Source organism: Sphaerodactylus townsendi, linkage group LG16, assembly GCF_021028975.2.
Source record: "Sphaerodactylus townsendi isolate TG3544 linkage group LG16, MPM_Stown_v2.3, whole genome shotgun sequence".
Classification (NCBI taxonomy): domain Eukaryota; kingdom Metazoa; phylum Chordata; class Lepidosauria; order Squamata; family Sphaerodactylidae; genus Sphaerodactylus; species Sphaerodactylus townsendi.
In genome coordinates this window covers 27,402,461-27,893,603 of record NC_059440.1, presented here as the reverse complement: position 1 = coordinate 27,893,603, position 491,143 = coordinate 27,402,461, and the positions used below count along the sequence as shown (strand labels likewise).

General features: G+C 48.7%; 12 protein-coding genes across 23 annotated transcripts in view; 6 read left to right on the top strand and 6 right to left on the bottom strand.

Annotated features, from left to right (window-relative positions):
• Positions 1–51,856: 51,856 nt before the first annotated feature.
• C1QTNF12 (C1q and TNF related 12) lies at positions 51,857–80,600 on the bottom strand. 2 transcript variants are annotated; one of them, XM_048518527.1, is made up of 8 exons: positions 79,361–80,600; positions 69,651–69,767; positions 68,625–68,727; positions 67,840–68,021; positions 59,434–59,542; positions 57,700–57,790; positions 54,908–54,986; positions 51,857–54,149 (listed from the first exon to the last, which is right to left on the bottom strand). In XM_048518527.1, exons 1-8 carry the CDS (start codon positions 79,547–79,549, stop codon positions 54,051–54,053), a joined length of 969 nt encoding a protein of 322 aa, XP_048374484.1. In that variant the 5' UTR covers positions 79,550–80,600; the 3' UTR covers positions 51,857–54,050. The 2 variants fall into 2 exon arrangements, with proteins under 2 accessions (XP_048374484.1, XP_048374486.1); XM_048518529.1 differs by lacking the exon at positions 79,361–80,600 and adding an exon at positions 77,433–77,468.
• Positions 80,601–85,890: 5,290 nt separating this feature from the next.
• Positions 85,891–103,186, bottom strand: UBE2J2 (ubiquitin conjugating enzyme E2 J2). Its single transcript, XM_048519402.1, has 7 exons — positions 103,007–103,186; positions 96,623–96,753; positions 94,116–94,156; positions 93,263–93,365; positions 91,529–91,667; positions 90,618–90,698; positions 85,891–88,846 (listed from the first exon to the last, which is right to left on the bottom strand). The coding sequence occupies exons 2-7, from the start codon at positions 96,751–96,753 to the stop codon at positions 88,562–88,564; spliced, it is 780 nt and encodes a 259-aa protein (XP_048375359.1). The 5' UTR covers positions 103,007–103,186; the 3' UTR covers positions 85,891–88,561.
• A 3,540-nt stretch (positions 103,187–106,726) lies between these two features.
• On the top strand, positions 106,727–154,078 carry SCNN1D (sodium channel epithelial 1 subunit delta). Its single transcript, XM_048518638.1, has 13 exons — positions 106,727–106,815; positions 132,769–133,112; positions 133,926–134,154; positions 136,523–136,722; positions 143,084–143,187; positions 144,439–144,602; positions 146,112–146,210; positions 146,995–147,112; positions 148,661–148,739; positions 149,795–149,852; positions 150,608–150,663; positions 150,836–150,911; positions 153,659–154,078. Exons 2-13 carry the CDS (start codon positions 132,778–132,780, stop codon positions 154,076–154,078), a joined length of 1,938 nt encoding a protein of 645 aa, XP_048374595.1. The 5' UTR covers positions 106,727–106,815; positions 132,769–132,777.
• An 8,653-nt stretch (positions 154,079–162,731) lies between these two features.
• ACAP3 (ArfGAP with coiled-coil, ankyrin repeat and PH domains 3) lies at positions 162,732–296,863 on the bottom strand. Of its 5 annotated transcripts, none has more exons than XM_048518556.1 (26): positions 296,716–296,863; positions 242,409–242,466; positions 239,683–239,802; positions 235,672–235,725; positions 225,692–225,750; positions 222,769–222,952; positions 217,079–217,123; positions 215,842–215,937; positions 212,891–212,965; positions 208,320–208,331; positions 200,381–200,493; positions 198,726–198,777; positions 198,387–198,487; positions 197,747–197,858; positions 195,082–195,290; positions 193,972–194,041; positions 193,263–193,357; positions 192,811–193,025; positions 188,391–188,495; positions 187,888–187,989; positions 184,864–184,965; positions 183,500–183,720; positions 182,516–182,625; positions 181,789–181,899; positions 178,276–178,337; positions 162,732–165,382 (listed from the first exon to the last, which is right to left on the bottom strand). In XM_048518556.1, exons 1-26 carry the CDS (start codon positions 296,760–296,762, stop codon positions 165,276–165,278), a joined length of 2,637 nt encoding a protein of 878 aa, XP_048374513.1. In that variant the 5' UTR covers positions 296,763–296,863; the 3' UTR covers positions 162,732–165,275. The 5 variants fall into 5 exon arrangements, with proteins under 5 accessions (XP_048374513.1, XP_048374515.1, XP_048374514.1 ...); XM_048518558.1 differs by having other exon boundaries at positions 184,864–184,956; XM_048518557.1 differs by having other exon boundaries at positions 200,381–200,499; positions 208,326–208,331.
• A 6,414-nt stretch (positions 296,864–303,277) lies between these two features.
• PUSL1 (pseudouridine synthase like 1) lies at positions 303,278–336,032 on the top strand. Its single transcript, XM_048519454.1, has 8 exons — positions 303,278–303,832; positions 306,317–306,374; positions 314,130–314,317; positions 323,862–324,011; positions 325,865–326,038; positions 330,105–330,159; positions 333,411–333,573; positions 335,296–336,032. Exons 1-8 carry the CDS (start codon positions 303,774–303,776, stop codon positions 335,328–335,330), a joined length of 882 nt encoding a protein of 293 aa, XP_048375411.1. The 5' UTR covers positions 303,278–303,773; the 3' UTR covers positions 335,331–336,032.
• Positions 336,033–336,774: 742 nt separating this feature from the next.
• Positions 336,775–338,089, top strand: LOC125445549 (lysophosphatidic acid receptor 6-like). The gene has a single exon (XM_048518637.1). It carries the CDS (start codon positions 337,013–337,015, stop codon positions 338,087–338,089), a length of 1,077 nt encoding a protein of 358 aa, XP_048374594.1. The 5' UTR covers positions 336,775–337,012.
• A 404-nt stretch (positions 338,090–338,493) lies between these two features.
• Positions 338,494–353,208, bottom strand: INTS11 (integrator complex subunit 11). 3 transcript variants are annotated; one of them, XM_048519428.1, is made up of 18 exons: positions 353,071–353,208; positions 352,207–352,328; positions 351,372–351,469; positions 351,192–351,265; positions 350,560–350,788; positions 350,264–350,362; positions 350,126–350,160; positions 348,839–348,977; positions 348,641–348,705; positions 347,751–347,940; positions 346,235–346,318; positions 346,026–346,115; positions 344,721–344,883; positions 343,984–344,091; positions 342,372–342,433; positions 341,319–341,461; positions 340,643–340,772; positions 338,494–338,684 (listed from the first exon to the last, which is right to left on the bottom strand). In XM_048519428.1, the coding sequence occupies exons 2-18, from the start codon at positions 352,232–352,234 to the stop codon at positions 338,619–338,621; spliced, it is 1,803 nt and encodes a 600-aa protein (XP_048375385.1). In that variant the 5' UTR covers positions 352,235–352,328; positions 353,071–353,208; the 3' UTR covers positions 338,494–338,618. The 3 variants fall into 3 exon arrangements, with proteins under 3 accessions (XP_048375385.1, XP_048375384.1, XP_048375386.1); XM_048519427.1 differs by having other exon boundaries at positions 352,941–353,170; XM_048519429.1 differs by having other exon boundaries at positions 353,100–353,121.
• Positions 353,209–353,532: 324 nt separating this feature from the next.
• LOC125446075 (ceramide-1-phosphate transfer protein) lies at positions 353,533–358,137 on the top strand. 2 transcript variants are annotated; one of them, XM_048519593.1, is made up of 4 exons: positions 353,569–353,633; positions 354,006–354,123; positions 354,368–354,498; positions 355,252–358,137. In XM_048519593.1, exons 3-4 carry the CDS (start codon positions 354,377–354,379, stop codon positions 355,772–355,774), a joined length of 645 nt encoding a protein of 214 aa, XP_048375550.1. In that variant the 5' UTR covers positions 353,569–353,633; positions 354,006–354,123; positions 354,368–354,376; the 3' UTR covers positions 355,775–358,137. The 2 variants fall into 2 exon arrangements, with proteins under 2 accessions (XP_048375551.1, XP_048375550.1); XM_048519594.1 differs by lacking the exon at positions 354,006–354,123 and having other exon boundaries at positions 353,533–353,633.
• A 2,203-nt stretch (positions 358,138–360,340) lies between these two features.
• On the top strand, positions 360,341–367,523 carry LOC125445548 (taste receptor type 1 member 3-like). The gene is given in 7 exon segments (XM_048518636.1): positions 360,341–360,519; positions 360,709–361,009; positions 362,082–362,792; positions 362,795–362,878; positions 364,224–364,427; positions 366,336–366,456; positions 366,592–367,523. Coding segments are annotated over 7 exon segments (2,532 nt in total).
• Positions 367,524–373,809: 6,286 nt separating this feature from the next.
• Positions 373,810–380,039, top strand: LOC125445547 (taste receptor type 1 member 3-like). The gene is made up of 6 exons (XM_048518635.1): positions 373,810–373,991; positions 375,034–375,337; positions 376,101–376,871; positions 377,393–377,605; positions 378,364–378,484; positions 379,111–380,039. The coding sequence occupies exons 1-6, from the start codon at positions 373,810–373,812 to the stop codon at positions 380,037–380,039; spliced, it is 2,520 nt and encodes an 839-aa protein (XP_048374592.1).
• Positions 380,040–383,462: 3,423 nt separating this feature from the next.
• Positions 383,463–476,400, bottom strand: DVL1 (dishevelled segment polarity protein 1). Of its 4 annotated transcripts, XM_048518815.1 has the most exons (18): positions 476,000–476,400; positions 427,043–427,112; positions 426,797–426,804; positions 423,128–423,148; positions 420,923–420,943; positions 418,641–418,712; positions 415,580–415,692; positions 404,049–404,187; positions 398,374–398,467; positions 397,543–397,612; positions 397,140–397,279; positions 396,715–396,791; positions 395,080–395,147; positions 393,803–393,880; positions 390,276–390,407; positions 389,282–389,449; positions 388,675–388,881; positions 383,463–386,131 (listed from the first exon to the last, which is right to left on the bottom strand). In XM_048518815.1, the coding sequence occupies exons 1-18, from the start codon at positions 476,167–476,169 to the stop codon at positions 385,713–385,715; spliced, it is 2,067 nt and encodes a 688-aa protein (XP_048374772.1). In that variant the 5' UTR covers positions 476,170–476,400; the 3' UTR covers positions 383,463–385,712. The 4 variants fall into 4 exon arrangements, with proteins under 4 accessions (XP_048374772.1, XP_048374771.1, XP_048374768.1 ...); XM_048518814.1 differs by lacking the exons at positions 420,923–420,943; positions 423,128–423,148; positions 426,797–426,804 and having other exon boundaries at positions 393,731–393,880; positions 418,641–418,786; XM_048518811.1 differs by lacking the exons at positions 415,580–415,692; positions 418,641–418,712; positions 420,923–420,943; ... (2 more) ...; positions 427,043–427,112; positions 476,000–476,400 and adding exons at positions 407,616–408,108; positions 410,377–410,506 and having other exon boundaries at positions 393,731–393,880.
• Positions 476,401–484,955: 8,555 nt separating this feature from the next.
• The window catches only part of MXRA8 (matrix remodeling associated 8), a 21,110-nt gene continuing 14,922 nt past the window's right edge, over positions 484,956–491,143 (bottom strand). The window contains exons 6-10 of the mRNA XM_048519480.1: positions 489,706–489,864; positions 489,159–489,189; positions 487,332–487,408; positions 486,151–486,228; positions 484,956–485,423 (exon numbers count right to left, since the gene is read on the bottom strand). Coding sequence (XP_048375437.1) covers positions 485,398–485,423; positions 486,151–486,228; positions 487,332–487,408; positions 489,159–489,189; positions 489,706–489,864 — 371 coding nt within the window. The 3' untranslated portion in view covers positions 484,956–485,397. The remainder of the gene's footprint in view (positions 485,424–486,150; positions 486,229–487,331; positions 487,409–489,158; positions 489,190–489,705; positions 489,865–491,143) is intronic.

Sequence of the window (491,143 nt, the reverse complement as noted above, 5' to 3'; positions counted from 1 at the left end):
AAAGGCAGTCACAGAAACTCCGCTGGGTGACTCACAAGGGCCTAAGAAGTGCCCTGCTAGATCAGACCAATTTCAGCCCAGCATCTTTATTCCCCCCAGCGGGCAACCAGACGTCTTGAGGAGGTTTTCAAGTGGGACAGAGATGCCAACCTTTTCCTTTGTTATTTCTTCCCACTGTTATTCACAGGTGCCTTGCCTCTGAACATATAAGTTCCATATAACCACCAGGACAATGAAAGTATCTCATTCCAGTTTTAACCCGCACAAGCTAGTGGACATCTTTACATCTTGTGGCTGTGAGTTCCATAGGTAAATTCCGAACTTGTGCTGTTGGATAAGAAGTGCTTTCTTTTGTCTACCCTGAATCTTCTATCCAGCAACTTCACTGAGTGTCCTGAGTTCTAACCATCTGGAAGAAAGCAAGGGGATAATATATTTTCTCCACACTATGCTTAACTGTATAAAACTTTATTATGATTGGTGAACTCCATCCTGTGGTAATTTAGGCCGCCTTTTTTTCTGCATTTGTTTGAACTCTTATGATTTTTTTTATGCCAATATCAGAAACAGAAATACTTCCAAAACTCGCATCCAGATTTCTCCCAAGAAATCATCTGGAATATCTACTCTGGTGGAACTGAAGCACGAGAATTTTGCCTTGTTTATTTCTGATATATGTGCAGAGCACTGCATGTGTATTTCTTGCCACAGTTCATTTTTACCTTTTCTTTTCCCATTGCATTATCAAATGTGCACATGTGCATTGACAGAGGACTGCCAAAGTTCAGGCGCTTCAATGATGCTTGAGCGCGCACGAGCGTTTCAATAAGGCAGCTACAAGGAACATCAAAACAGCTTTTTTGTTTGTTTGCATTGTTGCATCAATGCACAACACGGAATGGTAACGTGGTGAGGGGTGCACATGAACGGAAAGACTTATAAGTTGCCACACACTGTGCACGCTTCACTTCTGAAATCCCCCTAGCTAGCCAGAATTAAGGTGGAATGGCATGCAAGACGGAGAATGTCTAGAACAGAAAGGGATTGGAAGGGTTGGTCAATGCCCACTAAAGCTCCTCTGGAAAGCAGCATTTCAAGGTGATTAGGGAATTATCCTTCTTTAAATGGGAAATTCGAGGAATTTCAAGGGAAGAAAGAAATTATAGCAAAGATTTCTAAGGGGGAGGGATCTGCATATCAATTTATTTTCATGTGCCTTTCCCCCCATCAGATCACAGCTGATTTGTCACCCTAAAACCCCATAGGGTTTTCAAGGCAATGGACACTGAGAAGTGGTCTCCCATCCCGAAACTAACCAGGGCCGCCCCTGCTTAGCTATTAAGATCTGACCAGATGGGGCCAGCCTGAGCTAACCATTTAAAAAGCAGCCTCTCTTTTGTTTCAAGCTACAGGGCTCCCCCTTGCGGCCGTTAAAGAGATGCTTATTCCTTTCCATGAGCCAACCAACACAGAATTATTCACTTCAATCTTCTTTCACAATTGTTTGCAAGTGGGATTTTGCTATTCTACACAATAAAATCCAGCTGCAACGTTCACCCAGCAGGAATATAGGAGCGAGGAAACAAATCTGGTTCATCAGATAGGAGTCTGTTGTTCATGCGAAGGAATCCAACCTGGTTGTTCGGATTAGAGTCCACCACTCTTAACCACGACACCGTACTGGAGTTCCAAGGTTGCTGCATCGAGGTAGCCAATGGCAGACCACCTCTCTTCATCTCTGCCTTGTTCTGGATGGCTCCAGCTAGCCCGATCTTGTCAGATCTCGGAAGCGGCCCTGGCAAGTATTTGGATGGGAGAGTTCCAAGGAATACCAGGGTCGGGATGTGGAGGAAGGCAATGGCAAACCACCTATGTTTGTCTCTTGCCTTGAAAACATACCAGGCTGCCATAAGCCAGCTGTCTCTTGATGGCCAAATTAAAGACACCACACAGATGGCATTCATTTGGAACAGACCAGGGCAATTTCTCCATACTGTAACCCACACATTGTAATTTAACTTTTGCAAAGCCCTCACAGCCTTTCGATTCCCGATCCCCGGCCACATTCCAGTGTAAAGCATAAGGCCGGTGATGTGGCGACCTTATTAGGTTCCAAACAGGCTCCTGAAGGCGGGTTCCCTGGGCCGAAGATGGAAGTTTATGAGATGTGAAGAGGAGTGGGGAGAAGGGAATCTTGTTTCCTAGAAATAACAGATAGTCCGAGGAGTCTCTGTAATAGTCCCAGATAAGATCAGCTTGTGGCTGGTGTTTCCACTGGGCCCCAGACGCCAGGGCTGGAGGCACCAGAAATAAATTCTTAAAACCTGAGACAAATAAAGTGCAGCGGTCAAGGAGGCTGACAGGATTCCTCACCCCCACCCCTTTTCCCTTATCTTATCCAAGCTGAGTAAGGGAATACTGGGGAGAACCAGCTCACACACACACACCCTCCCCAAGGGGGCCCCCTGTCCTAAATATTGGGGTCACTGGCAGGGAAAAGGAGACGTCTGCCTTGAGGGGAAACCGGTGGTAATGGAGTGAAAAGATCTTCTTGTTGTTTGACATGTTATACGTGACTTTGTGTTCCCTTGCTTTCTGAGAGAGGTTTTAGAAGCCCGGAGGAAAAGCAGTGGTGGCAAACCTTTGGCACTCCAGATGTTATGGACTACAATTCCCATCAGCCCCTGCCAGCATGGCCAATTGGCAGGGACTGATGGGAATTGTAGTCCATAACATCTGGAGTGCCAAAGGTTCGCCACCACGGAAATAGGGCATCCAGTTTTCCCTCAATCCTGAGCTTCCTCACAGCATGGGGTAGTGGTTAAGAGCAATGGACTTTAATCTGGGGAACTGGGTTCGATCCCCCACTCCTCCACATGAACAGTGGACTCTTAATCTGGAGAACAGTGGACTCTTAATCTGGGGTTCGATTCCCCGCTCCTCCACATGATGCCAGCTGGGTGACCTTGGACCAGTCACAGTTTTCTCAAAACTCTCTCAGCCCCACCTACCTCACAAGGTGTCTGTTGTGGGGAAAGGAGTTAGTAAACTGCTTTGACAGTTGAAAAAAGCAGGGTCCAAACTACTACTACTACTGGAGTTTCTGAAGATGCCAGCCACAGATGCAGGCGAAACATCAGGAGAAAATGCTACTGGAACATGGCCATACAGCCTAGAAACTCCACCACACTCCAGTTATTCCAGCCATGAAAGCCTTTGACAATACTACTCAGTGGTGGGATCCAAAAATTTTAGTAACAGGTCCCCATGGTGATGGGATTCAAACTGTGGCGTAGTGCCAATGGGGCTGGGCGGGGCACGATGGGGGCATGGCCGGGCATTCCAGGGGCGGGGCATTCCTGGATGGGGCTGTGGCAAGGACACAGCCGCTGCGCCGGTCCTTGGGCGGGAAACGAATGCACGCAGGCGCAGGCTGTCACGCACGCCAGTGCACCTCCTGCTAGACTGCTTCAAGTTCTGCGCGCTACTGCTGAGAGGAGGGGCGTAACTAAGGCAAAAATCATGTGGCAAAATCACCAATTAGTAACCCCCTCTCGGCACACACAAATAATTAGTAACCTACTCTCGGGAACCTGTGAGAACCTGCTGGATCCCACCTCTGATACTACTACTACTCCTCTTCTGCCAAATTCACTATGCACTCATATGTCCTCACAGTTCATGGAAGCAAGCAACCAACCGCACTTCAAAACAGTTCCCGGTCAATTGAAGTTGTGGTGTGGGGATCGGTGAGAACATCACAAAGAACACACAATGGGCATTTAATCACTTCCAAATCAGAGTCCTGGCCCTTCTCTCTCCCTCCCTTCCTTAACCCCCCCCCCCCCCACACACACACACGATGTGATAAACATCAGTGATAAATGAGAGATGACTTCACCTCGACAGGGCTGAGCATCAGGAAGACATCCCGTCGGCTGGCTCTGCCTCCCCTTCCATTCTGCCCCTTGACGAGGGTGTCCCGCCCCGATCCCTGTTCTGCTTTCATCCCCTGTCTCTTGACAGTTTGTTTGTTATGTGGCTGCCCGGCTTTCAAATGCCTTGCGAGTGATAGGGAACATCAAAGCGTCCGGGCGTGCCTGCGGTTTCTCTCCAAACCACCAGATTCCTCATCCAAAGCCTGTGTTGGAACCCAGGAGAACATGGGCTGGAAGCCCTGCATGGGACAGAGCCTCTGAAGCTAAGCAGGGTCTCCGTCCAGTCAGTGCTGAGGAATGGGGAATGGCCGTTCTCCAAAGACCAGTCATTGACGCAGGGAATTCACTTCCACAAAAGATGGTGAGAAGCCTTTCCGCACATGCACAACAATGCACTTTCAATCCACTTTCACAATTGTTTGAAAGTGGATATTTGCTCTTCCGCACAGTAAGATCCAGCTGCAGTGCATTGGAAGTGGATTGAAAGTGCATCATTCTGCTTGTGCGGAAGGGGCCATGGGCTCTTATCTGATGAACCAGATTTGTTTCCCCGCTCCTCCATGTAAAGTCTGCTGGGTGACCTTGGACCAGTCACAGTTCTCTCAGAACTCTCTCTGCCCCACCAACCTCACAAGGAGTCTGTTGTCGGGAAAGGAAGGGAAATGAGTTTGTAAGCCTCTTTGAGTCTCTATGGTTGAGAAAAGCAGGGTATAAATCCAAACTCTTCTTCTGCAACAAGAGAAAGGTCCATCAGCTATGATAGCTAAATGCAATTTCTGTATTCAGAGGCAGTAATGTTTGTGACTGTAAGGCCCCTTCCGCACACGCAAAATAATGCGTTTTCAAACCACTTTCACAACTGTTTGCAAGTGGATTTTGCTATTCCGCACAGCTTCAAAGAGCACGGAAAGCAGTTTGAAAGTGCATTATTCTGCATGTGTGGAATGAGCCTTAGGAGCAGCAGTGGCGTAGGAGGTTAAGAGCTGGTGTATCTAATCTGGAGGAACCGGGTTTGACTCCCAGCTCTGCCGCCTGAGCTGTGGAAGCTTATCTGGGGAATTCAGATTAGCCTGTACACTCCCACACACGCCAGCTGGGTGACCTTGGGCGAGTCACAGCTTCTCGGAGCTCTCTCAGCCCCACCTACCTCACAGGGTGTTTGTTGTGAGGGGGGAAGGGCAAGGAGATTGTAAGCCCCTTTGAGTCTCCTGCAGGAGAGGAAGGGGGGATATAAATCCAAACTCTTCTTCTTCTTCTTCTTCTTAGTCTCAGGGGGAGGGTTTTGCCTTGTGGGCTCGTTGAAAGTGCGGCTAACGTCATTTAATGTTATTTTAATTGTTGTTTTGTTATATTTAATTAATGATGTTTTATTGTGGGTTTTTGTTGTTTTTAACCTGCCAAAACCCCCTATAGATGAGGGTATGAGGCAGTGTATAAATCTTTACAAATAAATATTTCACATTGGATATTTCACATTGTAGATATTGCACCGTGGATATTTCACTGCGCAATAGCCTTCCTCCTGGAGTGCCAGATCCTATGCTGCGTGTAACGTTTCTGTCTTCTCCTACTGGGCGCTTGTTCTGATGTTGTCTATTCTTATCCTGCTTTTATGGCGGGTTTGTGATTCATGATATGTCTCATGTTCTGCGGATTATCGGTTTGCCGCCTTGTGGATCATCAGCGCAGAGAAAGGGGGAGGCTATATATTTTCATCAATCAATCCAATGCATTAATGGATGGGATGCGATTTGCATAATTAATAGATCATTTGCATAATGTCAGCTGCGGCTGCCCAGATTTGGAGAGGCAGAAATCAGCCAATGTTGTGATGGGAGATGCATGCACACCGCAAAATATTTCTGCCTTCAGCCTAGTAGCCGGAGAGTGGACTGTGTGTCTTCTTTCCACTCCAAGAATTCGGAAGTTGATTGTTGCTGCGTTATTGGTCCGCTTCTCTTCTAATCAGATGCCTAGAGTGAATGAGAAACAGCTTAAAAACAGGACCTATCCAGAGGTGGGATCCAGCAGGTTCTCACAGGTTCCTGAGAGTAGGTTACTAATTATTTGTGTGTGCCGAGAGGGGGTTACTGATGGGTGATTTTGCCACGTGATTTTTGCCTTAGTTACGCCCCTCCTCTCAGCAGTAGCGCGCAGAACCTCTAGAAGCTGGCCTGAAGCAGGAGGTGCACCCCAAAAAAAAAGCAAGGCAGCCTGCTGCCTAAGTGCATTCCTAAGCCCCGCCCAAGGACCGGTGCAACGGCTGTGTCCTTGCCACAGCCCCGCCCAGGAATGCCCCGCCCTGGAATGCCCGGACACGCCCCCGTCGTGCCCCGCCCAGCCCCATTGGCGCTACGCCCCAGTTTGAATCCCACCACCACAGGAACCTGTTACTAAAATGTTTGGATCCCACCACTGGACCTATCCCTACACTACAGCTACAGTGCGACCCATCTTTGGTGTAGTGGTTAAGAGCAGGATGAGATGGACTCCCGGGTCATCCGGCCAGTTCATTAGCAGATTGGGGGACGTCTCCTTCGGAGTCGCTCCTTCTGTGTCATTCAGAGCCACAGCCTGTCCTGGTTTTGGACATGTACCTTCCCTGCTGATTGGAGCCAATTACATGATTCACGGATTTTTGACTCTAAGCAAACACACAACACCCGCCCACCCCCATGTAATCAGGGTTTGTTTATGCCTTGCCTTTCATGTCTGGCCGCTGGCTCTCTGTTTCCTTATGGTCATCAAAGGCCAATTTCCCCCTTGGCTTTTGTCAGCTAAATGGGCTGTAACAGAGACTCGCAAACAAAGGAAATCAGTGACGTCTGGGTTGATTTTCAGGGCACCGGTTCTAGCCCCTCCACGCCGCCGCCCCGCCTCCCTTCTCCCTTCAGTATAATTTATCATTGGGGAGAATCCAGAATGGCTTTCGAATGTGTGGTTTGTTCTGAGAGGGAAGAAAGAGGAAAGTGATTCCATTGTGAAGCAAAAGGCCAATTTGCACCAGTGGAGCCTCCAGGTTTAAAGGCAGTATATCTCTGGATACTAATTGGGTGGAGGGAAGAAGGGCGGTGCTGCTGCCTTTACATCCTGCTTGTGGTATTCTTGGAGACAAGGTTGGAAGCAGGATGCTGGCCAGGATCCAGCTGTTCTGGTCCAGTTGGGCTTTTCTCATTTTTTAAAAATATTTTTTTATTTGTACCATTGACAATAAAAGAGAATTACAGAGATTACAAATATATATCGGTACATTTACTGTAGGAACGTCCAAGGAAGTGAGAAACAGGAGTAAAAAATAGCCTCCACGTAGTGGCTAGGAATTCTCCCAGTCTCTATGGTAAAGATCATAGAGACTAGGGGATGGCCTAGGGCATCACCTGGAAGTGACATCACATCTTCCTCTAATTCCACCCTCTACAAGCAACCTCTCCTAATGTCCCAGTATTTTCATTTATGTGTGTGTGTGTGTGTGTGTGTGTGTGTGTTAGATTTTTATACCACCCTCCCCCGGAGGGCTCAGGGCGGTGTACAAATAAATATATGCAGACAGGGAAAAGTTAAAAACCAATACAAATATAATACTAGCCCTGTCTCCCTATTAAAACCAGTAACAATGATACAGTCAGCATCTGAGAACTAAAATCAACCCCCCTCGGGGAACCCCTAAAGGTCCCCCCCTAAATGGGCCACATAATAAACAGAGAACAAAGGGAGGAGGGGAGGGGACCGGGGGCACCCTCTGCAGCTGACACCCCCGCAAAAAAGCCCGGCAGAACAGCTCAGTCTTACAGGTCTCATGGATACTCACCAAGGTCCCACAGGGGCCCGGACAGATGCGGAGGGGAGGGCTGTTCCCACCAGGGTGGCTCCCCTGCACCAGCGGGAGGCCAGCCATCACTCAGAGGGGCCAGGGACAACCAGCAATTGGCCTCTCTGCTGAACGCAGAGACCTGCTGGGACATGCAGTGGTAAGACGGGTTCCAAAGGTAATGGCGTCCCAAGCCAACGTAAAAGCCTTTTAAAGGTTAGCAACAACACCTTGAAGATGACTCGAACTCAATTGGGAGCCAAATGCAGGCTACACGCAAACACAGGTAAAATATGGTCTCTTTGGGAAGGTACCCCTCCTGTGAGCAGACGAAGGCCGCATTTTTGGACCAGTTTCACTTCCTCAATCAGGCGCTAAGGGAAGGCTCCACATAGAGCGAAGTTACAATAGTCTAACCTGGAGGTGACAGTTGCAAGGGGATCACAGTTGCATGGCTGATTTTTTTGAGTCGGAACAGCCAGAATGAGAAAACCATTACAAGGCACCTTCGGGTATGTCTCTACCGCCTGGTCTACAGTGATGCCTTACTGCTCCACCACAGGAAGGAGTCGGAAACAGAAGAGAAATGGCCAAGGAACATGTACAGAGCTGTAGACCCATCTGAAGTGGGCTATATCCCAGAAAGCAACTTCCTCTCTTGGATTGTCCCCAGCACCTAGTGTTTTCCAAGGTCAGGGTTCCCACCATGTCGAAGCCACGGGCATCCCCATTCTTCACTCTAGACGGGTCGGGTGCTTTTGAAGAACAAGCCATTGGCTTCACCCACAAGGCCAACTTCCAGCAGACAGCTGTGCCTTAGGCCAACAGTTGCTCCGCTTCATGCGGCTCGGAGCCTGGCTCCATGGCTTAGTTAAAACATGTTATTAGGAATCGAGAGCAAAGACAGCTACTTCAGAAGTTCTCCTTCCAACCCGCTACGCATTTTTTTTTTAAACTGCAAGAATTGCCTGCTGATGTCAGGCCAAGGGTGCTGTCAAAACTCTGCCTCTCTTTTTTCCAGCAGACGCTTTCTGGGAAGCTCATATAGTCAGGGGAGAAAGACTCCCAAGGCTCCTTTCATGTCCTCCTCCGTGTCTCCAAATCTTTGGTATCCAAAGAAATACTCTCTCTAAAAAAGAGAGCTAGCTGGTGTAGCTGTTAGAGTATCAGATGAAGAAGAAGAAGAAGAGGAAGGAGGAAGAGGAGGAGGAGTTTGGATTTATATCCCCCCCTTTCTCTCCTGCAGGAGACTCAAAGGGGCTTACAATCTCCTTGCCCCTTCCCTCACAACAAACACCCTGTGAGGTAGGTGGGGCTGAGAGAGTCTCGAGAAGCTGTGGACTAGCCCAAGGTCACCCAGTTGGCATGTAGGAATGTACAGGCTAATCTGAATTTCCCCCCAGATAAGCCTCGCTGTACAGCTCAGGGCGGCAGAGCTGGGACCAAACCCGGTTCCTTCAGGATTAGGATACATGAGTTTAACCTCCTAACGCCACTGCTGCGAGTGCATAGATTAGGATCACAAACCCTCACTGCGTGAAAAGGGATTAGGATCACAAGTTCAAATCCCCACTGTGCCGCGGAAGTTTGCCAGGTGGACTCTGGCCAGTCACACATTCTCAGCTTCCATCCTACTCTCACAGGGTGGTTGTTGTGAGAATAAGAGATGGAAGAGTAGGGAAGGATGCCAGCCACCCCAGGTCCACATTAGGGGAGAAAAGCCGGAGTATAAATAATAAGCACGGAGCTTCCATTCTTTGCTATCATGGTTCATAGAGCTGTCTACCTCCTATGAAGATTTATGGCATGCTGCAGTACTGCAAGTCTTAGCCTGCTCACAACCTGAGTTCATCCCAACAGAAGTCAGTTCAATCCCAACAGAAGTCAGTTCAGGTAGCCGCTCAAGGTAGATTCAGCCTTCCATTCCTCTGAGATTGGTAAATTAAAACCCAGCTTGCTGGAGGCAAGCTAAAGTGTGGGTAAGGCATAACAAACCACTATGCAACAAAGTTCGCCGAACATCATGTTGTGATGTTACCCTGTTGGTCAGGGATGATCTTACTTTAAACCTCAGAAAACTACACCTTCCTGCAAAACCACAAAATCCATCTAGTCCCAAGCACGGAGGTTATGGTAACAGGCTGATATGAAAGTTCATCGCTAAACTGAAAACGGGCAAGTGAAGTTGCAACAGGATAGCTGCAATGTAAGAGGTAATTCAAACATTCTCAGACTGCATAATTTGTATAACGGTTTACGCATCAATTTCTATGGAACAACTTTTAAATGTAGAAGGGCTCTGTGGCAGGCTGACCGTGGACAACAGAGGGCGCTAAAGCGTTTTCAAATTGAGATTGGTCAGTCTGGGAATGGAAAAGACAGGCCAGATTCTGTCCGGCTCCTTTGCGAAAGGCAGGAGTATCGGAACTTCTCATCCTTTTCTGTTTTCATTCTGGGTTGCTACCCAGTTTGGCTTCTCATATGGGTGGAATCAAAGCCCCCCCCCCCCCCCCCCCCCCCACACACACACTTTTTTAAAATCACGCCATCTTGTTTTGTTACACAAACTATACTATGAAATTAAGTGTACAAGACAGAATCAATGTTTGGCCATCATTTTAATCATGTCGGCTTTAAAGTTTAACGGATATATTAATACCCACCCCTCCTCTCAAATCCTCTTTGCTTCCTCCTCGCTCTGCTCCTCTCCAAATTCTGCAGGAATTTCTAAACTGGAGGGTAACCGAGGACACATTGAGAATACAAAATAGAACTTCTTGGTGAATAAGGCTTCGTGGGATGATGCATCTCCTTTTCCAGCTGCTTAAGAACCTGTTCAGGCTCTCCTGTTTATTTGATTCTCGCGACAGAGCCAAGTCCTGACGACTTTTTTCTGTTGGCCGGGCACGACAAGTTACGCTCTCCCCGCCAAGTTGCTTTTAAACCACTTAAATATTTACTTCCTTTGTTTAGGCTGGGAAGGGCTACAATCTCGCTGAAAAGATCTGCTGTTCGCTGAAATGCTCTGGCCAAAGCTGCAGGTGCCTCTGAACACCAGTTTGGCCTTTGCCAGGCCAGGAGTGGGGCTGCTAACCAGTGTGTATACTGGTTAGACTGATAGGCCAGGGCCCAAGGAGACTGGCGTTGTTTAGGTGCCATCAGACAGTCCAGTGTCAAGGCTGGTGGCAAACAAAGACATGGTCAGGGGTCTAGAGTCACAAGCACGGGCAAGAGGTCAGGGCAGGCAGGCTGAGAGCTGGAGGAAGTGATGTCACTGTGTGGCGGATGCTCTAGGAAAGGGTTCTCAACCTCCTAATGTCAGCAACCCTTTACTTCACAGCCTCATGTTATGGTGGACCCCCAACCCTAACATTTATCCATTTTACAGATGGAGAACACTGATGCAGAGATCTTAGGCTGAATTTCTGTGAAAGGGTCGCTCACCCCCAAAGGGATCACATCACACAGGTTGAGGAACCACTGCTCTAGGAGCCTCCAAAACTCTATAGTAAAACCATAGAGATCATGGAAATTCTAGAGCTTTCCAGGCTCCTGATCAGATGTGACGCGGGTGGAACTGTGTGGCACCATGCCCTCAGATTGTCTCTGGCTCACTGCTTTGGAATACAAGCAGCAGGTCGATGGGATAATGGCAGGAATCCCCCCATTTCCATCAGGCATTTGGCACCGGAGGGGAAGAGAGAGACATGTTACAGAGCATGATGGGAAATCCCAAATTCCGCAGAAGTTTCTGAGTGCTAGGAGGAGTTGCAACTGTGCTGGGTGCAAAACAAATGTCCCAAAGCGGCTAAGTTGGAACAGAGACACAAAAAATGGCTAATTTTGGTGCCAAAAAAAGCTGTGGACCATCCGCCGCTCATTAGATCTCTCCCTCAGCACTATTTCAGAAATGTTTTCCCAGCCACAGTCTCTGCACTTCTGAAGGCCTTCCTCGCACCATCTGCTGCTTACAGTTTTCGCTTGATCTGCCACGAGTCCCCCCTCCGCTTCCAGAGCCAAGATGGTGCCGAAAGGCCGCTAAAAGGCAATTTAGACAAAACAGAAATATGTCAGCAGCTTCCAAAAAGAATTCTCTGGCCTGTGAAAATGGCAGACTGGGTAATGTTTTATAGGGCTGTTCTCAGATTCAGGTGCCCATATTCATGGACAGTTTGCCATCAGAGACAAGATGTCCACCTTAACCTTTCAGTGTTCAGTGAGATACTTACTCCTACAAACCCTGGGCAGGGTTTCTTCCAGGAAACCAACCTCTCTCATCTCAGGGTCAGCCATTTTCTTTTCCCGGAAACCAACCTCTCTCATCTTGGAGATCAGTTATCTCTAATGGCCTCCAGACCTGCCTGGAGATTGGCATCCTTCAGTGCATGTGTTGCTGCCTCAGCTGCAAAGTGGTTAAGAGCTGGTGGATTCTAATCTGGAGAACCGGGTTTGATTCTCCCCACTCCTCCACCTGAGGGTCAGGGGCTTATCTGTGAACCAGATGTTTCCATTCTCCCATTATCTCGAAGGGTGACCTTGCCACAGTTCTCTCAGAAGTCTCTCAGCCCCACCTACCCTGGCCGATGTCTGCCATGAGAGAGAAGGGAAAGGAGCTTGCAAGCCACCTTGGAGTCTTCTACAGGACAGAAAGGTGGATATAAATCCAAACTCTTCTTCTTCTCCTTCATGCTCCAACCTATGGTGACCCTATGAATCAGTGTCTTCCAAAAAATTCCTATCGCTAACAGTCTTGCAGACTGAGATAGTCAATCCATCTCATGTTGGGCCGTTTCTTCCTGCTGCCTTCAACTTCTTAGCATTATTGTCTTTCCAAGTGGGAAATGGCCTCAGCGAAAGATCCACACCATATTGGTCCCATCCGATGCAATTAACTGCTTTCCACAGTCCCAAGCAACGTAAGCGTAAGGATTTCTGCAGTTTGGGGGGGTGCACACTTCTGTCTTCTTTCAGTCAAATTTCTGAGTGGGATCAGCAACCCACACTTTGTATTGTCAAGGCTTAATGTAAGTCTGGATCATTTATGTTGGTTGCTTTTAGCTGATTAGCCACAGATTGGTGCATCTTCAGAGGATCTGGAAGAGAAGATGCCTCTGAAGATGCCAGCCACAGATGCAGGCAAAACGCCAGGAGAGAATGCTGCTAGAACACAGCCATAGCCCGAAACCACAGCACCCAAAACTCCACACTTGTTCTGAGCTGGAAGAATATTGACTCCATTCACGCTGTGGAAACTTTCCATTGAAAAAAAGGAGGGGAAAGGGCAATATTTGATCGCTTAATACGCCTTGTCATTCTTTCTCTGTTTGATGTCTAAGAAGAAAGAGCAATTTTTAAAAAAAAATTACCTCAGCCCTTACTTCGTTTACTTTAGAAACAACAGAACAAGTATTTGGCCCGGTCACGTTCTGCCGGGCTTTAAAGAGTAATTAGAGCTTCTTCCATGGCTAATTAAGCCTCGTGAACGAAAACAAATCTCCTGGAATGATCTTTGGCTGACTGATTAAGCAGCTGGCTCTTTGTGCATCTGCTGCTGTTCCCGAGGGGCCTGGTTGTCGTCTTGCTGCTGGACGGGTGGTGGGAACTGGCCAATTTCGGAGCATAGTTACTCTCCACCCATTGGCCGTTTACTTCATTATTTTCCCACGGTTGAGAAGCAGTCGATTCTCAAACTTTTGCTTCAAGAGTATGCTTTCTGTTTGCACGGCCCTTTTCACCACATTTTCTTGGTTTCCATTGTCATGGCTATCCTCCCTGAACTGTCCCTATCCAGGCCGATCCACCATTTCTTTTTTTTTTTTTTTTTTTTTTTTTCTTTTGCTATACACATAGGATTGCCGCCTTTGGGGGTTGGTTGGTTGATTGATAATTTGCTGAGCCGGGAGTAAAAAAATCCAAACTTTCCATTTTATTTTTTGCTACCTCGGGATCTCGCCAGGTCTTGTAGCTGAAGTTGTGTGTGTGTGTGCAGGTAGATACAAGGCAGTGTAGGGGGGCTGATGACAGGTAGTGGCGCAGGTGAATGGTGATTGCTCTTCATTCCATATAAAACATCCTCACAAGACCTTGTCAATTCACTGGGTTCTCCACACCATTGATGGACAGCACTGGAAAATAATATTTCAAAAAAGGAATCCAACAGGGGAATTCGTAGGGACCTCCCAACATGGGAGGAGGCATGGAGGGAATCGACTGGTGGCATAGAAGGAACTGCTGTGCTGTGGGTGGGGAAAGGCAAGGAGAAGGGAGAAAACCAGGAATCTAAACTCAGAATCTGGCTTCATTTCCTGCAAAGAGAGGGGGGAAAGTCATGTTTACAGAGCATTCGAAACGCGGGCCATAGACCAGGCTGGAGTTGAGTTCCCTCCCCTCAAATTTGCCTGCTTATTACTCTTTTAATTGCAAACAGGCTTTCAATTTGGTTGTTTTAGCCTCTGCCCCGTGGAGGTCAAAAGAAAGGTCAGGTGGGTGCAAACCATTTATATGATAACTTTTGAGCAATATGAGCCAATCGGGATTACCATGAGTAGAGCTTCAGCTTGTTCCCTTATTGCCCTCAGCTTTGCTCCCAGCAACTCTGGTCAACCAGGCAGACCAGGAAGGAAAAACTCACAACCAGTGATGTCATATCATGTTTTTTTAGCACTAGACATTACAGGGGACAGAGAGACTGAGACGCAACGCAGGGATGTTTTCGCAGCAAACACGCCATCTCTGTGCTTCCTGTTCCAGAGTCAGAGGTCATGATTTACACTCTCTCCATTTACAGATTACTAAGAACTGAAGACGTCCTGCAGCAAATAAAACCTAAGTGTTCATGAGACTACCTAATTTTGAACTAAGTTGGGTAAACTTTCTATTGAGCTGCTCTCCCAATGACGGCTGTCTAGTTTCACCAACCGCTGAAGCAAATTGTCAACCACCCCAACAGGGAATTTGGCTAATGGTTTATTATTTTATGCTATAGCTTTGAATGGGTCTACATAACACCCACGCTTGTATATATTAATTCCAACTGTGCCAATAAAGGTTTCTGTATCTACAGGTTCTCACTGCTCAGTACTCTATCTCCACCAAGGTGCCGTTGAAACTCCTGGCCATATGCTAGGCATCCGGCACAGCATAATTTCACCTCGCTTTGAAAAAAAAAGCCATTCCAGAAGGGGCGGCTTTTGAACTTTTGGGCAAAGAGCATTTTTCCTCTAAGGAACCATGGCTGCCCCCCCCCCCCCCCCCAACTAAAGCCACAATTATAGGCTAGTAGACAATCCAACCCTGGAATATTAGACTTCTTGTGTACAGTTCTAAAATCAGTAATTCAAGAAGTTGATATTGACAAGCTGGAACGGGTCCAGAGGAGGGCAAACAAAACGGTAAAAGGTCTGGAGTCCAGGGCCTTACAAAAAGAGGCTTTAAGGAGATGGGGATGTTTAGTCAGGAAGAGACAGGGTTAAGAGGTGACATGGTAGCCATGTTTTAGATATTTGAAGGATGTCATATGTTGGTGGAGGCTTCTTGCTGCTCCAGAGACTAGACCAGGAGTCATGGGTTCGGCAGAAGGGAAAAGCAGATTCCACCTAAACATCATCAGGAAAACTGACAGTAAGGGCTGTTCGACAGTGGAATGCACTACCTCAGAGTGGTGGAGTCTCCTTCTCTGGAGGTTTTGAAAGAAAGGCTGGATGGCCTCCTGTCAGGAGAGTGCTTTGATGGTGTGTTCCTGCATTGCAGGGGTTGACCCTGATGGCCCTCGGGTCTCTTCCTTCCAACTCTATGATTCTATGAACCCTCAAGTCAAGGCTGGTACAAACTGCCACAGCTGTAGGGATTCAGCCAACTCCTCAATGTGATCTCGCCTCCACCGCTTTGATGCTTGTTGCCTTAGTAACTCGGCCAAGGAGGACCTGGGTGCTTTCAAATTGCAGGCTACTCTCTCTGTTGTGTTGCAGAAGGGCGGAGGACCTGACAGTGAAGGACAGACATTGCACTGTGCCCAGCAGACAAACAAACCACAGCTGAAGCTTGGGGCCAACCTCTGACCTTCCGAACCGTCTAATTTATAAACTCTGTTCTAGTACATTCCAGGATCTCCCATTCACCCAACACTGTCCTGGTTTCCGTTGCAATGCAGAAGCATTCTTAACAAAATGGACCTGCTCCGCTTCTTCACAGACAATGAAAAGAACAGGTCACGAGCAGAGGATGCCGCATTGTTCATTTGTTATCACCTCCTCCGGGCTTAAGCACTCCTGCTTTCGAAGGATGATTTCTAATTCATTATCCTAATTTGGCATTTGCCAGTTCTGATTCGGAAATACTGGAGAGATTGTGGGGGGAGGAGCCTGAAGGGTGGGGCTTGGGGAGGGAGGGGCTCTAACGGGCACACACCACGAGGCCAGCCTTCCAAAACGGTCATTTTCTTTGTTTAGTTCCAGACTTGGGAGCCTAGATGTTCATGGAATACAGTTCTGGCAGGGCTGATGGGAATTGTAGTCCATGAACATCTGGAGACTTTAGGTTGCAGACCCCTGTGAACTGATTTTCTGTTGCTCCAGGGATCAGCTGCAATCCCAGCTCCACTCAGAGATTGGCAACCCTACCCTGTAGCTCAGTGGTAAAACACGACCTTGCATGCCAAGGTTCCAAGTTCGATCCCTGCTATTTATGATGGTTGGGTTTTTTCTTTTAAAAAATTATTGAGTTGTATTCACTTTGTATAGATGCTTCCAAGCAGATCTCTGACGATGCAGCACATGTGTTTTCCAAATAAATTTCCAAGAACTGGATCCTCAGCAGGGCTGGAAAGACCTCAGGCCGACCTGATTCCAACCAGAACAGACAGTGGCTGGGCTAGACCAAAATGTCTGACTCCATCTATGCAGAGTCTTGCAGATCAATGCCATCTGGGGATCAGGTGTCTTGTTGGTGGGTAGGCTGTCGGTGACGCAGACAAAAACAGAACCGACTCCTCTTCCTTAAGCCAGCCGCTGAACGCTGAAGCCCGAGTCTTCCAGCCCCGCTAGCATCTTCCGCGATCCGTCTCTGCAATACCAAAAATGGCTAAGCCTGTGTTGATCTTTCTTAGTTGTCTTAGAGAGCCTATTAGAGAGACCCTGATGTTAAGAATAATGGAACAACAGGAAGTTGTAAGTCTGTTCGCAGAAGCGGTATGCCACGCGAAGTTGGGTCCGGGGAGGTTAAGGGTAGGGAAACAGAGGAGCTTTGCGGCTGGGAAGATAGCTGAAAGCATCCTTGTTTGGGTAGGTCAACAAGGGGAGTTGGATTACCTCTGTCAGCCTCCCTCGAGAACTCTGGGCTGGGGGGGTCTTCATCTTTGAATGCAACCTTTACTAGTAGCTGCGCTGCCAGCTTGCTGGATCAACGTGTCGCCCAGGTGATGTCCCCGGTCTCGCCACACACAGTCGGCTGGAAAGAGCTCCTGAGCGCACGCGGTGGGCCTCGCATCGCAGTAGGTCTCTGTGGAGTTAGCACCACCAAAGAACAGGGACAAACAGGTTGTCATCGCCTCCAGGCAGGGTTTCTGACGGAGCCCCAACACCAGTCAGAGGTCCGCTGGGGAAAAAATGGGAAGTTTGGTCTGAGTAGGAAAGTTTGTCCCAGAAGTGCATGCCACCATCCTATTCATGTACACTCCCGCCCAACACTGGCACAGGCCAGAAGACCAACAAAGAGGAGCCCTCTGCTAATCCTGGTGTATATTTAGCCCCTATGATGGTCCTGGGAGAGCGTGCATGAGGTGTATGTGTGTGTGGGGAGACAATAAGCAGGTTGAGTGGGTCTTGGATTTGGAATATGGCACCTGGGCTCAACAAAGGTGTAAGGGGGGATGGCACCTGGAGCAACACCTGCCTCCGGCCGGGCCACCCCTGCACCACCCCCCCGCCCCCCCCACATCCCTCAGCCCTGCCCTCCAGAGCTGATCCTGCTTTTATCGCCCTCACCCCTCACGACGCCTCTATGCCTCCCGCATCCCACTCACCTTAGCCTGGCTGGGCTAATTTGGGCACCTCGGCCTCATTTCGCCAGGCTTTCTGCTACTGCCAGCAGGAGTCTGGGCTGGCTGAAGGAGCAGCCTGGCAGGGCGGGCCTAAGGGAAGGTGTGTGGGAGCTGGCCTCCAGCTGAGTGCGTCTAGGGGCATGCTTGACCCCAGATGTCCCCATGAGCTCCAGCTCTGGGGCTCAGATACCTTCCTGCTTGTGCTGATAGGCTCCTGCTCTGAAGATCATACGACAGGTGTAAATCATTTCCATACTGAATGGGATTGTTCATCATCCATCAAGAGGACCAACATGGTATAGTGAGATTGGAAGAGCTGTGGACTCCCTAATCCTGGAGGGAACCGGGTTTGCTTCCTCCACTGCTACACATGAAACCCAAAGAAGAAGTTAACCGCTCTCAGTCTAACCCACCCTCACCGGTCGCTAGGGGAAAAAATGGGGCGGAGAGGAGGAGATGCTGTAAGCCATCCTTGGGTCCCTTTGGAGAGAAAGGCTTAGAATTATAAAATGCCGCATAAATAAATAAAATCTCAAGCCACTGAGATCCTCTCCACTGGTTTTCCGCTGGTTGCCAGGTACAATTTAAAGAGTGCTGCTCTCGAATTTGAAATGCTGCAGATGCTTATGCCAGAAATGTGATTTAATTTTTTTTGAAATCCTTATAACCTTTAAAGTATGGATTGGTTAAGTTGAACATTATCTTTTGATGGAATATGGAATATCCACATTCCTTCTCAGGACTGGAAGAGAAAAGGGCTTCTTTCTTCTCATATTCCTGTTTTCGCAGACCCTCTATTAATCGCTCAATCTCGCATTCCAGCCGGGCTCGATGACATCTCCAAAGTAGCAGGGATTAAATTAATTTGTGTAAACATTACTCATCTCGCAGCAGACAGAGAGACGGGCATCCTGTCGATTTGGAGTCAGCACAGTCGGGCGGAGGCAGCCGAGATACCTAAGCAGACTCCACTTCAGGAAGGGCGACTGTCATGGCACCGCCGGTGCTCGGGTGGTTCCAAAAGCTGTCGCTCTCAAGATTGTCCCTGCCCGCAGCCACCCCAGCTTCTGCTCACGTGACACGTGAACACCCCATGGCTCTCTTTGCTGAGCTGGAAAAGGAAAGGACTAAGGAGAAGGAAGGGAAAGATGCCATAATCTGGCTTGCTTTCACCGCGGGGAGCAGAAAACTAAATGTGCCTTAGCTGCAGCCAGCCGTGAATTGCCCCTTGAAGGGATGGAGGAAATCTATGCTGCGATTTTAGAATACACCTAGTTTTCTTCACCTGTCCATCTGAGGGGTGCCACCAACTCAGCGTCCTAAATGTCTTGTCAGCTGTGGCTGGGGGGCTGGAGCATGAAGGGGAGAGGGAAAGGTGGTTTTGCCAAAATGCACCCCAAAGTTACCCAGCCTAGATGGTGCCTGGGTTGTCTGCCTCTTTGCCCCCTTCGATCACTTATTGGCCAAGTAGCAGCCCTGCTGCGGCCAGATTGAGTCCTCCTCCATCTTTGTTTTCACACTTAGCCAAACAAGATGCCTATTAACGCAAGAAGAGGAAAGCAACATTCTCTGCGAAGATTATTTTCTGCCAGCAACTATTATTGGAGTAGACTGCCTCTGAACATGGAAGTTCCATTTTGGCCAGTATGAATAACCAGCTTTGGTGATCCATTCCTCTTCAGACCTATCTAGTCCCTCTTTAAAACAATCTAAGCCAACGGAGACACCTCTGCACTTTTAGGGCAACAAATCCCATCCATTAATTATGCCTTAAATTAATATGTTAGAGATTATGCATCGCAACATAGCTTCTCAAGGGAATTGCTGCACTTTGACTGGAGTCTGCCAATGAAGTAGAATTCCTAGCCCTGTTCGGGCCTTAGAAATGGCAGAAGATTGAAGGCTGACCGAGTGACTGGGAGGGTGGAGAAAACTTCCAGAGGATGTGTACTGTCACTTCTGCATTAGGATTTTACTGTCTAATCTCAGTGGTACCATAGTATCTGAAAATGCCTAGAGCATTGACGCATCAATACAACTTCCTCCCACTATCAATACCACTTCCCTTCCTCTCTAATTATTGAGGGCAACGGACTGAGAGTCAGAGATGGGGGATTGCCCACTTCTGGTGGGAAACAGCAAGTCTAACCACTAGGAAAGGACTCATTTGGAGGGAGCTGTTTTTTCCCAGCTGACTTTCCTCACTCGCTTACAACTGTTGCACTAACATTCTACAGTTTACATGTCCTCCCTCCTCTCCAGCAGGGGGGATGTTAGAGTGAAGACTTGGGTAGGACATCCCATCAAAGTTCATCCAATGGCATTTTGGGAAGTTAGGGTCCCCAATCAGCTGCAACCAACCCATATTGCCTTCACTGCATCAGAGTGAAGTAGTAGTAGTAGTAGTAGTAGTAGTAGTAGTGGTGGTGGTGGTGAGTGGTGGTGGTGGTGGTGGTGAGTGAAGTAGTAGTAGTAGTAGTAGTAGTAGTAGCTCTTGAATTTATACCCCCCCTTCTCTGTAAGGAGACTCGAAAGGCTTACAATCTCCTTTCCTTCCTTCTCTTCCTTCCTTCTTCTTCTCCCACTTCACAACAAACACCTTGTGAGGTAGGTGGGGCTGAGAGAGCCTTAAGGGGAACTGTGATTAGCCCAAAGGTCACCCAGCTTAGCTAGCATGTGTGTGCGCACAAGCTAATCTTGGTTCCCTGTGATAAAGCTCTCTTACAGCTCAAGTGGCAGAGCCGGAGAATCAAACCCTGCTCCTAGCAGATTAGAGTGCACCTGCTCTTAACTACTACACACCAGGCTGGCCCCTTCAAGGAATGCATTTTCTCCTAAGAGCCAAAGAATAGCCTCCTTCCCTGCCCCTACCCAGATTTTTTGTGTGTGTTTTATTGTCTCTCCCACCGAAACACATTCTGCCTTCCTCACTAAACTAGGCTTGGCAGGCAGAGCTAATTAAAACAGTTAAGCATTTACTGCTTAAGGTGCTTTTTTTTCCCTCCCCCAAACTGTGAGGTACAAATAAACACAACATTCCTTACACCCATCTTAACTCGGTAGCCTGAAACCCGGCCCCAAAAAAGCAACACAGAAGAGGCACTTCTGTCCTGAGTTTTAATGAGGGACAGAAAAGAAAACGCTGCAGCTGCTTCTCGCTACTTATGCTTTCGCCCCTCACACCGTGAAGGCTGCCACTACAGAAGCTCTGGAAGCTCAGAGGCCCGGGCAGGCTCTCAGGCCTCAAATGCCCCTGTCCCCATATTTGACCTTAAAACGCTGGAGACAGGATTAAAGAGTCAAGTTGGGATGCCCAACCCTCCAGGTAGCCCCTGAGATGCCACCCTGAGTCACTTACTCATTTATATATTCCCTTTAGAGCAGTTCATCCAGAGCTACTTGGCCCTCCAGATGTTCATGAACTACAATTCCCATCAGCCCTGCCACTTAGCCATGCTGGCAGGGGCTGATGGGAGTTGTAGTTCCTGAACATCTGGAGGGCCATAGTTTGAAGACCCCTGCTTTAGAGGGTGGACTCTGTAGCATTACACACTGCTGAGGTCTCTCCCCTCCTCAAACCCCAAATTTTCGGTGCCTGAAAAACAGGTTTACTGCCCATTGAAAATATTGGTAGACCTTTGCCTCCATGGGCTGTCTTAAAACAGCAGTCTTCAGAGGAACTGGGCAGGTCTATCAATGCTCTTTCAATGGGCGGTAGATCCCATCTTGTTTCTAGGAAATGGGACCACTGTATTAGCTTGGCCTTCCATTTCTTTGCAGGGGTTTTCTTTTTTTTGGCCTTTCAAATCTTACCCCTCCCTCTTTTTCTATATTTCCTAGCAACAGGTGTACATTGATAAAACATACAGCAAAAAAAGCATCCTCAAGTATTGGCAGGTCAATCTAGAGATATCAAACTTGCTTCTAACCTTCCACAAAAGTACCCTCTGGAGTTTGGGATTATGTCCCCAAACCTTCCCTGAAGAATAGGGGGCCTTGAAAATTAACTAAACATGCCCAGTTCATAGTCCTCACTTATAAAGCCAGAGGTGGGATCCAGCAGGTTCTCACCAGTTCCTAGAGGAGTTACCACTATTTGTGTGTGCCGCAGAGGGGGTTACTTTCACTGGGTCTGCTTTTTCCATTAGAAATTCCATTAGGTCCAAAAACCATAAAAGTCCATGTTGTTTCCCATGCTGGTTTTTTTCAATCTAAGGTCGAGAAAGCGGGATCATTCCCTCCCTGTTAAATGTTTTAAAAGGCATGTTTTAGTAATATAGGTAAAGTTCCTTGTTTAAGGAAAGTATCAGCCTAGCCTCTTTGATTTCCTAGAAACAAAATTAAAAGTATTTGAAAGTATTAAAGTATTTGACAGGCAGATCAATTAGAGGAGAAGTAGTTGTTTCTGCTGGCAGTAGACTGATAGGACTTGCTATAATGAGTTTAAATTATGGACAGAAAGATACCAGCTGGAAATTAGGAACTTTTTTTTACAGTAAAGAGTTTTTTTACAGTAACAGAGAGAATTCATATTAACTTCAGGAATGCCCGCCACCGTCAGTGTCTCCTCACCAGCCCCATTGGTGCTACACCACTGTTTGAATCCTACCACCATGGGAACCTGTTACTAAAATTTTTGGATCCCACCACTGCTTATAAGGTCTAAGCTGCTCTTCCCAGATTCAGAAGTTTGGAAACTCCTTGTCAGAGAGATCTCAGTCAGTTCCCCAGTTTCCAAGTCTGGTACATTCTGGCGATTTGAGATCTCGTGGGCAGATGAAGCTCTTCTGCAGGCCATTAGCAAATCACATGCTTTTGAGAGCGCGAAATAGGAAGTTCTGGATCACGCAATGGCTTAAGCGTCATGCGCCATAGAGAGTAGAAACATTCATTCCCTCCCCACTCAGAGATTTACGTTTTCGTAAGAAAAGGAGCTGAATTTTGAAGACTGAGAATCCTAGAAACTCACATTACTAAGATTCGGACCAAAGTATCCCACAAAAAGAGGGACAGGGATAAATACCCCAAACTAGGAATAATCCTTGGTATAAACACGGACTATTGGGATGTCTGAAAAGGTCGACCTGGTAAATCCTCTTTCCTTGGCCCCAACTGTTGGGGGGGGGGGGAATTGGAGGGCAGTATGGCTCCTCCACGTCTGTTTGTCTCCAGGCATTAGAAAAGCTACATAAATCCATGACATTATTATAGACTTTGGAGTCGTCTTATTGTAAACTGAGCAAAAGGCCTCTACATACATCCAGAACGCTTTTGGTTTATAAACTGGACTATCCTGTCTCTGGAAGCCGAGTTCTCCATAAATAAGAATCCGTCTCGGACCGAGCCCTCACCATTGAAGCAGCCCTTTATTAGAAATTATTGGCCGAGGCTGGCTGTCACGCATTTGTTCAGTGCGTTACTTGCCTAGGATTCGGTCGCTATGGCAAACGGGAGATAATCCACTGGGCAACGAGCTAGCAGAAAACCATCCTGGCCCTCAAGATGGCCTGGCAAGTAAAGCAAGCCTCGCTTTCCTCATGGACACCTTTAAAACGCTTTAAGAAGGCGAGGAAGCGTTCCTCAATGGGAGTTCCGCCAGACATTTTACCCCCCAAAGCCGCTTTTATTTGCAGCCTGAAATTTTTTTAAATGCATCCCCTTTCAAAACGATTCTCTGACTGAAACATTTTTAAAATGGTTTCATTTGTCTGCGATAAGGAGTCCTTTTAAGATGTTTCCCAAGCCCCTTTTCTAGCTTTCCCCCCCCCCACACTTCTCTGTCGAGAGCTTATTTGTGAGATCCACCTTGCCCTTCACCCGTTTGGGGCATTTTGAACAGAGTTTGTTCCCATTTTTGGAGGCAACTTTGAAGGAGAGGCGTAGAAGGGCAGAGAGAATTGCAGCACTCCAGCTCGCGAACTGAAAACTAGCCTCTTGGAGATTCCACACAACTAACGAAAAATAAAAGGCAAAAAAATCCACAAATGGCAGCCAGAATTGTATGGTTAGGTGAGGAATGCCGACACAAATCAAGCCGTCAGAAAGCAACAAATTAACATGGAACAATATGCACATGGTTGTTCAATGACTGCTTAAAACCTTCACACAGTGGCCCGCTATCCCGCGTAATATTAAAGAAATAATTATAGTCCAAAACACATTTCAGGAAACAAAGTGGATGGGAATGAAACCTACTTGTAATTTCCAAAAAAAATCCTTTTCCAGAAAAGGTTACAAAAACCCTTCTTTACACACTGCTGTAGAAAGAACTGGCAGAAATCTCTGGTATACAGACTCTGGCTAGATGCTCCACTCTCGTCTCAATACCTCCTATTATTGAAAGCTGTCAGCAGGAGTTCTTTTAGAAGGGACTATTTGGTTTAGGAATCTTTCTGTAAATTATCACACAATAGTAAGCCTGTGTGCACATTGTTTATGTTGTTTAACACAGTCTAAAAGCTGATTTCTCGTTGTTTAACTGTTTATTGAATGTTAGAGATATGAGGGTATGACGGTACCCTCAGCAATACAGGTGCTTTCTTGGATTGCTAACTCGTGGGGAGTTTGCCAGCCTTCATCAGACCATGATGCGTTTCCGGCATCTGCTCCGCAAACGCAGCCGCTCTTTCATTCGTCCCTCTGCTTCAGAGTTTCCTGCTTTTGCAGGCAGCTTCTGTTTGAAGGAGAGGAGAAGGCTTTCTGTGGGGCATGCACAATATTTGTGGTGTCTGGGCTCAAGTTTCTTCCAGCAAGTTCTTGTGCCAACTTCTCTTACGCTGCTAGTAATGGAGGGTTCCTTTATGAAGATTATAGCGCACCAGAATGGTGTTTTCCCCCCCGATGCCAGACAGTCCATCCCACTAGGCTTTCTACCCAAAAGCATTGTAGGAGATCAAATGGCTACTTATTTATGTTAAATTAAAACATTGGCCATGGCTATGAAGGGGGATGTGGTATAGCCTGGTATAGCCTGCTCAGATTTTGGAAACTAAGAAGGGTTGGCACTTGGATGGGAGACAGCCAAGGAAGATTCTGCAGAGGAAGAGAATGCCAAACCTCCCTTGCTTTGAAACTTTCCTCTCGAGTAAGGTCTCACGTGAATGCAGTTGAGATCTTGACTCATTACTACATACATATGTAAGGATATGAAAAGCAAAGTCTGTCACCTGTAGTGTTCACGGCCCTTCATTGCATTTTGTGAGTGGTTTATGGCAGCTTTAATATAATTTTGGTAAGCACTGAGAGGCAGTAAAAGAAGGCAAGATCGCCTCTCAGGCAAGAAGAGCTGTGGTAAGGCTCACTTGGGAGGAGCTAGGCCTGGAAAAAAGCTAGGAAACATATTTTTTTGTTATTCCAGTTGCATGAGTCTATTTTAAACACAAAAGTGCGTCCTTGCCTTTGCTCTCTTGACACTAGAAATAGCTTATGAATTGCTGGAATTGGGTTTCAAATTCCAGGTCGCCTATATATCTAGAGGAATGCCAACTCTTGCTTTGGAAATTTCTGGAGACTTAGGGCGCAGCAGATTGGGGAGGAGCAAGATTTGGGGAGGGAGAGGGAGCCTCAAAGAGGATACAATGCCATAGAGTCTATTCTTTAATGGGTAATCAAACTCATGTCTCTCCAGATGTTGATGAACCACGAATTCCCACTAGTTTCTCCCAACATGAGGCATTGGCTATACTGGCAAGGGGAGCTGGTAGGAATTGTAGTTCATTTAACATCTGGAGAGCCGTGGAGTTTGGACACTTGTGATAAAAGCAAGCCACTTTCTCCAGGGGAATCGATCTCAGTGATCCTGGGGATCCATTGTAATCCAGGAGAGCTCCACGCTCTCCCCTGAAGATTGTGGGATCCTGACTGTGCCTAACCGGTTTCTCCCCCCTTCTTCCTTCAAGCCTCATTTGCTGCCCCTCCCACCCAACTCTCTCAAAGTCCTTGATGTGATCGCGATGAGATGAAGAAAGGAGTAATACCCGAGATGAGAATGTTTATTTTAAAAATCATAGGCCATCATTTTAACTGGCAGCTTAACTTCAGCACTGAGAACCACTAAGATTCTTGGGAACGGCTTCTGGCATGACTTTTACGCCTCAACTTGCACTGTTAATCCTGGTTAATGGAGACCCGCTCCCTGCCTTGGGGAGAGGAGGATTTCCCAAAAGGAAACTCAGTCTTCTCTTCCTGCTTTGACAGAGAAGGAACGCAAGAAGATAGAGGTCCTTTTCTCAAGACAGGTAGAATAACGTACTCTTCAAAACCACTTTCACAATTGTTTTGCAAGTGGATTTTGCTACTTCACACAGTAAAAATCCAGCTGGAAAGGTGCATTTGAAAGTGGATTGAAGAGTGCATTGTCCTGCATGTGGAAGGGGCCCAGAGAGAGAAGTGCCTGGCAAGTACATGGTGCGCTTTTCTTTAAGCCTTCACTTTGACACCATTTTAAGCTATCTACCGATCACGTATAAAGGAACGCCAAGAGAAAATATCCCAGTTTCACTTCGGCCTTCCCTGCCAGGACAAGACGAGACTGTAAGAGATTTTTTCGCTCCACACTCCTTTCAATTCCTCGAAGTTCTTCTCCTTTGAACTCGACATATTTTTTTCAAGCGCTTCTCTTTGCCGAGGATGGCACATTACGATATAAATAGCACACATGATGTAAAAAATGTCAGGAAAGAAGAATAAGAACCATCCACCTAACAAGATGGAGACATGCGCCCTAATCAACCACTAGGGACTGACAGCAGGCGACCAGAGGAAGGGACCTAGAATAGCCCTAGATTCAATATAGAAATTCCTGCTCCAATACCAGAGTTCGAGTCTCACCAGAAGTTGGTTTCAAGTAGACTCAGCCTTCCATCCTTCTGAGGTCAACAAAGATGAGGGAGTAAAAGCATAGATGGCTGGGAAGGCGATGGCAAGAGCCACCCATAAACATAGTCTGCTTAGAAAATGCTATGATGTGGTGATCACCCCATGGGTCAGTAATGACCCGTGCTTACACCTAGGGAGCAACTTTACCTTTGCAGCATGGTGATATCTTAAAACAGAGCATCCATGTTCAGTGGCAGTATACTCAGATACCTCATGATCAGATCCGATCATGAACAAGGAATCCACAAGGCGCTCGGTATTTGGAACAGGATATTACCAAGAATGCTCTGATCCAGCAACATCACAGTGACCATGATGGCCTTATAAAGAAGGTTAAAATACCTTTTCATAGGAACCTTAGGTCTATCACCATCCTATTAACCAATGATAGAGTAAGAGCTGGAACCTCCATGAGTCAATATACCTCTGATTAGCAGACGCCAAGGAGAAGAAGAAGAAGAAGAAAGAGAAGAGTTTGGATTTATATCCCCTTTCTCTCTCCTGTAGGAGACTCAAAGGGGCTTACAATCTCCTTGCCCTTCCTCACAACAAACACCCTGTGAGGTGGGTGGGGCTGCTGAGAGAGCTCAAAAGCTGTGATCAGCCCAAGGTCACCCAGCTGGCGCAGTGTGGGAGTGCACTGGAAGAGCTAATCCTGTGGTGGCTTAACCTTTGGCACTCCAGATGCTATGGACTACAATTCCCATCAGCCCCTTCTGCCAGCATGGCCAATTGGAATCTGGAATTCCCCAGATAAGCTCTCCACACAGCTCAAAGCTGCAGAGCAGGGAATCAAGAGCCCGCTCCTCCATAGATTAGAGATGCACCTGCCTCTTAACCACACACGCCACTGCTGTTCACCAGAATGTAAGCCCCCCACAGCTCAAGAGTAGTGGCAGAGCGAGGGAATTAAAACCCCGTTCTTCCAGATCAGAGTGCACCTCGCTCTTAACCGCACTACACCACACTGGATTTCAGAAATAACCAGGGCGTGGGCCCTCATCTCTTCTCATTCCCTTCGCTTACAGATTTCTTTTAAGGCATGTGGCTTATCACTAATGTATGAACAGATCCACTAGCAAGGGAGTAATCCTGTACTTTTAAAAGTACTGGATATATTCTTGGTGGGCAGGTGTATCCAGGAAGATCGCTCAAGATGGAATCCTTCCATTTTCAGGGCAGTATACCTCTGATGGTCCACTAGATGACCCTGTCATCTGATCTGGTGAGTTTCCTCTGATGAAATTCAGCCTCCTGTTGCTGGCAGAATTTTGTTCTCGGCTGAGGAGTAAGTGAAGCAGTCATAATAAAAGGAGAGTTATCCCCTGATATTCGAATCGGAAGTTATAAATAGGGTGGGAAAGATACCTAATTGCATCTCACACAGCTCTGTTAGGCAGGTTTATAACATACACACACATATACGCATATATAAGACAAGTCCCCACCCCCCCACCCCCCCCAATTTATAGTTCATAAACAGAACAAGTGTGGTCCATGAGAAGCCCTGCTAAATGACTTCTCTTCCATCACTTTAAATCACTGCTCAGATGTGAAGGCAGAAGGCTATTTGTGCTGGTCGAAGAAAGACTTGTCGTGGAACTTACAGTATTTAAAACTCAAAGGTTTTATTTATTTAAAATCCGTATCTCTGTGAACACCCCTGGCCACCAAAACGACTTTTCAGAGGACTGCCAATGAAAATTCGCAGAACCAAGAGATCTCAAATAGAAAACACCTCTGAAGCAAATGAATAACTGACTTATGGAACTCACTGAGACTGTGTAGCTTTGATCACTGTAAAGGTACGAAACAGAGTCAGAGAGAAGAGGCTCATAAGAAGCGGAAATAGCATGTATTGTCACAGACTTTCACGGGCCAGAATCAACTGTTGTGGTTTTTCCGCCGCGTATCGCTCTGGTAGTTTTGCTCCTAACGCTTTACCTGCATCTATGGCTGGCATCTATAGCAGCCCACAACAGCTAAAATATTGAGATTGTTTCAAGTTTCCCATGCTAGCCGTTTTGGCCCCTCTAAGCCCATTTCTGTTTGGCTCCTTCCTCGCAAGTAAACAGAACCCCCAAGCATTTTCCTCACTTACACATTTTCCCTGCAAAATATTTGGATTAATTAATGGTATGCATAACTACCATGTAAAATGTGCATATACAATGCAAACAAACTCACTTAATAGAGAGTTGCCAGCTCTGGTTTGGGAAATTTCTGAGCTTTTGGGGAAGGAATCGCGGAGAGGGTGAGATTTGGGAAGGGAGGGACCTTAGCTTAATATAGAGGCATCTAGTCCTTCTCCAAAGCAGCCCTTGTCTCCATGGGAACTACATTTCTAGACTGGAGATCAGTTGTACTCTCAGATCTCCAGACCCCAGCTGGAAGTTGGCAAGCTCCAGCACAACATCAGCATTCATTTTAGAAAATCACCCATTTAAAGCCAAATTAAGGGAGGCTTCTAAAGATGGCACAAAAAAATTTCAGCAGCAGTAATGGGGAAACCAACCCATCCCTAACTCTGTCAGCCTCCCAAGCCTCCCCTCACACCTTTTAAGCTCCACCTCTTAGCTTCAGGCCCCACCCCCCTACATCTCAGAGGTTTAGCCTCCATCCGAGTGCTACAAACTGAAAATGGATATTAGTTTAATAGACCTCCATCCCACATGACCCTACATCTAAGGAAAGATAGATTTATCCGCAATAAATAACCTGACCTTGACCTAGCTTTCTTTACATGACATTCTCGGCTCCCATGGAAACTGGACGGCATCCTATCTCTGGCCTTGAGTGTGCTCAGAACAGGTGCGTTAATGAAGTTCTCTCGTGGTCACAAGACAGCCAAAACGTGGATAAATTAATGAGATAGTGTAGGGAGGTGCCCACTCAACCGGCTGCACTAATTTCAGCTGAACTACCCAACGCTTCCTATCAGGGAGGGTTTGGGAAGATTATCTGCTTGCAAACAGCTTCAGATCCACAGGCTGCTGTGATCAAAACTGCTTTGTTTTCTCCTCCAAATGGATAAGGGCCTGGCCTGGGCACGTGGGGAAGATTTTGCAATGACAAGTCAGGGTTTCACAAGCAGCAGGGAATGTGCAGCAACAAACGGGGGTGGGGCTGAAGGCTTGGAAACCTGAGTCCGATATGGGCTGGTTATCTCTTCCTTTTCTCAGGGGGCAGCCAAAACACCTGACTGCCAGGGAAGATTTCCAAGGCAGTCAGGGACACAAATAAAACATCAGAGCAGCAACTTCCTTTTGTTATTATTTCCCAGCATCTGGCATTTCAAGTTGGGAGTCAGCCTAATGATTTATCTGCTATTTATATAGTTTGTTTGAAAATCCAAATGGTAAATGAGATGGAAATTCTGATCTAATCCACCTGGTTCTTCTTGTCTCTAAAATGAAGCCTCCAGGCTGGGATGCAGTCTACCTCTGAATATCAGGTGCTGATCACAAAAAGGGAACACTCTAAAGTGGGTGCCTTCTGCGGGCTTCCCAGAGGTGTCACGGCAAGTTCGGGAGGTGGGGACTCGGGTGGCATCACAATCTCCCATTCTCAAACTCTGCCCACCCCAGCTCTGCTGCCCTCAGATTTCCAGAAATTTCCCAGTCCAGAGTTGGCAACCCTACCTGAGCAGCTGCCATTCTGAGTCAAACCCGACAAAACAGGTTTCTTCCCTTTACAGGTAAATCCCACTCATGTGGCCCGAGGCTCACTTCAAGTTCTCTCAGTTGTAGAAACATGCCTTCTAGCCCTTGGGATACCAAAAGCATATTGTATTCAATGCATCTCGATGGTGCTTGTGAGGAGTGAGGGAATCACTGTTTGTGGATAGCCTCCGCAGCCCCAGAAAAGAGTCGGGGTCAGGACTTTCAGTGAAGACCAATCCTTGATGTCTACCTCTCTTCCAAAGAGAGCCAGCATGGTGTAGTGTGATTAAGAGCAGGTGGATTCTAATCTAGACAACGGGTTTGATTCCCCCACCCTCCGCCTCTGGAGTGGCTGAGGGTTATCTGGTGGACCAGATGGGTTTCCACACTCCTACATCTCCTGCTGGGTGACCTTTGGGCTAGTCACAGTTCTCTCCAAACTCTCTTAGTTCCACCAAACCCACAAGATGTCTGTTGTGGGGAGAGGAAAGGAAAGAACTTGAAGGCCACCTTGAGCCTCCTTACAGGGTATAAATCCAAACTCTTCTTCTTCTCTTTTTTAAAAGAGCTAGGCTACATACAACCAAGATGGCTGTGTCTCCGTCTGCCCAGGCTTCACTCCGCAGTAAGGTATTGTCCCTCCTTGGCAGCCACGCGATAATTCCCTTGTCACAAAGACAGCTCTGTCCCAAGGCTCTTTCTACAAATCTTACACCCTTCATTTTTTGCATGCGCTGATCAGATGCACGATGACACCCACGAGCCACGCACGGCCTGTGTTAACATTTTCCAGCCCGAACTGGAATGCAACCGGGTGGGCAGACTTAACGGCTCACATCGCCAAGTATGGACCAACTTTGGCTCCATCGTGAAATTTCCAGCCACTGCGGAGCCAGACACATTTACATTCTTCTATTTGAAGTTAAACCCTAATCCTTTGAAAGATTTGCAGTCTGAGCTACGGAGTCGCCCACCACCAGTGCAGCACGAAGATTTCTTGCTGTGCCATGAAACCAGGGGCAGTCGTGGGCTTGGAGAGAGAGAGAGAGAGAGAGAGAGAGAGAGAGAGAGAGAGAGAGAGAGAGAGAGAATGCCTGGAGTGGGGAGAGGCATCAGCAATTAGGTGTGTTTCAATTTTGGGGTTCTGTATCAAGCAGGATTGTCCCCGAACATTCGTACCAAATTGTATTCTCCCTGAACATTCGTACCAAATTGTATTCTCCCTGAACATTCGTACCAAATTGTATTCTCCCTGAACATTCGTACCAAATTGTATTCTCCCTGAACATTCGTACCAAATTGTATTTATAGAAATAAAAGTATTACTGGCTGATTACTCACTGCTGGCTGTTTCCTGGCCTTGCTCCGCTCTGGTGCGAAAAATCGTGCCAGAAGTGCGAGAAGCATGTGCGGGGTCAGAGGAATAAATCTTGCCCCAACGTGCCTCAACTGTCAATGCACCACAAAGAGGAAACGTTTCAGAATAAGCTTTCTTGCCCTGATGTACTTCCAGTCCCCCCACACACATACACCCCAGCACTGGTGGGTAATCGGCCACTAGAACTAGAATGGGGTAAATGGGATTACCACTGCAAATAGGAACAGCTTCAGTGGTTTTTGAAAAGTGCTTCCACAAACCAAATCTGACCTATAAGATTATGCCACAGGAGTAATGCTAGACAGCCCCCCCCCCCCGGGTGATTTCAGGATGGGTTAATAGGCCACCAAAATTATCTACCTGATCTGAAAATATACCACTTCAGACAGTAGATGGAGCTCTCATGATTCAACTGGTGTTGCTAATTGCTGTTTGCTTAATTTCTCCCTGAAAACCAACAATCCATTTCTTTCCCACTTTTCAGGGATTTGGATTCTGTTTCCAATCAATTCCAAGTCAAAAAATCAAAAAGAGGAGGGGGGGAGGTTTGGCAAAAATTTCAGAAATTCACTCTGCCGATGCTCTGAGGTAGGCAGTGTGAAACCTTCCCATCCTGATCACGACTTAGTTCAATCCTGACAGAAGTCGGTTTCAAGGATCTGACTCAAGGCTGCTTCAGCCTTCCACCTTTCCGAAGTCGGTAAAATGAGTACCCAGTTTGCTGGGGGTAAAGTGTACATGACTGGGGGAGAGAATGGCAAACCACCCCGTAAATGTAGTCTGCCTAGTAAACGTTGTGATGTGATGTCACCCCATGGGTCCGTAATGACCTGGTGCTTTCACAGGGGTGTAGCTTTTCCTTTTTACAAGTATACTGGGAAGCTGTCCACCCAAGACCCCCAAATCCTGGAATCAGACACCATTACAACCTGTACCTGAACCAGATACATTTGCTGAAGTGCTGATCAAAAGTATTCCTGCCGATCCACCCCTATCCCAGCAAAGTCGATCTGATTAAACTGTGCTGATCATACCCAAATTGTTTTTGCTTCCTTTATTCCAACTGGGAAACTTTCAAACAGGGATGAACGCAAGTTCTGCATTTCATTTATTTTTACATTTATTTATATTTTGGCAAGGCTTACAATTCTCTCATTTTTACTGTTTTGTTGATCTGTTTCTATTACATATGTTGATTATACCACTTGATACCCAACGAATACAGTATTTATTCTTGCGACTTATACCATACGCACACACGCGCACATCCACCAAATCTGTTACCCATTGACTGATACACTGGAAATCTTGAAAATACATTTGGTTGGGGGGATTAACTGAGAAAAAAAATAGCAAAATAACAGTGAGAAATTCAAAAGCACTTTGAAATCTGCCTGGTAGCTTTGCTTCACACCTGCTCCACTTTCGTTCCTACCAGCTGAGCAAAACGAGTAATTTGCCCCAAAATTTGCACCCAGCACTGCCAGACTAATCACTCTGGCCCATGCTAGCTGCCCGCAGCACAGCCAAATGGCCAAGATTCATTGCCAGGGGCATTTCTACTCCTCTTTGCACAATATGGTGATCTCTGAAGCTGCACCCCTAGATCAGAAAGACACTCCAAGATGCCAGTGGTTATGCAGCTGAGGAAATGGTGCTGATGCTTGTTTCTCCCTTTGGGAGCCACGACCTGATATAGTTCCTTGCCAAACCAGGATACCGGACAGGAATCTCATTAAATCAAACACGGCTACCACCAAAACCAGAAAACAAGTTTACAAGCGGCACAGCTGGAGTCTCATAAAGTCCACCGACTAGCCCGTAAATTGGTCTCGCTTGTGGATTTCCAGCCAGGGGCTTGGGCTCGGCACCTCTAGCCTTGGGGAATTTGTCCTTTCTCTCCTGTACAGATATTGCAAAAGAGAGGGATTCTTCCCCCTACATCTCTCTCTAATCTTGAAAGTATAACAGCTGGTTAGGAATCTCCTTTTCTCCCAGCCCCAATCTAGTATCTATGTGCCTTCATGATAGGGGTTTAAAAGGATGAGCAGAGATAAGCTTCATATTAATAGAGTTGCCAACATCCAGGTGACAGCGAGAGATCTCTTGGAGTTACAACTGTCCTCCAGGTTACAGAGATCATAGTAGAGAAAATGGCTACTATGACAGGTGGACTCTGCTGCATCATTCCCCACCAAGGTCCATCCCCTCCCCAGAACCCTGTTAGATTTTCAGCCTTGCATGCAGCAGCAGGGAATTCTGGGAGATCTCAACAAACATTCTAAAAAGTGACCGTTGGAAACAGTTAGCTCTCTGTTTCCGCTGAGGAAAGATGTTGTTAAGTGTTCTGTTAACCAAAGCCATGTAAAATATTGTAAATGATTCTTCTTATGGTAACCAAACTGTAACAAGACGATGAACTGTGTGTGTATCTATATAGAAGTGATATTTTGTTATGTGTATATAGTCTCTTTCTCGGTATAAGTAAAGTTCTTTTGTTTATGACTTCTGAGGTAAAAAGCTGGCCTTTATCAAGTTAACTGCTCTTATTTTAAAGCGGTGCACAAAGCTACATTCTGCTCATTACTCTGCAAGCAGGACTATATACAAATATACCTGTTGACCTTCAAACCCATCCTCCTTAGACCCAGCCCCCCAAATCTTCAGGTATTTCCCAATCTAGAACCAGCGACTCTACGCCCAGCATGATAATATGCAGGCAGAAGACAGTAAGGTTAAATAAAGAGCAACAAACATGCCTTTTCTCCCAACAATGGAATATTTTTCCACTGTGACTTCTCTATCTCCAGTTGCCAAGATAGGTGTGTGGGGAGGGGGGGGGACCAGATGCACACATTTTTTCCGAGTAGCTAAAAATAATTAGCCATTTGCTTTGTGTCTGCCCCAAACCTATCAAGCCAGGGGCAAGGGTGCCACCCCCAGACAATTTCCTGGCATGAAATCTGTGCCAACTATTGCCAGTAAGAAAGGCGCAGAGCGTCACAGTGAGCAGGCAGAATTTTATCCATTTCCAGATTTGAGTTGAGCCGTAGCTTCTTTGCCTGGTTTTTCCTTACAATTGCCACAGAAACTTTCAAAGCAAACTTGACGGGCAGTCCTCAAGTAAAACCTCTGATGGACTACCATGGAGTAAACCATAAACATTTTCATAGAATCATAGAGTTGAAGAGACCAGAAGGGCCCTCAAGATGATCTGTGAACATAAGAACATAAGAACATAAGAACAAGCCAGCTGGATTAGACCAGAGTCCATCTAGTCCAGCTCTCTGCTACTCGCAGTGGCCCACCAGGTGCCTTCGGGAGCTCACATGCAGGATGTGAAAGCAGTGGCCTTCTGCGGCTGTTGCTCCCGAGCACCTGGACTGTTAAGGCCTTTGCAATCTGAGATCAAGGAGGATCGAGATTGGTAGCCATAGATCGACTTCTCCTCCATAAATCTGTCCAAGCCCCTTTTAAAGCTATCCAGGTGAGTGGCCATCACCACCTCCTGTGGCAGCATCTTCCAAACACCAATCACACGTTGCGTGAGGAAGTGTTTCCTTTTATTAGTCCTAATTCTTTTATTAGTCCTAATTCTGTGCATTTTCTCTAGCAGGTGTGACCATGATTCTCTTCATATTTTTGTGAAAAGTTTTCACTGATGTAGGATAGGGGTCCCAAACCTTTTTGAGCCAGGAAGCACCATTGAAATTCTGACCAGGTTGGGCGGGGGGGGGGGGGCACAGGTAAAAATTGCTGCCCCAGGAGATGAAGCCGACCACAGAAGGTCAGGGAATGAGCTTACGCGTACCTCTAATAGCAATTCTTCAACATTTCGGGCAGAAACTCTTTTTAACATTTTGGTTTTTTAAATGAACATCTCACTTCAGAATCTTTTCTTGCACATGCAGCTCCACGTGATCATTCTCGCCTTTATTTTAAGAAATTTGTCCAGTTTGATCAAATCACAGGAGAACGAACGTGAACCCGGACAAAATTTCATCATATCGTAAAATGATGAAACAGACGAAATGCCCACATTCTCTTTCAAAATATTTTCCTAGTGCCCCGTAACTGCTTTTGAAATGTTTGCTGTGGACCTCCAGATTAAAACTCTTTTGTGTGCTGTGTGTCCATTTGCATAACAAAGAGTTAAAAGGGAGGAGAGACTGGGAAACGAAAGCATTTCTGGGTATGAAATTTCCCATCAAAAGTCTCCCATGGCTTGCCACACCATTGTTTTCCAACCCATCCTTCTTTGGAAACTCTTAAATGAAGGGAGGAAGGGAGGGAGGGAGGGAGGAGGAGGAGGAGGAGGAGGAGGAGGAGGAGGAGGAGGAGGAGGAGAAGAGGAGGAGGAGGAGGAGGAGGAGGAGGAGGAGGAGGAGGAGGAGGAGTTTGGATTTATATCCTGCCATTGTCTCCTATAAGAAGTCTCAAAATAGCTTACAAACTCCATCCCTTCCTTTCCCCACAACAGACACCTGTGAGGTAGTTGGGACTGAGAGAGTTCTGAAAGAACTGTGACCCCCAGCAGGCTTCATGTGGAGGAGTGGGGAAACAAATCCAGTTCACCAGATCAGAGTCCACCACTCTTAACCACTACACCACCCTGGCTCTCTATCATATTGCAAATGTCAATAACACGAGCCTTCTAAAAACAACTCTATGTTACAGAGGAAAATACCACAGAATGTTTCTGGCCAAACTGGCCGAATGGTCTTGCAGACTGGTGGATAATGAATGTTCCTGGATAAACCAGTGGTGTTGAGATTGAGATCTGGCTTGGCCCATTTCAAGAGACCCGTCCCGGAGGAGAGGTTATGGCTCAGTTGTTTCTGAAGTCTGATGCAGAGGTACCCTCCCCTCCTCAAACTGTGCCCTGTCCGAGCTGTGCCCCCCAAATATCCAGATTTTCCTAGCTCAGCGCTGGCAAACTCTTGACGTGTGCTAGGAGGCGAGAGTAGAAAAGAGGAGATTCGTACCTCCTTAAAGGAGACCGTGAATGTACGGAAGTGTGAACGAAAGGCTGCCGCCTCACTTCTCTGTGGAATTACATGCCTGAGTGAGCGCAGCAGCCTGGCTTTGGAGTCCAGACAATTCGCCCCAAACAAAGTGGGCTGCAGATAAGAGACTGTTTGGGCTATTACCCGGATTGACAGCCTGCAAATGGAAGGGTAAGTCCTGGCTCCGGCCTAGCCAGTGGAGCAGAAAGCAGCCCTGCTCGGGAGCAAGCCTGGGTCAAGTGGCTCGGCGCCTCGGGAGTATTAAAGCTATTTACGACTGCTGGGATGGATTCATAGGGCCTCCCAGAGGAGGAACAAGTTCTCTTGAAGGCCGAGCCCTGATGCCAAGTTGCTCATCGGCCAGATGTGCGAAAGATGCTCAAGATCCAGCCATGTTGCCAGTTTCCAGGTGGGGTCTGGATGTCTCCCCCATTTACAAGCGATCTCCACACTACAGAGATTAATTCCTCTGGAGGAAATGGCGGCTTTGGAAGGCAGACTCTATGGCATACCACAGAGTCTAAGGGAAATGAAAGAATGGCATCACATCTCTGCTGAGTTCTCCACTGAGCTCCTGCCTTTTCTCAAACTCTACCTTCTCCAGCCCCAATCCCATACCTCCGAGAATTTCCCAACCCTCGGTTAGCAATCCTAATAGCCAGACGCCAGCCTAAAGAGCAGCAATTGATTCTGCTGTTTCAAAGGAGGTCACTGGGAGTGTGAAGCGCCCTCTCCATCTGTCAACAACAGCCCCGTGAGGTAAGGTTACATGGACAGACATTGACTGGCAGAAGGATGCCCAGTGGGGTTTGAAGGAGGGGAGGGGGGCCTAAAATTTTCCCAGAATTAAAACTGGTATCAAGACTTCAGAGATCAGCTACCCTCTGAAGTTGCTATTTGGAGGGTGGGCTCTTCTGCATTGCATTCCTCCCCCAAGTCTGCCATCCCCAAATATCCAAGAGCTTTCCAAGCCAGAGCTGGTGTCCGTAATTTGAACCCAGGTCTCCGTAGTCCGAATCAGCACCATTCTACCCGCTCAAAGTGGTAAATAAGGCATGACAAACTGAAAGAAAAAATCTGCCTGCTCCAATAATGGATAGGGGAAGATGGCTAGCAGAGCAGGAAAACTGGGAGAAGTTCTCTGGAGCAGAAACCAACAAACAACCCTCCAGGGAGTTGTGGGTTTTCCGGGTTGTATGGTCATGTTCTAGTAGCATTTTCTTCTGACGCCTGCGTCTGTGGCTGGCATCTTCAGAGGATCAGTGGCAGGCATCTTAAGACCATAAGAACTAGCCTGCTGGATCAGACCAGAGTCCATCTAGTCCAGCACTCTGCTACTCGCAGTGGCCCACCAGGTGCCTTTGGGAGCTCACGTGCAGGATGTGAAAGCAATGGCCTTCTGCTGCTGCTGCTCCTGAGCACCTGGTCTGCTAAGGCATTTGCAATCTCAGATCAAGGAGGAGCAAGATGGGTAGCCATAGATCGACTTCTCCTCCATAACTCTGTCCAAGCCCCTTTTAAAGCTATCCAGGTTAGTGATCATCACCACCTCCTGTGGCAGCATATTCCAAAGACCAATCACACGTTGTGTGAAGAAGTGTTTCCTTTTATTAGTCCTAATTCTTCCCCCCAGCATTTTCAATGAATGCCCCCTGGTTCTAGTATTGTGAGAAAGAGAGAAAAAATTTCTCTGTCAATGTTTTCTACCCCATGCATAATTTTGTAGACTTCAATCATATCCCCCCTCAGACGTCTCCTCTCCAAACTAAAGAGTCCCAAACACTGCAACCTCTCCTAATAAGGAAGGTGCTCCAGTCCCTCAATCATCCTCGTTGCCCTTCTCTGCACTTTTCTATCTTCAGAGGAACATGGCCATACAACCCGGAACACCCACAACATCCTAGTGATTCCAGCCATGAAAGCCTCCGACAGTACATTAAACAACCCTCCCTTGCTCAGGTGGGCGACGGGTTGTCCACTCTTTCCCACAACTCTCCTTTTTCCATCATTGTCTGCCATCATAAATAATATTGGCAGTAACTCGACTGACATCCGTCTGGCCACAACCTCATTGTTGGGCACCATTTACAGCCATCCTGTCTCCATTCCTTCTGCCCCCTTGTGTTTGCTCTGAGGGGAAACATGTTACATGCTTTAAGGGAGTCTCTACACCCAGAGGCAATAAACCAGCGCTAGATGGTAACATCAGAGAAGGCCTTGGCCTCTATGCCCAGTTTGTTGGCCCGTTGAAAACCCAGTTGGGTTGCCATAAATTGGCTGCACTTTACACACATAAGAAGTCATGGTGGCCATTTAATGTCAGGTCTGCAGCCGCTGGACAGCTCCAAGTGGATCTCCATCCTACCATCCAAGTATTGCATGGCTCTTGCTTTGGGATTTGCACTGATCCAGATAGCCTCATCTCCAGTGTGGTGTCGTGGTTAAGAGCAGGTGCATTCTGATCTGGAGAGCCGGGTTTGATTCCCCGCTCTGCCACTTGAGCTGTGGAGGCTTCTCTGGTGAACCAGATTAGCTTGTGCACTGCAACACATGCCAGCTGGGTGACCTTGGGATTGGCACAGTTCTTCGGAGCTCTCTCAGCCCACCCACCTCACAGGGTGTTTGTTGTGTGGGGAGGGAGGGAAAGGAGATTGCAAGCCCCTTTGAGTCTCCTTACAGGAAAGAAAGGGGGCGTATAAATCCAACTCTTCATCTTCATCATCTTCTTCATCTTCTTCATCTCCTCCTCCTCCCCTGGGCAGGACAAATAACGGTCTCTATTTGTTCCCTTCCATATTTGTTCCCAGGTTTTGCTGAGTCAAGAGTTCTGTTCCTTGCCCTGCCAAAGATCCCCTGAGATTTTCATGTCATATTTGTCTGGAGGGCCCCACCATGTTTACTTCCGATACATATGTCAAAGTATTGATACCTTCTGTTTTATGCATATTTGATAAGCTTGGATTTGGTACAAGATGTCAGCGTGTACTGAAGAACGGAATGCCACTGATGGAAAGATTTAAAAAACACATTTTGTCCCCTAGAGCACTGAAGCAAAACCCGGAATGGTTGTGCCAACTGGCCCCGAGTTGGTTGTGTGAAAAAGGTTTCCTTTGGCACATGATTCATTTGCAACAGTGTTCTAACCTGCACTGGAGAAAAAGTATTGGGTTTACCTGTTATTAGAGGAATGAGAAATGTGTGTGTGGGATGGGGGGTGGGGTGGGGGAGGAGAGAGAACACACCAAATAGCTCAGAGCTATAGTTAAATGTCATATATGTTAAGTTGGGAGGCGAAGACAGTTCCTTTTAACGACATGTCAGTATTGTTACGAATTCAGAGAGCAAATAACTCAAGCTAAGCATATTCCTTCTTTTCTCCCCTCCCCTTTTCCTTCCAGGCAGATTTAATGTTGTGCTTGGGAGTGATTCAGAAAGTAGACCAAAGATAAATACATTGGAAAACCGGCTAGAAACAGACCTTGGGGGACAGCAGGCCACAGGTTGGTGTGCGCCTGCTTATGCATGCACACAACCTTAGGATTGCTAGAAACCAGGGGCGTACCGCCTAGGGGGACATATGGAGTCAAATGTCCCCGGGCTGCAGCCATTTAGTCACACACCTCACCTCATAAGAACATAAGAACAAGCCAGCTGGATCAGACCAGAATCCATCTAGTCCAGCTCTCTGCTATTCGCAGTGGCCCACCAGGTGCCTTTGGGAGCTCACATGCAGGATGTGAAAGCAATGGCCTTCTGCGGCTGTTGCTCCCGAGCACCTGGACTGTTAAGGCATTTGCAATCTCAAATCAAAGAGGATCAAGATTGGTAGCCAGAGATCGACTTCTCCACCATCAATCTGTCCAAGCTCCTTTTAAAGCTATCCAGGTTAGTGGGCATCACCACCTCCTGTGGCAGCATATTCCAAACACCAATCACACGTTGCGTGAAGAAGTGTTTCCTTTTATTAGTCCTAATTCTTCCCCCCAGCATTTTCAATGTTTGCCCCCTGGTTCTAGTATGGTGAGAAAGAGAGAAAAATTTCTCTCTGTCCACATTTTCTTCCCCATGCATAATTTTATAGACTTCAATCCTATCCCCCCTAAGACGTCTCCTCTCCAAACTAAAGAGTCCCAAACGCTGCAGCCTCTCCTCATAAGGAAGGTGCTCCAATCCTTCAATCATCCTCGTTGCCCTTCTGTGCACTTTTTCTATCTCCTCAATATCCTTTTTGAGATGTGGCGACCAGAACTGGACACAGTACCTCCTTCCCTCCAGGTCCATACACTGACTTCAACTGCAGTCAATAGAGTCTTCAAGAGTCATTTTTATGCCACAGTAAAATGCCCATCCTTGCGGCATCCCCTCCTTGAGCCTTTTATTCGTGGCTTCTTTAGCCACACTCATTTCTTGCCTCTCTTCCCTTGCTCATGAGTAGGCCGTTAATTGTAAGCAAGCCTTTTACCCATGGGAAGGCCAGCCAATGGGAGGAACTAGCTGCTGCCTCTTCCACGTCTACACACAATCTTCACAATCTGCACAAGCTCAAACTGCCCAAGGAGCTGCTGATACAGTTCTACAGAGGAATCATTGAGTCTGTCATCTGCACCTCTATAACTGTGTGGTTTGGTTCTGCAACCCAACAAGATCGACACAGACTTCAGAGAATAATCAGAACTGCAGAAAAAACCGAATTGCTTGCCTAAACCATGCCTTCCATTGAGGACGCCATGTATGCGTACACTTGCGGTCAAAAAAAGGGCTGTGAAAAATATGTTACTGACCCCTCGCATCCTGGACATAGAAACTGTTTCTTAACTCTTACCCTCTAAACGTTAAGCTACAGAGCACTGCACACCAAGACAACTAAGACATAAGAACAGTTTTTTTTTCCCGAGATGCCATCACTCTGTTAAACCGAAATAATTCCCTCGAATAAATGTCAGACTATTTATTATATATTTATTATATAATTACTGCACTACTTTTTTCATCATTCCTATTACCCATCTCCTCCCAATTATGACTGTATGACTATAGCCTGTGCTGACATTTCATTTTATTTTATGATTTTACATTTTATGTTTTTATTACTATTGATTGTTTCCTGATTGCTTACTAGACCTATATGACAATCATTAAGTGCTGTACCTTATGATTCTTGACAAATGTATTTTCTTTTATGTACACTGAGAGCATATGCACCGGAGACAAATTCCTTGTGTGTCCAATCACACTTGGCCAATAAAGATTCTATTCTATTCTATTCTATCTGCCGGCAAACACCATTCCCTGTGCTTAGGTCAGGTGGAGGGCACCCCTTGAATTCCCACGTGGTGCAATGTGGTATAGCGGTTAGGGGTGGCCTGGGAAGAACCTGGTTCAAATCTTGGTTCACCATGAAGTTTGGCCCTTGCAAACAGAGAAGGACAAAATATACATTCTGGAGGGATAAATGGAAGGCAACAATTCTGCGAATGCTTCACTGTTAAAGAAGAAGAAGAAGAGAAGAAGAAGAGTTTGGATTTATACCCCATCTTTCTGTCCTGTAAGGAGACTCAAGGTGGCTTACAAGCTCCTTTCCCTTCCTCTCCCCACAACAGACACCTGGTGAGTCAGGTGGGGCTGAGAGAGTTCCGAAGAACTGTGACTAGCCCAAGGTCACCCAGCAGGAATGTAGGAGTGCAGAAACACATCTGGTTCACCAGATAAGCCTCAAAGGCCTCCTTTGCTCTTCCTCCCAACCAGAAGAACCCAACTAAAATTATGCAAAAAAATTGTTTTATTAAAAAAGGCATCCTCAATTAGGTGTGAAACAAGAGGCACCCTGCAAAATTGTAGTGTTTTGTTCCATTTGTAATTGCAGACTGCACGCAGACGTCTGAATATAAGGGAGAGAGCCACGCCCAGCATTTTCTGAGCACTTCATGCACTCATGGACTCAGCTCACAACATCCCTGCTCTCTTGCCTGCGGCCTACGTGCCTGGGGTCACCTCTGGAATCACCTGCCGCTGCCAAGCCAGAAAGAAGAGAGGAAAAGAGGATATTGGATGCAAATCTGGCACCGGAGCTCATATACTTATTCCTACGGAGCTAATTTACATTCTTTGTGCTGGAACGAAGGAAAGAGAGAAGGAATCACGCTGGATCCAAATCTTAATAGATTTCTGGCTCTGGCTTGCCTGGTGCGCTCTCTCGCAAGCACAGGGAGGGGGAGAGGCCGGGATTTCAGTGTCACAACTCCGAAAGATTCCTACCGTCATGGGAGGAGAAGGGAAAGGATGGAGAATTCAGGATGTTGTTATGAGATTGTGATGAAAAACAAACCTGTTTGCTTTGCGTTGCTCAACGCGGCTCCCAGCTGCACCTGAGACTTCGGTTTGTCTCAGGGACGTGGCCTGTTTTCATGGCACGCATGTTTTGCTGGGCGCATAACACCGGGTGTTTGCTGGGGTAAACAGCGCACATAAGAACCAACTTGCTGGATCAAGTCATCGAGCCAAGCATCGTGTTTCTGGCACAAGCAGGGTGGGAAGGCCTACCCATGTTTTATCCTGTGTCGTAAGGAGGGGTTGGGGCTCAGTGGAAGAGACTCTGGCCCTTTCTGCACATGCAGAACAATATGCTTTCAATCCACATTCACAATTGTGGGGAAGTGGATTTTGCTATTCCGCACGATTGCAAAGTGCATCTATCTATCTATCTATCTATCTATCTATCTATCTATCTATCTATCTATCTATCTATCTATCTATCTATCTATCTATCTATCTATCTATCTATCTATCTATCTATCTATCTATCTATCTATCTATCTACCTAGCTACCTAGCTACCTACCTACCTACCTACCTACCTACCTACCTACCTACCTACCTACCTACCTACCTACCTACCTACCTACCTACCGATTGATTGATTGATTGGTCTTGATAGACCACCCAACCCCCGAAGGGCTCTGGGCGGTGTACAATGAGACATAAAACAAATACAATATAAGGTCTCATAAATACAATATAACAATAAAACATTAAAACTCATTAAAATACATTATAGCAGCAATTCCAAAAATTACAGATAAAAATACATGCACAGATGCATGCACCAATGGCGCCCAACCCAAAGGCCAGGAGGGCCAGCATTGCCCCAAAATAGGTGGAATCAGCGATCAGGCAATGCTGAAGATGGCAAAACTGTCGTGGGGGCTTCAGAGGGGGCAGTCTGCGGCTGGCATCCCCAAAGGCCCGGTGGAATAACTCGGTCTTACAGGCCCTGTGGAACTCGCCAAGGAAGTGGATTGAAAATGCATGCTTCTGAATGTGCGGAAGGGGCCTCTGCTTCGCATGCAGAAGACCCCAAGTTCAATTTCTCACATCTGCAGTTTGAAAAGCACCAGGGAAAGGCCTTAGCCTGAGATCACATCTCCGGCGTATTTTTACCATTAAGTAGCCAGAGGCAGAAGACATTTGGGAATGGGGGTCTGTGCTCCATACTCTCACATACGCAGACATCTTCGTCGCTTCCCTTCACTTTCAGACCCTAATAGCCAAAAACAGAGACAGCGGGAATGGCTGTTATCAGCAGAGATGACTATCAGCCCATAATACAGCTTCAGGCTCACGCACAAAAAAATTGGCAGGGAAAGCCCCCAAAGAATGTGACCTGTTGAAAATGACTGGAGTCGGCTGGAATGGTGGCTGTCGATACGGGGCTGAGATGTCTAGCCCCACAGATGAGCAGCCAATCAGCCTCTTTCTCTCTCTGATTTCCTGACATGTCTCTCGAAGGCAAACCGGCAGGGGCGGGAGACAGACGAAGAAGACTTAGTTTTGCCCGACTCGGAGGACGCCGACTGATCTGTGGAGAAGAGCACACATCGTATGTTTCATCTTTTAAATTTTTTGATATTCATTCCTTGCTCTTCTCCTCATTTGGGATGCAAAGCAGCTTTGTACATTTTGACCCCGGCAGCGACGCACCTGCGAGGTAGGTTAGGCTGCGTGTGTGACTGGCCCCAGGCCAACAGAGCCGAGCTTCCGCGGTTGAGTGGGGATCCAAACGTGGTTGTATTCGATCCTGCTCCGACATTCTGGCCCACGCAACACTACAGTATCATATAATGTCATATAATACGTGTGTGTATCGTCAAGTCACGGTTGACTTACGGCCAGTTGGAGAGGGAAGACAGCAGATCGCAACCCCCACCAGCCGGCCCGTCACCTTGCTGTGCCATTTTTACACGTTGTGCTTCAGTAACTGGAAGTGGTAGCATGGGAACCGATCTTCCCGATCAATAAAACGTCGTCAGTATGAGGTAGGCCCTTGATTAATGGCACGAAGACAGAATTATCACCTTGTTCTATCTGCAGGTACAATCCAGCCCCGGAGCCTTGGCAGGGGAGAGGGTTGGCACCGACGTTGTTTTATGAAGTTGTCGTTCGCAGCTTTCCTCCCTGCTTGTTTTCCCATGAGAAATCCTTCAAGAGAGACCACAAGGAATGCTCTCCCCAGCCCGTTTTTCGGGCTGTCCCCACATGAACACTGACAGCTGGGATTTGCACATGTTCTCGAGGGAGGGAGGCATAATCTGGGGCAAAGGACACATCATGACTGCCCGTCTGCCTTGGAAGTCAGGCCGGGTTCATATCTGGGTACCTCCAGCTCCAGAATCTCCAATGACGGTCGAGGCCTTTCACTGTTACCCATCAGAGTAAACAATACTGAACAAGAAGGAGGATCATCTGATCTGGGTCCTCAGGGTTTTTCTAGCAACCAATGGGAGAGGAAGGGGACAGAGATGGGGGATATGGTTTTGCCATAGAGTTTCGTCCAAATCCTAGAGTGTCATGTCAGAAATCCAGTGTCATTTCCATGTATTCACCAGAAATTATATTGTGCCATCAGCATAATACCAGCCTTTCCGGCAATTATCTTCCCCACTGACCCATCAAGAGGTGGTAGGCGACAAAGAGGAAGGTCAGGAGGCTGAAGCGGAAGACCTGGGCTATTTAGGCATCTGCGCTGTCTTTCACTTGTAGCAAACGTTCCCTTCAGGTTTGATTCTCAGTTCCACACGTTTCCCCCTCTTCAGCCATCACCCTGAGGTCAGATCAGAGAATCCCCACAGTTTCCGAAAACTCTTGAAGTATGACTTTTTCTCTCCCTTTGCAGGGAAAGTAAGGAGATCACCATGCATTTAGCATTCCTTTGGTTTTCTCGCTTCTCCCTGTCTTCTCCCACCCAGACCATAATAGTTCCTTCCACTCTTCGGGCCACTATGTCAGAATGGGGGAACCAGCGTGGTGTAGCAGTTCAGAGTGGTGGACTCTAATCTGGAGAACTGGACTTGATTCCCCACTCCTCTACATGAACGGCAAACACTTATCTGGTGAACTGGGTTTGTTTCCCCGCTGCTACATATGAAGCCTGCTGGATGACCTTGGGCTAGTCACAGTTTTCTCAGAACTCTCTCAGCCCCACCTCTTCATTTTAGGTGTGGTTGGAGCAGATCCCCCTACTGATGGAAATGACAGTGACATCTGCCATTTGATGTAGCACAACTTAAATGGCGGAGAAGGAACAGACGGAAAGCCACTCGCAAGATGTCATTCATTCCAGTTAGCAAAGTCACTTTTCCCCCCAAAGAGAAAATCTCTGAGTCTTTAGAGGCAGAAAGCTGACAGGTGGGTCTTTTCACATGCCCATCCTCCCTTGCCAAAAAAAGAGACTTCACCTGTTGTGTTTATGTCTCCAACTGAGCTTCTAGCGGCAAAAGAGTCTCTGCCTTTGGAAAGAGCTGAATACCCGTTCCCTTCCAAACATGGTTCTCCGCCAAGATCCAGAGAACACATGGCTATAAACTTAAATAGAATTAAAAGCAGTAACAAGCAGGTGTTTTATAACATTTAGGGGAGAGGGAGAAGGAAGGAGGCTGGCAGGCAGAAAAAAAATCCATCAAGCCAAAATTGTGGTCAGTTTTGGCAATATGAAATCTCTGTTTCAGGCTTGGCTGAAAGACGGCTTTTCTCTCCTGCCCGCCCCCCCGCCCCTTTTCAGAAAGGACTTCAAAGTCCAACATCATTTGTATTTCATTGTAAACTCACACTTAGCAAATTGGGGCAGAGGTAGAGAACGGCCCAAGCCAGTGCCAAACTTTCAGAATCGAGACGGGGGAAATCTTGCTTGCAAGCTAGAAATGCGCAGGCAATTTTCCCCGTCAGAAATTCTTCTAGGAATGTGGAGGGCCCAACAGACCTGAACTTTATCCTTTTCCCACTTATGGGATTTTGTTCTGATTCCTGCCCATGTCCAAAGTGTGGGTCCCCCCACCCATTTTCAGGACGAGGCTCCCTGCACCCTCCCCATAGATGACAAGTGCACATAAATGCAAACGCGCAATGATCAAAAGGGAACTTTCACTCGACTTCATGATAACAAGAGCCCTTGCTACATGGATTTTTAGCTAAAAAATGAACAGTTAGAGGACTATTTTCAATTTTACAATTTCAATTTCAATAAGCCTTTATTGGCATACAGAACATACAATATAAATACAGTTAAAATTACTAGATAAAACTTCACACTGGATCATAAGTTCAGTTTGCAAACCTGAGCCAGAAACTTTGCCACTGCGAGACAACAGTCAAGGTCATTGCAGTTTTAAGAGCATATTTACTTTGTCAAGCTCTGTCAGGGTTTTCATAGAGTCAACGATTTGTAATAATAAGCTGGATCTTGGATTCTGGCAAAGTGGGCAGTGGAGGAGAATGTGCGCAATGGAATCCAACTGCCCTGGAGGACTATTTCCATGTGATCCGACATCTTGCTGTGGTTTGTTTGGACCTGCCTGGTTTTTCGTTGCTGCCATTGATGAGCTGTTTGGGGTTTTTTTTTTGTCTGCTGTTGAGATGCCACTAAATTTGAAAAATGTGTAGATTGTATAGGAACATTCGGCCGAAGGAAGCAGAAATTGTATTGTCGAAGGCTTTCACGGCCGGAATCACTTGGGTGCTGTGTGGTTTCCGGGCTGTATGGCCGTGTTCTAGCAGCATTCTCTCCTGACGTTTCGCCTGCATCTGTGGCTGGCATCTTCAGAGGATCATGATCCTCCATCTAGTTTTATCCTCCATGATCCTCCATGATCCTCTGAAGATGCCAGCCACAGATGCAGGCGAAACGTCAGGAGAGAATGCTGCTAGAACACGGCCATACAGCCCGGAAACCACACAGCACCGAAGCAGAAATTATACTGGCGGATTTGATCCCACAAAAGTTACAGTGAATGCACATAACGTATGTTGGTTAAGAAACAGGCTTCATATCTTCAATGTACGTTGAAGGCTTTCACGGAATGAACTGGCTGTTGAGGGTTTTCTGGGCTGTTTGGCTTCGGTCTGGTAGTTGTGGCGTCTAGTCCCGACACTTACAAATACAACTGCACTTGGATCTGGAAGAGCCAGGTTCAAGTCCCCACTCCGCCGTGGAAGCTTGCTGGATGACCTTGGACCAGTCAAACACTCTAAGCCAGTGATGGCGAACCTTTTCGAGACCGAGTGCCCGAATTGCAACCCAAAACCCACTTATTTATTGCAAAGTGCCAACGCGGCAATTTAACCTGAATAACCCCCTCGAGCAGGGGCCAGCCTGCTGTAGCCCCCAGCAAGTCCCACATCTGCCACTCTGTGCCTCTCTAGCATCTCTGCCGCCTCTGCCCCCCCACCCGGGTAGCAGCCACCTGGAGCACAGGTACCAGGCCCACCAGCCGAGTCCTCTCTGCTCGCTGAGGTGCATGCACATCAAGTCCAGCGGCCCAGGCCAGCCTAGATGTGTGTGTGTGGGGGGCGATTTCAAGACAAACTCTGAGTGCCACCTCTGGCACCCGTGCCATAGGTTTGCCATCACTGCTCTAAGCCTAACCTACCTCACAGGAAGAGATGGAACATAAGAACATAAGAAAGAGCTTTGCTGGATCAGACCAGAGTCCATCTAGTCCAGCACTCTTCTACTCGCAGTGGCCCACCAGATACCTTTGGGAGCGCACATGCAGGATGTGAAAGCAATGGCCTTCTGCTGCTGCTGTTGCTCCCGAGCACCTGGTCTGCTAAGGCATTTGCAATCTCAGATCAAGGAGGATCAAGATTGGTAGCCATACATCGACTTCTCCTCCATAAATCTGTCCAAGCCCCTTTTGAAGCTATCCAGGTTAGTGGCCGTCACCATGAGCGATGTGTAAATCACGTCAGGTTCCCATATCAGGAGAAAGGTGAGACGTAGCGCAGAAATAAAATAGTAAATCCAACAGGAAACCGTGTGGCTGGTGTTCATTTTGCTGCCCGCGACTTACAAAATCCGGCCTCTCCGTCTTTTAACTCAGCGTTAGATTGACAGAGTTAAGATCTGCCAAGAGCCAGGCGGAAAAAGGCCACCCGATATCTTATCGCTCATGTTTTGAAACGGAGCCAGGTTTTAAGGGATAGAGAGGAGGCTGGGATGGCGTTTCTCACTTGCGAGGCGGGCGATGACTAGACGACACCTCCGGCAGGAATCTTAGGAAATATTACCTCCGACAGCAAAATTACTTTCCTCTCTTGCCCAAGCTCAGCTGCTTCCCATCCTATAAACACAAAACTTCCCATCAGAGGTGAACCCGGGTGGTGTAGCAGCTCCAGATGTCGGACTAGGCTCGGGGAGAGGCGGGTTCAAATCCCGCACTCTGCCACGGAAGCTTGCTGCTTGATCTTGGGACAGCCGTTTGCGCTCGGCCTGATCTACCTCATAGGGTTGTCGCAAGGATAAATTGAGGGAGAAGGAATCTTGAAAAATGCCTTGAGCATCAGAGTGTGCTACACTTTCATAAAAATATGAAAAATAAATGAAAATAAATAAATGGATAAAAACCTACAAATCCAAGACCCTCTGCCCACTCTGTTGGGTTCTGGTAGTTGCGAAGAACAGCGGACTCGTATCTGGAGAACCAGGTTCGATTCCCCACTCCTCCACCTGAGCGGCAGGCTCTTATCTGGTGAACTGGATTGCTTTCCCCGCTGCTCCAGATGAAGCCTGCTGGGGGACCTTGGGCCAGTCACAGTCCTCTCAGAACTCTCTCAGCCCCACCGGCCTCACGAACCTTCAAGAAAAGCGATGCTAGCAACTCATGCTAAAACACTCTTCAAGAGTGCCAAAAGGTAACCATAGGGACCAGACATTAGGGACTTCTACTAACAAACAGATAGACCCAGATAAGTATACACGTGGGCATGCCCGCCCACACCACAAATTCTTTGCTTGTCAACTCTCCAGCGATTGTTGCTAAAGCTGTAGATGGTTTGGTGGGGTGTGGCCAGAGACCTTTCAACGCCAGCGCATGAATCCAGTCCACAACACGGTGTCTGCTGAGAGGTCTGCAACACGTAGTCACCCAACTCTTCTGAACTCTAAGTATAGGCAATTACATGGGTTTGACCTGGAAATATTTACAGTTATCCCTTCCCCATTGCAGGTTTGATATATCGCCAGTTGGTATAAGAAATTAAATGGGAATTTTGGGGGGAATTAGGGTTCTTGAAGTCAGTGTATGGATCTGGGGGGAAGGAGGAGGGGTATGGGGGTGATCCCCCCCCCCACATGACTAAATGGCCGCAGCCGGGGACAGATCCATGGGGGCGAACCTTTGGCACTCCAGATGTTCATGGACTACAATTCCCATCAGCCCCTGCCAGCAAGACCAATTGGCCATGCTGATGGGAATTGTAGTCCATAACATCTGGGGTGCCAAAGGTTCGCCACCACGGCCCTTGGTGGTATGTCCCTGCCTGGGACCCTCTTGCTTTCAGGAAATGTGTTACTATACTAGCATTTCTTAAGTGCTCCGCAGGGGAATCATCTCCCCCCAGATTGATTTGACCCCCAATTTTCCCCACCGTCGGGGACCGAAGCCTGCAGCCACACACTTTCACACCCCCTTCCCGAGCCCAAATCCGCGGCACATTTCCTGCCAAGCGTTTCCAGAAGACAAGCAAGGCAAACGACGCGAACAGTTAAAAGCCCTGCCAGTCATGGGCGGTTTGCAAACCCTGGGCTTTCGTCTCTGTCGGGTGAGGAAAGGCAGGCCAGCCGACGCTAATCCAGTGTAAATACCCATGGAGTCAGTCTGGAGCATGGCATCAAAATCATTTACAAAAACCTGAAATCCGACGAGGGCTTAAAACCCCCGTAACCTGTCAAATCCCTGCCAGGGAAAATATTCGAAGCGCTGCACGAGAGCAGAGCTCATGAAGCTCTCTGGGTGCCAGAAGGATTGGTTGCATTAGCAGCTACGGAAAGGGGAGGCGCAGGAAAAGCGATCGCAGGAGGAGATACGCCGCACAGCACAATTCTGGACCACAATCCTCCCCACAACACATTCAGGGGTAGGAATGACTGAACAGCCCCCAATCAGGGCCTGGATGGTTCCAAAACGCTGTCAGGCCATATGAGTGTCATGCCACTTCCGTTGCAATGCACTCGGAGGATTTCTAAAATGAATTCTGGAATCAGGAGTCTTATTCTTTGCTCCCGCCTTTTGCGCAGAACATGCATTGACCAGTGCGTACATTGGTTGTTGTGGGCTTTCTGGGCTGTGTGGCTGTGGTATGGTAGATCTTGTTCCTAACATTTTGCCTGCATCTGTGGCTGGCATCTTCAGAGGTGTATCACAGAGAGGAGTGTGTTACACACTGTGTCCAATGTCACAGTGTTTGTTACACAGTGTCACAGTGTGTGTTATACACTGCGTAACACACTTCTCTCTGTGATACACCTCTGAAGATGCCAGAGGCGTAGTGGTTAAGAGCAAGTGCGCTCTAATCTGGAGAACCAGGTTTGATTCCCCGCTCTGCCACTTGAGCTGTGGAGGCTTATCTGGTGAACCAGATTAGCTTGTGCACTCCAACACATACCAGCTGGGTGACCTTGGGCTAGTCACGGTTCTTCGGAGGTCTCTCAGCCCCACCCACCTCACAGGGTGTTTGTTGTAGGGGGGCAGGGAAGGGAAGGGAAGGGAAAGGAGATTGTCAGCCCCTTTGAGTCTCCTTACAGGAGAGAAAGGGGGGATATAAATCCAAGCTCCTCTTCTTCTAAATGAGGTTTTAAGAAAGACTCAAAACAGCGCACAGAGTGAATTTTCTGCATTTTTTTTTATAGCCGCCAATGCCAAACCAGCTCCATAAAGAAGTCAACACTCCCCCTCGCCAGCCGGCAGTTCCCGTGCCAGGTCGTTTTGGCAGCCAGTACGGTGCGCATGATATGTTTACAACTTTATATGCGTGCCCTGGGGGCAGCGGTGTATACAATGTGACTAAATATACAGATTTATTTATATATCTTATTAAAACATAAGACAACAAAAGAAAAGCGAAGAGTCTTTGCTATAATGGCTGCAGTTGCTTGAAATATGTGTCTTCTCATTTCTTGCCCTTTTCTTAATAACAAAAAAACAACAACCACCCAACGTCGCCCAGCCTGCAGGAAGTGTTTAACTGTAAGAGATTGGCAGTATAATCCTAAACAGTCAATAGGATTAGAAGAGCATAACAGCTTAGGTTACAGAGAGTCTTAACATTGAAGGACACGCAGAGTTGCCACTGAAAATGGCAGTCGGGTGTCTCACGTGCCAGGTTTTCTCATGATGCAGCCCTTTCTTGACCATCACTTACTTCTGCTAGCACGGAAGCAAGGAAACGGACGACAATCTGAAGGCATGGGATAAGTGATAGTAATTAGAAAGGGTGCCTGACGCAACACTACCATTCCCAGTAGTAGCCCTGAGCTCCTTGTAATGTTCAGCTCCACTCTAAGAGATAGGGATTAGAAGAAACGCTCGACATGGGACTGCCATTTCCAGCACAAGGCCTGACTTCTTGCAATGCTGAGCTCCGTGCTGAAAGAATTACTTAGAAATCAAAACAAAACACCGAGGCGGATATCTCACGCCTCCCAATTACACGGCCTGTGCCGTCGGTCCACCGGGCACGTCAGAGTTCGGCAAATCCGACAAGAAGTTGCGGCAGAGTTTGCCGGCTGACCTGCATTGGTTCGTGCCGAAACACATCCGGATGACAGGCTGGGTTCCCCCCTCCTCTTGCGAATGTGAAACGAGCACGACGAAAAGGCAAAACAGCTCAGTCCCGACGAAAAATAACTCGGATGGGGTGGCCTCCGTTTTTGCCGTCCAGACTTGCATCGTTCAATCTTCATAGAGCAGGGCTGGGAGCTTGCGGTGAGCCATGGATAACTTAAATAATATACAGTTCTTTTAATTACAATAATTATTAAACTATTTTAAAACGCGCACACACACACGAGACACCGTAGAGCCGTCACACAAAAGCTTTCCAAGCAGGTTGGAATGTCTGCGTAAATCAGGGATCTAAATCGGCTGGGAGGGGGCACAGAGAGGCCCCTGAATTTGGACTGGGGCATGGGGGGGGGGGTTCCCACCCTTCTCAACCAGCTTCACTTGTCTCTGATTCCTGATTGAAAATTAGAGTTGCCAGTCTTCAGGTGGGGGCTGGAGAGTTTTTGGAAACAACTGATCACCACCAGATCCGTTCCCCCGGAGAAAATGGCTGCTTTAGAAAGTGACCACTGTGGCGTTATCTCCCACTGAGGTCCCGCCCTTCACAAGCTCCACCCTCTCCAGGCTCCACCCCCAAAATCTGCAGGTTTTCCCCAACCCAGAGCTGACGACCCTATCGCAATTCCACTTGCCGGGACAGCTTTGCCATTTTAGTCGATTAACTACTATATTTAAATCCTACAATTTCATTTGGGAAGCTCCAAGTGGACCAAGTCTTTGACTCACCCTCTCCGCTCCCCACCCCATCATCTCCCACCTGGGGGCTCGTCAGGACCCCAATCTCCAAACAGGAGTCTTACGAAAATTCGGCAGTTTAAAGTTTTACAGTTTGAAAAATGTCCCCCACGATTGTTCAGTCACACAAGAAGTGAACAGATGAATCGCCAAGGATATATTTAAAAACTTTTACATAAAGGTGAAACGAGCCCAGTTTGGTTCTCGGAACGGACTCTTTTCTGGAAGCAAAGATGGATTTTCTACGACGGGAAAATAGATTTGGTGCCTGCATTCGGTGGCTAGAGCGGTCCGCCATTTCCCTTTTCAGACTGTTGTTACACCTGTGGCAGAAGGGAGGGAGGGTATCCGCGCTCGACTGAGTCAGGAACACCCAGAGTCAGTCGACAAAGAGAAGGTGGTTTTCCGGGGGAGGAGGCGGGTCTACGTTCAGGTGTGTATGTTCTTGGTTGCCATTTTTTTTCTTTCCCCGCTGCGTGGCGATGCTGGTCATGTGGAATTAGACTCCCATGAACATGCCCATGAAATCAGACCCGTTCTGGATGGTGATGGGCGCGCCGGCACCGTTATCTATGAATATTGATGTGTACTGTCCTGCCTGTATTGTGGAAACAGAAAAAGGGGGGCAGGAGAGGAAAGAGAGAGATATTGGGGGTTACAAGCCTGCATTCGTTTAATCCATCAGTTTGTTAGGAAAGGGAGTAATTTGATTGGGAGATTCGATGAGGAATGTTTCCTTTTTGACTCTGCCTCGAAACATCTCATCGCCAGCCATCGCTTCTCCTGTGCAGACTGGGAGAAGAACACTGGCTAGGAACAGGGTACATGAGGACCATAACCTCCATATGTGGGTGCCAACCTCCAGGCTGGGCCTGGAGATCTCTTGGAATTACAACTGATTTCCAGACTGCAGAGATCAATTCCCCCGGGAAAAAAATGACTGCTTTGTGGAGGTGGATTCTACGGCATGGAACCGTTCCTCACTTCCCCAAAGCCCAGCCTCCCAAGCTCCTCCCCCAATCATCCAAGAACTATCCTCCAAATATCCAAAATTGGCAAGCCCCTATTTTGACCCAAGACTGGCTGATGATGAGGTAAGGCCCCCCCCCCCCCCAATATATTTATAGAACGATGGTATCAAAAGGAAACCACAGGGGCCCATAGGTCTGGGATGAACATGGAGCTATTCTTGCCGCCATGTGAAGAAGGAACTGAGTCATGCTGAGAAAAAGGAAGAGCAAAAGTTGGTCTTTCTGACAATAGGGAGGAATTTCGGTACGTGATTCTAAGCTGGCTCTGGCTTGGCCCAAGTTCTTACATCTGGCAGAATCTATTCTTTGGTTCCAACACCTTTACCTGCAGCTGCAGCAATCCGTGGACGTAAACCGTGAAGATCTTGCTATTACTTTCCAGGCCGACGATCACTTCCAAAGACCTTTGGAGACACCAAAGAAAGAGGAACCACTGAAAACATTAGCTTGTGGGACTCAGTGCTAACAGGCCACTTGCTTAGATGATTTCATGAGCAAATTCATGGAGGAGAGAGATCCATCAATGGCTGTTTAGCTTAATGGAACAAATGTTGCATGCAACTTTAATGGCTTCCCTGAAAATTATGGGGTTGTCAGCAAAACCATCTGATTACGATTTTCTAATCTATTTTTTTCAGTAGAAGAAGAAGAGAAAGAGGAGGAGGAGGAGGAAGAGGAGGAGGAGTTTGAATGTATATCCCACCTTTCTCTCCTGTAAGGAGACTCAAGGTAGCTTATAAGCTCCTTTCTCTTCCTCTCCCCACAACAGACACCTGGTGAGGCAGGCGGGGCTGAGAGAGTCCTGAGAGAACTGTGACTAGCCCAAGGCCACCTAGCAGGAATGTAGGAATGCGGAAAAACCAGATAAGCCTCTGCCACTCAGGTGGAGGAGTGGGGAATCAAACCCGGTTCTCCAGATTAGAACCCCCCTACTCTTAATCACTACACCACGCTGGCTCTCACCATTTTCTTTTTTTCTTTTTCAGTACCATGGCTGTTAACTGTGGAGGTGGGAGGATGCAGAACGATCATCCCGGACAGGTGCAAGGTGGAAATTCTGACACAGGAGGAATGCAAAGGTTGTTCGGGTAAGGACCGGGGGAACGCCACTGCCCTCTTCTGGGAGAATGTTGGAACCCTGGGGATTTCACACCACAATTAAGAGGTAGGCCTCTGGAGAGAGGTATAAATGGAGATGAAAGCCTCTAGATGAATCTACTTCCAATGAGGGATGGTTTTGAATGCCTCATTCCTGCTGTTTCTACTTGAAAATCCCTGTTTGCTATAGCCATTAGATTGTTGGAACAGGAGAACTGAGTTTGAATCTTCATACTGCCATGAAGTTCACTGAGTGATTTTAGGTCAGTCTCTAATTAATTAATCAATTAATCAATTAATCAATTAATCAATTAATCAATTAATCAATTAATCAATCAATCAATCAGTCAGTCAGTCAGTCAGTCAGTCAGTCAGTTAGTTAGTTAGTTAATTAAATTTATAGGCCGCCTCATCCCCGAAGGAGCCTTCGAGTAAGCCTGACTCACAATATGACTACTGTTTCCAGAACAGTAAATCAATATAACATAAAATCTAACTTATTAAAATTCAGCAGCAATTAAAACAATCAATACAGATTAAACAACAAGGTTGTGTAAAAACACACACACAGGCGCCCGGTCTAAAGGCCAAAGGAGAAGGGAGGAGAGGCAGGGCCCAGGATGGAATCAGGGCCCTACCAGGATGGAAAAGGCAGCTTAGTTCCGGTTTCAGTGGGGGGGGCAATAGAACCGCGGCCAGCCCCTCCAAAAGCCCGGTGGAATAGCTCTGTCTTACAGGCCCTGCGGAATTCACCAAGGTCCCGCAGGGCCCGGACAGCCTAATATACCTCACAGGGTGCTGGGAGGATATACGAGGGACGGGGAAACTATGTGAGGATACACCAGGGATGGGGAAACTCCGTCAACTCGTTGAAGGAAGTGTGGGCTTAAAAAATGCACCACATAGATAATATCAGTTTCCTTCCTTGTGTGACTCAAGTCTATGACTCCTTATCTGAAGCCATTTATGTGCCTCTGCACCAAATTTTCTCCCATAAAACGTATACAGCTTGTAATGCTGTTTTTGCATCAGTAAACTGGCACTGTGTAAAGAACATATATTTTATGTGTCAATGCCATATGAATAGCGCATCAAAACATACCAGCTGTATCTAAAATACAAGTAAATCTGCCAGCTCAACAGCAAGAATGGAAACCATCCACACAAAAAATATAAATGGATGTAGATAGAACCTTTTCTCCCTCTCACAAAATGCTACAAAGGCACCCAGTGAAGGGACGGACAAAGGATTATCTCTTTACTTAGCAAGTGATTAAAATCAGGATTTTGATGCTAGAGGATGTAGCAATGGGTACAGTAATAGACAGCTTTAAAAGGGATCTGGACAGATTGCTACTAGCCATGGTGACTAAAGGGAACTTCCATATACCAAGGCAGTAAACCTAAGAATACAAGCGCCAGGAGGCAACATCAACACCTTGGCCTCTGTGCCCTGTTTTTGGCTCTCCGGATTTACAGGTTGGCTGTTGTGTGAGGCAAGATGCTAGATTAGATGGACCCCTTCCGCACATGAAGAATAATGCACTTTCTAATCCACTTTCACAACTGTTAGCAAGTGGATTTTGCTATTCCGCACAGTAAAATCTGGCTGCAAAGTGCATTGGAAGTGGATTGAAAGTGCATTATTCTGTATGTGCGGAAGGGGGTCCCGAGTCTGATCCAACGTATATTCCCTATTGCCGAAGTATGTTAGGAAATCTGAAATCCTCCTCCACGAATTTCTTCCAGATGGCTAGGGTTGGTTTCAATGCAATTGCACCTCTCCATTTCTCTATTTCCAAGTTGCGTACAGAACAATGCACGTATGAAGTTTGGTGCAATGGCCTCTTAACTAGTAGGTCAGAATCTGACCCAGGTCAGCCCCAGAGGATCTTGTCTCCTCTTCTTAACCATTCCAAACTATAGCAAAATGGCAGCAAACAAGTCTGGCCTGGCCCAGTTCTATCTATTTCACGGTAGGAGCCCAAATACTATTTCAGCAGTTGCGGAAGGACTCACGTGTATCGGTGGCAGAGAGATTCAATGCAGATCAGTACCCGGACGCTGTCTCTGGCTCGGAGCTGCAGTTTGCTTTTTAATTCACTGTGGTCTTTGAGGAAAAGGAAAAACAGAAAAGAATAAAATAATATTGCCGACACATGAAAACAAGCAACATTTCCAACTCCCTAACACTCTGAACATTTTTTTTGTACTTACCAACCTGCTCACTCAGTCAGCTGCAGGTTAAAAGAAGGCAAAATTCCCAAAGCAGCCAGCCACAGAAAAGCTGCAAAGCATCTTTTTTTTCATGTAGCCCGTAAGAGACTTTTACTCACAGCTGGTATCAGGTAAGAGATTGTTTTCAAACCTAAGTCATAAATCACCAGCTGAATTCCGTAACTTATACGCTGCTTGCTGACTTTACTTCCCCCCCCCCCCCTAAAACGTCAGCGCCATCCATAATTAGGAAGGGTTTTTAAAGAAAAAGATTAGCACAATATCAGATTTAATCGTAAACAAAGCGTGGAAGACGGGTCTACCTCCTATTGAGAAGCACTGGGTTGACCTGCCCTCTGTGGACTAACTTTTTTTTTTCTTACTGTGCTAAAATAAGACATCCTGAGGACATATTGGGAAGAAAGCTGCGCAGAGTGCCTTCCCAGAACACCTTTTCTAGCATCCCCAAGACGTTTTATTTAGCCTGTGCGGAACAGACCCTGGGCTCACTACACCTGGATGCAGCAAATGGACTTTTGCTTTCCTGATGATAAGAAATGATTTTCTTTATTTTTAGAAGGGCAGGATTTTATGGTCTGGGCTCATTCGGACACTCACACAAGAACAAAATGGAGCTTGAAAAGCCTGCTTGCTGCTCCCTTTCACATGCCAGAAGGATATTGAAGGATATTGATAAGGATATCGAAGAGATAGAAAAAGTGCAGAGAAGGGCAACGAGGATGATTGAGGGACTGGAGCCCCTTCCTTATGAGGAGAGGCTGCAGTGTTTGGGACTCTTTAGTTTGGAGAGAAGACGTCTGAGGGGGGATATGATTGAAGTCTATAAAATTATGCATGGGGTAGAAAATGTGGACAGAGAGAAATTTTTCTCTCTTTCTCACAATACTAGAACCAGGGGGCATTCATTGAAAATGCTGGGGGGAAGAATTAGGACTAATAAAAGGAAACACTTCTTCATGCAACGTGTGATTGGTGTTTGCAATATGCTGCCACAGGAGGTGGTGATGGCCACTAACCTGGATAGCTTTAAAAGGGGCTTAGACAGATTTATGGAGGAGAAGTCGATCTATGGCTACCAATCTTGATCCTCCTTGATCTCAGATTGCAAATGCCTTAGCAGACCAGTGCTCGGGAGCAGCAGCAGCAGAAGGCCATTGCTTTCACGTCCTGCACGTGAGCTCCCAAAGGCACCTGGTGGGCCAATGAGAATAGCAGAGTGCTGGACTAGATGGATTCTGGTCTGATCCAGCAGGCTAGTTCTTAAGTTCTTATGTTCTTAAATTCATTTCAACCTCAACAGAAACTGAAATAGTTATTCTGTGCCTTCAGTTCCTCTGACCAGGCCCAAGGAAGGGTGTTCATCCACCTGGATCAGGGATCTGCAACCTGCGGCTCTCCAGGTGTTCATGGACTACAATTCCCATCACCAATTGGCCGTGCTGGCAGGGGCTGATGAACATCTGGAGAGCCACAAGTTGCAGACTCCTGAAAGCAGAAGCAGTTGACCCCACTTACCAATGTGGACGTTGGCTGAAAACTGATAAATGCCCGACAGCAGAGCTGTGAACCGCCCAGTCGCTAAGTTTAACCCGGATCCTCGGAGGAAAGCTCCTTTGGTCAGAGGCTGGGGAGAAAAAGGACACTCTGTTAACCAAGGAGGGACTCCAAATGTGTCATGCTTAGCAGCCTCAGACTGAGTTGGATCATCAGCCCCTTTAGTTCCCATCTAAATCCCAGGTTCGAACCCTGACATCTCCACACAATAGCGTGTACTGACTTATTTCTCTGCAATGGGGACCCAAAGTTGCTTACATGTGAGCTCCCAAAAGCACCTGGTGGGCCACTGCGAGTAGCAGAGTGCTGAACTAGATGGACTCTGGTCTGATCCAGCAGGCTAGTTCTTATGTTCTTACATCATTCTCCCCTCCTCCATTTTATTCTCACAACAATCCTGCAAGGTAGGTTAGGCTGAATGTGATTGGCCGAAGGTCACCCAGCGAGCTTCCAGGGCAGGGTGAGGATTCGAACTAGAATTGGCCAGATCCTTCTTTAACATTCGACCTACTACACCACACTGTAGAACTGGGGGAGATCAGGTGCTGGGAATGCTCTTTTTCTGCCAACCAACCAGAAATGTTTTAGGGGATTTGTACATAAAGGGGCTGATGTCCCTTCGGTTCTCAGCCCCACACGCCTCCAAATCTCCAGAAATTTCCCAATCCAGAGTTGGAACCCAACTCGGCTGACCCCTGACTTCAACCTCAGAGTCTCGAGAAGACCGCTGACATTTCTCAACGAGGAATTTTGCAAACAGCTAATAATCCCTCCTGCGGTATTTCCCCTCCTCTGCCTTTTGTGCCTTAATTTTATAAGGCCAAGCTCGCAGGCCCAAAGCCCCTGGTTTTAGCAACACCCATCTGAGGGCGACGTCTTCCGTCACAAAGCTTGTGGGAGATTAGTGGAATAAAGCTAAAATAAACTCAGGGCGGCATGATTCTTATTGGCTTTGGCGCCCATGGAGTCGGTTTGGCTCGAGTCGGGGAGAAAGAGAAAATTCGCTCCAGCACGCCAAGGTCGGACCGAGGAGGGTCTAGCTTTGCCGCATCAGAATTTAGAAGCATTGTCGAAGGCTTTCACGGCCGGGACTCAACTGGTTGTTGTGGGCTTTCCCGGCTGTGTGGCCGTGGTCTGGTGGATCTTGTTCCTAACGTTTCACCTGCATCTGCGGCTGGCATCTTCAGAGGTGTATCACAGAGAGAAGTCTGTTACTGGGCTGGACACAGTGTGTAACAGACTTCTCTCTGTGATACACCTCTGAAGATGCCAGCCTCAGATGCAGGCAAAATGTTAGGAACAAGATTGACCAGACCACGGCCACACAGCCCAGAAAACCCACAACAAATTCAGAAGCTTTTTCCAATGCTCCAATGGCAGTGCCAAATTGACCCATAGGCTTGGCAGGTTGAAGCTGCGGGCCTCAAAATCTAGGGGAATTCCGGCTAGGGTGTATAATATTTTTGACACTGCCATAGGCCTTTCTTAACACCAAAGTCCCAGGGTGGCTTTCATAACAGGGTTAAAAGCCCCGTTAAAACATACAAACCTAAAAACATAAAACATAAACACTGAAAAACACCATAAAAACATCCTTTTAAAACAGTCAATAAAAACATCATTAAAAATCCCCACCCCACCTGCCCCACACCTTTCAGCTGGCATTGATGTGGGGGACCCTGGGGTGGGGTGGGGGTGGGGGTCACACATTGGAGGCCTGGTCAAAAAGGAAGGTGTTAACCAGGCGCCGAAATTCATAAAGTGTTGGCGCCTGGCGAATTTCTGCAGGGAGGCTTTCACAACACACTATAGCAGTGGTGGCGCACCTTTGGCACTCCAGATGTTATGGACTACAATTCCCATCAGCTCCTGCCAGCATGGCATTGGCCATGCTGGCAGGGGCTGATGGGAATTGTAGTCCATAACATCTGGAGTGCAAAAGGTTCGCCACCACGGCACTATAGTCTCTTCAATAACCCTTCTGTAATTTTCATTGTACTCATTTCAGAATAATACTGTCTTAAGCCAGCGTGGTATAGTGGTTAAGAGCAGGAGCACTCTAATCTGGAGAACCGGGTTTGATTTCCCGCTCTGCCACTTGAGCTGTGGAGACTTTATCTGGTGAACCAGATTAGCTTGTGCACTCCAGCACATGCCAGCTGGGTGACCTTGGGCTAGTCACAGTTCTTTGGAGCTCTCTCAGCCCCACGCACCTCACAGGGTGTTTGTTGTGGGGGAGGGAAAGGAGAGTGTAAGCCCCTTTGAGTGTCCTTACAGGAGAGAAAGGTGGGGTATAAATCCAAACTCCTTTTTCTTCTTCTTCCAAGCCTCCACTTCCGAATGTCTAGGAATTTTCCAACTCGCAGTTGACAACATCAGTTGGGTAACTTGGCCTTTGCTTTCTTGGTGCCCCCAGTGTGTTCCCATCTCCCCCTTCCCAGTTTACTCCCAGTATCGGGGGAAGCTGCCAGACCCATTTGGCAGCTCCGTTTGGCCCACTTCATTAAAAGCAATTAAACTAAACGGAGGCGGTGCCTTAATTCCCTCGAAACCGCCGAGTCGAAATGGAAAGGCAATTTTCCGGCACCAGAAAATTACCACTTGATAAAACATTCCTGTTTCTTCACGTCTCACTCTGCGGCTTTCTCGGTATCTCTCTCTCCCACACGCACGCGGAAAGAAAGAGACAATGCAGAACCTCCAGGAAAGTAGCGCAGGGCGTGGTGCGCCGGTCGGGTAAGCCCTTCCCCAATTAGCTCTCTGAAGGATACCTTCTGCTATTGCTAAGCCTGGGAGATTGCAAAGCCGACGTAATTGCCACTGTACACGGAGGTGGGAGAAAACCCGGTTTACAGCTGTTCTCAGCTCCCTTTGACAAAGTGTCTTCTCCAAACTGAGCCGTCGTATCAACCTGTAGCTCTGTTGCAGCCATTTCTCCTGTTCTCTCCTTCCTCCGTGGCTCTGTATACCCCACTCCGTCTGCCATAGAGTGGAGGGGAACACACCTGGCGCCCCCTTTAGAGTGGCCAATCTCAAAGAGGGGGCTAGAGATCTCCTGCTACTATAATTGATCTCCAGGGGATAGAGATCAGTTCACTTGGGGGAAATGGATGCTTTGGGAGGTGGACTCTATGGTAGACTCTAAGGCATTAGATTCCATTGGGAGGGAGGGAGGGAGGGAGGGAGGGAGGGAGGAAGAGGTGGGCAGGCAACAGCAGCAGCAGCAGAAGTGGTCAAGGGGGCAATGGGTGAACAGGCGGGCAGGCAAGCAGCAGCAGAAACGGGCAAGAGAGGGACGGGACAGCACCAGTGGCGGGCATGCAGCATCAGAAATGGGCAGGAGGGGATGGGTGAGCAGCATCAGAGGCAGGCAGACAGACCACTCCCACAGCAGGCTGGGTGGGCAGTTCAGGGTGCCATGGGTCAGAAGGCCTGCTCCCTCACTGACCCTATAGTTGCAGTGCGGCTTCTTGGGGCAAGACGACACTGTGCTCGGGCTGGCCACTTTGCAAAGAGGTGGCTTGCCCACTCACCTGGGTGCCCTCCACCACTTTCACCCTCTGGCCTGGGACAAGCTGCATCATGGTGGCAGCTGCCCCACTCCTCACTGGGGGGGAGGGAGTGGCGGGAGGCCAAATGCGCCCCCGTGTGACCCATGTGAGTGGCACCTGGGGCGCCCGCCTCTCCTACCCACCTCGTTCCACACCTGTGTACTGCTAAGGGAAAGAGGGTAGAAGAAGATGAGAGGGGGGGAAGCCAAGGGTTGGGCGCCATCTGTGCATGCATCTGTGCATGTATTTTTATCTGTAATTTTTGGAATTGCTGCTATAATGTATTTTAATGAATTTTAATGTTTTATTGTTATATTGTATTTATGAGATCTTATATTGTATTTGTTTTATGTCTCATTGTACACTGCCCAGAGCCCTTCGGGGGTTGGGCGGTCTATCAAGATTAATAAATAAATAAATAAAATAAGGTGGGAAAAAACCTCAATTGTACACCTGGCACAACAGCCTGTGATCCCAAGTCTCACTAGATCAGGGGTAGGGAACCTGCGGCTCAAGAGCCGCATGCGGCTCTTCTGCCCTTGCACTGTGGCTCCAGAAGAAATGGAGCCTAGCCTCCAGCCCCATCCTTGCCCGCCCTGCAGGCAGCAGGGCGGGCGCACCAACTGCCCACGGTCGGCTGGGCCGTGCCGCGGGCTTCCCCTCTCGCCTGCTCCATTGGAGCGGGGCGGGTGCTTTGCCAGCGGCCGGTGAGGCCAAGCCGCCGGCTTCATCCTTGCCCGCCCTGCAGGCAGCATGGCAGGCGCATCCATGCGCTTCTCAGAATGAGCGGAGTAAAAGGTAAAAAAACCCTCTATATATATAGTGCTATCTTTATTTTAAATGTCAAAAATTATTTGCGGCTCCAAGTGTTTTCTTTTCTTGTGGAAAACAGGTCCAAATGGCTCTTTGAGTGTTAAAGGTTCCCTACCCCTGCACTAGATAGAGCATATCACCAGGTTGAGGCAGGCTGTGTATCTTTTGGGCCAGGGACTGTCATTTGCCGAGCAAAGTGATCTTCAAGGGCCTTACTCTTTCTAAAGCACTTGGTAAGTCTTAGCCTTCATACAACCCATCAGTATTGCTTCCATCACACAAATCTGGAGAAAAACCACACAGGAATGAGCTTGGCATCAATAAGAGTATAGTGTCTCTAGATCGAGGGAAGTAATTGCATCACTCTACTCTGCATTGGTCAGACCTCACCTGGAGTACTGTGTTCAGTTCTGGGAACCGCAATTCAAGAAGGATATTGACAAGCTGGAACGGGTCCAGAGGAAGGCAACCAAAATGGTCAAAGGTCTGTAGTCCCTGCCCTACGAAGAGAGGCTTAGGGAGCTGGGGAGGTTTAGTCTGGAGAAGTGAAAGCTAAAGGGGGACGTGATAGCTATGTTTAAATATTTGAAGGGATGCCACGTCGAAGAGGGAGCAATCTTGTTTTCTGCTGACTCAGAGACTAGGACCAGTAGTAATGGTTTCAAGGTGAAGGGAAAGAGATTCCACCTAAACATTAGGAAGAACTTTTAGACCGTCAGGGCTGTTCGGCAGTGGAATTCACCACCTCAGAGTGTGGTGGAGTCTCCTTCTTTGGAGGTTTTTAAACAGAGGCTGGATGAACATATGTCGGGAGTGCTTTGATTGTGTGTTCCTGCATTGCAGGAGGTTGGACTTGATGGCCCGGGGGGTCTCTTCCAACTCTATGATTCTATAGCTTGCTAGCATGGAGTGCAAAGAAGAAAAACCGAGGGTCGCTAGCTTTCGTCCCCTCTCCCAAGAACCATCTCCTGCAGGGAGCAGCGAGACGCGCTCATGACAGAAGAGATAATCCAGGTAAATGTCGAGCTCGTCTGGTCCTGCACGAAGCGGGCTGCATGGACGCACCCAAAGAGGAGGGTGTTGAAACGCCGCAGTGACAGGGGGCCTGTTTTTCCTTTCGTCACCCTTGGGTAGTCCTCCCTCACCAGGTTTTCGACGCCCGCGACTGCGCCCGAGACACTGCTTCACGTTGCCACAGCCCGAGCTCCAGACGAGCCCCACATAAAGCTGGCACAAATGTGCCCGTTGGCATGGGAAGGCACCGGGAATCCGACAAGCATAATTAAAAAGGAACTGACTCCTTCGCTAAAGCCCCGTCCCGTCCACTGATGGCTATTAAGATGTCTCGAGTCTCCTTCGCAGGGCCAATTAGAGCGGCACCAGAATTATCTCTCGGGGGGGGGGGGGTACCCTGCCCTGGCCTACGCCACAAAGAGCCACTAAGCAAGGTGTGCCTGCCCACAACTTGCGCAATGCATTGTGGGAGGCCTGAGGCTTCCAGACACAGCTAGGCCAAAAGGTTTCAGAGGCAGGTTTTCAAAACAAAACATTCGTCTTTTCTGAACACGGTTAGAATGTCAGACGAGGGTCAGAAAGACCCAGGTTCAGATTCCCACTTGTGTCTTGGTGATTTGGGGCCACTGACATACCCTCGCAGGGTTGTTGTGAGGGCAGCCTACCTCGCAGGGGTGTTGTGAGGATAAAACAGAGGAGAGAAGAATGATGTAAACCACTTTGAGTCTTCATTAGGGACAAAAGCAGGATATAAATACAATGGGAAAATTCTGGGAATACTTCAGCAACTCAGACTTTCTGACCACAATTTTTCAGTATATTCTGGGCAAACTCACATGATTGTCCTGAGAGCCAGTGTGGTGCAGTGGTTAAGAGCATGTGCACTCTAATCTGGAGAACTGGGTTTGATTCCCCGCTCTGCCACTTGAGCTGTGGAGGCTTGTCTGGGGAACCAGATTAGCTTGTGCACTCCCACACACACCAGCTGGGTGACCTTGGGCTAGTCACAGTTCTTCGGAGCTCTCTCAGCCCCACCCACCTCACGGGGGGGTGGGAAGGGAAAGGAGATTGTAAGTCAATTACAGGAGAGAAAGGGGGGGATATAAATCCAAACTCTTCTTCTGTGATACGTTATCAACAAAATATCACCTGAGAAGCTGCAAGTGTAAACTATATGATGCCTTAATGTTTGTGTTTCCTCAAGAGCATAGGTGTCAAACTCACGGCCCTCCAGATGTTATGGACTACAGTTCCCATCATCCCCTGCCAGCATCGTGCTGGCAGGGGATGATGGGAACTGTAGTCTATAACATCTGGAGGGCCATGAGTTTGACACCTGTGCTCAAGAGTATGAAAACGAGCTTTGTCTGTACTGAGCAGATATTGACGGGAGTTGGGGTGGGGTGGGGGCATAAAGACCATTTTGCAGCTCTTATCCCCTCAGAGCCCCCCACCCCACTAAAGGGGGGAAAGCGACAGCAGTTGTCTCTGTCTCACCCTGACACGCAACCTCTGTGTGTACTGAATTAACACATTTTGATGGGGTGGCAGGTATAAAAGCACTAGTCCCAGACATTATGCACACTCCTTCACCAACTCGTCAGCCTCACAAAAACGTGCGTGCTTCAGTTATCGCCTCACGGGGTTTCTCTTTCACCTGGCACCTCTCTCAAGAACAAGTCATAGACTAGCAAGAACCTTTCGCTCCACCCCTTTCCCTTCCTTCCCACGCTGCTTCCTTCCTCATTTTTTAAATATGAAAATATCTAGTACTGTCCCTTTTAAAATAAAATCAGTAGCAACTGCTTCCTGCAGAAGGGGAATTTTCCCCCAGCTTCAGCCACGGGACTTGCTAAGAGAGTCTCACTCAGAGGTGGGATCCAGCAGGTTCTCACAGGTTCCCGAGAGTAGGTTACTAATTATTTGTGTGTGCCGAGAGGGGGTGACTAATTGGTGATTTTGCCACGTGATTTTTGCCTTAGTTGCGCCCCTCCTTTCAGCAGTAGCGCGCAGAACTTGAAGCAGTCTAGCAGGAGGTGCACCGGCGTGCGTGGCAGCCTGCGCCTGCGTGCATTCGTTTCCCGCCCAAGGACCGGCGCAGCAGCTGCGTCCTTGCCACAGCCCCGCCCAGGAATGCCCCGCCCCCGGAATGCCCAGCCACGCCCCCGTCGTGCCCCGCCCAGCCCAATTGGCGCTACGCCACAGTTTGAATCCTACCACCATGGGGACCTGTTACTAAAATTTTTGGATCCCACCACTGGTCTCACTGGTGCATTTTTGAAGATGACCACTGTCCTCATCACACTTAAGGGATCGTGAAAATCTCCCTTAGTCATGATGACAGAGTATAGTGGCCAATTTTAGAAGGCCAGGATAAAGGGGTAATTAAAACCATTCCTTACATGAGAAAGAAGTTAATTATTAGGGTGCCAAAGCTCCCGATCTTTTAAAAATATCCCTGTTATTTTCCTTAATTTCATTCTACATTTCTAAGACTAACAATTCAGAGACACAAAAACACACAGCCTTGGTGGGAGGCTTGTAGAGGTTTCTGTGGGTGATGGGGAAACCACAGGTTTTCCACGACCTTCCTCCACAGAGTTCACAGTGGCTTGTGTGGTTCTCCCTCTATTTTATCATCACAAAAACCCTGCGAGGTAGGTGGGGCTGAGAGAATTCAGAGAGAGCTGTGACTAGCCCAAGGCCACCCAGCAGGAATGTAGGAGTGCGGAAACACATCTGGTTCACCAGATAAGCCTCTGCCACTCAGGCGGAGGAGTGGGGAATCAAACCCTATTCTCCCGATTAGAATCCACCTGCTCTTAACCACTACACCACGCTGGCTCCAGGGAGAGCACAGAAGAAAGAAAGAGGACGGGGGGGTAATGTCCCGCCTCCACAATTTTCTTGCAGGTCCCCGACTTGCTAGAGCCTGTTATATTTCTTCACAAAAACGGGCTCTACTGCCAGTTCATTAATATTTCCTCACCATCTGAAAGTTCTGGAGTTCCATCAAGGTTTTCTTGTCCACAACGATCTGCCCTTTCAGTTTACAGTGGAAAGCTTCCTCCACTCGCTTGTAGGGGGACAGTTCCTCCAGGGACAACAGAAGCGGAGGCACATCACTGGGAGGAGCGGGCAAAGCTGGAGCCGCCCGTCGTTCGGTCGCTTCTGCAAGGAAAGAAAGCCAGAGGTCATACTGTACTCTGCACTGACCCTTACGTTCTAGGAATCTCCTCTGCTCTCTATGCTAAAGATCACAATGATCAGGAGAGGCAGCCTAGAGCGTCACCCATAAAAGACATTGCAGCCTTCTCAAAATCCAGGCTCTACTTTTGCAGAGGCTGTGTTGGGAACCCACCTGGAAACCTCACAAGGTGTGTATGAAGGCAACAGCTGTCCTTCACCATTCTGATACCCCTGGATCCACCCCAGTGGGAAGGACTAGGTAAAATCTAGTGTAGAGGGACAGTTGTAAATATTTAGGTTCCTTCCACACATGCAGAATAATGCACTTTCAGTGCACTTTGCAGCTGTGCGGAATAGCCAAACCCACTTGCAAACAATTATGAATGTGGATTGAAAGTGGGTTATTTTGCATGTGCCTTAGGGGTGCCACTGCTGAAATGTCAAATTGTTTTTGCTGCTCGAGTACACCAGTTCCACATTCAGAAACTTTTTCATATAAAGTGGCTAGCCAATCATAAGCTGCTAGCCAGCGTCACACACCTCTGACTTCCTCCTCTCTCACCAGAAGTATTTGATGGATCTTACCTTTCAACATCTCCTTGAACTCCTGCAGCAAGACTTCCTGGGTGACTTCAGCACCGGGAGGACCAGGTGGCCCTGGGGGGCCTGGGGGACCAACAAGACCACGCTACGAAAAAGAAAGGATAAAGATAAAACAATGACAGGCATATAAATCTGGCCTTGCTCTGAACCTGGCCTAAGAAATAAGAAAACACATGATCATCCTGAAGGCCCCATTTAGAAGAAGAAAAGTTTGGATTTATAAGCCCCCCCCTTTCTTTCCTGTAAGTACACTCAAAGGGGCTCACAATCTCCTTTCCCTTCCCCCCTCACAATAAACACCCTTTGAGGTGGGTGGGGCTGAGAGAGCTCCAAAGAACTGTGACTAGCCCAAGGTCACCCAGCTGGCATGTTTTGGAGTGCACAAGCTAATCTGGTTCCCCAGATAAGCCTCCACAGCTCAAGTGGCAGAGCAAGGAATCAAACCCGGTTCTCCAAATTAGAATGCACCTGCTTTTAACCACTACACTACACTACACCACACACACACAGACACAGAGAGAAGAAAACCAAGATGGAAAGCCCCTCTGTTTGATGAAGACAGCCAATCACTGGTCCTGCCTTCATCTAGGACGTTTCCTAACTTCCTGCAGCACATAGCAGGAGCCTGGGGAAGTGCCTGTGGGTACCATGTCAAGGTATCCTGTGCTAGGGTGTAACAAAATGTTGGGATGGGAGATGGAACATTGGGAGGTTGAGATGGAATGTTGAGAGACTGGTAAGGAATGTTGAGAGGATGAGAAGGAATGTTGAGAGGATGAGAAGGAATGTTGAGAGGATAAGAAGGAATGTTGAGAGGATAAGAAGGAATGTTAGCAGAGGTGGATGGAATGCTGAGAAAGGGGACTGTCAGAAAAAGGGGAGTGAATGGGTGCAGAGGTTAGCAGGAGTAATGGAAAGAGCAGGATGAAATGTCTAGAGTGAGGGACAGACTATTAAGCACTGGCTGCTTTAACACTGTCAACAACCACCCTTCTAGGAACAACCTACTAATTTCTTATCTTTCCCTCTGCATTTCTTTTTGTTGTTGCCATCATCAGGACGATGTACAAATGAAATCCACGTGCGACGTGGGTCGGTGGTGCGAGGGTCTGGAGACTCAAGCATCTACGGAGAGAAGAAGAAGCATTTGAGGGCAACGTGACTTTCACCCATTCCAAAGTAACTTAAAAAATAGTTCCAACATTCAACATTCCTTGTTGTTTAATGAACCAGAAGAGCAAAAGAAGAAGAGTTGGATTTATATCCCCCCTTTCTCTCCTGTAAAGAGACTCAAAGGGGCTTACAATCTCCTTGCCCTTCCCCCCTCACAACAAACACCCTGTGAGGTAGGTGGGGCTGAGAAAGCTCCGAAGAACTGTGACTAGCCCAAGGTCACCCAGCTGGCGTGTGTTGGAGTGCACAGGCTAATCTGAATTCCTCAGACAAGCCTCCACAGCTCAAGCGGCAGAGCGGGGAATCAAACCCGGTTCCTCCAGATTGCACCTGTTTTAACCACTACGCCACTGCTGCTCCCTACTAAATTCTGGATCTGAAATAAAAGATAAATTCTGGATCTGAAATAAGAGATGATGCATTTAAGATTTTTTTAAAAACATTTTTTAACCCAGATTGTTTTCAGATTTGCCCGCGGGAATTCCCTGCTCAGTTCAGAAATGCAGGTGTCAGATTACAAGAAACTCAGCATGTGAATATGCACATTGTACCGTTGTATTCTTTTTAAAAATCATGCTTAAATTATTCCGGTTATCATCACGCTATGCCCATTCTTCTTTGCAAATTAAAAAAAAAATTACGGGGAAGTTTCAAAAACTGAATGTTTGTACTTGAAGCTCTGGGTGGATTTTAAAAGACGGAAAAGACTTTTGGGTGGGTATTTGTGAGTACTGTTATGGGGGTGCTCAAATTTTGGCAATGAGTTCGTGAAACGCGAGCGTATGAAACAGTGAAGACAGATGTAGCATAGGAAGGGTGAAGGCAGATGTAACGTAAGAGGATTCACAGGTGCCTACTTTCAGCTTCAAAAACCAACTTTCTGTCTTCCCCACCCTGTTGGTGGATTGTGCTATTCAAGACCAACTCACTTCCTCTTCATGCAGGGGAGGGCTTTGTTAACTTTCCCTCCCCAGCAAAATTTACACTGTAATCCACTGAAATGAATGGGCTTAGATGGCAATGACTTTTCTTTGGACAGTGGAGCAGAAAAAAATCCAGGGGATGTGATAGGGCCCAGATGAAAGAAAGGAAAAATCTCCCTTCTATCTCAGTCTCGGAGGTTTAAAAAGAAGATTGCTTCTCCTTCTATGTGGCGTATGTGGATCTTATATATTTTTTTCACCCCTCTTCCAGCATTTTGGCATACTGCACTTCCGTGCAATGCTTCCTGATGGCAAGAAACTATGAACAAAGAAACACGCAGAGGTGCATTGGGCACCCTCCCCTGCGGATAGCTCATCCTGCTGATTGCCCACACTGCATTCTTCCCTTGTTCCGGAATTCTTTTCTGTCCTGAACTCTACCTCTCTTTAATTCTGATCTAACCAGGAACTGAAATTATTAAACTATTTGTTTAAAGCAGAATAGGAGCGTGTGCAGTTTGCCACTGATGCTGGTCCCTCCCACCCATATAGCTCCTTTATGCTACTGGTTGGCACATTCACACTGATAAAACAGGGTTGTGCAGTGTTTTACCAAAGTGCACACCCAAAGCCTCATGTTGCTTAAACACTACACAAAAAAGTACCTTCATGTCAGCACGCATACAATCTTTTTTCCTTTTTTTTTTTGCATCGAACATATGCTTGCTCCATAGAATAGGTAAAAAGGCTCAACAACACTAAAAGCCCCAAAACATTAATCACAACAAATGTTCTTTTCCCCTCAAGTCTGAAAATAAACAATTGAATGACAGGGGATTCCTATTGAATCAGTTCTATGCTGGAAGCAACTCGAATATCAAAAGTAAAGATCGAGAGAAGGAGAATTTTGGAATCTGCCCTATTAGGTTTTCCAATTTTCTGTCTGTGGGAGGTGATATCCCACCCTCACCCTCAGCCCCAAATCCCAGCCTCAAAAAATTAAGGAGGGGGGCGCGACACCTGGAAAACAACCTCCCCAGTGATGCTCTAGGAATTTCCTCTAAGGTCTTTACTACAGAGATTACGCTAAATTCCTAGAGCATCACCCAGAAGTGAAATCGCATCCTTTCCAAATGCCATCTCCCCTAGGCACCGCCCTCAACTTGACCTGGCATTTGTGGAGGGAGTGCTGGCAACCCTATACTTTACCAGTGAGGATCCAATCCCAACCAAATCAGTCACACTGCAGAGGTACCAGCTCAGCAATAGCGTCTGGAGAGAAGGGCCAGCTTGAACAGGAAGTCCTGCAGAGAGGCAGCAAGCAGCCTCCAATGTCATTGGGTGCTTTGGGCTCACAGAACCACAGCGCGCAGTTTGAGAATTACCTCCTCAACGCAGAGGCCAGAATAACTACCTAGGCACACACACACACATGCACACTCTGTGCCAGTTCTTGTTCGTGCTACGCCTGCTTCTCTGGACTTGTTTTATTCTACGGAGTCTTCAACGGGCCAGATTCCCAGGGCCGAAAAGACATCCCCATGACCCGGCCTCTCTTTTTTTGGCTGCAGAGTTGGGCAGAAATGCAGGGCGTGTCTGAGATTAAGGAACTATGCAAACAATTTGCAGCTGGTGACACATGTTGCGGCGACGGTGGCTGCCTGAGCATCTGTGCCCACTCCCACCACTGTTTACCAGGGACAATCCCTGCTTGCAGATCTCCGTCCTTTGCCATTCCCTCCTCCGTCCCCAAAGTCTGCCTCTCAAGAAGGCCAGGCTCAAACGTCGCTGGCGCACATTTCTGAAGTTCTTATGCTGCAGGCTTCAACCCCTTCCTCCTGAACCCCGAGATCAGATGATAAATCTCGGAACGGTGGGTTGGGTGCCTCTCTTTCCTGTGCACACTCAGTTGGAAGGCGGCCAAACCCTCAGCATTCCAGACCCTGAAACCCATGGGGCGGGGCTAGTGATGTCATGGAGTTATGGTTGCCAATCCCCAGGTGGGGTATGGAGAGCTCCTTGAATTATAGCAGATGGTCAGACCACATAGGTTGTTTATTTATTTATGTAAAACGTTTATTCCGCTGATTCCTGGAGATCTCCGGGGGCCACTTGGGGGTTGCCCCCACCCCCGATGTTACATTCACTTAAACTGCAACAGCTTGTCCTTTATGGATGTAGAAGCCAACATGTTCTTTGACGTACTAACTTCCCGCCCCACAAAAGGATTGCGCTATAATGCGTTAACAACAGTTCAGAATTCATTGCGGCAGCAATTGTTGGTATGAAAGGACCGTACATCTCACAACACTTTAGTGAACATGCACATGTGTTTCTTTACACATGCGCTCGAAGAAAGGTGCATCTATCCCACCATTTAACTTTCAGAAGGAGATCTATCCCCCATCCTTCAGGTGGATGGAGATACAGAAGAAGAAGAAGAAGAAGAAGAAGAAGAGGAGGAGGAGGAGGAGGAGGAGGAGGAGTTTGGATTTATATCCCCCTTTCTTTCATGTAAGGAGACTCAAAGGGGCTTGCAATCTCCTTTCCCTCCCACCCCCGCAAAACAAACACCCTGCGAGGTGGGTGGGGCTGAGAGAGCTCCCAAGAACTGTGACTAGCCCAAGGTCACCCAGCTGGCATGTGTTAGAGTGCACAAGCTAATCTAGTTCACCAGATAAGCCTCCACAGATCACATGGCAGAGCCGGGAATCAAACCCAGTTCTCCAGATTAGAGTGCACCTGCTCTTAACTGCTACACCACGCTGGAAGTACAAGGGATCTCCAAATTACAGAGATCAGAAATCCCCAGGAGAAAATGGCTCCTTTGCAGGGTGGATTCTACGGCATTACACCCAGCAGTCTGCCTCTCACGCCAGAGGAAGTGGATCCTGAGCCATCCGCGAGGAGTATTCGTGCATTCCATGATAATTGAGTAATTAGTGTCAAAGTTATATCTGTCGAGTACACCCTTACGTCTAGCAGACATCCCTGGAATGGGACCAACAGGCAGTTTATTTCACGAGACCCCAAACTGTAAAGCGTCGAAGCAAACTTTGGAAGCAGGGAGGGGTAGATTAAATCCTCAAGGAACTGTTAAATGATTCAAATTGGCCGGCAAGAATTCAAACCTATGTGCTCTCTGACAGAGGCGTATCTAGGAAAAAGGGAGCCCTGTGCAAAATCTGAGTTTTACACACACACACACACACACACACACACACACACACACACACACACACACACAGGTATGGGCGGCCACCCTCCCCCACTACGACCAAACCATTTTGTTTTGCACCTGGTCTTGAAGTCAGTGTATGGACCTGGGGAGAAGGAGGAGTGGTATGGGGGCAATTTTCTGTCCCCCCCACGTGACTAAATGGCCACAGCCCAGGGACATTTGACCCCTGTTTAAGGCTACTTTCTGTTGACCACGCAACCTGATGGGTTGAAGATTTGGGGTTCGTGTTGGTCAAACAGAAACGTCTCTTAAACTCTCCTCCCAACCTCTTCTTGGATTTTGGCGGTTCAAGTTATCTGCTCTGGCTTCCAAAGTGGAGCTAATGAATTTGGAGCCATGCATTCTATCAGGATCCTATTTGCGATGAACGCACTGGAGTGCATGAGCACGTCAGCAAAAACACCCAGCCCCAAGAATCATGACGTAATCGAAAACTGTGATTGGGGAAACGGATTTTTTTTTTGCCGTGCTTTCTCAACAATGTGCAAGGTAGAATGGGGGAAAAGATACGACTGACGTGAAAGAAGAAAGCGCACTGGAGCACATCGCGCACTCTCCATTTAAGGAATTAACTCGAGCAATGCTCCGACGTTAACAGCGACGAAGGAGGAAAAATACAACCCAGAGCAAGATTCCAGAAGGAGAGAGGGAAGAGACAGTTATTGCTATTATGAAATTACTTATGGGGAGAACTGAAGGGGGGGGGAGTGTGATAAGTCCCCCTGCCCACCACTGGTTCTACATGCACCACACCGGAGCATCTGGGATCTTTCTGGATGGGTTTGTGGGCTCTGCTCTCACCTGGACGGCCCAGGATAGATCGATGCCATCAGAAGTCGAACACTAACCAGGGTTAGTCCTTGGATCCAAGACCGGCAGGGAAGTCTATGGTTTCTGTGCAGAGGTCAGCAGTGGCAAACCATCTCTGTTAGTCTCTTGTTTTGAAAACTGTAGGGGGTTGCCACTTTGGAGGGTGATCTCCATAGCATTACAATCTCCAAGGCCCAGCAACTGGGCAGCGTGGCGTTGCGGTTCAGAGCAGGCACGCTCTAATCTGGAGAACCAGGTTTGATTCCCTGCTCTGCCACTTGAGCTGTGGAGGCTTATCTGGTAAACTAGATTAGTTTGTGCACTCCAAAACATGCCAGCTGGGTGACCTTGGGCTAATCACAGCTCTTCGGAGCTCTCTCAGCCTCCCCCACCTCACAGGGTGTTTGTTGTGGGGGGAGGGAAGAGAAAGGAGATTGTAAGCCCCTTTGAGTCCCTTTACAGGAGAGAAAGGGGGGATATAAATCCAAACTTCTCCTTCTTCGGGGCTGGCGACCTCTCCGTGGGTTGCCGGTGCCTTCCTTCAGCTCTAAATCCCTCTTGGAGAAGCAGCCAGCCCGCTCCTCGCCTTCCCCGCCAGCCACCGTGATTGACAGCTAAAATGAATGCTCTGCCCTTGTGGTATTATTATTTAATTACTACGGCATGCACGAGCAATCCGAGGAATAAGCAGCGAAGCCTCTCTGTTGATCTTGGCAGAAACCGGCACCGGCAGCCGCAAGCGGCACTCGCGGCCAAGTCGGGTATGGCCCAAGACCCACGTCTGCACCACCAGGGCGGGCAAGGAGCCAAAGCGCCTTTGTTGTCTTCTGCTTGGGGGCAATGCTTTAGTGGTTGGAGTGTGGGACTAAGATCTGGGAGGGCCAGGTTCGAATCTCCTCTCTGGCAATCTTGGGCCAAACGCCTACTTGCAGCTAGCTTACCTTACACGGGTGTTGTGAAGATAAAACAGAGGACAGGAGTCAGGGGGAAGCCACTGGGTATAAATGAAGTCAGCAAATAAATAAACAGATTTAGAAGTGGTCCACTTGCAGGAGACATCGCTACCGACCTACTGGACTATCAAGGGCAGGGCCCCACAACTTCTTGGAGGAGGAGGAGGAGTTTGGATTTATACCCCACCTTTCTTTCCTGTAAAGAGGCTCAAAGGGGTTTACAAACTCCTTTCCTTTCCTCTCCCCACAACAGACACCTTCTGAGGCAGGTGGGGCTGAGAGAGTTCTGAGAGAACTGTGACTAGCCCCAGGTCACCCAGCAGGAAGTGAAGAAACACGTCTGGCATCATGCTGGCAGGGGATAATGGGAACTGTAGTCCCTAACATCTGGAGGGGCGCGAGTTTGACATCTGTGCCTTAAGTCCATCATACCGATCCTGATCTATAAACTTCCCATGGGCCATTTGAAGCTCATCTGTTTTATTCCCATTTCACAGATGGGGAATACCGAGGCCATAGGCGGCTGACTTTCCAACGGCCAGTAATTTACTGAAGTGATAGCTCAGCTGGGACGTGAACCCCGTTTCCATCACCACCCGTATCCTTTCCCTTCCTGTAGACCCCCAAATCTGACGATACCGGGACGGGCAACGGGATCAGGAATATTCCGAGTCGGAAAACACCACTCAACCGCCTAAATGACAGACGCCCCCAAAATTGCGCAGGTAGAAAGAAACCATTGTCCTCTGCGGTTGTCTGCCGGGAAGAAAAAAATCTCCTTTCCCCCCCTTGGGGGTAATTAGCTCCTATTAACTAATTAACCACCAGGTAATTACTTGCTATTAAGGCCCTGTGCAGACACCCTTGGCTTAAAACAAAAAGGCACTTCTAAGCGGTTACAACACCTTAATGGGAACAGAGTGTCTTTCACAGGTATTAAGGTTCCCATCTCTGGCCACACCCCTGGCGAATGTGGATTCCTGATCAAACTCCCCCGCTTCCTCCCCTCCCCCCCCCCCACCCCAGGTTGGCAGGCAAGCCCCGAACTGTTCTCACACCACATCCGACACCCCTTTGCAAGCTCTTGTGTGTTGATCAGTGTATTGATCAGTAACAGATGTCCAGGCCCCTCCCTGGCCACCCCCAGGGAATGGAGAGAGGTGAAGGTATAGGCCTGTGAGATTCAGGTTTGGGAGATTTGGGGTGGAAGAAGAAGAGTTTGGATTTATACCTCCCTCTTTCTCTCCTGTAAGGAAACTCAAGGTGGCTTACAAGCTCCTTTCCCTTCCTCTCCCCACAACAGACAGGTGGGGCTGAGAGAGTTCTGAGAGAACTGTTACTAGCCCAAGGACACCCAGCAGCAGTGACATAGGTATAGATTTTTTATGGGGTGGGTTCGGTGACTGAGGGCTTTCCAGCTGTTCCATTCCATGCATTGTTTCAAGCAAGCAGGACATGTAATGGGAGGGGTTTGAACCCGAGAAATTCCCCCCTTACCTATGTCCCTGCCCAGCAGGAATGTAGGTATGCGGAAACTCATCTGGTTCACCAGGTAAGCCTCTGCCACTCAGGTGGAGGAGTAGGGAATCAAACCCGGTTCTCCAGATTAGAACCCCCCTGCTCTTAACCACTACACCACGCTGGTTCTGAGGTCGAGGATTTCAATGGGGTAAAATAACATAGAACCCACCTTCCAGAGCATCCATTTTTTTCTCTGTTATCGGGAGAAAGCTGTAATTTTTGGGGTGGGCGGGAATCCCCGCCCAAGTCTCAGGTAGAGGCTGGCTTCCCTAGTTAGAGAAACAGTATCTTCTATAGTCTATCTAATCTGGACTGGGGGTTTATGCTTAAACACGTTCTTTCTGGCGAAGACCAACAGTTCAGATCCTATCTTTGTTTACTCTCATGCCTCTGCCTGCACAAAATCAGGTCTAAGCTAGACCGTCACATCTTGTGGCAGTCAGTTCCATAAGCAGAAGGCCTTCTAACAGCCGACTGCATTCAAAGGCAGCCTCGCCCCAGAGAGATCGCAAGTACCTTGTAAGCTCACAGCCCTGATTTCTCTCTAGCCCAACAGTTTGGTTTCCAGCGGCAGCTATCCCATACCTCTGGGAGGGCTGCAAACAAGGGATGGCATGTTTCTCCCGCCCCCCACCTCTGTTTGTCTAAAACATATTTAAGCATGAACATAAGAACTCATCCACACAGCTTTGCACACATTTGATATCAGGCTTAGACTACGGGCCACCTTGTGGCAGTGAGTTCCATAATTTCATTACACGCCACATGAAGAAGCGGTCGCCATTTATCTGTCTGGAAGTCGCCCACCTGCTTCTCTGGGAGTGATTCCAACTTTGGGTACAAAGGCAGCTGAGCGTGGGATTGAGAGCTCGAATGGCATGGCGGTTTAAGGGTCTGACTGGGACTTCAGACACCGAGTTCAAATCCTCGCTACCGAGCGACCCTGAGCTCATTTCAATCTCTCAGCTTAAGCCTACCTCACAAGACAGGATGGGGGACTGGGTGGAGGGGGAGAATACTGCGAAAGGCCGCTTTGGGCGCCAATAAGGGAGCAAAACTGGATACATTTTTTTTTTAAAGGCAAAAATAATCAAATAGGGATCTCAGGAAACTTCCGATCCAGGCACTGACCGGACAAAATCTGCTTAATTCCTTCAGGTCAGATGGAGAGATAGTCATCACCACAACAGCGGAAGGCAACCTTCTTGGTTTCCGCAGCATTCATAATTTTACCTCTGGCCAGCCAAGAAACCCATAAACAGACCGTAAGGGAGATACCCATCTCCTGACATTTGCCTCCACCATCTGATAGACTGCCTCTGAAAATGGAGGTGCCGCTCTTAACCTATCATAGCCGACAGCCACCAGTCTCTAAACCCTCTTTAAATATATTGGCAGCCACCGCCGCTTCTGACAGCAATTAATTCCATAAATGGAGCAATTTTAATACAGTTGGGTGTTGTGGGTTTTCCAGGCAGTCTGGCTGTGGTCTGGCACTTTTTACTTATAACGTTTGCCCACAACTGGCATCTTCAGAGGCATCTTCAGAGGCATTTCCCTCAGTTGTACACATCTTACCATGGCATGCATGTAAGGATGCCAGCCATAGATGGGAGCAAAACCTTAAGAGCAAAAAATACCAGACCAAGGTCACACAGCCTGGAAAACCCACAACAACCTGTCGATTCCAGCTGCGAAAGCCCTCGACAATACAGTTTTAATACAACCAACGCACACCCTGCCATAAGCCCACGGCCCAACAAACGTGCCTTAATGTGCTTGCAAGATGTTTTCAGACCCCTTCCGCACATGCAGAATAATCCACTTTCAATCCACTTCCACAATTGCTTGCAAGTGGGTTTTGCTCTTCCGCACAGCAAAGCCCAGCTGCAAAGTGCATTGAAAGTGGATTGAAAGTGCATCGTTCTGCATGTGCGGAAGGGGCCTCACCCTTCCTTGGTTTGCCCGACCTGTGAAATGGGGATCCAATCAAGCTTCCTTGTCAAGGAGTTACAATGGAAGGGGCACCTAGGCACCACCAGACAGCATACCTACAATCCCTGAAAGATGTTCCTGAACATCTGTTTTGAAACCTACCTTGGACTGGCCATGTAGTTCTTCGCTGTTGGAGAGCGTCATGTTGAAGGGTTCTGTATATTGGTTGGGTTCCTTCACCTTCTTCCGCTCTTTCTTGGCGGCCGCGGCTCGGAAACGGCAGAACTCTTGGCACAGCAGGGTTGCCAAAACGAACCAGCTCCAGTATCTCATTTTGACTTTGGAGGACATCTTCTCGGCGGAAAGTCCAGAGGGCACGGCCCCTCCCGAGACAGCGACCCAGAGAAGGCGAAGTTTGGGGAGAAAGTCGTGAGTGCCTTTTTTTCCTGGCTCGGCGGAACAACTTTATTCCCAAACTACTTCAGGTCGGAAGAACCGGCAATCACCGCAAGCAAATTCTGGAGGGTCCAATTGGCGATGGGCATATTGAAGGACTCCTCTGTCAGGCTGGCTTGTGAAGATTGAAATCTGAAGGTGCGTCAAAGTGGGGCTGGTCAGCACAAATAGCTGCCCGGCTGACCTTTCACGCTCAATCTTTCTTGCAAAAGAAATTTGTGAACCTCAGGTTCCAAATTTGCACAAAGGAGGAGCTAGAAAAACTCAGGGAACCAACTGACAGCAGCGCTGGAACCCTGAGAGACCCAGGTGGGCTAGGGGGCTTCGCCTTTACCTGTGGTCACGGAAGCCTGCCAAAGTGGTCCATTTCAGGGGTCCCGTCCATCAAGCGTTTCTTGTTTCCTTACCAAGGGACAGATTCTTCTTCTGGAGAGACTTGGGGGGACTTCAGACTCCCCAAGACTCTTCCACACCACATGCCAAGGGGGCCAATTATCCTCCAAGAGTTCAGGGAACTTCTCAGGCCCCTCTTGAGCAGAGGACAGAAGAGATCCCACCAAGAGGCCAACTTCCTACCAGCTGTGGTTCTTCTGCAGAGCAACAGAGAGCAGCCACATCTGCTGGTCCGCCTCCCTTCGCCAGGTCCTCTCTGGAAGGGGTGTTTCACTCCGACTGCTCTGCGAAGCTCCCCGGCCTCCTTTCTCCCTCGGCTCTACCTCAGCAAATAAATACTTCTTTTGTGGGAGAGTTTTCCATCAGCTTGAAGGAGGGGTGTGTGTGTGGGGGGGGGGGGGAGAAGAAAAGAAAGGAGTGAAACACATCTGGGGAGGGAGGGGTCATGTTCTAATGAGCTGTCGAGGCAGTCTTTTCACACTCCTGCTCGGGGGAGACTGGCGGCTAAGTGGAATCTTCCCCGTGCCAAAGAGATTTACATCAGCCGCGTCTACCTTCCCTCGTCCCCTTCCTTATTATCTAAAAGGGATCGCCACTTTTCATCGGAGGAATCCTGGAAGAATGTGCCTCTTGGAGACATGCAGAGCACCAGGACAATAAAGGGGGCCAGCGTCATTGGGGGGTGGGATGCGCATTTGTAAGCCCCTCTTCCCTGATTCCTTGCAGGGCCCGAGTGTCAATTGCCAGTCTGTTGGCTTAATATAAACCGAATGAGCACAGGACTGTTGTGGGTCCTAAATGGATCCTCCATGTGCAAAGGAAGTATACCTCTGAATGCCACATGCTGAAATGATATAAACGGAGAGGAAACCATGCTTTCGTGCTCTGTTTTTGCACGCTCCCTTGGATACATCTGGCTGGCTGTTGAAAAAAGGCAAGTAGTGAGCTAGCGGATAAAGGGGCAGGCAAGGGGCAGAGACTGGAGTTCGAATTCCCCCAAAATTCACCAGGTCCTTCAGCCAGCTGCACTCGCTGTCTCTCGTTATCTTTCTCTCTCTTGTCCCATCTCAGTCTAGCCTACCTCACAGGGTTGTTGCAAAGAAAAACTGGCAAGGGAGGAACCGGGCACGTTGCTTTGAGCACTTTGGAGGAAACAACAAGAAGAGCAAGGTGCACTTTGTTCTGGTCTAGCAGGGCAGTTCTTGCGTTCCAAGTAGAACCTCCATGTGCAACAGCAGTAGAGCTTAATACTGTGGGCTAAACCTAGGCGGCTCCAGGCTTGTGCATTTCCCCCCCCCCCCCCCCCGGTTACTACTGAAAATACAATATTGGGCAAAGTGGAAATTGATCTGACCCAGCAAGGCAATTCTGATGTTCTTATGTCCCTGGTTACAATGAGGGCGCTTTCAAAGGAAGTCCTTTGGGGCTCTTCTCTCTCCCGACCTTCTCAAACTGTAGCTATTGGAGCAATCTCTTTGCACTCTTTTGAGAAACACTAGCATGGGGGTGTTCATCATGCAGCCCGGGGGCCAGATCTAGCCTGTTGGGTGGGCTTATCAGGTCTGCAAGCAACCCCCCTCCCCCCAACTTGAATCCCAGATCTCCAGCCACCAGCTGGAGGTTGGTAACCTGAGCTTCCACCATTCGAGGTTCCTCTGCAGCCGTTGCAAACAGGTCCAGCAAACCAACGGCCTAGATTTCCTCAAAGTAGGCTTGCCAATCCCCAGGTGCGGCCTGGAGATTTCCTGGCATTACTACTGAATTCTGGACAATAGAACTCAGTTCCCCTATAGAAAATGATGGCTTTGGAGGGGAGGAGTAATCTATGGAATTGGGCCCTGTTGAGGACCCCCTCCTCAACCCCCTCCCAAGCTCCACCCCCCCAAAATCTACAGGTATTTCCCACCCCAGAGCTGGCAACCGTACCTCAAAGATAAGACAGTTAGCAGGGAAAACGCAACTGCTTCGCTGATTCTAGTGGGGGAAATCTGGCGTCTTCACCTGGGCATAATTGTGTTGCTGGTGGTTTCTTGAAGTGCATGGGGGGCGGGGGAGGTGGTATTCAGATGTGGAGAAACAGGGGAGAGAAGGGGGAGACCACAGCCCAGCCCACAGGACCCCCGGCCCCCTCCCCAAGGCCTACAGACCTGTCTCAGCTGCCCAGCGGCCATCTGACAGATCGTCCCATTAACGTATCATCAAGTGCAACTTACAAATTTGGGATGCCGTCGGCTGCTAACCTGGACGGGGGTAAGAAGGACCAGGTGACGCCAGGGAAAGTTAAATATTATTAACCAGGAATGGCTGCTGCGTAGTTCTCATGGAATGCAAGATAGTTTGCATGGGGGGGGGGAGCGAATGGGGGAGACGTCCAATGGGTTAACCGTTTAATCTCTGTTCTGAAATCGGACATGTTTTCAATGAAGCACAGGAATATCCTAAGATTTTTTGTATTAAAATGTGATAGTCCTATAGCAGGCCAGGCTGAGAAGCATATAAACAGATTGCAAAACTAACAGCCCTCTCCCCATTTGCCTTCTGCTCACGATCGCTACTGTGAGATAGATTTCCTGTGTCTACGGAGGCTCCATTTAATGAGTGCAGCAGGGTGAATAATGGCAGATCGAGTCGCCCTCTGTGAATCTGTCTCACAACCTTTAGGGCCATCGAAGTGAACAGGTCTTCTTGGGGCAGTGAGTTCCACAAGAACACTAGACCGCCCTGTAAAGATGCAAAGTGTCCCCCCACATGAAACAAGAAAAAAATTGGTTCCTTTGGTATTTTTAAAAATCAAGCATGCAGGTAGATCAATAGATGGTTCTAGATACTCCTTGTCTCAAGGAACCCTTTTGACACATGGCCTTTGTTCTTTTTTGAAGACGGGAAGCTGCTGTACACCGAATCAGCACGTTGGTCATCAAAGTCAGTATTAACTATATAAGAACATAAGAACAAGCCAGGTGGATCAGACCAGAGTCCATCTAGTCCAGCACTCTGCTACTCGCAGTGGCCCACCAGGTGCCTTTGGGAGCTCACGTGCAGGATGTGAAAGCAATGGCCTTCTGCTGCTCCTGAGCACCTGGTCTGCTAAGGCCTTTGCAATCTCAGTTCAAGGGGAACAAGATTGGTAGCCGTAGATCGTCTTCTCCTCCATAAATCTGTCCAAGCCCCTTTTAAAGCTATCCAGGTTAGTGGCCATCATCAACTACCCGGACTGGCAGCTGCTAAGTCATTTACATCACCAACTTCCTGGTCCTTTTCATCCAGAGATTCCAGGCATCGAATCCGGGAATCTCTCTTTTCTTGCCCTTTTATTCTGTCGCCCCCCCCCCCCCCCACACACACACCATTGCATTTTAGAGCAGGGACCTGGTCTTTTCATTGCCACTCTACAAAGTAATCTTCAAAAACTTCATTTCTAGATTCCCTTTGCAGCAATTCCAAGACTTAGACGGCCTCACAACGCCACCTTCTGGCAGAAGACAGCAACTGTTCAAAAGGAAGAAAGCGGCAAAGGCTTTCCCTTAGTAGAGCCCCAGCAGATATACTGCCTCTAAACATGGAGGTTCTGCCCCTACAGATCTGATGTATCTATTGCCAGCTTGCGCAACCAGTTGCCCTCATGCTGTCTTTATGGGCTTCCTGGAGAAAGAAGAAATCCCCTGCCTCTCTACGGAGGTTACGTCCCTAAAGCCAGGGTGGTGTGCTGGTTAACAGCAGGTGCACTCTAATCTGGGAAACTGGGTTTGACTCCCCCCTCTGCCACTTGAGCTGTGCAAGCTTATCTGGTGAACCAGATTAGCTTGTGCACTCCAACACATGCCAGCTGGGTGACCTTGGGCTAGTCACAGTTCTTTGGAGCTCTCTCAGCCCCATCCACCTCACAGAGTGTTTGCTGTGCGGAGGGGGGGAGGCAGGAGGGAGGGAAAGGAGACTGTAAGCCCCTTTGAGTCTCCTTACAGGAGAGAAAGGGGGGAATATAAATCCAAATTCTTCTTCTAAACCTCAAGGAAAACCGTAACGTCCAAACCATGTTGCCTGATCAAAACAAAGGGTATTTAGTCGAGCACCCTCTTCCAAAACCTGCCAGCCGGATGCATTTGGCAATCTTCTTGCTTGTCCTCAGCTGCTGGTGCAGGAGATAGACTGCAGGAACACACTGAGGCTCCATTTATAAGTGGGTAAGGCCAAGATCCACCTAATCCACAATGCTCTTCCAACAGCTGGAGGTCCTAGCGAGGTGGTGAACCTATGGCACGCGTGCCAGAGGTGGCACTCAGAGCCCTCTTTGTGGGCACATGCATTGTTGTCCCAGTTTGGGCACTCAGCAGGGGCATAGCGCCAAGGGGGCGAGGAGTGTGCAACGCACTGGGCGCACGCGCCTGTGGGGCTGTGGCAAGGGCATTCCAGGGGCACTCCAGGGCAGGACGGGAGCGGACAGCGGCATGGCAGGGGCACAGGGCGCACGCGCGTCCCAGACACAACTTCTCCTTGCTGTGCTCCTGGCACTCAGTCTCTAAAAGGTTCGCCATCACTGTCTTAACGTGACAGGAGATAGACTGCCTCTGCCCATGCAGGTTCGATTCCTAGAGCAGCTAGCGAATGCCCTTGCTCCCTGCATCAGGCCAGCAAGTCAGCCAGCTCCAAAACGGTTTCAAATGACAACTGGCGACTCATCCCCCGGGGCCTTCTCAAACTTTTGGACCTCTGTAAGACGTCTCCAGCCTGACGCAAACCAACAACCTGGGAGCAAACTTATAAACGTGATAGCTGCTTTTCGTCCCTCTTCCACCCCTTTCAATCTTGCCCAAATAAATATGTACTGTGTACACAAGCTGTGCCCAAAGCTTGCTAAACAGCCGCTGGGCCGTTTCCCAGTCGGGAGGGATTCCTTGTTAATTTCAGGAGCAGATATCCCTTTGATAAACGGGAAGGAAGTCCCTGGGAGGAAGACGTCTGGCCCAGAACATGTGCGCTTTAAGCGTCACGCCTTTTTGCCCAAGAATTCCGTCCTTTTGATGGAGACCCGGCAAAAAACCCACAAAAAGAATTCCTGACCTCCTCCAATGCTTTCCTGCCTTTACTGGTTCCTTTCCCACCGCGGGCCTCATCCAGACCTGGAGCACACATCATTCTGAATCAGCGGTTCTCAACCTGTGGGTCGCAACCCCTTTGGGGGTCGAACGACCCTTTCACAGAGGTCGCCTAAGACCACCGGAAAACGGTATTTTTATATTTTATATATACCAATTTTGTGGTTGGGGGTCGCCACAACATGAGGAACTGTATTAAAGGGTCGCGGCATTAGGAAGGTTGAGAACCACTGTTCTAAAGAATTTTTAACTTCATTTATAGCCCACCTTTCCTCCCCAATGGGCAGTTCTCTTCATTTTATACGCACAATAACCCTGTGAGGCTGAATGGCCCGAAGTCTGGCTGTTATGGGTTTTCCAGGCTGTGTGCCGTGATCTGGTAGTTTTTGCTCCAAACATTCCGCCTGCATCTATGGCTGGCAGGAGGTACCGATTCAATTTGAAGGTCTCCCCTGAGGTCATTCACAGAACAGACCCTGGCCCTAGATGTCGTGCCTCACCACCATTCTGTGTGAATTAAAATAATGCTCTAGAAATGGATGAACTTTCCCGGGTGGCCGCACATTGAAAGCGAAGATCCACAGTGATTATTTCCACACCGTCTCAGGGAATCCTGCCTGCCGCTGTTCTTATTGAGGGGGTCTCGGAGAAACTTTTTCAACGACTCCTGCTCCCCCTCCCCGCCCCGAGGAACATTATAGAGAAGAAAGAGACGCCGCGTCCCTGTTCGCAACAGAGGAAACAGAAGCCTTTGTAGAAAGAGATACATTAAGATCTTCTTGTGATCAGAGCAGATGAAAAGCATGTACAGGAAGCCGAGGTGGAGAACAGTCATAAATAAAATCTGATCCAAAAAGAGGGGGAAGGAAAGAAAAAAACACCCTAAAATCTCCAAAGTGTTTTATAAATACAGATCTGAAGTCGTCCCCTGGCACGCTCCTCTCCCCCCACCCCATTCCCGGCCAGCCACCCCCCCCCCCCAACAATCAGGCCTCTTCCTTGAGATGTTTCTTTCCACTGTACAGATCTATCCGGTCGGCGTCGCCTAGTCCATACCTACTGCAGAGAAACTGGCCTTAGCATGAATTGATTGTTCTGCTACCCTAAATGGCTCATGGGTTTATTTAATGCTTTCAAACTGTGCTTCATCTCCCCTTTAGTTTTCTCACAGTAACCTCAAATTATCCCATCCAAGCAGAGATCAAAGGAAAATAAAAGCAGTGGCTTGGATTCTAAAAAGGGGTGTGTGGGGGGGGGGGGAGGGGGGGATACTGCATTCTTAGAACACAGGAGGTAAAACCTTTATTGAAAGCGGATTGGATCTTAAGTCTGATGACACGCTGCTGACCAACTGGAATCGTTCATAGAACGCCCCACCTTCTGGAGGAGCTTTGAAGAGTCAGGGGCAGCTTGGAAAGGCACTGGCGTTTGCCTGTGGGCCAAGGCAAAGATTAGGGGGAAAGGATCCATTTGACAACCCCCGCCCCGCCCCGCCCACACTCCCAACTTCAAGCCACCTCCCAGGCTAGCTATTAAAATGTATATTACAGACACAGTTCTATTACGGGTCTTTCCTGATAGAACCATTACAGTGAACCACTGGCTGGAGCTTCTGAAATCGCACATCCCCAAACCTGTGGGGCTCAGCTCTCCCCCTCTTAGTGGAGCCAATAATGGGAAATTTGGAGCCAATAATGGGAAATTTGCCCTAAATGGATCGTGGCTATGCAACTACGAACAGCCTTACGGAAACCACTTGACGCAATCCATTAGCGGTTTCCCACTTCAGGCTAGCAGGGACAAGATTGCACCGTCCTCTGAGAGAAGAGTCCCTTTTACCTGACATGTTAGCTTTCTATGAGCAGGTTGGGGGAGCTGGAACAGGAGAACTTTCAAACACACTGAGATCTCCCCCCGCCCCCAACTAAACACACACAAACGCCTTCAAGGGAAACATCGCCCCAGAGATTCCGCCAACTGAACAAGTTGGACTGCCAAGAAGGAAATATTGGGAGTTTGGATCTTCGGGGTCGCCCGAGAACTCAGCGGGGTGATCTGCCCTGTTCGCACTTCCCTGGCACCCCAAATTGGTTGCAAAACTCTACTCTGGATTTTCTCTTTATTAAAATAAAATATTAAAAGAACAGCGACAACCTGCGGCCAGGTGCAACATGAACATGATTGCAACCAGGAACTTTGCATTAAAGCAATGGGGATTCTTTTTGAGAACTAAACACCAACAAACACAAACTGGAGAAGCCCCACATTAAAAAAAAAAATAAACACTTGCAAAACACCGTCCAACACTAGACTGGTTTCACGGTCTGCTGGCTGGTTTCTGGGTAACTAGCGATAGCGCAGCTTCTTCCAACCGGGATTAAACAACAAAGAAGTTACTTTATTCTGACGATTAAGACAAAGGACACGTGCGCTTAAAAACGCACATTAAGTTATCTTGAACAGTGCAAAGATCACCATGATTTCGTCTGACAGCAAAGGACGCCCCCCCACGCTCCCTTTTGATAAAATGGACTGCTTCCTTTCCCTTTTAGCACCAGGTTTCCGAATCGCCACACGCTCGGGAGGTAACGGTGGGGGAAAACACTTCGTTTCTCCCTCTCCTCAAACTCCAATTTTTAAAAAAACCCCACACACAGAGCTAAAACCACGCCATGTGGCTCTTGGGAAAGGAAACGTTACCAACTCTTGCCTGACTCTTCCGGGAGGATCCTGTTTCTATTCATAGCTTTATGGGAACCAGATGACGGGGTGCAGATCGGCCCAGAGGAGGGGGGGGGGTATGAAAGGGAGAAGGGAAAGGCACCGAGCTTTTCTCTGGTTCTGGGATTTCCGCCTGCATCTCCGTCCCAGAAGGGACAGCTCCCCAGGGCAAAGGGGGCAGGGTGGGTGTAGCAGCAGGGATGGAAAAATTAACCTTCACCTCCACCCCAATCTGATCTTGCACAGCCTTCCGCGTCTCCGGAAACCTCTCGGAAATACCCTAACAAGTGGGCGCATTTCAGAATGCAAAAAAGAGCTTTAATGCCAATTCAAACATTGCCGCAGAAAATACATTTGTGGGCCAGTACTCTTTAGTGTTTGTTTGTTTGTTCTGCACTCTAAAAAGAGAAAATTGGGCATCTGGGGAAAAGGGAGCGGATGTTAACCCTTTCCTCCTCTGCTCAATCCCGATCGCGTCTATTTCCAGTTTTAAAGTTTTTTTTAAAAAAAAACCCCTGTTCCTATCTTCCCCCTTCCCAAAACTAAACCCATGAGCCAGACCAAGATTTCATTTTACCTGTACATTACATTATTTATCCTGGGGTTCAGAGGTCTGAGGCCCAGAGAGTGTCCCCAAATGCATTTCTGTTTTTCGCTGACACTACCACTAATTTGGTCTTGGAACCGGCGCAAAGCGCCTTCACTCTTGCGCGATGCTTCTCAGGACGTACTTGACCGTGTAGGCAAAGGCTGCGAAGCCAACTATAACAAACAAGTTCGCCAAAGCTCCGCCCAGGAGTCCATGGTTCCGATTGGCCTGCTGCAGGCCCGGGTGGTTAGCGGCTGCCAATGGCACGTGCCCGTTGAGGAGCGGCAGCCCGTTCTGGCCGTGATGCGTTTCCCCGTCAGGGACGACGTCGGGCAGCGGGAGGGCTGGGGGCCGGCTGTGGAGTTCCTCTTGTGCCTTTTGCTTCTGCTTGATTTCCTGGAACAGAAAAGATGGGGAAGGAGGAGTAAAGAAAAGCTCAGTGGAAGAGGAAGAATTTGGATTTATATTCCCCACCCCCTTTCTCTCCTGTAAGGAGACTCAAAGGGGCTGACAATCTCCTTTCCCCTCCCCCCACAACAAACACCCTGTGAGGTGCATGGGGCTGAGAGAGCTCCAAAGAACTGTGACTAGCCCAAGGTCACCCAGCGGGCATGTGTTGGAGTGCACAAGCTAATCTGGTTCCCCAGAAAAGCCTCCACAGCTCAAGTGGCAGAGCGGGGAATCAAACCCGGTTCTCCAGATTAGAGTGCACCTGCCCTTAACTTACTACACCACGCTGAAAAATAATGAATCTACTCTTAGTCGACTACAGGATCCTAAGGTGGCAGAATGCATTTCTTGCCTGCAAGTGTTGCTTGATTTTAAACAGTTCTTGCAAGAAGAAAGCTAGTGAATCAGCAATCTAAAGCCCAGCACAATTTCAACTATATTAGTTTTCTACTTGCGCAGAGGTGAGTTTTTTAAAATATAAAGGAGCGAATGAGATTCCACCACCTGCCATTTAAAGCAATAAGCTCCCTCTCAGTATCTCATTTTGCAGTGGGGCTAGACAAGGCGTTGGGATCTCTGGATGTGTATTTCAGACTCTCTGTCTTGAGGGAAACTATTCCAAATCAGTATCTAATTGCTGAGCATTGCCGAGGATTCTGGGGAAGAGAATATTTTTGCATTTCTAAATGTTAGCAATGATGACTAAAGGGAACCTCCACTTTCAGAGGCAGTCAACCTTTGAATACCAGTGCCTGGAGGCAACACCGTGGAAAGGGCCTTTATGTCCTGTTGCTGGCCCTCCAGAGGAACTGGTTGGCCACTGCATGGGCTGGAATGCTGCCCTAGATGGACCAGTAGTCTGCTCCGGCAAGAGTTCTGGTGTTAACTGTTGCAAATAAATTTTATTGTAAGCTTTTGACTGTTTGTGGTTAAACAGAAGGCTGATGTATAATTCTAGCAAACAAACAAACCTTTCCGTCAATTAAAATGGTGTCTCCCACTATTATTTACAGGGAAGCAGATTTTTTAAAACATTGGTATGTTGTTCTTGTTGTTTTCGGTCTTTCCCCCATACCGTTACCAAGGCACACTGCCTTGAGCGTATTTGCAAAGAAGCTGATTGAGAAACAACGCTTAAAAATAGATTTACCTTGATCTTCCCTCAAGATCTTCAGGGAAGCCTGCAAGACCCCTGTCCCCTAGCATATTTAACCCTAACAGTCATCCTAGCAGGTAGGCTGGTGGTGGAAAATTACCCCAAATCACAACCGACTTTCTAGCAACCCATCATGGGGTTTTCAAGGTGATTTCCCAGAGGTGATTTCCCACTGCCTGTCTCTGTACAGCAACAGCAGACTTCCTTGGTGAAGAAGAGTTTGGATTTATGTTCTGCTTTTCTCAACCATAAGGAGTCTTAAAGCAGTTTACAAACTCCTTCCTTTCCCCTCCCTGCCACACACCTCTGTGAGACAGGTGGGCTGAGAGAGTTCTCAAGAGAACTGTGACTAGCCCAAGGTCACCCAGCAGGCTTCATGTGTAGGAGTGGGGAATCAAACCTGGTTCTCCAGGTTCAAGTCCACCGCTCTTAACCACTACGCCATGCTGGCTTTCCCATCCAAGAAATAAACAGGGCTAGTTCTGCTTAGCTTCAGAGATCTGAGGAGATTGGGCTAGCCTGGGCCAGACATCTTGCTCGCTGGTCAACACTGTATCTTACCTCTACAACTTCCGGGAATAATTCAGAGAAAACTTTGTCTTTCAGGTTAAACGCTAGGCTTTGCGAAGCAAGCTGTCTTTTCTGTCGAGAGAGGAAAAGAGGGAAAAAGAAAATGTTGCAAAGGGGAAATGCCTTCTGTACTGATACATCCCTACCTGCCAACAATCATATTTTACATACTAAGCCCAAGTAGCAGAGTAGAACATGGTCTGTCTTCCTGGGTATCTACCTAGGACACTTAAGGTGAGCACCAGAGAATGAAAACTGTCCATCTCCCAGCTCTCTGTTTTTATCATTTCCACAAATTGTGATTTTTAAATTCTTACTGTTATCATTTATGAGCTATTTGGGGAGAAAGATGAACCAGAAAGATTTTTAAACAGATGCACCGCAGTATCTTTGCTTTTTGTTCTTTTCCTGAGGAAAATAAAATTCTCATTTGTGACTCATACGCTACTAGAAGAAGAAGTGTTTAGATTTATTACCACCTTTCTCTCCTGTAAGGAGACTCAAGGTGGCTTACAAGCTCCATTCCCTGGAGGCTCATCTGGTTCACTAGATAAGCCTCCGCCACTCAGGTGGAGGAGTGGGGATCAAACCCAGTTCTCTAGATTAGAATCCACCTTCTCTTAACCACTTCACCACACGAGTTAGATTGGAACTATGCACAGGACAGGATCACGTCTTTCTGTGTGCATGGACAAAGGACGAAATGATGGGGAGGGGGGGAAAGTGTAGACTTGCAGAGAAGATGGGTAGGAAGTAGCTTTAGATTGGAAGTCAACATTTTAAGAAACAGATGCATGAACAAATACATTTTCACCGCAGTGGTGAATCTGCCTCTAAAACAAACGTTGGGGGTTGTTTTTGAACAGGCAACTGATCGATTGCTGCCCCAGGAGGTTACTCACAGTGAACTCCGAAGTTTCTATGCTCCCCAAAGTGGGGCCCTTTTCCACCATAAAACTAAGCAGGCCCGTTAGGATTGTCGAGACAGACCACGCCGGATTCCACGTGTCGGGGTGGAAATCGGTAATTGAAAGACATAGCCTGTGATAAAGGGGTGGAGAGGAAATATTATTCCAAAAACATTTGGACAGATCCCTTTGCAAACGTGTGTTCCCAGCGACTTATAGACAGATGGGACACGGGAGACAGAAACATGGGGGAGGCCCATTAAAATCATTTTGAGGTATTTCAATTGGAGTGCAGAACTGTTTAAAATAAATTCTAAACAAACCAAAATAGACTGTAAAAAAAGGGCAAACGAAATGACCTACAGAGATGCAGCCCCATCAAAAACATTCCTTTAAACCACTGATTCAGGACGCCAAATAGAAGCTGAAGAAGAGTTTGGATCTATATCCCCCCTTTCTCTTACAAACCCCTTTCCCTTCCCCTCTCACAACAAACACCCTGTGAGGTAGGTGGGGCTGAGAGAGCTCCAGAGAACTGTGACTAGCCCAAGGTCACCCAGCTGGCATGTGCTGGGAGTGCACAAGCAAATCTCCTTCACTGGATAAGCTTCCACAGTTCAAGTGGCAGAGAGGGGAATCAGACCCGATTCTCCAGATCAGAGCGCACCTGCTCTTAACCACTGCACCACCCTATACCAAGGTGCGAAGTCTTTGCATGTAAGTCGGCAGGCCAGGAGGCAGGGGGAGGGAGGAAGGGAACAGAAACAGAAGGATTTGCCTCCTCATGACATGCAAAGTGACCATTAAATGAAACCTGCATCTTAATAATGCTATGTAGTGACGGGTTCGTTTTATTGGTATTAGTGCAAGGCCAGAGCAAAGCAATAAAAACAAAAGGATGACAATCAGAGTAACAAATAAAATCCATAAACCATCCATTCAAAGATTAATGCCATGCACCGTAGAAGGCTTTCGTGGCCAGAATCACCTGGTTGTGGGTTTTCTGAGCTGTGTGGCCGTGGTCTGGTAGTTTTTGCTCCTAATGTTTCACCGTCATCTGTGGCTGGTATTGAATGATACCAATCATGGATGCAGTGGAAACGGTGGGAGCAAAAACTACCAGACCACGGCCACACAGCCTGGAAAACCCACATCTGCCAGTTAATATTATGCCTTTATAAACACTTCTTAAAAGTGCACTCAAGTCTCAGTTGACTTCTGACGACCCTGTAGGGTTTTCAGGGCAAAGGCTGTTCAAAGGTGGTTTGCCATAGCTTGCCTCGGCACTGCGACCCTGGACTTCCCTGGTGGGTCTCCCATCCAAATACTAACCAGGGCCCGCCCTGCTTAGCTTCCAAGAGCTGACAAATTAACACTAGGCTGGGCCACCTGGCTCTCCAGGGCCTTGGGCAGAGGTCTTCCATGTCACCTACTCCCTGGTCCTTCCAACTGGAAAGGCCGGGGATTGAACCTGCGACCATCCGCATGACAAGCAGAGGCTCTGCCACTGAGCCACGGCCCCTCTTTTCGCAACGAAATGTGGGGACCCAGCTGAAATCCAAAATGGCCGAATGAGAACGAATTATGCTGGGGGCTGGGCTGACCCCTCCACTCACGTACATACACCCAATCCAGAGCTCTGGCCTTGCGGGGCATTGCTGCCCGCCGCCCCACGCCAACCAGCAGCAGTTTGGGCTTTAAAGAAGTGAACTTGCAAACGATGCGTACCGTGTATTGCATTTAAATCTTCCGTTCGGCGTTATCATATAAATACTTGGAGGTTTGAAAGGAAATTCTCTGGGGAAGATCAGTTTCCCGTGGTAATAGCCACCTATTAACAGGAGAGAAAAGGAAAAACATGGTTACTGGCTGGGGATCTCACTGCATCAGACCCCAAAGGTACTATTCCAAAGGGATCTGGCACAGAAATGGTTTACTGCCACCAACTGCGGGCCCTAACACAGAAACAACTGGGGGTATTTCAAATGTCAACACTGAAACAGAACATTTAAAGATCTCAGGTAAACACACTTTTGTGTACTGAAGTCTGAGAAAACCCAGAAAGGTTTACTGGGAAAGGTGTCAGCCAGTGTGGTCATGGCTGGACTACTGCATGACGCTCTCCCTGGGTGTATTTTTGTAGACTGTTCAGAAGACCAATGAATGAAAACGGTTTCAGCAAACCTGCCTTCTACTGTGAATGCCAATTAGTTTGGCACAAGATGTGGACTGGATCGATGGAGGGGAGGCCGTGAGGGGCATTTGCTCACAAATGAGCTAATAAGGTAAGCTCATTTTGAACGTCTCTTCCCCTCCCCAGTCCGCAGAGTTGCTTTTCTTCAATCTTCTTTATCCTTTTGAGGTGCCAAAATTGAGAAGAAGTCGGTTGATAGTTTGGGTTTTGATACCATAGTAAAAAAAACACCCTGTAGGCTGCACCCATCTTATCCTCTACCCCATTTCACAATGAATTTCTGAAACATACAGCGTGAAGACTGAAATGTTAGCTCAGTCCTGCTTCCTCCATTTAACGACTAATTTACTCAACTGTTTATTAAGGGGTACAAAGTTACAAGTTTACCTTCGTACGGTGTCATCTCTGGTCCCCGTACCACATAGTGCCTAAGGAAACCAAGAAAGCTTGTGTTAGATTTATGGGGGAAGGTGTCAAGAGAGAATCCAGTTTGGATGCGAAGGCCTAGTAAAATCTTTTTGCCTTTTCTCGTGGGTTAGAAAGTTCAAAACTGAAAATGTCCTTAATTGGGGTGAGCGTTTATCTTCTCAAGGTTGCAGTGGGCTTGCTGGAAGGAGAGGGTGATCCTCATTAATCTGAACCAGCTGAAACCAGCTGCTTTGAGAATGTTTGAGAAAGTTTCATTTTGTAGGGGAGCTTGCTCATAGCGAATGTTCTGATTAGAGTGTGCTCTCATTGGCCAATCAATGATCACCTGTTCTGGTCAGCCTCAATCATCAATTGGTTCATACAGTGTTGTCAACCGTCTTTCTTTGTCTCTATTCCTTTTGCCCTCCACTCTGCTTGAAATTTAATGGAAGTTTGCACATGTACTGGAAACAACTAGTGCTTTTCTGCTTGCAAGATGTTTCTCTTGCTATGCAGACATGAGCCTTTCGTTATTTTCTTTGGGTAACTGTTTTGCACTTTGGCATGTGTTTCACTGTTGTTTTAGAACCTGTGTTTTAGCACCTGACTTTAATACATTTTGGTGGCCTGGAGTTATATTTTGGTGGCCTGGAGTTCTGGTTCAGAGTCCACAGTGCTCGGAGTTGCTAACACCCCAAAGGCCCCGTCATGTCTTCAACAGAAGGTCACCCACAACCAAGTTACAAGCACACCTTTGCCTCTGGGGACTATTTAACCCGCAAACTCCTAGAAGGGATGTCCCACACCTACCCTGGCCTATCAAGTAAGCCATCAATTATTGCCTGTGCAAAGTACCAAAAGGTCAGAAAAACTACTGGTGCCTATAGCCAATTGTACCTCCTACAGCAGAAGCATATATTTTAAGCATGTGCTTTTAAGTACCGTATATACTCGCATATAAGTCGAATTTTTCAGCACATTTTTTGTGCTGAAAAAGCCCCCCTCGACTTATACGCGAGTCAGGTGTATTTTAAAAAATATTTTAGGGTTTTTACTTTATTGACCGCCAGGGGGTGCAGTTTTTGGGCTAGTGGCACCAAAATTTCAGGGATTTTTCAAGAGATTCTCCTGATGACACCACCCAAGTTTGATAAAAGTTTGATTACCAGGTCCAAAGCGGACCCTCAAGCTGGGTGCTCCCCATCCCCATTGTTTCCAATGGGAGCTAATACTAGATGGAGCTACATTTTGAGGGTCCATAACTTTGGACCCCCTGAACCAAACTTCACCAAACCTGGGTGGTATCATCAGGAGGGTCTCCTAAAGATACTCTGAAATCTTGGTATGGTAACATAAACATTCCTCCCCTGACCAAAAATCCAGTTTTGAAGGATTTTAACTCTTGTGTTTTAGCTTGGTTACTGGTTGAGCTAAAGTTTTTGTACTTTTAAAGTTATTGTTGAGACCATATTGTTTTTGTTGACCCTTTTTTCCACTTACAGAGCTAGTTTACTGTTTTTCTTTGAAATAAATATTCAAATACATTTAACCTACTGAGGCCTCAATTAACGTAATTTTATTGGTATCTATTTTTATTTTTGAAATTTACCAGTAGCTGCTGCATTTCCCACCCTCGACTTATACGCGAGTCAATAAGTTTTCCTGGTTTTTGTGGTAAGATTAAGTGCCTCAACTTATATGCGGGTCGACTTATACACGAGTATATATTGTATGTACAGGTCGAATATGGCAGCGCAAAATCACACAGAAAAGGTCATTCCGGGTCAAGGCGGGCAGAAGAAAGACCCCAGTTGACTGACAGATGGCACGATGTGTTCCATGTGGGGGATCAAGCCCAGTTCCTCCAGATTAGAGTCCACTGCTCTTAATCACTGCACCGCGCTGGCTCTCAGTGGCAGCCAGTCTTCCTTGTGTGCATTCGTCCCACAGTGTGGAGGTAAGAATAAGGAGTGTTTGGAATAAGAGACAAGATGGGACAGTCAATAAACAACAAAATACCACTGGGATAGTAGCACCGGCCAGAAGTCTAAAAACGGAATTGGAGCAAAGCGCGTATTGACGTGACACGTTAAAATGATGCAAAATTACAGAAGTAGGATCCAGCTACTGAAGGCTGTTGAATAATACAGGCCATGGTCCCTAATACACTCTGTGAAGTTTTTACTACAGTGTTGCCCGAACGCCTGCATAGAGAAGCTCCCTTGATTAATTTAGTTTTGCATAGTCTGTGGAAAGCCAGGGGAGTGGGAGCGTTTCTGAGCTCCTCGGGCAGAGCTGGAACGCAGGAAGGGTTGTGTATGCAACAATCTCATCGAATCATAGAGTTGGAAAAGACCCCAAGGGCCATCAAGTCCAACCCCTTGCAATGCAGGAAGAAGTCATGCGGAAGAAGTCACGGGGGGCAGACGTGGGGCCCTCCCCACTTCCTTCCCCTGTAAGCAACCAGGCCGGTTTCCAATCCTTACCATTCAAGGATATTTGACGGGAGAGGTTCAGCACAGATATAAGGCACTGGGTCTTTTTTAATGCGCAGGTAGTCCTGTTTGAGTCTCTGGGTGGCTGTCGTGGGTGCTCGCTTGGTACTGTTGCTGCTCATCTGGTGATAAAAACAGAAAGGTTATAGAAGAAGAAGAGTCTGGATTTATACCCCCCCTTCCTCTCCTGTTAGGAGACTCAAGGGGGCTTACAAGCTCCTTTCCCTCTGTCCCCAACTTACTCTTTGAAACAGTGACCTCCAAAAAGTCCTACCCTTCACAGCTTTGCTCTGGTCTTGCAAACTGAACGCTGTGGTCTTCAGCTGGTGAATATTTTTACTATTTTTGCTTGTTACTATTTCTTTGATGTTGATAAATTGTATTTTACTGGGTGCTGCTGCATTCTGCTGCTCTAACTAGCCTTGAAAACTTTTTGGCTGAAAGGGGGGTCTATCAAACAACTCATCGGAGTTCTCTAACTGCCACAAACTGCATCTCATCCACCCTCACCAACAGGCACGGCACTTAGCAGCTGGAAGAACTGGCAGCGGCTATCACCGAAGAACGCCACGTCAGTGCAGTGAGCAGGAGATGGCAAAGAGCTTTGGAGCATTTAAGGCTGAGACGTTATCAGCATTTCTAAATGCAAGCTGCCTGGAACTGTGTAGGGCCAGTCGGGTGCTGGAATGGTCTAGATAAACAACTATTGCATGAATGGGTCCCTCAACCCTGGAGAAAGAGACAGTTCCCATTTCAATCTTTCAGGCCGCTCATTTTTTAAGTGAGTTGAGCATTCCTTATCCCTCTCCTGAAAGTTGCAGGGAGTTGCCAGAGAATTCTAAAGTGGAAAGGGAAGGAAGCGCATCAGCTATTGTGAGGAAGGAAGCAAAAGCGGAACCCGGCTGATGTTTCTTGGAACAGACACCGCAGACACGCTGGCCATTCAGTTCTGGAATATCAAAGAAGAAGAGTTGGATTTATATCCCCCCTTTCTCTCCTGTAAGGAGACTCAAAGGGGCTTACAAACTCCTGTCCTTTCCCCCTTCACAACAAACACCCTGTGAGGTGGGTGGGGCTGAGAGAGCTCAGAAGAACTATGACTAGCCCAAGGTCACCCAGCTGGCTTGTGTTGGAGTGCACAAGCTAATCTGGTTCACCAGATAAGCCTCCGCAGCTCAAGTGGCAGAGAAGGGAAACAAACCTGGTCCTCCAGATTAGAATGCACCAGCTCTTAACCGCTATACCATACTGGCTCTCAAAAAGCTTTCCAGCTTTTGGAGAAGAGGGTGGTGGCATGGGTTCACAGAGGGCTGAAAACTACGGAAGGGTCAGGGAATTCAGGCCCCGGGATAAAGATCGATAGCGCTTTTTGCTCCCAGAGGAGAATCTGCTGCAACCCCCATTTCAAGCTGTTTGACACTCCAGAGGAACCACCAAACTGATATGGCCGTGTCAGGAGCTTGTGCGTTCCTTGCTCTCCATCCAATTCTCTACCCCATTTAGGGCAGCCCTGGCCATAGCTTGCTGGTACATCCAGACCGGGTAACAGCTGCTGCTGCCCTCAAAGGTAGGATCTGGAAGTTTTGAGTGTAGCACTAACCAAGCATCCATGCTGGTTCTGATCAACAGAAGAGCCTCCTGTTTCACAGAGCACCCAACCAGAGGCCCCTGGAAAGCCTGCAAGCCAGGCACAGAGGCCAAACCCTTTTGCTGACCTCAGTGTACTGACTTTTACCTGGAAGTTCTGTTTAGTCGCTGCAACTAGTAGCCATTGGAAGACCTCTCTGTGAATCACAGAATCGTAGAGTTGGAAGAGACCACAAGGGCCATCAAGTCCAACGCCCTGCCATGCAGGAACACAACACAATCAAAGCACTCCTGACATATGTTCATCCAGCCTCTGTTTAAAAACCTCCAAAGATAGAGACTCCACCACTCTCCAAGGCAGTGAATTCCACTGTCGAACAGCCCTGACAGTCAGAACTTCTCTAATCCCCCTTTAAAGCCAAATGCAGTGAATTCCACAAGCCAATCACTCTCTGAGCAAACAAGGACTTCCTTTTGTCTGCCTTGAATCTGTGATCCATCACTGGGTGGCCCTGGATTCTAGCACTGGGGGGCGGGGCAGTTCCAATGCATTTATTTATTTTCCATCTTATGCCTCTATCAGCCAGGCATTTTCCAGCCCCCAGCAAACAAGGGTCGGGGGAAATCCTGAACGGGCAGACGAGATAGAGAACAAGTGTGGACAGAGAATATGCGAGCCCACAAGCACATCGCAAATGTCCCAAGTGGGCCCCCGTACTGCTGTCCTGCTTCCATTTAAAAAAACAATGCTAAAACAGCTTTGCCTAAGAGGACCAGGGACCCATTTTTATTAATCAGGGTTATCCGCAGCCTGGGCTAGGTAACAGAAACCCTCCGGGCAGACGAGTGTTTTTAAATTAGGAGGGAGATTTTTTTGCCTTATGTTCTGCTCCCCCTCCCCCACCTCTTTCTTGGGGACATATGAAAAAGAGCAAAAGAAAAGGTGTCAGGCAACCGACCACAAAGTTAACTGCCGGCAACCTGAAGGGTCAATGCAGGAAATGGCCAATTACCCTGCTTCCCCTAATATAAGACATCCCCGAAAAATAAGACATAGTAGAGGTTTTGCTGAAGTGCGAAATATAAGGCATCCCCCGAAAGTAAGACGTAGCAAAGTTTTTGTTTGGAAGCATGCCCGACGAACAGAACACAGAAAAATAAGACATCCCCTGAAAATAAGACATAGCGCATCTTTGGGAGCAAAAATTAATATAAGACACTGTCTTATATTCGGGGAAACACGGTAGTAGGCTTGCAAAGAGTATACCCTTCGTCAGCCAGGGAAATCCATGAGGATTCTTTGGCAGATAACAAAGATGAATTTTCAGCTCCCTGGGAGGGCACGGCCTTGGGGCTGTTCAACAATGTGTCAGGAGGCCTTTGTGGAAGGTTCAGAAGCTGATAAAGGTTGCCTTTAACTAGACCAATGTGTATGCATGGCACCTTGAGGCTCGGCCATTTGGAAGAGAGAATAAATGGGGGGGGGGAGAGAACAAACTGATGGGGGGCTTTTTTGGAAATGCAGCAAAACCACCTAGAAGAGCAAGACTGAAGTCTAGCAGTAGAAGGAGGAGTTTGGATTTATATCCCGCTTTTCTCAACCGTAAAGAGTTTCAAAGCGGCTTACTAATTCATTTCCTTCCTCTCTCCATATCAGTGGTCTGAGAACAGAAGCCTTCCGCCAGCAAAAGAAAAATCAGTGATGGATTTAGTTTGGTTGGCCGCCCGCATTACAAAGGATTTGCGCCCATCCACACACCCTTCTGAAAGATTCTGCCTTCCCCACAATTCTCATAACGGCCCAACCTGTAAATATTCCTTCTATAACATTACAGCCTCCCCAAAGGGCCCTCCCAAGTGATATTGCTTCCTGCCACTGGCCAAAACACGCAACTAATTTTTCCTCTCTCAAGATTATTAGAGTTTGGCGTCCATGGGTAAAATTCACTTGCGGAATTTGTTCCCGTGACTTTTAAAGGCTCATAAATATTCAGAGAGGAGGAGAGGTCTATCAATAACTACCTGCCATGACAGAAACATGGAAACTCCAGTCAGAAATAGCATAATTCCCAAAGGCAACTGCTGAAAGCAAGCAAAGAGGAGTGAACAACACATTTTGCGCTCATCTTGCAAACTTCCGGCAGACATCTACATGACAGCTGTCAAAATAAGCGTTGAAACTTGGACAGGCTGTGACATGACCACGCAAGGTGATTATTATACTTTTAGACAAGTAAGTCTCAAACAGACACAGAAGACAAGCCTATCAGGTTCTACTAAGTGACAGCCAGGGATGGAACCTCCATGTTCCAAGGAAGTACTGCTGAATGCCCAAACAAGCAAATGGTCAGCCGTCAGCCTCACACTTTGCTTTTTGTTCCTCCAAAGCACACCAAAGTGGACACTATTTCAATCCGTATGCCAGACAAGGCTGATCTGATGAATTCTGAAGAAACTGACCTTGAGAAACAGGCATGTAGGAGAGGCAACAAAATAGCCAACTGTGGTGCAACACAGGCATTGAAAAAATGAGATCACGTGATTTGATCTTGTGAGATAGTTCTGTTTGTATCCAATTATACAGGTCAAATCAACGGCAACTCACATAAACAGAAGCAGCTCAGAGGCAAGTGGCCGCCGAATGCATTGAGCCCGCAGGGGATTGCTCCTGTTTTCCTTAACAGCGATAGTAAGAAATAAAACCTCCATGTTCAGAAGCAGTCTACCGCCATACCCAAGATGCTGTGGCCAAGCAATAGGACAGGACCATTACTCTTCAGGCCTGGCTTGTAGCATCTCCCCTGCGTCTGTCACAAACAGGACACAAGCTGGTTGTTCAGTTGTGCTTAATTGAGCTCCTACACTGAGAGGAAGCTTATTGGTAAACACCAGACGCTGGAATGAACTAGAGCAGACAGCCACTGGCTTCATACCCTACTTATGGAGGAATTTGTTGTGCCTTCTTGAGAGCACCACACTGGACTTGAAAGACCCGATCCAGCAAAGCACTCTGTTGATATGGGTAATTAGTGCAGTCTCAGCATTCAGAGACCTACCTTTTAATATAAGACATGGAGGGCAAATCATGGGGGACACGTGCGCCCTTACACATGAGCTTCCAAAGAGGTGGGGGGTGCGGGTAGCTAATCCTGAACGCTGAATTAGTTTCAAACTCTGGGCCAGTCCACCAACAGCTACTCTTATTAGCCAAGAACAGACGCCTCCAACTGGGGTTTTCCCATCACCACCCAGGGAGGCTGGGAGATTGTGGTGCCAAAGATCCCCTTGCTTATACTTTGAATTATCATTATTATAGCCAGCCAAGAGCATCCTTTATCAGGCTCTGACCTTGGAGAACGCTCTGAGCTTATGGGAATGCTTTTGCTCTAGAGGACTGTTAGGGGAGATTGCTACCGTGTTTGTGAATGCCAGATTCAGAAAAACCTTTGTTGTGTACCAGTTTGAACCCTGATGCAATAAACTTGATTTCGGCAGCCCCGAGTCAGGTTAACGGGAGGAGGTCAACAGACACGACATCTTGCCAAATCTGCCATCATGAAGGGTGGCCACTGTGTGCCCCACTAATAGATGATGAAGAGCCGCCTATCATACCCGTACTGCAGTGATGAAATAAAGGATGCTGAAACTCCTAAGCAGCAATGGCTGGAGTGGATAATTCCCACATAAGGAGGGAACGCCACAAGCCACGCTTGCATGCCACCCATCCAGAACGCTGCGTGGCAAGAGACAGCAGCACAGAGACAAATGCTGTCCCATGTGAATTATACAAATGTCTTCCTAAGGGGCAAATCTCATGTGGAGGGAATCAGAATTAGAAGGTGGAGGGAATCGGGGGTTTTTTCTCTGCAGCCTCACTCAGCACTGCAAGAAACATTCCCTGGGGGTCAAAGGGAGATGGGGGTGATCTCTGCCTCAGCCTTCTGGGTCTTCTCAAGTGCCTTTGCTCAGCCCTCAGCTCTTAATCTGGAAGATGCTGTTTGTGATCCTCATCTTGGGATGCACAGCTGGTCAAGGGGGCACAGGTGGAACGTTCCGGTTGCGAGTGAAAACGTTTTAATCCAATTTCTATGTTGAATGTTTTTGTACGTAAAAAACTATGCACAATGAAAAAACCACAATTGCACGAGCCTTCGAAGAATTCATCAGATATTACTGGATACCGGCACTTGATTACAGGCTTACTAACTATCTTAGTAGTAGATTACAGCTTACAGTAGTAGATTACAGTTTACTAACTAGCTCAGTAAACCCCACACAGATGTTATGAACGTTCATATGCTGCGATATTTGATATCGGGGCACGAGCCGGATCACAACCTGCATTCACATTACTGAGCGAGCAAAGATTGAAGCTATTCAGTCCTTTTGACTGCTAGCCGTTGCTTGTCACGCTTCTGACCCATCCAGGAAGCAGCTGGAACCAAGCGAGGCAGCTGGGCAGACAGAGCCTCCCTGGCCAGGAGCAGTCTACCACCAGCACTGCTCGAGAAACGATGAGGCGCGGCCTCCTGGGTCCTCCGAGAGAAAGGATGCCCAGCCTGCACGGACCTTCCGCCTGACCCTGCTGGGCTTTTCCTCGTGGTCTTTCTCCCGAGGAGCTGGTAGACGGGGGGCTTCAGATCCACGGCTCTCCATGGGGTTGGGGGTCTCCTTCCACCGCCCCTCGTCCCAGCAGGCCCCTTCCCGGTTGCAAAGCGCCTCGCCCCCCGCCAGGCGACCCTCCGCCCCGCGCCCTGAACCAGGCCGGGCTCTGCGCCTGCAGCTCACCTCTCCCTGCCGGGCCGGGCGCCCTCTCGTGCGGTTGGGGCTGGGGAGCGGGCTCCAGAGTCAAGCCACCCCGCCTAGACGGCTGCCCGGCGGATTCCCTCCGAGAGCGCCGCCACCTCCGCCTCCACCGTCCAAAATGGCAGGCCCAGGCAGGGACCGGCTTCCCTTTGCTCCGCTTCCGCTTCCTGCCCAGAAAGTTCCGGGAGACGATCTAGGGAAGTCGAAGGCGGGAAAAGGAGAAGCCCGTTCGGGGGAGGCAGAACTGACGATCTAGGGCATTGTTTGTCTATGATTCGGGACCAGGCCGCGGTCTCGGGCGATGTACGCCTGCGCAGGAAAGCTGGGGCTTCTTTTCTCCCGCCGCCAGCCTCAGGCGTTGCTATGGTGACTGGCGGGCCAGCGCGAAGGCTGGATTGCGGCCTAGTCAGGATAAATTAAAATACGTAATATAAAATCTCCAATAAATACAGCCTCTCTAGCCCATTTGTCCGCATTATTATTTACTTTTTTAACCTTTTAGGTTTTAAAAATCATTCTCTGTAAAGCATGTCCATCATACACAAAGCAACTGATACATCACCATGCACATGAGATCACATTGGCTCCAAAAAAGATGCAAACTTTTGGTTTGCAGAATGGCACCCAACTCTAAAGGTCTCTGAGCATGCGCAGAGAGCCTTTCCCTGGTATTTTTTAAAAAGGCAACATGGGTTTTTAATCGGAGGGTAGAGAACGCCTCCTTGAGGGCAGGGAACTAATCATTTGAAAATGTGCAAAGTACCTTTCAGAGAAAGAAACAAGATTCTGGCTGTGGTTTAAACGGATGTCTTTGAGCATATTTCAAGGAGTTGGCACTTTTGTGAAAACGACTAGCTTTTTAAAGCTTTGAAGGGGAAAACGCAATATCACTGAGACAATATACAGCATTTTCTGCTTTTTGTTCTTTTTTTTAAGGAAAGGCACTCGTTTTAATAAACAAAGTTGCATAGTGTCTCTGATTATGTACATGCTTTTCGTTTGTGAAAGCAATGGTCTTGCAATTTTTTTATTGTTTATTGTCAAAAAGCCATAGTCTTGGAGCATGTGCAAAATTCCATTTTGTGATAGGAACCTGCTTTAAAAGAGCACAGGGTCTCTTTGCACATGCCCTGTGCAAAGTAGGAGGGACACTACCTAGACTAGATGAACATTTTTCTCCACCCTGCTAGCAAGTTGAGATTCAAGTTGGTGGGCTCTGTGGGAAAGAAGTGTTCCATCACAGAATGCTGAAACTGGATTGTGCCACACCAATACACGTTACACAATTTTTATTTATTACTCACATTTTAATTTACTCATCCTTCCCCCCAAAAACTCAGACCACCATGCATGGCCTTCTGTCCTATTCCCTTGGAAATTGTCAGATACGCTTAGCTGAGCAATTTCTCAAAGCCCATCAAGTGAACATGTCTGCGCAGAGCACCAGTGGTAGAATATTCCACCTTTTAAAAACAGATAACAATCAATTTCTTATTTTAAAAATAAATAAAAGAATAGCTAGGTGGAAAGACAGACAGACAGGTCAGATGGATACGCTGTGACAAATTGCTTAAAATATTCCATGGTGTTCCTCCTCCCCATGCCAAATAATGGCCACTCACGCAGGTTTTACGGAACAAGATGCTGACTTGGCCTCACCCATTTCCACAACATCAGTTCCCCTAGCACACATGAGCTGTCTACCTCTCTGGGATCAGTGCCAAAAGTCTAAAGAGATCCTGAGGAAGTTGTTGCTCAATCTCCTCCAGCGTTGCTCTGCCCAGGAAAAGCAAAATTGCCCCTAAGGTCCTCGAGTTAACCTCTAGGGCAATTTCCCATTTCCTAATAAGAGAGATGCCTAGGCAGGCAATTGTGCCAAGCATCTGTGGTTGGCGATGGGGCCCTGCAGATGTGTCAGACTATGCTAATCTCTGATGCCAGCCCTGTATCCACCTCACTCGAGAAGTTGGGGACAAGGCATCATACAATGATCTCAGCAGGCAGACAGGTTCGTTCAGAAGAATACTGATAGGCACAGAGCAAAAGCTATGCCAGGTTTAAATAAACCAGTTCCATAAAGATTTATCAGTTTCAAAGTTTTATTATTCGAGGCTGCAGTGTCGGGAGATCCCCTGTGAGTTTCAGGGAGGAGACTCAGAGCTCTACTGTTCGCAAACTTGACTTATACCTTTTCCATTAGACCCTCCCAAGCAACTCTTCCAACATTATTCATTGGTTGGACTGTGAAGACATATAGAAGTCATGCTCTTAACCTTCGCCTCCTTCCATAGCCCACTTTTGCTTTCTATATTTGGGCATACTCTTTATGTCACCTTGCCCCATACCAGGATTTGGGTTGCTATATCAACCAAGCCTGTTTCCCCCGCTATCTCTTTTGGCTTTAATTTTGCATTCTTTTACCCTTCGCTACCAGTGAATTTACAGCTTCTTGCAAGAGCTAGTGTCTTGCTCAAATCTTACATTTCTCTAATACTTATAACAATACACATTGCCTTAATACACACATATATATTCCTATCAATACGGCTTCAACCTGCTTTCAAGTTGTTTAGAGTTTTATACATTTTTTTTTAAAAAACTCCAGCATTTAAGTTTATGTCCGGAACCAAAATAGAACAGACTGTAAACACTGTCATCTGTCCCAAAGTCCAACACTTTACAAGACAAAAACAAAAAGTGGGGTGTTGTGTGGTTTCCCAGCTGTATGGCCGTGTTCTAGCAGCATTCTCTCCTGACGTTTCACCTGCATCTGTGGCTGGCATCTTCAGAGGATCTTCAGAGGATGCCAGCCACAGATGCAGGCGAAACGTCAGGAGAGAATGCTGCTAGAACACGGCCATACAGCTGGGAAACCACACAGCACCGCAGTGATTCCGGCCGTGAAAGCCTTCGACAATACAAAAACAAAAAGCACGGTTTACCTACATTAAGTTAGATTGGGAGGCAAAGTTTGCTGGAGTTAATTCCACAGCATAACGTCTCTCCTGTCTATCTGCTTGTGGTTTCCAAAGTGCTTTGTTAGGTTTCTGTGAGATGAAAGGAACGTCCTACTAGGCAGAATGCTTTGGGGATGAAAAGCACTCTCCAAAACACAAACATATAATTAAAGGGTTTTATTATTTTTTGCTCAGCCGAGAGAGATCAGTCTGCAACTTCTCCCTGTAACTTCTCTCAGCAACTCCTACAATATAATGATACATGGGGATTTACAACACACACCGGGCAGCTGGCTTGGACTGTTCTTACTTGCTCACACACTTTTGCCTTTATGATCATCCCTGAGCCCTCTTCTGTTTTGCTTTCTTTGCACATAATAAAAACAATAGCTCTGATGCACCCAGTTAGTGAAGCAATTATCTGTCATCATGTTGTGTTTGGCAAATGACTGCATTTTCCATATAATCCCAACTCTTTCTCCACTCCCACCCTTGGTTTATAGATCCAAAACGGCTCTCCAGTTGCCAAGTCACCTATCCGGTATTTTAATCTAAACCTGAATGCTAGTATGTTATTAGGTAAATGCATCTCCCAAAATGCTTTCAACACCTCTTCCGTCTTGCTTCTCCCATATGCAAATAGATCCATAATTACACTGCCGGAGCGGCATCCATCCTCGTTTGGAAGAAAGTATCTAGTCCCTACAGTGGCTGGATCGGTGATGGATGTTTTCCCAACAAGGAAGGGAAGAAGCCAGGATTTTGCAACTAACAGCTTCAAGGATTTGTTTCAGGTGTGGAGGCCGGCCCTGAATCTCAGGAGGGAGAGCCAAAGTAAGTGAACATTTCTTGATGCTGAGGAATGCGAGCAGGGGCTGCTCAGATGCAATGGTTGAGGCAGGAATAGAATCCTAGCAGATTAAGGAAATCCTTGATAATTTATTATTTCACTGGAGACACCCTGGAGTTTATTATTTGACTGGGGACACCCTGGAGAGTTTCTGCCACCTGGATAATACTGAGCTAAAATAGACAAGTGTTCCAATTCATTGTTAGGTAGCTTTAGATATACAGGCTGCTGTACTGCATGTGGGTATCATAGACAGGTATGTGTTCCATTTTTTTTAAAGAGGATGTGTCTCAGAGGTAGAGTATGTGTTTTGCAGGACCCAGGATCACACGCTACTACAACAGCAAAATACTTCCTCTGCTTGAGACCCTGAAAGGCTGCTATCGATGAGAGCAGGCAGCACTGAACTAGATAAACAGGCTTCTTTCACAAGGGGGTTTCCTGAGTTTGGGTGCCCAAATGCAGTGGAGTTTGCGTTGTTGTTGTTGTTTTCTCTCTGTTGTCTCTTTTTGTGTCTTTCTGTGGGTTTCTCACTGTTTCTCCACGTTTTAACAACTATCTGTGATCCAGTTCGAGAAACCACAGAATGACAAAGAAAGTACAGAAAAGACGACAAACAGAAACTGACACTGTGAGGTAGCTTAGATGCGAGAAAACACTGCAGTAGAAACCCGAATTGCGGTGAAACATCTGTGTGAAAGAAAGCTGCTTCCTTTCGTTGCCCAGTTTCCTTCCTTTTGGGAGAACGGGAGGTGCATCTGGAAAAATCTTTGCTTTTATTATTTATTTCTTGTGGCGTTCTGAAGTAGGGTCCCCCATCTTCCGCACTACAAATCCTGCCCCCCAAGAAGCAGCAGAATTATGTGGTGCCTTGAGACAATAAATTAAGAAAACAAGTTTTGCCTCAAGCTCCCTGTGGGGTTTGAAATTTTCTGGAATTACAGCTCCAGACCACAGAGATCAACTCCCCTGAAGGAAAGAGCAGGTTCAGAGGGCAAACTTGATGGTATAGCGTAGATTCTAGATGAACTCCCTCCCCATACCCCCCCCCCCTCCATAGGTTCCACCCCATATCTCCAAGAAGTACTCAGGCCAGAGCTGGTAACCCAATCCAAGCAACAAAATAGTTCACAGCTGCACAGCCTTGCAAAGGTGATCTTTGTGCAGATCTATGCTTTGTAACAGTGAGAGAAAGTAGTCCGCCCTGATGATGGAGCAACAATCCCACGCCTGCTTAACATGTAGGATCGCCAACTTCAGGTTGCGACATTCCAGGAGATTTGGGGGTGGGACCTGGACTTTTGAGGAGGGGCGGGATCTCACTACTTTTAAAGCCATAGAGTCCAATTTCTCCAGGGGTGGGAGCCCTTTCCTCTTTAGGGGGAACTGATCTCTGTTGTCTGGAGATCATTTGAAATTGCTGGAGATCTTCTGGTCCTACCTGGAAGTTGGCAGCCTCACCTGCGTTGGGGAGCCTCACCTGCGTGATTCTCTCGCTGCTTAAATCTCTGGAGTGGGTGGAACTCACTGCAACCTACAGTTAGCACAAACCATAGTTTGCAAACCTGTTTCATGTTCGCTGATCCTGGTTTGCCCGCCAGTTGCATGTCATGGTTTGTCAGTCCAGACACGCTCAATCGCACAGGGTTGTCAAATCCCCAATATCGTGTTCGTGTTTCTTTATTTATAGTTATTTATAGAACTGCGTGGATCAGGGTTATTTCGTAGAAGAGCAGCAATTAGATCGGTTTTTGACTGAAACACAATGCTGTGCCTTCAGTGCAGGAATCTCTCTTCACAGATGCAACAGCTGAGACTCTTGAAGCAGGAGCAGCACTTTGAATAAAGGGAACTCCAGCAAACAAAAGGGCAGGAGCTCCCTTAGTCTCTGTGGGTCAGACCTGTCAAAACATAAGAGCAGAAATGGAGGGTGGAGCAACAGGTGCCGACTTGCAAATGCTGGCTTGAGGCTGGGAGAATGGGCCCACCTCTTGAGTTTGTTGTGGTTGAGGCAAGATGTTTGGTGATGGTGTTTCGTTTGGTCTTTTCGTCACCCAAATAACCACCCTGCCTTGCCAGTTTCCAAAAGCGGTGTCATATTAACCCAGCAACGGTACAGTCATAAAACATGATCCAATGCCGTAGCAGAATGGCAAGCAAATGATACAAAATGAAAACTAACAAATGAAGAAAACACAACTGAGAAGGGCAGAGAAAGGTTGTTAGTAGACTTGATTTCTCAAAGCATGTTGAACGGAAGATTTGACAAATCAGGAACACACTGGGTTTGGTCCAGCCAATTCCTTTGGTTCTATCTGGCCTAATGGTGTAGTGGTTAAGAGCAGGTGGATTCTAATCTGGAGAACCGGGTTTGGTTCCCCGCTCTGCCATTGAGCTGTGGAGGCTTATCTGGTGAACCAGATTGGCCTGTACAATCCAATACATGCCAGCTGGGTGACCTTGGGCTAGTCCCAGTTCTGTGGAACTCTCTCAACCCCACCTACCTCACAAAGTGTGTGGAGAGGAAGGGAAAGGAGCCTGTAAGCCACCCTGAGTCTCCTTACAGGAGAGAATGGTGGGATATAAATCACCCAGAAAGTTTCCATTGCAGAGCGGGGATTCGAACCTGAGTTTCCCGGATCCTAGTTCGACATCTTAATCACCACACCATTCCGGCTTTCTTCCTTAGCCATTCTATTAAACGAACGCTGACAAAAGAGCCTTCAAACATTCACATCTGAATTAAAGTTTCCTTGTGCTGCTCTGGGACGGATATGAAATCTGGCAGTAGGAATTCGGCCGCTCGTCCCTCCCCTGATCCAGTCATCCACCCCCATGGCTATAACATCTGTAAAATATGTAGGATAGAACACAGCTGGATGGCAAGGGAGGGGGAGAAGCCGCACACGTTTCATCTTCCCCCGTATTGGGAAATAAACAGCAGAAATCTAAGCAGACTTATGCTGTTCTAAGCTGGTTGATTAGGAAGAGTGAAACTGATTTGGATTAGGGTGGCTTTGGAGGTTGGCCTCTATGGCGTTAGACTTTGCTGAACTCCCAAGTTTGCAGATGATACCAAATTATGTAGGGTGGTGAGAACCACAAAGGATTGCGAAGAGCTCCAAGCGGACCTTGATAAATTAGGTGAGTGGGCTCAGAAATGGCAAATGCAGTTCAATGTAGCAAAATGTAAAGTGATGCACATGGGGGCAAAAAATCCAAACTTCACATACACGCTACAGGGGTCAGTGCTATCAGTCACAGACCAGGAAAGGGATTTAGGCGTCTTAGTTGATAGTTCCATGGGAATGTCAACTCAATGCATGGCAGCTGTAAAAAAGGCAAACTCTATGCTGGGGATCATTAGAAAAGGAATTGATAATAAAACTGCAAAGATTGTCATGCCCTTATATAAAGCAGTGGTGCGACCGCACTTGGAGTACTGTGTCCAGTTCTTGTCGCCGCATCTCAAAAAGGATATTGAGGAGATAGAAAAAGTGCAGAGAAGGGCAACAAGGATGATTGAGGGACTGGAGCACCTTCCCTATGAGGAGAGGCTGCAGCGTTTGGGACTCTTTAGTTTGGAGAGGAGGCGGCTGAGGGGGGATATGATTGAAGTCTACAAAATTATGCATGGGGTAGAAAATGTTGACAGAGAGAAATTTTTCTCTCTTTCTCACAATACTAGAACCAGGGGCCATTCATTGAAAATGCTGGGGGGAAGAATTAGGACTAATAAAAGGAAACACTTCTTCACGCAATGTGTGACTGGTGTTTGGAATATGCTGCCACAGGAAGTGGTGATGGCCACTAACCTGGATAGCTTTAAAAGGGGCTTGGACAGATTTATGGAGGAGAAGTCGATCTATGGCTCCCAATCTTGATCCTCCTTGATCTGAGATTGCAAATGCCTTAACAGACCAGGTGATCGGGAGCAACAGCCGCAGAAGGCCATTGCGTTCACATCCTGCATGTGAGCTCCCAAAGGCACCTGGTGGGCCACTGCGAGTAGCAGAGAGCTGGACTAGATGGACTCTGGTCTGATCCAGCTGGCTTGTTCTTATGTTCTTATGTCCCTTCCCGAACCCTGTTTTCCAAAGCTCCACCCCCAAATCTCCAGAAATTTCCCAAACCAGAGTTGGCAACCCTATTTCAGGATGCCCACAAACTAGGCGTGGAGATTATGCCCTCCCCTTATTTTGCCCCCCTGCATCTGGTTGTAGACTTGTCAACCTCAGGTAGGGAAATTCCTGGAGACGGTCTCACCAGGGTATGACTATATATGCAGTTGATCCTCAAAGAAGAAGAGTTGGTTGTTATACCCTGCTTTTCTCTAAGGAGTCTCAACGCAGCTAACAATTGCTTGGGGTGCTGTGTGCTTTCCGGGCTGTAGGGCCGTGTTCTAGTCGCATTTTCTCCTGATGTTTCGCCTGCATCTGCGGCTGGCATCTTTGCAAAACGTCAGGAGAGAATGCTGCTAGAACACGGCCATACAGCCTGGAAACCACACAGCACCCCAGTGATTCCGGCCATGAAAGCCTTCGACAATACATTTAACAATTGCCTCTTCCCTTCAGCAGGCATCATGTGGGAGAGGCAGGGAATCAAGCTCAGTTCTCTAGATTAAAATCTGCTGCTCTTTACCAGGAGTCTTTATTTTCGTGCCACTTTCTGTTTCATTGCACTGTAATTGCCGTGTGAAACATTCACATTTTGACACTATTCACACATCAGTAAACCAGCCCTATATTTATATTAAACATACATAAACAATATGGAAGGTGCATTTAAAAAATGCACCTTATCCACAGTACAAACCAATGTGCAAAACCAACAGTGTAAAGCAGAAAACCAAAGCAGCTGTCTAAATAATAAAAGATTTGAGACCCCCAAGAGCAGTGGCGTAGCGCCAGGGGGATATGTACCAGTGCAGGGGCGTGACGGGGGCACAGGGCAAACATGTGCCCCGGGCGCAATTCCCCCTTGCGACATCTTCCTGAGAGCCAGTGCCAGCCAGAGCATTCAAGACTGACATAGATAGACCCATTGTCTGATTCATGCATTCATGTGCCATATGAGACTATAGTAAAGGGCTGGTAATAAATGTAAATAGAATAGAATAGAATAGAATAGAATAGAATAGAATATTCTACTGTCAGGTGCCTCTATCCTGTGGAATAAGGCACGAGTTTTATGAATCCCTTAAAAATTCAGCAGAAGCTAAATGGGCATCAGTAAAGTTTCATGACTTCAGAGCTTTGAAATTCCCATGCCATGTGACAAATGGCTCTCCAGTTTTGCTGAGTAAGCTTTGGCAAGCCGCACGGAGTAAGCTTTGGCAAGCCTTCCACACCCTTGTTATCGATCGTGAATCAGCTAAAGCATGCAATGAATGGTTTGCCCGTTCCTAACCGTGTGTGGAAACAAGGATTCCAAGGGATCACAAAATAAAGTACACTCCCAGAGCCAAACGGGAAACCTTTCAAAAAATAAGCGACTCTCTATCATGTTTCACGCGATTTGGTGATTTTTCTACCTCTTGCGTTCGCTGGGAAGAAATTCAGGAAGAGATTTGCCACACGTTTCTGGTTGTTTTTCTCTTCTTTCTGCCTGAGATATTAGCTAATTGCTGAATGGCAACCTTCCCCAAGCAGCAGCGGGTGGGTAGGGATGCCAGCCTCCAGGTAAAGGTACCCTGGAACTACAGATCATCTCCAGACTGCAGAGTTTCCCTAGAGCAGTGGTGGCGAACCTATGGCACGGGTGCCAGAGGTGGCACTCAGAGCCCTCACTGTGGGCACGTGCAAACAGACATATCTTGGCTGGCCTGGGCCGCTGGGCTCGATTATTAGCATTAAACCTAAGACCTAGTTTTGGGGAAGCAGTATAGGTAACTCTGTTAAGCGCTGTTAAACCCCACTGATTTTCATGCGAAGTACTAAAGCGCGATCCTTTACCTGGGAGTAAGCTTGGTTGCTGGCAATGGGGCTTGCTTCTGAGTAAACCCTCCTAGGATCGTGATTCACCCGTTGGAAGAGTTGCACGGTTGCTTCAAAGCAAAGCCACCGACTACCACCAAGCTTACTCCCGAGTAACGCACTCCTTGGAGCCAACCATTTTTTTCTAAACTAAAACCTCAGTATTCAGGTTGAATTGCCGTGTTGACACTTCTTTTGGTATGATGGGCAAATAAGTGGGTTTTGGGTTGCAATTTGGGCACTCGGGTCTCGAAAAGGTTCTCCATCGCTGCCCTAGAGAAAATGGATGCTTTGGAGGTTGGACTCTTTGGCACTGAACTCTGCTGAGACCTCTGTCCTCCCAGGATCCATCCTCAAATCCACAGAGTCCCCCATCCTGGGTCTGGCAAACGTATCTCCCCCACTTCCCAAAATCCCCTGCCAGCGGCTAGGGGGACTTGCAGCCTTACCAGTCAGATGAGGCAATCTGTCACAACTGCTAGCATTTTGCTGATGGACAAGAAACAATTTAATATCCTTTTAACACCCCTGTTTTCCCAACAGGCACACTCTGTCTCTATAATCACAGTCTGCTGGAAGCTTATTTCTGCCTGTTGTGTGTCAGGCTGACAACTTTTCCACAAGCCCTTCCTGCTCTGCCTTTACCTGTGGCACACAGGACCACGTTGCCACCCGATTGATGCAAATCGTGCCACCCTTCTAAGCACAGTCATAGGTGCCTGTTGGACAGTTGGCGACCCAGGAGCCTGTGTGTGTAGGGCCCCTCCCGCACATGCAAAATAGCGCACTTTCAGTCCACTTTCACAATTGTTAGCATGTGGATTTTGTTCTTCCGCACAGCTACAAAGTGGATTGAAAGTGGATTGAAAGTGCATTATTCTGCACGTGCGGAAGGGGGCCAGGTCTTTCCTATGAAAAATCCAGTTGGCACTGGATTCTGAAGCGAGGTTGAATCAAGGCTATTCAGGTGAACGGATAGATCCATAAAGGGCTCTTGAGCAGCAGTGGCGTAGGAGGTTAAGAGCTCATGTATCTAATCTGGAGGAACCGGGTTTGATTCCCAGCTCTGCCGCCTGAGCTGTGGAGGCTTATCTGGGGAATTCAGATTAGCCTGTGCACTCCCACACACGCCAGCTGGGTGACCTTGGGCTAGTCACAGCTTCTCGGAGCTCTCTCAGCTCCACCTACCTCACAGGGTGTTTGTTGTGAGGGGGTAAGGGCAAGGAGATTGTAGGCCCCTTTGAGTCTCCTGCAGGAGAGAAAGGGGGGATATAAATCCAAACTCCTCCTCCTCCTCCTCCTCCTCCTCCTCCTCCTCTTCTTCTTCTTCTTCTTCTTCTTCTTCTTCTTCTTCTTCTTCTTCTTCTTCTTCTTCTTCTTCTTCTTCTTCTTCTTCTTCTTCTTCTTCTTCTTCTTCTAAGAGCGAGGTTCACCAACCTGTCTCTTAAGATACAGAAAAAGCCCTTTCACAGAGCCCTTTCACAGAGGTGATTCAGATGGCACCGCAGGGCAAATCTGACAGGGGATAGTAAGTGAAGGCATAATAACAGTTCTCTCGTACTCCTCAACGGTCCCGACATACCAGTGACAGCCCTGATTTCCTGATATCCGATCCGAGCAAATGATGGCCCCCATCGTGCCCTTGCGGGAAATGTGGAGTGTGCTACTGAGAAGTGTTATTAGCTTGCCAGTGCTGGGGTTAGAGCCGTAGCACAGCGAGCTCTGAACTCTGGAGATTTGCAGCGTAATTGTTCTCTTCGGTTTATCTGATCCCAGCAAATGATGGCCCCTATTGTGCCCGTGCGGGAAATGTGTTGAGGGTGCCACTGAGAAATGCAATTAGCTCGCCAGTACTGGGGGTAGGGCTGTAGCACGGCAAACTTGATCTAATTGTTCTTTTAGATTTATGTTGTCAATTGTAATTTCAGCCCACATGATTTTCATGTCCCCCTTTACGAGGGGATAATCTGGTTCCTATCTCTGGTGTCACACTGTCCCTAGTTTTGTCTTTCGATGTTAATTTTAAAAACTCGTTAGGGTTTTGCATTACGTTATTCTTTGAGGCTTAGTTGCCTCCGCGGGATTGATAGAAGTGAAACCTCTGGTGGGCTGGGTGGGCGTCGTCTTGTCTGCAGATCACCTGCATAAAAGAGTTTGTGCACGGACACCGAGCCTTCAAATGGTCATTTTGGTCCTTGCGGCTGAAAACGTCGATTGCTGGTTGTGAAAGTCAGGGGGTGACAACTCTAGTGTTGCCTTTACACTGTTGGAAGAGGTTTCGTCGCCTTGCAGAGGCAGCCTCTTCGGATTCAAAATCCCCCCATTATCATGAGCTTCGGTGCCTTTGTGCACGTAGCGCTTACCACTTGGATGAGCGGCATTTGCTTTCTTCGCGGTGCGCTGATTCGCGCAGTGTCCTTTTGCCCCACTGTTTTCACTCTACCTGCTGCGGGGCTGGCTTTACGCACATTTCTGAAAGACGGATTTGCTGCCGGCTGGTAATCCTAATAACAACTTGCAACTATGGAGTGATTCACAAGTAGGGACAAGAGCTCTCTCTCTCTCTCCCCCCTCTGTTTTCCAGCTTGTGCTGTTCGGTTGTGTATTCTTGCAGAAGCCTCAAAAGCATAAAACTACGGCCTGCTGCCGGCAATTACATCGTCTACCGGCAATTACATTGTCCGCCTGCGTTCCCTGGCCGTCGCAGATGCAGATGCTGTGTGTCACTTCCAGTCTCGTGCGCTTGTGCAACGGCCATGTTTGTTTTTCAGCACGGCTGTTTTTCTCCCAGTCGCCTCACCTGTGGTCTCCATCCCAAAAGAAGGGAAAAGGCTTCGGGTTGCCACCCTCCAGATGGTGCCTGGAGATCTCCCACAACTGATCTCTAGACAACAGAGATCACCCAGAGAAAATGGCTACTTTGGAAAGTGCACTCTATGGCAGAGGTGTCCAACTCTGGCGCTTCAGATGTTCATGGACTACAATTCCCATCAGCCCCTGCTGGCATTGCCAATTGGCCATGCCTGCAGAGGCTGATGGGAATTGTTGTCCATGAACGTCTGAAGCGCCAGAGTTGGACACCACAGTTCTATACCCCATTGAAGTCCCTCTCTTCTCTTCTCCTCTCCAAACCCCACTCTTCTCCACCCGTAAAATCTCCTGGTATTTGCAACCTGGAGTTGGCAACCCTATCAAGGCCTTCACCAACTTGTCGACTCAAAAGGTGCCAATCTGGAAGGAACTCCAAGTAACTTTGAGAGGTTTGTCATCAATGACCGGAAGGCTTCTTCCAAACAAGGAAGACCTCCAGCATCGTTCAGAGTTCTGAGTGATTATGTTGAAATCTAAATACCAGAGATCAAGGTCAGTTTCAATTGCAGTGCCAGAAAAGTAAAGTGCAGGAATTCACCACGGAAGAATGAAGTTTGGCCTTGAGATCTTGGATTGTTTCTTGCTCTGTTTGAATTGAAGAAATGCCAGTTGGGAGTCGCAAGTGGGGTTTTCAGAGCTTGCCTTTTTATATCTAGTGTAGTCTGAAGAGCTATGAAGAAGAGATTGGATTTATACCCCCCTTTCTCTCCTGTAAGGAGTCTCCTTTCTCTCCTGTAAGGAGACTTCCTTTCACAATCTCCTTTCCTCCCCCCCACCCCAACAAGCACCCTCTGAGGTAGGTGGGGCTGAGAGAATGCCGAAGAACTATGACTAGCTCAGTCAGAGCTTTAGTTGACAGAACATTGAACAACATCTTTCCTCAGCAGAGTCAGAGAGCTACAGTCTCCAATAGTCACTTGGAGAATGTTTGATGAGCTCTCCCAGAATTCCATGCCTGCTGCATTCAAGGCTGTCAAATACAACACTTTGACGGGTGACTTCTGTGACATTATACTGCACTGAGATCCCATCTACCCCTAAACCGCACTGCAATCCGAAATCCTCAGGACTTAACCAGGTGCATAATGGCATAGAGGCCAACCTCCAAAGCAGCCGTTTTCTCCAGGGAAACTGATCTCCGTGGTCTGGAAGATTCTGGAAGGTCTCCAGGTCCCACCTGGAGGATAAGTCTGAAGAAAAAAGAAGGCACGATCGAAAGCGTATGTGCTAGATGAATAAGGTTGTGCAAAGACTGGCATGCGTTTCAACAGTCAATTATTATTCATCAGAGCAATGTTTATTCATATAGTAGAGTTACCTAAGTAAATAACACATTTTTACATCGTTGTCAGAGTAAACGTAAGTCTGGACATAAATTGTGTGCTGTCTCTTTAAATTGTATTTCTTTCTGCTTATTTTGTGTCCCAACGGGACCTGGTTTCTCCTTGTTTTGACCAATGGCTTATTCAAGGGACTTTTCATCTCTGCTTCGAGAAGACTGTTGTGTCCCAGATAAGACTGCATGTTATCAGGGAGTGGAAATATCAGCCTAAATATCAGATCAGGATTATAAGCATGGAGTACAAACAAGAGCAGCTGTGATCTTCACATGGAGATACAAGTCGGAGAAAAATAACCAGAGACTCCAAGTCCCTTGAATGAGCCAGTGGGCAAAACAAGGAGGAACTGGCTCCAAAATATGCAGAAAGAAATAGAATTTAAAGAGACAACACACAACTTATACTCAGACATGTTTACTTGGACAGTGATGTAAAATGTGCTATTTACTTTGGTAATTCTTCTATATGAATAAACATTGCTCAGATGAATAATAATTGACTGTTGAAATGCATGCCATTCTTTGCTCACCTGGAGGGCGGTAAAATTATCGTGTAGTCATCTGACCAGTTACCGATAGAAACTGGGTGCTGGCCAGTCCAGACCCTTGATGCGAACCAGAAGGGAAGTTCTTTCTATCAGAGTCGGAATTGACCTGCTACAAAAAGAAAGCCGCCTCTGAGAGAGAGAGAGAGAGAGAGAGAGAGAGAGAGAGAGAGAGAGAGAGAGAGAGCCAGTATGGTGTAGTGGTTAAGAGCAGGCACACTCTAATCTGGAGAAGTGGGTTTGATTCCCTGCTCTGCCACTTGAGCTGAGGAGACTTATCTGGTGAACCAGGTTAGCTTGTGCACTCCAACACATGCCAGCTGGGTGACCTTGGGCTAGTCACAGTTCTTTGGAGCTCTCTCAGCCTCACCCATGTTTGTTGTGGGGGAGCGAGGAAAAGGAGATTGTAAGCCCCTTTGAGTTTCCTTACAGGAGAGAAAGGGGGGATATAAATCCAAACTCCTCCTCCTCCTCCTCCTCCTCCTCCTTCTTTTCCTCCTTTTCTTCTTCTTCTTCTTCTTCTTCTTCTTCTTCTTCTTCTTCTTCTTCTTCTTCTTCTTCTTCTTCTTCTTCTTCTTCTTCTTCTTCTTCTTCTTCTTCTTCTTCTTCTTCATTTCCTGGGCTCTAGGGATGCTGTTGGAAGCAGCTGCTCCCTTTCTTCAGGACAGGAAGCATTTCAGATAGCTTGTGGGAAGGGCAGTGGTTGTTTTAATTGTCTGTGGCTTTGGCCCAAGGGTTCTGCCCGTATCGGTCTCTGGATTGCTGCTGTCTTCGCAACACGATTTCCCCATCCATGATCTGGGAATTCTTCCTCTGCCAGGAATGGCGAGAGATGGGCGGGAAGTTTGGATCGGAGAATCAGAAATGAATCACGACAGACGGATTGTAAATTTGACCCAGATAAAGCTAATTGGCTGTCGGCAGCATTTGTCAAGACAGCGCACTTCAGACGGGAACCACAGAAGCTCAATTAATGAGCTATTCTACAGATGCTTCCGTACTGAGCAGTGCGCGAACAAGCAGGCTCCGAAGGCTTTGTGGCGAACAACAACAACACCCAAGTTCGTTGTGTAAAAGATAAATAACAGAGGATGCTAATTATCAAGTGAAAAGGGCTGGGGAGAGGGTACTTTTGGAGTTTCCAAGACTTGCTAACCTGGAGGAAGAGCCTTAATTAGCTTCTGAAACTCATGGCCACAGGAGGGTAAAAAGCTACAGGAGTAATTATACATCTATCAAGGCCAGGTGGCATTTTGCAAATTGAGAAATCTGGGTATCGTGGGTATAGGTAAAATAAACCCAGCATGTAATTATTATAGTTTTTGCCAACAACACAACTGGGAAAGCATGTGTGTGTGTAAACTGCTGTCGAGTTGCAGCTAACTTACGGCAACCCTTTACAGTTTTTAAGGCAAGGGACGTTCGGGGGTGTTTTGCCACGGATCCATTCCGCACAACACAAATAAAACATTTTCAGGCATGGAATACAGAAGACGTTTTCAGGCAGGACCCTCGCGGAGCATTCGACTACAAAAAAGGTCCAGGAAATGGTGGATTAGTATACAAATTTACTCTCATCTTTTTGTGGAACAGAATATACAGAGATGAACTTGTTGGGAGGAGATTTCTTTCTGCGTCTCTGCATGAGTCACTTGCCTGGCACCTGGCACAATTTTGAAATGAATCCATACCCACACGTTCTTGCAGAAAATTAGACCTAGTGAAGTTTTGTGGCCTGGGGTAGTATATGTTGGATTTATTATATTCTCATTCAGCCCTTCTCATAATCCACTGGTTCCATGCAATTTGGGGAGGTTTCTGTCTGTGCTGTAGTGCCCCCTTGTGGAAAGGAAGAAAATACCGAATTCTCCCCCATCGATGTGGCTTGTCTCCAAACAACCTCTAAATCATAAAATTGCATACTTTTACATTATTATAGTCTATCCACTAGTTACTTTAAATTTCTAGCTTTTCTATTTAAAAAAAACGTGGCCCTTTTCATAGTGGAGATATAAGGGGAAAGGCATACCTCTGTAATTAAAGGGCCTAGATACTTGCTTTTTTAAAAAAAAATAGTTGGGAATTCAGAGAACCTGATAGATTGTTATAGTGTTATAATCGTAGGTCAGTTGCCCACTTGAAAACTAAAAGCCCTCTGGTGGCGGAGAAAAACAGGTACCACAGTTGTAAGGAAAATAGTGCCCATGTGGCAACGAATCATTCTTGGGAAGTTGACAGGAAGGATGGAGAAAACCCAAGAGGTTCACAATTGTTTGCAAGTGGATTCTGCTATTCCACACAGTAAAATCCAGCTGCAAAGTGCACTGAAAGTGGACTGAAAGTGCATTTATTCTGCATGTGCGGAAGGGGCCTTAACCTAACCTGCCTAGCAGAGTCACAGTAAGGACAGTATATACATCCATAAGCTCCTTGGAGAAAGCTGGGTTACAATTATGTTCTGGAGAGGAGGGGTAGGTTGACTTTGGAAGTCACGCACGGCTGATACACTAGAGAGGAAGACCATGCCACTTATCCACCTCACAAGCTTGTGACAACCAAGAAAAGACACTCTGGCTCATTCCGCACATACAGAATAATGCACTTTCAAACTGTTTTCAGTGCTCTTTGAAGCTGTGCGGAATGGCAAACAGTTGTGAAAGTGGTTTGAAAATGCATTATTTTGCGTGTGCGGAAGGGGCCTCTGTTACAAGTTAATATTACTTTTTCTGTTTGCGGGTTAGCTGACTGGGTGCAGGAGACAGCTGAGGCAAAGCAGCGCAAGAACAAACATGCTCAAAACATTTGCATTTAGAAAGAGATAGCGTTTAGAAGAATGTTGGTATAAAAGGAAGAGACAGAGGGGTGAGACAGACATCTTGCTGTAAGATGTATGGAACTCCCAAGTGGTTCCCCCCCCCCCCACTTCTTCAAAATAAGCCTCTGTGTTTGAGCCCTGATTGTCAGATACAAAGAGAAGATACAGGGAAGTAACTAGTAGAGAGGCGAAGAGAGCACCTGCACGGTGTAGTGGTTAAGAGCAGGTGCACTCTAATCTGGAGAACCGGGTTTGATTCCCCGCTCCGCCATTTGAGCTGTGGAGGCTTATCTGGGGAACCAGATTAGCTTGTGCACTCCAACACATACCAGCTGGGCGACCTTGGGCTAGTCACAGTTCTTCGGAGCTCTCTCATCCCCACCCACCTCACAGGGTGTTTGTTGTGAGGGGGGAAGGGAAAGGAGTTTGTAAGTCCCTTTGAGTCTCCTTACAGGAGAGAAAAGGGGGGATAAAAATCCAACTCTTCTTCCAACTCTACTTCCCCATAAGAAAAATGTACAGTTCAATAAAGCACTTATAACACATGTGTGAAACATCCAGCAACAGTTAAACGTATTGCAGTATTTGGGTGCTGTGGTTTCCGGGCTGTATGGCCGTGTTCTAGCAGCATTCTCTCCTGACGTTTCGCCTGCATCTGTGGCTGGCATCTTCAGAGGATCATCTGAAGATGCCAGCCACAGATGCAGGCGAAACGTCAGGAGAGAATGCTGCTAGAACACGGCCATACAGCCCGGAAACCACACAGCACCCAAGTGATTCCGGCCGTGAAAGCCTTCGACTATTGCAGTATTGACTCCACATCTAAAATAATGAAAATGTAATCTGTAAACGGTTTGAAAATGAACCGTTGGATGATGTTCCCTAAAGAAGGAATATATTTGAAGTGAAATATAACCGGGCAACCTGTTGGAGGATTTGAACTTTATCTGATTTAAATCTGGACTTTACATTTCCTTTTTGTATTAGATTATTCTTGTTCTTTTTGTGTTCTGGTGGTAGAAAAGATAATAATACAACATATTTAAGTTGATATGAAGTCAATACTGCAACACATTTAGCTGTTACTGTATATTTCACACATAGGTTTTGTGGACTTTTCATCCTGTTTATAGGGGCTTGATTGAATCGTATATTTTGCTTCTGGGTACAGTCTTTTCGCTTCTCTGCTTGCATTGGGATTGTCGCACAGGGAGGGGGGAAACGAAGCCATCATCTAAATGCCGTTTTTCCAACCTGAAGCTACCTGAGAAGATCAGCAGAACTCTCCCCATAAGAAAAATGTGCAATTCAGTAAAGGAAAATGGTCAGGGGAAAAGCTTTACCCCAACCCTTGTTTTGGTCCCAATCTAAATCACCACACCCCCAATTTTTTAAAAAAGGGGAATTGGGAGGGGGAACAGTTGGAGGTCATTCATGAAACTCCCAGGTCTGTTTTCGCTCTCCATATGTCTTATGAAAAAACAGAAAGAGGAAAAACAGCAACGGTGCACGAAGAAGAATAAGTGACGACAACCCAAAAAGGTAGGATCAGTTGGAGGGACAGGGATAAAGATTTGCTGGTTTCCGAAGGGGCAGAGCCAAGAAAGATGTAAACACCTAGCGACGAACACTCACAGGCTGTAAGTGATGGTAATCAGGTGTGGATACAACCTGTTAAAGGAACTTTGAGGAAATCACCGTTCCACTGCTCTTAACCACTACATAGCACTGGCTGTTCCGTGGTTGGTGATGTGAAAGACCTCATCCCGAAGCTCTGGAGAGACACTTAGTAGACAAGACTGCCCTTGATACACCGAAGGTCTGGTTCAGTTCAAGGCGGCTTCATGTGTTCATGGTCTGATTCAGCTACCAAAACTCAAACCGGGAACAAGATCACACCTGCTTCGTTTCTCAGAAGTAGCTATTTGTACCCCAAGCTCTGAAGAAGGATGATTAGGAAAAAAAACTAAGAGTAATCTTCCAGCTGATCTTGGAATCTCCACGCATGTCGACTTGCCAAGTTACTGAGGAACTGACGTGAGTCATGACATGCGCATAGCATTTTAATGCGCTCCTTCCAAAAGTTCAGCTATATTACCGGTGTGTGTCAGAGTTCCCAAGATCTAATTCTCAAGAACTGGTGGAGAAACAGAAACCAGCTACCAATTAGCTTGCCAAATCTAGAGGTTCCCCTTAACTGAGAGTCAACTCCTAGCAGAGACTCAGTTCATATGTACGTGTTTGCTTATGCTGTTTCTACTCCGCACAGACTTGAGTGTTGTGAAGATTTCAAGTGGCATCTTCTGACAATGATCTCAGTAACCCTGTTGGCAATCCTGCCAACTTAAGGATCTCCACTTTCATTCATCTGCACGGTTAATTTCTGACCCTCAGTTTCAGAGAAAGAAAATTGCAAATTTTCCAGCAAGAACAGACCTCTTTTATGAATGCACCATGTGCTTTGAAGTCTTAAACAACGTGTCCCAACAGTACCTGAAAGACCGCCTTCTCCTATATAACCATCCTCAGAACCAGCGTGGAGTAGTGGTGAAGAGCAGGTGAATTCTAATCTGGAGAACCAGGTTTGATTCCCCACTCCTCCACCTGAGTGGCAGAGGCTTATCTGGTGAACCAGATGTGTTTCCGCACTCCTACATTCCTGCTGGGTGACCTTGGGCTAGTCACAATTCCCTCAGAACTCTCTCAGTCCCACCTACCTCACAAGGTGTCTGTCATGGGGAGAGGAAGGGAAAGGAGCTTGTAAGCCACCTTGAGTTTCCTTATAGGAGAGAAAGTTGGGGTATAAATCCAAACTCTTCTTCTTCTGACCAATGAATGAGATTTTCCTACAAGAAGTAGGGCTGGCCATCTCCAGATGGTCCAGGAGATCTCACAGAAACACAGCAGATCTCCAGAAGGTAGCGATAAGTTCCCCTGGATAATATGGTGGCTTATAGTATGATGATGTCCCTCCCCTCCTCAAGTCCACCCCCTAGAGTCCACCCAGAAATCTCAATAATTTCCCACTATAAGGGTGGGCCACCCCAACAGGAATCTTCCTTGTTGGTGGAGGAGTGGTCGGATTCTGATAAAAGGGCTTCTTCAGCAACACATTCCAAATTGTGACCTTCCTCCTTTTATCTAAAAGCAGTGAAGTCCGTGGACAGCAGACCCTTCGTTCCTATACAGGAATGTTAAAATAAGTTTTAATTTATATTTTAACTTTATAATCTCTTTGTTTGTAAATAATTTGGAATTCAGCTTTTCATGAACAGTTGTTTTGCTGGTTGTTAACTATAAATCAACTAGTACTTCTATACTACTACTACTACTACTACTACCAACTCAGCATTCCTCTGAAGCAAACCTCCGAACAGGGAAAATTACTCGGAAGGGAACCGTAGCCCAAGTTTTCCCGTTCTTTTACCCCATTGCAGTCAATTAGCCAGGGCATATTCTAAAAATGCAGCCCTGAAGGGGAAAAAAGAACCATTCTGTTCTATCAAGACTCCCGTTTTCTCTATAACTAACTTTTCCAGTTCATTCACTTCTGATCTTCTTGGTAAGGGCTGGAAGTTCGACTAGCAACCTGTCATTGCCTTAGTTAAAAAGTTCCAGCCCCTTTTGGTGCATGAGTCAACGGCTCAGTCTATATAAATAGGTTGGACAGCTCCTTGGGTGTTACGGAAACTTTCGGGATCTCACCTTTACACTTCATTGACGGTCTAAGGCCGAGCGAGAAGGTGCATTCAATAGTCGCGACATCCAGCCTGTCTTGGCTCCGAAGGTACCGTGGAAGAGATTTTTCTTGTGACTTTCAAATACGTGCACTCCTGACTTTTAGTACCAGAATGTCTGAAACTGCCACTGAATTGCTATATTTGGAATTATTCACCAATAATAATTGCAGTCTCTGTGAAGCACATTTGGCTGAATGGGTTGTGCACTTGGCTATAATTTGGGCTCAATAGACTGATTTAAGTAAATGCAGTAGAATAGACGGTACAGCTTTTGGTGGGATAGCTTGCATACTTTCCCCCGAGGGGAGAAAACACTTGTTGGAAAGTAGAAACCGAGTGAATTAGGGAGAGCGGTACAGTTCTAATTTTCTATTTGGAAGGAGGGGTGCTTTTAAATACATGAAAAAAAAGGTAATTTCCCGTCTACCTGCAGTATTTCTGAAATGATTCCGTTCAGTTCTATGTGTAGATGAAGCACCAAAGACGGAAGGGTGGTTTGAACTGCTAGAGAACTTTTGTGTCACCTCTCTTTCTACTTTTGTGCATTCTTAAGAAAGCATAAAGAATTTCTTTCTGTGTCGGTGACTGTTTTCAAACGTCCAGAAAACTTTCCCCCGGTCGCATGGGAAATCTACCTCACTGTTTGTCTCTGTCTTCTTTGTCTGTTTTGATTTATTCATTCAGCCATACCCCCCACCCCAAAAAACCCCTCTCTTTATAAAGCAATAGCCCTGATGAACCTAGTTAAAATAAACCATGCCTAAATCCCATTGAACTGAATGGGGCTTTGCTTAAAAGATCATATCCCAAACTTTCCAGAACCCTGCTTCAGATAGCTAACGTGCACCTAAGATTTCAACAAGACTTGGAATACCTGATTTCCCCTTTGGACTGAGATCTGTGTTTCTCCCCGTCACTTCATGCTTTTTTCTTCTGTAATATATACTCTTTTTGGCTAGGACCTGGGAATTCATACAGACATATAAAATAAAATATTTCCCTTGTATCGATGAGAAGAGTGTTATTCCACGAGGATGGATGTCTTGCTTGTATGATGACAATTTGCAGATTTCCCATGAAAATCTTTGCCCAATAAATCTTCGGAGTCCCTCTGGCTCTCTAAAGCCCCTTCCGCACGTGCAGAATAATGCACTTCCAATCCACTTTCGCAATTGTTTGCAAGTGGATTTTGCTATTCCGCACAGCTGCCAAGTGCATTGAACGTAGATTGAAAGTGCATTATTCTGCATGTGGGGACGGAGCCCAAGCACCGCTGACATTGGGGTTGCTCATGCTGGAAAATTAGGTGGTTTCTGCACCTGCTCATCACAACCACAATCCTAAACGCACTAATTTGGATGTAAGTTCCACGGGACTCAGTGGGACCTACCTCTGAGTAATGTGCTTACACACGCTCCGCGTGACTCCGGATTTCAAGCGACGGTTGCATAATGTGCGTTTCTTTCTGAGCTAAATGCTGCATCAGTTGCTGTTCAGTCGTTCGCATCTTTGACAATAAATTTCTTTAGGCTTCGAAGAGGTCCCTGCGAACAAGTCCCCTAACAATAAAGGTAGTGTAATTGAAATATAATAGGATCATGGGGTATGAATGCTACGGATGATCTTGTTCACGTCTGCTCTTTCTTTTCCAGTATTACATTAAAGAACCCTCCTGCATGTGTTCTGGCTGCCCCAATGTAACACGGACAGTGTTTTCTTCTTTCTCACCATCTCTTGTACCTCACTAGCTCTTCTTTTGGCCAGGGAGGGCAGTTTTGTCAATGTTTTGCTCATGCCACTTGTTGTCATTTTCCAGTCTTTAGGCCCCTCCTCAGAGTCTTTAGGCCCCTCCTTTAAGCCCCTCCTGTAAGGGGAGGAATCCCTGCTTTTTTGGAAGAAAGACAGCACAATATATCTCAATAGAGCCAGTTAAGCAGGGTCACTACTTGGATGGGAGACCACCAAGACAGAATTTGCCGAGGAAGGCCATGGCAAACCACCTCTGCTTCACTTGCCTTGAAAGCCCCTCTCTGGAGGTGCCATAAGTTGGGCCCCTTCCGCACATGCAGAATAATGCACTTTCAATCCACTTTCAATACGTTTTGCAACTGGATTTTACTGTGCGGAATAGCAAAACCCACTTCAAACAGTTACGAAAGTGGATTGAAAGTGCATTATTCTGCATGTGCGGAAGGGGCCTCAGTTGCAACTTGACAACATTTGCATACATAAGTGCATCTTTTTTTCTAGCGCACAACCATGTTAATGCCACGTATGCATGGCCGTTCAAGCGCCATACAGCCCGCTGCCGGCAATTGCATACACTGCAGCCTCAGAGGTTTACTTTGTGATGTTCCTCACATACCATAAGGCAATTATGTTTTAAGAACGTTTTTAACCAAAAGAAGAAAACCTCCCTTGGCTTTTAAGCGGATTCCACATGACGGACGATCGAAGCAAACAAAATAGAAGCTGAACGATCATTTATCCGTGTCGTATGCATTAAAAAGTTCTGCAATATGAGCTGCATTGACTTTAGTTTGTCATGATTCATCTTTCCAGTCAACATATCGTGGGGACTCCTTCTACCCTCTTCATTCTGCACAGATTTGCAGCCACAGCAGAGGCGTATCTAGGGAAGATGTAGCCCGGTGCAAAATCTGAGTTTTTGCCTCCCCCCCCCATGGGTGGTAGCCCACCCCCAGAGGTGCAGCAAGGGGAAACCACGCTCCCTGTGCCCCTGCTGCGGTGTCGCCCGCCCCCGCCATGCCCCGGAACGCCCCCACTACGCCCCTTCGGTGGCCCAGCCATGCCTCCACCACTGCTCCGCCCGGGGCTTCGCACCCCCCTGCCCTGTTGGCACAACACCACTGCCCTCCACCACCATGACAAACATTTTTTTGCACCAGGTCTTGAAATCAGTGTATGTACCCGGGGGGAAGGAGGAGGGGCATGTGGGGGGGGGGCAATTTCCACCCTCTATGTGGCTAAATAGCCATAGCCTGGGGACATTTGACCTCATATGTCCCCCTGGGCGATACGCCACAGTTCAGACTTATGAACTTGACCGTGAAGAGAAACTCTCAAAGAAGCCGAACCTCATTGGGACAGAAATTGCGATTGGCATTTTAAACAAAAGAACAGTGTGAACAGACCAGAACAGAGACTTGCAAATAGCCCACTTTGTCTGGTTACCTATGGCGAGTCATAATTCTGTGGTGGTGACCAGGAAGGGAAATTGGCTCTTCTTATTTCTTTCGGACCATAGATTGGCTGCAAATGACTAATATGCCTTTTCAAGTTGGCTAGTGCCTTTTTGAGGCCTAGTATCTTCAGTGGATTTATTTGCTCAGTTGCACTGTTAGCTTGCATATAAAAGTTCTTTGTGTGGAAGTCCAGGGCTGAATGTTCCCCATAAGCCATGTCCTGCCTCCTTTTATTGCAGTTAGTTCGGCGAAATGAACGGGCATGCGAACAGGAGTTATACTTTCATAACAGGTCACACCGAGACAATGAGTGGAGACTTGTGTCTTTTTGTTCCTTAATATAATTTGTTTCGCTTTAAATTGGATGGGCTGTTACTTATACAGGAACATAAAGGAATAAATAAATGCAGGCTCCTGCAGAAACACAGAAATTATAGAAAGGCTCCAGTCTAGAGAGAGAGCCAGTGTGGTGAAGTGGTTAAGTGCAGGTGGATTCTAATCTGGAGAACTGGGTTTGATTCCCCACTCCTCTACTTGAGTGGCAGAGGCTTATCTGGTGAACCAGATGGGTTTCCTCACTCCTACATTCCTGCTTAGTGACCTTGGGCTAGTCACAGTTCTCTCAGAACTCTCTCAGTCCCACCTGCTTCACAAAGTGTCTGTCGTGGGGAGAGGAAGGGAAAGGAGCTTGTAGGCCACCTTGAGTCTCCTTGCAGGAGAGAAAGGTGGGGTATAAGTCCACCCTCTTCTTTTCTATAAGCAGATTCATGGAGGAAGAGGAAGAATCTCTCAATGCAAAGTTGTTGTCTAGGATACTATAACAAAAAGCAAGTCAGGTCCAATAATGGGCTGGCAGAGTTTTTGCTCTGTCCAAAAGGGGGGAACCAAGCACCCCAGATTGATTCTCATGCAAACGGGTCCAGCTTCACTCTCTGGCTATCTCTGTCAGCTGGCATGGATGATATGAAGCTAGAAAGATCAATGCTGTGACTCAGTAGGAGGCAGCTCTGTTTGGGCTTTGAGTTCAAGTCTAGTTTTGTCCCTTACAGGCTAGCTTTCTACGTGCAGGATTCTTGGAGCTGGGCTGTAGTTCGGCGGTGGACTACACCGCTTTGGATTCGGCAAGTTTGAGTGTTATTCTCTTCACCTTTCCCAAATGTCCCCACTTTCGGAAGAGCTGTTTCTATTTATTATGGACAGGGCTGGGCTAGGATGGGTTAAGCAGTTAAGTAGTCAATAACATGCCGTTGCATGCAGATGGTGTCAGGTTCGACTGCCAGTTAAAAGGGTGTCAGGAAGCAAGTACTGGGGAAAACCCATCTGGGCCTGAGACCCTGGAGACTCAATGCCAGTCAGACTGGATGGACTAGTGGTCTGACCCAGTACAAGCAGCATCACGTGCTCGTGATTTCTACAGTGAAACATGCCGGTGGGTCAAACCTCCAAACGTCCCGGGAGATGTAACCGCTGCCTTGAAAGATCTGACCATAAATCTAAAATGTGGGTAGGTTGGCTGGCTATGCAATACAGGAAAGGCCTCTTTGCACATGTTTGGAAGCACCCTTTCTTATTACATCATACGCTGCTAAACTCAAGACAGGACCACGTTGCAGTCCTGAATGGCAGCAATTTCTACAATGTGGTGTTTGAAATACAACAGTGATTCAGCAACTATCCAGTTTGTCACGGGTAAAATATTAGCATGTCCTGTGAGCCCTATAAGTACATTCCCTCTCTATGTAGCAGAGAATAGCACACGCTTTCATATTGCCCGAGGAGGGTATTTGTGTAGCTTGGAAGTTTATGTCACTTCACAATTTTGCATCTCTTCCCTCTTGAAGCGGAAACCAGTATTGAATGAACAGAACTGTAAGTAGGGATTTGCAATGCTGTTGGAAGAAAGACTTAAATGCGGGGAAAGAATGCTAGCAAAATGTGCCTCTGTGAAACAGTGCTGACTTTTGTCATTGTGGGTTCAGGTCAGGACATAAAATTGGAATACAAGTAAGTAGAATGTTGAATGTAAATGTTAATGTAGTAGAATATTTTCTTTGCATGTAGAAGATTCTAACTCCCCTTCAGTCCCCTCAGCCTTAAAAAACCTCAACCAGAAAAGTAAATCTGTAACAAAATAATTATATTTATTATATGGTGTGTACAGTAAGTTTGCTAAAAACACAGGGCTTGGAATGCAGGCTACATATATATTTAAAAAATCAATATAAACTGTTGCAAAGATCTCATAAAAATGATGATACACTCATCATAAATGACCAATACGGGATCATACACATTTCGGCCTGTGGCCCTGTATTCGAGTTCACACAAGATATAAGGCATGTACAGTCTTATATTGATTGATTTTTCAAAAACTTATTATAGTAATAATATGTTAATTAGGTTGTCTTTTTTCCTTCCTCCTCTTAAGGGTTTGTATTTTCAGATTAAAAATTAGCTCGTAAATTGTATTTCCAGATGTGTACGTTGTATTTCCAGATGTGTCTTTAATAGTTGTGCTTTGTATTTATGACCACTGAGGAAAGCCCAATTAAGCTGAAATGCATATGGCCTTGTACTGGTAATTTACAATGAGTGTATCATCAACTTTGTTTGAGATCTTTGCAACAGTTTATACTGATCCTTTTTTATTATGTAATCTGTATTCCAGGCCGTGTGTTTTTAACTAACTCATTGTGTACACCATAAAGTAAATACAATTGTCTTGTTAGAGACTTTATAGTTTTCACAGCAATTCAGCTCAACCTTTGAGGCTTCTTTCAGTTACCCATAGTGACTGAAAGGAACCTCCATATTCAACGGCAGTCCTCTGAATATCAACGAAACCCTAGAGGAAAACAAGGCAAGGGGCAAGGAGAGAGCTGAGAAAATGGAACCAATGAGGAGAAGGGAAGGCCGAGACATTTGAAAAACGTCTTGAAGGGACCACACAGGAAAATGAATCTATTTTGAAAACACTTCAACTAAAGAATAATTTTAAAAATGCATTCATTTAAAATGTTTCGAGGCTGCAAATAAAACCTATTGGGGTAGAAACAATGCAGAATTCCACGGAGGAAACATTTTATTTCCTGCCTCAAAACGTTTTTAAAACGTCCGTGCGAAATGGGCCAACATCCTGTTGATGTGAGGAGGAAGGTACCAAAGCTTAGCTACTGCTGGTCCTGATTTGTGATGTGGCCCCAACACTTTTCATCTGCAAAACCCTGTTCATTCTAAGTTGCCAAATGGTAAGCTCATAATCAGCTTTTGTAGCAGATGCTCAGGCTAGCTCAGGGGTCTGCAACCTGCAGCTCTCCAGATGTTCATGGACTACAAATCCCATCAGCCCCTGCCAGCATGGCCAATTGGTCCATGAACATCTGGAGTCCATGAACATCTGGAGAGCTGCAGGTTGCAGACCCCTGGGCTAGCTGTTGTCTTCCAGTTGAAGGTTCAGACTTGGTGTATTGCCAAAGGCATTCATAGGTGAAATCAACTGGGTGTTGCAGCTGTGGCCTGGTAGCTTTTGCTCCTAACGTTTCGCCCGGATCTAACGTTAGTAGGAGAAACTACCAAACCACGGCCATACAACCCAAAAAAACCCACAACGTCCAGTTCAGTCTTTGATCTTTTTCACCTTATACACATTGCACATTTCAGAGCCTGCCATTTCGAGCATGAAGCTCCTCCTGCCCCTGTCATGCTGAGTTTTTGTGAAGAAGCCCTCCTTAGCATCCACTCTCTTTTTCTGTACGCCTATGTATCCACCATATCAAAATGATAAACCAATGAAAGCAGCTTGCCAGAATCCATCCCCGCTTATCATATCGTGCAACCTGCTGGATTTCTCTGTCGTAAAAACTGGATCGTGATTCAGACGTGTTGAAATCCTGGGCAACCGAGATCCTTCAGGATGTGACATCTTGCGTGAATCAGCCGTTGTCACTCCTCCTTTCGGTGATATTGGACCAATGTCTTACCTTTGGACCAAGTGTGCAAGAGTTGCTATTTCTGGATAGGCAGGAGGAGGCCAAGAGTAATCTAATGCATTTGTCATGAAAGCGCTCTGGTAATGATTGGTCATTCTGATTCAGTTTTTGGCCTAAAGTTCAGGGTTTTCTAAGAATGAGACGAAATTTCAAAAGCTGGCTGATTCAGTTTGAAAATTCCCGTTCCGGTTTCAATTTCTTCCTCCTGACAAATCTGCCTCCTCCTCTGGGCATCACTAGACTCCTCTCCCTCCCACAGAACCCTGTGATGCGTCGTTGCCTAATCATTTTTTTTTCCTGATTTGCCTGAACAACAAAACGGTTAGATCCTGTGAGTCCTGATACACCAAGAGTTTCCCCATCCTATAATTTGCTCCAAGAACCACTTTGACAGCTAAGCCTTTATCCAGAAGTCAGCAAAACTGGGATATCCTCAAAAGCAGGGGCACCTTCATCCCACAGCACCCCAAACCATTATAAGGCAACCTGAGCCTATTCATTCATTCATTCATTCATTCACTCACTCACCCACCCACCCACCCACCCATCCGCCCGCCCGCCCGCCCGCCCGCCCGCCCGCCCGCCCGCCCGCCCGCCCGCCCGTCCGTCCGTCCGTCCGTCCGTCCGTCCGTCCGTCCGTCCGTTCGTTCGTTCGTTCGTTCGTTCGTTCGTTCGTTCACCCACCCACCCACCCACCCACCCACCCATCCATCCATCCATCCATTCATTCATTCTACTTACATCCTGCCCAATTCCTGGCCGAAATTGGGCTCACGGCAGCTTACAAATGCAAATGAAAACCTAGTCACAACATCGAGTCACAATAAAACTACAATATAAATAGTATCTAAAAGCAGTTATATATTAATTCAAACTGAATTTATTTATTTATTTATTTATTTATTTATTGTTTACATTTTATACCGCCCCATCCCCTAGGGGCTCTGTGCAGCCAAAAGTGAGGTAAAGGTTCGTGGCGTCTTGAAAAATGGCGGCATGGCTATTAATGGGGTCGTAATGAGGGGGCACCGCACCCCCGTGACAAAAAAAAAGACTTTATGCTTTTGAGGGTATCATGTAAAAATGTCCTATAGTTAACCAATGGTGAACCTTTGGCACTCCAGATGTTATGGACTACAATTCCCATCAGCCCCTTCCAGCATGGCCAATTGGCCATGCTGGAAGGGGCTGATGGGAATTGTAGTCCATAACATCTGGAGTGCCAAAGGTTCGCCACCATGGCCCTATAGGGCCTATAGTGTATAGTATAAGCTGTACACCTCTGTATGAATGTCTGGCTCCCAGAGCACCTGACCAATCACAGAACGCTGGACTAGATGAATCAGTGAACCTTGGTCTTATTCAGCAAGTTCGCTCTGACATTCCTGGGTATACAACAGGTGTCAACTGTGTAAACGTATCCTCAATCAGAACATCCCGAAATCTCTTTTCAGGGATCGAGAATGGACCAAGAGGCGGTGAAAGAAAAAAAGCAGGAAGAAAAAGGGGAGCGAGAGGAGGCCCTGATTGAGTTCTACAGCTCCTTCAAAGACCTCTTCGAGTTCTTTTGTTTGAACACCACCGTCCATGGCACCATCCGTCTCGTCTGCTCGACCCGCAACAAGATGAAGACGGCCTTCTGGGCTCTCCTCTTCCTCGTCAGCTTCGCCATGCTGTACTGGCAGTTTGCGCTCATCTTCAACGAATACTGGAGCTACCCCGTCATCATGACCATATCCGTTCACTCACAACCGAAGATGTTTCCGGCCATCACCATTTGCAACCTGAATCCTTACAGGTAGGTAGATGAAATGGGGCAGGGCTTTGCTTGGCGGCCGGGAATTCCTTTTCGGGTTGAAAGGACTTGGAAACAGTTCAAGAACTGAGTAAGGGAACACCTGGAATGCCAGGATAGATGTATACGTTGGCCCTGCTCAGAAAGGATGAAGGGAATACATACAGGAATGAGTTTTGTGAACACTCCATTTTTATCTGAATATTTCAGGTTCTGGCATGACTCAGTTCAAGGTGAAACTATGGTGTCAAAATGTCCTCAAAGAAATCAACAAAGTGAGAATTAGCAAAAGAGCAGCAGTGGCGTAGTGGTTAAGAGCAGGTGTACTCTAATCTGGAGGAACCGGGTTTGATTCTCCCACTCTGCCGCTTGAGCTGTGGAGGCTTATCTGGGGAATTCAGATTAGCCTGTGCACTCCAACACACGCCAGCTGGGTGACCTTGGGCTAGTCACAGTTCTTCGGAGCTCTCTCAAACCCGCCCACCTCACAGGGTGTTTGTTGTGAGGGAGGGAAGGGAAAGGAGTTTGTAAGCCCCTTTGAGTCTCCTTACAGGAGAGAAAAGGGGGTTATAAATCCAAACTCCTCCTCCTCCTCCTCCTCCTCCTCCTCTTCTTCTTCAGCTGCTGCTGCTGCTGCTGCTGCTGCTGCTGCTGCTGCTGCTGCTGCTGCTGCTGCTTCCTGTACTTTCTGCTTCCTGGGCTCATCTTATACATAATCACATCTATGCAAGGATCCGATTGTTACTGGGAAGCCATTCCAATACAAAGACTTTTTTCCGGTACTCAAAACCCTTTGCCATTTCTGCCACTTCCCAGGGTCGACGCTGTTCGGAAAAACATGGCTGAGTTGGATAATCTAACAAGGAGGACTTTCCACGAAGTGTACGGCTTCCCCATGCCAGAGAGTGTGCTGGAAGAGAACTGGAAGACAGATGATTGGCTGAGCAATAGGTCAATCAAAGTCAACAGTTCCAGCTTCCGCCTAAATGAGAGCTTTGGACTCCTGAAGCTGGGGAAGGAGAAGGAGAAAGTGGGTTTTCGATTGGTAAGTTGAACATTTTGGAAGTCTACATACTGTACTAAAGATTAAATGAATCGTAGCATCGTAGAGCCTGACCTTTGAACTTGCTAAGTGGTTTTCAAAGGTAAAGATGGTCCCCTACGACAGCACTGGGTCAATACTGACCCATGGGATGACATCACATCATGACATTTACTAGGCAGGCTATGTTGAAGCCGTTGCCGTCCCCAGTTCCCTACATTTTACTCCTAGCAAGCTGGGTACTCATTTTACCAACCTTGAAAGAATTAAAAGCTTAGTCAACTTTGAGCTGGCCAACTGAACTTGACTTCTGTTGGGATCGAACTCGGGTTGTGAGCAGAGCTTTGACTGCAGTACATTCTGCACCACAGGGCTCCCAAGCAGACTTAGGCTAAGCCATTCTCTTTTACCCTCACTCCCATCCTCAGTATTATGGGAATAACAATCCTGCTGTCTCTTACAGTTATTTTAAATTAATAAGAAGTTAATGTGAAATCTGGTAGATCTTGTTCCTTTCGCCTGCATCTGTGGTTGGCATCTTCAGAGGTGTATCACAGAGGGAAGTGACTACCAGACCACGGCCACACAGCCCAGAAAACCCACCACAACCAGTTGAATCCGGCCGTGAAAGCCTTCGACAATATAATGTGAAATTGTTTGCACACACTTTGTGGCTGAGAAAGGATCTGAATCCACTGTACCATCCTGACTCTCTTCCAAAACCTTTTAAAAGATGACCAGGTTTCGTCTTTTGAAATGATCTGGTAGAAGGGAGTCTTGCTTCAGATATGAATAGAATAGAAGAGGATAGGATAATTTATAACTGTCAATCACCAGCAAAATTTAAAACTCTTAACAAAACAATTCTAAAAGTATCTGCACAATTAAGGTACCATAAAAGTATAATAGAGGTATAAAAATATAAAACTAGAGAAGTCACTAGACTCTGGTAGCGGCACAGGGGAGAGGCGTTCTTCGCAACACATTCATTTTTGTCACTAATATTCTCCCCAGAAGAGATACATTCATTCTGTTCCATCTCAATCAATCCCTCTTCACACCATTCTACACTTTAACATTGTTATTTTGGTAAGACAGCCAAATCTTGTTGGTCAACCGCACTCCCAAATATTTTTTCTTTTTTTACCATCATAAATCCAGAGACCTGAGTTAATCTCATTTGCGATTTCTGATCCATATTTTGAGCTAATATTTTGGAGTTTGTTTTGTTCCGTTTCAACCACACCAGATCCCCAAACTCTTTTATTATACTTGAAGGTCTTTCCAAATTTTGGGATTGGCTCTTCCAATATAATCACCACATCATCTGCAAAAGCCCTCAAAGATGGTTTACCTAATTCCAGTCCCCTTATTTGGTCATAACTTCTTATATTTCTGTTGAATATCTTTTAAAAGCAATGATGAAAGAGGGCATTCTTGTCTGGTTCCACTTTGTATCTCACATTTTTCAGACATTTCACCATTCACCATTATTTTAGCATCCAATTTAGTGCAGATGGTCTCTATTCCTTTTTCTCATTCTTAAAAAAAAATCTGGTCTCAGATAAAGAGCGGAATCGCTAGGTGAAAATGAGCAGAGTTCTGTCAAGCTATTGCTGAAATACTGTCTGAGATTAAATCTGAAATGAACACGGTGCAGTGCCTGAGCTCTGAAACGCTGATACAGAATGAACGATACTGGTGCATCATTTAGGTAGAAAGCTCGTCTAGGAATGCTTCCCGAAAGAAAGACAAATCTCCCTGCAAGCAGAAAACTAGCACAGGCAACAGACAACTACGACAGAACTCTTCCCATAACTGGGCTCGTTTTTTGTTTGTGAGTTGTTGTTTTTAGTGGAGGAGCATTCAAAACAGGAAGCAGCGCGAAGTGGTACAGTCTGTTCCACACAGGGTTGCACAGAGATCTGTAGTACGATTCTTTTGCTGTTTCGAAATTTCTACCTTCACCGTTCTGCTTTTCCGTAACCCCAGCGTAAGTGGGAACATTCTGGCGGTTCCAAAACTATATTATGTGCAGTTTGCCACAATCTTTAGTAAGATCTTACCATTTTCTTCCTCCTCTGCTTGACGCATGTGAACACTGATAAAATGCTGCCAAAAAAATGGAACATGGAGATGATTTCATGTATTAAATGTGATGTTTTGCTGAGGGGGGCGTAAGAACTGCTTCCTGCCGGCCCGAGCAACATGCAAAAAGGATCTCAATATAGCTATGTATCAAGACTGTTTTTAACCAGAGTTTTATCTACGTGCAAACTGGGGGTTCATGTGAACTGGGGATTTTGACCCAATTTTGTAGTACAGTCATGTACTATTTCTCTTCTTTCCCTCCCCCCACCCCCCACCCCAGTGCAATGAAACAGGTGGAGAATGCTACAGGAAAGTATATCTATCAGGAGTGGATGCCATCCGGGAATGGTACCGTTTTCACTACATGAATATCATGTCTCAGGTCCCGCCGGTCAACTTTTCCAACAATGAGCAATGCCCGGGGGGCATTCAAGACCTGGTCTATTCTTGCAGGTACAATCAGGAGCGTTGCCCGCACAGGTAATCCGCTTTTGTATGTGCCAACTTGTTTGTTGGTAAAAGTATGTTATGGATACATATTCTCTTTCATGGTCAAATACATCACATCATCTGTTTGTTTGTTCGTTCGTTCGTTTGTTTGTCGTTTGTTTGTCGTACGTTTGTCGTTCGTTCGTTCGTTCGTTCGTTCGTTCGTTCGTCCTTCCTTCCTTCCTTCCTTCCTTCCTTCCTTCCTTCCTTCCTTCCTTCCTTCCTTCCTTCCTTCCTTCCTTCCTTCCTTCCTTCCTTCCTTCCCTGATAGTTGTGAGTGTCAAATGTGAGCAGTACCCAGTGAAATCTCAGCCACAGGGGAGGCTGAATAAGATTTCCAAGAAAGATTGCTTTCACTCTGACTCAACTTTGTGGCAGTGTGATATTTTCATACCAGCTACACAATTCCAGGTCAGTTAGACCATGTAGAGGTCTATTTCTTGCTGGCATGATGTAGTTAATCAAGAATCATGTGGCCAGCCAAAAGAAGAAGAAAAATAAATTTAAAATTTCTGTGAATCACCAGTTGAGGCTTGGAAAGGGGTTTTTAAGACATCAAATAATTGTTTTTAAGACAATTTGGGCTTTTAAGACAATTTGGGAGCAGCAGTGGCGTAGTGGCTAAGAGCAGTGGCTTAGAGCAGGTGCAGTCTGATCTGGAGGAACCAGGTTTGATTCCCAGCTCTGCCGCTTGAGTTGTGGAGGCTTATCTGGGGAATTCAGATTAGCCTGTGCACTCCCACACATGCCAGCTGGGTGACCTTGGGCTAGTCACAGCTTTGCGGAGCTCTCTCAGCCCCACCCGCCTCACAGGGTGTTTGTTGTGAGTGGGGAAGGGCAAGGAGATTGTAAGCCCCTTTGAGTCTCCTACATGAGAGAAAGGGGGGATATAAATCCAAACTCTTCTTCTTCTTCTTCTTCTTCTTCTTCTTCTTCTTCTTCTTCTTCTTCTTCTTCTTCTTCTTCTTCTTCTTCTTCTTCTTCTTCTTCTTCTTCTTCTTCTTCTTCTTCTTCTTCTTCTTCTTCTTCTTCTTCTTCTTCTTCTTCTTCTTCTTCTTCTTCTTCTTCTTCTTCTCTGAAGTCTTTTTTTGTGTGCTGAAAGTTCTGGCTCAGCTCTACTAATCTATCCTGTTTGTCTCCTACACTTCCTCCAAAAAAATTGGGGCACCCCCCCCCCCCACCTTTTCTCTACACAACAAACCTGCAAGGTAGTTTAGATGGAAAGGTATCCGACACAAAAGGCAGTGAGCTTTATGGCTGAGGAGGAATTGGAACACAGGATTAGAAAGTAGGTCTACTGAGAAACCCACTCAGCTGAGACTTCCTCCCAAGAAAATGTTCTTAAGACTGTCCACTTGTGGGTTAGGCTGGTGTAGTGGATAGAGTGATGGGTCAAGACCTTGAGGGAAAAGAGTTTGAATTTTTGTTTCTGCCGTGGAAGCTCACCAGGTGGCTTTGGGCCCACCCCCTACTTTCAGCCTGGCCTACCTCACAGGACTGGTGGTGTAAGAGGAGGGGAGAATGACTTTTCTAAGCTGTTATAAGGCCCAACTGTGGGGCGGAAAATGGCACAGAAATAGCCACAAACGCATGCGTGCGTTGTTCCTGCCTGTCTGCCATCCCGCGGTTGCCGACACTCTTTGCTTAGCCTGACCCTCAGGTGCACCCGGTCTGTGTAACTCTCCGGAGCAGAGCTGACTGCAAGAGCAACACCCCAGGGCGTTGTTAGTTTTCCCTCCCACTGGGATCAATTGAAGCTGTCCCAGGGGAAATTCCTCGGGATTGCTGCCTGTTCCACCTGATGCCCGTGTCTCCTGAGGTAAAGGGCAGGCTGAAGACAGTCCCGGTGCCACCCAGCCCTTGCCAGCTCCCTTTGTGTTCAGCGCAGCAGCCGGTTGAGAACAATCTGATAAAACTAGTGCAAACCTGCCCACGCCAGGTTAAATAGCCTCTCCTTACTCTGCCCTGGAGGGTTGCCCCGGGGGCATCACGGGAACATTGCAAAATGGTACAGGAAGGAGCTCAGGACACAGGGAGGAAAAGGCAGGCAGGTGAATTCCCCGTGATCGCGGTTTCATTGGTTGAATCGACAGATAACCTTTTGCAATCCAGAGCAACGCCTTTAGCTTATACCACATGCAGTCTGCACAACAGACTGACATCCGGCTTTTCCTGCTGAGTCGCAGCATAACCCTTGCCTACCTGACTGTACGTTACTGTAATCTCCTCCTTGTTCCTGCAGACTCAGCATGGAGAGTTTACACCTGTAGTCCTCAATCTCTATGTGCTCAGGGTCAAACGAGAGCCAGCGTGGTATAGTGGTTAAGAGCAGGTGCACTCTAATCTGGAGAACCAGGTTTGATTCCTGCTCTGCCACTGTGGAAGCTTATCTGGTGAACTAGATTAGCTTGTGCACTCCAACACATGCCGGCTGGGTGACCTTGGGCTAGTCGCAGTTCTTCAGAGCTCTCTTCACCCTCAACAGGGTGTTTGTTGTGAAGGGGGAAGGGAAAGGAGTTTGTAAGCCCCTTTGAATCCAGCTCTTCTTCTTCTTCTTCTTCTTCTTCTTCTTCTTCTTCTTCTTCTTCTTCTTCTTCTTCTTCTTCTTCTTCTTCTTGTTCTTGTTGTTCTTGTTCTTGTTGTTCTTGTTGTTGTTGTTGTTGTTGTTGTTGTTGTTGTTCTTCTTCTTCTTCTTCTTCTTCTTCTTCTTCTTCTTCTTCTTCTTCTTCAGTCCCCAATTGGGTAGGGGTCTGCTTGGGTTGCCATATCTGGGTCAGGAAATTCCTGGAGATTTGAGCGAGGAGGAACCTGGAAGGGGCAGGGTTTGAGGAAGGGAAGGACTTCAGCGTGATGCGGTGCTGTAGGGTTTACCATCTAAAGCGGTCCTTTTCTCCGGGGGAACTCATCTCTATAGTCTAGAAACCAATTCTAAAGCCAGGAGATCTTCAGACTACAGCTAGTCACTGGCAACTCTGGGGTCTACTGTGGCTTCCAAAAACTAAACATCGATCACCCTGGCCCTTTCTGCCCAAGTCCCCCAAATCCTTTCTAAAACATTTTCAGCCCCGCCCTTTACAACGATGTATGTCTCACTCGCACCCCCGAAAGGATTCCTGAATGTCGTTGCGTGATTGTTCGCCTCTTTTTTCTTAGTTCTGTGTTGAATCGATGCTTCGATGCTTCGATGCTTCACGGCCTCAAGCTGCGTTCTATACTCCTCGTATACTCGAAGCTTTGAAGATTGCAACCCTACTCCCCACCCCCAATAATAAGAACAAGCAGGAAAATGGTGCAAATAGCTAGCGGGACAGATGAGTCAGGTTTTCATAATATACATCTTCAGTGTGGAAGGGGATGGAGTTTAATACCTGGACTATTCTCTAAAAGACTCCCAAACCTCAACTTTTTAGCACCAGACTGTTTCTATCCCTTGCCCCTCTTGGCACCTCCATTGGGACCATTAAAATAAAAGGGGGTAGATTTTTCTCCCCAGGCAAGCTATGTCAGCCAACCAGTCAGGGATCACATAGCCAGCATGGAGGCAACATGGTTTGGGATGGTATCAAATGTGTCGTCCCTGTTTAGACCTCCAAATCCTAGTTTCGCTTCCAATTCTCACTTCTGCAAGCCGAACCCGTGACACGTTCAAAATAAGAAACAACCCACTCGCTCCTCAACAGAGCATCGTGACAACGTCCCAGTGCCAAATCAGAGGGAAATAAATGCTCCCAGCTCTTGTTCTGAGGGGGAGAATAGTCTCACAGCCCTACGGTTCCCTCCGTACATGCAGAATAACGCACTTTCAATGTTCTTTGCAACTGGATTTTACAGTGCGGAATAGCAAAATCCTCTTGCAAACAATTGCGAAAGTGGATTGAAAGTGCATTATTCTGCATGTGCGGAAGGGCCCTAAAAATGCATCCCCCCCCCCCAATGCCATTGATACCTGCAAGACCTTTTGCCTACAAGAACTGTAGCTGTTGAATAACTAATGACCCAGCCATTGGGCTAGACAAACTTTACTGCGTGCCGTTTCTTTGCTGGGTTCTTGTGTGGCTTCTTGCCATTGCTCATTCCAGCTCTATCTGCCTTGCCGAGGACATGATGTAACTGTACCAGTTGTTCTTTTGGTGCAGCCAAAGCGGTAGATCTCAGCCACCACCCGGGTCTGTTTCTAAACAAGAAGCAAGGAATCCTAACTGCAGAACTTTGGCAGATAAGTCAGAACAAATGTTTGCCTAAGCAACCACTAATTTTATGTACTGCAATCACCAGAGGTGGAGTTCATGGGCCCTTTGATCCGTTCTGTTCTTTATCGAGGAAACATCGGTCGTAAAAGCAGCGACCGTATCTTAATGATCTTTAATAGGGGGGTTGGAACTTGCACCAATGATTTGGTCTTTCAAGAGGCTTTTGAATTTTTCATCCTTACCAGTTCGACTCGAATAATTCCGGTTTTGATTTTGTTTGTGGCGAGAATCGCTTTGCTTGCACACAGGATCCTGTTTTCTAACGTGGGATTTTTCTTGTTAGATTGTGGCTCGTAAATGGCCAATAGGATACAGGTGGTATAAAAACCTGCTCATCCTGATCCATTATATTTTTATCCTGCTTCTCTGCAAAGAAGAAGAAGAGTTGGATTTATATCCCCCCCTTTCTCTCCTGTAGGAGACTCAAAGGGGCTTACAAACTCCTTTCCCTTCTCCCCTCACAACAAACACCCTGTGAGGTGGGTGGGGCTGAGAGAGCTCCGAAGAACTGCGACTAGCCCAAGGTCACCCACCTGGCATGTGTTGAAGTGCACAGGCTAATCTGAATTCCCCAGATAAGCCTCCACAGCTCAGGCGGCAGAGCTGGGAATCAAACCCGGTTCCTCCAGATTAGAGTACACCTGCTCTTAACCATTATGCCACTGCTGCTCCAGAGAGGGAGAGAGAGAGAGAGAACTTAGAAGATTTAAAATCTGATCCAAATGAAATTTTTCATGCAAGACAGACTACTGCTAGTTGAGAGGGCAGCCCTAGAATCCTCTTGCAAGAAGTAATTGATGGTGTGCTTTTAATCGTTCACACACCACTTTCCCCGCTGTAAAATCTTCAAGGCAGCCTACGATTCAAAACAGCATTCTCAAGCAAAAAAACAAGAACAGAACTACCACCCACAGAAGAACGGATTGTAATAAGATTGTGCCGTCACGTGCCAAAAGCGCAAGAAATAGAAGATTTCTTTTGGTCTGTGCTTTTGTAGTTTTGGAGATTAATTGTGCCAGCCCTCTCTAACTCATTCGAGGAAATTTTCTGAAATCAGTTCTGCAATTTGATCATGTGTAGATTGCTACCCTTGTCATTAATTTGACCCTTTCTTCCTTCCCCCGTTCATTCATTTGAACCTCCCTTCCCCCTTACACATTGATAACACAATGCAAACGAGCAATCCTGATCTGCTTGCGTGTATGATGATACCAAAGTTTCTTAGGCCCCTTTTGCACACGCAGAATAATGCGTTTTCAAACCACTTTCACAACTGTTTGCAAGTGGGTTTTGCTATTCCGCACAGCTTCGAAGAGCACTAAAAGCAGTTTGAAAGTGCATTATTCTGCATGTGCGGAAGGAGCCTTATTGTACTATCTTTTACCAGTGTGCAGGAGCGTCTAGATACAAAACAGTGCACAAAAATATTTTTATTGCACTCATACATACGAGCAAATTGAGATCAGAGTGCATCAGTAACATAAAGGGGGGGAATGCAAATAAAGAGAACCAAAAGAGTAGCAAACCACGAGTGAAGAGCATTTAGACAATGTTCGCACATTTTTAAAAAATGGACCGTAGAGGAAACAAGACCCGGTAATCCAGAAGTTTGAATTGGAAGCATCTCAGTAGAATCCCCCAAAAGCCAAGAGAATAAAATTGTTTCAATTCGGTTCCTAAAAGATGAAGAGATTTTAAAAGGTGCAAGATAAAAAGATAGGTTCCAAACAAGCTGCTGCTTTCGTGTATTGTGAAATGAGGGTGCTACCACAAAGAAGGCCACGTTCCCATCAACTCTCTTGCCTAATGTCTGAAAGTGAGGCGTCTCGAGCTGAGCCTCAAATTATTGCCTCAGTCTAAAATGCTTATTCTGCCTCACCTGTCACTCAAGGTGGCTTTCTGAAACATAAAGGAAAGGAAATCCGGACGACAATAAATGAGTAATCACTAAAACTTAGAACATGTCTGTCTCAGTAACAGAATAAACCCAAGATACTGGGGAATGATCGGAATACCGACGTTTTGCTTATGTACCTCGTTTAGTGTGATATTCTGACATTTTCTTCTTCTCTTTCTCTTCTTTGGCTAATTGCTGCCTACAGTGACTGCAGACACTTCCACCACGCCATCTACGGAAGCTGCTTCACTTTTAATGGTAACGGGACCGATGAGACGTGGGAAGCAGCCAATCCCGGAACACTTTATGGTACGTAGCTGGAAGGAGAGCAGCTGCCCGCCCTTCCTGTCTGAGGCCCATGAAGGACTGAGACCCCTTCTGCACGAGCAGAACGATGCTCTTTCAATTCACTTTCAAGGCACTTTGCAGCTGGATTTTACTGTGCAGAAGAGCAAAACCCACGTGCAAACAGTTCAAATTCAAATTCAAAGACCTTTATTAAACATAAAGAGAAAATACAGTTAAAACTGTGCAGTAATATGATCCTGAGTTTGACAGGGTAAAACAACTGCTCATAGTTCGTGCAGTACAAACTTCAAGAAAATAAGTAAATAAAAAGAGAGCCAGAAACTTATTTTACAATATCGAGCAGGAACTTGGCCGCCATTTTCAACTGCCTGGGATCCTCATTGTTCAAGAGGCGGTTCAATTTGGAATATGGAGGGCACAAGTAAGTCGGTGTTGAAAAGAACAAGCTAGGTCTGAGATCTTTGAATTTCGGGCAGACTAATAGAACATGCTCCAAAGATTCCTCAGAGGACATGTACGCTTTTTCTGTGCGTGTGCCATGAATCTCTCCGGGGAGAAGGTGAGAGGGAATGTGTTTGTTCTTGCTCTGGTGAATAACCACCTAGACTTAGGGTCGAGCAAGATATTTAGGTAAGCAGCTGTCCTGCAGTGTGCAAACAGTTGTGAAAGTGGAACGAAAGTGCATCATTCTGCACGTGCGGAATGGGCCTTAGTGCATGTAAAATCTTCTATTGGTTACTTCTTTGTTAAAAAAATTGATGGGTTGTGGGTCAGTGGTTGAGCACCTTCGTCGATACAGGAAGTGCTAAGTGAAATTCCCAGGCACCTCCACTCAGAGGCGTGGGGGGGAATGGTGCCTGGGGCAACACCTGCTGTGAGCGCTCCCTGTGCCCCCCTATGTGGCTCCTTTGGCTGGCACAGGCTCTGATGGCTGAAGGAGCAGCCTGGCAGAGCGGTGCCAAGGAGAGGGGTGTGGGGGCGGTTCTCTGCCCCCCCACGTGACCAGCTGGTGTGTGCCTGGGGACGTGACCCCCACATGTCGCCGTGAGCACTCTGCCTCCACTTAAAAGGATCGGGCAGAGGCTTCCATGTAAGTGGAACTTCTTCTGTAGATCGGGATCTGCAGGGGGACAACTAGGAGGAACCGACGTGAGCCCCCAGCTGATGTCACTTCCTGCTTGTATGGAACTGGTGTGACCATGCGCTTCTGTCCTTCTTCCCTTCCCCATCTCCGCTTCTTTTTGCCATCAGGTCTGGCCCTCATTCTGAAGGTGGATCAAAAGGATCACATCCCGCTGCTGTCCAGCAAGGCGGGCGTGAAAGTCATGATCCACAAGCACAACCAGACGCCATTCCTGGAGCACGAAGGATTCGACATTCGGCCAGGGGTTGAATCCACCATTGGGATCAAAGAGGTGGGCCTTTCTATCTCAGACAAGAACTTCTCCGAGCATAATGAAAACTAGCAGAGAGGAAATGGGGACGGCAGCCTGAAATTCTCCTTGCTGCTGCGTTGACCTCAAGTTCAAAGGTTGGGAGATACCTGGAGATTTTGGGGTTGGAGCTTGAGGAAGTTGGGGTTTCCAGAGCTTTGATGGAGTAGAATGGCATAGACTCCACCTTCCAAACTGGCCGTTTTTTTCAGGTGATCTGATCTCTGTCACCTGGAGATCAGGTGTAATAGTGGAAGATCTCCAGTTACCCCCTAGAGCAGGGGTCTTCAAACTATGGCCCTCCAGATGTTCCTAGACTACAATTCCCATGAGTCCTATTACTTGGCCATGCTGGCAGGGGCTGATGGGAATTGTAGTCCATGAACATCTGGAGGGCCATAGTTTGAAGACCCCTGCCCTAGAGGTTAGCAGACAGAGAAGGTAAGAGAAGGCTGCCATCTTCCAGGGACCTCCTGGTCTCCCTGAACTACAGCTAATCTACAGACTGCAGAGATCAGTTCTTCTGGAGAAAATGGCTACTTTGAAGAACGTACTCTATGATATTATTCCCCTTCCCAGGCACCACCCCCAAATCTTCAGGAATTTCCCACCCCAGAGTTGTCAACCCTTGGGGAGACAGAATCAGGCCCCATGCTGGTTGAACATAAGAACATAAAAACATACGAAAGAGCCTGCTGGATCAGACCAGAGTCCATCTAGTCCAGCACTCTGCTACTCGCAGTGGCCCACTGGATACCTTTGGGAGCTCACATGCAGGATGTGAAAGCAATGGCCTTAAGAACATAAGAACGAGCCTGCTGGATCAGACCAGAGTCCATCTAGTCCAGCACTCTGCTACTCGCAGTGGCCCAACCAGGTGCCTTTGGGAGCTCACATGCAGGATGTGAAAGCAATGGCCTTAAGAACATAAGAACGAGCCTGCTGGATCAGACCAGAGTCCATCTAGTCCAGCACTCTGCTACTCGCAGTGGCCCACCAGGTGCCTTTGGGAGCTCACATGCAGGATGTGAAAGCAATGGCCTTCTGCTGTTGCTGCTGCTGCTCCCGAGCACCTGGTCTGCTAAGGCATTTGCAACCTCAGATCAAGGAGGATCAAGATTGGTCGCCATAAATCAGAAATCTGCAACCTGTGGGTCTCCAGATGTTCATAGACTACAATTCCCATCAGCCCCTGCCAATTGGCCATGCTGGCAAGGGCTGATGGGATTTGTAGTCCACAAACTTCTGGAGAGCCACAGGTTGCAGACCTCTGCCATAGATCGACTTCTCCTCCATCAATCTTCCACTGCCATAGATCTTCCACTATTACACATCAATTTTAAAGCTAAAATTAACTTGTTTCGAATGCTACCTTGGACTGTACAAAACTTGAGAACTTGTTTCGAATGCTACCTTGGACTGTACAAAACTTCAGTATCTCCTGTCTAAAGCACCTGGTCCTGATCCCGTCTCTCCCCCACGGCTTCACAGGTCGAGGTAACGCGCTTAAATGGAAATTACGGCGACTGTACAACAGACGGAAAAGATGTGAACGTCACAATCATCTACGAGAGCAATTATACGCTGCAGGTACAAGCCAGTCAGGGGGTCTGCTTGCCGAGCTGGCCTGCCCATTTTTACACCCTCTCCCTTACCCCTGGATTGGAAGACCACCCACAAATTCTAAACGATCTGGTTGGTTCTTCTGACTTCAGTCCCCACCCTCTGCCTCCTTAACATTGCTTCACGGATCCAGATTCCAGTGCTCCTGGTTACTTCCCCTCCCTTTCCCCTAGCCCAGTGGTGGCGAACCTTTGGCACTCCAGATGTTATGGACTACAATTCCCATCAGCCTCTGCCAATTGGCCATGCTGGCAGGGGCTGATGGGAATTGTAGTCCTTAACATCTGGAGTGCCAAAGGTTCGCCATCACGGCCCTAGCCTCTCTCTGGCCCCTTCCGCACATGCAGAATAATGCACTTTCAATCCACTTTCATAATTGCTTGCAAGTGGATTTTGCTATTCCGCACAGTAAAATCCAGCTGCAAAATGCATTGAAAGTAGATTGAAAGTGCATTTATTCTGCATGTCCTTCACATCTCTACCTGCTCCTATTTCTGAGCCCACCACAACCAAGCAACGTTTCTTGCACCAGTCAGTGTATGAACCTGGGGGGAAGGAGGAGGGGGTGTTGGGGTGATTTTCTGCCCCCCACATGACCAAATGGCCACAGCCCAGGGACATCTGACCCATATGGCCCTGCTCTTAGGTGCCGTCCCATGAAGACCTGGCCTCTGCCCACCAGCTGCTAGCACAAGAGACTTACTAACAGTTCCATTTTCTCTCTCTCTGTCTCCCTTTTCTCCCTACACAGGCTTGCCTGCATTCCTGCTTCCAGCAACTGATGATTAAAAACTGTCGCTGTGGATATTATTACTACCCTTTGCCTCCTGGGGAGGAATACTGCAATTATAACAAGCACCCTGGCTGGGGTAAGGGCACGCATGACTGCTAGAGTACGAGACCATCTGATTTGGCTGCTGAGCCACACCTGCTCTGCATATTTCAGTCCCCATCGATACGGGTGGCCTCTGCACCTCGCCTGGTTCCGCTCACTGATCTGCTGGGTGCTGTTCTTTAGCTCCCCGCCATAAGCCTCGGGAAACCTGGTCAGCCCAAGAACGATCAATAGGGTTGCTAGCTGCGGAGATTTGGGGGGAGGGGAATCAACCTGGGACCGGTGAGGTTTGGGGACCTCAGCAGTCCACTCTCCAAAATTTTTTAGCCATTTTTATAAAGAGGAACTAATTTCTAATTATAAAGAGGAACTAATTTCTGGAGATCAGTTGTCACTCCATGATATCTCCAGGGCCCACCTGGAGGTTGGCAGCCCTCAAAACACCTAATGATCCAAGGGGAAAGCAGTTCTCATCAGACCCAAATAGCAATGCAGGCAGTCGGAAGAGGAAAGCCACGCGAACGACACCGGCGTTTAATTCCTGTTTCCTCTTGAAAGCGCCGTACGAGACCCGGACCCTGCAGGATCTGGTGCAGTTTTGCACGGCCTTTAAGTCAGGGTTATCCCACCAGGCTTATGGTTTGAGGGAAGCAATGGTTCCATCTCGCTGGCCTCCTTCCCCCTTCCCTCTTCCTTGCTCCCCTCTGGTTCCCTTCACTTTCCCCCTTCCCTGTTTTTGAGGGACAGGGCCAGTGGTGGGATCCAAAAATTTTAGTAACAGGTTCCCATGGTGGTGGGATTCAAACTGTGGCGTAGCACCAATGGGGCTGGGCGGGGCACAATGGGGGTGTGGCCGGGCATTCCGGGGGCGGGGCATTCCTGGGTGAGACCGTGGCAACAACGCAGCCAGTGCGCCGGTCCTTGGGCGGGAAATGAATGCACGCAGGCGCAGGCTGCCACGCACGCCGGTGCACCTCCTGCTAGACTGCTTCAAGTTCTGCGTGCTACTGCTGAGAGGAGGGGCATAACTAAGGCAAAAATCACGTGGCAAAATCACCAATTAGTAACCCCCTCTCGGCACACACAAATAATTAGTAACCTACTCTCGGGAACCTGTGAGAACCTGCTGGATCCTACCTCTGGACAGGGCTCAATTTTGAGGGACAGGCCTCTGTGGAATTGATGCCACCGGGATACATTGTGGAATTTTATTGACTCATGAATGTTTCAGTCAATGTTGTACTCTGCCCTGAGCCAGATCAGGGAAAGACGGCCTTTAAAACCGATCAATCAATCAATAAAATAGGTGGCAGAAATGTAGTGTGGATAGATGGAGCCCCTCTATGCTCCTGTATCTCTCTGGTGCAAACCCTGCCAGGGAATGTCAAGCAAATGATATTCTGCTAGAGACAGGAAGAGCCAGTCAACGTAGATTTAGGTGGAAACAGGAGAAGCCACCACACTCTATTCAACTGGGATCAGGAAGAGGCATTAAAATGTTGTCGGAGTTGGGGGTTGATGGGTCTAAGCCAAATCCAGGTTTTCAGCTGCCTTCTAACCGAATTCTTTCTTCTTCCCCAAGGTCACTGCTTTTACTCGCAGTACGATCAGTTTGCCAGCCACAAGCACAGTTGCTTCCAAAAATGCAGAAAGCCGTGCCGGTGAGTGCAGAGAGACTTCCATTCTTTTAACTGGTAGAATGGCCAAACCTTTTAGTCCATTTCATTGGGTGGCAGACCCCATGCCCCTGTCCTAGTGTTGCCAAACATCAGGTGGGGGGTGGAGATGTCCTGGAATTATAACGGATCTCCCGTCTACAGAGATAACTTCCTTGCAGAAAATGGCAGTCCCAAACATCAGAAAATGGCAGCTGTGGAAGGCAAATCCCAACCCAGATTTCCATCTCCATACAACAGCCCCCACCTCTCCAGGAATTTCCCATGTCAACCCTGCAGACTGTGCACTTCTGGTCACCTTCAAAGTTAAAAGACCATCTGAGAGGTCATACTGGTGTGCATAAGTAGAGGAATCAAGGCCCACCACAGCTTCTTTATGAAAGACTGAGCTCTGGAGAAATCAATTCTGCTGGTTTCCATCACATGCCTAGCATGGATTGGCTAGTCTCCGTGATGTCAGAAAGCTCTCCAGAGCAGTTCATGATTTATTTTAGGGGGGAAAAACCCAGGCGGGATGTTCTAATGCTTTAAAAAGGGGCTGGACTGATATTTGAATCAAACAAATTTGAACCAAACACCATGAGCAGTGTTAGAACAAACTATTTTGTAAAAAAAACTGGCCAGCAGCCCTTGACTCTCAGGAGAGAGTGGCCCCTTCCGCACATGCAGAATAATGCACTTTCAATCCACTTTCACAATCGTTTGAAAGTGGACTTTGCTATTCCACACAGTAAAATCCAGCTGCAAAGTGGATTGAAAGTGCATTATTCTGCATGTGCGGAAGGGACCAAAGAGAACATCAACGTTAGATTCAGAACCAAGTGTGTTTGCTGTTTGAAAGAGTCTCACTAAAACAGGGGAACAAAACTTTTACTGTTCATATGTATATCCATCTTTACCCTGAATTAAACAGTATCACAAAACAGTCCCCAAGGTTATTTGAGGAAGGTCACGGAGTGTCAAGTGAATTCACATCTGTATTAGATTTGAAGCACTGAAGTCAGATAATTTTAATTCTCTTTTCCTGGTGCTCTCCGCAGGGAGACTTGGTACAGACTTTCAGCAGGATACGCTAAGTGGCCGTCGACCAAATCAGAGGTAATTTTCTCTTCCCTCTCATTGGCCATAGCAACCCTTAGCAGGTGACCCACTCAACCAGTCCCAATCAGGGGCCGCACCCGTATAAAAATCCATTCAAAGACTGAACATGCAAAGCTGTTTTATACCCTATCCAGTGATGGGATCCAAAAATTTTAGTAACAGGTTCCCATGGTGGTGGGATTCAAACTGTAGCGTAGCACCAATGGGGTGGGGCGGAGCACGACAGGAGCGAGGTCAGGCATTCCAGGGCGGGGCATTCCTGGGCGGGGCTGTGGCAAGGACGCAGCCATTGCGCCGGTCCTTGGGCAAGAAATGAATGCACGCAGGTGCAGGCTGCCACACATGCCGGTGCACCTCCTGCTAGACTGCTTCAAGTTCTGTGTGCTACTGCTGAGAGGAGGGGCGTAACTAAGGCAAAAATCACGTGGCAAAATCACCAATTAGTAACCCCCTCTCGGCACACACAAGGGAACCTGTGAGAACCTGCTGGATCCCACCTCTGACCCTATCCACTTTCTCACCTATAGCGGTACTCTCCATTCCAAAATCTCATGCATTGAAAGGCCTTTCCCAACTTTAACTGCAATGGCAGAATTCGAACCCAAGACCTTCTGCATGCAAAACAGGTGCTCTAACACTGAGCCACATCTCCTTCCCAGTTTATGCTCCTATGCCTGCTGCCGCCTCTTGCCGACCATTCCAGGGAGAGCGAATTTGAGTAACCATTTTCTCTTTCGTGTCTTGAATTCCAGAGATGGATTCACAAAGTTTTGAAAGAGCAGTACAACTACAGCACCAGCAACGAAAGGTAAATTACACACTGTTTTGGAAATTGGGGGAGGGGGGGACAAATTCCTCTGCTTCTTTACAAAGCTCGGGTTATTGGGCGAATGAGTACAAAATCCCGCTGCGACCCCCTGGTTAGTTCTGGCACAAGGAGGATTTAATTGTCGCTAATCACTTTCTTTCCTCTGTTTCAGGAAAGGCATCGCCAAAGTAAACATATTCTACGAGCATTTGGATTATTATTCGTTGGACGAAACTCCTGGATACAACGTGAGTTGGAAATTTGGGGAGGGCGGTAAATAGATAGATAGATAGATAGATAGATAGATAGATAGATAGATAGATAGATAGATAGATAGATAGATAGATAGATAGATAGATAGATAGATAGATAGATAGATAGATAGATAGATAGATAGATAGATAGATAGATAGATAGATCCGTGGTGACGAACCTTTGGCACTCCAGATGTTATGGACTACAATTCCCATCAGCCCCTTCCAGCATGGCCAATTGGCCATGCTGGAAGGGGCTGATGGGAATTGTAGTCCATAACATCTGGAGTGCCAAAGGTTCGCCACCACTGAGATAGATAGATAGATAGATAGATAGATAGATAGATAGATAGATAGATAGATAGATAGATAGATAGATAGATAGATAGATAGATAGATAGATAGATAGATAGATAGATAGATAGATAGATAGATAGATAGATAGATAGATAGATAGATAGATAGATAGATAGATAGATAGATAGATAGATAGATAGATAGATAGATAGATTCTTGTATTTTAGGAACGCTTTGTCACTGACCTTCATCCCAATTTCTCCCCAGATTACGGTGTTCCAAATTACTGTGCCGTGTTTCTATAAATGTCAAAAGAATAAAAAGCTAAGCGCTCTAGCTGAAATTGTACAGTTGTGTCAAGATTCTTTTTATCTGGTGTTCTACAGCGATTAGAAGTGAATGTGGGCATTAGTAAAACATCACACAAAAAGAGTCTTGGTAAAGTCCTGTGTATGGTCTCTGTAAGGTTGCTTTTTGGCAGCGTTTTATTAGTGCCCAAAAGGGCTCTGGCAACCAGATCCAAATTAACTGAGGAGTAAACATGTTTCCACGTCAGAATTAGTCATGGGAGTTCTCCTACTTAGAGCAAGACTTGAGACAGGTAGAATACAGCACGGCACAACATTACATAACCTCAGCAGAAATGCTCTAATACCTGCCCTGCTGATTTCATTTGTTTTATGTGCTTTCTATTTTTCCTTTCTGCTCAAAAGACCTCCGCAGTGGTTTGCAACAACAATCAAACACCCATAAAACACAAACCGCAATGTAAAACTGTTACATAAATGTCTATAATCAAACAGAACACCAATAAAACTGATGCTTTCTGTTCTCTGGAATCTTTTCCGCATTGATTTGTCTGCTTGGGTTAAGAATGTATGAGATATTTACCCATGTGGGCTGCCATGAGTCAACTGTGACTCGACAGCCATAGAGAAGTGTCCTGGGTTTCATTGTTAGCCTGGCGAACAGATGCTGGAAACTGGAATTTTCTGCTCCAAACAGTCCGGCCGTGAGAGTCAATAGCATCTGTTGCACAGTGCAGAGAAGCAGCGACTTTGGCGCAGGGATGATTTTGAATCCCTTCCTTCTGCTGTTTTGAGTCCTAAAACCCAGTTCAATGTTACTTCTCCTTTAGCTAAAAGCCTTCCTTATTTCCACACATCTTTCTGTTTTGATTGATTGATTGATAGCCATAGTGTGTATGGATTTTCCAACATTTTATGGGTGTCAATAAATCTGCATTGTACATTCATTAAATATATAAGCAACACACGCACACTCTCCATCCATGCACAGTGCAAACAATGCAATACCAAAGGTGAAACTTGGAAAACTGAAACCGTTGGCAAAAATTACGAACACATAAACGAAGCAGAGGGCATTAGCTCACTGCTGCCAGAAGCAATATCCAGGCAAGGATCTCTTGTCACACATCAACCAATTTGGAAGCTCCAGAAATTGCTGCCCTGTTATCGGGAGCTAGATAGTGTGGTGTCACAAGCCAAGTGCTTCTGGAGGAAGACAGAACAGTTGATGCAGGGGAGTAGCGAGCAGAAAAGCAGATCAGAATGGCACCTGGGAATGCTATAGGGCTTCACAGAGGCAGCTAGAAGAGGCTTAGAAATATTTGTAAGCCGGCCTGGCCAGAGAAAACTAAAGGATTGCTTCAGAAATGGTATCACATTGGGCAAAACTGGCCCTTCTTAGCACAAGAAGCATCAGTTTGCCAGCTAGAAAACTCCTTGGTTTGAATCATAGAATCATAGAGTTGGAAGAGACCCCAAGGGCCATCAAGTCCAACCCCCTGCAATGCAGGAACACACAATCAAAGCACTCCTGTCAGATGGCCATCCAGTCTCTGTTCAAAAACCTCCAAAGAAGGAGACTCCACAGCACCCTGAGGCAGCATATATTCCACTGTCGAACAGCCTTTACTGTCAGGAAGTTTTTCCTGATATTGAGGTGGAATCTCTTTTCCTTCACCTTGAACCCATCACTCCTGGTCCTAGTCTCTGGAGCAGCAGAAAACAAGCTTGCTCCCTCACCAACACGACATCCCTTCACATATCTAAACATGGCTATCATGTCACCTCTTAACCTTCTCTTCACCAAACTCAGCATCCCCGGCTTCTTAAGTCTCTCCTTGTAGGTCATGGACTCCAGACCTTTGACTATTTTGGTTGCCTTCCTTTGGACCTGCGAATTTTGTGAATTCTGACAAAATAGAAAAGTGGCCCATTAGAGGAAAATTGTCCTCCCCTAAACCTCTTGCTATTTTTCTAGATTTTTTTTAAAAATGTAAAATAAGCTCAGCTCTGGGGATTGGCTGTTTTTGTTTGCAACACTAAACCAGTACCGTCCACGGTCCGCTTTTGAAAAATGGGTGCTTGTAAGAGGAATGCCACACCTAACTGTTCGGTCTCTCTTTCCCTTCCCCTCAGGCGGCTCTGGCGATGTCTAACATGGGAAGCCAGTGGAGTCTCTGGTTCGGCTCCTCAGTGCTGTCGGTGGTGGAGATGCTCGAATTCCTGGTGGACATCATCATTTTGTCCCTCATCTTCGGCTACCGGTGGCTAACGGCCAAGAAGATCCACGTGATGACCAACCCACCCGCCATCTCGGCCGTGAGCTTGACTTTGGAGAAATACCGATACATGGAGGAGGGCTTGGCGACCAGCCAAAACATGACGAAACTATACACTAGCGCTAGCGACGGAGATGCCTCTGTAAACAAAAAGGGGACCTCCACTCCCATCTCAAAATATACTGGGTGCCACATACCAGAGGCGTACACGGGTGTGGTGCTTAATAGGTTCAAATACCAGGGGGACCACTGCACAGAAACGGTTCTCAGAAGGTAGTGACACTTGAGGTGGATTCAGAAAAACTACCCAGCAGGCCCTGCGTCCGCACAGTTGCTTAAGGAACGTGGTTTTCGTTGGAACTGTGGCCAAACGGCGGGGCCTGGAAATGCTGACATTGGGAGCACAGAACAACATCTGAGAGGGACTGAAGTAGTTTGGGTATCCTTTTGTCTTCCAAACCTTCTCAGCTCATCAGTGGCAAAGAGGCAGGCGAGATGGTGTCCGTCTGTTTGAAAGAAGCCTTCAGTGTCCCAGGTTAAATCAGGGAGGCCACGAGGCCCCTCTTCACTGCCTGGGGTTGAGTCCAGTAGAATTTCAGCCATGCAGCCAAAGCAAAGCCTTCTTCTTGATTCCTGGAATAATATGAAAACCGCTCCTCAGCCAGATCTATCTAGGTATTTTTCACCTGTAGCCTCTTTTTAAGAAATTGTGAAATCTGTTCTCTTGGGAACCGAGAAGGTGATGAACTTGGTGGGGCGACAAGAAAGCAGGAGAGGTTTGGTGATTGTCCAGTTCCCTGTAAAATCCGTCCTCCCGTGAAAACACTCCTGAGGAAACCAGATCCAACCGGGCATCGCCTGACACACAGATTAGCTTGCCAAACCTCTCACAGTTCTGCCGAAGTTAAATGTTAAACTGTTCACCCGTTCCCAGATGTCTCCAGAAGCCGTTTACAAGCCCATGTCCTGCCTGTTAACAAGCTAACGGCATCGCTGCCAACTCGAGAGACTGCAAATTACAGAACTTGATTGTACTAATCGTAATCTCGTGTCCGAGATAGCGCTTTGAGTTTAACAGACAGACGCTTCCTGTTGAGTGAGTCTATAAAATCCAGGCCGGGAACATTGTGTTTAATGCAGGATTTATGAGGGGCTTCTCCGGGCAACGCAGACAAAGCGCAACTATCAGCAGACAAAATGGGTGTCAGGGACTTTTTAGAGATCTGAATCAGGAAGTTCATCTTCCGGGAGGGGCAGGGGGCGGCACCCTTCAAGCACAGGAGAGAAGAAGTATGTGATTGTGTGTCTGGGACTGTCAGGATTTTCATTTGTGAACCTTGAGTTTAAGGAGTACCTTTACACCCTGTGGTGATTTTAATGACGAGATTATCTGGCAGAATCAAGTGCTCTACTTTTTCTGTCAATTTCTGAAATTAATTGTGGGTGTGGTTTTTTTAAAAAGGGGGCAATGGGCTATCTTTCAACTAAAGGGGGACCAGAGGAAATATGTTTGGGAATGCTTTTGGGAAGGCCAAAGAAGAAGAGTTTGAATTTATACCCCACTTTTCTCTCCTGTAAGGAGACTCAAGGTGGTCTACAAGCTCCTTTCCCTTCCTCTCCCCACACCTTGTGAGGCAGGTGGGGCTAAAAGAGTCCTGAGAGAACTGTGACTAGCCCAAAGTCACACAGCAGGAATGTAGGAGTGCCGCACACATCTGGTTCACCAGATAAGCCTTTGCCACTCAGGTGGAGGAGTGGGGAATCAGTCCCAGTTGTCCAGATTAGAATCCACCTGCTCTTAAGCACCACACCACGCTGGTTCTGATACGGAGTCAGACTCTTGGTTCATCAAAGTATTGTCCGCTCAGACTAGCAGTCAAAAGACCACTTTATTATAGGTGTACTGGAATCCGGCATGTCGAAAAACTTTCCCTGCAATAGAAATAATCAGCTGGGCTTCTTCAACCAGTCTGCCCAGAATCATACTCTGGTCTATTCTATAGGGCTTACTCCCAGGAAGGTATTCCTGGCATTGCATTGTAAGAAAGGCCCCTTCCGCACGCGCAAAATAATGCATTTTCAAACCACTTTCACAACTGTTTGCAAGTGGATTTTGCCATTCCGCACAGCTTCAAAGAGCACTGAAAGCTGTTTGAAAGTGCATTATTCTGCATGTGCGGAATGAGCCATACTTTACTTACCGGATAACTGTGGGAAAGTCCCTGTTTATCAGACACGCTGTTTAGAATCTGCTAGGAGTGAGCAAGTGTATCCGAATATGATCAAATCAGTGAGAAAAACTGACTCCTGTTTCTTATGGCAACCATATTGTACAAAAGATGTATGGTACGCCTCCTACCTTCAATTATTGTTCTTTTTTTAACCTTCTATACTGGCAGGCTAAAAGTGCAGCTGTAATGTGATTGTAATTTATTTGGGCGTGTGTTTGTGCGAGAGCGTGACGAGACGTAAGTGACTGACCTGATGGGTGTAATTTAATAACTTAATAACTTAACTTAATAATTTTATAACCCTCCCATCTTGTTTTCATTCCCCTTTGTTCTGATTTTGAGGATAATGCAAGAACTGAACTGACCGGCACGGGCTGTTTCACAACCTTTCCCTAATAAAATGGCGGGGGTGTCTTTTTGCACGTGTCTCGTAGCCTCTCAGTGTGTGAAATTCCTTCGTCCAGGTGGGGTGCAGAAGAAGAAGAAGAAGAAGAAGAGTTTGGATTTATATCCCCCCTTTCTGGAGACATCCTGCAAGAGACTCAAAGGGGCTTACAATCTCCTTGCCCTTCCCCCCTCACAACAAACACCCTGTGAGGTAGGTGGGGCTGAGAGAGCTCCGAGAAGCTGTGACTAGTCCAGGGGTAGGGAACCTGCGGCTCTCCAGATGTTCAGGAACTACAATTCCCATCAGCCCCTGTCAGCATGGCCAATTGGCTGGCGTGTGTGGGAGTGTACAAGCTAATCTGAATTCCCCAGATAAGCCCTCACCGCTCAGGCGGCAGAGCTGGGAATCAAACCCAGTTCCTCCAGATTAGATACACGAGCTCTTAACCTCCTACGCCACTGCTGCTCCTCATTATCTCTAAAAGTCAGGTGCAGGTTTTCCCCATCACTACCTCCATGCCTGGTGAAGGGGGGGGGGTTGCTTTACCTTTTGAATTGCTGCCTGTTATATCACTGTAAAATGCAGAAAACCTCACCCTCTTTCACACCAGAACGCCTGATTAAATCTCAGTTGCTTTCTGACAGTGTTTTACTGAGGCACACATATGCATCAGTGTGATGAAAGAGGGAAAAAAACGATGTGAATAAACTGGAACCTGTCAGTTACACAGTACTCTATACAGCATTTAGAAACAAGCAAAACTAACAAAAAAGATGGGAAAACAGAGGATTCCTGCTTCATCTGTTCCAGATTGAAAATGAGACTTGCAGTTTGGAACTGGAGACAGAGGCCCCTTCCACACATGCTAATATTAATGCACTTTCAATCCGCTTTCCATGCACTTTGCAGCTGTGCAGAATAGCAAAACCCACTTGCAAACAATCGTGAAAGTGGATTGAAAGCGCATCATTCTGCATGTGTGGAAGAGGCCAGCGAAATTTCAGAATTATCCCAGATGGCGAATGCGGAAGTGTTGTAACTGGAAGCAGCTGAAGGGGACAGCAGAGGAGAGCATTCATCGATCTGTAATAAGAGGAGGCTTGGATGGTAAACCTCAGTCCGAAATGGGATATTATGACAGCATTCCTATCCTCATCTATCAGTCATAGGATGATGGTTGCTTCTTTTCCACTGCCACTCCTTTCTGCCAGACCGCAAGGCCAAGAGACGCCAATTAGTAGCGTTTGTCTTGTCAGTGTTGGCAAAACATGTCCCTAAGAAGCAAGCAGTCCCAAGAACCTGTAAGTGAGCTCTTGGCAGCCATGGCATCCTCCGCCCAAACGACTCTGCCAGCCAAACCCCTTTTGTAATCCTTGTTGATCCATTTTGATTCAAAAAAATTGGTGCTAATTATAATCCAGGATCAATCGGTCCGCCCAGTGACCACCATCGCAAACAGCGGCAACAGGAAGTTAATTATTGCTCCAGAAGTTCCAAAAATGGAAGGAACGCGTTGGCGCTTTGCCCACATCCTATCACATGTCTGCGAACACAAGAACATCTGTATAACAAAATGGGGATTAAGGAAACCGGTGAAATCCTCCTCTTCTCAATATCTCTTGTCATTTTGGAGTTCCCAACTATTTGTGGCTTCCAAAGTGAAACTCTCTCTTCTGAATTCTCCCTTTTAAAATTTAGATTTCCAAATCTGGCGCATAATGCTTGCAACTGCCTTGGTCGCCATGCAGATGACTTATACAGGCCCCCTAGAGTTTTCAAGGCAAGAGGCACAAAATTAGTTTGGACGGGCGATCCTACGCATGTGTCGTTTTTCCTTTGGTGGTGGCTGTTTTGAGGGGTCTCTTTGAAGCTACGATGACTCAAAGTATGCGTCTATTGCAGATTTTCATATTGTGTCGCCATAGCTTGGAAGACACTCCCCTCAAAACAAAACAAAAAAGGAAAAACATGTGCATGTGATCGCCAGTCCAAACTAACTTTATGAATGTACTTTCCACAGTGAAATAGTGGGTGGATTTGCAGCAGGCAGAGGAAATATCTGTCCTAAGCCTTCAGCAAATGGCGGGTGGGACGGAGAATCTGCAGCAGCATACAATAGCAGGCGCGTGCCGCAGAGAAAACGAAAGTAAAAGCTCTTAACTGAAACTCTTAAAAGAACTGTTTTGGGCTGAACGCTTTATTTTCCTGCACTGTGCAGAGGAAAAAAAGCCCAAATTGTTATTTTTAAAACGTCTGCAAGATGTTTTGTGTTGTTCAGAATGGGCCAGAGATCCCCAGAAAAGTAGGAACTTGCCTCTTTCCCTCATCAACAATACTCAACAAAGAGCAAAATTTTGGTCTCATAGTGTTTGAAGATTAATGGGATATCCACAGTGGTGGGATCCAAAAATTTTAGTAACCAGTTCCCATGGTGGTGGGATTCAAACTGTGGTGTAGCGCCAATGGGGCTGGGCGGGGCACAACGGGGGCGGGGATTCCGAGGGCGGGGCATTCCTGGGCGGGGCTGTGGCAAGGATGCAGCCGCTGCGCCGGTCCTTGGGCGGGAAACGAATGCACGCAGGCGCAGGCTGCCACGCACGCTGGTGCACCTCCTGCTAGACTGCTTCAAGTTCTGCACGCTACTGCTGAGAGGAGGGGTGTAACTAAGGCAAAAATCACGTGGCAAAATCACCAATTAGTAACCCCCTCTCAGCCCACACAAATAATTAGTAACCTACTCGTGGGAACCTGTGAGAACCTGCTGGATCCCACCTCTGGATATCCAGGATATAAACTTTCAAGAGTCAAAGCTCGCTTTGTCAGATATTGCGGAAGTCTTGTTGTTGGTCTTTAAGGCCTCCTGGGCTCGAATTTTCTCTTCTGCTACTAACTAACATGGCTATGCGTCTGAAACAATTCTCCATGAAGATTCAAAATCTCTCTGCCACCATTCACATTTCTTTCTGTTATAGAGCGCATGGGTTGAATACACACTGACTTTTGCCTCAAGCAAAAGGGGGAGGTATGTGTTCACGCAACACGTAATTAATGGAATGCAGTTGCTTTTTTCCCCTTAAGGATGGAACAAATTCATAGAGGATGTCGTGGTTTTCGTGGATTGTTTTACACTATGGTTTTGTGCTACGGCTTTTAATTATTTTATCATTCAGCTTTCATGGCGACTGGTTTCATAAGCACGGCTCCGGAAAGGCAGCGTATAAAATTCCTACGTAAACATTTTAATCAATGACTCTTAGTGGCTAATTGGATCCTCTGTAACCAGAAGTGGCTAGTCCAGCATTGGATACTGGAGAAACGTGTTGCTATCCTGCTATGTTTGTGAGTTTCCCAAGGAATCCTGCTAGCTCAACAGGATGTTAGATTACAAGGTCCTTTGGTCAGATCTAACAAAGCTCTTAGATAAATTCAAGATGGCCGAGCTGTTAATGAGGATGGCTAAGAATGGAATGGATGAGAGGCAGAAAACCAGGTACTGAGGACAAACACACTAGGCAGACTTCCACCTTCCAAGCTTTTCAGGAATATCTGGCAGGCCTCTTATTTATTTTATTGATTGTATTTATATCCCTTTCCGCACTGTCAAAGCAGCTGTTCACATCATAATACAACTCCTCTGTTGAAAACAGATCGCTGGACTAGATAAGACTGAGGTCCAAGTCTTACCTTATTTGTGAATGTGTGCATGTGTGTTCCGGTGGCAACTTGGTTTTGAAAGAATCCTGGGTTCATTCACAAGCAAAGCCAAATGTAGGTCACCTTCTTATGCTTCTTGGGCTGTGGGGGTGATTCTTTTTTAATTTTTTTTAAGGATTGCACCACCATTCATTGCTCAACCTGGTAATTTCTAGTTTAAGGATTGACACTGGAAAGAGAGACATGCGAAGAGCTGAGACGCCAAAGACTGCCAAAGTTTCGGCAACTTGGTCTCAGAGGGAGGCTGGAAGAACAGGTCTGGCGCTGATCCAAAAGAACTGAGGGTGGATGGGCAATGGTCAAACTGGATTTGCAAAGGAAGTTTCGGGAAAGATCCATTGGGCTAAACCATGCAGAAAAACCTGAGACAGATCAGGCAGAACAAGCTGAAACAAACCAAAGAAGGACAGAAAAGCAGGGGTGACCCTTGTTAGAACTTGGATGGGAGCCTACCAAAGAAGTGCAGGGTGTCATGATCAGTCCCTGCTTGATCCTGCCATGTCTTCTGTCTCCTGTCCGGGATGTGGGAACCTTTCTCTTCTCAGTCCCACTCCCTGCTGTGCTTGTGTTTTTCCTCTTTGCTTCTCAGGCACTGCCTTATCATCTCATTAGAGAGCTGCTGTTGTAGCATGGAATGTAGATTGTTTTGACCTCAGGAGAATCATCATCATCATCATCATCATCATCATCATCATCATCATCATCATCATCTTCTTCTTCTTCTTCTTCTTCTTCTTCTTCTTCTTCTTCTTCTTCTTCTTCTTCTTCTTCTTCTTCTTCTTGGGACTGGAGAGGTGCCATCACCCCTTTGGAACTGGTAGTTAAGGATGGGGTGAACTACCCTGTTTCCCTGAATATAAGACATCCCCGGAAAATAAGACGTAGTAGAGGTTTTGCTCAAGTGTGAAATATAAGGCATCCCCCGAAAGTAAGACATACCAAAGTTTTTGTTTGGAAGTATGCCCGATGAACAGAACACAGAAAAATAAGACATCCCCTGAAAATAAGACATAGCACATCTTTGGGAACAAAAATTAATATAAGACACTGTCTTATTTTCGGGGAAACACGGTAACATGGGGGTGACGGGGTTTAATGGAGGCCGCATTGCTGGTTATGCTTAGTTCTGTCAATAGACGTCTAAATGTTTATTCCTGATGCTGTTTCATGTGAAAGAAATCAACTGAATGCCAAGTCTTGTTATTGAACAGTCAAAAGGCACGACACAGGGTCGCTAAGCAGAAGTAGGCAATGACAAACCATCTCTGTTCCTCTCTTGCCTTGAAAACCTCTGGAAAGTACCACAGGAATCAAACAGTTCATGATTAGATAACTTGACATCCCATTTGGGAAGAGACACCATCACAGGCTCATCAAGAAAGTCTGGAACATACTGGACTCAAGGCGTCTATGACCCATCCAAGCTACATCTCTGTTGGATGAGTGAAATTAGGTGGCTCGAAACGTTTACCTCAAAGAGGTCAGAAACTACCAGAAGAGCCTAATGTACCTTTCGGTGTTTCTTGAGATTTTGCAACTCACTGTGAGGCACACCTCACGCAAAAAAAAGGTTGCGGATAGGCCTTGGTTTCCCCTTATGACCAAACTTTTCCAACTCCCTTCCCTGAAATGCCGAATTATTTAGTCAGGACAGGCCCGAAAAATAAAAATAAATCATAATTTGTCCTAAATTACAAGTTACCCATATTAAGATTGCAAAATGACCCAGATTTTTTTGAAAGCAATGTACAGATATGAGAACGTGTATACCTAGGCTGCCTTTGAAGACATCTCCGAAATGTGTTTTTTTTTTCGAACGAAAAGGATAAGCAGATAAGAGAAACACCAGGTTAATACACATGCAACCAAGAAAAGCCCACATGTGGGCTGAATATTTAAGAAGCAACACTAGGACTATAGATTACCTGTATGTTCAAGTTCTCATACAATAAAGGATTCCTGCAATATAACTGGGATTTAAATAATCAAAACAAATTTAAACAAAATTATAATGCCTTAATGGTGCTGGTGAGATTCTGTGTGGTGTAGTGGTTAAGAGCAATGGATTCTATTCTGGAGAAGTGGGTTTGATCCCCCACTCCTCCACGCCGAGGCGGAGATCTTGTCATTGAAATGGGTTTGTTTCTCCATTCCACATCGCGAGCCTGCTCGTTATCGAACAGTCACTTCTCTGAACTCTCTCAGCCTGCATACCTCCTGAGTGTCTGTTGTGGGGAAAGGAAAGGAATTTGTAAGCCCCTTTCAGACTCCTTATGGTTGAGAAAAGTGGGGTATAAATTAAAGTGACCAAATTTTTCTTGTTAAAAGTGTAGCTCTTCCTTGTAACACTGCCTTTTGTGGCGCTCGGTCAGAACGAGAGCGCCCAGAAGGCACTGCGGCTGCCGCAGTGCCTTCTGGGGCGCTTCCCTGTTTCCTGACTGGTGAGCGCCGCTGCAAAAGGCAGTGTGCTGCTGCGGGCCATTGTCCCTAACCGGGACAATGGCATAAGCCCGGCGGGACGCGGGACACTCTACACAAAAACGTGAGTGTCCCGTGAAAATCGGGACGGCTGGTCACCGTAGTATAAATCCAAACACTTTTTCATTATCGTCTTTATTTATCATCCTGCAAATAACGTTCTCTCTCGAGGCCTCCCGCTCCCTCCAGAACAACATTTTTTAAAAATACATTTCTTTTGTGCAACGATATATTACATTTTGGAATATAAACAAAAGGTTTTATACATGGCCGGCACAAGGGACTTGTGCCGAGGCCTATATGTCATAGGCTGTCCCCAAATTTCATTTTGTACCTATGAAACAGCATGATGTTCCCCTGCTACGGGATTATTGTAAATTACCTCATAATGCATGTGAAAATGCTTTGTGCACTCTCAAACTGCAAAGTGTAACTGTCTTTAACATTTGTGCGCAAGAGAGAATTTAATCTTGCCCCTTTGGAAGCCTGGCAGGATGAGAAATGAAATCTCTGCTTTGGGACAAATTCCAGCTTGATCTACAGTTTAGGATTGCTTGGGAAATACCTGAAGATTTGGAGGTCTCGGGGGGAGGGGAGGTGGGGTTTGGAGAGGGGAGAGTCTGCCACAGGGTCAATGCCATTGACTCCGCCCTCCGAGGCAGCCATTTTGTCCAGGGGAACTAATCTCTGTCATCTGGAGATGAATTGTATCCTGGAGACCTCCCAAGACCACCTGGAGGTTTGCAACTCTAATATACACATGAACCCAAGTGATAGGGTTGTCAGGTCCCCCCTTGGCCACTACTGGGGGGCAGGGGGGGTACGGTTGCCAGCTCCAGGGTGGGAAATCCTTAGGGATTTGGCAGTAGAGTTTGGGGAGAACAGGGATCCCCACAAGGCATGATGCCACAGAGCCACGCTCCAAAGCAGCCGTTTGTAGTCTGGAGGTGACCTGCCATTCCGGGGAAGCCCCACCCTCACCTGGAAGTTGCCAATTGTACCAAAAGCAGGTGGTGAAACCCTGAGGTGATAGAGTGGGTGTACCAACTCAGACTGCAGGTGGGCAGAGTAAATTCCAGATAAAACCCAGCGCATCCATGAGACTAGTTCTACCCAAATCTTTGCAGGTTATGCTAGCTAGCTTTCCATTTACAGAGAACCAGGAAGGCAAATCCACATTCCTGGCCACCCAAATCTACCTGTTAGCACTCTGCCACTGCATTCCTGCCTCACTTTCAGGACATTTGCAGGCAAGACGTGGCATCCTTAGGTCTTCCAGTGTCTTCAGTTGCATTTAGGAGCAGCCATTGTGGGGGGCGGGGTTGCTCTGGGGTCTACAAGGGAGAGTTTGCGCTTTCCCCCATACGCTGTGGCCAGCAAAGCACATGGGGGTTTATTGTTGCAGGTGGGGGATTCGGATCAAGTCCTGGGGATGTCAGCTCAAACCCCTCAGTCCCGAATCTCCTCCCCGCTGGTGTCTCTACATAAAGCCAAAGATGCAGTGGTTCATAAGTCACAGGTGTAGTCAGTGGCCTGAATTGTCTCTTGGTCAGCAGAGGGAATTGGATGGTCCAGGATAGCCCCATCTGGTCAGAGTGTGGAAGCTAAAGAGGGTCGCCAGCAAAGGGTACCAGGGATGCCATGCGGAGGAAGGCAATGGCAAACCACCTTTGAATATCTCTTGCCTTGAAAACCCCACCAGGAGTCACCACAAGTCAACTATGACTTGACTGAAAAAGAGGTAGCTACAGCAAGCTAGCTGTATAGAGCAGGGGTCTGCAACCTGCGGCTCTCCAGATGTTCATGGACTACAATTGGCCATGGTGGCGGGGGCTGATGGGAATTGCAGATCCCTGGTATAGAGGAAGGTATGGGACATGGGTTCAAATTAGGGTCGCCATTCTCCTAGGTGGGTAGGCAAGTTCGTATCACTGGACTTCAGACCTTGCCGGACCTCTTTGCTCCAATGAGAGCAAGCGGCAAGGGCGGGGAGCGCATACTGACATGTGGTGTCATGATGTCATTTCTGGTTTGTGCCCAGAAGTGACATCACAACGCTCTAGGAATCTGCACTTCTCTGGGTTAAAAAAAAAATACCGTGCACAAATGACGTCACTTCCAGGTTGGCCCCCCCCCCCCCGCCCATCCTGCAAAGTCTCCTGCTATGGCAACCTGAGTTCGAAACCCCACTCGGAACTCCCGGGACCTAATCTTCCTCATGGTGTTGACAGAGAGTCAAATGAAGGAAGAGAAGCCGCTCTGAGCATCGTAGAAAGTTTACACTTCCAACGGATAAGAAAGTTTCAAAGGAACGGTGTGTGCATTTCATTTCGGTCACAACGGAGGATGAGTGCTTGCAAAAAAAAAAACCCATTGTGAGCTTGGGTGGACTTGTTCACAAGACCGTGCTAGCGTATTCACACACTTTTTGCAGGAGGGGGAGGGAAACGGCCATTCGGTTTGGATAAGGAACAGTGTAGAAACGGCAGCGCATCTTGGCACTGTGGTTACACGCTGTGTAGAGTCCTCTCTGTCTCTGCTGGACCGGTTTCAGGACGTTCAGTCAGTTCTGTCCCTTCGCCTTCCTACGTGGCGTGCAGCCTTGTCTCTTCACAGACCGCCATTGGGAGAAAAGGGGACCGTGGTAACGGCGGCAGCCTAGGCTATCGGTAGGAGTGACTGAAATGAAGGCTACGGCGATTGAGCTTTTCTGGATTGTTTGACGCCATGTGAGAAAACTCCCGGAAGATGTCAAGATAGGTGGCATCTCCTGTGGAAGAAAAACAAGAGGTGATTGCCACGCAGGGCCAAACAAAGAGGCATTCCCTCCTGGAGGTGACAGAATGGGGGTATACACAGGAGCACCTCTTCCAGAATCTGATGGAAGAAGCTTTCTCTCTCGCAAGTTCATATTCCCCAAAATCTTGTTAGGGTGGTACAGGACTCGATTCTAGTTGTTCTGCTGCAGATCAGGATGGGAACCCTTTGAAACCCTCTTCTCTGTGTGACCGAGGGAGAATGCCTCTTCTAAGATGAATTAATGTCTCCTAACAGTCTTTCCCATGTGCGAGAGAATAAGGATCGAAGATGGAGGAATACCTCTTATAAGATTCTCCCCTTTGTGGGAGAGCAGACGGCACTCATTTTCATAACTTCTTATATTAACTGACTTACAAAAAATTAACCAAAGTGCTGACTGTTGTGGGTTTTCCAATTTGTTATTAGCCATGGGCTGGGAACTGCATCTCTTAGCGTTTAAGCCGCATCTACGACAGTCTTGAGGAGAACTGTCACAGTGAGATGCGCCACGGAGAGAAACATCCCACCCTGACATGCCTCTGAAGATGCCAGGCACAGATGCGGGAGAAACGCAGCCTGAAAGTGCACAACAGCCAGCTGATTCCTGCCACGAAAGCCTTCAACAATACATTCATCACAGTACCTTTTAAATAAAAAGGTTTTCAACGGATGCCATGAGGTTGAGGTAACTGTTCAATTCGATCCATTAACTGGGCATTCAGCCCACAGTTTTAAAAATGGTTTTGAAACATTTAACTCTGAGCGCGTGCAGTGATTTTCTATAGATTCTGTACAGAGGTATAGAAACCTCAGTTATTTTAAGTTCTCTCTGAATTCCAGAGAATATTTCACCTGAGAAGAAATCTTACATCTGCTCAAATTCAGTAACAAGCTGTGAGATGTGGCCAAAAGTATTAGAGCAGAGGTTCGCAGTGTGGCGTCTATGGTATCTGCTGCTTCCTAGTCTACCAAGTGTTTTTTTTAAAAAACAGGCAGAGCCAGGTAGAGCTGTTGTTCAGACTTGATTGGCTCTGCAGATGTTTAAAAACATTGCTTCCAAGCACGAGGATATTCACTGTGTGATTGTGGGTAAGTTGTGGCAGCCGTTTTGTGGCTGTGCCCTTACATTGCGGTGAAATCCCAAAGGTGCTTACAGGCTCAAATAGGTTGGAGACCCCTGAATTAGAGAAACTCTCTGGACAAGTCTAGCAACGATGACGTCATCAATGCTAAATCCTTGATCTTTTAATATTGTCCAGGTAAGCACACCTGTAGCAGTACAAACCTCCATGTTCAAGAAGCAGGTATTTCTTGTCACTGTGCATAATTATGAGATTGACAGCCGCAAGACGCAGTGAGGGGGCCCAGTTCAGATGGCTTTCGAGCAACACCAGCAAAATTCGTGACGATCTATCCACGGATGTTAATCTTGACTGCTAAATAGACCCTCCATCTTCAGAGGAAGTATATCTCCAAGTATCGTATGCTGTTTTCGTTTCACGTCTTGCTAACCGGTGTAACCATACAGCACAGTGTTTGGGACTCAGTACAAATTCAAGATTGGGTGTCTTGTCTTAGCTTAATTTTTTGAAAGCATGGTTCTGGTACTTATGGTGTACAGCTAAACTTTTAAGGTACATGGGTCTAAACCCACAAGGGGGTGGGTTCTATTAGTCAGAAGGTTTAGGGCTGCTACCCTGCAAACATTTCAATGTCTCATGTACATCACAGAGCTGAGTTTTTGTTGGCGCAGGATTCAGACTGCTCTGGCGAAGAATCGCTATGGATGAATTTCTCCCCTTGTAGATAGGGCACAATCCAGTAACCTTTCTCTACCTTCCGGGCTACACTAGGATGGAACATCTCCTGGGAAACCCATGCGCCACCTTAGATTCTCTGACAATGGCCATGGAGCACTGCTTGCCCAGTAACCACTTGCAAGACGAGTATGTGCTTTCGAGAAAACCTTTAATGCAAAAAAGACCCTCCTTTCTGGCTTTTCGAGTTTGGATTTATATCCCCCCTTTCTCTCCTGTAAGGAGGCTCAAAGGGGCTTAGAATATCCTTTCCTTTCCCCCCTCCCACAAAAAACACCCTGTGAGGTGGGTGGGGCTGAGAGAGCTCCAAAGAACTGTGACTAGCCCAAGGTCACCCAGCTGGCGTTTGTTGGAGTGCACAAGCTAATCTGGTTCCCCAGATAAGCCTCCACAGCTCAAGTGGCAGAGCGAGGAATCAAACCCGGTTCTCCAGATTAGAGTGCACCTGCTCTTAACCACTGCACCACAGTGGCTCTCAGAAGACCCCTCAGCCTTTCTAGAGCCTCGGGCACTGAGATGAGAATTGTGGGGGTGGGGGGTGTTTAGAAGGGTGTCCCTGTGTCTGTCTACAACATGTTGGAAGGTGTAAGCTGGTAGAGCTAACACAGAAAACAAGACACACACACACATATATATAGCAAGAGGCAAAGCAGAAGGCGACAGACAGATTTAAGTTTCATCTAGATTTTTATTAACGGTGTTTCAAGAGACGATAGTAGGAAGGGGGGAAAGGGATGGGCAGTAAGACATCAGAGCAGCAGAAACTGTTGTGTAGTTTTTCTCTCTGTGCGTGTGTGCATATTGATAGTTTCATCTTTCTTTCTTTTTTTTGTAAAATTATACAAAGGTAAGAACATACAGAGTTTTCAGCTCCAAAGGTATACTCGGTATAGACTGAATAGGCAAAAGTGGAATGAACAAGAAGGAGAAGGTTGCTTTTAAAAAAAATAGTGTTACAAAGATTGTACTGAAAGCAGGCAGAAGTGATATAGGAGAAGTTAATAAGTTGGAATGTATTTACAGACAGCATCTGCCCCCGGCACGGCAGCAGGATTCCCTCCCGACTCCCCGACCTTTTCATGAGTTGGCATGACATGTCAGAACAGCCACAGTTACTGGCTTCAAGTTGATCTATAGAGTTCAGCAAAAAACCATCACGTGGTAGAGTCCTTGCACTTCAGATGGCAGGTGGGGGAAATCCTGCTTGGAATGTACTCACATACAAACTCTTCACTGCATGCAGAAAACTAGCACACCAGGGAGCGGACTAGGCTAGCAGCTTTCGTCCTAGGTTTCCTTTATTTCTTCCTGATGTGCATGCAAAGGGCTATTTACACACATACACTTTATATACATAATATAATTGCTTGCATGATGAAAGCTAGCCCATCAGGGAAAGGGCTAGGCTAGGACCTTGCTTCCTGATCTGCTGGTTTTCTATATGCAAGGAGTTTAATGCACACGGGTACATGCAGAGGTGCACGGAAAGAGGAAGGGAGAGAAAGAGATTTTTATGTATAGGCTCCCTGCATGTAGAAAAACTAGCTCAAGAGACAGAGGTTATAGATCATTCAGGGAAGAATGGAAAACTGAGATCTCCCATTGGCATTTGAACGTAGCAAGGTTCGGGGCGGGTAGTACCATGGGATTTTGCTGACCACATAGTTCAACTCTGAGACAGGGTGAAAAGTACCCTCTTTCTTCAGTGCTGTTTTGATAAGGAATAAGAGAGCCTCAAGGCCTTTCCACGTTTTCATTTTCCTCATTTGTAAGCTCCTGGGTGTTTTTTGGAGGGGGCGGGGGGGAGGGTGTTTTGTTCTGCATGTGTCTTGCTCCCTCTAGTGGCCAATTCAATATTACATTGGTTTATGTCCAGCATAAAAACTGGCAGGTATATGCTGGACATGAACATGTACAATTGACCACTAGGGGGAGCAAAGCAGGTGTGAACCCCCCAATCCCCCCCCCCACCCCGGAATTTACAAGTGAGGAAAAAAGAATGCAAGAAAGTCCTCAGTCAGCAAAAAGAGGATGAATTTCTGGTCTAGAAAGTTCTGTTTTGTGATTGAGATGACATTTTGCTCATGACTCTCTGCAAGGAAGCATCATGAATCTTAGCCTCTGTGCCTGGCACTCCTAAACACATGGAACCCCCTATCCACAGAAGGTCGGGAGTACAATTTGTCCAATTCCTATGAAAACAGCACTTAATTTTGTGGTATCTTTTCAAATGTGTCTGTTTCTTGCTTCCCCCTCCCCCAACACCGGTTCCTTTCCCCCCCTGTAACGACAGCCACTGTTCCTTCCACTGAATAAATGCTCCTGCCCCACTGTTAAACCCAACCCAGTTTGCCTTGGGGAGAAAGCAACCGCAGCCAAGTTTTTTGTTCCAGGCCCACAATGGGACCCAGAGTGGTCTAAAGGTTGCAACTAGTGCTTAGAAGATCCGGGCTCAAATCTGTACTCTGCCATGAAGTTCACAGGATAATCTTGGATCCCTCCTACCTCAGCGTAACCCTCAGCCTAACAGCTGTGCGATGAAGAATGCACAGGAGAGGAACTTTAGCAAGGGGATAATGCTGTGGAATCCACCTGCCAAAGCAACTATTTCCTCATGGGTAACCGATCGCTATATCGCTGGATGTCACTTGTAATTCCATCTCCCCGAAAGTTTGGCAGCCCCACGGCTGGCTTGGTTTCACCGCCCTGTCTCATGTCACGATTTGAGGTGTGCCGGCACGCCGAGGGAGAAAAAATGGCGTCGTTGCTGCTTTTGACTCGACTGTGAGGGAAAATAACAGGTTCGAGCGCTGCTTTCTCCCCAAAGGCAAACCTGACGTCCCAGCCAAGTTTGTAACCCTAAACACAAGCCAACTCCCGCCCCCCTCCACCAAAGGAGAACAGAAAGCAAGACTGTTTGGCATTTCAAACAGGATTGTACACCACACGAGAAAAAATACATCCATATCGAAAGAGAGGAAAAAATAAACGAGCCAAATCAAGTCATATTACACCAATATCTTTGCCGCAAACAAACCTGAAATTATATACAAGTTTTCCAAACTTCCCCTCTCAATGCCAAATGCACGCACCCCGTCTACCTTATTCCAAAATCAGTATCAGCCAACGGAGGACCTCTGGTAAATACAGTCGGCACCCCACGAAAATTTCTTTAAAAGAAGCTTTTTGCTTTTGAAATGGTAGGGGTTTTTTTGGGGGGGGGGGAATGCACCGTTTGAATTGATGGGCATCTGACGACCCGTGATCCAGATGCAGGAAAGAAAACCAAGGCATGGGAAGGAAGGGAGCAGCGGCACGTCTGCTGGTATGTTTTTAACAAAAAGAATACATGTCTGAGCAACTGTACAAATGGAAAACAAAAGAATCTCAACATTAAATACAGCCAAACTGTAGCCAGTGAAAAAATAATAATTACACCAGCCCTTCAGGGCTTCCTCGTCAATAAATTAAATACATAACAAAAGTCACCTTGTTAAAATGACAGCACATAAACCGTATCCAAAACGAAAATAAAATAAAAATCCAAAAAAAAAAAGAGAGAGAACCTGATACTGTTAAGTAGAGAAAGTGCACAGAGTTGATTTCAGTGACATCTTCGCTAAAGACGGTGCCACGACATCTTAAATAGAGACACTGTCCAGTCATACATGCAGGGATCCTCCCGCCCGCAGCTCGGACCCACGGGGATCCTGGTGGCGACCCGTCTCAAGACTGCAACCTGTACACTTTCCGGTTCGAGACTGCTTGTTTAAAAAAATGTTGTTCCTGCGCTACTAAATGCCAACAAAAAATGTGTAAGAGGGTTATTATGGCCTGGAGGGGCAGGGGTGGAGGAAATGCACTTCGTCCACCAGCAAACTCTATGGTCGGGGTGCTGTGTGGTTTCTGGGTTGTATGGCCGTGTTCTAGCAGCATTCTCTCCTGACGTTTCGCCTGCATCTGTGGCTGGCATCTTCAGAGGATCTGATGAAGATGCCAGCCACAGTTGCAGGCAAAACGTCAGGAGATAATGCTGCTAGAACACGGCCATACAGCCCGGAAACCACACAGAACCACAGTGATTCCGGCCGTGAAAGCCTTCGACAACTCTATGGTCATCCCACTCAACTGTTCTGTTTGTGACTGGATGTTTCTGAGGGATTGGGGCCTTCTGAAGATGGGCGCAACCTGTGGTAGGGAAGTTTAGGAGCTCACCATACCTTCTAAAGCTGCGTGCAGAGTTGGATTATTGGTCTATCTGGCTCGATAATGTCTGCTCTTGAGTGACCCAGTTCTTCTGTGTCCCAGGAAGTGAAGGGTCCTTTTGAAACCCTGCTTCCTGATACCCTTTTAACTGGAAATGACGGGGATTGAACCTTTTGTCTCAGGGCGTGAAGAGTCCTTCTAAGCCTCTTAAATCCTCTTAATTGGAAATGCTGGGACTGAAATCCTCTTAATTGGAAATGCTGGGACTCGAACCCGAGACCTTCTGCATGCAAAGCAAGTGTTCTAGGGTTTACCTACATTACAGATTGAGATCAGTTGAACTGTTTTTGCTCCATCAGCACCTGCCACTCTCACTACAAGGATCCTGGGATTTTTAGTTTGGTGATGGATGAGATGTCAGAGACTGGGAGAGTCTAGGAAGTTCGCTGTGGAGGGATTCGTTGGTAAGCCTTCAGAGGCATGTTCAATACTGCGCTGCTTTTAAAAACAGCAATGTATTTGAAGAATAAGTTGTCACTTTTTTACACTGTATAATAAGGACGCCCTGACCTATACAGCCCGGGCTGGCCTGGTCACATCAGAAGCTAAGCAGGGTCAAATCAAATCAAATATTTGGACAGGAGACCGCCAAGGAATACCTATGCAGGGGCAGGCAATGGCAAGCCACCTCTCTTGCCTTGGAAACCCCACAGGGATCACCACTATCTTTAAGAGTGCAATGTCAACGTTAGCCTAAAAAAACTCAAAAATACACACGTTGCACTCTGGCTGTGTCCAATCTTACATACTGATCTTACATATAATTAAACAACTTAACACTTCTATTTGTATTTACATTTCCTTATTTCTCTGACAAAGCTCTTAAAGATACAACATAAGTCTTCCTGGTGCAAAAAAGATAGATGAATAGGCATAATTCTGATTTCAGTATATATGTATCTGTGTAACTTTAATCTCAGATATACCCATTAGAAGCCTCAAAGAACTGTTGGAAGTTGATTGAACATACTGACATACTGAGGAAGACGCACGAAAAACGTTCTATACGCGCGAGATGTTTTTATGTAGAACCTACAGAATTGGAATATGGACTATATGGAACTGAAGCTTTGTTTCTGTACAAAGAATTGAATGGACTAAGTGATTATTTATGTTTAGTTATAAGAGTTGGAAGACTTATGTTGTATCTTTAAGAACTTTGTCAGAGAAATGAGGAAATGTAAATACAAATAGAAGTGTTAAGTTGTTTAATTATATGTAAGATCAATATATAAGATTGGACACAGCCAGAGTGCAACGTGTGTATTTTTGAGTTTATTTAGGCTAACCCCACAGGGATCGCCACAGGTCAGATGGGATTTGATGGCAAAAACCAAAATAATAAGGGCAGATTTCGATTCTTCTAAAATTATCATGTGTGCTGAGGGGGGCACAGCCCCTTTTGCCCTTCCAAAATGGTGCCCCCGGATTAGAGAGCCCGACACCGGCTTATATCTTGTCGCCCCGCAGTTCCCTCAGTTCTTTTCAGAACGACAGGATGGCACTTCGTGAGATGCGAAGAACTTGTCTTTTCTACCTAAGAGGACGATGCTGATGTTTATCCTGAGGTAGTTTGGGCTCTACAAATTGAGCTAGCCTCCATGTTGGTTTTTATTTGTGCTCTCCAAGATTTCCCCAGGATGTGATCAGACACCCTCTGGTTAAACACATCACATGTTCAGAAGACCACATCCCTGGACTAAAAAATTCAAGTGTCAAATGTGTGGTCTCTTCACTGTGTTACTTGACACCCTTGTGAAACCCGGCCTTCAAAATCTCTGGTGGTTTGTTTAGAGGACAAAACAAATTGAGGGAACCACGATTGTTCTGGGAGGACGTGTAACGCCCCCACATTTTTTCATTTCCTTCACAAAAGAATGGCTAGAAGAGGGCCTGGAGGTAGAGGGAGAAAGAGACCCATTTTATTGTGTTGACGGGCCTCGGTCTTGGATTGTCATTTTCTCTCTTACTTGGTAACAACAATGTTTAAAGAAATCTTGCTTCCAGGGAAGGTGGGAAGGTTTATTTATTTATGCCAGGGGTCTTCAAACTATGGCCCTCCAGATGTTCATGGACTACAATTCCCATCAGCCCCTGCCAGCATGGCCAAGTGGTAGGACTCATGGGAATTGTAGTCTACTCAGGCCCAGCCTCCTGGAAAGACTTTCAGACAGACAAATTATGCCATTGGTTTAACTTATAAATGTGCGCTTAGATTGTTTCTAACTGTTTTAGGTGGTTTTTAACTGTTTTAGGGGAATGTTGTATTTATAAAGTTTTATTGATTTTTGGCTTGTGTTGTGAGCCGCCCTAAACCCCACGCTTCGATGGTGGGCCCGGAGGCAGAGAGGCGGATCTGGGGTACCTCTGCGGCCACAAAGCTGACCAGAGGAATGAGTCAGCCGCCCTCTGTCCCAGCCGCCCTCTGCCTCGCAGAAGTTTTGTGAGGATAAAATGGGGACGGGGAGGATAGAGGTGCTGCCCTGAGCTTCTGGGAGAAAGGGGGTGAGGACGTGTAAGAAACGGAAGGCAAGGCAAAGGAAGGCAAGAGAAGCCAAGGCAAATGAAGGCGATGCAAGGGAAGGCAAGCGAAATCAAGTGAAGGCAATGGAAAGCAAGGGAAGACAAAGGAGAACAAAGTATAGGAAGGAAAAGGAAGGCAAGGGAAGGCAAGGGACAGCAAAGCAAGGGAAGGGAAGTGAAGGAAAGGAAAGGCAAGAATATAACTGTGTGGTAGGTAGGTGGGAGGGGGGGAGGGAGGGAGGGAGGGAGGGAGGGAGGGGAGGGAGGGGAGGGAGGGAGGGGAGGGGAGGGGAGGGGAGGAAGGAAGGAAGGAAGGAAGGAAGGAAGGAAGGAAGGAAGGAAGGAAGGAAGGAAGGAAGGAAGGAAGGAAGGAAGGAAGGAAGGAAGGAAGGAAGGAAGGAAGGAAGGAAGGAAGGAAGGAAGGAGGGAAGGAAGGAAGGAAGGAAGGAAGGAAGGAAGGGAGGGAGGAAGGGAGGGAGGGAGGGAGGGAGGGAGGGAGGGAGGGAGGGAGGGAGGATTGTATTCGCTGCTCTTTAATAAGAAAGAACATATTCATTCCACTGGAAAAGGAATTGCCACCTGGGTCAGGACTGAGAAGACAGGGTTCCTTAGTTTCTGTATGCCCATTATTATCCATTTTACTCAGACTTTACCCAGAGCAGAAGCATTCTGGCTAGATGTATCACATTGCCTGAGTCAAGGTTGTCTCAAGAGTGCTTCAGTGACGGGGGGAAGAGGGAGGACAGGAGCACTCCACAACTCCTTCAGCCTTGCTCCGTAAACCACCTAGGGTGACCTGGCATGAAGACAGAAGGTCTGGGAAGTTAGTGACTCAGGGTAAGGGACATGCACGATTACGTAAAAAGAAGACACTGTGCAAGGAGAAAGTGTCTTTGGGGTGGAGGGGGGGAAGAGGGTGGGGCTGCCCGGGCCACATGATGGCCCGATGGCCATTGGTTGAAAGTGGGAATGTACTCAATGGGACGATCGGCAACCTCATGGCCGAGACTGGGCCGTGCAGATTGCTTACACTGAAGTAAGCTCTATTTTTGTTTAATGGGACGTACTTCCAAAGAAGTGTGCATAAGAATGCCACCTTAAGGGCATAGGTCAAGCCATACAATTGGTGGGCAGGATGCAGCTTCTGGGTTTGGCAGGTCTGGTCTAAATATTTAGAGCTCTGTCAGCGTGGAACAGAACGTCCCATTTAGTTCCAGCTCTTGTCCTCATGGTGCCCTTGTTTTGACCCCCAAGTTCTGTCCTAGCAACGAACAGCAGCAATCCAGATCTGAATTTGGGCACGACTGCTCATGACCCCGAACTGACCCTCACCGCTGGATATCTGAATTGGGACAGTGAGAAATGGGGATCTGAGACAATGGGGTCTCCAGCACTTCCCTAAAAGCCCCAAGATTTCGAGCAAGGGCATTTGGAAAGGGAGAGACCCAGACGTGAGAGAATACAGAAAGGGAGAAGATGGGCCGGGCTAGCTTGATCTTGTCAGAGCTTGTAAGCTACGCAGGATCAACCCTGGTCAGTATTTGGATGGGAGACCACCAAGAAAGTCCAGGGTCACTCTTCAAAGGCAGGCGATGGCAAACCACCTCTGTCTGTCTCTTGCCTTGAAAATTCCTCACCATAAATTGGGTGTGATTTGACGGCGCTTTCCACCGGAGGAGGAGAATGCCCAGTGGGATTCTCTGCCCAGTATCAATTCATGATTCCTCTCTGCCTTGAAGGGACATAGTCATCTTCCCTCTCTCTGCTGTAATATTGCCTGGATTAGCTGCCACTCTTCATACACAATCGTCAAAGAAATGACCTACTTCTAAATCTGGAGCGATTCCCGGTTTCTGTTCTGACACAAGACCATAACGCTCCCAAGTTACTCAGAGAGCAAGAACGGGTCCTTCTCCAGCAAAATAAATAAATAACCCTCCCCACCCGCATCCCCCGTTCCCCCCCCCTGAAAATCCCTAATCCCGGAATCCGAGAAATCCGGATTTGTCGAGCCCTCTGCAGTCATGCATTGGTGAGAGGGGAAATCACAGTCTCTAAAGACGTGCATGCAAACGGCGATCCCCTTCTCCGAAAGAGTTCAGTAGGAAATCCATCGTGATTTAGGAATATAAATCCCCCGGTGTGCTCCAGTAAATTGTTGCATTGAGCCCCGAAAGGCCAGAAGAGAGTGACCCTACAGTTCTCCCTGGGTGTGTTTTACAAAACAAAACAAAAACCCATCGCCGGCGATGAGCCTCTTGTTCCAAGCCTCACCGCTTTGGTAAGTCTCGGGATGAAGACGGGCGTAACATTTAAAGAGCGATCGCGGCCGGTTTGGTTAACGTTGCTGAATTTCGTAAATGCTACGTTTGGAAACTCTCGGCTGTGTTGACATTGATCTGAGAGGGAACGCTCAGAAAACGTGTTTTCTGTGAGGTTTCCTTTATTTAATTTCTATACCGCCCCTCCTCTGTTGGGATCGGGGCAGTTTGTTTGAGAGAGCTCACAAACAACGAGCCAATTCAGAACTGAGCTGAGGGGAGTCTGTTCATCCCGATTTGCACGATGGAAACACCCTCTTTTCATGTTCGTTGCAGAGTCAGTCCTTGTCCTTCCCCCATGCTTCAACTAGGCTATCTGCCTTTTTAGAAACAAAATCTTAAAAGAGAGATATGATTGAGGGCTGCTTCATACAAAACAACTCCCTGTACCCAGAAAACTAGGCTAGAGCCTTTCCCCCTGATATGACTGTTTTCTACATGCAGGGAAATGTTTTGCACAAAGGAATATTCAGTTATGTGAGCCCCCAACAGCAATCTGAAATGGGATGGCCCAGGCACAAGCTGATCTCCAAAGTGAGAACTAAGCTACAGCAATTTGCAGTAATTTTGTCTGTAAGCTACTAACTGGTTCATTTGTCTGCCTTTATCCTTTACACGGGAACATTTTAAATCCAGGTTCCAAACTGCTCCGGGATCATGAGGGAGGCAGCCTGCCCTGCGCAACACCACAAGCGCTAGCCAGCCAGTGCTGTCTTCAGCTGAATTTTGCCACCAAGTTGCAGAACTTTAATTTTTCAGATCGTGACGGGAAAGGAAAGGGTACATTTGTGCCAGACCTAAAGCTTCCAAACCGGCTTCACGGCTCTGCAAACGTTATGCGTCTTCACCCTAAAGGATTGCATCCTTATCTTGGAAACGGCTGAGTTATGGCTTCGACCAGCTAAGCTTACCCCTCTTGCAACCGAAAAAAGGAAAAAGAAAACGAGAGGAAGCGTTGGCTAGCATTAACCTGAGAGGATGAAAGGTGAGCAACCATGCCTCTCAATCCACGAACTACAGCCCACGGGTGGTACACGGCAAACAGGTCCACCACCGGTCCTGCCAAACTCATCCATGCCACGCTCTGAAGATGAGAGCAGGCGAACACATCTTATGCCAAACCACCTGGTAGTTTTTGCATCCAACGGCCTCGACCCCCTCCGGAGTCCGGTCACAAACTGACAGCCCCCCCCCCCCATGCCGGAAAAAGTGAGAGAGGAGCGCGAGAGAGACAGAGAAGGAAGGCCACACCTGAAGATAGGTGGTTCAGTTCCACACAGATTCTTTTTTCCACGTAAATGGACACCTCCCACCCTCGGTGAGGAGCTCCTGAACTCTAGATCCTGTTTTTGTGGCTGACGCCGGGGCTCAATTTGTTTTCTAAATAGCTGGTCCAGCTGGCTCCCAAACGTGAATGTGGGAAGGGGGGCGGGTTTCTTATTCTCGTGCTTTCGATGGTCCCTTGACGTTTGTAAACTTGCACGCCACAATTTGTGTTTCATTTCTGATCTGCCCTTCTCCCAAAGCGAATCTGCCTGCATGTCCAAAACAAAAATAACCAAAAAAAAAATTCCTTCTCCCGACTTAGATATGGAAATTTACAGATATATTTGTTTAAAGGTTCTTCTTCCTCACTCTCTTACTCTCTCTCTGGCACTCTCTCTCTCTCTTTCTGTGCGGCTTTCAGCCAATCCCCTCTTTGCTATCAGAATTTAGACCTTCCACCAGCAAATCCCACCCCACCCCAAAGACACACATCTACAGTTGTTTCTTTCTTGGGCTCAGTCGGCATCCTTAAATTTCGACCCAAAAGAGGAGGAAGAAGAGGCAGCAGGGTTGCGGGAGTCATCACTAACACTCATCTATGTTAAGGCTGATGAACTCCTGTATACATTTTCGGTACTGGAGCTCTGTGGGGCTGTTGTTGGGATATTGACCTGGATGACCAAAGGGACCCTCCGCTTCACGCATCTCTTCGTTCATTCGAGCCAGACGCAATCTGCAAGGAACAAGATGGAGAGGCTTGAGAAGAAGAAGAAGAAGAAGAAGAAGAAGAAGAAGAAGAAGAAGAAGAAGAAGAAGAAGAAGAAGAAGAAGAAGAAGAAGAAAAGAAGAAAAGAAGAAGAAGAAGAAGAAGGAGAAGGAGAAGGAGAAGGAGAAGGAGAAGGAGAAGGAGAAGGAGAAGGAGAAGGAGAAGGAGAAGGGGAAGGAAGGGGAAGGGGAAGGGGAAGGGGAAGGGGAAGGGGAAGGGGAAGAGGAAGAGGAAGTAGTAGTAGTAGTAGTAGTAGTAGTAGTAGTAGTAGTAGTAGTAGTAGTAGTAGTAGTAGTAGTAGTAGTAGTAGTAGTAGTAGTAGTAGTAGTTTGGATTTATATCCCCCCCTTTCCTGTAAGGAGACTCGAAGGGGCTTACAATCTCCTTTCCCTCCCCGCAACAACAAACACCCTGTGAGGTGGGTGGGGCTGAGAGAGCTCCAAAGAACTGTGACTACCCCAAGGTCGCCCAGCTGGCATGTGTTGGAGTGCACAAGCGAATCTGGTTCACCAGATAAGCCTCCACAGTTTATGGGAGCGGGGAATCAAATCCGGTTCTCCAGATTAGAGTGCACCTGCTCTTAACCACTACACCACGCTGGTTCTCGATTAGTCTTGATGCACTTGGTGGGAATAAGCAGGAAAGGCTCCAGCTTTCAGGGTGCTCAAGGCAAGAGGACCTCACAGTTTCACAGATACATGCCCTCCCCCTTAGGAGCATGGAGACAGACAGAGGCCTGCAATGTCTGCCACCTCCTACCACACAATAGTGGGTCTGTATTGGCAGCTATGGGTCCTGTACAATTATTGGAACTGGATCATTGCAGAGCAACAGCCTTGGTCTATCAACGGCTCAATGATATTGAAATGCAAACAGATTTCTCCTTGTTACCGGCGTTATATAAACCATTAAAATCTTGGACAGGTATCTCGGCTGCCCCTTACCTGTCCAATATAACATCTACGAAATGCCGCTGGGCCTTTTCAAGGGCCCGTTTTGACGCTTTTCCATCAGCCAATCTAATGGGCAGATTTCAAAAAATCCCACGACATAGGAGACTATGTGTTTGCAACTCAGGGGAAGTGGACTCTGTATTACATATTTTATTGCATTGTGAACTCCATAAAGGGGAAAGGGAGGCGTTAATTCATCCATTGTTTATCCAGTACAGAAATTTAACTAGAGTTAATTCCGACTCAGTTCTTGTGAGAATTTTGCTGGAAGACCGAGTTTCTCTTATATCTCAGCAGGTAGCTAAATTTTGTATGCTGGCATATAGTAAGAGAAGAACCATGTTGGGACCAAGAGCCAGACCACATGAGGGTGACCGTAAGAATGCTACAAGCCACAGTACTTTACCTCTGCATTTCTGTTTCGTGGATTTCAGCCCAAATTCAGTCTTCTCAGCTCTTTTTTGCCGCCCTAACGTGTCGTCCAATAAAACTGAACTGATTGGCAGCTATGGGTCCTTTTGGGACCCCTAGTGCCACTTGATGTTGATGCTGATCGCTGATGCCAAATGTGGGATCAACTACACCACCGATGAATCTTCTAGGCCTTTGTGGCAGCTGAACTTGGGCCTTGAGTGTGCCACAGCAGTGGGGAATAACTACATAGCCATGCTTCTTTCCATTTCCTTTCTTCTTTGGCACTGGGGATGGCCAATAACCTGCAAAATGGTTTTGGCCTAGTTCTTCCTGAGGTAGAAAACATGCACGTAGACTGTACAGTTTCAGACTGAACGCTCCTTCATTCGAATGAACTAACAAATGAAGTATCTCTCTGTAGACAGATAACTAGTATGTTATTTATTTGTTTGTTTATTGGTTGAACTTATATACTAGGTTAGAATCCTCCCCCCTCACATGCTAGGTTTCTATATGCAGGGGTATATGGTCCTTCTCACACCTGTAGATGTGGGTTCACTGCCTCTGTGAAAACTAGCCACTATCAAACCTTTGTGTTGGACTTCCCTTGAAATTCCTTGAATCTTTTGCCGAATTCGCAGCATAAAAACTTGTCTCAAAATTTTGCTTCAGGGGAAATTCGGCGCGAATGCCACGTCTTTACCTGATTACCTTCCCCCACCACGCAGGGAGTTTTTCCCAACAGATGTACAGTACTGTTGCAAGCAGTTCCACCCTAAAAATCTATTTATTTCGCCAGTTTTAGAAGGATGTGATTCTGCTCAGCATTCTACTCTCAGATTCCCGTCATGACGGTCAGCGGTGGGGAGAAACCAAGGAAGGAATGCACCCGTGTCACATCTAACAGCCCACTGCAATGTTTTCCATGTTTCTTGGGCAGAGATGCTTGGAGCTCTCTTGTGCAATTTTGGTTGCTGGCTCGAAACTCCGAAATTTTCTTCCCATAAATTTCTTTGGCTGTTTCGTCCAAATAGGATGCTCCGAATTTGCTACGGCAAGAAAACTGATGGCGACTCTATGAAGCTTATGAACTTGTTCGCTACTGACTTGGCTGAGCAGAAATGACCAGGCAGGGAACTGAAGCCTCCGTCATTCGAATTAAGTGTGGGTCAGAACACACAGTACAACCCTATAGAAATTACGCTGAAAAAGGAACCCGGATGTGTATTGGTCTCAAACAAGCTTCAGCGCTAGTGGAGCACGAATTCCATATGTCTGTGCTTCCAGAATGTACAAAAGGGCATTTTGCAGCAGCCAGAGTTTTCAGAGCAGACTGCAGTCCCAAACGTTTTCAAATCATTGCTGTTCAAACAAACTTTTGCTCCAGTTAGCTCAGTGGACTTTCACTGTATTACACAGGACTTTTGTTTTTACTACACAGGATTTTTATAAGTGTTATTAAGGTCTGCATTTCCCTTGTGGTTCTGTTGTATGGTTTGTGGTTTGGGACATGTATTACACTTATAACAAGACTTCATCCGAAAGCTGACGGCAATTGCTGTGAACTTTTTCAGTGTCATTTCTATTGGGTTGTAGGGAAGTGAAATGCGGCCAGTGACTGGATCAAGAGACAACGTTAGCTGCTTAGAGTTTTCACTTTGGATGCTGGCCGATGAATGATTCTTCTAAATTTCTTACTTGCTCTTCCTTCCCTCTCGCAGATCATGTCTGCTGATCCCATAATGCAATAGAAGACATCTCTAGGTCTCCTATTGTCCAGACTTTCTCACCTTCAACAGTAAGGAGTGGGAGGCAAGGTCTCCTTTACTGACCACATCAAAATCCATATGTAGGTACTAGAAGGACCATACTTAATAGCTTTCAGCATGGCCAATTGGCCATGCTGAAAGGGGCTGATGGGAATTGTAGTTCCTGAACATCTGGAGAGCCGCAGGTTCCCTACCCCTGGTCTAGAAGACCCTTCAAAGGTCAAAACTAGCACTGAACCACATTGAGCCAGATGGGGCTCCAATGGGATGAGATCCACTTACAAGGTCACGATGTCCGCGTTGGCGGCCTGGACCGCGATACTGAGAGGGTCCTGCCTGTCCTCGTCGACTGCGTGCTGATTGGCTCCTCGCTTTAGGAACAAGCAGACCTGGCTGCCAAACACAAAAACACTCCAGGTCAGAGCAAGCATCATCTGAAGAAGTGATACAACAATTCTGGCACAAGGAGAGAACAGAGTGGCAGGGATCTACTCATTCCTCCATAGAACCCACACTTATTATCGGATATGTAATAGCAGATAGATGTGTCTAGGGGAAAGGGAGGACATCTGTTTTGCAGGCCTGAAGTAGAGCAAATGATTCTATGTCAAAAAGTGAGTCGATCTGCATGGTACATAGGAGCAGAGGTGAATCTAGGGGGAAAGTAGCCTGGTGCAAAATCTGAGTTTTCTGTGCCCACCCCCCGGTATGGGCAGCTGCCCTCCCCCACCATGACCAAACAACGTATGGGCCTGGGGGGAAGGAGGAGGGGTGTGGGGGGCAATTTTCCACCTGCCACATGACTCAATGGCTGTAGTCCTGGGACATTTGACCCCGTATGTCCCCCTGGGTGGTACGCCCCTGCGTAGGAGGACAGCGTCAGCCATATCTGTGCTACACCACAGGTGGGAAAGGTAGATGTCCTTGTCTCCAAATGGGTTTTGCCCTTTACATTCCCCTGCCCATGGTCTTAACAAACCCTATTTGCTCCCTACCAGAACACACTTACCCAGTGTGGCCCAAATACGTTGCATGGTGCAGAGGCGCACGCCCTCGGATATCTCTTTGGTTAACATCTGCTCCATTTTGGAGCAAGAATTCGCAAGCTATCAAGGAGCCCTGTAAGAGGGAGAAATGAAGACATTGTTCAGGGCATCTCAACTGATTCAAAAAGGTTTCGTGCAATTCTTCCTCCCCCTAGGCATCCTGGGAATTATAGTTTGGTACAGGAGGACTGGGGCTGACTCTGGCATCTTGAATAAAGTACAACCAAGATTTTTTGAGGGGGATCTAAAATAATTAAATGGGTAAAAACGAAGTGATGTAACAAGTGTTTTAATATGCCCTCTGGTTCCCTTCACCCCTACTCCTGAAAAATTATTAACGCCTTGACTTGGATGGCCTAGAACTAACCTGATCTCATCAGAAGATCGTAGAAGCTAAACAGGATCAGCCTCGGTCAGTACATGGATAGGAGATGGCCAAGGATAGCCAGAGTTGCTACACAGAGGCAGGAACTTATTTATTATTTATTTATTTCAAATTTATATCCTGCCCTATTCCTGCAGGGCTCAGGGCGGATTAGTTCTAGAACTGATAAACTCCCTCCATTTTTGCCTTGAAAACTCTACGGGGGCAGGGGATCATTACAAGTGGGTTGCAACTTAACGGCCTTTTCCACCACTATTTTTAACTCAAAACATTCCAAAACAGAGGAGAAATTCTTCTTGTACTCTGTAGCAAGGGAAGTGAGGGAGGGGAGGGGTGGCTTGCAAGAGAGGAGGGGAGGGGCCCCAGCATCGGCACGTGGCACGAGAGAGGAGGGGAGGGGGGAGGGGAGGGGTGGCATGCAAGGGAAGGGGATTGAGGGAGGGGAGGAAGGGGGAGGGGCCCCAGCATCTGGACGTGGCCCACCCATAGCAAACCCAACAAGATAATTGCACTACACAGAATCCTCAGATCCAGCTTTGACACGACCACAGAAGTTCCCTACCCCCATCACAGCTTGGATCAACGGGGTCTTGTTCTCGTCTTCGTCGTTCACCCAGTTGACATCAGCGCCGTGGGCCAACGCTTCTGCCATGACGGGCAGGTTCCTGGCCCGCGCTGCCTTGTAAACCAGCAAGCCGGGGTGTAGCTCCCGCAGGTCCTCCAAGTCGGAGGCCTCCTGCTCTATTTCAGCTTCTCCACTGGACTCTTCCGATACCTCACATTCTGCGAAAGTGGGAGGAATGGAAGAAAAGGTTGGGATGAGATGTCAGCATGGAGGACCCACAAATGCAGAATCTCTCAAGCGAGCGTCTCTCGAGTTCCAGGACCTCCAGTCCTTGCTCCTTGAAGGAGAGAGAAACTGTCCCGCCTGTGCATTTGCGCTGTTGCTTTTGTGCAAACATTCAGGAAACTTTAATTTTTCTCATGACACATTCATATGACACTTTATCTGACGAGATAATCATGATTCATTTGCCAGCTGGTTTTAACACACTTGTTAGCAATACAGCTGCTAGATTTCTCTCCTTAGCTATAAGATCGAGAGATCAACAATGTAAGCCCAGCTGATTTTAAAAGCCTTGTAATTCTTTTTATACCACTAAAGGTTAATGGTTAAAGTCCTGGGAAAAGCCTTTCTTTTCCTAGAATCCATTTTGTTTGCTGTAAGGCCTAGTAAAAAATTATTTTTCCTCTCTCGTGAGTTCAGTGGATTCAGAAAGCAGGTGTTTGTTAATTGGGAATGACAGTACTATCTCTCCAAGGTCGTAGCACTTGTTAAAGAGTGTGGAGTCTTCATTCATTCCAACCAGCTGGAACTGGTCAGTTGGATGCTAATTGGAAAAGTTTCATTTTAGGAAGAAGGGGTGGCTTTACTCTTTATCTAGAAATTTCTGGTCAAGACAGACCTTGGTCGGTTAATCAGGGATCACTTGATGTGGCCAGCCTAAACCATAAATTAATTCTATCAGTGTTGGTGGTCACTTTCCTTTCCTTTTTCCTTTGCCATCTAAGCTACCTGGGATGCTACTGGAACTTTGCACATGAAGATATCTAGAACCTTTTGCCTGTAAGTATTTCTTTTGGTATGCAGATTTTAGCTTTTGTTGTTCTATTGCGTAACTTGCGTAACGTATTACGTAACATATTGCGCCTTGATTTTGTGTTCGCTATTATGTATTAAGCCTATGTTTTACCTTCTTTCTTTAATAAAATTTGAAGAAATATAATTTGTGACTGGAGTTCCACAACTCAGCTTCACTACCATCCCAAAGGCCGGGTCGGGTCAGGTTTTTGATAGGCCCTGGAGTACCATGGCCAACAACAATAATGCTCAACTAAGTGGATGGATGGAGTCTATGCGCTTACCTTCCTCTGTGACACTGTCCACTACTGAGCCAAACACGAGGACGTCCGTGCTACCGTCTGTACTGCCGCCAAGCCCACTATCACTGCTCAGACCTGCAGGGCCAACAAGAGACAAACGAAGTGCATTTTAATATGTGGGTACTCAAAAGCCTGTCCATCCCACCCCCTGCTATAATACATGGGAATGCAAGTCCGCCACCTGCCAGGAGAAAATTGAATTGCCCCCTTCCCCCCATGCAACAATCACCTATGAAATCAGAAGGCATCTGCGATGAATAGACTGGGGGTGGGGGGAGAAGTCTACCCCAGGACCCTTTGGGACAGCATTATGATGTAATGCAGGAACAATCCAATATTTCTTTATTTTGCTTGGTTTCTAGGTAGGCCATACGGTGTTCGCTTTGTACATCACTAAAAAGCCAGTAAACAACCGATGGATCAGCTCTCGATTCAGACTAGAAGCCCCAGGAAATTGCATGTAGAGAAACTAAAAGCCAAAAAAGGCAAGGGAACGTTGCCAAAGGCACAGCTGCCCTTCATTGACTTCAGTTTTCCCTTGCGGGGGCAGGTTACCCAAAGTACTTGATTCCTCAGCATTATGCAGACATCACAGAATGGACCGATGTCATTCCTGGGAAAGGAATTCACCTTTCAGAGGTGCTCTCCTGACACTGAGAAAGCATTGAGAAGCATTTTTGGGTGTTAATTTGGGTATTTCTCTGGGCCTTTCCCCACTTCTCCTGCTGCCGCTGTCGCTGCGTGCTGCTCTGAGCGTGCGGCATCCCTAGCGGGCGTCTGGGCGTCCCCACGACCCCGGGCTCTGCGCGTGGTCATCCAAAGGCAGTGTTTTTGCCAGCGCCAGGGATGCCGTGTGCTGAGCGGGCGCAAGAGCGGCAGCGTCGGGGCGGCTGCGCTGTTGCTGCCCCTGACGTGGGGAGTGCAGTGGGACCCCACGCTACTTGTGGAGAGTAGCGCAGGGCTTAAGGTAAGTGGGGAAAGGGCCTCTGATGCCCTTCTTATGGGGGTTTATCACGATCATCTGTCCCAGCCAGCATTGCAAACTGTTAAGTTCAGGATCCAAAAAGCTGCTTAAAACATGTCCCTTTGGCTTCTGGACTTTTCCTCCCTTCAGCAGCAAACTTCTCCTCCCTCCTCACACCATAACATTATCTGCTTTAGAAAACCCCTTAAGTTCATGAGACGTGGTGCAGGACTCCTGTTCGAGAAACACAGGTCCCAAATCCCCATTAGGCAACGAATTAGTGAGGTACTTCGACTGTGCTCCTCTGGATTTTCCAGCTAATTCTTCCTTTATGGGGATTAAAGAACAAAAAAATGGCCCTGGTGGATCACACAAAAGTTCCAGCCTCCTGTTTCCTATAGTTGTGACCAGAAACCCATGGGAAGCCCAAAACCAGAGGTTTTATTCTTTCATTGGGCGTTTCCCCACTCACCCCGATCCCCCCTACGCCGCGCACCTGGGCGTCCCCACGACCCCGTGCTCTGCGCGGGGTCATCAAAAGGCGCCATTTAAAAGTGCGCCAGGGATGCCGCGTGCTGAGGGGGCGCGACAGCGGCAGCGTCGGGGTGGCTGCGCTGTCACCGCCCCTGTCGTGGGGAGTGCCCCGGGACCCCACGCTACTTGAAGAGAGTAGCACGGGGCTTAAGGTAAGTGGGGAAAGGCTTATTCTTTAAGAAGAAAAACAGTTGTCATTTATACCCCACTTTTCTCTCTGTAAGGAGACTCAAGGCGACTCACAAACTCCTTTCCCTTCTCCTCCACATAACAGACAGCTTGTGAGGTCGGTGGGGCTGAGAGAGTTCTGAGAGAACTGTGACTAGCTCAAGACCACCCAGCAGGCTTCATGAGTAGCAGCGGGGAAACAAATCCAGTTCACCGTATAAGAGTCCGCCGCTCATGTAGAGAAGTGAGGAATCAAACCCAGTTCTCCAGATTAGAGTCCACCGGTCTTAAACACTACAATGGATGACCAGAATTCTTGCTGTATAGTGTGCAGGCATGAATGATCATAAGACATGTGCACGAAGGCACAACAACATAATGGCTGCCCATAATGGTTCAATTCTTTGCTAACAGTAAATAAATGCTGGTAAACTACCGTGTTGTTTTTTTTAAATTACAGCCTTGTTGGATCTGACCAAAGCTCCATGTAATTCAGCATCCAGATGTTACTCGAGCAGGCCTTCTCCTGTTGCCCGTTACCAGCAAGCTATACTACCTTTGAATGTGGAGGTTCCATTTAGCTATTAAGACTATTGGCTGCAGACAGCACCATCTGCTGTAAATGTATCTCATCCTTTATAACACCTGCTGTGTTGGTTGTGACTGAGAATATATCAGAGGCGTATCTGGGGAAAATGTAGCCTGGTACAAAATCTGAGTGCCCCCCCCCCCCAGTATGGGCCGTCACCCTCCCCTACCATGGCCAAAAAACTTTTTTTGGCACCAGGTCTTGAAGTCACTGTATGGACCCGGGGCGAAGGAGGAAGGGGTGTGTAGGTGATTTTATGCCCCCCCATGTGACTAAATGGCCGCAACCCAGGGACATTTGACCCCATACGTCCCCCTGGGCGGTATATCTTGGCCAACAATTTGTAGCAAAAAGAAGACCGCAAGAGGCTTCTAGAGCACTCACAAGCAGGATTTCAAGGTGACGGCTGTTTCTTGAAATATGTATGTAGGTCAAAAGCGCCAGATCACATTCTGGTCTTTACTGTTAGTCTGAGCTACTACCATGCGCTACAGCACAGGAACATAAGAAAACCTCTGATAATTTAGATGAAATATCCATCTAGTCTAGCCTCCTGTTTCGAACAGAAGCAAGTCAAATGCTTCTAGAATGCCCCTGAACTGGTCATGAAGGCTGTTTGTCTCCCCAGCCTCTGAAACCCCCAGGTACACTGCCTCTGAACGTGGCTGCTCTACTTAGCCCAGCTAACAGCTAGAAGTCGAGGTGGCCGTGAATCTCTCGCCAACACTAGGCTGCTAAGGCATCCCCTTACCTCCGTCCAGGAGGAACGGTGAACCGCTCCTTCCGGGACCATTGCCACTGTCTCTCCAGGGGCCGGCTGCCGGGGGTTGCTGCATAGAGATGTGGTTGCCACCTAAGGGGAAGGTGGACGGAACGTGAGGGGACTTCATTGTCACAGGCACATTTTTTAAAAGAAATGCAGCAATCAGCATCTTGTCTCTTTCTAAAGGACCAAAAGAAGGCGGGGGGGGAGAAAACTGGCCAATTGCAAAGGTTTGGCGAGAAAAGGAAGGGGTGGAGGAAAAGAAGCCCGGGCCGCCAAATAGAAACACCCCTCCCCAAAAATGATAAAGGTGCAATGAAGAAAAAATAAAAGGCAATCAGTTGAGCTTGATGAAAAAATAACTGACTGTTTTTCTCGCTCGCTATCATTGTGTTCGATATTTCTCGTGGTTGCAAACTCAAAAGCCCTAGAAGAGGCAGAAGGGAAAAGCTCAGCCGGCACAAAGCTAGAGACAGATTAGCTTCACTTACTGCGTGGCCCGGATCCAGCGCCGGTGTCGAAGTAAGAGAAAAGGGAGTCCAGCTCATCGGGGCAGAAAAGGGAATCTCGGCGAAACTTTCTTTCCAGGGTAGCAGCTGTTTGCAAACAGGAACATTTTAAAAGGCGGGAAACGCCAGGGGTGTCAAAGCTGAGAAAGCACAGGGCACCATGCAGTTACTTTCACCTAAGAGGTGAACAAACACTCCCTTGTTTTGTCGAAGGCTTTCATGGCCGGATTCAACTGGTTGTTGTGGGTTTTCCAGGCTGCGTGGCCATGGTCTGGTAGATCACAGTGTGTAACAGACTTCCCTCTGTGATGCCAGCCGCAGATGCAGGCGAAACGTTAGGAACAAGACAGTGGTGGGATCCAAAAACGTTAGTAACAGGTTCCCATGGTGGTGGGATTCAAACAGTGGCGTAGCACTAATGGGGCTGGGCGGGGCACGACGTGGGCGTGGCCGGGCGTTCCGGGGGCGGGGTGTTAATAATTTCTCTGTTACTGTAAAAAACTCTCACTGTAAAAAAAAGTTCCTAATTTCCAGCTGGTATCTTTCTGTCCATAATTTAAACTCATTATAGCAAGTCCTATCGTCTACTGCCAACAGAAACAACTACTTCTCCTCTAATTGACTGCCTGTCAAATACTTAATACTTTCAAACACTTAATGTTGTTTCTAGAAATCAAAAGAAGGAGACTTTCCTTAAACAAGGAACTTTACCGTATTTCTAAAACATGTTTTTAAAACAGTCCAACGGGGAGAATGATCCCGTTTCCTACCTTCGCTAACCAGCCACATAGGAAACAACGGGACTTTAGGATTTTTGGATCTAATGGGATTTCTAATGGAAAAGCAGACCCAATTAGTAACCCCCTCTTGGCACACACAAATAATTAGTAACCCACTCTCGGGAACTGGTGAGAACCTGCTGGATCTTACCTCTGGAACAAGATCTACCAGACCACGGCCACACAGCCCGGGAAACCCACAACAACCAACTCCCTTGTTTGTTTCTTTTTTGTGTTTATTGTGAGCAGTTTTGGTTTGCTGTGCCACTTTGAGCAGGTGCTTTGGGGGAGTGGCATAGAAACATGCCAAACCAGGGGTAGGGAACCTTTAACACTCAAAGAGCCATTTGGACCCGTTTTCCACGGGAAAAGAAAACACTTGGAGCCGCAAATAATTTTTGACATTTAAAATAAAGATAACACTGTATATATTGGGGTTTTTTTTACCTTTTACTCTGCTCATTCTGAGAAGCGCATGGATGTGTCCACCCTGCTGCCTGCAGGGCGGGCAAGGATGGGGGCAGCGGCTCGGCCTCACCGGCTGCTGGGAAAGTGCCCGCCCCACTCCAACGGGGCAGGCGAGAAGGGAAGCCCGCAGCGCGGCCCAGCCGGCCGCGGGCAGTTGGTGCGCCCACCCTGCTGCCTGCAGGACGGGCAAGGATGGGGCCAGCGGCTTAGCTCGTGGAGCCGCAGTGCAAGGGCAGAAGAGCCGCATGCGGCTCTCGAGCCGCAGGTTCCCTACCCCTGTGCCAAACAAATAAATAGGTACGTTTATGGCTGGTTTTGTATGAATAACCATTTATTTATGGCCTTAGACTACTTAGACCCTACTTCAGCAATAAAATTCCTGCATACAATTCTGATACACACTACGCTAGAAAATACAATTCAGTAAAATATGCCAGTACATAAAATATAGCCTCAGATGTTACTCAGTTCTCTAGGGGGAACAGTCAAGAGCAATATCATTCACCAAACCACAGTATCATTAGCCCACCACAAGTCTATAAAGAATTCATAAAATTTATAAAAGTGTAAAACTAAAATATGTAAAATTTTCAAAATATTATTACAAAATCCCCCGTGGATTTTAAAAGATAAAATTAGTAATAAAAACTTCGTATATATATATCTTTTAAAAATTAAGACTCTCAGTAGGGTTTCCAAAAGCTGTCTTAATATTATATACTGCCCATCCAAATTTGGCAACATTAGAAGTGATTTCATGATTCTTGTCAGCCAGGATAAGTGAAAGAAGAGCCTCCCCATCTCTCCCGAGAAAGTAGGAGATTATATGGTTAACAAAAGGTTCCCTAATATTATTACAGAGCTTACAATCTAACAGGGTATGCTCCAGTGTCTTAATACTCCCGTCCCCGCAGGGACAGACACAGTCTTTAAGGAGAAGTCTTCTATTGGTGCCTACATGTATGGTGGCTGGTTTTGTACATTTCATTTCATTTCAAGGTTCTTGGTGCTCAACTCAGAACTGGCTCAGCATTTGCAAACTTTCTGGGCTTTGGGGAAAAGCTAGTTTCTTTCATGAGAGTTCCTTCCAAGTTTGTACAGTCACAACATCTGCCACAACATGTGGCACATGGTCACGCTGCCTCTAGGGAAAAAATAGTGTGGTTTGAAAGACGAAAAGGAGACTTGGACAGTGCTTGGATCCGTGTTTAGGCAGGGTTTTCCAATATGCCTGTTCTCAAAGTCTACATAGTTTGGCGTCAGCTCAGAATCTCATTAAGATAATGGGTTAATATTAAATGACTTCTACGCATACTGAAGTGCTGGTTTTAGATACCTGATTAGCCAGAAACTAACCGAGCACGTTTCACATCTCACATTACATTCCAAGACGGAAAAGACTTCCTTGGGTAAACGTAGAGGGGACCATATTTCCCCATTCCTTTCCTCTACCGTGTAAGAACTTCTCCCTAAGCGCTGGTTTAATTCAGAGAATTTCTAGAACTAATTCTGAAATTGGAGCACGCACAGCGTGATGTCAGCGTTCAGCCATTTGTTCACAACTTTCCTCTGATCACGATACCGATTACCATGCACACAGTGATAAAACACCGTTCCACAAGGGGGGGGGGGGGAGAAAAAATCCCTGACTTTGTTTTACAAGATACTTTTTGCATAGTGATGCGCTGATGGTACACATGCACTCCTGAGCATTGGTACAGCATTTCTCTCCCACGCACTATTTTGATGCAGCTATAGCACAGAGACCAAAACTGCCTTTTTTTGTACGGCTGGATCAACTCACACCTGCGAATTGGTAATATAGAGAGTGGGAGAAGATACATTGGAAGCAAAGGCATTGAAAACTCGAGGAAACTCCGTGAGTGTTCAGCACACAAAGCAGAACAAACTATTTCTAAATCATTCGTCTGCCCTGACTAGTGTTCCGCACAAGTGGAAGAGAAAAATTCTCGTTCCTCCCCTGAGACGCTTTATATTCTTACCTCTTGTAAACAAAGCACTGGCCAAGCATTACAAGGGAGATGCTTCTATGTACCCAAAAGGCAGAGGTGGAGCGCTTGCAGGGACGTGCGGGGTCACATGTCCCCGGGCGCACACCAGCTGGTCACATGGGGGCGGAGAATCACCCCCCTTCCCCTTAGCACGGGGGTGTGATCAGGCTAGCCTGAGTTATCCACATCAGGGCTTAAAACATAATGTCTCCCTCAAAATTCCTTGGATGTTTCTACCACATTGAGTCATCTAACTTAAATGTGACATTTTTGTTTCAGCTCAGCTCCAATAGGAAGTCTTACTTCCAGGTCTCACTGGCCTGGAAAGTTCTACACCAGTCCAAAATCCCCAGTGGGACCCTAGGAATGTGGGAATCTGCCTTTTTTTGTGACATTCCATTTTTTCAAATGTTGTCATTGGGGCTTTCCCCACTCACCTTCTGCTGCGCCGCTGCCGCCTCGCCGCTTCCACTCCAGCGCTAAAGATCATTCCTGGCGCGTTTTCGGGGTTCCCTATCTAATTTCTTCGCTTCCATGGGGTCATCAAAAGGTGACCTCAAAAGGGGACATACGGGGTCAAATGACTCCGTGCGGGGTCATCAAAAGGTGCCGTTTCTTCAGCGCCAGGAATGACGCGCGCTGAGGTGGTGCAAGAGCGGCAGCGTCGGGGCAGCTGCGTGGTTGCCGCCCTTGCAAGTGGGGAGCGCCGCTGGACCCTACACTACTTTCCCGGAGTAGCGCACAGCAGAAGGTAAGTGGGGAAAGCCCCATTGTGAGCCTTTAAATCTCACTTGCTTCCCCCCACCCCACCCCATCATTCCTGTTTCTTTATGGTACAAAACCCACCAGATATCCAGATTTTTGGGTGCAAAAAACCCCAGATTCACCTTATCCACACTATACTGGTCTGTAACCAAAATAAAGATTGATTTGAAAACAATGCACTTGTGTGTAGGGCTGCGGAGGCAAATCAGCTCTAGAGTGTGGCACAGCAGCAGGTGGGGCTTCAACCATCCCACCCCTCCACCCAACTCTAGCAAACCCCAGTTCTGGTTCTGGCCATGGTTCTAGAACAGTTCCATGACCCAGCCTTCGGACTGATAAGAGGAAAGAGGAGGGAGAAGGCAAACAGCTATTTCCCACCTGAAGAGTGCGCAGCCGGCGACGCGTTTCCCGCCTCGTGCCGGTACTTCCTTCGGGCGGTGGGGGCTTTTGTGGAGCTGTTACGCCTTTGGCATTTCTTCACGCTCCAGCGCCGGGGCTTCCTCTCGTTCTCGGCCAGGGTTTCCGGACTGGGCAGCTTCTTGAGAAACTTCTTCTCTACGTATTTGACTTTGATCCAGGCTTCCTTGTCTTGTCTGAGGAGGGGGATGCACAGACATTGAGTACTAGTATCCTGTCCACCATCCAAAGAGGACAGACCAATTCAGCCTTTTAAAAGACATTTCTAGGGCCTTTCAAGGTGAGGCAGGAATTCTGTAGCTCAGTGGCAGTCCCAAGCAGAGGCGTACCCCCCAAGGGGACATATGGGGTCAAATGTCCCCGGGCTGCGGCCATTTAGTCACGTGGGGGGACTGAAGTGAGCCCAGCCATACCTAGAGCTGCCCGACGTGGGCTTTTTAAGTCCCAGCTCTTCACACTGTGCCTCGTAAATCTGATTCATGGTGGCGTTCCCCAACTCGCACATCAGCTGTAACCAAAAAGCAACAACAACAGGGGGTGGGGATTATGTACGTACACAAGTGCCATCACACCCAGTGATGAGATTCAGCCGGTTCGCACCACTTCAACAGAACCGGTTGTTAAAATGGCGCTTACCGGAACCGGCTGTTAAATTATTTGAATCCCACCACTGATCACACCCCAACTGACTTATGGAGACCCCAGCAAAGAGCTTTTGGGGCAAGTGAGAAGCAGAGGGCATTTCCCTTTGTTTTCCTCTGGTCACTCTTTCCAATACTGACCCTGCTTAACTTCAAAGGTCTGACAAGATCGGGCTATATTTTACCATATCCCCCAAAAGGGTTAGGACACCCCAAAAAAGCTGCTCCCCCCCCCCCAAAGGTCCTGCTCTGAACTGCCCTCCTGGGTCTTATCTAGTCCTGCCTGCGCCCCAGGGCAACTTTTAACATGACCGACCCCCCTCCTTTTCAGTTTGAGAGCAAATCTGACAATCCTTCAGTCTGCGGTTGATGATCACTAACACGCCCCTCTGCATATGCTACCCTGGCTCTAACCCTCCCCCCCCGCCCCCATTTCTCTCTCCCTGTCCCTTTGTTTTAGCACTGCAGGCTCAGGCTTTACCTTCAGTAATTCCGGCTCCCAGGAATCCAGCGTGAGGGACCGGACCTTAGAGCAGTGAACTCCCAGACTCCTACAAGAGAGATGCAGAGTACAGAGTAACTACAGGTGAGGGAGCAATTGGGTTCAGCATGTGAAACACATCCAAGGGATTTCTGCACATGGGCAGAATCTGGCATCCATTAAGTCATCCCAGACAAGGACTTGCTGTTTCTTTCACGACTTCTGGAAAAGCTTGACCACGTTGAAAACAAAACTATCTATCTATCTATCTATCTATCTATCTATCTATCTATCTATCTATCTATCTATCTATCTATCTATCTATCTATCTATCTATCTATCTATCTATCTATCTATCTATCTATCTATCTATCTATCTATCTATCTATCTATCTATCTATCTATTTATTAGATTTAATATACCGCCCTATCCCAACAGGCCTCAGGGTGGTGAACAATATAAAACATCATAAAATAACAATTTAAAACAGTTACATTCTAAAACAGTAGCCCACAACCCCACATATAAACCCAAAAAACAACCCCCCTCAGAGAAGAACAATGGGTCTCAGTGGTGTTAAAGACCCTTATAAGCAGAGGGGGACAGGGGCACGGGCACGGGCATGGGCACCATCAGCGGCTGGACTCTCCGAAGGCCCGGTGGTCCAATAGGCCGCGTCGTAAGGCCTGATCTATCTCATGTCCCTTTTTTCTTCCAAAGAGCTTGGGACATCGTATACAATTTTCCTTCCCACATTTTATTCTTGTAGCAACCCTGTGAGGCATGCAAGTGGCCCTAAATTGGCCAGTGAGCTCCTCAACTGACTGGGGATTTGGTCTTCTCTGACATGCTCTAACTGCCATACCTTCTTGGCTTATGCCAGCGCGGTGTAGTGGTTAAGAGCAGGCGCACTCTAATCTGGAGAACCGGGTTTGATTCCCCGCTCTGCCGCTTGAGCTGCGGAGGCTTATCTGGTGAACCAGATTATCTTGTGCACTCCGACACATGCCAGCTGGGTGACTTTGGGCTAGGCACAGTTCTCTCAGAGCTCCCTCTCAGATTTGCACTGGTTTTTCTAGCGTCTCGAAGGGCATAAACAACCTGTGTACCTGTGTATCCCTGAGCATTCGATGCATAGTAAGATGCCCAAGTTAATGCTTGCCCATCGGGGATCGGCCTGCCCGCAGTCGCAACACTGGTCGTTGCCGGGGATGCTCTGCACCCTCTGCAGAATGGTCTCCCCTTTGGAGCTCCGATCCCGTGAGTCAGTAGCCGAGTCGATGCTGCTGGTGGAAGGGGAGGCAGTTCGATCCAATCTCTGCAGGGGAGGAAGGAGCCAAAGGTTTTCACTAGTTTTTTTTAATTTAAAAAATACCTTTATTTTAAATCTGTTTAAAAAACAAAATTCTGTTTAAAAAACTACAACATTCAACAGGTAAACACACAGAATTCACGCCTAAAAAGCACATAACCAAAAAAGGGAAAAGAAAAAGGCCGTGATTTAACATAAATAATTCTGATATCAGTACATGCCAAAGAAAAACAAAAGAACAAAAAATATTACATTTTCTGACAGTCTTTGTAACTGTATTCAAAATTATAATCAGGGTTATAACATCCTCATCAACACTGTACCCAGTGGTGGGATCCAAAAATTTTAGTAACAGGTTCCCATGGTGGTGGGATTCAAACAGTGGCGTAGCGCCAATGGGGCTGGGCGGGGCACGACGGGGGCGTGGCCTGGAATTCAGGGCGGGGCATTCCTGGGAGGGGCTGTGGCAAGGACGCAGCTGCTGCGGCGGTCCTTGGGCGGGAAACGAATGCACGCTAAACTGCTTCAAGTTCCGCGTGTTACTACTGAGTGGAGGGGCGTAACTAAGGCAAAAATCACATGGCAAAATTAGTAACCCCCTCTCGGCACACACAAATAATTAGTAACCTACTCTCGGGAACCTGTGAGAACCTGCTGGATCCCACCTCTGACTGTACCCTTATTTCCCTATAACTAAGGACAGAAGTTATTCTATTCATCGGTTAACTCTTACTCACTTATCTATACCTTCAAAAATAAATATCTTTAGCTTTAACTATTCTGTTCACTATCCTACTTATTTCAGTTTCTTTCAATTAATAATTAATAGTGAGTACTACCTATAATCTAACTTTATCAGAAGTTCAATCGCGGGTTTCCAATTTATTTCATATGATTCTAAACTTTCTCTCCTCAAGTATGTTGTTAATGTATCCACAGTCCCGAACTCTTGTACAAAAGTCAAAAAGCCAAAGGTTTTCTCTGGTGCCTCCCTGAACATGATACCTTTTTTTTCTGTGAAGCTGGGTTGCTGACAGGTGAGAGAAAATACTCCCTGCCCCTGCAATAGGAGCTCTTAAGCACAAAGGAGATTGAAACAGGACTTTTTTGAAAAGTCAAAAACAGCTGGGTTGCTTGGATTAGTTATACCTTTAATCACAATCTAATATTTACTTTTTTACAAAGCCTGTTTGGTTGAAGGCTTTTATGGTCAGATCCAGCAGGCTATCGTGGGTTTTCCATGCTGCATGGCTGTGGTCTGATAGTTTTTGCTCCTAACATTTCATCCACATCTGTGCCAGCTGTAGATGCTGGCAAAACTACCAGATCGCAACCGCACAACCCAGGAAACCCACAACAGCCTATCCTGTCCCTTGGCCAGAAATGGCTTTTCTGAAAACTTGGGGCCCTTTTCAGGTTTGTAGAAAGATCTGTCTTGCCTATTTCCCCAGATTGAAAAGTCCAAAGATTTGCCCAACTTCACTATTGGAATATAACGTATAAGGTATTCTCAAACCAGATTTCTATTTATCCCTTCAGAAGGAGCCTTTTGTAAAAAATTATGCTCCGTCCTTGTGCTGAGATACTATCTTGAAGAATTCTTTCCCGTTGCTTAAAAAATAATGGTTCTTCTGCAAGAATACATTTCAATAAACATTTATATAGTGGAGACAAGAAGCCTTTTGCATACCTAACACACAATAAATTTTAGAATCCTGTTGTCATTAAGCAGCTCATTTTCAATCTTTTTTCATATTTATGTGACACCGCTGTTGATAATGTAGAAACTGATTAATGTAAATCTTTCACTCCCTTATTTCATTCATATGCATATGATTCATATTTGCTGCATCTAAATCTCTAGTACAATTATAATTTATCCCACTGGTCTATGATTTACTTATTAGAAATTCATTGTCATGTATAAAGGATTCCACAGAGCAAATTGATGAACTGTGATATATAAGTAGTTTATCCTAGATAATGAAGTGGTTCTGAATTCCCCTCCCCGCAATAATTATTTTAAAGAACCATTCAAACTGTCTTGTTCTAAGACATTCCGTGGAACTTCATTACATGGCTGTGACTTTCATACATTTTGTTTTACGCTTGTTGTGTGCGCTACCAAACTCTACCACAAGATGGCGATACAGGATAAATCCTAGAAATAGACTCAAATCTCTTTTGTTAGTTTTGTGGGTTAGTAACCCTTACTGGCAATTAGGGAAACAAATGTTGAAGTTAGCAAATTCTGAAGGGCCAGCAACAGAATCTAAAGCTACGTGTGTGAGTATGCATATGAAGTGTGAATACTGATATAAGAACTAGAGCGTTCCAAGCGTGCACCTGTTTTCGTTTGTTAAATGCTGGAGGGCGTGGGCTTCTGAAATATGAAACGGTGAACTGCTGGCTAAACTGATAGAAAGAACCACTGGCATCCTTTCCCCTATCCCTGACCTCACCTCAATATAGCAGCTGTCAGGACTCTCTCTGTATGCAGAAGCTATGCTAGCTTGTACCGCCTGGATCCAGGCCTGGCGCAGTTTCTCCGAATCAGCTTGCAACATACAACTCCTGAGAGGGGGGGTGGTGGAGAGAAGACATTCAATGATCAACTGCTGAAGTGGCAAGCTGGCCTCGCTTCAGCTAAAACGAGAAAGTAATTTCGGGGGTTATAATATAACAACATGAACAAAGCTATGTGCAATTGGATGCAGTAAAGTCCACCTGAATCGGGTAAAGTGCAACTGAACAATGTAAAGTGCAGTGGAATGAAGTAAAGTGCAGTTGGATGAAGTAAAGTGCAGTTGGATTAAGTGAAGTCCATCAGAATGGATTAGAGTGCAAACGGATGCAATAAAGTGCAACTGAACAATGCAATTGGATGAAGTAAAGTGCAGTTGAAGTAAAGTGCAGTTGGAGGAAGTAAAGTCCATCAGAATGGATTAGAGTGCAAAGGATGCAATAAAGTGCAAGTGAACAAAGTAAAGTGCAATTAAATGAAGTAAAGTGCGGCTAGATGAAGTAAAGTGCAAATGGATGCAATTAAGTGCAAACAGATATTTAATCTCAATGAATTTGATGGAAATTCCCACAACTAACTTAGTGGGTGAGACGACTTCAAAGCAAAACCTCCTCTCTATATCTTCACAGGGCTTCACAGTACAGAGCCTGAGGTCTTCCACCACTACGGTGAGTACGTCCTGAACAGAGAAGAATGAAATATCAGTATAGGCCCTTTGTAACTCATGAGAGTGCAAAGAGCATGAAAGCTGACCGAGCTAGGTTCTTCCACCCTGGCCCATGAGAACAAGCACTGGATCAGAACCCTGCTGACCGGTCTGGTCTATCTCTCTTCCATGACACACCGAATGCTCCCACAGCCCCTCGAGCGGAAGGCATCGGACAAGACATCTAATCCTCGCAAGCGTCCTCACTGACCTTTAGCTTCTTCTGGTACACCAGCTGGCTGTTCTGTATGGAGAACCACCTCCTGGGGACGGGAGAGGGAGAGAAACGCAAATGAATGGCAGTGAAAACGGATAATCCCGAAAGGAGGCAGGCAGGCAGGCAGGCAGGCTGCTCTTGCCTCCTTCAAAATAAAAGCGCAGAAAGAGCAGGTTCAAGTGCGAGCAGGGAAGGGGCTGCTGAAATGAGCAGCGCAAGTTGCTAGTCCACACTGATGCCACAATAGAATTTGCTGAAAGGGCAGGCTCGCGAGGTGCATGCAGAGTGCCAACGGGGGCAACGCTCTCCTGGATGCAGACCTCCAAAGGGGGCGTGGAGGGGCGTTCTGGGGTGGGGCGGGTGCGGGCGTGGCAGGGGCGCAGGGCGCACGTGTGCCCCGGGTGCAGTTCCCCCTCGCTTCGGCCCTGCAGGCTCGGTTTTCCATTTGGAATCTATACCACAACAGCCCTGAAGGATCACATCATATCAGTTCCACCTTCTCCACCATCTTGTTTCCCACAGCGGACAACCAGATGCCCTTCATAAGGTCTACAAACATAGAACAGAGCCCCCCCCCCCAAAAAAAAAACCCGTGGTAATCAGAAGTACATTGTGGCCAGTGGCCTCAGATAGCCTTCCACAGTGTGCATTTATTTGATATTTATTTACTTACATTATGTACAGCCCGCCTGTCTCACTGAGATTCAAAGCAGGTTGCACAGAACAAATCAATCCAATCAATAGGATGAGACGCCTGATAAGTGTTGTCAGCTGCCAGCTATTGCCACATCTGGTGGCAGCGAATCCCACAAGTGAATGATGTGTTGTGCGAGGAAGCCATTACTGCTACGTGCCAACTGGTTGACTGACACCCCCCTCCCCCCAAGTTATAGGGACAGAGAGAAAACGGAACCTTAACATAGCCAGGTAGCTTACACCTGAGTATGAGGTGCTGTTTTCAAACCTTGCTTGTGCTCCTGGAAACATCTAGCTGGCCTTTGCAGGAAATGGGGTCTAGATTAGGGGTCCATTTGCTCCGTCCCAGTAGGACCCTTCTTATGCATTTATGTATGCATTTGCATTTATATTCCATTTAGGCCGTTGTTCTTTTCTCCTTCATTCTCTCACAACAACCACCCGGTGAAGTAGGCCAGGCTAAGAGTTTGTGATGGGCCCAAGGTCACCCAGCAAGCTTCTATGGAAGAAGCAGGGATTCAAACCTGGGTTGCACGTAATCCTAAATCTGCTATCCACTACCCCACATTGGCTCTCTTATCAAAAGTCTGAACTTCGCCTCAGAATGCAGACCGAAAAACAGCAACGAAAGGGCCTGTCTACATTACAAATGATGGACAGACTGATAGATGGATCCTGTTCTCATGACAGCACCAAAGGGCTCCTGCAGAACCCCTTGATTCGGATGTGTCGATGGCCCCTTCTGCACTTTCAATCCACTTTCAATGCACTTTGCAGCTGGATTTTACTGCGCAGAATAGCAAAATCCACTTGCAAACAGTTGTGAAAGTGGATTGAAAGTGCATTATTCTGCATGTGTGGAAGGGGCCTAGTAGGATGTTCATTCAACAGTAGTGAGGAGTTCAGTGTGCCTTCTTTCCAGGGAAACTGTCCAGGTCTTGAGAATCCCTTACCGGTTCCAGGTCTTGAAAGCATTGCTTGCTCTCTTGAAGAGGTAGCCTTCCATCACAACCCCGTTAGGGGCGTCGACGTTGAATTCCACTTTGGAGTCATCATAGGAGAAATCCTGCAGACCCAGAGAGAAGAATACCATCAGTCACAACAATGGATATGGAGGAAAGAAGGAAGTGTCTCAAATATTGTTTGTGGCAGCCACGTTAGGAAAAAAAACTAACATGTTTTTGATTTTATTTAAAATCCAGGATTAAGCGGCCACAATATATTTTTCAAGAAATGAATTCTTCATACGACGCATAACGCTCTTGTGGAATTCTCTGCCACAAGATGCGATGTGTAGTTTAATTGTCTTCAAAAAAGTAGACAAATAGCATGGAATAAAGATCCACCGATGCTTAAATAGAAGCTCGTTCAAAGAAAGGACTCGTTCTTGCCTGGGGATGCAGCAATTAGAAAACGGGCCCCTTCCTTGTGGGCATTTGGTCAGCCATTTTGAGAAACAGGAGAAACAGAAACAGGACAAGTGCCCCAGTTCATCAGAGCTTTTCTTATAACATTAAGTCCAAACTTGGCTTCGAAGTGCAGATCAAAAAATCCACAACGAAAGGACGTGTCTACATTACAATGACATATCATCCCACAGTAGTTTAACTGTGGCAACTCTGGTCAAAAGATCCTGGGAGTTGTCGTTTCAAAAGGAGCTGGGAGACCTTTCCAGCCCCCTTCCAAACAATATTGTCCTTAGAAAAGTTAATTATTTTTAAACAAGTAGAAGAGTTTGACTGCACACACAACAGAATGAACTGCACTGCAAGACAGCAGACAAAGGAGTCTCTTTAAACAAAAGCTCCCCTTGAAAGCGGAAAAGCAGCACAACCTTTCTCCCTGAAGCACTAGCTGTTTACTAGCAGGGAGGAATTGTTTTAAAGATGGGAGAACATTTAAAATGGCATTCTCCCTCCTGCTGTTGGATTCTACCACCGCCTTCTTCTAATGAAGAGACCAGGCCTTGACGGTTGTACAGAACAAGAGGATGGGGGCTGACGAATTTGCTACTGGTCCTTCGTCATGCCAATTACTCCTCCATGACCGATTTCACTCACAAGTAGATCCCCTCTACCGAACCGCATTTCCCCCCACCCTGCCCGCTCAATTAAAAAGAAATCCAGCGCTTCGGCGGGGGCGAATTTCGAAGGCCGCACCCATTAGCTTAAGTGCCTCCGCCACTTTGGTGCAGGAAGGCCCCAGCAAAGCCGGGCCGTTGCTAGGCAACGTGCACTTCACTCTCATTAGGATGAGTTATATCCATGCCGAGAGATGCTGGCCCCACCAGGAAGGTGTCATAATAAAAGGAATCAGGAGATGTCATGGGACAGGAATGAGTCATGCCTTTGGAAGGGCAGCCCTGATGCTCAGCGGGAGCCAGAGATGGAGCCGAGAGCAATCCCAATTAAAAGAAAACAAGCGTAGGAGGCAAGTAGTCTCCATCGTGGTCCTCCTCAGCCCTGGTAGATGTACAGGGCTGGTATCACAGGTTGGCCTCTTTGGGTACCAACCAGCTCCATGACCTGGGTCACACCTAGCTAGAGATACTGGGATGACCTTCCATTTCCCCAAGGGTAAAATGCTTGGAGGCAACAGAGGAAGACGCACACAAGAGAATCGTGCCCTCTGACCCCTCGAGGACCCTTTCATGACCAGCCCTCGCCACCGCTCTTCTGTGCTCCTAATCAATTCACCATGTACATGCCATGAAAAAGTGATTCCCGTCGTGAGTTCAAAACACACAAACTAGTACGGGTTGTCAGGGGCGTACCGCACAGGGGGACATATGGGGTCAAATGTCTCCAGGCTGCGGCCATTTAGTCACGTGGGGGGTGGAAAATTGCCCCCCACACCTCCCCTCCTTCCCTGATGACCTGGTGCAAAAAAGTTGTTTGGTCATGGTGGGGGAGGGTGGCTGCCCATACAGGGGTGGGGGCTGGGGGCAGAAAACTCAGATTTTGCATCAGGCTACATTTCCCCTAGATATGCCTCTGCAGGTTGTGATTTTGGGTTCTTTGGGGACTCAGGGTGTTAAGGGCTCCTTCACAGCCCTGCCCTCTGAGTTTTTTTATTTGTTAATCCAAGAAGCGTTGCTAAGTTTCTAAGCATGCAACGTGGCAGGTCGGCCACAAACGTAGAGGCATCCATGCAAGCGAAGGAGATGGATCACATTCGATAAGGGAGTTCTTACATGAAGCATAAGGACAGGCCATGGGGAGAAGGGCGATCCCCCTCCCCTAAGACCCCCCCAAGGCATCTGACATCATGTATCTGAATCCAATTAAGGCCCTTCTCGCTGCTTCCTGCAGGGACTGAAGCTTCTTCATGGACTACCCAACTCCAAGCTGAGGATGAATGGATCCCCCGGTGCTTGTCTTTATTGTTCCAGAGTGACTCTTAATTCCACTGAACCTGAATTCCAGGTTTACCAGCAGGAAGTCTGCAATCGATTCCTGACCTGGAACAGGTGCTGTTTGCTGTAGATTTCATCAGCAACTCCCCTTCCCTTCTGTAAAGTATGAACCCGCATGGGTACTGAGGGGAAAATCTGAAGGGGGGGAGGTCAAGCCGAGACACCCTTCCATCATAACTGACTCAGTTCAAGCTAAGGACCTCTGTTACTCCCACCCACACTGGGTTTGGGCTGCCATCCTCCCGGGCCAAGCTCTAAGCATCTTTTAATCCTAGAAACTGACATTCGCAAACTTTCTCTGCACGATCCCGCACAGAGATAACCGCATAGAATCGGAGTAGCGCGGTCTACAAAAATCAGCCATTCCTGTGCACAGATGCAATTCCGCACAAGCACGCTGCCCATCCGCGCAGCTCTATTCCAGGCAGGAATCCATTATTCTTTTGTTTCTCTCCTTCCCTGGATAACAATCAATCAATCGCACACGCACACCTCATTTCCCGGCGCATAGCCCTGCGCGTCTCTGTTCTTGCAAGGAGCCCTGTCAAATGGGGCATTGAGCTCGGGGGCACACTGTCGCATTTTGCCACATGGCCAGCATATGCCCCCCACCCTTGCACAAATCGCCCCCTCTGAAATGCAAATGCAAAACTGATTTTCCCACAATTTTGGGGTATAAAGATTGGTCCTCAGGCCATTCACAGAGTACATGTTCTGGATCTGTCTGTGCACCCCACTTTGCTTGTGGGTTCTCCCTTTTGTGCCCAGAAACACGTTTTCCTCTTCAGTGCTGCTTTCCCTGGACGTGCCTTCAAGATTAGTAACTATTATCCATCCCGGAAACTGTATTCAACTTCCTCCCTTTCTCCTTTGCTAGCTCTTATATGTCTTGTGTGTATGTCTTGATTGTTTAAATATATCTTCCTTGCTTTTATTATTTTATTTTTGTAATAAAGCCAATTTGAGAGTTTTCACCCAGGATTATCCTGATATACAATGGTTTTCAATCCCAGTTATCCACCCACTGCTTCGTCTCCAGCTAATTCCCTCAACTAAAGAAAATAAGAGTTTGGATTTACACCCCACCTTTCTGTCCTGTAAGGAGACTCAAGATGGCTTACAGGCTCCTTTCCCTCCCTCTCCCCACAACAGACACCTTGTGAGGCAGGTGAGGCTGAGAGAGTTCTGAAGAACTGTGACTAGCCCAAGGTGACCCAGCAGGAATATAGAGGTGCAGAACACATCTGGTTCACCAGATAAGCCTCTGCCACTCAGGTGGAGGAGTGGAGAATCAAACCCAGTTCTCATGATCAGAATCCACCTGCTCTTAACCACTACACCACACTGGCTCTCAGTGGAGACTGCCTACTTTGAGTAGCCTACTTGGATGGCAGAGACTTTCCAAGACCTCGGGTGGAGATCTTTCCCAACTATGGGACGAGGGCACATCTTCTAATACAGCACTATTCGCATGCAGATGGTGCAGAATAACAAGAAGAAGACAGGTCAAAATTTCATCCCATGGAAAATTCGCCCAGGCCGAAAATTCGTCCAGGTCGAAAATTCGCCCAGGCAAAGGTGAGGATAACGGAGAAGGATATACGTCCCCTTTGGTTACATAGAGGAAATATGGTTCACTGGAGATGGAGAGACAGATTGTACTCGTAAAGACGGTGCTCAGCCACTGAGCCACATCTACTGTCCAGGTCCAAACTGAACCTTTTCTTTTTTAGCAACTGAATTATGACAACCCTGTAGGGCAAGAGACATTCATAGATCATTTGCCCGTGCCTGCCTCCGCACAGCACCCCTGCAATTCCTTGGTGCCCCCCCTATCCACATACTAACCAGGGTTCATTCAGCTTAGCTTTCAGGATCTGACGAGATCGGGCTAGTCTGGGTCATCCAGGTCACAGAGAAAGAGAGAGAGAGAGAGAGAGAGAGAGAGAGAGAGAGAGAGAGAGAGAGAGAGAGAGAGAGAGAGAGAGAGAAAGAAAGAAAGAAAGAAAGAAAGAAAGAAAGAAAGAAAGAAAGAAAGAAAGAAAGAAAGAAAGAAAGAAAGAAAGAAAGAAAGAAAGAAAGAAAGAAAGAAAGAAAGAAAGAAAGAAAGACATCCCACATCACATTCTGGATATCTGCCTCCTTACCAAAAGGTACTCGAGTCTGCCAAAAATCTTCATGATGTCCTGGGCCGTTTGACTGCCCTCGTTGAATGTACAAGTCCCGTTTCAGGCGGTGCTCTGGAGCAGCCAGGATCTACCCTACCATTAGCTGAGAAATGAGGTGGACGATGCTCCCTCTTCCCAAGACACATGTGCTTCCAGCCGGAGCGGGTCCCGTCCCTTCCCTTCCCTCTGACAGGAGGGTCGCCCGCTGGCTGCTGTCAGATCAGGCTAGGCTGGAAGAGTGAGGGAAGCATGCCTTCGCCTGCAGACCACCTGCCCGTGTCCCCCCCTTCTCCTCTCCTCCTCGGGAGCCTTCCCTTTCAGAGTCAATCAGCTTAGCGCAGGGGCTAATTACCATACAGCTGTCACCTCCGGGCAGACGGGAGTCCAAGGAGACGGCAGCGGAGTTGACAGGGCTATCGCGTGACCTCTGACCCGCTCAGGAGGACTTGAGAGCTTCCCACAAGACCATGGCCTACTGAGCTGGCATCCCTTTCTCCTGCCGTGGGTCACCCCCCCCCCCGTCTCCAACAGAGCCCATCGCTGGGAAGCTGCCTGCAGAGATGGGGACCCTTTTTGGGCTCTCCCGAGCTCTGCCTGCCCAGTTGGCGGAGGCGATAAAGGCGCACCATATGGCCAGGCCCGCTTCCTTATTTATTTGTGAAGCCTCCCTACTAAATCAACCTGACGGGCACCACCCCGGCCTGCACGTTCTCTCTCCGTTCCCACGCGTTCGTGGGCCGGCTTTTCCGACTTTTCCTGCGTCCTGCACAAAGCAAGATCAACCCCGGCGGGATTCCCAAAGAATCTACATGTATCGCAGTATAAAGAAGAAGTGAACCGCAGGGAAACCAACGCAGTTTTTCACCCTCTTGAAGGATACCTTATTCGGAATGCAGTTTCGGTGTAAGATTGCTCATCAGATGTCAGCGCATCTGTGGTTGCTCTTGCAACCACAAGTCTTTGGGGCATGATCTGCGTTGCTGCCTCAAGCCGAACGTTGGCCAGCCATACAACATGAAGGTGGCCCTTCCCTGTTGTCCACCCCCAGCAGCTTGTATTCAGTGGTATACTGCCTCTGGCTAGGGACGTTCCATTTAGGGTCCAGCCTTGCCCACAGGAGCCATTCTATCGGCTAAGAGGCATGAGTGTTCCCTTGTGTGCTCCTAGAAAAGGGTTGCGAGTTCAAATGCCTCATCTTTTGGCTAGATTCCACCAGAAACGACACAACCAAAAATCCTTCCTTTGGTCCAAATCGATGTTCAAAATCAAGTACATCCTCCACTAGGTTTTCAGGGTGCGCAGCTACGGATACTGGTTTTTAATGGGTTTAGATCGGAGGAGCTCTGCAAAAGAATGCGCTGTAAATCACGCTCTGGCACATGGTTAGGTTCCTCCTTCCATCCCAGCTGTCAGGAAAATTAACCGAAGAGTCCAAAAATGCTCATACTGTTGCTTTCTCTCATGGGTGAAGGGAGAGGGGGGGGGGTGTCTATTGGATGTCTGTTTAAGCAGGGTTTGTTTTCCTGCAGAGGCGTAAATCAGCCCAAAAGGGGACTCCTCTGAGGTGAGAAGCAGCCACAGCCCATGATCGGGGAGGACAGCGATTAATCAGTAACAAAGGCTTCTTGAAATGATGGCCGTCCTGGGAATATGTACAATAGGGGGGACAGATGCCCCCTAAGAAATGCAGCAGAAAGGGGGGGGGGAAGAGATGCTTGGAGAAGTGTAGTTCCAAAGAAAGAACAACCCAGATTCAATTGGGGATTTCTCCCACTCTTCTTCACCCCCCTCCCCTTGCAGCCGAGCTGAATTTCTCCTCCTCTACAAACAGAAGAAGCCAACTGCTGTCACATTCGCAATCTCAACGTGAGAGCTGTCAAAAGGAAAGCTGTTGGGGATCAAAGAGGGCACATGTCCTGGACACAGAAGGTCCCAGGTTCAATCCCAGGCATCGCTAGTTTGAAATGTCGCTCTACAACCGGAGGAATCTTTACGGCAAGAGGCTGGAATCCAAAACAGGCAGGTCCACATGGCAGATATGGGGGAATCACAGCCTAAAATGAAATTACGCTGGCGTAAAAAGTACACAAGAGCTTAATTTGGGTCAGTTAGTACACTGCATGGATTTAGCCTCAGAGTCAACCACACAAGCGTGCACGCACACCTCACACTCACACACACCACACACACACACACACACAAATCAATTTTATAAAAGACAGGCAGAGGCCCGAACAGCTGCTACGCCACAACCTCAGCGTGATAATTCTCTGTATTGGTTTCAGTGAACATCTGCCTAAATCAGTGATGGCGAACCTTTTCGAGACCGAGTGCCCAAATTGCAACCCAAAAACCCACTTATTTATCACAAAGTGCCAATACGCCAATTTAACCTGAATACTGAGGTTTTGGTTTAGAAAAAAAGGTTGGCTCCAAGGTGCACGTTACTCAGGAGTAAGTTTGGTGAAGCAACTGTGCAACTTTTCCAATGGGTGAATCACGACCCTAGGAGGGTTTACTCAGAAGCAAGCCCCATTGCCAGCAACTGAGCTTACTCCCAGGTAAAGGATCGTGCCCAGGCTAGCCTAGATGTGTGTGTGTGTGTGTGGGGGGTGATTTTCCATCCCACCCCCACATGATGAACTCTGTGCACGTGTGTCCACAGAAAGGGGTCTGAGTGCCACCTCTGGCACCCGTGCCAGAGGTTTGCCATCACTGGCCTAAATAATATTTCAGCTACTGCCAACAAGACTCCCATACTCAATATAATGCTTCTTTCTCCTTGGTAAACATTTCAACGGCAACTCATGCAGAGACACAACAGGCAACCTCTTCTGAAGATAAGCCAATTCTGCCACTTATAAAGACAAACGGAATGCTCCAGGACTGAGACCGGGCTGTATTACTGCTTGTCCAACGAAGGCAAAGCTAGTGCAGTGACTCATGCAGAGACTCAGCAGACAAACACCTTTAAATGAATGGGTGCCTTGGGCTCCCCGGAGCCTGTCCCCTCATCTGCAGCAGCTGGTAACAGACTGCAATGATAAATGATCAGACATGCCTAGAAGGAGGGAAACTGCATCACCGCTCCACGCACCAGCCTACCTTGCAGGGTCATGGTAACAAGGACTACTGTAATGCACGTAAAGTGTTTTGAATTCTCAAGGTGGCGTAGAAATGCGGAGTGTTAGTCATGTGACAAAACGGGTCGCAGCAAAATTTGAGGGGGGGGGGCCCTGTTGTGATTCAGGGTCATAAACCAAGACCTTAAGGACGCAACTGAGAGATGAAAATTCAGTCGATACTCACCTGCAGGAGGGTCTGCAGGGCGACAGGGTGTTGTCAACGAGCGGAAGAGAATGCAGAGAGAGGAAAGAAGAGTTATTTCACGAGGGCGATAGATCAACTAACAGCTACCCCACTCGAGGTTGCCAGCTTCCAGGTGGGGCCTGGAGGTGAAGGTGAGGTTTTTCCCGCCCCAGTGTGCCTCCAATAAGGTAACCGTTACATGGCAAAACTGTCCCTTGCAAGCAGTGGCGTTCCTGCCTAGGGACAGGGGGTACCCTATGTCCCCGGGCGCCCCCCATTTAGTCACGTGGCCATAGCATTTCCCAGTGGTCGCTTTTGTGTGTTTTTAAAATTTTAAAGTGTTTTTTTCATCGCTTCTGGTTTGTAGGGGCGCATATTTTAAGCGCCATGCGGCACCAACATCTTCAGGGTACTGTTCTTAGGCGATACCACCCAAATTTGGTGTGATGTTTGGTTCATGGGCAGCAAAGCCATGGACCCCCCAAAGAGTGGGTGGCCCCCATCCCCATTATTGTTTTCAACAATGGGAGCTAACTCTGAGATAGGTGGGCTACTTCCATTTGGAGGGACCACAAAACTTTGGTCCCCCTGAACCTAACATCTCCAAACTTAGGTGACATCATAAGGAATAGTTAAGCAAATAGATGATAAATTCCCTGAAATTTTGGTGTCACCTAGCTTTAAAATCACACACCTTCCAGGCACCCCAAGAAATTTGCCCAAGATTCTTTGTCTTTGCAGTGACTTTTGCTCCATTGTAGCCACTGGGGAATTTCTGAGGTAGGCTGCACATTTTTGAAGATAGAGGCACCAGACTTTCAGGGTGGCTCCAGGAGGGCCTCCTGGTAATAGCATCCAGGTTTGGAGACCTTTGCTTCTGGGGGTTCAATTTTATGCGCCCCCAAAAGGCTTATTTTGTTTCCCCGCTCCTGCACATGAAAGCCTGTGGGCTGAGTTCTCTCAGAACTCTCTCAACACACACACCCCTCCACTCCAGAAGCAAAGCTCACCAAGCTTGGATGCTATTACTCAAGGCCTCTTGGAGCCACCTTGAAAGTCTGGCACCTCTATCTTCAAAAAATGTGCAGCCTGCCTCATTAGCTACATAACTTTGCTGCCCCTGAACCAAACATCGCCAAACTCGAGTGGTATCATCAGGGCAGTCTCTGGATGATGCCCTGAAATCATGATGCCACTAGCTTTAAAAATGCGCTCCCTGCAGGCCGAAAAAAACACCAAAAATACCCCCCCCCCCAACCCAAATACCTTGCATTCGCATTTGTTCATATTTGGGCAGGACATAATCGGACAATTTTTGTCCGAATGTGCCCAACCATCCTGCCCAGATTCCAGTTTCTTCACAAATCTGTTATTTGTTTCTTATCTGAATCTCCGCAAACCCTCAAAAGTGATGCTTGTTTCAGGGAGAACTACCCCCCTCAAACAGTTAATCACTTTCAATTTTGTTTTAACCGGGGACCCCAGATTCTCCCTTTAAGTGTAGATTTAAAAGAAGAATCTGAGCTCCCTAGTTTAAACACCACTTGAAAGTGAGGCTGTTTGGGGGGTGGATTCCACTGGAGGTAAGTTTTGTGAGAGAGGATGCTGACATTTGTTTGGTAAATGTTTTGCTGGGGGTGATTTGTGAGAGATTTACATGCTTCATACCCACTTGCACTGGCTTGGAGTTGTTTCTCAGGCTAACAACCTACCTCATAGGGTTGTTGTGATTAGGAAATTAGGAAAAGAGTTGGTGGGGAGAAAGCCATGTATGTTTTGCTGGGAGTGGGAGGTGTTTTGTAAGCTGGTACAAAAAATCATTGTTTGGTCATGGTGGGGGAGGATGGCCGCCCATACGCCGGGCTGGGAAGGGGGCGCCAAACTCAGGTTTTGTCCCCGGGCACCAGTTTGCCTAGGTACGCCCCTGCTGCACGCCACACTTAAAATCGGAGGAAGCTTTGCAAGATCCAAACCCGGATAAAGGATCGTAAAGGGGCAAGTCTAAGTAAAATATTGGGAATTAGAGATCCAACATGTTGTCGTAGTTAGAGCCAGAGCCGGGATTTATCCTGGCTCAGTCATGGATGCCCCAATCCGGATTCCCCAGCTGCTAATCTCTGAAGAGGCAGGTATTGAGAGCAACGGGTGCGGAGAGTCGACACAAAGAAGAGTTTGGATTCCTGCAGGAGACTCAAAGGGGCTTACAACCTCCTTGCCCTTCCCCCCTCACAACAAACACCCTGTGAGGTGGGTGGGGCTGAGAGAGCTCCGAGAAGCTGTGACTAGCCCAAGGTCACCCAGCTGGCGTGTGTGGGAGTGTACAGGCTAATCTGAATTCCCCAGATAAGCCTCCACAGCTCAGGCGGCAGAGCTGGGAATCAAACCCGGTTCCTCCAGATTAGATACACATGCTCTTACCCTCCTACGCCACTGCTGCTCCAAAGGTAGGCCAGCAAGGGGTGGGGGGGGTGGCTTTTGCCCTGTCACCCTCCCCCCACGTACTCCACTCGACACAACATCCCTCTGGCAAAATGAGCTGCTGACCAGGCATCTGCGTTTTCCAATGGGAGCTTATTTTCTGACCACGCCATGCAAGATGCAGGACGTGCCGTGAGCCGTGTTAACTGCACTGACAGCAAAATCCATTGCTGGCTTGCTCTCTGCCCTTCCTCATCTCTGGGCAAGCTCCCCCCCCCCCCGCCCTGCACCCCTCACCCACACGTCTAAGAGCCCCCACTTCTTTGAGTATGAAATTGTTATGCGGGAATGGCTTCGTCTGGCTCTCAGCTGGGCTTTTCCTGTCAAACATCTCCAGGAAATGCAAACGAAGGCATTTTCGCTCAGAGGCCCGGGATCTAGAGGTCCTTCTGACATTGCAAAAGAGAGGGGCGTCCAATTTCCCAGACCCCTCTTCTGCTCGTCCTCCTAGCAATCCGTTAAGCCCCTTGCTGGGGTGGTGTAAGAAGAGGCCTGTGGGAAGCGCAGAAAAACGCAGCGTTTCAGCCAGGTTTGAGGCCCGGGAGAAGCGCACGGCTCCAGCCATGCGGCCATCGGCTGACTGATTTAAGAGGAAGCACGGGCCATCTGGCAGGGAAGGGACTCTCTAGCGTGTGGCTGCTACAAGGTGGGGGAAGCCAGCTGGACAGATGTGTGAGACCAAGACAACCGCTTCGGAGAGGGGAAACGCTGGACGCTGCTGACTTTGAGATGAGGGGGAAACTAAATCCTCCCTGACAAGTCCTTCCCCGAGGGCTGAGGAGCACAGAAGGAAAAGGACACGAAGACATTCAGACAGCACTGCCTCCTCCCCAAAACAGTGGTTAGAAAAGTGTGGGTTGATCAAACTCTGCTGAGCTTACTTAAGTCGTATAAAAGTTGCCAACATCTATAGTCTTCGCAGGAGAATTGATATTGGGGTGTTGTGAGGTTTCCGGGCTGCATGGCCGTGTTCCAGTAGCATTCTCTCCTGACGTTTCGCCTGCATCTGTGGCTGGCATCTTCAGAGGATCCTCTGAAGATGCCAGCCATAGATGCAGGCGAAACGTCAGGAGAAAATGCTACTGGATCACGGCCATGCAGCCCGGAAACCCCACAAGACCCCAGTGATTCTAGCCGTGAAAGCCTTCGACAATAGAATTGCCAGCCTTTCCCCCAGTTGGTTCTGGGTTCCCTGTTTCAGTAGGGTTGGGGGTGTTTTTGAAAGCTGCTGGGCACCCGACCCCACCCAATCTCCTCGAGTCAACAGCGCGAAAACTTTTTAAACTGCAGATGAGCAGCCCCTCTGCCACCCCCTGAAATGGCTCTTCCTTTTCCCATTTTCTGCTTGTTTTTCCGGTGAAATGAGGAAAGTCAAAATAGTGCTTTTTAAAAAAATATATTTTGGGTAGTCCTATTAAAAAAAGATTATGGAAAATGGTTTGTTTTATTTTATTCTTTGGAACATTTCTACAACCCAGCGCCGTTCCATCTGATCGTTGGGACGATTCACGTGTTATAAATTCCTCAAGGCCACGAGTAATGACAGCTCAGTAAGAACAGAATCATAGAGTTGGAAGGGACCCCAAGGTAAGGTGACCAGATGGTCACCTTTGTGATCCGGGACGGGGGAAGCAGCCGCGCGCACGCGCAGACGCAGAAGCGCACAGGCTTCTGGGGCTTGCCGTTTGCCACCCTGTCACAGGGCGGGAAACGGCAAGCCCCAGAAGGCCGTGCGCTCCTGCGGCTGGGCGCACGGGAGGCTGCCGCACTGCCTTGCGCCCCAGAAGGCAGTGCAGCAGCCTCCCCAAAATCAGGACAATTTGCAAAACCCACGGGACGCGGGACAAATTGTTTAAAGGCGTGACGGTCCCGCCAAAAGCGGGACGGCTGGTCAGCCTACCCCAAGGCCCTCAAGTCCACCCCCCTGCAATGCAGGAACGCACAATTGGATCTCCTTAAACAAATCTGGGGGGATGTGTAACAAGATGCCCCACTTGAGACTTTGGCAGAGGTATTTGGCTGCTGGGAAAAGGACGCTGAGATGTCCTTTTACGAGATATTTGGGGAGAACTGTACGTAGGCCTCAGACTCACCCGTTGCTGGATAAGCGCATGCTTGTGCTCCATTTCCCGCTTCTCCACTGCGGAGTCAATCACTAGCTGGTCCAGCTATAAAGCAAAGGAAGAGAAGAAACAAATGCGGGTCTCGGCTGCTTGATATGTACATGGGCATATTCACCTGACAGTCTTCCTCCCAGGCAATCCCGGGAATCGAGCAGCGAAGAGACTTGCATCAATATGACTACTGCTGGCTGAGGTTCTAACAAGACATTAAAGATGACACATCTCACCTCAAGCCAAGTCCTTCCCCCCCATAACATGTTTCTCCGGTATGATGATGGGACATTATCCTTCTCGGGATTTGCCCAGCATCTGCTCTGATTCACCGGCTGCTATTATAATTATCTCCCTATTGCTATGAAGTTAGTAGTAAAAGAATCCCTGGGTCCCTGGGTCCAACCCAGGACCCCAGAGAGTCCCTGGGTCCAACCTCCAGTTAAAACTCAAAGAAAGACGCCTGTTACCCGTTAGACTAAGCAGTGGTAGAATAAGCTACACCAACGATCTGGCTGAGAAGAAGAAGAAGAAGAAGAAGAAGAAGAAGAAGAAGAAGAAGAAGAAGAAGAAGAAGAAGAAGAAGAAGAAGAAGAAGAAGAAGAAGAAGAAGAAGAAGAAGAAGAAGAAGAAGAAGAAGAAGAAGAAGAGGAGGAGGAGGAGGAGAAGGAGGAGGAGGAGGAGGAGGAGGAGGAGGAGGAGGAGGAGGAGGAGAAGGAGAAGGAGAGGAGGAGGAGAGGAGGAGGAGAAGGAGAAGAAGAAGAAGAAGAAGGAGAAGGAGAAGAAGAAGAAGAAGGAGGAGGAGAAGAAGAAGGAGAAGGAGAAGAAGAAGAAGAAGAAGGGGAGGAGGAGGGGGAGGAGGAGTTTAGATTTATATCCCACCTTTCTCTCCTGAAGGAGACTCAAAGTGTTTTACAATCTCCTTTCCCCCCCCTCCCCCCCACAACAAACACCCTGTGAGGTGGGTGGGGCTGAGAGAGCTCTGAAGAACTGTGACAGGCTCAAGGTCACGTGTGTTGGAGTACACAAGCTAATCTAGTTTCCCAGATAAGCCTCCACAGCTCAAGTGGCAGAGCAGGGAATCACACCCAGTTCTCCAGATTAGAGTGCACCTGCTCTTAACCACTATGCCATGCTGGCTCTCATATTTTCATATCGCAGATGAGTGAAGTAGGTGTGAAAACACAGTGGAGGAAGAAGGAAAGAGAATCTTGTATGTTACCTGGGACTCTTTGAAGGAAGGGTGAGCTTTCAAAAACAAATACAAGGTCTCACCCGCAATACATAGGATAACAATGCTAACGTACTCTACAGAGTTGTTGTATAAGGCTGCTGACACAATGCAAGGTTAGTCACTGGGCTAGATCTATTGTTCTAACGCTGCTGTAGTTGCTTAGAGGTTTTCAGTCTTGGGCCATTTGCTTTTGTAGTTTTGGGTATTGGAGGGGGATGTCATTTATGTTACTGACTTGTGATGTTATGATTATTGGTGTTTGATTATTGATGTTTGTGATCCTACGATGACTGTTGCTTATGTTGTGATTATTATGCTATGATTACTATTTTGTGATGCTATGATCGTCGCTTATTTGTGATGTTATGATTATTGATGTTTGTTTATTGATGTTTTTGCTGTATATGCTGCTGTGGTTCGCCGCCCTGAGCCCTACAGGGGAGGGCGGGATATCAATCAACACATAAAATAAAAATGAAATAAAACTGAGTTAGCCTTAGGCAGTAGGAGCGACCTTGCACTGGCACTCCAGATGTTATGGACTATAATTTCCTTTATCAGCCCCTCCCAGCATGGCCAATTGGCCATGCTGGCAGGGGCTGATGGGAATTGTAGTCCATAACATCTGGAGTGCCAAAGGTTCGCCACCACGGTTCTAAGGTTTCCACCTCTGCTCATCTGCTCATGAACCCCTGCAAACCAGCAATGGAGCCCCTGTTTGCTGCAGGCAGTTCTGGGGAATGTGCTGTGGACCATCCAATTCACGTCGGCTCCCGACCGATATCATATTACAATTACTGTCGAGGATGTCCCTTGTTTCTGCAGCCCTCATGACAGTCAAGTGTGGATTGATGCCAGCAGCTCTTGAGCTGAGCGATTGCGGTCACTCGTGCCCTCAGTGGGGCCAAAGATGTCAAGAGACAGAAACCTTGTTGGCAGTTCCCCAGGGGATAACATAAGGCCACATAAGACACCTGAGGATTACTGTTTCAGTACCTCTGAGGATTATCCAGAAGGTTTTTATCCTAAATTGACACGGGACTGGGGGGGAATGTGCAGCTGCCTGGGATACTGAAGCCTAAGTCCTCTGGGCCTAAAGGCCTCAGTTTAATTGAGAAACCTCGGCTCACTAGGCCTGGAGGCAGCCAGCATAAATCAGATATCTAGGCCCACAGGCAAAGGCCTCAGCCAGCACAAATCCGTCTTCTAGGCCCAGAGGGAAAGGCCTTAGTCAATTCAGATAAAATATTTGCCACTTGACCGGCAGGCAAAGCCTAGTCAGTACTATGAGTCGGAGGAAGGGGAGGAAGACAGTGAGGAATAACGTCATTTTCTAGCAAAAGTCTCATCACAGTGCCAGCACGATGCTGATGCTCTAGGATTCAGACCACACTCTATGGCAAAACCATAGAGTTTTGCCTGAATCCCAGATCGTCCCATCAGTGTGTCACAGCGGCAATGTGACATCACTTCCGGGTATGTGATGGAAAGAATATTGCAACATCGCAGGCCGGTGGGCAACAGAGGAGATCTCACTAATTATGGGTCGTAACGGTTTGCATTTGAAGTCTCGAAGTATGGATTTTGGCGGACTGAGGTACCGCTAGCAATCCCCGTCGAAATCTTTACGTTTCGTAACATCCACGGAGTACATTCATGAAGGCTCAGCTTGCCAAAAACGCCAGTTGTCTCTTACCTCAGTAGCCAGTTTCTTCATACAGGGGTCCAGTTCATGGAGGAGGCTGTAACCTTGCTGGAAAAAGGTATACTGGGCATGCATAAAGGAAAGCATCTGCAGAACGGGGGAGAGAAAAAAATGGAAGTCAGAATAGGAGTGAACAGAAATGCGGGCAAGCAGCCCTTTCTCACTCACCCCTCACCGGGTATCTTTTGCTCAGCAAGCCTCCGCTTAGCCAATAGTGTTCATTCTCAGCATCCTTTGTGAAGTCACAACAAAAGCAGAGCAACACTGCTCCGATTCTGCTCGGAGTCCAGTGTGCAGGCTGTGTGGTGCGTCCCCGGCCCCTTCCGCACATGCAGAATAACACACTTTCAATCCACTTTCAATCTACTAATTTCGCAGTTTTAGATTTTACTGTGTGGAATAGCAAAATCCACTTTCAAACAATTGCAAAAGTGGGTTGAAAGTGCATTATTCTGCATGTGCAGAACCCCCCCCCCTCCCCCTTCCCGGTCTCACATGCAAAAATGTAGGAAACTCTGGAGGCATGAATTCCTGACAACCTTTCCCCATTACAAGGCAGAATGCGGGGCGGGCTAGTTCATAGCGTTGTGTGTGTTGGTTCTTAATAAAGCACCCTGCTTCACACTTGACCATGTGAACAAATGAACGAATGTATTGTCGAAGGCTTTCACGGCCGGAATCACTGGGGTGCTGTGTGGTTTCCGGGCTGTATGGCCATGTTATAGCAGCATTCTCTCATGACGTTTCGCCTGCATCTGTGGCTGGCATCAGATCCTCTGAAGATGCCAGCCACAGATGCAGGCGAAACGTCAGGAGAGAATGCTGCTAGAACATGGCCACACAGCCCGGAAACCACACAGCACCCCAAATGAACTAATGCCCACACGTGTCAAGAAAGGGAAGGAGCGTTAGATTGCTTTCATTCTCATTTAGGACAAGAAATTCTTGGGGTGGAAAGCGTTGTTTGGAGGAGTTACATCTTCTCCTAAGTACCAGCTATAATTATTAAGAAAAGATTTCACTTTAGCTTCAAGAGGTTCCATCATCCCAGTACGCCTGGGACTTGCAGACTTGTAATTAACTAGGGTTCTCTGGGGGGAAAGGGCTGTTTCTAAAACTTCAGGGGAACCGGTTGACATATTTTCCATTTGCAATGCAGACGCCTCTTTTATTTTATTGCTCTTGGAGAGGGGATGGGCGATCAGGAAGGCGATAACTCAATTCTTACCGCATCCAGAATTTCAAATTTCTTCTTGGCCTGGAGGACGTTGATCTGAAAAAGAAAACGAAAACATGGCTTCTGTTAATTGCCGGCTGAACAGAGAGATCCAACCTATGAGCCTCGAGCTGCCGCGCTCAACAGCAGTGCAGGGCTGCTGGGATCACTCAAGTGAAGGTGTTTATGCTTGTGGAAATCGCGGCCAAGTGTTTCCACCTTCTGAGCTCCTGCTGTTAAAAAAGTACGGAAGACACCAAAGCGAAAGCCTTATAAGTGTGGCAACTCCAATGCGCTTTCCTGAACACATACAAACATAATGCCATATCTGAAGCTGGTAACCCTCAATTCTATACACACCGAGGCTAACCAGCATTGTGTAGTGGTTAAGAGCAAGTGGGTTCTAATCTGGAGAACCGGGTTTGATTCCCCACTCCTCCACCTGACTGGCGGAGGCTTATCTGGTGAACCAGATATGTTTCTGCATTTTTACATTCCTGCTAGGTGACCTTGGGTTAGTCCGCAATCCTCCTCAGAAGAAGTTCCTATGGAGTCCCATCAGAATTCATTAGGAAGGGGGATTCATTAAGATCCGCCCATCCAGCATTACCGATGAGTGGTGATGTTCATTCAACCCTAGCCTGGAAAAACATCTCCTCTCTGGGTTCTTGTGGAGTAGCTTCTATCTCCCAATTTTCTGCATACAATGATAATGAAGCTCAAAGCATCTTGCTCCAACAGAATAACATGGCTACCTTCTGGAAGTGTCTTCCGAAAGAGAGCCAGTGTCGTGTAGTGGTTAAGGGCAGGTGGATTCCAGTCTGGAGAACTGGATTGATTTCCCACTCCTCCACCTGAGGGGCAGAGGCTTATCTGGTGACCCAGATGTGTTTCCACACTCCTACATTCCTGCTGGGTGACCTTGGGCCAGTCACAGTTCTTCAGATCTCTCTCAGCCCCACTCTGCCTCAGCAAAGGTGTCTGTTGTGGGGAGAGTGCAAGGAAAGGAGCTTGGGAAGCCTGCTGGAGTCTCCTTACAGGAGAGAACGGTAGGGGTAAGTATAAATCCAAACTCTTTTTCTACTTAGTCTGGAGAGTCAACATCAAGGTATAGAAGTCAAGGTGAAAGCTGACGATGGTCAGCTGCACCCCTGAAAATGCCTCTGGAATGCCCCTGCTGCGTTTACTGGACCCCAGTTCCTCCAGAGGCCGCGGAGTGTTCGCCCACTGACTGCCTCTTACCCCCCCCCCCCCCCACTGGGCAGGAGTGCCCCTCGAGAGGGCAAATCCGACCGCTGCGTCAAGGCGTACACTTCGCAGCATCCAGAGGATGACTGGGATCCCCCCCACCTTTGGATGGGACTATTAGGGAAGATGCAAAGGAAAGAAGACAACACTCGACCCAAACTATACTGGTATTTCTATAAGGGTTCAGCTAACTACAGTATTACCCAAAGACATATTTGATCTGTGTATACCTTATACAAAATACAAATGTCTGGTTAAAAACATAAGTTCTGGGATCTAGACATACTGCACATAACATTCACAAATAACAACATAGGTGTTATTACAGTTGATGAATATATGAAACGACCAGCTGGACCCTTGTAGAAATATTGGCTCCCTTTAGTCATCACAGCTGATAGACACCGATAGACTGGCCATGAGCGTCGAATCCAATTACTCCTCTCTTAAAGCTGTCTCACTTCGAGGTTATCATGCAACCTCTGGAGAACCTTACATAATTAAATCACTCTTCTTTTGGTCACACATCTTTCCATCACAATCATTATTGGAGCTGCTGAAACACACACTCCAGGATCTGTTCGAGGGTGTAACCAAACCGTTCCGAGCAGGCAGGGAAAGTGGTCAAAAACGTTGCAGATGGAGTTCCTTGCATAAGGCAGCAAGCGTGGTCCCACAGCGCCATCTTGTGCCCACATGCCTACACTGCTCTTCACTGTCTCATATATGTCGGGAGTGCAGTCCTAAGTACACCATTAAAAGCCAATTAACTTCAGTGGGACTTAGGAAGGCTGGCTGAAGCAAGAAGAAGAAGAGAGAAGAGAGAAAGGAAGAAGGAAGAAGAAGAAGAGAAGAGAAGAAGAAGAAGAGAAGAAGAAGAAGAGGAGGAGGAGGAGGGAGGAGGGAGGGGGGGAGGAGGAGGAGGAGGAGGAGGAGGAGGAGGAGGAGGAGTTTGGATTTGCAGCATATCCCCCACTTCCCCCTTCTTTCCTGCAGGAGGGAGACTTAAAGGAGTTTACAATCTCTTGCCCTTGCCCTTCCCCCTCACAACAAACACCCTGTAGCGAGGTAGGTGGGGGGCTGAGAGAGCTCCTCGGCGAAGCTGTGACTAGCCCTGGGTCACCCAGCTGATGCGTGTGTGGGGAGTGTGTACAGTCTAGAAATCTGAATTTCCCCAGATAAGCCTCCACAGCTCAGGCGACAGAGCGGGGAGTCAAACCCGGTTCCTCTAGATTAGATACACGAGCTCTTAACCTCCTACGCCACTGCTGCTCCTGGTAGTCCCTCGCCCAGAAGATGTCTGGTTAGCCTCCACAATAGCCAGGGATTCCTCATTCCTGGATCTAATGTGGTGTAAATGCTTGGTTGAGTGAGACCTGGACCCTGAAGGATATGATTGCTTCAGTTTCTCTTTAGGACCTGTCCAATAGACAGGGCTGTGTTCCACCAGGTGCATATAGGGTTTGAGGCAGCCACTGAGGCAGGTGTTAGCTGCCCTAGCCTATTTCCCACCCACCCTTACACAATAATACCTTCTGATAGCCCTCCCCAATCCCCATCCAAAGGAAAGTGCATTGTTCACTTCAAACTGCTCGCCTTAAGAGTTTGTGTGCTTTGGTCTTTTCCCACTGGCTATTACTTCCTTGCCTGGTCCTTTTAACTGGGAAGATGCCGGGGATCAGAACCGGGCAAACTTTCTGGACTCACTGAGAGCCGCAGCCCCTCCTCAACATCCTGGAGACATCCAGCTGGCTGCTGTTAGAAACAGGATGCTGGGCAGCCAGGGCGCTCCTTCTGCTCTCACAAGGCTGTTCTTATGCCCACTACCCCAGCAGCATGGGCAACATGACAGATTGTGCATACAGACAAAAACCCCCCAACAGGATGGCAGAGAATTCATACTTTGCACTGGGAGCTAAAGTTGCAATTAACTCCCTCCAGCTTCCCCTTACTCCAGCTATGACCTACTGCAATAATGGGGGAGCGTCTCCCTTTCATCCCGTTCCCGGTGATCAACAGGACGTGACAGCGTAAACTATCCCAGGATGAGACAGAAGGTGTTGGCAGATGGTTCCACTTTATAAAGTGGGGAAGCTGGAGAGCTGGCGGGGGGGGGGGAGCCAATGGAACAGCTTAGACTGGCAACATTAAGCTTCTGGCTCTGGTCTCCTGCTGCTAAAACCCCATTAGTAGGGATATGGGAGGCATTTGGTCCAGCGGGCGAGTGTGGCAGAATAAGTCCGGAAATATTTTCTTAGGGGTGGGTAATCTCATTCCCCATTCCCCCGGAGCAGTTTGAAGGGGGCGGGGTGTGGGGGAGAGATTCAGCTTCAGCAGAGCTTAAGTCAAGGCAATTTCACTTCCCACAACAGATCGAATCTATTTCCAGTTGTACGCCTGAATACACCCTATACAGAATCGGGCCCTTGGTCCATTAAAAGCCTGCATTTTTTCTACCGGACTGGGAGGAGGGGACTCCGAGGGTCTTTCTCGTGATCACCTCCTACTTCTTGGCCCTTTTAACAGGACATGCAGCGGGGATTGAACCCGGGATCTTCTGCGCGCGAAGCAGAGGCTATGCCACTGAGCCATCGGCCTTCCCCAGCTGTTCACGTGAACTGTTACTCTGGAGGCGATGGCAACTCAATGCCTCTCGCTTCTTGTGCGACGTGGCGTAGTGGTGAAGAAGGGTGGATTCTAAGCTGGAGAACTGGGTTTGATTCCCCATTCTTCCTCATGAGTGACAGACTCTAACTTGGAGAACTAGGCTCCTCCACATGAAGCCTCCTGGGTGACCTTGGGCCAATCCCAGTTCTCTCAGAACTCTCTCAGCCCCATCAACCTCGCAAGGTGTCTGTTGTGGGGAGAGGAAGGGAAAGGAGTTTGTAAGCAACTTTGAGTCTCCTAAAACATAGGTGTCCAACTCGTGGCCCTCCAGATGTTATAGATGCTGTTCAGCAGTTCCTTGATCATCCCCTGCCAGCATCGTGCTGGCAGGGGATGATGGGAACTTTAGTCCATAACATCTGGAGGGCCACGAGTTTGACACCTGTGTCCTAAAAGGTAGGGGAAAGTGGGTTATAAAAACCAACTCTCCTTCTTCAGAGGCATCACACAGCCTGCGACCTGCTGTTTCTTACATCATGGTTATAAAAATATGTCTTTTGCAGAGCCATGAAGTTTTCATAGTACGTCATTATCCCAAAGAACAAGCCTTTCCTTGGCTTTGAAGTCAGCAGTGCCTTCCTGCTTCCTTCCTGCCAGCTGTATTCTGCTTTTCCTGCCCTTTCAATATTTTTCTTTCCTTCCTGACAACTGTAAAGCCGCCATAGCAACATAAGAAAACAAGGGTCTTCTGAACTTGAAACCCACCAATTAAAACTGAGATCCGCCACAGCAGAGGGTCAGATTAAGGTATGAGAGATTCACATTCGAATCCCCGTTTTGCCACGGAAGTGAAGTGAGTGACTTTGAGCCGGTTGCTCTTTCCTAACCTACTTCGCAGGGCTGATAGTCATGAGGCTAAAACATAGGAGAACTGAACGATGACGCAAGTCTCATTGGATTCCCGTTGGGGAGAAAAGCGGATATAAATTTCTAAATGAATTTCTAAATGGTGTTGAAGGATCCACTAGTGCACAGGTGTCAAACTCACGGCCCTCCAGGTGTTATGGACTACAGTTCCCATCATCTCCTGCCAGCATCATGATGGGAACTGTAGTCCATAACATCTGGAGGGCCATGAGTTTGACACCTATGCACTAGTGGAACTGATTGACATTGGATGCCTAGAATCAGAGGCGTACCGGGGAAAATGGTGCCCGGGGCCCACACCTGCTCCAGGCACCCCCCCCCCACGCTCGAGGGCAGGGCTCGGGGGCAACTTAATGGGTTCACAGTGGCAGCAGGCCAGCAGCGCACCCGAGCCCTGCCCCTGAGGGCCTGGGGAGGGAAGGAGCTTTAAAAGGGGCTTGGACAGATTTATGGAGGAGAAGTCGATTTATGGCTACCAATCTTGATCCTCCTTGATCTGAGGTTGCAAATGCCTTAGCAGACCAGGTGCTCGGGAGCAGCAGCAGCAGAATGACATTGCGTTCACATCCTACATGTGAGCTCCCAAAGGCACCTGGTGGGCCACTGCGAGTAGCAGAGAGCTGGACTAGATGGACTTTGGTCTGATCCAGCTGGCTTGTTCTTATGTTCTTATGTAAGGAGGCAGTTTGAACAGGCACTGCAGCAGGCCAGCTCTTTTGGCGCCTCCCCAAGCCGGCACAGGAGAGGAGAGGGATGGGGGGCAATTTTGCGCCCCTCACCATTGCACCTGGGGTCGTTTGGCCCCACCTGTCCCCATGGGCTGTACACCACTGCCTAGAATACAGCCATGCAAGTGTTCTTCAAGCAAATTCGACCTTGAGAATTTCAGCTCTTGAAGACCTGGAATGGGATGCCCTCACCTGCAAGACATAGTCCAGAGCCAGGTGTCGGAAGCATTTCCTGGTGATTGTCAAGGTGCCGGTCGCCTCTTCCACTTCGTGGGGCTTGTGGCGTGGAGCCTGGGCGTTCTTGACTAGGGCAATTTCCATATCCTCTCGCACCTTATCAAACTGCTTCTTCGTCTCTTTGAATTTCCGGACGTCACTGGGATGAAACACAAAAATCATCATTAGCTGAAGTGCTAACTCAGAAAAGGTTGTCCGTGCTTTTAAGATACATGGTCAGTGGTGGCGAACCTTTGGCACTCCAGATGTTATGGACTACAATTCCCATCAGCCCCTGCCAGCACTGCCAATTGGCCATGCTGGCAGGGGCTGATGGGAATTGTAGTCCATAACACCTGGAGTGCCAAAGGTTCGCCACCATGGTGGTAGGTGAACACTCTGCATTTGGTACGGCTAGATTTGAACCCAGTGGCACCTCAGAGGCCAAGAGATTTTCGGAATATGGGCTTTCAAGACTCAAAAGTTTCCTTCCTCTCCGATGGTGGAAGCTCTGACTCTTGAGAGCTCGTAACTCATGGGTCTTGTTGCACCCTTTCCACACAAACCTTTTACTACATTTTGAAGCAGGAAATAAAACATTTCTTCCATGGAGTACCGCACTGTTTTTTACCCCTTTCAGATCCCAAAACGTTTTATTTGCATCTCAAAACGTTTTCAGGGAATTTCCTTTGAAATCAATTATTTCGGCTGAAAAGTTTTCAAAATGGCTTCACTCGCTGGGCAATCTCTTTGGGACATTTTCCACGCCTCTCTGCCATCCTTGAATTCTATCTGCAGGACTGGATAGGCGCTAGGACCCAGGCGGAGCGTTCTTCAAGAAAAAAAGGTCTGCCATGTTTGTTCTGTGGTGGAGGAATATACAATCTACTAACATCTTTATGCGAAACCCAGTATAGTCATATCCATAATCTCAGCTATACATAAAGCAGTCTAATCGTCTAGTCAGAAGATTAAGAAAGCAACTGGAAAAGGGGGGGGAGGGTCAGATTATATCTGAAGAAATCATTTTTAAAGCCCATGATACTCTATTTGCAAATGGAAGGCACCACACCGCCTTGACGTTGCATGGCGTGACACCGGATGTGTTGACACGTCCAATGGTGTTGCCCCAAAGGAAGGTGCAATTTAGCAGATTTACAAATCTGTGAAAAGCTTGAAGGGGGAGCGGAGATCGAAAGAAGACAGGGTGCTACGGTGGTGGGGGTCAACGGTCCTTTGCGGTTCTCGTCCCACGCTCCCCCCCATTTTATCAAGTCGCCCACCGCTGCGGATGGGCTCCGAGTTCCTGGCCGTTCCCATGGCAACAGGGCTTTGCTTAGCTGAAGGCCGCTACTGCCTCACTGACCTATATTCAGCTGCTTCAGATGCCTGCCCTGTACCTGCCCCCGGTTTGTTAAGCGGATGAGGAATTCGAAGGATTGGTTTTGCATAGGATGGACAAACCGAGCAAGGACAGATTCTGCTATTTGAATAGAAAAATCAAATAACGGATCCCCCCCCCCCCCCACCTGGGACGTCAGCGAGGATTGAGTCGTCTTTCCTTTTTCCCTCATGAAAGGCTGCTCAGGGCGACATTGCGTCTCCAGTCGCTTTGGAGGAGGCAAAAAGATTTTGGGACGTCAAAGCTTTGAGGATGGTGTTGCATTGTTCCTGACTGTGTTCCCCTTCCATTTGACCAAAGTGGAAAGCCTGAAAGCCCTCCCCAAGCAAGGGAGCCACAAAGATTAGTGGAAACACTGTGGCAACAAAGGCCTCTTAGTACAGATCTCTTCTGCTGCAAAGCCTGTTTGACCTCAATGATTGGATAACATCCCTATCAGTTTCATATATCTGCTTCCCTTCCGATTCTCTCGCTCCTTCCTGCTGACCTCTTGAACGCTGTCTCAGCCAAACATTTAGAAGCCAATGAAACTCATCACAATGCTAACAAATGTCACTAAAAGAGTTTAAGTTCATTTTTTAAAAAAAATGCTTCAAGAGACGCACGTTAACATACAACCCAGTACTAATCTGGTTGGCCCAAGCTAGCCTGATCTTATCAAATCTCAGAAATTAAGACGAAGGCAGCTGTTTATAAGAAAGGATCCAGTCTAGCTCACCAGGGATGAGCAAACATCCCCTATGTCAGTGTTGGCGAACCTTTTTGAGACCAAGTGCCCAAACTGCAACCCAAAACCCACTTATTTATCGCAAAGCGCCAACATGGCAATTTAACCTGAATACTGAGGTTTTAGTTTAGAAAAAATGGTTGGCTCCGAGGCGTGCATTACTCGGGAGTAAGCTTGGTGGCAGTCATTGGCTTTGCTTTGAAGCAACCATGCAACTCTTCGAATGGGTGAATCACGACCCTAGGAGGGTTTACTCAGAAGCAAGCCCCATTGCTAGCAACCGAGCTCACTCCCAGGTAAAGGATCGCACTTTAGTTCTTTGCATGAAAATCAGTGGGGTTTAACAGCGCTTAACAGGGTTACCTACACTGCTTCCCCAAAACTAGGTCTTAGGTTTAATGCTAATAATTGAGCCAAGCGGCCCAGGCCAGCCTAGATGTGGGGGGGGGGGCAATTTCCTCCCCACATGATGAACTCTCTCTGTGCATGCCCACAGAGAGGGTTCTGAGTGCCACCTCTGGCACCGTGCCATAGGTTCGCCATCACTGCCCTATGTAATATCTTTTAATATTCATATAGTTTCATTAATTTTTTGGCTCTTTGTTTTCCACTGTTGCTTTGTTTCCCCAGTGTTTGCATGTCACACTGTTTTGATGCATAAGGCTGATCAATACATTTCAGCCTGTCCTGAGGAACTGTCAGTATTACAGACAGACAGAATGTGTTGCGTCTCATCTGACAGATTCAATTCCCCCAAACAAGGGACTTACTCTTTCACAAAATTGTGCAGCTGTTGCCGGACGGACCTCTGAGCTTGGTCAAAAAGGATCTGCGAGGGAGAGAGAAGAGAACAAGAAAAACACATCCATGAGATCACAAAATAGTCTTCACATTTAGCAGGTGGAATCAGAGCAGAGGTCCGTCTTCCTTGGGATACAGTCATCTGACAGAGACCAACCAAATGCTCAACTGGCCCCTAGAAGTTCTACCATCAACATTCACAGGAAAGTTAAGAGAAGAAGAAGAGACAAGAGTTTTGGATTTATACCCCACTTTTCTCTCCTGTAAGGAAAATCCTGATATACAACCGTTTTCAATCCCAGTTACCCTTGCTCTCTGTCTCCAGCTAATTCCCTCAACTAAAGAAGAGTTTGGATTTCTATCCCACCTTTCTCTCCTGTAAGGAGACTCAAGGTGGCTTACAAGCTCCTTTCCCTTCCTCTCCCCACAACAGATACCTTGTCAGCAGGGGCGTAATGCCCATTGGGCAAGGTGGGCAGCTGCCCAGGGCACCACCTTGTGGGGGGCATCAAAATGCAGGGTTCGTTTTTGGGTATCTTTAGTGGTTTTCCATTTTTGGCCTGCAGGGGCCGAAGTTTTTAGGCTAGCGGCACCAAAACTTCAGCCTATCATCAAGAGACTGTCCTTATGCTACCCCCCAAGTTTGGTGAGGTTTGGTTCAGGGAGTCCAAAGTTATGGACTCCCAAAGAGGGTGCCCCATCCCCCATTGTTTCCAATGGGAGCGAATAGGAGATGGGGGCTACAGCTTTGAGGGTGTAGAAACACATCTGGGTCACCAATAAGCCTCTGCCAGTCAGGTGGAAGAGTGGGAAATTAAACCTGGTTCTCCAGATTAGAATCCACCTGCTCTTAACCACTACACGACACTGGCTTTCTTACGGAAGACACTTCCAGAAGGTAGCCATGTTATTCCGTTGGAGCAAGATGCTTTGAGCTTCATTATCATTATCAGAAAATTGGAGATAGACTACTCCTGAACACAGAGGAGATGTTTCCAGGCTAGGGTTGAATGAACATCACTCATCTAGTGTCTGTCCTGATCTTAATGAAAATTTTCCCCCTTTCTGATGACATACAGTGAACTTTGGGTAACTGGATGCTCAATTGGATAAACATTCAATGTATTTCAAATTTCTTTTAAAACTTTAATATTTTACAGAAGAACAGCACAGAGGCTGTCGTCCACGAATGTTTTTTTTTTAATTTACAACCAAAAAAGCATACTTCAGGTATTTTACCAGTTAACTTAATCTGTGTTGTGCTTAAGAACAACATAATGTCTTATTGTGTGAAAAACTTTATCGTGGGGGCCGTGGGCCATACTCACAGAATCAAAACAAATGCAAGTTAAAATATTTACAGATTAAACATACAATTAAAAATTCTAAAATTAATAAGGAAAATCAGACATTATTAAAAGAATTACATGGGCGCATCAAGATTATTATCCTAAAGTTTTTTCCCCTAATGTTAACTGATAGAATAAAGGTAGCAGCAGTATATGTAATGGATGGAGAGACACCTATCAACAAAAACTTTGTTGATTTTGATCCTTATCCGAACCATAAAAGTTGAACAAAACCCTCACTGTATGTTTTTAATATGTTGGACATGTGCCATTATCTATACTGCCGTAATGGTAAGGCATATCCAAATGCTTTCTCTCCCACCACTCAACAAATGGCCAATGGAAAATGGACTGAGAGAATACACCGGGCAATTCCATTTCACGCCATGGACAACTTAGGTGAATTCCAGGCAAAATTCTTAGCAGGGAGGTATCCAGAGACGTCCGTGCTCTGGGCACAGTGGGAAAGCATGCCCCCCACCATGAGATTTGCAGAACCAGTGATCTGGGTGAAATTCCACTTTCATACTCCCTTCTGGGCTGGGTCCTCATTATGCTAGAAGCAGAACCGTAATCTGAATCAGGGATCCCCTGGGGCTTAGCCCCAGAAACCAGGGTTGTTCAGTGACTTTTTAAAAAAAATCACAAATCCTCTCATTTTTCCCACCAGAGGTCCCCATTCCTCCTCCCATATTCTAGCCTCTGTTGGAACCTCCCAACCTTTATTAAAAAAAACCCCAGTCCATTGGGCGATCTATCGTAGCCCCAGTGCTCTCCAAGATCTCTGGCTTGGGAAGACCTTTCCCAGCTCTATCGTTCAAGATTCTGTAAAAGGAAATTCCAGGGTTTTGAAACGGAGATTTGCGCATGCAAAATCCCTTCCCGGTCGCTTCTAAGAGTGACGAATAAATCTTGTTGGAAACGTAAACATCACGAGGGGATATTTGTCATTTGTGGTGGACTTGTAGAGAAGCTAAAGAGTTTTTGGAGGTCAACGCACACATTCATTTGAAGGATGTTAAAGACTAATGTACAAATGAAACCCAAGGCTTATCTGTTGCGGCTTATGGACAGATTTCTGGAAAGAAAACATGGAGCTTTGTTTTTTATATATGACAGCAGCAGCAAGAATATTATATGCACTGAAATGGAAAACTCCAGCTATGTCTTGTGTTATAAAGTCCGGAAACTGCTTGTTAATGCCATTAGCCAAAGGGGGTATCTCATGAGAATCAGCGTGATATAGTGGTTAAGAGCGGCAGACTCTAACCTGGAGAACTGAGTTCGATTCCATGCTTCTCCAAATGATGGGTGGATTCTTATCGGGTGAACTGGATTTGTTTCCTTGCTCTTCCATGTGAAGCCTGCTGGGTGACCTTGGGCCAGGCACAGTTCTCTCAGAACTCTCTCCGCCCCACCTGCCTCACAAGGGGTCTGTTGCGGGGAGAGCAGTTTATAAGCCACCTTCAGTCTCCTTACAGGACCGAAAGGCAGAGTATAAATCCAAACTCTTCCTCTTTATAGCAACAACACGGGCCTATCTGCCCACCAGTAGTTAACCAACTATGTGTTAGCCCAGGGGTCTGCAACCTGTGGCTTTCCAGATGTTCATGGACTACAATTCCCATCAGCCCTGCCACTTGGGAGCTGATGGGAATTGTAGTCCATGAACATCTGGAGAGCCACAGGTTGCAGACCTGCCAAAAGTGTATGTTGCAGATTGTAATAAAATACCTCTCCCCCAGTTTCTATAACGCAATATGCAAACGTCAGTACGAGACCTTGAGTCTTCTGTTCTGGGTCCCGTGTTAAATAAAATCTAGGTCCTGTGTTAAATAAATTCTGTTTTCATTTAAGGCGTCTCTGGTTTCAGTGCGGTTGTTTCCAGGTTCAACCCTTTAGGGCAGTGGTGGCGAACCTTTGGCACTCCAGATGTTATTGGCCATGCTGGCAGGAGCTGATGGGAATTGTAGTCCATAACATCTGGAGTGCCAAAGGTTCGCCACCACGGCTTTAGGGTGACCTGGTGTGCCCAAAAGTAATACTAGGACACCTGCCAATTTGCCTACAGGGGAAGACCTCAGTACGGCAGCCATGACTGCAATCTATTTACTTCTTCAGCGATCCCCCCGCCAAAGAATAAGCGAAAGGGCAAGCCAGATTCTGGCTGAATCCAAACAGCGATTAATGGACTTTAAATGCGAACAGATGCAAAGGGAGGGAGAGGATGGAGAAAGGCAGAATGCAGACCACCCGCATTTATGTAAACCCATTTGCTGGTTTTGGCACCCGGAGTTTTTCTCTTGCCCTTCTGAGGAGAAAAACAATTTGCTCACAAAGTCACTGGCCCACAGCCTTTCCCACAGCGGCGACATCGACATGTGCTGCGCACCGGCCAGCAAAAGTATAAAGGACTGTCTCCCTCTTTCATCCCAGCAGAAATTGCTTCTGCCTTTGCGTCGGCGTGAGCTGTAGGGCGCATAAAGCAGGTCTTCCTGTATTGACCACTCTGGAATCTGAAGCCATGTTGCTTCTCTGGGGAAGGAGATTGTAAACTCCTGGTGTAGTGGTTAAGAGCAGGTGGATTCTAATCTGGAGAACCGGGTTTGATTCCCCACTCCTCCACCTGACTGGCAGAGGCTTATCTGGTGAGCCAGATGTGTTTCCGCACTCCTACATTTCTGCTGGGGCTAGGCACAGTTCTCTCAGAACTCTCTCAGCCCCACCTACCTCACAAGGTGTCTGTTGTGGGGAGAGGAAGGGAAAGGAGCTTGTCAGCCACCTTGAGTCAACTTACAGGAGAGAAAGGTGGGGTATAAATGCAAACTACTACTACTCCTCTTCCTCTTCCTCCTCCTCTTCCTCCTCCTCCTCCTCCTTTAGGAGCAGCAGTGGCGTAGGAGGTTAAGAGCTCATGTATCTAATCTGGAGGTACCAGGTTTGATTCCCAGCTCTGCCGCCTGAGCTGTGGAGGTTTATCTGGGGAATTCAAATTGGCCTGTACACTCCCACACACGCCAGCTGGGTGACCTTGGGCTAGTCACAGCTCTTCTGAGCTCTCTCAGCCTCACCTACCTCACAGGGTGGTTGTTGTGAGGGGGGAAGGGCAAGGAGATTGTAAACCCCTTTGAGTCTCCTACAGGAGAGAAAGGTGGGATATAAATCCAAACTCCTCTTCCTCTTCCTCTTCCTCTTCCTCTTCCTCTTCCTCTTCCTCTTCCTCTTCCTCTTCCTCTTCCTCTTCCTCTTCTTCTTCTTCTTCTTCTTTTTCTTCATTCCAAAGAGGCTAAGGCTCAGAGGCAGAGCATCTTTTGAGATTCAGATTCCAGCTTCTCTCCTTTAAAACGTCTCAGATGGCCTTGGGAAACACCTTTCTCTGCCGCAGCTGGAGGGTCTGCCTCAACAGAAAGCCGTTTTGCATGCCTGGCGTTGGGTGGGACGTAAAGAGGCTGGGAAATTTTTTAGGTGAAACAGAGCCAAAACTATATTGTTTTGGACTTCTAACTGTTGGCAAACCTGTTTCCTGCAGCGAGAGGGATGATCCGTGCAGGGAATGCAGCTTTCAAGCCAGTCCAGCGTTGGCCAAATAAATTCTAGGAACGATGCCGTGTGAGATCAGCTCCCTCCTCATCCTCGCCTATATTTAACTGACTCGCTGCCAAGATCATATGGAGAGAATTTGCAGATGGCTCCTACGTTTAATTTTTCAAAACAAATTCGACTGATTAAATAAGAAAAAAGGGTGAGGTTGAGTATTGTTTTTTTTTTTTCAATTGAATCCGATTTCAAACTTTGCAGTCCTTTTCTTGGCTTCCCAAACTGCATTTGGAATTGATTGCCTGTGTTTTCCAGAGAGCCTGTCTCTTGCCCCACCCAATTCTCAGCCCCAAAGAAGTCATCAGGAATCCAGGATGTGACTCAACATGGGTCATTTTAGAAAATTGGGGAGGGGGTGGGGACTCCTGAGGGGTTTAAAGGAGAAAGAATTTAGCTGTAAGCTTCCTGGCTCCAGGGCTGGCCCACAAATAGTGACACCCCGGGCTGTTAAGTGGCATGCCAAATGTCTGTGCGGTGCCTGCCTCAGCTATGGAAATGTCTTGCAGAGAGAGTTGCAGCCTGCCCTTTTGCAGGGCAGGGGAAGAAAGGCAGAAAGAAGACAGAAGGCGAAGACTAAGATATAGAAGGCAGAAGAAGGAGGGAGGAAGGAAGGAGTTTGCATTATACCACACCTTTTCTCTCCTGTAGAAGTTGACTCAAAGGTGGCTGACAAGCTCACTTTCCCTTCCTCTCCCCACAACAGACACCTTGTGAGGCAGGTGGGGCTGAGAGAGTTCTGAGAGAACTGTGCCTAGCCCCAACAAAAATGTAGGAGTGCAAAAACACATCTGGCTCACCAGATAAGCCTCTGCCAGTCAGGTGGAGGAGTGGGGAATCAAACCCGGTTCTCCAGATTAGAATCCACCTGCTCTTAACCACTACACCACGCTGGCTCTCAAAATGTGAGATATTGTACATAACAGGACATGCATCTAAAATCTGCAGTGGCACAGTCCAGAATGTTATACTGCATCAAAGCCACTGTACATAACAAGGGTTTCCCCCTCCACAACCACATTGAGAGGGCAGGTCTCCTTCGACCAAACTTTTAAAGTTATTCTTATTTTCAACGTGTTCCATTCATCCATATTCCGCTGGATGAATGCCGGGAGCAAGCGCCGGTCACGGCCACCCGGCTCCATCCATCTTTGTGCAGGCACAAGCCAAGATGTTCACCCACACAAAAGAAACAGGGACGGCAGAAGAGATGCTAAAAATAACTCTCGCTCTCCCCGCCCCTCCCCACGTTTGCTGCCGCCCAGCGAAGACATGCTTGAGTCGATCGGCAGACGGTCCCCGGAGATGGATAACCCGGATGTTAAAGTGCTTGCAGCGCGCAAAGGGCTCTTCCACGAGTGCTGGTGAAACTGCGTGCCCTTAGAACAAAGCGTGTCGAACCAGAGATGGTGATGGCAATAGCCATGCCGTAGAGACTGAGAACCAAGAAGCGTTCCGACGACAGTGCCAGAGCGGCTGCCGGCGAGTTCCAGCAGTGCTGGCCACGGCCGCATTTTCGCGGGGCAAGACGTCCCAGGTTCAAGCCGCAGTTAACGGGATCGAGGGTGACAAATGTCCCCGCATGCAGCCTAAGAGAGCTGCTTGCATCTCCCCATTCAGAGATGCAACGGACAGCCTCCTCGGGGGTTCCATGATACTGCTGAATCTGTGCACGATGGGTTGATCCAATGCTATGCAGGGATGGGGCAGGATCGCTAACCAATGTTCTGCTTCAACCAAAGGCACCTCCCCAGAAGCGTACCAGGGGTAAATGGTGCCCGGAGACAAATTGTCTCCAGGACGCCCCCAGGCTCTGCCACCCCCCCTCTGCCCCCCACCACACTAGCTCCGTCCCTGATGCCCCAGGCTTTGAAACCGCCACTGTCCCTAGACCTCGCATACATGTCACCCATGGACATATGGGCAGAGTCATCAAGGTGCCCTCCCAACAGACTCCCCTGCTGGATGAGGTGGTAGAGGCATGCAAAAGCGGTGATGAGGAACAGCAGGAACTTCCTGAGTCGCATGGGGGGCCGATTTTCTGCATGCCCCGATGACTGGCTAGAAGGAAATGGCGCCCGGGGCGGAGAAATGCGCCCACTGCACCTCCCTGTGTTCAGGGCTTTATTTTACGGACAGCTTCCACCCGCTGGGCATGTGTTTTGCCCCAAGAGAGTCCCTGGGTCCAACCTCAAGTTAAAACTCAAAGAAAGGCGCCTGCTACCCGTTAGACCAGGCAGTGGTAGAACAAGCTACACCAACGATCTGGCTGAGGATAAGATAGCTTCACACGCATGAGTATCTCAAACGAAAATCCAGGTGGGGGCACGGCTCAGTGGCATTTGGAAGGCCCTCTATTCGATTCCTGACATCTCCAGTAAAAACGGTGGGGAAGGAAATGTTCTAGCCCATCCTCACGGTCATTGGTTTTATGACCCCCTCAACATTTAACAGCCCGCCAGGGGTCTCCTCTGCTTGACTGAAAACGTCAAACAAGGGTAAGAAACATGCTGCATCGTTCCAGGTCTGCCAGCACTTAAAACAAAAATCTTGCCCCCCCCCCCCAAGAGAGCTGGACTGTTCCGAGCTGTCCACTCCCTCTGACTGGAGGAGTCTGGCCACAGACAGGATTCCCGGTCTAAGAGATAACTTGCTTGGCAGCTGCTCGGCAGCTTCCACAGAACAGCCGTGAGAAGGCAGGAGTCCCCGGAGGGGGGTCCAAAGTCACAGCCAATATTTGCAAAGCAAACATTGCTTTATCATCCCTTCTCACTAATATTTGTAAAAATTACGACTCAACTCCACAGTAGTAACCGTAGAACTACACGAGGCAATTGCTATGGGCGTAGTAAAGGACAGAACGTGCTCTCGAGTCGCAGCTGACTTATGGAGACCCGGGAGGGTCCTTCAGACAAAAGATGAGCGGAGGTGGTTTGCCACTGCCTGCATCTTCGTAGCAACCCCGGACTTCCTTGGGGATCTCCCATTCAGGAAGTAACAACGGCTGATCTTGTGCTGATGAGACAGGGTTAACTTGGGCCATCCAGTTCAACACATAGTAACACATATTCCCAGTAATAGTCTGTTACCAAATACTACCAGCATTTCTACTATTGACTGATGCCAAGTATTACCCTGTTTCCCCGAATATAAGACATCCCCTGAAAATAAGACGTAGTACAGGTTTTGCTGAAGTGCGAAATATAAGGCATCCCCTGAAGTAAGACGTAGCAAAGTTTTTGTTTGGAAGCATGCCCGATGAACAGAACACAGAAAAATAAGACATCCCCTGAAAAAAAGACATAGCACATCTTTGGGAGCAAAAATTAATATAAGACACTGTCTTATTTTCGGGGAACCAGGGTAATACTTAGCATTTGAGCACACTAAGAACTTTACGCACAGGACTTTTGTCAAAATCCTTACAACAACCTGTGAGGCGGGTCAGGGCTATTGGTCCCAAATTACAGAGGCAAAAGAAGGGCTGAGAGAGTCTGTCTTTCCTAAGAATGGCAGCATTGCTTTGCAGATAGAGTGCGTCAGACTCTATTCCCCCCGCCGGCCCTCTTCGACCATGGAAACTCTTTGGCCCAAGACATTCCATCAGCCTAACCTACCTCACAGGGTGGTGGTTGTTGTGATAAAATGGAGGTGAGGAAAACAATAATTCCTAAAAGCTGGAGTTGGAGTCAAGTAGAGAGAAAAGCCAAGGACTTATGGAGATGCAAAAAAATGCAAAAAAAAATGACTCCTGAGGCCACCTAGAGAGTTCTCAGCAGAAGCAAATGGGTGGGGATTGTAAGAATATAAAAGGAAGCATATAAGCAGAATGGAAATAAAACAAGAAACATTCCCTCCAAGAAGATTGAAGTGCTGGCCCGACCGCAGCTGACGGGCGAGGCCACTGCTGTGCAAAAAGCATGGGCCTCACATGCAAATAGGCTGCAGGTCCAGCTAAAAAGAGATTTCCAAGAGCCAGCACTGAAGAAAACTTAGGGGTTTTCCGCACGGCACAATTATACCGGGGTAGAACCGGGATCTTACATACCAGGGCTATTTTTTTCCAGTTTTAGCCTCCGCAGGGCTCCCCGCTTCTTCCCAGGAGCCGAGGTAGGTCCGGGAGGTAATACTCCAGTTTGTTCCATGCGGCCCGGGTCTTTTGTAATTACCCCACGAGCTTTAGGTGATTTGAATATGTGTCGACAAAAGGCAGAGGGAACGGCTCCCCCCCAGTTTTCCCCTTCCGACCTGATCCACACATTGCTGGCTCTCCTCGCTTCTCTGCATCAGAGCCAGCCGCACCACGAGGAAGCCTCTCAGGGCCCCCTTTCCTCCCTGCCAGCCTGTTAGCCGTGACAGGGGGTGGCGAAGGGGGAGTGTGCCTCCTGCTGCTTTTAGGAGGAAGTGGAGTGGTGAGGCGGGAAAAATATACTGGGTCTGCTCTGGTGGTGTTTGCACAGTAGCGAGGTCACCCCAGGATCTCTGAATTGCCAATTTGGCGATTTTTTAATATCTCAGGGTGAGGGAAATACCACGGGGCAGCACCGGGGCAGGCCCGCGTTAGCACCGGGAGCCGTGCGGAATTCACAGCTGCACTGGGGGTATTTTTCTCGCTCACCCCGGGATATTTTGACCATGCAGAAACAGTCTTCCTCTGATAAAGAGACCTGCTATGTTGGCACAAACAGGACCTACATATAGCCACTTCAGGCTGGGGGAAATGGTCCTGCAGGAAAAAGCTTATTCCCCATTTCATCATGAACTGTGGTCCTGAATCAAATCAGGGTCACGTGTGATTTGGAAATGAGTCACCTAACATCTGATGTTTGACTAGACTAATAATTTCCCTGGGGAGGGGCAGGGATTTCCTGGCACCAGGCCCCATTGTCTGCAGTCACTCTGAGCAGTGGCAAGGTGGAAGGGGGGTGGAATACTGTTGCATTTGACACTATGCCACTGCCCCACTCCGGTGTAGCCAAAAGCAGTCAAAAGTGCGGAGGGCTTACCATGTGGTAGTTGACCATCTCTTGCAGGCTGTCTCCAAATTTCTCCAGGCATTCCTGTGGAAGGAAGAGAGGAAAGACACAGTCAGCAAGACGAGCGAGAGAGCGAGCGCTGGAGAGGAAAAATCCAGATCTATGCTGTCAAGCTCTGATCTGAGGGGATTACAGTTTTCTGGGCAAGGTCATCACCAGGAAGAAGAGGAAGAGGAGGAGGAGGTGGAGGATTTATACCCCTCCTTTCTCTCCTGTAAGTAGTCTCAAAGCAGCTTACAAACTTCTTTTCTCTTCCTCTCCCCACAACAGCCACCCTGTGAGGTAGGTAGGGCTGAGAGAGTTCTGAACGAACTGTGATTGGCCCAACATATAAAGCAGTGGTGCGACCGCACTTGGAGTACTGTGTCCAGTTCTGGTCGCCGCATCTCAAAAAGGATATTGAGGAGATAGAAAAAGTGCAGAGAAGGGCAACAAGGATGATTGAGGGACTGGAGCACCTTCCCTATGAGGAGAGGCTGCAGCGTTTGGGACTCTTTAGTTTGGAGACGGATTTGGGCTGGCTGAGAGAGAGGGATATGATGAGATTGGGAAGTCTATAAAATTATGCCCGTATGGGGTGAAAATGTTGACAGAGAGAAATTTTTCTCTGCTTTCTCACAATACTAGAACCAGGGGGCATTCATTGAGAAATGCTGGGGGGAAGAATTAGGACTAATAAAGGAAACACTTCTTCACTTAGCGATGCTTGATTGGTGTTTGGAATATGCTGCCACAGGAGGTGAGTGAAGAGTGGCCCTGACAAACCTTTATAGCTTTAAAAGGGGCTTGGACAGATTTATGGAGGAGAAGTCGATTTATGGCTACCAATCTTGATCCTCTTTGATCTTAGATTGCAAATGCCTTAACAGACCAGGTGATCGGGAGCAACAGCCGCAGAAGGCCATTGCTTTCACATCCTACATGTGAGCTCCCAAAGGCACCTGGTGGGCCACTGCGAGTAGCAGAGAGCTGGACTTTGGTCTGATCCAGCTGGCTTGTTCTTATGTTCTTATGTTCTTAACATCACTCAGCAGGCTTCATGTGGAGGAGTGGAGAAACAAAATCTGGTTTACCCGATTAGAGTCTGCCGCTCATGGGGAGAAAGGGGGAATCAAACCCAATTCTCCAGATTAGAGTCCACTTGCTCTTAAACCAGAATATCACGCTGGCTCAACAATGTCAAACCGACTTCCTGATAAAACTTCGTAGTACCGATCTTGTCTGTTGAGAAAAGATGCTGTGGAAGCTGAGAAGTAGACCATCCGTGTCGTAAAAGGGCAGCCCTGTGCATGGATAGCAGACACCTGAATTCATATTTCCAGGTGGCCTGGTACCTCACTGATCCAGGTCTTTATTTTCAGGCAAACCTACCTCACAGGGCTGTTGTGAGAACACCTCCAGACAGATAACTCTGGGCGAGTCCACAGAAGGCAGGTCATAATGCTGTAACCGAAAGGGGCTAATTGCAAGGAAGGGCAGGAACATTTCTAAACTAGCCAGCGCAGCTGAGAGAACGAACCGATCCAGGAAGATGTTTGCTAGAACCTCAGCCACAAATTCAGCAGGGTGGCCTTCGGATGACCACGCCCTTGCTGTCATCCTCAGTTTTCCCAATCTGCAAAATGGCCTACCTTACAAATATAAAAGTGACTGTAATAATGTAAATGTGCAGAATGTAAAAGTGACTGTGACTGAGATAATGCAGGGGCGTACCACCCAGGGGGACACGTGGGGTCAAACGACCCTGGGCTGTGGCCATTTAGTCATGTGGGGGGCAGAAAATCACACCCCCGACACACCTCCCCCCCCCCGGGTCCATACTCTGACTCCATACACTGGTCATGGTGGGGGAGGGTGGCCGCCCACATGGCGAGTGGGCCCCCCCAGAAAACTCAGATTTTGCACCAGGCTACATTTTCCCTAGATACACCTCTAGGATAATGCGTATAAGACACTCTGTTATTATAAAAAAGATACTAGGCTCCTACAGACCGAAGGGAGTATGGCGCATTCCGAAAAGAACGTGATGCTTCTGCACATCGGTGAACAGGTGCCTCTGCCTCCTGTCGCTCCCTGCCCCACTGCTTCTCCTTCCACCCCTCTCCTTTCCCTCTCAGAGAGTTTATTCTCCCTTCCCAAATAAACGGATGCTAGCTGACCTACTTCAGACACATCATCTCTGCTTTCTGGCTTTTCAGAAACAACATGATTCCTCGAGGCATCAAGCTCCTCGGATATTTTTAGCTGGCGAGGGATCCGCGCTCTGTGCTTAGCGAGAGTTTCCAGATCCACGCTGTTTTTTAAACAGCGGCAATCGTAAGAAAATGAGGGATTTGTGGGTGGGGGGAAACATTTAGGCTGTTTTCATGCAGCAGGCAGGATCATTAGCATACATTTGAATGTACAATTCAGCGCCTTTATGTATACATATCTCGATAGCAGGATCGTTGGGGTACATATTCGTATACAGTAGGAGTAAGCCTAATATTACTATTATTTTTTAAAAGGATAGCCCTGTTGGGTTAGTGGGGAGGTTTTCACGCATTCCCCGCTCCCTCTGTTTTTACTTAACCACCTTGAAATCTTTGATCAGTATTAGGACTACTTATTCTGATACCCAGGGAAGATTCCTAGCTCCACTTCCCCTCTATTCTTATACCCAAGGAAGATTCCTAGTTCCACTTCCCCTCCATTGCTAAACCCCCAGAACTGTCTGAAAGACAAAAACAGCTGTACAATTCTAAGAGTGTCAGATTCAGATTTGGGAGAACCGGGTTCGAATCCCCACTCTGCCAAGGAAACTCACTGGGACACCATGGGCCAGTCACACAATCTTAGTCCAACCTATATCCTGTTTCACATAAAGATGTTAGCAGATTGCATATTTTTCTCCTGCAGATCAAAGCATGCCAGACCTTCTTTGTTGCAGAATGCTCTACCTGGGTCCTAGCGCCTACCTAGCCCTTCTTCCCCAATCCCTTTGACAATTTGAAAGTAAAAAATACATTTGGGCATAAATGCTCTTGTATCAAAGTACCATGTTCAATAATGCACAAAATAATGGTTTTGACGATACAAGATTGTACAATCAACAGAATCTATATCTTATTAAAATTTAGTACTTTAGGATAACTTAAACCAACATATTAATACAAAAATTGGTGTTTGGAATATGCTGGTGTTTGGAATATGCTGCCACAGGAGGTGGTGATGGCCACTAACCTGGATAGTTTTAAAAGGGGCTTGGACAGGTTTATGGAGGAGAAGTCGATCTATGGCTACCAATCTTGATCCTCTTTGATCAGAGATTGCAAATGCCTTAACAGTCCAGGTGATCAGGAGCAACAGCCGCAGAAGGCCATTGCTTTCCCCCCCTGCATGTGAGCTCCCAAAGGCACCTGGTGGGCCACTGCGAGTAGCAGAGAGCTGGACTAGATGGACTCTGGTCTGATCCAGCTGGCTTGTTCGTATGTTCTTATGTTCTTAAAAATAGTATAAGTTATTTTTCTGAGTTATTTTAACCAATGATGTATTGAGATAAGAGTATCACTTCTTACGGTATTCAGTGTATCGTTTTACTGCCTTTTTTGGTTTATGTTCTTCCTTTTCATTCAAACTGTATGTTTGCTTTGTTCTTTTTATACCAATAACAACAACAACAACAATAACAATAATGGTTTTGACAAAGGCAGTGCGTAGAAATGAATGATAATTCTCGTATTCGTTCAGGACTATTCTAATGTGGAAGCAGGCAATTTTCTCGATTGCTGCACCTCAAGTGACCGAATTAACATCTTTATGGGGAAAAAGAAAACCACTCACAGGGTCGCTGTGAGAGGAAAATGGAGCAGAAGAGAACAACATAAGCTGCCCTGAGTCCCACTTGGGGAGAAAGGTGGGGTATAAACAAAGTAGCTAAAATAGACTCTGCACATGTTCAAGGGTACTTGTTCCAATGCCATCGGCTCCGCCCAGGCTTACCGAGATCATTTCGTCTTTCTTGCATTGCTGGGAGAGGTCCCGGACTCCGCCGACAAAATGCTTGTTGGTGATTATGTAGGCCTTGCCGGCATCTATCATATTGCTGCATAGCTTCACCAGCTGGGAAAGAAGAGAGAAGAGAAATCAGGTAGAAACAGGTACAGAGATCACACCTGCTTGCACAACCCAAATCAAAGATATTTAAACTTGTCTGCTTGGTATAGAATTAAAAAGGTGGATATGTTGGCGTAAATAAAGTCTAGTGGATTTTACCCTTACGGGACTAAGTTTGGGGGAGGGAGACCCACTAGTGTTGGGTCCATCTCAGAGGCGTACCACCCAGGGGGACATATGGGATCAAATGTCCCTGGGCTGTGGCCATTTATTCACATGGGGGGCGGAAAATCGCCTCACACACCCCTCCTCCTTCCCCCTGGGTCCAGACCTGGTGCAAAAAAAGTTGTTTGGTCGTGGTGGGGGAGGGCAGCTGCCCATGTGGGGGGAGGGGGGTAGAAAACTCAGAATTTTCACCAGGCTACATTTTCCCTAGATTCGCCTCTGGTCAGTCCCTCTCTTTCTCCCCCGCCCCCCAGTCTTGCCTATTTCACAGGGATGGGTTGGGAAATACCTGCAGATTTTGGGGGTACAACCCGGGGGGGGGCGCGGCTTGGGGACAGAGAGATCTTAGCCGGATATGATGTCATAGAGTCCTCTGAAGTGGCCATTTCGTCCAAGGGAACTAAACTTTGTAGTCTGGAAGTCAGTTGCGATTCCAGCAGCTCTCCAGACGACACCTGGAGTTTGGCAACCTTACATTCTACCCTCTTTGCCCTGATAGAGCTCCAAGAGATTTGCCCCAAAGCCAGAAAGGAGTTTCAAGGCAGAGCTGGGAACATGTTAGGCCCGGAATGAAGTTTTCTGCATCCTGTTCTCTTCTCGTTCCCGTAATCCAGCAAGGCGGGAGCCGATGCTGGCAAGCTGATGCGCGCTGTTGCGTCCAATTCCAGATGCAGCTCCTGGTCACATCTGGAACCCAGATGGACACCCGTGGAGTTTGGAGCGAGCCTCTGGAAGGGAAAGGCAGCTCGCTCTGCGACGTGGCAGTTTTTCCTTCACGCACAGACTGCTATCCTTGTACGAGAGAAGGAACACGCAATAAACATTCGCCTGCAATGCCGGCCTCGATCTAAACTGGATTCTCCTAGGAATGCATAAGATCGGAGGGCTCACATCTCATGCGGCCCTCACGCAGCTCTGAAAAAAGGATCCGGCAAATTCATGATGGACAGCTCTGTCAACAGTCACAATTACTCAATGGAAACTCCTTGTACAGAGAAGAAGATAAAGAGTTTTGGATTTATACCCCACCTTTCTCTCCTGTAAGGAGACTCAAGGTGGCTTACAAGCTCCTTTCCCTTCCTCTCCCCACAACAGGCACCTTGTGAGGCAGGTGGGGCTGAGAGAGTTCCAAAGAACTGTAACTAGCTCAAGGTCACCCAGCAGGAACGTAGGAATGTAGAAACATATTTGGTTCACCAGATAAGCCTCCACCACTCAGGTGGAGGAGTGAGGAATCAAACCCAGTTCTCCAGATTAGAGTCCACTTGCTCTTAACCACTACACCACAGTACACCTCTGAATGCCAGGTGCTGGGAACAAGGAACAGAAGACAGTCAGCGTTTTGTGCCCTTAATGTAAACCTGCCAGAAGTTATCTGGCTGTCCACAGTTAAAAACAGAATCTCTTGGTCTGTATCATTGAAGCAAATCCCTCCTTCTTGAGAAAACAAGAGGCCGCAGCCTCATTTTCCTCATTCAGATATCTCCGTTGTTTCCATTTCTGCAAAACTGTGCAGATGTAAATTTCATAACCTAAAACCATTTTGAAAAGGGTTCTCAGCATCCCAAATACGAAAGGAAAACAAATGTCACGGAGTCTTTTAAAACACAGCTCGTGGCCCTCAGCCATCCACAATAAAGCTGGAATGTACATCTGGACAAAGCATAAATTATGCAAAACAAATGTTGTTTGGTTTATTTTAATTTGTTTTCTATTGCTCTCAACCCTTCCTCTTGGCAGTTCGATGTGCTGATGTGGCCCTGCTCTGCAATCTTCCTTTCACAACAACCCTGTGAAGTCCATGAGGCGGGGAGAGAGAGAGATGTGGAGTATGCAGGGCCTACTGCCCAGGGGGACATATGGAGTCAAATGTCCCTGGGCTGCAGTCATTTAGTCATGTGGGGGTGGAAAATAGCCCCACCTCCTTTCCCACTGTTTGGTCATAGTGGGGGAGGGTGGCCGCCCATGCTGGTGGGGTGGGGGGCTGCGAAAAACTCTGATTTTGCACCGGGCTACATTTTCCCTAGATACGTCTCTGGGAGTGTGTGTGTGTGTCTTTGCATGTCATTGGTCCATACAGTTGCTAACTCCGGCTCAGCTGGCCAAGGGTCACCACCCATCGAACCTCGTGATCAAGGGGAGGTTTGAATCCACGCATCCAACTCAGAAAACTTCTCGCTCCATCTTGCTTGCAGTTTTGCACAAGGCACAGAAATGGCATTTCGGTGAGCAGGGTCCGAAATAAAGGGAGGGGTTTTTTCCCCGCATTATATAGTTTCCAAATTTAGTGCGCGAAGCTCTTCCTGCCGCAGGATAGAGCGGGTCCGGGGGTGTGAAGGAGTTAAAAGCGTCTTCCCACTGGCTCCCATCCCACGTTTCTCTCTTACCTTGTCAAGCTTGGCTTCTATTTCCACCACATCTGTTTCCACTTCATCTATCGTCGCCCTGGAAGGGAAAAGAAGAGAGGAGACATCGTGAGAAGCTTGAAAGAGATGTTGGGCGGACCTGAGGGGGGACGGCAATTGTGGGGGGGGGGGTATGAGGTCAAAATAGGGTTGCCAAGAGATGTTCCACTGAGCCTTTAGTTGAGGCAGCCAAGGGCCCGTCCCATCTTAATGGCCTCCCAACTGCCCCCCCCCCCCGTCCCCGTCTTGATAATTAAGGATTCGTTATGTAAATAAAACGGGGATGATATATGATTTTCAGGCTATGTTGGGATCCTACGGAGACCCATTTATTTGCCAGTGTTTTAAAGTTCAATTTTATTTATTGCACTAAATTATCTTGACGGACGTTATCAAATTATGTTTGTAAGCCGCTCTGAGCCCAACCCTGGCTGGGATAGGGCAGGGTATGAAATTTAATAAAATAAATAAGAATGAAACTCTGGGTCGGGAAATTCCCGGAGATTGAGGGATGGAGCCCAGGAATAAAGATGCCAGCCTCCAGGTGGGAATCTGGGGATCTCTTGGAATCACAGCTCATTCTCCAGGTTACAGAGGTCAGATCCCCTGGATAAATCCCCTGTGGAGGGGGACCTCTGTGACCTTGTACCCCATTGAGGCCCCTGTTCACCTTGGGTTCAATCCCCAAGCTCAAGAGTTTCCCAACCTGGATCTGGCAGCCTGATCCCCCTCACCCTTGCTAGCTGTCAGGGGAACCTGGCAACCCTACCTGAGAAAGGTAGGCTTTGAGGAAGGGAGGGACTTCAGTAGGCCATAGAGTCGACCCTTCCGAGCAGCCATTTTCTCTGCAGTCTGGAGAACAGCTGTAAATCCAGATCTCTGGGTCCCACCTGGGGGTTGGCAACTCTATAGAGTCAGCAGGGACCCTCAAAGGCCATCAGGCCGAATCCCTCCAAATACTACAAGAACCTGACGTTTCAACGCACCGGCTCTCCAAATCTCAAGTTGCAGACTCCATCCCACATTACTTCCAAAGCAAGCGGAAAAGCAACACCTCGCGTCAAAGATGACTTCAGAACTGCAGCATGGGGGCAAAACGCCAGACGAGAAGGGACTTGCCGGAGCCCCCAAGACCAAAAAATGGGGTGGAGACGACGGAATGGACAGAACGGGGACAGAAATGGCGGTGGAGAAGGCCCTTTTAAAATGTTCAGACGCTGAGCACAGCACTGACAACCACAGCTGGTCCAAAGTATTTTGCACCCCAGGCCAGACGCTCTTCTCTTCAAGGACCCGAACTGGATCCAAGCCAAGCCTTGCAGCCAACTTCACACATACAGCAGAATCGGGCGCGAGAAGCCCAAGGCCTGCGCCACTTCTGACTGAGGGCAGAGCCCCATTTAGAAAGCTCTCCTTTTTGAAAAACACCCAGCAAATGGGAAACCAGCGCAGCAAACAAAGAAAGGAACGGTAAAAAACCTTGCAGAGCTAGGTTTCTACACCAGAGGAGGTTTTTTTTAATGCAGAGGAGTGTTCAAAACTAACTCAAATCCCCTGCAGCACTTTCCACTGCCTTAGGACCATGTAATCTAGGCATTCTACTTGCATGAACCAGCCCCTGACGTTGGCTTCATGGGGGACCAAGACCATGCCGGTCTGCTTTCCTTCCCATCTGAAGATATTCAAGTGTCCTTTGCAAGCTAAGGTCAGTAGCCGTTCCCCAACCCTCCACCACCCTGCAGAAAATCCCGACATTCCAGGCAGCCTTTGAGGGGGGAAATCCACTCCGTTGTTAAAGTACAGGAAACCCAAACATCTTCGCCCAAGAGCTCATTCCTGTGGCAGAGCCGGGCAACACCTGGAAATGTGGTCAGCGGTGTGGCCGTCTTGTTCCGTCCAACACAGCCTAGCCAAAGCCCAGCCGGGGGTCAACTATTAGCCTTGCGGTTTCCTCGCTAAGTGGGCCAGCCTGCAAAGCGTCTCCGCTCTGCTCTGGAGGCATTCTTACCCTCCCCAAAATTCCTCTTCCTCTGCTCTACCTGTCCCGGCACTCTTTCAAGATCTAATTTTTCAGCAAATTCAAGCTAGCCTTATTTATTATCACCCCTGGTTATTATGGAAGCTTTCCCACAAAAAAGACCCAAGGCGGCTTGCAAAGAAAAAAAAATCCAAAATGCATTTAAAACAGCAAACGCAACATAACAGAGGCCTTTTCAGCACAAACCTTGCAAAATGTTTCGAGGCAGGAAATAAACAGTTTCCTCCGTGGAGTTTTGTGTGCTTTTTACCCCCAAATGTATTATTTACAGCCTCAAAACGCTTTAAGTGAATCCCCTTTTAAAACAACTCTCTGGTTGAAACGTTTCAAAAATGTCTTCAGTCGCTGTGCGATCTACTGACTATGCTTTTCATGCATCTTTGTTTCCCTAAACTTTCTCCGTGGTGCCATTTTCCCAGCTCATTCGCCATTCCCCCTCCCTGTTTATTTGATCATTTCTGTTTGTTTCTTTAATTGGGGGGAGGGTAATCTTCAAGGCATCGATAGGGCCACGCTACAAAAGAGATAAGGTTGGAAAATGTGTTCATTCTAAGTGGGAAATTTCAGGCAAAGGACACGTAAGACGGCGCAACAATAAAGAATCATGGTTTCAATCTGCGTAAGGGACAAGCAAAATGAGAACGTGGATTTCCCAGTTTTTTTAAAAAAAAGACGACTAGGGATGAGAAAAACGAAACCAACTCAAGATTTCAGAAATCCAGCCAGGTGAAACACAGGGCAGAATTTCATGATAGTGGAACCCACTAAAAGGGAATCCGCACAGCCCTTCGGGGGTGGTGGTGGTGGTATAGCAAGTTTGAATTCTAAATAAATATAAATAAATAAATAACATCTGTGGCGGCTTCCGCATACTTCTCAGCAAATCTTTTTAGCTTGTAGCAATAAATTTAGGACTATAAGCTGTTAATCAGACCCTTGCCTAGAAAGTAAACGAAGATTAAACAACATAGAGAGAAACTGACAAGCAGACAGAGAAATTGACAAGCAGACAGACAATAGGAGGCATTTTTAAAAGGCCGGTATTATTCGGGAACATATAAGAACTAGTAGTACCTTAAACAGGAGACCCTGTGCCCCATCTGATCCAGCTACAGTGTTTCTCACATGGGTCCTTGTTTGTAATCCAAAGGGGTCAGAACCCTGGAGACACCCCCTGATTTCCCATAAAGCTACCGTTTCTGCCGAGCTTGGAAACACAACTGCGGTCCGGCCAACATAGCCTGCCTTGGGAAAGAAGACGGCGACATCCCTCAAGCCCTCAGGATGGTGAATCAGCCGCTTTAATGGCACGCACCACCTCAGCATCAGACATCAGATGGAGCCACGTGAAGGGGTGGGATCAGTCTGCCCACGCCTCGCACGTTTTGGCCTGTTTGGTAAATGTTTATGCAAGCTCACCTGCACAGGGTAGAGAAGTTTGTTACATCCTCTCTGAGAAATTTACAACTGTGGTGATGATGGTAGTAGCAGGAACCAACTTGCCCCAGAATTTGTTGCGTGGACGGAAGTAGTTCTGGGTAACACCACACAGAACCTGGAAACCTCACTATGTTGAAACCACCTACAGCAAAAGCCACAAGGTGTGAAGTAACTTATTATATAAATCGGGTATGTGGACTCAATTAAAGAAGAGGTCGGCCAGCCATCTTTGGAAGGATGCGCCCAGCCTTGCCAAACGGCCAGATTTCCGCTGGTGTTTTCCCCAACTTCTGGCTAGTCATCAGATGAGCGTTTATTTAATATAATGGAGGGCACAGGCCGGTGTTTAACTCTCTGGGGCTTTTAAAGCAAAGGAATTCCGCAGTGCCATTAAGACATGAATATTTCGCCCATTGTCATACATTGATTTTCATGCTGGAAATGACTGCTCTTGTCAGTGTAGTGAAGGGGTTAAGAGTGGTGGACTCTAATCTGGAGAACCGGGTTTGATTCTCCACTCCTCCACATGAGTGGCAGACTCTCATTTGGTAATTCTCTGCTCTTCCACAGGAGAAGTGGACTCTAATATGCTGGATCAGGTTTGTTTCCCCCCTCCTCCACACGAAGCCTGCTGGGTGACCCTGGGCTAGTCACAGTTCTCTCTGAACCCTCTCAGCCCCACTGACCTCACAAGGTCTCTGTTATGTGGAGAGGAAGTTTGTAAGCCACTTTGAGATTCCTTACAGTGGAGGAAGAACAGGGTAAATCCAAACTACTGCTCCGCCGCCTCCGCCTCCGCCTCCGCCTCCGCCTCCTCTCTTCTTTTTCTTTTTCTTTTTCTTTTTCTTTTTCTTTTTCTTTTTCTTTTTCTTTCTACTTTTCTTTCACCACTTTTTTTCTTTTTCTTTTCTTTTCTTTTCTTTTCTTTTTTTCTTTTCTTTTCTTTTTTCTTTCCTTTTCTTTTTCTTTTTTTTTTTTTTTTTTTTCCTTTACTTCTTCTTCTTGCTTCCTTTTAGCTTCTTCCTTCTTCTTCTATACTTCTTAGCTTCTTAAATTGCATTCCTGGAGTTTCCCCTACACTGCGATAAGAATGGATCATCTGCCCCTGCACAGGTGCCAAAATGCTTGAAATCAGTCGACTAACAGACTTCTCTGCAAACACTCTGTGATCCATTCCTCTGCACTCTGACATGTCCACCTCGCCGATCCCGGATGTCTCAAAATCATGTTTTCTAACCATGTAGGCTAGCACAAGTTGGCTTGGCTTCCTTTCAAACCAGAATTCCCTTCGGCTGAGTGCCTCTCTCTTTCCTTGTCTGGTTTCCTTTAGCAGGAGGCCTTGTCGTTTCAACAGGGAGACGTTCTGTCTCCCCTCCACGAAGGAGAGGCGTCGACACGCCACGTCCGTCTGCACTCCAACCGGGGAGAGCGCTCTGCTCCCCAGCTACGGGAGTGGGGCAACGTTCTGAGGCCCCCCTCTGAGAAAAACGGTCCTCGCAACAAAACAAATCGACTTCCTGACAAGTTAGTCAAACATCAAGCCGTGACAGAAAGGCTCCGAGTTATTAATCACCATCCTGGCTTGTATTAGGAAGAAGGAGAGATCTGGTTTCATTCAACAAGAGTGAGATGAAACTCAAACCATGGAAGCTACTCCAGCGGTCTAGGTGAGCACAGCTGGGTCTTGTTCATTCCCACAACGCGAACGGAAGAGTTCACGGTCACGCAGAGAAAAATGAGAAATCCGGATGCAGCGGTACAAACCCCCAGTTTCTCCTCTTGGATCGCGTGACTCCCAGCACACCCTTAAAAGGTCAATTTCTATACAAAATTTCTAAACAAAAAGAAGATATGTCTTGCAGGATCAGGTCAGAGTTCCGTCTAGTCCACGATTTTGTTTCCAACAGAGATTGGCCAGCCTGACATTTTTCTGAATTTCAAATGGAGGGCAACTTGGAAGCTTTCGCCCATTGTTTACTGCCAGCATCTGAAATACAAAGGTAGAATGCCTTTGTCCATGGAGTCTCCATTTACTCATCATAGTCAGTAGATCCCAATAGATCATGGTCAGTAGATCCCAACAGATCTATCCTCCAAGCACAGATCAACTGCTTTTGGAAACTGATGTTTGTTCAGGTGGAAGCTATAAAGAGGGGGCAGTCTTCTGCAGGAAAACAGTATATGGGTACTTACGCACATGCAAAATAATGCATTTTCAATCCACTTTCAATGCACTGCTGCTGGATTTTACTGTGCAGAATAGCAAAATCCACTTGCAAACAATTACTGAAGTGCATTGAAAGTGGTTTGAAATTGTATTATTCTGCATGTGTGAAAGTGCCCTAGGATGAAGGGTAGGCTATAAATAAATAATTCTGAGGAAGCTCTCTGTGCATGTTTTATGGCAGTGATGGCGAACCTTTTTGAGACCAAGTGCCCAAACTGCAACCCAAAACCCACTTATTTATCGCAAAGCGCCACCACGGCAATTTAACCTGAATACTGAGGTTTTAGTTTAGAAAAAATGGTTGGCTCCGAGGCGTGCGTTACTCAGGAGTAAGCTTGGTAGTCATTGGCTTTGCTTTGAAGCAACCATGCAACTCTTCGAATGGGTGAATCACGACCCTAGGAGGGTTTACTCAGAAGCAAGCCCCATTGCCAGCAACTGAGCTCACTCCCAGGTAAAGGATCGCACTTTAGTTCTTCACATGAAAATCAGTGGAGTTTAACAGCGCTTAACAGGGTTACCTACACTGCTTCCCCAAAACTAGGTCTTAGGTTTAATGCTGATAATCGCGCTCAGCGGCCCAGGCCAGCCTAGATGTGTTGGGGGGGGGGGCATTTCCCCCCCACATGATGAACTCTGTTTGTGCGTGCCCACAGAGAGGGCTCTGAGTGCCACCTCTGGCACCCGGGCCATAGGTTCGCCATCACTGTTCTATGGCAACTTTGCTTGATTGCCCTGTAGTTTTGGGAGACTCAGCCTGGCTGATCAAATTACTATTGTCTTAATAAAAGTGTGCCTCTGAACACGTGTGGCCTGTCTCAGTCCCACAACTGACTGGCAACAGACGGTTACCTGGAATGGCCAAAGCGCATTGAAGCCAGAGCGCATGAATTTGGCACCTCTTATTTTCAAAATGAAGGCAGTGACATCGCACAGATACACTGCGGAGTAAAACTGGCTCCTGTGTAAGATCTCCTTCCTAGGATCAGGCTCTGCAGAACCCCTTCTTCCAGTATTAAGTGGGAAGTTGGGCTTTTCAAAGGAAACAAAGCCTGTGACTCATGTGTCAGACACGATCCGTCGCCCACTGGCAATGGGAGAGCCGTAGCCAGGCTGACCACGGCTGAGCCGTCCTTTGTGGCTTGCAGAGAAAAAGGCGCAAGCGAGAAACCAACGGGGAGTATAAGCTGCTTCCCAGCACCGCTGGCAAGACCCTGTGGACAAAATAGAATAATGACAGAGCTTCTCTTTGGGGTAAATTCTTTCTTGCTATTTTCATTCCGCCAGCTCGGCAATCGCGGGGGCTCCTCGGCTGCCGTCTCTCTGCCCATCCAAATATGAAGTTTCCACTCGGTTTCATCTCAGCTGCAAGAGCTGGAGACGGAGAAACGGCGAGAACATACAAACTGAAAAAGAAGGGGAGAGGGCCAGCGAGTTCTTTTTTTAAATTATTTTTTGCACCAAATTGCAGGCCTCCGCTGTGTGGGAGGGGCCGAAAATAGCTGGTGCTTCCGAGCTCCCCGGCTGCCACCAGCTGAGAGCATCTGGAAAGCTCAGCCCACTTTTCGCAGCAGCAGGAAAGCAGGCTGACATCCTGACATCGTGATGCCTTTTGTTAATTTGCATCGTGCAAATCTAGTTCTGAAGATGTTGCTGGCCTGTTTTGCAAGGGCTGGGGGGGGGCAGAGGTGGGATCCAGCAGGTTCTCACAGGTTCCCGAGAGTAGGTTACTAATTATTTGTGTGTGCCGAGAGGGGGTTACTAATGGGTGATTTTGCCACGTGATTTTTGCCTTAGTTATGCCCCTCCTCTCAGCAGTAGCGTGCAGAACTTGAAGCAGTCTAGCTGGAGGTGCACCGGCGTGCGTGGCAGCCTGCGCCTGTGTGCATTCGTTTCCCGCCCAAGGACTGGCGCAGCGGCTGCGTCCTTGCCACAGCCCCACCCAGGAATGCCCCGCCCCTGGAATGCCCTGCCACGCCCCCATCGTGCCCCGCCCAGCCCCATTGGCGCTACGCCACAGTTTGAATCCCACCACCATGGGAACCTGTTACTAAAATGTTTGGATCCCACCAATGGGCGGGGGGCGTGGCACTGCTGCAGTTAAGACTGCCAACCTCCAGGTGGCGACTGGAGATATCCCGCTCTTACAACTGAAGAGATCAATTTCCCCTGGAGAAAATGGCCGCTTTGGAAGGTGGACCCTCTGTCATTAAGCTCTGCCCCAAATTCCGCCCTCATTAGGCTCCACCTCCCAAATCTCAGGGTATTCCTCAAGCCAGAGCTGGCCACCCTAGCTAGAGTTTAATGTCTCTGTGTAGGGACAGTACAGACCTGAACACAGGCCTCTCAGTAGGGTTGCCGAAACCAGGTTGGGAAATTCTTGGACATTTGAGGGTGGAGCTTGTAGAGAGTGGGGCTTGGGGAGGGAAGAAACCTCAGTAGGTTATAATCCCATAGGCCCCGCCCTCCAAAGCAGACATTTTCTTTGGGAGAACTGGAAATTAATTGTAATGCTGCAAGATTTCCATTCTCCACTTGGCGGTTGACTACCCTGATAACACTGCCACAGAGCCATTGTAGATCCCGGCCGCTTCTGTTGCTCCTGTTAATTGCAATGATGTTAGTGTTAGCAACTCCCGGCTGAGATATTCCCGGTGATTTGGGGGTGTTTTATCTTTGTCAATGGGTGGTTCCTCAAATTGCTGTGAGCTACCCTGGGGAGGGGCAGGGTATAAGTCTAAAACAAAGTAAAAGGAGGAATATTTATTGCAGCTGTGATTCCACCTACAGTCTGAACAGGTGAGGTGCAAACGATGCTGTTTGACTGCCGCGGCAGTGTGGTTACACCCCAGTTGCGGTTGGAGAAACCCTTTCTCGCAGCGGCTTGCTTCTCCCCTTTGAGCGCCCAGGACTCGAAAAAGCGACGCGGTCACACATGTGACGCTCTTCCCATTGAGGATCCACGCTTCTCCCCAATAGGATCACCCATCGCAGGGATAACGACTCTGGCCAAGTCGGGCATGATCCCGGCTCTTCTAATGGCAGAGGCTACTAACAGAAGGCCGAGGAATGAGCGAACCGAAGTACGTCTGTGAAGGATCGCTCTTTCCGGGACAGGAAGCGGCTCCAAATTGCAGGGTCAGCCTCCTCCCCAATCAACAAGCATGGCTGGAGAAAGGAAGGCAGGCTCGGAATAAAGCGTTATGTCAGAATCCATTATCAGAAACAGGCCCAGGCCACGCCGGCCAAATTCTGCACCCGGAAAAGCTGAATCGGTGGTTTCCCTTGAGCAAACAACCATGCACTTGGCATGATTTCTCCTGCGATTTTACTCCTTTTTTCCTTTGCATAATGTATGTTGCATTTGTGATTCCAGTGTGTGCGTGTGTGTGTGTGGGGGGGGGGTGACAAAGGTATCAGATTTGGCATCAAAGCAACTTCAGGGGTGGGGGAACGGCCGAGCACGACTCGGACACCGCAGGTCTCGGGTTTGCTTCCGGTCGGATGCGTCTCAGGCGGCGCAGCTGGGGGGAAACTCCCTTTTTGAGAAGAGAGTGGAAACACACAGTGTTCAGGTCAATAGCAATAGGTGGAGGCCGCTTCGTAAGTCCATACCTGCTGCAGAAACCCCATGTGCAGCAAAGCGTGTTCGTTCATGAGCGCCAGCAGCCAGGCCTCAAAGCCTGCCCTATTGACCTGAGCGGGTGACCTGGAACACACCCAGCCGCTCCTGGGAAATCGGGAGTGCTCTCCTCCTCCAAGAATCCCTGGTAAGCTTCTGAAGAAACACAGTCTGAGTTATCTTCTGCCAAGTCGAATCACTGGTCTATCTGATCTTTGAGCGGCGGGATCTCTCCACAGTCCTTAACATCTGCTGCGTTGCGATGCTTTTAAGCAGAGATGCCAAAGGATGAACCCAGAGCCACCTGCACTGCATATGTCACAAACACGGTTAGTGTTGCCAACCTCCAGGTGAGGCCAGGAGATCTCTCGGAATCAGCGCTGGATTATCCATTAAACGGAATAAGCAAGTGCTTAGGGGCTCGAGTAAAGAGGACCCCATGGAGGTTTTTTTCCAGTGCCAGATTTGCAGTGGACCACGCTGCAACGTTACTTCAGATTAATTTTGAGGATGTGATCGAAGGCTTTGCAATTAAGAAATCATAGAATCACAGAGTTGGAAGAGACCCCAAGGGCCATCAAGTCCAACCCCCTGCCATGCAGGAACACACAATCAAAGCACTCCTGTCAGATGGCCATCCAACCTCTCTTTAAAAACCTCCAAAGAAGGAGACTCCACCGCCCTCCAAGGTAGCACATTCCACTGTCCAACAGCCCTGACGGTCAGGAAGTTTTTCCTGATGTTTAGGTGGAATTTCTTTTCCTTCACCTTGAACCCATGACTCCTGGTCCCAGTCTCTGGAGCCGCAGAAAACAAGCTTGCTTCCTCACCAACATGACACCCCTTCCAATGAAGGAGAAAACTTTTTGTAGCATGTATAAAGTTATAAGTAAGCAACAAACATTATTTTTTAAAATACTACGGATCCTCAAGGAAAGAAAAGAATGGAATAATAGATATTTCGTTTCATACAAATAATGATATTTATTCATTAGGATAGATAGATAGATGATAGTAGATAGATGATAGTAGATGGAGGGAGGGAGGGAGGGAGGGAGGGAGGGAGGGTGGGTGGGTGGGTGGGTGGATGGATGGATGGATGGATGGATGGATGGATGGATGGATGGATGGATGGATGGATGGATGGATGGATGGATGGATGGATGGATGGATGGATGGATGGATGGATGGATGGATGGATGGATGGATGGATGGATGGATGGATGGATGGATGGATGGATGGATGGATGGATAGATAGATAGATAGATAGATAGATAGATAGATAGATAGATAGATAGATAGATAGATAGATAGATAGATAGATAGATAGATAGATAGATAGATAGATAGATAGATAGATAGATAGATAGATAGATAGATAGATAGATAGATAGATAGATAGCCATCTACTATTGGTTCTGGTGGGTTTTCCGGGCTGTGTGGCCGTGGTCTGGTGGATCCCCCCCCCCACCCCCATCCCCCCCCTACCCCACCCCTTCACCCCTACCCCCCCCCTCCCCCCCCACCCCCCCCCCCCACCCCCCCCACCCTGCCCCACCCCCCCCCCCCCCACCACCCCACCCCCCCCCCCCCACCCCCCGCCCCAAACACCCCCCCCCCCCCCCCACCCCCCTCCCCCCCCCCCCCCCCCCCCAACCACCCCCCCCCCCCACCACCCCCCCCCCCCCCCACCCCCCCCCCCCCCCACCCCCCCCCCCCCCCACCCCCCCCCCCCCCCACCCCCCCCCCCCCCCACCCCCCCCCCCCCCCACCCCCCCCCCCCCCCACCCCCCCCCCCCCCCACCCCCCCCCCCCCCCACCCCCCCCCCCCCCCACCCCCCCCCCCCCCCACCCCCCCCCCCCCCCACCCCCCCCCCCCCCCACCCCCCCCCCCCCCCACCCCCCCCCCCCCCCACCCCCCCCCCCCCCCACCCCCCCCCCCCCCCACCCCCCCCCCCCCCCACCCCCCCCCCCCCCCACCCCCCCCCCCCCCCACCCCCCCCCCCCCCCACCCCCCCCCCCCCCCACCCCCCCCCCCCCCCACCCCCCCCCCCCCCCACCCCCCCCCCCCCCCACCCCCCCCCCCCCCCACCCCCCCCCCCCCCCACCCCCCCCCCCCCCCACCCCCCCCCCCCCCCACCCCCCCCCCCCCCCACCCCCCCCCCCCCCCACCCCCCCCCCCCCCCACCCCCCCCCCCCCCCACCCCCCCCCCCCCCCACCCCCCCCCCCCCCCACCCCCCCCCCCCCCCACCCCCCCCCCCCCCCACCCCCCCCCCCCCCCACCCCCCCCCCCCCCCACCCCCCCCCCCCCCCACCCCCCCCCCCCCCCACCCCCCCCCCCCCCCACCCCCCCCCCCCCCCACCCCCCCCCCCCCCCACCCCCCCCCCCCCCCACCCCCCCCCCCCCCCACCCCCCCCCCCCCCCACCCCCCCCCCCCCCCACCCCCCCCCCCCCCCACCCCCCCCCCCCCCCACCCCCCCCCCCCCCCACCCCCCCCCCCCCCCACCCCCCCCCCCCCCCACCCCCCCCCCCCCCCACCCCCCCCCCCCCCCACCCCCCCCCCCCCCCACCCCCCCCCCCCCCCACCCCCCCCCCCCCCCACCCCCCCCCCCCCCCACCCCCCCCCCCCCCCACCCCCCCCCCCCCCCACCCCCCCCCCCCCCCACCCCCCCCCCCCCCCACCCCCCCCCCCCCCCACCCCCCCCCCCCCCCACCCCCCCCCCCCCCCACCCCCCCCCCCCCCCACCCCCCCCCCCCCCCACCCCCCCCCCCCCCCACCCCCCCCCCCCCCCACCCCCCCCCCCCCCCACCCCCCCCCCCCCCCACCCCCCCCCCCCCCCACCCCCCCCCCCCCCCACCCCCCCCCCCCCCCACCCCCCCCCCCCCCCACCCCCCCCCCCCCCCACCCCCCCCCCCCCCCACCCCCCCCCCCCCCCACCCCCCCCCCCCCCCACCCCCCCCCCCCCCCACCCCCCCCCCCCCCCACCCCCCCCCCCCCCCACCCCCCCCCCCCCCCACCCCCCCCCCCCCCCACCCCCCCCCCCCCCCACCCCCCCCCCCCCCCACCCCCCCCCCCCCCCACCCCCCCCCCCCCCCACCCCCCCCCCCCCCCACCCCCCCCCCCCCCCACCCCCCCCCCCCCCCACCCCCCCCCCCCCCCACCCCCCCCCCCCCCCACCCCCCCCCCCCCCCACCCCCCCCCCCCCCCACCCCCCCCCCCCCCCACCCCCCCCCCCCCCCACCCCCCCCCCCCCCCACCCCCCCCCCCCCCCACCCCCCCCCCCCCCCACCCCCCCCCCCCCCCACCCCCCCCCCCCCCCACCCCCCCCCCCCCCCACCCCCCCCCCCCCCCACCCCCCCCCCCCCCCACCCCCCCCCCCCCCCACCCCCCCCCCCCCCCACCCCCCCCCCCCCCCACCCCCCCCCCCCCCCACCCCCCCCCCCCCCCACCCCCCCCCCCCCCCACCCCCCCCCCCCCCCACCCCCCCCCCCCCCCACCCCCCCCCCCCCCCACCCCCCCCCCCCCCCACCCCCCCCCCCCCCCACCCCCCCCCCCCCCCACCCCCCCCCCCCCCCACCCCCCCCCCCCCCCACCCCCCCCCCCCCCCACCCCCCCCCCCCCCCACCCCCCCCCCCCCCCACCCCCCCCCCCCCCCACCCCCCCCCCCCCCCACCCCCCCCCCCCCCCACCCCCCCCCCCCCCCACCCCCCCCCCCCCCCACCCCCCCCCCCCCCCACCCCCCCCCCCCCCCACCCCCCCCCCCCCCCACCCCCCCCCCCCCCCACCCCCCCCCCCCCCCACCCCCCCCCCCCCCCACCCCCCCCCCCCCCCACCCCCCCCCCCCCCCACCCCCCCCCCCCCCCACCCCCCCCCCCCCCCACCCCCCCCCCCCCCCACCCCCCCCCCCCCCCACCCCCCCCCCCCCCCACCCCCCCCCCCCCCCACCCCCCCCCCCCCCCACCCCCCCCCCCCCCCACCCCCCCCCCCCCCCACCCCCCCCCCCCCCCACCCCCCCCCCCCCCCACCCCCCCCCCCCCCCACCCCCCCCCCCCCCCACCCCCCCCCCCCCCCACCCCCCCCCCCCCCCACCCCCCCCCCCCCCCACCCCCCCCCCCCCCCACCCCCCCCCCCCCCCACCCCCCCCCCCCCCCACCCCCCCCCCCCCCCACCCCCCCCCCCCCCCACCCCCCCCCCCCCCCACCCCCCCCCCCCCCCACCCCCCCCCCCCCCCACCCCCCCCCCCCCCCACCCCCCCCCCCCCCCACCCCCCCCCCCCCCCACCCCCCCCCCCCCCCACCCCCCCCCCCCCCCACCCCCCCCCCCCCCCACCCCCCCCCCCCCCCACCCCCCCCCCCCCCCACCCCCCCCCCCCCCCACCCCCCCCCCCCCCCACCCCCCCCCCCCCCCACCCCCCCCCCCCCCCACCCCCCCCCCCCCCCACCCCCCCCCCCCCCCACCCCCCCCCCCCCCCACCCCCCCCCCCCCCCACCCCCCCCCCCCCCCACCCCCCCCCCCCCCCACCCCCCCCCCCCCCCACCCCCCCCCCCCCCCACCCCCCCCCCCCCCCACCCCCCCCCCCCCCCACCCCCCCCCCCCCCCACCCCCCCCCCCCCCCACCCCCCCCCCCCCCCACCCCCCCCCCCCCCCACCCCCCCCCCCCCCCACCCCCCCCCCCCCCCACCCCCCCCCCCCCCCACCCCCCCCCCCCCCCACCCCCCCCCCCCCCCACCCCCCCCCCCCCCCACCCCCCCCCCCCCCCACCCCCCCCCCCCCCCACCCCCCCCCCCCCCCACCCCCCCCCCCCCCCACCCCCCCCCCCCCCCACCCCCCCCCCCCCCCACCCCCCCCCCCCCCCACCCCCCCCCCCCCCCACCCCCCCCCCCCCCCACCCCCCCCCCCCCCCACCCCCCCCCCCCCCCACCCCCCCCCCCCCCCACCCCCCCCCCCCCCCACCCCCCCCCCCCCCCACCCCCCCCCCCCCCCACCCCCCCCCCCCCCCACCCCCCCCCCCCCCCACCCCCCCCCCCCCCCACCCCCCCCCCCCCCCACCCCCCCCCCCCCCCACCCCCCCCCCCCCCCACCCCCCCCCCCCCCCACCCCCCCCCCCCCCCACCCCCCCCCCCCCCCACCCCCCCCCCCCCCCACCCCCCCCCCCCCCCACCCCCCCCCCCCCCCACCCCCCCCCCCCCCCACCCCCCCCCCCCCCCACCCCCCCCCCCCCCCACCCCCCCCCCCCCCCACCCCCCCCCCCCCCCACCCCCCCCCCCCCCCACCCCCCCCCCCCCCCACCCCCCCCCCCCCCCACCCCCCCCCCCCCCCACCCCCCCCCCCCCCCACCCCCCCCCCCCCCCACCCCCCCCCCCCCCCACCCCCCCCCCCCCCCACCCCCCCCCCCCCCCACCCCCCCCCCCCCCCACCCCCCCCCCCCCCCACCCCCCCCCCCCCCCACCCCCCCCCCCCCCCACCCCCCCCCCCCCCCACCCCCCCCCCCCCCCACCCCCCCCCCCCCCCACCCCCCCCCCCCCCCACCCCCCCCCCCCCCCACCCCCCCCCCCCCCCACCCCCCCCCCCCCCCACCCCCCCCCCCCCCCACCCCCCCCCCCCCCCACCCCCCCCCCCCCCCACCCCCCCCCCCCCCCACCCCCCCCCCCCCCCACCCCCCCCCCCCCCCACCCCCCCCCCCCCCCACCCCCCCCCCCCCCCACCCCCCCCCCCCCCCACCCCCCCCCCCCCCCACCCCCCCCCCCCCCCACCCCCCCCCCCCCCCACCCCCCCCCCCCCCCACCCCCCCCCCCCCCCACCCCCCCCCCCCCCCACCCCCCCCCCCCCCCACCCCCCCCCCCCCCCACCCCCCCCCCCCCCCACCCCCCCCCCCCCCCACCCCCCCCCCCCCCCACCCCCCCCCCCCCCCACCCCCCCCCCCCCCCACCCCCCCCCCCCCCCACCCCCCCCCCCCCCCACCCCCCCCCCCCCCCACCCCCCCCCCCCCCCACCCCCCCCCCCCCCCACCCCCCCCCCCCCCCACCCCCCCCCCCCCCCACCCCCCCCCCCCCCCACCCCCCCCCCCCCCCACCCCCCCCCCCCCCCACCCCCCCCCCCCCCCACCCCCCCCCCCCCCCACCCCCCCCCCCCCCCACCCCCCCCCCCCCCCACCCCCCCCCCCCCCCACCCCCCCCCCCCCCCACCCCCCCCCCCCCCCACCCCCCCCCCCCCCCACCCCCCCCCCCCCCCACCCCCCCCCCCCCCCACCCCCCCCCCCCCCCACCCCCCCCCCCCCCCACCCCCCCCCCCCCCCACCCCCCCCCCCCCCCACCCCCCCCCCCCCCCACCCCCCCCCCCCCCCACCCCCCCCCCCCCCCACCCCCCCCCCCCCCCACCCCCCCCCCCCCCCACCCCCCCCCCCCCCCACCCCCCCCCCCCCCCACCCCCCCCCCCCCCCACCCCCCCCCCCCCCCACCCCCCCCCCCCCCCACCCCCCCCCCCCCCCACCCCCCCCCCCCCCCACCCCCCCCCCCCCCCACCCCCCCCCCCCCCCACCCCCCCCCCCCCCCACCCCCCCCCCCCCCCACCCCCCCCCCCCCCCACCCCCCCCCCCCCCCACCCCCCCCCCCCCCCACCCCCCCCCCCCCCCACCCCCCCCCCCCCCCACCCCCCCCCCCCCCCACCCCCCCCCCCCCCCACCCCCCCCCCCCCCCACCCCCCCCCCCCCCCACCCCCCCCCCCCCCCACCCCCCCCCCCCCCCACCCCCCCCCCCCCCCACCCCCCCCCCCCCCCACCCCCCCCCCCCCCCACCCCCCCCCCCCCCCACCCCCCCCCCCCCCCACCCCCCCCCCCCCCCACCCCCCCCCCCCCCCACCCCCCCCCCCCCCCACCCCCCCCCCCCCCCACCCCCCCCCCCCCCCACCCCCCCCCCCCCCCACCCCCCCCCCCCCCCACCCCCCCCCCCCCCCACCCCCCCCCCCCCCCACCCCCCCCCCCCCCCACCCCCCCCCCCCCCCACCCCCCCCCCCCCCCACCCCCCCCCCCCCCCACCCCCCCCCCCCCCCACCCCCCCCCCCCCCCACCCCCCCCCCCCCCCACCCCCCCCCCCCCCCACCCCCCCCCCCCCCCACCCCCCCCCCCCCCCACCCCCCCCCCCCCCCACCCCCCCCCCCCCCCACCCCCCCCCCCCCCCACCCCCCCCCCCCCCCACCCCCCCCCCCCCCCACCCCCCCCCCCCCCCACCCCCCCCCCCCCCCACCCCCCCCCCCCCCCACCCCCCCCCCCCCCCACCCCCCCCCCCCCCCACCCCCCCCCCCCCCCACCCCCCCCCCCCCCCACCCCCCCCCCCCCCCACCCCCCCCCCCCCCCACCCCCCCCCCCCCCCACCCCCCCCCCCCCCCACCCCCCCCCCCCCCCACCCCCCCCCCCCCCCACCCCCCCCCCCCCCCACCCCCCCCCCCCCCCACCCCCCCCCCCCCCCACCCCCCCCCCCCCCCACCCCCCCCCCCCCCCACCCCCCCCCCCCCCCACCCCCCCCCCCCCCCACCCCCCCCCCCCCCCACCCCCCCCCCCCCCCACCCCCCCCCCCCCCCACCCCCCCCCCCCCCCACCCCCCCCCCCCCCCACCCCCCCCCCCCCCCACCCCCCCCCCCCCCCACCCCCCCCCCCCCCCACCCCCCCCCCCCCCCACCCCCCCCCCCCCCCACCCCCCCCCCCCCCCACCCCCCCCCCCCCCCACCCCCCCCCCCCCCCACCCCCCCCCCCCCCCACCCCCCCCCCCCCCCACCCCCCCCCCCCCCCACCCCCCCCCCCCCCCACCCCCCCCCCCCCCCACCCCCCCCCCCCCCCACCCCCCCCCCCCCCCACCCCCCCCCCCCCCCACCCCCCCCCCCCCCCACCCCCCCCCCCCCCCACCCCCCCCCCCCCCCACCCCCCCCCCCCCCCACCCCCCCCCCCCCCCACCCCCCCCCCCCCCCACCCCCCCCCCCCCCCACCCCCCCCCCCCCCCACCCCCCCCCCCCCCCACCCCCCCCCCCCCCCACCCCCCCCCCCCCCCACCCCCCCCCCCCCCCACCCCCCCCCCCCCCCACCCCCCCCCCCCCCCACCCCCCCCCCCCCCCACCCCCCCCCCCCCCCACCCCCCCCCCCCCCCACCCCCCCCCCCCCCCACCCCCCCCCCCCCCCACCCCCCCCCCCCCCCACCCCCCCCCCCCCCCACCCCCCCCCCCCCCCACCCCCCCCCCCCCCCACCCCCCCCCCCCCCCACCCCCCCCCCCCCCCACCCCCCCCCCCCCCCACCCCCCCCCCCCCCCACCCCCCCCCCCCCCCACCCCCCCCCCCCCCCACCCCCCCCCCCCCCCACCCCCCCCCCCCCCCACCCCCCCCCCCCCCCACCCCCCCCCCCCCCCACCCCCCCCCCCCCCCACCCCCCCCCCCCCCCACCCCCCCCCCCCCCCACCCCCCCCCCCCCCCACCCCCCCCCCCCCCCACCCCCCCCCCCCCCCACCCCCCCCCCCCCCCACCCCCCCCCCCCCCCACCCCCCCCCCCCCCCACCCCCCCCCCCCCCCACCCCCCCCCCCCCCCACCCCCCCCCCCCCCCACCCCCCCCCCCCCCCACCCCCCCCCCCCCCCACCCCCCCCCCCCCCCACCCCCCCCCCCCCCCACCCCCCCCCCCCCCCACCCCCCCCCCCCCCCACCCCCCCCCCCCCCCACCCCCCCCCCCCCCCACCCCCCCCCCCCCCCACCCCCCCCCCCCCCCACCCCCCCCCCCCCCCACCCCCCCCCCCCCCCACCCCCCCCCCCCCCCACCCCCCCCCCCCCCCACCCCCCCCCCCCCCCACCCCCCCCCCCCCCCACCCCCCCCCCCCCCCACCCCCCCCCCCCCCCACCCCCCCCCCCCCCCACCCCCCCCCCCCCCCACCCCCCCCCCCCCCCACCCCCCCCCCCCCCCACCCCCCCCCCCCCCCACCCCCCCCCCCCCCCACCCCCCCCCCCCCCCACCCCCCCCCCCCCCCACCCCCCCCCCCCCCCACCCCCCCCCCCCCCCACCCCCCCCCCCCCCCACCCCCCCCCCCCCCCACCCCCCCCCCCCCCCACCCCCCCCCCCCCCCACCCCCCCCCCCCCCCACCCCCCCCCCCCCCCACCCCCCCCCCCCCCCACCCCCCCCCCCCCCCACCCCCCCCCCCCCCCACCCCCCCCCCCCCCCACCCCCCCCCCCCCCCACCCCCCCCCCCCCCCACCCCCCCCCCCCCCCACCCCCCCCCCCCCCCACCCCCCCCCCCCCCCACCCCCCCCCCCCCCCACCCCCCCCCCCCCCCACCCCCCCCCCCCCCCACCCCCCCCCCCCCCCACCCCCCCCCCCCCCCACCCCCCCCCCCCCCCACCCCCCCCCCCCCCCACCCCCCCCCCCCCCCACCCCCCCCCCCCCCCACCCCCCCCCCCCCCCACCCCCCCCCCCCCCCACCCCCCCCCCCCCCCACCCCCCCCCCCCCCCACCCCCCCCCCCCCCCACCCCCCCCCCCCCCCACCCCCCCCCCCCCCCACCCCCCCCCCCCCCCACCCCCCCCCCCCCCCACCCCCCCCCCCCCCCACCCCCCCCCCCCCCCACCCCCCCCCCCCCCCACCCCCCCCCCCCCCCACCCCCCCCCCCCCCCACCCCCCCCCCCCCCCACCCCCCCCCCCCCCCACCCCCCCCCCCCCCCACCCCCCCCCCCCCCCACCCCCCCCCCCCCCCACCCCCCCCCCCCCCCACCCCCCCCCCCCCCCACCCCCCCCCCCCCCCACCCCCCCCCCCCCCCACCCCCCCCCCCCCCCACCCCCCCCCCCCCCCACCCCCCCCCCCCCCCACCCCCCCCCCCCCCCACCCCCCCCCCCCCCCACCCCCCCCCCCCCCCACCCCCCCCCCCCCCCACCCCCCCCCCCCCCCACCCCCCCCCCCCCCCACCCCCCCCCCCCCCCACCCCCCCCCCCCCCCACCCCCCCCCCCCCCCACCCCCCCCCCCCCCCACCCCCCCCCCCCCCCACCCCCCCCCCCCCCCACCCCCCCCCCCCCCCACCCCCCCCCCCCCCCACCCCCCCCCCCCCCCACCCCCCCCCCCCCCCACCCCCCCCCCCCCCCACCCCCCCCCCCCCCCACCCCCCCCCCCCCCCACCCCCCCCCCCCCCCACCCCCCCCCCCCCCCACCCCCCCCCCCCCCCACCCCCCCCCCCCCCCACCCCCCCCCCCCCCCACCCCCCCCCCCCCCCACCCCCCCCCCCCCCCACCCCCCCCCCCCCCCACCCCCCCCCCCCCCCACCCCCCCCCCCCCCCACCCCCCCCCCCCCCCACCCCCCCCCCCCCCCACCCCCCCCCCCCCCCACCCCCCCCCCCCCCCACCCCCCCCCCCCCCCACCCCCCCCCCCCCCCACCCCCCCCCCCCCCCACCCCCCCCCCCCCCCACCCCCCCCCCCCCCCACCCCCCCCCCCCCCCACCCCCCCCCCCCCCCACCCCCCCCCCCCCCCACCCCCCCCCCCCCCCACCCCCCCCCCCCCCCACCCCCCCCCCCCCCCACCCCCCCCCCCCCCCACCCCCCCCCCCCCCCACCCCCCCCCCCCCCCACCCCCCCCCCCCCCCACCCCCCCCCCCCCCCACCCCCCCCCCCCCCCACCCCCCCCCCCCCCCACCCCCCCCCCCCCCCACCCCCCCCCCCCCCCACCCCCCCCCCCCCCCACCCCCCCCCCCCCCCACCCCCCCCCCCCCCCACCCCCCCCCCCCCCCACCCCCCCCCCCCCCCACCCCCCCCCCCCCCCACCCCCCCCCCCCCCCACCCCCCCCCCCCCCCACCCCCCCCCCCCCCCACCCCCCCCCCCCCCCACCCCCCCCCCCCCCCACCCCCCCCCCCCCCCACCCCCCCCCCCCCCCACCCCCCCCCCCCCCCACCCCCCCCCCCCCCCACCCCCCCCCCCCCCCACCCCCCCCCCCCCCCACCCCCCCCCCCCCCCACCCCCCCCCCCCCCCACCCCCCCCCCCCCCCACCCCCCCCCCCCCCCACCCCCCCCCCCCCCCACCCCCCCCCCCCCCCACCCCCCCCCCCCCCCACCCCCCCCCCCCCCCACCCCCCCCCCCCCCCACCCCCCCCCCCCCCCACCCCCCCCCCCCCCCACCCCCCCCCCCCCCCACCCCCCCCCCCCCCCACCCCCCCCCCCCCCCACCCCCCCCCCCCCCCACCCCCCCCCCCCCCCCCCCCCCCCCCCCCCCACCCCCCCCCCCCCCCACCCCCCCCCCCCCCCACCCCCCCCCCTCCCCTCCCCCCCCCCCCCCCCCCCCCCCCCCCCCCCCCCCCCCCCCCCCCCCCCCCCTCCCCCCCCCCACCCCCCCCCCCCCCCCCCCCCCCCCCTCCCACCCCCCCCCCCCCCCCCCCACCCCCCCCCCCCCCCCCCCCCCCCGCCCCCCTCCCCACCCCCCCCCCCCCCCCCCACCCCCGCCCCCCCCCACCCCCAGGCAGGGGATGATGGGAACTGTAGTCCATAATATCTGGAGGGCTGCGAGTTTGACACCTATGGATTTGGTTCATTTTTCCCCTAGGCTCTTCTTTCCTCAGACCTATTATGTACGGAGCGCTTCCCGCACTATTCCTTGCCCTGCAGTGCCTTTGTGGTGGGATCTCCTTGCGTTTCCTTGTTTACACCTGAGGAGGTGCCCCAGTGCCCTCTGGGTGACTTGCACGGCTTGCCTGCCCCCACTTCCGGGGCACTCCCCATCCAAGCCAAGAATGAAGATTGCCATTTTTTTAGCCCCTTTAAATGTAATATCAATATTCCTTATAGCAATATTTTGCAGGCTGCCACCATTCTTTTCATTGTTAAGGGAAAGAATGGTAGCAGCTTGCACAATATCGATGTCAGGAATATCGATATTACATTTAAAGGGTTAACCCACCCACCCCCCAACAGCAATCTTCACTCTTGGCTCGGACAGGGGCGCGACCCAGAAGGAGCAAAAGAGGAAACACTGGGGGTTCACCACTCTCGTTAACCACGGGGCTTACGGGATCAGCTGCACCGTAAGTGTAAGTGCATCTATACAGAAATCTCTGCCGTGAAGGAAACGTTCCTTCACTGCGTGGCAGAGCAGCAATGTATAATCGGCCTGAGTTAGTCACTGGTTGTTGAATGGGACAATATTAGAGCACTTGTGGATATTGGTATATTGTCGTTGGAATGTAATGAACTTCGATTGTTTTGGGTTGTTAGTTTCCTGGGGATGACCCTGGCAGGAATGGGCAGGATACCAACCTAATAAGTAATCATAATGCCCCATCCTCCACTGGTTGCTGGGGGGAGACAGGGACCTGTGGACCATTATCACATCACCTGCCATGAGAAAGTCCCCTGTCGATTTTCACACATGAAGCCTCTACTAAAGGGGCAGAACTTCCCCCTCTCCAGGTCATTGGCAACCTGGAAAAAGGCACTCTGCACATGCTTGAGGCATACTCCTTTGTGATGGTGCATGCTTCAGGCCTGAGCATCATCAGAAACCAAGCCTCACAATTCTCCCCCAAGCGTAATTCAAAGGCGTCTGTTTCCCAAAGAAATCCAAACTAGCTAGTAGTTTCTTGCCCCCCTGCCCAGCCATGGCTCCACCCAGTCTTCACACCTATTATTAAACAAGCATTACTTTCCACCCTCTTGTTTCTAAACTGAGCAGGTCTGGAAGGCTTTCCAGATCCTTCAGGGTGCCTAACACAAAAGACAAGGAGAAGCAGACACAACAGACCAACAGAGAACTAATTATATGGGTTCCTTTGGCGAGCCAAAATACACAGAGTCACAACCCCGTTCTCGGCAAATCTCACGCAAACAAATGGGACTAATGCCCGGAGCACAAAGGAAGTGAAACGGGGTGGGTGGGTGGGTGTCGGGGCAGGCGGGCAGGCAGTCGATTATGAAGCGCATTCCAAGATAGCTTCTCCCAAAGTTGTGTTGAGCCGGCTTGGGGGAATAAAATAACACAGATTTAAATATTTAAAGAAAGGTCGAGACAAATATTTAAACTGGATGTCAGAAGCGGCGTGTTTGGCCAAGATGAAATATCAGATCTTTTGGAGGAGGATGCTTTTGACTGGAACGACAAAGAAAGTCTGAACTGAATTTTCGGCTTTACGAAAATGAAAAGCGTTGAGGCAGCTCGCGTTGAGGAGGGGAGGCAGCTCGCAAGAACACAATCTGCTGGGGGGCAACTTGTAAATATGCACCATACGTGATCTCAGTCGTCATCACAACAACCCTATAAGGTACATCAGTATTGCTATTCCCATAATTCAGAATGAGCCTGGGGATTTGTTTGAACGATACAACCTGCTCAACAACAGCGTGTTGGAAACTGCGCCACTCTTAGGATTTCCCAACAGGGTGCTCGTGGGTGCCTGCTTGGGCACCCACGAGACCTTTCTTGGCACCCACCGAGTGTTTTTCTAAAATGAACGGGGTTCGTGCCAAGTAGGACTTCCGATTTGCCACTGCAGATCTGCTTGGCGATGTTGATTAAAATAATATTGTTTTAATGGCAGCAGCCACAACGGTGGCTGTTTTAGTCTCTCATGCCCCTCTTTACCAGAGTATTTTTAATTACCCCTTCTCCCCTCTACTTGTGCTTTTTCTGTGTGTATAACTATGCCTCTTGTGGGACAGCAGCATGGATTTTGTGGTTCGCTCTTCCGGCGGAAGCCATTTTGCACTGGAAGATCAAAACTCCAAAGCTTCCCACAGGCTCATAAAGGTTGGTGACTCTCGTTCTAAGGAATCTCACTAAATCACCCTGCTGGGGTTTAAACCAAAGTGACTCCAAAATTATCCTCTCTCCCTTCCTTCCTTCCTTCATCACTGGCATGGTGGTTGTTTACACAGAGGCAAGCAGCCATCCGGAAGCGTCCTTTCCTCTGGAGAGCGAGGGATGTCGTTCCTCGGCTCGGCAAGTCCAGGCAAAGAGGTGCCGAACAGCTCTACGAGGAAGGGGAGTGTTGAAAAAATGTCTCCCTGTAAGGACGTGTGAGAAGGCTTGCTGGAATGAACTTTCACCACATTCGTTTATCATGATCCCCTTCCAAAAACAGAGGGCTCTGTGAAAGAATTTGAAAGCCAAATTACGTGGCAGACACCCTTTCCCCAAGGCTAAGTGAAAAATGTCAGGGCTGCCAGATTCACAGTGAACCGATGCTCTTGTGCCTTCAAGAGCATTCCATATTTGTCAGAGAGGCACATTTTTAAAGCCGGCGCCGGATTTAGATGAAGAGCGGCCCCAGGCTATTCCACTAGTGAGGACCCTCCCAATCCCTTACCCTCATAACTACAGGAAGATGGAAGGACATTTTAAACAAAATTGACTAAAGCCGAGGATGGCGACGGGCGTTTAACTTTCCGCAAACTGGCCTTCAACTTCCAACCTGACTTAGTAAAGACTGTGCCATGGAGAAAAACAGATCCGACTGTGGCATGCCTCTGAAAATGCCAGCTATAGATGTGGCCGAAACATTAAGAGCAAAAACTACCAGATCACAACCACACAGCTGAGAAAACACACAACAGCCCATCGTAAAAGAACGTTTAGCTGTCAAAAGCTGAAGGAGAAAATTGGAGATTGGTTACACTGGGTGGCTGCATGCAGGGTTTCTTGAGGGTGTGTGCGAAATTGCTCAAGACCTCCTGAGCAGAGGCAGTCTATCTGAGGAATACCTGGTGGATGGTTTCTAGAGGAGGGGGGTGACCCAGAAATAGATTTCTATGTGTCAGCATTAACTGGCCAAGATGTTGGCCAGTTAATGCTGACACATTGCTTTGAAGACTGCTACACATTTCAAACTCTCGTGAGTGTAAAAGTTCTATCACAGGTCTCGTATCAGCTCTGACATCATATGTTTCACACAGTGAAAATATACACGATATACACACCTCCCTTTTCTGGCGGCTTTCAGCATTTATCACAGGACGGTTGCTTATGTGTTTCAATTACCTTTACTTTCCCTCACTTCCCTTGGCCCTCACTTGCCTTCGGTGGCAGCGTCACGTCGTGTCAAGCTACACAATTTCATTTGCCGTGTCAAGCTATACAATTGCATTCACTGATCATTCCACAACACCACCAGATACAGTACTGTGATATCCTCCCGTTTAATATGTGAACCCTGATTGGCTAGGATCACCCACGGGACTAATTCAGGAAGGAAAGACAAGCGGTCGCCAAGGGAAACACTCCTCTCGGACATGACTGAAAACGACAAATCTTTGTACCAAATCCACCCCCTCCAAATCATTAGATTCAAACTGGAAACTAAAACCAACCCAATACAAACAAGTCCGTACTGGTTCGAGACCAAGGTGGGGATCAGACCAGTCGCTATCTAGAAATAATTTGCCCTTCCCCTGTGCCTCCTTCGAGCCCGTTTGCAGCTGGCCTCTGCTTCCCCAGCAACAACTTCTGCCAAACTCTCCCTGGCATTGGTCCTGCGTCCCCCGAAAAAGCGAGCCAGCCAAGAGGGTAGGAGGAGCCCAGCCATTGATTTCGACAGCTGCAACGACAGGGCCTTTCACTGCAACTTCCTTCGTTTTTGCAACTTCTTATGGCCCGCCCAGCCTCATTCATAAACCAAGCTGGCAGCTGGCACCGTCTGCAGGGCTCGGAAGCGTGAAATCCAGAGAGGCGCTGGCAGAAGCACATTAACCCTTCCCCATCCAGCACTTCTGGGCCACAGCGTGTGCCGCAGGTGCGCCCCCTTGGCAGTGCCGAGCGCCATCCATCCACATCATAAACCCTGGGCCGTACACCCCTTCACTTGTTTGCACACTGAGCATGCGACAATCGACTACACAACTCCATCAATCTGCACAGAGCGCTCATTTTGCAACAGAGAGCTACTCAGCTATTGTGGTGTGCAGCAGGGAAGCTAATGGACTTTGCTTTTGTTTCCGATGAACACTGGCGCATTCTGAGCGCCCGTGGATGATAATCTTCCTTTCTTCTGGCCTCCATGAGAGGAACTCAATTGTGCGCTGTAAGACTGACTAACAGCTGTGTCCTCTACACAACAAATATCCTCAGTGTGTACTTGTTTCCTCACAGAAGTTCATGTCGCCAAAGGATGTGGCTCCAGAATCCAGGGTCCGAACATGTAAGAGAAGCTGTACAGTTGCCAACTCCAGCCTGGGAAATTCCTGAAGATTTGGGGAGTGTTGTTTGGGGAGGGATTTCACGAAGAATCTATGGTTTCCCATAGAGCCGTGGAGGCGATCCTATGGCACTCCAGATGTTAATGGACTACAATTCCCATCAGCCCCTGCCAGGATCTAATCTGACTGTATCTGTATTGCCATTCATTGCCTTTGGTTTCCACCATGGGGGAGGGAAACAGAACAAATAAAACAGCTGTGACTTGCAAACCAGGTTGCGGAATGTGGTTTTCATTTTTGGTCTCTCAGTACTGTTTATCCCCCTTGAAGACTGGCTCCCGATTTTTCATTCCCCCCTACACCCCCCTCCACTGCAGTAGCTTTAAATTAGAATGGGGGGGGGGGGTTGAGCTATATTAGGGCCCTGTAAAAGAGTCCTATTAATTTTAATTTGCCATTGTTGTATATGTGAATTTTAAACTATTTTAATGTTGTCATTGGTTATTGTTGAGGTTGAATTGTACGTGGAATTACCTATATGTTCCTAAATTATGTGTATGAGCTGCTCTGAACCTGGTCGTTGGCTGGGAATTTTAATAAAATGTTAAATAATATTCTACAACAAAACCAGGCTGACCACGTATTGAAGCCCCTTGTCAAAACCAATGAGCTATCACTTCAGCTGGCTGATCCCCCCATAACGCCAAATAACCCCATTTCTCCGAGTTTATAGTACAGCGTATTGTTTTGGAAAGATGCTCAGACACAAATAGCTACACGACAGGCCCACCATATTTCCACCCTAATGTATCAAAGGACTTCACCGAGTAACATAAGCAAACAAATTAGAAACAACACAAAGAAGTCTCCTGCAGAGTTTATAGTTGAAATTTTGTCAAGGGAGGGAGAGAGAGAGAGAGAGAGAGAGAGAGAGAGAGAGAGAGAGAGAGAGAGAGAGAGAGAGAGAGAGATTTATATACCCAAGCACAATATTGACAGGCTGAAAGTTTTGACCCTCTGAATGCAGGCTGCTCAGAGTTGTTGCTTAGACTCAGAAGTTGGTCTGTTATGCATGGTTTGTTGGAACTATGACTTCACGTGATGTTCGAATACAGATATCCCGGGTCTAATCCTGATCCAGTCCTGGCTTCTTCTCTGGCAATGCCCTCCCAGGCAATGCAGAGAAGACACTGAAATCAACATTTGTTGACACTAAAGTTGGCAAACTCAGGGTAGTTCCTGCAGATCTTCTGGAATTGCAATTGATCTTCCAGACAATAGAGATCAGTTTCCCTGGAGGAGACGGCTGCTTTGGAGGGTGGACTCTTTGGTGGTGTACTGGGCTGAGGACTCTATTCCACAAACCCTGTCCTCCCCAGGCCCCAGGCCCAAATCTCCAGGAATTTCCCAACCTGGAGTTGGCAACCACAGCCAAGGAAAGTCAATATTTGACAGATTATTGATGAAGAAGGGAGCTGAGGCATGGTGGTTTGTTGAAAGTCCCCTTCTAAGCTCCTGGCTGAGGTGAAATTTGAACTAGGCGCCCATCACCACAACACTATGGCAGATCTAATACCTCAGGGAGGCCAGCCTGCTTTTCAAAATGGCCACCATGCAGCAGCCATCTTGACTATAGACATTCCCACACATGGACACAACTAGGCTAGCTTTCCAGACTGTTTGCACGAGAACTACAACGCTCAACAACCATTTGGGTTCCCAAGTATCTTTATTCCCCTTGCTATGACTATTGTGTTTTTAAGAAAAGAAAGGTTGGAAGGAAAAGCTTCCAGAACCACATGTTCTGCCAGTTTTTCTTTTCTTTTTTTTGTGTGATGCCGAATAGTAATAAACGGCTGTCTGTGAAGATCGCAGCCTTTTGCCAGGAAAAACAAGGCTCTTGTACTCAGAGCTCTCTGAGGGGGGATACAGTTAGCCCGAGGTCTAGCTATCCTTTCTGTCTCTCCCAACTTCCTCCACCCTCTTCTGATTCATAAGCAGAAACCACAAATGCAAATACGGAGCTATATTAGATTAAGCCTCAGGAAGAATAGTGCCAGTTTTTTGTTCAGGTTGTGAACTCTTGCCCAGTAGAGCTCTTGAGGTGGCTCCAAATGTTCAGGTCATGTTCTCCAAAGGTACCAGGTTTTCTTCTTTGGCCCAGATCACACACAAAAAAATAGGCACAACTAGTTTCATCACATAATCCCCAAATAATGCAGGAAGGCAGGGATGGTTTGAAGTCCAGCCAAACTCTTCCTTTCAGCCTCATTTTCTGTCCTGTTTTAGTTGTTCTTGTGCTGGTCGATAGCAAGCTGGAGACTTCCAATGGAGAGAAAAACAACTTTTCAAAGCAGTTTGTGGTGGGGTAATGTGGGTATGTGTAAGAATGGGTATCACTAGGGTTACTAGCCTACATCAGCAAATGCTGGGAGATTTCTGGGCTTAGTGTGTGGGGAAAGTAGAGTTTCAGATAGCTGTGATGTCACTTCCAGGTGACATGCAAGGAATTTCTACAAACCTCTACGACAGACCCTAGAGACAAGGGGAAATTCCTAGAGCATCACCATCGATGGCATTTGCCCCCTTATTTTCTCCCACTCCTCAGATAGTTGAGGACAAGGGATCGAGGGAAGAGGACTGGCAAACCAAAGAATCACAAGATCACAAAAGTGTCCAGCTTCCTAAGGAAATCAAGAAGATCAGTCCTGTCAAGATCATTAGGTAATGTCCTGTCAAATGTTGTCACCTTGTCTGTTATTTGAATGGAGTATTATCACCTCCGCCATCTTGCCTGTTGCCCTCACATATGAAAACGTCCAGTTGGGTGACTTCAAGACCGCCATTTTGTACAGATGTCTGCCTTTTGCTTCAACGGTCAATGGAAGGACTTCCTTTTCTTTGTATCACAGGGGACAAAAAGGCCTTCCAGACACATGATTTTACTCCAATTGGCAGATCTCCATGGGTGGGCTTCAGACAACAGGGTCCTTCACAAATGTTTGAAAAGCTTTATACACTCGACTTACATCGCTCTGCTTGTGCACACATAATCTGGGAAGGAAGAGAGGCCCTGGCAAAGCCTATGCAGCCATTATCAGGTTAAATCGAGAGCTCTCTAGAAAAACACTGCAGAGGAAACTCCCCAGAGAAGGTGGCAACTTTTCTCTTGACAGATGGGGCTCAGATCCCGCAAAAACGCCCTCGCCTTCCCAGGAGACCCGCCTGCCTGCCTCCTACAATCTGATCAGATTTATATCCTGGGAAATTCAGGAAATGGTTCGTGAGAAGGAGAAGAGGATAGGATAGGAGACACACAACCAGGGGGTGCCAGAAAGAGGCCAGCTAAATATCGACAAACTTCGACCAAATGCAGTTTGTAGTTGAAACCATCCATCTGATAATGGTGAAAGAAGGCCTTGACGTAAACAGTGCTCACGGACCACGTCAGTATGGAGCATCTACTATATTGACTCAGTGTTGGCCTGAGTCAACTAAGACAGGTAGCTGCCAAACTTATAAGGGATTAGTGCTCCATCCCGAAGCATGTGAAGAAATTATTATTCAGGCCCCATGACAGGACTCCTTTACCAGAGGGGTGGAGGGTGTTAAGTCTGGGAAAACAAGAGAGCTTTGCAGCACCTTGCAGACTAACAGATTAATCCGACAGAAGTGTTTGCAGGCAGGAACCACCTTCTTCCAATGCATTCAGTGTGCCTTCAATGGACGGATACATATGTGTGCGGGTATAATAGGAAAAGAAAAGGGACCAAAAACAGGGCTGATTTCAAAGTGCTGTTCAGAAGAACCCAACATTCCAGCTTCTCTCTTTATTTTCTATTCCTTCTCTCCAAATGTACACGTTTTTGCAGTCTTATTTACATGCCACTGCTGTGCATAGAAACACCATGTGCTGTACGTGTAAACGGCGCACATAAAGGGACTCTAAAACTGCTCCAGCATATGCACGCGGTGCTAATTAACCTGAAAAAAACAACTAAGAGAACCAAAACCAACAGGCCAAAACAAATGGACCTGGAGACGAGCAAATACAAAAAAGGTAGTAAGGAACATTCACTCGTTCCACCTCTAAAATGGCATTTTTCCGACGTGGCAGTCTGGATTCAGTCGCTTGTGATTTTCGGCACCGAGGGGCCACAAGATGGAAACGTCGTGGCTCGGCTCCTTCGCCGAGACCTTCGCTGGGCTGCCTCTCCTGTGAACGCATCTCTCTTCGGGCCTTTCTGAGTTCGCTGTCAAAAGCTATCATTACAAGCTCCGCAGCCAGCTTCCTGGCTTTGAACACAAAGGTCTGGATTATTAAGCCTGATTCCAAGCCAGGCTTTGGAGAACAGATTCCTTTAATGACATGCCAAGATCTGTCAAGACCGGGAAACCCGTGTAGCGCTGGAGCCACAATGCCAATTGTGTGGTCAGTTGCTTTGAGAAGGGGGGGAAGCCAAGCAATTCCAATTCCATGATACCATTTCCACGGGGGTGCGGTTGGGTGGAGCGATAGCTCGTTCGGCTAGAGACCCACAACTTAAGTCTTTGGAGAATATATCTGCAAACTATTGGGGAGGGGGGCAGTGAAGGGATCTCTCTACAGAGGTGTTATTCTTTGGTTGCCTTCAGATGGTCATACTTGAAACCTTCACACTGTAAAATCTATCCCAAGGAATGAATAAGAGAAGTGAAATCCACTACTGGAGGTGACAGGAGGAATTTAACTTTGATATGGCTGGATACGAACATAAAGAGGGCTGCATCAAACCAAAGAGCTATCTAGTCAATTATCCTTTTCCCACAAAGAGGCAATCTAAGTGCACCCTGGAGGCGATCAAGCAGGACATGGGCAACAGCTCGATCTGGCTCTTGTCCATGATACACTGCCTCTGAACCTGGGGGCTCCACTTAGCTGTCATCTGAAACCAGAGGCGTATCTAGGGAAAATGTAGCCTGGTGCAAAATCTGAGTTTTCCACACACATGCACCCCCCCCCCCCGTATGCGCGGCCACCACCACCCCCCCCACTACGACCAAACAACGTTTTATTGCACCAGGTCTTGAAGTCAGTGTATAGAGCCATAATGCTCGCCAGGTTTAATGTTATGCCTTCTGCCTTGTTACATGGCAGATTTAATAAGCAAGAAAAGGCTAAAAGATTGTGCCCATGTAACGATGGCTCAGTTGAATCTCTGGCCCACCAATTACTTCACTGTCTCAGATTCAAGGAAATCAGATCCAAGTATGAGAATCTCACTCCTTTACATTTACCCGATCTCCCCGATTTATTTAGATTACACTACTTGTTGGAAAACCCTGATCCCCCTGGACAATATGCCCCTGTCTGTAACAGATGTTGATGAGACCCGTCCTTCTCAATAAATTTGTCCAGTCCCTTTTTAAAGCCAAGTGGTGAATGGCTGCCACCGCATCGCACGGCTATGAATTCCACATGTTAGTCACGTGCTGTGTGTGTCACAGTTCCGTGGGAGCCAAATGTGAGGACAACGCTCAGCTCCCAGGGTGTCGTGGGTTCCTGTTAAAAAACGACAATACACATTTCCAGCCTCAATAAATGTAAATGAAAAGGTGTTTGCAAGTCTGTGGGGCAACGGCGGTTGAAATAGGAGATGAATAATGCTGAAGGGGATTGCCAAAGGTTATGAGGAGGGCTTCAAGGTCACACACAGTTAATTGCTTTCGCCACCACAACCGTGCCCCGCTCGCAGCCTTGCAGAGTCACAATTATGCAGGCACATCAATAGCACTTTGTCATTCCACACTAGATAGTCTAGTGATGCAACTCCATGCAAAGGATCTTTTTTAAAAAATGCCCCAAACAAAACTGTGAAAAAGATGGGAGGGCAGAGTGGAAAATGAAGAGGAGGAAGAAGAAGAGAGAGGAAGAGGAAGAGGACAAGGAGGAGTATGGATTTATATCCCAGTTTTCTCTCCTGGAAGGAGAATCAAAGTGACTTTCAAACTCCTTTCCCTTCCTCTACCCACAACAGGCACCTTGTGAGGTAGGTGTGACTGAGAGAGCTCTGAGAAAACTGTAACTAGCCCAAGGCAGGAATGTAGGAATGGGGAAACAAATCAGGTTCACCAAATAAGAGTCTGCCACTTACGTGGAGGAGTGGGGAGTCAAACCCAGTTCTCCAGATTAGAGTTCATCGCTCTTAACCACTACACCACGCCGTCACTGCAACTGTTTGCCACTGATATAATTTGTCTTCCCCCCAGTAACCGTTTAAATAAATGACGCCACCTACAAGCAAAATGGTTAACCTGGATAGGACTTATCTTTCCTTCCATTGCAAAATTGCAGAATCAGGCTTTTCCTGTTAACCCTAACCCTAACTTATTATTTTTATTTAATTTATTCAATCTTAAATTGTTCCCAAAATTGTAACAAAAACCCGAAACTGACCCTAGTCTGTAAATAGGGCTACGGTCAGTTCCACTTTTTGGGTTTTTATAACAATTTTGGGAACAATTTATGACTGAAGACAAGGGCAGGGGCTCTGGCTTACCTTAGTGTTATATTGAGTTCTAGGGCGCAGTCCGAGAATAGGGTTATGGTCAGTTTCAGGGTTTTGCCGTAACCCTTGCCCTTGCTTGAACCCCAACCCCAACTTATTATTTTTATTTAATTTATTCAGTCATAAATTGTTCTCAAATTTGCAACAAAAACCTGAAACCTAATACTGACCATAGCCCTATTCTCGGACTGCGCCATAGAACTCAATGTAACACTAAGGCAAGCCCGAGCCCCTGCCTTTGCTTTAACCCTAACCCTAATTTATTACTTTTATTTAATTTTTTCAGTTACAAATTGTTCCCAAAATTGTGACAAAAAATAAATTGAATAAACATAATAGGTTAAGGTTAGGGTTAAGGCAAGGGCAGGGGCTCAGGCTTGCCTTAGTGTTACGTTGAGTTCTATGGCGCAGTCCAAGAATAGGGCTATGATCAGTATTAGGTTTCGGGTTTTTGTTACAATTCTGGGAACAATTTGTGACTGAATAAGTTAAATAAAAATAATAAGTTAGGGTTAAGGTTAAGGCAGGGGCACGGGCTCGGGTTTGCCTTAGGACTATGGCTTACCTTAGTGTTATGTTGAGTTCTAGGGTGCAGCACAAGAATAGGGTTATGGTCAGTTTCAGGTTTTGGGGTTTTGCCTAACCCCTAACCCTAACTTTTTATTTTTATTTAATTTATTTAGTTAAAAAATTGTTCCCAAAATTGTAACAAAAACCAGAAACCTAAAACTGACCAGAGCCCTAGTTGTGGTGGGGGAGGGTGGCCACCCACACGGGGTGGGGGGGCACAAAACTCAGATTTTGTCCCGGGCTCCATTTTCCCTAGCTACACCGCTGCCTTGCACAGAATGTAAACTGACTATCATGATTATGATATCCCACTATCAATGTGCACACGTGCATGGTAATTTAGAGAGTATAAGTTACCAGCCCTCATGATTGTGGACACTGAAGCCTCACCGACAACCAATAGACATCTACTGTACCAACTTTCTGGCCTTGGATGCTTCAGTAACCATTGCCTGCAGACTTCAGCATCTTGAACCCATAAGGGATAGTAAGTTGACTGGGTGCAGAGTTTTCATTTATTATTATTATAATTGTTTTTAATGTGCACATAGCTTCGAGTATGGAGCAGGTCTAGATGAACCGGCAGCTTTCCCTCTGTCTCTTTTTCGCTTAAAAAGAAGGAAATCTGGAAGAGAATCATAGAATAATTGCAGTGGTGGCGAACCTATGGCACTCCAGCTGTTCATGGACTACAATTCCCATCAGCCCCTGCCAGCATGGCCAATTGGCTGATGGGAATTGTAGTCTATGAACAGCTGGAGTGCCATAGGTTTGCCACCACGGGAATAGAATCATGAAGGAGACCCCAAGGGCCATCCAGTCCAACCCCCTGCAATGCAGGAACACACAATCAAAGCACTCCTGACAGATGGCCATCCAGCCTCTGTTTGAAAACCTCCAAAGGAGGAGACTCCACCACACTCCAAGGTAGCACATTCCACTCCACCACTCCAGCCCTGACCATCAGGAAGTTCTTCCTGATGCTTAGGTGGAATCTCAGAATAGGACAGATGTTTATCAGCAGAACTGTGTAGGGGACCTAAGGCTGAACCAGATGTGCTCCAGGGGAGAGTCAATCTAGCTCCGCCTGGCTCGCCCAGAACTGCTGCTTCTTTCCTGCATTTCGGATTCATGCTGCAAAACTCCAAAGGGCTCTCGGTCATCTCCCTCATCTGTTTATTTCAACCCCGGCAAAGAGCATCTCAGGTGAGCAAAGAGTTCATTTCAGGGCTCGCCCCACCGCTAGACAGGTGAGGCGCCCTGCTGGAAGCAGATGATTTTAGGGACGCTTTGCGAAGCATCGTGGATACGCTTTTCAAGGATTACACACACATGAATAGGGATCCTTCTGAAAGTCTTCTGTTCTGAATTTCTCCACGGGGTTCCAAGTGACCTAGATTTATTTCTAAATTGGAACCACTGGATTAGGAAACATCCATTCTTGCATTGTAATTCCCAGACTCTGTTCAGCACATTTGGCATATGCCATGGGCCATATTTTTCACTCCCTTCGCTTCTGTTGTGCCTTTCTTCAATATGGGGGAAAGTGCCATCCAGGGGCGTACCGCCCAGGGGGACATATGGGGTCAAATGTCCTCAGGCTGCAGCCATTTAGTCACGTGGGGTGTGGAAAATTGCCCCCCTGGAGGCTCCCCCCCCCCCGGTCCATACACTGACTTAAAGACTTGATGCAAAAAAAAATTGTTTGGTCGTAGGGGGGGAGGGCGGCCGCCCATACGGGGGGTGGGGGCAGAAAACTCAGATTTTGCATACAAGAAGAAGAAGAGTTTGGATTTATATCCCCCCTTTCTCTCCTGCAGGAGACTCAAAGGGGCTGACAATCTCCTTGCCCTTCCCCCCTCACAACAAACACCCTGTGAGGTGGGTGGGGCTGAGAGAGCTCCGAGAAGCTGTGACTAGCCCAAGGTCACCCAGCTGGCGTGTGTGGGAGTGTACAGGCTAATCCGAATTCCCCAGATAAGCCTCCACAGCTCAGGCGGCAGAGCTGGGAATCAAACCCGGTTCCTCCAGATTAGATACACGAGCTCTTAACCTCCTACGCCACTGCTGCTCCTAGGGCTACCATTTCCCTAGATATGCCTCTGGTGCCTTCAGGTCTAGCTGATGTACAATGATCCTGTAGAATTTTCAAGGCCAGAAATAAACAGAGGTGGTTTGCCATCACCTGGTAGCAACTCTGGACTTTCTTGGAAGCCTCCCATCAAAATGCTAACCAGGGCTGACCTTGCTTAGCTTCCAAGATAGCCTGGGCCAGGTCCAGCCCAATCAAAACACCCACATTACCGGTTGCAAACATGCATTAATAAGCCTCTGCGAGCTTGGTCGATATGGCTGGATGAAGAATTTTTTTCTTCTCCCAAGCGACGTTTATCAGACGTGCGCATCTATGTGTTGGCGAAACACGGCGAGTTATCTCAAATATCACCTGAACCTGTTCGGTGACACGCCGGCAGCCCAGAATGCGTTGGAAGGGTGCCAAAGCTCTAGCAGGCCTTTCTTAACGATGTGGGTTGAGCGTGCCCAGTTGTGGAATTCGACGTTTTCCACTTCCTGCCACAAGGAAGGGTGTGCGCTTCTTGAAGAATCCAGAGTGAGCCGGTTATCTATTTTTTGCCAGGCGGAGCTTCCTTTTCCATCAACTAAAAATGGCATTTTGAATTGCTTGTGGCAACAGCTAAGAAGCAAATAAAATCCACCATCGTTTTGAGACCTCCTGTGTTGTTTTCCCTCCCCGGGACAAACGCTTTGATTTGCGCACTGGCACAAGTGCAACGTTTTACGTAGCGCCTTGCAATGAATGAGGGTCGGGAGAGGAAGGGAAAGGAGCTTGTAAGCCACCTTGAATCTCCTTACAGGAGAGAAAGGTGCGGTATAAATCCAAACTTTTCTCTTCTTCTTCTTCTAGGGGGGGGGGGGCTTCAGGTCGACCCTTCAAGCCCCCAACATTTTCCCACCCAAGAAGCAAGATCGGCCTGATGTTTCTTTTCCGTTAAGCTTTGAGCTGTTGTCAAAGGTGGGATATAAACCCAAACTCATCCTCTTCCTCCTCCTTTTTCTTTTTCTTCTACTGTAGAAGTGGCGTAGTGGCGTAGAGCAGCAGTGACGTAGTGGCTAGGAGCAGGTGCACTCTGATCTGGAGGAACCGGGTTTGATTCCCAGCTCTGCCGCTTGAGTTGTGGAGGCTTATCTGGGGAATTCAGATCAGCCTGTGCACTCCCACACACGCCAGCTGGGTGACCTTGGGCTAGTCACAGCTTCTCGGAGCTCTCTCAGCCCCACCCACCTCGCAGGGTGTTTGTTGTGAGGGGGGAAGGGCAAGGAGATTGTAAGCCCCTTTGAGTCTCCTGCAGGAGAGAAAGGGGGGATATAAATCCAAACTACTACTACTACTCCTCTTCTTCTTCCTCCTCTTCCTCCTCTTCCTCCTCTTCCTGCTCCTCCTCCACTACTACTACTACTACTACTACTACTACTACTACTTCTTCCTCTTCTTCCTCTTCCTCTTCCTCCTCCTTCCCTCTGCTAAGGCACTGCCTCTACAGGACCCTTTATAACCATCGGACCACGTGAGTGCCTTCTGTTGGTCTCCTTCCAGTCTTGCTCACATCTTGCCTGCAGTCAGCATGAAACTGTCCTTCTGTTAGCTGGCCAAGCAGAACCCCCCCCCCCCCAAAAGATGAATCTTCATCCCCGCCAGCCCAGCGAACGCACCAGTGCAAATGAACCCTGGTGGCTCTCGGAGATCATGAATGATGACAAAGCCTGACAAGAGAACAATGCAGTAGCAAGGGCAGGACGATATGCCTGGCAGACGGTTGCTTAAATCTATCAAGAGCATGATGCACCGTGCAATTATGTCACGTGTTGGTAGAGGCGGAGCCCAACGATCAACTGCACTGCAACCTTGGCTTCTCTACAAAGCCTTCAGCATAAGCCCTGTCCTGATTGTCCAATGGGGTGGCCTCATCTGAGTTGGGAAATTACTGGAGATTCTGGGGTGGAACCTGGAGGGGGAGGGGTTCGAGAAGGGGAGGAGCTTCAGTGGTTACAAGCTCCTTTCCCTTCCCCTCCCCACAATAGATAACTTGTGAGGTCAGTGGGTCTGAGAGAGTTTGGAGAGAACTGTGACCGGCCCAAGGTCACACAGCAAGAATGCAGGAGTGGGGAAACACATCTGGTTCACCAGATAAGCCTCCGCCACTCAGGTGGAGGAGTGGGGAATCAAACCCAGTTCTCCAGATTAGAATCCACCTGCTCTTAACCTCGACACCACGCTGGCTTTCAGTGCCATAAGGGCCACTCTCCAAAGCTGCCATTTTCTCCAGGAGAACCAATCTTTGTAATCTGGAGATCGGTTATAATTTTGGGCCCCATTTGAAGGTTGGCAACCCTATAATGTCTGGCCGTTGTCAGGGTGACCATGATTCTTCTGGCTTTGGTTGCCAGGACAACACTTTTGAGGATGCTTCAGCCTGTACCGCCCATGTCCTGTTCTCTGGGCCTGAGACAGGACCTCCGACACTCAAGCACCTTCAACTGAGAGGACCTCAGGAAACAGAGAAGACCCTTTTCCAGCCCGAGACCTGCCTGTGCCATTCAGAGACCTGCCTATACCACTCAGAGCTGTTGGTGCAGCTCGGAAGCCCTGCATGTAAACTTGGGAGATCGGAAGAGCTATATCTTTATACCTGTCAGTTAATGATAGTTGTCCAACATGGTCTTCTGTTTGGTTTGCGAAACGGAACAGCCTATTCCGTGGTGGCGAACCTTTGGCACTCCAGATGTTATGGACTACAATTCCCACCAGCCCCTGCCAGCATGACCAATTGGCCATGCTGGCAGGGGCTGATGGGAATTGTAGTCCATAACATCTGGAGTGCCAAAGGTTCGCCACCATGGGCCTATATCCTGTCCCCGGAGCATACACCTCATCTCACAAGCTCTCTGGCCAGACCAAGTGAAAATTAGCCTGCTGGGGGAATCACGGGACAAAAAGAAAGAGGGAAAAAAAACAGGGGACGGAATCGAATAAGTGCTGATTGGAGAGGAAATGAATTGGGGGGTTGGGGGAGGTGTTATATGCCAGCCCCTAGGGTTCAGCCGCTTCCCAGGCGAGAAAGGAAACAAGGAAAACTTTCTTAGTGGGTTGAGCCGTGGTATCCAGAGAGAAGTTTTGGAGGTCATCACGAGGAAGCCAGACCTCCGGGGCATTTCTAAAAGTCCTCCTCAAACGGTTTCTGTCTCCGCTGAACGGCTAGTCTGCGGCCTTTCCGAGGTATTTCTCAGTATCGCGCTTCCGCCTTCTTTCCCCAAAACCACCCCCTTCATTTTTGTGCAACGTGAATTAACTCTCGCTATACTGTTTCAGTTGCTGGAGTGGTGATCTGAACCTTTAGTTCAGGCTGACATGTTTCAGCTGTGGCGTAAACTGGTGGAGGTGTTTAAGCAAGACCTGGATGTGGTCGGCTTGGAATAAGGGTCTCCCACCCAGGGAAGGGCGCCACTAATGTTCCGCAGTGCCACGGATAGCCCCTAGTGCAGTGGTGGCGAACCTTTGGCACTCCAGATGTTATGGACTACAATTCCCATCAGCCCCAATTGCCCATGCAGGCGGGCGCTGATGGGAATTGTAGTCCATAACATCTGGAGTGCCAAAGGTTCACCACCACGGCCCTAGTGGAAGCAAAAGTGGGAGAGGTGTACAGGACACTTTGAGGCCATCCCCCCCCCCATCCCAGTAGGGGGGAATCAGCCAACACCTAGGTGAAGAGACCCGTCTTTGCCAAGCACTCGAACTCCAAGAGAGTTGGCGCCTGGTAGGGGCCACTGTGGAGAAGGCCCTGAAGGCCACCCCGATCCCCACACCTCTAGCCGCTTCTCTCCTCCAGCGGAATTGGGAAGGACCCTTCCTTGGCTGCCAGCCACGGCAAAGAATTCTGAACCAACGTCCCATCAACGGAAGGCACTTTTGTAGGGTCTTTTCCCACCAGAGGCACGGCAGAGCCGAGAGGTAGGAAGAGGAGGCAATTTCACCCTTGCGACTCCCACCCCACCCTCCTTACAAAAGACCATTTCATGTATCCTCAGGGCAGGTCATGATGGAGAGGCCAGATTTGTGCGCTTCCTGCCAACTTTTGAGTTTCTCAGCGAGGACAAAGAGGGTGCTGTGTCGTCCGGAGGATCCAAAGCAGAGAGAAAAACCCTGCGGGGATGGCCGCAACAAGGCAGGGGAGATCCCAGATAGCAAGGGGGAGGTCCCTTTGAAAGGCATCCGCCCGTCTCGAAACGGTTCCATGCGCACAGTTAGCAAAAGCCATGAGCAGGTTTTCTGGGGATCAATCTGCAGGTCTTGTTTGTTATTCCAATCAGGCCCGGCTCAGCTCTTCCTGTCCTCCTAAGCAGTGGGAACAGGAAACAGGGGGAACCGTGCCCTCTCAAATCCATGCCACTGTTAGAGCTAGGAATAAAAGAATGGTCCCAGTAGGGAGTGGAGACTCTATCTACTCTTCTCCAAAGCAAGCTGTAGACACTGCAGCTCTCCCGGGTATCAGAAAGAGGTTCTTGGACCCAGTGGCGGGATTAAAATAATTTAAAAACCGGTTCCGGTGGTGGGAATTCAAATAATTTAACAACTGATTGTTTACAAGCACCATTTTAACAACCGGTTCTGCCGAAGTGGTGTGAACCCGGCTGAATCCCACCACTGCTTGGACCCAGTGGTGGGATCCAAAAATTTTAGTAACAGGTTCCCATGGTGGTGGGATTCAAACTGTGGTGTGGCACCAATGGGGCTGGGCGGGGCACGATGGGGGCATGGCCGGGCATTCCTGGGCGGGGCTGTGGCAAGGACGCAGCCGCTGCGCCAGTCCTTGGGCGGGAAACGAATGCACGCAGGCGCAGGCTGCCACGCACGCCGGTGCACCTCCTGCTAGACTGCTTCAAGTTCTGCGTGCTACTGCTGAGAGGAGGGGTGTAACTAAGGCAAAAATCACATGGCAAAATCACCAATTAGTAACCCCCTCTCAGCACAGACAAATAATTAGTAACCTACTCTTGGGAACCTGTAAGAACCTGCTGGATCCCACCTCATTGGACCCTACCTGCTGCTTGGCCCAGGTTTGATTCCCCATTACTTCACCTGAAACCTGCTGGGTGTCCCTGGGCCCCTCACAGTTCTCTCAGAACTCCCTCTGCTTAATCTATGCCTAATCAAGGTTATCGTATCGTAACTCTCTCAGCCCCACTGACCTCACAAGGTATCTGTTGTAGGAAGAGGAAGGAAAGGAGATCATAAGCTGGTTTGAGACTCCTTGAAGATAGAGGAAAGTGGGGTATAAATGCCAACTCTTCTTCTTCACCTGGCGATGCTAGGGATTGGGCTGGTTACCTGAAGGATCACCTGTGTCCATATAAAACTGCCCATTTATGAAGATCACCCAGGGAAGTATCTCTCTCCATCCCATTGGTACTTCTTGTAGGGACCCAGGAGAGAGCTTTCTCAGTGGTTGGGCCCAGACATTAGAACACTCTTCTTAGAGAAGTTGGGGTCCTTGCTCTCCTTCCGTCGTCAGAGGAAGACATTTTTTTTATTTCAAACAGCTTTGAACAGCTAAGATTTTATCAAGCAGCATTTTAGGTTTTATAGATGTATTGTGGAGACTTTTTAAATAGTACAGCACGGCTTTATTGTCCTTCATTGTATTGTATTGGGTTTTATTGTTCTTGGTTTTATTGTTTCTTGTATTGCTGTATTTCATTGCACTTTGGAAGCCGCCTTGAACATGGCTATAGAAAATACTTGCAATAAATAAATTGAACCAGGAACTGGTGCTCCGCCCCCAGAACCACAAATCCTGCCCAGTATCAACAAGGGTTGAGATGTGGAAGAGATTACGTTTGCTCTAACTCAGTGGTTCTCAACCTTCCTAATGCCGCGACCCTTTAATACAGTTCCTCATGTTGTGGTGACCCCCCAACCCTAACATCTATCCATTTTACAGATGGAGAACACTGATGCAGAGAGTCTTAGGCGACCCCTGTGAAAGGGTCGTTCGACCCCCAAAGGGGTCCCTGTAACCTACAGGTTGAGAACCAACCAATGCTCTAGCTTCCAGGAAGCAATGGGGGGAAGGCAGCTGCTGGGAAAATGGGGAGGGGGACACACAAGATCCCTCCTGCCCTTGGTCTGTGTTGCCTCTTGAAGGATTTCCCAGTTATCCCGGAGGCTCTGGCATTCTGCCATCCTACACAGCAGCCTGAACATGCCAGCTGAGCTGAGCCCGATCATGACATTTCATCTCACGCCTCCTTAAGCAAAATGTTGCCAGGGAGATCCACAAAGGAGACTCAGATATCAGACCTCGTACGGGACCGTTTCCCTGCATCGTTTCTAAAGAAAATGGGCAAATGCTTGTTAACTCCTCGACTCTCACCCCAAAACCACTTCCTGAGCTCTGCATGCGCGGAGTTGCGTGCGGCTAAAAGCTCTTCTCCGCAGGCTGTATTCTGTCTGCAAACCCCTAGGTCTTCACAGTGACCTAAGTCCAGACGTGGGGCGTCAATTATCAGAAAAGAAACAACAAGAAAACATCGGTTATCCTGCCACAGGTCATCAGCGGTTCAACATATTCCTCAGCAAATGCAAAATAGGAAACTGCAAAGTGAGACTGTGCTTCATCGTGTGACTGGACTAATGTGCATGCATTGCTTGTGTGTTCCTGCATTGCAGGGGGTTGGACTTGTTGGCCCTTGGGGGTCTCTTCCAACTGTATGATTCTATGACTCCATTCTAGGATTCGATGATGCAGCTGTGCTCACACTTCCCTAGAGGTTCAAGGAAAGACTGAATTCCCAATAAATGACCATATCAGACAGTTTCAGAAGATATACTCTTTCTCAGAAAAAGATGTTAGTAGCATTGTATATTACGCCGCCACAGAACACAACATGCCGGACCTTCTTTTTTGTAAAATGCTCATCCTGGGTCCTGGTGCCTACCAGTTTGGAAAAGGCAAGTACTGGGGATAGTTGTTCCATGAACTATAAATGTTCTTGTATCAAAGTATCATGTTCAATGCACAATAATGCACAAAATAACAGTTTTGACTGAGGCAACACATAAAAATGAATGATAATTCTCATGTTGGTTCAGGACTATTTTTTAATGTGGAAGCATACCGTTTTCTAGACTTCTGAACCTCAACTGACCGTACTAACATCTTTATCTGAAACAGAGTTGGTCTCCAGCAAGACGGTGGATTCAAGTTCAGTAGTATCTTAGAGACGGGGTGGAGCGAGGGGAAACTGCCCCCGCCAAGGTCGACCCATGCCCCTGCTTCCACGGCGCCCGGGGCATCGCGCCCCCGCCCCGCCCCGTTGACACTATGCCACTGCTGAGAGATCAAATAACATTTGGGAGGGATGAGCTTTCAAGAGTCAAAGTTCCCTTCATCAGCCCAGGGAGCTCTGACTCTCAAAAGCTTATACCCCCCCCCCCCCAAAATCGTGCAGATCTCCAAGGACTTCTGGACTCAAATCTTGCTATGACCATACCATTAGCTCACGCTTGAAAAAATTAACATGCCATGCCCTGAATGCAAAAATATTATTTGGCAGGGGAAATGGCCAGAAAGTTGGGATTTTCCCGGGTACACGGGGACAGTTGGGGGACACAAGGTTGCCAGCTATCCAGCTGCCTTTTGCAGCTGTGTTTTGCTCAATTTGCAGATATTAATGAAGGGGGGGTCACATTTATCAGCCCCCCAAAGCTTTGCCTTCTGATTTCTGCATCCCATTTGGCCGTTCAACACAGAAGAGCAAGCCAAGATTCTTCTGTTTTGGCCCTCGGGCAATCTGACATCGGTCTCAGCCACGTTTTTTTTTTAAAGTCACCTTTTGTACCACAACCAGGAATGCAATATGTCAGCCACACACAAAGCAGGGATTACCACATTCCTGCGCATCTTCAAAACAGGGATGGGGTTGCTTCCTCAGAAGATCCTCTAATAAATTCCGATATGGCCTCTCCCACCCACGCATCTGAGATACAGGATTTTACTAATGGAAAATAAGGCGGCAATTATCAAGATTCGGGGACTACGACGGAACAGATTCTGTCTGTGGGGGGTGGAGGATAGACAGGATTTATTTGCATGCCAAAATTACATAAGTCTGTTTAGACGGAGCTAACTCTGCGCTTATTTAGGAGCCGAGCGCGTGTTTCCGCTCCGGCTGCGCCACCCCGAATCGTGACATCATGCCTTAATCCTTTCTAATAAATATTTTCGGTTATCCCTGCTCGACGGCTTAGCTTTTCACCTCCTTACAGTCGGGCTATTAAAACGGATTCATTCCGGGAAGCCGGTGGGTGTTTCAGAGGGGATATCTGTTTGTATACACACCCGCTCGCAGTCTCAGTGTTTACAAGGGGGTATCTCCCAGATTTTAAATCCATCCGATTGACTTTCCAGGCCTTATTTTGGGGCTTAGTATTTGAGCTGGGATTGACCAGGGTTTAGCCCCGTGGTCGTGTTTGCATCGCCGTGGCTCTGTGTTGGAACATCAGAGGAAACAGTAGTCAAGAGGGACTCTCTGTGCATGGCCAGAGGACCTCTGTCTCAAGAAGAAGAAGAAGAAGAAGAAGAAGAAGAAGAAGAAGAAGAAGAAGAAGAAGAAGAAGAAGAAGAAGAAGAAGAAGAAGAAGAAGAAGAAGAAGAAGAAGAAGAAGAAGAAGAAGAAGAAGAAGAAGAAGAAGAAGAAGAAGAAGAAGAAGAAGAAGAAGAAGAAGAAAGAAGAAGAAGAAGAAGAAGAAGAAGAAGAAGAAGAAGAAGAAGAAGAAGAAGAAGAAGAAGAAGAAGAAGAAGAAGAAGAAGAAGAAGAAAGCAGGAGGAGGAGGAGGAGTTTGGATTCATATCCCCCCTTTCTCTCCTGTAAGGAGACTCAAAGGGGCTTACAAACTCCTTACCCTTCCCCACTCACAACAAACACCCTGTGAGGTGGGTGGGGCTGAGAGAGCTCACAAGAACTGTGACTAGCCCAAGGTCACCCAGCTGGCATGCATTGGAGTGCACAGGCTAATCTGAATTCCCCAAAGAAGCCTCCACAACTCAGGCGGCAGAGCGGGGAATCAAACTCAGTTCATCCAGATTAGAGTACACCTGCTCTTAACCACTACGCCACTGCTGCTCCTACAGGGGGCAACAAAGATTGTAACACCGATAATTGTGCTGATGATTTTAATCTTCACATTTTACTGTTGGAGCGGAGGATTCCTTTTACTGCCTACACAAGCTGTGCAGTTTTTAATATGCAACAAATGCATTATTTATATGTATAATACACATACTATTCATGGAATTGGCCACTGGGAGAGGTGAAGAGGATTTTCTTTTTACAGATGTAGTTCAAGAACAGATGTAGGTCTCCGTTGCCTTCTGTAATGTTGGGGTTTTCTCTTTGATGTTACTAAGAGAGTTATTATTTTGAGGTATAGTTTTCTCCCTAAAAAATTAGTATTGCTGGGTGTATATTTTTTTAAAAGGGGTCACAACGTTTTCTTTATTACCGCTTTTTATGTTTCTGTTTATCAGCTTCCTTGAGCCCATTCTGGGGACGGGAAATGAATAAATACCATATAATGCCAATTGACTGTCGCTCAATTAAACTTGTGGAAAAATTCAGCATGAAGGAACAGAAAACTGCTTTAGTCGCAAGTTGCATTTGTGCAAGGCAGAAACCAAACGGAAATGGGGTTATTCAAATCAAGACAATGGGGTTTAGAAACTCAGAATTTCTAAAAAAATCACCTTGAATTATGCCCAGAAATAAACGGATAGTTCTTTAACGTATTGGCACCCTATTTTCAAATCTGGGTGTTCCAGTCTAACCACCATATGTTGGATAGTTTCTGAACAGTCTTCAGGGGCCGACCCATGGATAACAGTAATCTAGTCAGGGTGTTTATAATAGTCGCCGGGCAGCTTTGGAGGTCTGCATTTCACAGATGATAATAGGGACAACTCTTGCATATCCCAGAACGCTTTTTTCAGGAATCTGTGCGAAGCAGCTAAGAGGAGCCTCATATGAGCCTTAGCTCTAGTAGTATGCCCTGACGTTTCACCTGCATCTGTGGCTGGCATCTTCAGAGGATCTGAAGATGCTAGTCACAGATGCAGGCAAAACGTCAGGATAAAATGCTACTGGAAAAGGGCCATACAACCCAGAAAACCCCCAACACACTACTGATTCCGGCCGTGAAAGCCTTAATACATTGTACAGGGACACTCACACATACACACCCTGTGTCACCATTATGCATTGCTGAAGGCTCTTCTCCTTCCGTCTCTACGCAGCATTGATTTGTTCTGCCTTCGCCAGCACAGCTGAGCTGTGAAAGCAAAGAGGGGCGTGCCTGACTACGACAAGAAAAAGAATGCAACTGTCCAGAAACATGTTATCAAATGTCCCAGTAGAAGCTTGCCAGCAGAAACGGGCATGGAATGGCAGGATGCCAAGCTAGATGGGACATTAGTGGCGATACAACTGCCCTGTTCCCATATTAAACAGCCGCTCCACCTGTCCCGATTTAGCAGGAAGAATCTTGCCCACTCTGGGTTCAGGGAATTCTAGGGATTAAGGGTGGGTTAGGGGAGGGATGGGGGACAGGAAGAACCTCAGTTGGATATAATACCATAGAGTGCACGCTTCAAAGCAGCCCCTTCCTCCAGGGGAAATGACTTCTGCCATCTGGAGCTCAGCTATGATTCCAGGAGAACTCCAGGCCTCTCCTGGAAGTTGGTAACCTAGTGTCCGATTATCAGCGGGGGAAGAGACTTCACCAAAGCATTCAGAGTGTAATTTACTAACGTTGCCATCCCTTCGGGATCAGCTCCCTCCCCAAGGTCTCCAGAAGCGGAAGATTTCAGGCTTGGAAAGAGGACAGTGGGTAAATATTTTAAGAATCAATCAATCAATCAATCAATCAATCAATCAATCAATCAATCAATCAATCAATCAATCAATCAATGAAGCCATCTTGAGCTCCAGTCTTCTTTGAGAGGGAGCAAAGTCTCCCTCTCTCTCTCCTCCATCCCCCATTTTTGTAAACGTCTTTCGTGTCTCCTCATCCTTTATAACTTTTTATTTTCAAAAAAAAGCTCCCTAAACCAGCCCCCCTGGGGCAAGGTGGCTCAGAGCGGCAAGCTGCAGTACTGCAGTCCAGTCACAACCCGAGTTCGATCCCGACAGAAGTCAGTTTCAGGTGGCCAGCACGAGGTTGACTGAGCCCCCTTCCACAGATGCAGAAGAATGCAATTTCAATGCACTTTGCAGCTGGATTTTACTGCGCGGAATAGCAAAACCCACTTGCAAACAATTGTGAAAGTGGATTGAAAGTGCATTATTCTTGCACGTGCAGAAGGGGTCTCAGCCCTCCATCCTTCTCATGTTGGTGAAACGAGTACCCAATTTGCTGGGGGCAGAACGTAGACAACTAGGGAAGGCACAGTCTGCCTAGTAAATGTCGTGACGTGATGTCACCCCCTGGGTCAGTAACGGCCCACTGCTTGCACAGGGGACTATTTTCACCTAGCTAATCACACAGCCTTTTCTCCTGCAGAAGTTGCCTGTCACAGCTCCATGTGGGCACAAACATCTTGAGAGTCTCCAGGTGATCCGTCGGGAGCATAATTCAGCTGACACCTAGACCCGCGGAGCAGTTGAACACTCTCCATTAGAGAAGGCTCCTGGGGTGCTCCTGTCACAATTAGGTGCGTCACATTGCTTGAAGAAGCAAGCCGCCGCGCGTACAGAGAAATGGCTCGTTCTGTGGAGCGCCGGCTGATTTCTCTTCTAACCCCCATCGTTGCGGGAGCGCCCCGATCCGCAGGGATGGGCTTGCACACAGGAGTCAGCTGAAATTCCAGCCCGTGGCGGAGAGTTGCAACTGACTTAGAATCATAGAGTTGGAAGAGACCCCGAGGGCCCTCCAGTCCACCCCCTGCAATGCAGGAACACACAATCAAAGCACTCCCAATAGATGGCCATCCAACCTCTGTTTAAAAACGGCCCTCGACTTTACGGCTGCATCTTTTCAGTGTTTGTCAAACAATCTCCGGTATGGATCATAAGCCCTATCATCTCCCAGCCAGCATCATGCTGACAGGGGATGATGGGAACTGTAGTCCATAACATCTGGAGGGCCGCGGGTTTGACACCTGTGCTTCAAGGGGTTTCCAAGGCAAGAGATGGACAGAGGCGGTTTGCGACCGCTTGCCTCTGTGCAGCAACTCTGGACTTCCTCCGTGGTCTCCCATCTGAGTCATAACTGGGGCTGACCCTGCTTAGCACCCAAGATCTATCATCGAGACATAGTGATAAAGTTTAGGGCCAAGAATCGCGTAAAGCTTTCCAGATACCATGGATTCACCTTCATCAGCCCCTCCCCAGCAGCATACCAACTGGTCGCGGCTGGCAGGGCCGATGGGAATTGTAGTCCATGAACATCTGCAGAGCTGCAGGTTGCAGACCCCTGGCCTAGGCCATCCAGGTCAAGACAAGAGGTGAACAGAGGGTAGTTTGCCATTGCCTGCCTCAGCATAGCCACCCAGGACTTCCTTGGTGGTCTCCCATCCAACAAGAAGAAGAAGAAGAAGAAGAAGAAGAAGAAGAAGAAGAAGAAGAAGAAGAAGAAGAAGAAGAGGAGGAGGAGGAGGAGGAGGAGGAGGAGGAGGAGGGAGAAGGAGGAGTTTGATTTAAACTCCCCTTTCTTACAATCTCCTTCCCTTCCCCCTTCCTCACAACAAACACCCCAGGAGGTAGGTGGGACTGAGAGCTTCTTTGAAAAAAGCTGTGACTCAGCTCAAGGTCACCCAGCTGAGGTGGGTGTGTGGGAGTGCATTAGTAGCTAATCTGGAAATCCCCAGATAAGCCTCCACAGTTCAAGCGGCAGAGCGGGGAATTAAACCCAGTTCTCCAGATTAGAGTGCACCTGCTCTTAACCACTACGCCGCTGCTGCTCTGCTCTTTCACAGCCCCTTCTGCTTGGTCCTTTTGACTGGAGACACCTGGAATTGAATCTGGGACCTTCTACATGCTAGGATGATGCTCTGAGCTATGGCCCACCCCCAGACACATGAATTTGTTTTATACTGAATGAGACCCTAGGTTCATCCGAGTCAGTATTGCCTACCCAGGCTGGCAGCCACTCTCCAGGGTATTGGAGCCTGGCCTTTCCCTTCATTCACCATCTTAGCAATGCGTATGAACAAGATGTTGAAAAGACTTTCCAAATGCAAAACGGGGCAACAGTTTCCTGGGGAAAGAACCCCCCACCCCCACCCACCCCCGCTCCCATCCCAGCAAATCCATCCCTGTTCAACAGAGGCTACTGGAAGATATGCGGGGATTTTAGCTTTTCTGTTTCAGGTTTTCCGACGAGTCAGCAGTCCCTTTCACAGGCCGACAAGCGGCTGGATGGCAAAAGATAATCTGCATGCCGATTGAGTGAGCGCATCACGGAGCCGGAGTGCAAAAATTCACTCCGAACAGGTCTTTCGCTGTACTCATTGGCTTTGTGTGCATCTGGCACCAGTCAGACAAGCCCCTGCAAGGTTCGTGCCAGAGGAACACGGGCGATCCACCAAGAGCCGGAGCTCCCAGACTTCCGGTTTTTTAAGACTCCTTGTAGAGACTCATAGAGTTAAAGCTGCCCCCAGCCAAAATGCCCACCTTCTCCCGTTCTGCAGGCCACTGTTCTGACCAGGAAGCAGCCTGCCGCCCCTCTGCGTGAGTCAGTGCGCTGGGCTTGCCTGCTCGAGCTGTGGATATTCTGCTGGAAGCGATCCACTCTCGGTCCCCATCAAACCCAAGGCTCTTAAGGTCACGTTTACAAAGGTAATGCCCGCTCAGCACAATCACACTAGAAACCCCAACCTGGGAAAAAAACATTCTGAGAGACACACCCGGGTGACATTGAACAAAGGAGGAAAGACGTCCTTCCCGGCCCTCTGCCCTGAATATATGTAGATGTCAGATTGCAGGCGGAAAGTGGGGCAAGCCCCGACATTCCTGTCTCTTCTGCCCTCGTTGCTCATTAATTTTTCCCGCACGTTTTGTTTTCTTTTTGGCAGAAGTATGGAAACGTCTGGCAAAAACGTGGAAAGGAGCCTCTCCCTCTGGAAACTTCACGAGCAACGCAGGGAGATGAGAGAAATGACAAACCCCCACCAGGAGTGGTGGACCGACAAGCAATAAACCCCTGCCCATGTGCAGAAGTAGCCTCCTCCTTTGAGGGCAGGTAATTCTGCGGCCTCTTTCCATTTGATGGGATTGAACCATGCGGTCATGCCTGGTGCAGTGACCGGGTAGTGCTACCCAACCCCATTAGAGGCTTTTCGAAAAGGAGACAGTGCCTCGCAGAGTTGGCCAACGACAGCCCTCCTCTGTGGATACTGGAAGTAGTTCCACCTGCATTTTGCAATTTGACACGAATTGAATCCATTTTAATTGCACTGCAGATGCAGAGATACAATTGCTTGCTTCCTTAATTCTCACAAGCTTTTGGAGAGGGAGGCACATGTTTCGCAGATCACTAAAGCATGCAGAGATATACCAGGCATCCTCCTCCAAGGGAAGATAATTCTCTTCCATTGTTGCCTTAGTAGTGATTACATGAGCTAGGCAACCAATGCAGGGATGTTGCAGAATTTTAGCAGAAGAAAGAAGAGGGAAGGTAGTAGCAGTTAATCACGCAGAGAAGCTGCGAGCAGCCTCCTATGAAGATGGTTGTTTTGAGCTCACAGAAGGCTTTTTAAAATATAATTAATTGCTGTTGGCATACAGCTTAGAAATTACTGTTGCGTGTCGTTGCTCATCTTGAGGGTGAAAGGGAAGAGGGAAAATCGGAGCTGTTTTGTTTCCATGGGCCAAATATCAAAACACAACGTGGACACATCAAGGTGCAGTCTTGGCCGGAACTGCTGTCACAGCACCTAGGTGACGCGCGGTAATTACTCGCTTAAAAAATTATTACAGCTTGTCCTCACCCCTGGCAAAAATATGCCACAAGCCCTTAGAGTTTCGCTGGCGGCAGGCATTTTTCTTCCAGTCACAGCTCAGCAAAGGCCTCAATTCATAATGTGTTTCCAAAGCCCCTGGCCGTATGATGTAATCAAAAAGGAGAGAGTGCCACAGAACAAGCGCAGAGTGCTTTTTTGCATTGCCTGAGTAGCCACAATGGAGTCTCAGTAGCCACAATGGCTAAATGGATCCTCCATACTCAGAGGCAGTGTACCTCAGAATACCAGTTGCTGGGAGGGGGGGGGAAGGAGACATTGAGAGCGTTTGACCTCTGTGCCCCATTGGCAGGCCTTCTGAAGGCACCCAGTTGGCCATATTTTCGAAACTCGATGTCTGGCGCGGAAGGGACCGCGAGGACGCTCTGCTTCAAAACCCGAGGCCATTTCCACTACCGGAAAGCTCAAGACAACTTGACAATCAAACATCTCACAGCACCCAGAGTTTTTCAGGTTATATATAATATTTTCAATGGTGCCTTCTGGCAAGTCATGGATCTTGATGCCATGCTCAACACACAAGCCATCCTGATGTCTCACTGTAAAGGTTCACACCCGCAGGGAGCGAAGCATCTGGCCACTGAAGTCACCGTTGTGGCCCATCGCCATGAAAAGAAGCGAGGATAGGCTGGTTGGCGGCTATGGCCTTCTTATTAGCATTTTCTCCTGATGTTTTCCGTATCTTGGCTGGGATCTTCAGAGGATCCTCTGAAGATGCCAGCCACAGTTGCAGGTGAAACGTCAGGAGAAAATGCCACTGGAACACGGCCATACAGCCCGGAAAACCCACAACACCCTAGTGATTCCGGCTGTGAAAGCCTTCGACAATACATTTACTTTTGCTTTGATTCCCTGCCAGGTTAGCGTTGACAGCTTTTAGAAGCAGGGGACAGGTGGCACAAGTGACGGGAGGCGAGGCCTGGCGGTGTTCTCCAATTCCATACATTTCTGTGTTGATAAAGAATTTCACATCTCAAAGCTGTCGGGTTTCCAAGGGGCTCCGGACTGTGCCATACAGACATGCTGCTTAGAACGCTGGCATTCAGGCGACGTCGTTACATTGAGGTTCCACTATTGGTGATCAGGGCCAATACCTGCCAATAGGCCTCATAGCCAAACATTTTTAAGATGACACATCCTTTGGACCCAAGACCTCGCTAAACCGTAACTAATATTTCCCCCGGGGTCAGTTTTTGAACACTCGAACCCAGTTCTTCAGACGCGATGCAGGGATTTGGCCCTTTGTGTCGGCTCCGAGGCAGACTCTGGCAAACACTTGGCGGCATGTCCTACCAAGGATCTGCACAGTGCGCCATGAAAAAAGCCCTGCTGAGCACACAAAACTTATTTTTGTTGCATTATAAACCAGAATTATTCAATCAGACCATTAGTCCAGCAAGTCGCGTCCGGCTTATGGAAACTGTATGAATGTCTGACATCCTATCGTTAACAGCCTTGCTTGGGTCCTGCAATTGGAAAGCCGTGGCTTCCTTTGTTGAGTCAATCCCTCCCATGTTGGGTCTTCCTCGTTTCTGCCGCCTCCAACTTTTCCTAGCATTATTGACTTTTCCAGTGAGCCTTATTTTCTTATAACGTGACCAAAATACAGGAGCCTCCGTTTATTCATTAAAACCTGTAGGGAGAGTTTCATTTGACCTGGAACAGGCTTGATTTGACCTGGAACTTGTCTTTTCAGCAGGTCACAGTGTTTGTAAATACCCCTAGGAAGCTTAACGGAGCCCTCTCTGCAAATGTCAATTTTTCCGTTAAACCAAGAGTTACACCGACACAGACCTTCCGTCTTTCACCTTCTATTGTTTCTGCTCTCTAACCAAAATTATGACTTACGAAGAACAATGATGTAAACAGACTGATTTACAGAATTAAGTCCAAAGTTGCTCAGTAAGGCCCCTTCCGCACATGCAGAATAATGCACTTTCAATGCACTTTGAAGCTGGATTTTACTGTGCGGAATAGAAAAATCCACTTTCAAACAATTGTGAAGGTGGATTGAATGTGCGTTATTCTGCATGTGCGGAAGGGGCCTCAGAGTTACTCCCAAATAAGCTTGTATCGGAATGCAACTTCACCTGATTAACCAGCTAACCAGCTACTGCCCATTTGCCATAACTCTAATTGAAATGGTTTTGCACGCTACCACAAGGTACAATGAAAACCAGGCCACAGGATATCGCAACGGTCACCAGCTTGGAGGGTTTTAATAGGAGAATAAACACCGTCATGTAGGAGAGTTCCATCAATGATTACTAGCTGTGATAAATAAACAGAACCTCCATGCTCACTAGCAGCATACCTTAGAATATATTGTCGAAGGTTCCATGGCCAGAATCACTAGGGTGTTGTGGGTTTTCCATGTTGTATGGCCGTGTTCCAGTGGCCTTACCCCTTCGATAAGCAAAAGGCATCGCTCATCCTTGGAAGATCCTCTTTTATGAAGCAACAGTAACACACCGGAACCAAAATAGCAATAGCACGGGTTACTTCAGATTAAATTGGCCCTCACCAAATAATACTAGCGTCCCGCATCAAATCCTTTGGTCGATCAACCTACCAATTAAATGTTATTATGAAAACAATCACAGTCCTGCATCATCCGGCGTTTTAAGCTTTCGAACCCGGAACAGCAATTGCACCCACCACGTGGCGCATCGCGACAGAGACAGAACGATGGGGCTTTTCCACTTCATTCATTCCATTTTTCCATCCCTGCGCTCAAAGCGACTGACAGATCTCGTCGCTCATTCAGGTACTGGCCAGGTGAGACCTGTATACTTTTAGACCATGTTTCAACTCCGCAGGACTTTTCCATGTAGCAGATATCAAACTGACCCATGGGAGGAAAACCCGTTTTACTATAATTTAGCACGGCAGTGAATAAGTGAATGGCAGACGGGGAAGTTTTTGGTTCTAACTCAGCCAAGGGCTCCACCGACTGCTTGAATCCACTTACTGGGGAGCAAGGCCTTCCTTTGAAACACATCTGCAAAGGGGGCTTCAAAAGTCGCCTTCTCTCTCACACAGAGTCATGCAATAATTATTACAGAGGTCGGTCGTGATATTGGCCTACCTTATAGGGTTGTTCCAATGATTCCAAGTTTTTTTTTTAAAGGCAACATTATTATTGAACTCAAACCATCTGTAGGGACTGGCAGGCGTTCCTGGCTAGGAGAAAGTCTTTCCAGACAGCTGGAAGACTTTAACTGGTGGTTGACCCCGGCACCTTTCGCACTCGGGGCAACTGGACTAAGGCCCCACTGGACTGGGTTTGGGATGTTTAGCTACATCCCCGGGCACGATCAAATATGCAAGTCGATGCCTACGCGCCTTTCCCCCCTTCCTTCCCCCAGTCTCGTGATCTAATTTAAGTAATCGACACACAGGGGAGAGAATCTGCACTTCCAGTAAATCAGGAGAAGCCGTCTCCTCCCGTCCAGACGCGTCATTTATAAATATCTGGCTGGCAGCCATCAGGATACAGTTATAGCTGTCAAATCCTGGGAATGGGGGTGGGGGGGGAGCTCTGCTGTCTATTCCTGCCCCCAAACATCCACACGCAAACCCGAGCTATGACCTTGGATGTGTCAAAAAAAAAAAAGGACCTCTGGTGATATCTCTCTCTCTCTGTGTCTCTGCTCTTCAATCATCTGGGTTTTTTTTTGGCACAGCCATACCCCCAGCCCTGAGGTTCTCCAGCCTGCTGCTCAGGACCTCTTGGCAGGCCCCGTGCCCATCCTGGAAACCGTTCCCGACACCACCCATCTCCTTTGGCTCTTCCTCCAGGCAGCCCAGAGATCCCCGGGCGGACGGCTGCGTCTGCTGGTGTGTGCAGGCGCGGCGTTTGCGCCGTCGTGTGCCCCCTTTGTACACCGCCAGACGTTCGGTCTGGGCAACTTGACGGCGAGACAAAAGCCCCCCCCGAGCCCAGCCAGAGGCCCACCCCATGCAGCTGGAAGGGAAGCCCCCCTCCCCACCGCTGCAGAGGGCCAGGGCCGGCCTTGCCAACGCTCCACCTAAGCCGCCAGACCTCATGAGGCTGCGCCCCCACCCCACGCCGCCACCTCCCTTCCTGCGCTTGGAAACAGAAGAGGCGCCAGCCTTGGCGGAGAATGGGGAGCGCCGGGCTTTTTCTCTCCCCCGCTGCCCGTCTTTGCGAGGATCGGGGCCGGGTTCTGGAGCGGGCACCGATGCCCGCCTCGCCCCCCGCCCCAGAAAGAGCCCTTCGCCTCCCTTGCAGCGTCCCAGTCGGTCCCTTTGTGAGCACGGAGAGCCAGAGATCGGGGTTGGGAAAAGGGCTGGACCCGCCAGCGCGCAAACGGTGGCCAGGGCGCACGGCGGAGCTGGAGCCGGAGGCGCGCCGCCCTGGGGGGGCCAGCTGGGGGCGTCCGTCTCCCCTTAGACCGTCCCCCCCCCGCACACGCACACACAGCTGCATTTGCAAAAGGATGCTCTTGGCCACTGCACCACCCACCCTCCCTGCGGCCAGCGCCCTCGTTCCCACGCGCCCGGTGCCGCGCCGCCTGCAGAGGCTCAGGGCGATCCCGCAAGGCGTTGGGGGTCTGGATGGGCGGGGGGCGCTCGGGGCAGGGTCCGGCTTACCGGAACCGGGGCGAGTCCTTGATGCACTCCTCGAATTCCACCGTCATCTTGGCAGGGGCGGCGCTCAGAGCCCGGCCAGGCGCATCTCCCGCGCCTCCGACCGGCTCCCGCGCTCGCCTGGCAGGGCTGGGCGGCGAGCGGCGGCGGAGGAGGCTGCCCCAGCTGTCAGGCGCGCCAGGGAGCGTCGCCCAATTCCGCGCCGCCCAGCCGGTCTGCAACGCCCCGCGCCGGCGGAGGGAGGGAGGGAGGAAAGGAGGAGGAGGCCGCGCCGAAGGGGAGGCGGCTCTCGAACCCAGGACCCCGGCGGGGCGCAGGCCCGGGGAAGGGTGGAGATGGGGTCGGAAGACTTCTTTTGCAAAAGAGAGGAAAAAGAACATCCTAGCCTTCCTTGTCATTCGGTGCCTCTACCAAATACAACCCTGGTTTAGGGTTGCCAGTCTCCAGGTGGGGCTCCCTGGCCCAAATCTATCTCTGGTTAAGGATCGCTAACCTCCAAATCAGGCCTGGGGAGGGGCAAATCGGACCCTGGTTTAGGGTCGCCAGCCCCCTAACCCTGGTTAAGTATTGGTGACCTTTAGATCTAGCCTGGGAAGGGACAAATCAAACCCTGGTTAAGGGTTGCCAAACTCTGGGTGGGCCCAGAATTGTTAAATCTAATCCTGGCTTACAGCTGCCAACTTCCAGGTGGGGCCCAGGGTAGCAAATCTAACCCTGGGTCAGGGTTGTTAACCTCCAGCTGGGGTCTGGTTTTGGTTTGCCAGTCTCCAGGAAGGGCCCAGGGAGTGCAAATCTAACCCCAGTTTAGGGTTGCCATCCACCAGGCAGGCCAAGGATGGCTAAATCTAACCCTGGCATAGAGCTGCCAACCTCCAGGTGGGGCTCAAGGAGAAACTGATTTAGGGTTGCCAACCTACAGGTGAGCCAAAGATGGGCAAAGCTCACCCTGGCTCAGGTGGGGCTGGGTTACAGTCACCAACCTCCATAGTGTAGCAAGCTTCAGAGCACAGCAGAATTCTTTGTCAGCACAAAAAGGATGGAGGTGGGGTTCCCCACTTGGTGGCACTTCCCACTACCCAAGGGATCAAACCCAGAATGGGACCTGCTTATTCGGCCAGGTAGGGCTACTTTAAAACCAGAACAGCTGAGCAGAAAACAAGGATCCTTGCTTTGCGGGGACTCACTGCCTATGGAGAGTTGAGCCGAGCCAGGCATCATCCCAGCATGCTTTGCAATGTGGCAGAGGGGTGCCGTTTCCAGAGCATGCCCAGACATGCCTACTCTGAGCAGGGAGACACAGCATGATCAGAAGCTTTGGGCAGAGACCTTGGGAAGGCTGGTCCTCTTGGCTTCTCACCCTGTTCCAATGGGTAGCTGTGGTTTTTCTACGGCTGGGCTGGCCCTTTCCCTCTTAACACTCGGTTCCACCTGATCCTATTCTTGGGGGAAACTGGACTTTAATCTTCAGTCTCACGCAGCAGACAGTAGCTTTCATAGGAAGCTCTCTGCCATGTCTCTGTACGAGTCACTGATCTAGGCTGACCTTCATCTAGGTGCAAGGCCAAAACGTTTCTGTTTTCCCAGGCTTTTAATTAAGGGTTGATCCTTTAAAAAAAAATCATATTGTAACACACTTTTAGTCTGAAGGCTGTTAAATCCATTTTAAACTGCTCAGTGATGTTTCTTGTTTAATTCTCTGGCTAGGTTATTTTTTTTAACACCGGGTTTTAATTTATAGTGATTACTGTTTGTGCTTTATTGTGTTATTTTGTAAGCTGCCTCAGGCAAATTCTGCACGAGAAACTACTTTCAAGATCCCCTAAATGAAGAAACAAACAGGCTGTACATTTGCAGAGGCCAACCAGAATCGCTACACTCGGCAGAGGTAGTCTCTTAGCTCTCTGCAGGCTTTGGGCTAGTTCCCTTCCAATCCCAGGGTCACACAAAGCAGAAACTCAGACAGAATCACAACAGGCAGATTCCTCTGAAAATTCTCACTTTTGCATAGGCAAAAAGCAAACCCATTTTGTCTGTCAGTGTGAAGCATTCTTCATTTTTTAAAAAAGCAAATTGTGAGAAGTTTGGGGAACGATCCTAATGGGCAGCTAGAGTGAAACTGGAGGCCTTTACTTTTGGCTGCGATTCTACAGTGGCACAGACGATACAGTCGGGACACCTCCGTCTCTGAACTGCGGTACTTTGCGAATGGTGTGGCTCGGAGTCAGGATCAGATTAAGTTAATCTGCGGTGGCCATTAAAGAGCAATAAATGCCCTCCTCCGTGTGTGTGCGGGCGCGCATGTTTAATCCCGATCAGTTAGCAGAAGCTGTGGGAACGTTTTCTCCCCGGCATGAGCGACGCGCTGACCAGATTGCGTAAGTCCTGTGGCAGGTTACGGCAGACGCATCTGGTCCAGCTTCAGTGTCGATCTGCTGGAACATTTGGGAGGATGTATAGATCTTAGCAGATGCCTACAGCGCAGACCCTGGGAAAAAAAATCAGCCTCAACTGCTGCCGTGAAACAAGATTTCTGGTCCAGCCTTAATTGGAAAGGTCTCCCGCTCTGGTTGCTCAGATTCTGGCCTATCAGGGTTGCCGGAGCAGGAAGCAACCTATAACGGAGTCATATCTGCTCTGCAGCCAAGTGACTGAGAGCTAGCATGGTATAGTGGTTAAGAGCAGGCACACTCTAATCTGGAGAACCGGGTTTCATTCCCCGCTCTGCCACTTGAGCTGTGGAGGCTTTTCTGGTGAACCAGATTAGCTTGTGCACTCCAATGTGCATGCCAGCTGGGTGGCCTTGGGCTAGTCACAGTTCTTTGGAGCGCTGTCAGCTCCACCCACCTCACAGGGTGTTTGTTGTGGGGAGGAGGGGAGGGAAAGGAGATTGTAAGTCCCTTTGAATCTCCTTACAGGAGAGAAAAGGATTTAAATCCAAACTCCTCCTCCTCCTCCTGCCATACAAAGAGAAAAAATATTATCTGAGGCCCCTTCCGCAGATGCAGAATAATGCACTTTCAATCCTCTTTCAATGCACTTGGCCGCTGGATTTTACTGTGCGGAAGAGCAAATATCCACTTGCAAGCAATTGTGAAAGTGGATTGAAAGTGCATTATTCTGCATGTGTGGAAGGGGCCAGCAATCTACACATCAAAGGGGCAGCCATCAGAGCAGTAGAAAAGAAGGATGCTCATCAGATATACCTATCTGTATATTCCCTCTCTATAGTCCCTCTCTGGAGTCTGAGGCTATGAGACAGTGCAAAGGCCTTCCCTTGGAGCATTTTAAAAAATGAAACTTCTGCTCCCCGTCTCTGGAACTTTAAGCTCTGAATGATTCAGCTGTGGTTTAGCATCTGGATTTGAAGATTTCACATCGCACGCTCACGGGCAGGCATAAGAACTAGAACATTTTAAGTGAAAGCTGGGTTTTGTGCAAAGCCAACAGCACGCGCTGCAGGTTTTCTTTGCACTGTTGGAATTGCAGCGTATGCAAAGCCCTGACAGCGCCTATATATTCCAGCACGCTCCTTTTTAATTCCCCAAATGTATCAGTGGCATTCCCCCTAGAATGAGTTCTCAAAGCAACTTGCAATATACAACTATTTTAAAAATCCTATAAAAACTCCATAAAACGTTAACAGGAACGATGCAAGCAGCCACATTTCCCAGGCCCAAGCCACTTGGCCTGTTGCCAGAAGCGGATGCAAGGCCCAAGAAAGACTGCAGCTGGGCAATTCTCAAGCCTGAATGCATCGGACTGCGCATGCATGCAGCCCAAAGGGCCACTGAGCCATGTTTGTAGCACACGGTGCTCCTGCATGCTGTCAGGGCAAGGGCGTGTTCATCTGGCTGCCGTGTGGAAATCTGCCTCTAAACAAATTCAGGCAGGAAGAAGGCTCTGTCGGACACCGACAAGGGAACCTCCATGCCGGGGCTTACTGCCCAGGGTAGGCTGACCAGCCGTCCCGCTTTTGGCGGGACCGGCCCGCCTTTGGACAATTTGTCCCGCGTCCCGCGGGTTCAACAAATTGTCCCAATTGGGGAGGCTGCTGCACTGCCTTGGGGGCGCAAGGCAGTGCGGCAGCCTCCCGTGCGCCCGGCCGCAGGAGCGCACAGGCTTCTGGGGCTTGCCGTTTGCTGCTCTGTCACAGGGCGGCAAACGGAGAGCCCAGGAAGCCCGTGCGCTGCTGCGGCCGTGCGCACCGGCTTCTGGGGCTCGCGGTTTGCCACCCTGTGACAGAGCGGCAAACGGCGAGCCCCAGAAGCCGGTGCACTCCTGCGGCTGCGCGCACGCGCCGCCACCTCCCTGTCCCGGATAACAAAGGTGACCATCTGGTCACCTTAGCCCAGGGGGACGTATGGGGTCAAATGTCCCCGGGCTGTGGCCATTTTGTCACGTGGGGCCCCCCAGAAAATTGCCCCCCCACCCCTCCTCCTTGCCCCCAGGTCCATACAGTGACTTCAAGAACTGGTGCAAAAAAAGCTGTTTGGTCGTGGTGGGGGAGGGCAGCTGCCCACATGGGGGAGGGGGAGGGGTTGGAAAACTCAGATTTTGCACTGGATTACATTTCCCCTAGATATGCCTCTGTCTCCATGTCATGAGGAAGGGTCTTTCTAAATATCAGATACAAGTATTGGCTTACGACAAGTCATGCCACCGACTCATTCTATGTGTGTTCTGGTACTGTGTGTTCTGGTTGGCAGCAGTTTTCTGGCGTTTTAAACATGTCAGGTACCACTGGTGATTCCTCCAGCATCCCCCTGGCAATCGGCCCTTCCCACCCTGTTTTTAACTTTCATGCGCGTGAATAGATGGCCCAGGCCAGCCAGATCTCATCAGATTTGGAAGCTAAGCAGGGTTGGCTCTGGTTAGCACCTGGAAGGGAAGTCTCCGGATGATTGATCCAGATGATCGATCAGTGGTGTAGTGGTTAAGAGCAGGTGCATTCTAATCTGCAGGAACTGGGTTTGATTCCCCGCTCTGCCGCTTGAGCTGTGGAGGCTCATCTGGGGAATTCAGATTAGCCTGTACACTCCCACACACGCCAGCTGGGTGACCTTGGGCTAGTCACAGCTTTTCGGAGCTCTCTCAGCCCCACCTACCTCACAGGGTGTTTGTTGTGAGGGAGGGAAGGGCAAGGAGTTTGTAAGCCCCTTTGAGTCTCCTACAGGAGAGAAAGGGGGGATATAAATCCAAACTCCTCCTCCTTCTTCAGGTCCCTTGGAGAAAATGGCTAATGTGGAGGGGTTGCTCTTGGGCATTATACTCTGCTAAGTTGCCTCAGGCTCCGTGCCCCAAATCCCCAGGAATTTCTCACCGCAGAGCTGGCAGGCAACCCCACTGCGCCAACTATCCACAGTCTATTGAGTTCAAGCTTGATAGGGGGCAAATCTGGATCAGAGTGAGGACGAACTGGGCCTGATTCCTAGAAAAATAAATTATCTTTGCACACAAAAGACACTCTGCACAGGCTCAGGGGTGCCTTGCCCAATATGCATGTGTAAAGTGCCATCAATACAGTGCTATCGAGCTTACATCTGACTTCGGGCGACCCTGGGGGGGTTTCCAAGGCAAATCACCAACAGAGGTGGTTTGCCCGTAGCTCCATTATAAAAAACAAAGGACAAAAGCAAACCCTTTCCTGTTGTTGAAAGAAAAGTACTAACCCACAGATGCACTGGCATAGAGTTGATGTATTGAAACATTGTGAACTTGTGGTTGTAAATGTACTGATATATTATTAATTGATATTGTCTATGTGTTGATATTTATTATGCTGATGGATTGCTAATGGATTGTTGATGGATTGCCAATATACTGATTTATTGTTAATGTATTGATCGTATGAATTTAGTACTGATGTATTGATATGTATTATGTAGTGCTGCCGGTATTTCTTATTAGTTAATTGTTCGGCTTGGGGTGTTTAAGTCACCATTGGAAATTTCATTCTTATTATGTAGTTTTTATGTATGTTGTTAGTTACAAAGTCTGTTGTTTTTACGTATGTTGTTAGTTACAATGTTTGTTGCGACTTTGTTACAATGTATATTGCTTTATTTTGTTGTTAGTCGCCCTGAGCCCTTCGGGGATAGGGTGGGGTATAAATCGAATTACAAATACAAAGTTATTGTTTTATATGTATATTTGCCGAATTATGATGTTTTGTTTCTTTTTTTCCGGAAGGAAGGAAGGAAGGAAGGAAGGAAGGAAGGAAGGAAGGAAGGAAGGACATCTTTAAAAGTACTCGACCCAAGATAGCCAACATTTTGAAAACAAAAAAAGGAGCTGTTCCAGTTTTCTAAAAATCCACCTCGTATTTAAATGACCTTTTTCTGGAGACACTAGACGTGGATTGAAATGTTTAGCACAAAGGGGAGTGGACGCTTTTGTCTGGGTTGAGAATTTCCTCCTCATCCCTAACCAGCACCGAGCTTGCGTCTCGCCCCCTCCCGCAGCCTACCGAGTAGCTAAATTGCGGACGAATGTCGTCATCAGAATGCGACCACGACCTTGTGAGGGCTCCTCTGCAAGCGCCCTATCTCTTTCATTGCAGCGGTTTTGCTGTCTTGCTGCTGCCTGAAAATAGCAACAAAAAAAGAGAGGGCGGGATCGTTGCAAACCAGGTTAGGGAGGCAAGGAACCAGATTCCGACCCCGCAGATTAGTAAGAGACATAAGACCATACTGCAATAGCAGAAGCATCTTGGAAGTCCTAGGGATAAAAACCATAATCGCTATAATTTCAGTACAGGAAGGCAATAATCATATGGTCATTGGGAGGCCTTTTTAAATACAAAAAGTGAGCTAGGAATCCCAACTCCATGCGCCATGCATGTGGGTGTGCAGCATGATCGAGAACATGCATTTGTTTTCAGCTGCCAGTTTTAAATGCAAGGGACAGTGGAGGGTTTGCCAGGGGGAAAAGTCGAGGAAAACTTTTTGACATCCTCAATATTCCTGAGCTTGAATGCAACTTGAATGCTGCTGTGAGATTTATATTTAAGCATAGGGGATTGCTGCCGAAATTGTACCATCAGGGCTTTGGGGAAAGCCACGATGACCCCTTCAACCACTCGTTATTTAATCTTTTTTCAGTACTATGGGACTAAATATTGGTAGGTATTGCCTGTTACAAAATCTTCCCTGATAAGGTGAATTGCGGGTGGGCTTGGGGGGTCGAGAGGGGCCGCCATTCAGTCTGCTGGATATCTTTAGGATTTTGTAAAAATTCAGATTGGGTCGTTTCCTGGTTTGTGGCAGGCACCAGAACATTCAGACTCTGCCGTGATAAGGCTGTGACAGTTGTGTGGTTTAGTACAAACTGATACAGTTCAGAACCCTATTTTTGGGACAGGGCTGTAGAGAGAATTCTGGAAGCCTATTACCTGCTGTACACATCAGACAAAACTTTCCAGTTTTAAAAGGTTCTGAATGAATCTCAGTTTAAAGTCAGTTGTTGAAGGGAAACAAGGTGGCTTTAAAGTCAGCAAATATAACTTGCTGTTTATACAGTGTTTCTGGCGTTTCCTGCACTCTCTGTGCATTGGCATGCTGCCCGCCTTGCAGGGGTGTTTTCTCCCCAGGTTGCAGTTTGTTAGCTGTTTCCCTCTCCTTTTACGCTTGGAATTTGGCAGGGGCGGGGAAGAGAACCAAAGTTTATAGATCTGAAGAAACACATTCCTTGAAAGGGCAAAACGGTGGAGAGTTTGAATGTCGTTTTGTGCCATGGAATTGGAGGCGAGTTCTATTCCCTTCTACGCAATTCTCTTTTCGGCCAAATGGAGACTTTAGCCAAACAGGGATGGAGGAGAGGCGAGGAGATAATTGGAATTAAACATGCAAATGACATCTGCGGTTAATCTGCTAAGATGCTCCTTTGTGCACCTGCTGCTTAAATATTTTCTTTTGTGTCTAACCGCCCCGTGTTCTTTTATTATTAAGAGGGGGATTCTTCTGCTCAGAGTGTGCTGGTCTATTCCTAAATGAGTTTTTTTTAAGTGACTTTGAAAAAAAAATTAATTGGTTTGGTTCTAGTTTGGTTGGGAAGATCTATGTTCTTGGTCACATAACGTTTCTGTGACCTGACAAGAGAGCAAGAAATATAGAGGCTTAGCTTGGAATTCAGAAAACGCTGGTACAAAGGATGGGCCACATCCTTTCTGCACATCCTTTCTGTGCAGTCCATTACAGCGTTGTGCCATCGGTGTTATTGACAATGCTGCAGCAACAGAGCATTCGCATGGGCGGGTGCTCCGTAGACCCCAGCGCTTCGCATGGCTGTGCTTTGCAAACAGCGTTCTTTTTTCCCCAGGTTAGACATCACGGGCGTTCGGCGCCAGGATTGGCCAGTGTGGGCCGCCATTGTGGGGGGTGGACTATGCAGCACCAATTCCTGGTGGGTGCTTCGCATAACGCCAACTGTGGAGCACCGTTGTTGAAAAGACACGCTTGGCGAGTGATTTTCGAATAAAGCATTGTGGGGCCGTTGGAGAGTTGCCACATCGCTGCAGCGTCGTTTCTGCAGCGACGGCCGTGCAAACTCCCCGCCTATAATGCATTTTTTTGCTGTCCTTTTACCTGCTTTTTTGGCCTGTGCGGAAATGGCCATAGGGTATTTGGTGATCTTAGACAAATCACCCTCTCTGGACCTCAGCTCTCTCAACTGGAACATGGGAATAATAATGCTGGTCTGCCTTGCAGGGTGGTTGTGAGACTGTGAATATGATAACGCCTGGCTATTGAGTGTAAATGGTCTTAGGGGAAGGGAAGGCCTAGAAAGGACAACTTGGGGATTGGGCAGAAGCAGCTGAAACATTTGTCAACTCTGTGTAGTAAATTTGTTATACTTTTGATGAAATTTGCGAGCTATCTAGAAGGCTGTTTATGGTGACACGTAGGGGTAACATTATTTTTTAGGTGAAGTAGTACACATGAACACTAGGTTGACGTTTGGGGCAAGATAGTTAACTGAACCAACCCTTAAGGATGCTCAGTTTAAAAACTTCCTCTCTTCAAATGTTTGTTATTCGTCCGCCGTCGTTGGTTTCGTATTCATGTTTGCACATATACTCAATTCAGGCAAGGGAGAGCTGCTATCTGTGATAGTAAAACAGAACCTCCATGGACAGAAATTGCATACCCGCAGATAGCATGTTGTGTAAAGGAGGGGAATGCCACCATCTTCATGCTGTGGAATTCCTGAAGAACATAAGAACAAGTCAGCTGGATCAGACCCAGAGTCCATCTAGTCCAGCTCTCTGCTACTCGCAGTGGCCCACCAGGTGCCTTTGGGAGCTCACATGCAGGATGTGAAAGCAATGGCCTTCTGCAACTGTTGCTCCCGAGCACCTGGTCTGTTAAGGCATTTGCAATCTCAGATCAAAGAGGATCAAGATTGGTAGCCATAAATCGACTTCTCCTCCATAAATCTGTCCAAGCCCCTTTTAAAGGTATTCAGCTGTCCTCTGCTGGAAACAGAATACTGGAGCAGATGGCCTGCAGTCTGATTTGTCAAAGCAGCGCCGGTCTCGTTTTCAGCATGCGTATTGGCCGGCATGGCTGTCAGTTTTCAAATGACGGGTTCTTTGTTTCGTTTTCAGTGGCGTGATGGCCGTTCCCCCTCACCAGGCTGTGCTGGGAGTGCAGAATTACCTAGAGGTATGTGCTTTGACTGTGGGTTTTGAGGTGGGGGATTGGACAATCTGATGTGTCCGTGGGGGAAGGTCACAAGACATGCGTTAAAAAGAGGTTGTTGGGAGAACAGGAATGTATACATTTTCTTTCTCTGTGGGAGAGATTGACTGGCTGACTCGTAGAGGCCAACCAAGTATGGTCTGGACCAGTGATTTTCAACCAGGGTTCCGTGGTACCCTGGGGTACCGTGGCAATGCTACCCCCCTCACTTTTGTGGTGTCTCCTGCCGGCGCCAGCAAGAACATGGAGCTGGCTCGGGGCAGGGCCTGCCACAAGGTCAGCAGCCACTTCCTGCCCCCCCCCCCGCCCAGTTCTTCCCTTCACCCTGGGAGGGGAAGGTGGGGGGTGGTGCAAGCAGGGGCACTGGGAGGGGAAGGTGGGGGGGGGGTGGCAGGGGTACCGTGAGATATGAAGAGTGAGGTCAAGGGTACCGGGGCATCGAAAAGGTTGGTAAACACTGGTCTGGACTGTATCACTTTAGACTTGAGAGGGGAAGTCACATGACAGAACGGCGCCACTTCCTGTGCCATCCCTCCGTAGAGGAAAACAAGCGTGCCTGTAAAGAAAAGGCTTTTCCATGACATGCTAATTTTCAGGATTTGTGAGTATTCCATCTCAAGGGCGCTTGCCTGCAGCCTGAAGCGGTATAGAGCAGATGCCGGTCGACATTGCTCGACGAGATCCGAGCCAAACTTCAGTGGGAAGGAGTCGCTTTCCTCCGTGTCCGCCCTCCAGATCTGTGCCCGGAGCAGCCGGTCCGGTCCGTGTAGCACAGCGGGAGTGAGAGCAGTTAGAGAGGATGAGAGCCCTGAAAATACAAACTGGCTTTCTAGCGGCATATGGTGCGGAGGCCCAGCCAGGAGCTCGGTTTCGAGCAGACACACGATTTTGCTTCTCAAAGCCACCGTGGCAAAGTTCCCAACTGGAGCTGACAAAGGCCGCTGGCCTGATAGAAGGCAGCGTAATCCTGTTGCTTTTCTGAAGGGGACGACTCACGTCTGCTAAGTCGTCATCCCTGGGAGCCAGGTGGTCACAGCATAAGGCAAGAAGGTGGGTGCATCACCCCCCAATGACCTGCCCTCCCTGTGTGTTCTGTCCCAGGCTGTAGTTCAGACTGGCGGGAAGCGGTTGTTTTTCTGGTGGTACAAATCACAGCTGGACGTCCCCCACTGATGGTCATACGAGGATCCAGACCTGGAAGGTGCATCCTGTCACTTCAGCTTTGCCCTGCGGACAGAACAAGACCAGAAGCCAAGCCTGAGGCTTAATACTGCCTGCCAATCTCAGAGGCTGAGGTGGGAATAGGGCTGCCAACCTCCAGATAATGGCTGGAGATTTCCTGGTCTTGTAACTCATGTCCAGGTGGTAGAGATCAGTTCACCTGGAGAAAATGGCCACTTCGTAGGGTGGACTCTATGGCAGTAGAACCCACTGAAGGGGAAATGGCCGCTTCGTAGGGTAGACTCTATGGCAGTAGAACCCACTGAAGGGGAAATGGCTGCTTCGTAGGGTGGACTCTTTGGCAGTAGAACCCACTGAAAGGGAAATGGCCGCTTCGTAGGGTGGACTCTATGGCAGTAGAACCCACTGAAGGGGAAATGGCCGCTTTGTAGGGTGGACTCTATCGCAGTAGAACCCCGCTGAAGGGGAAATGGCCACTTCGTAGGGTGGACTCTATGGCATTAGAACCCACTGAAGGGGAAATGGCCGCTTCGTAGGGTAGACTCTATGGCATTAAAACCCACTGAGGAGAAAATGGCCTTTTGGAAGGATGGACTCCATGGCCCTATGGCGCTCCAGATGTTCATGGACTACAATTCCCATCAGCCCTTGCCAGCATATCCAATTGGCCATGCTGGCAGGGGCTGGTGGGAATTGTAGTCCATCTGGAGCGCCATAGGTTGGCCAACCCTGTCCTAGGTCCCATTGTGGCCCCTCCCCTCCCCAAACTCTGTCCCCCTCAGGCTCCACCTCCAAAAATTTCAGCTATTTCCCAACCTGAAGCCAGCAGCCCTACCCGAGAGAGTTGTGAGGCCTTAACCTGACAACTCAAGAGACTAGGTGGCAGCCTCAGGCTGTGTGATTCTTGCTTAATGTCAAACACCCAGAAACAAAATGGCTTGTCCCCCTTTGTGTGTATTTGTGGGTCAGTTAGAAAAGCTTGTCCTCTCCCTGCTGGGCAGCTATTATTTAACAAAATACGTTAAATTAACTTGGACTGGTAAAAAAACAAAGGCCTGGTCATTTTGACCTGCCAAGGGTTGGTGGAGTCTGTTCACAGGGTTGAGACCTGGGCTAATTTGTAAAAACAAATCCGTCAGCTGCTACTGTAGTGCAAAACAATGACATTATTGTTTTTAGTGTCATAATTTTAAAATTTTACAACGTCGGGTTCAGGTTTCTGTAAGTGTAACTGGTAGAATCGGTGGCCATTGTCTGTGCTCAGGAAAAGGATAGTCGATGCATTTTTGGAGAACAGATCCAACAAAAACTATTGCCTGTAATGGCAAAGTAGAATCTCCATTACCGTCTTGCCGTGGGGCAGTAACGAGGAGCAGCAGTGGCGTAGTGGTTAAGAGCAGGTGCGCTCTAATCTGGAGGAACCGGGTTTGATTCCCCGCTCTGCTGCCTGAGCTGTGGAGGCTTATCTGGGGAATTCAGATTAGCTTGTGCACTTCAACACAAGCCAGCTGGGTGACCTTGGGCTAGTCACAGCTCTACGGAGCTCTCTCAGCCCCACCCACCTCACAGGGTATCTGTCATGGGGGGGGGGGAAGGGAAAGGAGATTGTAAGCCCTTTTGAGTCTCCTTACAGGAGAGAAAGGGGGGATATAAATCCAAACTCTTCTTCTTCCATGCCCCTGATTGCAGACCTTTTGGGGGCAGAGCATCTGGCTGCACAATGTGGCAAACAAGATGACCAACTTAATCACTGAGTTGATCCAGCAAAGCTTATTACAGTGTATGGATCAATATGTGTTTTTGAGAGAGGTGTGGATAGGACAACTGTCCCCTCTATGTCACCTCTGTGTGAGGGTCTCCACAGAGCAAGGGTTCAGGGACGGATGAGTTCAGTGCATTTGCTATATCAGCCTCCGCGGCTCAATCCCTCTCGGCTGAACGCCACACCTGGCTTTCTCGAGGCTGCGTTGATGTCGGAGGAGCTGAATCAGGGCCCTCTTGATTAGAACCACCTGGAATGCCTTGAAGGACCATCACGACAAACTTGCCTGAAGCCTGCCAGGAATTACTCAGCCCTTCAAACGCCTCCCCTCCCTTCCTTTTGGAGGCCTTCACGTTTCCATAATCACAAAGGCCCTGGTGCGTGAAAGCAGAGAGTGGAAGGAGATTGAGTTTGAATGTATTAGGTGCTGAGTTTTCGTGGTTTTTTTTCTGGCTGCCAACTGGGACACGAGTTTAGTCTTCGGTGAGAAGTTTCTCAGCCTTTTGGTAACAGCTGTGCAAGGGCTCCCCACCCTTTCCTGGATCGAAACTGGCAACGCGTCTCCTCTTTACACTCCAAGAGAGAGATGCACGTCTTGCTCTCGGCCAGCTCCTACATCTACAGGCAGACATTTTCCATCCCAATTTCTAGATTTTCCCAGCATCGTGCCTACCTCTTTGGCAAGTCCTCTGAGGCTCAGGGATGGGATGGTGAGTTCTGAGCCGGAGGGATGTTTCTTGGATTCCCCCTGAGCTTTGGGGGATTCTAGGGGCATCCTTACTTTCTTGCAAAGAAGAAGAAGAGTTTGGATGTATCTCCCCCCCCTCCTCTAAGGAGGCTCAAGGTGGCTTATAAGCTCCTTTCCCTTCCTCTCCCCACAACAAACACCCTGTGAGGTAGGTGGGGCTGAGAGAGTTCAGAGAGAACTGTGACTAGCCCCAGGTCACCCAACAGGAATGTAGGAGTGCGGAAACACATCTGGTTCACCAGATAAGCCTCTGCCACTCAGGTGGAGGAGGGGGGAATCAAACCTGGTTCTCCAAATTAGAATCCACCTCCTCTTAACAACGACACCATGCTGGCTCTCCAAGATGTTGTTGCTTGCATTTTGGCCACAATGGTGATGCCGTCTCCTCTACCTGGTCTGGATTTTGGCTCCAGCACTCTGCCTTTTCTCCTGTGTTCTTGCGAGTGGCCATGGGCAATCTGCTAACAACAGAGGAGCTCCTGATTTGGATGGGAAACGATTCTGGCAGAGATGGCCGGGGTAGAAGAAGAAGAGTTTGGATTTATAACCCCCCCCCCTTTTCTCTCCTGTAGGAGACTCAAAAGGGCTTTCAATCTCCTTTCCCTCCTGCCCCCCAAACAAACATGCTGTGAGGTAGGTGGGGCTGAGAGAGCTCCGTAGAGCTATGACTAACCCAAGGTCACCAGCTGGTTTGTGTTGGAGTGCACAGGCTAATCTAGTTCCCCAGGTACGCCCCCACAATTCAAGTGGCAGAGCAGGGAATCAAACCCGGATCCCCAGATTAGAGTGCACCTGCTCTTAACCACTATGCCACACTGACTCTCAAGTGATGCAGCCCATTTTTCCCAGTCAGGGCTGCCCCGTTCACCTACGTGCATGAAGCAAGCCTTCGTACGCATCGGCTGTAACCGCGCATGTGCGCTCAGAGCAAGAAGGGAAAAGTCACCTCCTTATTCCGTTTATGGCTCCTTCTCTGGTAACATTTGACCATGTAGCGTTCAATCAGTTGAGCCATTTGTCCGTTCCTGAATGACGCTCCTTGAGTAAGCAGCGGTGGGTTCGAAACCTACCCAAAGCACCCTTGATCCTCGCTCTTCGCTTCCCTTCCCTTTGGCGCAACGCACCATTAATTGGAATTTCAGGGCATTGCAGTTGCCGGAGCTGACACGCAAACAGTTACTGATGAGTAAATAATGTATTTCTTCTTAACTCGGCATAAACAATATTAGCAGATTACAGATGCGGGGGGGGGGGGACAGGGGAGGGAAATAAAGGTGGCAGATTGCGTGGGGGAGGGGACGCGCTCGACGGGCATCAGAAGGGCACAGGAGAGGACAGGAGAGGTCAGCTGCAAACATGCTCAGCATTTGCGCCCAGTTAGCACGCGAGGTTCTTTCTGTTGTGCCGCTGCTGGAACATTTTTGTGCGTGTGGGGACGTGTGTGATTCTGCAGAAGGGCAAGTGGTGTGGAGTTCAACTTTCTGACATTGTCATTTTCATTTAAAAGGGCTCTGACCACTACACTAACAAGAAATCTAAGAATAGCTTATACTTCTATTAGATTTCAATCAATGCCTTCAGCAGTGCTTAGTGGCAGATACACACAAGTACCATTTTCTCAGCGCTTTTGTATCTGTGGAAAACAAGAGCCTGAGGATCTCTTCCATTACATACTCTCCGGTCCTTTATATTCTGAAATAAGGAAAAGGTTTTTGGAGCCAATACTACCTAGGACAGCTTTTTTGTCTGATGTTGAGAAACTGATTTTCTTGTTATCTGATATGGATTCCTATGTTTCTTATAAGATGGCTCTTTTTGCCCTGGCAGCTAGGAAACTACGAGCAAAGTATTTAAAGCGCTGTTTGAACTGATGTTCTAAAGTACTGGAGAGTAACTTAGATGAGCTGAAGAAGCTGCAAAAACATCTGACGTATTTGATGGGGCATTTTAATTTAGAGATTGCGAACACTAATAATTTATATTTTAATGTAAAACTAAATTATTGTTTTAATTTAAATTATTGTTTTAACTAAGGTACTGTTTTAACTGCATGTATTTCTGTATTGTTATAGCCAATGGCTCAAACAATAAATACTTGACTCACTCAAGATTGCAATTGCAAGATTTAAAAGGGGGAGCATTGTAGGGCTCTAGAGGCAGCGTTGTGTAGTGGTTTAGAGCAAGTGGATTCTAATCTGGAGAACCGGGTTTGATTCCCCACTCCTCCACCTGAGTGGCAGAGGCTTATCTGGTGAACCAGATGTGTTTCCGCACTCCTACATTCCTGCTGGGTGACCTGGGGCTAGTCACAGTTCTTCGGAGCTCTCTCAGCCTCACTTACCTCACAAGGTGTCTGTTGTGGGAAGAGGAAGGGAAAGGAGCTTGTGAGCCATCTTGAGTCTTCTTACAGGAGAGAAAGGGGGGGTGGTATAAATCCAAACTCTTCTTCCTCTACACCAGTGTTTCCCAACCTTTTCGACATTGTGGTACCCTTGACCTCGCTCTTCATATCTCAGAATTGGTATTGTGAGGTTTTGTTTGATTTTTTTGGAGGCATTTTTAGGAGTTTTTTTCTGTTTTTTTAGTCTGTAGGGATGCATTGTGGCTAAGCGGCACCACAATTTCAGGGTATCTTCAGGAGACTCTCCTGATGATGCCACCAGGTATGGTGAGGTTTGGAATAGGGGGTCCATGTTATAGACCCCCAAAAGGGTGGTATCATCAAGAGTCTCCTGAAGATACCCTGAAAGTTTGGTGGTGCTACCTTGAAAAATGTGCACCCCACAAACACCCCAGAAATGCAATGGAGCCACTTCAGAGCAGAGAATCTGCCAGACTCTGTCACCAAGTTCTAAATTTTTTTCCCACCATAGACCTCAATGGGGCTTGCTGCTATGCCTAGCTGGCTCTGTGATGGAGATTTTATTGGGGGCTCTGGTGGGGTTTTTGTAGGGGCACCAAATTTCCCACAGGGATGCTTATGAGTCTCCTAAAAAGAACCATTCAACTGTGCTGAAGTTTGGATGGCTGGGCACTCGTTCTGTGGATATCAGCTTCACCTTCAATTGGGTGTCCTCAACATTTGCCCCTCCCATACAAACTTCAAAAAAAGTTTGCTGGTTCCTTTCAGGAGACTCACCAGCAGCCCTGCAGAAAATTTGGTGCCCCTACCCTGAGCAAGTACAGCCCCTCCCACTGAAATCTCTACCACTGAGCCAGCTGGGCATAACAGCAAGCATCACCCCATCCCACACCTCCCACTGCTTTTTTGGCGCCACTGCGGCACCACAGAGTGTGGGATGCATGATTGTTGTGTTCAGACATGTAGCTATGGGCTCGGGCTGTGGTGTGAGGGTGATTTTGGGGTGACCAAGTGGAAAAATCAGAAGGATCCATGATGATCTGTGCATTTTTACTACATGAGTGATTGTTGTGGGGGGGGGGGCGGCAACCAGGGACACTGGGAGAAGAGGGTGGGGGTAGTGACAAGCAGGGGAAAGCAGCGTTGACAGTTGCATTGTTTAAATTTGGCATGGATTGGGGGGATTTAAAGGGAGAGCTCCCTTTAAATCTCCCCCAATCCACGCCGAATTTAGGCAAACAAAACAATGCTGCTTTTCAACAATGTTTAAAGGGAGCCCATGAGGCTCCCAACCCCCTCCCTCAAATCCATTTGATTCCATTGGGAGGGAGGGCAGTAGCATTGTCAGGGTACCCCTGGGACGTGCTCACGGTACCCCAGGGTACCATAGAACCCTGGTTGGGAATCACTGCTCTATACCCATACCGCATTTTACTGCCAACTCCTGGATGCCTTTGGGCCTGCAATGGCTATTTTTGAAAAGCAACAGGAACCAGAAGGGTCATCGTACTAGACGTTTATTTTCTCTCAGTGAAAGATGGTATTTTAAAGAAACTGAAATTTGTGACTCCGACCACCACACCTTCTGTAAAACTGCTTGATAATTAAGCATCCCCTTCTGCCTCAATTTCCTGACCAAGCCATTCCCTGGTGTTAACGTTTCAGAAAGCGGCAGAGAAACTCCGACCCGTCACGCCAATCAAATTTGTCGTCTCCAGCCGGACGGATTCAGGGGTGCATGCGCTATGCAATACGGCCCACATCGATATCGAGAAGAAACCTGGGCGTCCTCCTTTCCCTGAAAACATCCTTGCCAAGTCTCTTAACAGCTTCCTCAAGGGTGAGCCAATCCGGTGAGTTCCCCCCCAAATACAAAGCTTTGCATTTAGTCCTGGAAATAGGGTGGCCCGGACTTCCTGTGGCTCTGCTTGGAATTGGCTTTGCAATTCCAAGCTTTTTCACCGAGCCTTTGGAAGCTTTTTCACCGAGTTCTCTTAACAGCGTGGCGTATTGGTTAAGAGCAGGCGCACTCTAATCTGGAGAACTGGGTTTGATTCCCCGCTCTGCCACTTGAGCTGTGGAGGCTTATCTGGGGAACTAGATTAGCCTGTGCACTGCCACACATGCCAGCCCGGTGACCTTGGGCTAGTCGGAGCTCTCTCAGCCCTACCCACCACACAGGGTGTTCGTTGTGAGCGGGGAAGGGAAAGGAGTTTGTAAGCCCCTTTGAGTCTCCTTACAGGAGAGAAAGGGGGGTTATAAATCCAACTCTTCTTCTTCTTCTTTTCCGCTTTGTAAAGCTCAGGTGAGCACACTGACGGTGCCCTGCGTGTGCTTCTTGCCACAAAGGACCCTGGGGATTGTAGTTCTCAGGACCAGCTATGTAGTTCTCAGGACCAGAGGGCTTTCTGATAAAATGACTCCCTGTCTTCCTTCAAAACAAATACCTCTAGAAAAATCCAGCAAAATTATCTCTCTCTATCCTGGGAGAACAGTGGCTTGTGGAAACATTTCCTGCTGCCTAGTTGAATTCCTATTCTTCCAAGATCTCCAGAGAAGAAAGGTTTATTCCAAGTGCCGTATCTGTGAAGTTGATTTAATCTCCTGCATGTCATGGTGACTTCCTTTAGCTACTATCAGGGCTGGGGGGAGGTTCCAAACCTTGTTTTTCCTTTGTAATTGGAAAATCTGGATCGGTTTGCACCATGCTTTCCTTGATATGTATCCAGTGGAAAAAATGAGCTTTGGACTTGGATTCAGAAGGGGTTCAGGAACCCTGCCATAACCTTTAACTCTTTCAAAGAACTGAGGTTCTTTTCTTACAATGCTAAGAATGGAGTTATGGTGTGGAAAAGATGGGCTACCTGCCCTGGGAAGTAAGCCCTTCTTCTTACTTCTGATGTGTGGGTTCTGCGCTGCGGTGGCTGGGAAGGGCAGTGACTTAGAGGCAGAGCGGCAGCTTGGTCCATAGAAGTCCTGGGTGTAATCGCCAGTGTGGTGTAGTAGGAGCAGGTGGACTCTTATCTGGAGAACCGGGTTTGATTCCCCGCTCTTCCACACGAGTGGCGGATTCTAATCTGGCAGCCATTTTGTGACTGTGTCCACCACCCAGCGTCGGAATTCCAAACATGCCCAGGGGCTTAAAAAAATTGGGCACACCTGCTCTCTCCTTTACCTGTGGTTGCAAATGCTGGCAGGTGACACGTTCACTCAAAACGGGGCTGAACTTCAAGCTAGCAGGGAACTGCCAGGAACTGAGCCCCTTTGCCCTGCCAGCCTTAAAGATAGTTTGGTAATGTCCATGGAGCGCAGTCGGGTAGAGAGCCAGAATGGTGTAGTGGCTAAGAGCAGGTGGATTCTAATCTGGAGAACCGGGTTTCATTCCTCACTCCTCCACCTGAGTGGCAGAGGCTTATCTGGTGAACCAGATGTGTTTCTGCACTCCTACATTCCTGCTGGCGGACCTTGAGCTAGTCACAGTTCTCTCAGAACTCTCAGCCCCACCAACCTCGCTAGGGCCCCTTCCACACATGCAGAATAACGCCCATTCGATCCACTTTCACAATGGTTTGCAAGTGGCTTTTGCTATTCCGCACAGTAAAATCCAGCTTGTAAGTGGATTGAAAGTGCATTATTCTGTATGTGCGGAAGAGGCCTAGGTGTCTGTTGTGGGGAGAGGAAGGGAAAGGAGCTTGTAGGCCACCTTGAGTCTCCTTACAGGAGAGAAAGGCCGGGGTATGAATCCAAACTCCTCCTCCTGCTCCTCCTCTTCTAATAATAATAACAACAATAACAACAACAACAACAACAACGATGATGATGATGGGGGGGGGGCTTCAGTTTGACCCTTCAAACCCCCCACCATTTTCCCAGCCAAGAAGCAAGAGCGAGAGCGTGCATCAGCCTGATGTTTCTTTTCCGTTACGGCTTTGAGCCGTTGTCATGGAACCCGCTCCAACCGTGGGCACAATCCAAGTCTCAACACCTACTCCCTAAAGGCTTTACTGCTGAGCGGGGAGGGAAGGAAAGAGGATCGCTCCTGTTGCTCCTTGTTAAGATGTTACATAAGCCAACTACTTTCCAGAAAAGTTGGTGGAGCGGCTCACCTTGTCAACGACGCGTTGAGAATATTATCTCATTCCCCGCCCACGGCTGCCGGCGCTGTGTGATTACCTGCAGTCACCCTGCAGCAGCCGGGTATTTGCTGAGAGGTTTGGGGAGTAGATGGGATATGATTTTAGGATACAGAACTGCCTTCTGACAATTCAACCCATTGGTCTGTCGACCCCCCATATTGGCTACTCTTTGACAGTGTCTCACCAGGGTCTCGGGTAGAGATGTCTTTCCTTTTAACTGCAGATTAACAAGGACTTTCTTCAGGCATAGCGGGTGCTCTGAAGAACCAGTGTTGCACAGTGGTTAGAGCGTTGGACTAGGATCTGGCAGACACAGGTTCGAATCCCCACTCTGCCATGGAAGCTTGCTCGATATCTCTCAAGGGTACACGCTGACAACTGACTCCGATAAATTGTGAAAGGAACAGGCTTCGTTTTTCTCAGCTGCATCTTTTTGTTTAAAATATTATTTTCCTTAAACTTGGGGATGCAACATGTAGAGGGTTTTTTGTAGCATGCCATAAATACACAATCGTTTCAGCTTGCGCCGTGGAGTAAGGTTTAGAGAGGAATGAATATTTGGAGTGTCCTTTCTAACATGTATTTTAGGTGTTGGAGGGAATGGTTTAAGTATTCCGTAGGTATAGACTTCTCTATGAGCAGCAGTGGTGTAGTGGTTAAGAGCAGGTGCACTCTAATCTGGGGGACCGGGTTTGATTCCCCGCTCTGCCACCTGAGCTGTGGAGGCTTATAAGCATAAGCATAAGCATTTTATTGTCATTGTGCACGCACAACGAAATTTACAGCAGCATTCCTCGATGCACACAATTTCAGACTCATACATCATACTCATACAATTTCATACAATACATCATACTCATACAATTTCAGACTCATACCCCATCCTCACTTTCCCCTTCCTCCACCCATCCCTACACAGCCCCAAACACATCAACACGAAGCTGCGGAGAATTAGATCTGGGGAACTAGATTAGCCTGTGCGCTCCAACACATGCCAACTGGGTGACCTTGGGTTAGTCAAAGCTCTTTGGAGCTCTCTCAGCCCCACCCACCTCACAGGCTGTTTGTTGTGGGGGGAGGAGGGAAAGGACATTGTAAGCCCCTTTGAGACTCCTTACAGGAGAGAATGGTGGGATATAAATCCAACTCTTCTTCTTCATGTTTGTGCTACATTCTGTTACACAGACACAAGAGAATGTTCATAAACCACCCTGTGAGGTAGATTAGGCTGCGCCGGAGTGACTGACCCAATACACCTTGACCGTCAGGTCTCTGTAGTGTTGGTCGAGTACTTTCTCCACCCCAGCAGCAAGTTTACACTTCCTTTCAAACCAGAGGTGATCCCCTCAAGGAAGCCACTGCGGCCGCCCCGGCTCTGTGTGAGGGTTTACCATTTATTCCTCTGCCGACCAGTAGAATCGAATTCTGAAGCAAAAACCTGGTCGACCGGGGGGGGGGGGCGTTCCCCATCCCGGCATCAAACATCCTAGGATAAAAACATCCCCCTTTCACGCGCCAGCAGCTTTTGCAAAGAGAATAGCAGACGCTAACGTCTGTCAGACTTTGCCGGGTGCCCTCTGTTCACTTTATCCCTTAATCTCGTGTTTTGTTTAATGCAGCCCGGCTCGGACGCCAACGCAGCAAGTTTCTGGTGGGCAGAGCTGACGTCGACTTTTTCTTTCTGGATCCTGCTCCCCGGGTTTCGAAATTTCTGTCACGCAGCACCAGGGACCCGTCCATGAGACCTGATCACGCAGCCGTTAGGCGGGCGGGATCGGCACTGTGGCTTAATTGCCTGCACAGAAGTTGGAATTTATGCTTTTTACCCTCCAGGTATTGGGGTCAAGCAGACCGCACCTTTAGGCCTAACTCATAAGGAGAAGAAGAGTTTGGATTTATACCCCACTTTCTTCTCCTGTAAGGAGACTCAAGGGAGCTTACAAGCTCCTTTCCCTTCCTCTCTCCACAACAGACACCTTGTGAGGTAGGTGGGGCTGAGAGAGTTCTGAGAGAACTGTGACTAGCCCAAGATCACCCAGCAGGAATGTTGGGAGTGTGGAAACACATCAGGTTCACCAGATAAGCCTCTGCCACTCAGGTGGAGTGGGGAATCAAACAGTTTTCCAGAGTAGAGTCCACCACTCTTAACCACTACACCACGCTGGCTCTCATCGTCTATTTGACAGCAAATCCAATTAATTGTTTTAATGTATAATGATATTAAGGATTATGACAACAACTGAAGGCTGTTACCTGGGGTCCCTCCTGTTGTATCTCCACAACAACCCTTTGAGGTAGGGTAAACTGAGGGACAGTGGCTGGCCCCAAGATCACACGGTGAGCTTCGAGGCTGACTTGAACTCAGGTCTCTCGGGCCCAAGTCCCATCGTCACTTCTACCTTCCCCCTTCCCCCCATAGTTCCCTCTGGTCATATGGAAACAGCCTTCCACTGGTGTGAAATTTTACCTGAGTGCATGCAGAGTGCTTTTTCCATGCACTCTGCCTTAAGGATTGGGGATTACAGAAGGAACAACATCTATCCAAATCGAAGCCGCTATGCTTTTCCCTGCAGGGGTGCCGGTTCCTCGGCCAGTGTTTCTCTAACTTTTTGAACTCTGGATCCATTCCAGGCTTACTCTATTCCCCCCCCCCCCGCCCTTTGACAGATGTTTGTTTGGCACGTGAGCACACACGACCTCTCTACCCAAAGCTGCATGTCCACAGCCCATTGCTGTGTGAACCAGGATTTGGGGGCCGGGGTACTAAACCCGCACTGCCCCACACCCCAGTTCCAGAACTACTGGCCTCCCCCGCCCCCAGTAGTTCTCCCTGGTCTAACACTGAGGTTTGAGTTTTCTCACATCATCTTCCTGTTCATGTTATCCCTGCTACACATGATTCTATGAAAAAAATAAGTCTGAGAAAACTTGACAGCTTTGCATTTAAAGCAGCTGATTGACACACAACCGGCTGAGACGAGAGTCATGAAACGACGCTGATGCTCGTTTCCTGATGCCAAATTAAAAAAACAACAACATTGGGAGGCTCACAAGGGGCTGGGTGACCAAAACTGAGGAGATCTGGCACCAGCACTTGTATTGTTGACAGAGCCCGGAGAGGAAATGAGATTCCTGGCTTGGGTATGCAATCTCCCTTTACCTGGGGGGGGGGGGGGGGCTGTTCGGTAACTTAATATATTTCCTGCCCTGAAATTGGCAGCCAGTGGAACCACGCCAGAGACCCTCGCATTTGGGGAGCGCAGAGCCGCAAAGTTGTGTTCCGGGAATTGCTGAACTGCCCGAAGCCTGGCGCACGAATCTGCTTTCTCTGAAATTAAAGCATTAAAGCATTCCAAGCTGTCAAATGTGAGGCCCCGGGGGGGTTGGGGTGGGGGTGGGATGCTGTTGGCCCCTGTCTGTGTGGTGTGATCGCAGGTACGCGCGGCCAAAAAACCTCTTACCGAATGAGCAATAAGGCATCCCTCGGTCTTTGGCACGGTAGAATAGTTTCCCCAGGTTTTTGAGAAAAACTGCTTATGCAACAGGATCTGTCATCGTCCCCCCTCCCCCCCCCAAAAAAAACAGTAATGTCTTTTGGGAGTAGGTGATGAGCCTCGGATTGTGCCCACGTTGAACAGGTTCCATGACAACGGCTCGAAGCCCTAGGAAAATAAATGTCAGGCCGATCCGCCCGTCAATCTAGCATGGGCGGGGGAGCTGTGAAACCGTGAGGCCTTTGCTGGGGACCACCTTACCCAACCGGGCGCCGCAGAAATGGACGCACCACCCCTAGCGTTAGAAGGCTGATGCCCTTGGTGGGGACTGCCGTGTTGGGGTTTCCTGTCTAAAATTCGGGGTGGTGGGCCCCCTCCAGGCATTGCTGGGCAAGGAACCTGAACTCACCACCTCTCTGAGATTGACTACCCTGCCCTGCTTATTTCTCGGTGTCCGCTGAGTCAGACCCTTGGTCTGTCAAGGTCAGCACTGCCTGCTCTGACTGCCGGCAGCTCCCCAGGGTCTCGGGTAGAGGTCTTTCATGTTCCCTCATACCCAAGCCTTTTAACTGGAGAGGCTGAGGAGTGAACCTGAGACCTTCTGGGTTCTAAGCAGGGTTATTCCAGAGGAGGGCGACCAAAATGGTAGAAGGGTCTGGATTCCACGCCCTATGAGGAGCGGCTTAGGGAGCCGGGTATGTTTAATCTGGAGAAGCGAAGGTTAAGGGGTGACGTGATAGCCGTATTTAAATATCTGAAGGAATGTCATGTTGGCGAGGGAGCAAGCTTGTTCTCTGCTGCTCCAGAGGCTAGGACCAGGAGTCACGGATTCAAAGTTCAGGAAAAGAGATTCCACCTAAATATTAGGAAGAACTCCCTGAAGGTCAGGGCTATTTGGAATATGCTGCCTTGGAAGGTGGTGGAGTCTCCTTCTTTGGAGGTTTTTAAAGAGAGGCTGGATGGCCATCTGACTGGAATGCTGTTGTGCCTTCCTGCATGGCAGGGGGTTGGACTGGATGGCCCTCAGGGTCTCTTCCAACTCTATGATTCTGCGATGCTAAGTGGCGATCCTGTTGACCTTCGTTTGCCGCCTCCTCTCCTACGCTCTTGGCATCATCATCTTCTCATTGTTCGCCCTACGACAGATTGATGGCTTTGGGGCCATTATCTCACTGTCTTGGTGGCTCTCCTTCCTCCGGGCAGCTTTAACCGGGCTGCTTTATCTGCCGTAAAAGGATTTTACACGGCCAGCGATCCTCTTATTCCCCAGAAGCTAATCTAGCTGCTGGGACTTAGCAACCACCTCATCTCCTTCAAATGTCCCATCTCCCACTGCCTTAACGCAGGTTTTTAAAGGCCCGGGGCCTTTGTGGAGCCATTTTGTTGTCATGGCGATTGAAGGCAAGAGGGAGCCGTAAAGCTCTCCCACCTGTTTGGCCTTGTCGGAAGGATTTGCTGGCACCTTCGATAGTCTTGCAGAACTGCACAGCTGTTTGGATTCCTCTGCATTTGAGTCCATCTATTACAAGCCTTTCTAGATTAGAGTCCGGGCGTAGCCATGGGGTAGGGGCAAAGGCCTGGCTTGGCTGCTTCAGGGGACATTCCAAGCCCCTTCCCCAAATATTCTACTTTCACGTATGGGGAAAGAAAACCCTCTGGCACTGTTTCAGATACTCAAAGTAGACGCAGTTAGCGTTCCCGTTAGTCCACTTTATGTGCAAGACTTCCACGTAATCATGGCTTTATGGTCTGCTAGGGAGTATCTTGGAAGCAGGCAGCTACCCGCCGTTGGAAACAGGATGCTGGATTAGAGGGACCCTTGTTCTGATCAAGCCAGGCTCTCCTGTTCTTATGACAAGTGGAACTGGAGGGTTTTGCCTCCACCAGAACTCTGCCACAATTTTCCAGAGGGAAGATGGGCCGTTCCACACTGCAGGGTAACGGGTCTGGTCCGGTTCAGAAACCCCTGGTTCCACCTGGGGAGGCACAACCAAGAAGGAACAAAACCTCTGTCGTTGGCGAACGAAACTTCTATCAAACGAAATTTCTACAGGAACGAAACTTCTATCGTTGGCGAAAATTCGGTGCGAATATGCTCTTCAGTTTAATGGGGGATATAAAGACCTCCGGCCAGGGCCAAGACGACCAGGGTTACACCTGGCGGGTCTGCCGCTGCTCAGACGCTTATCTGCGGTGGTTGTTTTCAAGCAGCTGGTAATCAGCTTGCTACGGCAGACGGAGAGAGCAAGACGGAAAGTAGGTCATCTTTCCCAGCACAGCCGTCTTTATGGCACGACTTCTCTGCCGCTGGCTGAGTTGGAATCTGTTCGGGGCTGGGCAGGCGAGGTTGGCTTCCCCGGCTGCACTGGGAGGGGCTTGGAGGAAGTCACAGGCTTAGTTTTTTCTTGTGTCAAGGTGGGCCAAGCCCTGGCAGGGCTGCGCCACTTCAGACTGTGCCAACAGTCTGATGGTTCCTCTGATTTAAAAGAAAGCTCAGCGGGCTTAATAAATGAGCATGTTGGGAGTAGAATTCTGCTGCAACAGGCTAATTTTCTTCATTTGGACCTACTTCATTTTCTTCATTTCATCTCTTTCCCCCCCAGCCAGTGGTGGGATTCAGCAGGTTCGCACCACTTCAGCAGAACCGGTTGTTAAAATGGTGCTTGTAAATAACCGGTTGTTAAAGTATTTGAATCCCACCACTGCCCCCAGCCCATGTGTTCAGTCAGAAACCTCCCCTACGTTCTAAAGTGGTACGATCCTAATAAGGGTCGATGGGCCTGAAATACTCCACAGATCCTGTTGTATCCAGGGGAAGGGGGGGTGGGGGTGGAAGAGTCAAGTTGTGACTTATAATAGTTTAGGAATTGTTTTGACTCTTTGAGGTTCCCCAGTGCCCTTCTGCATGCCAGTTTCAGCTGTCAGGAGACCCCTGAAGGTATATTTTGCTCACCCCAAGGTGAGAAGAGTAGAAACTATCCCATAATTTGATCATTCATTCCCTACTTGCAGGCTAGCGTGTGTTAAGAAACTCAGGGAAGGCTCCTGTGAGCCCCACACAGATGGCGCTTCGATGCTTCCCAATCTGTCACTCTTCCCATGAGCTTCCGTGGGGGTGAGTCACCCCACTGCGTCTTTGCGTTGGATGAGCGAATGCATCTGTGTTCCTAAACACAGGCGGGCATGCCTTCAAAGGAGGTCCCCCGCTGTGCCTCTGCACAAGTTGCAGCTGCAGATTTTGTTCACTGCATTCTTCTCCGTGCAATGCACTGCTAACTTGTGGAACTCGCTGCCTCAGGATATGCTGAGGGGCTGCTTCCTCAAGTGCCTTGAAAACCGATTTATTAGATCAACCCAGGGACAGGTCAGTGTGATGTAGTCAGCCTTCAGTATAACCTCTACATTGAGAAGCTGTTTACTTCCCAACAGGGGGTGGGTGCTACTGGTTAGCAACAGTAGCACAGGGAATACTGAACTACTTAAATTTTGTTCTGATCCAGCTGAGCTACTTTTATGGCCTTACACCAGTCCATATGACTGACCTTGGACCAGCTGTATTCTCCCACTGTAGCCTCCCTGGCAGGGCTGTTGTGTGGATACAGTGGGAAGGCAAAGCATACAATGCCATCTGGACCTTCCGGTAAGAGTGCAGTGAAGAGGTTGCTGACGCAAGAGTTGCTACTGGAGCTGAACCCTGAAGCCAAACGTGTTCATATAACGTTGACATTTGGGTCAAGAAAGTATTTTTCTTTCGACTTCCCCCAAAGCATCCTGGGTGCCAGCTGTGTTCCTGACACCTTCCACGCCCGCTTCTCGGCCCTGTCGAGGACCTATGTCTACCGGTTGGCAACAGGCTGTTCCCACCCATCTGAGATGCCAGTCTTCGAACAGAATCTGTGCTGGGGGACGTGTAGAGGGTGAGTTGTTGAAACAAAACATTTTTAATTTTTTAAATACAGTCTCCTCCCTCTCCTCTTGATTTCTAATGGAGATCTACCAATGGCTATGAGCCATGATGTCTTAGTAGAACCTCCATGCTCAGAAGCTGTGTACCTTGAATGCCTGTTGCTGAGCGGAGGACCACAGTAGGCAAAATCTGTGCCTTGCTTGTCAGCAAGACTTTTTGGAGGTCTACCGCGGTGGGAAACAAGATCTGGTCTAGACGGCCCACTGGCTTATGCTTGGGAAGAGGTTATTTGGCTTATATACCTTCATCTGTCAGCCCCCTGGAACAGATGTTTTGTCTACAGAAAGCCCAGGGTTGGTTCCCAGCACCACCAGTTACAAGATCCCCAACAGCAAGTGTTGGGAAAGACTCCAAAACGATTTTGACTTGGGTCACATCGTTAAAACCCACACAGCGTCAGATGCCGCCTTTTTAAAAAGTGATTCAGCATTGAAGGAGTAATACCCTAAAACAGCCAGAAAGGCCGGCAATTAAATATAAGCAATTAAAGTGCTTATTGTGAAGAATTAAGCGAGTTAACCCCATTTAAACGGAATCCAATAAAGATCACAGCAGCCATATTAGGAAATAGCAAATTAACCGTCACAAGCTCACTGAGCCCGTTGCCAGATGTATCAAAACTGTAAAGGAGATTTTTAAAAACCAACAACAACCCTGAGAGTGACAGGTTGTGGTGGGTTTTGTGGGCTGTGTGACTGTGGTCTGGTGGATCTTGTTCCTAACGTTTTGCCTGCAATTGTGGCTGGCATCTTCAGAGGTGTATCACAGAGGGAAGTCTGTTACACACAGTGTCCAATGAGAAGGGAATGTTTTAGTGGGGTATAAATTGTCATATCCCCAGTTATAGTTATACCCCACGAAAACATTCCCTTCTCACTGGACACAGTGGGTAACAGACTTCCCTCTGTGATACACCTCTGAAGATGCCAGCCACAGATGCAGGCGAAACGTTAGGAACAAGATCCACCAGACCACAGCCACACAGCCCGGAAAACCCACCACAACCAGTTGAATCCGGCCGTGAAACCCTTCGACAATACACTGAGAGCGACAGTTTAAAAAATCAGATCCTCTGAAGATGCCAGCCACAGATGCAGGCGAAATGTCAGGAGAGAATGCTGCTAGAACACGGCCATACAGCCCGGAAACCACACAGCACCCCAGTTTTTAAAAAGTCAGGTTAAGCAACAGGTTTTTTTTTAAAATGTCAATTTAAGCAACAGTTTAAGCAACAAGATTGGCAGGGGCTTCAGTAAAGAAAGAGGACTGATTCATGTACACAGGAGAATGAAGTTGGAGTGATGAGCAGGGCCCCCCCGTTTATGCTATATTGTATTTGCTTTGTTTACAAAATCTGTATCCCACCTTTCTGCCCTCACGAGGACCACCGAGGCAGCGAACAGTTTAAAATTTACACGATCAAGCCACATGTGTATTTTGTATCTCAGATATAAGCAAAAGCAGTCCCCCCCTTTTATGATGTATCTTGTTTGTTAATTTACAAAATGTGTCATCTGCCTTTCTGTCCTCTTAAGGGCCACTGAGGCCGCGAACGATTTAAAACGTACGTGATAAAACCACAGGTGCATTTTGCTGCTGCTCTTTACTTCCTGACATATTTTTCATTCATTTGAATTCATCGAATGCTACTTCAGAGACGATCAAGCAGGGAAGCGCGCTTTTCTCTCGTGCGCTTTTACGTACGGAACGCATTTCCCCTCGTATCTTCCTCCTTACTCTCCTTCCCCACCTTCGTTTCTGGGTTTTAAAAAAAATATCTGGTCACTCGTCATTGTGTTTCAGCCACTTGAATTTCTCGGCCATGCAGGAGGCAGCGACATTCCTGCTGGGTACCCACGATTTCAGTACATTCCGTTCGGCAAGCGCAGAACTACCCGTGAGAAGCCCGGTCAGGACCCTGACACGGGCCGAGGTCAGACCCTCTTCTGGATTCCTCTTGCGTGACAGCCAGGACAGGTGAGAACGTTTTGTGCCTAGAGAATACTCTTGACATTCCGCACTTCCGTCCGCCACCTGCATCTATCATGCTGATTAAATGCCTCATTTTTCCTTCGCATGGCTTTGCTTGGCACCGTTTTGGTCAATCGTAGGGAGAAGTGAGAAGCTTAGCGGCTGCCCTCCTGTTCACCCTTTCTTCCTGTGCCCGGAGACATTCCTTTTTTATATAGGTCAATGAAAGCAAAATAGGATAAAGTTGGATTTTATCCCGCTGTTTTGCTTGTAATTTTGTGTGTGTGTGTGCACGCTTTGGAATCCATCTGCCATAAAAAGAATATGGCTTCTTGCTAATGGTATGTTCAAGTTTGTGTTGTTACGATTTCTCTTAATCTTAGTGGGCTTATTAGCTGTTGGGTAATAAATTCTGTGTGTATAACTGTCGCTTTCATAGTGGAAAACGGTGACCGTCCGCCTACGGATGTTCTCATTGGGTGGGGTGGCACTTCAGCACCATGGATAGCTCCTCGCTGTCTCCCTTGGGGCTCCTGTTAGCAGCCTTCGTTGTCCCTTTTCATTCCTTCATCCTTGCCAAATAATATTCTGGTATTTCTTGCAAGCCTCAGTCGTGGGAACGAAATAGAATAGCGTGGAATATTTAGGGCGCTCTTCTCGGCTGTAGTCCTGGGCGCTGCAAGTTAATGTCCCTTTTTCTTTTGACCGGCATGCTCCCAAGCACCACAGCATCAATTCTTTCTAGTTTCAGGCAACCTCCTCTGTTTCTTTCGGTTTTTGGCGGCTGTTATGCATGATAGCTAAAAGTGGAACCTCCATGGGTAGAGGCAGCCTACCTCTAAATACCCAATGCTGGAGATGAGCAAAGGGAAATCGATCTTTGCGCCACGTTGATGAGCTTGCTGGAGGCATCAGGGCTGGCTGATTGGAAATGGGGCGCTTGGCTCAACCGAAGTCAGCGCAAAGGTTTGTGCATCGTAGGCACCGGGTGGGTAACAGTGAGTGTCTCTTCATGAAGGATGAAATTTGCACCGCACTATTAGCCAGATCCTTTCAGTCCTTTCTTTGATTTGTGCCTCCACTCTGTCAAGGACTGTTTGTAAAGGTGGCAAAATCATCCATTCAGCCACATCGTCCCTCCCCAACTACCTCCCAAAGTCGTACAGCCCAGAGACCGGTTTGGCATCTCACTAAGAACCGGGCCTTATTTTTAAGGGGCCTCCTTGAAACTTCCAAAAGCCCCACCTAATCCATCACTCCAAAGAAGAAGAAGAGTTTGGATTTATACCCCCCCCTTCCTCTCTTGTAAAGAGACTCAAGGTGGCTTACAAGCTCCTTTCCCTTCCTCTCCCCACAACAGACACCTTGTGAGGTAGGTGGGTCTGAGAGAGTTCTGAGAGAACTGTGACTAGCCCAAGGTCACCCAGCAGGAATGTAGGAGTGCGGAAACACATCTGGTTCACCAGATAAGCCTCCGCCACTCAGGTGGAGGAGGGGGGAATCAAACCCCATTCTCCAGATTAGAATCCACCTGCTGTTAGCCACTGCACCATGCCGTCTCCTTTAGTATGCTTGATGCTTTTAAAAAATATATATATATGTATATATGTCACATTTGGGGGATTTTGACCATCTGAAGCGTGGTAGGGGAGGGATTAAAGAGGAAGGAATTTTCTTGTTTGGAAACCCACACGATTCCTATTGTTTCTTTCTCTCTTACCCGCTTGGGGTTGCCAGGCTGTGGGAGACGCACCAGCTGTTGGAAAGAGTGATGAATTTCATGTGATCAGAAAGAGGGTTTTGGGGGCTGATGCCATGGGGGGGGGGGGGTACACGTGGGAGACTTTGGAGCCAGGCTACAGGGGGGCAGAGATTGCTAAGCGGCCGACACAGCATGTTGATCGCATTAAAGGCCACTTTGGCAGAAAAGAGAATCCTGGTGACTCTTTCCTCACATGTTTTGTCACATTGGTCAAGATCCCCCAAAGAAAAGCCTCAGATAGTTAGCAGAGAAGGCCCTCCTGATGGTATCACTCTCAGCCCCACCCACCTCGCAGGGTGTTTGTTGCGAGGGGGGAAGGGAAAGGAGTTTGCAAGCCCCTTTGAGTCTCCTATAGGAGAGAAAAGGGGGGGGGGGGTATAAATTCAAACTCTGCATCTAAATAAGACGTGATTGAGAACATCTTAGATTTATGATTCTGACACCCATGTAATCAGTCAGGGGAATGAAGGGCAAACGCTCTTCTGCCCTTGGAAGGAACGCTGCCGAATGGGGATTGGGGTCCATGCTACCCTCCCGTAGCCTTCAAGAAGCTTCTGGCGGAGCAGTGTGCCGTAATCCCTTCTCCACTCAGCATGGGGGCTCTGTTGAGTTTGCTTTTTGGTTCCAGCATCTCATTGAGCAGCAAACTGCAGAGGGATTTAGAAAGGAGTGGTGGGCGGGAGAGCGGGCGATTTGCAAATCACAAAAAGCACGCCTGCCCTGGGCAGCCCCTCCTCCTAATCTTGGCCTGCTCCCCCACGCCAGCTCTCGCACGCACGACGAGCCCGGCGTGCCTCCAGTTCGGCCTTACAGCTCCCTCACACAAACAACACAAATGCCTGGAATTTGGGGTCCACCGTGAAATGATTCTGGGGTTTTTTTTTGCACAGGCGAGTTTGGAACGCGAAACTGGAAAGATGGGACAGCCGCTCCTTTCCAGCTGCGGTCCAACAAAGCTCATGGGGCTGCTCGGGTGCTTGTCGTAAAAATGCCGAAGGAGGCTTCCTGGACCAGACTGCATCTGTAATCCTGCAGCCGGTTTCCAATAAGAGGCCAGTCCAGTGCCACTGCAGAGAGCCGTCAAACATCACACGCAGGGTTTCCCTTCCCGTTTCCGTATAAAAGCCTTTAGAGGTGGACTGCCTCTGAACATGGAAGCTCCACTTAGGCTATATGGCTAACAGGGCAGGGCTGTCCTTTTTTGAAAAGCACACTTGCCAATTCTTCTTTGGAGACAAACCATCCAAGCTGGTCATTATAGCCTTTCCCCTCTCACGAGCAAACTTCCTGTTTCCCCTCTTGTTCACTTTTTGTTTTCATTTTTTCAGACTCCTTCTAGCAGGCTTTCAGTCCAAACTCTGGCTTCGCCCCAAAAGTCTGGGAAGGATCCTCCTCTTCCAGCATGGTGTAGTGGTTAAGAGCAGGTGGAGTCTAATCTGGAGAACAGGGTTTGATTCCCCACTCTTCCACCTGAGTGGCGGAGGCTTATCTGGTGGACCAAATGTGTTTCCGCACTCCTACATTCCTGCTGGGTGACCTTGGGCTAGTCACAGTTCTTCGGAACTCTCTCAGCCCCCACCTACCTCACAAGGTGTCTATTGTGGGAAGAGGAACGGAAAGGAGCTTGTAAGCCACCTTGAGTCTCCTTATAGGAGAGAAAGGTGGGGTGTAAATCCAAACTCCTCTTCTTCTTTACTAGAACTTTATAGATAAAAGTTGGGAGTAAGACCTCGATTGGCTCACCAAGGTTTAGTACCTAACCCCTCCCCCCCAATTGCACACTGCTGGAACGTCTTCAGCTTCTGTATTATTTTCCTTTGCAAGGAAGCATACAAAGTCCCCCACCAGTCAGATCCAGAGCTCTTCTAGTGCAGGGGTAGGGAACCTGCGGCTCTCCAGATATTCAGGAACTACAATTCCCATCAGCCTCTGTCAGCATGGCCAATTGGCCATGCTGGTAGGGGCTGATGGGAATTGTAGTTCCTGAATATCTGGAGAGCCGCAGGTTCCCTACCCCTGTTCTAGTGTCATGCTAAACATGGCCAGAAAGATGAAGTTTCTGGGAAGGACATCTCTGTGTGGCTTGTCCCCAGGATGTCCTGGTCTGCAGAGGTATACTGCCTCTAAACCTGGATGCTCCATTCCTAACCCTTATAGATCACAGCCGAGGGACCAGGTTTCGTGGACCTCTGAAAGGATGTGGCTCTCCTCCATGCCGATGCTGAGCCCCGATGCAGCACCGCACAGCGGTTAACCCCCTTTCTCCTCAGTGTGGCGTTTAACGTTCCGGCTTTTCTTTTCTCCTTCCAGTGAGCTGAGGTTCTGGGAGTTGGAATTTCAAGGCCGGTCGTTTCTCTACAGACAGGTACTGTGGACGATAAGATCATGAAATCTCATCTTGGGTTCTTTCTTTCCACACTCCTCCCCCCACCCTTTGCTTGAGCGATGGGGAGATTGTGAACAATCTTCTTTTTGGGAAGAAACTGCCAGTGTCTTCACAGTCCTCATTTTATCAGGAAATGAACAGGTTTAGTAGGCAGTTCGGGTAGAAGCGAATTTGGAGGCAGGGGGGTTCTAGGAGCACAACAGTTGTTTCCACTGTATTGTCGAAGGCTTTCCCGGGCCAGGATCACTGGGGTGATGTGGGTTTTCTGGGTTGTATGGCCGTGATCCAGTGGCATTTTCTCCTGACGTTTCGCCTGCATCTGTGGCTGGAATCTGCAGGATCCCTGTTTACCTTGGCGTATGTCTATCTTTCCCCAATTAGTTAAACTCTGGATTAACCTCCAAAGCACGCATGCCTGAGGGATAAAGTGGCAGGGTTGAGCTCTCCCTCCCCCAGGGAATGACATCTTTCCAGGAGGTACAGAAAGAATCCCAATTTTTTGCCCCCTCCAGCATGGCAAAGGAGGTGACCTTTCACCTAGCATATAGCGCGATCAGTTCCCCTCTCCAGCAAATGTTTTGCCGACAAAAGAGAGATGAAGGCAATGCAAACAAACAAAATAAGCCCCCCTCCTGAGAGCATGCCCACCCAGGAACAGTACCTTTTGTGGTTGAAACCCCCACCTAAGCAGGTCCACCCAAGAATCGTATCTCGCTGCGAAAAAAACCCCAACCTATGCGAAAATTCGGGCCTGGGGAAATTTCAGCAAAAACATCGAACCAAAGCATTTCCACTTAGATGTGCGGCGCCCTCTGGTGATGAATTCTGGAAGAGCCACATCTATTACTGGTATTAACGTGGATTTCACCTCTCATGCCGATTGGTGGATGAAGGCGCTTTAAGCCACCACCCAATAGTAAAAGGCCTAAGAAGAAAACCATAAACAACATCAAAATGACATAATAAAAAGGCACCAGTAGCCCTTCCCCCAAAAAATCTCTGCAGAACAGGTTGTTGTTGGTGGTAATTTCTTGCCACCAGAGTGGAAAACGAGTTCTGTGTTAGACAACAAGCACCAATAAGGACTGTTGGGTTTGTTTAGAGGGACTTGCGGTGGAATGGCGTTTCACGCTGGTTGAGCCTCTGAGTGCTCCTGGACTACACATCACTGATTCAGGCTATTTTTGCCGGCTGTAGAACAAGTTTTTCTTAACTCTTGCCTCCCCCAGATATTGGGGGTCTTAAATTTGACAGGTGGGCTGGATTTTAGACCCACTGGTTCTGAAAAAAATCCAACCCCTTGGTCCCTCTCACTCTAATTGGTAGCAACTCTTCAAGGTTTGGGGCAAGATGGTCATTGAAGAACACCTCTTGCTATCGGACCACGGTGAGGAATTGAACCTGAGGCGTTCGGCATGCCAAACAGGCGTTCTACCTCTGAGCTACCGAGAAAAGCAGACCTGCCTCATGTAAGGCCAGGCAGTCAGTCTGTTTAGCTGTGAACTATCTCCTCTGACCAGCAACACCTTGCCCAGGTGGCAGGCAGAGAAAGATCTCTCGTGGTACTTGTGATCCGGGATCCTGCCGACAGCAGGGGCTGAATCTCAACCCTGCTTCTTATAAAGCGAGTGACCACGTAGGCCCTCTCCGTCGTTTAATAAGAGGGGAGGTCTCCACATCTGTATGAAGAGAGTAATGTCTCAGAATAGGGGTGGCCAACCTATGGTGCTCCAGATGTTCACAGACTACAGTTCCCATCAGCCCCTGCCAGCATGGCCATCTGAGAAACTCTGAAAGCAGATGTGTTGTTCTTCTCTGAAGTGTGACTGTACGTGGGTGACTGGGATTGGGGGGGGAGGCTGCTTTCCTCCCTCACTTTGTTCCGAGTTGACATTTTGCCTTTCGTAAAGGGGATGTGTTAGGTGGGCGTTTGGGTTATGGTTGTGCGTGTGTGGTTTTAAAAAAGAGGAACACTTTCACTTGCCCCTCCCCCTCTTCTCCCCGCTGTCCCCAGAAACGGCACACGAACGCGTTGCAATACACGGTTTGCAAGCTCTCCCCTCCAGGTTTCTCTGTGTGAAAAAATCTCTCGCTGGCGGGTGCAGGTGGGTGGCGGCGCAGTTTCGGCTGCCGTCGCTTGCCTTCGGGTCACGGTCCGCCCACCAGAACCTCACACCTGCAGGAGCCGAGTCCCCCCGGCGAGTTGAGTTGACACGTGAGGAGTGGGGTCATGACTCTTGGCAAAGGAAAGACTGTGACGAGAGTTTCGTTTTGTGAAAGCGACAGGCGGCTGCTGTCTGGGTGGGCGGAAGGTGTCGCTGCTCATGAGCCTTGAAACGTTCTTTGTTGTGTTTTGAAGTTAACGTGAGTGACTTGCTGGGGCCAATCCAAAAATCCATCTGGCCCAGCTTGCAATGTCCAACCTGGCTCAACGAGAAATCTCTTGGAAGCACACAAGCAGGGCACAAAAATCCTTAGGGATTTTTGTGTCTGGCATTCAGATGCCAGTGTAGTGTAGTGGTTAGAGTGTTGGCCTAGGGTTTGAGAAATCCAGGCTCAAATCCCCGCTGTGCCATAGAAGCTGGCTGAGTGACCTGTGGGGCCAGTCACGAGCTTTGATCCTAACCCACCTTGCAGGGTTGTTGTGAGGATAAAATAGAGGGGAAGAGGACGAGCTAAGCGCCTTTTCGTCTCCATTGGGGAGAAAGTGAGGCAAATAACTAAGTCTGCTGCCTTTCACTTTGGAGGTCCCATTTAGTTACAACAGCCCTGGACTTACCTCCCGTTTTTTCCAACAAGCACCCCCTTCCAGGAAAGAACTAGGAAACTCCAAGGAATCTAATTGCCTCCTTTGAGATCTTTCTAGGCGAGAAAACTCATTTGGCTTTTCGGTTTCCTGTGACTTTTCTGTATGCTGCACTCCATGGGGGATCCAATAGGTTTCCTCCCCATGACATCATATTTGGAGTTGGGGCAGCCAACCGTGAGATCACACATAAGATTGAGGGTGGTCTTGGACTGTACTGGGGATGCACAGAAACGCAGAACCTGTCAGGAGTGGGATTCAACCTCTGGCAAACATCTGCCCAGCACAGCTGCATTCAGCTGACTCAGTTTGTATTTGCAAGCGTTCGCTTTCTGCCGAAAAGCCTGCAGGCCGAGAGACCGTGCTTACTGCGGACCAATTTTCAGCTATTTTCTCCTACCCCCCCCCCTCGGTTCCATTCAAGGTGCGGCGAATGGTCGGTGTTCTAGTGGCTGTGGGCCAGAACCGTCTGCAGCCCCACCACGTGAAGGACCTCCTGGAGGCCAGGGACTTGATGGCTTATCCCCAGAGCACCATTGCACCAGCACACGGACTCTTCCTCAAGGAAGTGGAATACTGTGAAGCAGGTGAGTGACAACCTCCCCCCCCCCTGAGAGCCAGCGTGGCGTAGTGGTTAAGAGCAGGTGCACTCTAATCTGGAGAACCGGGTTTGATTCCCCGCTCTGCCGCTTGAGCTGTGGAGGCTTATCTGGGGAACTAGATTAGCCTGTGCACTCCAACACACGCCAGCTAGGTGACCTTGGGCTAGGCACAGTTCTTCTGAGCCCTCTCAGCCCCACGCACCTGACAGGGTGTTTGTTGTGGAGGGAGGGGAAGGGAAAGGAGATTGTCAGCCCCTTTGAGTCTCCTTACGGCAGGAGAGAAAGGTGGGATATAAATCAAACTCTTCTTCTTCTCCGAGGCGCATTGGCGGGTGCCTGTCTTCAGCCGTCCCACTTCAAGTTGTGAACATCAGCTGCCTACAGGCAGACCTCTGTGGGTCGCAACCCCTTTGGGGGTTGAATGACCCTTTCACAGGGGTCGCCTAAGACTCTCTGCATCAGTGTTCTCCATTTGTAAAATTGATAAATGTTAGGGTTGGGGGGTCACCACAACATGAGGAACTGTATTAAAGGGTCGCAGCATTAGGAAGGTTGAGAACCACTGCTCTAGGAGCTGTAAAAAGACCTGCTGACATACAACTTTGCACCTGTCTCCCCCTCGCTTGGTTTTGGCACAGTTCTCGGCAGTGCAGGGACCTGATAATGGAAGGGATCTACCATGCAAAGGACTTTTTAAAGCCTTTTCTTCCCCATTGTGTGCAGCAACCCACACTTTCAGGTTGTTTAGCAGCATGCAGTTGTTTATTTTGCAGAGCCTGCAGATGGGTGGGAGCAGCTGAGATGCCAGCGTGGTATAGTGGTTAAGAGCAGGTGGATTCTAATCTGGAGAACTGAGTTTGATTCCTCACTCCTCCACCTGAGTGGCAGAGGCTTATCTGGAGAACCAGATGTGCTTCCGCACTCCTATATTCCTGCTGGGTGATTTTGGGCTAGTCACAGTTCTTGGGCACTCTCTTAGCCCCACCGTGTCTGTTGTGGGGAGAGGAAGGGAAAGGAGTTTGTAAGCCACCTTGAGTCTCTTTTCAGGAGAGAAAGGTGGGGTATAAATACAAACTCTTCTTCTCTCCCCATAACAGACACCTTGGGAAGTAGGTGGGACTAAGAGCTAAAGACAGAAGTGAATTTGCCACGGCTAACTGCCCCACTGATCAGCTTCCCTCGCCTCTGGCACGTTAGCTGATTCCACTGTTCTGCAGGGAAGCAAATGAAATTCCCTCTCTGCATAAGCGATCCATTGTCACGAATGGTGGGATATAAATCCAAACTACTACTCCTCCTTCTTGAGGGCTCTGCTAAAGCTCATGCATCAAGGAAAAGTAGAGGGGGAAATTGTGCTGGAACCCAGAGGGGATGGGCAACTTCCTAGGAACACCCCCCTACCCCACCCCACCCCAGTCTTTATGGGCTAGGCATTCCAAGGATTCTAAGAGCGTCGCCTGGAAGTGGCACCACTTCTGGGATCAGACACAACCTCCTCTCCACACACACTTTTTCCTGAGAGTTAGGCTGTCCCACACAGACTATAGAAAGCCTTTGGACTGACAGCGGGGGACTCAACAGAAGATAGGAATTTGTGAGAACTGAAGCCACACAGAAATGTTTAGGGACACCTGGTAGGGGTTGGAAATTCTTTGCTTCTGCTCCCTTTCCAACACACAAGTTTATTTGCCTCTCTTGTGTTTGCAGATTTGGAGACAGGAACAGCAGAGGTAGAAGAATAATCTTGGTGGATGTATCATGGATCCGTGGAAGACTGCTAATGGGGCTTGGGGGGGAGGGGGTAGTCCAGAAGTGCACTCTATTTGCCCCATGGGCATGTCAGCATCTCCCCCCCTCCTCATCTACAGTTTGTTGTTGATATAGGCATGGGTGTGTCTGTGCAAAATACACCAGAGCTGCTGGGGGAAGACACAGCCCTAAAATAAGCAAAGAACAAGTCTCGAGCCATACGCCTGGGCTCTCTATTTTGTGGACTTCTGGCAGAATTTGCACCGCAGGGTCGTCCTGAGGATTCTGAGATTGATTTTGTATGAAACAAGCAGCTAGTCCTTCTGGCCAAAGCAGCGAGTTTGAAAAAAAGGGGTAGAGAACTAGTGCAGGAAAGCGCAGCTCCTCGCTACCTTCCTGGGATGGCTGTTCAGCTGCTCTTGCACAGCAGTGAAGAGAAGATCCCAAGAACCAAAAACCCAAGAGGCAGAAGTTCCCAAGAAGCAGAAGTTCTTGCCTCTGGCCCTGAGTTCCAAGCTGGTTTCGCTCAGCTATCATCTGCATTAAAGATCACAGTACTGAGATACTTTGCAAGGATGTTTTTTTGGGGGGAGGTGCAAGATTGAGTACGTCAAGTACTCCGAGTGTTCCAAAGTACTAGATGAATGTTAAAAATAAAAAAGTTGTACGAAATAAAAGAGTAGCTTATTTTGCAACACCGCCCCAGCTTTTTAACTCTTTCTCACACTAACGCCTCTGCTTGTGTTTGTGAAAAGAATGTCTGTCCCAGATAGTTTCACAAGGTAGCTCCGTGTTGGTCTGTCGGTAGAATGGCTACATTCGAATCTAGGAGCACCTTAAAGCCGGACAAGATTTTTGGGGTAGGAACGCTTGAGATGAAGGGAGCTTTGACCCTTGAAGACTCACACCCCCAAAATCCTACCAGCCTCTAAGGTGCTCCTGGACTCACATCTAGTAGTTCCAAACAGGATTCTCCAATCATGTGGTCCAACAGATCTGCATGTGTTTTGGACATACCGCAGGGGTCACTGGGGGAGGAGAGAGGGGAAAACATGGCTATGAATGGGCACTTCCGCACATGCAGAATAATTCACTTTCACAATTGTTTGCAAGTGGATTTTGCTATTCCGCACAGTAAAATCCAATCTGCAAAGTGCATTGAAAGTGGATTGAAAGTGCATTATTCTGCACGGGCGAAAGTGCCCAATATTTTGTGTTATTCATGGGGTTGGGCTTAATGGCCCTTGAGGTCCTGTCCAGCTTTATGTTCCTATGTATGGCAGCTGAGAAGGGCCAGAACAAAGCCCAGCCCCTCACTGGACACCTGCACCTAGCTTGGCAGGTCTGCAGTGAATCGGATGGGAGCCACCAAGACCTTGGAGGTAACCCAGGTCCGATTGCAGCTCACCTGCGCTGTATTGCAGCCTTCAATTCCACTGGAAACCTCAGCACCGGGGCTCTGCTCGTCATTTCCTGTGGCTTGTTGCTGTGGAACAGATGAAGAGGCTTCCTCCACCCACCCTCCCCAAAGTGCACATGAACAACTCGCTACGGCAGCACCCTCATTTCAAGAGGAGGGGAGAAACGGGAGTTGCCAAGTCCTGGTGAACCCCAGATCTGAGCGCTGAGCGCTCTCAGACCCTTGCAGAGACGAACAGAAGCCTCTCCAGACACCATGGAAGGAGGAGGCCCGTCTAACTTGACTCTGGCCAATGCCAGTTCTGAGTGCCTCCTTCAAGCGGACTTCCAGTATTCCTTCTTCCCCGCCGTCTACAGCACGGTCTTCGTTTTGGGTCTGCTGGAAAACGTAGCGGCCTTATATCTTCTGACCTGCAAGACGGCCGGTGCGCCCAGATCCTTCGTCTATCTCATCAACTTGGCTGTGGTGGACACCTTGTTTGTCTGCGTCCTGCCGTTCAAGATCCACTACCACCTCCACCGCAACGACTGGATCTTCGGCGACGTGGCCTGCAGGGTCACCGGCAGCATGTACTTCGTCAACATCTACCTCAGCGTCGCCTTCTTCACCTGCATCTGCGTCGACCGGTACGTGGCAGTCCTCCACCCTTTTGCGTACATCAGGATCAAGGGGGGCCATTACGGCGTGGTCTGCGCCCTTCTCTGGGTGGTGGCGATGGGTGTGGCAATTCCCCTCGTGCTGGGGGGACCTCTGACCTCCCGCAAAAGCAACAGGACGGCCTGCTTCGAGAGCTTTCGAGCGGGCAGCTGGGGGCGGATGGTCCCTTACAACGTCTGCGCCCTGGTGTTCGGCTTTGCCATTCCGTTCGTGGTCATCTTGATCAGCTACCCCTTGATCGCCAGGCGCATCTCTCGCATCCCCCGCAGCGCCCGCAAGAGGAAAGCCCTGGGCACCATCTACCTGATCCTCCTCATCTGCGTGACCTGCTTCCTGCCCTACCACCTCACCCACCTGCTCCACTTCCTGATGCGGGCCGGCCTCCTCCGGACCTGCCGCTTTGCGACCTTCATTTACAAAATGCGCCGGGTAACCTTGGCGCTGGTCAGCTTCAACTGCTGCCTGAATCCCATTCTTTACTACTTCACTTCGGCCCGCAAGCGGTGGCGCTGCCAGCTGCCTCTCAAAACCAGGGCCACAAAAGTCTACACCGTCAGCGGGGGGCAGAACTGCAATCTCCCATACGCTGGCGAAGTACGGCAACCGGAAGACATGGGTGCGGTGACCTTGTTGAAAAGGGCCACTGTAGCTTGGCAGACCTTAAACGGAAATTGAGCTTCCTCGACGCAGAGAAGACGCCGCTTGAGTGGCAGGGATCGCTGCCGAGAGGATTCTTTACACGCTGGAGCTCCCAAGCATGCCTGGCTCAAGGATCTCACCCTGCTGCTCAGGGTAGCTAGTTCTGAGCCAGAAGGACTAATGGTCTCATCCGGCAGAAGGCATTTTGTGTGCACGTCTCCAAATGCATCTCTGTTTTCATCAGTGAAACAGCTTCGAGCAGCGAGCATTTTACAAGAAAACTAATACTATCGGGGGCATTAATTGCCAGTAGATTTGCAGTCTGGTAAAAGACAGTGTGACGCTGTTGTATTTGGGGACTGCAAAGGGGATGACTATCCAAAACAGGACTTTTATCTCGGTAAGTTCATCGGCACACCTCAGCAGAAAAAGGCCAAAGATACTGTAATTAAAATTTATTTTAAAATGTAAACTAAACACCAATAGCATTTGCTGTGTGCCTGCTCCTACTGCTTCTGAAAGACTTGCTCCCCCCCCCCCCAAAAAAAAAGTCCTGGAGGGCGGGTCACGCTGTGATTTGAGTCAGGCTCTTCTTCAGCAAAGAAATCACATAGCTTCCCATTTCTTCTTCCTGGATGCGGAAACCAAAAAGGAGAAAGCGTTCTCTGAAATCCTTCAAGTCCTCTTTCTTAGTTTGCATTGGAATTCAGACCTGCGACGCTGACAGGGCTAGCCTGAAACACACACACTGCTTTTTTCTTTCTATAAAAGCATCACAGCTTGAATGCCAACAGATTTATTGTGGTGTAAATCAGAATAAATTGCGTGATCTCTCTGCGCTATAAAGGGCTTCGCACTGGTAACTCTTAGGACTTTTTTTTTAAAAAAAGGATTAGACATTTAAGGGAGGACAGTGCCCATTTCATAAGGGCAGATGGGTGCTGCCGGCTTGGTTCAGAGGGCCAGTGAGGTGTATCGGTTAAGAGCGACGGACTCTAATCTGGTGAACTGGGTTTGTTTTCCCACTCCTCCACATGAAGCCTGCTGGGTGACCTTGGGCTAGTCCAGGGGTAGGGAACCTGCGGCTCGAGAGCCGCATGCGGCTCTTCTGCCCTTGCACTGTGGCTCCATGAGCGGAGGCCCCGGCCCCATCCTTGCCCGTCCTGCAGGCAGCAGGGCGGGCGCACCAACTGCCCACGGTTGGCTGGGCCGCGCCGCAGGCTTCCCCTCTCGCCAGCCCCATTGGAGTGGGGCAGGCACTTTCCCGGCGGCCGGCAAGGCCGAGCCGCCGGCTTCATCCTTGCCCGCCCTGCAGGCAGCAGGGCGGGCGCATCCATGTGCTTCTCAGAATGAGCGGAGTAAAAAGTTTAAAAAAACCCTATATATATAGTGTTATCTTTATTTTAAATGTCAAAAATTATTTGCGGCTCCAAGTGTTTTCTTTTCCCATGGAAAACGGGTCCAAATGGCTCTTTGAGTGTTAAAGGTTCCCTACCCCTGAGCTAGTCACAGTTCCCTTAGAATTCTCTCAGTCCCGTTTACTTCAAAAGGAGCCTGTTATTGGGGAGGGGGGGAGGGGCGGGGCAAAGTGAAGTAGTAAAAAATTGGATCCAGGCAGCAGTTGAAGCTGGCCAGCCTGCGATGCCACCTCTCTTATTTCTTTGTAAATAAATACAGCAGGTGCAAAATAACGTTTATTTTATTCCTTTCTTTCTCTATATTTCACTGCCTTCAGGAATTTAATTCCAAATCCCTTGATAATTTCTCCTGGTGCGTCTGAGCCTTAAAGCAGCTTTGAAGGGCTACGTGGTTCCGAGGAAATTACTAGTGTGGGATTCCAGGATACATTCAACAAGCTACACATTTTTGTATGTATGTTCTTTAGCTTAAAGGTTTCAAGAAATAATTTACGACAAATAAACGGAGCCAACAACTTCTGCTGATGTGCCTCCCGCTTTACATCAATCCACTCTCTCCTTGACATCTCTGAATCCATCTTAGGATTTGATTCCTCGCCTCTCAATGTTTTTTCCTATATCTTTGGCGATTCTGCACTTCATATAACACTGTAAGTTTAGCACAGACAGCATCTCCCTCAGTACGGCACAGACTGACTCTCTGAGAGCCAGTGTGGTGTAGTGGCTAACAGCAGGTGGATTCTAATCTGGAGAACCAGGTTTGAATACCCACTCCTCCACCTGAGTGGCAGAGGTTTATCTGGTGAACCAGATGTGTTTCTGCACTCCTCCGTTCCTGCTGGGTGACCTTGGGCTAGTCACAGATCTCTCAGAACTCTCTCAGCCCCACCTACCTCACAAGGTGTCTGTTGGGGGAGAGGAAGGGAAAGGAGCTTGTAATCCACCTTGAGTCTCTTTACAGGAGAGAAAGATGCGGTATAAATCATAACTACTTCTTCTCTCGCCCAGTTTAGCACAGTCACTCCCCAGTGTCAATTACCCTGCTCTCTCAGCCCTCTTTCACCCTCCCTTCCTTCCACAACCTAGCTGTCATTTAAAACAAACACACACAAAACATTTTAAATCATTACAGAGGCCCATGTCTGCCTCAAAGAGGAAAATTTAATCTCACCTGGTAGGTCCATGAGACCAGCAGGAGTTTGGTGATCGGGTCCTCTGACTTGGCCGTCACCTGGATGACGATGGACTCCACCATGATAGAAGTGTCAGAAAGGTGCTGTACAGAATAATCCTTCAGGACACTATGAAAAACAAGCAGAAAGATATTCCCACTTTCCGTGGCACATCCTGCAGTCAAAATCCAAAACTTATTTCTGCAAAGCAGGCTAGTAATTTGACAATGTTCTGCTGTATGTTTTCTAAACATGAAGATACATTTTTCTTTGGTGCTCCTACACATAAAGCTTGCTGTGACCTTGTGGTAGTGACAGCGCTCTCCGAACTCTCCCAGCCCCACCTACCTCGCAAGGTGCCTGTTGTGAGGAAAGGAAGGGGAAAGGGGTTTGTCAGCTGACTTGACTCCCGCACCAAATCCCATTAGAAAGGAAGATTTTGCACCCAATTTGGGCAGCTTACGTGGAGGTTATGGAATTCTGTGGACACTTCCCGAGGCCATGTTTCCCATTTGTGACTGGAGAGACTTCAGACTTCACAGGCCCCGCCCCATGTCTTGCTTCCCTGCCTCTCTGAGGCTAAATGTCATAAGGAAGTCCACTGCCCCAGCTTCACATTTCAGGGGAAAAAACCAAGCTGGCCCCAGGGTACTGATATCCAACGCAAGCACCCACCTCTTAAGGTGGTTGTAGACACGCAGCCCCGTCTCATGCTCTTTGCGGGGGTCCTGGAAGTGGATGCGGCAGGTGAAGCGCAGCTGGTGTTCCCCCAGACCCAGTTCTTTGAGTGCCTGCTCCGGAGAGACCAGGCGGAAGCTCTGCCGGGAGAGAGAAGAGGGGAAAGGTTTGCGTTCCGTGTCCCACGGCACACACTCTGTGGCATCAGAGATTGGAGAGTCACGCAGCAAGGAACAGAGCGTCAGTCTGGGTGCCAGACTGGTCCGGAAGCCCAGGGTCTGAATCCTCACTAGGTGGCCTGGACTCAACTGTATTGGCAGCCTAACCCAACTCACAGTGTGTCAGGCTGGAGCCTGGTATCCATCAGGACTGCACAGAGGAGTGGGGCGGGGGGGAGACTGGATAGGGTTACTATCGCTTTTGCCTAGTGCAGAGGTGGCTAGGATCAGGTGGATTCTAATCCGGAGAACTGGGTTTGATTCCCCACTCCTCCAATTGAGTGGCAGAGGCTTATCTGGTGAACCAGATGTGTTTCCACACTCCTACATTCCTGCTGGGCGACCTTGGGCTAGTCACAGTTCTCTCTGAACTCTCTCAGCCCCACCTACCTCTCCAGGTGTCTGTTGCGGGGAGAGGAAGAGAAAGGAGCTTGTAAGCCACCTTGAGTCTCTTTACAGGAGAGAAGGGTGGGATATAAATCTATTCTTCTTCTATTTGGCTGTGAGACCCCCAGGGAAGTCCCAGGTCGTTATGCAGACGTGGTCAACAGCAAACTACCTCTATTTTCTCTCTTGCCTTCAAGGTTGCTGTACATTGGCTGCAACTTTGAGGGCACTTTCCACCCCAACTACACAGGTGGGGAATAAGACGGGGCAGATCTCCCTGCCTTGTGAACAAACTTGCCTGCTCACTAACAGGCACAAGTGGAACAAATAAATATATAGCGGGACGGAACTGGTTGTCTGGACCTATGCCATGAAAAGTGTGTCAGTACAGGGTGAAGAGTTCACAGAGGTCACAATTCCGCCTCCTCCTGCTCCTTCTGCTTACATTGTCCTTTATAATTAGCGTGCCGTGCATGAGTTTGGGCTTCTTGGAATCCGGCAACGGACCTGGAGGAAAAGAGAGACAGGTGGAGTCATTAGACAATAACTCCGCAGTCACCACCTGTCACTGGTACAGACTGTTGCTCTTCCTGAGTCATGGGCGTTGCTCCACTGTACCCTGCCACAAGACAGGAAACACAACCACCGTTCAAGAGACCTCAAACTTCACACTCAACCTCCCAAAGGTTCCTTGCAAGGCTACTGCAGTGATGCTCAAAATGTGCCAGCCAGCTGCAGAACCACTGAAACCTGTCTTTTCAGACGCCAGGTCTGTTGTTCTCCAGCTCAGATTCTGACAGCAGGAAGGCTTTGTTAGGACTTGAAAACTGCATACACACACAGGTATGTTTACCTTACTTTTCTAAACAATACATTCTTCGTGCAATTGCAGCAGGTCAAATAAGTCTCAATAAAACCAGCAGACCATAATGAACTGAAATTAAAAGGGGCTTGGACAGATTTATGGAGGAGAAGTCGATTTATGGCTACCAATCTTGATCCTCCTTGATCTGAGATTGCAAATGCCTTAACAGACCAGGTGCTCGGGAGCAACAGCCGCAGAAGGCCATTGCGTTCACATCCTGTACGTGAGCTCCCAAAGGCACCTGGTGGGCCACTGCGAGTAGCAGAGAGCTGGACTAGATGGACTTTGGTCTGATCCAGCTGGCTTGTTCTTATGTTCTTATGTTCTTATGCCAAAGCACGACACGTAAATTAACAGCGTCCACCCCCCTAACAAAAAAAGTCAAAGGTTCTCACCTAACTATTAAGAAGGAAGGCACTGGGGAATTGTCTCAGGAGAAGTAAATTCCCAAGGGGTGGTACTATGACCGAGAAGGCCCTGCTATTGCAAGCAGAAAAGACTCTGAGGCAGAGTGGCACACTAAAGGAGCAGCAGTGGCGTAGGAGGTTAAGAGCTCGTGTATCTAATCTGGAGGAACCGGGTTTGATTCCCAGCTCTGTCTCCTGAGCTGTGGAGGCTTATCTGAGGAATTCAGATTAGCCTGTACACTCCCACACACATGCCAGCTGGGTGACCTTGGGCTAGTCACAGCTTCTCAGAGCTCTCTCAGCCCCACCTACCTCACAGGGTGTTTGTTGTGAGGGGGGAAGGGCAAGGAGATTGTAAGCCCCTTTGAGTCTCCTGCAGGAGAGAAAGGGGGGATATAAATCCAAAACTCTTCTAAAGCACACTGGGACCCCTTCTGCACGTGCAGAATAATGCATTTTCAATCCACTTTGCAGCTGTGTGGAACAGCAAAATCCACTTGCAAACAATTGTGAAAATGGATTGAAACTGCATTATTTTGCACGCGTGGAAGGGACCAGGTTGTTGTTTTACCTCTGGGGGAAATCCGGGAAAGGCTGAATAAAGACAGTGGCGTTTCACAAAGAAGGGAGTGGATCTTATTCCGTTAAGGACACGGAAAAGAGAAGATCAGGTTCATAAACCTGGGCAGTAGCGCAAATGCGCCTTGAGAGCACAGAGAACTGGCCTCCTATTTAGATGTGCCACCTCCACACGGCGACCGCTCACAGGCCACCTGACGTCTTACCGATCGCTCGTTCTCGCTTCAGCAGCCCAAGGGAAACATCCACTGAGATGTTGGGGCTGGTCAAAACGGTCACTGTCTCTCCATTAGCGGGCATGTGGCAGCTGACACCTGTGAGAGAGGAACGCAGGGCGTAAGGGACGGGGACTGCAAGGGAGGGAGCACTGAATCTTCACAGCTCAAATGGAAGTTTGGCAAGCTGTGGCATCCCCCCTCCCCCCACCCCAAAGAAAAATTGGGAAAATACAACTGCAGATTTTACTTCTGTACGGTTGGAGGGCCAGAGCAGGATCTGGGAGACCCTCGTTCAAATCCTCTCAGCAGTGAAAGACACTGCGAGACCTTGCGTCAGTCCCTCTGCCTAACCTACCTCACAGGGCTGCCGTAAGGATTATGTGGAGTCTCAAGTATACGGAGAGCATTGGAAGAAGGGGAGGACCAATAATGGATTCAGGCTCGGGGCTTGGAATTGGTAGGAAGGGGGTCAAGAGACCTTTGCCCAGACTTTCAGCTGATGGCCACAGGCACTGTCGCTGGTCTTTCAGCCTTGACTTGATCACATGATCCCCACTAAAAATTCAGTTGCCACCTATGGCAGTTTGGTGGACCAGTTACACTGAACCAACTGTCAACAGGAGAGCAGTTCCGTAAAACACGAAGATGCCTCAGACAGTGGAGGAATCTGTCAATTTATTGTCCTCCTGCCCGGTGGCGAATAAAAAATTGCACAGCGGACGTACGGAACTCCTGCTCGATCTTCTGCTTCAGGAACTCCATCTTCTTCGCCTCGCCGTGGACTAAAAGGACGTTGCGCGGCTCAGCCTGGCGGATGAGCTGCATGATGCCCTTGGCGTCTGCGTGGGCACTGAAGGACATGTATTCCACCTGCAGCTTCACTTCTAGCTGAAAGGAACAAGACAGACAGGCACAGCATCAACCACTCGAAGCAGGGCCGAGAAACGTGGTCTGGTGACTCCCAAACCAGGTAGTTAATTGCCAACATGCGGCAGAGGGTCCGATCTTTGTGTGTGTGAGATGCCATCAAGTCAGGGCCAACTCTTGGCAACCCCAGAGAGTCAGCACTAACACATTAAACACGTCACCCACTAGGCAGCCAAATTAGGTTTGGTATTTCTTATATATTAAGGAACAATGCTCATCACATACAATTGTAATCATATATCTATCTCATATCAACAGAATTTCATCATTCACTGTTGTATCATCACATGAATTATTTTTCTCTTTTTTTATTCAATAATCTAAACATAAACAGTCCCTTCAAAGGTGTTTCCACATTCATACAGATTCCAGGTTCTTGCAGTTGATCACAAAAGTTCATTCATAAATATTGCGGTCTTCAATTCATTGCTGGCAGGAACGCATCGCACGAAATTGCGCTCTTCGGTGCCTTCATCAGTGCCAATTTGCCATTTACTTGCATATGAGGTGTTCTATAGATAACAGACGCTTTCCAAGAAGCTGTTAGATCCTACCACACCTTTCTCTGTTTAATGTGTTAGTGCTTATTTAGACGTGACCTATATCTTTGTTACCTTTAACCCCAGAGAGTCTCCAAGGCAAGACCCAAACAGAGGTCAGAGCAGATTAACAGAGGTGGTTTGCCCTTGCCTGCCTCTGTGTAGCAACCCTGGACTTCCCTGGTGGTCCCCCCCTCCCAGCAGAAACCAGGACCGACCCTGCTTAGCTCCTGAGGTCTCGTGAAGTCACGCTAAGCTTGGGCCACCAAGGTACAGCTGGGTGGATCTTTACCAGGCTTCTTCTGGATGTACTGTGGGCAAGGATGGATTCAGGTGACAAATGGAGGGGCTAAAACCACTCAGAAAGTTGTGTTTTTTAACCTGTGTGGTGAAATGCACCCTGTGATCTTATGGCAGACCGACCCAGTCCATCTAGCAAAAAGTAATCAAGCCCGGTTGGTGTCTAGATGTTTTTTGCTGCACATCTTGTCTGTTTTTTTAAAGTGGCAATTCATAAATATGACAACCAAGAAGGGAATTTCTTCTTTAATGCATTTAACTCACAATCTGCCTCCCCTCCATTTCCAACTTCCGTTGTCCGCCCAGAATTTTGTGGCCCACGGTTCCTTGCACGCAGTATCCGGGCATGATCACCTGGAAAGGGAATCCAGAATCAAGTGGCTTGCCATTTCAACTCGCCCTCTAAAGAAACAGATGATAAAAGCGCTTTTCTTAAACCCATCAAAAAATATTTACAAACGTTGCTTTCCTACCATGTTCTTCTCGTTACCGGACCATTTCTTGAAGATCTGTAGGGATTGTCCTGCGTGAAGCATCCCTGGGGTGGCAAAAACAACCTAGAAAGGTAAATGAGAAGAACCACCACTGATTGCGAAGAGCTCCAAGCGGACCTTGATAAATTAGGTGAGTGGGCTCAGAAATGGCAAATGCAGTTCAATGTAGCAAAATGTAAAGTGATGCACATAGGGGCAAAAAATCCACATACACGCTACAAGGGACAGTGCTAACAGTCACAGACCAGGAAAGGGATTTAGGCGTCTTAGTTGATAGTTCCATGGGAATGTCAACTCAATGCATGGCAGCTGTGAAAAAGGCAAACTCTATGCTGGGGATAATTAGGAAAGGAATTGATAATAAAACTGCAAAGATCGTCATGCCCTTATATAAAGCAGTGGTGCGACCGCACTTGGGAGTAATAATACCTTCCGTGTCCAGTTCTGGTCAGCCGCATCTCAAAAAAGCGATATTGAGGAGATAGAAAAAGTGCAGAGAAGGGCAACAAGGATGATTTGAGGGACTGGAGCACCTTCCCTTATGAGGAGAGGCTGCAGCTGTTTGGGACTCTTTGGTTTGGAGTAGGAGACGGCTGAGGGGGGATATGATTGAAGTCTACAAAATTATGGTACATGGTAGAAAATGTTGACAGAGAGAAATTTTTCTCTCTTTCTCACAATACTAGAACCAGGGGGCATTCATTGAAAATGCTGGGGGGAAGAATTAGGACTAATAAAAAAGGAAACACTTCTTCCAAAACGCAACGCAGGATTGGTGTTTGGAATAGGCTTCGCCACAGGAGTGTGGTGATGGCCACTAACCTGGATAGCTTTAAAAGGGGCTTGGACAGATTTATGGAGGAGAAGTCAATTTATGGCTACCAATCTTGATCCTCCTTGATCTGAGATTGCAAATGCCTTAACAGTCCAGGTGCTCGGGAGCAACAGCCGCAGAAGGCCATTGCTTTCACCTCCTGCATGGGAGCTCCCAAAGGCACCTGGTGGGCCACTGCGAGTAGCAGAGAGCTGGACTAGATGGACTCTGGTCTGATCCAGCTGGCTTGTTCTTATGTTCTTATGACAAGGTAAATGAGAAAAACGTGCCGCAGGAGGGGAAGCTGGTTCCCAAGAACTTCCCTTTCCGTTTTCAAAGGAAAACAAGTTCCTCACTAACTCCCCAAGAGATTAGAAGATAAGCCTTGTAAACAGTTCTCTTTTACTTTTGACACCTTGTTCTACGCAGGCGAGGCTGCTTTTAAAAACGGTGCCCTTTTGCAAAATCCATAACAATTCAAAAGCACGGCGCGTATTAGTCATATGCAGGAGGAGGAAGAGACAAGTGTTAAAAATATATTCTGCCCAGTAAAACCACCCAATGGGTTTCATTTTCGAAGCTGTCAAAAATGGAAGTCCCCGATCCCTCGTGGCATCGCTCTGGCCCCGCATGAGAGCATCAGGGTTGTAACCACGCTTTACCGACCCCGACTGTCCGTACCATTGGTCCCGGATTGTCAGCGAAAGCTTGGTCAAATGCCTTGATGTGCTTGAACTCAAACATGTTTCTTTGGACAAAGGTCTTCCGGATCTTCTGGTTGGTCCATGTGATGAAGAGCTTGTAATAGTGGTTGGCCTTCTCGGTCAACCCCGTCGAGAAGTAGATGGGCGCCTTCAAGTTCATGCGTTCCCTTCGGAAAGGAAAGAGAGGGAATCAAAGCGAAGAACAGGGAAGTGGTTTGGATTTATACCCCACCTTTCTCTCCTGCAAGGAGATTTAAGGCAGCTTTACAAACTCCTTTCCTCTCCCTGCAACAGGCACCGTGTGAGGTAGGTAGGACTGAAAGAGTTCTGAACAAACGGTGACTAGCCCAAGGTCAACCAGCAGGCTTCATGTGTATGTGTGAGGAAAACAAACCTGGTTTACCACATAAGTGTCTGCCACTCATGTAGAGGAGTGGGAAATCAAACCCGGTTCTCCACATTAGAGTCCACCTGTTCTTAACCACTACACCAGGGGTCTGCAACCTGTGGCTCTCTAGATGTTCATGGACTCCAATTCCCATTAGTCCCTGCCAGCATGGCCAATTGGTTCTCAGTGGTTTCCTGGCACAGTTTGGGATGGCAGGTTGAGGGAACCAGGGATGAAAAAGATACTCAAGCAGTGCTTCTCACAGGCCCACACCCTGTGGAACCTGAAAAACCACCTTTTGAGTTTTCTCTGCCCTCCCACTGAACCGTCACAGAAACACAGAGGATATTGTGGTGTAAAAAAAAAATGCGAGAGATGAGAGAACAAGTAGAACTCTTCCTTCAACAGGCAGAGAGTCAAAGGGACACGGAAAGCCTGAGGCAAAATTAAAGAGAAAAGAAATGAGGGTGCCTCTTTACCAGAAGGTCTCCAGTAAGATGCAGAGCTCTTGAGCACGGCCCAAAGCAAACACTGGAATCAGCACCTGCAGAGGAGACAGAGGGGTGGGGTGGGGCTTAGATATCCCTGAGGTCAAAGCCCAGGTCATTCAAGGGCAAATCTAATGAACCAGATCCATTTCATCAGCAAAGCTCCCCCCCCCCTTTTAAAACACATACTTTTCCTCCTCGCTCAACAGTTTCGTGGACCTTCTTCAAGAAGTCCCGCTCCCGGCAGCGTTTGGAATCTCTAATGGTCGTGGCGTAGGTGGACTCGGAAATGAGAAGGTCGGGACGGCATTTATCAATCCAGGCAGCTCTGGAGACAAAGAGCACCAAGGAGGCTTGAAATTCTGACAGGTCAACCAGGCCAACCTGAAACAGATCTGTCCCCTTGCTTAAAATCCATCTCTGGCACCATACACTCGCCAAACACGTAGTGCTTGAAATCAGTGTTCGCGATGCTATTGTACTTGTATCTAATTTCTGCCTATCATTGTTCTTCCAACCTTCCTCCTGGCAGCTCTGTTTTTATTCTCAGGCACTCCATGAGGTTAGGCTGAGAAAAAGTGTCACAGATAACTCTGTGAGTTTTACAGCTAAATGTGAACCCTCTCCCAGTCCTTTTACCACTACAAAACACTGCACCTCAAGCTGGTCATATATGTAAACTTTTTAATCTGTGGGAGAAACATACACAGATGTCGGTTATTCACTTGGGGTTGCCCTTCCTGGGACAGCCCACGTGAGAATGATTGGATCTGACAATTTTAATATGGCATACCGACCAGGGTTTTCTTCTTGAAATATGGGAGGCAAAAGAGTCCTAAAGACAGACTGCTTCCCTCGGTTCTCTGTCTTTAAACTAGTGCTGACCATCTCAGTTTGGAGAGGAGGAAAAGGAAGTACAGTCTGGGTATCAGGAAAAGAGTTAAAACCTGAAAACCACTGACCAATGACAGGAGAAAAGGAGGGACCGAACAGTACTACGCTGCCACAGGAGGTGGCGATGACCGCTAACCAGGATAGCTTTAAAAGGGGCTTGGACAGATTTATATAGGAGAAGTCGATCTATGGCTACTAATTTTGATCCTCCTTGATATGAGACTGCAAATGCCTTAGCAGACCAGGTGCTCGGGAGCAGCAGCAGCAGCAGCAGGCCATTGCTTTCACATCCTGCATGTGAGCTCCCAAAGGTATCTGGTGGGCCACTGCGAGTAGCAGAGTGCTGGACTAGATGGACTCTGGTCTGATCCAGCAGGCTCTTTCTTATGTTCTCTAGTACGAACCGTGAGGAATGGAAGAGTGTGCAAGAATGTCTAAACAATCACATCAGAAAGGCCCATGCGTTACTGATTCATGTGGGAGAGTCATGCTGCAAAGGTGAACCTAAGATAATGACACCCTCCCAATGCTTCTGCCGCTGAAAAAGCACACCCACAGCTGCTGACAGCTTTCCACACTTACCCCAAGTGCCGGTCTGGAGTCATGTTATAGTCACCCTAATGAAACAAAGAACAAACCCTTCTTAATCATCGCAAGTTATTTGGCACACCCAGTTCACGTAAAATGAGCACAGCTAGAACGACGCAGCCGGACACTTACGGTATAAACCACCGACTCACAGCCGACTTTGATCTGGAACATGGCCGCCCCGAGGACATGCCCTGCGTAGTATGCCTTGATCTCCAACTCATCGTCCACCTGTAATGACAAGTCGAACTGATCCACGTTTTGAAGTGGTCCTAGCAAGCATCCATTAAAGAAAACCAGAAGGCCTGAATGGCTCAGGATCCAGGCACTTGAAAAACTGTAGCCACCCAAGGGAAACTGCTAGGAATTGAGATCAGCCACTTTCGCACTTATTTGTCAGCACCCGTCAAGAGTCACGGCTCCCTTACCTGGACTGTCTGATGAAGATGAACGGCCACCACTTTCTTCATACAATCCTTGATCATCTGAGAAGTGAAGAAGTTAGTCTCTCCTTTCTTGTCCACAGTGATTTTCCTGTAGTCCTCGAGCAGGATGGGGCAAATGGCCTTGGTTGGGTGGGTCATGTAAATGGGCCCATCGTAGCCGACCATCTCGCTGAAATATGGCAGGGCCCCGCAATGGTCCAGGTGGAAGTGACTGAGAAGGGACAGGTTAGGTTAAATAGCAACTTAAACAACAGCAACGGCAGCACTAGAACAACACATCAGTACATCAACATGAAATCTCTATCATATAAACCAATATATTAGCAATAATACAATAACAATGTTTATTTATTTATTTATTTATTTATTGTTATATTTCTAAACCGCCCTCCCCCGAAGGGCTCAGGGCGGTGTACAGGTAAATAAATAAATAAATAAAAATAAATAAATAAATTTACAGGTAAATAAATAAATAAAAATAAAAAAAATAAATAAAAATAAATAAACAATGTTAGTATGTGAGAAATCAATACATGAACAGTCAATACATTTACCATAAAGCAATACTTTTTAAATGATCCTGAAATCTCACTTTTTAATACAGATGTGCTCACCTGATTATTACACAGTCCAGGAAGTCGGTCAGCCTCCCATTCTGAGTGATGTAAGAGAAGTCAGGAAATCGCCTCTGGAAAACACAAGCGGGCAACTGCACTGACTCAGTCGCAATTTTCCTCTTCCGCCAGCAATCAGTTGCCTCAGCGCCCCCTCTTTACATTCCCCCTCAAACTTACGTCGTCGTTATAACCCATGTGCATCCCACAGTCCAACATGACATTCTTCCCCGCAATGGACACCAAGATGCAGCTGCGGCCCACATCTTGGCCCGCTCCTGAAAGGCCAAAGAGAGCCAAATGAGTTGCCTGAATTCCTCACAAGGCTGCCATGCCATTCCCAAAATGCTCAGCTGTGCACAACGTACAAGGTTGTACACAGGGTTGTATACATACTTTGAAAGTCGATATATGTACTTCAAATAAAAAATATAACACCCTCCAGATATCCTCTTTCAGAAAAGGCAGCTCCTGTTTCCTGGCCACTGCCTGTAGTAAGTCATTGCCCTGATTTCTGCTTTTGAGTCATCTAGTTTACGACAGCTGTTAGGAACATTTGACTGGGATCATAACTCAATCCAATTAAATCTGTGTGGCAGAGAATGGACACAACTTCTCTTTATTGTACACAAACACATGCTGGTGAAAGGGTTTGGGAAAATGCAGTTTGTATTGGTTCTGGTGGCTGTGTGGCTGTGGTCTGGTGGTGCATTTGCAGAACATGTGTTAAACAAAACTGGACATAATATTTTATTTGAGAACACTGAAATTCTGGACAATTCAGAAGCTTACTATGTCAGACTGCACAGCATAGTATCTTTTTCCACAACAGAACCTCTTCAATAAACTATTTATCTGTACTACAGGATGTGGTTGTCTGAATGTCAGCCTTCCATATGTAGAAAACTCTGCCCACAATGGGGCGTTCCAATGGACCATACATTTTAAGAACATACCCAATACCTCTTCCCAACACAAAGAGTGTAAAGCAGGCACCAACGTTTACGTAACTTACCCAAGGGAGTGACTTTTATTTCAGGCATGATTACTTCAATCTCAGAATGTCAACTATAAGGAAGGCTGTTGCAGAAACCCCATCAAGATGGCAAGTATCAGCATCTCAGGTACGAAAATGATCTGAAGGAAAGCAACCGGAGTGAGGGGAATGGAAGCCCATAAGTTTATTTGCATGGCGAGTTTGAAGAAAAGACAAGCATGTTGTTTTGGAAGGGAGGCCACCAAGGAAGTCCATGACTGTTATGCAGAGGCAGTCAGTGGTAAACCACCTCTGTTTATGTGCCCTGACCTGGATGGCCCAGGCTAGCCCAACCTGGTCAAATCACACAAGCTTAAACAGGATAAGTCCTGGTTAGTATTTGGATGGGAGACCAGTCACAGCTGATTTATGGGGACCTTCAAAGGAAGACAAGGTTAGAGGTGGTTTGCCATCGACTGCAGTGTGTACTCCTGGCATTGCTCACATTGCAGCTTGTCCTACACTGCGATGGCAAACCACCTCTGGCCGTCTCCTGCCTTGAAGGTCCCCATAGCTGTGACTAGACAGCACTTTCCACCATCATAATACATTACCCATTAGGCAAGGACAGTAACCCCAAAAGGCCTTCCATGGGGCAGAGCGAGGCCTTTGGCACCTCTAGCCACCCCCGCCCTCACAGCCTCCTCTCGTTTCCATGACAACACGCCCGTTTTCCCAACTCTTCCTCTGGGATGCTCAAGCTTTGCGCTTACCTGCACAGCCAGAGCCCACACTGCGCGTGCGCAATACGGAAACCCGTGCGTACTGCGGGGCCGCCCAATGTGCGCGTGCGCATTTCAAAACCAACCCCTTTTTTTGCCCCCTTCAACTTAGCGCACGCACATCATTCGAGCGTCACTGTCTTTTCTTACTTATGGCCTCCCTTCCAAGGCCGCCATTTCCCCTTCCTACTTCGCTCCGCCCATCCCCGCCAGCCAATAGAAAGCGCGCCGCATTTTCCTGGCCTAGTCAATTCTTGGTCTGTGAGAACACCGCCCACTCATCCTTGCACCCTATTTGCTACACCGAGCATGAGGCCCGACCTCTTCTTTTTTTCTATTGGCCAGCATCCCCACGCCCTCTTCCCTATTGGCTAGAGTCCGCGCTCGCGCTCTTAATTTCTATTGGCTCGGCGGAGACGCGCGTCATTGTGAGGGCGGAACAAAGCAACGAAGCAAGTAGCAAAAACAGACCAATGGCTGAGTGAACCGGCCCAGTTTCCCCGCCCTCTCCCGCCTCCTGGTATGGGCAATTGCTTTAACCCTAAAGCCGCCCCTAAAGGTAGTAAGATGATTGGTGGGACGGCGGAGGAAGGCGGGCAAGAGCGGGGAGAAGGGTTTTTAGTCGCTGACAGGCGGCACCCAGGAAAGCTGCCTGAAGTTCGGAAGGAGGAAGTGATAGCCAGGGTGAGTAAGGTGGGAAAGGGAGAAAGTCCCCAAGGAGGGACCCCTGGGGCAGGGGAGGTGGTAGCCAAGGTCGAGGTGGAATCTTCAACCTCAAATTTAGTCCCAGCTGTTTAAATAGGATGGGGGAAAGCATAATATTGATAGATGTTATTATTAGACGTTTATTTATGGCAGTCTTAAACCATCCATAAAAGTTAGACCATCCATAAAAGTTAGAATAAGCCAATACAAATTCTAGTAGATAACAAATAATTACCGGTCGGAAGAGATCTTGTTCACATACAATATGTGATTTAAGAACTGGGAAATAAATGTAACAGTCTGTTAAAACCCATTTGTGGAGATTGAACCTGGGATTGTCTGTATGCTAAGGAGATGCTCCAGCAGTGAAGTACAACCCTAGCCTAAAACAGAGGACAGGAGGAGGAGGAGGAGGAGATGAGATCGTGATAGAAAATTCTGCCTACACTTTAAAAGGGGAGACTGAAAGGTATTGCAAACCTAACTGGTGATGGGTGCCAATTCAGATCTCTATCTGCCCCAGAGGCTTCTGGGAAGCAGCAGCAAATAAGGAGTCTTTCCTTTCGAAAATACCTGCTTCACAAGGTACCTGTTGGGGGGCGGGCGCGGAGGAGATTATAAACCGCTCTGAGATGCCTTAATAGTAGTTGAAGTGGAGTATAAAAACAACTCTTCTCGTACTGCTCTGGTTGATCCCTCTGTTGTCTTTTCAGAGTTCCAGCATGGCTAACGGGGATGACGGGGTTTGCCTGAAGGAAGTGCTGGTCACATTCCAGTCCTGCCTCAGTGATCAGCAAGAAATCTTAATGGATCCTTACATAGCAGGCTGGAAAGGACTGGTCAGGTATGCTCACAACCCCACTGCACAATCCTATACCTGTCTATTCAGAAGTAACTCCCACTATGTTTATTGGGGCTGACTCTCAAATGTGCGTGCCTAGGACTTGGTTAGAGATTAAGCAGTGCAATCTTATATAGAGTTACTTTAAGCACATTGACTTCTGTGGCTTTTATTTATTTATTTTTATTTTATTAAATTTGATACCCTAACCTGGCTAGAGCGAGGCTCAGGGAGGCCTACAAGCACAATTCAGTAACATTTGTCAATAAATAACATGATTAATAACATGATTAAAATTGAACTTTGAAACACTGTAAACCAGGATTGATGGTGAATATGTGCCTCCGTATAACCCCTGCCTAGCCTGAAACCAAAACCATATCATAAAAAAATCATATTATACCATCCCTGTCCCATTTACATGCCAATCTACTGCGATGATGATAAAGGAGGGAAAGTTGGAAGGCCAGTAAGTGAGAGCCAGTGAGGTGTAGTGGTTAACAGCAGGTGGATTCTAATCTGGAGAACAGGGTTTGATTCCCCACTCCTCCACCTGAGTGGCAGAGGCTTATTGGGTGAACCAGATGTGTTTCTGCACTCCAAGAGACATTACATATCCTACATAATTCGTCATATGTCTGTATGTTAAGTGTGGAGATAAGAGGAAACATGAGTTGCCAAGTTGAAGCGATAGGCTTTCTTGTTATAAGTCTCCATTTTGGAACCGGACAAACAATCTCCTGTCTTAAACCCTAGGTTCCTCAACACTTTGGGGGCCATCTTCTCCTTCATTTCCAAAGATGCGGTAGCCAAAATACAGATCATGGAGAACTACCGCAGCAGCGAACAAAAGTCACAGTACCTGACCCTTCAGTCCATGGTGAAGTATGAACTGGCCAACAACCTGATGGATTTGAAAAAGCAAGGAAACCACTCCCCTTCAGGGTGCCGGACAATCTTACGCCTCCACCGCGCCCTCCGCTGGCTGCAGCTGTTCTTGGAAAGCCTGCAGGTCAGCACCGAGGACTCCAGCACAGCAGCCCTGTGTGCAGAAGCATACAATGCCTCCTTGGCCAACCACCACCCGTGGCTTATCCGCAAGACGGCCCTCTTGTCTTTCTACGTCCTGCCCGCTCGGAACGACTTCCTGGAGCTCATGAACGTGGGCACCCCTGCGGATGCCGTGGCAATGCTGGAGGAGGCTTTGCCCAGCATCTCCAAAGTCTACGACATCACACAAGCACTGTACGCCCAGCACAATCTTCTCGACATCCCATAACGGAATAGGCCCGTCATCCACGCTTTCCCGAGCGTTAACAATCGGGGCTCGCACAATCGCTTGTTTCAAAATCCGTGTATAAATCCGGGAGCATTCTGGCAGCAAAATCCATAGCTTCTCCTACTCAGCTCTGTCATAAATTGGGTTTCCTATAGGTATAAGCTCTCCAGCGTCCAAACGCCTGTTCTGTTTGATCCGTCTCCAAAGAAACTTGGCCTGTCTCCTGGTCCTTCTGCAACACAGTTGAAAGCAATCATCTTCCAGTTAGTGTTTTTTTTAAAGAGTTAATTGTAGAAGTAGAGGATGAATTTCTCAGGGTGTAGATGACACTGATTTTGGAAGTGTGGTTTCTCTGGTCTGGGGTGTAAACTGTGCACACTCTTTATCAATCAAATGCTGTTTAATCAATGCTTCACAGTAGTCACAATCATGCTTTTCAAAGTCATTTTGCAACTGATTGCTCTCTGTGTATATATAGTGTTAAAATTGGGGGGGGGGATTGTGCTTAAGATAAAGGTGTAATGGCATGATCTACAGGCATAACAAAGGAAAGGTCCCACAGAAATTCTGTTGGGCCCTTGGATGTACGAAGCTGTCTTAGTGCCACGGCAGGCTGGGAAGTAGACTCTCTGACACATTACCGTGTCAGCTGCCTGCCAGTGGCTTGTGCTAAATTCTTTTCCAGGCCCTTTTAATGCAAGATCTTTTTTTCATTGGTGATGCCGGGTGTTGAACTGGAGACCTTCCACATGCAAAGGAGGACCTCTGAACACTGAAGTTATTGCTGCTTGTATCCTCCAGGCTGTGGAACGGGGTATTCAGTTCTGGCTTCAGGTCCACAGTGATGCTCTTGAACCATTCTCACCAAGACAGTATTCTTCTTCAGTTCATTCACTAAGGTATCTAAAGCCTCTGGCCTGCAGACTACTCCGCCAGGATTATCAACAGTGCTGCTTAACTTCTCTGTCACTCAGAACCATCCTGTCAGTCCTCAGTTCCAAGCAAGGGACCTGGCGATCACTCTGTTAGTGTGATGGATGCCCTGAGGGTGTTTATTACACAAGCTGCTAGTGTTTTAAGGTCTCCCACCCTGCTTCTGCACAGAATCCAAGATGGCTGCTGGTCAGTTCGATTAAGAAGAACCGATCTATGCAGAAGCGCTGGGAACTCTGCTACTGAGAAAAATGTTGGCATGGTAGAAACCAAAAACACGGCTGCAAAAAGAGTAAAGGGACCAATTTCAGCAGCCAAATTCTGTAGCAATGGCCTTCCTAGTTAAGGCAAATTAGTTAGGGCTAATGACGCCCCAAAAGAACCCAGCCTAATTACTTGAGAACAATATCAGGCATCTGACAAGTGATGGACAGGTGTCAGTCTCTGTAATAGGATGCCCTGTTCGTGGTTTCTGCTGCTGTATAGTCAGCCTTTCTGGTGTTCCGTCCATTGGCTTTCCCCCTCTCCTTTTACAATGCAATCCAATGCAGATGAATTCTTGCTGAAATGCATAGGCATAGAGTGCAATAACTCTGCTTAAGACTCCATCGCAAGAATGTTAGCGCACCCCCCCCCCTTCCCGGTTTATCATGACCTGTGACTTTTCTTTCCCTTCCGATGCCCCCTCCCTCCATTCCATATTCTGGGAAGCAGCATTATCATGCATTTGCCGTTCCCGGAATCAGAGGCTGCTTTTTCAAACGTACTTTTATTAAAATCCTCCATCTTTTCGATTGCTCAAAGCAGCAAAAGAAAGCGACGTTCAAAGTATTTAGAGTTCTTCTGCCAGAACCTTCGACCCCATGGCCCAGGGTTGAGAAATAAACGGACTTCAGCCCCACCGAAGTTAGTCGGTTGGCCTCGCCACTAACTTGTTCCCCAGTCATCAGAAGACAATGGCATGTTTACACAGAAGCACTTTTATTCAGTGGGCCTTACTCATAGATAAGTCTGTATTGGATTATGGCTATAAGCATGCTCAACTCTTTTTAGATCTAGAAATACCTTTGCCCTGTCTGATAGCAAGACATGTCTGTTATGAAATGCTTTTAAAAAATTAAGTATGCTGTAATGTTTCAGTTTGTCATTGCACAAGGCTGCCGGTTGAACTTTCAGACAATCCAAGGAGTTCTGTACAAGGGATGTTTTCCCCAATGTGTCTGTTAATGCTGGATTTTCAAACCAATCAAAAGCGTTTGCTGTACTATGATTGTTTTCTAGCTGTTTCATTGGTCTGTTTAAGCTGCCCTTCCTCCAGGTAGCTGCTGGAAATATTTGCACTACAGTCCCGTGGACGGAATGCTTGTGGTGTGGCTGTATTGGAGATTGTATATCTATCACTGGAAATAAATACTATCTTCGTACACGGAGCCGCTGCCTTGGATTTTTAGTACTGAAAAGCTGCAGTGTTGGTGGCAAAATGTTGCCCACTCCACAAACAGCTGGGTTGTAGCCCAGCCCCGTTGTCATGCGTCAACAAAGGCAAAGTACAGATACTCCCTTTGAAGCCGACGTAGAAGAAGAGTTGGATTTATATCCTCCCTTTCTCTCTTGTAAGGAGACTCAAAGGGCCTTGTAAGGAGACACAAACGCTTTTCCCTCCTCCCCCCCCTTCACAACAAACACCCTGTGAGGTGGGTGGGGCTGAAAGAGCCCTGAAGAACTGTGACTAGCCCAAGGTCACCCAGGTGGCATGTGTTGGAGTGCACAAGATAAGTTCACCAGATGAGCCTCCACAGCTCAAGTGGCAGAGCAGGGAATCAAACCTGGTCCTCCAGATTAGAGTGCATCTACTCTTAACCACTACACCATACTATCTGCCTCCTGCCCCTAAAGGGTTACACTTATACAAAAGTCACAGCCCATCAAGCGACAGCATGGCAGTGGGAGACCCTCTGTGTCTTCCAACCAGGCCTTCATGATCTCTGAAATCAGGCCAGGTGTAGAAATCTTGTAGAAGGGGCGGAAGCAGTGCCAGATTTACAGATCCCCTGAATTTACAGCACTGGGATTAGACAAGGAAAGAATGAGACACTCAGGATTTCCTAGGTCTGTGCCAGTGCATCCAAGGAGACCAAACCATGCCATAGCAGGATTACTCAGTCATGGCTGAATCAAGAGGCCAGCTCAGAACAGCAACTCATGCAGAGATTTGACAGAGAAGCCTTGATGTGGGATCAAGCCTAATTGTCTAGACAACAACTATTATATCATGCCCACTGGGCAAAATCCAAAGCAACTAAGTAAACAATACGGGTGATTTTAACGTAGAAAAGTGCAACGCCTACACAGAAAAATAGCACATAGAACAGCACAAAGCAAGCACTTGAGAGACAATCCTTTCACTGTGATCCGTACATAGCTACCCTGAAGGCTAAAACACCAAAACAGAAGGGGTAGCTAATACCCCAGAGGACAGAGTCAGAATTTAAAATGACCTGGACAGATTGGAAAGCTGGGCAAAAACAAACATAATGAATTTCAACAGAAATAAATGTAAGATACTACACTTAGGCAGAAAAAAATGAAATGCACACCTGGTTTGACAACACTACATGCAAAAGGGATCTGGGAGTCTTAGTAGACCACAAACTGAACATGAGTCAGCAGTGTGATGCGGCAGCCAAGAAAGCCAATGCAATTCTGGGCTGTATCAATAGGAGTATAGTGTCTAGATCGAGGGATGTAATCGTACCTCTCCATTCTGCATTGGTTAGACCTCACCTGGAATATTGTGTCCAGTTCTGTGCACCGCAATTCAAGGAGGATATTGACAAGTTGGAACGGGTCCAGAGGAGGGCAACCAAAATGGTCAAAGGTCTGGAATCCAGGCCCTACAAAAGGAGACTTAGGGAGCTAGGAATGTTTAGTTTGGTGAAGAGAAGGTTAAGAGGTGACATGATAGCCATATTTAGATATTTGAAGAGATGTCATGTTGGGGAGGGAGCAAGCTTGTTTTCTGCAGCTCCAGAGACTGGGACCAGGAGTAATGGGTTCAAGGGGAAGGAAAAGAGATTCCACCTAAACATCAGGAAAAACTTCCTGACAGTCAGGGCTGTTCAATAATGGAATGCACTACCTTGGAGTGTGGTGGAGTCTCCTTCTTTGGAGGTTCTTAAACAGAGGCTGAATAGCCACCTGTCAGGAGTGCTTTGATTATATGTTCCTGAATAGCAGAGCTCTTTTGGTCTCTTCCAACTCTATGATTCTAATGTGACCCATGGCTGGAGAAAGCAATTGGCCTTTCTAAGTAAATGTAAAACCTCTTGGTGAGGGAACGGCAAAGATTTGGGTTGGTGGTTTGCAAAACAGCATTGCAGACTAGCCCTTCAGGACATTTGGTTAGCATGGATGAATACATCTTCCCCCCAGATATATCACCATGCACATGGAGCACTTTGCTAAACAAATCTTTTGGGATGTTTCCCCTCCTCGCCACCTGTAACTCAAGTTAATAAAAATGTACTTTTAGGGGCTGACACCTGGCATTTCCATAGGTTTCCTTGCCTACCATCGGCTCATTCTATTTCAAAACGAGGAGTCAAAGATTGCTGTCGGAACCACTCAAGAGCCATGGCCATTGTCCTCCTGTTTGGTATTGGTTTGGGCTGGACCCTGGCCCAGGAAGAGCGCTGCATCTCTTCACAGTTTAGAAAACACGGAGACTACCTCCTGGGCGGATTGTTCCCTTTGCGAGTCCTCACCACCGATACAACATACCGAACCTTGCCGGATGTTTACGTGTGCGAGAGGTAAGGAGAGCATCAAACGCCAGCGCTGCAGCACAAATGCCCAATACTTCTGGGTCCAAGGGCTCAGCAGAGCAGAGAGCAAATGCTAAAACCAGAGTGTTTCCCAAGTGGGTGCTATCACGACAGCTATGTTTATATTATGAACCACCTGCACCACCACCACCCAGGTTTTGTTTTGCTTTTTTGCAGGATTTACACCTCCGGTCTCATCTGGGCTCTGGGGATGAAGTTTGCTGTGGAGGAAATTAACAATTCCACCGCGTTGCTGCCGGGGATCGAGCTCGGCTATGACATTTACGACGACTGCATGGAGCCGATCGTGGCCCTCCAGCCCAGCCTGCTGTTCCTGACCCAGAAGGGCACCAGCAGCGTCGGGGTCCTTTGCAACTATACGGACTACCGGACCCGCATGCTGGCTGTCATAGGGCCCCACAGCTCAGAGCTCTGCACCGTCACCGCTAGGCTTTTTAGCTTCTTCCTGATCCCACAGGTAATTCTGGTAAAGGAGCAGCAGTGGCGCAGTGGTTAAGAGCAGGTGCATTCTAATCTGGAAGAACTGGGTTTGATTCCCCACTCTGCCGCTTGAGCTGTGGAGGCTTATCTGGGGAATTCAGATTAGCCTGTGCACTCCCACACATGCCAGCTGGGCGACCTTGAGCTAGTCACAGCTCTTCGGAGCTCTCTCAGACCCACCTACTTCACACGGTGTTTGTTGTGAGGGGGGAAGGGAAAGGAGATTGTAAGCCCCTTTGAGTCTCCTACAGGAGAGAAAGGGGGGATATAAATCCAAAACTCCTCCTCCTCCTCTTCTTCCTCTTCCTCTTCTTCTTCTTCTTCTTCTAAATAGCCATATGAGAGAGTTCTCTTGCTATACAGAACTCGTCTCTAGAAACGAAGACTGCACCTGAGTGCACCTGCTCTTAACCAGCGTAGTGTAGTGGTTAGAGTGCACCTGCTCTTAACCATTACACCAGTGCGGTGTAGTGGTTGAGAGAGGGACGGTGCACTCTAATCTGGAGAACCGGGTTTGATTCCCTGCCCTGGCATTTGAGCTGTGGAGGCTTATCTGGTTAATCAGATTAGCTTGTGCACTCCAACACACGCCAGCTGGGTGACTTTGGGCTAGTCACAGTTCTTCAGAGGTCTCTCAGCCCCACCCACCTCACAGGGTGTTTGTTGTGGGCGTGGGGGGAAGGAGCTCGTAAGCCACCTTGAGTCTCCTTACAGGAGAGAAAGGGGGGATATAAATCCAAACTCCTCCTCCTCCTCCTCCTCCTCCTCCTCCTCCTTCTTCTTCTTCTTCTTCTTACCATGCTATGTCATCTGGTGTTGCGCCCCTCTGTTGACAAGTTCTGCCTCACATTCAGGCATTAAGGTCTTGGTTGAAACAAATAGGGTGGTTATCGTAGGTCTAAGTCGTTGCTGGGCCCCTGAAATTTAGTTAGGTTGATGTACTGACTTTATATGTGATTTTATGCAATTGCATGTTTTAATTATGTTAGCTATCAGCTTGTCATGCAGAAATGATCTGTGGATGCGACCACTGCTTTTTGTCGCTTCAGGTCAGCTACGGTGCCACGGCTGAGAAGCTGAACAACGAGGAACTGTACCCCTCTTTCTTCCGCACCGTGCCCAGCGACAAGATCCAGCTGGAAGCCATGATAGAACTCCTGGTCTCCTTCAAGTGGAACTGGATCGCCATCATTGGCAGCGACGACGAATATGGCCGAGAAGGCCTCAGCCTCCTGTCCACCATGGCGGTCACCAAAGGCATCTGCATTGCCTATGAGGGGCTGATCCCGTCTGATGTGTCGATCCCCGACCTCGAGACGAGGCTGGAGCCGACCGTCCTGTCAATCAACAAGACCAACGTCAACGTTGTTGTCCTCTTTTCCAACGATCGGCCGGTTCGGGCCCTCCTCAAAGTGTGTCTCAGGCTGGGGCTGAGCCAGAAGGTGTGGCTGGCCACTGAAGCGTGGGTGATGTCCGAAGTGGTCTCCTCTCTCAGACGAGTGGAGTCTATTGGGACGGTCATCGGTTTCATCATCAAGGCGGGGAACATCTCCCGTTTTAGTAGCTACATCAGGAGACTCTTCGAGCTGACCCAGCAGAAGAGTTTCTGTGAGGCTTCCCAGAAAGAAGGCAACCAAGTGGGCTCTGACGTTCTGGGGTTGCAGTGTCCGCAGTGTGACCAGCTTTCCCTAGACAACGTTACTACAGTTCTGGAGCATCGGCAGACTTTTGCTGTGTACGCGGGCTGGCCCACGGTGTGGCCTCGCGGGCGCTGGGCCACAACGCCGCTAGGGTTGTGGTGCCGGGCTGGCATGTAAGGAAGTGCTGTAGCATCAAACCATGGCAGGTAAGAGAGCAAAGGCAAGGTGGCTCCACTGGCGTAATGCCCATTGGGCAAGGTGGGCAGCTGCCCAGGGCATCACCTTGTGGGGGGCATCAAAATGCTGGGTTCGTTTTTGGGTATTTTAGTGGTTTTCCATTTTTGGCCTGCAGGGGGCGCAGTTTTTTAGTGGCTATCCGTGGCACTGGGGTCTAAAGGTCTCATCAGGAGACTGTCCTTATGGTGCCCCCCAAGTTTGGTGAGGTTTGGTTCACGGAGTCCAAAGTTATGGACTCCCAAAGGGGGTGCCCCTATCCCCGATTGTTTCCAATGGAAGCTAATAGGAGATGGGGGCTACAGTTTTGAGGGTCCATAACTTTGCCCCCCCTGAACCAAACTGTACCAAACTTGGGAGGTATCATTAGGGCAAAGTCCTCTGATTGAGACCCTCGGTGCCTTTGAGACTATGCCTCTCAGAAATGTGCTCCCCCACAGCCTGCAACCCCCATTGACAGCAATGCAGAAAACTCAATGCAGTACAAAGATTCTTGGGCAAATTTCTAGGATGTTCCTGCAGGGGGTGCATTTTTGGATGTATCGGCACCAAAATTTCAGGGTATCATCTGGAGATGATGGCACCCCCCAAGTTTGGTGCAGTTTGGTTCAGGGGGGCCTCAGGTTTTGCCCAGGGCTACAGTTTGCCCAGGGCTGCCTCGTTACAGCCCTGAGTGGAGTTGATTGATCTACCTCCTTTCAGCATAAATACTGCTTCTAGAGTTGCCAACTCCAGACTGGGAAATTCCTGGAGATTTGGAAGTAGAGTCTGGGGAGGGCAGGATTTGGAGGAAGAGGTGCCTCAGGAAGGTCTAATGCTACAGAGTCCACCCTCCAAAATCGCCATTTTCACCAGGAGAACTGACCTTTGTAGTCCGGAAATCAGCTGTACTTCTGAAAGACCTTTTCCCTCCTGCCAAACCAAAACGGTAAGCTATAAAAGCAGGAAATAATAAATACATCATAGGGATGGGCAGGAAATAAATAGTTTTCAAAAACACATAATAGGGATGGAAACAATGAATTAACCAGTGCGTTAAAAATGGATTCTGGTCAGTGGAAGAGGTCAGGAAGCATGTTTTTTTCCCCTTTCCTTCCTAATCTCTACAACACAAAATATTTATTGTAGGGTACTATGGTCTCCCAAACAGCATTTAGTATACTTTCAAACCTTTCCAAATCCATCATGGAAACCAGAGAAAAGATTAGTACAGGCCAGAGACTTGAGCGGGGGTACTGGGTGGTTTATTAACCAGGAGGTAAATTTGGGAAGTGGAATTTGCGGCACCTTCGTCTCACATCCTCTCCCTCTCTGCAGCTGCTAGAAAAAATGGAGAACTTGAATTTCAGCATCAGAAACCATTCGTTCCATTTTGACCAATACCGTAGTATCAACAAGGGCTACGAGGTCATTGGATGGAGCTGGCAGGACGGCCGGATCCAGTACATCACTCTTGGGAAGTTCAACGGGAAACTGAGCATCAATAAGTCCAAGTTCCGCTTTCATACCGAAGATCAAAAGGTAAAATGGAGAGAGACGGAGCTCTGCAAATCAGAGAAATACAGTAAAGGGGGGAAGGGTGGCCATTTTCTCCTCCTGCCCCACCTTCCCTGCACAGATGTTCCTCACCTTGCTAATCACATTTGATCCTAGTTCTATCCTGCTAGCTAGAATTCACATACTTGGTGAAAACCCAGAATTGTGGATGCTCCTTCTTTCCTTATTTAAAGGATCCTAGAGTAGGGGACAGTTTTCCAAAAGCTCAGGGATCTACACCTCCCATCAAGTTTTGTCAGCATGGCCAATTGGCCATGCTGGTAGGGGCTGATGGGAATTGTAGTTCCTGAACATCTGGAGAGCCGCAGGTTCCCTACCCCTGTGCTAGAGGATAATCCTAATTCTTCACAGGATAATTATCTGGTTCCTCACAGGAGCATGTGAGAACTTACACGATAGCCAGCTAAGTTCTGTCTACCCTATTTGTCATTACCACATGACCATCACGAAACCGTACTTCTAGAAACAGCACAACACAAAAAAGTGACACATCGCAAAGCACAACCAATCAGCATTTGGAATTTAAACTATACCATAGCTGTCAACCAAGATGGCAGTCCTAATGACTGAAATGCAGTCAGCGAGATAATCATCAGTGGTTTTCATTCCTGTCTGTTTGAGACTTCCTATCCCGGTACAGAAGCTTTGAAGATAAGTACGTTCTCCTTCATGAGATCAGAATCGTCAAAAAATATTTGCAGAGGTGGCTGAGTAAGAGATTGTCTCTTTACTCTGGTGTATAGCTTACAAAGCACAATTAAAACCAATCATCAAAAAAAGTCAGCTGTACATATAGCTCATCCTTTCACAGACTTTTGGAAGAGCAAAAGTAACCACCTACCCCAGAAAATATACCGGCCAACAAAAAAAATCAACATGGTTGTTTTCAAAAATCTCCAATTGATTTGGCCAGCAGTTCCATTTTCCTATCACCTGAATGGTCTATATACATTGAACACCTTAACAGTGAGCTGTTGAAAGGCTGGAAATTGGCATGAGGCAATCATTCAGTGGTAGAGTATCTGCTTGGCACACAGGAGGTTAGAACCATAGAGTTGGAAGAGACCCCAAGGGCCATCAAGTCCAATCCCCTGCCATGCAGGAACACACAGTCAAAGCACTCCCCCCCCCCCACATATGATCATCCAGCTTCTGTTTAAAAACCTCCAAAGGAGACTCCAACACAATCTGAGGCAGTGAATTCCACTGTCGAACAGCCCTGACAGTCAGAAAGTTCTTCCTAATGTTTAGGTGGGATCTCTTTTCCTGCACCTTGAACCCATGACTCCGTGTCTTAGTCCGAGGCAGCAGAAAACAAGCTTTCTCCCTCTTCAACATGACATCCCTTCAAATATTTAAACATAACTATCATGTCCCCCCCCTTAACCTTTGCTTCTCCAGACTGAACATCCCCAGCTCCCTAAGTCTCTTTTTGTAGGGCCTGGATTCCAGACCTTTGACCATTTTGGTCGTCCTTGGGGTCTCTAGCTTGTCAATAGCCTTCTTAAATTTTGGTGCCCAGAACTGAACACAATATTCCAGGTGAGGTCTGAGCAATGCAGAGTAGAGTGGTACAATTACTTCCCTTGATCTAGACACTATTGATGCATCCTAGAATTGCATTGGCTTTCTTGGCTGCCATATCACATATCAGGTTCAATCAAGGCCATTTCGGGTTAAAAGGACCAGGTAGCAGAAGATGTGAAAGGTATCTTCCAGGAGAGCCATGACCCGTCAGAGTAGACAATACAGATTTTGAGGGACCAAGGCTCTGATTCTGTGGGAGGAAACCTCAGGTGTGTTCGGACTCTTTGAAAAAACGCATTGGATTTTTGTGGACCAATATCACGGCTGTCCATTCCACCTCCCCAGGAGCCGACGTCCCAGTGCCTCACGGAATGCCAACCCGGGCAGATCCGCCGGATAAAAGGCTTTCACCTGTGCTGTTACGACTGCATCGACTGTGAGGCGGGGACGTTCTGCAGCAGTTCAGGTAAAAACGTTTAGGATCTTAAAACAGCCTCCCTGCATCACAATTGCATAAACCATCCCAAGCCCGAAAGGGTAGGGGTGATATGATACCTAATAAAATAAATTGAGGCAGGCATTTCTCATTGTTCTTCCCTAGAGGACACCGGCTGCACGGCCTGCCCCGAACACCAGTGGTCTCCCAAGCGCAGCACGCAGTGTTACGACCGCAGCGAGAAATACCTCTTCTGGTTCGAACCCCTGGCCCTGATCTTGCTGGGCCTGTTACTTTTAGCCTTGGCGCTCACCTGCCTGGCGGGCGCACTGTTCCTGAAGAACCTCCACACCCCTGTGGTGCAGGCTGCCGGGGGCGGCTTGTGCCTCTTGGCTCTCTGCTGCCTGGCCGTGATATGCGTCATCACCAGCCTGTACGTGGGGAAGCCCAGCCCCACCATCTGCAAGCTCCACGACCCCTTCTTTGCCCTCTGCCTCAACGTCTGCTTCTCCACCATCTTGGCAAAAGCCTTCCAGATCGTCTTGGTGCACGAGTTCCCCAACAGCCGGCGTAACTTCCTGCACGTCCTCATTCAAAAGCAGCCCTGGTCCATCGTGGCTTCCTGCCTCCTGGTCGAAAGCTTATTCTGCTTTTGGTACGTCTACGACATCCCGCCGCTCGTGGTCAAGCACTACGCTCTCCTGCCAACCCAAGTCCTCATCCAGTGCAACATCCGATCTTTGCCTCTCTTTGCCTTGATCCATGGGTACAACACCTCCCTGGCCTTCACTTCTTTCCTCTGCACGTTCATGGTGGAGGTGCCGGCCAAGAAGTACAATGTTGCCCGGGGCATCACCTTCGCCATGATCGCGTACTTTGGCGCCCTGATCTTCTTCCTCCCCACCTTCACCGCCGTGAAGCAAGAGGACCAGCCAGCCGTTGTCATGGCCGCCATGTTGCTGTGCACGTTGGGGCTGTTGGCCTGCTTCTACCTGCCCAAATGCTACATCCTCTGGTTTAAGCCGGAATGGAACACGACGGACTATTTCCAAGACTACACCCAACAGAAGGTGGAGGAGAAAGATTCTCAAGATTAGGAAAACCCCTTTCCCAACCATTCCACAGACTTGTCTAGGGCACAAAGCTTGAGGGACAGATTTTTGGCTGTCTGTGGTGTACCTCATGCCACTCTGTCTGCACAATCCGGAAGGATCTCTGCAACAGCACAGGGTGACACAGTTTTAAGTTATGCAGTGATCGACTTTAATAGGGACATTCTTTATTAATAGAGACCTTCTGTATCATGTTAAACAATAAAACCAACCCTATTTTTCCCTTTAGAAGAAGAAGAGTTTGGATTTATGCCCCACCTTTCTCTCCTGTCAGGAGGGCTTACAAGCTCCTTTTCCTTCCTCTCTCCACAACAGATACTTTGTGAGGCAGGTGGGGCTGAGAGAGTTCTGAGAGAACTGTGACTAGCCCAAGTTCACCCAGAAAGAATGTAGGAGTGCGGAAACACATCTGGTCAGTGGTGGGATCCAAAAATTTTAGTAACAGGTTCCCATGGTGGTGGGATTCAAACTGTGGCGTAGCGCCAATGGGACTGGGCAGGGCACGATGGGGGCGTGGTCAGGCATTCCGGGGGCAGGGCATTCCTGCTGGCTGTGGTTGCAGTATGACGCAGCCGGGCCAAGGCCGGGTCCTTGGGCGGGAAATGAATGCACGCAGGCGCAGGCTGCCATGCACGCCGGTGCACCTCCTGCTAGACTGCTTCAAGTTCTGCGCGCTACTGCTGAGAGGATGGGCGTAACTAAGGCAGAAATCACGTGGCAAAATCACCAATTAGTAACCCCCTCTTGGCACACACAAATAATTAGTAACCTACTCTCGGGAACCTGTGAGAACCTGCTGGATCCCACCTCTGGACTAGCCCAAGGTCACCCAGCAGGAATGTAGGAGTGCAGAAACACATCTGGTTCACCAGATAAGCCTCTGCCACTCATGTGGAGTGGGGAATCAAATCCGGTTCTCCAGATTAGAATCCACCTGCTCTAAACCACTACACCCTGCTGGCTCTCAAAGTGGGCTCTATGACATTGTGCCCTATCAAAGTCCCTTCCTTCTCCAAACTCCACCTTCCAAGGACGTTAGATTGGCCTCAACCGGAACCAGGGTGATTTTGGCCCTGGCTCCAGCCTGGTGGAACTCTCTATCAGCTGATACCAGGGCCCTGCGGGATCTTAGTCAATTCTGCAGAGTCTGCAAGACGGAAACGTTCCACCAGGTCTTTGGTTGAGGCAGCTCACTGGCCTCCCGATCTGCCCCTCTTCCTCCCCACCCCTCTATTGTTGGATTAATTTATGATGGATAGGCGGAAGAAAGTAATCATAGGCTAATCTGGGGCTAGAAATGGCATCTGAAGTAATGAAACTGCGCCGTCATCTTTTAGAATTGGTTTGATTGTTGATGTAGTTTTAATGCTTTATTTGTGCTATATGGAATTTTGAATGTTGTATTATTATTGTGTGTGAGCCGCCCTGAGCTCAGCTGTGGCTGGGAAAGGACAGGATAGCCAGCCCAATGAAATAAAAAATAAACAAACACACACTTTTCTTCAGTCACCAAGGAGGCCCTGCTTTACGGGGTTGCTCACTGTATTTCTGATTTGTAGCAGAACACCACGTGCTCATTTCAAGTCTAGGGAAGGTTCATATCCTCCTTCCCAATCCAGTTTGACTTTTGTAGCTTGGTCAGGAAGCAAGAGGGACACCTGACACAATAACGGCTTCATCAGAGCAAGTTCCGGTCAGGATCCGGACCAACGTGTTGTTGGAAGTTCTTGAACAGTCTTCAAGGGCAGCCCCATGTAGACCCCGTTACGGTAGTCTAATCTGCGTGTTACCAAGGCACAGGTGAGTAACTGAGGCCAGGCCTTTTGGTAACTTTATCCTGCCCTCACTGCAAGGAGTTCAGAGTTTTCGCCTCTTCGGTTTCATCCTCGCTAAATCCTGAAAGTGGGCTACACTATGGGAGACTGACTAATACAAGATCATCTAGTGAACAAAGTTGCTGACCTCTAGATCTGGGCGGGGGGGGGAGATTAATCTATACACTCAGCTCATTCTGCTGGCCCCAGGGTGAGGGTGAAACCAGATATACATTTACAACCCAAAGGGAGTTTAAGGTTGTGATACAAGAAGGGTATTTTTCCAGAGATTTGAATGTGCCCTGGCTTCAAATTTGCATTATCATCTTTGCAAGGAACATGACAACATAGAGAGAGAAGGGATGCAAATGAAAGTCTAGCTCTTAAGGCAAATAATATTTGTTTCCTCATTAAAAGTCGGAATGCTCTTCAAGCCGCAATGAACATGCAAAGGACCCACGCAAAACGGATCCGAGATTGCTCTAGATCAAAGGTCTGCAACCTGCGGCTCTCCAGGTGTTCATGGACTACAAATCCCATAGCCCCTGCCAGCATGGCCAATTGAGAATTGTAGTCCATGAACATCTGGAGAGCCGCAGGTTGCAGACCCCTGCTTTGGATGGGCGTACCCTGCCATGTGTCAGAATAAAAAATGGGAATAACTTTGTAGACTTTTCCTCACCTATGACATACTCTGCGTGTTTAAATAATTACAGAAGGGTATCCCTGTTACATGGCATCCTATACAGATTTCAGTTGACTTCAATGGATGTAAATCTGTACAGGATGCCATGCAACAGGGTGTAACTATGTGTGATGTGGCACAGTCAGTCTGTTGAAGTCAGGAAATGGTAACTAACAAAAGTTATTCTGCCATAAATATTTGTGAGTCACTTCTGATACATCGCACATCTGTATCAATTACATCCATATGTAATTGGCTACTACATGCAGATGATGATGAAGAAGAAGAGTTTGGATTTATATCTCACCTTTCTCTCCTGTAAGGAGACTCAAGGTGGTAGGTGGGGCTGAGAGAACTCCGAAGAATTGTGACTAGCTCCAGGTCACCCAGCAGGAATGTAGGAATGCGGAAACACACCTGGTTCACCAGATAAGCCTCTGTCACTCAGGTGGAGGAGTGAGGAATCAAACCCGGTTCTCCAGATTAGAATCCACCTGCTCTTCACCACTGCACCACGCTGGCTCTGGTGATGGCCTTGTGAACCTGGTTTAGTCCAGGTGGCCATGCTTGGTCCCCATATTTCAGGTCTAGCATGTAAATCCCAGCTTGTTTGTTTATAAGAGGTTAATCCTCTCTACCCGCCCCACTCTAGGATGGGGTCTTCATGGCATCATTTATCGTCCAGCCTCTGTTTCGACTGACTGCTATTCAAATTCAGGAATCAGAAGCTGAGTGGAACAAGGAAGAGATTTCTGGGCTGTAAAGTCCCCAGTTTTTCGGAGGTCTCCTCCAAATGCCCTTGCCTACCGCTGCTGGGCAGGTAACACGGAAAGAACGGCTGTCGGAGACAGAATGAAAAAGAATAAACACGGTCATAGGGGGGAAAAGGCAGGTGTCGTAGATATGGATGTGAAATAAAGAGGTACAAAGTACAGGTAAGTTGAAGCAACTTTTGCAAGGGAGAGGTTATGCAGAGTCACTGGGGAACGGAGCGTCGTCCGGGGTGCAATTTGTTGCTAATGCTAAAGCCCCAAAATATTAAACTGAGAACTCAAAATATGTCTACAAAACTCTTGAGGCTCTTTTGAATACTTTTTCTGTTTTGGGTTTCAGCGGTGGCTCTCCCTTCCTTTTTGCAAAGGTTGTTTAAGGCTCAAGCAGACATGACGGGCGGTCACCCACCTTCAATGGCAAGCAGCTCCTGAAACCTCAATTTGCCTCAGGGCCATGTAGGAATGGAACAGGAGTTTTAACCCTTCAACCTACCCTTCCCTAATCTTCTTATTTCCATTAAGAAGGAAACAATACATGTCTTTAAAAACAAACATATTTTTGCTTTAGACACTAAAAAATCTCAGTGAAGACTGAGTGAAGGTTAAAACCTCTCTTCCTTCCCCGCACAGTGCCAAGGCAAATGGAGGCAGCAAAAGCATGCAATTTGTATCTTACGGACAGAGGGAGAGCTGTGATCTGTTGTATCATTCTTTTGCCCTTGCTGGCTTTGGAATCAGCGTTGTGTGTATCAGGAAGTCTCCTGTCCGTCTCACATTTTCTTTTGCTCCCACCAAGTAAATTCAGGCTGCGGTAGGCAAACTCGCAGCCTCATCACAAATTCTAGGAGCCCATCTGCACCATGGGGCCGAAGTAATATTGAGCTACCTCCTTTTGGCAGGGCTCAGCTTCCAGTTGATAGGATGGCAAGGGAATACTATTATTATTATTATTATTATACACATTACAGCACAGCACAAGTGTCTGGAATTCATCTCTGAATTACTCGAAAATCCTCCCTTCCTAAGGACCTAGGATATTAGAGGTATTCTTATGCGAGAATATGTGTGCAGTTCTCGTAGAAGTGCTGCTTTCGCGTGCAAGCATGTGGGCCTGATGTTCTGGTCCAAGTTTAGGCTTTCCAGATGTTTTTCAAGATTTCTTGGGATTCCCTCCCAGAGCAACTAATTACCAGTGGGATTACGTCGGCGTTGTTCTTTTGCCAACGTCATCGTTCGACTCTCAATTTGTAGGTCCCATTTTGTGATCTTTTCCAGCTCTTTTGTCCCTCTATCCTGTTGTCAACTGGCACAGCAACATCTATGATCCAAACATGTTTTCTCTACCACTGTTATGTCTGGGGTGTTGTGTGCCAGGTGTCTGTCTGTCTGTATTCTAAAGTCCCAGAGTATTTTGCTTCTTCATTTTCTGTGATCTTCTCTGGCTTGTGCTCACGCCAGGTCTTGCTACAGGGCAGGCTGACTTTGCAAAGGTTCCAGTGCACCATTGCTGCTAGCCTATTGTGACGTTCGAGATAGTCAGTTTGGGCTATTTTCTTACAACAGCAGATGATGTGCTCCACGGTTTCATCACCCTCTTTGCAGAGACAGCACTTTGGGTCATTGTAGGACTTTTCAAGTCGTGTCTTTATTGCATTTGTCCTTAATGCTTGCACCTGGACAGCAAAAATCAGGCCTTCAGTTTCCTTCTTTAGAGTTCCCCTTCTGAGCCACTCCCATGTTTTCTTGCTGTCAACTTTCCCTTCAATGTTCTTAAAGTACTGCCCATGGAGTGGCTTGTTTAGCCACTGCTCCTTTCGTGTTTTAAACTGTTGGACTCTATACTCTTTTGATTCTTTGGCTTTCAGCATCTCAGCCTTGTGGACTTCTTTTCAATGCTGGCTCTTGACTTTCTTGGATGTATTCTGTCAGGCCTCTTTTCTCTTCCTCTACTGATTGCTTGATGTGGAGCAGCCCTCTTCCTCCTTCTGACCTTGCTAGGTAGAGTCTGTCTACATCACTTCTTGGATGCGGTGCCTTTCGATTGATGGTCATAATTTTCCTTGTTTTTTTCTGTCCAGGATGTCCAATTCCAGTTGTGTCCAGTTAATTATGCCAGCAGTGTAGCGCACTACAGGCACCGCCCAAGTATTAATTGCCTTTATTGTATTTCCTCCATTTAACTTTGATTTCAAAATTTTTCTTACCCTTCTAAGATATTCCTTCCTAATTGCGCCTTTGACTTCTGCATGCTTGATGTTCTCTGCTTGCAGTATCCCCAAGGATTTGTAGCTTTCATTCACTGGTAGGCTCTTTATTTCTATGGCATTTGGCATATTCACACCCTCGCATGTTGCAAGTTTACCTTTACTGAGTTCCAAAGTTGCACACTTGTCAAGTCCAAAATCCATTGCAATGTCAGTGCTAAAGACTCTCACTGTGTTCAGTAGTGACTCAATCTCTGCTTTTGATTTTCCATAGAGCTTTAGGTCATCCATGTATAGAAGGTGTGAAATTTTTGGTGAGTTTCTTGCTGTCTGATATCCTTGACCTGTTTTCTTCAGAATTATAGAAAGCGGAATAATAATAATAATAATAATAATAATTATTATTATTATTATTATTATTATTATTATTATTATTATTATTATTATTATTTATTGGGTTTATAGACCGCCCTCCCCCGGAGGGCTCAGGGCGGTGAACAACATGTAGATAGAGCACAATATCGGTTAAAATACAATAAATATAAATTAATACGGCTCTAATAAAATAAACCCAATCCCATTAAAATGCAGCATTAGTTAAATTAAATTAAGTTAACTCAAGATGGCGCCTATTATCAGTTCCCTCAAATAGACCCCAAACAGGAAGGGGCGGTAGGATCCACATGATGTTCTAAGCAAAGAAGAAGGAAGGAGGGGGCCCCTATGAGCCCTCGACAGCACGGGATCGATGTGAGGTAGTAAATGGGCAATTCCCCCTCCTCCGCCACAGGCAACATGGAACCCCGCCTGCTGCTCATGCTCATCGCTTTTGTCCTGTGCGTGAGGCCCAAGGAAGCGAAGGTCAACTCCCTGGCCATCCAGTTCAGCTCTCCGGGGGACTTTGTGATCGGCGGATTGTTTGCGTTTCACTCCAAGGTGCGGTACAATACCCAGCCGCAGAGTCCCACGTGTCACAGGTGAGCAGAAAACAAGAGCCCTTACAAACGTTGGCCAATTCTGGGTTTGGAAATTACGGGAGATTGTGGGGGTGGACCCCTGGGGAAGGGGGGAAACTTCAGTGGGGTATAATGCCATAGAGGTCGCCTTCCAAAGCAGCCATTGTGTCCAAAGAACTGATCTCTCTCGCCTAGATATCAGTTGTAATTCCAGACCTCCAGCTGCCACCTGGCAATTGGCAACCCTAGCCAGGAGGCATGATGGACTGCATATTAGATGGGCAGGAGACCAGATGTCATCAGAGAGGCGCAAAAGGGAAGGCTGGGGGTGTGGATTTGTTTTCCTTCTAAATCATGTTTCACACACCCAACTACTGATAAGACCAAGAGCTCATATTCTTTGGACTGCTTCAGCAAACCTCTGTAGACTTTTCAAAACAGTTTGTGGAGACCCGATTCCAAAGTCTCGAATCGAAATGGTACAGTCCCTCCACGCTTTACCAGCTCACTGAAGGACATTTGAATCAATTATTGTGTGTTTTGCTGGCACATTGATAGGCATGTGTTGGTTCGACCTCCCTTCCAGGTTTGGAAGAGCGAATTCCGAGTTGCTTAACAGAGGGACTGTACCACTTAAATTAGAGAGCTTTTGAACAGACCCCAAATCTGGATGGAACGTAAGCTTTGTGATCGAGGACTCAACCTTCCTTTCAGCTAGGGGAAAGTTGCTTCCAAACTGCTTAGCTGAAGTTAAGACTCAGGAGAGGAGACTGTACCACTTCACTCAGAACATATGAACAGGCAGGAGCTTGCAAAGATATCAGCTTGTTCTTTCTGGCTTAACTTTCCCTTCAGTTTACAGAGAAATGATTCTAAGGCCCTTTGTTGTCATGGTATAGAACCTGCATACTACCTCAACAATGCACATTTGAATGCACTCTCTTGGCATTTCGGCTTGCAATCTGTTGCCTGAACTTTCGGCTTGCAATCTGTTGCCTGAACTTTCGGCTTGCAATCTACTGACTGAACTTTCGTTATTCACCATCAACCATCCTCTCTTCAGCTTCTACGCACACGGCTACCAAAGGTACCTTGGCATGCGCTTCGCCATTGAGCAAATCAACAACTCCACCTCCCTGCTGCCCGGCGTGAAGCTTGGCTATGAAATCCACAATACCTGCAATAATGTGGTCGTCGCTACTGAACCAGCGGTTGGCTTCCTTTCCAAATACCCTGGTGACAGCGGCCTCGAAGTCCAGTGCAATTATTCCGACTACAAGCCGCGCATTGTTGCCGTTGTGGGTCCAGACAGTTCGGAACTGAGTGTGGTGCTGTCCCGGCTATTGAATTTTCTTTCCATCCCTGAGGTAGGAACGAATGACCCTCACAGCGCCACAGCATGGGGAAAATACAGCTCTAGATTGGCAGGTCTGAGGGGCCGTCAATATTTCCAGCCAGGTGATGACAAGAACCAGCATGACTAGAACACAAGATAAGCCAAGAAAAGGAAGCTGGATCTTCAGTGACAGGGATGTGGTCAAAGCGGTGTAGTGGTTAAGAGGGGTGGACTCTAGATCTGGAGGTCTGGGATTGATTCTCTTAACGGGGATAGATGCAAAAAAAAGTTGCTGCAAGCAGCACATGATTGAGCTTCAGGGGCGTTGTAATTCTCCTAATTAAATCACAATGACAAAGGAGTGAATGCAGGACAGAAAATCTCTGAGTCAGCAGAAGAGCTAGATTTGAGTCCAGAAGCACCTTGGAGAGCAACCAGATTTTTAGGACATAAACTTTCAAGGGTCAAAGCTCCCTTCATTAGATACAAACCGGACTCAGGAATCTCCATCCTTATTTGTATCTGACAAAGGGTCTTTTGACACTCAGAAGTTTATACCCCCAAATCTTGCTAGTATCTAAGGTGCTACTGGACTCTATTCTTTCTACTGCAAATGAACATATCTACCCTTTGAACCCACAAAAGGAATGGAATGAGGGGGGGGATCAACTAGCTTTTCAAATGATCTGCCCAGCCACCAGTTCCTGTTTTATCGGCACCCGGACCAACCCTTTAACAAAAGGCATTTGAGCAGAGGAAACTCAAAGCCCTGCATCTCTTCTCTTTTCTTCCAGATCAGCCATGCAAGCACCAGTGATAACCTGAGCGACAGAGGACTGTATCCCTCCTTTTTCCGCACAGTCCCCAGCAACAAGAACCAAGCTGAAGCCATCGTCCAACTCTTGCGAAAATTCCACTGGAACTGGGTGGCTGTCTTGGCGACCGACGACGAATACGGCCGCCAGGCTTTGGAGATCTTTGTGCAGCTGGCCCTCTCTAAGGATACGTGCATCGCGTACGAGGCCATCCTCCCGAGTGCCCTGGTGAAAAGAGAGAGGCAGGAACAGTTGACCAAGATCACCAGCCAACTGGTGGCATCCCGCATCAACACCACCGTAGTCTTCGCGCAACGCAGCAAAGCCGAGGAGCTGATGGTGGCCGTGCTCGAAAAAGGAATCGCTGGCAAAGTGTGGATCGCCAGCGAGTGCTGGGCAACCTCGGCCGCCACTGGGCTCATTCCAAACTTGGCCAGTTTGGGCACTATTATTGGGATAGGGGTGAAAAGCGGGAGAATGCCTGGCTTCCTAGAATATGTACAACGCATCCTAGCTGGTCCTGAGCAAGGTGGGAATAGCTCCGTCGTTGACCAGGGACACAAGCAGTGTCCTGAATGTCGGGGCTTGACTCCTGCTAACCTCTCAGATATTGTCCACAACACTAAGTTCCGTGGAACGTTCAATGTCTACAAAGCTGTCTATGCTGTTGCCCATGCACTGCATCGGCTGCTCCAGTGCAACGCTACAAGCCAGAAATGCAGCAGGGACCATGAGGTCTATCCTTGGCAGGTAAGTGGGTATTCACTGAAAGAACAGCGCTGTGAGGCACCCCACATGGGATTCTGTTGAGCTTATCTGGTCTCAATGTGAAAGGAGGGATCCCAATGGATGATGTTATGCCTACTCTGGAGAAGGCAGAGCCCATCCTTCAAATGGAGGAGGAGGAGGACCACCACCACCACAGGCTAGTCACAGTTCTTCAGAACTCTCTCAGCCCCACCTACCTCACCAGGTGTGTGTTGTGGGGAGAGGAAGGGAAAGGAGCTTGTAAGCCATCTTGAGTCTCACAGGAGAGAAAGGTAGGGTATAAATCCAAACAACAACAACAACAACAACAACAACAACAACAACAACAACAACAACTCCTCCTCCTCCTCCTCCTCCTCCAGTTTTCTTACTTCCAGGCCCACATTTTAGAAAACCACTGAAGCAAGCTAAGATGTGTTTTCCTGTTAAGCCTTACTGGAGAGAATAACACATCTGTGGTTTTTCATCAACTGCACCTTCTGAAATCTCCATGTCTTCCACAGTTGCTGGAAGAAATAGCCAAGGTAAATTTCACTGTCGAATCACAGCCGGTCTATTTCAACAACGGCAATCCGCCCACGGGCTACGACCTGGTTCACTGGAGCTGGACGAAAACCCGCAACTTCGAGTTTGTTTCTATTGGCAGCTACGACACTTTGCAACACAAGCTCACGCTGGATGAGTCAAAGATCCAGTGGCACACAACAGATAAAAAGGTTCGTATGCACAAGAAAGTCCTTTATTTTCTCTAGCGTGGGGGGATGAAGATCAGGTTCTGGAACAATTAAAATTAAGGAAGTTCTGGATTCCTGCCCTGTGAGATGCAACTTAGGGAGTTGGGTAGGTTTAGTCTGGAGAAGAGAAGGTTAAGGGTTGACATGGTAGCCATGTTTAAATATTTGAAGGGATGTCATGTTGAAGAAAAAGCCAACTTGTTTTCTGCTTCTCCAGAGACTAAGGCCCCTTCCACACATGCAAAATAATGCATTTTCAAACCACTTTCACAACTGTTTGCAAGTGGATTTTGCCATTCCGCACAGCTTCAAAGAGCACTGAAAGCAGTTTGAAAGTGCATTATTCTGCATGTGCGGAATGAGCCTAAGACAAGGAGTAATGGATTCAGTGTGGTATACATGGGATAGGTTTCATCCAAAGAAAGTCATCAGTCCAAGATTGTCAGCTAAGTGGAGATGTAAACCCAACTTTACCAACTGTTGTTTGAGGCTGTATCGCCACACCACAGTGGCTTTAATGTAGACAATTGCGCAGTAAACAAATCCAGCAGGAACAGATGAATGTTGTATGTGGCAACTTGTAATGTTGCATTGGGGGGGGGGGGGACAGGACAAGAATCCATTTGAGAATGGAGGGTTTCTTTTTACAAGACTGTCTCTCGATCAGTCAAATGTCCAACCACCCAGTCTTCCTCTTTCCCCACAGTTGATGAAGGTTTTATCCCCCCTTTCTATTAAAGGCTCCAGTATCCAGATGTTCCCAGGACTGCATGCCAGGCCAAAAGAGGCATTTAAGAGGCGAACACAACTGCTGCTATCAGTGTGAAGACTGTCCGTCAGGGTATTTCCAGGATAAAAATGGTGAGTTGGATGGATAAACGGAGGACATCCATGCTGGACTAGGCCCAAAATTCCACCTGGTTCAAAAGTGATTTTGTTTTTAACCTCTGAATAAAAATTAGAATGCTTCTCTGACCCATGGTCTGTAGGCATCTCAAAAGCTGTCAAACATAAAATACAAGTACTCAGTATTGTCAAAAAGATGTCAAGTGTGGAGATTAAACCTCCTAGGACCGTGGTGGTGAACCTTTGGCACTCCAGATGTTATGGACTACAATTCCCATCAGCCCCTCTTAATTGGCCATGCTGGCAGGGGCTGGTGGGAATTGTAGTCCATAACATCTGGAGTGCCAAAGGTTCACCACCACTGTCCTAGGATGTCTGGCCCTGCCTAGCCCTTGCCTGCCTAGCCTACTCCTAGCCCTGCCTGACCTTGTTGTATGTTGAGTGGAAGTTCCTCAGGGGGGTGGGGTGATTAAGAGCAGGTGGACTCTAATCTGGAGAACCGGGTTAGATTTCCCACTCCTTCACATGAGTTGTGAACTCTTATCCCGTGAAGTGGATTTGTTCCCCAGCTCCTATGCATGACGTCTGCTGGGAGATCTTGGGTCAGTCACAGTTCTCTAACCAACCAAGTTTCTGCCTAGATCCAAGCGAATGTATCCAGTGCCCCAAGCACCAATGGTTTCTTGAGGAGAACATTACGTGCCAGGATAGGACCGTCGAGTACTTGGAGGTGACCGATCTACTCCCTGTCATCATGCTGGTCCTGACTACGTTAGCCCTGACTCAGATGGCTGCCATCGCTGGCATTTTCGCCAAATACAGAAGCACCCCGGGGATGCGCTATATTGGCAGCCTCCCGACTTCCCTGATCATCCTCTCTTCGACTTGCTTATGCAGCAGCTGCTGCTTCTTCGTGATCAAGCCTTCCCTTTGGGTCTGCCAGTTCCGGCAGCCTTTCTTTTTCCTCAGCTTCACCGTGGGCTTGGCAACGTTGCTCGGGAAGGTCACGCAAAGCTCCGGTCTCGACCGAACCCTGAAGAGCCCTTTGCTGAAGAGATATTTGCTGGCCCTGAGCGTGCTCGTCAACACAGCTGTCCAAAGTCTCCTCTGCGTCTTCTGGTATCTGTGGAACCCTCCATCCTTGGAGGAGAACACCGACATAGAACGAAGCATCCTGCTGCAATGCCAAGACGTGTCTTTCCCAGGCTTCGGCCTGCTCCTCGCTTATGACTACTGCTTGGTTGTCGTCGTCTGCCTCTGCTCCTTCTGGGGAAACGGCTCACAGCAGGCCCGCGATAGAGCCAGCAAATCCGTCAGGTTCACCACGGTCTTGATCATCATCATCTGGACCCTCTTCGTGCCCACGTATGCCACTTCCCAAGGAAAGTTCGTCTCCTTGTTCCAGGTGTTTGCGGGCCTCGCGAGCGTCTTCGCCATTTTTGGCTCCTGCTACTACCAGGCGTGCTATATTGTGCTCTTTGCACCCCACATGAATACCGACAGCTATTTCTACTGCTTGCCTCAGAGTCCTCCTGTTGAGGATGAGTCCAACACTGAAGAAATCAAGTAAACCATGCCAACCCAGAAGATTCCCCTTGACCTGGGAGCAGCTGGAAGAGGCAGCTTGGGGGTAGTAGTTAAGAGTGGTGGACTGTATATAGAAAAATTAGTAAAAATTAAAATTGATTTAAACAATGATTTATTAACGGTAGGTCTAATTGAAGATAAAAGGGGGAATAGAAGTTACGGACCAATGTGCAAAATTATGATTAGAGCTGCACGCATGGTGATTGCATTGGGATGGAAAGATAAAAAGAAATGGACAATTTCAAAATGGTTGGAATATGTTTGGGAACAAATACAGTTAGAAATTTTTGAGATGATGTCAAAAAATATGTTATGGCAAGAAAAACTAACAGACATTGTGAAGATATGGTCAATCTTTGAGAAATGGAGGAGAGAAGCCGGATTTAACGAAGAAATATGGGAACAAAGAATACGAAGAATGAACTTTCTGCTGCTTGCTTGAACAAAAAGAAAAAGAAGAACGGAGGGAGGGAGGGAGGGAGGGAGGGAGAAAAGGGGAAAATGTATAGTCTGATTAAAAGCATAGCATGTATCTGTTATATAACTATACTATAAAAAATTTTTTTAAACAGAATGGTGGACTGATCTGGAGAATGGGTTCAATTCCCCGCTCCTCCACAGGAAGTCTGCTGGGTGACCTTGGGCCAGTCACTGTTCTCTCAGAACTCTCTCAGCCTCACAAGGCACCAGTTGCGGAAGGAGGAGGGGAATGGGATTTGTAAGTTGCTTCGAGACTCCTTAAGTATAAAAACCTCTTTCTCCTCAGAGGATGAAAGTGGGATTCACTAGTATTGAAAAACAAAACAATCGCCCCCAATGAAGGAAAGACACAAAGACAATGAAGGAAAGACACATAAAATTAAAAGTTTTTTTTAGTGTTTAAAATAGCATTTACACATAAGCAGCTATATATTAACTATACAGACACTTGAATTTTTAATACAGTATCTACAAAAACAAATTCAGTTATGGAACAGACATTTAAAATGGGGAACAGTGCGGTTCACGCCACTAAGAGATCAATCCTAGAGTCAAACAAGTTCTAGGATTGCTGTCGAACAGCGAGAAGGGAGGGCAAAGATACTCCCCCTCCCACTAATTAAAATCTTTTTGACTCATTTCTCTTCTCTACTGTACATAAATTCTTTACATGTCTTTCTAATCACTGATTAGAATTAATAATTCTTTTGAAGTCGCTCATTACAATCCAGTTAAATGCAATTTTAAAAAGGGGGGGAACTTTTGTCAGTGCCATGATGGGGCTGTCCTTTAAACAAAGGAACTAGAAGAACCCCGAGAGTTCAAAAATGTCACCTGCCTATCCATTGGTGTGGGCTGCCCAAATCATACAAAGTGATTCATCATATAAAGAGCAGGCCACTTTGAAAGAGATGGGTGAACGGGGAGGTCATCAAGAGACCATAACCAAGCCCTTTATTAGCGAAGACAGACATAACATTTCAAAGGGGAAGACAGAGATAATATTGTAAATGTGACGAAAGAAGTCAGAACATACGCTTGCTGCATTCATCCAAGACATCTGTCTTGGTAAGTGCGGTGTTTAAATCCATTTGCCCCACTCCGAAATAGTTTCATCTGTCTTCACCCCTAAAATGTTACATCTGTCTTCAGCTTCAGACTACAGTCCTAAGAATGCTTACCAGAGAGTACATCAGACTGAATTCACTGTAACTTACACACATACATTCTTAAGACCATATTGCTCCGATGGAAAAGTTACCGCAACCACGATGAAATACCTTCATTTTACACCAACTGGCAAAAAAGCACAGTGGTTCCATTTCACAAGTTCTTATAGGTCTGTCCGTCAGGTATCAGAAAGGAGCCATGCCAACTTTTTAGCTTTCAGCATTCTGCTGTACAGCTACTCGATACACAACTGTTTTTTCCCACACTGGTGTCAGAAAACGAACTACGTACAGATGTGAATAATCATATGAGTTGAATGTGTCAGGGGCAGATCACGTGTTTTATGTGCATAAGGTCCTGGGTGCAATCTCCAACAATTTCATTCGAAAAGGATCATAGTTGGGTGTTGGAGAGTTATTACTCAGAGTAAACGAGTCAGCATCCTGTGAAATTTCCCTTGTGAAAACACAAGACATTCTTCCAGACTTATGACCCTCCTAGGATGTTACACCTGATTGTGATGTCAGACTGCCTACTTGGTGCCTTAAGGTTCAAGCCAAGTCACATTACTCAAGATGTTTAACTTCCATGGGGAAAAGAGGAGTTTGGATTTACGCCTTTCTCTCCTCCAAGGAGACTCAAAGTGATTTGCAAATTCCTTTCCCTTCCTCTCCCCACAACAGACACCTTGTGAGGCAGGTGGGACTCAGAGAGTTCAGAGAGAACCGTGGCTAGCCCAAAGTCACCCAGCAGGCTTCAGTGTGTAGGAGCGTGGAAACAAATCTAGTTCGCCAAAAAAGAGTCCGCCACTCATATGGAGGAGTGAGGAATCAAACCTGGTTCTCCAGATTAGAGTCCACCGCTCCTAAGCACCATGCTGGTAAAACATAGCATTTTTTTAAAAAAAATTGTGCTTCTAGTGCTTCGGGAAATGGGACCCTTCTAATGTTCAGGGAATTAAGTTTCTTGCCCTCATTCTTCGTGGTCTGGCAAAGAAAATAAACCATGGACAAATTCCATCACAAAATCCAGCTTGATTGCCACCAACCCTCATTTTTGCTGCACACAAGAATATGCAACCCTCCTTAGGCTGATGGCTCACTCAACAGGTATCAGAATGGGAAGACGTATGTAATTCACAAAGGTGCCAGTCTGTGGAGAGGAAGGTTTGTGAACTACTCAGTGGAGGAGGAGTGCAAAATTACTGGGGCTCCCTGACAAAACAAATCCTTCCGTTTGTGGCCTGAGACGGCCTGGCACTGTGCAAATACAGCCCTTTTGGAGCTGTTTTGGGTGTCCGCCATTTTGTTTTGATTGGTTGTTTTATTCTTGCTGGAGTAGAGTTGACTTTATTGTGTGGTGTGGTTGGTTGATTTAATGTCAGCAGCCGAGTAGCAGAGGTGTTCTTATTTCTCTCCCTCCCTATCTCATTAATTAGACTACGGAAAAATGAAATTCTAGCAGAGAAGAGGACAGGAAATTAATTTAGATATTCTTTTTGTAGCTAATGCATATATGTCAGGTGCTTGAAGTTTCTGTGCTGTGTCGCAAAGTTTTAATGCTTGTTTAATATAGATTTTGGACGTTTAGAATTTTAACTACAATTTTTTTTCTGTTTTCTGTACCTCTGAACTCAATGGGCCAAAAGAGAACATGTCGTTTTAGGGATATATCAGGTTCTATGATCCCCCCCGCCCCCCATCAATGACACCAGGAGACACTGTGAATCCTGTTGCTCAGGACATAAAAGCGTTCGTCATTAGATGGTTCTTATTTTTTATTTTTCAGCAGTCACAGAGATGAGAGAGAAATGAGTTTTCAGAATCCTCTTCCTAAGCCCTGACCATGAACCATATCCTGTTGCAGGGGATCATGGCGTGGGAGATCCGCAGAAGCACCCCTAGTTCCAGAGCGCCACACAGGCTGGGCTGGGGAGAAGAGGGTTTCCCTTCTCCCGGAGGCCTCAGCTGAAAGGCTTCTGTGCAAATGGGAAAACTCTGCTGATCTCTGCATATGATAGGAATGACAACTTACATGGGGCTTTTGACAGGAGGGTTAACCACAAGAGCCCGGCAGTCGGCAATGTTAATGCCAAGACAAGTGTAACAGTCTTGACAGGGTGTTCGCTGCCTTTGGGATTAGCCACGCTTTCCCGCTTTACAGACATACATTTCTCACAAATCAAATGCGGGACCAAGTTCTTGGGCCTGGCCTTGTTCTTTCAACAGCCTGGCTAATGTTTTTGACACCGTTGCCACTTGTACATTTGTGTCTGCATCCAACTGGAAAAAAGTAATGATCACAAACCATTTCCACAAAGCGTTATGGCCATTTCTCCAGGGGTAGTTCCGTAACGTCACAGGCAGCAGCCAGTAAGTGCTTGCCCGGCCAATTTCCCTTTCCTCGCTCTAGAAATGTGTGATATCATTTCCCCTCTTCCACTGCTCATTCTGTGTCAGAAAGTGGTGTGTGTTTTCATAGCAGCAAAAGTGTGCGAGGTCAGCCAATTCCATTTTTTTTTGTACGTTCACAATGCAATTCCAGTTGAACCTGTTTTGGGGTAGGAGGGATACTACCCCAAACTTCATTTGGAAACCATTTGAGGAGGCTCTTGGATATTATTTCTTTAAGAGGTTGCATGGTTGCCTCAAAATTTAATGATATATTTCCAGGCAATGATGCCCTCCCTCACTGGAATCAAATTTTGAAATTTCCTATTTATTACATTGACCTGCAATGAGAATGAGAAGGAGGAGGAAATGAAGAAGAGTTTGGATTTATACCCCACCTTTTTCTCCTATAAGGAGACTCAAGGAGGCTTACAAACTCCTTTCCCTTCCTCTCCCCACAACAGACACCTTGTTAGGTAGGTGGGGCTGGGAGAGTTCCAAAGAACTCAGTCTATTTGATTTTTTAATGTACATATAGCAAGCTGGATTCTGTTGTTCTTCACTCTGGCTGTCCCCACCTGCAGCGTAGCAAAAACCAGCCAACGCCAGAGAGAGAAATGGAGAACACTGGGTCAAGCATTTCCTTAATTCTCTGGGAAACACAGCACCGCAGGTAAATTAACACTGGTGACCGAAGCATCAGTTTTCACCTGATCTATATCAAGGAAAGAGGTGAGCCACAGGCTTGTCAATATGGTTGCCTGCAGCAGCTTTTTGGAAATTGGCAGGCACTACAGCCATCATAAGATTCTTTTCCCACAGAATGGACAAACGGATAGGGTCACAGCAACCCAATGTGAGGATAATGTTTGGCCGTCCGTACAGAACAAAGAGTACAGAACAAACCCAATACAAAGTGCATGGTGGTGATTTAGGATGACATATCCCAGAAGTCAGCACTCCATCTACTCCTAAGTGGCTTCTTCCTTTTGGGATCAGTTGTGTTAATATTGAAGTTAAAGGAAACAATGTCGGCATGGAACCACCCACCTCTGGAGACAGCCTCCCAGAATGCATCTCTGCTTTGATACACCCTAGGTTTCACAGCTGCTAACTAGTGTTGTCCTTATAGCAAACATGAAAAGAAAAATCAGAAGTAGCCAACGCACATGGCTTGAAAAGCAAAAAAAATCATTTTTAAAAGGTGCAAATATGCATGTCGGGAAAGTGTAATACAAAATATTATCCCTTGATTCAGCCAAGAAGGACACAGTATAATTGCACTGGGAAGAGGTGCCACGAAGAACAAAGCTTATACGTGAAGAGAACACCAAACAAACACATTCAGAAAAACAAAGATAAGGGGGGGGAGGATTGTATGGGAGATTCCACCGATTTGCTGATCTTCAACATCCCAGACTTTCTCTTCCTCGCTTGTCTGCAGCACACAATCAAGAGTCAGGAAGGTGTGACATGCAAGAACCGTCAAAATGTTTATTTTCTCCTCTCTCAGCCCCTGATTTTGTTCTAACCATCCGACGTTGATTCGCCAACTGAAAAGCAAACCCCGCTGGAACACAATCAACCCTTAGTGTAGTCTTGGAAGGCACTTCTGATCACATAATATCGACAAAGAATTCGCAAGGGTTGCCCATAGCCTTCTGAAACGACTGACGGCTCCCGGTCAGCTCAGGAGGGATGGAGCCGAGTTCTCGTACGGGAGGCCCTCCGGGAGGTCCGCTCGTCCCGTAGACTTTAGAACCCAGCTTTGGGAGGGTGTAGAGCGGAGGGACTCCCGGGGGCCCATACGAATGGTGGCTGTGAGGGCTCCTGTCGCTGGGGGTGGCGGAGACGTAGCTGCGGTGGCTGAGCTGACTGGGGGGCCTCTCGTGCCGTACAATACTACCCCCTCCCCCGCTCCGGGCAGTGTGATCCGATTCGCTGCCGCTGCCAGCCGATTTGCGATCCTTCTCCCGGTTGAGCACCCTCCGGCTGGTCTCGCTGTTGCTTCGATTGGAGCCGCTGCTTTTACTTCCTGAGGATGGGACAGATCGACAAAAGAAAGCGCGGAAAAGTGGATTAGATTAACCGCAGTTCCTTCCTTAGCTGCCCGCTAAATCGGTCCCCCTTGGAATTATGATGGAACAGCAGCAATAAAAATCCAGGAAGACACAGAAGTCGGCACACTACAGACAGGTGCAGGATTTGAGTTGAATGATTACTAAGACAAAAACAGATGACGTTACCTCGTGCACGGATGTCTCGAAACTGGGTAGAAGCAACAGAGCAAAACAGCACAAAGAGGGTGGCGTTTGAGATGGACAACGGAAAAAAAGCAACAGAGCAACAGCTGAAATGCAATAAAAGATTTCCAAAGCCCAAATAAAGCACAGCGTCTCAAGCAAATCCAAAACATTTGGAGATTCCAACCCATTTCTTCTATTTGCTGCATTTATGATAATGCACGGTACAGTGGACGGGCAATTCCAGAGCAGTTGGTGCCAATGTCTGGAAATGACTTGTCTAGCTCTGAGAGAGCTGCCCTTGGGATTGAGTCAAGAGGTGCCACAGAGGGGATAAGGTACTTGCCTGGGTGCAAACATGGTACCCAGCTATAGGAGGCAGATGCCAGCAGGACCAATTGCTTAAGCAGTCACTATGTTTGCAAATGAGGGTGTTGCATGCTGGGAACTGTCATGTCCTGCTTCCCAGTGGCAGTGACCTCAAAGGAAGAGGAGAGGGAACATTTATAGATGAAGGTCAGTAGGAGATGCCGCAGGTCTGAATTCCAGACCAAACGTAAGTACTCTGTGGACCATGCAAAGGAAGAGGACACAAGGGTAAAAGACTTTGGTTAGGTTCCTTTGCAAGCTCCCAGGATAGGATGCCACCTAGCAATACTACAGTTCTAGATTCCATGACATTCCAATTAGCTTTCATCTAAGGGGCAGAGCCTGGACTAATTCGCTTGTCTGCGTTGCAATCCTATTGCTCAGAATAAAGTGGTTTTTTTTTAAAAAAAAAAACTCTACCGGAGCAACATTTACTGCACTTGGGAACTCTCCAAGGTCCTGAATAACTCCACATCCCCTATTACTTGAACCTGCATCCTCGTAACTGATATCTGTTAACTGAAACCAGCTGGTCAGTTTTGGATGACTCCGGTTCCGGGGAACTCTTCATCGAGACACACTTGACACCCTGTGAACAGCCTGGGCAGCAGAGAGGCTGTTAAGGGAGCTGGAGATATTTTCAAATGAAAATAGGCAAGACTGGGAAAGAGAAGGGAGAAACAAGCTGAAGCAGGGGGGGGGGGGTACAGAAATCTAGATGGTCATGCTATGGCCCAAGAACACTTTCCACAGAGGTGCAAGAAGCTTACCAATATCAGCCATTCCTTTAGGAATCCTTCAGTCTAAGGCTTGCTCAGGACAAAACAAGGGAATAACAGTTACAAAAAGACACCCCCGCCCAAGAAAAACAACACAGCGGCAACCACAGCAGACATTTTGCCACCAGGCAGTGAAGGGGGGGGGGACTTTGGGCTCCTGTACCTGTTTTCCTAGGAACTCTCATGCAACACATCTGTGGCCTTTGAGGTTCACAATACTAGAACCAGAGGGGAATACATTGAAAATGCTGGGGGGAAGAATTAGGACTAATAAAAGGAAACATTTTTTCACGCAACGTGTGATTGGTGTTTGGAATATGCTGCCACAGGAGGTAGTGATGTTCACTAACCTGGATAGCTTTAAAAAGGGCTTGGACAGATTTATGGAGGAGAAGTAGATCTATGGCTACCAATCGTCATCCTCCTTGATCTGAGATTGCAAATGCCTTAGCAGACCAGGTGCTCGGGAGCAGCAGCAGCAGCAGCAGAAGGCCATTGCTTTCACATTCTGCACGTGAGCTCCCAAAGGCACCTGATAGGCCACTGTGGGTAGAAGAATGCTTGACTAGATGGAATCTGGTCTGATCCAGCAGGCTCTTTCTTGTGTTCTTATGTTCATACAGGTTGGGAAATTGTCACACGGTTGCCCCAGGACTGTCATAGGACTGATGCAGAAACTTGGCAACCGCTGCAGGCTGAGAGATCCGCCTGCCACATAGGGCCAAAGAGATCGGAGTTCAGTTTTAAGGACACAAAAAAGCCATCTCCCTGTGCGGCTGCCCTTCTGTGTACCAATTCCTAAAATGCCAATTAAGCAGCACCTGAGCTGGTACTGTGGGAGGCCTGTGGCTGAGCTCTTCTCCCCGATACTGTCCTCAGGTGGACCTAGCAAATCGTTAACTCAATCAGGCAAGGTAAAGGGACAACTCGGGGAGACCAAAACAGCTCTCCTCCAAGGTGAGCCGAGACATTGTGAATCCATGCAAGCAGCTCGATTAACATAGCTGTTACCCGGCCAGTTTGCTACAGTAGAAAGAAATCCAATCCATGCACGCAGCATGCAAGAAACCAATGAGAAAGGAAAGGGCAAAGCAAAGCCAGGGTGGGGAGGGGAGGGGAGAAAAGTTAAGCCAACGACCAGGAGGAATGGAGAGACTCCGCTTGGTTGATGCCGTGGGAAGACTTACCTTCGCTTTGCTGGCTCCCTGCGCTGCCGCTCCCATAACTGAAACCCGGGTCCTGGTACGCTGGCGGGAAACACGGGGGAGCTAGGGGGTACTGGTACGGATAGCCCTGACCCAATGGCCAAGGTGCGGCTGGGTGTGGGAGGGGGCCAAGGGTGTCTTGGTCCGAAGCCCCGCTGGAACCGTTGTTAAGATTCAACGCAGCTAGATCTGGGCGGGAGAAACTATTTGTGAGGACAATGCTGGAAAAACGACCAACCAACACACAGATTCGAGTCCAGACGAACCTTATAATCCAACCAGATTTTCAGAGTGCGAGTTTTCAAGAGTCAAAGCTCTCCATCTTTTATATTTTCATTCCACCCTTCCTCCAAGACACTCAAGATGGCAAATATGGCACTATCTTCCACCCACCCCCATTTTTTCCTTACAGCAACCCCATGTATTAGATCAGGTGGAAAAAAAGCGGCAGACCTCATGTGAACTTCACAGCTAAGCCAAACCAGTGTTAATCCAACACTCTGATTATGGTACCATGCTGACTCAAGGAACATAATTTTTGAAAACTGAGAAATGGCAGGGTTAGATTATTTGTTGGAGTCGGACTTACTGCCGCAGAGATCTCCAAAGACGTAGTAGCACTGCTCAGAGAAGGTGATTTTATTCACAGTGTGCCTGAGGTAGCCATGTTTTAACATACTGCTGGCATATTTGCGGGCTTCCCTTCGGTCTTTGAAGCCCTCCACACGCGTGTAAAGCCAATCGACCACGTCCGCTCCTGTAAAACAGGAAATGGGTAGTAAGAAATGGACACGGCTGCCTACTGAGGAATCCTTACCACAGCCTTGCAGGGTGGCGAAGCGTTATTACCCGAGTAAAGTCAAGTGTAGTCACAGCGTTTCATGAACATGTGAGCAACAACCTCTCCAGTTACAGTGAATTTTGTTCACTCTCCTTTGCAAGAACAAACTTATCAATTAACATTGCTCTCTTTTATTCTTCCCCGCTCCTGCTGTTTCCCTGTTCAGAACTGGCCAACCCGTGGAGTTGTTTTAATTTGCCTTGACTCTGGTATGAAAAAGCAAGCACCACATAGATACCTGCCCCCCCCCCCCATACACCGCTGAGCTTAAAATAGCTGAGCAGGGCCTTATTTTTGGTGGAAGAGATAATGGAAAGGAGAAAGAGTAGAACTCTCTCTTCCCCAGTGTCACGGCCCCAATCCTCAATTTTCAGGGGCCAAGGATATTACTAACGACAGCGCACAAGTGCCATTGGGTCCTGGTATCGCAGCAATCGAAACAGAATTGTGCGAGACAACTGCAATTGCACATCCAAAACACCAGGAGGCAGCCTTGCCTAGAGAAAAATCCAGTTGGCGATTTCTAACCCCCCCCCAAGAAACCCCAAACAAACAAGAAATGGAACATTTTGCCCATAGTGGTTAGGACTGACGTCACTGGGAGCAGGAACTCCACAGCCTTGCTAGTTTTCTGACTGACCAAACTCTTGAACAAACAAAAATGTGTGTGCAAACATTGTCGCTTTTTAACAAACATGATTCTGAAGGACGTCTTTTCCGCAAAAAGTGGGAGACGGCTCACCTATTACCGCGTTGGAGATGGTTATTTTCAGCCACATCCTGTCCCGGATCTCGAGGCCCGAATCCGGCAACTGCATCACCTTGACAATAGTGGCCATGTCGCTCTTAACCGTTAAGGGGGACTCATCCAGTTCTGAAAGCCAGAAAAGGGGGGAGGGAGGGGGAGATTTCAAGGTCAGTGAAGCAAGTGCGGATGATCGATGGAACAGTCTAGTTAGACAAGAAAGCCAGATTCGCACCAAAGGGGAGTGAAGCTGTGGGCCATCCAATGCTCAATCTTTGGAAACTCAAATCTGACGAGGGTCAAGCCGTGCAAAAGCTCCCTGGCGGACACGTTCACCTCGTTGAAACGAAGAAGAGTTACGTGAGAGAAAAGGAGCCCTGTTTGAGTGGGACTGAGCTCTGTCCTCTGGCTGGAATATCCAAATGTTTGTGGCTCGTGCTGCATGCCGGGGGTCTCAAATCTCCCTGTTAAAAAGGTCTCGGGTTTGGGAAAAGACCTGATATTCAGGAGAGTCAGGAAAAAGAACGTGTGGACCAATGGTCTACTTTGTATGAGGCAGCTTCCAGGATCCAGAGCTCTGAAGAAGTGGGGCGATTGGCTTTAACATGAATTCTCCTCCCCCTACAAACCTGAAGCCAGCTCAGGGTTAAAGGGCCCGGCTGATCTAAAACAGAGGCAAGAGTCACTCAAAGAACGTGGGCGAATGCTTATGCAGTTGAGGTTCTGTGCTGAACGGGAATCCAGATCGGGTGCTGCGAAAGCTGAAATTCTGTGGCCCGGTTGTATCACACAAATTGCAGTTAGTTACAGATGCTGGCAGAACTCACAGCAATTCATTCCCAACAGCACAGGATTCGGGAACAGTCTTTAACCGAATTTTCAGGCACTGCCAGAACTCACAGCAATTCAGTCCCAACAGCACAGGATTCAAGAACAGCCATTTCGTCTTCAACCGAATTTTCAGGCACTGGTGGATTTGATGCAGGCAGGGCAGAATGTGTTATTCTGCTTTGCAAAACCAAGGTTCGTATTCAGAAATGGCAATCGGGAAATCTTTATTTCGTACCAAGGATCCTGCAACTTGCATTACGAAGAGGCAGGAGACAGCTGGGCGGTTGGAATTTTAGCCATCCACCAGTTCTGAATCCACCGGCAACTCTTTCTGCCCTGTGGTAGGGCACAAAATTGGGACCGTATCGTTAACTGCCGGTGGGCGGAAGAGACCACCAGACATGTCCAGGCATGCTGCTATGGTCATAATTCCCCTATGGCAGGAAACAAACCGAGTCTCCCCTAAGGATCAGGGTGCTCAGACGTAAGCAACTGAGAAAGCTGGCAAATTAGAGAGTGGAGGTATGCGCCCAAAGAGAACCCAGCAGGGAGGGGGATAAAGACCCAAGGATTAGGCAAACCAAACCAAACTTACTCAGGGAAAAACCCCAAGTGTGACCCAGCAATTTTTTGTATCCTTACCAGGCAGAGAGGACACAAATGGTGTCATTAAGCCTTCAATTCTTCTGCTCGCCACAAGGGGCAGCACAGAACAGACCTGAAGGCCCCCTATTTATTTCAACCCCAGCTGCAGGGCTGGGATTAAGACCCCACGATCGGCAGGAACCCCCAGACCCAAACTTTGCTTCATTTCCATGCCTGTAAAAAAGAGAAAGCAGCGTGCACCAGAAGACAGACTGAGAACGTACAGCTTCTCGCCATGCACCTCCAAACATACGGCACCCATCATCGGCCACATGCCGTTCGCCAACAAGGGGCCAGGCAGCTCACGCATTCAGTTGCCAGAACTCTGTGGCGAACAGTTGGCTTGGCCTGGAAGTTAGTTTGATTAGTAGCAAGAAAAAAAGCAACGTGTGGGTTCATGGAACGACACTGCAACTGGAGCATGTGGGGAGCAATAAAACTAAAGAGCTGGTCACCGTTTTGGAGAGAGCAACTGGAATGGGTTACAAACAGCCAGTGGGAGGCGGAGAGTTGGCTGGGTCTGGGGTCCGAAGCCACCCGGCTCGGTTCCTATGGAGTCATGCTTCTGGAAACAGAGCTTTCCTAAAAGGAGGTGTCACTGGTTGAAACCTAAGTTAAGGCCATTCTTAGATTACACCTATGGAAAAAAGTGGGGGAAAGTGGCATCAAGTGACCTTCGATGATCCCAAAGGATGTTCAAGGCAAGAGAGGAACAGAGGTGGTTTGCCATTGCATGCTCCTGGGACTTCCTTGGACTTCCTTGGTGGTCTCCCATCCAGGTACCCACCAGGGTTGACTCTGCTTAGCTTCTGAGATTGGGCCATTCTGGGGCACCTGGGCTAGGGTACAATGTTGGATGTATGTATTACTTTCATCTTCTGAAGCACATGATCAGGAGGGCCAAGAGTCTTTTAAATGGTTGCAACACAATTGTGGACTTCTTTCCCGTGAACCTTGCTGTGTGCGAAAGTTTTCAGAATTTAAGAATGGGAGAAAGATTTTTTTTTCTGTTGCTGATTAATACGTTATTACTTATTTGGATTGGATAATTTCTGTGCCGCCTCCCTGGGAAACCAGTTATGAGTTTTAATGATTCTCTGGACAGTGTCTCCCAAACTGTATTCTTTTAAACAGTTAAAGAGCTGCCATTTGGTTTTGCTTGTCTGTCTGTCTGTCTGTCTGTCTGTCTGTCTGTCTGTCTGTCTGTCTGTCTGTCTGTCTGTCTGTCTGTCTGTCTGTCTGTCTGTCTGTCTGTCTATTTCCCACCCATCACTAAATTGCCTGGGCAAAGGAACTATTTTAACTATTCCCTTTTTTAATGGTTATTCAAACATTTTAAAAGGGTTAAGGGGGTTTTTTTTGGTTGGGATAACTATTATGAATCATAGAGCTAGAAGAGACCACAAGGGCCATGTGTCCACGAGTCCAACCCCTTTCCACGCAGAAATACACAATCAAAGCCTCTGGTTAAAAATCTCCGAAGAAGGAGACTCCACCACCCTCCAAGGCAGCGTATTCCATTGTCGGACAGCCCCGACTGTCAGGAAGTTCTTCCTAATGTTTAGGCGGAATCTCTTTTCCTGCACCTTGAATCCTTTACTCCTGAGGAATGGTTGGCCGTCAAGACATTGGACTGAATGAGCCAGTGATACAAGGTGACTTCTTTTCTCTGCATCTCAGGGAAAGCAACACTAGAGCTGGGCCCTTTAAGTTCTCCTCGAGAATTCATTAAACCCATCTGGGATGTTCTGATTGGACAACAGTTGCTCTCTCTCTTAAAGGGCCAGACTCCCTCCAACAGGGAAGAGAAGTTTTATGCTCCCCACAAAAGTGAGAATTCAAATAGTCGTTTTGTTGCAGCTGCTCTTTGTTTTGTGTAAATTTTTTTGTATGTTTGTTTCGTTTTTGTACAGCTCTACACTGCCGGCCCTGCACAGGAGGAAAAACTTCCCGGTTCTGGCAGCAGCGCGACTTACTTTCCGAATCGGGAATTGAGCTTGTTAGTGAGGAGCTGGTAGAGGTGATGGTGCTCATGGAGGGGCTCATACCGTAACGGGGGTATGCTCCCGTCAGGGCCGTGGTATGAGAGATCCAGGCCGCGGGGTCGATTGGCCGCACCGGTTCAGCTGGAACGCGCAAAAAGAGAAAGGAGAAGAACACAGTTAGCAAAATGTTCTTTGGGATGGATTGCCCTAGATCGGAACTCCCCAATGTGGTAACGGGGGGGGGGGCACCATAGTGCCCCACTGATATCTTTCCTGGTGCCCCCACTGATATCTTTCCTGGTGCCCCCCCCCAATGTATTTTATTAAGTGGGCAGGTCCTGGTAGGGCTGTTGCCCAGCAGGGCTTCTGATTGGCTAAGGGAGAATTTGATTGGCTGGGCAGACTTTTAAACAGTAGTAAAGGGTGGGGAATAATTCATCATCATCATCTTCATCTTCATCATTTGAAGACAGAGATTCAGTGGCTATGGCACAAACCAGCTGAGGTTGTCCCAGTGGTAATCAGCGCCCTGGGCACCATTCCAAAAGCGCTAGGGTCACACTTGAAACACCTTCAAATTGACAAAATCAACATCTGGAATCTGCACAAACACTGCGTCAATACATTACAATGTCTTAGGCCTCTGGGTGAGGCTCGAATAGTAATGAAAGGTCAACAAAGAACCGGCAGCTGTGAGATCAAACAAAATAATAACAAAAAGTTGCTTCGACAGTAATTGCCACCACAAGCCAAAGTTCTTCACTGTGTTGACTGAATATCATCCATATGCACGCAAGAACTTTTAAAAAACAATATGTTTATTTTAACAGGCATCCCGAGCTTCTCCCTGAAACACTGAACAGTTACTAGGAAATTGGATTGTGAAGTTTTTATCTATTGTAAGCAGCCCCCCGCCCCCCGCCCCCACCCCCGAGGCCATCATGGGAAGGTCAGTCAATAAATCAAATAATAAATTAAAAATAAAATGTCTCAAGTCCTTCCCTGTAGTCTATTCCCAGCACCTCACGCTCAGAGATATACTACCTGTGAACACGACAGTTCGATCTGTGACCAGGCACTGATCAAGCACGGATCTCTCCAATATTTTCTGTCGCGTCATGAGGCAAGGAGTTCCGTAAGATAATTTTCTACTACGTGTAGAACTGCTTCTGTTCACCAGTCCTAAATCTCTTGGTAACAAGTTTTATTGGATGGGCCCCTGCCAAGTCTGATGAGAGAGGGTAAAAAGCCACCCTTTCCCCATCTTGTTTGCCCATTGTTTTTTAAAACCTGGTCATCTTCCACGCCGTTATTTACTGCTGCAAGGACCATTCACTCACCCCTGGGGATTGTGAAATAACTCCTCGGCGTAGGATCCCAGCATTTGGCGACTGTGAGGCTGATGGGCCTGAAAACCAAACAAAACCAGAGTCAAGTCAAGGACACAACTACCTTCCTTAAGATCGGTATTATGTTCCGAGTCGACTACCAGGTTCCACTCTCCTTTCAAATCTCATCCTATCTCAAGACCTCCTTTCTGAGTGAGCTACACATCAGCAAAATCACATTACAGCACAAGGTTCACTTTTCTAGGGTTCAGCTCAGTGGTAGGATTCTAATTATTTAACAACTGTTTCCTCCCCGCTCACTTACCTGCTGCGGAGGACCTTCTAGTGGGGATGGAGAGGGGGCCTTGCTGCCGCTGCTCTGAAAACCCCCTTGTTCCCCTGGGAGGGGGGGTGATGGGGCTTTTAGCACCTCAGAGCAACTGGGTGGCAAGGTGCCCAGCTGCTCCGGGGCTCTGAAAGCCCCCTCGCTCCCCTCCCCTGGGAGTGGGGGCAAAAGGGCTTTTAGTGCCTCAGAGCATATGGGCAGGAAGGCAACTGCTCTGGGGCTCTGAAAGCCACTTATTAACAATCGGTTCACCAAACTCAACAAAAAATTAGGTACTGGCAGAGGTGGGATCCAGCAGGTTCTCACCAGTTCCCAAGAGTGGGTTACTAATTATTTGTGTGTGCCGAGAGGGGGTTACTAATTGGGTCCGCTTTCCCATCTCCACACCCTCGCCTCCCCGAGAGGCATACTGCCTTTGAACATGAAGGTTCCGTATAGCAATTGGGACTGATAATGTAACTCCCTGAACTGGGTTAATCCCTTCCAGGTACTGCAATTCATTGATTCTCAGCCTTTCGTACCTTTTATCTCACCAGTCTATCAAAGAACCTGTGTGTTTCACCATTGCTGTGTTCAGATTAGTGAGTTGGGGCATTTTCTATAATGTGATGATGATTTAGAAATGACCTGGTGCAAAAAAAAAATTGGGGGTCATGGTGGGGTGGCTGCCCATGGGGGGGTATCCAACTCAGGTTTTGCCCAGGGCTCAGGTTTGCCTAGGTATGCCTCTGCCCCCTTTGCTGAGGGGGGGGGGCTGGCGAGGGAACCTGTTACTAAAATTTTTGGATCCCACCACAAGGTACTGGTTCTACCGAACCGGTGCGAACCGGCTGAATCCCACCACTGGTTCAGCTAGCAGATTAAAAAAAAAAGATTCGGTCAAGTATTCTTTAAAGTAGTTGTGAAAGAAATCACTTAATGACTATTGTGCATTTTATTTTTAAAAATAAATTGGAGCCAATGAGTCTCACTTAACAATGCAAGGGTTCTCAAAATGTGATAATTCACTGAAGTGTTCTTCTAAAATAAAAGACAGAGAAAAAGCACCAGGATAGCCCTATGGTTTTATATAATGAAATTAAAACAGGAATAAACCAAAATCAGCAACGAGTGTTTGCCTTGCTGTTTTTTATACATACTGGCTTTCAAAAAATATTTAGAGTGGCCTTTGGATGAATGCTGCTTTAAATCCTATAGACTGGGGCAACACAGCATAAACAATATATGCCCACACCACAGCTAAAGATGGACCTTGATCTTAGGACTAACAGTTAACTACAACCTTCAACAACCTCACTCACCCTGGCTTGGAGACGATTTCTCGCAATACCCTCACCGCGTCGTCGTTGCTCATGTTCTCAAAGTTGACCTCGTTCACCTGGAAGGCACCATCAGAAGGTTGTTTCTGAGATACTTGTTCTTCACATCATCAGTTGGAATCCCATTCCTAGGCTAGTGGTCGTTTCTCCATACAGCACCACGTGGACATTTGGGGGAAGGATTTCTAGGCCTAAGGTTTTCTTTTCTGGCCATCAAGCCATAGCTGACTTCTGGGGACCCCGTAGGGTTATCAAGGCAAGAGAGGTTCAGAGGTGGTTTGCCATTGCCTGCTTCCCAGTCATGACCCTGGTATTCCTTGGAGGTCTCCCATCCAAATACTTGCCAGGGTTGAGGCTATGAGTGGCGACTGACCCAAGGTCTCCCAGCAACCCTCGTCCACACCAACCTGTAACAGCATGTCCCCTGGTTCGATCCGTCCATCAGCTGCGACAGCCCCGCCTTTCATGATGGAGCCAATGTAGATTCCCCCATCTCCCCTGTCGTTGCTCTGGCCTACGATGCTGATCCCCAGGAAGTTGTATTTTTCTGAAATGATGGAGGATGAAGACAGTGTGTAATAGAGAACAAAGAGGCCTTGTCATTCTAGAAGAAGAAGAGTTTGGATTTATACCCCACCTTTCTCTCCTGTAAGAAGACTCAAGGGGGCTTACAAGCTCCTTTCCCTTCCTCCACTCAATTTCCTTCCCCTGATGTACATTGTAGGTAGTGGGACCAAACTCTTCCCCTCCAGCATTCTGAATGTTTGTGAATATGCCGTGACCTCACAGCAGCTCAGCTCATTGGCTTACCCATGTTCAGAGTGACGGTGATGATATTCAGAGACATGGTAGAATCTGTGATGCTGCTGAAGGAGGACGACTGGAAAACATGGAGAGAGGCTCGTGAAAATCCACGAAACGTGGCTATCAGAAGGGCTGACTGGGCAGGCTCATTGAGAGAAACAATTCAGAAGACAGCTTGAGAATATAGCTGAAGAGGACGCAGACACACGAGTTCTGCACCAGGAGTCATGGGTTCAAGGTGAAGGAAAAGAGATTCCACCTAAACATCAGGAAAATTCCTGACGGTCAGGGCTGTTCGACAGCAGAATTCACTGCCTCGGAGTGCGGTGGAGTCTCCTTCTTTGGAGGTTTTTAAACAGAGGCTGGATGGCCACCTGTCAGGAGTGCTTCGATTGTGTGTTCCTGCATGGCAGGGGGTTGGACTGGATGGCCCTGGTGGTCTCTTCCACCTCTATGATTCTATGGTGAACACTGACATTCAAACTGTTTTGTAAACAGAATCTGCTCGGAGAACTCTGCTGTGCAAATGCATTATGAAAAAATAGCAAAGACAAGGAAAAAACACGTTGAACAAGAGTTTTAAACATTCACAAACCCAGTCCATTCATCGCACAGCCGGTTCAGAAGAGAAAGCTCCCATCTGCCCTGTTTCTCTGAAGTCAACCAAAACGGTTCACTCGAAACAGAGGCCCTTTCTGCTCACATCACCTAAAAGATTTTAAAATGCTTTCAGTCCCACCCTTGACCAAGATGTTTGTCTGCACTCATCCCCTCCAAACGATTCACGGCTGCCGCTGACCTTTAACCCCTTCTGCTCAGCCTTCCAAGCAAGCTTACCCTGTCGATCTGGCGCATTTTCTGTTTCCTCCGCCGGCGTTTGTGCTTCCGGATGAGGCGGGACGAAGTGCTTTGCTCCGTCGAGCTGCTCAGCCTGCAGGAGAGGAAGAGGAGAAACTGAGAACCTGCAGTTACGGCAACAAACTCAGAGGGCAGCTCACGAGTTAAGACAAAGAGAAGGGCATCCCATTCAGGGAGGCAGAACTTACATGCAGTTAGATTGATGCAGCGCCCCCCAGTGTCTGGGCAAGTTGGGTCAATCAGTCCAATTATCTTATCTCCGAATTTGGCTCTCCATGAGCCTCACGCCTGTTCCACACATGCAGAATAATGTGCTTTCGATCTGGTGGTGCAAACCACCTGCCACCCACAAGGGCAAATCATCCCCAAAGCCCCGCCATGTATCTGCCTTGCCCACTTTCACGAGAGATGTGGCAGGCCCTGCATTGGAAAGCCATGGGTGCGACATCAAAGAACCACTTAGTGGCTCGGGAGCATCAGTGGCCTGGGTAAAATACTCAACAATGTGAGAACAGCCCAGAGAAGAGGAGCCGTGTTCCTGCAAATGGAATGGGTGCTAGCCAATCAGTGCTGGCAGAACGTGGGTAATCATGTTTCACGCAGTGGGACTTTATTGGATAGCATCAAGGTTGTGGGTTTTCATTATAGGATTGCTTGGTTGCAAAGAGATGCATGCATATATCACTGTAAGACAACCATTTCAAGCCAGGGACCCACCTTTACGCTCAACCTGCAACATGAAACCCACTTTTAATTATAGAGAGAACACAGCTTTCTTTCTCCTCCGCTCTCTAGGGAATTACTGGCATAGATCAATGGCGACAGCTGGCCTTAACAACGTGAAATTACTGTTGGTTTAATGAGAATAATTTACTGCCGTTTCCTCCTTCCAAAGCAGGGGCATCCCGTCCTTCTCCTGGGCCAGGCATAAATCAACCTGGATTTTAGCAGAGGTCAGAAGGGTCTCCCTGCTCTCAAGGCTTTAGGGTGGTCTAGACCATGTTACCCAGCAAAGCACGCAGGGAAATCCAAACAGTTAGCTGGAGTCATAATTCTGACAGGTGGTAAACCTGTGTCTGGCCCGTACCAAGTCAAGAGGCGGGGAGGCGTTTGTTTTCCCCCACAGGATCAAATGTTTCTTTCCTGCTTTGGAAGTTTGTTTACATAAACTAGACCCTGCAAGTGGAAAGCTAGAATGTCAAGGGGTATTGCTACTCGCTGTTTGCTGAGCTGACTTTCTGCTTTCAGGGAGTCTCTCTCTCTCTCTCTCTCTCACTCACACAAACACACACACACAAACACACACAGGTCTATTACTTTTCATCCTCTACCTTTTTTCCTTAAAAGAGTTGAAGGAAGCCTGCCTGGCTCTCTTCTCTTCCATTTCAAACTCCTAACAACCCTGTGAGATAGGTAAGCAGAGCAAGAACACGAGGGGCCAGCCCCATGCCCCGTGGAGATTTGAACCTGGGTCTTCCTGCTCTAACTCTCCCTAACCACATCAAAGATTCCAAAATGGTTTATTCCTCTACCTCCACTCTTTTTTGCATGTGACCCAGGCCTCAGAGTTGCACTATACTTTATGGCACAACCTGGGTTCTATTTTCTCAAAGCAAAGTGAGTCCAGCATAAGTTGCACCTTGAACGCTTTTGCGCACGCATAGGGGGATCTGCAGCCAACTAAGCTCTCTTGCATGCATGAGAACAGATGAAGAGCCCCACAGGATCAGACCAAGGGAACGCCCAATCCTGCATCCTGTCTCCCACTCTGACCAAGGAAGAAGAGGAAGAAGAAGAGTTTGGATTTATATCCCCCCTTTCTCTCCTGCAGGAGACTCAAAGGGGCTGACAATCTCCTTGCCCTTCCCCCCTCACAACAAGCACCCTGTGAAGTGGGTGGGGCTGAGAGAGCTCCGAGAAGCTGTCACTAGCCCAAGGTCACCCAGCTGGCATGTGTGGGAGTGCACAGGTAAGCCTCCACAGCCCAAGGTCACTCAGCTGGCATGTGTGGGAGTGCACAGGTAATTCCCCAGATAAGCCTCCACAGCTCAGGTGGCAGAGCTGGGAATCAAACCCGGTTCCTCCAGATTAGATACACGAGCTCTTAACCTCCTACGCCACTGCTGCTCCCAAACACCCTACAAGCTGAAGCAGAAGAAGAGTTTGGATTTATACCCTGCCTTTCTCTCCTGTAAGGAGAGAGAGGCTCAAGGTGGATTACAAACTCCTTTTCCTTCCTCTCCCCACAACAGACATCTTGTGAGGTAGGTGGGGCTGAGAGAGTTCTGAAAGAACTGTGACTGACCCAGAGTCACCCAACAGGCTTTATGTGCAGGAGAAAGGAAACAAATCCAGTTCACCAGATAAGACTCCACCGCTCATGTGGAGGAGTGGGGAATCAAACCCAGTTCTTCAGATTACAGTCCACCTGCTCTTAACCACTACACCACGCTGGCTCTCCAAAGTATCCCTCCAAGCTTGACCCCTAAAGTGTCAACCGGATTGGGGGACAGACTGGTTAGCTGGAGTCACTGTGGAATGACCTGGGAGCTCTTCCACCTGCAGTTCTTTAGCTCACCACAGGGGGCAGAAGACCTCAACGTCTAAGGGTTAATAGTCACCCGTTCTAGTCCGGGTGGCGGCTCCGGACGTAAGACATAGCCCATTTTTTCCAAAGCAAGTGGTCAGAGCAAATCCAATTTTTGGAAGGAAGGAAGGAAGGAAGGAACAAGGGGAACAATACCTTGTTTAAATTACACAAGGGACAAACAGTGATCTCACTCCAAACATTCACAGTGCAGCTACCGGTAAAAATAGGAAAATTTCTTATTTATAAACAGCATGTTAGCAGTATTCTTTTCTATATCTGTTCCGGATCACTTTTCCCCCCTTTATCAAGCTTACATGATAGGGGCTGGGTGGGGGGAGGGGGGGTCACTTCCTTTATCTTTACTGCCAGTGATAGCTTTAAATCTGGTTCACTGCTCATGCTGAGGAGTGGGGAATCAAACCCAGTTCTCCAGATTAGAGTCCACCTGCTCTTAACCACTATACCACTCTGGCTCTCAAAGATCCTTTACCTGGAGACACTGAGATCTGGGATCTTCCGCATGCAAACTACCACCCTGCTCGCAAATGCCAACCTTGCCCCTTTAAAACTACATAATGAAAACGCTTCCATCAAGTCTGGCTCAGAATGACTTTCCCGGACTGGCAACAGCTCTCTGGTGCTGCAGGTCTTTACTATCACCTCCGTGGAATCTTTTGCATCTTAAGGATGCTCTCTGCCATTGAGCCACTGAAAACCACCACCAGGTTCCCTCTACAACATACCAACCTGACGTTCACTACAAGAAAAGTGTAGTGTTGACCAAAGTTGACCAAAAAAGCAGGAATCCAGGATGGAAAGCCAATCCAGATATTTGAGTCAAAGAAGAGGAGGAGGAAAAGAAGGAGGAGTTTGGATTTATATCCCATCTTTCTCTCCTGTAAGGAGACTCAAGGTGGCTTACAAGCTCCTTTCCCTTCCTCTCCCCACAACAGACACCTTGTGAGGGAGGTGGGGCTGAGAGAGTCCTGAAAGAACTGTGACTAGCCCAAGGTCACCAAGCAGGAATGTAGGAGTGCGGAAACACATCTGGTTCACCAGATAAGCCTTTGCCTCTCAGGTGGAGGAATGGAGAATCAAATCCGGTTCTCCAGATTAGAATCCACCTGCTTTTAACCACTACACCACAAGCCCCCCTGCCTGACCCGAAAACCCATCCCATCATCCCAGACAGGAGAAAGTCAGGCTGGCAAGGAGAATCGCCGCTCTGGACATGCCCAGAAACACACTTGCCTGACCACTTGTGGATTTTTAAGTGTCTCCTGCTTCCCGGCCCCGGAGCAGCAGAGCAGAGCCGATTGCTGCCCGACCGTAAGTGTTTCTTACCAAGAACAAAAATGCAGAATACTCACAAACCGGAGAGCACCGGGGGATTCGGCCTCTTTTGCAAGACAACATGGCTGTTTCCAGCCGCTTCCTTTCTTTTCCTAACCAGGTGGACACAATGCCAGCTCTTTCAAGCCAGCTCTCCGTCGCTTTCACTTGTAGCCCCAGACAAAAGCTTTGTTATTTCCCTCTCGGACAAGTGCTCTCTGTGGGTAAAGAAAGCCAGCCCCTTCTAGTCCCCCCCTCCCTCCCCTTTCCCTCGCCGACGGAATGTCTCATCCGCTTATGAACATCATCTTTGTGATATTAAGCAACATACCTTGGCCCTTTCCCCTCGACTTCTTTCCCTGGCTAGCCTGTTCCTTGCGCATGCCAAGACGGGCTGCCCCAGCTTGGAAAGCAAAGGGCCCCGTCGGCAGCCTCTGGGGGCTTGTATTTTTTAAAAGGGGGGGGACATCTGGCATGGAGGGGCCCCGCATTATTAAAACATAGACCGGGATTTAGCTGAGTCAAGCAGGCTCCGACCGTTTCCCCTGCCGGCTCTTAATCCTGTTCGGCTGCGTATCTCGCTGCTATGGAGATATTCCGTTTATTTACTAAAATGGAAGGAGAGGAGGGAAGTAAAGCTATTGCGTTCCCTCGGGAGGCCTCCGAGACATGGGGCAGATGTCAAACGCAGAGGGGGAAAGGCCTTAAAGCACCACAAATGATACAGGGTGGCAGGTTTTGCCGTCAAAAGGTTCCAGGTGAAGCCTCGGATGTCTTCAAGGTGAAGCGTTGATTGTTTTTTCATTTCAAAATGCCCCCAAAGATAGGCACAGGGAGTCCCAGACCTGAGCAGAATCTTGTATGGTGATGGTTGCCTAAAATTCTATTTTTTTGACAAGTCAGGCTTGTTGTTTTGATTCTGCAGGGCACTTTTTTTTGCATGGGATCACAGAGATGGGAGAAAAACCTAGGTCCGTGGTGGCGAACCTTTGGCACTCCAGATGTTATGGACTACAATTCCCATCAGCCCCTGCCAGCATGGCCAATTGGCTGTGCTGGCAGGGGCTGATGGGAATTGTAGTCCATAACATCTGGAGTGCCAAAGGTTTGCCACCACTGACCTAGGTTAAGGGCCCCAACATGGTCCGTGGATGCCATGATGCCGAGGCGCACCTTTCTTGGTGCCAGCCAAAGATGAGGATCTGGGAAACCCATGTACATCTTTGCAGGTGGGCTGGGTGACCTTGGGCCAATGACTCTCCATCAATCAGTCTAACCTACCTCACAAGGAGGACAGGAATACGATGTTTTGAGCCACACGGGGTCCCCATTGGAGAGGGAAGTTGGGCATAAACGTGTAAATAACTAGAGTGGTTAAGTGGAGTGAATTGTTGGAATTTTCAGCCTTGTTTGCATGCAGCAGCAGAACAAGCAGCAGGGAATTCTGGGAACATTCTAAAGGTGACAGTTAAAAACCATTGGTAGTTCTGTTGTTCCCTGACTGACTGAAAGAAAAGAGGTTTCTCTGTGTACTGCTAACCAATGCTAGAGTGGTTATGTGGAATGAATGAGGCCTGGGTTCAAATTTCAGAACTTACTGGGTGACTGTGGACCCATCCTACTTCGCTGGGCAGTTAAGAGGACAAAAAATGGAAAGGGGGAGAACCATATATGCTGCCCTAACCAATGTGGAAGAAGGCTGGAAGAAATCCACTCATGTGCATTTCTGTACCTGCTTGTGTTTTCATCATCGTCAGAGTCGATGAAGCTGCTGGACTCCAATTCGCTGCTCATCATCGTGGAAGAGCTATCATAGCCCGGCGGGTGCTCTCGATGCCTGTCCAGCTTGGGGTGCCCGTTGATGCGGGTGACTGCGAGGAAGAAGGCAGCGTTAGTTGGGATTGTGATGAATGTCTGAGTGCCATCCACTCTGACATGCATCCAGAGCGAAGGAAACGATTTTGCCCTTAATCAGAATTGGCTTTGTAATGTCATCTTGTGGCCGGATGCGACTGGCTATGTGGCCCCCTCAACATTGTCAGACTCTTTTCTGAGATTGTTTGGGATGGTTCGGAGGAACAGCATCGCCAGAAAGGGACACTGCAGTAGAAGACGACGTCTTGGATTTACACCCCACCTTTCTCTCCTACAAGACAGCTTACAAACTCTTTTCCCTCCCCTCTCCCCAAACCTACCTTGTGAGGCAGGTGGGGCTGAGAGAGTTCGGAGAGAACTGTGACCAGCCCAAGGCCACCCGATAGGATTCATGTGCAGGAGAGGGGAAACAAAACCCAGTTCACCAGATAAGCCTCTGCCACTCATGTGGAGGAGTGGGGGAACCAAACCTGGTTCTCCAGATTAGAGTCTACCACTCTTCACTACACCATGCTAGTTAACAGCAGAGAGGCCAAACAACTGCTACACAACAGACAAAAACCTAAACACAAACAAACACACTGACAAGGAAAACAAGGTGAGAAGCCCCCACCCCCCCACCCCCATTCTGAATTCCATTTCATCCTACAAATGCTATGGACTAATATTTGCCGCAACCCTTAAAGTCACATGATCCAAAAGGAGACCAGAGACTGCCCTACCAGCCTTCTCAATGAACCACTGGCCCACAGCTAGCAAATTTGAACTAGTAAATGTTTTTATTTTCAATTACGCTTGTTGCTGCCGCAACCTTTTTATCCCTATTTGCTTTAAATGGCATCTATTGCCGGTTTATTTTAACTCTTATTTGAAGTTTTTAAGTTTTAGTTGATTTTAAATGTAAATGTATTTTAACCAGATGAGATTGGACTTTTAACTATTATAACTGTTTTAATTGTTTGTTTATTCGAATGTTATAGGTTACTCATTACTGTAAGTCGCTCCGAGCCCTTGTGGGGAGAGCGGCATATAAATTGCATTAAATAAATAAGTACATGTAGTGTACTTATCATTCAGGTAAAAGAGGGAGAAGGTCTAGGAAGAAGAGTTTGGATTTATACCTACCTATCTCTCTTGTAAGGAGATTCAAGGTGGCTTACCAGATCCTTTCCCTTCCTCTCTCCACAACAGACACCTTGTGAGGTAGATGGGTCTGAGAGAGTTCTGAGAGAACTGTGACTAGCCCAAGGTCACCCAGCAGGGGTGTAGGAGTGCGGAAACACATCTGGTTCACCAGATAAGCCTGACTGTCTCCCCCACATTAGTCTCAACTCCCGGTCAACGACGACAAAGAAATGGCTACCCAATTCATTAGACTACAGGTCAGCAATTGGAAGAGCCAGGCCTCAACGTTACCCTCCCATCACCTGTTCCCGTCCTCAACTGCTGACTCAGAAGTAAAATAGATATTTGGAAGAGGGATATGGTTAGCATGCTGGGGGTTCACATAGAGCAGGAAGGACTCTCTTCTCAAAAGCAGCCCTTGGCGGGGGGAAATAGTTGCTGATTCCGGGCTTTGGATCTGCCCGGAGAATCAGAACAACTATTCTTTTGGTATCAGCAATACCTTTATGGACTCTGCTCCCACGGTAGTTAACTTCATTTGCGATCAGCGATGGGTCCAACGCTACTGGCTTTTCTCTTGGATGCCCTGGCAGTCTTACGTCTCACGCAGTTGCAAATCTAATGAGGATTAGCAACCTGGCAGGGGCAAATTCTTCCCTGCGATTCCTGGAGTTTTGGAGGAGTCGACATGTTTGGGCACCTTCAAATGTTCGGGCACTTCTGGGTTCCTCAGGTCCCGTCAACTGTGCCAACCAACCAGGATCATGAACTTGGGAGGAAAAAAGGATTCTTCAAGGGGGTTGGGGGGGAGGGATGGCTGGTGCCAGGTGTCTGATCCGGAGCCCAGCACAGATTCCTCATTCATTCCCAGGTCAATGATTCATCCCAGATGAAACAAGAAATCGGCTCCCGCCTATTATTGAGAATTAATGACCCACGGCAGTTGTTTATGTGGTCTCCTTCTCAAAGACGGAGAAGCAGAATCCACACAAGGGGCAGCTCTGGGAGAATCAAAACACAGGGTCTGGAATTTTAACCCTTGGCGTGCCCCTCTCAGATGCCTTTAGCACATCAGCTTGGAGACGGCTCCATCGGTTCTGTGCAGAGTTAACGGGGTGTCTATTGGACCAGACAGAACCTGCCATCGGGCACACTAGTTGGCTTTCTAAGCGAAATCTTCGACGCAAAGAGCAGCAGGCTCCTATGGCCATACAGGACATGAGAGATGGTTGAAACGTTAATTTAATGAATTCGCCAAGGGTTGGTGGGAGGGGCTATCAGTTGAGGCCCACAGCCAAGCTGTAGAACCACCCCAGATCAGAGATGCTCCGCACATTTGCTTCTACTTGGGGATCATGCCAGAGCTTCCCAAGATGCCGAGAAGGCCAAGGGGGGGATGGGGAGGAGCCAAAGGGTTCAGTCGTGCTCCACTCTTTCTTCCCAGAGGGTGTTTGTTTGTGCACATACAGGTCTCTTCCCATTACTGTTTAACCTGCAACATTTCCAGTTCAACTGTTCCGGGAAGAGGTGATGCGAGAGACCTCCACAGGGATCTATCGCCAGACAAAACTGACATTGAAAAGACCAAGGGGGTGATTCAGTAAGAGCACGTGCAAACCAGCGGGACCCCAGAAGCTCCCCATGTTCAATCTTTGACGGAGGCCAGAAGTCCCATTAGGCAAGTTCCTAGTCTCTATTCTTAGTCCTGCACGTACAAGATAGCCCGTCTTCCCCAACCAAACACCAAGCCTCCCAACCACCCTGCCCATTTTACTGCCCTTTCCCTTGCTACTAACCTACTTTACAGGGCTATTGTATGTACTACAGATCCTATGTGAGCATGAAATGCTCCAGACACTCAATTTCCCAGAATTCCATCCTTAGTACCTAAAAATGCCAAGTACATCTTGCATTTTGCATTTGCAATCCCAGTTCAAGACAATAGTCTTAATGCTATCCTAACATCAACAGAAGCTCTTTTCTAAAACAGGTCATACACATGTGACCAGCACAACTCCTCAGGCACGGGTCCCATTTACCAACTGAGGCATCATGTTACTTCTGGTTAATTAAAAAGGAAGTGACACGGTAGCTCTAGCAATCACTGAAAACTCTATGGTCTTACCATAGAGTTTCGGGCACATTCCTAGAGTAACCTGTGCCACTTCCAAGCTTTTGTTTGTTTTTTACCACAAGTGACATGACATAGCAACCCACACCATAGCTTCCCCATATCCCGCCCCCTGCACCCATAGAGAGTATTGTGACTTGAGTCACCCTTAAGAAACCCAATACCTACAGTGATTTACAGGAGGCGGAGTTTCTGGAAAACATCTGATTGGTTCCAGTGGCCTTAAAAAACGACGACCCCACAGGGCACAGCGCTTCCTGTCGTCGGGTGTCTGGGAGGACCGCGGCTGCCCACGTTGCCCATTTTGCTGTGAGCGGGCTCGTCCAAAACACTCCAAAAACACCGCAGTGACCATTTTGTGGTCTGCCCTGCCCAGAACCAACCTGATAATACTGACCAGACCTCGCTCTTGTTAGAGCTTTAAAAAGGACCCCAGCACCTTGTCAGGCTATTCCTGAAGGATTGGGTGAGAGAGAAAAAATTGTGTATAACTTCAGCTTGCCAGCTAGGGTATTAAAGAAACGCCATTCTGGAAGCCTCAGGAATTACAGAAAATGAAATACATGAACTTTCAGCATGTTACTTCCTCCATGATAGATTTCTCAAGAAGGTCTTTGCCTGAGGGAAAAATCTACCACCAAGCGCTCGATCTTGCAAAGGTCTGGGGAAAACAGAACAAAAATTATTTGTATCATCTTTAAAATGAACCACCACCACCGCCAAATCGCCCCCCCCCCCTTGATAAATTTTTGCATCCACAGTTGCAAGAGGAGTAAAAAAAAGTCACTTTTCTTTCTGGGATTATCTTTGGCAGGCACCCATTCTCCCAGAGGCCTTTTTGTTTTTAACAAGATAAGATCCTAAGAATGTACGGGATAAATCTCCTTTGTTGGTAAGCCATTTGAATTTGCCTGATTGCTTTCAACCAGCAGGGGCAGATTATAGCCATGGGGCCGAGGGAGATGAATTTAGCAAAATGAGGGCCATTTTCAGTCATCAGGGTTACAAATGTGTAATTAAAATATCAGCAAAATTTGGACATCTTGCAATGAGAACAGGGGCTTTTCCTACAGCACAGCACAAAAAAAGGACATTTTTATTATGTGAAAAGTGGTTTAGTTCTTCTTAACATCCTTCAGGGATCGTTCACTGACTGTATGGCCCGAGTGTGTACAGACCTGCCATTCCTATTTAACTGAAGGCTGAACCCTAGCCTGCCAATCCAAAGCACCGGTTTTTGGTTTCTCGGGAATTATTTTAATAGCAGGGGAAGCAAAATTCTCAGTAAGGCATGAAGCCCTGCTTTTGGATATGTTCAAGGTGACATTACAATAAAAGCAATGCATTTTATTCCTTAAAGTGTTAATGTTTCACAATAAGCCCAGTCAGAGGGGAAACTGGGACTCAGCTACCCATTTGCTTTGAACAGAGGCAGTTCTGGGTTCCGTTTCCACAATGGCGTATCTAAAGGGGTACAAGGGGGCAGACAATCCAAGTGCCATTTGCCTGGGTCATGGGGGAGCACATTGGCCACCCGCCCTCTCCCTCACCCCCCCTCCCCAGCAGGACAGGACTGGGCACCCTTCCTGATCTTCTCTCCACCCCCAATGTGTTACTGGCTTCTGCACACTCAGCTTGAAGAAAGGTTTGTAGGGGTTTATGCAGGGGGTGGCGGGGAGGGTTCGGTGGGGGGGCGCAGCAGGGGGAGCTCGGATATTCCTGTATAGCTATCCATACCTCTCCTTTTGAACAGCTAGTGGCAAAAACAGGTTACAGTTATCCCTTCCACATTGTGACTTTCCCCATTGCAATTGCAACATACTGTAGGTCGACATAAGAAATTAAATGGGATTTTTTGGAATTTTTTTGCAGAAGCTGCAGATGACACACGAAGGCCAGCAGACAACACAGACTTATTCTCTGGTACAAAGGGAGGGTCAAATTTTTTGACACAGATTTCCTGATTGCGGGGGCATCACGCCTGCAACCCCCGTGATGTGGAAGGGATAACTGTACAGTGCAAGGCATTATTCCCATTTCACAGATGAGCAAAGAGAGGGAGCTGAGTTTGCAGTGGGTGCTGTTTGGCTGAGCAGGGACTGACTTTCTCGGACCCAAGGAAATGGCACTAACAGTCTCCAAGATTCAGATTTGTATTGGCATTCCACACACAAAACAGGTAACATGCATACACTCCAGCAGCTATTGGACCTGCATGAGGATGTTCCTGTTTGGATCCAAGATTATGCCCCTTGCTCTTTTAAGTGTGCAAGCTAAGTCTGGAAGACCAGCACGTTTTCCCTTGGGACTCTGCATTTGCACAGTGGTACCTGTGCAGCCGGAATGTATGCCAGCTATCATAACACAAGCTTCTCTGTGGGGGACTTTTTGTCTCTGCGTTACCGGAGTGAGCAATTCCACTCACCTGATTAACTGACGAAAGAGACAACAGCTTTGCACGTTACAAGGACAACAGATTTGTAAAACAACCTCCCTATAAAACAAGCAACATTAGGACTGATTCCACAGCCACAAGAGGGAGAGATGAAATCCAAACAAAATGTAGTCCTGTAAACTTCTTTGGGATTGCCTGTGGAAAGCGTGGCCAGGTTGCAGGTCCGACTTGCGGCAATCCTATGAATTAATGCCCTCCATAATATCTTATCGTTCACAGCCTTGCTCAAGTCTTGCAAACTGCCTTTGGGGTTAGACCGAATTATGTCAGATTTGTTCGGCTTACGAGCCATTGGCCTTGCCTGTTTTGCTTGTATACCCTTCCAGAATATTTTGGGGCTTCTCGATCCTCTCAGTTAGCAGTTTCCAGGCATAAATCCACCCAGCTTCTCGTGGAGACATCTGTAACGCATATCACCCTGCCCACACAGAAATACCATCTTCCCCACCTTGCTGAAAAGCTCTCCAAACATACCTGCCCTTTCTCATCTGTAATGCAGCTGATCTTCTCGGGTTCTTCTAAGGCCTCTTTAAACAAGTCTTCGGCACCCCACATTGTGTCTGAAAAGTCCCTGCAGCATCCTAGCCGGCATCCATGCATTTGCCTCCAGACTGCCCCCTTGGCATTGAGCCAATCAAAAGGGGCTATGCAAATATTCTCCTAATGGCCCCTCCCCAGGATTCCCTGGCCGGTGACTTCAACACATGCTTGGACTAGCTGCTGGAATTTTTGAGGCGCCTATTCCATCCAATAAGTGATAGATGGGGTTTTTTTTGTTCATATGTTGTTTTAAACCTTTTGTTCGCATATATGTTTCTTGTAATGTTATTCTGATTTTTGTAAGCTGCCTTTTGATACAGACTATAGAAAGGTGGGATATAAATATTTTTTAAAAATAAACAAACCATCTCACTAGCAGATACACAACACACACACAGATATGCATACAAACACTCAGTAGTCAGTTTCTGACACATATGCCACACTCAAATACGTAGAGTCATAGAGAAAAACAACGGTAAAGAATGGAGCAAAATGACTGGGAAAAATTCCCAAGACTGTGCCTAACTTCAGCTATTTTTCTCCCATGTGTTTGTTCACATCTGCAAACACCCAGAAGGCTAACTGGGGATAATGCACAAACCTTCTGAAAAAACAGATCTGTTTCAATAAACGCTTCTACCACAACGAATTTGTTAGCCTTTAAGGTACCACAAGACTCTTGGCCTTTTCTGCTGCAATAGGTTAGCGCGTGTAGCTCAATATTATCTGGAAGCCTCTTAAGCTTTGTAAATACTGGCCTTTAAAGAAAAGAAAAGAAACGGAGCATATGCATCAGACTGTGTCTGGGAAAGGCACCTGTTTATCAAGTCCTATAATCTGACAGTCGAGACAGACGGCATCTCTGTCAAGTTATCCTTGGCCACAAGCTAGGATTTGCTGCTATGGAATGTGCAGACGGGTCACCCGTGGAATCCCACGTCTGGCCTCCCGGAACGGCAGAAAAACATGACCACCCACGCTGAGTGCTCAAGAGGGCAGCCACAAGTGAGGGGGTTCGGTGGGGTGGATTATGTAGAAAGACGAAAAGAGCTAAGCCCATTTCGTTTGGCTAGGGAGAAACCCATAGCAACAGGTTTTAAGTGTCTGGACGACAGAAGGGCAGGCCCAGACATGGCGACCTTGAGAAGGGAAAGGGACGAGAAAACTACCTTCCTACAATCATGGCCCACACTGAACCAGTGTGCAGTGTGTGTGAGCTTGTGCGTGTGCATGGGGGTGTGCTAGTATGTGCAATGCTTGTATGGTTTGTGGTTTCAGAAAAGGGCCCTTACCAGCTTTGAACAACAGAAAACTCATCTGACTGCTGCAGATATAGAATGGCTATGCAGCATTCAGATACTGGTTCCATGCAGTGGCGTACCGCCCAAGGGGACATATGGGGTCAAATGTTCCTAGGCTGTGGCCATTTAGTCACGTGGGGGTGGAAAATCGCCCCCACACCCCTCCTCCTTCCCCTGGGTTCATAATGTGATGGTGACTTTGAGATGACCTGGTGCAAAAAAATGTTGCTTGGTCGTGGTGGGGGAGGGCAGCCGCCCCTCTGGAAGTGGGGGGGTACGGAAAACTTGCACCAGGCTACATTTTCCCCTAGATACACCTTTGGTTCTGTGGATTTGGAATACCCACAGCTTGGCCCTATGGCAGGGTGCCCAACACAGTGCCCTCGGGCCCCATGGCACCTGCCAACACCCTGGAGGCAGGACTCAAACTGCCCTTGACTTGCACACCTGGAATAAGTTATGCAAGCCTGCAACAAAAATGCGGAATGAATCGTGCTAAAAGCCCTCCATCCACTAATGTAGACCGGAGACAGAATTCTACTTTTCTCGCATCGTGGTTTGGATTGGCAGGGATATCCCTCCCTCTCTTCCGAAACAAGGGGCAGGCATGGCTGCTTCTCAGAATAGCTTGAAGCAGGGATCACACCTGCTGTACCCATGAATACGGTCAACAATCTTCAAAGAACCATTTGCTAATTATTGTGTTTAAAAACCAGCCAACTCTTACAAGCCGAACGCGACCCAGCCTGCCACTGTCAGGATGCCAAATATTCCATTTTGTGATACTGTATTTTTGCTGGGGTAGGTGAGGGAGGGAGGACTTTGCTTGCTGTTCTCCCTTCACCTTTTTAACAGTTGCTTATATGCATGTATCTCTGTATTGTTATAGCCAATGGCTCAAACAATAAATACTTGACTTGGCTTATAAAAACTTAGCAATAACGATCATTAGATCTATTTTTTTTTCATTCTGCTGTTTTAATTTAATTTTTAGACGCCTGATTATTTCTATTTAGCATTTTTTTAAAAATTTATTCTGGTTGGAAGGAGTCATGGGAATGATCATTTTTAATATTGCCTGTACCATATATCAACATTTTAAAATTAATAAAGACTGACAATATTTTGGGGGCTGCAGACGACAGCGATCGTGACACGGTCAGGGTTTGTCTCAAACCATTTTATTTTGCTCCTGTTCATTTTGCGAAGACGCATTTTGCCTCTCGCTACGTTTCCAGCCCTTCAGCGGTTCTCCAAACCAAAGGCCGCTTTTTCAGTCCCTTATCCATTCCCCACTTGGGGACTTCAAAGGTGTTTCCCTGCTAATGATGGAGGTTTCTTGACCTCTTGGCTCCTGGCTCGTCTTCCTCGGAGGACAGGAAAGGTGGCAGAAATTTCCAGAGCACAGCCTTTCAATTTGTCAGGACAATTAGGATAGGGCCTCGCTCCAGAGGTCAGAGCACGTCCTTTTTGACTTTCATCAGGAGCTGAAAAGGTCTCAATTTTGTGGAGCCCAGGAACACTTTCAAAAAGCATGTAGTCCAGCAGGCCCTTGACAGAGAAGGAAACCAGCCGAAGAATACCTGAACCCAAGGAACCGACGAAAGCACTTGGCTCAAACTGTTGGGGGAACTCATTAAAAACATATAGATATCAACACGGCCCTGGTCTTTTGGTGGCCATTCGGTGAGTCCTCCCCAATTAGTAGACTCCTGAAAAGCAGTTCTTGCTTCTGGAAAGATAGCAGACAACTTTGACTGCAGTTTCCAAAGAAGCCAGGGTAGTGATACCTGCCAGAATTCTTGCTTGAAAAGCTCTGGAAGGGAAGGAATCTCAAGGAAGGGGGGGGGGGGAGGCAGGGACGTGGAAAGGTCTATTCTTTATCATTGAGTTTTAATGTACTAATGTTGGTGCCCAGTATTGCTATTTAGTGGTTTTAATTATTTATTGTATGTTGTTTTAAAGGTTAATTGATTGGTTTAATGTCAGGGTTGCAACCCGCCCAGAGCCCAGTGGGGAGAGGGCAGGAACTAACTAACTAACTAACTAACTAACTAACTAACTAACTAACTAACTAACTCACTCACTCACTCACTCACTCACTCACTCACTCACTCACTCACTCACTCACTCACTCACTCACTCACTCACTCACTCACTCACTCACTCACTCACTCACTCACTCACTCACTCACTCACTCACTCACAATTGGAGTCTAGGAACGGATATGGTGGTCTTACACTCTATGGTGCTGCAGCAGCTTGTCAACAAAAAGAACTGCTGGTCAGCTACACTGCAGCGCCCCCACTGCAGATGGACAGGGGTGGAACTGCAGCTTTCAGCCCAGTGACAAAGAAAGGAAACTGGGGTTTGCAGCTCCCGGGTTTCCCAACCCAGAGTTGTAACCCTGCTCCTTGTGGTCTTGAATGCTACTACAGTTAGTTCCAGGAACATCTGGAGTTTCCGGCTTCCAGGTACATGGTGGGGGGATCTTCTGGATTTACAACTGATCTCCAGACTACAGAAATCAGTTCTCCTGGAGACAAGCACCGATAGGCACACAGTACCTGCTACCCAATATCTGCCATCTTCTCTCCATTCAGCCATCTGCCAGCCCCAAAGCAGAGGGGCCGCCTCCCTTGTCGCTCTCCAACCCGTATGACATCCAGGCAACATAGTAGATGGGGGAGCACTTGCCAAACTGGTATGTGTAAAGTATGGACCCCCGGCCAAGTCTCTCAAATATGCCGAACACAAACAAAACCTCCTCTCTTAATTATCAGCCTAATTAGACTCCCCAAGACATCCCTTTCTTCCGACAGGCCTTCAGGAAGCAGGGGGAGGCAGCGATAGAAATATTTGTCCCAACCAGCAAGGGGTCCCTGAGAACTTGCATCGCCAGACCTCCCAGGCAACTAATTAAGTGCCCGGCTCCACTTTCCCTTTTATAATAGGACCCGGCAAACTTTTCCAAGCATCAGGTGAACTTATTGTCCCCAAGAAGAGGTGAGAGATCGTCTCTCTCTCTCTCTCTCTGCCCTCTCCAGCAATTGCCCTCTTATTCAGTTAGCGAGTTGAAAAACAACCAGATGCCCAGAGTTATCTGCTAATTAGAACGGCAGGGAGGAAGAGAAGGGCGGGTTCCCTAATGCGTTGGAAACATTGCGCATGGAAAACGGCGCTGCCACTATCCAGTTCCCACAAACAGCCTCTCGCTTCCATCACCTTCCCCCGTCCCCATTCTTGTGGGCAATTTCTCCTCTGTTCTCCCAGGCTGGGCCTTCGCCTCCTCTGTTTCGAACATCGTTTGGAGGAGGTTGTTCTTTTCAGGCAACAAGGAAGGTTACAAAACAAACTGCTGTCAGCTTCTTAGCTATGGTTGGGCCTCAGTCCTCAGAACAAAACACCACCACAAACAAAACTGGCTCCTGTGGACAAAGCCGTGATCCGACAAAGCCGTGCATTTCCTAGCGCCAATTGGGCATGCTGGCAGGGGCTGATGGGAATTGTAGTCCATAACATCTGGAGTGCCAAAGGTTCGCCACCACGGTCCTAGCGTGATGCAGCGATTAAGAGCAGGTGAACTCTAATCTAATGAACTGGGTTTGATTCCCCCCTCCTTCCAGACCTTTTACCATTTTGGCTGCCCTCCTCTGGACCCGTTCCAGCTTGTCAATATCCTTCTTGAATTGCGGTGCCCAGACCTGTACATAATATTCCAGGTGAGGTCTAACCCCTTAGTGGCTTCTGAAAGCAATGTGTGAAGAGGAACCATGCTCGAGGCAACCCTCTGAAGGGACCCACCAGCACAACGCGAGAGGAAGCCGCTTACCGTCTTCGTGGCCTTCTCGGATCCTCCGCCGATGTCGTTCTCGCCGGTGACTGATGACCGACTCCGTCCCTGTTTCATTGTCCAATCCGTCTCGGCTGCTTGCGGCATTCGGACTGCAGAAGAGGAGAATGTGTAAGGTGCAGTGGCTGTCCCAAATACGTCCGTCCCATTTTTTAGTGGGGACCACAAAAGCCCTTTCTAGCGGTTACTGCAAGCACATTTAAAGGCCGTCCTAAAATGTTCAGCAAAACCTGTAATAGAATCATAGCGGGACCATGCCATGGACAGCACATGTCCAACAGATGCTAAATTCAAGAACTGGGCAAAAGCCATCTCAAACACGAAAGTGGAACCGCTTGTTTGAAGCCGCTCGAGTGCCAACCACCTATGGCTATCTTAGCTCATGAACTGTGCGAATTCCATTTACTTTTGCATATGAAGGACAAAGTCAATCTGTCGTTCCAAAAAGAGAGAGAGAAAGCATTTTAAAAAATGAATAAGCCAACCGTCGTCTCAAAAATAGCAGACGCACAGTGCCGCGACGTTTAGCTGTTAACCTACAATTAGCATTCGGATACAAACGAGCCAGAATTTCCTTTTTGAACGACGCAAGGGGATTGCCGACAAAAGAAAGAATAAAGCATTTGTGGCTTCTCAGTTTGGGAAAAAAGCAAACAATGGGGAGATACAATAGTTATCAAATTATGCATGGGACAGAGAAAAGGGATAGAAGGAACTTTTTCTTCCTCGCTCATAATTAACTACCTTGGCGTTGCCCAGTAAAGAGTGCTCAGGACAGACCCAAGGAAGTACCTCTTCACTTAATGAATAATTAGCTGGGGCGTCAGCAAGCAACACTGTGCTCAAACACAGGCAAGACGCCCAAATCCTCTCTTTTTTACACCCTGCAAAAGGCAGACACCGGCTGCCTACTATGCCAGCGACGACGGCCCTTCCTCAAACTGTCTCAGGAGCGCCATCTAGCGACGGCGAGCGATTTCAGGCGGAAGCTGGAAATTTCGCACAGCAACGGTTTGGCCTTTTCTTCCCGCTCCACCAACAAGGTGCTGGCACGATTCCTCCCTTCTGTATTTTAGCCAACAACCATGCTTGTCAGGTAGGTGAAGCCGAGGAGAATGATTTAAATGTGGAATTTTCAAATCCCTGCACAGCCGTGAAACTCACAGGACGGCCTTGGCCTAGCTTCTCCCTCTCAGCCTTGCCTACCTCCCAGGATTGTTGTGAGGATAAAAAACTGGGGAAGTTCTGAGTTCCTTGGAAAAAGGGCAGGATACAAAAAATCAACAGAATGAAGTTTGGCAGGGAGGATCTGGGCACTGCCAGGCAGCACTTCAAGAGCGTGAAAGAACCGCTGCCGATTTTGCTCTGGATCACGCAGCTGCTTCAGCCTGATTGGCTCCCTGGTCACTTAGAGGAGGGCAGGGAGCTGTTCCTGTCGGCAGCAGAGGATAGGACTCACACTAATTGGTTTAAATTACAGGCGGAAAAGTACTGGCTGGATAATAGGAAAAATGGTTAACAATAAGAGTTGTTCAGCAATAGTATCGGCTAGCTAGAAGAAGAAGGAGGAGGAGGAGGAGGAGGAGGAGGAGGAGGAGAAGGAGAAGGAGAAGGAGAAGGAGAAGGAGAAGGAGAAGGAGAAGGAGAAGGAGAAGGAGGAGGAGGAGGAGGAGGAGGAGGAAGAGTTTGGATTTATATCCCCCCTTTCTCTCCTGTAAGGAGACTCAAAGGGGCTGACAATCTCCTTTCCCTTCCTCTCCACAACAAACACCCTGTGAGGTGGGTAGGGCTGAGAGAACTCCAGAGAACTGTGACTAGCCCAGCGTCACCCAGCTGGCGTGTGTTGGAGTGCACAAGCTAATCTGCTTCACCAGGTAAGCCTCCACAGCTCAAGTGGCAGAGCAGGGAATCAAACCCGGTTCTCCAGATAAGAGTGCATCTGCTCTTAACCATCATGCTGGTTAGGGAGGTGGCGAGCTCCCCCTCTTTGGGGATCTTCAAGTGATGGCTGGGTAAACATTTGTCTGGAATGCTCTGGGTTGATCCTGCATCCAACAGGGGGTTGGACTCGAGGGCCTGTATGGCCCCTGCCAACACTCTGATTTTAAAAAATCCCAAATTTGCAAGGGTCCAAATCTTTCCTTTCATCTCCCTGACACTGCATAATGCCAAGGGACTCCCTCTGCTTGGGCAGGAACCCTCCCCCCGCAGCAAACAACTGGCGGAGCACATGTGTGATGCCCCTGTGGCGCCATTCCCAGCTGGGGACGTGTTAGGATGACAAAGACGGAACCAATCTGGCAGGTCATGTGACGGAAACCCCACAAGGGCGCCAGGAAAGCCACAAGAGGGCAGCAGAGGCTTGGAAAGACACAGGTGACCAAGCCAAGCTCTCCTTTTGGAGGGGGGGTGGGGAAACATAGGCAGAAGCAGCACCAATGCAGTCCTGAAAACAAGTCAGAGAGAGACAGAGGGAGAGGCGGTCCAGGAACCACTGCAGGGGTGGGAGGTGGGGAATTGGAAAGAAATCAGCTGAACTCTTGAACCCTCCAACCGGGCAACCAACACAAAACTTATGTACCATGTTAAATTGAAACTGCGGTATCTCAAATCAGACTGTTGGACCCCCAGCTTCGTACAAAACCTTCAACCTACTTCATAGAGTAGGGACTCCTTCAGAAACCCAGCCTGAAGCCTTCACGTTCTAGCAGAAGCTGCCCCTCCAGGCTGCATAGTCAGTGGAGAGACAGACTCTTTCGTCCACATGTCTGAGATTGACTACTACTTGACCTGGGTCCTCCCAGAATTGCCTCCCACCATTGCCAAGTCATCCAAGAACCAGCGCCTGAATTTGCTTAGTTTCTTTCCTTTGAGACCCCTTTGGGGTGATGAGCACCATTCTGTGGGCGTTATTTTTCAACTAAGCCCACCTTGAATGCAATGGCGGAAACACATAGAACAAATAGATATCAGCAAAACACTGGCAACAAAACACATGTGAGAAAAGCAACTAACGAAAGAGGACTGAAACTTATCGTACTGAAAAGAGGGGGGTCGGGAGTCGCCGATGCCTCCTGTTCTCTCGAGGGGAGGAGGAAGATCCGTGTGGCTCCTCCAGATTACCGTCTGTCCAGAACCCGCTTGTCCAGGGGAATCCGGGAGGCACTTTCCAGCCAGGACCAAAGCCTACAAAAGCCGGAGAAGGAAGGAATTATAGAACCCACCGAAAGGGACGAACTCCATGAATCTTCGAAAATTCAGCACAGCGAGAGTACAGCCTAAAAGCCATACCTATATACTTGGGGTGAAAACAGAAACATGCCATCCACACACATTTTCCATGATACTTTTGCAAGCTACTTTGAGATTCCTTACAGGAGAGAAAAGCCGGTATAAATCCAAACCCCATCACAATAGGCCTCTATACTTCCTGGTATGGGGCCCACATGAGAACCATCAAGGTATAGTAGTTCAGAGCAGGTGGAATTTAATCTGGAGAGGCAGGTTTGATTCCCCAGTACTCCTCAGGAGTGGCAGGGTTTTATCTGGTGAACCAGGTTTGTTTCCACATTCCTACATTCCTGCTGGGTGACCTTGGGACAGTCACAGTTCTCTCAGAACTCCCTCAGCCCCACCTACCTCACAAGTTGCCTATTGGGGGGAGAGGAAGGGAAGGGGTTTGTAAGTCACCTTGAATCTCTTTCCAGGAAACAAAGGCAGGCTATAAATCCAAACTTCCCTCCTCCTCTTCTTCAATTGATTCAATCTTCCGAAACCAGCCCCAGTCCAGAACTCTATCAAACATCACCGAACACTAGGGAAGTCTTATTAAACCTCATGACCTCAGAGGGGTCCACGGGTTTGTAACCCTTTCCCAACCTCGGAGACCTCTAACCTTTATCCTTCAAGACCACCTTTAGACAAGACAGTGCAAAGCTTTTTTTGACAGAAAGTAAAGCAAGGCCGAATATTCGGTGAGATCACTACTGCCCCCAACGGGCAATAGGAGAGGTTTTCCTGTTTTCTCAACAGGCGTGCAGGGCCACGTAAGCCGTCACAAATGTAATGAGTTCATTTGTCAACTGGCTAAATTTTCTAAGCTAACTTGCAGGTGGACAAGCCCAGAGGGAGCAAAAAGGCTGAAGGATGAAGCCGGGAATAATCTTTCTCTCTCTCTGCTTATCTCACAGGACAGGAAGAGACAAACACCAAAAAGGCCCAAAATGTTAAGAAAAATGATTTTTCTAGAATGGCAACATATTTCTCATCAAGCTCAATCTGTCGCCCCAAACAGCAGCCACTGGGGAAATGCTGAAAGAAGAAAAACCGAAGATTCAGCCCGATAGCAGGCTGACCGAAACTGACATTCCCGTAACCGACACATTTGGGAAAATGTTAATGGGAAAGGTATGTAAGAGAATTGTACACAGAAAGAGGCAGAGAGACAGTCTCTCCCCAAGGCTTTGCTCTGCTAATGAGAATAGATATATTTTTTTAAAAAACAGAGGGAGGAGAAACTAAAGGAAGGAAATGCATGCTCCTCCCGGCCCCATTAAGATCCTGACAGAGAGTTGCCCCGATGTATTAAGTTCTCTCCGCTTCAACGGGAAACCAGGGCTCCTTTCTGCTGACAATGGCATCCGGCTTCCGTAGCGGTCGCCTCAAGAGACGGGCAAAGCAGAGCAGATGGAGAAAGAGGAAAGAGAACATGCTCAGTGCATGAAATTTGCTTTTAGGGGGACAAGCGACTTTGGATAATCTGGATCAGACAGTGTGTAGGCTGCAAATGGCCGAATTCAATTGTGATACAAAGAGGCCAATCCAGAGGCGAACTCACCTCTGGAGCCGTCACAGTCTTGCGTTGATGTAGGTGCCTCCCCACCAGTGCAAGTGGCAAATGTGGAGGGGGGAGATATGTGGCCGCTCAGGAGCTTTGCAGCGCCCAGCCCCAGGCAAACACAGAAGTAACTTCATGCCTCTCTAGGGTTCAGTGGAAACTCTATAGTAAAACCACAGTGTTTCTGCTGGTAAAACCACAGAGTCATCCACCTTTCTTGCTTTAAAATATTTTTTTTACCATGCTTCCCCCTTTTTAATTCTACCATGGCTATAAGGATTAGAAACTTGCCTCTTTTCCTAAAGAAAACTAAATATCACAGGTGAATTCTACAATTAGCAGCCTAAAAAATTGCCCAATCCAGGTGATCAAAAGTAGCTTGTCCCTCTAAAAGACAGAAGCCATTTTTATACACTTGTGGAAATCATAGAGATTCCACTGAATTGGAGCTTGCCCCAGACATGAAAGCATGCTGTCAATGTAACAGCACCCCCTGTGTGCCCCCACTAGTATCCCACTGGCTGGCAATCCTAGGTGTCCCAAAGGGTTTGGCCCCCCATCTCAAGTCCAGCCCTCCAGGCGCATCATGTGCTAAGGCCAGAGATAAGTTCTGACTTTTACAATGAACGAAGGACTCCATAGTGGTTGACTCAGCAATTCCAACGTGGAATGGGCTGCTAAGCATGTCTGCCCACCTCCATGTAATGTAGTGAGATGCTGTAATGATTTTATCAATATGTGCCGGATCCATAACACAACGCCCCTCCCCATATTGGGTGCATACATCATTGCCGGCGAAAAGAAGCATGACGTCACCACAAACCAGCCGGGGACTTTGCCAATCTCAAGGACGCGAATGGGAGAAGAACGTTCCACTGCCGCAACGCCTGCCTTGAAAATGGCCAACAATGGCTGACCCGCTGTGCTCAACTCATTGCCAGAAGCTGGGCTAGTTTCAGAATTGGCACATGAAACAGCCGGCTTATTCTCTTTGCAGAGAGAGGGGGCGGAAAAGACCGAGCCACAGCAGGGTGGCTTTGCCGGGATTGTTGGACACGGAGAAAGCTTTTCAGGAGTCTGCGGAACAGCAAAAAAAAATCCTGAGCTTCACTGTCCTCATCCGCGGACGAGCATTTCACTGCTCCCAAGATAGCGAGGATCCTGCAAGGTCAACTTGAAAGTTATGGAGGAGGCTGGAGAGGATTTACAGAGAGACTCGGGACTCTAGGCAAAAAATAGCTGAATACAATTCAGATTTCATACTGCCTGACGTCCTGATTAAGATTTACAAACCCCTCTTTGGGTTGCATGCCAGTTCCTTCCTCTCCTTCGTTGTTGGAACTAACCATGGTTTTGATTATATAGAATCATAGAGTTGGAAGAGATCCCAAGGGCCATCCAGTCCAACCCCCTGCCATGCAGGAAAACACAATCAAAGCACTCCTGACAGGTGGCCATCCAGCCTCTGTTTAAAAACCTCCAAAGAAGGAGATTCCACCGCCCTCTGAGGCAGCGTATTCCACTGTCAAACAGCCCTTACCATCAAGAAGTTCTTCCTAATGTTTAAGCGGAATCTCTTTTCTTGCACCCTGAATCCATTACTCCTTGTCCTAGCTCCTGGGGCAGCAGAAAACAAGCTGGCCTCCTCTTCAACGTGGCTTCCTTTCAAATATTTAAACATGGCTTTCACATCACCCCTTAACCTTTTCTTCTTCAGACTAATTCTCCAGACATCTTTACCAGCAGTCATGCCGAACAACTCCAGGTGCAGTTAGAGGCACCCTGGGAGGCAGAGATTTAGAACTCACAGACTGAACGGCAAAATCAAAACAAAACCAACACAATGCCATGCAGTGGTGAAGCCACCAGGGGATAGGAGGTGCGCAAAGCACCGGGGGCACCGATTCTGGTCACGTGGGGGGCGGAAAAATCCCCCGCCCCCGGCGGCCCCGCGTGGTCCCCCCGGTGGTGCCCCCTTGCTCCCCCTTCCACGGCGCCCCCCGCCCTCCCACGGCACGCACACCCACGGCGCACCCCCCCCCACTTACTTTTAGGATTGGAACATCCCAGAGAAGAAGCCTGCCTGCATTGCGTGGGCCCGGTGGGAACTACATTTCTCAGGGGCTCCTGGGAAATGTAGTTCCCACCAGGCCCAGGCAACGCAGGCAGGCTTCTTCGGCCTGCTCCTTTCCTAAAAGTGTGTGGGGTGGGATGCCGCGGGGGGGGGATGGGGGGCAAAAAAGCTAGAGTGTGCACTGGGTGCACTCTGGCCTAGCTACGCCTCTGATGCCATGAGGTACATTTGACCAAGAGCGTGTGATTGAACCAAGCTGGACACAGAATGTTATTTGAAAACACAGAAATTCTGGGCTACTCTGACAACCACTACGTCAGACTACACAGAGAAGCCACTGAAATCCATAAGCACATGGGCATGAACATTTTCAACAAAAAGGAAGAAGCCATGAAAATGAACAAAATTTGGCTACCAGTACTTAAAAACACTAGAATCAAGACAATGGTTAGTGAACACCCCTCAGACACAGGATGTCTCCAGGTAGGAAGCAATCAAATGGATTAAAATGCCAGGCAACTCCTATGCAGATGCCCTCACTAATTGATTATGCAACTTCATTGTTACTTACATATGCTAAAATGGGTGGATTCCACTCAACACATGCAAATCACACTTGCTAATTGCACCCTTTACACTTGATAACCAATGCAAATGGTTCTTTCTCCCACCCTGGACATTCCACAGGTATATATATTCCACTTGTTTTACTACCATCAGATCCTCTTAAGATGCCAGCCACAGATGCAGGCAAAACGTCAGGAGAAAATGCTACTGGAACACGGCCAAACAGCCTGGATACCCCACAACACTCCAGTGAACCAAGATCGCCCAGCAAGCTTCTACGACAGAGTCGGAATTTGAACCTGGCTCTCCCAGATCCTAGCCCAACACTTTAATCACTCCACCAGGCTGGCACTCCACCAACAAGGCTGGAAACATTTCTGGCCCACTTCAAGACTCGCTTCAGTTTCCCCATCTGACAGAACAAATTGGGAAAAGGTTGCCACTTGACTCGCCCTTTGGCAAGAGCTCGGAGAAACAGGAATGGCCGAACGCCAACCCAGCTCTGGAGGAGAAACCGAGGGAAGAGAGTTCAAGTTGCACAAGAGCTTGGCGTGTTTGGCCCACAGGCTGCTGACACAAGGCGAAGACCCAAAGGCAGCAAAGTCTGCCATTCAAGAACCGCCTTGCCATGAGTCGGGGAGACCCTTTGTCCCTTCGGCACAGGAGCGATTTGGGGCTGGGCATCCGCGAGGGAAGAATTTATCCACCAATGCCCACAGGAATGCTGCAAAGCGGAGGCCTACCAAAGCACTGGATTAATTGATCAGCCAGATAAGCTGGAGTACACGAAAAAGAAGAATCAGGATTCATACTCTGATTTTCTCAACTGTAAGGAGTCTCAAAGCGGAATGCAAACTCCTTCATTTCCTCTCCCCACAACAGGCACCTTGTGAGGCAGGTGGGGCTGAGAGAGTTCTGAGAGAACTGTGACCAGCCCAAGGTCACCCAGCAGGCTTCATGTGGAGGAGCGGGGAATTTGAACCCCTTTCTCCCTGAGTTCTGTAAGCTGTCTGAAAGAAGACCACTGTTCCATAACGCTTGAAGCCCACCAAGGAAGGAATAAGCACTTTCCCCTGAGGAGGATATTTCAGTCTGGGTGCCGCTGCTCAAAAGGCCCTCCCCTGCACCTGACCTATGGCACTTCAGAGGGTGGGGTTACATAGAGCAGGGCTGTGGGGAAAATCTTACAAAACTGAAAAACAAGAGAAAGCACATCTGAATAAACACCCCGTACGTGGATCCAGGAGAGCCCTCACCCAAAGCTGAAATGCTCGTAAATCCGCCCCCGTTCAGCTTCCAGGCGCTCGCTGAGTGAGTCACCGGTGAGAGCTATAAAGCTGTGCGCTGAATTGCAGCAATCCATTCACAAACACCCCAGCGCAGAATATGCTGATGAACGCTCCACAACCCTACTGAACAGAGTACCTGCCAGATGTTCCAGCAGGTGAGGCAGAACACGTTTCCTAACTTCCAGGTGGGGGATTGGTGTTCTCGCAGAATTACAACAAACTTCCAGACAATAGAAGTCAGTTTTTCTAGAGAAAATAGTTGCTTTGGAAAGCGGACACTATGACGTCATACCCTGCTGAAATCTGTCCCCTCCTTAAACTCCTTAGATGTTGGCAAACCTATTTTAAGGTAAAGGTAATCCCCGGTGCAAGCATCAAATCATTAATGACCTATGGGGTGACGTCATACCCTGACGCTGACATCACATCCTGATATTTACGAGGCAGACTATATTTATGGGGTGGTTTGCCACGGTCTTTCTCAGTCGTCTACACTTGACTCCCAGCAAGCTGGGGGCTGATTTTACCGACCCTGGAAGGATGGAAGGCTGAGTCAACCTTGAGCTGGCTACTTGAAACTGACTTCCGTTGGGATCGAACTCAGGTCACGAGCAGAGCTCGGACTGCAGTACTGCAGCTCACCACTCTGCACCACGAGACTCCTTCGTATGTGGCAAAACGGAAATGAAAATATATCAATAAAACTGCAATTTAAAGGGTTTTAACAAAGGCCTTCATGTGGCAACTACAGGTATGATGAGATCTGTGCCTTTAAGAGGAGTTGGTGGGCAGACTTAAGAGAACCAGGAAAATCTGCAGAGGTCTATCGTGACCAGCAAGCTAGCTTCAGGGCAGGCAGAGAATGGTTCCTTATGTAAAAACAGAAAAATGTGAGGAGACCCCTCTGCAAGCCCATTGCACACTGAAGAGCCACTGAAGAGCCTGAGGTAAGCATTCCATGAATAATGGGCCTCTATGAAACTGAAAGGATAAATCATTCAAGATCAGATCATTGCCTTTATCTGGCAACTACAGGTGTGATGAGTCTGTGTTTTTAAGAGGAGTCAGTAGGCAGAGTTAAGAGAACCAGGAAAAGTTGCAGAGGCCCGTTGAGACCAGCAAGCTAGCTTCAGGGCAGGCAGAGAATGGTTCCTCACGTGTAAACAGAAAAATGCGAGGAGACCCCTCTGCAAGCCCATTGAACAGTGAAGAGCTGCTGAACAGCCTGAGGAAAGTGTTCCATGAATAATGGGCCTCTATGAAACTGAAAGGATAAGTCATTCAAGATCAGATCATCGCCTGTAAATCCCCACATCTCATTTGTAATTAATTGGAATTAAATCAGGGCAGGACCGACTGCCAATTACACAACTCTTCTGGCTGCATCTTTGCATGAATCAGATTTCAAGATGCAGAGGCCTGTTGTTCGGTGCTGCACAGACATGTGTGAATCAGTCCCCAACTGGGGCAGCAGGTGAAACTACGAGGGACTAAAAAACAAGCCTTTCAACAGGATCCCAACTGGGAGAATATCTTGCAACAGTTCTGTTGGCAGGCTGAGCATAATTTATTTATTTATTCAAATTTCTACCCTGCCCATCCCCGAAGGGCTCAGGGCGGCAGTACAACAGTATGAAACAATATTCAATTAAAACAGCAGTAAATAATCTAAAATACTACAAAATTCCAATGGTCACAAATATGATGGCAACTTAAAACCGCAATATCCCACAGGAGGCCAGTGATAACAAATGTCAACCTGGCTGGTCCCCAGGAAATGCCTGGCGGAATAGCTCCATAAATAAATGACCTTCATAAATGACCTGGAAGTAGGGGTGGGTAGTGTGGTGGCCAAGTTTGCAGATGATACCAAATTATGTAGGGTGGTTTTTTCTCTCTTTCTCACAATACTAGAAATTTTTCTCTCTTTCTCACAATACTAGAACCAGGGGGCAGTCATTGAAAATGCTGGGGGGAAGAATTAGGACTAATAAAAGGAAACACTTCTTCACGCAACGTGTGATTGGTGTTTGGAATATGCTGCCACAAGAGGTGGTGATGGCCACTAACATGGATAGCTTTAAAAAGGGGCTTGGACAGATTTATGGAGGAGAAGTCGATCTATGGCTACCAATCTTGATCCTCCTTGATCTGAGATTGCAAATGCCTTAGCAGACCAGGTGCTCAGGAGCAGCAGCAGCAGAAGGCCATTGCTTTCACATCCTGCATGTGAGCTCCCAAAGGCACCTGGTGGGCCACTGCGAGTAGCAGAATGATGGACTAGATGGACTCTGGTCTGATCCAGCTGGCTTGTTCTTATGTTCTTATGTTCTTATGTTCTCCATCTTACAGGCCCTGCGGAAATGACTCAAATCCTGCAGGGCCCTGATCTCACTCAGGAGCTTATTGCACCAGGTGGGGACCAGGACAGAATAAGCTTCAGCAGTGTCGTCTTGAAGGTTATCCAGTAAGTGTTTGGAGCTTGAATGAGAGGTAGAACTTCGGAAGGCCAGATGAGGCGGTCTCATTGACTGCCCAGCCAAGAATTCTCCTCTCTTCTCTGTTCAAAAGGGACAACTAGCCCTCCCCGGCACTGGATCTAGCAAGGTTACTTTTGGTACCCTGAAACACTTCTCACTGTATACGGCCCAAAGCACGCAGGTCGTTCAACATACCCAGGACACAACACGTCCATTGAAGCACGGTAGCTTTGCATTGTCATCGGAAATCTCTTCCTTCACCACCCTGGGGGGAAAAGAAGAAAAGGAAAATGTCAAAAAGTTGCATCAGTTAGCAGACCTACCTTGATATTGGCGACAGCAGAAGTTCCCAGAGTTCCGAACAACTGTGACTAGCCCAAGGTCACCCAGCAGGAATGTAGGAGTGTGGAAACACATCTGGTTCCGCAGATAAGCCTCTGCCACTCAGGTGGAGGAGTGGGGAATCAAACCCAGTTCTCCAGATTAGAATCCACCTGCTCTCAACCACTACACCACACTCTTAACCACTACACCATGCTGATATATCCATAGACACAAAGAAAAGAAGATAGCAGAGTGACCACGGCAAAATTTCGATTGTGCCCTCCAACAAAGCAATAAAATAAAACTCTCTTCTACAAAATAAAATTATTGGGAAGCAATCCATTCCACTGCAGTCAGTACAATGTATGTCACAGTAAGATAGCGGTTGCCTCCTTAGCAATTTCAGTCCCTGTTTCCTGGTATCTGTCTCTGATAAATAATTGTGTTTAAATTGCCATGTAAAAATATTTGTTAGCACACCGATTCAGGCAGTCTGTGAGCAGCTCAGCTACAGGGTGAGAGGGCAGACTTTAGATCCTACTGCAGTGATGGTGAACCTTTTCGAGACCGAGTGCCCAAACTGCAACCTAAAACCCACGTATTTATCGCAAAGTGCCAACATGGCAATTTAACCTGAATACTGAGGTTTTAGTTTAGAAAAAACGGTTGGCTCCGAGGCATGCGTTACTCAGGAGTAAGCTTGGTGGTAGCCGGTGGCTTTGCTTTGAAGCAACCATGCATCTCTTCCAATGAGTGAATCACGACCCTAGGAGGGTTTACTCAGAAGCAAACCCCATAGCCAGCAACCGAGCTTACTCCCAGGTAAAGGATCACGCTTTCGTTCTTCCCATTAAAATCAATAGGGTTTAACAGCGCTTATCAGGGTTACCAACACTGCTTCCCCAAAGCTAGTATTAGGTTTAATGCTAATAATCTCCCTGAAATAATTACATTATTATCACATGATGAACTCTGTGCATGCGTGCCCACAGAATGGACTCTGAGTGCCACCTCTGGCACCCGTGCAACACGTTCGCCACCACTGTCCTACTGGCTTGAAAGCTGCAATGCTACCTTCTGGCCATCAGCACAGATGGAGCTACTGAGTTCTAAAAGCCCCAGTTTGTGAGCAATCCATGAAGTAGGATGCGGGCCTTCCAAATGCACCTTACTGAGTCTGATAGTTCCCAGAAAGTACTGTTCCTCATGGCACACCGGGCATTTACAAATGCAATACCTCCCACTGCATGTACATTATTATATGTCCATGTCCAAAAGTATTTTTTTTATTTGGGTGCTGTGTGGTTTCCGGGCTGTATGGCCGTGTTCTAGCAGCATTCTCTCCTGACGTTTCGCCTGCATCTGTGGCTGGCATCTTCAGAGGATCTGATAGGATCTGATATCTGACTATCAGATCCTCTGAAGATGCCAGCCACAGATGCAGGCGGAACGTCAGAAGAGAATGCTGCTAGAACACGGCCATACAGCCCGGAAACCACACAGCACCCAAGTGATTCCGGCCGTGAAAGCCTTCGACAATATATATTTTTTATTTTTACACAAGCCTTTATTGGCATATAAAACGGGACAAAGTTTTAAAACAAAACAAGGTTAAGAAATACAGTTAAAATTGCTAAAATTACTAATTTCCAGTATAAAATTTGCAACAGTTTCACAAAAGAGCACATCAGAGCTGTTCAGGAGATTGGGTATCTTATAACACTCATGCCACTGAGAACATTTCAAGAAAATGGAATTCATGTATTTCATGCGTATCTTATTGTATTTAGGGCATAGAAACAAAGAATGGTCAAGTGTTTCAAAACGTAGTCCTATCACATGAACAAACTCTTTTAGAACGTTCCATATTCTTAAATCTTCCCTCCAGCAGAGCTGATGGCAGCTACATTACATCTTGCAGTAGCCAAGGCTCTCCTCTGGGTGGGATTAATAAGCAGACGAAGATATGCTGCCATAATTCCACGCTCGCATGGGATTAATAATGTAGTCAGAGAACAGGTTGTCTTGGCAGCACGAGTCAAATTATGAAAATCAAGATCCAAGAGCCTATTCTTAACTAGTCTGAAGGCTTCCACCTTTGTGAGCATAAGGAGTGATTCCAAGGGGAAACCAGTAGCTTCAACCTTTCTAAAGATCAAAGTATACCGTTCTGAAATAAAGTGATCTGATAACAGAGAGGGAATATAGCTATTGGATCCCACTAGAAAATGTATATGCAGCCAATATTTTATGGCCCTTATCCATGCCAAGGTTTCTAGAGTTGTTTGGCCCATCTCAATGCACAACGCAGCATAAGGCACACATCTAGGGAGCCCCATTAGTTTCTGAAGGAATTTGGAATGTAATAAATTAAATGATTTATTTATTGCCGAAATCCAAATGGGGGACACCGGGAATTTGAACTGGGGTCTTCCCAATCTTGGTCCAAACGTTACACCGATTGGGCTCTTCAGAGAGATCGTCAAAGAAGACGGTAAAGTTCATACCTCTTTCAACTTAAAAACCCTGCTTGGTTAAGAAGCGGCAACTCCCTGCAGCCAACAGCAAATCGCTGTAAAAACACCACCTTGAAAAGGCCTTCGGTGAAAGATGACATCTGTAATGCTCTGGCAGATCTCACCGGGGACTTGTCTCGAACACAAAGCTTCAAGGCAAACAGCTAATTGCTCCCGGTAGCAGCGCGGAGTCAATTTCACCTACACGGCGTTCATCAGGACGCAACACCGAGCTAATTTTTTTCTTCTTCTTCTGCCCTGCTGCAAAAACCCACGCCTACGTTTCAGGGCACGGGATTCAAACAAATACTACAATAGAGGTTGGGAGAGTGTAAGCAGTAGGGGAAAGTGAAAGGGAGGTCCGCTTTAGCTAGAGAGATATGGAGAGAAAGAGAAAGGCGCGCACACCTTTGAAGGGGAGGGGAAAGATGCTACCCTCGGAGAGATCCTGGAAGATCGGATTGGAACTGTGGCCCTGGGGAAAGGGCGCTTAGCCTCACTCACAAGGGAAAACGTACTGGGACCAGGCAAGGATTTCCACTCATCTATGGCAGGATAAACAGAAAATCCAGGAAACAGAACTTCCAGGTGAAATTCAATGCCTATTGCCTGGGGCTGCCAACCGCCAGGTGAGGTCTGGACATCTTCCCCCTATTAAATTGATGAGGATGAGGATGAAGAAGAAGAGGAGGAAGAGGAGGAGTTTGGATTTATATCTTTCTTGTAAGGAAACTCAAAGGGGCTGACAATCTCCTTTCCCTCCCCCACAACAAACACCCTGTGAGGTGGGTGGGGCTGAGAGCTCCAAAGAACTGTGACTAGCCCAAGGTCACCCAGCTGGCATGTGTTGGAATGCACAAGCTAATCTGGTTCCCCCAATAAGCCTCCACAGCTCAAGTGGCAGAGCAGGGAACCAAACCCGGTTCTTCAGATTAGAGTGCACCTGCTCTTAACCACTAAACCATGCTGATCTCCATTCCCCTGAAGAAAATGGCCATTTTGAAAGGTGACTCTATGACATTATATACCAATTGAAACCCCTCCTTTCCCCAAACCCCTCCCTCCTCAGACTCTGCCCCCAAAATTGACCAGAATGCATGCTGCAGTCCCAGCACAACAAGTAAGGAGGGTATGAGTATACAACCCACCAATATGTTTCCTGGGGAGTTGTTAATATGACAGTGCCCCTATGCAAGAAAATAAAACTAGAGCAGAGGCTCCTGCAGAGATAGCAAAGACAGCCTCCTCTGGAGGCAGGTAACTCTCTGCAGCTCTGCATTACGTATGACAGAGCTATCTGCAAACAGTGTAGGCTGATTGATAGATCTGAGCTAGTTTTGTTCCCAATCATGCAGAGACACTGTAGGCAACCTCTATGGAACGTCAGGGTCTTGATAGGTTCACAACCAATCTACTTCTCACGAAACACGAACTATCCACAGATTGAGGATTGATGCCCTTTCTTCCCCAAAAAACAAATACATTTTTTCATTACACTCTTCAAAATCAATGTTGGTCTCCAAGGGACGCCATCAATTTGAAACCTAATAAAACCCTGTGTCTGTGGTTTCTCAGTTTTGAAATCACCCTCTCTCTGTTTACAGTTTCCTCAATGCTTCCACTGTGCAAAACAGCCACACGAACCACAAGAGAAGAAGTGACTCTTCCAAAGCATAGACCAAACATAGACATATTTGCCACGAGGGAAATCGAGAGACGGCTGCATTTCCATCCAGTTTGTACATTCCTGGCTCTACGTGTCGGGGCTGTGGGGCTTGAACCCGCAACTCAAGAGGCTGCGGGCTGGTCTACTCTCACTGCAGCCTGTGAATGCGCAAACCTCCGAACTTTCCATAGCCAGAGAAGAGAAAATAAATGTGAGCAATACCAGATATCTATAATGGACAGCAAGTATAAAGCTTCTTGATCGGTCCACCCCAGTAAAAATTTCAGGGGCTCAGCCCTTCTGTGTTTACTTCATCCCAGCAGGACCCACCGAAATTGTCAGCTCCACCTTTTCTTAATTTATATTTATTTATATTTCAAACTTTCCACCAGCAAGGCACAAGAACGGAAAATGTTCCATCCCAGATCTGGATTCGGCTCACAAAGTAAGAGGTACCTTATTGATTCGGACCAAAGGCTCATCTAGTCCGGATTCCTGTTTTCCTACAGTGGAATCCAGTTCACCAGATAAGTATCCGCCGCTCAGGTGGAGGAGTGGGGAATCAAACCCAGTTCTCTAGATTAGAACCCACCTGCCCTCAACCATGACACCACGCTGCCTCTCAAGAAACATGTTCTCTCAACAGGGGGATCGTTCTGCTGCTCCCCGTGAAGTAAGATCCCTCTGTACACAGAAAGCTAGAGTGTCAGGGAGAAAGGCGCTGCCTCTCATCCACCTTGATGTGCTAACTTTCCAGGGTCAAGGAATGCTTTGATACGGAAGGGTCTTTCAACAGGTACTTCCCCTCATATTCTGGAGTGGCAGAGTCTAGAGACAGCTATACCCCATGATATTGCTGCATGCTGGAATCGGACCCCAAAAGACAGCCCCTCTGAGCAGATCATCGCAAGCCACCAAAAGGACACTGCCGCCATAGCTGGGCAGCGTCGGTCAGCTGCCGCTTCCGCGCAGCCAGCTCTTGGCTCTGTTGTAATCCGAAACACAGATTTGAGCCCCCAGGCTACGAAGCGAAAAAAAAGCTACTCCCAGCTGGGCTTCGAGAGGCGGCAAAACCGCGCTGGAACACAAAGTACAAGCAGCTGACGCTATTTTTCAAAATGCCACGATTTGAGAAAAATCATTATTTTTCACCAGTACCTTGGGTGACTTGTACCCAAGCCACAGGAACAGAATTTAATTGAGTACTTTGGGGATGAATGGCTTCACCCCATTCTTTCCCTGCCCTGCGGCCCTGATCCACTTTGCCCTCTCTGCTCTCTCAGTTGCTCTCAATTGAGCGAAATTGATTTCGGAACGGCTAACTATCGACGTTTAAAACAGTTTTCCAATAGTGCCCCTCTCTCTCTCTCTCTCTCTCTCTCTCTCTCTCTCTCTCTCTCTCTCTCTCTTTAGCAGCTTGCCAGCACACCCCAGCACATGGTCAGACGCAAAAAACCCCTGTGAAGCGGATGCCTGATTTAATCAATGCGCTTATGTGCTAGTTCGCAACAGGAACCTGAAAGAAAGATGCGCACCAAGAACTGCGGCAAGCTGCCAATGGTCTAGGTTCTTGGTGGCAAACCTTTGGCACTCCAGATATTATGGACTACAATTCCCATCAGCCCCTGCCAGCCCCAATTGGCCATGCTGGCAGGGGCTGATGAAAATTGTAGTCCATAACATAGAATAGAATAGAATAGAATAGAATAGAATAGAATAGAATAGAATAGAATAGAATAGAATAGAATCTTTATTGGCCAAGTGTGATTGGACACACAAGGAATTTGTCTCCGGTGCATATGCTCTCAGTGTACATAAAAGAAAAATACATTTGTCAAGAATCATAAGGTACAGCACTTAATGATTGTCATATAGGTCTAGTAAGCAATCAGGAAACAATCAGTAGTAATGAAAACATAAAATGTAAAATCATAAAATAAAATAAAAAAAAATGTAAAATAAAATGTCAGCACAGGCTATAGTCATACAGTCATAAGTGGGAGGAGATGGGTAATAGGAATGATGAAAAAAGTAGTGCAGTATTAATTATATAATAGGTATGTAATAAATAGTTTAACATTATCGAGGGAATTATTTGTTTTAACAGAGTGATGGCATTAGGGAAAAAAAAACTGTTCTTATGTCTAGTTGTCTTGGTGTGCAGTTATATACTGTAGCGGCCCGTTTAGAGGGTAAGAGTTGAAACAGTTTATGTCCAGGATGCTTGAGGGTCCAGTAAATATTTTCCACAGCCCTTTTTTTGACCGATGCAGTATACAGGTCCTCAATGGAAACCCAGGTTAGCAGCAATTGTTTTTTCTGCAGTTCACAGTTATTCTCTGAAGTCTGTGTCGATCTTGTTGGGTTGCAGAACCAAACCCACACAGTTATAGAGGTGCAGATGACAGACTCAATGATTCCTCTGTGGGAACTGTATCCAGCAGCTCCTTGGGCAGTTTGGAGCTTCCCTGAGTTGGCGCAGAAAAGAGACATTCTTTGTTGTGCTTTTTTTGATGACATTTTTGATATTAGATTGTCCCATTTTTTAGGTCATGAGATATGATGGAGCCTAGAAATTTAAAAGGTCTCTACTGTTGATACCTGTGTTGTCTTAGTATTGTGGAGAGGGAGGTAGGATGGGAGGGTTTCTCCTGAAATCTACCACCATTTCTACGCAGGTTTTTTTTAAGGGTAGTGTTCAGTTCTAGATTGTTCCAGTGGCACCACGAGGGCTAGTTGTTCAACCTCCCGTCTGTATGCGGTTTCCCCTATACAAGTTTGTCTCGAATGAGACCAATCACTGTTGTATCATCTGCAAATTCCCTCAAGTATTTTAACAGATGGATCGTTTGAGATGCAGTCATTGGTATGGCTACAGAGAGAAGAGGAAGTGGTGAAAGTACACAGCCTTGGGGGCCCCCTGTGCTCATTTTACAGGTGTCTCGATGTAATTTTTCCTAGCTTCACCTGCTGTTTCCTATCTGTTAGGGAAGCTTGCAGTGATCCCACCTACAAATATGCTCACGTACTGCTACCTGATTTAGTTTGGTTAGAAGCATGTCCGGTCTGATAGTATTGAATGCTGAACTAAAGTCCAACAAAGAGGACCCCTTGCATAGGTCTTTGGCGATTCAAGATGCTGTAGGATATAGTGCAAAGCCATATTAACAGCATCGTCTGTCGATCTGTTTGCTCGGTATGCAAATTGCAAGGGGTCCAACAGTGGATCCGTGATGGTTTTCAAATGGTACATCACTAGCCTTTCAAAAGTTTTCATAACTACAGATGTTAAAGCAACTGGTCTGTAGTCGTTCAGTTCCTTGATGGAAGGCTTCTTCGGCACTGGGACGATAGTGGAGTGTTTGAAGCAGGAAGGAACATAGCACATCTCTAGTGATTTGTTGAAGATTTGGGTGAAAATGGGGGCCAATTGGACAGCACAGACTTTTAAGCATCTGGAGTGCCAAAGGTTCGCCACCACTGGTCTAGGTTAAATCCAGGTTTTTTTCAGAGGGTAGATGGGATTGCGCCTTTATTTTATCAAGGAATTCGAAAGAGCGGTGGACTGTAACCTGGAGAACCGGGTTCGATTCCTCACTCCTCCACATGAGCAGTGGACTCTTATCTGGTGAACTGGATTCGCTTCCCCGCTCCAGGAAAAGGAGTTTGTAAGCCGCTTTGAGACTCCTTGCAGGAGAGAAAGACGAGATATAAATCCAAACTTCTTTCCTTCAGTTCTGTAAACATCACCATTTAATTTAAGTGTGGAGAAAGCAGGCAGCGGCAAACCAAGCTAAAATACCATATGATTACCTTTTGCAGCTGCAAAATATGCATGATCCAGTCTGAACTTATGGAATTTGACAGTCTTACATCCCATTTTTTAAAAGCCAAAGTTTCCATCTTTGTGATAGCAAAAATATACTTATAACTACAAAATATTTCTCTCTTTCTCACAATACTAGAACCAGGGGGCATTCATTGAAAATGCTGGGGGGAAGAATTAGGACTAATAAAAGGAAACACTTCTTCACACAACGTGTGATTGGTGTTTGGAATATGCTGCCACAGGAGGTGGTGATGGCCACTAACATGGATAGCTTTAAAAAGGGCTTGGACAGATTTATGGAGGAGAAGTCGCTCTATGGCTACCAATCTTGATCCTCCTTGATCTCAGATTGCAAATGCCTTAGCAGACCAGGTGCTCAGGAGCAGCAGCAGCAGAAGGCCATTGCTTTCACATCCTGCCTGTGAGCTCCCAAAGGCACCTGGTGGGCCACTGCGAGTAGCAGAGTGCTGGACTAGATGGACTCTGGTCTGATCCAGCAGGCTCGTTCTTATGTTCTTATGTTCTTATGCTTACACTAATAAATATAAAATATACTTATAAATGGAATATAGATTTAACTTTTTACATAAATATAAAATATAAAAATATATATGTCTGCTAAACTGTTAGAAAGTAGAGAGAAAATCATATGTTTTACTTCTACCCTCCAAAAAGCAAAAACGTTGCAGTGGCCGGAGGTTTGGATTGGGGCCAGGAGATCCTGGGTTCTAAACTCTGCATGCTCCTGAAAGTTCACTGGGTGATCTCAGTCTAGTCATTTGGCTCTCAGACTAACCAACCTTGCAGGGCTGTTGTGAGAAAAAGTGGGATCATCCCAGCCACGCATGCCACCCCCTTTGTTTGATGGTGACATACGCTTGGGAGAAATGAGAGAAACGCAATGTGAGAAACTCAACATCCACAGCTCAGGGGCCAGGCACTGGTTTTGTATGAAGGACCACCCTGGTTCAAAAGAAAAAACCACAGCCAGTCTAAGCATCCAGGGCTTGCTGAATTGGAGGCTGGACCCAGTGCAAGACAGGGAATTGTATTCCTAGGACCTCCGTTGCATATATATTAGGGACATTAAGGATACCTCATCAAAATTTAAGCAGGACCTCTTATTCATACATGCTCCAGGCGGTTGGTTATTAAACACTGGTTTTGATAGCACTCGTTGCGCACCACAATTTTTTATTGCACGGATCATTCCCGGGAGCAATTTAATCAGCAGAACGAGTCAAAGAGAGTGCTTGCTTTCTAGGCTGTTATTGTCTGAAGTCTTGTTAAGTACCACCTTGGAAGAATCAAAGCAACTTGCTGGGGGCGGGGGGGGGGGGCACATTTCCCCTTTTGCGTTCTTTGGCGGTCCCCATTTTCTTGGCAGCAAGACGAGGAAAAGGAGGAGGAAGAGGAAGACTTTGGATTTATACCCCACCTTTCTCTCCTGTAAGGTGACTCAAAGGGGCTTACAAACTCATTTCCCTTCCTCTCCCCACAACAGCAACCTTTCAATAGGGCTACTGAAACTGTACCAGTGGCCCACAGTGGCTAACATCCACTCTGAAGAAAGGAGTTTGCGGAATAAAACTTGAGGTAGTTTATAAACTACGCCAGTGTGGTGTAGTGGTTAAGAGCAGGTGCACTCTAACCTGGGGAATCAGCTTTGATTCCCTGCTCTGCCCCTTGAGCTGTGGAGGCTTATCTGGTGAACCAGATTAGCTTGTGCACTCCAACCCATGCCAGCTGGGTGACCTTGGGCTAGCCACAGAAGCTCTTTCAGCCCTACCCACCTCACAGGGTGTCTGTTGTGAGGAGGGAAGGGAAAGGAGTTTGTAAGCCCCTTTGAGTCTCCTACAGGAGAGAAAAAAGGTAAAGTTTCCCCTTCAGTCGTATCCGACCCTGGGGTACCACTGAAAGCAGTGATTTGATAGGCAAGCTGTTTTTGTGGGGTAGTTTGCCATTGCTTTCCCCGGAGAGAGAAAGGGGGGATATGAATCCAAACTCTTCTTCTCTTCTATATGGGAGGTTTGGGGGTATGTGTGTGTTTCTCGACGTGCAGACGGTGCATTCAAACCCCGAAATGTTAATTGGTTCCGAAGCGCTCTCTATTTTTAGAGTCACCCTACCTCAGGCAGCCTCCCAAGAAAATCATGTGATTGGCAGAGTGGCGAAGTCTGGGGAACCGAGCGTCAACAACCCGCTACCAGCTTGCTGAGCCAGCCCGCTCCTTAGAGGGTTGAGACAAAGTGTGCAGTGTTTCGTGCATCATTTGGAGGGCGAATTCAGAGCCATAGGCAGAGGAGCCTTCACCAAGCACCAGCCCTGAGGCTAAGGGAGAGGGTTGGGGAGAAGAGAAGGGCAAAGAAAGAAAACAAAGCATCGCACTCTGTGATAAGACTCTGTCGTTGTCAGGAGAAGAACAAATGCATGTTTACATGTCACATTTTTATCTCGCCCTGGAAGATGAGGCTTGCCACTTTTCCTTTTTAGCCCCACAACAACCCTGCGAGATAGGCCAGGCTGAGTATGACGGCCCCAGGTCAACCAGAGAGGGCAGAGACAAGCGGTAACTTTCCGAGGGTAGAAAAAAACCATCAATACCTGAACAGAGGAGCTGCTGTAGGAAATGTAGACTCACACTGATGACTCTCACGCCCCACATATAATTCAGGATGTTTTAGGTCCTTAGATTATAACATTTTTTCCCATCACCACTTCATATAGTTGGCTGTTGGGAAAACTTCCAGCAAAATTATCTGGGGAGTTACTAGATAGGATCACTATAAGTGCTAGAATACGGTAGTGGCTATAGTGTTGAATTAGAATCTGGAAGACCTGGGCTCGAATTCTCACTCTTTCATGCAAACTTGCTGGGTGACCTGGGACTAGTCACTCCCCCTCAGCCTAGCCTACCTCACAGGGCTGGCCTGAGAATGAAGTGGAGGCGGAGAACGGGGTTCATCCTGCCCTGGGCTGCCAGGCGGAAGGGCAAAATAAAAGCGAGTGGATGTGTGCTCAAGAGATAAAGAGCCCAGACATCGTCGGAGGGAACTCGATACAAAGCTGCGATTCTTGGCAGTCGGCCCGTGATCCTTGAAACATTCTGTTCTCCGCTGTGAGCATCTGACTTCCTCAACTAACAAAGTACACTGAACGAGCTAATTTCTCACCAACTGGATAGGTAGAGCTTGGGAGGATCCAATAGGCAGTGACCTCTCAAACTGCCCCACAAGTATGAAAGATTCCCTCCATTCCACGGGTGAACTATCTATAACAGAGGTGTCCAACTCTGGTGCTTCAGATGTTCATGGACTACAATTCCCATCAGTCCCTGCTGGCATGGCCAATTGGCCATGCCAACAGGGTCTGATGGGAATTGTAGTCCATGAACATCTGAAGCGCCAGAGTTGGACACCCCTGATCGATACCATGGGGAGACTGTACTAAAGGTGACCTTAGCATGCATATGCCCTTCGGGGATAGGGCGGTATACTAAAATTATTATTATTATTATTATTATTATTATTATTATTATTATTATTATTATTATTATTATTATTATTATTATTATTAATAATAATAATAATAATAATAATAATAATAATAATAATAATAATAATAATAATAATAATAATAATAATAATATCATCATCATCATATGGGCAGCTTCTCCGCTAGGATGGACTAGGATTGCCAGCTCTGGGTTGGAAAGGCCTGGCATTCTTGGGGGTGGAGCCTAGAGGAGGCGGAGTTTGGGGAGGGGAGGGGCTTCAATGGGGTATACTGCTGCAGATTCCACTTTCCAAAGCGGCCATTTTCTCCAGGTGAACTGATTCCTGTAATTTATTGTAACCTCAGGAGTTCTCCAGCCATCACCTGGAGGTTGGCCACCCTGCTCTCCACGGATTGCCAGGAATCAAGAGTCTGAAGGATCATGCTTTGGTGATCTGCAGGATCCCCTTGGCCTCGACAATCTGCCAGGACAGCCCTTATCAATTGGCCATGATGGCAGGGGCTGATGGAAATTGTAGTCCATGAACATCTGGAGAGTCGCAGGTTGCAGACCCCTGTGCCAGGACAACTCCACGGCTGAAAGAAGCAAAACACAGACTGCTCTGCACCACTTCCCCAGCACAGGAAGGGGGAAACAATCACACTTTGCCCACTCTTGGAAACTGCAGGGATTCTCTGATCTGTGGCATGGTGAATTCTAAAGAGGGGAAAACACGTGCACCATTGAGAATCTGGCCCAAAAGCAATGTATACTGACTAGAAGAGGCCGAGCATATGCAAAAGGCCTGTGTGAAATGGCAAGATTGACTGGCAAACCATCACAATAATGCAGTGAAAGTGGATTGTTCAGTATCGTATCCAGCTTTTTTCCTGCGCTGGAGTCTGATATCTAGGATGTCTTCGATGACTGAGCAGGGATAATGAACAGACTTAGCAATTCCACAAGTGGCATTATGCTGTGCCTTTCAACCATAACCTAGGACATCATCAACACAAGCAGAGGGTTGGGGCTCAGTAACAGATCACCTGGTTTGCACAAAGAGGGTTTCAAGTTCCATCCATCGGCATCTTCGGTTCAAGACTGTTGTGCCACAAATGGTGGGCAATTTTCTCTCGGCTGCCCTACCAGTCTGAGCAGACAGTCCCAAGCTAAACAGAGCAATGATCCAACTCTAGTATAGGAAGACTTCGTGAATGAGCCCAACGGAGCAAACCTGCGTGCGGCAAAATCCCACAAAGATACCGGCAAAATCTACTCAATCCAACTACAAAAGGGTTCCGATTAACCCCGCACAAACTCCGAAAACCAGATTCTGTAAAAGACTTCCTCAAAGCAATCCCCAATACACCATTCAGGCATGCAAAGAAATGCAAGGTCAGTCCAAAAGCAAGGGGGGTTTTCTAGAAGAAAGGATAGTGTAAAAAGATCCAAAAGATAGTTCCTCCCGTACCTTGCTTTCTCCCACCAACGTGGGAGGTCATCTCAAAAAGAACCATGAATAGTTATGTCGCAGATTTCTTTGCAATCCCCCCAAAAGCATAGGTTTTGTTAAATCCCAGCAAAAGAAGACACACACACACAACTCCTTGGCCAATCTGCAATCGTTCAAAGTATTAATAAAATAAAACATGGATGCCCGAAGTCACATCCATACACTGGGGTTGCCAGGAGGGTATGGGGTGGGAGGGTGGGAATCCAGATCCAGGTTGGAAAACTCCTGAGCTTTGGGGATTGAGCCCGGGGTGTTTAGTTAGTTTATTTATTTGCGGTTAACAACCAGTAAAACAACAATTCATAAAAAGCCAAATTCCAAATTATTTACAAACGAAGAGATTAGAGAGTTAAAATATAAAGGAAAACTTATTTTAACATTCCTCCATAGGAATGAAGGGTCTCCTGTCCAATTCTGTATTTGTTTACTAAAACACAAAACCGGGCTACATCACTGGAAACTCTTTAGTCCTTACCCACAACAGCAAATAGTTCCATTTCCATTTATGGTCATTCCCAGCCTATTCGGTCAAAATAGGCCCCAAGATTTCTTCTCTAAGCTTGTCATATAGAGAGCACGTGAGCAACTTATGTTCTAGCGCAGGGGTCCTCAAACTTTTTAAAAAGGGGGCCAGTTCACTGTCCCTCAGACCTTCTACAAGCGGTCCAAGTCATGCAAGCAGTCCGAGCTGAGCGACACTAACGCAAACCTGAGCCCCTGCCTTTGCCTTAACCCTAATCCTAATTTATTATTTTTACTTAATTTATTCAGTCAAAAATTGTTCCACAAAAAAGGAAAGAACCCGAAACCTAAAACTGACCGTCGTGTTAATATTGGACTCCGCCCTTGAACTCAACGTAACACTAAGGCAGGCCTGAGCCGCTCCCCTTGCCTTACCCCTAACCCTTATATCGGCGTTACAACGGCGTTACAACGGCGTTACAACGGCGAAACGAAAACCCAAAACATAAAACTGACAATAGCCCTATTCTCGGACTGTGCCCTAGAACTCAACGTAACACTAAGGCAATACTGACCAGCTGCCCTTCCCTTAACCTTAACCCTAACCCTCACTTATTATTTTTATTTAATTTATTCAGTCATAAATTGTTCCCAAAATTGTAACAAATACCTGAAACCTAAAACTGACCATAGCCCTATTCTCGGGCTGCGCCCTTGAACTCAAGATAACACTAAGGCAAGCCTGAGCCCCTGCCCTTGCCTTAACCCTAACTCTTATATCGGCGTTACAACGGCGTTATAATAACCCAAAACGTGAAACTTACTATAGCCCTATTCTCGGACTGTGCCCTAGAACTCTACGTAACACTAACGGAAGCCTGAGCCCCTGCCCTTGCCTTAACCCTAACCAATGTTTAATTTAATTTATTCAGTCATAAATTGTTCCCAAAATTGTAGCAAATACCTGAAACCTAAAACTGACCATACCCTATTCTCAGACTGTGCCCTAGAACTTTACGTAACACTTATCTAGCGAATCGACTTCTTCCAAGGAGCAACCACAGAGCCCAGGGTGAGAAGGGACCTCAGTGAGGTACAAGACCATACAGGCCACCCCACACGGCAGTCATTTTCTCTATGGGAACTGGTCTTTGTCACCTGGAGATCAGTGGTAATTTGAGGGGATCCCCAAATCCCACCTGGAGGCCGGTATTCCTATCCTGAACCAAGGGACTGTCCCCCTTAAATACACATCAAAACCTGATCCCCCCCCCCCAAAGCAATGCAATTAAAAACAGAGGCAGCAAGAGAAAAGCCCCCCTTCCTCAAGTCAAATGTTTTTGGCACCTCATAAATAAATGAAGGTTTGCTGTGACAAACTCATCAAAGGCAGGAGTGCATAATTTATCCCGCGCTTCTTCCTCCCACCCCCAAAAGGACGATCTGAATGCGGCCGATAAAACGCGGCGCAGTCAGACGGTGGTGACAGCTGCCGTGCTCTCCGATGAGTTCAGTCAAGATTCAAAGGAGGAGAGGCAGCGAGAGGGGCTTGCGTCTTCCCCTCCTGCAAAGGTGGCCAAAATTAAAGGACACTTTGAAGGATTTTGCCAGCACAGCAGAGCTGTTACGCAAACAGGGAGACGGAGGCAGAATTCCCTTGTTCAGATCTGGCCTCTCCCATGAACTGCACGCTGCAGATTCTCAGCCATCCCATCTGCAATGCCGCTGGCCTACCTTAGAGGGTTGTTGTAAGGATCAGCAACATGTTGTATGAAGAAGAAGAATTTGGATTTATTCCCCGCCTTTCACTCCCAAAAGGAGACTCAAGGTGGTGTACAAACTCCTTTCCCTTTCTCTCCCCACAACACACACCCTGTGAGGTGGGTGGGGCTGAGAGAGTTCTGAGAGAACTGTGACTAGCCCAGGGTCACCCAGCTGCAACGTAGAAGTGCGGAAACCCGTCTAGTTCACCAAATAAGTCCCACGATCTCCAAGGGGAGCTGATCTCTCGTCTGGAGATCAGCTCCAATTCCAGATCTCCAGGGCCCACCTGCAGATTGGCAACCTCAGTAAGTACATCCTTCATGCGGCAATTGTCTCCAATACAATTGCTTGGAGACAGCCTTCTTTAGCCAGCCAGCAGCAGGCAGCCAAGAGGTAGCAAAGGCCTTATCTAAACCGACCAGCTCTGCTTTTACCCCCTCCAGGGAACAATTATGTGCGAATAATCATCAGAGCTACCAGCTCTTAAAATAGGCCAGGGCTGGGTGGAGGGTCAAGGTAACAAGAACAAAGTAGTTCAGGAGCGGCCCTGATCTTTGCTGAACTTGGGCTGTGACCTTCCGATCCTGGAAACCCCCACCGGGATGTGAGATGCCAGGCCTTTCAAGGCGACACCCTCGGAGATACTCTCGCTCAGGGGACAAGCTTGGAATAAGTTGGCCTTTTCCGCATTTCTTTGCGAGACCGAAGCGGCAAACCCGCCGGCATCCCAACGTGCAGCGCGAGTTTAGTGTCTCGAAGGCTTTCCTTCCTGCTTCCGTTGCACTCAACACACAGTTGAAGAGGATTTTGGATTTATACCCTGCTTTTCTCAGCCACGAGGAGTCTCAAAGCAGCTCACAAACTCCCTTCCCTTTCTCTCCCCATTTTGTGACACAGATGGGGCTGAGGGAGTTTGGAGAGAACTGCGACTAGCCCAAGGTCATCCAGCAGCCGCTCGGCCGGGCAGAAGGGCTGGCCGCGGTGCGAGAGGACTGCCCAGGTGTGAGAGCTGGCCACCCCTCTGCCCGGCCGAGCAGCCTGGCTGAGCACCTCCTCTGCCCGGCCACATACTCATAAGATAAATGGGGGAAGGGCGGCATGGGGGCCCATGGGGGAGGCGGCAAATACAGCGCCCACCCCTGGCACAGTTTTCCCCAGCTATGCCTCTGACTCAGGCCTGCAGCTGTTCTCCGGAGTCTTACGTGGAGGTCTTTCACATTACCTTCTCTCTGGTTCTTTCTCTAACAGGAGATGCCGGGGATTGAACCAGAGGTGGGATCCAGCAGGTTCTCACAGGTTCCCGAGAGTAGGTTACTAATTATTTGTGTGTGCCGAGAGGGGGTTACTAATTGGTGATTTTGCCTTAGTTACGCCCCTCCTCTCAGCAGTAGCGCACAGAATTTGAAGCAGTCTAGCAGGAGGTGCACCGGCGTGCGTGGCAGCCTGCGCCTGTGTGCATTCGTTTCCCGCCCAAGGACCGGCGCAGCGGCTGCGTCCTTGCCACAGCCCCGCCCAGGAACGCCCCGCCCCCGGAATGCCCTGCCACGCCCCCGTCATGCCCCGCCCAGCCCCATTGGCACTACGCCACAGTTTGAATCCCACCACCATGGGAACCTGTTACTAAAATTTTTGGATTCCACTACTGGATTGAACCCGCAACCTACCACTGAGCCACAGCCTCTGCTGTGTATCAAGCTAGCTAGACCGAAGGTCTGTCCGGCTCGGCACCCCTGCCTCCTTCCCGCCTGGTTAGCAAACAGGCTACCCCTGAGAGCCCTCCTTCCAGCTTTCAATCTAGCCCTTCCAAAGCCACCCTTCCAAAGCCACAGGCCCCGAGGGGTTAATAAGCAGAAGGGAGCCCGGGGAGGGGGGCAGGGCAGGGGGGGGGGCATTGTTATCCAAACATAGCAAGCAGCCATAGGAAAGATGCTCGGCTGGCAGACAGAGGCACATTTGCATGCGTATCTATAAATCTCTATATAAAATGGCAACAGCAATTTCTGAATATCAGGGAGGAAAGACGGGGGCGGGCGGGATCATTATTCCCCATTTGTGCGGAGAGATGAATGCAAAGAAAAAAGGCTCCTGCCGCAAGACCCCCTTGGGAGAGAACGTTTTTGAACAGCGGAGACTGGCGTTTGCAAAAAAATTTAGCTGGAGATAATGTGTGTGTTGAGGGGTGGGGTGGGGTGGGGTGGGGGGAAGAGACGCAAAGGAGTGAAATATTAGCCCAGGGGGAACCGACACCTGCCGACTGACCCGATTTTAATAAGCACACGATGACTTTTCCCTGGTAAATTCCCTCCTGGTACGTTCCCAAATGGCCACAGCAAACAAGCACAGTCCGGGGGGGAGGGACTTCTAACCATGTCAACGGAGGGGGCCTCAAGGACGGCCTTCTCCCGTTTGCAGCTAAGCCACCAGCTCAGATTTCCAGCAGAGGTCCTTCTCTACTGGTGCTTTTTCAATACAGGAAGAGCGACACGGCCAGCAAGACCTTTTTGGTGGTGGCTCTCCGGCTATGGAACTCCTTCCCTGTGCATGCTCACCTGGTGCCATCTTCGTTATCCTGCACTCAGGACTGGTCCACCACCTAGGCAATAGAATCAGTTATTTAGGGTGGTGCCCCCCAGGAAGGATATCTACAGCAATGCCACCTGAATCAGCCAGGAGAAATATGTGCTCCGGAGGGACAGGCAGAACATCTGAAGATGTTCCTTCTCCCAGATATCAGCAGCAACGGAGGAAGCGTCAGGTGGAGCCTCCTTCTGCCTCGGTCTCCCAGGACCACGCCATCTGTCCACATCCACAGCATGTCTCTACAGCTGTACTAGTACCACAAGCAGAGGTGGGATCCAGCAGCTTCTCACAGGTTCCCGAGAGTAGGTTACTAATTATTTGTGTGTGCCGAGAGGGGGTTACTACTGGCGATTTTAAGCACGCGGATTTTGCCCAGTTGCCACCCTCCCTCCCCAGCAGTAGCGCGCAGAACTCTGAAGCAGTTCAGCAGGAGGTGCAACTGGATGCGCGGAAGCCTGTGCCTGGCGGGTATCTGCTTTCTACCCAAGGACTCATGCAGCGGTTATGCCCTTCCCACAGCTTCAGGAATGCCTCCCCGCTCGAATGCCCGGCCATGCCCCCGTCGTGCCCCGCCCAGCCCCATTGGCGCTACGCCACAGTTTGAATCCCACCACCATGGGAACCTGCTACTAAAATTTTTGGATCCCACCACTGACCACAAGCAACCTTCGGCCCCTCTCTGTTCCCCGGCAAAAGCCTATTTTGAAGTTTCCAGAAGACTTTCCGGGTTTCTCGCTCCTCTCCCCTACGCCCCCCGACCCTCACACGAGACTTTTCGGCAGGCGCTTGTTTTTGCTGATTGCTCTTGAAAGCGCTGTGAGGCTCTGACACAGAACATTAAAAAGACCAAATGTACCAATCCGACATACCCTGCCGTTTACGAGACAATTCTGTCTCAGCAGAAATGGAATATTTTTTTTGGAAGATACACGATGCACACAAAACACAGATCAGAGCCCAGGCGTTGGGCTCGGTTGACACTTTACACAAAAGATTGGGTCTCCCAATCTATTTTTAAAGTTTCAACAGCATTTATGGGAGAAGAAGTTAGTTCTGAGTTGTGGTGGTAGAATGGGGGGCAGGGTAGTGGGGGGTAGGTCAGTCCCAGTTCTAGAGACCTGGGGGATGAAGAGAAGAAGAAGAGTTTTGGATTTATATCCCCCCTTTCTCTCCTGTAAGGAGACTCAAAGGGGCTTACAATCTCCTTTCCCTCCTCCCCCCACAACAAACACTCTGTGAGGTGGGTGGGACTGAGAGAGCTCCGAAGAACTGTGACTAGCCCAAGATCACCCAGCTGGCACATGTTGGAGTGCACAGGCTAATCTGGTTCACCAGAAAAGCCTCCACAGCTCAAGTGGCAGACCGGGGAATCAACCCTGGTTCTCCAGATTAAAGTGCACCTGCTCTTCACCACTACAACCACGCTGGATGGCTATGGCACGGAGATGAAATCTGAACAGTTGTCTTCCCAGTTCGTTGAACGGTATGGCAGCAATCTTCCTGCCCACCATTTCTGCCACATGGCAAAAGGTAAAATAAAAACCAGAGATGGGGCAGGAAACTCGAAACCCACCAGAGATGAACAAATTAACCTGTTTTTTTTATTGCACCAGGCAAAAATCAAAAACCGACATTAGCGGTGGCACGCATTCACCTGTGCCATACAGGTTGTAGGTGGGGTGCTTAACCGCCAGCCAGAAAGACGCTTTCTTGCTTGCCTAGTTCTTCCAGGTGGTTTGGTTAGCGCCTCCGACGGGCTGTCTCCAGAAACCGGTTTGGATGCTAGGAGACAATAAAGCTGGGATGGCCCTTCCCCTCCCCATGACTTGGGACCCGAGATGCTGAGTTAGACAGCCCGGCACTTCAAACAAACCACGCTGAGAAGCACCCTGCTTTCCGGGGGGGTGGGGGCGAGCAAGAGGCCACGGCCTCATTAGGACAGTGCCCACGGCAGCAGTGAACTTTCACTTGGGAGACACCCCAAAAGGAATTCGGGGCCTGCCTTTGGAGCAACGGAGATAAACGTCTCGGTTCCTTCGTTCCATCGCTATCAAGAAAACAGGCACGTTACACTACGACAAGCCGCTAATGAACGGAAACAACGCTATCTCCAGTGGCAACTGTGCACTTCTCGGCGATTCAGAATAAAAATGCTTCTTTTCGCTGTCAAGTTTGGCTGCCTACCCTCCTCCCTTTGGTCTGCTCTGAATCTGTCAGGTTCCCCCCCCCCCATTTCTACCACGATCAAGAATTTTTCTCAGCCCCCCCCCATAAAAAGATACAGAGTCCGCCCTCCAGAAACACTATCCCAGACAATGTGCCTCGTAATTCTTAAACAGTCTGATGAAAAAAACAGAAGAAAAAGGACTCTGGATTTACGCCCCGCCTTTCTCTCCTGTAAGGAGTCTCAAAGTGGCTTACAAACTCCTTTTCCTTCCTCTCCCCATAACAGACACCTTGTGAGGTGGGGGGGGGGAGCTGAGAGAGGTCAGAGAGAACTGGGCCAAGGTAACCCAACAGGCTTCATGCGTAGGAGTGGGGAAACAAATCCAGTTCACCAGAAAAGAGTCCGCCGCTCATGCTGGAGCAGTGGGGAATCAAACCCAGTTCTCCAGGTTAGAGACCACCTGCTTTCAATGAATGTACCCTGGGTGCTTCTTACGTGGTATTTAGTGGCAGCTCGTTGTGGGTTTTCTATTGGGCTTAGAGAAGCTTTCATTGATGTGAATTGTGGCACGATTGTATGCTTTGACATACATTTGTAGAGACAGGGGCATTAGTTTTCTCATAGTCCCATTTTTAGACTCTGTTCACACCAGTGATTAAGTACAGTATTAAACTATTCAGTCCTACTGACTGCTAGCCATTGGTAGCACATTGCTTGCAGTTTTGATTACTAGCGCACAATTCCCCACCGTTGTATTCTCTATAACCTCCAGGTGGGCCCTGCAGATATCCCCAGAATTTCAACTGATCTCCCGATGAAACACCTGGAGATTTGGGGGTGGAGCCTGGGGAGGGTGGGGTTTGAAGATGGGTGGGACTTCAGCAGGGCACAATGATAGAGGCCACCCTCCAGTGTGAGACCCAGTGTGATGCAGTGGTTAAGAGCAGGTGGATTCTAATCTGGAGAACCGGGGTTGATTCCCCACTCCTCCACCTGAGGGGCAGACTCTTATCTGGTGAACCAGCTGTGTTTCCGCACTCTTACATTCCTGCTGGGTGACCATGGGCTAGTCACAGTTCTCTCAGAACTCTCTCAGCCCCACCTACCTCACAAGGTGTCGTGGGGAGAGGAAGGGAAAGGAGCTTGTAAGCCACCTTGAGTCTCCTTACAGTGTTCCCCCCTGACCCTGCTTATTCCAATTGAACAAGGACACATGGCCAATTATTTACAGTGGATCACCAACCCTAAATTAAGAAGAGCTTTAACACTGGCCAGATTCAATCTAATGCCTTCTATGCTGCTCTATGGCAGATATCAACAAATTGATAAACAGAGGAGGCTATGTCCATGCAATATGGGTCAGGTGGAGACACTCGATCATACCCTCTTCATTGTGTAATTTGGTAAAAATCCTCTGTAGCCAACTAACTTATCCCATTCTCTGTATAACAACTAACTGATGCTCTTTAAGAGATACCTATGCTTTTGAACAACATGGATCCCAGTGTGTGTGAGAATGTAGCAAAATTTCTGCTAACAATAATAGACGTAAGTCTAGATGAATACCAACCAATGTCTATGTATTATGACCACATATAGCCAGCAGTAATTTTGCTAGCTTCTGTCAGTATCCGATGACGTTTAAGTGAGTTAACTTAGCTGAAGGAATGTCCTATAGTCACAGAAGGACCATGTATATATTTTAGTATTTAGTATTTTAGTACCAGTGTCTATAATTGTGAGCAATAATGGGCAAATTTTGTATGCTGATTTTGTATGTTTATTTTATGCCAATAAAGGCTTGTGACTGAGTCTCCTTACAGGAGAGAATGGTGGGGTATAAATCCTAACTGTTCTTCCAAAGTAGCTGTTTTTTCCACAGGAACTGAATTCTATTGTCTGGTGCTCAATTGTTAAGTGCAGGAGATATCCAGGGCCCACCTGGAGACTGGCAACCATAAACACAAATAGCCCCAACTGGGTAGGCAAGGCCAAATGATGCATTTAACTCGACAAGCTTGGATTCTGCCCCAGGCACAACAGCCCGCCTGGCATTTCCCCTACAGACACACAGCGCTCCAGGCTCTGACATACCATGTATGCCAAGAGCAGAGCCGTCTCTGGACAGCATCTCTTGAAACACTGCGGTTCCTTTCCTAATTTGGATTGGATCAGGACGCACGCACGGACGCACACTCCTAAGAACATAAGAACATAAGAACTAGCCTGCTGGATCAGACCAGAGTCCATCTAGTCCAGCATTCTGCTACTCGCAGTGGCCCACCAGGTGCCTTTGGGAGCTCACATGCAGGATGTGAAAGCAATGGCCTTCTGCTGCTGCTGCTCCTGAGCACCTGGTCTGCTAAGGCATTAGCAATCTGGAGACTAAGGAGGACTAAGATTGTAGCCATAGATTGGATTCTCCTCCATAAATCTGTCCAAGCTCCTTTTAAAGCTATCCAGGTTGGTGGCCAGCACCACCTCCTGTGGTATCATATTCCAAACACCAAACACACGCTATGGAAGAAGTGTTTCCTTTTATTAGTCCTAATTCTTCCCCCCAGCATTTTCAATGAATGCCCTGGTTCTAGTATTGTGAGAAAGAGAAAAAAATTTCTCTCTGTCAACATTTTCTACCCCATGCATAATTTCAGGACTTCAATCATATCCCCCCCCTCAGACGCCTCCTCTCTCCAAACTAAAGAGTCCCAAACGCTGCAGCCTCCTCATAAGGAAGGTGCTCCAACTTCAATCATCCCTTTGCCCTTCTCTGCACTTCTTTTTTTCTATCTCTTCTATATCCTTTTTTTTGAGATGTGGCTACTCAGAACTGAACACAGTACTCCAAGTGCGGTCGCACTAATTTAAGCCTTTATATAAGGGCATGACAAATCTTGCAGTTTTATTCCCACCTTTCCTAATTATCCCCAGCATAGAGCTCTTGTCTTTTTCACCACACATGCATTGGAGTTGACATCTCATGGAACTATCAACTAAGACTAAACTCCTTCCTGGTCTGTGACCGGATAGCACTGACCCCTGTGAAGGTATGTGAAGTTTGGATTTCGTCCCCTCACGCATCACTCTTACATTTCGGCTACTGAACTGCATTTGCCATTCTTTAGCCCACTCACCCAATTTATCAAGGTCCCATTGGAGCTCTTTCAATCCTTTGTGGTTCTTACCACCCTACATAATTTGCATCATCCGCAAACCCCACACCACACCACCCAACTCTACTTCCAGGTCATTTATGAATAAGTTAAAGAGCACTGGTCCCAAACGGGATCCTTTGGGGAGACCACCCTACATCTCCATTGTGAGAACTTCCCATTTACACCCACTTTGTTTCCTGTTCCTCAACCAGTTTTTTAATCCATAGGAGGGATCTCTTATTCCTTCATTACAGTTTTCTGCAGTCTCTGTGAGGAACATTGTCAAAAGCCTTTTGGAAATCCAAGTAGACAATGTCCACTGGTTCCCCCTTATCCACATGTCTGTTTACACCCTCAAAGAACTCTAGTAAGTTTGTAAGACAGGACTTGCCTCTACAAAAGCCATGCTGACTCTTCCTCAGCAGGTCTTGCTTTTCTACATGTTTAATAATTTTATCTTTAATGATAGATTCTCTAATTAAATTTTACCAGGGAATAGATGTCAAACTGACTTGGCCTTGTAATTTCCGGTCCCCCTTGTACCCCTTTCTTAAAGATTGGTGTGACATTGGCCATCTTCCAGTCTTCAGGGATGGAGCCTGATTTCAGGGATAAGTTGCATATTAATGTGAGAACATCAGCAATTTCATGCTTGAGCTCTTTAAGAACTCCTAGCTGCTCGATTGAGCCAACCCGCCAAACGACTTCTTCTGGGGCAAACGTCCAAAGTCTGCCAGACTCTGGAGAGAAAAACAGGCATGCACGCACGCATGCACGCACACACACACAGACAGACACACACTAAAGCCTTAACTGGGGGGGGGGGGGGTATCTGTCCAGGGTTTATCCATCCAAGCGGAGGTTGATTTCTTAAATAGTGATCTCAGAGCCTGAAGAGAATTAAAAACAGAGGAAGGTATGCACAAACACCCCTGCACACACGCCCCCCCCTCCCCCCCGAGCACAACAAAGTTGCCAACCTTCAGGTAGAAAAGCTAAAGCAATTTGCACAAAATAAGGGTGGCAGTGACAGGCTGAGTATCTTCAAAACTATCAAATCTATCAAAACTATCAAATCTATCAAAACTCCTTCCACACATGCAGAATTCTGCAATTTTAATCCACTTTCAATCCACTTTGCAGCTGCGCAGAATAGCAAAATCCACTTGCAAACAATTGTGAAAGTGGATTGAAAGTGCATTATTCTCCATGTGTGGAAGGGGCCTATCAAACTGACCTAAGAATCTGCAGCAAACCATAAAAGATTTGCTGTTGGTTTTTTGCTTCTAAAAACGTCCCCTGGAGAAAGCGACCGCTTCGAAGGATACATATTACAAAATGGTGATTAATAATATTCCACATGGATGGTATTGATAGTGGAACCAAAAGACGTAAGAAGAACCTGGCTGGATCAGAAACAAAGATCCAGCCAGCCATGTTGTTTCCAACAACAATCAAATTCCGGGAAGCCTCTGAACCCCAAGGCCTGCCTGGTTGTTGGTTTCCAGTTTTATACGTTTACAGATACACTGCCTCTGGCCTTGGAGGTTCTGTTTTTGGGTATCACGATAATGCTTCTTGAGTCACAACTTTTGAAAGCAAGGCTGCTCTTTGAGAGAAGGTTTTATAGGCATGAGCAACAGGAAATTGATTTTTTTTTTAACATGCAGGTTGCCCGAGGGAGGTTTTTGTTGGTGACTTGAGAATCCAGCCGCAGGAAACCACTCTCTCTCTCTCTTTTGCATGCCCCAACAAGCTGGGAGAGGCGGGCCGGCTGTCCGCTCTTGAACTTGGGAATGCTGGCGAGGCTTTCAAGCAGGCGAGAGACAAATAAACCATCGGCCATGCTGAGTAAACAAGTGGAGTTGTTTAAAGAGAATCTTGAACTCCAGCATTCCTGGAGACTGAGGCACATTCCAAGGGGGCAGGCGGGTGCTCGGGGGCGGGGACAGGGCACAGTGGGTCCGGGCGAGAACGGGCAAGCGGGAAGGGGAGCACAGGCCCCTTCCGCACATGCAAAATAATGCACTTTCAATCCACTTTCAATGCACTTTGCAGCTGGATATTACTGTGCAGGATAGCCAAATCAAAGTGGACTGAAAGTGAATTAATCTGCATGTGCAGAAGGGAGTACAAATAGCCTGCTGAAGCCAGAAGAGTAACAAAAACCCGAAACCTAAAACTGCTCATTGTGCTAATATTGGACTGCGCCCTAGAACTCAACGTATCACTGAGGCAAGCCTGAGCCCCTGCCCTTGCCTTAACCCTAACCCTAACTTTTTATTTTTATTTAATTTATTCAGTCATAAAATTGTTCCCAAAATTGCAACAAAAATCCGAAACCTAAACTGACCATAGCCCTATTCTCGGACTGAGCCCTAGAACTCAACGTAACACTAAGGCAAGGCTGAGCCCCTGCCCTTGCCTTAACCCTAACCCTAACTCATTATTTTTATTGATTTTTTTTCAGAATCTGGGCTCTTTAGTGTAAACAACATTAAAAGCTCACCCTCCTAGACAATATGGACTCCCAAAAATCCACAAGGACTCCACTCCAACCTATTGTGAGTGCAATTGGATCTCCTACATATGATTTGGCAAAGTTTCTGGCCACACAACTACAAATCCATATTGGACTTACTACACATTACATTAAGGACTCAACTCGCTTCATTGAAAAAATCAGCAAACTCAAACTCAACCCCAATGACAAACTAATCAGCTTTGATGTGGTTTCCCTATTCACCAAGGTCCCCCTAGCAGACACCATGACACTCATTAACCAGAAACTCCCAAAAGACATCACAGCCCTGTTTCAACATTGTCTCACTACTAGCTACTTCCAGTGGGATAATGAATACTATGAACAGAAAGATGGGGTAGCCATGGGTAGCCCTCTTAGCCCTGTAATAGCAAATTTTTTTATATGGAACATTTTGAGGAACAAGCCTTGGAAACAGCACCAAAAAAGCCCACCATATGGTTCCGTTATGTGGATGACACATTCACCATTTGGAGCCACGGAGAAGAAGAACTAAACAAGTTCCTGGACCATATCAACAAGATCCACCCAAACATCCAATTGCTAGAACACGGCCATACAGCCCGGAAACCGCACAGCACCCAAGTGATTCCGGCCGTGAAAGCCTTCGACAATACAACATTAATAGTGATGCTGTTTCAGGGTGGATCCCGCCCCCCACCCCCCCGTTCAAAAATAACATCACTTTCAATGTTGTTTAAACTGCGGAGCCCTGGGTGTGTTCAGATTTGTGTGTTGGGGCATGCTCTATAATGTGATGATGACTTTGAGATGACTTGGTGCAAAAAATGGTGCTCGGTCACAGCCGCCCATATGGGGTAGGGGGCGCAAAACTCAGATTTTGTCCCGGGCTCCATTTTCCCTAGCTACGCCTCTGTCTACAGGGCACTTAGCACGTTTCAGATATTCTGATATTTGTGCAATCAAAGCACAAAGGGGTGGCCAAGACCACTCCCACGAGTCTCATATTCATCAGGCTGATTGTTACTTTATGAAAACAGTTTATACACCTGTTGGATACAGAGGTGTATACAGAGGAGGGACCTACTGTGATAATGCCTTATTTGTGCCTACATCTGGACCATCTGAATATGCTGGTCCCAACATAGTGAGAAGCCAATAATTCACTTTTGTGTGCTGTTGTTCTAGCATAGTTCATCACAGAACTAGCCCTACTGTCTGTGGCCGAGGCAAATGCCACAGCGGAGTTCACGAGGAGGCCACAGCTGGTGAACTCCGCCACCCCCTTAAGGTTTTCCTGGAGCATCTGCTCATCCGAGGCATCAAATCTCCCTGGAAAAGGCACCTGCGGAGCGGGAACTCCTGGGCTCAGCTCGGAGGACTCTAACGTGCAGCAGGAGAATGGCCCACATGCAGCGATCAATGAACAACTGAAAGGGCCCACAGCTACCCCACAGAGGCAGCTGCCGCGCTCTGCGCCTGCACGATTTTACTTCTCTTGGCTCTCTCTCCTTTGAACTAGCTTTTGGTCATGGAAGCAGCTCGGCTTGGTGCTCTTAGCATCGAGCATGAGTTGGATCCTTAACCACGTCGGTGGCACAAACGCAGCCAGGTTATCTGTCCTTAGCTGAGGCTGCCAGTTGTGCATCTGCATGAGTCCCTGTTGTAGGCTCCTTTCCCTTCGCCGCTTCCGGATGCCTGTGATTCTGGTGCTTCGGGAGTTCCTGAATGACCCCGTCGCCGTGACGCAAACAGTCAGCAGGAAGACCCGGCTGCAGAATAGCCGTGCCCAGAGCAATGACTCATGCAGAAGCTCAAACACGAGCTTTGCGGAGGGGCAGGATTCCCAGCTTTAAAACTTGTAAAATAAGCCTTTCTGGGTGTACGAATGCTTCCACTTTTAACTGGGCAGAGGAGCGTACTTCAGCTAGCACAGGGGTAGGGAACCTGCGGCTCTCCAGATGTTCAGGAACTACAATTCCCATCAGCCCCTACCAGCATGGCCAATTGGCCATACTGACAGAAGCTGATGGGAATTGTAGTTCCTGAACATCTGGAGAGCCGCAGGTTCCCTACCCCTGAGCTAGCACAAGGTTGTGGAGCTCTGCAGTGGATGGATTTCCTGTATTTAATTAATCTATTTTGCATTTATGCTAATAAGCACCCAGTTCCGCCGCCCATGTCTCCCTGCCAGCATTTCCATACAAAATCCTCAGCAAGGCCTACATGTGCTTCCCTTCGTGAAGTTCCACCATCTCGGTTCTGTGTAACATTCAGGCATATCTAGTCCCTGTTTCACATACTGAAGATCTGTGGTTCAGTCTCTGACATCTCCAGTTAAAGCACCCTGGGCTGGAAGTTGCTTGCAAAGGACTTAGAATCATAGAGTTGGAAGAGACCCCAAGGGCCATCCAGTCCAACCCCCTGCCATGCAGGAACACATAATCAAAGCACTCCTGACAGGTGGCCATCCAGCCTCCCTTTAAAAACCTCCAAACAAGGAGACTCCACCACACTCCCAGGTAGTGCATTCCGCTGTCAAACAGCCCTGACGGTCAGGAAGTTTTTCCTGATGTTTAGGTGGAATCTCTTTTCCTTCACCTTGAACCCATGACTCCTGGTCCCAGTCTCTGGAGCAGCAGAAAACAAGCTCGCTCCCTCACCAACATGGCATCCCTTCCAATATCGAAATATTTATCTACTTGAACCCCTAGAAAGCTGCTGCCAATCAAAGTAGACGATGCTAAACTAGGCAGGCCATTGGTCCAGGTCTGAGGGCCAACCTAGACTTGATAGAAAGCCACAAGGCCAACCATTGCCCACTGATGCCATTTTTGGGGAAAATTTGATAGTGGGAAATGCCACCGAGCTGCAGCTGACGTACGGCGACTCAAGCAGTTTTCAAGGTGAGAGACATTCAGGCGTGGCTGGCCATTGCTTGCCTCTACCTAGCAACCCTAGACTCCTCGGAGGTCTCCCATCCAACATCTGACAAGATCGGGTCATCTGGGGTCTAAAACACAACAAGTGCTATACCCAGGCTACAACAGCCATGGACAATGCAACATATAATACGAACAGTGCGCAAATTTAATACCAAAGCACGCAATCATCAGCACGAGTGCAAAAAGAAGCAAGGTCTTCCATAAAAAGTCTGCCTCAAAAAGATCGCATATTGTATATTACTGCGCCGTAGAACTCAACAGGTTGGACGTTCTGAGATAAAGGAGCAGCAGTGGCGCAGTGGTTAAGAGCAGGTGCATTCTAATCTGGAGGAACCGGGTTTGATTCCCCGCTCTGCTGCCTGAGCTGTGGAGGCTTATCTGGGGAATTCAGATTAGCCTGTACACTCCAACACACACCAGCTGAGTGACCTTGGGCTAGTCACAGCTTCTCAGAGCTCTCTCAGCCCCACCCACCTCACAGGGTGTTTGTTGTGAGGGGGGAAGGGCAAGGAGATTGTAAGTCCCTTTGAGTCTCCTACAGGACAGAAAGGAGGGATATAAATCCAAACTCCTCCTCCTCCTCTTTCTTTTCCTTGTAGCATGCTCTACTGCTCATTTGGAGGAGTAAGGAATCAAACCCAGGCCTCAAGATTGGAGTACACAACTCTTAATCACTACACCCCACTGGACAAGCATGTTTATGTATGTCTACAGCCACAGAGGACCCAGCCAATAATATCCACACAGCCGACTCCAAGAGAACAATCTTCAGCAGATGAATCGGGATGGCCTTTTACAGGGGCTAGAATCCCCCGGTCCCTACATCACAAAGATGTTGAAGGGACTAAAACAGGTGAATACCAAGCGCACTTCTTCCAAAGCCAAAGGGGGTGGTGGTGGTATCAAGTGACCGATTATACTGAATTCGATGCCTCTCGTTTTGGGGCAGCTGCAACCGATTCCTGGTTGTCAAAACCAATCGAATCCAAAAAGCCATTGTCAGGAGCGGTTTTTCGCGGGCTTGTCTGGCTGGGCAAAATCAATTATGTCACAGGCTTGTTCGTTCGTTCGCTCCACCAACACCAATTTGGATGGCGCTCACAGACACAACAGGCCCGCCCTTCCTTCGATTAAGATCTTCGCTTTTTAATCCCCCCCTGCGGATTTCCTCCTACTCAAGAAGGGAGAAAGCACAGCACCCTCCGTGCGGAAGAGCAGAGAGCTGCCTCTTTGGCACCTTTCTCTCCCGGCAGCTCCGAAATCCTTCGTACGCCAAAAATAAAATCATGACTCAATCCAACGTGTCGGGACTCGGGTGAACAAAAAAAGGCATTTTCCGGGGACGTGGAAGGCAACAGGAGGAATCTCACGTTGAGAGTTCCCAACTCAGAGGTCCCTTGGTTCCCCCTTTTTCCCTTTCTGCCACCCCTCTCCTCGCAGAGAATTAAGTGAGACACAATTACACAATAGACCCTTCCTCAGCCAGCTGGAAAAAGAGCATGACAGCAGAGGCGTGCTCCGGTTAGGGCCCGTTTCTTCCGACATCTGGGCCATCACGGTAATTACTGCCAACCAAAAGCAGCGTTTAGATCAAAAAGGAACCAATTAACGGGGGGAAACAGGGAACGTATTCTTTGCAACACTCCCCATGCCTGCGTGCACCTCATGGATGAGGTGACAAGCCAATTTAGGTTTCCCATCTGATGTACCCCCCTGCAGAGGGAAAAGGGAGGAAAAATGGAACTGGGGGCAAAACCTGCTCTGCCCCCCCCAAGCCCCACTTACCTTAGGCGGTGGGGGTCCTAGTCAGCCTGGTGGGCGGGGCTGGACTCAGGGGGGAGGAGGAGGGGAGTGGGGGGTGATTTTCCACCCCCATGTGATATGAATGGCGGCCGCCCGGGGCATTTGTCCCCAAGCGGCCCCGTGGACGCTCCACCTCTGCCCTCCTGCCTTTAGGCCTTGGTCAGTTTCGCAATGAAAACACACGTTGATTCAAAAATCTCTCTCCAGAAGCACATCGCATATCTCGATCTCCTTCTTTAAGAACTCCCAATTTGCCCCTGTTCCTTGGAAGGCTAACAGGCTTCCAGGTGAGATCAGGGACTTGCGGGACTTACAAAGTTTCCGCAGGGCCTGTAAAACAGACCTGTTCCGCCAGGCGTTTGGCCAGCCGGGATGATGTCAACTAGCCATAAAAACATCTGGCCTCCCGTGGGTTCATAAAGGGGAATAGAAGAGCTGAAGCCATCTATAGTTTAATATTTTATGTATTTTAGATAAATTATATATACGATGTTTTAAACTTTTATTGTTGATGGAAACCGCCCTGAGCCTTCGGGGAGGGCGGTATATAAATATAATAAACAAACAAACAAGCAAACAAACTGTAGGTTTTGCAGCCACCGAGATTTTATAATGCGCTTTCAATCCACTTGGTTTGCAAGTGGATTTGGGCATTTCGCACAATGCATTGAAACCGGATTGATAGCGCGTTATTCAGCACACCCGAAGCTTCCTTCAGCCCGCCCCTGAAAAACCGACTGATTTACTGACATTATACCTCGGTCTTTCAAGCCGACAGCTTAAGGAAGCTATCCCAAAAACATGCATGAAAAAGCAGTCACTCCAGATCTGGTGGACGGGATGTTTCTCTGCCAGAGAGAGGCTACTAGTCAGAGTAAACACCTTTCCTGACAAGAACCAGATCCCATCCTTTCCATTTCAAGAGTTTACTACACCCATCGAGGAGTTAATATCTTGAAAAGGGAGCATATGTCCAAACAAAACCAGAGGCTGAATTCAGACAATTCTTCACATCCCAACCACTTCTTGGGGTGCATTCTAGGGCCACGCCCCCCACAATTGCACCCCAGTTCCAAACTCCCAGGGGTGCAGTTGAATGCTGGACATCGGGGCTCAACCCACCCCCAATCTCCACATGAAGAAGGGGGTAGTGTGAGCCCCACTTTGCCTCTGCCCCGAATTCCCAGGGAGTTTGGGGCTGGGCATAGCTGGGTGGAACACAGCACCCAGTGAGCCCTGGGCATCATTTGATGAAGCTACACCCCTGACCCCCAGTGGGAGATCTGAAGTTGTGTCCGGGGGGCCCTGGTCCCTTCTTATGCTTCTCCCTGCCCTCTTCCTCTCTTGCAAACCAATTCTCTCCACCATTTCTACGTTTCCTCTAAATTGGAAACAGAGGACCTGAAGAATCAGGGTGTTACGGATCTTCCACAGCATGTTACGGATCCTCCAACCTGTAGTTTGTTGGAAGATCATCCGAATGAAGCCACAGGACTATCTGGCTCAGCCTCTCCACAACTCTATGGCAGTTGATTTGTAACGCCTGAAAGCGGACATGCTTCTATGGAAGATACCGGGGTCTCCAATTGCCACTGTGGGAACATGCAAAGAAACAGTCTCTTCTTTGTCTACCAAATTACTAGGACCCTTTTGGAGCGAGGCTCCTTCCGAAAGGGGCAGTCCGTGCAGTCAGCGATGAGGCCTTCCGCATGGGTTGAATTCGGGGCAAGGATTTAGACCGCCTGCTCTGCACACTGCCGCCTTCTGTGCTTGCTCACCAGGCGCGTCCCTTTCAATTAAGCACGAGGACTAGATGAGCATCGTGTTGCCTGCCCATCCTGGGGACAGACCCTCTTGTGTGGGAAGGGAATATCTGGAACGGCCTTCGTCGAGCTGAAGCCACGTCCTCCAGTCCCGGACCTCGATTGTCCTAGCACACCCGAGCCAATCCCAATTAAAACACAAGCCGCTGTTGACAACTTGGCAGTAATCTGGCCCGACTTCCTTTTGTCCAACGCTACTAGGACCCAGACTTCCCCCCCAATCCCACAGCGACTCTTCCGTGAATGACATAAAGCCAAGATCATCCATCCATCCACCCACCCACCCAGGTGGTCTTGCCCCCCACCCCATCCCAGTTCCCAGCTGGCCTGAGCAGGAATCCAAAGAGAACGCCTGGTTTCTCAGGGTGCTCTCCAAAGTCCTGATCTTGTTACCTGTAAGAGGATACCCTCGCAACACTGCGCAATAAAGTATCTGGCAAAGTCAGCTCCCTCCAGGCCTGGCTTAGCACCCCATTGGCTCACAGTCTGGACAGAAGGAAGACAGCTGAAAAGGCCATTTGGCGCTACGAAGACTGACATTGTGTGAATGAAGACCCTGGCCTAAATAAGAAAATTATAGTTCGGTAATCCCCATTCTCGGAGAGCTCAGAAGCTTGTGTACAAAGTGACATCAAGTCACAGCTGATTGAGGGCAGTTCCAACTGTACATGTTTTACGCTAGGGATAGAAGTTCCATGTGGTTGAATTTTTCTTCATTCAAAAAGCATCCCTGCTTGTAGAAAACTAGCTTCTCAAGGAGAAGGGCAACAGCCAAGCCTTGCCCCTAAGATGTTAGCTTTCTATGGGAAGGCCAGACACAGGTTGGCTGCTGAAGGACTAGGCCTCCATACATGTGGATCGGAACATCCTAGCGGGACGACGAGATAACTCATACTCATTTTTTTGAGGAAACACACAATATCTTGTTCAGAAGCTCCCAGGAGCATATTTGACTTCTTCCCTTCTCTCTCATAAATAATTGACAGCTATGCCAAAATCCCACCTGTGTGTAAGACTGGGAATTTCCCTGTGCACCTAAGAAATGCTTCTGCAGCTAGAAAGTTTGAGAAGTTTTCATTTCCACATATAAAAGAACAAACTGATGAAATTAAATTCTCTCCAATTCTCCGAGGAGCCCTCGCCCAGAACGAAAGAAAAGCGAAGGGGGCTTTCTTCTTGAACTTTTCCACCACAACAGACCTCACCAGAAGGAGCTCCAAGAAGGCAGACAGACAAGTTCATTAAGCCCAGAAGGCAGGGAAAAGAGCATCCTTGAGAGAGAAAGGAAGGAAGGACGAGCTAGACAGCTGGCCATAACATTTCAATCACTCCCTGGCACAGATGAACGGCTGGGTAGAAAGCCACCTGATTTCAAGAGCGACAAGCCTTCTCCCAAAATGCCCCCATGGCCGAGAAAGAGAACAAAACACACCTCCGCACGCCCGAAGTCCCCGTCTATCAGGGAACGGCCTGCTGGAGCGAACTGCCTGCATTCAATCAATATCAATCCTCTCGCAAGCCACAATCAGAAAAGCTTTTCGACTGCTGAGCTAGAGCTGGAGCCGGCGGCAACGAAACCCCATCATTTCCAGATGTCTCGCCTGGATTTGATGAGGGGTTTTTTGGCAGACCACCTATTATGGGCCCAAAGAAGCCCAAATATTCTCAGCCAGGTCTTACAAACTTAAGTCGAGATTATTACAGCACAGCGCAAGGCGGAAAAACTGTTCCACTGAAAGCCAGCATGGTGTAGGGGTAAAGAGAGGTGAAGAACCGGGTTTGATTCCCCACTCCTCCACACAAGCCGCGGACTCTGATCTAGGGAACCATGTTTGTCTTCCCTGCTCCTACACATGAAGCCTGCTGGGTGACTTTGGGCCAGTCACAGTTCTCTCCGAACTCTCTCACCCCCACCTGCCTCACAAAATGGGGAAAAGAAGGGAAAGGAGTTTGTAAGTTGCTTTGAGACTTCTTACGGTTGAGAAAAGTGGGGTATAAATCCATTCTTCTTTTTCTGTTCTGAATTGGGCCAAATAACTGCTTGTTCAGGGTTACCAGTTCCTAATGGAATTTGAGAAATCTGCAAGCTGGGCGGGAAAAATAGATGGCTTTCTCCTGTCTCCTCCCCCAGAATTGGCTTTCAAAGGTATACAATCCACAAATAACGCTCCTTCTTGGCTATCCTGATTAATGGATGGCAATAGACCTGTCTGCTCTTTGGCCCCTTCCGCACGTGCAGAATAATGCGCTTTCAATCCACTTGCAAGTGGATTTTGGTATTCCGCACAGCTGCAAAGTGCATTGAAAATGGTTTGAAAGTGCATTATTCTGCATGTGCGGAAGGGGCCCTTGTTTCTCTCAAGCGTGTAATATCTGCTCGGCTGGATCAGATGGGGCTAGTATAGCAACAGTCAGCCATACGCCAGCCAAGTTGCTTAAGCAGCACATACAGCAGAATATTGAAGAAGCCCCCAAATACGTAACCCAACTTACATTCATAGGTGTGGTTTCTGGCCAGGACCCTCGTCTGTTCCTTCTTCCCTGCTGCTTATTCACACAATTTCAGTGCAGCATAATGCACAGTTCATACACAGCTCTCTCCTACACCGCTGTCAAGAACCTGACCAACGTTTAGACGCCGCTGTCTGTTTCCCGCTTTCTGAAGCCCCCGGTTACTAACAACACAGAGAACCATTCATAGGTCTTGCGTGCATTTCCAGCATCCCCACCCCAGCTCTTGAGCAGTTAAGAATGCTCATCGACATTCCGTAACATCTTTGCACCTGAACTAATGGGTAGGAATGGTTTGTCTCAGGGGAGAAAACTCAGCAAGACCAGAGGTCCTCAAAGCCAACAGCGTTATAAAAACCACTTTCTGTATCTTCCTAGATCTCCTCCACGTAGCGGAAATTCCTGGGTTAAGCCTGAGAAGATTGGGATCTCAGCAGGGGATATCGCCACCCTCCAAAGCTTGGACCCTGCTCACAGAAATCTAGCTTATCAGGGAAAAGGCCAGTCTGTAAAGGAGAAACGGTATATAAATAAGAAAGGTTTGTGGTTCAGTGGCAGCGTTTAGGTTTCTATGCAAAAGAACCTGGGGTCAATTCGTAGCTGGGGCAGAGATCCAAAGCAGTCATTTTCTTCAGGAGAACTGATTTCATCTGGGGATGTGCTGTCATTCCAGGTGATCTCCAGTCAACACCTGGAGGCTGGCAACCGACTCAGCATGCTGTATCCCCAACATCTCTGCCCCAGCTAGGGACTTACCCTGGGTTCTTCTGCACAGAAACCTGAACTCTGCCACTGAGCCACAAACCCTTCCCATTTATAGACCACTTCTCCTCTACAGAGTGGCCTTTTCCCTGAGAAGCTAGATTTCTAATAGCGGGGTCCAAGCTTTGAAGCCGGCAGCAACCTCTTCTCTCTCTTTCGCTCTCAAATCGCAGGGATGGTCCAAGAAATGTAAAGCTTGGAAGGAGAGAAGAACGCATCCTCTCAAGGGAGGGGGAAAGATGCTTGGTGGGGGAAGCACAGAACACCCCTTCCCTCCAGGGACAAACATTCTGTCCAGCAAGGCATTTGTTGAGTAAACCTGGCTAGGTGGTCTAGACACTCCCTCCACAGAGAAATCAAGAAATTCCTCTCTGGGCTTTTTCCCATTTCCAAATGTCTCCCGAGAGTTTTCTTCTACATTCTTCATCCACCTGCAACCTCAGTTTTCAACAGCTCTCGTTGGATATTCTACAGTCTGGGAACGAACTGCAGGGGATGAATGGAGATGACAGGATAGACAGATGTTTCTATTTTTTTTACATTTATTCCCCACCTTTTACTGCAGTGACAGACAGATATTTCTATTTATTTACATTTATTCTCCACCCTTTGCCACAGTGTTAGACCGATCGATCAATAGATGGGTTTGGGGATGGAAGAAATGAAATCTCAGCTAGTTGAAGAAGAGGAGTTTGGATTTATACCCCACTGTTCTTTCCTGCCAGGCTTCTAAAATCCTTCCCTTCTTCTCCCCACAACAGACATCTTCTGAGGCAGGTGGAGTTGAGAGAATTTGGAAGAACTGTGACTAGCCCAAGGTCAGCCAGCAGGCTTCATGTGTAGGAGCAGGGAAACAAACCGGGTTCACCCAATTAGAGTCTGCCGCTCATGGGGAAGAGTGAGGAATCAAACCCGGTTCTCCAAATTAGAATCTGCTGTTCTTAATCACGACACCCGGCTGGCTCTCCACTTGCTCCAGGAGAACAGATCTCTGTTGACTGGTGTTGGGTATATTAATTCCAGATCTCCAGTCACCAACTGGAAACTGGCAAACTACCTTTCCAGCAGCTCCATTTGATGCAGAGAGGTCTGAATATGTTCCTTACCCCAAAAATAGCAGGCAGCGGGAGGGGGGGGGTGTTTCCCACAGGGTGGTGGCAGCGTTATGTATTTAAAACCTTTTCGGCCCACATCTGCGCATACTGGCTAAGCATACAGTTAAATAATGCAATCAACAGAGTTAAATAAAACCTGCAATAAACTCACCCATAAAACCAGGGAACGAAGCCGGCAGACTCTTATCAGAACGCCCATTGTAATAAAATCAATAGGGACCACCGCGGCAAGACAATAAATGCATATACACAGCACCAGAAAATTAAAAAACCAAATTAATAATCATTTTAAGGCCTGAGAAAATAAGTGTGCTGTTGTGCATAAAGGTTTAAGCCCTCAATAGACTTCCTTCCTTAAACAGAGGCCCTTCTAAAGTTCTAAAGTTCGGGATCATCCAGCAAGATTAATACCGGTAGCTGATTGGGGATCTCCTGTGTCAAAATGTTTAGTTTGTTGTTCAGTTTGGTGAAGAGAAGGTTATGAGGTGACATGAAAGCCATGTTTAGATATTTTAAGGGATGTCATGTCGGTGAGGAAGCAAGCTTGTTTTCTGCTGCTCCAGAGAGTATTAGGACCAGGAGAGATGGGTTCAAGGTGCAGGAAAAGAGATTCCACCTAAACATCAGAAAAAACTTCCTGACAGTCAGGGCTGTTCAACAGTGGAATGCACTACCTCGGAGTGTGGGGGAGTCTCCTTCTGTGGAGGTTTTTAAAGAGAGGCTGGATGGCCATCTATTGGGAGTGCTTTGATTGTGTGTTCCTGCAATGCAAGGGTTTGGACTTAATGGCCCTTGGGGTCTCCTCCAACTCTATGATTCTATGAAATGTACCATCCCGCCTCTCAGAACAATAATCTTCTATCCTGCCCTCTTCTCTGCAGTACTCAAGGATATGTGGATTCTCTAGAATCCACTGGCACCAGTGAGATCATCAGCAGGAAGCAGCTGGATACTCCTTGGTTTTTCCCACCATTCCGCCTGCAGGTAGACTGCCCAGGAACGCGAAGGTTCCATTCTTAATAAACACAACTAAATATCCCTAACATCGTACGTTTCAACACAATATTTGAACCACAAATGAGATGCGCAGTAGGAAGGCAGGAAGCTGTCAGGGGCCCCTCTGTTTCCCCTGGGTCCAGTTCCAGGTGGACTGCCCTTGAGCATGGAGGTTCCACTCTTGGTTATCACAGTCAATGGGAAGATCGCATCGCCTAACTGCACCCAAATGGAGATCCAACTTGCTGTGATGAATGAGATGCCCACAAGCAAACAATGGAGGTGATGCCTTCTGAGCCCCTGCACATGGAGGGTCCATTTAGCCCCCATGGCGAGGGGCTATCAAAAGAGCACAGGTCTGCTCCTGTGAGCTCTGAAATGGGACTGCTCCAAGTTTGCATTCGTTCTGCAAGGAATGGCCGGGCGCCACGTTCCGCGCCTTTGTGTGAGCGGGCAGATGTGTCAAACAACCTCCATGTGGAGGAAGAAGATTATTCAAAGTGGATTGGGAGAGCTTTAGCAATTTTCCAAACAAGATCTGAAGGCGGAGCGAATCTCCCTCGCAAGAAGGGGGGGAACGGGCAGCACCGTCTGCCAAAAAGGGCAGAGGATTTTCACTTTGAGAAGGGCACACCGAGTGCCTATTGGAGCACAACAGTATGGTGTGAAGAAGAAGAGTTTGGATTTATACCTCACCTTCCTCTCCTGTAAGGAGACTCAAGGTGGCTTAAAAGCTCCTTTCCCTTCCTCTCCCCACAACAGACCCCTTGTGAGGCAGGTGGGGCTGAGAGAGTTCAGAGAGAACTGTGACCAGCCCAAGGTCATCCAGCAGGGATGCAGGAGTGTACAAACACATCTGGTTCACCAGGTAAGCCTCAGCCACTCAGGTGGAAGAGTGGGGAATCAAACCCAGTTCTCCAGATTAGAATCCACCTGCTCTTAACCACTACACCAGTGAAGAGTGTTGGAGACCCAGGTTCGAGGCCCACTCTGCCATGGAAGATCACACCGTCTCAGCCAGACCTACCTCACAGGGTTACGGTGAACAAAAAAAAACGAGAAGCAGCTCCCCTTTGGAGGTATAAAATGAAGTCAATAAACAACAAACATGCACAGAGTTGGACTCGACAGACCCTCAACAGATCCAGTAAGCCAGATTTTGGGAAGCTTCTAGAATAAGCATTCTTTTAAGGGTTTTTTTTTTTTGTTAAATGTGCTTTGGAAACATTGGGCTCCCCCGCCCACCAGCACTGCAGTGTTCTGGCTACGAATCCAGCTGAAGGTATAGGAAACTGACATTGAGTAATCAGCGAATTTCCTCCAGATACTGGCTCCGCTCCAGCCCCGAGGCCGACGCCCTCCTGCCCCCTCATTCAAGGCTGGGAAGAGACCCAACCCTGCTCATTTCTTTTCAAGCTGGAGAATTATTTATTACCAACTTCGGGGTATTGTTTCAGGAGCATCCAGGAAAAAGCCACAACCCGATGACAACACGCACATCGCTGCGGAGTCAGATCCGGACAGCGCCTCGCTGGAAGGCTCCGCTTCCAAGCAGAAACAGAAACAAAAACAGAAAAAATGTTTTTAAAAAATCGCATTTGCTTTCCCGACCCCCAAAGACACGATTCTTTCCCTACGCTCAGTGGGAGAGACGGTTTTGCCAAGCTGGAAACCGCTGGCCAAATTACAGTGCTGCGCAGCCACCGAGGAAAAAGAGCCAGGAACCCAAATCTGCAGCTACCCTGCACTTAGATTTCAAGCTGCAATGTTAATTTAATTATTGCTTGCAAGGGAGGGGAGGGGAAGTCTGAGGGAAGTATTTTTCCAGGACGATCACAATTCTTGTTAGCGGAAAACCGTGCTCCTCTTCTGACGCCTACGGTTTGCAAATTTGCACCTCGGGGACCTCGAAAAGGTCCTAATCTGCTTTTTCGGGAGTCCCGCAGAAAGAACACAGGTAATGGTCACAAGGTTAATGAAAAGGATTAGAGAGTTGTACACCGTTACAGTCTTTAGCAGTAATAAAACAGGCTTGGCTTTCTGCGCTACCATCCGATGTTTCCACCGAAGAGACGACTAGACTTAGAGTAACGCCATTCTACGACAGAGGCGGAGACTCCATGGGGACATATGGGGTTATATGCCCTGGGCGGGCCACCATTCGGTCACGTGTTGCCCCAGCCACCATTTTCCCTCGCAACACCTCTGTTCTACGACAACCAGCTTTCACTGACCACCATAAATTTGTGGCTGGATTCGGCCAAGGTTTTATCTAGCTCGGCATCCTTCTTCCAGACAGACCCACCAGATGCCTCCAGGATTCCCCAAGCAGGGCAGGAAAGAAACTGCCTTTGCCTGTGTTGGCTTTGCCAACTGTGATTCACAGGTACAGTGCTTTTGAATGTGGGGGTTCCATTTAGCTACCACCACTAATGAGGTCTCACTGCAAAAATCAGCCAGGAGGTCTATCTAGTTCCAGTGTGAAGCTTCCAAGTGAGCGTGAAGGCACCACCTCTTTTCTGTTGTTTGGACCTTCTATCCCGAGGTATACTGCTTCTGAGCATGGAAGGTCAGTTTAGCTACAAATTACAAAAGGCATCTGGCTGGCAAGAGTCCCATGTTCTAATAAGACCGGCACTCTGTTTCCCCATTGGTGACCAATGAAATCAACTCCAGGAAGCCCGCAGAGAGAGAACAGATTTCCCTTGCTTCTGTTCTCCCATTTCTGGCTCTGGGCCACCCAAGTGTTTTATTTTTCTTCTATGGTAATGGCAGGAAAGGTTCTCCGGAAAAACAGCTTTTCCCATGCTCACAGCTCCTGGCCTGCAGGAGAACCATTTGTGTGTCCCGTGATGCATTTCCTGCCCACGTGACCCAACTCGAGGGCCGCTTCCTCCCGCACGACCCTGCCCAAAACACTCTGGTCATCCTTACAGGCTTGTCGTTCTGCTGTTGGGCACCCGTTGCTCTAAAAACCAAGCGTGTAAAAGCTTTGCCTCTGCCAAGAACAACTAAATCCTCCAAACCATAAAACACACCAATTGAGCAATTTTGCTTATCTTTGCTCCGTGTTTTTTTCCGCAGGCGTTTCCAGTTTGCATATTTCATATGCTGTGCAGTGTTATTTACTTTATTGAATGCTAAGCCTTTCATTTGCTGGTGCGATAGATGCTGTCCTCCAATCCAGAAAAGGGGGCATTTTCCCATTTGTAAATGTGAAGTTTTATAACAGGGAGCTGCTAGTGATGTTTTCCTCAAAACACTTCCCCGTATAGCCCAAATCCTAAACAAGATGCTCACGGACTGGAGGGCGGAGGCTATTTGTTTATTTTATACCCTGCTTTCTCCCCCCCGTGCCAAACGAAACCAAAAAACAGCCTACAACATTTTTCCGTCCTCTGTTTAATCCTCACAACAACCCTCCAAGACCAGCTAAGCTAAGAATCTGCATCTGGCCCAAGGTCCCCCGGTAAGCTTTTATGGAAAATTGTGGATTCTTCTCCGGCTCTCTCAAATCCTGTTTAGAGAAGAGGAGTTTGGATTTATACCTCACCTTTCACTCCTGTAAGGAGACTCAAGGTGGCTTACAAGCACCTTTCCCTTCCTCTCCCCACAACAGACACCTTGTGAGGGAGGTGGGGCTGAGAGAGTTCTGAGAGAACTGTGACTGGCCCAAGGTCACCCAGCAGGCTTCATGTGGAGGAGCAGGGAACTGAACCAGGTTCTCCAGATGGGAGTCCACCTGTCCTTAACCACTACACCATATTGGCTCTCAATTGCTTAGCTGTCAAAGGCTCCTACTAGCAACATTTTCCCCTAAATCCTTTCCTATGTGGTCCTGAATCCCAAACAAGAAGGTCATGGCCCACTAGAGGGGGGGAGACAAACCCCACAAAGATCCCTACACAAAAACAACACACACCCTTTGCTCTCCATCCTTACAAAAGGAAAGCCTTTGGCTGTAACAGCTCGAACGCGGGCTGTTTCTCTTTGCAATTCCTGGTTTTTTACCATGTGTGAACTGCGTTTTACGAGGAGGCAATAAAGATTTAGCAGCAGTGAGCCCGAGAAAGGAGATTGATGGCCCTTTGTTGTCTCAAGTAAGAGAGAAATACCGGCCCAAAGGTCTGCAACTCCCCGGTCTAACTCTTTAGCAAATGCTCACTCCTAAAAAGCCACGCAGGACTGTCCTGCAGAACCCCGAGAAAACGATCCCTTGAGAAAACCACACAGGACTTAAAGAATAATCTGAAGCAGAGAGGGAGAAAAATAGGTTTTTTTACAGAAATTGGGAGGCAGGAACTAACATTCACTTCTGGCAACTCTACCTAAAGAAGAAGAAGAGGAGGAGGGAGGGAGGAGGAGGAAGAGTAAGAGTTTGGATTTATACCCCACCTTTCTCTCCTGCAAGGAGACTCAAGCTGGCTTACATGCTCCTTTCCCTTCTTCTCCCCACAACAGACACCTGGTGAGCTCGCTTGTGATAACCCAAACGACATCCCCCCCAAATCTCCAGGTATTCTAAATTCAAAGCTTCCTACCCTACCCGGGTAAAGGTAGTCCCCTGTGCAAGCACCGGGTTATTACTGATCCATGGGGTGACTAGGCAGACCATGTTTATGGGATGGTTTGCCATTGCCTTACCCAGTTGCCTACATTTGACCCAACTCTATGATTCTCGACCTGGGGTTGGACCACCTCTATGATTCTCAACCAGTTGGACTCGAAGGCCTGAATGAACCCCTTCCAACTCTATGATTCTCAACCAGTTGGACTCGATGGCCTGTATGGCCCCTTCTAACTCTATGATTCTCAACCAGTTGGACTTGAAGGCCTGCATAAACCCCTTCCAACTCATGATTCTCAACTAGTTGGACTCGAAGGCCCGTATGGCCCCGTCCAACTCTATGATTCTCAACCAGTTGGACTTAAAGGCCTGTATGGCCCCTTCCAACTCTATGATTCTCAACCAGTTGGACTCGAAGGCCTGTATGGCCCCTTCCAACTCTATGATTCTCAACCAGTTGGACTCGATGGCCTGTATGGCCCCTTCTAACTCTATGATTCTCAAGCAGTTGGACTTGAAGGCCTGCATGAACCCCTTCCAACTCTATGATTCTCAACCAGTTGGACTCGAAGGCCTGCATGAACCCCTTCCAACTCTATGATTCTCAACCAGTTGGACTTGATGGCCTGCATGGCCCCTTCTAACTCTATGATTCTCAACCAGTTGGACTCGACGGCCTGCATGAACCCCTTCCAACTCTACAATTCTCAACCAGTTGGACTTGATGGCCTGCATGGCCCCTTCTAACTCTATGATTCTCAACCAGTTGGACTCGAAGGCCTGCATGACCCCTTCCAACTCTATGATCCTATGGTTCTCAACATGGGGTTGGATTCGATGGCCTGTATGGCCCCTTTTAACTCTATGATCCTCAACCTGGGGCTGGACTAGATGGCCTGTATGGTCCCTTCTAACTCTAGATCCCATTTTGAATTGGGGAGGGGGGAGAAATTCTGTTACAAGCTCTGTTTCGGGAAGATAATGACGTTTCACTTGGTCATCTTTCCGCTGCCTTCCAGGCGGGGCAAGCCACCAGCCAGCGCCGACTGCGGCTTTTCCACAGTCAATCCAATTTTTATGGCGGCTCCCGAGCTGGTAGTAAAAAGGTCTATAATCTGGAAGCTAATTAGAAATTTAACAGTATCCGTCTTTTCCAGCTTTCTCCTGTAGATAAGGGTCTCCTTCCTCCCCACCTCGAAATCTGTGCGGCGGCTGCGAGGAGAGACGCCATACGGCAGCTGAGCCCCGGGCTACCAGCCTCCAAAGATTCTGGGGGTTTACTTTTTGAAAAAAAAAAGAGATGTGGGCATTGAGAATCAAGGCAAAAAGCATCACAACAAATTGGGCTTATCTCAAGTCAGTTGTCCCATGGAAAAGATGCTTGTTACGAGCACGAACAAGCAAGTCCAGCATTTTTCTTTCCCACCAGCAGCACCATAATGGGCAAATAGACCAAAGAGGGATGTATCATTTCCCTTTCACTGAAACCACACTGCACTGAACACGGATACACCTTTTCTTTGGCCCCAGGAGAACGTTCAAAGCTGAGTTTTGCCAGCATCCAGTGCGAATTTAAGCGGAGGTGGGGGAAAACCACTGTGGAAAGGCCCTATTGGCTAGCGCCCATGGCCTCCTAACCACCTTCTCCCCTCCACCCCCACGACTGCCAAATTCCTGTAACTGCGCTGCAAGTCTTTCTGCCAAACGCTTATGTCTAAAGTTATCAAAAACATTTTCTTTTGTTATATCTCAAAGTGGCAGGGAGCCCATCTGGACCATGAAAAGCGGCAGAAAGCCCGGTGGCTGAATCAGCACTCAGCGTGAGCGCGAGTATTCTCGTCAGGCGCGCAGCGAAGCCAGGATCATAGCGTGAGCGAAGGACTGCAAAAGCACCGTGCCTGCGCTCAAACGGTTCTGCAAAAGCCGGCGAAAAGCAGACCTGGTTTTGACAGATCGGTGTAATTCATTCCATTTGGAAAATTGCAGGGGGAAAGGGAAGGGGGGGGGGGAGAAAAGGAGAGTGCCCCCTCCCCCCCTCCTCCTAACTTTGACAAGCTTACAGCCTTTAATTTCCTCCTTTTAAAAATGACAGGGCTGGAGCGACAGCTGCAACTTGAATTATGTACGTTAGCTGCCCTGGGCCCGGCTTCGGCCAGGGGGGGCAGGGCATTGAATCTAATAAAATTAATAAGTGCGTAATAAAATAAGAGGCATGTTACATGGGCTCTCCGTCTTGCACCGCCAAACAGCCAAGTAACAGGGGATTCACACAAATGACACCCGACTCAGCAGTCAGCTTTTCGATACAGGTAAGCCCCACCCCCCACCTTCTCCATGGCAGCAGGTGTCAACAGCAGAGCTGAGAATCTTAATGGGAAGAGGACGAAGCCCAAGAGAAATTACCAGGAGAGCTCGCTGGGCAGGCATCCAAGTGGTTCATCTTTGCTTACGGGTTGTAACAACTCCTATTAAATCAGTAACGGCACCCAGAGAAGCTGCAGTCACCCCCTGCAGGGAGTGCCAACTCGTGGCTCTGGGATTTGCAGTCTCCCTACGGGGCCTGGGCATCTTCTGGAAGCACACCTGATCTCCAGCCCGTTGGGACCAGTCGTGATTCCAGAAGATGCCCACGGAGAACAGTCCCCTGCCTCGGAGAGTGGAGTCTGTGGCCTTATACTCCCTGTTTAGGTTCTCACCTGCCCGAAACCCTGCCCTCCCCAAGCTCCAACCCCAAATCTCTGGGCGTTTCCCAACTCAGAGTTGGCAACCCTACCCTGCTCACACATGCAGGAGAATGGGTAGAAAGGGCTGCAACCCCCCTCAACCAAGTGGAGTCCAGCTCTGAGACCCGTTCCGCGCAGGCAGAACAATGCACTTTCAATCCACTTCCACAATTGTTTGCAAGTGGATTTTGCTATTTTGCACAGCTGCAAAGTGCATTGAAAGTGGATTGAAAGTGCATTATTCTGCATGTGTGGAAGGGGCCTGAAGTTCCTTGGCGCACAAAAACACAACTCCTTGCAAGTAGAAGATTAGCAAAATGCTTCTAACCCAACGTTCGTTTTCTGCTTGCATGGAGTTTTTAAAGACCGCAGGATTCCAAACTTTAATCTTCCACAATTCTCCACGGGCAGGTTGAAGTGGTTCATTCTACCAGCTCATTTCCTCCACATGTGTAATCCAGGGGTGAAGATCTATTCAGGCCAGGAGAGATGTCAACATGGCTTCTATGCCGGTCCCCCAGTTTACCTGCTTACCGACCAAATCATATTAGCTTCCCCCATGTTATAAAAACACCCGCCTGACAAAACACTTAAAGCACAGCACATCCTTCAAAAGTAAGGCCTCAGGAAGGAGGAGTAGGAGTAGGAGTTTGAATTTATACCCCACTTTCTCTCCTGTAAGGAGACTCAAGGTGGCTGACAAGCTCCTTTCTCTCCCTCTCCCCACAACAGACACCTTGTGAGGCAGGTGGGGCTGAGAGAGTTCTGAGAGAACTGTGACTGGCCCAAGAACACCCAGCAGGAATCCAGGAGTGCAGAAACCCATCAGATTCACCAGATAAGCCTCTGCCACTCAGGTGGAGGAGACTCTCTGACCAAATTCTGCAACTGAGATCAAGCCAAAACTTGCAACTTGCGTATATTGCACAAGCTGAGCAACGCGGTAACTCATTTGCTTGTTTGTATGTGTTTTTTGCCATCAAACCACAAAGCAACATATGGTGACTACATAGGGTTTTCTAGGCAAGAGACAACAGAGGCAGTTTGCCATCACTTGGCTCTGCGTAGCAACTCTGGTAATCTCACTAGTCAATGCCACATATCTGCAAGGCAGAGGGACTAGAAACTTGATCAGCTGTTTTAACATTAGAAAGCCGTTTTAACATTAGTTCCCAGAGAGATCATTATCCCTAATCCTGAACTTGGATACTGTAAACAGGGCCAATTTAGCTGTGAGCTACAGAAGGAATACAACTCGCTGGTCCCTTCTCTCTCCCTGGGCTCAGTCTGACCTTTGGTAAGTGATACGCAACACCGAGAAGCAGCGCCTAGAAATAGACGCAGGTACCGAGGGCCTAACAGAGAGGAACCGGGTGATTTATGACCGAAGGTTTATTAAATTTCAAGTGCTGATTCATAACAGCATCAAAAGGCCGGAGACGACGTTCTTTTTAATATATAAATGCAAATCAGTCGCCGTGTGCTAAAACTCAGGAGAAAAGCGGGCCTTTGAAGGAGACCAGAAAAAGTCTCCATAGTTCCAAGGCCTGGGTGTCGTCACATGTTCTCCAAAACAATCTAAATGCTAAAATTCAACAGCAGAGTCCCACTGAAAGTCCCTAACATCTGGTTGCAAAGCTCAGATCGGTTCTTCGTGTTAGTGCGCAGGGGCGAGCGACCATAGCACATGCACACTCAGGCAGATGAACAGTGAGAGTGTTCCGAAAGAGAAGGCCTGAAGTTCACCTCATCCTATTTCAATCAACAGACGTCTTGGAGAAGTCCCCATACCGGGCACCACGACAATTGTCTTTCCCTAGTTTGTTCCTAGTGCCTGATATGTTAAGGTACACTGCCTCTGAACATGGCAGCTCCATTTAACCGTTGCGGCTAATCGACTTGAACAGATTCACTCTGCATGATTGTAAAATCAGGTAAAGCTCACTTACAAATGCTATAGCTATGCATTGAGGAATGCAAATTATATCCCAGATTTCTACAATTTCTGGGCAGGTATTATGCAAATGCACTTTAACCCAGTTCTGATTCAGACATTCCCTGTCACACGTAGGCCATTCATCGTGGGGAGATGTTTTCCGAAGGTGAGGTTTAACCGCAATTCAAGGGTGCACATGGGGTACAAAAGGAAAACCTTTCTCACACTCTGTATTCCCTTGATTTTGGTTGCATACAGGTGCATGGGGGTGGGTGGGGTGTGAGCTATTTATTTACACGTTACCTACAACAACAAAGACCATTAAATCTTATGGCAAGATTCCAGGGAAGCACCAGAAGAGGTCCTGGAACTGAATCAGAGGATGCGACATTTGCACCAATCAGAGATGGAAGTCCATCTATTATGATCAAGACACTCAGAGATTCTCTTTTTGTCTCTCACAACCACCCTGCAAGGTAGGTCGGCTGAAAAAAAAGGCGATTAGCCCAAGGTCACCCAAGGCAGCATTGGGATTTGAACCCAGAACTCCTAGACTAGAATCCTGTTTACTAGAATCATAACTCCCATCAGCCTCTGTCAGCATGGCCAATTGGCCATGCTGATAGGGGCTGATGGGAATTGTAGTTCCTGAACATCTGGAGAGCCGCAGGTTCCCTACCCCTGTCCTAGACCCTAGCCTGACGCTCCAATCACTACTACCATGGACGTCACGCAGCACAGCCAGGAAAACAACCTTTGGCACGTTAGGATAAACAGAAGCTCCTCCCAAATAATTGATTTAAAATTCCAGTCCCCCTCCCCCCCCACACACACGCTTCTTGCGGAGAAACGAAGCGCTTCCTTAAACAGAGTGAAATGCATTTGTGCTTTCTTGACTGATAAGGCGACTGTTAAATATTCTATCCCTTCCCAATGTACCCCCCCCACCAAAAAAACCCACAATATGTGAGGTCCTGACACCCCGCCCCTTCAGGAAGATGGTGCTCACCCGAAAGGCCTTCAGTTTCCAAACTGGCACCGGCAGAACTGCCCAAGGGGCTCTCAGACCTCCTGCTCTGGAGAGGGGGGCTGGAGGACCCCTCCCCATTCTTCTTAGCCTTTAAGAGAGATCCCACCACACTCCACCCCAGGGAATTATCTCATCTGTGCCTATGTGGCAGGGCCCAGGGGAAAGAAAGCAGCAGCTCCTTCCAAACATCTACAGAAATGAAAAACGTTCCTGCGTCCACCTCAGTCAACAACCCTACGTTCTATGCCTTATTCTGTGGGCATAGAATAAGAGCATCAGATCAGGGGGTCCAACACCCGCCCACTGGAACAGAAAGGGTGGCCCCACTAGGAGGGCAATCCTGACGGCAGACCCCTTTCAAACGTGGGCAACCCTGGCTTCAACATGCGGAACCCCCCTTAGCTTCACCTTGGGGGTCTCCCAGTGTCATGGAGGGGTACATCTGGGGGGGCAGGGGTCTCCCAGCACGTTTCTTTGCCCCAATTCCACGGTTAAGCTCCTATCAGAGAATCTCTGGCACACACCCTCGATTCTCGCCGGAACCCATCGTGCCAGGAAGCCCGGCTAACTCCCCCAGCTTTACCCCTCTCTGAGCAATTGGCAGTCCCCTTCCCCCGCGTTAACTCCCACCCCCGCTCTTTGGCCTGATCAGAACAAACCAAGGAAGCCACCTTTTCAAGCCCAGCTTTCTGGAGTGACCCCCCCTCCCTGCCCAGGAACCAACTAACAGACGAGAAGAATCAATTTCCCCCCAATATTTGTCACTGCCAAAAAAACCACCAACACAAACAAATGCTGCAATTTGCAAGCATGCTCTGCTCATGCACCGTTTTCCCCAAAAGACAGGTGCCGGGGCGACCCACAGGGCTGGGGGTTGGCCCGCCCACCCCCTTTAATCCCCCCCCCCCGGCATATAAACATCCAGATCTCTTGCAACACACACACACCCCAGCCCTGCCAACTTACCCAAAATCCTGATCCATGGATTTGAAGAAAAATTTGTAGTTCTGCACCGGCCGGTTGCTGAGGACATTTTTGAAATCGGCCAAAGTGACTTTTTCCGGCGAGACGGGCAGTTTGACCAGGTAAGGGGTCTCCTCTTCGTCGATGTGATAGATTATTTTTGTTTCCGCCATAGGAGAAAGCAGGAGGGGGGGGGGGGGTTGGAAGGGAGGGGGGAGGGGAGAGGAAAGGCAAGGGCGGCCGGGCCCCCAGCAAGGAGGAAGAAGAAAGGGGGCAGGGTGGGGGGAGAGAGAAGAGGGGGAGCGGGGGGCCAAGTTCAAGGCTTTCAGCCCCTTTCTTTGGCTGGGCGAGCTGCGCCTCCGACCAGGAAGGGGAATCGCTGTGCGTGCTCAACGCAACCGTGGCTAGCCATGCACAGCGGGGGATCGCACGCCCCACACTGCTCTCTAGCGGACGACGCGGGGGAAAACACCTGGGCAGGGGCTGGCCGGCATGCCCCAAAAATTGGGGCAGCAAGGGGTGGGGATGGGGGGGTGTCCCCCGGCGTCCCCTTGCGCGCAGCTGGTCTCCCCAAGCGCAGGGCGCGCCCAAAGAGGCTCTCCAAAAATGAGCTTTTGGGGGTGACTGGTTGGGGCGCAAATGCTGCCCCCCCAAAGAGGGCTTTTTGGGGGGTGTCTGCTTTTGACACAAACGCCCCCCCCCGGTCGCAACGCTGCGAGGTCTCAGGCCAAAGAGGGCTTTGGGGGGGGGGCGAATTTTGGCACAAACGCCGCCCCCTTTTTTTTGCAATGCTGCGAGGTGTCAGTCCAAAGAGGGCTTTTGGGGGGTCTGGTTTTGGCACAAACGCCCCCCCCCCTTTTTTGCAACGCTTCGAGATCTCAGGCCAAAGAGGGCTTGGGGGGGGGGTCTGGGTTTGGCACAACGCGGACCCCCTTTTTTTCCCAGCGGGGCCAAAAACCTTTCTGCAACGTTTAGGGCGCGAGGGTGGGCTTTGCGAGCGAGCGATTGCTCTCTTCAGCTGCAAAAAAAAAAAGGACCCACAAAATGCAGGGTGTCTCCTTCCCCTCCCGCCCAAAGGCCTCTCTCCGTTTAAAGGGACCTCGCTTCAGGTTTGGCAACGTAAATGAATAAATAAACACGCACGCACACAGCGACCTCCCCCCCCCCCCGGTGCACGCCCCCTCTTTCCAAAAGGCATTGCGCACGGCGCGTTTACAAACATCCCCCGCGCACCGGGCGCATCCCCCTAGCCTCGCAGACACGCTCGCATTGTGGGTTTTTTGTTTTCCAAAGGGATGTTTTAAAAACCACAAAACATACAAATAAGCCTCGCGGGCCGGCCCCCCTCAGCGCAGGCAACCAATGGGCTGTCTCCTTTGCAGTCATATGATTCCTCCACCTCTTCCTGCAAGCCGGTGTGGTGGCTGGCAGAGAAGCAGGGCTCAGTGGAGCAGCGGAAGACTATACTATACTATACTGTAGTATAGTATACTATACGAGCCAGCGTGGTGCAGTGGCTAAGAGCAGGTGGATTCTAATCTGGAGAACCGGGTTTGATTCCCCACTCCTCCACCTGAGGGGCAGAGGCTTATCTGGGGAACCAGATGTGTTTCTGCACTCCTACATCCCTGCTGGGTGACCTTGGGCTAGTCTTCAGAACTCTCTCAGCCCCACCCACCTCACAAAGTGTCTGTGGTGGGGAGAGGAAGGGAAAGGAGCTTGTAGGCCACCTTGAGTCTCCTTACAGGAGAGAAAGGTGGGGGGTATAAATCCAAACTTGTCTCTCTTCTTCTGTACAATGCTATACTATGCTGTTGTGGGTCCTCCCCCCAAACCCCTCCCTTGCTAGGCTCCCCCCTCCCCACAATCTCCAGATTTCATCCTGGAGTTGGCAACAGTATAGGATACACTGGAAGGAAGCCCAGTTCTATATGCTCAAATTGCATTTAGTTCAGTGTGCCCTCGAGTAGACTCTCCTACACAGTGCATTTTTATTTATTTTATTTATTTCTTTTATCAAATTTATACCCTACCCGATCCCCGCAGGGCTCAAGGCGGGTCACAACATACAATCAATTATGCACTCAATAAAAGTATTAAAATAGCAATATCAGCACAATATTAAGACAGTTACAATAATAACACAACACGTTCAACACGTTCAATAGTTTAATACAAAACTATTAATTTAATACAAAAACCTCTGGCTTGTTGAAGTCAAACCCTTCCTTCTCCCCCCAGACTGTGAGCGAAGGATGCTTACAGGGTACAACAGGGAAATGCGGAATACACCCTGGGAAACTTAATGGCCTTGGGTGCGGAATTCACCCTGGCCAAGTTGTTTGGGAATAAGAGTTCTCCAGGCCTGGTCAATTACTGTCTCCCTTCCTGCCTGGAAAGATTTTCCCCATTTGGAAATCTTGCAGCCCCACCTGGTGAGCAAGGCCAGCTACTACAGCATCGCGTAGGTTCCCCTATCTGAAATTTACAACCGGCATAAAAAATATACGGCTCCCTTGTGAAAGATCCCCGCAGGCTGGAATCCAGGGCTGCCTGCCGTTCCTTCGGTATACATGAAAGGAAATATATAAAGCCCAACTGCAGCCAAAGGAAGACGTTGGTCATTAACTGGCTCTAGAGATCGCATACGCGTGATTTGGGGTCACCCAATAAAACCGTGTGGCAGTAAATTCAGGACGGGCAAGCAGACGGCTTCCCTCACCACCGCTGTATGTAATTGTAAAATGGTATTAGACAGATCCAAGCAGTGAATGTTTCTCAGCGGCACTAAACTATTATAGATTTATAGAGCCTCCACATATAGGGCAGTATACCTTGAAACTACCAGGTGTTGGGGACAAACAACTGGAGACAGCCACTGCCCTTGCCTCTTCCTTTATACATTTCCCAGAGGGATTTGGTAGTCAACTGTTGGAAATAGGAAACAGGAAGGTGGATTTTTTGCCCTACCTAGAAGAACTAGTCTTAAATTCTTATGGTTCATCATGCAAGCCTGCATTTCCGAAAGTGGATTTCGAAGAACAAGTATTTATTCTTATTGTATTAAAGAATTTTCTTTGCAGTCCTCAAATCTCATATACTCACGTGATCCCTATTTACAAGGAATTAGCTCTAGTTTCTGGTCCTCAGTTAATTATTGACATCATTTTAGTATTTTGGAGCTGTATTAAAATGCAGTTTGTTCAGGTTACTAGGACTTTATCATTTTAGCTTCCCTAGACCTCTAAAAGTTAAAAAATTTCTAAGGGAAGAATGCATTTGATCTCTGATACCCACACATGGAAATTCACATGCATGAAGGCAATGTCACAGCTGCTGATGAGAGATTCGAACCCAAGCCATCCTAACATAATCTAACCACTTACACTGGCTTTTGCAGCATAATGAGCAGGAAACAGAGGAAACATTTCCAAGTCAGCTCAGAATTGCCAATCAGATGGTCCAGTATGAATCAGCAAAACAGTTCTTCTCAAATGCACTCTGCACATGTTCAAAAGCACTACTTTCAGGTTACCTTACAGGGCGCTAGGCTGCATGCAGGTGGTGGTATTGAGTCCAGATGCACAGAAAGTCTCTGTTCCATATATAGAGGTAGAAAGTGCCTTCACTCCAGGTCAGGGCAGTCTTCATGTATCAACCTGAAATTCCAATGCCCGAATCCTCCCACTCGATTCCGATCATATGCCATAAACTAATTGGCCACATGGAGGCAGCAAAGGCGTAGCCACAAATCACCCCTCCGTTTCAGAAGGCATAGATTTAGGAATATTTCCCAGGCACAAAGACAACAGGGTCAGGAAAACTTTCCCAGACTCCACAGACCAGTTTCGTTGCTACTTTAACCTCAGAGGGCCTCGAACCGAAGAGTTTCTGCGGATCAACTCCTTTTCTGGTCAAAGCGTGCGCTAGCTTTTCCGGTTACACAGAACTCTGCGTCAGAACGGAAAGCTCGCTGATTTCAACAGCAAACTGGAGAAGAAACCACGGGGCGGGGGGACAGTTTCAGACAGCTAGAACCCCAGGCAAGGAACGCAAAGGCCGGGATGCACTGGCGGGGGTACTTACAGTACAACAGCAGCTTCTGAAGTCAACAAATCCTTTCTGCACAGATCTGTGAAGCTACACAACCGCAGGCATCAGCAGGACGATCCCATGAAATGGAGTGCACACAGAATTAGGTGATCCAAACATCTCTTGTAATTACAGCTCATCCCCAGGCTGCAGAGACCAGTTTCTCCGGAGAAAATGGTTGCTTTGGTGGGTGAACTCTTTGGCATTATGCCCTCCTCTTCTCAACGCCCCCAAGGCTCCAACCCCCCCTCTGCCCAAATCTCCAGTTTGCTCTTGAAATCAGCAAGCTTTCCAGCCTGACACAGAGTTCTGAGTAACCGGAAAAGCTGGTGCACCCCTTGACCTGAAAAGGAGTTGATCCTCAGTATAAAATACGCAAGCATGAAGCTGCTAACCCTACCTGAAGAAACATGCCGGAGCCGGAGAAACATGTAGTATCTTCCACTTGTCGTGTGTGAACAGACTGTCTTTGGAAACAGTACACCATTTGCTCCACTGTGGCAGCACATTGGAGGGGAGACACCCCACTTCCCCTTTCTGTGCTTCTTTCCTCGTTCAAGCAATTTGAGAAGCATCCCTCCCTCTCCCGATGTCTCTTTTTCCGTCAGCTAAAAAGGTGCGGCAATTAACACCTATGCAACCATGCGCCTGAAATTAGCATTTCCTGCTGATGCTACAGCTGCACTTTGCAGGGGGAAGAAGATTTCGACATGGGTCAGAAAAGCAAGACAACCCTGGTTATGTCTGCACCTGGAGAGACTCCTCCCCCCTCTCCCAATCCACAGCTGCCTCCAATTAAACCATCTTGCAGATTAATCCTTTATGATCTCAGTGGTCAGTAGAAAAGATGTGCTTGCTTGCACACCATCCCATCCTCCAACCCTGCATGTTGGAAACAGAACCCCATCCCTGATTTCTACTGCCCTTTCCAACATACAGTTCTGGGAGGCAAATGCTCAAAATATGGACACGAGATCGCAAGGGAACCCCTTGCAGTTAAGTTTAGCAACTTCCAGGTATGGCCGGATCTTCAGACTATGGGGACTAATTCCTCTGCAGGACATGGCTGCTTTGGAGGGTAAATATAGGCATTATATGGCACTGTGGTCTGTCCCCTCCCTAAACCTCACAGTGAAGGGACCTGAGCAGGGTGTAAAACCATAAACAACCCCAAAGCAGCCAAAGGAACTGATTTCTGTAGTCTGGAGATCAGGCGCTGGTGTGAGTTTAAGCAGACACTAGAAAGGAAGGGAAAGCGCTTGTAAGCCATCTTGAGGTTTTTTACAGAAGAGAAAGGTGGGATATAAATCCAAACTCTTCCTCCTCCTCCTCCTCCTCTTCTTCTTCATCCACTGGAGCCAGTAGCGGAACCTCCCAAACAAAGCTAAAAATACATTTAAAAAAATCCATTCTGCCTTAATTCGGGCCTCTGACCCTGAAGTTTTGCTTCCTCCTCCAGAGATCCAGAGAAGGAGGCTAAAATCTGGAAGCTTCCAGTCAGACTCTGCCCACTGCCAAACCTGTGGGTGGAATGTGGTTTGGCTTCACGAGCTGGCCTGCTCGTCTGAATTGCCCAGACTGAGGCCCCTTCTGCACATGCAGAATATTGGAGAATAAAGTGCATTATTCTGCATGTGCGGAAGGGGTCCCAGATTGAATGGTGTAGGACAGTGATGGTGAACCTTTTCGAGACTGAGTGCCCAAACTGCAACCTAAAACCCACTTATTTATCGCAAAGTGCCAACATGGCAATTTAACCTGAATACTGAGGTTTTAGTTTAGAAAAAATGGTTGGCTCCAAGGCATGCGTTACTCAGGAGTAAGCTTGGTGGTAGCAGGGGGCTTTGCTTTGAAGCAACCATGCATCTCTTCCAATGGGTGAATCACGACCCTAGGAGGGTTTACTCATAAGCAAACCCCATTGCCAGCAACTGAGCTTACTCCCAGGTAAAGGATCACGCTTTCATTCTTCCCATGAAAATCAATAGGGTTTAACAGCGCTTATCAGGGTTACCTACACTGCTTCCCCAAAGCTAGTCTTAGGTTTAATGCTAATAATCTCCCTGAAATAATTACATTATTATCACATGACGAACTCTGTGCATGCGTGCCTACAGAGAGGGCTCTGAGTGCCACCTCTGGCACCCGTGCCATACGTTCGCCACCACTGGTGTAGGATATTCTGCAGTTGGGTAGTAGGAAGTATTCTGAAAAATATGCTGCTATATATCTGTAGCTGAGTCCCCAGCCTGTTGGGGGTAAAGTGTAGATGGCCGGGGAAGGAAATGGCAAACCACCCTGTAAACATAGTCTGACCAGTAAACAGCATGATGCGACATCCGGGATTTAACAATATTTTCACATGTTACCTGCCCCTTTTCTATTGGTCTTTGAACAGTGAAAAGGAGAATATTTATACCAGTCCTGACCGATCCAGAAACTTCATACTGGCTGCTAAACACAGATCTTCAGGTTGCCTGCTCAAAAAAAAAGGTCTTGTTCTGGTAAAAGTGACAAGTTCGAGACTCCAGAGCCCTGACAAAGACATTATTCACTGAATATTGCTTCCGTTCTGTGCAACCCTCATGCCTTTGAGAATATACAAAAGCAGAATTGGAAGGCTTGAAACATTCATGGAAGAAAACACCCCCGGACTATTAGGTCACAGGAGAATTTGGTCCCAAGGCCTGGCGTTTGCTCATGAGGCCACGGCTGTCCGGCTACGTTACCACGGCGACAGTGATATATAATCTAGAAAGGAGCGTACTGTTAGGCTCCACGCAAGCGAAGATTAATTCCAGAAGAATAAAAATCCCCCTTTCTCTGTGCCAGCAGCTTGTTTGGGTGTTATTCTTTGTCTCTCTTCTTTTTCAGGAAAAGTCTCTCCTCCAACGGCTCGGCATTTATTGGAACCGTTTTTTAAGGTCACAGCAGGACAGAAACTGTCTCCAAATGAAACGATCTCATTCTAGAAAGATTGTAATGGCTGAACCAGATGCTTTCCCCTGGCAGCTGGTGACAGAAATGGGGAAGTTTGCAAAATCCATTATTCTTTTCTTTAAAGAACAATCAAGACATATATATATATATGAGCTCACTTTGTTTACATGTGAATTAGATTTTTCTTTCCTGAGTATAATAAAATGAGGATGCGTGTCAACAATCGGGAACTGGAGTCACTACGAATTTTGCAGTTAATCTAAGGCCCCTTCCGCACACGCAAAATAATGCGTTTTCAAACCACTTTCACAACTGTTTGCAAGTGGATTTTGCCATTCCGCACAGCTTCAAAGAGCACTGAAAGCAGTTTGAAAGTGCATTATTCTGCATGTGCGGAATGAGCCTTAGGCCTTAGCGCAGTAAATTATGGGATGCTGTTAAGCCCAGTTCTAGCCTGGTTGAAGGGGAAAGAGTAAGACCCATTTATAGTTATCAATTTATAGTTACCAAATGAAGCCTACAAAACAGAGCTCCCTTGAATTTAGGACCAGTCAGCCTGCCTGACTTCTAAGTATTTATATGACTAGGAGAGTGTCACGTGACACAAACTGGCCTATTGCTATTAAAATACTTCCTGATTGGTCCATTTTGTCTCTGTGCTGTCCTACTTTGGTCAGATCCTAGCAGGGTGTGCAGATTGAGTCTCTGGCTTGTTGGTGATTCTCTCTGACTTGGAGCCAATTCATCGTTTGTAACTAAGAGGAGTCTTTATTCATGAACTCCACGCTGGACAGAGAGGTGGAGAAAGAGGTTCTCGATTCTAATTTATCGAGCTGGATGGTGAGGGATGCTGTCTGTGTTTCTCTGCACGTGTGGGGCAAGATGGAGAGGTGGGTGCAAGAAAGATGGAGAGTGGAGGAGAAGAAGGAAGGAAGGAAGGAAGGAAGGAAGGAAGGAAGGAAGGAAGGAAGGAAGGAAGGAAGGAAGGAAGGAAGGAAGGAAGGAAGGAAGGAAGGAAGGAAGGAAGGAAGGAAGGAAGGAAGGAAGGAAGGAAGGAAGGAAGGAAGGAAGTTTCCTAAGAGCAGCAATCTACCCATCTAAGGCCCCTTCCGCACATGCAGAAAAATGCACTTTCAATCCACTTTCAATGCACTTTGCAGCTGGATTTTACTGTGCGGAATAGCAAAAGTTTGAAATTGAATTGAAAGTGCATTATTCTGCATGTTTGGAAGGGGCTGCCTCAGGGATAGTGTCAGACAGTACAGAAAGAGCAACCAGTGTCTTGACCCCTTTTAGCTATCTGACTCACTGATCAGACCCCCTCTGTCATTGAGGCAGGAGACAGTGTAAAGTCCTTCACTTCCAAGAAGGCAGGCTGGTATCCTGTAGCTGCCAAGTTTGGGATCTATTGCAGACTCAAGCCTTTTCCAACCAAGCAAATGGCAATGATCGCAAACTGCAACTAAGTGCATCAAGAGCAATTCAAGAATACGTGAGGCTGAGAAGCAATTGTGGGTGTGAGAACGTAGGAAGAGCCCTGCTGGGTGAGACCAAAGGGCCATCTAGACCTGCATCCTGTTTGCCCCCAAGGCCAAAACCTCCCTCTGTATTTGCCTTTGGTGGTACTGAGGCAAACTGCCTCTGCACATGGAGGCTCCATTGAACCCTCTTAATAGCCTTTCATGATCTGTCCTCCATGAATTTTCTTTTTACCTGCAGCAATAACTTCAGGAAATATGTCAAGGAAAGATGGCTGCCAGGGTCCTAGCCCTCAAAAAATGCTGGCAACTCAAAGGGGGTGTCCAAGCCATGCAGACCCCACAGAGAACAATTCCAATTCCTCGCCCAAATAGTCCAATGAAGAGTTCTGTGTAGGATGGAAAGAGGTTCCCATGACCAAAGAAGCAGCCCCAATGGAAGACTCTCATTTAGGGAAAAATGTTTAAATGTCAGCGCAGTAAGAGATATCGCAATATCCGTTTTTTTGTGTTTAACATAAAGCAAAGCGCCCTTTTTTCCAGATTATTTTTTTTAAGTCAGTTTAAAACAAACCTTCAAAATATTGATGTGAATTAAACCAAAATAATCACGAGGGAAAAGGGGTCAGAAAGGCAAAAAAGTTAAACAAAAATCTCACCCCATCCCTCAAAAAAATCTCCCCCTCTTTTATAAATGATCGTCTTAAAGGATAATAAAGAGGAAAAGTGTAACTCGAAGTTTCATCCGTTGCTTTGATCGCTCCCCTAAGAGAGGGAGGAAGTCTACCGAGAGCTCTTTTGCAACTGGAAAGGTGAAGTCATAAAATTTCTTTGGCTTGTTTAGATTCTGCTTGGGCTTCTGGTCCAGCCAGGAGCGTTGGGTTCTCTCATTCATTTACAATATTCCTTCCTGAAGTCTGAAAGAAACAAAGAGGCGAACGGTTAGCACTCAGAATTTTGATCCACCAGGTTTCCACCACGTTTCCACTGCTGGTCGGCTCTGCTGATGGCAAGAGTAGAAGGAGGAGGAGGAGGAGGAGGAGGAGGAGTTTGGATTTATAGCCCACCTTTCTCTCCTGTAAGGAGATTCAAGATGGCTTACAAGCTCCTTTCCCTTTCTCTCCCCACAACAGACACCTTCTGAGGTAGGTGGGACAGCTGAGAGAGTTCTGAGAGAACTGTGACTAGCCCAAAGTGACCCAGCAGGAATGCTGGAGTGCGGAAACACATGTGGTTTACCAGATAAGCCTGTGCCACTCAGGTGGAGGAGCGGGGAATCAAACCCGGTTCTCCAGATTAGAATCCACCTGCTCTTAACCACTACCCTGTTTCCCCGAAAATAAGACATCCTCTGAAAATAAGACGTAGTAGGGGTTTTGCTGAAGGGCTAAATATAAAGCATCCCCCGAAAGTAAGACGTAGCAAAGTTTCTGTTTGGAAGCATGCCTGTCGAACAGAACACCAGAGCATGGAGCTGTGGAGCGGAAAAATAAGACATCCCTTGAAAATAAGACATAGCGCATCTTAGGAACAAAAATTAATATAAGACACTGTCTTATTTTCGGGGAAACACGGTACACCACTACACCCCTTTTCCCAGCATGCTTTGGGAAATGGGTCCATGCCACCAACAGCAACCCTTACCTTTGTCTAAATCGATGTTCTTGGCTGGGAAATGGTTGCTGTATTCGGCCTTCTCCTTCGCAATATTGTTCTTATAATCTGTTGCAGGAAAAGAACTTGGTTTAGAAAGTGGCTTTGATCGGAGGAGGCGAGCAAATACACCAGCCCCCGGGAGGGAATTGGCACAGGTGACTGATCTTGGATTGAAGAGCGCTCCAGTTGATGACAGATGTACTATTTAAAAACCCTAGTCTACCTCACAGGGTTGTTGACAAGACAAAACAGAGAAGAGGAGAATGATGCAAACCGCGTTGGGTTACATCACTGAGGAGAAAGGCAGGGTAGAAATGAAAAGAACTAAGTACTTGAAAGGCCAAGAAAAACTATACAAGGTTGCTAATTATAAAATAATAAAAATATAGAATATATATATAATGCATATATTGCAGATTAAAAGCATCAAAATGTATTAAGGGCTCTTAATGGCCTGCATGAGAACTATAAAACTGCACATAAAAATTACAAATGGAATAAAAATGAGTCCCATAAAACACATTTTTACCTTGAACCAAATGCGTTTCGGCCAAATGGCCTTCCTCAGTGGTCAAAGGTAACGTACCTAACATTCAGACTAAAGTTCTTAACTATTACAGTTTTTATGACTGAGGTAAATTGGTTGTAGAAAACTGGGGCAAAAATAACTTTTAATAGCCCCTAGGGAATTCCCCAGAATTTAAATCCTCAACAAGACATTGTTATATTTTGCTACAAGTGCCCAATTCTACTATTACAGGGTCTTATTGTGTTTCAGTCACATGCAACCCTTAAGCCTGGAGTCAGTATTGTAAGGTAAAAAAGGGTGGGACAAAAATGTATGATTTAAACTTGCAGAGTATCAATAAAATCAATCAATCAATTAAATAACACGTTTTCTGTCCCACTCTTCTTCCAATAAGGTCAGGCTGCCAGAGTTTCCCCAACAGCGCTGGATTTCAAGAGGTCCTGGAGGTGAAGTGTTATTCTTCCAGAAGTGTTATTCTCCCACCTCACAGGGTGTTTGTTGTGAGGGGGGAAGGGCAAGGAGATTGTCAGCCCCTTTGAGTCTCCTGCAGGAGAGAAAGGGGGTGATATAAATCCAAACACTTCTTCTTCTTCTATGTGCAATTCAATACCAAACCACATAGAATCTCCTCAGCACCTACCCAGCTTAATGTCTTCACTCTTGCAGTTGGACAAATTAGTTGTGTCGGCCGTAAACTCCCTGAGATTCATGTCTTTCCTAGGAAAGGAACAGAGGGAAAGGGTTGGGGCCGGCACAAAACAGGCCCTGCTCTTGGTCACACTTTTAAGGCCTTGCAAAACCTGGAGACTGCAAGAATTTCGCACTGCTGGTGAAGGGGTTCATTTAAAGCAGCCATTCTCAACCAGGGTTCCCTGGTACCCTGGGGTGCCGTGAGCATGTCCCAGGGCAGTGATGGCGAACCTTTTTGAGACTGAGTGCCCAAATTGCAACCCAAACCCCACTTATTTATCGGAAAGTGCCAACCCGGCAATTTAACCTGAATGCTGAGGTTTTAGTTTAGAAAAACCGGTTGGCTCCCTCTTCCTCCGCCCCACCCGCTCAAGCAGGGGCCAGCTTGCTCTAGCCTCCAGCAAGTCCCACGCGCACCGCTCTGTGCCTCTCTAGCATCTCTGCCTCCTCTGCGCCCCCCCTCAGGCAGCAGCCACCTGGAACACAGGTACCAGGCCCGCCAGCCGAGTCCTCCCTGCTCACCGCAGTGCACGCACGTTGTGCTCAGTGGCCCAGGTCAGTCTAGATGTGTCTGGGGGTGTGTGATTTTCCACCCCCACATGATGAACTCTGTGTGTGCATGCCCACAGAGAGGGCTCCGAGTGCCACCTCTGGCACCCGTGCCATAGGTTCGCCATCACTGTCCCAGGGGTACCGCGGCAACACTACTACCCCCCCCTCATTTTTGTGGTGTCTCCCACTGGCGCCAGCAAGGACATGGAGCTGGCCCATGGGGCAGGGCCTGCCACAAGGTCAGCAGCCGCCACCACCCCCAGTGCTACCCTTCACCCTGGGAGGGGAAGGTGGGGGGTGTGGCAAGCAGGGGCAATGGGAGGGGAAGGTGGAGGGTGGCGCCAGGGGTACCGTGAGATATGAAGAGTGAGGTCAAGGGTACCCTGACCTCGAAAAGGTTGGGAAACACTGATTTAAAGGGTGCCGGTGACTAATAAAAACTTTGTTGAATGAACATTGATGGCCTTTTGAGCACCAGAGGCTACCAACACTGAGAGGTGCAGATACAGACTTTCCAACCATAACCCTGCCCAAATTCCATCATTTGCACCCCTGTGAATTCCTGTAGGAGCCATATTAAATTCCCCCACTCAACATTTTCCGCCCTGCATTTCTTAGCAGTTTCCTGATTTTACAACCCCGCCTTCAGATCAGAGAATCCCCACAGCTGTGACTTCTCCTCTCCCTTTGCAGGGAAAGCAAAGGAGATCAGCATCCATCTAACTTCCTTTGGGTTTTCTCACTCCTCCCTGTCTTCTCCCGCCCACGCCATAGCAGTTCCTCCCACTCTTCAGGCAATCATTTCAGAAGGGCTTTAAAAAAAATTCACACTGGCTCATTCCGCACATGCAGAATAATGCACTTTCAAACTGCTTTCAGTGCTCTTTGAAGCTGTGCGGAATAGCAAAATCCACTTGCAAACAGTTGTGAAAGTGGTTTGAAAATGCATTATTTTGCGTGTGCGGAAGGGACCACTGAAAGTCTATTGCTAGGCCAGACACAATGACAACGGGGGGAGGGGGCAGCAGGCGACCTGCCCAGGTGGAGGTTGCACAGAAACTACGAGGAAGAGGCAGATGAGCAAAATGATGGCCCGGCACAGCTAGGGACACTTTGCAGGAGGAGAATCTCTGTGCAATCAAAAAAACCCCGGGAAAACCCCACTGCAAAGCAAACAGCCGCGGGGTAAGCAGTGCATGCATAATTGGCCTGAATCTCTACTTACTCGTCACATTTCTTCGTGTTGTACTCGAAACCTAGAAAGAAGGAAGAAGCGGTGCTTATAGGCACGTGACTTTTCATAACCTATGCCCAACTAGCTTAGCCCTGTATTTCTTTCTCTAACAGACATTTTAACCAGAAATGCCTGGAATTTCAGCGGGAATCAAAACGAGGGCCTCATACACACTTTCAGAGGTGTACATATTATGGGTAGATGCACAGCAAATTTAAGTTTAGGCTTGAAAAGGATATTTAAGTATTTGTTTAGAAAATTTACATTCTACCTCTCCAAAGACCCACATCCGGCAGCTCACACAGCACAATGCAATAAAAATTACTAAAAATTATTGACAATAAAGCAAGCCGGGGGCATAAAAGCAGCATAAAATAGCATATGGCAACCTAAGGCGATATTTGTAGAACAGTTGGTAAACAGAACGATATTCATAGAATGATATTCATAAGCCAGTCCTCCGTCAAGAAACGAGAACACCTTGTGTTACCCCTTAAAGCATGTTATTGCCGTCACATGAAGGTGGGAGAATACTCACCCCTCCTGCGACGCTTGCGGGTCACGAGGACGACGAGAATGAGGAGGAGGATGAAGAGCAAGAGTGTCGCCAAGACATAGCCCAGCTGTTGGAAGAAATGTGCCCGGCTCTCGGGGATAATGACGTTGATCACGTTGTGTCCACGGCCTGCGTTGGGATCTGGGTGAGCAGAGGGAAGACCCAAGAATGAGGATCGGTCAACGATACTCCTTGATGGGGGGAAAACTGCTAAAACAGGATGAGGCCCTGAGTGGGATTAATGAATGGCAGTCAGAAGATACTCCTTAGTCTATCCTGAAGTTCTCCTGGAATTATGATTCATCTCGAGATTAGAAAGATCAACACCCTTGGAGATAAAGACGGTTTTGGAGAGTAGACTATGCAATTGCATCCCAGTTAAGTCCTCCCCTCTCCCCAAAGTCTGTCCTTCCCCAAATCTCCAGTTGTTTCCCACCCTGAAATCGGCAATCCTAATTCACATCTACTTTACTGATTGCCAGGTTAGCCTCAAACCTTAGGATGATGCTAAGGACGGGTGGCAAAGTCAGTCAGTCTTGCTAAACAGATCTCAAAACAAAGGTCCTATAAGGAATCTTGGCATACAGCAGTACACGCAAGATACCTTCCCACCATTTTGTGGCCACAGTTAAGTTGCTAACTCGTTTTTGGTTCCTTCAAGCAAATACTCCGACTACAGTATCCTGTGCTATGATGCTGCCCTGTTGAGAGGTGTAAGCCTTACCGGGAGGAAGGAAATTTCGATGCCGAAAGTGGGGAGGGGAAACTATCTCAACGAAAAACAAGACGCACGCACAAAATCCCAGACAGCGTGCCAGGAAATCATTCTTCCGCAGGGCGTAGCAGCTGTCTGCTGAGCCAGAGAAGGGAAGCGGAGCTTCCATCCATAATGTGGAATGCACCTCTTCTCGACCCTACTAAAGTAGGTCATGTTTAAAAAGAGAGGTTTCGAGCACCATTGGTTTGCAAGAGCCAAAAAGGGTTGAAGAAGGGCGGATAACGGCAATTCTTTTGCCTCAGGGGAGGCTTTGGGTGACACAGTAGAAAGTTTTCAGAACAGAATTTTGGGAAAAGCAGGACGGAAAGAGAGTAGAATTGTTGAGACCTCAGTTGTCTGGTGAACTAGATTAGCTTGTGCACTCCAACACATACCAGCTGGGTGACCTTGGGCTAGTCACAGTTCTTTGGAGCTCTCTCACCCCCGCCCACCTCAGGGTGTTTGTTGTGGGGGGAGGGAAGGAAAAGGAGATTGCAAACCCCTTTGAGTCTCCTTACAGGAGAGAAAGGGGGATATAAATCCAACTCTTCTTCTTCTTAGACAGCTTGATGTAAAAATCTATTGCCGTTTCACCCAATGCTGGAAGGAAGGACTGCTTTCCCAGAGCGGGCAAAGGCAAATCCCATTCTGCAGAGCCAAGCG

Coding starts and splice junctions, on each gene's coding strand:
- SCNN1D (XM_048518638.1), top strand. CDS start 132,778: ATGGACCAAGAGGCGGTGAAAGAAAAAAAGCAGGAAGAAAAAGGGGAG. Junction 134,155..136,522: donor AGAAAGTGGGTTTTCGATTG/GTAAGTTGAACA, acceptor CCCCCACCCCAG/TGCAATGAAACAGGTGGAGA. Junction 148,740..149,794: donor AAATGCAGAAAGCCGTGCCG/GTGAGTGCAGAG, acceptor TGCTCTCCGCAG/GGAGACTTGGTACAGACTTT.
- UBE2J2 (XM_048519402.1), bottom strand. CDS start 96,753: ATGAGCAGCAACAGTACCAAGCGAGCACCCACGACAGCCACCCAGAGA. Junction 94,157..96,622: donor CCGTCAAATATCCTTGAATG/GTAAGGATTGGA, acceptor TGGTTTCCTTAG/GCACTATGTGGTACGGGGAC. Junction 91,668..93,262: donor AGATTTAAATGCAATACACG/GTACGCATCGTT, acceptor CCTTTATCACAG/GCTATGTCTTTCAATTACCG.
- LOC125445547 (XM_048518635.1), top strand. CDS start 373,810: ATGGAACCCCGCCTGCTGCTCATGCTCATCGCTTTTGTCCTGTGCGTG. Junction 373,992..375,033: donor CAGAGTCCCACGTGTCACAG/GTGAGCAGAAAA, acceptor TCCTCTCTTCAG/CTTCTACGCACACGGCTACC. Junction 376,872..377,392: donor ATGAGGTCTATCCTTGGCAG/GTAAGTGGGTAT, acceptor TGTCTTCCACAG/TTGCTGGAAGAAATAGCCAA.
- INTS11 (XM_048519428.1), bottom strand. CDS start 352,234: ATGCCTGAAATAAAAGTCACTCCCTTGG. Junction 344,884..346,025: donor AAATGGAGGGGAGGCAGATT/GTGAGTTAAATG, acceptor TGTTCCTTTCAG/CTAGAAGTGAAGCTGCAGGT. Junction 338,685..340,642: donor TGGTCTCATGGACCTACCAG/GTGAGATTAAAT, acceptor TTCCGCATCCAG/GAAGAAGAAATGGGAAGCTA.
- C1QTNF12 (XM_048518527.1), bottom strand. CDS start 79,549: ATGTCCTCCAAAGTCAAAATGAGATACTGGAGCTGGTTCGTTTTGGCA. Junction 68,728..69,650: donor GAGGGAAAGATAAGAAATTA/GTAGGTTGTTCC, acceptor TCTTTTTCGTAG/CGTGGTCTTGTTGGTCCCCC. Junction 68,022..68,624: donor GTTCAAGGAGATGTTGAAAG/GTAAGATCCATC, acceptor CTTTCCTTGCAG/AAGCGACCGAACGACGGGCG.
- ACAP3 (XM_048518556.1), bottom strand. CDS start 296,762: ATGACGGTGGAATTCGAGGAGTGCATCAAGGACTCGCCCCGGTTCCG. Junction 194,042..195,081: donor GAATGCTCAGGGATACACAG/GTACACAGGTTG, acceptor TCTCTCTTGTAG/GAGTCTGGGAGTTCACTGCT. Junction 193,026..193,262: donor CCCACGTCGGGCAGCTCTAG/GTATGGCTGGGC, acceptor CCCCCTCCTCAG/ACAAGACAAGGAAGCCTGGA.
- LOC125446075 (XM_048519594.1), top strand. CDS start 354,377: ATGGCTAACGGGGATGACGGGGTTTGCCTGAAGGAAGTGCTGGTCACA. Junction 354,499..355,251: donor GGCTGGAAAGGACTGGTCAG/GTATGCTCACAA, acceptor CTTAAACCCTAG/GTTCCTCAACACTTTGGGGG.
- DVL1 (XM_048518814.1), bottom strand. CDS start 476,169: ATGGCGGAAACAAAAATAATCTATCACATCGACGAAGAGGAGACCCCT. Junction 389,450..390,275: donor CATCTCCAACGCGGTAATAG/GTGAGCCGTCTC, acceptor CCTGTTTTACAG/GAGCGGACGTGGTCGATTGG. Junction 386,132..388,674: donor AGGGAGCCAGCAAAGCGAAG/GTAAGTCTTCCC, acceptor TCCCATCCTCAG/GAAGTAAAAGCAGCGGCTCC.
- LOC125445549 (XM_048518637.1), top strand. CDS start 337,013: ATGGAAGGAGGAGGCCCGTCTAACTTGACTCTGGCCAATGCCAGTTCT.
- PUSL1 (XM_048519454.1), top strand. CDS start 303,774: ATGACCCCTTCAACCACTCGTTATTTAATCTTTTTTCAGTACTATGGG. Junction 303,833..306,316: donor TACTATGGGACTAAATATTG/GTAGGTATTGCC, acceptor TTTCGTTTTCAG/TGGCGTGATGGCCGTTCCCC. Junction 330,160..333,410: donor GGTCGTTTCTCTACAGACAG/GTACTGTGGACG, acceptor GTTCCATTCAAG/GTGCGGCGAATGGTCGGTGT.